The sequence below is a fragment of the Mastigoproctus giganteus genome, chromosome 7 (genome assembly GCF_048544385.1).
Source record: "Mastigoproctus giganteus isolate SK-2022 chromosome 7, ASM4854438v1, whole genome shotgun sequence".
NCBI lineage: Eukaryota > Metazoa > Arthropoda > Arachnida > Uropygi > Thelyphonidae > Mastigoproctus > Mastigoproctus giganteus.
In genome coordinates, this window is record NC_143581.1 from 182,059,893 (window position 1) to 182,490,121 (window position 430,229).

Genomic DNA, 430,229 nt, shown 5'->3' on the forward strand with positions numbered 1-430,229 from the left:
AAGAATGGTTGAAGATTAGATGTGTGGAAATTTGCTTTAACTCAAAAGATAGTCAACTGTTAGAATAATCTTCCACCTAGTGTTGTAAAGGTGGACAGTTTAAGGAAGGATAATTTTAAAGAAGGCTTGAACAAATTAGTGGTAAAATCAGAAAATAAGTTATTTTTTTTTTGTTGGTGCTGTATAAACTTTGCCTCCTTGCATCACATTATTATTATTAGCCAAATGGTGCAAGGAAGCTTATGCTTATGCTGCACCATCCAAAAAAAATTCCTTTACCCTGAGTGAGTGAGTGAGTGAGTGAGTGAGTGAGAGAGAGAGAGAGAGAGAGAGAGAGAGAGAGAGAGAGAATCGCCAAGAAAAGGAAGAATGATGATATCCAGCTCAGGACCCTGGGTGTTCCAAGCCCATACTCACCAGATGTGAGCCCCTGGGGCAAATACTAATTAGAGAACATAATGTATGACTGATTTTTTTAAACAAATTAAGGGAACTTACAAAAATGTAAACCAAATTAATTACATTATGTACAATTTAATGACCAAGATTTGAATAATTGACGGTTTACAAAAATTGTTGACTATTCAGATGCATACTGTAATGTGCCAACTCGTGACCCAACACGTACAGTGTTATACGTGAACATCACAGCCAGCTCTGTATAGATTTTGGTGTTTATGACTAAAATTTATATTAGGAAATGTCAGTTAATAAACACAAAAATCAACCTGGATTTATTTTGGACACATCTTAGTAACACTCTTAACGATTACCAAGTTTGTTAAACAGAAATAAGAATTAATATAAACATAATTAATGCATAAACAATAATATAAAAAGAAATAATTAACATCTAACTTTTCTTATGATATGACGATGAAAAGTGTATAGAGTAGACAACAATAATCAAGTAACACTACTTCAACAAGACGTATAAAATTCAGATAGAAAGACTGGAAAACAAGGCATAAAATTGACAAATGCATGTTACTGAATGAGAAGTAGCGATCTTACAATAATATACCACATGGATAAAAAATAAACTCGAAGTAATGATGATGAAAAGATTTAGGAATAATTATTACAGTTTGATAAGAAGTGTTCATGCAGTTCTGTCAATGATATACAAGAAAGTCTTGTCTGACAAATTTTATTGGCTACTATGATGTGGTTACAAAGGATCTGGATGCAAAAAATAATTCTGATATCATATACAGTAAAAGTCTGAAAATCTGGACTGCTCAGGGACTGGGTAGATCCTGATTTTTGATTTTCTGGATTCTCAGGCAGTACTTTTAAAATTCAAATTTAAGATGGAATAAAAAAGAGATGACTAGGTAAATTTTAACAGTTTATTCATTAGCAAATAAAGCATGCTTCATTTATCGAAACAAGCAGCTTTAAAGAAAAATAAGATCAGCACCTGACAAAGATGTAAACATAAAAATTTTCACCACAAAAAAAAAAAAGTGTGTAATGCTTGAAATTGTGTTTATAAATGAACAATATAAAAGAAAAATACAGTATATAAATGAAAGCAAAAGAAACATGTTTTATATAAATTAATTATTTGTTTTAGTTTGTTAACAAAACATTTTCATATAAAATAATAAGTTCAAAAAACAAACAAATATTTATTCGTTCTTTTCCACAATTTCTATTGCATCTGTTGCACCACTTATGGATAGAACACTTGCAGCTTCTACTCTATCTACTACACTGCTTGACGCTTCTATTGCTTTCTTTAAATACTTTCGTATATCATCTTGTTTACGACTTTGTAATTTCTTTGTGATAAAATTATTATGCATCATGTATGCATGCCATCCTGAAGACTGAAGCTATGGTTCTGTTCCATAAATTTAATAACTGTTTCGATGGACTTTTTCCAGTAGCCCAAGATATCTTTTCTTCAACTTCGTTGTTCTCTTCACCAGATTCTTCTGAATAATTCTCTTCTATCTTATCAGGAGTTATAATGCTTTGAATAATTTCTTGATCAGTGAAAGTCACTGCAACTTCAACATAATCTTCAATGTGTATCCACTCTTCTATGTCATCAGCATTAAGTTTGCATAGAGGGGTTGTCTTAATTTAACATAATTTACATAATCGTACATAATTTAACAGTTTCCATCAGTTCTTTCACTTCAGATGCCTTCAGCTTTATGTGAAATCCTTCAAAATCTTCGTTTCAATCAGATTGTAGATCTGCAAACATCACATTCAGCCATAACTTTCACCACGCTCTTGAAACAGTTACAGGCTTGACTGCATTCCATGCAGTCGCAAGTGAAAATGTTGCATCTTTGATTGTAAAACTGCATTGAAATTCTGAAGGGTTGACATTCTTATGCATCATTTTCGTCATAAAATCATTTTTATAGTGACATTTAAAGTTCCTAATGACTCCTTGATCCATGGGTTGAATTAATGGTGTTACGTTTGGCGGTAAGTAATATGCAAAAATATTTCCACAATCAGACACTAATTTTGATTCATGAGGATGGGCCCTACAGTTGTGGAGAAGTAGCAGGCACTTTGTATTTGCAGGCTTCCCCAATTTTCTCAGTTCTGAAGAACTTATGGAACAAAATCATGAATAAACCAATCGCAAAATATATCTTTCATTCTAGCATTCTCTTGGGCTTTATAGGACACAGGTAAGTGCACAATTCCTTTAAAGGCCCATGGCACTGAAATTTACCAATCACCAAAAGCTTAATTTTATGCTGACCTGAAGCATTAGCACACATAAGAACGGTTACTCTTTCCTTATTAAGCTTAAACCCTGTTGCATTTCGTTTTTGGTTTCCAGCCAAAGTTTTTGTGGGCAAACACTTCCAGTAAACTGCAGTTTCATCAGCATTATAAATTTGATCAGCTGTAAGGTCATAGTCAAATACAATTTTTTCATATGTTGCACTATATTCTGTTGCTGCTCGTGTATCAGCAGACTGTCTTTCTCCAGCAATATCTAATTGTCTAATACCATGACAAGTCTTGAAATTCCTAAGAAATCCATCACTAAATGTGCACTCTGATTCAATGTTTATATGCTCCTTAAAAGACCTTGCTTTGGCAATAAGCATCAGCCCAGAAATTGCCGTGCCTTCCATTCATTTTAGCAAAAACCATTCGTACAACACTTTATCGAGATTCTCTAATTTTGGCCGATGTAAACTTTTTCTCTCAGCAATTTTATTGTAAGGCTCAGACAAGGCTGTGAATTCTAGAATTTTATTCTTTGCCTTTTTTATATCATAAATTGCAGACTTTCCGATGTTGTATGTTTCCATTAAAACAGTATTGCTCGCACCACTTTCTGGTTTCTTAATTATTTCAAGTTTATCACTAAATTTCAGCGTGTTCTTTTTTCTCTTCACACCATGAAGTTTATCTAATTTAGGAGCCATTATAAATACATATGCTATATACGGTAAATGGAAAGAGTAGGACAAAAATTATAGCGTTGCCACGGTTTTTTTGATTGCTCATTTCAAAATGACGACTGCAAGCTCGCTTGTTCTCGCTGGGCATCTGTTGCACTCACACATGCTTGAGCGCGCACACACACACAAAAGTCCGCTAAATTTAAAAAGTTTGTAAGTTTTCAAAAAGTCTGGATTCTCGGATGGTCCAGATTTTTGGACTTTTACTGTACTTGGATTTCAGGAAAGCTTTTGACACTGTTGTGCATGGAAGACTACTGCACAAATTGGAGCAGTATAGTATTAAGGACAAGTTGCTACAGTGGATAAAAGGGTGGTTGAGTGGGAGAAGACAGAGTGATAATCAATGGATGCTGCTCTCTGTGGACCGTTACTAGTGGAGTCTCCCAAGGTTCAGTGTTAGACCCACTGTTGTTTTGTACATTTATCAATTGTATTGATTAAGGTATATCAGGTTTAATGTCCAAGTTTGCAGATTATATATGAAGGTTGGCAGGGTTCTTAATGACAGTAATGGTGGTTGTCCCATTGCAACAGGATCTAGAAAAGTTGGGCAGATGGGATGAGAAGTGGCAACTGAAGTTTAATATTGACAAATGCAAAGTACTGCATATGGGTAGAAGAAACCCCAGAGAAACATACCAACTGTGTGGTCCGACACTTAGGGTGGTAGAGAATGAAAAAGACCTGGGAGTAATTGTGCAGTCAGATATGATGTTTTCTGAGCAGTGCACACAGGCGGCCAGAGCAGGTCATGGGGATTTGCCAATGATATACAGCAATTTTGCTAGTAAGGAAAAGGAGGTTGTTGTTGTTATTTGGTTTTTAGGAGCATTAGCAACTAAGGCCATATTGCTCCAGGATATGCGGTGGTCATTCCTTGACCTTTCCGCATACTCCGTATTTGGTGGTGATGGGCTCGAACCCCGGTCTACAAAAGGAGGTAATTATCCCTTTATATAAGGCAATGGTCAGGCCATGCCTACAGGTCTGGAAGCCTCATTTTAAGAAGGATGTAGAGTTGCTTGAGCAAGTACAGAGAAGGGCAACAAGACTGGTGAGGGAAACAAAGGGGTCCTCTTACCAAGAAAGTTTAAGTTCTGCAAACAAATTGCAGCATCTCATCTGGAGACTAGGCACCTGCAAGGTGATCTGATTGAGGTGCATAAAGCCTTGAATGGGCTGAGCAGGCTTAATCCTGATGGGATTCATCCTCAGATTACAAACCTGAGGGGGCATAAATTCAAATTAAGGAAAGACAGAGGTGTAGAATAAATGTGCAGAAATTTGCCTTTAGGCAAATTTCCGCACATTTATTCTACAACTATAGGTCGCTGATTACTGGAACAAACTTCCATCTGTTATCGTGGAGGTTGATAGCTTAAATAAATTCAAGGAGGAACTGGACAAACTTTTACATGAAGTGGATGTGTGAAATGGTTTTGTTTGTTGTTTTTTTTTGTCTAATGCTACATAAGCTTGCTTCCTTGCATCATATGCCTCTACTACTACTACTTTTCCAGTGGAGCCAAAAATATAATTATTCCATTATATGAAGCAGTGGTTAGACCACATTTGAAATACTGCATCTGCAACCAGAAACCTATTGAAAAGACAAAAAATATACATATATATTAATTATACACAAAATGCCATTCCTACCATGATTTTATTCTGTAAGTAACGTTTGGATACCATGCACTTGTGCAGCATGACCTGAATAAAGTATTCTATTAGAATGAGCAGAAGCCTGAAAAACAAGATGCATGGTATTTCAGAGACTGCTGGGAGCCATTGTGGTACAAGTAAACACATGGGTTGTGTTAGGGTAGCTAAGAATAGAAACAGGTGCAGGTATACTTGCGTGTACACCAATGCTAGGAGTTTAGTAAATAAATTTGATGAATTTGAGGTATTGCTCAAAACATCGAAGACAGATATTGTTGGGATATCAGAGACGTGGTGTCACACAGATATAAGGGATGCGGAACTGCAATTTGGGGAGTACAACGTCTACAGAAAGGATAGACAGGATAGGAAGGGGGGAGGTGTTATGCTATTAGTTAAGAAACACATAAAAACCAAGGAAGTGAAGCCAGTCGACATCGCTGGACAGTGCAGTGTGGAGTCGGTTTGGTGTGACATAAACATTGGGAGATCAAAATTGAGAGTAGGAGTGTGCTATAGGCCTAATGACTCTGATGAGTATAATAAGGAACTGTACAGGGAAATAGAGTGGGCCAGTAAATCAGAGTGTCTTATAATGGGAGATTTTAATTTCCCAGATATTGACTGGATTTTGGGGGCTGGTTACTCACACACTAGCAGGGCTTTTGTGGATTTATTGGATGATTGTTTTCTACATCAGCATGTTCGGGAGGCAACTAGAGGGAGTAATACTCTTGATTTGATTATCAGCAGTGATTCTTCATGCATTAAGAATCTGCAGATAAATGAACCACTAGGTGGCAGTGATCACAGTGTGCTGAAGTGGGATTTACTCAAAGAGGTAACTACCATTAGGGGTAAAGAGAAGGGTTATTGCTTCCGTAAAGGCGACTACGATGGACTGAGACAGTATTTAAATTCTATACAGTGGGACCAACTGATGATGTTACCAACAGCAAATTCAAAATGGGAAGCATTCAAAGAACTTATCTTGGAAGCTACTACGCTTTACATACCAACTATGAAATATTGTTCAAGGTTTAGGCCAAAATGGATGTCAGATGAACTAATGAGGCATATGGCAGAGAAGAAAAATGCATGGGATACATACAAATTAACACATGACACAGAAGCCTATGATAGATACAAGTTGATATGCAACCAAGTTACGAAGGAGGTTAGGCAGGCGAAGGCAGATTAAGAGAAATCCTTGGCAAGGGATGCAAAGAAAAACAGCAAAGAGTTCTTTACTTATGTAAACTCTAGAAGGAAGGGGATGAATCAGATTGGTCCACTTGATATTGATGGGTCAAGTGTTGATGATCCTGCTCAGGTAGCTAACAAACTAAATGAATATTTTGCATCGACATTCACACATGAGGAGTTATTCAGTGAGGGGAATGCCAGAGGTGTATTCAACTCTAGCAGTAAGCTTCAGAATCTTGAAATAACTGGGAGTAAAGTGGAGGAGAAACTGTTGAAGATAAACACAAGAAAGGCACCCGGGGTGGATGGGATCTATCCAGTTATATTAAAGGAGGCAGCAAAGGAAGTAAGCAAACCCTTAGCCATAATTATGAGAGCTTCCTTGGACTCAGGGGAGGTACCCATAGACTGGAAATGTGCAAATGTGACCCCAATTCACAAAGGAGGATCAAAGGCTGACACAAGTAATTATAGACCTGTGAGCTTAACTTCTGTTCCAGGAAAATTAATGGAGGCACTGGTTAAAGAAGCACTGCAGGATCATTTAGACAAGACTTCAGTTATAGCTCAGACACAGCATGGTTTTGTTAAGGGGAAGTCTTGCCTGACCAACTTGATTGGATACTATGATGCAGTCACAAAAGAACTGGATGCAGGGAATAACTTTGATATTATATACTTGGATCTTAGAAAGGCTTTTGATACTGTTGCACATGGAAGACTGCTACACAAATTGGAGCAGTGTGACATTGGAGGCAAATTGCTGCTATGGATGAAGGGGTGGTTGAGGGGGAGAAGACAGAGAGTGGTAATCAATGGACACTGCTCATCGTAGACTGATGTTATTAGTGGAGTCCCTCAGGGCTCAGTGTTGGGTCCATTATTGTTTTCTGTATTTATAAATGATATTGATGATGGTATATCGGGCTTAATGTCCAAGTTTGCAGACGATACAAAGGTTGGCAGGGTTGTCAAGGACACTACTGACACTATGCTGCTGCAACAGGATCTGGAAAGGTTGAGCAGATGGGCTGAGAGGTGGCAAATGAAGTTTAACATTGACAAATGTAAAGTACTACACATGGGAAACAGCAACCCCAGAGCAACGTAACAACTCTGTGGTACAACACTGACAGTGGTAGAGAATGAAAGGGACTTGGGGGTGGTTGTGCAGGCAGATATGAAGTTCTCTGAGCGGTGCAGACGGGCTGCAAGAGTAGCTCATGGAGTATTGTCAATGATATACAGGAATTTTTCCAGCAGGGATAAGGAGGTGATTATTCCATTGTATAAGGCGATGGTCAGGCCACACCTAGAGTACTGTATACAGGTCTGGAGGCCTCATTTCAAGAAAGATGTAGAGCTGCTGGAACGAGTACAGAGAAGGGCAACAAGATTAGTGAATGGAACAAAGGGGTGCTCTTACGAAGAAAGGCTTAAGTTTTGCAAATTACAGTGTCTGGAGACTAGGCACCAGCGAGGTGATCTGATAGAGGTGTATAAAGCCTTGAATGGTTTAAGCATGCTCAATGCTGATGGGATTCTTCCTCTAGCTCAGAAAAATCACCTGAGAGGGCATAAATTCAAATTGAGGAAAGACGGATGTAGGATAGACGTGCGGAAATTTGCCTTTAGCCAGCGGGTGGTTGGTTGGTGGAACAGACTTCCATCCCTTGTGGTGGAGGTTGATAGCCTAAATAAGTTTAAGGCTCAGCTGGACAGGTATTTTGAACGAACAGAGGGGTGAAGTGGAAGTGGTTTTTTTTTTTTTTTTTTGGCTGATGCTGCATAAGCTTGCTTTCTTGCATCAAATGCCTCTACTAATGCTAACACAAGATTGTTTTTTTTTTTTTTTTTTTAATAAAAGTGAATCCTCTCATATACAGTGGAAAAAATAAGAGTTACAGGTAGGTATGCACTAACATGGTGTTGAGCTACACTTTGCTTTTAAAACAGCTTGTATATGGATTTTTAAAATAGCTTGTTTTTGAATCTATCCTATGTTTTTTTTTTTTTTTTTTTTTTTTTTATGAGAACCCCAAACACGAAAGGTATCAAAACCTATAGTACTTAGTACCGTGCATGGGTTGAAGGAGAAGTATGGGGGGGAGGACGATGCCGGAAACTTTGCTCTAGAGACTAAACATGGGTTTCACCACTTCAAGCGTGGAATAGATTCAAATAAATTTGAACAGTCTTAAGAAGAATATGTGGCCTTTATTCATCGAAAAATATTTCAAGCTTCCTAGGTGAAGAAGGTGGAGAAAATCTGCATCTAACTCATCAGTTTCATTCTCCTCAAAACAAGATTGGACCCAACTGGCTGTGTGCACTGGAACATTATCACCTTGAAACATTAGCATTAGTAGAGGCATTTGACGAAAGAAAGCAAGCTTATGCAGCATCAGCCAAAAAACAAAAATAAATAAATAAATAAAAAATAACCACTCCACTTCACCCCTCTGTTCGATCAAAATACCTGTCCAGCTGAGCCTTAAACTTATTTAGGCTATCAACTTCCACGACAAGGGATGGAAGTCTGTTCCACCAACCAACTACCCGCTGGCTAAAGTCAAATTTCCTCACGTCTATCCTACATCCGTCTTCCCTCAATTTGAATTTATGCCATCTCAGGTGATTATTCTGGGCAAGAGGAAGAATCCCATCAGCATTGAGCTTGCTCAAACCATTCAAGGCTTTATACACCTCTATCAGATCACCTCACTGGTGCCTAGTCTCCAGACACTAATTTGCAAAACTTAAGCCTTTCTTCGTAAGAGTACCCCTTTGTTCCATTCACTAATCTTGTTCCCTTTCTCTGTACTCGTTCCAGCATCTCTACATCCCTCTTGAAATGAGGCCTCCAGACCTGTATACAGTACTCTAGGTGTGGCCTGACCATTGCCTTATACAAGGGAATAATCACCTCCTTATCCCTGCTAGAAAAATTCCTATATATCATCGACAATACACCAAGAGCTACTCTTGCAGCCTGTCTGCACTGCTCAGAAAACTTCATATCTGCCTGCACAACCACCCCCAGGTCCCTTTCATTCTCTACCACTGTCAGTGTAGTACCAGAGTTGATACGTTGCTCTGGGGTTGCTGTTTCCCATATGTAGTACTTTACATTTGTCAATGTTAAACTTCATTTGTCACCTCTCGGCCCATCTGCTCAACCTTTCCAGATCCTGTTGCAGTAGCATAGTGTCAGTAGTGCCCTTGACAACCCTGTCAACCTTCCTATCGTCTGCAAACTTGGACATTAAGCTTGATATACCATCATCAATATCATTTATAAATACAGAAAACAATAATGGATCCAATACTGAACCCTGAGGGACTCCACTAATAACATTAGTCCACAATGAGCAGTGTCCATTGATTACCACTCTCTGTCTTCTCCCCCTCAACCACCCCTTTATCCATAGCAGCAATTTGCCTCCAATGCCACACTGCTCCAATTTGTGCAGCAGTCTTCCATGTGCAACAGTATCAAAAGCCTTTCTAAGATCCAAGTATATAATATCAAAGTTATTCCCTGCATCCAGTTCTTTTGTGACTGCATCATAGTATCCAATCAAATTGGTCAGACAAGACTTCCCCTTAACAAACCCATGCTGTGTCTGAGCTATAACTGAAGTCTTGTCTAGATGATCCTGCAGTGCTTCTTTAACCAGTGGCTCCATTAATTTTCCGGGAACAGAAGTTAAACTAACAGGTCTATAATTACTTGTGTCGCCCTTTGATCCTCCTTTGTGAATTGGGGTCACATTTGCACATCTCCAGTCCATGGGTACTTCCCCTGAGTCTAAGGAAGCTCTCATAATTATGGCTAAGGGTTTGCTTACTTCCTTTGCTGCCTCCTTTAATATAACTGGATAGTTATATTAACATGGTGTTTATAGGAAACAATGTTTGTACCACAGGATGAACCTGGTTACTCAAAATATCAAGGTAATCTGCAGCAATAATTTGCCCATTTAGGGTGACAACAGGGCCTAAAGAATACTGAGACACTGCTGTCTAAACCATTGTTGATCGTCCTGCATGTTTGACAGTTGGCATAAGACAGTCAGGATAATCTGCTTCTTTGCATTTGACAAATGTAAACTCCCCTGATGTTGGAAAAAGTGTGAATGATTCAGCTGAAAATATGAAATTTCTAATCATCAAGTGTTCAGTTTTTGTGTTCTTTACACCACTCTGTCCTCTTTCTAGCATCACCATCAGTAACGAGTAGCTTGGCAATAGTGGCTCTGTCACAAATTTCAGCTTTATGAAGTTCTTGTCAAACTGTTTTGGTAGAAACTGGTTTGCTGAGACTCATATTAAGTTCTGCAGTTATTTTTAAAGCAGCAATTTTATGTTTTTAAGCTATAATCCTTTTCAGTGTCTGATCTCTTTCAGTTACCTTCAATTTTCTGCAACATACACACATTACTTTCCATACAGTTGATCTGGATACATTAAAAAAAATCTTCATCCTGTAAGATTTTGTTTTTCCATACTTGGTGAATGCAGGCATTACTTTTGATAGTTTCTCTGGATACATTAAAAATAAAAAAGAAACAGTAGTCTTCACCCATGCCCCTGCCAATTATTACTTGGCAAATGCAGACATCACTTTTGATACAGTTGCTTTGGATACATTAAACAAATTAGTAGCTTTAGTTACTAATAACCCTGCTAAACATGCAATAAAAATATGACCTCTTTGGAATTCAGACAGGTTGGCCATTTTCTTCATGTACCTTTTTATATCACCTCTAAACCCCATCTTTTCTTCTCGGTATTTTCTGCAAGAAACAAAAAAAAATTATCACTTCATATTCAGAAATAAGTCATATAGCCATCACAAAAACAACCACTTTCATATCAGGCATTTCCATTATTTTATTCACTCCCTGTATCTTTCATCACCAGTATTCTCTAAATAATGATATAATATTTTCTGTTTTCATTCCTATTCATTGGTTTAAACAACTATCTGTTTGTCTTTGTCATCTGAATGCCTCATGAGCAAATATTCTTCTTTTTTTTTCTATATTATTATTATCAGCTGAAGTGTGAAGGCAAGTGAAGATGATATATAACTTGCATTTTCTCTACCCCCACCCCTATAGCAAACTAATAAACCCTCGAGTGTGCCTTTAAGTACTTGTTTCCTCCGTGAACAAATAAAACGTACAAATATTTCACGTTTCAATATAGACAAAAACATGGATATTAAAAAAAAAAATCGCTGACTGCAGATTAAAATACTCGTTATGGCTTATAAAATGCTTTAAGGTTTTCACGTTTGCTTGTTACAAGGTTTACATAGTACCGTTATTACAGAATTTTTGTATATTTACAGATATCTCATTTTAAAAACTGGCAGGTCATTAATTAAATAACGTTCATTATACTCTGAACTATTAACAAATAATATGAACTTTCACTCTGTGTGGGTGCGTGTAAGCATAGAGGCAAAAACAACTGTTGTCAAGTGTAACATACCGAAAGAGAGTGATAGTCTACCGCTTCTTTTGCGGTTACGGGTGCTGCTATCTTCCTTTCGATTTTGCACTTCTATTCTACTCGTCACTCTCATATCGACCCTTACGAAGTCATCTAAAAATGATGAAATAATAATTAAACAATAAATCAAGTAGCTATAATCGTCATCACATAACACACACACTTCTCATACATTTCCAAGCATCACTGCGAGAGCTAAAACAAATCTCAACAGCTGTAACAGAGCGCTACCGAAATGCCACCAGCGTCAAAATTACTTTACTTGTGAATACAACGTCGTTAAAAACAAAATCGAAGACTTGAAGATTACAGTGATGGGAAACTGGGAAAGATATATACGTGATTACATACACTGTGCTGACACTTTATTAGGTACACCCCTGCTGTGCACACAAATGGTTTGTCCCACAGGAGTTCACATCTGGTGAGTATGGACTTGGCATACCCAGGGTTCTGAGCTGGATATCATCATTCTTCTCTTTCTCGGTGATTCCCTTCTACATTTAACTCTCTCTCTCTCTCAGGGTGACTAGGGAATTTTTTTTTTTTTAGGCTGGTGCAGCATAAGCCTCCAGCTTCCTTGCACCATATAGCTAATAATAATAATAATAGGTTGCAAGTCACATGACCACAGTTCTGAATACAAATACCTTCCTCGTATCAGTTAAGAGTACAAACTGAAGCAAGAATGGGGAAAATGAGTGATCTAACAGACTTCGAACGTGGCATGGTTGCAGGTGCAAGACGCGTGGACAAAGCATCTCTGAAACGACAGTTCTCCTGAACTTTTCACGCACCACAGTTTCAAGGGTGTATCGAGAATAGTGCAACAAACAGAAAACATCCTCTCAACGGCATTCCTGCGGAAGAAATTCGCTTGTTGATGAGAGAGGTCAGAGGAGGTTGGCTAGAATTGTGCAAGCGAACACGCGGATTACAATGTCGCACATCACGTCAGAATACAACCTTGGTGCGCAGAACAGAATATCGCATCGGACCACTAGTCGCACTTTGTCGTGATTGGGCTACAACAGCCGACGGTCACATCGCGCACCTTTATCAATGAAGAACAAGAGAGCACGCCTCCTGTGAGCACAGCAACACCAGCACTGGACCATCGAGGTTGGAAAACAGTTGCTTAGTCTGACGAGTCGAAGTTCCTGGTGCACCATGTTGATGGAAGGCTGAGAATTTGGTGAAAACAACATGAATCCATGGACCCGTCATGTCTGACAACTACTGTGCAAGGTGGTGGGGGCAGTGTTATGGTGTGGGAAAACGTTTTCTTGACACACATTGGGTCCATTGATACCCATACTTCGACGTCTCAATGCTACATCGTACCAAAACATAGTTGCTGAAGAAGTGCATCCGTTCATATTGACAGTTTATCCTCAGTCAGATGGTTACTTCCAGCAGGATAATGCGCCGGTGCCCAAAGCCCGAATCACTATGGAATGGTTCCAGGAACATGAAATGACTTTTCTTTGCGGCAGTGGCCCGCTCAGTCCGCGAATCTCAATCCTATTGAACACCTTTGAGATGAGCTGGAAAAAGGCAGTTCGCTGCAGGCCTACACTTCCATCGAATCTCAAGGAACTGCGTGACACACTCATGTCTGCATGGTACTCCATTCTGCACAACGTTTTCAGCATTAATCCATGGCTAGACGAATTCAGGCTGTTTTGAAGGCTAAAGGAGGCCCAACACGCTACTAGGTAGGTGTATCTAATTAAATGGCAGCACAGTGTATGTATGTGTGTATATAACACACACACACACACACATGCGGAAGGAAAATACAGCTGGTTAGGAAGAGGAGGGGTAGTGTATGTACGTGTGTATATAACACACACACAAGCGGAAGAAAAATACAGCTGGTTAGGAAGGGGAAGGGAAACATAGGGTGACGGAACCATTAATTTACATTTTCTTTCATTTTTAATGAAACGGCTTCCTTTTTTATTTTATTTTATTTTATTTATTTATTTTTTTATTTTTATTTATTTTTTTTTTTTTTTTGGAAATAAACTATGAGGATCGGAGAAAAGAGAATTACCCCCTCCAAAAAACTGTGTTTATTTAAATATCTAGAAAGATGAATGAACCATTTATAGAGTACACAGTAAAGGCTCAATAATTAAAACCGCGTTCTTTTTTTAGGTATGTATTTTATTTACACAGAATGGAGATTTGTCCTAAACGAGAATCTAACGATAAGATTTCGAACTTTAAAAAGTAGATACGGTATAAAGTACAAATTTGTATAATCTTTAACATGTGGACATGAATATGCATTGTATCTAATGTGTGGCAGTTCCTGAACGTTACATAAAATCTGCCGTGGCACACTGTGATGATCCATAACTTTCTAAAATGGCCAGAAATACACCGATGAGCAAATCATTATGACCAGTGAGTCGTTATGCAAATCAAACAACTGCAGGTGAAGTACGGCTCATTCGCGGGTCGGGACACAGTATAAAAAACACCTGATACTGAGCGCCGTTAATCAGTGTTACTCTTGTTCTTCAGGTGGGAAAGGCCGCGGACTTAAGCGAGTTTAACAAAGGCCAAATTGCAATGGCCAGACGACTGGGTCAGAGCATATCCGATATGGCATGGCTAGTGGGGTGTTCATGGTCAGCCGTAGTTAGTATCTACCGAAAGTGGTCCGAGGAGGGAAAACCCAAGAACCTCAGGCAGGGTGTTGGACGACCACGGCTCATCGATGCTCGAGGTGAGCCAAGGCTCTCCCGGATGGTATGTGGCATCAGGAGGGCGACTGTGGCACAAATAGTCGGTAATTGGAATGCTGGTGACGGGAGTAATGTGTCACAACACATAGTACATCGAACCCTGATGAAAATGGGGTTGCGTAGCCGCAAGCCGATCCGAGTGCCCATGCTAACCACGGTTCACCGGCAATAGCGCCTACAATTGGCACGTGAGCATCGAAACTGAACCTTCAGTGATTGGAAGATGGTCGTCTGTTCCGATGAATCACGTTTCCTGTTGCATCATGTGGACGGCTGGGTACGTGTGCGTCGTTTACCTGGGGAAGTGATGGCGCCTGGATGCACCATAGGACGAATACAAGACGGTGGCGGTGGTGTCATGCTTTCGGCCAGTGGTTCTCAACCTTTTTTAGCTCGTGGCCCACTTCTGAATTTATTCACCTCTGTGGCCCCACTCCTCACTACATATTTATTAATTATAATAAATATGTACTTTATCAACTGCCCTTTTTTTTTTTTTAATTTATAACCTGTTATTTGTTTAAAATATAAGGATTAATAATAAAAAGGGGGTTTATTAACTACAAACTATGTTAATAATAGAATATTTACTCATATAATATTTTGTTTATTCACAATATACAATTATGCTCGTAACAAAAAACATTACAATAATATTATTGTCACTTAGTTTAGTGAGATTCTTGCAGATCTCACTAATTACTCTTTTTATATTAGTAATAATTTTATTTTAGAAGTGAACTTTTCGTGGCTCACTTAACAGTTTCCACCGCACCCAATTTTATAAATTTTACCTGTGACCTTTCATAAATACGACATGTGCCCCGTTGAGAACCACTGCCTTAGGCGATGTTCTGCTGGAATACCCTGGGTTCAGTCATCCATGTGCCGGGCACTCTGACGTCTACTAACTACCTAAATATCATCTGTCATATTTAAAATTTATAAACAGCAGTTCCCCACGGGGATCAGTGCTAGGACCACTCCTTTGGAACTCTGTACTTGACCAGTGGCTTACCAGAAGCTTTGGCAACTGCATAAATTTCGCCAATGCAGACGACTTGGCTATTTGCATTGCAGGAAAATCCAGGAGAACCCTTGAGGACCGAGCAAAGGTTGTCTTGGGTGACCTGGTAAGCTGGACCCTCACAAATAAATTAAAAATATCAAACTCAAAAACAAAGCTAATAATCTTCAAAAACAGGTTGGATTCCGAAGATCCCCTAAAGTGCTTATTCACGGGAAGCAAATTCCATATGTGGCACAAACTAAACACCTTGGCATAATATTGGACAACAGGCTCAGTTTCCAACCACACATCAACAGTTTAGCAAAACCAAAGCCTTCACGACAGTGGTCATCAAGATCTCCCGTTTGGACTGGGGATTTACCAAAAGAACCCTATCCATCTATAAAGCTGCATTCTTGCCAATTGCCTTCTATGCTGCTGGGGTCTGGTTCAGTAGAGTCATTAACAGTAAAATCCGGGCCAAACTCCTTTCCATGGAAAGAGCCATGCTGCTTGTGACACATCGAATACCAAGAACAACCCCAAGTAATGCACTGCAGGCTCTATCAGGGGGCCCTTCCCCTGGACCTATATATAGCTTATAGAGGCTGCATCTACAAACACAAAAAAGGCCTACCAACCTCACTCCTTGGAATAGACTGAAATCCTGCTACAAATATCAAACAGGAAAAAATAAACCTATGGAATAAACTCCTCTCCCTTTGGCAGGTTAGTTGGGACGAAAGACCCACTGGAAAGGTCACCAGACTTTTTATCCCGGATGTCACCTTTGCCGTGAATAAGCCGCATTGTAATTGGTTCTACTCATCCATGAGCACTTCATACACCCCAACAGGACATGGTGCTCTTAAAGCGAAACTGTTCCAATTCGGACTGGCGACAAATCCTCATTGCTCCTGTGGGGAAGAGGAATCCTGGAACTACATCCTATTGTCCTGCCCCAATTACAAAGAACAATGGACAACACTTAAAAATAAGGTTCAGAACATCTCAGAAGTCAATCTTCTGAGATGCCTTAATTGAAAATGAGACTAACTATCAATCCCTTTAAATCTTCACCAAAGACATATTCAGCAGAAGAATGCAGATGCTTCACCACACTGGATGATTCAACATGCTCTAGCTGAGCTGTTCCCTATATCACCTACCAGTCATCCTGTACTTAAATTATTTTTATCTCTGAGGTTGTTCAGAGATGTCAACCACTGGTGGTTTTATTTTTATTTATTATTATTATTTTTTATTTATTATTATTAATTATATATCTTATTTATTTATTACTTTATTTTTATTATTATTTTATTTATTTTTTCTGCTGGTACTCAGGACTGGGCATCCTGAGTACAGGATTGCTGGAATCCACTGGTATTGCACTACCTCCAGTGGATCCGGAATTTTAGCACACTACTGAGACGCAGATAGTAGATTACGCCTGTCTCCACGTGCCTTGGGACGGGCATCAGGCAGCAGTTGCTCAGATGTTGGCTGCTCACATTTCAGGACAACAACCCTTAGAATGACTTGCCGGAACACAAAAGTATCCGGGAGAAGAATGCCGAATATATAACACAGAACCCTTCACCAGCCTGGAATTGAATCAGGTTCTCAAAAAGGTAATTACCAAAAAATGCTCAGGACTGGATTTAATTGAATATGCCTTCATCATTATATTTCACAAATTAACGCCATAACATCTATTATTGTACAATAAATGCCTCCAAGAATCGAAGTTCCCCCAGCCCTGGAAGATTGCGCTGCTCTTCCTAATACCAAAACCAAATAAACCAATAACGAACCCTCGTTCGTACAGACCAAATGCCCTGCTGGCAAACCTAGGCAAGACCTTGGAAAGACTAATAGCCATTCGAATCATGAATCACTTTCTCTCCAAAGGTATGTTTCACCAGCCCAATATGGATTCACCCAGGGCAGATCATGTGAAGACGTCCTCTCTGGTTTGATTCTGCATCTGGAAACTTCGCAATCCAAAAATGAACTCGCTCTGTTTATTGACTTCGAGGCGGCCTTCGATAATGCATGGTGGGAAAGTGCACTGGAACGTCTTTGCACAGCAGAATGCCCAAACAATCTTTACTGGCTGGTCAGAAACTACTTCTCACAACGCACAATAATAGTTAAGTCAAAATACCACCAAGTCCTTAAGCCCATCCACCGGGGGTGTCCCCAGGGCTCTTTCCAGGGCCCTTAGTGTAGAATATGGTACTCCAGAGCTGGCTCATTAACAGTTTTGCAAAAAACGAAAATCATAGCATTCGCCGACGACCTCACCATCGTGGTCGCTGGTCGTTCCAAAGCAGCCCTTGAATCCACAGCACAGTGAGTACTCAACCATCTCTCTACCTGGATAACAATCAACGAATTGCAAATTAACCATGCCAAAACTAAGATGATGGTGTTTAAAAACAAACTCGACTATGTAGTCCCCCCCCAAAAAAAGTCAAAATCAATGAACCCAGCTAACCTTCACAGAACACACAGAAGTCCTGGGAGTAGTAATATTTATTATTATTAATTTTATTTATTATTATTTTTATTTCTTTAATTATTATTTTTAATTTATTTAGCTTTTTTATTGTTATATATATATATATATATATATATATTTTTTTTTTACTGGCGCTCTACCCTGGCACCTCAGATTTGAGCTGTCACTGGTGCCAGACAGCTCTCTCTCTTTTCTCCCTTTTTTTTTTTTTTTTCATCACAGGGAATTTTTTATTTATTTATTATTTATTTATTTGTTTTTATTTATTTAATATATATATATTTTTTTTTAACTGTGGTGACACGGGGAATTTTTTTTTTGCACCACAGGAATTTTTTTTTCTTTTTCTTTTTTTTCCCTCTCTGGAGTGGGCCCCCAGAGAAATCTGGCCCACCTTTTGGCAACATCAGGTTGATCAGAGTCTCGTATCGAGACAGTACGTGCTCCATTGGGACTAGCCCACCTTCCCGTGGTGTGGACGTTTACCCAGAATCATCTATCCAGGTGATTGATGCTTCTGGGTAGCCAAATGGTCAGAATATGACAACAGAACACACACACACACACACACAATACACGCAACCCTATACTACTCACATTTCTGGCCCTCTTACAGTGATACTGTCCTGCACAGAGATAAGAGGCGAAGATGAACTCACGTTCTAGGAGCCACCCCTTACAAAAACACATCACCACATGCTTATGTTTCAGGCCCAGTTTACACAGATTCTGTAGTCAAGACAGAGACAATTTACGGAGATGGACCCAGGTACTGGAACCGCTACAAACGGGCCACATACATAAATGTCATTCAGTGTGTGAATTACATGCATTTCTTTTACTTTTGAGTCCTCGAGAGTTTTGTTGCGTTTTACAGTTTTGTAAGAGAAGCTCCGTTTTCTGCTGGAGTTTCTTACACAGGTTCGAATGATTGTAAATAGAGAGTGTTTCTGTTTATGTATTTTTGTATTTACGTAAATAAAAAAAAATAAATAAATAACTACCTAAACATCATGGATATGGAGTCAAATGTCAATACTGGTATGAACTCAATCCTAACCATAACTACATTATAACCGGCGATTTAGATATAATCCCATGTCGCAAGCTTAGAGATATTTTATCACTCGGGTTAAGTTTCGACCTAATCTACCTATTAATAAATCAACTTTTAAAAAACGTTTATACTGTATCTAGATTTATTAAAATACTGCATAAGATCTGCATACAAATATAACATGCCGGTTCAGGCACACCTAACGTGACTATGCGTCCCGTTTTTAGGTAGCCTATCCCGTTGTCCCAAGCACAGCTTCGGGACGCCGAAATGTCTCGTTTTCAGAAAGAGAGCAACCCACGGTAACAATTTCAAAAAAAGGCGCGAAAAATCAAAAAAATCATCCGACGGTAGCGACTAGTAGCGCGGCGATGACGCATGGCAACACGTCTCCCACATATGTAAGCAGTGTTGCCAATTTAGCGGTTTTCCCGCTAGTTTTAGCGGAATTGCTTCAGATTTGGCGGATTAAAATATGTAGCGGATAGCGGATTTTTCAGCGGAAAGAGTATAAATCTAAAACTTTTAAATATGTTTAGCATTTTATATATTTCGGCAGTGTAGCATTTAAATTAAGACATATTTATTTAACAATATAAATATTTCATAACTTAAAGTTTTATTGATATACATATAAAGCGACATGACCGTTCAGGGATTACCGTGAGGGGAACCCAACAATTTCAATAGGTAGTTACACTCGTGGACAAACGACATAACCGTTGGGTCATAGCTTTAAATTGTTGAATCAAATCGAAAAATGTGAGCTCAAAAGAGTTGAAAAGTGTTGTAAAAATTATGTTTTACCTAAAGAACTGCTTCGCAAAATAGGCACACAAGAAGCATATGATGAGGAAGTATTGAATTTCGACTCTAATTTAGATTTTTAGATATTTATTTTATATTAAAAACAGAAAATAAATAACTTTTTATATATAATATATATTTTTTAAATCCCTACAAAAAATGAAGGCTAAATCCTATTAATGGGTGCCATAAAAAATATATGCTTAAAAAAGTTAGAAAAAATTTAACAAATAAAACATTAGGGAAAATCAAAAATTCAATTGAAACTTTCAAAATACAAAAAAAAATTTACCTTTCTAATTTATTTATTTCTAAAATAAGGTAATTAAAGCATTTTTCTTTTCTGTGTTCCAAATTTCTGTGTTCCAAATTGGTATTTTAATTTTCTTTTGGCATGTAACCAAGTGTTTTTCAATATCTTGAGTAAGAGCACTTGAATCACCTGGAGAAACAAAATTATAGCGATAAATAACCTCATCATGGGTGTAATTAATGTCTCAGTAGAGATCTTTATATGCAGGCCATCCATCACTGATGATTCTTATACCTGGCAATATTCACTCTCTTATAATTGATAATACAGTTGTTTTATCTCTATTTTCTACCGGAATTAAAAAAACGTCCTTTGGTAATTCTTTCGAATGCACCAAAAACCCATTGTGTTCCTATTAATCGTTCTCTATTATATTCTTTTTTGAAAAATGCTGATTCATTAATTTCAACTTCGATAGGTATTCCATTTTCTGATATTCCCCCTAGTTAACTAACTGAATCAATTATTGATATCATTCAGATCTTTGCATTTTTCAATAACAGTGTTTTTATTGATATTTAAATCAAGAGCAGTGCGATCTTGAGACCAATCTTGTGACCAGAAGTATAGAAATAATAAATTTTGAGATAATGACCATCTACTATCATCAAAAAATGATTTATGTCTAATACTCTTCGTTTTACGGCAAGTATCCTACAATCTCATCTAAACATATCAGTTTTACATTTACTTTTTGTAAGCCGCATTTCAAGATTGCAAACTTCACAAAAATCTGTATTTTGCAAAATGTGATTTTTTGCCAACCAAGAAGTAAAGTGATCAATATTGCCACTGCATAAATTCATCAACTCCGTTAAACGGTGGTTGTTATTTTTGACTCCTTCCTCAGAATAAACTGCATTTGATGTGCAATTTAGAAGTTTTTGTTTGGACATAATGTAGGGGGTTTAAAAATTTTTGAGGCATCCAACAAATGCAAATTTTAAAAGTTGGCGGGTTAAAAATAGCGGATTTTGAGCATGCGGCTAGCGGGAAATATTATTAAGAGTTGGCAACACTATAATGTAAGTCGGTCAGAAGCCTGGTAGCTCGCTCGCTCCTCGGTTGCGAGTACGCGTAGACGGCTCACGCATCTTTCTTGACGATTGATTATTGTTTTTTTATCGACGTGTGTTATTGTTGTCAATTTAAATTTCTTGTACGTGAATCCTTCATTTTACCAATGCCTAAACGCAAGTGCACTTTTAATGTTAACTTAGAAACTAAGTACCCGTTTATAAAGCAAAGAAGTACTGTACTCCATCGAACGTCAGACGTGAAAAGTGTCGTACAGAATTTAGCATAGCCCATGGAGGTGCCAGCGATATTAGTAGATGTCCCGTTTTGAGGAAAAAATTAAATGGTCACGTTAGGTAAAAAAATAAATAAATGGTCGCCACATGTGGCTGTTCACAATGCTAAATCTCATATTTAACAAATATAATCAATTGAATTCACACTGGATAAATAAAGCAGCTCAAAGAAATACACAAACATTTTGTAATTACTCTGGTTGACAAAACTGCTTGCAATTATGCAATTATATGTAAGTCATATTACATAAAAATTATTAAAAATGAACTGCAGTCCAGTAGTACATACAAATACATAGTATTTGTATGTATCTTCCCCTAATGTAATAATCAAAAAACTAATAGCATTGCATAAAAAATTAAAGTTAAAGTACAATAACCTAAATATCCGTTTATATATGGTATACCCAAATTTCATAAATCACTTATTGCATTTAGATTCATAACATCATGTAGAGATAGTTATGCTAAATTTCCAGTAAAATGTTAGAAAAGTTACTTAAAACTATATTAAATAATGTAAATAAAACTATTATAATAAATAACAACTTACCGATTATAAATGCAATAAAAAATAACAATATTCAGCAAATACAAACATTTGACTTTAACCGTTTATTCACTAGTATCAATCTCGAAAATTTAAAAGTTGTTCTCCAGAAACTATATTTGGAACATAAAAATGATATAAAGTTTGATTTAACCTACTGGGATACTCTAATAAATTTATGTATTTTTAAGAATTACGTATATGACGGAACTTTGTTATACTTGTGTACTTATAAGTGAATGGCATCCCTATGGGAAGTCCAGCATCCTGCATAATTCCAAACCTCTATCTATATTCTACAGAAAGAACATTCCAAGATAACGTACTTATGTTCAGATACGTAGATGATCTATGTGTGTTTCATTGTCCGCATTTCGTTCAGGATTACAGCAAATTATATCCAGAACTTGTATTGGAAAAAAACTAACAGTTCTGATACTATAGCAAATTACCTGGATCTTCGCATAGAAATATTCCATAATAAATAAATTTTCTGTTTATACTCGGGGACGACCAAATGATCAGAGGAGTTTACAAGATACACAGAATACAAGAAACAGCACCGTATTCAGCAGTCACGGGCTTGAACCCCGGTCACTCAAGGCACGTGTACTTATGCACCCGCGCGCCTGACCACTAGGCTACGGCGGCCGTATATAATAAAAGAGACGCATTTAATTTCAGTGTAGTCGGCCTTACAAACTGGAGATGTAATATAACGAAATCAGTGCATGCTAATATCATTTTATCCCAATGCCTGAGGATTGCTTCTATTTGCAATAAAAACACAACCTGTTCAGCAAACATAATAGCATTGTACAATAAGTTGATAAATAATTTCCCTATCGCTTACCTGAAATACCACTTCAGAAAGGCGATAAATATAATTAATTTCAAAAATTTATTTTCTGAACCCATTGCTTCAATATAATTACCATAATTACCGATTTAGAGCCATGTATATTATGTACATAGGATACACTTTGCTTTCTTGGTGTCTTACGGCGTAGAAAACTTGTACCCACCGGCCTGCAAATTATAGTGTATCATTTATTTTATTTTATCTTATCTTATTTTATGATTACACTGTATATACTTAAGTTCACGCTAAGGTGACATGCAAATTCAACTCAGGGTCCTACTATAGGAACGGGTTTGCGATACCGGTCATATCCGAGCTACATGTACAACTTATATCTTGAAATGTCTTTAAGCTGTCCTACACTCTTTGTTCTTATTTCTCCGAAATTATTAGGGTAATCCGAGGATGTAGGAGAAACTATTTCTTATTTGTACTACTATATTTTCGCCTTTATGGAGTTCAGGTTCAATTATTCCTACTCTATTAGTTTTTATTCTTCTTACTATCTGCATGTTTCTCTTTGCGTTAATTTAACTTTAATTAATTAATTATTTATTTATTTATTTGTACCATATCCATCACATAGGGGTAACCACATATATTTTAACTCACTAGAGGGATTGTTATTTCATGACGACTATTGTTGTTACTACATTATGTCCTGGATACGGTAGATATGTCTTATACTTTATACAGTATTTATTCTTATTTTAATTATTAAATTACGTTCTCTGTCGGGTCAACGATGTTCAATATATGCTTACATTTATAATATCTTCCTTTTGATTCTAAAAATTTTTAACTACCTTTAATTGGTTTAGATTCAAATTACTGGAGACTAGGCACCTGCGCGGTGATCTGATTGAGGTGTATAAGGCCTTGAATGGGTAGAGCACGCTGAATTCTGATGGGATCCTTCCGTTTGTTCAGATTACGAACCTAAGGGGGCATAAATTCAAATTCAGAAAAGACAGTTGTAGAATAGATGTGCGGAAATTTGCCTTTAGCCAGCGAGTGGTTAATTGCTGGAACAAACTTCCATCTGTCGTTGTGGAAGTTGATAGGTTGAATAAATTTAAGGAGGAACTGGACAGGCATTTGGAGAGAATGGTGTGATTTTTTTTTTTTTTTTTTTTGGCTGATGCTGCATAAGCTCATACACTTGCTTTCTTGCATCACATGCCACTACTACTACTACTACTACTTAAATCTCTTGATTTTTTTATATTTTATATATCTTAGCAGATATTGATCATTACAGAAATAGAGAATTTCTTGTCGTGTTTTGCCTTCAATCTGGGTGGTCGACCCCAGTTGAAGTCATCTAGATTGTGGGTAGACAACGATAAGTTTTATGTATATGTATTTTTTATATCCCTTGCGTTTCTTTAAATCCTGCTTGGTATTGTCTGCTTGAATTACCTTCTATATTATTATCTTCAATATTATACAAAATACAGTATTATATACACATTATGGTTGGAATGCATAATTGCTCTAGCAACTGCATTGACCCATAAGTATTACAGCTTGTTACAATTTATTAACTTTCTTTCCATATTACTCATATAAATATATGAGTAATATGGAAAGACAGGGTGTGTCAAAAATACACGGCAAAACTTCAGGAATGAGTTAATAAAATGAATGAGACAATAAAAATATTTTATATCAACATAGTTCCGGAAATGCTTGGTTTCCGAGTTTTGAAGGTCTGTCTATGACACTTAACTGTTCACATCACCTTATAGTAATTGTTCAAAATGTCCACCTTCTGCCTGAATACAGGCCTGACATCGACATCTCGTGGACTCGAAAAGACGATGGCAAATTCCTGGCATCATCTTGGTCGTCCAATGTCGCCAGCACGAGGTGTAAAGGTCCCATGTTCACAAAGGCGGCGATTGATACCTTCAAACGTTTTCCTGTCCAATCCAGAAAGAAGATTGGACATCTTCTTTCTGGGAACCTTTCGTGGTACAAACGACGAGCCTCCAGAGCATTGCCGTCCGCCAAACCGTACATAAAGTGCATATCCGCTTGCTCGTGATTTGAGTTCATGGTCGGAATGGAAAACCACCAGATTCTGTCAGTACCTTGTGATGAAGGAAATCACCTGCTGGAGATAAGACATTCAGGTTAATAACTCGGGAACCAAGCATTTCCGGAACTATGTTGATATAAAATATTTTTATTGTCTACATATGAGGAACTCATTCCGGAAGTTATGCCGTGTATTTTTGAGACACCCTCTATATATATATATATATATATATACACTGTGCTGCCACTTTATTAGGTATACCTACCTAGTAGCATGTTGAGCCTCCTTCGGCCTTCAAAACAGCCTGAATTCGTCTAGGCATGGGATGAACAAGATCCTGAAAACGTTGTGCAGGAATGGAGTACCATGAAGACATGAGTGTGTCACACAGTTCCTTGAGATTCGATGGAGGTGTAGGCCTGCAGCGAACAGCCCTTTCCAGCTCATCCCAAAGATGTTCAATAGGATTGAGATCCACGGACTGAGCGGGCCACTGCCGCATGGAAAAGTCATTGTCATGTTCCTGGAACCATTCCATGGTGATTCGGGCTTTGTGCTCCGGCGCATTATCCTGCTGGAAGTAACCGTCTGACTGAGGATAAACTGTCAACATGAACGGATGCACTTCGTCAGCAACGATGTTTAGGTATTTACGTGAATTTATGGGTATCAATGGATCCAACGTGTGCCAAGAACACATTCCCACACCATAACACTGCTCCCACCACCTTACACAGTAGTTGTCAGACATGACGGGTCCATGGATTCATGTTGTTTTCACCAAATTCTGAGCCTTCCATCAACATGATGCACCAGAAACTTCGACTCGTCAGACTAAGCAACTGTTTTCCAATCCTCGATAGTCCAGTGCCGGTGTTGTTGTGGTCACAGGAGGCGTGCTCTCATGTTCTTCTTTGATAACAAGGGTACGCGATGTGGCCGTCGGCTGTTGTAGCCCATTCACGACAAAGTGCTACTAGTGGTCCGTTGCGATATTTTGTTCTGCGCACCAAGGTTGTATTCTGACGTGATGTGCGACATTGTGACCCGCGTGTTTGCTTGCACAATTCTAGCCAACCTCCTCTGACCTCTCTCATCAACAAGCGAATTTCTTCCGCAGGAGTGCCATTGAGAGGATGTTTTCTGTTCGTTGCACCATTCTCGATACACCCTTCAGCCTTCAAAACAGCATGAATTCGTCTAGGCATGGAATGAACAAGATCCTGAAAACATTGTGCAGGAATGGAGTACAATGTAGTACTCCATTCCTGCATAACGTTTTCAGGAATTTCAAACTACAGTACTATTAGTTTGAAACTGTGATGCATGAAAAGTTCAGGAGAACTGCCGTTTCAGAGATGCTTTGTCCACACGTCTTGCACCTGCAACCATGCAACGTTCGAAGTCGTTAGATTACTCCTTTTCTCCATTCTTGCTACGGGTTGTACGCTTAACTGATACTAGAAAGGTTGTTCTGCTGCATTTATATCCACAACTGCGGTCATGTGACTTTCAACGTTGTGGTACAAACCATTTGTGTGCACAGCAGGGGAGTACCTAATAAAGTGGCAGCACAGTGTATATCAGTTTTCAGATAATACAAACTCCTGGTTGCTGTTGTTTTACGCTAATTAGCATGAACCCATGGATCCACCCTGCCAATCATCAACATTGCGGGCTGGTTGTGATGACGGCAGTATAATGGGTGGAGAGTGTTTCTGTGTTGTGCATTTCGTCACTGTACTACTGAGGTAGTATTTGGAACAATAAGGTGCCATAAATACAATGCCAGAATTATATAGAACTCATACCAGGAATACGAATTCAGCGAGAGTGAATTCAGCCTGCCTAGTGCGGTGACCTTCCCAATTACGAGATCTCAATCCAATTGAGCGCTTGTTGAATGAAGTCTCTGAAATATAGAACCACAGTCAGCTAATTTGCAACAAGTGTGGGAAGCAGTTGAACCAACATGGACCGGCATCTCAGCAACACGCTTTTGATATTCATTCAGACTTCAGTTCTTCCCACATAGAATCTAAACTGTTCTTGGGGATAATGGAGAACCTATTTGCTATTAGGCAGGTTTACTTAATAAAGTGGCCACTCAATGCATAGTAGAAAAGTTTGCTAGTAACTGTGTTAGAAAATGCAATTGCATATTGGATGTACGGAAATTTGCCTTAAAACAGAGGGTGGTTGCTTGTTGGGACAAGCTCCATCTGGTGTTTTAGAGCTGAGTAGTTTGAATGGATTCAAGGAGGAGCTAGATGTACTGTAGGAGAGGATGGATAAGTGAAGTGGAAATTAGGGTTTTTTTTTTTTTTTTTTTTTTTTTGCTGATGCTAAATAAGTATGCTTTCTTGCATTATTTGCGACTACTATTATTAATAATAATATTTCTACTTCTCATCTTCATCCATGTTATGGAAGTCATCATCAGCCATTTTCAATCCAATGCAGGACGAAGGCCTCTCCAACAACTTTCCCGTTTCTTCTGTTTTCTGCAATGGCCATCCATTTACTACCTACAAACTATTGAATATCATCTGACCATTTCCATTATTGTCTTCCTCATTTTCTTTTAGCTCCTCTTGGGTACCATTCTGTTACTTTCTTAGTCTATCTGTCGTCATGTCTTAGAGCTATGTACCCTGCCCAAGTCCATTTCAGTTCTTTAGGTTTGATAAGAATGTCATTTACTTGAGTTTGCTACCTAATTCATGTGTTTCTCTTCTTATCTAACAGTCTGATTCCTAATATAATTCGTTCCAGTCTTCGCTGTGTAGTTTTCAGCTCCTCTTCCATTCTTTTGGTGAGTGCCCAAGTTTCACTTCCATAAGTCATGGAAGGGAATGGTTTATTATTTTACATATATTGGTTTATTATTTTAAGTTTCAGACAAATTGGGATATTTCTCCTCAGTATGTGACTATATTTCCGGAATGTTATCCATCCGAAATTTATTCTTCTCTTGACTTCCAGCCATTTATCATTATTACAGCTAATGACTTGCCAGAGATAAGTATATTAATCCACATTTTTAATTTCTGTTACTTCAATAATCATATCCCTTCTTGTGGCATGCTTGTTCATCATGATTTTTTTAATTTTTTTTAAATTAAATTTTAATGCTGAATTAATTTTTTTCTCATTAATTTTTTTAACCATATTCATCTTTAGTCCGAAATCTTTAATAACTCTGCATTAGATAACTCATTAAGAATTTCCTCTAATTCATCGGATCATGCCTTATAATCACAATGTCAGCTGCAAATCGTAAATGGTTCAGGTACTCTCTTTTCACACTGACTCCTTTCTGCGACCACTCCAATTTTCTGAAAGCCTCTTTGGAGATACAGTGTCTCCTTGTCGAACTTATTTCTCAGTTTTAAATTTGCTACTGTCTTTGTCTAGTCTAATAAAGGAGGTAGCGTTCTCATATGCCTCATGCTGTATGGAGTTAAATGCCTTTTCATAATCCACAAATGCCAGGCATAATGGTATTTTATATTCATTTGCTTTCTCCATTATCTGTGATATAACGTGAAGCGGACGCATTTTTAAAGCTCATGGAAAGCACAGTGATTAGAGAGGATCAGAGGAATAGATTAGGATTGAGTGGTCAGATTAATTGCATTTAAATAATGTATTTAATATATTGTTAAATTTAGTTTGATATAAGTTTTTTTTCTGTAATAGTTCATAAATTTAATTTTTATAATCTTATAAATATAATTTTTACTTTCTGTGATATTTAGTAACAATGGTTGTGACAAGATCTGCCTTGAACACTTCGTCAGAGCATATCATGACTCATACAGAAATACAGTAGTCGATAGCGATTTCCGGGCGAATTATGATTTTATCGTTTGCAGAACCTGTGGCATTCATTCCAAGGCCGACCTAGTGGATAATCACAGCTCACCTAGCAATTCTTTTCTTTGTCACCATGAGAGGGTATCATGACTCATCAGGGCAGGCTTAAGGCCCGATTGGGTGAAAGCCCCAAACAAGGTGCCAAAATTTCGGGGACGCAAAATACCCGAAAATTCACTGATTCTCTGTAAATTTCAAGTCAGAGAAGGCGCGCCAAAAATCTGGCAATGGCGCTGATAGAGGCCCGTTCTGTGACTCATAGAGAAATAGCCGGTGGTGATTTCCGGGTGGATCATAATTTTATTGTTTGCACAACCTGTTTGTGCGTGTAGCACAGTAGTATCGTCACCGCCCTCCCCCCACACCGGGTGGAAAAGACCACCCGGTTCGAATCCCGTCGATAACGCGCAGAACTTTAATGGGCTTTTTTCATTCAGTGGCGAAGTTAGTCGGTCTCAGACGTAGAGAGCAAGGTTTTCTCCCCAGAAACTGGAGGATTTTTCGTCCAGCAAAACAGGAAAATCGACCAGAGAACGCATGCAATTTACAAACATAATATATATATAAGAAATTATGGGTGGCCCTAATATTTTGAGTTTTGAGTTTTTTTTTTTTTTTTTTTGTTTTTTTTTTGTTTGCACAACATGTCTGCTCAGTAGCACAGTGGTATCGTCACCGTCCTCCGAACACCGGGTGTTAAAGTTTGAATCCCGTCGATGACGCAAGGAACTTTAGTGGGCTTTTTCACTCCATAGCTGAGTTATTCGGTCTCAGGCGTAAATAGAAAGATTTTTTTTCTCCAGAAACTGGGTTTTTTTCGTCCAGAAAAACAAGCAAATCGACCAGAGAACACACAATTTACAGACACAAATACGTTTTTTTGTAATGAATGATAGGTGACGCTATGTAATGAATTATGAGTGATCCTAATACAATAATATAACTTTTGATTTTTTTTTTTTTTTTTTTGCACAACCTGTAGAATGCATTCTAAGGTCGACTTAGTGGATAATCATAGCTCACCTTGTGATTCTTTTCATTGTCACTGTTGTACGAAGTGTACCGAACTAAAGTTAAAATTTAGTGCATTGCTAGTAGTTAAATCACAGAAAAAAAAAAAAAAAAAAAACGGGTGCTTGCCTTTGAGACTAATGTAACTGGGAGCTCATCGGTGACTCAAGACTCTAGTAACTTACCAAGTGATGCACTCCCGATTCTGGTCAAAGAGCAGAATAACCAAGTGCAAATTGCTCTGGTTCAAAAGGAATTAGTTCTATTAGAAAATCAGGAAAACGGGAACTGTCTGCCAGGAGCAACAATTAACGGTGTCACCAACAGATTGTCAGATTCTAAGGGGGATAAAGAGAATATTATTATTCATGTGGGGATTAATGATATTAAGCACACAAGACCTGACAATCTGTTAGACAAATATAGGACCATGCTGAAGAAATTCCGCGAGATAGGTTAGAATGTCTACGTCACTGCAATTCTACCCAAGTACACGACAGTACGGATTATACGCTGAAAGCCTTGTGGGTTAACTCAAGACTTGAACGACCCTCAAAGCTTTTGGGGGGAAATGACTATCAGCGCCGCTTGTAGGTAGAAGGAATCTGTTTTGTAGAGAAGGGATACATTTAAAGAAAGGAGGTGCAAGGATTTTTGCCATTATTAGTGAGGATACCTTAAAGGTTCAGGAAAAACTGCTAGTTGGGTTTGGGGGGGGAGGGGACAGAGGTAATATAAATACGCGTTTATCTGATAATATTGTTCAAAGTAACGCTTGCACATCCTCGAGTGTTCTTGTTTGTTACCGCAACAGATCATATAATTATTATTATTGCTCTTATATTATTTCTCCCTGATTCGGGGTTCCACCTCGTGACTGGTATTGCTACCAAGTACACAGGGTGGTTATTGTTATGTCTGGTGTTACTATTGGTCGAGGAACTCTCTGACTATCCTACAGGTGTTCAGGATTGCGACTTTCTGGAGTTCCTTGCAGGTGTTCCTGGGAGACCTATTGCTGCTAGGCTCTTATGTACGGTCTTTGGCACCATACCTGTGGTTGACACGATGATCGGGATGGTCGTTACTTGTTGCATATGCCACATCTTTTTATTGTGATTTTAAATGTTCCTCATCAACCACGTATTAAAATAAGACACGGAAACTGGAATTTAAAAAAAAACTGTTTACTTCTATATATTTACAATTAAAATAACTTTACAACCAAAATGATATTAAGGCTTCCGTAGCCGAGTGGGCAGGAGCGGGAGTGCAGTAGCACACGCTCTTTGCGTAGACCGGGGTTCAAGCCCCTGACTGCTGAATACGGTCGATCTGCCAACCCGCACTGGACCAGCGTGGCAGATTATGGTCCATTTCCCTCAGCATGAATTGTTGAGGAGGCTTCCATCCTGCAGTGGGTTGATAATGGCTGCACTTTACTTTTTTTTTTACAACCAAAAAGGATAATATATATATATATATATATAGAATAAATAAAATACATTAAAATACCGGGTTAAGAGCGATAAAACCGACCCTAGCTTTCGAAGGCTCCTTCCTGCCTTCTTCTTTCGCGGTAGCTTCCTTGTACTGCGGTGCATCTTAAATACCAGCAGGTTCACGGTCTAAATCATGTATTTCATCGCCATGTGTTCTATTCTCCTGTGTACTGGGACCGGAAGCGGCTCGGGAGCGCGTCATATGAAATCGTTGATCCCTTCTAAGGATCGTAGCCTCAAAGAGGGGGATGAATCCGCAAACCTTTTGTCTTTATTGATGTTCTCTGTCGAACTGATCCGCAAACTCTCGAGCCACTTGCGGTCCCAGAACCTATGCGCCCGATCAGTGATGATAGCTTCATTCGGGGAGATCTGGTGTTGCTTCTCCCAAAAACGCTCGGCCACGGCGGACTTACCATAATCTGCATTCCTTATTGCCTTAGTGTGCTCCCCCAGCCGTTCTTTGAGACGGCGCTTTGTTTCCCCTACATAACATTCCCCACAATCCGGGCATTTAATACTATAAACGACCCTAGTAGCATTCTCGTTTTATTTATTTATTTTATTTATTTATTTTTTTTTTTAATGGGATTTTTTACTTGTGACACGATTGTGTGCCGCTTCCGGCCTGGAATCTGCACACAACGCGTCTGATAATTTCTTAGTACTCTAGTTATATGCTCAGTTAAGCCCGGATAGTAGAGAATGTATGCAGTGCTATTGGAGTGAAGGGTTCGCCTCTCCTCTGATTTTCTCCAATATACTTTTGTATAATCCTCTGGGGGTAGCCACACTTTGTAAGATCCGCCGTGACACTTTCATATTCTTCTTTCCTATCCTCGGAGGTACTACAGTGCGATTTTGCCCTGTCTATTAACGCTCTGACCACACTGTTCCTATGATGATTGGTCTGGGCAGAATTATAGTGAGAGTACTGGCCTTTACACATCGGTTTCCTATAGACTTTAGTTTTTAGTTGTTGGCCTTCTCTACAGACCAATACATCTAGGAACGGCAAAATTCCTTCTTCTCTACCTCCGAGATAAATTGTATGAATGGGGAGAAGCCATTTAAAAAATTCACCACTTCATTTTCACTCCCCTTTTGAATAATTGAGAATGTATCATCCACATATCCCTTTCATGGGCGCATAGGGAGATCTCGACCATTAAATATTCTAGCCTCAAGCTCCTCCATAGCTAGATTAGCTATAACCGCACTAATGGGGGAGCCCATGGCTGTACTGTTAACCTGCTTATACATGATATTACCAAAAATCTTTTTGATCTCCTGTCTTAGGTTCGTGTACTTCCTAATTTTTTCCCCATGGGTTTTCTGCAGGTTGCCAGTGTTGGGTACCGCTATTTCAATCAGGTAGGTAGCCTTTTCAATCTTGTCCACAAGGGTTATGTCCCGTCTGTTGTGCGGGATTATTTATCCGTTATTATGCCGCGGTCCCAGTACAGCTTGAGGGTTGGGGTCTCTAGTACTGCCTGGGGTTCGTACTTGTAGTATGGTACGCTTTCTTTGATCATCTGGTATTTCCTTGCTAGCTTCTGATGTATTATCCTGGCTACCTGGTCGTGTCTATGAGTGTACTCAGTCTGGATGGTCACCTTTAATCCCGCGGTGATGTGTTGGATCGTTTCCGATGCCAGGTGGCATCGTCGACATGCGTCATCGGACACTCCGGCTCCTTGGCTATGTATTTTCTATAGTTCCTGGTGTTTATTACCTAGTCTTAGATGACGATATCAACCTGGGTGGGAAGTGGGCGGAGTCACAACTTGTCAATCACTGTTTTGCTGGAGTTTAATTCATCTGGAGTTTTACCAATTTTTTTTTATTGGAAAGGAGATAATGGAGAGATAGGAAAAGGGTGGGATAAAAGGGGTAGAGACCAGAGGAGACAGTAGTTGAGTCACCCGCCTGATTTGAAAGGTGAGACAGTAAGGGTACCCCTGGTACAGGATGCCCATCCTGGTCCAGAGGGTGGGAGTTGAAAGTGGGTGGTAGGGTGAGCAACCAGGCAAAAGGGGGGCACCCAAGGTGGGGAAGGATATTTAGCAAAAAAGAGACTCATCCACCGCAGTTGGTAGGAATAAAAGTCTAAAGTATCTGCTGTTTACACCATCACTATTCTTATGGTTAACGACAGTGATTAGGGTGAACTACTTGTAAAAATATCTAGAAAAATTGGTTCTATGGACAGAACTGGGAAATAAAGTTTTACATTGACAAATGCAAAGTACTGCACGTGGGCAGCAGTAATCCCAGAGTAACTTGTCGAACTGTGTGGTACTACACTCAGAATAGTGGAGAATGAAAAAGATTTGGAAGTAATTGTGCAGTCAGACAAGAAATTCTCTGACAGTGCAAACATGCTGCTAGGACAGCTCATAGCGATTTTTTCAATGATACACAGAATCTTTGGTAGCTGGATTAAGGAGTTGATTATCCCTTTGTATAAGGCCACATCTTGAGTACTGTATACAGGTGTGGAGGCCTCAATTTAGGAAGGATGTAGATCTGCCGGAACGGGAGCAGAGAAGGGCAACTAAATTGGTGAAGGGAAAAAAAAGGGTGCTTGTTACCTAGAAAGGCTTCACTTCTGCAAATTGCAGAAGTGAAATTCGAGACCAGGCACCTGCGGTGAGATATGATTAATGTGTTTAAAGCCTTGATTGGATTGAGTAAGCTAAATGATATAATTTCAATTGCTGAGACTACACACATGAGGGGTAATAAATTCAAGATGAGGAAGGATGGTTGCAGGACAGATATACGGAAGTTTGCCTTCGGCCAGCGGGTGGTTAATTGTTGGAACAGGCTTTATGGCTAATAATAATCTGTTGTTGTGGAAGTGGGTGGGTTGAATAAATTCAAGGGAGAACTATACAAATTCTCGGAGGATACGGATGGGTGAACTGTGTTTTTTTTTTTTTTTTTTAGCTGATTCTATATAAGCTTGCCTTCTTGCATTAGTTGCCATTACTACTATTAGTGCTAATTACCACATTTCAATTTTCCGATTTTACTGAAATTTGGATGGCTTGACAAATATTTTTAAAAGGTCAAAATATAAAATTCCATGAAAATCAGTCCACTGCGTTACATGCGGACGGACATTATTATTATTATTATTAATATCAATTTATTTCCGAAGAACTGTCCTTTTACAGCTATGCAGCTAGAGGACATGAGTTATATACAGAGAAAAAAAACATAAAATACAGACATATGCATTGCATACAGAGCCAGATACAATATACGGCCTTAAACAGCCACTGGTGAAGATACAAAAACATAAAGTTATAAGAAATACAAAAACATAAAGTTACAACAAGTACAAAAACATAAAGTTACAACAAATAAAAGTGCATCCGGATACATCGAAGCGTGGATATTGCGGTATCACAGAGAGTCCACCTAGAGCTTGACTAAGGCATACATGTCTGCAAGAATGGAAGATCTGTAGGTTCTGTCCTTGCAAAGTTTCTCAGCGTCTATGGCTAATCTGTTAAATATTTGGAAGGAGTTGTGTGGAAACATGTTGTCCAAGGAGGACATGCTACGCAGCTTCGACCTGTATGGGGAGGTGTTGGACTGGCATCTTCTACTGTCGGACGGTCTGGCGATGATATCCCAAATATCGGGTGACTTCAGTTTTCCGGATAGAAGCTGAGAGAGGGTAAGAAGGTTCCTAGAGATGATGTGATACCTCCAAGGAAGCGTATTAAGATTGGTGACCAGAACAGATTTTGAGATTGTAGGTGTTAGCCCAGCAACCCTATTTAGCCATTTCAAGATCCAGAATTCCAGGGAGAGGAACCTGGCTTGGTATGATGAGGGTGCTGAGGACCATATAGTCGAGGCATATAATGGAATTGGGAAAATACAACGAAGAATGTATTTGATGATAAGGTCCGGGTTATGGAAGTTGGAGATCTCTTGTTTTACTGCCCATAAAGCCGAATATGTTTTCGTTCGAGTGGCATTAAAGTGAGGCAAGAAGGTGAGGTCTTTGTCCCAGATGATACCCAAATCTTTATGTTGGGTGACTTTTTTAACTGGAGAATTCGCAATAATGATGTCCACCTCGTTGGTATTTTTCTTCTTAGTGATAGAGAGTTGTGCAGTTTTCTCTTTATTAATGGAGAGCCCAATCGCATGAAGGTAGTTTTCCAGTTCATGTAGCTGTCGGTTGGAGCTCACAGTAATAGACTGGAGAGACTGGGGGCATTTTGTGATGACGAAGAACTTAATATCATCTGCGTAGGTGGTAAAATTAGTACGGTTTGATAGGAAGGGTTCTAAAGATGCGGCGAAGAGGGCGGCAGAGAGAACGCCCCCTTGGGGGAGCCCTCTGGAGCAGAGAATGTGGTGATTATGGTTTTGATTTCTGATCCATAGGATCCTGGACTGAAGGAGTTTCCTAAGGAGAACTAAGATGTTGCCAGAGATTTTGAAATAGTTGCACAGTATGGTACATAATGCATGGGTGGACAGATTGTCAAAGGCCGCCTTAATGTCGAGAAACACAATATCCAGTTGCTCTTTGTTGCTTAAGGTACTTTCAATTCTGAACAGTGTGTCCAAGAGGTTGGTGATCGTGGAACGTCCAGGTAGTACACTATGGAGGTATGGAGGTTTGTGGCCGAACATGTGATGGATGAGAGCAGGAAGTATGGCTCTTTCCAAGATTTTGAGAAAAGTGCATCCTACAGAAATTGGTCTGTAGTCATTAGGCAATTTTGGGTTAGACTTTTTTGGAACTGGAGAAACATAATATGTGTTCCAGATAGCAGGGTAAACTCCTGTTACGAGGACGGAATTGAATGCATCAAGCAAGAGATCAATGATATATACACTGCACAGTTTAACCATGAAAATAGGGAATCCATCCGGGCCAGTGGTAGACTTGTTGGGAAGACTGTTGATGACCTCAGTAAGGCGTTCCTTTGTGATGGCTATTTTATCCAGTGATGTCTGGTTAGCTGGTGGATTAACCCGAATAAAGGGGTTTGGGGCAGATAGGGGCTTAGTTGCGAGCGAGTTAGCCCATGCAAGGAAGGTGTCAGTGGACATGGGGGACTGTTGATTCTTGTTGGTGAAGATTCTTTTCCCAAGTTTCATTCTGTGTGCAATCCAGTCATTCTGCGCCTTCCTCCGAATGCGTAGGAAGCGTGCCCGATGTTTTTTATAGAGTTGGTAGTCGGCTAGATCCCGTGTTTTTTGCCATTTCCTGTATAGTTTCTGTTTCATGATGAAGGCGAGTTTTGCGTCGCTGGTAAACCAGTTGTGAAGATAATAGGCGCATATGCATATATACAGTATATATATTTACGAACGCCCCTATATGACATGGACTGTCATATAAAATGAATTTTAAAGAGGTAATCTAAAACTTAAGGACGGGTCCGGTTAAAGAAGTTAGTTCAGCTAGAGATGAAGGAGGAGTTGAAAAGTGTTAGAATAGAAACATTGGGACGATGAATGGAAAGAAAAAAATGCCGACCCCATATAAACGTGGGAAGAAGGCAAGGACAAAGAAGAAGAATCTAAAACTTATTACAAAAATGTTTAGGTGAAACTGATGATTTTTTATACTCCTTTAGAAACGATGAGAGCAGCCAGATGATTTGGTAATACTGTCCAAGGGTTGATTCTTTTAAACTTCAGCGAAAATTGGGTGCTCATTCATTCGTCAGATTGTTTTTAGTTTAATTCCAAAAGCAAGTACATACCCGATGATAATAGATATCTCAGGTTGGTAGATTTTTATATCAACTGGTGTAGACTTTTATTATATCAACTGGTATTCAGTATCCCATTGAGTTCCAGCCCAGTTAATTTGGTCTGTGCTCAGATCCGTCCATAGAGCTTGTACCTTCCCCCACCCCTTTGTACAAGTATTCTATACATGTCAATGCTATTGTGCGTGAGGAGGACGACCGCATCCTCCTAAAGACAGCCTAGTCTGTACCCAACTTGTCCGCCCATCTGGTCTTAACTGCGATAATTTAGATTATTATTATTTTTTTAAATATCAGTTTATAATCCTTAAGTAATTTTTATATAAGTAAAATTTTAAAATATTAAAATTAAGCTGAAAATTCTGGCTTTAAATATTTTGTTTTTAGAAGGAAGGAGAAAGCAAAAATAATAAAAAACTTTCTTTCCTGTCTTCAGACAGAACTAATAAATTCAGAGAGATTTATTATTTTTGTATCCATCGGACAGCATATTACAGCTGATATGCTGTCCGATGTCGGCTGTAATATGCTTTTAACATGAATAACCATCTGTCTTAATATTTCTCAAGTTAATATTTCACATAAACTTGGAAGGCATACTGAAAAATTATCCTATAAGAGTCCAATCTATATGTGTTCTTTCAAACAATTGAATCACAGCATAGTAGGTACTCTCTCTCTCTCTCTCTCTCCTTGATCATGAACTTGAGCCTTTTAGAGAAATAGTTCCAGTAATAGTTTAGAATGGCTATTTAATTATAGAACTGGATACTAGACAATGAAAGCTTCTCTATCTCTCTTCTTCGCACTTGTTAATCACACTGAGCTGTTCTGGAAAGCTTTGAAAAACATCTCGATACAATGCGAAGTGATCATTAAAGTTCGGGCTCATAACTTCAGATCACGACTTGCTCGTTTTGTATTTCGGTGACCTCATGCTAGCTGGGCTTTGCGTATGAGTATCACCTTCGAATTATTTAATAAGTAATTGTTATTCACGATGACCTTGCCCGAGTACAAAAAAAAAAAAAAAAAAATTCCGACTACTTAATGTTCAGTGGACTGGATAACAAAAACATCGCAAGATCCCAACGCTGTTACTATCTTGGAGGTTGAACCCATCATAGCATTATTGATTTTATCGTCATTTACATCTCACATCAAGTTTTTTCTTGCTTTAACCTAGTAACCCTCTTTCCCAGGTTGAACTAGCGCAAAATTTAACCTCTCTTACTTAAACCTATACCTAAAGTGACCAGATCCTTAACATTCCAATGTGGAACATCTAGGGGAGGTTCAACCCACCTAGAAACAATATACTGTACACATTTTTAAAATTTTTTACATATAAAAATATTCACATACCAAATACATTGACTTCTTTTAACTAAACTTATAAAATAAAATATCAAACTTCTTTAAAAAACCAAACAAATATAATATATATATATATATATATATATATATATATATATTTTTTTTTTTTTTTTTTTTTTTTCCACAGAAAAGACTGGAATTCAGTATATGGTACCCCCGCGTTACGCTACGAAACGAACAGAAGGTTGCGTGAAGGATGTGAACTGAGAAAAATAATTGTAATTAGAAGGGAAAAAACCACTTATTAGAGAGGTCATGTTTTTAATAATCGATTTTCATTTTTGTTTAGTAAAAAAACGTTAGGTTTTTTTCTGTGAAATAATAATAATATTAATACATACTGCTTTTAACAATAAAAACAAGAGAAATTAAATATATTTTTCCGCTGAATGAATTTTTCTTAATAATTCTTCATTATTTGCTTTTTCTTCGTAAAATTCTTCACAAGAATTATCAAAATTGCACTTTTAACTTGTAGTATTGCTTTAAGCGTTTCCTACGGTCAGTTGTTTTTTTGTTGACGTCCGCAACTTATTTACTATCGAAAAAACTCTTTCCGTTGTACCATTGGTTCCAGGAAAACAATACAAATGATTTGCATTATGTCCCGGTTGGCTACATGTCCAATTCGGGATTTTTTTCCGGGACAGTTTGCGATGCGGGGCAAACGACTAAAATCCAGGACGTCTGGTCACCTTACCTATACCCCAATTCGGCTGTAAATTCACTGCAACACTCCCCTCCCTCTTTTTTTTTCCCCTATAGGTCTTTGCCACTGAAATCCTGCCAGAGTACTTAAAAATCTACTGGGTGTCTGACTTGCTTCCTCGTGGCAAAGTGTGGACAACGGTGGGTCCCACTAGGGGCCCAACGACTAAATGGTCAGAAGAACAACAGAACATAACACTACACGATATTCCACTCCCCATACACTTTTAAATCTCTGGCCTCCACAGAGTACTGTGATGCATAAACAGATGCACAATGCGGAGATGGAGGAACCCCTGGTGCCATCAGAGGCTAACACACTTTACACTTTTCCCAGGTTGTTTTATGCTTTGCAAACCACCTACCTCACCTGAGAGAGAGAGAGAGAGAGAGAGAGAGAGAGAGAGAGAGAGAGAGAGAAAAAATAAATAAAACCTCATTCTTCTGTAGCGTTGCGTATGAGTAACTTTGCATCCTCAATTAGACTGCGGACCACATCTCTTTATTATTTTTGAAAAAAAAAAAAAGGGGGTGTTTATACTCAGGGACAACCATAAGCAAGAGAAACGTTGCTGAACATGTAATATTACACGCATGAATGCAATTAGACTGTTAGTTTCGCGTGGAGAGGCATCCGAATAGCGTTACTTAAGTTGTGAACATCCTGTATTAGTTTTTTTTTTTTTTTTTCGTAAATCTTAATATGTACCTGAATATTTTATTAATACTACAACAGAACGATAAATGAAAATATAAACACACAAAGTCTATTCAGATGATTTTATTCCGAAATAACCTAATTACTATTGTACCTAATTGGAATCAAATAATCTATACGCTATTTTAATTATACACTTCACTGAGAAAATAATAAATAAAAATATTTTCTCACGTTTTTAATTTTTTACTAAACTAAGCAGCTAAAATTACCACACTTTGCTTTGCTTATAACCGCCTATTTATGTTTTTCTGAATAATTCTTTTAAGACAGAGATAAAGAAATTTTTGTTGTTCTTTTTGTAAGAGAATATTCAACAGAATGAGTTAACTATTAAGGTTCAGCTGGCAAAAACAAAGGCTCTTCAGATTTACTAGTTGGTAGACTACTGTACTTTGCTGATTTAGTGCAACATGCCCATATTGTTGGATACCATAAAGATAGAATGTATATGCTAAGTGCAGCGACCACAAGGCATAGCAAAATGAATGCAACAGCAATCTCCACATACCAGTCAGAATAAGCTTTTAATTCTGACACAAGAACTTCGGGACGGCAATAATTGTCAATCAGTACGGCGTCTTCGTAGCAAGAAAAACACTGGTAATCGTTCGTCCCATTGCACGAATGACAACTGTAGTGGCACTTGAAGCAACTGGAGATAATTAATGACAGCTCTTCTGAAAACTGAGAATTTGAGAAATACCCCTCTGCACAAGAACTGACACAGTGATTATTCAGAAGATACCATCCTCTTTGACAACCTGAAAAGATGAAACAACTGTTAACATTAGAATAAATAGCAATAACACCAAAATAACATTTAAATTAACTGTTTTAGTTTCACAATTATTAAAATCATATATTAAGCCATAAAACTAGCAAGTGATAATAGTGAACAGGAAAGTTCGCGTGTGCAAATAAAGTTTGCAAAAACTGTATGAAAAATGATTGATACCGTAGATTTCAGTAATATTTTTATCAACTTAATTTTTTTCTTTGTAATATAAGAGACTTTCTTATGTGTTTAACAGAATAATTATTTAATTTATTTTAAAATGTATTAAAGCTTTGAATGCATAATTTAGTGCCAAGCATCATTTTAGTTCATAGTAAATCATCGAAGTAGGTGAAATGGCATCGTTTTTGTTACATCTCATTCACAACGAGTTGCCAACGCTTCGCCAGTAGAGAATACTACTATTACTTATTCTTGGCGGATACCACTACCCAGACAGCACCGTTTATAAATGGGTATGGGATAAAAACTCTGTTATCCACATCTCTGTCCCTATTAGACCTTGGAAAGCAAAACGGTAGAGGATAATAGGAGAAGAATAAAAAATGCCGTGGACAAAGGAAAAGGAGAGTTACTCCTCAAACTCACACTCATTCAACTAGTTCACTCGTAAATCCTTCGAATAGGCAATGCCTCCACAGTAGGGAAGACTGTTGTTACCTATCCTCGACAACATCAAGCTACTACCCCGGCGATACAATGAGTGACAATCCAGTTATGAAGTACAGTATAACTTCACAATATGGGAGATGCCAGACAGTGTGCGAGAGTAAAGACTAAAAGAGGGGTTTAGGGCTAAAAGCCTCAGACTACGGGAAATTTACTAGACGAACAAGCTAGTGCCAAGCATCATTTTGATGCCGTTTCATCTACTTCGGTGATTTACTACGAACTAAAATTATGGTTGGCACTAACTTGTTCTTCTAGTAAATTTCCCGTAATCTGAGGCTCTCAGCCCTAAATCCCTTTTTCAGTCTTTACTATCACACTGTGGGGGCAAGTACCCTGGTGTTGCAATAGTGACAACCCAGTTATGAAGAATAACTTCACAATATGAGAGATGCCTGATGGTGCGTAGTGATATAAACTTTATAGTATGTAGATGATTTATTAACAAAATAATCATTGTTTATACAGATATATATTGGCGTTTTTCTACATTTCTAATAAAATATCAGTATTTTCTGAAATATCATTATCAATACCCTCATCATCAAAATGTCATTTTAACTTAAGTTATTTAAATGTGTTTGCGCAGAAAACAATTTTAAAAATTTTGTTTTTATGAATACTAATTTTGTGCAAGACGCCAGCAAGCTGCGACGTTACGTAACCACGGGAGGCTTTCCGGAGTGAACAGTTCGCCCACAATAAGCACGCCACCGGTTATAACTAAATGTTGGCTACTGACTTGGAAAAGTGGAAACAGAAAGGCAAGTAAAGTTAAGTTACAAAAGCTTTTTTCATGCCTACCTATGCTCAAGTTACAAAAACATGTATCCAATAACTTTGAAGAACGAAAAAACATGATAGCTCGTGCCAAAATAGCAACAACGTTTAAACGAAAACAAGAAAAGAGTACACGTATTCATAAAATAGAAGTACAGTATTCAAAAATTATATTATTGCACCAAAATTTTTAAACATATTTCACTCTTTAGAATCTCCCCACACCGTACCTGACAGTAAATTACATATGCTCCTTATAATAATAATATCTTTATAGGCCGACTTTCATTGCAATTTTATATTTGAATTTTATGAATACGTTCTACGTTGATATCAATATTTGTAGACGAAGAAGAGAAATCTGACTCTATATATGTAAAGTGACCAGACGTCCCGGATTTCTAGTTGAATGAGTCTGTATCGCAAACTGTCCCGGATTGGACATGTAACCGATCTGGGCACATAATGCCGGAAAACATAATGGCAATGATTTGCATTATGTTTTCCGGGAACCAACGGTACAACGGAAAGAGTTTTTTTTTATAGTAAATAAGCTGTGGACGTCAAAAAAAAAAAAAAAAAAAAAAACACAGCTGACCGTAAAAACGCTGAAAGCAATACTACAAGTTAAATGCAATTTTGCTAATTCTTGTGAAGAATTTTACGAAGAAAAAGCAAATAATGAAGGATTATTAAGAAAAATTCACTCAGCGGAAAAATATATTTAAGTATATTATTTAATTTCTCTTTTTTATTGTTAAAAGCAGTATATATTATTATTATTTTACAGAAAAAAACCTACCCTTTTTTCATTAAACAAAAATGAAAATCGATTAAAAATATGGTCCATTTTTTCCCCCTTCTAATTACAATTATTTTTCTCAGTTTACATCCTTCACGCAACTGCTATGTAACATTCGTAGCGTAACACGAGGGGTACGATATACTGAATTTCAGCCTTTCTGTGAAAAAAAAAAAAAAATATATATATATATATATACGTATATATATATATATATATATGCATATATACATATATATATATATATATACATATACATATACTATCATTGATTTATATTAAATATTAACATAAATTAAATTATAATAAAGTGAATAAATAATTAGGCGTTCATTAGAGGCAGCGACATGCAATTCCTCCATATGAAGCTGAAATACATCCAATATTTAAAATTAAATAAAATAAAACATAAGCCAGTAGTACCACTCTGCTCTAGAGTGCAGTCTGTTCTATAGTTTATTTTTCGCTGCATAAGGACCACCGCCGTGCAAATCCTCTGCACTGGTGGATCGATCGGAGGAGGGAGGGTGAATTGGTACTTCGATCTTTTCACCATGGCGACGATTTGTATAGCGATTGAAATGTAGCGATTCCATGACCATTATTGGCCTCGTGGTCCTCTGTCGATATGGGGCATAATGGTCAGTCTATATTTACCTAACTGCTTACAATGATCGATGAAGAGCAGGGGTAGCCTCAAATTGTTAATTTAACTAGTGGTTCTCATCCCAGTGTTCAAACAGCCTGGAATGAGAGGAAGGAAGGAATCACATTGTACAAATACCTATATAACAAGCAAGCTATCTGGGAGTAAAGGTATTACAAGGTTACCTGAATCATGATACAGGCCAAAACATGATAATGGTTAAATAATACCTGCACGCATAGGGCTAATGTATACTATATGTGTTAACCACCATAAAACTAAAAGGATCTTACCTGAACAATAATAATGGGTAAATAATACCTGTATTTATAGGGTCAATGTGTATACACATATGTATAGATTATCATAAGACTAAAATGTAATGTAACTAAAAAAGAGGGAAGTAGGGAACCCCACTGTGTAAGCCAATACTAAATTCCTGATACAAGCAGGCTACTTAGGAAAATGTATAACATGGCTACTTGTACAAAGCCAACAGATAAATAGTCCTGCACCCCAGGACTAAGGAGTGTAAAATTGTATTGATAATTATAAGACCAAAATGTTTAAACGTACCTCAGATTGAACAACTCCCAGAGACATGGGCAGTTACATGTAAGCTCATAACCGAGCAGCCAGACTGGAAACTGCTGCCCCACATGTGCGGGCAAAGTGTGTATAAAGTCTATACTTAGAAAATATAGAGAGTATACCGCATGATTGAGACTGTAGCATGCTAATAATAGCATGAAGAATTAATTCTGTAACATTGAAATAGTATTTAATAATTAATAGTATTGAATTTAATATTGAAATAGCAGCATTAAGGAGATTGTAAAATATATAGTATGATTGATACGGAATACACAATTCCCCTGTTAGAACAGTATGGCGGGGACTGGTTGGATGTCTGTGCATTCACCTGGCCCCTTGCTGTGCGACCAGACGCACGATCCTTGATAGTGCCTGGTTACATGTTAATTGTACATTGCTCCCCGCACGCCCGCCCTGGTGGGTTGGGCCCCGCTGGGGTGGGATTGCGTGGACTGCACCCACGCCCCCTGTTCTCGGACAGGATGAGCCCTGCGAGACGGGGGGGAGGGGGACTCTGGGCTGGGGAGAGGAAAAGGAATAGTAGGATCTAAGGTATTACAAGGTTACCTGAAACATGAAAGAGGCCAAATCATGATAACGGTTAAATGTACCTGCACGCATAGGGCTAATGTATACTATATGTGTTAACCACCATAAAACTAAAAGGATCTTACCTGAACAATAATAATGGGTAAATAATACCTGTATTTATAGGGTCAATGTGTATACATATATGTATAGATTATCATAAGACTAAAATGAAATGTAACTAAAAGAAAAAAAGAAAAAAAAAAAGAAGGGAAGGAGGGGAAAAAAAAGAGGGAAGTAAGGAACCCGACTGTGTAAGCCAATACTAAATTCCTGATACAAGCAGGCTACTTAGGAAAATGTATAACATGGCTACTTGTACAAAGCCAACAGATAAATAGTCCTGCACCCCAGGACTAAGGAGTGTAAAATTGTATTGATAATTATAAGACCAAAATGTTTAAACGTACCACAGATTGAACAACTCCCAGAGACATGGGCAGTTACATGTAAGCTCATAGCCGAGCAGCCAGACTGGAAACTGCTGCTCCACATGTGCGGGCAAAGTGTGTATAAAGTCTATACTTAGAAAATATAGAGAGTATACCGCATGATTGAGACTGTAGCATGCTAATAATAGCATGAAGAATTAATTTTGTAACATTGAAATAGTATTTAATAATTAATAGTATTGAATTTAATATTGAAATAGCAGCATTAAGGAGATTGTAAAATATATAGTATGATTGATACGGAATACACAATTCCCCTGATAGAACAGTATGGCGGGGACTGGTTGGATGTCTGTGCATTCACCTGGCCCCTTGCTGTGCGACCAGACGCACGATCCTTGATAGTGCCTGGTTACATGTTAATTGTACATTGCTCCCCGCACGCCCGCCCTGGTGGGTTGGGCCCCGCTGGGGTGGGATTGCGTGGACTGCACCCACGCCCCCTGTTCTTGGACAGGATTGAGCCCTGCGAGACGGGGGGAGGGGGACTCTGGGCTGGGGAGAGGAAAAGGAATAGTAGGATCTGGCTGCCTCCACGTGGCTAGGGATGGGAGCGGGGGGGTTGGGACACATTTGCCCTCGGCCCCCCGCTGCTAAACGCCAGACGCCAGCCACAACAACATAAACAACATATAACTCACACTAAACTACACAATTAAGTAGCACTAAATTAAATTAATTTAAAACTAGCCTACACTTAAATTTAAATTACCCTTTTTTTTCAAAATTCAAAAGAATTTTAGAATTAAAAAATTTTTTTTTTTTTTTTTTTCCAAAATTCAAAATTTTAAGATTTAAAAATTTTTTTTTTTTTTTTTTTTACTTTAGAGGAATTTCAAAATACTGCTGGCAACGATAACGCTTAACACACGGCGGACATAGGGGAAACCCTGGATACCGCCAGTAACATACAAAATTACTTTGCAGACTTTGCAGTCTATATTTACTATTATTTATTATTATTATTAACACCACGGGGAAATTCTTTTTTTTTTTTTTTTTTTTCTCTCTGGAGTGGGCCCCCAGAGGAATCTGGCCCATCTTTTGCCAACGTCAGGTGGGTCAGAGTCTCGAATTGAGACAGTGCGAGCTCCATTGAGACTGGCCCACCTTCCCGTGGTGTGGACGAGTACCCAGAATCATCTGTCCAGGTGACTGATGATTCTGGGTAGCCAAGCGGTCAGACACAACAACAGAACACACACATAATACACACAAACATACACTACTTATTTCTGGCCCTTCTACAGTGGTACTGTTCTTCACAGAGATACGAGGCGGAGATAAACTGACGTTCTAGGTGCCGCCCATTACAAAAACACATGTCCACAAGTCTATATTTACTGTATTTTAATTTATTTTGATTTTGTTATCGTTTGGTAGTTCCTTTAACCCTCTTTTGGTGATATTTCACGTCTTTCCGAACTGGTACCTCTCGGGGGGGTACCGCTAAATTATTATATAATTGGCATTATCCTAAAATTTGTATAGTTTTTATTAATCGGATTTAAAATTCGAAATTATACAAGGGTTATCGGGCTACTATTATGTCTATTCTTTTTTTCGTTCGTTTGTTTATTTGGGTTAGTTTTATGTTAATTTTTGCTCTACAGTTTTTGCCATACTACTGGCTTATGTTTTATTTTATTTAATTTAAAATATTGGATATATACATACACACGCTATATTTGTTTGTTTTTAAGAGTTGCGATATTAGGAAAAATTTCGTTTGGGTAAAGGACAATCACTTTTTAGGGATGCCATGATATATATATAGTAGTAGTGTATGGTGTTTTACTCCTTACAAATCCCTGGGAAAATCCGGTTTAAGGTGGCGGGTTCTTACAATTCAAAAAAATAATTATTTTTCAGAATTACAAAATTCAAATATTTGTAGAAAGATAAGAGAAATTTACCTCAATATGATACGTAAGAACACTTCGTAGGAAATGTTCTACGTATCATATCGATAAAGTAACCAGATCATTAGCATTCCAATGCGGGACATCTGGGAGGGGGATTTTTCAACCCCCTAGAAACAATATACACATTTAAAAAAATTTTTTTATAAATAAAAATATTCGCATACAAAATACAAATTAAATACATTGACTTCTTTGAACTAAACTTATAAAATAAAATATCAAACTTCTTAATGTGCTGAAGCACTCCTGTATCGGTGGTTTAGCATTCACGATTACCTGGCTAAGTAAGTTATTGAGCGATACGGTCTGTATTTGACGATCTATGCCTGCTGGCTGAGCGAACGGGCGTTGTCTTCCGCTAAAATGAAATAACGTTCTGAAATCTTGTAAACACGGCGTTGAGAAAAAGAAAATTCACTGGTACCTGTATTTCCAAACTTGGATAGGGTAGGGCTCAGAGAAAATAATTTAAGTAGGCCTGAAGCAATTAAATGTTATTGGATGAATTATATTATTGTGAATTGAAGCATTTCTTTGGTATTTCTGATGGACACCCAAACCGATAAAATCGGACGAACGTCATCAGCAGCACTCATGCTGTGAATTCTGACACGAGAAGATTGTAAATTTTTGTTTATACTCCGGGACGACCACACGGTCAGAGTTCCCAAGGTAGAGAGAATACAAAGAACAGCACCGTATTTAGCAGTCACGGGCTTAAACTCCGGTTACTCTAGGCACGTGTATTTCTGCCTCCGGTGTTAAATGGTTCAACATGATGCTTCAAAAGGACATAAATAAATAATTTTTCTGTTTATACTCCGGGACGACCAAACGGTCAGAAGAGTTCACAAGATAGATAGATTACACGAAACAGCACCGTATTCAGCAGTCACGGGTTTGAATCCCGGTCACTCAAAGCACGTGTACTTATACACCCGCGCGCCTGACCACCAGGCTACGGCGGCCTGGGAATAAATCAATCAATACCAATTGTTAATCGCATTTAGCAGCCACGGGCTCGAACCCCGGTCCACTCAAAGAGTGTGTGCTACCGCACTCGCGTCCCTGACCACTCGGCTACGTCAGGCCTATGCTTTGATTAGTTACATGACTCAGTAATTGTTACTTTTATTTCTTTCTGATCCAACCCAGCTTTCTCAATGAAGTGCGATTTGTAGAAAGTTTGCCCGAAGAAGAAGAATGTGTTATCGTTTCTTGGATTTTAGTGTCAAAGGTTGTGCTGAGTAGGCTTAACAAATGACACATTTTAAAACCTCGGTATGTCAAGAACTTAAACAGCATAATAAATAAATTTTCGATATATGTTAAATATGGGCATATGATAATCAAAAACACATATATGGTTTTCGATTATCATATGATCGATATATCAGTTTTGTTTTTATTTTATTTTATTATTTTTTTCCATCCCTGCGTCCAACCAGCGCCAGTTACACCTTCAGTATGGCAGTATTAGATCCCTGTGGATTTAATCCTGCCTCTGTGGTTTTTAAAGGAATAACCAAGGTGCAGGTTTTTGAGGACTGCTGATAAACCTCACAGCAAGTGTGAAAAATGGAAGCACGAAAATATCAGGCCCTGTCTGATATTATCATGCTTCCCAAGTACGAAAGTGTTAATAGCAAGTTTGAACGTTTAGCTTGAGCTTGTAGGGCTCAAGCTACTTTATGTCAAACTTTATATACCAAAAGAATATTTGATAACAGTGTAGATTACCGGGGGTATGAAAAGAGGTTAAAAAAAAACAAAAACAAAAAAAAAAAAAACCCAACTTGTTTTTTAAAAGAAACTATAAAAAAATAATAAAAAAAAAGCAGTAGAAGAAAACATTTCGACTTTATTTATTATAATAGAGGGGGAAGGAGGACAAGTAGCACACGAATATAATCGCTAACCATTCGATAAAATTTGAATTATTTAAAAGGTTCCTACTACAAACTAAAATAAGGATGATGGATATATACTGTAAATTTATTTATTTACTTTGAAATACATTACAGAGTTACTACCTGATTTACAATGAAAAAAAAAAAAAAAAAAAAAAATACAGCAAAAATAATATAATATTACAAAGTACTAAAATAAGAACAAGTTATCACTATCTTAATTTAATAAACAGTTGAATTTTTTTTTTTTTAAATAGTAAAATCCAAAGAAATATCAATTTTGTATATATGAGCAATATTTAATAACATTTATTCGACTTAAACGTTTATATTCAGTATTAAAAGAAATTATCTCTTTTTTTAAAATCTGAAGTTTTTTTTTTTGTTTCTATAAATCTTAAAGGGATCATGCAAGGAAATATATTTAAATAATGTATAATTTAAAATTTTGTAATTTAAAATCTAAATCTAGATTAAGATAAAAAATTGATTTTAATTAAGATTTTAAAAATTTGATTTTATTTAAGATTTAAAAATTTTGATTTTGATTAAGATTTAAAAAATTTATACGATCTTTAATCAAAACTAAATTAAAATTCTAAATCTAAACAGATACACCCAACTCGTAGTCTGCGTTTAAACAGAGGGTTTATATTTAAAGTGACCAGACGTCCCGGATTATGCGGGACAGTCCCGGATTTCAGTCGTTTGTCTCGCATTGCAAACTGTCCCGGATTGGACATGTAGCCTCCATACTTAATGGCAAACATAATGCAAACATTTGCATTATGTTTGCCGGGAACCAATGGTACAAGGGAAAGAGTTTTTTCGATAGAAAATAAACTGCGGACGTCACAAAAACACAGCTGACCCTAGAAACGCTGAAAGCAATGCTACAAGTTGAAAAGTGCAATTTTGATAATTCTTGTGAAGAATTTTACGAAGAAAAAGCAAATAATGAAGAATTATTAAGAAAAATTCATTCAGCGGAAAAAAGATATTTAATTATACTATTTAATTTCTCTTGTTTTTATTGTTAAAAGAAGTATGTATTATTATTATTTCACAGAAAAACAACCTTTTTTTACTAAACAAAAATAAAAACCGATTAAAAACATGACCCCTCTAATAAGCGTTTTTTCCCCTTATAATTACAATTATTTTTCTCAGTTCACATCCTTCACACAACCTTCTGTTCGTTACGTAGCGTAACACGAGGGGTACCGTATACTGAATTTCAGCCTTTCTGTGAAAAAAAATATTAATTAATTAATTAAAATATATATATATATATATATATACACGCTATATTTTTTAAAGAAATTTGATTTTATAAGTTTAGTTCAAAAAGATGTCAACGTATTTAATTTGTATTTTGTATGTGAATATTTTTTATATATAAAAAATTAAAAAAAAAATTTCTGGGGGATTAAAACCCCCCACTGTCCCGCATTGGAATGCTAAGGATCTGGTCACTTTATTTATATTGCATTAAAAATGCCTGGTAAAACGAGTTATGAGAAAATGTCACTCCCGAGCACATATATTTTATATACATTGAAGCTTCATACGTTTTATGAAATATTGATTTCATAAAACGTACCTATTTATTATTATTATGTATTTATTATTATTTTTTTTACGGGGATCAGGCTGAGTAATCGTGTGACATATTTTAATACAAATAAAAAATCCGTTTTGAGTTGCCTACTTTTCGAAATTCAGATATATAATGTTTTTTGAATCATTATAATCATAGGAATGAGCATGCGTGGTGACTTTTAAGGAATTTAAGTCGTCAATAGTAGTAGTAGTAGTGGCATGTGATGCAAGAAAGCAAATGTATGAGCTTATGCAGCATCAGCCAAAAAAAAAAAAAAAAAAATCACACCATTCCCTCCAAATGCCTCTCCAGTTCCTCCTTAAATTTATTAAAACTATCAACTTCCACAACGACACAAATGGAAGTTTGTTCCAGCAATTAACCACCCGCTGGCTAAAGGCAAATTTCCGCACATCTATTCTACATCTGTCTTTTCTTAATTTGAATTTATGCCCCCTTAGGTTCGTAATCTGAACAAACGGAAGGATCCCATCAGAATTCAGCGTGCTCAACCAATTCAAGGCTTTATATACCCCAATCAGATCACCGCGCAGGTGCCTAGTCTCCAGCCACTGCAATTTGCAGAACTTAAGCCTCTCTTGGTAAGAGGATCCCTTCATTCCCCTCACCAATCTTGTTGCCCTTCTCTGTACACGCTCAAGTAAATCTACATCCTTCCTAAAATGAGGCCTCCAGACCTGTACGCAGTACTCAAGGCGTGTCCTGACCATTGCCTTATACAGAGGGATAATCACCTCCTTTTCCCTGCTAGCAAAATTCCTATATATCATTGACAAAACCCCATGACCTGCCCTGGCAGCCTGTCTACATTGCTCAGAGAACTTCATATCTGAGAACTTCATATCTAGATAATTTGGGCAGATGGGCTAAGAAGTGGCAACTGAAGTTTAACCTTGACAAATGCAAAGTACTGCATATGGGTAGAAGTAACCCCAGAGAAACGTACCAACTGTGTGGTACTACACTTACTTCTACCCATATGCAGTACTTTGCATTTGTCAAGGTTAAACTTCAGTTGCCACTTCTTAGCCCATCTGCCCAAATTATCTAGATCCTGTTGCAGTAGCAGACTGCCATTACTGTCATTAACAACCCTGCCAACCTTTGTATCATCTGCAAACTTCGACATTAAGCCTGATATACCTTCATCAATATCATTGATAAATATACAAAACAACAGTGGACCTAACACCGAACCCTGTGGGACTCCACTAATAACATTAGTCCAAGAAGAGCAGCACCCATTGATTACCACCCTCTGTCTTCTCCCACTTAATCTTCCTTTTATCCATTGTAGCAACTTACCCTTAATACCATTCTGCTCCAATTTGTACAATAGTCTTCCATGCGCAACAGTGTTAAAAGCTTTCCTGAAATCCAAATATATGATATCAAAATTATTTTTTGCATCCAGTTCCTTTGTAACCACATCATAATATCCTATCAAATTTGTCAGACAAGACTTTCCCTTAACAAACCCATGCTGTGTCTGAATTATTGCTGCAGTCTTGTCTAGATGATCCTGCAATGTATCTTTAACCAGCGACTCCATTATTTTACCCGGAACAGAAGTTAAACTAACTGGTCTGTAATTACTCGTGTCACCGTTCGATCCCCCTTTGTGAATTGGGGATACATTTGCACATCTCCTGTCCGTGGAAACCTCCCCTGAGTCCAAGGATGCTCTCATAATTATGGCTAAGGGTTTGCTTAGTTGCTTTGCCGCCTCTTTTAATATAACTGGATATTTCCCATCCACCCCAGGTGCTTTTCTTACATTTAACTTCAACAATTTCTCTTCCACTTTGCTCTCAGTTATCAAGATCATTAAGCACCCTGCTACAATTTGATAACCTTCTGCCATTTTTAAACCTTAATAACTCCTCATGTGTGAATGTAGATGCAAAATACTCATTCAGTTTGTTTGCTATCTGAGCAGGATCATCAACGGTCGAACCATCGATGTCAATTGGACCAATCAGATTCATCCCCTTCCTTTTAGTGTTTATATAAGTAAAGAAATCCTTGCTGTTTTTCTTAGCATCTTTTGCCAAGGATTTCTCGTAATCTGCCTTCGCCTGCCGAACCTCCTTTGTGACCTGATTACAGATTAACTTATATCTGCCATAGGCTTCTGAGTCGCTTGATAATTTATATGCATCCCATGCATGTTTTTTTCTCTGTTACGAGTCTCATTAGTTCATTTGACAACCATTTAGGCCTAAACCTTGAACAATATTTCTTAATAGGTATGAAACTTTTAGTAGCTTCCACGATTAATTCCTTGAATGCTTCCCACTTAGAATTTACTGTTGGTAACATCGTCAGTTGATCCCACTGTACAGAATTTAAAAACTGTCGGAGACCACTGTACTCGCCTTTTACCGAAGCAAAAACCCTTTCCTTTACCCCTGATGGTAATTAAATCTTTAAGTAAATCCCCCGTCAGTACACTGTGATCACTGCCACCTAGTGGTTCTTTTATCTGCAAATTCCTAATACATGAATGATCACTGCTGATAACCAGATCAAGAGTATTACTTTCTCTGGTTGCCTGTCGAACATGCTGCTGCAGAAAACAATCATCCAATAAATCCACAAAAGTCTGACTAGTGTGTGAGTGCCCAACCCACAAGTTCCAGTCAATATCTGGGAAGTTAAAATTCCCTATTATAAGACATTCCGATTTACTAGCCCACTCTATTTTTCTGTACAATTGTTCATTGTACTCATTCGAGTCATTAGGCCAATAACACACTCCTACTCTAATTTTTGCTTTCGCAGTGCTTATGTCACACCAAACTGACTCAACAGTGCACTGTTCATCTATATCAACTGGATGCACTTCTTTTGATTTTATGTTTTTCTTTATTAACAGCATAACACCTCCTCCCTTCCTATCCTGTCTATCCTTTCTGTACACATTGTACTCCCCAAATTCCAGTTCGGCATTTCTTATATCTGTGTGACACCACGTCTCTGATATCCCAACAATATCCGCCTTTGATGTCTTGACCAACACTTCAAATTCATCAAATTTATTTACTATACTTCTAGCATTCTATGTAGACACCAAATAGTGTGTATTAGTGTGAAAAAGCCTATATGAAAGATTATTAGAATAAAGAAGAGGAAACAAAGGTGCAGTGAGCCTTGATCCCTGGGGAACTCAGGAATCTAGTCTCAATGCACTTTTGTTTCTTATTTTATAAGGCAAATAGAATACTTTAGTCGTTACCAGTGGCGGTCCCAGAATTTTCTGAAGGAGGGGCGGGCTGAGGAAGTTTTCGTGGGAATCGGGATATTATAAACGGAGGGACTACGACAGAGTTCCGGAGAATAATTAAGCTTTAATCATAATGTAGCAGTAAAAAAATCCACATTTTTTTGGTCATAAGGAGGCTATATCAACGCCACCCAGATAGTGGCGTTTCCTATACCACCTTTAACTTATAATTTTAACTCTGGGACCACCACTGGTTGTTACTTATAAGAGATATTGCCTATTTTCGACATATGAATCGCCTTTCACCTTGGAAGAATTATCAGCAGTTCTCCAAAATATTAACATCCAAAAATGTCCAGGATTAGATTTCATTGAATACAGTTTCATCCTCCTTCTCCACAAGCTTCGGCCTGAGTATATACTCTTACTGTACAACAAATGTCTTCAGGAGGGATGTTTTCCTGTGGACTGGAAGATCTCACTACTGAGACTCATTCGACTCGCGCTCTCACCGTCCACATGCGCTACTTGCAAACTTTGGCAAAATACTGGAATGGCTAATGACTCTCAGGACCACAGCTCTATTTCAAGCACGGAATCTGCTCTCCCCCTGCCAGTATGGATTCACTCCTGGACGATTCTGTGAAGAGGCTCTCTTCGATCTAGTTCTGCACATAGAAAACTCTGAAGCAAAATTTGATCTTGCCATCTTCATTGACTTTGAGGGCGCGTTTGACACTGTACGGTGGGGCAGTGCTCTGGCACGCTTCCGGACAGCCTCCTGTTCCAGCTATCTCTATAAACCTTTCCAAAGCTACTTCTCAGAGTCTCTAAAGTCAAAATACCATCATGTCTCCAGGCCAATCATTCGGGGGTGCCCTCAGGGCTCAGTCCTGGGACCTCTCCTGTGGAATATGATCCGACAAGACTGGCTTTCCTGCTCCTTTGCCAGTACCAAGATTGTTGCTTTTGCGGACGATCTCACGATCGTGGTGTCTAGCCGCTATCACAAAGCCATAACGGCTGGACTTCCAGCCGCTATGGCTTTGTGAAAGCTGAAAACCAACGCTAATCGGGTCCTTGACTACCTTTCCTCCTGAGCAGCACTAAATAAACTACGAATAAATCCAAGCAAGACCAAAATGATGCTCTTTAAAAATAAGCTGGACCTCAGGCGGCCTCCGCAAGTTAAAGTCTCTGGGGTACAACTCCCCATTGTCACACAGACCATTGTGCTAGGGGTAGTTCTTGATCATAAATTAAGCTTTCACCCCAACCTCATCCATCTTAGCTCCAAGGTGAAAAAATTTTCAGGCTCAATCATCAGAATCACTAGGAATGAATGGGACCTGCCAAGCGATTGCTTCAGCTGTACTATAAAGCCGTCTTCCTTCCGCGTGTCTATGCTGCAAGTGCTTGGTTCCACCGAGCTAGATTGGTAAAAATGATAGGCAAATTAGGCTCTATACAACGGACAATGCTTCTGGCTACCCATAAGGTATGCAGGACAGTATCTACTGCTGCTATCCAGGTCTTAGCTGGGACCCTTCCACTGGACCTGTATGTAACCTTCCATGGCCTGACCTTTAGAATCAACAAGAAAATTCCGACCAAGATCTTGGACATTGAGCTAAACCTGGACACGGACCCGAAGGCAGAGAGAACACGCTGCAATAATGATAATATAAACATCTGGCAGACAAGACGAGACACTTCCACCAAGGGAGCAGTTACAATGAGATTCCTGCCGGATGTGACTTTCCCCTCTAAGTCAGCGCAGAAGTGGCTCTCTTTCTAACTCTTGAGACATCATTCTTAGTCACTGGGCATGGCTGATTGAACGAGAAGCTCTTCCAACTCTGCCAAATGCTCATAGACGTTTGCTACTGCGGAGCCAAGGAGAATTGGTTCCACCTTCTCTTCGAGTGCGCTCTCTACGAGGACCTGAGGCAAGACCTAGCAAATACCATCCTTGGCACTGAAAACCTGCTACAGACACCACGGACATTCTGCTACAGACACCAGAGAACCTGGCTGCCTTCCAGAACTTCTCGACGCGAGTATTCACGCGCAGGAAAGACTCCTACAGAATAAGACAGGCTACGAATGGGGATCCACCAGACAGCACCTTAAACATTTTTATTTTTAAAAATTTTTCTCATTTTCTCTTGGCGCTCTGCACTAGCGTACTTTTTCCCCCGCTCTCCACTAGGGGGCCCTAGGTAGCTTCTCTCTCTCTCTCTCTCTCTCTCTCTCTCTCCTTTTTTTTTTTTTTTTATTATTATTACACCACGGGATTCCCCCCCCCCCTCTCTCTTTTCTTTTTTTTTTTTTTTTTAATCTTTTTTTCTCTTCCTCTAGAATGGGGCCCCAGAGGAACCTGGCCCACCTTTTGGCAACATCAAGTGAGTCAGAGTCTCTTTTGAGACGGTACGTGTTTTACAGGGACTGGCCCACCTTCCCGTGGTGTGGATGAGTACCCAGAATCATCTCTCCAGATGACTGATGCTACTAGGTAGCCAAGCGGCCAGACACAACAGAACACACACATAATACATACAAACCTATGTCACATTCATATCTGGCCCATTTATAGTGATACTGTTCTTCACAGAGATACGAGGCGGAGTTGAACAGACGTTCTAGGAGCCGCCCTTTATAAAAATACATGTCCGCACATATGCATCAAGCCAAGATAAAAGGTAACAAATACCATAATAACAGTTTATTGAAATTATGCATAACAGAGTCAAACGACTAAGACAGATCTATATAGATCGGCTACCTTTGCATTATATAAAGTGCTGAGTCATAAAATTAGCAAAAGATATACTCTATGAATGTTACGAAAAGCAGAGAGTATACAGCTTTTCGTAACAACTTCTATTAGAATAAGTAGCGACCTGGAGCGAGGGGTGTTGGGGGTTTCAGGGACGGATGTCAGTCATCGTGAAACAGGTGGGTATATGGGATGTGTTAGAGTGGCTGGGAATAGGAATAGGTGCATGTATACTTGCATGTATACCAATGCTAGAAGTATAGTAAATAAATTTGATGAGTTTGAAGTGTTGGTCAAGACATCAAAGGCGGATATTGTTGGGATATCAGAGACGTGGTGTCACCCAGATATAAGGAATGCCGAACTGGAATTTGGGGAGTACAATGTGTACAGAAAGGATAGACAGGATAGGAAAGGAGGAGGTGTTATGCTGTTAATTACAAAAAACATACAATCAAAAGAAGTGCATCCAGTTGATTTAGATGAACAGTGCACTGTTGAGTCAGTTTGGTGTGACATAAGCACTGCGGAAGCAAAAATTAGAGTAGGAGTGTGTTATAGGCCTAATGACTCGAATGAGTACAATGAACAATTGTACAGAGAAATAGAGTGGGCTAGTAAATCGGAATGTCTTATAATAGGGAATTTTAACTTCCCAGATATTGACTGGAACTTGTGGGTTGGGCACTCACACACTAGTCAGACTTTTGTGGATTTATTGGATGATTGTTTTCTGCAGCAGCATGTTCGAGAGGCAACCAGAGAAAGTAATACTCTTGATCTGGTTATCAGCAGTGATCATTCATGTATTAGGAATTTGCAGATAAAAGAACCACTAGTTGGCAGTGATCACAGTGTACTGACGTGGGATTTACTTAAAGATTTAATTACCATCAGGGGTAAAGGAAAGGGTTTTTGCTTCCGTAAAGGCGAGTACAGTGGTCTCCGACAGTTTTTAAATTCTGTACAGTGGGATCAACTGACGATGTTACCAACAGTAAATTCTAAGTGGGAAGCATTCAAGGAATTAATCGTGGAAGCTACTAAAAGTTTCATACCTATTAAGAAATATTGTTCAAGGTTTAGGCCTAAATGGTTGTCAAATGAACTAATGAGACTCGTAACAGAGAAAAAAAATGCATGGGATGCATATAAATTATCAAGCGACTCAGAAGCCTATGGCAGATATAAGTTAATCTGTAATCAGGTCACAAAGGAGGTTCGGCAGGCGAAGGCAGATTACGAGAAATCCTTGGCAAAAGATGCTAAAAAAAACAGCAAGGATTTCTTTACTTATATAAACTCTAAAAGGAAGGGGATGAATCTGATTGGTCCACTTGACATCGATGGTTCGACTGTTGATGATCCTGCTCAGATAGCAAACAAACTGAATGAGTATTTTGCATCTACATTCACACGTGAGGAATTATTAAGGTTTCAAAATGGCAGAAGGTTATCAAATTGTAGCAGGGTGCTTAATGATCTTGTAATAACTGAGAGCAAAGTGGAAGAGAAATTGTTGAAGTTAAACGTAAGAAAAGCACCTGGGGTGGATGGGATCTATCCAGTTATATTAAAGGAGGCGGCAAGGCAACTAAGCAAACCCTTAGCCATAATTATGAGAGCATCCTTGGACTCAGGGGAGGTCCCCATAGACTGGAGATGTGCAAATGTATCCCCAATTCACAAAGGGGGATCGAAGGGTGACACGAGTAATTACAGACCAGTTAGTTTAACTTCTGTTCCGGGTAAAATAATGGAGTCGCTGGTTAAAGATGCATTGCAGGATCATCTAGACAAGACTGCAGCAATAACTCAGACACAGCATGGGTTTGTTAAGGGAAAGTCTTGTCTGACAAATTTGATAGGATATTATGATGTGGTTACAAAGGAACTGGATGCAAAAAACAATTTTGATATCATATATTTGGATTTCAGGAAAGCTTTTGTCACTGTTGCGCATGGAAGACTATTGTACAAATTGGAGCAGAATGGTATTAAGGGTAAGTTGCTACAATGGATAAAAGGATGGTTAAGTGGGAGAAGACAGAGGGTGGTAATCAATGGGTGCTGCTCTTCTTGGACTAATGTTATTAGTGGAGTCCCACAGGGTTCGGTGTTAGGTCCACTGTTGTTTTGTATATTTATCAATGATATTGATGATGATATATCAGGCTTAATGTCGAAGTTTGCAGATGATACAAAGGTTGGCAGGGTTGGTAATGACAGTAATGGCAGTCTGCTACTGCAACAGGATCTAGATAATTTGGGCAGATGGGGCTAAGAAGTGGCAACTGAAGTTTAACCTTGACAAATGCAAAGTACTGCATATGGGTAGAAATAACCCCAGAGAAACGTACCAACTGTGTGGTACTACACTTAAGGTGGTAGAAAATGAAAAAGACCTGGGAGTAATTAATTGTGCAGTCAGATATGAAGTTCTCTGAGCAATGCAGACAGGCTGCCAGGGCAGGTCATGGGGTTTTGTCAATGATATATAGGAATTTTACTAGCAGGGAAAAGGAGGTGATTATCCCTCTGTATAAGGCAATGGTCAGGCCACGCCTTGAGTACTGCGTACAGGTCTGGAGACCTCATTTTAGGAAGGATGTAGATTTACTTGAGCGGGTACAGAGAAGGGCAACAAGATTGGTGAGGGGAATGAAGGGATCCTCTTACCAAAAGAGGCTTAAGTTCTGCAAATTGCAATGGCTGGAGACTAGGCACCTGCGCGGTGATCTGATTGAGGTATATAAGGCCTTGAATGGATTGAGCACGCTGAATTCTGATGGGATCCTTCCACTTGTTCAGATTACGAACCTAAGGGGGCATAAATTCAAATTAAGAAAAGACAGATGTAGAATAGATGTGCGGAAATTTGCCTTTAGCCAGCGGGTGGTTAATTGCTGGAACAAACTTCCATCTGTCGTGGAAGTTGATAGCTTGAATAAATTTAAGGAGGAACTGGACAGGCATTTGGAGGGAATGGTGTGATTTTTTTTTTTGCTGATGCTGCATAAGCTCATACATTTGCTTTCTTGCATCACATGCCACTACTACTACTACTACTACTACCACTACTACTACTGTGCATATCAGGCGAATTCCAGAGGGTATGCAGTAAGGCTTGCATAAAATCGAGAAATTTCAAAACCGAGTTTAACCGAAGTTTATTCTTAAAACCGGTTTTAAAACCGATTTTCTCAGACTTAGGGAAAATGATTAAAAGCTTTTATAACACAAGTATTTATTTTATCTTGGGTAGATTGTACAAATCGTAATCAAATCTTTTAAACAAATCTATCACCTCTTATAGTAAAAAAAATAAAAAAATTAAAATGCTCCAAAAAGGTAACCAGTTTGAGATTATACAAAAAAATAATAAGCCCTATAATAATAATAAATAAATAAAAATAAACAGCTTGGGAAAATTACTTTACTATTTATTGCTCAGCTTTTTTCTGAAAATGGCCCTTTAAAAAACACAGTATATTAAGCATTTTTCCTGATAGACTTGACCTTATTTTTGTGTTAAAGAGACCAGTGATCGAAAACACTCTCTCAGATTGGACACTTGTTGGTTTAATGGTCAGCAGTGCTCTATAAACTTTCTCCAGCTTTTCACTTCTGCTGCTAGTTGCCTCCGAAATTTTAAATTCTTTGCTGATTTCCAATTCACTCTGATATTTTGAATGCTCTTCAGTTAATCTCTTTCATATCATACTCTCTAATAATGACTATATCAGTAATAATCACTATCATACTCTCGCATGAGTGTATCTCCGACATCGGAACTAGATGAGTCTTTGTTTTCTTCTATGTTGTTGTTGTTATTTGGTTTTTAGGAGCATTAGCAACTAAGGCCATATTGCTCCGGGATATGCGGTGGTCATTCCCTGACCTTTCCGCATCCTCCGTATTTGGTGGTGACGGGCTTGAACCCTGGTCTAATCAAGAAGCGTGTACTACGCACTGCTGCTCCTTCCCACCTGGCTACGGAGGCGCCTGTTTTCTTCTAAAAGAACAGTTCGTTTATTTTCAGTTTCTTCATTCAACGCTAATACTCCTTCGGAATGTTTTGTAAATAATCTCTGATAAATCTCTTCAGCATGCTTTTTCAAAACTTGCTTACTTGGAACATCAAAAGTTCTTGAACCTGAATCTTCTTTCCTAAACTTTTTGGGGTTGTGTAGATAGCTCAGCAAAGCCACAGTTTGGCAATTTCGTCTTGCATTGTAACGCTGCAAAAGGCTTTGGTGAAACTTTAAAGCAAATGGGGTTTCTGCTGTATCAAGCTTAGCAAGCAGAAATTCTATTGAAGACTCTGCTTTAAGTAAGTCTGTATCTTCTGAGGTTATAGCCTTCAGAATCATTTCAACTGGTCGCAAAGTTTCACATAGCAATTCAAGTGTTTTCCAGTCATCGTCATACACAGCTTCAGTTGACAGTACTGCACATAGAGCATTTGGAATGCAATTTTTCAATTTCAAAAATCTCTCAATCATATAGAATGTGCTATCCCATCTAGTCTTGCAATGTAATATCAGTTTATATTCTTTCCCATTAAATTTTGCTTTAACAAAATTTTGTAATATGTCATTTTTGTTAGGCGATTTTCGAAAAAGCTTGCAAATTTTTCTGACTTTGTTAATAGTTTGTGCAATATTGGCCATCGGATTGAAGAAATAAATGAGCTCATCGGTAAAGTCGGTTTGATAAAGCATGCCTTGCTGTCTTTCTTCAACTTCTTCATCATCACTACTTCCTTCATTAATTTCATTTTTTTTCTTCATTGTCTTTGGGAGACTCAGAGACTGTCGCACCATAATTGATTGCTTTTCCATAAAGTGCATCTATAACTGACAGATGTATACAATGGGCTATACATTGTTGATGATTAGGCGTAATTTTCCTGCCAAACTTAATCATCATTGCTGCTCCATCGGTGGTGCAGGCAACAATATCCTCATCCAAGTTTTAACCAAATTCCTTCAAGTGTCCATTCACAATTTGCTCAGTTCTTCTGCTATCAAGTGAACCATTAATCTCAATAAGACCTAACGACCAATGATTGTCTTCTGAATGCACATTTATATTCATATACCTTTTATTTTGTATAGACGTATATTCGTCTAGAGTCAATGAATACCGTGCACCCGAAACCAATGAATTTTTGAAATGCTGAATGAGTTCTTTCTTAGTTTTATAATAATTCAGAACCATATTTTTAATTCCATTCACTGAGGCTGGTGGTCATTTATCGTATTTATTTCTCTGAAGGTGAAGGCTTGATTGTATAAACTCACTCTTGGCAATTGAATTAAAAGAAAATCCATCTAAAGCAGCTAATTTTGAAATCTCTTCTTCCATAGATTTTTTAACGATAAAGTTTTCTAATGTTCTTACCATTTTTACGGAAGGTACACTGTTATCTTGTTTAATGTCAATCTGATGCATTTTCTTTAAATGCAACATCAAAGATGATGTAGATCCTCCAGATGACTTCATTATCTTCCGACATTTCGAACATTGTGCTTCATCTTTGCTTTTTCGAGCAAAATAATTCCATACATTTGATTTCATCTTAGACATATTAAGAGTAATAAATATTAATTAGTAGGAATTTATATCACCGGCAATTTTAAATAAAAATATTGAAGATAACAAAGGCACAATACTATGCGTCACTCCCGCAAGCACTGAATGAAGAGTCTAAACAAGGCAAGTTTCTTAAGATACAGGTAGGAAGATAAAAGGTACCCCTCCTAGATTTGGGCCACTTGCCCATGAGATTCGTACCTAAACATAAAATAAAATAAAATAAAATAAAACATGTTTAAAACATAAAGCAGTTGAATGATCCAGATAAACGAACAAACAAAAGCAAATGTGCATAACAAAAAACTATATTCGCGGGCTAACTAAAAAAATATTCGAATCCGGTTTTAGAAGCTCGGTTTCGGTTTTAACAACTCAATATGAAAACCGGATTTAACCGGTTTATAAAACCAGTTTGCAAGCCCTAGTATGCAGCGTATACCCGTGTGTGTGTGTGTGTGTGTGTGTGTGTATATATATATATATATATATATACACTGGTGTTCAAAGAAAATGCATCACCTAGGAATTTCACATTTTTAACCCTTTTTCGCGATGGTATGTTACATTAATGACTAGCATCACAAATAGAAATATAAACAAAAAATATTAATAGTTAAGGCAAAGCTAAAGCTAAGTAATATTTGACAGGTGCTCTCAAAATATTCCAAAATGAGCATTTTCAACTTTTATATAACAGTTCTGGTAAACACGACAATTATGGCTGAAATGTTATCAGAAACCCCCAGTTTATTTCATTTTATCATTTTAAATGGGAAAACAAAATAAAAAGTTCACCAGGCACAAACTAATATTTAGTTGAACCGCCTCTGTCCAGGATGACAGCAGCACACCGTCGAGGCATTGACATGATCAATTTCTGAAGATAATCAACTGATAGTTCGTGGTTCCAAACACGAATTATGGCTTCCTGAAGTTCACGAAGGGTCTTTGGTTTCTTTCTGGCAACTGCAGATTCCACACGATGCGAACAGTTCTCTATAGGATTCAGCACTAGGCTGTTTCCTGGCCAGCTAACAGTTGTAATGGACCGTTCTTCCAACCATTTTTTCACCTGTAACAAATGTAAACACATTACTCTCAAACCTCTAATGCAGAAATTAAGCTAAAGTAAGTACAGAAGTGCCTACTTACACTTTTCGCCCGATGACAAGGAGTAGAGTCCTGAAAGATGCATTTACTTGGCAGGTCGAAATGGTCTCTAATGGTTGGCAGCAATTTGCCTTCCAGTATAGCCAGGTATCCATTGGCATTTTCGGAACCTATTTTAAACTGCAGGTGACCTACTCCGCGATATGAAATGAACCCCCATATCATTTGGCTGGTAGGGAATTTCACTGTAGACGCCATACAGTCTGGATGGTATTCTTCACCACGTCTACGGCGAATTGTTTGTCTCCCATCAGAGCCAAATTTCTTCTCATCTGAGAAAATAACTGACTTCCATTGCTCGGGGGTCCATTTGACATGCTCCTTACACCAAATTAATCGGACCTTTTTCATTTTTTTGTGTGAGGAGGAGCAAAGCTAAGTAATATACGACGGGCTACAAATCCATTTTTGATTGTTGTTTGTTTGTTTGGTTTTTAGGAGCATTAGCAACTAAGGCCATATGCTCCGGGGATATGCGGTGGTCATTCCCTGATTTTTCCCTGCTGGCGCCAGCCATTTTTGAAGAGGCCTCTTCTGACTGTTACTGCATTTGCTACCGCTCCGGTATGTTCTTCCCATTCTCTTTTCAGCTCAGACGAAGAAGCTTTACGGCATAAGCTCATCAAAACGCGGTCCTGTTTTGGCGTAGAGACTCATTTGCGAGTGGTTCCTTTTTTTCCTACCAGCAGAACCAGTATTCTTGAGTTTGGAAAGAAATCTGCTGACTATCGACCAGTGGTGTATTCGGGCCGGAACGCACTTTTTTCTAAATGTTTGTTGTTTATTAAACTACACGGTCCACCATTAGAATTATGGAATCCAAATTTTTATGTCCGAACTTGATTGCGGTCTCATCGTTCTGCTGTTGACCAACAAACAAAAAGGGCAGTCACACAAGGATACGTAATCGATCCTGCGTGAGAATTTTTATGATTCTTCTGAACAGTATTTTTTATATTATTTTGGAGTTTTTGTTTTCGTTTTTTTTTCTTTTCTATTTTTTTAAAAAGTTTTGTCTTTGTTTTTTTACTTTTGAAATTTTTATTTAATAGTTATAAATAAATACTGAACAAATATTTTAATCTTTGACTTATTTATTTTTGCAAATGGAAAAAGCGTAGGTAACTATTTGTAGTTAATCGATGAGCGTTCCGGTTCTATTTTTTTTTTTTTTTAATTTAATTTTTTTTTTTTTTAGCAATACACTTCTGCTGTCGACTGATTACAAGACACTCTATAAGCAATATGACGGGAAGAACATCCTTCCTCACTTAAAGCAACAATAGCACTCTTTCTTCGTGGCGTCAACTGCACGTAACTCGCCATCCTGACACAAGCAAGGAATGACTGCAACTCTTGCAGAGCGTGCTTCTATAGCTGAAAGTAACAGCTGATGCAATATCTTATTTTATTATTATATTTATTTTTTGCTGGCACTCGGGATTGGCAGCCTAGGTGCGGGGTGTTGGCACCCACCTGTATAGCACTACCTCAGGTGGATGCGAGTTTGGTGCCAATTCGCACAGTGAGAGTTTTAGTAGACCCAGGTTGGAAAACGTGCCTGGCACGGGCGCCAGGAAGCAGCTGCCTAGGGGTGACTGCTTCCTGGTGGTGAGGTGGCCTGAATATAATGTTTAGGCCACCTGTAATATTCAGAGAGTACATGTTTGATTATAATTCTAGGTGGATTTGTTTGAGAGTCTTAGGGTCACCATAGAACAGAAACAAAGATGAAGATGATGAAGCTGATGCAGTATTACCAACGCCTGTCAATTTTATCTGATGCAATCTGTAAGAAATATTGCCATATACTTACGTTAATCGGACGACAATTACAATTTTAAGGGGTGATGCACTTTCATTGAACACTAGTGTATAATAGGGGTGGCCAAACGTAAGAGCCACATACGCTAAACTTCAGATTTTTGAGAGCCGCAAGACGAACAAATATTACACACACGTTTTTATTGTTACATGCACATTTTATTACAAAAATTTTATATAAATACATGTACGAAATAATATTTATTCATGGATGTAGTTTTTAAACTGTTAATTTGTATTATTTTCAATAATCACAGATACACGTATATATACGAAATGTTTACAAAATCCTGATTGATTATTGTTTTAACTATATTGAGCGTATTTTATACGTTAATGAACTACAAAAACGTCCTAGAAAAATATGCAAATTTGCATTTAATTAACATTAAATGAGATGATAAAAATACAAGGCGTAAAAACAGATATTTTAATGATATTTATTTGTTTTAGTAAATATCCGGTCGTAAATAAAATTAGAGATATTTTAATCAGATACCACCTTACAAAATTATAGTTCTGTCATAATACTTTTATGACACAAACAGACATTACTACAATTATCAGGCTATTTACTGCTAGTGGAGGTCTTGTGAGTCTTCATCTTGGCTGTGTATCGTTTAAATTCCGACTGATATGTTGTAAAGGCTGTACAAATTAGCTTTTTCAAGTGTTGCTTTTGTAAGGATTGTACGATGCTTCGACTTCACAAACTTCATTACAGAGTACAGTGATTCACAGCTGAAAATTGAGATGAGTCGCACACTGGTTTTCTTCAGTTCAGGATATTTTTATTTCTGGAACTTGCTTCCAGAACTCAGTTGTAGACTGGGATTTACGGATCATCTTTAGACCCAGGTCCTCCTGTAACCAGAGGTTCGAGAATTGGACAACCATCATTAATCACATCAACCATGAATGGGTTTACAAGGAAGGCGAAGCAGGGCTTCAGCTTCTGCAAGTCCTTAAACCTGTCTAGGAAATTATCAAGTAGTCTTTGTAATCCTCCAGTTTGTGGTCTTTTATTTCAATATCAGGAAATGCATTTACTCTCCTTTTGAGATTGGGAAAGTAACTGAAGTTTCTTGATAATATATCTCTTTTAAAAAAATCTTATTTTATTCTGAAAGCTGAAAATTGTCTGAGTAAGATCAGAAACAACCTTCCCCTTCCCCTGGAGTGCCAAGTTGAGAGTTTGTAGATGATTCATTAAATCCGTAAGGAACATTAGATCTTACGTCCATTCATCATTTTCCAGTTGAGGATAGAATCTTCTCTTTTCTTCAAGAAAAGTAATAATAGGCTAGGAAAGTAATAAAGAAGCCAGACATAAGAACAGAACAAAACACAATACTTTATAAACCAGACGTTACACTTTTTATGGCTTTGCAGTAGTTCTGCATTCCATCACAGAGTACATACGGCGCAGATGTGGGAAACCGCTGGTGGCGCCTTCCACAAAACACTATGCCACTACCTAAACATCATTGCTGACCAGGTACACCCTTTCATGGTAACGGTTTTTCCCTCTGGCGGCGCCGTCTTTCAGTAGGATAATGCGCCATGCCACACCGCCCAGATTGTTCGAGACTGGTTCGCGGAACCAAAGGAAAACTTCCAGGTATTGACCTGGCTTCCAGATTCCACAGACAGCAATCCCATCGAGCATCTGTGGTTTGTGTTGGAACAGCAAATCCGATCTGCGGCGTCTCAACCACGGATCTTACAGGAGTTAAAGGATCTGCTGGTTACGTATTGGTACCAGATACCACAAGACACATTTAGAAATCTTGTAGCGTCTATGCTTCGCCGGGTACGAGCTGTTTTGGCTGCACGTGGTGGACTAACATCATATTAGGTAGGTGGTCATAATGTTTTGGTTCATCGGTGTATATACGGCGTATACAGTAGACTTTTAGAATAACGGCACTACGGGGATTCAAGGTGTCGTCATTTCGATTTTTCTGTTATCTAGAAAGTTTTATTTTTAATATATTTAATGCAGAAATAATGAGGCTAAATAGAAAGCAATTTTATTAACTGCACATAAAAAAAAAAAATAAACATGTTGACGATCCACTGTTATATTCTTCCATTAACACACTCCTGCTTACGCCCAGTCTATTTTCTTTATTATAGAACGTTCAGTCTGCACGTGTAGCATAGTGGTATCGTCCCCGTCTGCCCTTTACCGGGTGGAAGCGGCTCGGGTTCGAATCCTGTCGATGACGAGATGAATTTTTATGGGCTTTTATTTCACTCCATGGCTGAGTTAGTCGATCTCAGGCGAAAACCCCCAGAAACTAGGTTTGTCGCTGGATGGGTTTTTTGCTGGACGAAAAACCTCAGAAACTGGTATTTTTCGTCCAGCAAAAAACCCCATGTGTGAGGTTTATTAACTTTAGGAGCATCGTGAGGGATTTTTAATTAAAAAAAAATTCAGTACTGATATCACGGTATAATCCGTGATATCAGTACTGAATTCACTTTCAAAATGGCGAACGTAAAGAAATACAGCAATCACGTGACTTGCCATTTTCTTTTTTCGACACTGCAAGACATCTGCGCAGTATGTAAACATCCGATCTCAATGTTCCGTTCCGTTATTTCGACTAGTCTACTGTATATAAAAAATAATAAAACTATAAGCATTGCCTAAGAATCAAATTCTAATAAATTTATTTTTTTAATTTTCAGTAAATATTTTAATATTTGATTATTCAAGTCTTTCAAAAACCAGAAGGTACACAGTTATTCACCTAAAAAAAATTCAGAGAGGATTAATAGTAGAGGCACGTGATGCAAGAAAGCAAGCTTATGTAGCATCACCCAAAAAAAAAAAAAAAAAAAACATTTCACACATCCATTCTTTCTAAACGTTTGTCCAGTTGCTCCTTGAATTTATTTAAGCAATCAACTTCTACAACGACAGACGGAAGTCTGTTCCAGCCACGGCGGACGTTAGGCTGGACGTCGCCCGCCAGCAAAGCTGAAATGGGCGCCTCTGCATTGCTAGGCGGGTGCCCCCAAACATACTAAACTTCATACTAACACTTCGAAACGGCGCCCACTTTGTAGTGGCTCTCGCCCTCAATGCAGGCTCTGCAGTTCCGCTTCCGCCGGCCCTGGTTCCAGTAAGCGAGTATACGGCGCATATCCTCCAGTACAGCCCGGATTATATATAAATATCAGTGCAGTTTACTTAGTTGTGTGGTCTAAACAAAAATGAACTGGTTAGATGTTGTTTTTTTGTTTGTTTTTAGGAGCATTAGCAACAAAGGCCGTATTGCTCAGGAGATATGCGGTGGTCATTCCCTGACCTTTCCGCATCCTCCGTATTTGATGGTCACGGGCTGGAACCCCGGTCTAATCATGGTTAGATGTGTGGTCTAAATAAAAATGAACTCATTAGATGTGTAGTCTAGACAAAAATTTCTAACATTCAAAGTTGAATGTTAGAAATGTATTTATGGTGTCAATATACACGGATAGATAGCGAGAAAGAGAGAGAGAGAGAGAGAGAGAGAGCGTGCAAGGTCGAATGCCTAGTCATGTACGAGCTTTTAATCACCATAATGACTTTTCAGAATAAGCTTAAGAGCGATCTACAAGCGTTACAAAGATTTTTTTTTTTTTTTTTTTTTTTTTGCACTGGTGGGAGCCGACGCTTGTGGCACGGTCTCTACGAGAACTGCTACGTAACCTTGACGACTAGCAACAACGAGCACTAATTGAAGGTTGCTGACGTGAGATCTTAGTGTTTTCGTTTCAACTCTGAGGCATTTTTTCCCAGAGGGACTAAACACGATTTCGACTTTTCTCAAGGACAAGTCTCCTGGGAATCTAATTAGTCTGTTCCATTATTTATCATTGAATGTTCCTATTAGTCTAACCTCTTGGCATCCAAGACACTATCTACAGGCTCGTTCACGACTTGTCTGGCCAGTCGCCGAGATATTGGGTTGCTGTGTCGACGCGATTGCGACAAAAAAGATTCTGCTGCCTGGTAGCAGCAGAGTTTTCATAACATAAAAGGAGGGAGAAGTATCCATGTTTATGTTCGAGTGGCGGAAAGTGAATTGAGACGAAGGTGCGTTTGTCTAATTACCAAAACCATACATAAAAAAAAAAAAAAAAAAAAATCAAATTTGAAATTCGTGTCCTTTTTACTATGTGTTGTATATAGTAGAGAGGGACATTGAGTCCTAACTGGCGGTTGATTTATTTTAACTTAATATATTTTTTGCCATTCTACTGGCATTAGTTTTGTTTTAATATTAGTTATATATATACAAATTTGTATATAAAACTAATGCACTTTCTTTGAACACACTGGTGTTCAAAGAAAGTGCATCACCTAGGAATTTCACATTTCTAACCCTTTTTCGCGATGGTATGTTACATTAATGACTAGCATCACAAATAGAAACATAAACAAAAGATATTAATAGTTAAGGCAAAGCTAAGTAAATATTCAAAATATTCCAAAATGAACATTTTCAACCTTTATATAACAGTTCTGGTAAACACGACAATTATGGCTGAAATGTTATCAGAAACCCCCAGTTTATTTCAGTTTATCATTTTAAATGGGAAAACAAAATGAAAAGTTCACCAGTTACAAACTAATGTTTAGTTGAACCGCCTCTGACCCAGATGACAGCAGCACACCGTTGAGGCATTGACAAGATCAATTTCTGAAGATAATCAACTGATAGTTCGTGGTTCCAAACACGAATTATGGCTTCCTTAAGTTCACGAAGAGTCTTTGGTTTCTTTCTGGCAACTGCAGATTCTACACGATGCCAACGGTTCTCTATAGGATTCAGGTCCAGGCTGTTTCCTGGCCAGCTAACAGTTGTAATGGACTGTTCTTCCAACCATTTTTTTTTTTCACCTGTAACAAATGTAGACATTACTGTCGAACCTCTAATGCAGAAATGAAGCTTAAGTAACTACAGAAGTGCCTACTTACACTTTTCGCCCGGTGACAAGGAGTAGAGTCATCCTGAAAGATGCAGTTACTTGACAGGTTGAAATGGTTGGCAGTAATTTGACTTCCAGTATAGCCAGGTATCCTTTGACATTTACGGAACCTTTTATAAACTGCGGATGACCTACTCCACGGAACGAAATGCATCCCCATATCATTTAGCTGGTAGGGAATTTCACTATTGACACCATACAGTCTGGATGGTATTCTTCACCACGTCTATGGCGAATCATTTGTCTCCCATCAGAGCCATGCAGGTTGAATTTCTTCTCATCTGAGAAAATAACTGACTTCCATTGTTCGGGGGTTCATTTGACATGCTCCTTACACCAAATGAATCGGTCCTTTTTCATTTTTTGTGTGACGAGGGTTTCTTCTTAGGACGATGGGCTACAAGTTCATTTTGAAGAGGTGTATTCTGACTGTTGCTACACTTGCTACCACTCCTGTATGTTCTTCTCATTCTCTTTTCAGCGAAGACGAAGAAGCTTTACGGTTTTTAAGGAATAACCGTTTCAAAACGCGGTCCTGTTTTGACGTAGAGACTCGTTTGAGTCCTGTTCCTTTTTTCCTATCAGTAGAACCAGCATTCTTGAGTTTGGAAAAAATCTACTCACTGTCGACTGATTACAAGACACTCTAAGCAATATGACGGGAAGAACATCCTTCCTCACTTAAAGCAACAATAGCATTCTTTCTTCGTGGCGTCAACTGCACGTAACTCGCCATCCTGACACAAGCAAGGAGTAATTGCAATTGTTGCAGAGCATGCTTATATAGCTGAAAGTAATAGCTGGTGCAATATACGTCATCACCTACGCGTGTCAATGTTATCTGATGCAATCTAAGAAATATTGCCATATACTTACGTTATTCGGACGACAATTACAATTTTAAGGGGTGATGCACTTTCTTTGAACACCAGTGTATATATTGCATTATTTAAAAAAACTGTTTATTACTGCAGTCGTGTCTAAATGATCCTGAATGCATCTTTAACCGGGCGCCTCCGTAGCCAGGTGGGCAGGAACAGCAGTGCGTAGCACACGCTTCTTGATTAGACCGGGGTTCGAGCCCGTGACCACCAAATACGGAGGATGTGGAAAGGTCAGGAAATGACTACCGCATATTCCCGGAGCAATATGGCCTTAGTTGCTAATGCTCCTAAAAACCAAATAACAACAAGCATCTTTAACCAGTGACTCCATTATTTTCCCCGGAACAGAACTTAAACTAAAGGGTCTGTAATTACTCTTGTCACCTTTAGATCCTCCCCCCCCCACTTTGTGAACTGGGGATACATTTGCACATCCCCAGTCCGTAGGGACGTGGTAGTGCTGTAGTTGGAAAATTAGCAGAAGGTTTACTCTGTTAATGTAACATTCACAGAGAATATAATATATGCAGAGAGCATACTGTTTTTTGTTTATTGATCGAATTCCAGAGAGTATACGGCGTATACCCGTGTGTGTACATGTATATTCCCGGAGCAATATGGCCACACATACATATATATATTTATTTATATTATTAGCCATATGGTGCAAGGAAGCATGAGGCTTATGCTGCACCAGCCAAAAAAAAAAAAAAAAAAAAAAAAATTTCCCTATTACCCTGAGAGAGAGAGAGAGAGAGAGAGAGAAAGAAGTAGAAAGGAATCACCAAGGACTAGAAGAGTAAGAATAGTATAAAAAAGTATTGTAGGTTTGTAAAAGGCGAAAGGTTATATATATATATATATATATATATTATTATTATTATTATTTTTAATTATATATATATGTTTGTATTAATATATTGAATAAAGTATGCATAAATGGATGTGAAAGTTACACAAAATATCAGTAACTAGAAGGGTGTGGAAAGTAGAAAAAGAAGCGTAGTAGATTTGTGAAAGGTGAAAGAAAGTTAATATCCTAAAGAGGATACAGGCAACTCTCGCTTTACGAACATTCGCTATAACGAACGTCAAAAGCATTCAAAATTTCTTAAAGTCACCAATAGATAAGAGTTCCTTATAAAACGATATGCCAAACGTATAGTGAACATAATTGAAAGATTTAAATAAATAAACTTTTAAAAAATGTATTTATTACAATAATTATCAGGAAATTGTTGAACTGGGCAATAAAATGGACCTCGTCCTTGATGTGACTGACGTGAGAGCTTTTGGACTCACATTTTGAGGAATTAACAACCGATGAAATAATTGAAATAAAGACATCTAAATTCTGAAGTAACAGAAGAACCTGATATTTCACAGCCTCCCAGAACATTTACGAGGCAGAAAATTTTCTGGCTGCAGCTTTTAAATCAATTTCTGAGAGGTTGGCAATCATTGAAGAAGACGCAAATATGGAAAGAATTGCAAAAGTGAAAAGAGGCGTTTATGAGGCGTTCATGCTACAGTGAGATTTTTGACGAAAAAAAAAAAAAAAGAATCTGCGTAATCTTCAATAAAAACATATTTTTAAAAAAAATGGAATGCCCTGCTGTTTCTTCATTATCAGACGCCCTTCCATCTACCTCATCTGCACCTAGTGTCACTTATGTGGAAAATATTGAACTCTGATGAAGATATTGACGAATAAAAGTTGAATACATATGTACAGTACATATATTATGGTAGTACTCATTTTCTTTATTTCTATTTTGTAACTCTATGTTTTTAATTAAAATTAACAAGTACGATATCTTGTTTTTTAATTATTTTCTATTTTATTTTACGTTACGTATCGTATACGTTAAACCATAACGCATACATACATTATAATAAAACGTATTGATAGACCATTCGATGTTTTTAGTACGAGGTTTTAATGCGATACGTATCGTAAAAGCTCAGGAATGCAAGATACACATACCGAACAACTTCTTGGAACGGAACTCGTTCGTAAACCGAGAGTTGCCTATATATTAACATTTTTTAGGAACGTTAACAAATTTTACCCCAGGGGCTCATATCTGGTGAGTATGGGTTTGGCACACCCAGGGTCCTGAGCTGGATATCATCATTCTTCTCTTTCTTGGTGATTCCTTTCTACTTCTCTCTCTCTCTCTCTCTCTCTCTCCGAGGGTGACTTGGGAATTTTTTTGACTGGTGCAGCATAAGCCTCAGGCTTCCTTGCACCATATGGCTGCTAATAATAATAACTTTAGGATATTAACATTCTTTCACCTTTCACAAATCTACTACACTTATTTTTCTACTTTCCACACCCTTCTAGTTACTGGCACTTTGCGTAACTTTAACATCCATTTATGCATACTTTATTCAATATATTAATACAAACTTATATATACTCTTGCTACTACTACTCTTGCATCCTTTAATTTACGTTGTTGCTGTGCATTACAAACTGTTGTCTATTCAGAACAGATGGTGAATCGGTAATTTTTGAATATTCATATTCTTATTTTTGAATGTTTTTTTCTAATATACTTTTAATCTAAAATGTTATCCATATGATATTAGTATGTCTTGCTTATAAAATGCGCGTATAACATAAAATGGCACAACAGGACTGTTCGGCGTCCCGTTTCATCTTTGTTGTTGGTACCATGGGAAGCTCCTCAAAACGAAACGTTTAAAAATTGAGTGCAGGACATATAACTTCCACATTTTTTTTATTATTTGGGCAGAATTTAAAGTCTACTTTAGTGAATTCATGAATATTTCACTTCTCTTATACTCCGTACATAACCCTTGCTATATAATTCTATTGCTATGCATTTCTGTTTTCTCGTGATTCGTCAGCGTCTCATGCACAAAATAATTCGACAAGCCTATTTTTTTTCTCCAACTCCTAAAATCTGTCTGAAGTGCAATTACAACCAGAAATTTAGATAAAAAAAAAAAAAAAAAAAATTGCTTGGAAGTTAATGTGCGAAACTTCCCGTAATATTTTAGTGAATGGATTAGTAAATGCGTATAAGTAGTCATACTAAGAATGTATAATGTTAGCTACGTAAAAGTTTACTTTCGTTTTGAGCTTTTATGCCTTACAACAATTTTCTATATTAATCCAAATCTTTTGTCTTAACCTTGACAATTTTAATAAGTACATTTCTTTTGAGAGAACGAGATTACGGCAAAAAATGCGCAGATCTACAGACTTCAATTCCACAGACGGAAATGTTGTTACTCGGCGATACACGGGTATCGAACAGTAAAGCATTCATTTCGAGTTTTTATAAAATAGGAAGAACTGTGTAGCTTTCGGAGATGAAATTCTTCCTTTGTCAATATGAAGTTATTTTTCCGCAGTCGAGCAACAGTATCGTTTCTTTTGATATTAATGAGTTTTTCTTTTGCTTATATTTACTAATAGGCCTCACTTATAGTTTTTTTATCACAATTTTTTAGATACAGAGATTATATCCATCCTATTTTTAATATTGGCTAAAATTTGCTTACTGGTACATCCTCCAGACCATCCCAGTCTTAGGGTGTTTATCCCCCACTTCCACTGTTTTAAAGTAAGAAAACAAGTTCCGGATTTTAAAATAGCCGCAAGGGGGGGGAATAAACAACCTAACTAACACTAACTGCCTCCTTCCTCTTCTTCTTGCCGCCATTTTGGTAGGGTGCACCCGTAAGTAAATTTTAACAAGAAAAAGAAAGCCTGGGTGAAGACGTACATCGTGGCTTGATAACATTAAGAATTAGACAGGACTGAGCTGCTGTTCAGAGGTACGAGAGACATTTGGCGCGGTGGTCGCCAACCTAGTAGTAGTAGAGGTATGTGGTGCAAGAAAGCAAGCGTGTGAGCTTATGTAGCATCAACCAAAAAAAAAAAAAATTTTTTTTCACACATCCATTCCCTCTAAAAGTTTGTCCAGTTCCTCCTTGAATTTATTTTAGCTATTAACTTCCACAACAACAGATGGAAGTTTGTTCCAGCAATCAACTACCCGCTGGCTAAAGGATAATTTCTGCACATCTATTCTCCAACTGTCTTTCCTCAGTTTGAATTTATGCCCCCTCAGAATTCAGCATGCTCAACCCATTCAAGGCTTTATACATCAAAATAAGATCACCTCGCAGGTACCTAGTCTCCAGATGCTACAATTTGCAGAACTTAAGCCTCTCTTGGTAAGAGGACACCTTCATTCTCCTTGCCAATCTTGTTGCCCTTCTCTGTACATGCTCAAGCAATTCTACATCCTTCCTAAATAGCCTGACCATTGACTTACACAAAGGAATAATCATCTCCTTTTCCCTGCTAGCAAAATTCCTGTGTATCATTGACAATACCCCATGACCTGCTCTGACAGCCTTGTTCAGAAAACTTCATATCTGACTGCAAAATTACTCCCAGGTCTTTTTCATTTTCTACCACCCTAAGTGTAGTACCACACAGTTGGTACGTTTCTCTGGAGGTTACTTCTACCCATATGCAGTACTTTGCATTTGTCAATGTTAAACTTCAGTTGCCACTTCTCAGCCATCTTCCAAACTTAACGTTTTCTAGATCGTGTTGCAGTAGCACACTGTCATTAACAACCCTGCCAACCTTTGTATCATCTGCATACCTGGACATTATGCCCAGTGTTTTCCCAGAAAATTTTGCTATCTGGGTGGCATTACGAAGTAGTCGGATAGGGAAGTGTAATACTTCGCAATATTATAAAATTTTCTGTTATTTATAAATGTGACTTAAGCAATCCAGAGCAAAAATTAATTGAATAGTTTAACATTATATGCCCCTATCGCATTGGCCACGATTGCATAGTATGTTTGAATTAATATTGATAGAGATCAGTGAGCAGCATTATATGGTACTGTGAGAATCGCTTAAATTTTAGCCGGGCGGTTAGTTAAATTCACCAGACGGTGCGCCCATTCAATAGGTCCTGGGGAGAATGCTGAAACCCGATATACCTTCATCAATATCATTGCTCTCCTTATTACAAAATCATTTAAGTTCCCTGTTAGATTTAGAATCATTTAAGTTCCCTGTTAGATTTAGAGTGACCCATGCATCGGGCACCCACTATCATCCCTCTTTCAGAGTTAACTCACAATGTTTATCCATACTGACATTGAATTACTGTCTACTTGAATGCAGTGTACCTATATACCTGCAAGCGGTGGGTTCGTCCACCAACAAGAGGGGTTACAGCATCGCATTGCCCAGGAACCAGGTAGCCCACGAATTCTGTTCTTTTAGTGTATATAGTGTATGTAATACTGTGAATGGATTGAGTAAGATAAATGCCAGTGTCGTCCTTCCTGTTGCCCAGGATGGATGACATCAGCATACAACATATGAGGGGATATAAATTTCAATTGAGGATGGTAGCAGGATAAATGTGCAGAAATGTTTTCTGGCAGTGGGTAGTTGAGTATTGAAACAAACTTCCATTTGGTGTTCTGGCAGTGGGTAGTTTGAGTAAATTTAAGGAACTAGACAAATTATTAAAGAGTTTGACAGGTGATGTAGATAGAATACCTTTCTATAGCCTATTAAGCTTATGTGAATAGATTAATTTTAAAACAAACATATAAAGTAGTGCGAATCAGCTCACTACAGTGTCTTAGAACCAAATTAATTTTTTTAAAAATATAACTTTGAGTTTAGACTCTCTCGAAAGCTTCAAAACATCTCCCCATCAGTCTTTTTTTATGTATGCTAACTGTGGTAATTATATATGCATAGTATTATAGCAGCTATGTATTAGGCCTTCAATTTTGTATAAATTTTCTCTGCTTAGAATGAGGGGGGGGGTGATTTAATACATGTAAACCCTAATATTAAAAATTCCATTGTATTGCCAAGTATTTTACATATTCTTTAATGATTTCTGTAACGGACATTAATACGTATTTGTATTCCACTGCAGTTACTTAGCAGTTATTAATATATCAATGTATTTTATCCAAGCAATTAAGGCAAAAGCCACTTGTAATGCAGCTCTTGTTTTAACAGTGCTAGTTCTACTTGGCATAGTGCCACATTTGTTTTTGCTGCTTCAGTTTCTTACATAATGTTTATGATATTTGATCAAAATTTATATACTTTACATGTTTGCAATAGTGCCTAATTAATGTGCTGGCCATTTCTATCACTCTTCTGACATTTTTCATAGAGAGGTTTTCATGATGGGGAAGTGGGAGGGGCCACACTTTAACAAGATTCAAGAAGCTGGGTGAAAGGCTCATTTACAAAGAAATTATAGGAGCAGTATTAGTGTTAGAGTACAAGAAGTGACCCTCTTTTGCCCTAATGTTGGAATCATTGTAAATAAATTTGATTTTTGAATGATTGATTAGATTAATGGACCAGAGGCATAACCATAAATTCAGGGCCACTGGCCACAAGATTAATGAACATTTCCCCATTTATTAACAAGCAGACTATAACCCCCTCCCCTCCCCACCAACCAGTAGTAGACCAGGCAGTATGGTAGTTTTTGTTGCTGCAACAAGGGCTAATGTATATTCATATTACATAGAATTGTATTATTTTTATTCTGTCCCAGGTGTTGGATATAATGAATATCAGACTTTAATTATGGTTGTTAAAGAAAAGGAGGGGCAAGGAGAAACAGGGACAAACAAGTTTTCAATCAAGAAGTACATAAATTTTAAGAGCATATCTGACTGAATATTACACTGATAGTACAAATACACAATCAGTCTGGTGTCAGACTGGGAAAGCAAAAATGATAGTTTGATTTTATAGACCTGAGATAGTGAAACTGTGACTCGCAAGCCACATGAAGTCTTTGGATTCTGGAAAATTAAAGAGTTGGAAAAAAATTCATACTTTAAATTAATAGAAAACAAACAAAAAAATGTGTCACAAATAAGTGTATGTCTAATAATTTTAATACTCATTGAACAAAAAATTTGTAGTTTCTCTCTCTCACTCATATATATATATATATATATAGTGGTCAGGTGTGGGAGTGCACAAGCACACTGCTCTTTGAGTAGACCAGTGTTCAAGGCTGACTAGATATGATCGATATGCCAACCTGCACTGCACTGCACTGGACCAGTGTGGCAAATTATGGTAAATTCTCTCGACATGACTTCTTGGGTGGGTCAAACTAAAAAAAATGGCTTTTTTTTATTTTATTTATATATATATATATATGCAGGTAATTGTCTCAAAAAAAATACCAGCAACTACTAGAACAATTCCTTTAGTTTCAAAAACTTATGGTCATTTAAGATCATGTGAATCATTCAGAATTTGTGTGTGGGGGGACACAATTTATAGGTTTTGCCTCTGAATGCAAAAGATGCATTTCTCTATAAAAAAAAAAAAAATGATAAAAGCTGCACCTATAATCTACCTTCCACCATTGAGAACTTTTTTTTTTCCTGTTAATTGTAATTTTGAAATTATTACAAGTACAGAACTATAACTATAATTATGGGTATTCCAGCACCTGGAGCACAATAAAATTTTGCACCCCCTAGTTCCCATCCTCCATAAATAAATAAATCATGGAATACTGCAAAATGCATGTTGCCCTTTATTCATTTTGCATATTTCAAAGTTAAAGTAACAATAAATAAATGCATAGGATATATATTATTTTCAAGTTCTATATTTTTGCACCCCTGGTTTTAATGTGCAAGAGGCAATTTCCCTCTTGTTAGAGCTCTCAACAAGTTGAGTAAATTCCCAGTGAGGTTGACTGAGGAATATGGGTAACATAAATTCAGCCTATCATTTATAATATAAATTGTTTGCATAAATATGTGTTGAAAAAAATTTAATATCACTATTCAGCAGCTAATTTATTTAATTCCATTGATAAGATTTCTTATTTATATTATTCTATTATGATAATATATATAACATTATAATTTAAATTAAATTATATAATATTCTTTTTTTTTTTTTTTTTGAAAAAATACATAGTACAATTTAATTCCATCTATTAATGATACGAATCAACTAAAATCATTCGGGTTCACGTTACTAAGCTACTCAGTACAGAGTATAACACATACAGTACTCTGGTGCCAATTCACAGTTATGAGTTAGCAATCCTGTGAGCCACAAACAATGTGGGGGGGAAGGCTCTAGATTTTTTTAAATTACAAAAAATAAATAAATGCAGGGCCAACAAGAGGGGAAGATTGTGAGGACCATAGTCCACACAGTCTTCAGTCCACAGTTCATCAAATAATGTTACATTTTTTAACCAAATTTGTTTTTAATAATTGCCAAAAAAGTTTATAAACTTAAAATAATCATGTTTTTATTAATTTTTTTCTTATTGATTTATTAAATGTTAGAATTGACTTTTTTTTAAACCCTCAGATCTATGTGGAAATTTACAAATGCAAGAGGGGGGGTGCATTCATGACTTTGCACCAGGGTTTGTGTTGGCTCTTTTTACACCCCCCTCCCAACACATACCACTTTCTCCCAAATCTATGGTGTAGTGATGTGATTAATTTCATATGTAATTTAATGTATCCTTTTTTTTTTAAAAGAACTTTTTTAAATTGATACTTCCATTTTACCATGTATAATGATCTCAACACACACAAAATCTGCACAAACAATTTCTTTGTGTATTATATAGAAACACAAATGCACAACTGAGTTTAGCTCTGTGCACTTTTTTTTTTTAATTCAGTTTTACACAGTTGACTGATTATACTAAAACAAAAAAGTTTACATTTAACTATATATGTATTGTGTTTTGAATCTGTTTTTGTTTTTTTTTACTTTAGTGTTAATATTTTGGTGACACTTTAGGGTTTTATGTTTTTGCAATGTTTGTAAGAATTATATATTAAAGTATTTTTGTATGTAGTTATATAGGAGCTTGTAGTATTTGTACATTTGTTTATTACCAAACTAAAAAAATGTATTATTATTTTTTTAAAAAATAATTACATTGAAAAATGCAAAGTACTGCATATGGGTAGCAGTAACCCCAGAGAAATGTACCAACTGGGTGGTGTTACACTCAGGGTAGTGGAAACCTGGGGGTAATTGTACAGTCAGATATGAAGTTTTCTGAGCAGTGCAGACAGGCTGCCAGAGCAGGTCATGGGGTCTTGTCAATGATATACAGGAACTCCCCGACTTAAGTAATATTCAACTTACACAAATTCGACTTTACGTAAGTTTTTGCCGGCCGGTGCAATATGGAAACGTATTTTGCATCTGTAGGGATAAATGGAGGATATTGTGAAAATATCGTAATGTGAACCCAATAATACATTGTTTTATTTGGAAATTCATTCCAAGACCTCAGAAGTTAATTTTCGCTATATAACTAAGCTGTTTATCTCTCTAAAAGGTCATAATTATAATGGAAATTGCGCTACACTTTCATCATTATCATATGTTCCCGTTATAAGAATCAGTTTTTGAACGCCTTTGTGATATTTTTCTAAAACATATTTCTGAAGGTCACGACAAAAAACAAAAACAATTTGCACTATCCGGTGGCTTTTCTGTTAGCACAATCTGTTATAAATGGATAGTAAACTTGATCTTATTGCATTTGCGATAATTCCGATACTGGAATTATGTGGGTTTTTACGTTATGGTATTATGGTGAAATGTGTTCCCCTTCACTGAAATCTTCAATAAAATAAAAAACAAATTTTCAGAAACTTCTCTTCATTCCTATTTACATATTACAATGATGAAGGGAAAGGGGCCAATGGAAAGTGCAAGTGCTGGTAGTGCCAGGAAACGAAACAAAATTAATTTAGAAATGAAGATGAAAATGATTAAGAAGTACGAAGCAGGACAAAGTTTGTCCTTTAAAATAGTATTCACTGTTGAAGCAGCGAGACCTAATTCCCTTGCAATAGATGACAGTGTGTGTATAAAAGAACATGCCAAAGGATCAATGCACTTAAGATCAACAGTGATCACAAAACAGTGTTCAGGTGCTATATCGAAGATGGAACAGCTATTAATAATATGGATGGAAATTCAGATTCAGAAGCAAGTGCCCCTGAGTCCAATGGCCATTCAAGCAAAAGCAAGAAGTATTTATGAAGACATTAAGGATAAGTACGGTGAACTCCAAGCCAAGTTCATTGCAAACAACAGGTGGTTTAATAGGGTTAAGCATTGCACTGGTTTCCAGAACATTAAAGTATACTGTGAAGTTGCCACTGCCAATTCTGCAGCTGCAGAGAAATTTTGTGATGTGTTGGAAAAAATTATTGATGAAGGTGGCTATTAAATGCAGCAAATTTTTTACGTTGACGAGACTGCTCTGTATGGGAAAAAAATGCCGGATCGAACATACATTGTCAAAAAGAAAAGACAATGCCAGTTTCAATGCTTCAAAAGATAGGGCCATGTTCTTGCTTGGGGCTAATGCAGCAGAAGATTACAGATTAATACCACTGCTCTGCTTGTGTACCATTCTGGAAATCCTCGTGCATTTAAGGGCATCAATAAAGCCACCCTACCCATGCATTTCCAATCGAACCAGAGAGCATGGATAAAAATATCTCTGTGAGGATTGGTTTAAACGCTGCTTCATTCCCGAGTTGAAATATATTATAAAGACGACGACATTCCTTTCAAGATTTTGCTTCTATTAGATAATGTTCCTGGACATCCTACACTTCTAGATGATTTCAATTTGAACATGAGAGTCATATTTCTGCTGCCAAACACTACTTCACTCATCCAATCTATGGATTAAGGTGTTATTTTGAATTTAAAAGCATACTATTTATGCACAACGTTTGCTGCAGGTGAGAAAAATTTTATGTTAAGAGACTTTTGGAAATCTTACAATATTCACCACGCCATCTTAAACATTAATAAAGCCTGGGCGGAAATTACTAAAAGTTGTTTAAGTGGCACATGGAAGAAAATATGCCCACGGCAGGTAAAAGGCTTCTAAGGGTTTGAAAAAGATGAATCATATGAAAAGGTTAGAGATAAGATTGTAAAGGTTGCAGAGCTACTTTAGTTGGAAGTTGTTGCCAAAGGCATGGAGGAGTTAGGAAGAGAGAAGGAATTATCTAACGAAGAACTTATTGACTTGCAGGCAGCGATAGTGAAAGAAGAAAATGCTGACGAAGCTCAAGATGAATCAAATGAGGAGCTGAGACGCTTCATCACCAGAGAGATGGCAATAGCGAGGTGCAGAAAGGTCAGGGAATGACCACCGCATATCCCCGGAGCAATATGGCATTAGTTGCTAATGCTTCTAAAAAAAAACCAAAAAAAAAAAAAGGCGAGGTTTGAGAAGATGGATCCTGACAGCGAACAATTCTTAAAAGTTAACTGAGGGGTGAATGATATGCTTGCTTGCTACAAAGAAATCTATGATGAAATGAAAAAAGCCACCGTCCAGTTATCCATTAATACGTTCTTTTGTAAGGTTGAGCGGCCGACTCCTAAATCTCCACAGCCCTCAACCTCTGCAGCTGCACACTTATCAGCTGAAGACATCGATTCTGGCCACGATGCTGAAGATGTAAAATTTACTGAAGTTATGTCTGTCTCCTCCCTTTTTTTTGTAATTTTATAATTTTTAAATTGCACGCTTTTGTAATTTTTCCTGCGCATGAGATAAAAGTATGAATAAATAGGAAAGTAATCTATTCACATCTTCGTTGAACATTTCTTTTTTGATTAAATCAATTCAGCGTGCACAAGCATAGGGGAAATTCTGACTTGCATAAAATTGGACTTGTGTAGAGTTCCACGGAATGCAACCCGTACGTTAATCGGGGAGTGGCTGTACAGGAATTTTGCGAGCAGGGATAAGGAGGTGTTATCCCCTTGTATAAGGAAATGGTCAGGTCAGGCCACACCTTGAGTACAATGTACAGGTCTGGAAGCTTCATTTTTAGGAAGGATGTAGAGTTGATAGAACGAGTACAGAGAAGGGCAACAAGACTGGTGAAGGGAACAAAGGGGTGCTCTTATGAAGAAAGGCTTAAGTTCTGCAAATTGCAGCTTCTGGAGACTAGGCACCTGTGAGTCGATCTGATTGAGGTGTATAAAGCCTTGAACGGATTGAGCAGGCTCAGTGCCGATGGTATTCTTCTTGCTCAGATTACAAACCTGAGGGGGCATAGATTCAGACTGAGGAAAGACAGTTGTAGTCGATTGCTGGAACAAACTTCCATCTGTTGTTGTGGAAGTTGATAGCTTAAATAAATTCAAGGCAGAACTAGACAAACATTTTGAACGAATGGATCAATGAAATGGTAAGGATTTTTTTTTTTTGGGCTGTGCTGTATAAGCTTTCTTTCTTGCATCATGTGCCTCTACTAATGCTAATACTAAAAGTGCAAGTTACCTTCACAGTTATTCTGCTATGTTTGTGGATATTATATAGGTCCTAATTGGGTGAAGCAACATTGTTCATGGCACCAAATTTTCCAGTTCTTATCAAGCCTATTTTTGAATGCATATGAGTGATCAAGACAAGTGTGGGCACCTAATTTCTGCTATATCAGTTGCAGGTCAGTATTAGAGAGAAGGTTTCATGGTAATTATATGCCTTTTGCTATATCTTTTGCTAGAGCCAATAAACCATCATGACTGCTACTCTTGTATGGTGGATATATCAAAGTTTAAAAAGTCTGAATCAAAAAAATGTAGTGTATCCTGAAAGACGTGCCAATTCCCAATCCATCTTCCAGAGAAGTCTTCAGAAATGGGTGACAAATATGGCAAACAGGGTAATTTGGACTGCACCTCAGAAGCATGTTCAAATAAAGCATTGCATTTTTCTAATTATCAAGAACTGAATGACTTATTGAGGGACTTTGATCTGATCTAATCAAATCCAGTGCAGCGCTAACCTACCAGATTACAGCTGCAAAACTTCCACATACAGAAAAGGACGTCACTTATGCACATTTTTACATTGTAGCGGAATCCCTGTGCTATTATGTCAGTTTGATTGGTCTTTTTGAAGAAATTGGTGTTAGTTACAATCTTAAAGAGAGGTACCCTTTCACAGACATTTCAAATAAAATGTTTGAAAATTGTGTTGCTTCACAATGGGAATATGCACTCATTTATTCCTGTTGTGCACGCTTCATAATAAAGGAAATTATAGAAATGCAAAGCATGTGTTATAGAAGATCAGATATGGGCAATATAAATGGAATGCCTGTAGACGTGTACACCTCAAGATGTTGGGGTTATCTCTGGGTTTGCAAGCTGATTTCACTAGATTCCCTTGCTTTCTATACCTCAGACACAGCAGAAAAATAGATTAACAGTACAGGGAAAGATAATGGTCTGCCAGAATTGAGTTGCAGCCTGGCACACAATGTAATAAACAATTCCTTGGTTCCAAGGAACAAAATTTTGCCTCTACCACTCAGCGCCTCCGTAGCCAGGTGGGAAGGAGCAGCAGTGCATAGCACACGCTTCTTGATTAGACCGGGGTTCGAGCCCATCACCACCAAATACAGAGGATGCAGAAAGGTCAGGGAATGACCACCGCATATCCCTGAGCAATATGGCCTTAGTTGCTAATGCTCCTAAAAACCAAATAACAAACAAACATAACAAACAAGCCTCCACCACTCCGTATCAAGATAGGATACGGTCAAACAATTTTTTAAACCATTGGATCCTCAAGGTTACTTAGAGCATATACAGCGTACATTTCCAAAAGTGAAAGGTAAGATAATCATTAATCCACATGCTAAGCAAGATGGTGGCTTCACAAGAACTGGAAGGCAAAATGTCCGGTAGTTATTGCTTTGTGGTGAATGGCTTTATTTGTAACATTACAAAATTACAATGAACAAGTTGATTAAAAATTACGGAAAAATGGGATTCAGCACGTCACCTAAGTTCAGTTACTTGCACTCTCACCTTTTTAGACTAAATCTGGTCATTATTAGCAAAAATTTGGTATGAAGCTACAGTGCCCAACTGTGTCTAGTTTTTGGTTCGGGATGATCACACTAACCGCAAAAGAAAAAGACATTCAGTGTATATTTTTAAGGAACTTTTTTGATTAACTCACGGAGGGTTTCCTTTTTAATTTTTTAGCTTGTTTACTTGTAGCAAATATTACTGCTCTGTTTACAGATATTAAACATCACAAATACATCTGATATAGCATTATTGTATATTTATTTTTCCTTCATTTCTGGGTAAACCATTGATGCATTGCAGAAGAGGTATCTATTCAGAATTAGCATTCCCAAATTCATAATGAAATGTAGATAAATAGAACTTTTTGAAAATGTATTATTAGCTGGACAAAATCCCTGAGGCAAAGGCTTTTAAGTACATAATTCATTTTTGCACTTTCTTCTTATTCTTTTGAATAAGAAGAAAGGTGCTGGCGAGATGTTGGTTGACTGTAGGATTGCAGTGATTCAACTTTCTGCACAGCTTCTTTTGGCAATTCATAGGAATAACAGCATTTTTATTTTCTTTGTTGTCCAAATTTTGCACACAAAATAAGAGTGCAGGGTGAGTTGCCATTCTTTTCCTAAGTTTGGTGTTTGTGATATTGACTTGATAAAATACCATTTCCACAATCAGCATTTGAGTGGGGGATAGAGTCAATACATAGAATGCTACATTTTCAAGCTTGTGAAAAGGATTTTCCCCAGTTGAATTTCTTTATAAAGAAATTCAACTGGGGTAAAAAAGAGTGAGAAGCTTTGGACAACTTTTGCCCAAAGCTTCTCACTCTTTTAATTTAAGCTTCTGTTTATATAGGTTCCACTACTGATTTTCTATAGCTGTGAGAATGTTAGGCTCTGCAAAAAAAAAAAATTGACAGTTCTACATTGAGTGGCCAATTTATTATGTGCACCTACCTAATTGTGAATAAGCAATCTTTAGCCCTCACACTAACTAGCCTGGATTTGTTATGGCATGAACTAACCTGGTGTCAAAAACGTGCCACAGGGATCCATGGCCATGTTGACTCTATTGCTCCCCAGTCAATGCAAATTAGACGGTTGCAGAGTTCTATTCTGAAGAGCTCTACAACATGCATGCAGTGGTTCGTGTTCAATTAGATTGATGTTTGATGACTGGGGAGGTCATCATAATAGGCTGAATTTACTTTCATGTTCATGGAACCAGTATTGTACAACTCTGGCTTTGAAGCAAGGCACATTATGCTGTTGGAAGAACCCATTCACAGATGGACACACACACTGTCTGATCAAAAACAATTTTCAGAAAACCTGTAGTGCAAAAATGTTGCACCACTGGTATCAAAATGCACATCCCACACCATTGGCAGGACAGATCCATGGACTTGTGCTATTTTTGCCATATTCTAGAATACCCATCAGTGTGAAATACTAGAATTTGCGTGACCAGGGAATGTTTTTCCAATCCATTACTGTCCAGTGTGGGTGATGTTGAGCTCACTATAACTGTACCTTCATGTTTTTTTCAACAGTAATGTAATCTGGTTTGGTATTTGGCTGTGAGACCTATTTATGACAAGGTATGAGAGTTGTGCATTCTGAAATACTTCTTTGGTTACTACTGTTGTACTGCTGCTCTTTGACTGTAACCTTTCTGTTACCCCTGCACAAGTCTTGTCAGTCTCCATTTGCCTCTCGCATGAATGAGCTTTCTGATCACAGGATCACCGTTGGCTGAATTATTAAGCTTGATGTGATGCAGTGGGAAAGATGAGATAAAAATAGTGATAGTCAATCAAAATGTAACATTACAGTGGCGGAGACTGCAACCTTTTGTGTGTTATGGATCAGGGCAGAAGTGAATTGAAACTGCTCAGGCATCAGTGATTAGCTATATTTGGTAATGAAGCACTGAAAAGTAAACAGTCTGCTATTATATGAGATGGTCCAGAAGTAGGCCAAACAGATGGAGCAGTTGATTTCAATATACCTAAGATAATTCCACTCAAAACTGGTTAGCGAATTGTTTCTGCAATTAGACTAGACTCCAGGAACATTTAGGTAGAAAAGCTTTCCTGCAGTACATGGAAGACAGACAGGATGTAAGTGATCTGTGAGAAAAAATGTAAGCAGTAATCCCAGGATAACATGTTAACTGTGTGGCACCACACTGAGAGTAATGGAGAACAAAAAGAGATGAGGGTAACTGTGCAGCAGTCAGATATGAAGTTCTATGAGCAATGCAGACAGGTGCTAGGACAGCTCACGGGGGTTCTTTCTGTCAATGATATACAGGAATTTTGCCAGCAGGGAGAAGGGGGTGATTACCCAATTGTATAAAGCAGTGGTTAGGCTGCATTGTGAGTATTGCATACAGGTTTGGAAGCCTCATTTTAGGAAGGATGTAGATCTGTTGGAACAGGTGCAGAGAAGAGCAACACGATTTTGTCAAGGACATAAAAGGGTACTGTTACCATAAAATCTTCAGTTCTGTAAATTGCAGCGCTTGGAAACTAGGCACCTGCAAGGAGACCTGATTGAATTGTTCAAATGGATTGAGTAAACTAAATGCTGATCGCATTCTTATCCTTCTGCATCTGTATATAAGGGGACATAAATTGAAAAAGCGTTGATGTAGGCCAGATGTGCATAAATTAACTTTCACCCAGAAAGTGAGTGATTGGTGGATCAAAGTTTCATCTGGTGTTGTGGAATTGGGTAGTGTGAATAAATTTAAGGAAGAATTATACACATTATTAGAGAGGATTGAAAGATCAGATGTGATAGGATTTTTTGCTTGTGTGTTAGCATCTATACAAGAAAGAAAGACATAAGGTGAGCAAAGAGAATTAAGATTTAACATTTCAGAGGGGGAAACATTAAAATTAGCCATAGTCAGACTCTCTGAGAAGTCTGAAGGACAAAGCTGTTCTACCAGTAAATTATTTTAACTACACTAGCCAACAAAAAAATATTTTTGTCATGCCTTTTTGTAATGATCAGCATACCTGTAATTGTCCTCTGCAAAGAAAATATGTGATTCTGGAGGAAATAAATGCACTGATTCCAAAAATCATCATAAAAAGTTTGTCACGTCTACATCAAAAGATGTACCAACATTTAATGTTAAAATAAAGGGACATAACGTATAAATAAAGTGTAATACAAGTGTAAAAAAATATTATACGTTTTCTATAACTCACTTAACTTTGGAAAAAATATCATAAATTGTAGCGAAATAATTATATTTCAATAATATATAATCAGCATACCTGTAATTGTCCTTAAAAATATTTGCTACTAAGGGATTTTCTCTTGTATTCATGCTTACTCTCCCTCACAAGGAATCGACAGTAATCCCCCATCATTACAGTATCCCAGTGACCTATGGAGGCGCTTTTCCAGGCGCCTCCGTAGCTAGTGGAAAGGAGCAGCAGTGCGTAGCACATGCTTCTTGATTAGACCAGGGTTCAAGCCCGTCACCACCAAATACGGAGGATGCGGAAAGGTCAGGGAATGACCACCACATATCCCGGAGCAATATGGCCATAATTGCTAATGCTCCTAAAAACCAAATAACAAACAAACAAACTGCTTTTCCATCATGGAAATATCTTGATGAAACTGCTCCCCTAGTTCATAACTCACATCTCCCAGATTTTTGGGGAACATTTAAGATGGGAATGAAGAAAATGAATTTTCAAAGACATTTGACAGCCCCATGTTTTTGTAGCACTTGAGTAAATTAGACAGCAACATTTCATAGTTTTCTTCTTTCCTGTTACTCAAAAAACCATGTATTACTGCCTTAAATGATCAGCCAATTCAACCTCCTTTAACTGGGTTTCAAACACATCGCCTTTCAGGAGTTTCCTAATTTGGGGTCCTACAAAAATTCCTTCCTTCAAGTTTGGCATATGCTAAATTAGAAAATGCTTCTCAAGTATGCAAATCCATTACCTTCTTTATCTAGTCCCTTCATGAAATTTTTCATCAATCCAAGTTTGATGTGCAGGGGTGGAAGAAGAACGTCTGATATTTCCATCCTCTCTAATAATTTCTATAATTCTTTCTTAATTGCCCTAAAGAAATATATTCTACATTACATTGTCTTGGTATGAACTCATCCCAATGTTGCACAACATAATGTTCTTCTGTCGCACAGCCATTCCACAAACACAAAAAATAGCAATATTTTGTGACATCCCCCCCGCAAATCAACAAGCAAACTAATAACCTTAAGATCACTGCATATGTTCCAACCGTAATCCTGGTATTTTATAGCATGCAGAACCTTAGACATGCTTTCATGATTTTTTTAAGTCCAACTGAATAAAACACAGGAACTGATGGAAATTCGTTGACACTATGAAGCAAAACTGCTTCAAACTGCAACGGAACACCCGCTGACTAAAGGCAGATTTCTGCACATTTATTCTACAACTGTCTTTCCTCAATTTGAATTTATGCCCCCTCAGGTGCAGAATCTGAACAAGAGGAAGAATCTCATTAGCATTGAGCTTGATGTATACACCTCAATCAGATTGCCTTGCAGGTGCTTTTTTTTTTTTTTTTATGAAAACTTGAAACACAAGTGGTATTAGAACCCATAGTATTTAGTACTGTGCTTGGATTGCAGATTGAGAAGACAACAGAAGATATTTGTTGACATTAGACTTGAACTTCTGTAGACTAATTTTCAGGAAAGACATGAAGGAAGGTTGTTCCAGAAAACAGCAGTTGAATGAATAAATGCAGAAGATGAAAAGTTGGTTCTGTGAGTTTAAAGTTGGACAGTAAATGGATGTTGGCTGGTGGAGGCATGTGTTTGGACTGTTTTGAAAGAGAGAGTGGGAATTATATAAGCCAATTCAGAAGAACAGTGCCCAGAACAGTGAACAGCACATCTATGGCTTCATTACAGGTTTGGAAGCCCCATTTCAAGAAGGATGTAGAGCTGCTGCAACGGGTACAGAGAAGGGCAACAAGATTAGTGAATGGAACAACGGGTTGCTCTTACGAAGAAAGGCTTAAGTTTTGCAAATTACAGAGTCTGGAGACTAGGCACCGGCGAGGTGATCTGATAGAGGTGTATAAGGCTTTGAATGGTTTGAGCATGCTCAATGCCAATGGGATTCTTCCTTTTGCTCAGAATAATCACCTCAGAGGGCATAAATTCAAATTGAGGAAGGACGGATGTCGGATAGATGTGCGGAAATTTGCCTTTGGCCAGCGGGTGGTTGGTTGGTGGAACCGACTTCCATCATTTGTTGTTGAAGTTGATGGCCTAAACAAATTTAAGGCTCAACTGGACAGGTATTTCGAACGAACGGAGGGGTGAAATGGGAGTGGTGTGTTTTTTTTTTTTTTTTTTTTTTGGCTGATGCTGAATAAGCTTGCTTTCTTGCATCATATGCCTCTACTAATGCTAATGCTATGAGACAGCGAGTGGACAGACTCTGTTAAAGATGAGTCATTAATTAGCCTAACTGCCCTCTTCTGAATGGAATCTAGAAGCCTGAGAGAGGTTTTGGGGGCACCGCCCCAATGTGGGAACAATATTCCATGGTAGGGCGGATTTGCGATTTGTATAGAGTGAACAGCTGTTTGGAAGAAAAGTAAAGACGAGAGCGAAAGAGAAAACCAAGTTTTTTAGATGTAGAGGAAGCAATATTTGTAATGTGCTTGTGCCAAGAGAGATTAGAAGTCAGGTAATCCCCAAAAGAGATATATAAACTTGCCTAGAAATCAGAGTGTCACCAAAGATAAGCATAGGAGCAGAAGAATCCTTTTTTGTGAGATATAAGATAAGACTGAGTTTTAGAAGGATTGAAATCAACTAGTTGTCTTTTCCCCACTGGAGAATTACCTGGAGATCTGCATTTAAGGAATTGGTAGCGGATATTTGAGAAGTTGAAGCTGATTGAGCAGGGCAAAGTTTCTCAAAATGGAAAGTGGAATGCAACATGCTATCATCGGCAAAACTGTGGATAGGATTGCCAGCCAATGGAAGAAGGTCATTAATATACAAGAGGGAAAGAGTGGGGGAAAGAGCTGAACCTTGGGGGGGGGGACACCAGCATTAGTGGAGAAGTTAGAAGACAGAGAGCCATCTACCATCACCCTCAGTGAGCGATCAGAGAGAAAACTCGACAACCAATTACAAAAAAAAGTTGGCAAACCATAAGATGGAAGCTTGTTTAGACGACCTTTATGTCAAACATGATCGAAAGCCTTTGAGATGTCTAGAGCAACTGCTTGTGTTTCACCGAACGTTTCCATTGAATTTGTCCATAAATGACAAATTTATGGACAAAAAAAAGCCAGAATATCACCAGTGGATCAACACTGACAGAATCCATACTGGTGATGGTTGATCAGACGGAAGGTTTCTAGGTAGTTTAAGAGATGGCAGTTATTTGATTTCTTCATTACTTTAGAAAGAGTAGAAGTAATTGCAATGGGACGATAATTATATGGGAGAAGTTTGTCATCCTTTTTAGGAAATGGCTGGATATGAACAAATTTTCAAGCAGAAGGAAAAACACCTTTGGAATAAAAAAGTGAAAAAAAAGGTGGCAAAGAGTTTCTTAGCATCAACATTCGTCAAAATCCTTCTAACATCCTTTGGCGGAAGAACACAGGAGGCATTGAATTGAGCATGTTGGGAATGGCGGGAGGTGTTCCACAAAGATCATTAATACATGAGTTGGAATAAAAATGGGATGCTAGCAGGTCAACTTTATCCTTGACCGAAGTGACAACAGAACCATCTGGTTTTGACAGAGGTAGGAGCAGAGATGGGCAAAAGTTGCAGCCAATATAGCTTTGGCTAGAGACCAGAATGCTCGGCTATCATTAGGGCAAGAAGCAAGTTTTCACTCTTAGCTTGTTCAAATCTAGTTTGGACTGAATAATAACTGCTTTACAATTGTTGCGAGCTTTGGTGTAGGCAGAAAATGAAACTGAAGAATTGGAAACAAGTCAATTACAATATTCAACATTCTTCTCCTGAATGGCCTTAGCACATTTATTGGAAAACCAAGGTTTGGATAACGGACGAGATCTTAAAGTGGAGTGTGGGATAAAGGATTCCATTCCTACAAGGATAATTTCACTGATGTGATCTGAGCAAACATTGACATCAGAAGTTTTGAAACAGTAGTCCAACCAAGGAAAAGAAGAAAAGACATCTCGCAGGTAATCCCATTTTGCGTTCCTGTATACCAAACAACATGAGGTTGAGAATGGCCATGAGAGAAAGGCTCCATTGGAGAAGGGACCATCACCAAGTTGTGATCTGAGATGCCTAACGGACCACTCACTTCGACTGTATACTTAGAAGGGTTGTAGGTTGGCTGTATGGTTAGGATTGTCAAGCATGTTGGCTGTATGGTTAGGAATGTCCGGTATTCGGTAAATGAACAATCTGTGCCTAGTCTCCAGAAGCTGCAAATTGCAGAACTTAAGCCTTTCTTTATAAGAGCACCTGTTTGTTCTCTTCAACAATTTTGTTGCCCTTCTCTGTACTCGTTCTAGCAACTCTACATCCTTCCTAAAATGAGCCCTTCCAGACTTGTACACAGTACTCAAGTACTCCCCTTGTATAAGGCAATGGACTGACCATTGCCTTATACATGGGGAGAATCACCTTATCTCTGCCCGGAAAATTCCTGTATATCATTGACAAGACCCTATGACCTACTCTGGCAGGTTGTCTGCACTGCTCAGAAAACTGCATATCTGAGTGCACAATTACCCCAAGGTCTCTTTCATTCTTCACTATCCTGAGTGTAACACCACATAGTTGGTACATTTCTCTGGGGTTACTGCTACCCATATGCCGTACTTTGCATCTGTAAATGTTAAACTTCATTTGCCACTTCTCAGCCCATCTACCCAACTTTTCCAGATCCTGTTGCAGCAGTATACTGTCATTAGCAACCCTGCCAACCTTTGTATCATCTGTAATCTTTGACATCAAGCTTGATATACCTTCATCAATATCATTGATAAATATACAAAACAACAATAGACCCAACACCAAACCCTGAGGGATACCACTAATAACATTAGTCCATGTAGAGCGGTATCTATTGACCACCACTCTGTCTTTTCCCGCTCAACCATCCTTTTATCCATTGTAGCAACTTGCCCTGAATGCCATACTGCTCCAATTTGTACAGTAGTCTTCCATGTGCAGCAGTATCAAAAGATTTCCTGAAATCCAAGTACATTAGACTCTCGATTTTCCATGATAGATGGTAAAAAAAATTCCCGGATAATTGATTTTCCGGTTAATCTAAAAATACAGCAAGTCCCTGACATACGTAAGAGATACTTTCTAGGAGTTCTTACGTAACTCGGGAATGACTAATAAAATATTGCTACTATATTCCTGCTATGCCAAAATTATAAAAACCACATAATATCATCCGAACAATATTATGTTCTGATGATATTATGTGGAAAGATAGATAAATGAAGAAAAATAGTTATATATTTTTAATTAGTTCAATTAAAAACTTTATCTGGGGACGGCGGTGAAGTAGCCAGAGTGGCACATAAGAAAAAACATAAAAGAAAGAAAAAATGTATGATTTTGTACTGTAAAAACTGATATGTGTTTCGTAGCTTTAGTTGTTATAGTTGACTTCATTGGTACCGATCCCTTCAGCGCTTCTCGTATTCTGTCTTTCTGCTTTATTATTGTGTTCATCATTGCCATTGACAAATCTGAATTCCCCACGATACTTGTTAATGTTTGGTCATTTTCATACATCTTTATTATTTTAATTTTCTGATTCAACTTGATCACTTTCCTTTTCTTAATAGATTTACTAGTACTGCTGTCACTTATTCTTTTAGTTGGCACAATGATAATGGTCAAAATTGAATTTTCTGAAAAGAACTTCACTATTATCACCCCACGTGAGCTCACATTTTATTAAAGCACATTTCTGGAGGTCACCACCATTCAAAGGCTATCCTGGAAGAAGAAGAGGAAGACCTAGGAGGATATGGAGTACGGGAGTGCGTGACAGCCCGAGGCTTAACTGACCAAGACACCTTGAACCGCACTTTATGGCGGGAAAAAATTCCTACTAAAAAATAACTTGTAGGCTGAGGAAATCCATTGTAAATGGAAACGCTCCCCTTGAAGAAGAAGAAGGCTACCATAAAACAATTTGCACTTTCCGGGTTACTTGGTTTTCTGTTACTTCAGTTCATTATAAATGGGTAGTAAACTCGATTTTATTGCATTTGTGATAATACAGATAGCTGAAATTCTGTGGGTTTTTAAGTTAAAGTATTATAGTGAAATATGTGTCCCCTACACTGAAATCTTCAGTCATATAAAAAATATATAAATAACGTAACCTAACGCAAGTCTGAAGCTACGTAAGTCGGGGACTTACTGCATTGAAAAATGTTCAGCAACCTATGTAAAAAGTATGGTGATAGATAAAAAAAAAACGAAAAAACTTACAACATACTACTCGCTTGTCCAATATGATGCTTCCCTTTATTTTTTACGATGTCAATTTTAAATCTAATAGCTTTCCTTTATTTTTTAGTGTCATGTATGATTTGGCCACAAACATAATGGTTCATTAGAGATTTAACGGATGCATCGTTTTCAAACTTTTGAATAATTTCAAGTTTTTGTTTAACTGAAAGCACAACTCTTGTGTTTGCCCATCATTTTCGCGATTTCTGAACAAAAAAAAAAAATAAATAAATAATAATAATAAATAAATAAAATAAATAAAAAAGGAAATAATAATAAAAATTCCGATATCCCTGACATAAATAACGAAACAAAATTTGCCTTTTGTTATGCTGATTGAACACAACAATCAGCGGGAGTTGCAAGATGATAGGTACACTAATCACCCAATAGCGACTTATAATGCCGCTTCTTGTTGTTTATTTATGACTTGCAAAACATCTGTTTATACCTATTCTAGTTTTTATTTGAATTTTATGATTTTTGGTTGTGTTTTTTTTTTTTTTTAAATTTGGAGTCTTGAAGTGTCCCGGTTAATCCGATCCCAGTAAATCGAGAGTCTGCTGTATATGATATCAAAATTATTTTTTGCATCCAGTTCCTTTGTGACCACATCATAGTATCCAATTAAATTGGTCAGACAAGACTTCCCTTTGACAAACCCATGCTGTGTCTGAATTATTGCTGCATACTTGTCTAAATGATCCTGCAATGCTTCTTTAACCAGTGACTCCATTATTTTCCCTGGAACAGAAGTTAAACTAACAGGTCTGTAATTACTCGTTGCATCCTTTGTGAATTGGAGATACATTTGCATATCTCGAGTCCATGGGGACCTCCCCTGAGTCCAAGGATGCTCTCATAATTATGGCTTAGGGTTTGCTTACTTCCTTTGCTGCCTCCTTTAATATAACTGGATAGATCCCATTCACCCCAGGTTCCTTTCTTATGTTTACCTTCAACAATTTCTCCTCAACTTTGCTTTTAGTTATTACAAAATCATTTAACTCCCTGTTACAGCTTGATAAACATTTAGCCATCTCCTCCTTGAATAACTCCTCATGTGTGAATATCAAACAATTGATATCAAGTGGACCAACCTGATTGATCCCCCTTCCTTTTAGAGTTTATATAAGTAAAGAAGCCTTTGCATCCTTTGCCAAAGATTTTTCATAATGTGCTTAACCTCCTTTGTGACTTGATTACAGGCTAGCTTGTATCTACCATAGGCTTCTGTGTTGCCCAACAGTTTATGTGCATCCCATGCATTTTTCTTCTCTGCCACGTGTCTCATTAGTTCATCTTACATCCATTTGGGCCTGAACCTAGAGCAGTATTTCTTAGTTTTCTTAGTTGGAACAAAAAGCCTAGTATCTTCCAAGATTACTTCCTTGAATGCTTCTCATTTAGAATTTGCTGTTGGTAACATCATCAGTTGGTCCCACTGTATAGAACCTAAAAAATCTGAGACCACTGCAGTTGCCTTTACGAAAGCAAAAACCCTTTCCTTAACCTGATGGTAGTTACATCTTTAAGTAAATTCCACATTAGTACACTGTGATCACTGCTACCTAGTGGTTCTTTTATCTGTAAATTCTTAATGCATAAATCATCACTGCTGATAATCAGATCAAGAGTGTTACTCCCTCTTGTTGCATTTCTAAATTGGCGCCTCCGTAGCCAGGTGGGCAGGAGCAGCAGTGCGTAGCACACGCTTCTTGATTAGACCGGGGTTCGTGCCCTATGACCACCAAATACGGAGGGTGCGGAAAGGTCAGAGAATGACCACCGCATATCCCCGGAGCAATATGGCCTTAGTTGCTAATGCTCCTAAAAACCAAATAACAACAACAACATCTCTAACATGCTGCTGTAGAAAACAATCATCCAATAAATCCGCAAAAGCCTTGCTAGTGTGTGAATGACCAACCCACAAGTTCTAGTCTATATCTGGGAGGTTAGAATCCCCCCATTATAAGATACTCTGATTTACTGGCCCACTCTATTTCTCTGTATAATTGTTCATTGTACTCATCAAAGTCCCCCTTGACGTGGGCACCTGTACATGGTGAGGGGACCTCTTAGTTATGCTGCTGGTCTTCCAGATTAGCATCACTGTGATGCAAACCTGGAACCATACCTTGGTTCCAGGTTTGCATCGTTGGAATCCAGCATGTGCAGCCGCGACCGTGGAAACTCGGAATGGGGGATCCTGGTGGTTGAAGGGCCCAGCCTTAATACACCACTTCGGCCCCTGCTTTGACAAGACGGGTCAGACTTTCCCGACTGGGATCAGTTGGTTTTTACTGCTAGGGTCACCTGCGTTCTAATAAATCTCCTTCCCTTTGATCCTGGGACAGGATCAAGGCTTATTAGAAACGTGGGTATGGTGCTCCTAAGCGTACTTGGTGTCCCATTCGTGTACGCAGTACCTGCTAGTTCATGAGTGGGCATCTCCTTGTAGGGCTCCGTGGTGGGTGAGGCACTTAGGGCACTGGAAATTTTTATTTTACTCCTATGAGTAATTTAAATCCTACTTCTTCTGGGGCCCAAACAAGGCCCCTTCCTAATCAATCATCAGATGATAATGACACCAATTCTGTTAAAAGAGCCAGAACTGAGGAGAAAACATCATCGGTGACACCTCTTTTCTTCATTCCACCGGAGAGCAGTCAATTGGGAAAATGTCACCTTTCTTTATCCAGAAAGCATTAGAAGGAATGGCAGGTTCACCTAAATCTGTAAAACGGCTGCATTCTGGAGATATTTTAGTTGAAGCATCAAATACAAAGCATGCTGAAAAAATTTTGAAAGCCGTATCTATAGGGGGAAATACCTATCATCGTAACCCCCTCACAAAACTCCCAACTCGTCACGAGGTGTCATATCAGAGTGGGATCTTCTTCATGTTTTTGAAGAAGAGATCTGCTCTGAATTAAAAGAACAAGGAGTGACAGCTGTCAAGCTAATATCCATGTGAAAGGATGGGAATCTCATCCCTACCCGAGTTCTCATCCTAACATTTAACACCCCACGGCCTCGAAGTTCCATCAAGGCAGGGTACTTAAATTGCCCAGTGAGGATTTACATTCCAAACCCACTGAGGTGTTTTAAATGTCAAAAGTACGCCACTCACAAATAGCTTGTCATGGTAACCCTGCCTGTGCTCGATGTGGTGCTAAAGATGATGAGAGCAAGGAATGTCTAGCTCCTAAGCCTAATTGTACTAACTGCCAAGGAGGCACCCTGCATACTCTCGAGCATGCCAGCAGTGGAAAGACGAAAAGGAGATTCAAAAATTAAAAACGGAGCTGAACATCTACCCAGAGGCCAGAAAACGCATCCAACCAATAATTAGTGGGAAGCCTTCATACACCCAGAAAGTTTCTGGTAAGAGTACCATTGGGACCCAAACTGATATGACTGTTCCCTCAAGGGATTTCTTTCACTCCCATTGCTTGCTATTTATTGAGTTCAATAAAGCCCACCCAAAAATCGCAGTCAGCTGCCACTACAATATCGGTACCTCCCAGTGCTCCAGCATTACCAACAGTGAGCACTAAATTAACATCACAGAAAACTGAACTGCCTACTTTAGGGTAAGAAATAATGGATGTCGAAACCAAGGAGGTACATGATGAGTCAGTCTTGGAACTCTTTGCGGAGGAAGAAATGGACACAGGACAGCGTCCATACTTCCCCAGGAAAGATAAATTCAAGACTGACAAAATTAAGCCCTCAGCACCTCGGAAGCTGCCTGATGGACCCAACACGCCCAAATAATTACTAAATTCCTATAGTGGAATTGCCGTGGATTCCAGCAAAATATTGATGACATCAAGGCACCCCTGCAAAAGCACAAACCAGCTTGCTTTTGCATACAGGAGACTTATTTAAAGGCAAATGATGCCCCCACCATGTATAACATTACCATCATTTGTAAGGATAGAATTGTGGATGGTCCTGTTCATGGAGGAGTCGCAATCCTCGTTGGCAACCAGATCCCATTTCAGCCTTTGCAGCTTACAACTAGAATTGAGGCTGTAGCAATTTGCCTTACAGTGGAGTTCTTATTAACTGACTGCTCTGTTTATTTGCCACCTGGGATTGACATCCCCCAGAAAGACCTTGATGATCTTATCGTGCAGTTGCCTTCCTCTTGTTTAATTCTTGGGGATTACAATTGACATAACACTCTGTGGGGTAGTGCTAACATCAATAGAAGGGACAAGACATAGAGCATATGCTCACTGACAATGACCTCTCTCTCTCCTAAATGTGGGAACAAACACCTTCTTCCACATGCCTACCTGCACATTCTCTGCCATTGAGATTTCTATTTGCTCCCCTCCTCTCCTTCCTTCACTTATTTGGGAGGTGGAAAACTCATATGGAAGTGATCACTTCCCTGTGATAACCACCCTACTAGTGGTAGACCGTGTCTGCCATTTAGTTTACTATAGTGGAAGATTGATCAGGCTGACTGGAATGCCTTTCAACATCTGGCAAATCTTGACATCACTACAGTCAGTCAGGAGCCAATCAATGATGCAGTCATGTACGTCACAGAAACGATTGTCCAAGTAGCTGCAATTGCAATCCCAAAATCCAGCCGGTTCCCACTATTTCCCAAACCTTGGTGGAATTCACAATGCACAGCAGCAAAAAAAGCACAAAACAAAGCCTGGGGGATATTCAGCCCATATCCCATGACTGAAAATTTAATATAATTTAAATGTGCACGTGCCGAAGCGCGTTATGTACGACATTAGAGCCAAAGGAAATCTTGGATTCATTTTACGTCGTCCATAACTCGTGCTCCTAGCTCAAAAGTAGTCTGGGATAAGATACGGAAAATGAAGGGAAAATATCTGCCATGCCCTTCAGTGATCCTCGAGCACAATGGATTGCAGATCGAACTGCAGTTACAAATGCTCTAGGGGAAACATTTGCAAAAATCTCTGCAATGATATCTTTTCCCACAGAGTTTTTGGCCCTGAAAAAGAAAAGTGAGAAAAACCCACTAAACTTCTATTCAACCTGAGAGGGCATAAATTCAAATTGAGGAAAGATAGATGTAGGATAGATGAGTGGAAGTTTGCCTTTAGCCAGCGGGTAGTTAGTTGGTGGAACAGACTTCCATCCTTTGTTGTGGAAGTTGATAGCTTAAATAAATTTAAGGCTGAGCTGGACAGGTATTTGGAACGAATGGAGGGGTGAAATGGGAGCGGGTTTTTTTTTTTTTTTTTTGCTGATGCTGCATAAGCTTGCTTTCTTGCATCATATGCCTCTACTAATGCTAAAAGGGGCTTGAACCATATAACAAGTCCTTTTCACAGGAAGAGTTAAATGCAGCACTCTTTCTCACGCATGCAAGTGCTGTGGGCCTGATGACATCCACTACGAAATGTTAAAAAACCTCTCACGATCTAAGGATCACCTTTTAATTTTGTTTAACAGAATTTTTCTTAACAAACAATTTCTGGAGTCCTAGCGAAAGGCTTTCGTTCTTGCTTTCCCAAAACCAGGAAAGGATTCTAGGAATCCAAGTAACTATCATCCTATCGCTCTAACAAGCTATTTGTGCAAAGTCCTGGAAAGAATGGTTAATGCATGCCTTGTATGGTATTTGGAAATAAATGGTCAGCTTTCAGAAGCCAGCACTCAGTGTGGCTTCTGAAGAAATAGATCTACTCTGGATCATTTAATCCAATTGGAAACATGCATTCGTGATTCTTTTATTAAATCCGAGCATCTGGTAGCAGTTTTCTTTGATATTGAAAAAGCGTATGACAGCTTGGCGATTTGGAATATTACAAGACCTCTATAACTTTGGTCTTAGAGGTAACTTCCTCTTTTTGTTAAAAACTTTCTTTTGAATCGGCAATTTCAAGTCCGTTTAGGATCCACCCTCTCACGAGTCTTCTCTCAGGAAGGAGTCGTCTCACAAGGATCCGTTCTAAGTGTCACGCTTTTCACAATCAAAATAAACTCTATCACAGAACGACTTCCACCCACGGTGAAAAATGCCCTCTATGTTGACTATTTTACTATATTTTGTCATTCATGCAATATGAGGGTCATCGAAAGGCAACTGCAGAAAACCATTGATCAGCTTGGTCTTTGGCTAATGGGTTCAGATTTTCATCACAGAAGACTGTTTGTGTACACTTCTGTTGCAAACACAATCTCTATCCTGACACAGAATTAAGGCTTGGCCAAAACAACATCACAGTTGTAGCAGAATTCAAATTTCTTGGATTTATTTTTGACAAGAAGCTGACATTTTTACAACATATTCATTAGCTTAGCACAAGATTGTTAAAGGGCTTAAACGTCCTCTGTGCCCTTTCGTCAACTTTGTGGGGTGCAGATTGTACTACCCTTCTTCATCTTTACTGAGCACTTGTCCGGTCTAAACTCGATTATGGGTCTCAGGTTTATAGTTTTGCTAGAGATAGTATACTTTGGTGGTTAGATCCAATCCACTATCAGGACAGCCACTGGAGCATTTCGCACATCCCCTGTCCAAAGCCTTTACGTTGAAGCAAATGAACCATCTCTGGCTCTTCGACATAAGCAGTTGTCCTTACAGTACATCTTCAAATTGAAATCTCTGCCTGATCATCCCATGTGGGCATCTGTTTTTGAGTCACGTTGGGAAAACCTCTACAACACCCGTTGGACTGCCAACAAACCTTTTGGTGTTCGGATTCAAGGGCTGTTGAATGAACTAGACATGAGGGTAGACAACGTTGCCCAGTCACCAAGGCGATTCCTTCCACCCTGGCATGCCTATTTTCCAACTTGTGACTTCTCCCTTAAGACCTGGGAGAAGGTTACTACACCGCCATCTGTCTACCAGCAACTCTTTGCATCACATAGACAGCAGTATTCTGACTTTCTGCCAGTCTATACAGATGGCTCAAAGTTAGAATGTTATGTGGGATCTGCTGTTGTCTTTCCTCACAAAATGTTATCCCATAAGATCCCACAAGAAACTAACATTTATACGCCAGAGTTTATACTGTACAATAGAAACAGCCCTAGATCACATTAAAAACAGCGACTACCAGAAGGTATATGATTTATTGTGATTCATTGAGCGTGTTACAGACTCTAGTATCAGTGAGGTATCTACCCTCATCTGATCCTGTTACCGATCGGGCAGATTCTTTTTTCTCTCGTGGAATTAGAATTTGATATTTGCTTTTGTTGGATCCCAAGCCATGTTGGGATCCAGGGAAATGAATTAGCTGATACTGCTGCCAAATTAGCCATTTCCCTGGATAATCATTGCCTGTCTATACAGACTACAGGCAAATAATACACTCTAGATTACATTTCCCAATGGCAAGATTCGTGGTATAGACAGGCTATAAATAAACTACATCATATTAAGCCTGTAATCATGCAATGGCAGTCCAGTCTACGCAGGGTTCGAAGAGAGGAAGTTGTTCTTGCTCAGCTCCGCATAGGTCATAGTCATCTAACACATTCCTATTTGCTGAGGGCGGATGACCCACCTATGAGATCTCACTGGAACAGTGTGATGTGAAATGTTTAGTATCCCGTTAAATTTGACTTGGCACATTATGGCCTTAGCTGCCAATGCGCCATTAAAAATCAACTCATCAGAGTCATTAGGCCTATAACAAACTCCTACCCTCATTTTTGCTTTCCCAGTGCTTATGTCACACCAAACTGACTGTACATTGCACTGTCCATCTATGTTAACTGGATGCACTTCCTTAGATTTTGTGTTTCTTAACTAAAAGCATAACCCCTCCTCCCTTCCTATCCTTTCAGTATACATTGAACTACCCAAATTCCAATACTGCATCCCTTATATCTGAGTGGCACCAAGTCCCTGATATCCCAACAATATCCACCTTGGACATCATAACTAGCACTTCAAATTCATGAAATTTGTTTACTATACTCCTAGCATTGGTTCTGTTCATGCATCTGTTCTTACTCTTAGTTACTCTAACACAGCCCATGTATTTACTTTTTTCATGACCCCTAGCAGTTCCTGAAACTGGAAACTGGCTTTCTGGGCTGCTGCTCATTCCAGTAGAAGCAGTGCAAGAATTATTTCCACTTCTGCCTGTGGTTACTGTTAACCTATTAGTCTGTGAATCCCCAAGAAAGCCTCACATGTGCAAAAACATTACTTCATTTAAAAAAAAAAAAAAAAAATCAGGATGACAATACTGTATACTGACATTTTACATGGGTATAAAAGAAAAATTATTTGTTATTGTACCATAATAATCATTGAGTGTAATGGTACTATGCAAGTTCTGAATGATTAGGTATGATTAGGTGCATTGCATTATAATCGTACAGATCACTAAGTGCCAAATAGCTCTGTACTAATGTTTTGTATGTTGTGTTTACTCAAGAGTGATTTTACAGTGATTTACAAGGTAATTTTTTCCACAAGTTATTCTACTAACCCTGTGGTGGTGGCACCTGACAGGTGAAAACCTAATTTTTGGAATTTTTTTTTTTTTCTTTTGAATTCTGCTATTCCAATATTTCTTCTTTTCTTAATAGATTGCATTATTTCAGTGTAATTTGTTTTGAAAATATAAATGGTGTTAAAAAGCACAGCATTTTTAAATATTTAATTTTTCATTCAAAACTAATATTATAGGCATAAACTATAATGATGAATTTATTAGCATCTTCTGTTTTCCAGATTAAAAAAAAAATGTTAAATGCAAAAAATTTAAAACATGCACATATTTCTACTTGTATGTATAAATAGTTTCAAAAAATTTAATGTATATTAGATAACCATTATTCCCATCCATTTTCAAAATTAATTTCAAATTTGACATGCTGTGAAATGTGCAAAATTTGAATAATTACACGTTTTTAGCTCTCTAACCTCAATTGAATTTCACTTTCTGCTTAACATGTGTTTGTATTTATTATTCTAAAATATATTAGCTTCATAGAGTCAGTTAAATAGTTTCTCACGACAAGTTAAACATAAGTCCGAAGGCACTGTATCTGTTCGGTGTACTTATGCTAAAACTCTGAGAAAACAAAGGAGGAAAAAAAATTATCAATATTTAGGAAGGCACATAAAAATCACAGATTTTTATCTTCAACCAACAATTAATGTGGACTTATTATTTTTGAAATACATCCTCACAGGTGTAGCAGTGACACCACAGGGTTAAAAACCTGAGAACTCTCTACTGGCTAGGTTCAAAATGACTGAAACGTCAGAGGGCATATATAATTTTGCACACTCCAGGAGGTTAAAAATTCATTTTTAGCAAGATAAGGTCCTCCATGGCAGCATAGTCTGCACATTACTACCTGCAGCTTTTTTGAAGAGGTGTGGGTTCAGTTCTCATCTTCAGAGGAATTCTTTAGACATTCTTAATAAGGACAGTAGTTAGCCAGTCTCAGATGGAGGAAGCAGGATATTTTCTAAGTTTTCTATCTGTGCAGTTGGCCATGAATACACATGTACAGCTAAAAAACACATGGCACGATTAGGATTACTCACCCAATATGAGAGAAGTGGGCAACGACTATGAAAGGAAGTGGAACTTCTCTACCTACAGCTGTGGTTGTTGGCGCCTCTGTAGCCAGGTGGGAAGGAGCAGCAGTGCGTAGCACATGCTTCTTGATTAGACCAGGGTTCGAGCCCGTGACCACCAAATATGGAGGATGCGGAAAGGTCAGGAATGACCACCACATATTCCCGGAGCAATATGGCCTTAGTTGCTAATGCTCCAAAAAAAAAAAAAAAAAAAAAAACCAAACCAAATAACAAGCTGTGGTTGTATGGTTATCATGTTGTGTCAGCAAGATACAAGCAAAGTAACTGTTATAGATCAGGAATGGAAATGTAGAAGCAGACATTTGCTAAAACTGATAGTGACATTAGTTTTACAGTAATTAACTACATTTGAAGGTGTATACACATTAAGATATCTGAATTCTCTATTGATATACAGCATGTCTGAGTTACTGAAGCATGACTAGAAAAATTAAAAAGAAAAAAAAAAAAAAACAATTCTGTAAATTAAAACACAAGTGGTTGACTATATCATTTCTAACCGCATTTCCCAAACTTTGGAGCATGCCACTTCCAGAAGGCATTCTAGGAGTGTACAAACTGTTATAATAAAACAAAAGGAAATGGAAAAAAAATTGATTATTGGAAAAAAAATTTTGATTATATTTTAAAATGTAAGTAATCGTAATAGTATTTGCTGTATAGTGCAAGGAAGCCACAGGCTTTTAGGCAAATTATAAAAAATCTACTACCAAGTAGATAAGAAAATACAAATCATATACTTTCCTCCTAATATAGGTAACTATACAGTTGACCTTTGAATTTATTCAAAATGTCAGCCTCAAATTACCTATGAGGACAATTTGTTCCAGCAATCGATTCACTGGATAAAAGAAAACCTACAATCTAATCTAAACCTCAATCCCTGTAATTTGAATTTATGGCCTCTAGTTCCGGAATTCTTTAGAACAGCAAAAATTCCACCTTCATTTTACTAATCCCCTCAAATCTTATAAACCTTAACATGCCCACCTCCGAAGTGCCTTGTTGCCAAGCTCTGTGGCCCACATAATTGGAGTCTTTCCTCGTATGGTCATCCTTTTGCCGATTTCACCATCTGAGTTTACCCATCTTTGGACCATTTCAAGAAGCTCAATGTCTTTTTTTCAGATGAGGTCTCCATACTTGAACACACTATTCCAAATGTGGTCTTACAATTACCTTATACAGTGGGATTATGACCTCCCTATATCTATAGGATAATGTTCAAGAATCATCAATAGGACACCATGGGCTTTTCTGGCTGCCTGTTTACGTTGTTCATAAAACTTCACATCTGCCAATATTGTAACTCCCAGATGCCTTTCTTCTTCCACAGTTTTTAATTCAACCCCACCAAGTGTATAATTTATTTTGGGTTTGCTGTTCCCCAAGTGTATTATTACCTTGCATTTAGGTTGCCACTTTTCTGACCATCTTTGAAGTCTGTTCGAGTCATCCAGAAGGAATACTGCTTGGCAACTGATCATTAATGACTCTGCCAATCTTTACACTGTGTAATGTCAAAATCTCTGTAGATTTTGACATTACGCCTTCTGTCTGTTCGTCGATGTCATTTATGAAAATGAGAAACAGTGGTCCAAGAACTGATCCTTGGAAGATCCCACTCAAGACATTATACCAATCTGAATATCCATTAATTACAACCCTCTTCCTTCTGCCACCCTGCAGTATATCTTAGAATCTTACCAGTAATCCCAACCTGTTCAGGCTTATACAGTAACCTGTAATGAGGGACTGAGTCAAATGCTTTGCTAAAATCCAAATAAACTATGTCAAAATTGTTCCCTACATCCAGCTCATGAGTAAATTGGGTCAAAATAGCTTATTAAGTTGGTTAATGATTATCCTTTAACAAAGCCATGTTGTGTGTCCTTCAGAATGCCATGTCTGTGTAAATGTCTCCGGATTGCACTCTTAATCATTGTCTCCGAAGATTTTTCCTATGACTGAAGTCAGACTAACTGGTCTGTACTTAACAATTTCACTCTTATGTATTGGTGATACATTGGCACTTCTCCAATCCAAAGGATTCTACCTTGAGTCTAAAGATTCCCTCATAATTAACCTCAAAGGTTTAATACACTCCCTTGGGCTCTCGAAAACTACAGGAGTTTTACTTGCCCCTTTGCTCAAAAGTTAAGTTTTTCTAATAAACAGTCATATAATTACAAAATCATTAATTTCATATGGCTCAGCCTCTTCTGAGCATGCAGGGTTTTTCATCAGTAAAGACTGATGCAAAGTACCTATTCAATTCATGCACCACATCATTTGGGTTATCTAAGACTTTCCCACACCCAGTGCACAAGAGTCCAATGTGATTAACTTTATTCTTTGTTGTATTCACATACACAAATTCCTTGTCCCCATCCTTTGCTCTCTTAGCCAATGCTTTCTCACATGCAGCTTTGCCTTCCCTAACCTTATTTGTGGTACTATTACAGATAAACTTGTATCTGTTGTAAGCTTCAGTATTTTTCATTATTCTGTAACTATCCCATGCTGTCTTTTTATGTTCTATTCGACTGATTAGCTCTGCAGTCATTCATTTCGGTATCCTCCTCCTGGAATATATGCATTCATGGCTTCTGTGATTTTTGTTTTTAAAGTATTCCATAATTCAAATGTATTTGCCTCAGTAATCCACCCAATTCATAGACACCATATAGCAGTTAAACTGTCAAAGTCCCCTCTTCTGAAGTTAAACCTGTGCAACATCTTCCAACTAATGATTACATGATCACTTCCTGACAATGGTTCCTATACTTTAAGCCCTGTGATGTCATCTGATTCATTAGTAATGACTAGGTCAAGAATATTCTCACCCCTAGTACTTTCTCTAAAATGCTAGTACAAATAATAATCATCTAGTTTATTTAAAAAATTTTTCCCCCTATGATGAGTTTCCCTTCTACTTATTTCAATCAATCGGGGCAGATTAAAGTTACCCATAATAAGACTTTTGCACTTGCGTGCACATTCCATCTGCATGTAGACTCTTGTCCTCTTCACAACCTTCCAATCTGTAGCTTACTCTTACTCTCATTATACCTTTGCTTCCAACTAACTCATACCACACAGATTCTATGCTGGCAGATGTAACTTCAGACTCAGCAAAAGGTCTTTTCTTGCTCAGGCTGCATTTGGTAAGAAGCGTTACCCCTCCACCCATTCTTCTATCTTCCCTAAATACTTTAAACTATTGGTGTAGATACACCATAGTTTACCCATAAATTTAATTACATATGTAGTGTAAAGGCATCGTTTAATTTTATCCCATATTGTGGCTGCCTAAATACTTTATACATACCGTAGTGGAACTCATCACCAATTTCCGGGGTCGCACCACATTTCTGTTAGCCCTATTATATCAACATTATTGTCCTAACCAGTTCAAATTCAGCCATTTTATTGACAACACTTCTGACATTACTGTAGACACAGTTAAGACTAAGTAATCTTCTATAGTTTACTACTCTGGTACACTCCTTGAAGTTATTTAGGTTTGTATCCCAAGCTTTGTCTTCCCCCCCTCCTTAGCATTGCTACCCTCAGAACATCTTATCAGCAAGCATTACTTTGGTCCATATCATCAGATAAATGCAGATCTAAACTACCTTTCTCTCCCCCTAACTAGCAGTTTTCCCGAACTCTTAAGTTCTTCAATGATACTGGCAAAAATCCTTAGGCCACATTTTGTTCAAATGAATACCATCTTTACAAAACAGATTGCCTCTACCTACAAATGTGGGCCATGATGATAAAACTCCCCCTCCAGAGCCTTGCACCATGTAATGCTTCCTATCATGTCTGGACAGATTTTCAGACACATACACGTTCTGACCTAACTTAACCTAACATTGGCATTTTTAGTCCTATATTTATCCCACAGATGGCCAGGTTGTGTACATTTAATATTGTTTAGTCTCCACATGAATAATAATCTCTTTATTTCCCTTAAAATCTGACAATCTGTTGGTAACATCTTCAGTTGTTGCTCCAGGCAAACACATTCTGGTTCTGGTCATCTACCTTTATTACAAAAAATGTTACTTGGTTCCCTGACAATAGTTCCCCAATAAAACTAGATCCCCTTTGACTACAGCAGTCTGCACTTAAATATTCTTTTCTGGGACCTGAATTGGGGGAGCATCACTTGGCAGGTGAGATACTTGAGTCCCTGATGAGCACCCAATTACGTTTCTTTCAATAGTAGTACCTAAACAGCATTAAACTTTATACAGTAAAATGATGAACTAATAAGCAGAAAATAAAAATAAATAGGATGATTATACATTGTAGAGATAAATTAAATGTTGATAGCATGTTTTACTCTTTCTCAGTGACATGCACGGGGGTGGTGGCATATATAATTAAATTAGAAAAGTTAGTTGCATATCAGATGTGTGGAAATATAAATTCAGCACTAAAGAGTAATCAACTGCTGAAATAAATATCCACCTACTGAAGTTTGAATAAATTTAGGGAAGGTTTGAACAAATTATTGGAAAGAATGGAAAATGATTTTTTCTTTATTTTTTTAATTAGCACTGTATAAGCTTTGCTTCTTAGCATCACATTGCCAATATTAATATTAAATCTCTCAGAGGTGTATGAATCATTGTGTTGTACTGAAATTTCATTTTAATTAATATTGCTTAAAATTTTTTTTTAAAAGAACCATCATTTGTTCAAATAAATTCTGTTGCTTTTTCTGATATAGAATTAGCAGTTTCTGCTTTATTTTACTTAAATACAAACTTTGATAATAAATAAAATTACTTAAAAATATTAAAAATTAATAATATTTATAAAAATACTTCTTACAAAAGTAAAAATTTGATGAGTCATCCTTCTGAAAGCATATTGTATTTATAAGAAATACTGCTTTGTATTCACTTGCACTTCCAGATATTTCTGAAAGTGTAGTATAGTAAATATAACTTACCATTACTTTGCATGTATTAATATATAAATTTTTGCTTTTAATATTTCTTTTTTATGCATTAATACAAAAATTCAACTGTAGTGCAATCAAAAAATGTTCTTGTTTATACTCTGGTACAACCACCAGTCAGCAGAGTTTACAATAAATCATCAATACAAACGTTAATCATATTTAGCAGTCATTGGCTTGAATCCCTGTCCACTCAATGAGCACATGCTACTGCACTCTTTTACTTGACCACTCGGCTGTGTGGATTAAGGGTTACACTAAGTTAAATGAGATCACCAATTCTTAGACTCTGTCCCCCTATAAATGGGTGAACCACTTTCTTTGATTTGAGCATAAGTAGGTGCCTGAATTCATTATCTCACCGACCACATCACCTCACATCATTGTGTGTGTGTTGTACTGATTGGATTTGGGCATAAAAAAATGCTGATATGTAATAAGGTATGAAGTTGGATCTTTTGTCATGTCTTTTAAAACTTGTTTTCTTTAATCAGATCCTTCCATATCCACAAAGTTTACAGTATGAAAGCCATTTATAATTTTCACATATGTAAACCACATTTAAACATAGATGAAATTAAAATAATTTATTGTACCGAATTCTTTCTCAGAACTATTTTGCTGAAATGAGATTTACAAGGCATTGTTAATAAGGGAATTCAGCTGGGCCTTGAAAATATTTTGTTACCGTGAAATTTTCATTAAAATGGTATTCATTGTAAAAAAAAATTATCGTACTTTACATCTCTAACAATAAAAAAAAAAAATGCATGTACTCACTCAGTTATTATTATAACTTAAATGGTATTTCAGCCATTCTTTTAGCTGTATTGAGCACAGGTAAAAGAAGAAATGGAAATCAGTGAGTGAATAAGCGTTGTAAACCTGCATATAGTATAATCCGTCTTTAATTTCTTAAGATTACAAATTATTCTCAGACAATTTGTAGTAGTTCCAGTACCACTTTAGTAAATGCCTGAAATGCTTTCATTATTCACATTGTCATCCTCACACCGTGAGGCACTCTTTACAGGTTGAAATGCTTATTTTCTCACTAATTTCCACTGAATGGGATTGCTAAGCATTGCATAAGTCTTGCAGATTGGGTTTTAAATTCAGTATGGCATCTCACAATTCTCAAAATATGTCATTTGCTTTTGTATGTGCAAGTGCACTGACATTCAGTGGAGTTTTCAATAAATGCTTGTCTGTTATTAAAGGTGAGTATTGAAGTGTGGTCAGGTATCAAACCACAATCCTTTTCATTTGAAATATGGTCTTATGAATTAATTTTATGACAGTATTTTCATATGTTTGAAATATTACACAGATCATATATATAAACAAAGTGGGGAACACATATCAATTTAATTTAAGAAAATGAAAAAGACAAAAAGCTTGGGAAACTGATGAGGGACTAAGCTGCCAGATTATTTAAAGTGAGTGTCAGAGAAATTAAAGCAAGGTATCAGCAATCGGCATAATTGTCTGTATATCAGTATGCCAAATAAAAACTAATTTCTAAAGAAAATAAATCCTTATGCTTTTATCCGGAAAATTCCTCTTTAAATTTCAGATCTTTCTCAAATAAGTGATGTGGCAAAGTTACTATAACAGAAGTTCATAACCTTGAGTACTGATGACAATAGCACCAACAAGACTATTTCATTTAATCATTTCAACAAAGTATTGCCATGCAATAAGCCACAAAGGCAGACAGACATTTCTTGTTCCAATTAATTTTAAAGTGTAGTCCCCCAAAATGCATTTCAGTTTCTGACTGCACTCATTTTTTCAAAAAATAACAGCAGGCAGTTTCATTACATATAGTTCCCCCTGCCAGTTCCCACATAAGTAGGTGCCAGTTCCCACATAAGTAGGTTCCCACATAAGTAGTGTAGGATTTCTAGAAATCCTACACTAAAGTGAATCTAGTAATCACTCCTGAAAGGCTACCAATTTCATACTGTCTTGGAGGACACATTAAGTAAGTCTAAGCCATTAACTTATCATATTCAGTTTTTTCCTTCATTTTTTGTTACTTTCTTACATTACTTTGATTTACTTATGCACTTCAGCATCTTAACAATATAATACAATAAACATATGATGCAATAAATTCATTTGATTACAGCTGCAACATATTTTGTAAACTGTCAAATTATTCAAAAATGAGTGCTAAAAATTACATCTGGAATTCATTTTTCATTGCAGGAATTCATATGAAATCATAATAGGCTAAGTTCTAAATAATTAATAAATCAAGTTTTAGAACTTTAAAAGCATAAAACACAAAAAAAGTAGAAAATATTTAATATTTTTATTCTTTATACATATCATGCATGTCTATATTGCATGAGTAATGTCAACAAATTCTACACCATATTTATATACACCGGTAATAAAAAACTACACTTCTGAGGAGGGAGGAGAAAGAGAAAAAAAAAAAAAAAAAAAGCTCAATTCAACTCATTTCTCAAAGCAACTATTTTGAGGAAAAAAAATCTTAGAACAGCATTGATTATTTTATAACCAAGCAAATTATATACAACTAATCAATCTTGAATTTATATTCAAAATATCAAATGAATATAAACTGATGATAAATTATCCTGTAATTTTATTTATTTACAAATGATTAAACAGCAGAATTTGGCAGTGAAATTAAAGCGGAAATTGACATTGTCAAAATGGGCAGTAACAAAAATATATATCATGATCAAATGTTTGTTCTTATAAACTAAAATACTACAATAAAAATAAACAATGTCACTGAAAGAACATAAACTTATCATTTAGAAGGAGAATATCTCCTTGGCAAATGTAAGCATAACAAGAAAGGTATCAATTAAACTGAACATAACAGCTTAAATTATCACAATGAAAATATTTTAGCACAATGAATTTTCCCTCATTGTTGATATGCAATAATTAATTATACAGAATCAAACATCTACTATGCATTTTGTGATTTCCCATAATTTTCTCAATCTAAAAGAATATCTGACTAATCCTATAAATGTTATGCATCCAAACTTTACAGTGTCACACTAGCATATATATCATGAAGACAACTGGAAAATCACAGCATAAAAAAATAAAGGCTATACCATAAATGAATCAATATCATTTCTTTAGAAAATATATATGTATTTGTTAAAAGAATGAGTGATGGACTTCTACAAAAAAAAAAAAAAAAAAAAAAGTTAAGATTCAAAGAATAGTACAGCAATCAGTGTTAGACTTTGATTTGAACAGTTTCTTCTCAATATGGAAAAAATAAACATTTCACTGTTTAGGTTTTTATACCCTATGTATCATCACACTTCAAATACACTAATTACCCCAGTGCAAGACATCTAACAAGTAAATGCATCCTATATGCAGTAAATAAAATTTAATAGTGAAAAAAAAAAAAAAAAAAAAACCTTTATATTCACTTATTCTTACAGAAGGATAAGTGCATGTTAGTATAATCCTAAGGTGAAGAGCTATTCAGCATTTCCAGTTTTGGTAACCATTATTTTTTTCATTGTAAGCTTTAATGTACTCTTAGAGGGTAGTAGGTCATTCCCTGAAAGGTAGTTCATAGTGTTTTGTGGAATTTTATCCATAGTTTGTTGTCCACAAAAATATTTCATTCTAGACCAGTATTTCTCAACCACTGGTATGCATACCACTGGTGGTAAGTGGAAAAAGATTTGGTGGTATGTGAATAACGGACGGTTGAATTTTTTAAATTTATGAAAAATAAAACAAAAAATTTCCCCCCTCTAAATGTAAATAATTACATGTTTTTCCTATCTTTGTTCAATCTAACAGGAGTTCACAAATCACGTGTTGATTTCCAAATATTTTGTTTGTTCAACCTCCAAAATATATTTCTCAGAAATTTTTAAAATTGCAACCGAGTCTTATCTTGCATTGTTTTTTTATTCCTACCTGGAAAACTCACTTACATGGCAGAGTTGCTGTCAGTACACATTGTTGCTTTAGTAAGTTACTGTGCAGTGTTGAGGATTTAGTAAAACAACTGCAAATGAAATATTTAAAAAATTGGACAACTTTATGATGGAACACAATATTCTTTGGAAGAATTGCATTGCCGTGTATACTGATGGAGCTTGGGCTTTAACAGGAAAGCATAGCAGTGTTGTAGCTACAATAAAGAAAGTTGCTCCTGAAGCTAAGTTCATTCACTGCAGTATTCGCCGTGAAGCTTGGTTGCAAAAGCAATACTCTAAGAACTGAAAACTGTTTTAAATCAAATTGGATAAGATTGTTAATTTTATTAAATCCTGTGCACTAAATTTTCAAATGTTCAAAAGTTTATGCCAAGAGATAGGGAGTGACCATGTCTTTTGAACTTCGATCGGAAGTGCGAGTTTTCCTTTGCAATTCAAAATGTGAATTAAGACTATTTCTTTGATGAATTATGGTTGGCTAGATTAGCATATTTAGCTGATATTTTTGGAAGACTTAATGATCTGAATTTAACTTTAGAAGGACCAAATGTGACTCTTTTCACTGTTAGTGGCAAAGTGGTCACCCCTTCAATAGCCTCAAGAATCCTGGGTAATGTCCAACCATTGAGCCATCACCTTCTCTCTTGGTCAGATTGTTGACAGAGCTCTTCCCATGCAGCAGGACATTGTTTGCTTTTGCATGAAGAAAGCTAACTTGACTCTCTTTCAAGAAGCCCTCAACAGAAAACACTCTGAACTCCTCTTATCACTTAGCATCCACCTGGACAATGCATTGCAACACTAACCAAAACCATTCAAGAAAAATGCATTGAATAAAAGGAAACCCTTTAGGAATGCAGCTCCTTGGTGGAATGAGGAGCTGGGTAATTTCAGAAAGGCTGTCCACCGTTCTAGAAAGGAATTCCAAAGAGCTCGAGACACACTACCCTAGACAGAAGTGAACATAGCCAGGGAAGTTTATAGTCTGCAGAAATACGTATACTGAGACAATACGTAAAAGCAAAAGAGCCTCCTGGCAACAATTAGTCTCTACAACAGGAAATATGGAGCATGTTTTTTTTTTTTTTTTTTAGGAGCATTAGCAACTAAGGCCATATTGCTCCGGGGATATGCGGTGGTCATTTCTGACCTTTCCGCATCCTCCGTATTTGGTGGTCACGGGCTCGAATCCCGGTCTGATCAAGAAGTGTGTGCTACGCACTACTTCTCCTGGCTACGGAGGCGCCATGGAGCATGTGGAGAATTGTTTGTAGAGACAAACAACTCTCCACATACTAGCTAAATACACAAGCATGCTAGCTAAAAATATAGCTGTGAACCTAGCTTAAGTGACCCAATTTGGATTCAAGCAAGGAACCAGTACAGTAGATGCAATTCATCACCTGATCTCTACAGCTACAACCACAGATTCCAAGTACTATATGGCAATAACATTAGCATTAGCAGAGGCATATGATGCAAGAAAGCAAGCTTATTCAGCATCAGCCAAAAAAAAAAAAAAAAAAAAACCCACTCCCATTTCACCCCTCCGTTCGTTCGAAATACCTGTCCAGTTGAGCTTTAAATTTGTTTAGGCTATCAACTTCAACAACAAGTGATGGAAGTCGGTTCCACCAACCAACCACCCGATAACTCTTGACTTCAAGGGAGCATTCGATAGGATATGGTAGCCCAGCATATCATACCTACATACAAAATCATACCTAACCTAGAGAAAGATTACTGTTGCTGCAAAGTTTCAGCGCTTCACCAGGCAAGTTTCACAGGGCTGCCCTCACGGCTCTAGTTGATTGTCCTGGATGAGTTCCTGGGGATGGACCTTGAGCAAACCTTCTTTATGGCATTGCTGATGACCTCATCCTGATGTCCATGCTGAGACTAGAGCACAGCTGGAATCCAGATCCAACCACACAATCAGAAAACTACAGGACTGGGCTGCCCTATATCGATTCCCCATTTCCAGAGAAAAGACCAAGTCAATCCTGTTGAAGGGAACCTTGCAGATTTCAAGACCTCCAACAATTAAGATTGCAAACAGACCAATCAGGTTCTACTTTGAGATTAAATACCTCGGAATCTTGATAGATGCAAAGCTAACATTTTTTTCCCCACTTCCGGTACCTAGCCTCTAAGATAAGGAAATACACAGCCATGATTACACATATCAGCTGGGTGGACTGTGGGCTTAAATAGAGGGCACTCTCTCTCATCTACAGAGTTATCCTTGACAGAAATTGCAAAAAACGATTCTATCTAATGTTCTTTGCTCTTAACCATCACAAGAGCTTGTTGTACCATAAGCACCCCTGCTCTCCAGGTCCTGGCTGGCTGGCTGCCCCTCCGCCTTGAAGTCATCAAGAGTGAACTACAACATGAACTCAGAAAAGGGATCCCTTCACAGTCACTGGCATTCAGCTTGACATGGCAAATAACCCAAAACAAGAAAAGAGAAAGCAAACTGAATGAAATATGGCAAGATCACTGGGATTCAACAACAAAAGGTGCTGTAACCAAAAAATTTATTCTAACTGTATCACTGACTGTATCACTTCCATGCCCTGTAAGCAGGAAGGTGACTTCCTCTCTGGTTTGCTCCAAGTCACCTTCCTGCTTACAGGGCATGGCCCATTTAGACATAAATTAACCATGCTTGGAATTGAAGAAAACCCATTCTGTCTCTGTGATCACAAAGAAAACTGGGAACATGTCATATACCTCTGTCCCCAGTATGATGACTACAAGAGTAGATTATTCACGAAGATACAAGAAAATCCCCACAATTCTGAGCACCTTTTTCTCACGGAAGAAAACTTCTATATAGCTCTCACTAAGTTCACTCAAGATATATTCCAGAGAAAGCATTCTACCCACTTGAGGCACACATTACCAATTTCAGGGAAATCCAACTGACGGCACTAACTCCTTGCACTGCACTTTGCACCTGTATATCTTTGAGTTGTTCGGCTGCACCCGAACAGGAATTTAGAAATTTCTGTTCTAGAAATTTAATAGATGATTTCAAAAACACTTTAATCAACTTTTGGATTAAGCATAAGAAAGTTTAGAAAGAGCAATAAAATTTAATGCAATTTTGTTCAACATACTTATGTGAAACAGGGTTTTCTTTTATTGCTGTATTTAAAAAACAAATGTAGAACAAGACTCACTTTGGAGCCAAATTTACATTTGAAATGAATTAAAATAGAACCAGATATAAACTAATTACTGTAAAACAAGCTCAAGTGTCACATTAAGTCAATTATTTTTGTTAAATATTTGTTCAAGTTTTCCTGATTTATCGCATAATTGTTATTGATTGCAATCAAATATTAATCGTTTTTTTTTTTTTTTTTTTTTTTGTTCCTGTCAGGAAGATCAGTCCACCAAATAAAATTGATTGGACTACCAATTGAAAGCCCTATCTCTTTTGCAAGACACCTCAGTTTACAAACTCATGCATGACCCTCCCTTTAAGACCTTGGAGTGATGGGAGGTCAAAGTCATCAGTCTGGTCTACAGTTGGTTCAAGTCTGTTAAGGTTTCTGAGTCCACGTGCTGGCGTTTACACACCTCCGGATGCAAACTCCCACAGTTTTACGGTCTACCGAAGGTCTACAAGCCAGGTGTCCCCTTATGACCTATCATCTCCTGCTGTGGCTCCCCAACATATGAGATTTCGAAGTTTGTTGCCAATCTATTTTCACCTCTAGTAGGCCACACTGTCCACATGATTTTGAACAGCAGAGAGTTCCTGCACCTGGTTTCCAGTCTTACCATTTCAGAGTATGGCCTAATTTGATATGGTATCACTATTCACTTTGGTTCCTGTCCAACTATCCATCACGTGTGCCAAAACAACTTCTTGACAACGACCCCACTCTAAGCAAACAGAACCTCACTGTCTGCCAACGACGTTTGTGCTGCCCTCAAGTTGTGCCTGACCGGTGGTGTTGTTATGTTCAGTGAAACCCTCTACTATCAATTTCATGGTATGGCTATGGGTGCACCTGTCAGCTCGGTCACAGCAAACATTGCTATGGAGGCACCTCCGTAGCCAGGTGGCAGGAGCAGCAGTGCTTAGCACACACTTCTTGATTAGACCGGGGTTTGAGCCCGTGACCACCAAATACGGAGAATGCGGAAAGGTCAGGGAATGACCACCGCATATCCCCGGAGCGATATGGCCTTAGTTGCTAATGCTCCTAAAAAAAAAACCAAATAATTGCTATGGAAGAGCTGGAGGGTCACACATTTGTGGAATTGCCGATCCTATAGCCTTTTGGTGTCACTATTTCGATGATGTGTTTGTTGCCATTCCCTGCGGGTTAGGGGACCAAATTTTGCGACACCTCAACTCTCTGTCGCCCTTTATTGAATTCACCATTGAACTGGAGTCAGGCAATACTCTCCCCTTTTTAGATAGTCTTGTTCGGCGCAAGGGCACGCTTAAAAACTTCAGTCCACCGCAGACGTTCAGCCAGCTTCTTGGTACTGCACGAGCCCCACTAACTTGCACCTGGACTCATTCTAGTTCAATGGGTGAAAGGTGTGGATGAAATTGTTAAAATAAAAGCAGATCTGGCTACCCTGCCAGTGCCCTATATAAGTGTGACCTGCAGGTCTCGTGACCGTGCAGCACACCCTAGGGCCCCCGTAGTGATGAGACCACCTTTATCTCATACTGCCTGAGCATGTCACAAGAGCTCCCTAAAATCTTACAAGCCCATGGGATAAAGTATTTGCAGCTACCAGGCAGGAAGTTGCGGCCCCTCCTCTCGAGTGTAAAAACGGCGACCCCCCCCTTTGCGAAGCGGTTTGGTGTACTGCATTTCTTGCTGTGACTGCTATGTTGGGGAGTCTGGCAGGAGGCTCCAAGCTCAAATCTCCGAACACAAGAGAGCAATCCGTTTCACAGATTCAGAACACTCTGCGATTGCGGGGCACTTACATAGTAGTAAGGCTTTTGTGGATTTACTGGATAACTGTTTTCTATACCATAATGATAGAGATTAAATAAGAGAATAGTAATTGCGATATAGTGCAAGGAAGCTACAGGCTTTACACCAATCTGAAGGTTATCCATTAATCACAACCCTGCCTGCAGCCACCCAGAAATCCTTAGAATCTTTCAAGTAATCCCAACATGTTCCAGATTATACAGCAAAATACTCTCATGAGGGACTGAGTCAAATGCTTTGCAAAAATCCAACTGAACTATGTTGAAATTGTTCCCTACATCCAGCTCACGAGTAACTGTAAAAATAGCCTACTAAGTTAGTTTAAACACGATTTTCCCCTTAACAAAACCATGTTTTGGATCCTACAGAATGTCACACGTATCTAAATATCCCTGGAGTGCACTCTTAATCATTACCTCTAAGATTTTCCCTATCACTGAAGTTAGACTAACTGGCCGTAACTGACTTCTCTCTGCGATCCATATAAAGGTGGATCCCAGAGAGAAGTCAGTTACTACAGGCACTTCTTCAATCCAAAGGAATTGCTCCCAAGTCCAAATATGCCCTCATAATTAACTTCAATGGTTCAATACACTCTCTGGCTGACTCCCTCAAAATTACTGGGTATATAAATTTGGGAGCCTTGCCTTTATGCTCAAAAGTTTTTGTAATAAACAGTCAGCTGCAATTTCAAAATCATTAATTTTATATATCTCAGCCCTATTCGTCAGCTCTATTCGACATGCTCAAAGAGTCTGATCTGATTCGCTTTCTTCTTTGTTTTATACACCCACAAAAAATTCCTCATCCCTATTCTTTACTCTCTTAGCCAGTGCTTTCTCTTATGCAGCCTTGGCATCCTTAACCTCATTTGTGGTACTATTACAGATCAACTTGTGCCTGGTCTAGGCTTCAGTACTTTTTGTCACTCTGGAACTAGAATACAGTAGAAAATACAATATTTAATTTAATTTTTAAGAATCTACAGATAAAAGACCCACTAGGTGGCAGTGATCATAGTATATTGATGTGGTATTTATTTAATTTAGAGTAACATAAAAGAAACGCGACTTCCTAAATTGAATACACAGGACAGTTCAGCTTTACGAGAACTTCGGGGAAATAAGGACATTATTATACAGAGGGCAGATAAAGGAGATACAGTGGTAATACTAGATAAACCTGATAATATTAATAAGTTAGATTCAGTTGTTTCAGATACCTCCACTTATCTTGAAGGAGACCTGGCACTGTTTACCAATTTGGTCAATCAATACAATAAAACGTTAACCACGTATCGAAAAAACGACTACATTACTATGGCCCAGTTAAAGGAATTGAAGGCCAGAACATACAATATTCCTGCACTTTTCGGTCAGGTAAAATTACACAAGACTGGATTTCCTGTTCGACCTATTGTTTCCTACAGGAACTTGGCATTTTCATCCTTAGCCACACATGTATATAACATTATAAAACCCTTTAGACAGGTAATACAATTTGGGATTAAGAACTATGATACATTTAATAATCTTAAAGACTGTGGACTTGGCGACAATGACAATTTATTCTCACTAGATGTTACCACGTTATATACGAATGTAAACATTGAATACACATTAGATGTTATTTGGGATATGTTAAATAAAAACTCGACACATTAATTATACAAAGCTACCTATTAAGGAAATTTTTCACTTAATTAAACTGTTACTTGAGGCCAACTACATCACCTTTCGAGACAAGGTGTACAAACAAATTTTTGGATTACCAATGGGTTTGAGCCTGAGTGGCTTAATATCAGAGATCTATCTCTCAACGATTGAGCTTATACATTTGACACCTTTTCGACCCCGTATCACATACTATGGGAGGTATTTAGACGATGCTCTAGTTATTACTGATAGTAGTACTATCCAAGACATTTTACATTCGTTTAATAATATTCATTCTAGACTCAAATTTACATTGGAAAGGGAGGATACGGATACAAAGTCATTAAACTTTCTCAATTTCACGCTTACCCGGGACTCGAATAAAATCCAATTTAGCATCTATCAAAAGCCTACAAACACCGGTATGCTTCTACATTATAATAGCTATCACCCGTTCACCTTCAAAAGATCGATTATCTTTAATCAATTTCTAAATGCCTATAAATATTCAACGACGGAACCTGCTTTGGACTCAGAAATACAAATATTAACTAGCAGTTTCTTAAACAGGGGTTATTCCGTTGCCACAATAAACCGAATTAGGGTACAGGCTAAGGATAGGATACAAAATACTACACCAACCAACAATAGTAATATCAAAAAATACTTTATTTCTGTCCCATATGTTGGCACAAACAGCTTAATAGATTCTTTAAAGATACCGAGTTTAAAATTGTGGCTAGGCCAATACGGAAGTTACACACTGTACCGAACAATCGCTCTGTTCTTTCCGCGTTTGCAACACAAATTAATGATCTGGTATACATTTCTTGCGGTGATTGCGACTCATCTTACCAAGGTTCAACGCGATTTTCTCTTAATATTCGTGTAAATCAACATGAAGCCTCAGTTCGTGCTTCTTGTTCGGCAGCGTCAGAATTAGCCTTTCATGCCATTAACGAAAAACATACTTTTTTATTTAACGAGGCCAAAATACTTAATGTTCAATGCAATTATACGCGACTATTAATTGCAGAAACCGTAGAAATTAAATTACACGAGAATTCTGTTAATGTGCGGCGGCCATATTTGATCTCCAATGCATGGACCTTTACGCGCATGCACGAAGACAAATAATCACTATTTAAGTTTCAGGTCCAACCCTATTCAGTAATTTTCATTCCTGTGATCACGAAATACGGTCGAAAAGCGTTGTCAGCTTCGGGAAGGAAAATTGTTTTGAATATTTTCGTTCAATTCTTTTTAATTGCGTTAAATTGATTTTTAATTGATTTGAATTGTGTTAAATTGGTTTTTAATTATTTATATTTTACTCTAATGTAAGTTGCTGATTTTTTCGTTTTCATTTCTGGAGAGTATCATACGGAAGTGTTCTACGTACTATATTAATTTAGAGATGTAACTTCTGTCAAGGGAAAGGGTTTTGCTTTTGTAAAGGTGACTAGAATTGTCTGACAGTTTTTAAATTCTGTGTTGTGGGATCAACCGTTGATGATACCAACAGCAGATTCCAAATTGGAAGCATTCAGGGAAGTAATTGTAGAAGCTACTAGACTTAGGTTTTTTATATCAACTAAGAAGAGATATTGTTCAAGCCCTGGGCCTAAATGGATGTCAGATGAACTGAGGAGACATAGCAGAGACAAAAAAAAAAAAAAAAAAAAAATACCCATTGGATGCATATAAACTAGTCTGTATTCAAGTTACAAAGGATGGTCAGGCAAGCTAAGGCAGATTATGAAAGTCTCTGGTGAAGAAAAGCAGTAAAGATTTCTTTATTAACACTGCCAGCTGTTATATGCAGGTAACCCTTGATTTATGCTGGGGTTAGATTCATGGGGGAACAGACACAAGTGGAACCCGTTATATAATGGAGTTCATGGGAAATCACTGGGCACCAAAAATTTTACCTACCCTTTTCAATACTGAAGTATTTAAATTTCAGAAATAAACTTTTTTTAATTAAAAAAAGTATTTTATTTTTAACCTACTTGTAAAATAATAAGAGGAGTTTACCTCAATATAGTATGTAGAACACTTCTGTATGATACTCTCCAGAAATTAAAATGAAAAATTCGAAAAACTTACATTAGAGTAAAAAATAATTACAAACCAATGTAGAATTAATATCAATGTAGAATGTATTGAGCATTACAGCTCTGATTCATACTATCTAATTTTTAACCTACATAAATACAGTTACATATAAAAAATAAATTACAAAACATTTTGACAGTTAAAAACAAATTCGGCGTAATGCCAAATTTTTTGTTGGTTTTTGAAGGCCCTGGTTGAGGATCTTCTGTTGAAGGTGCTGGGTGAGGAGGTTGCCTTTTTTGAAGAAAAGTGTTGATTGCCTTGATTTCTTCCTCCTTTTTTTAAGAATTTCAAAATAACCAGTCAGGGTTGATATAATACCCCTTTTAACTGTGGCACTCCTCTTCCAGTCATGACCAATGTCACAGAGCTCATTAATGAGGGACTCTACACTTGCAAGAATTGATTGTAGATCACTGGTCTTCATAATTTTTAGAGGAGGATCTTTTTTCTCTACCTCCTGCTGTTGGCTAAGTTCTGCAGCTTCAAGGTGTTCATTTGAAAGAATTTGTGCATGACTTTTCAAGAGCTCAGTTACATCTCCAACTGTAACTTCTTCTAACTCTGCCTCTTGTGCCAGCCTGCTGATGTTTTCTACAACATTCTGTTGTGGCTTGAATCCTCAGAAGTCATGCATGAAATTTGGGAGAAGTTCACGTCGTACTCCATTTAGACGATTGACAGTCACTTCTTGCCAGACTGTGTTAATGTGATTGATGCCATTTAAGACATCAAACTACCGTCAGTATTCTCTGATGGTAAAGTTGGACTATTGCAAATTGATGCAAATCGGACCAGCACAAAATGAGGGTTACCTGTTTATGTATAAGTACAGCCAGTGTCCACCCCAATTAAAAAAACAAAAAAAAAAATCTATGTGACACTTTTAAATGACCATATCTCTTGAATGGAAATCACATTGGTCCACTGATTAGCTGTTAATGATCCTGTTGCTGACGAAAGGAATAGGTATTTTGAATCTACATTCACACATGTTGCCATCAGCAGCCCTTATGGTTGCTGATGGCAACATGGTAATCAGTGATTTATGAACAGGTGGTTATTCTCAAGTCAGAGTAAAATATGAGGGGGGGGTAAGTTATATTGCCATTGTTGGTTTTTAAGTCACATCAGGCAACTTAGGTCATATTGTGTCATACCTGTAGAAGTTCTGTTCGTGGGCCAATCTGAAAGTTGTGCAGACTAAGAAACTTAGAATAACTCGGGGGGGGGGGGGGGGGGGGGACCTGTTCAAGCGAGTGACCAGTGAAATGACTATGTTGTCACAGCAAATATGTGCTGGTTGTGATTCATATTATTTACATACCACATTACTCCTAATTACAAGTAATACTTCAAGATACTCTAAAATGAGTAGGGCCATATAAGACTATACATCTTTTAAGGATAAGACTGTGACATTATATAATGTGTAATACCCTAGCTGCAATGTGAAAATATGCGGTTAAGAATGTAAGACATACCACCAATTTGAGCAATACTGGAAGCAAAATCATAAATGAGCAGTGATTTAGCAGTATTAATATCATCGAAAACAACAACATATATTTACCATGTTAAAAAATCTCCGAATCAGCTGAAATATTGCACATATTTCAGTCAATAAAAAGAACATGATGATTCCTGAAAGCTCTTGAGTTGTGACAGTTACGTTGTATATTTTTAACACACTATTTATTATTATGCAAATAGTTTTATTGATATACAGGAATCCCTCCCCATTTTCCAACTGTGGATTTGAGATCATGTGGTTCTATATTTGTGTACCAAAATTTTAGTCTTCACGTTTTATATATATATATATAACTTTTTTTTGTTTTTATTTTGGTTAAGTTACACAACCAATGATGAGGTTCCATCATCTTGTTGTTATCGTTTTTCTTATTATGTTGTCACCTTACCATCATTTTTGTTGTATAAATGGAAAATGAAATTTACTTTTTTCATAAATTTTATTGGCATAATTATCGTTTTTACCCTCCTAACCCCCTATTTTTCTATAGGACCATAATCTTGCCAACTGTAGTATTTTTCTTGAACATATCCCCAATGGTTGTTGAAGGATTCCTGTATATTTTAATTACTATAATTCCCGAAAGGTTCTGAGAGTTGTGGACATTTATTAAATTATATATTAATATATTATTTAAAATGTTATATATGATGATAATTAATATATTATCATGTGATCAAAAAAAGTAAGGTTCCTATACTGTAACCTTTTTTTTTGTGTGTTATGCATATTTTAATTTCCTTTTGTGACAACATTGTTTTTAGTGAATGCCTGATAATGCAAGATTTTTTGGTGCTGATTTAATTGTCTGTTTTTTTCAAAGTATGTACAAGGACAGAAAAATAATGGTTTGAGTGTTTTGGGACAGCGAAGGAGAGATTCTCCTAGAGTTCCTGCCAAACAAGAATTAACACGAATGCGTAAATTATGAAGACCGAAAGATGTCATCAGTTGAATACGAATCAGACTCTATAAGGCAAAAGTAACTATACAGTATATATTGTATAATTCCAAAATGCAAATATACATGCTTGTGAAAAACTATATACAGTAAGACCCCTGTATCTGCGGGTGATATGTTCCAAGACCTACTGTGGGTGACTGAAACCGCGAAGGTGCCTCCGTAGCCAGGTGGGAAGGAGCAGCAGTGCATAACACACGCTTCTTGATTAGACCAGGGTTCGAGCCCGTCCCCACCAAATATGGAGGATGCGGAAAGGTCAGGTAATGACCACTGCATATCCTGGAGCATTATGGCCTTAGTTGCTAATGCTCCTTAAAAAAAAAAAAAAAAAAAAAAAACTGAAACTGCAGATATAAGCGAACACAATTGATAAATTAAACATACAGTAAGACATTACGAACATTAAATACAGTAATAATAAAGTACAGCAGATTCTAGATTTACCGGGATTGGTTTATTAACCGGGACACTTCAAGACTCCAAATTAAAAAAAAAAAAAATCAACCAGAAATCATAAAATTCAAGTAATAACTAGAATAGGTATAAAAAGATATTTTGCAAGTTGTAAATAAGCGACAAGAGCCAGCGTTATAAATCATCATTTGGAGATTAGTGTACCTATTATCTTGCAACCCCCGCTGTCTTCACACCTACCACTCAAAACAAAAAAAAGAAACCAAATGTTTAGTTTGATTTAGGGATGTCGGAATTTTTTTTTATAGTAACTATATATATTTTTTTTTTTTTTTTGTTTAGAAATTGTGAAAATGATAGGCAAACGCAAGAGTTGTGCTTTCAAATTAAACAAAAACTTGAAATTATTCAAAAGTTTGAAAACTATACATCCATTAAATCTCTAAAGAACCATTATAATGTTGGTGACAAAACCATACACGACATTGTAAAAAATAAAGGGAAGCATCGTATTGGACATGCAAGTAGTATGTATTAAGTTTTTTGTTTTTTTTTCCCGTGGTTAACCGAATCAGTGGATACAGGGACACAACTGTATAGTCTAGAAACTATTTTATGATCACCCCCCATGTAAATGTATTAATGGTATTTATTTTTTTGTGCAATTTTAAGGTTTGACTATTTTAGTTTTCTAGTATAGTTATGGCTGTGAGCCAAAGTTTGCATTTAATTTAACCAGTGAACAAGACTTCTTCACAGTATATGTATGATCTGTATAGAAGTTGCCACTGTTGTTATTGAAGGTGTACAACTAAATAGAACTTTTTAGAACTCTGACAACACTGAATTAATAATGGTTACAAATTATGCATGCTTTACTTATAAAGGTAATTCTTTTATGGGGAGTACCTCCCTCCACAACCCTTCGTGATTAGTTTTTTAGACACACATGCACAAAGAAAATAGTTGAGTAAACTGGCTAGACTGCAAGTTTATATAGATATAAACTTGCATTAATTAATATATATATTAATTAATTAAAGAACTAGCAATTAATAAATAAATTAGCCAAGAACCTATACCATTACATAAATTTACTTCATTATTTTTTCTAGATGTAAGCACACATAACACATAAATCTAGAACTAACTAACAATAGTTATATGGCAATTTCATCATATGAGAGAGTCATAGTTAAGCCAATTTAAGTATGATAAGATTGGAATAGCTACAATAAATGGGCAGTATCACATAATGAATAAGATATAGGAAAAATTATGAGAAACACTGCCAGCTGTAATATATATGTATATTACAGCTAGTGTCCACCCCCAATCAAAAAAATAAACCTATGGGACACTTTTAAATGACCATATCTTTTGAATGGAAAGAACAACAGCATACTAAATTGGTAGTACAATAATATCCTAATAATGGAAGTTTTGATCATGAAAATGTGTTCCTGAAAGTACATAAAAACAATGACCAAAGAACACAAATCCTTAATACCACAGATGCAAGTTAGCAGGTAAAACAGACTTAGTACAAGGGCAAGAAGTTTATGGCAAGATATCTTGCTTCTTTTTCACAATATGTGGCATATCTTGCCATATACTGAAAGTATATGGCAAGAAACTGCAGTGGGATGGCAGGCATGTCATCTGGCAGTGGAAGAGGTACTGAGTAGTAACACAAAAGTAGACATGAAACCTAGTTATTTGAGTTGCATAGAAAATTGGCTGTTTAATATTTGCACCAAGGCAAATAAGACCACAAGGCATCTGTGTACTGTGTGTCAATTGAGCACATTCTATGGCTGCTTTGTTCATTTGCTGGATGAAAAATTCCCAGTTTCTGGGAGAAAAAATATTCCTCTTCATAACATAAAATCCTCTGGTCTCAATAGAATTCAAACCAGGCCTTTTCCATGAGGTGGAAGGATAGTTATCCTACTCACTTTGCTAGCTACAAGAACTATGTAGAAAGTACATTTCACTATGGTGGATGCAAATGATATGTGACTGCATTTTGTGGGAATCTGGGAAAAAATAACCCAGGCGATACTGCAACCTATCCAGTAAGTCTTTATCAGCACAGACACAGGTTATTGGGTAAAACAGACTCCAAAAGTAAAAGGGGCATTTGGAATGTTTTGAGTGGTAGAGGTAGCCATTAAACTAAATTGTTTACATTTGCAGTTGCATATAAAGTAATTTATTTGTTTAGTATTTATAACAAGTTAGCTAATGAGACATTAGTGTATTGTGTTTAATTGAATCTATTCTATGGTTAGTTTGCCTGTTTTTCAACTTGCTCTGTCTTTTTTATTTATTTATTTTTTTACTATGAGTCATACTGATTCTCTTTTCTGGGATTAAAAAAAAAAAAAAACCCACGCAATCCTCGTCCAAGAATAACTTCTTCACAATATAAAAAAACAACTGGATTTCTGCATTATTACTGTGACATTTCACTATACCATAGTACTATAAACATTGGCAATGTTCACACTACAGGATTGTGGTGTACTGAATCAAACTGTGACCCTACTTATGCAAACTATTCTGCAGCCTACAAACCTATTATAAAGTTTGAATACTATATTAGATATCATCAGGGCTTTTTCACAGCCTAGCCAACACATTTCCAGGATGTTAACTTTATTTTTGGAATAGGCATTACTTGAAGTTTTGGGTTTACCCCAAATATCCATTAATCCTGTAGCAACTTTACACTAGAACCATGCACAAAGAGTGTTCAAATTCAGAATTACAAATGTTTGGAATGTTAGGGAATAGTTTCCTTTTTGAAATGGTGGTTGACCTTCACATGTAATGCACTTCTTTCATTATTCTATCCCCAGTTCAGAACAGTGTCTTTAGTATCAAAAAAGAGAAAGAACCTGCATAACCTTTCCTGTGGAAAGGGTATTAAGTTTTTGTGAAGGGGAATCTTTGTGTTTCTAAACACTTGGTTGCTGTTTTAATAATGGATGATGATGATGATAAAAAAAAAAAAAAAACCATCCTTTTGCCACATCTTATTGACAAGTCTCCACACAATTCATCTTTGCCTGTAAGACATACACATGAGTGACGAGCTTTCTTTAAAGATACATTCAGATGCTTAGGCTGTTCACATTTGAACCTTCTGTCTTCAAAAATCTGTCACTTCAAAGTTTGTTCTGAACACTAATATCCCACTTATCCAATGATATCCAATTCATATCATAACCTTTCTGGCTAGGTGCTCTTCATAATTCTTAATTTATCTTAGTTGCTGTCTGCTGTATTTCACCACACCATACACTTACAAGAATGGTGATGGATGATCAATATGGATAACACCAACAAAGCTTCTCATCTAATCAAATTTCTGAAAAAGAAAATCAAAAACTTGTCTGTAAACTGGACCTTGGTAGCAGTCATGGCTTTAAAAGGGTATGGATAGCTTCATCACAGTTGAACTTGATGTTTCATTGCCACCATAGTTATTTATATTGAACTTCATGGTGCTACTCTGCTTTCAGAAATTTGCAGTATTTTTTCATATTCCATTATCTGGACATTGTACCACCAATCTGATAGTGTCAGTCTCTCTCTTTGTTCAAGAGATATGTACAAAGCATTAAACTATCATGTAACACACACACACCCCTCATTAATTTGATTGCAATTCATAACCAATGTAGACTTTTCTGTGGTTTGATAACAATTATAACTAAATGCCCCCTCTAGCTTCAGCCACAGAAAAGTCAAGGAAATGACTTTAACCCTCCCCTCTATATGTAATTTTCTAGGCAATGGTTAGTTTTTCTGATTTTGAAAGGGAATCTTTACATCTTGAGACAGACCAACTAACCTAATAAAGTGAGCAGATATTCCTGGAAAATTTTACACCAACTAAACCAATTCTGGCCTAAATCTTAATAATATTCAGTTATAAAAATAATACATACTGAGAATAACTGGTTCTCTATCTTTCTTCATAAACAATGAAATTTCAATTTTGGTATAACAGAGGAAGCTAAATGTTACACTGCATAGAAATACAAAGTGCATAGGTCTGTTACCATATAACATATGCAAGGTATTTTCAGTCACCATTTTAAAATATTATATCTTTTAAAAGTACGAAATCATGACCCCAATGAATAATTGTCATTTTTTAGCATCATTGCAAACAGCCCATTAATACTTGAATAAACAATGAAAGTTATGAAGCAGCATTTAGAGTTCGATCTGCCAATGAAATTTTCAGCCAGGAAAAAAATCACATGAAATCCATGAATCAAAACCAAGTTCTGGTGTGATGAATATTGTCAAGGGGGGGATAACGGGCTAGCCATATATCTTTAAATGTTATGTATGCCTGAATTACCTGTAGACACATATCTTTTTCTCTCTGAGCTGAGATGTATGCATCTCACCAGAATGGCACTTATTCACATAATGCATAGATGCTCCATGTTTTCCTTCCTGATAGATTTACCCAAATACATCATATCCAACATGACTTGTCATTATCTTTCGCATTGTCCTGACATTAATCTATGTGACTTTTTTTACCAATTTGGAATACACATGAAGGGGCGGGAGAGCCACTGCAGGTCAACTCCTGAACTTAGGTAATAATACACTGCATTCACAAAACTGGTGGTGAGCTATTAATGAAGTAGCAGTAATGAACAACATACTTGTATGCTTCTGTACTATCAAAATTCACACAAGGCAAACAAATCCTTCTGTTTAGTGTTTAAAAGTCTCTCTTTTACACTGGCACATATAGCCACCCAGTGGTTTAAAAATTCACTTAATTTCCCTTTTTGGCAGCCAATACAAGGTGTGGCTATTAAATAATAAGGCTGTGCATGCAGCCACTACACACCTGTGAAACAAAGGCACACCAGTGAGACATGTTTTCATTACTTTGTGTTTTTGAAATTTGCCAGAAAAATGACAGATAAAAGAACTGAATGAATCAACCTCAAATTTTTTATCAAAACTAAAGAAAATGCCAACTGAAAGTTATGAATTGTTGTATCAAGTTTATGGTGAAGACACTATGTCAAGAGTTTGCATCTTTGAATGACATAAGAGATTTTTAGAAGGAAGAGAGAATGTGAAAGATGATGAATGACCAAGCCATCTCGTAACCATGAAAACTGATGAAAATGTGGATCGGGTGAGGACATTGATTAGAAGTGATTGTCATTTGAGCATTAGAATGTATCAGAACTCAATACAGACAAAGAGACAGTTAGACAAATTTTAACTGAAAATTTAGGCACAAGAAAAGTGTATGCCAATATGGTGCCAGAAATTGAAGAAGATCCAGACTTTGAGTACTGTAATAACTTGCAACGAAAGTTGACTATTTCATACAACCCAGAAACTAAAAGACAGTCAATGCAATGGAAGACAAAACAATCCCCCAGACAAAAAAAAACAAGATTGTCAAAATCAAAAATGAAAACCATGCTTCTTATTTTCTTCAATATTAATATCGAAGGAATTATTATGGATGAATATGTCCTGCCAAATCACACTGTCAAGAAACATATTACACTAAAGTTCTGGCAAGGCTGCATGAAAAAATTCAAAGGAAGAGACCCAAATTATGAAAGGATGGTTGGATGCTGCATAAAGCCAATACCCCAGCATACAACACACTCTGTTTGCCAGTTTCTGGCCAAAACATTTTGAAGGGTATAACTTGTAAGGTACAAAATATTTCATTATTTTACTGAAACAGTCTCATTATTTAATAGCAACACCGTATATTAGTGTGTGAACATGCACTCTACTCGCCAGACTTAGCTAATTATGACTTTTCCCCCTTCCCTAAACTGATGGGTAGGGAAAAGTTATGATGCATTCCCTTAAAGAGCACTTTAAGGGAACCCATTTTCAGTCCATTAATGACATTCAGAAAAAAATAAAGTTTTAAAAGGGCTTAACAGAAGATGGACTTCCAGAAATGTTTCTGTGCTTAGAAGAAACATATGGAACAGTGCATGTGCAAGCCCAAGGCAGTTATTTACAAGGGGATAACTTGTATGGTATAAAATATTTCATTATTTTACTGCAACAGTCTCATTATTTAATAGCAACACCGCATATTAGTGACTGATTACCACCAACAAGCTGTGCATTCTTTTGTGGTGCCATTTGATCATGCAAAATGTGTTCTAGTGGTCACATGTTAAGTTATAGGTTCGAATCCTGTCAATGACGGGAAGAACTCACTGAGGCATTTTCAAGCTAGACTGACTTAGCCAGTCTCAGATGGAGGTGCAGGATTCCCCAAGAGTTTTCCTTGCTGCTTTCATTTTGCAAGCAGACAAAACTGTTTTATAATACATGCAATTTGCAGAAATAATACACCAGTGCCTTACAGTTTGAGTTTTACTGTGGCTTTATATCCCATCTATATGAGATCAGCCTACTGTGAATGTCATTTCAATTCCTTCCTGTTGCTAATTGGGCAATGGGCATGCATATATCATATCGACAAACAGAATGCATTTACAGATGTCTGTATGTTTGCAAGGTGAAAAACCTGACACAAATCAAGAATAGCTGACTACAGCTTCAACTAATTAAAAAATAACTTTTATACAGCAGATTTAAAAAATCTGGATTCAAGAATTAAATGCAAATCTTTCTAAACAGGTCATAAGCAATGAAATTTTATGCCACACTTTTTTCTTAGTTTGAGTTACTTGAGATGAGTTTAAACAATCCCATCCTTGATACCTTCTATATGTTAAGAGTTATAGTACATTGATATGGTGACTAAAAGAGCCCTGTAGTTTTAGTGTTATAGTTTTATTTTAAAAAAATATAAATTAAAATAATTTGTACCGTACACTCAATAATGCGTATGTACATATATATATATATAGAATATATATAATATATATAAAAACATATGTTTTTTACAAATTAGGTTATGAAATACTTAAAAAATAAAAAAAATTAATTAATAACATTATATAAAAAATTAAATTAATGTAACAGTCACTATTTAAAATAAATGCAATTTCCTATAATAAGAAAGATGAAATTTCTTAGCAAAATATTGTCGTATATATAACTGCACTTCCAGTTTTCTTTTGTGGTTATCTCAGCAAAAGGACATTTACATTAACAAAAATCATGTTATAGAACATGCTCTTCTTGTCGACAAAAATAAACAAAAAATTTGCACTTTGATGATGGTATGAAGAATGACTGATGTAAACAAAATATACATTTTTATGAGATGAGGTAATAAAAAAAAATCCAAGCGCATATCACTAATAGTATTAAGGTCTTTTTTGTTAGTAGACCCTCCACCAGATGAAAATCAAGAAGCACCAACCTAGACAACGGCTGTTGTTCATTATGGCAATACATGCACTATTATTTGGTTTCTCCACTTTTAAGTCATTCTTTTTATTTTGAGGTTTGAGAGAAAAATGTGGTGATTCTGTTAAAGAAAGAAAAGAAGGTTACATAACCATGACTGAAGAAACAAATTAAATTCAATGCAAATTAAAAGTAATTTAGACGTAAATAAGTTTTTTTCTAAACAATCCATATCAGATTACACAAGAAAATTTTTATTTTTTAAAACTGTAGGTCATATCATAAACTTTTATAGCATTATTGTATATAAATAATCAAATAGGTCTTTAAATATAAGAAATATTAACTCTGAAGGAATTAACAGAGCAATGGAAGCATTAAGAGATGATTTCGGCTCTCTGGAATTTCTGTTAATGTCATATAACACTGATATGTTTGTGCTCATGTGAAGCCAGTTAATTATCTCTATCTTCCAGTGGCTCTTTCAAACAGTAATATTCTTTCTGAAGCATTCTAAAACAATGGATACAATACAACTTCCCGACATGTACAATATGTGTGTATGCATGTATAAATAAAACACTTCTCTGCATAGAAAGTAACAATTAAAAAGTTTAAGGTACAAATAGCTAATTCTCAACTGAACTTACAACTTTTGATAAAAATACAGAAACATTTACAATAACTATGCACCAAAATTAACAAAACAGTGACTCTGAATGAAAGGCTTGATCAGTGTGATTAGTATAACAAATTTACAGGGAAATAGTGGGCCAGTAATTCTGAATGTCTTATATGGCAGGATTTTAACTTTTCAGATATTCGCTAGAACTTGAGTTGGTCATTCACACAAGTAAGATTTTTGTAGATTTATTGGATAGCTATTTTCTACAGCAACATGTTAGAGAGGCAACAAGAGGAAACAATACCCTTGATCTGATTATTACGAGCAGTGATTTGTCGTGCATTAAGAATCTGCAGGTAAAAGCCCACTGGGTGACAGCAATCAGTGTACTGATGTAGGATTTACTTAAAGACTTAAATAAATGGATGCCAACTGAATTGATGAACTTGTTGCAGAGAAAAAAAGCATGGGATGCATACAAATTATCAGGCAATACAAAAGCCAGTGGTACACGAAACTATTATTATTATTAGCCATATGGTACAAGGAAGCCTGAAGCTTATGCTGCACCAGCCAAAAAAAAAAAAAAAAAATCCCGAGTTACCCCCCTGAGAGAGAGAGAGAGAGAGAGAGAGAGAGAGAGAGGAGAAGTACAAAGGAATCACCAAGAAAGAGAAGAATGATGATATCCAGCTCAGGGCCCTGGGTTTGCCAAGCCCATACTGACCAGATGTGAGCCCCCCCCCCGGAACTAGTCTGCAAACAGGTCACAAATGAGGCTAGGCAAGCTAAGGCAGATTACGAGAAGTCTCAGGTAAAGAATGCAAAGAAAAGCAACAAATTTCTTTACTTACATTAACAGTAAAAGGAAGTGGTTGAATCACATTGGTCCACTTGATATCAAGTGGACCAATAACTGTTGATGATCCTTCCTGTTTAACTGTTGATAATCCTTCATAGGTATTTTGCATCTACATTTGCACATGAGGAATTCTTTAGGGAAGGGATGCCAGAAGTTAATTAAACTCAAACAGGGAGCCAAATGATTTTGTGATAACTGAGAGGAAAGTGGAAGAGAAAGTGTTGAAGCTAAACACAAGAAAGGCACCTGGTGTGGATGGGATCTATACAATTATATTAAGGGAGGCAGCAAAGAAAGTAAGCGAGCGCCTCCGTAGCCAGGTGGGAAGGAGCAGCAGTGCGTAGCACACGCTTCTTGATTAGACCGGGGTTCAAGCCTGTTACCACCAAATACGGAGGATGCGGAAAGGTCAGGAAATGACCACCGCATATTTCCGAAGCAATATGGCCTTAGTTGCTAATGCTCCTAAAAACCAAATAACAAACAAACAAACAAAGGAAGTAAGCACACCATTAGCCATAATTATAAGAGCAACTTTGGATTTAGGGGGCATCCAAGGTCCCTACAGACTGGAGGTGTGCAAAAGTGTCCTCAGTTCACAAAGGGGGGAACAAGTAATTACAGACCTGTTAGTCTAACTTCTGTTCCAGGGAAAATAATGGAGTCACTGGTTAAAGAAGCAATGCAGGATCATCTAGACAAGACTGCAGTTATAGTTCAGGCACAGCATGGGTTTGTTAATGGGAAATCTTGTGTGATCAATTTGATTCGAAACTACCATGTGGTCACAATGGAATTGGATGTAAGAAATAATTATTTTGATATTATATACTTGGATTTCAGGAAGGCTTTCAATACTGTTGCACATAATAGACAGCTGTATAACTTGGAGTAGTGCGGCATCAAGGGCAAGCCACTGCCATGGATAAAGGGATGGTTCAGTGGGAGAAGACAGGAGTGGTAATCAATGGCCTCTTTTCTTCATGGACCAATGCTATTAGTGGAGACCTCCAGGGTTCAGTGTTAGACTAATTGTTATTTTCTTTATTTATAAGTGATACTGATGAAGGCATATCAGGCTTAATGTTCAAGTTTGCAGATGATAAAAAGTTTGGCAGGATGGTTAATGACAGTATGCTACTGCAACAGGATCTAGAAAAGTTGGGCAGATGGGCTGAGAAATGGCAACTGAAGTTTAACATTAACAAATACAAAGTACTGCATATGGGTAGCAGTAACCCCATACCAACTGTGTAGTACTACACTCAGGGTAATGGAAAATGAAAAAGGCCTAGGGGTAATTGTGCAGTTAGATTTGAAGTTATTTGAGCAGTGCAGACAGACTGCCAGGACAGCTCATGAGGTTTTGTCAATGATATACAGGAATTTTGCTAGCAGGGATAAAGAGATGATTATCGCATTGTACAAGGCAATGGTTAGGTTTCATCTTGAGTATTGCATACAGTTCTGGAGGCATCATTTTAGGAAGGATGTAGATCTGCTAAATTATATTTCTTACTGAAGACATAAACTAAATTGAAATAAACATTCAATTTACCGAATGGGACTGAATTTTATCTGCTATTAGAGCCTGTTGCACCATTGCATCTGCCATGGCTGTGTTTCCTTCAATGACTCTGCTAGCATAGCGTGTAAATTTCTGGCACTGGAGCTGATTCTCCTACCACTTGTTATGACTGTATTTCACAACATTTTTCTGCAACATCAAAGTTATGTGTCAAATTTTTACCATTTGCATAAGAGGATGCTTAGATTTTAAACCTTTGTTTCTCTATGCAGGGTGGTTGTTAAAAAAATTTCCAAGCAGTATGTGACTTTATTTTTGAGTGGAGCAGTTTTACATATGAAAGTCAGTTGTGCTTCATCCACTGTGCTTGTCAAACGGCAAACTTATATCTCAAATGTTAACCAACAGCATAAGAGAATACCTGGCTTTAACTTTTGTTCCGCTATACAAATTATCCCATTTGGGCCATTGTTAAAAATTTCTAAGCAGGAAGTATCTTTTTAATTTCATTCGAGCTGTTTTATGTGAGAAAGTTGAGCATGCTTCACTACTAATGTTGGAACTGGTTACCTTTTCACACATATTAATGATGGAGAATGGCAAATTTTTGCCATTCTCCATCCATTTTTTTCAAATAGCTTTAGGCTACCGGGGAAAATATTTTAAGCAGAAGTGCTTTTCATAAAAAATAGTCCATGGCACTTTCCTTTGGCTGATATAATTGCATTGTCACAGAGACAAATTTTGACTGATGGCTGAAGAGGACAACCCAGCATTATAAAAATAAGAAGAATAAAGGGAAAGTGAAAAGCAAACCAACAAACAAAAAAATGATAGAATTTGTGTAGTGTTTTTCCCTTTCTCTTCAACACACTCATAGCATTTTAAATAAATTCATATTTTTTTTTATTCAAGGACTTTTTCTTCTTGAAAATTGCTTACTCACTCAATTCACTGAAAATTAAAATTTTCTTTTCCACTAGTATCAGAAACAGTAAAAACAACTGGGCTACAAAACTGATGGAAAGATGAGCATAACAATGAAAGTCAATGGGTCTAATGAGCAGTTAGTGGGAACTGAACTTGCCACAGTGTTTAGTGGCGTCACATTTTGATTTTCCCAAAAAAATTTATCTTATACTTCCATGTTCAAAATGAACAGTTCTGATGTGTTGAGAATCTTTTTTTTTTTTTTTTTTTTTTTGCATAATATTTTCTTTTCAAGCAGCTTCCATGATAAATCACTTCACAAATAACACTTTATTTACAAAATAAAAAAAATAAAAAATAATTCCACACAGCCAAGGCAAAATTTCTCCACTGTAATCACATTTTTTCAGCTGTACTCAGACATTAAGCATTATCTGTCTACCATTCTCAGCTGTTCTAAAGTGACATCAAGCTGATTGCCTGCTCACATAGTGTAATTAGCAAGAGCAGATCATGCTTAGTTACAAAATTTACTCAAAGCAATGGGAATGCAAAAATACAAAAGAGACATAACTTTACCTTTTTGCATGAATTATGAATATTAAACAGAAAATAATATCCCAAACTATGAATACTTTCTTTCTTTAGCAAGTATGCACAATTATACATAATAACAATGTATCACTTATTTTAATGTATTAACATACAGCTTGTATACACTGAACTGAATGATTAGTATGGGATAAAAAATGAAACAGCAATTTTGTTAGCATGTGCAAGAAATTTATTGAATTTTTTCTCATATTGATTAAATCAGTGGTTCCAAAAGTGGGCGGAACTGCTCCCTGGGAGCGGTGTGTTTACCTAGTGGGGTGAAAAGAAGCAAGGGGGACATTTGAAACTAGACCGTCCCGAGTGTACTGATTGCTTATTTACCATTGTTCAGGTTAGCGCATAGCATGCATATTTGTTAAGTAATTATGCAGGGTGTCAGACGAATGGTGTACAGAACCGAAAAGATTCCGTTCTCAAATTATAAGTGAAAAACACACACCCTATCTGAATACAGCGTTAGTTAAATTTAAGGTTAATTAAGTTTAAGTTCATTACTACATATTTTCAAGTAAGGAACTTAAATTTAACCTTTGCATATTTTCACTTGAATTATTCAGAATTCAGTTCACAAAATTTACAAACTCCATCAGACAGACTTATGATGTGGCACCAACAACAACCACATAACCTTTCCTGCAGAAGCCACAATTTTTTTTTCAGCGTTAGCGATGACGTAAACTTCCAAACAGGGCTTTGTTGCTTACTCTTTGGGGCAAAATGACAAAGCCATGTCTCACCCACCGTTATCACCTTGTGCAGAACCTCAGAATTACTGCTGTGTTAGAAAAGATATTGTAGGGTTCTGGACAGTCCTTGAGTGGACTGTAAAGTGTGTTAGTTGTCTGACGGCACCCCCATGACCACCAAATACGGAGGATGTGGAAAGGTCAGGGAATGACCACTGTATATCCCCGGAGCAATATGGCCTTAGTTGCTAATGCTCCTAAAAACCAAATAACAACAACAACTGATGGCACCAGGGGTTCCCCCATCACTGCCAACAAAAACCACAATGGAAGTAATTCTTCAAGAGAGAGATTCTCTCTACCTTGTTCGTTATACATCTAAGACCCCATTTACACTGGCCAAGTGATGCACACTTTGTTGCAAGTAGACATGCGTAGTGACGTGTGCAACATATTAATGTTCTTTGTTTGATCTTCAAATCTGAAGTTTAACAAAAGTGTTTCCTACAGATGAAGGGAATAATGATTGATTTTTTTCCCCTTGGCTACACTCAAGAAATAACTGCTTTCGAAGTACCATATTGATCATGATTGGTAAGTGAATACCTATTTTACAGTGCAAAAATTCTTTTAATTTTTGTTATTAAAGTTAAACTAAATCAGGAGACTGTCATCATTAACAGAAGTTGGGCTTGAAAAGTTAGGATCATGTTTAATTTATAATAATATTTGTCCTTATCTTTAATAATAATCAGTCCAGCTGCAATAGTTTTTATACTTTAATTACAAGAATGAGAACTTACTAGCTGCCATAATCCCCTATTTTATGGCTGAAACATATAAACGCATTCTGTTTTAATATTTCTCATTTTCTTTAATAAATTCACCTGCTTAAGATTTGAACCCATGTCTCTTCCTTTAACACACTCACTCTCACACACACACACAGTTTTATTTATATGGATAGATTTAATAATTAATATTTGTTTCAGAAAAAGAATGGCAGAAGCAGAAAAATCAAAGAGAAAATGTAGACAATACAGTGTGGAATATCTGAAGTATAGATTTATTACTACAAACAAGCACCTGCCAATGTGCTTAATATGCACAAAGGTATTTTCTAATAAGGCAATGAAACCTTCCAGACTTACTGAACATTTGAGGAAAGCACATCTTGACATGGCAGACAGGAATTTAACATTTTTTCAATCACTTCGTGTTAAACTACAAAAGCGGCCAACACACTGCCAAGTATATTTTGTAATGCCTCTCAACAAAAAATTTATGGTTTGCATGCATCATACAATATTTCATTGTTGATTGACAAGTTTGGAAAGCAACATACAATTGGTGAAGAACTCATCTTACCAGCAGTAAGTGAGGTTCTGAATACCATTTTACATAAGTCACTACATGAATTAAGAGTATTCCTCTAAGCAACAATTCGGTTCAAAGATGCATAGATGAAATGGCTGAGAATATGGAAGATATGTTGTGTAGCATACTAAGGACTACAGAATTTGCATTACAACTAAATGAATCAACTTTGCCAGACAATGAATCTTTGCTTCTAGCATATGCGGACTTTATAAAATATGCAAGTTTAGCTCAAGAGTTGTTTGCAAGGCAGTTAGAAACAGATACTACAGGTGAATCAATATTTCATGTTGTTGAGCAATTCTTTAAAGACAAGAAAATTCCACTTGCTAACATACTTGCTCTTGCGACGGAATGACATCAATGACTGGTTGCTACCCTGGTTCCTGTTGCGTACTTAAAGAAAGTTGTACCAAATGTCTTTACCTTTTATATGTGAGAGTGGTTGACATTCACTGTGTCATTCGTCGCCAACATCTGGTTGCAAAAAACCTCTTCACAAGTCATTACACACTGTCATTACTGGTGTTAATAAAATCAAAAAAGTCCATGCTCTCAATGATAAACTATTCTGAACTTTGTGTTTGAGAACGCTGAAAATTTTCAACATTTTGCATATTTGTCCGAATTATTTGCAAAGTTCAATGAAATGAAATTACAGTTGCAAGGAAATGATATCAACCTTATTAAGGCCAAATCTGTAGTATCCACTTTTATTTCAAAGTTAACTTCATTCAAGCCCAATATAGGCTGTTGTGAGCTATATCAATTTCCCTCTCTGTCTGAGCTATAAAAGATTTGTGGGATACAGGATGATGATCTGCGAGTCTTTTTTGGATACGCTGCATAAAGACATGTCTGAATGATTTAAGGACCTTCTTTTGATAGAAATTCCAGATTGGGTGATGAATCCATTTTTAGATAATGAAGGAATTGGGGTATTAGAGGAAGAACTAATTGAGTTACAAGATGATATTGAGCTGAAACTGAAGTTTAAGAAATCTTATCAAGAGTTTTGGTTACAGAAGAAAATTTCTGATCACTATCCTGCACTATGGACATTGGTTAAGAAGCTACTTATTGCATTCCCAACTTCATATTCAGTAGAATGTGGTCATCCAACTTATCTCCAAGCAAAGAAATCGACTCCAGATTACTGAACGTGGTGATTTAAGACTCCTAAGCAACTTTAAACCGGACATTGAGAAACTGGTATTATGTCACTAAGCCCTGGTATTATGCCTCTCATTAAAAATTTACAGAAAAATGAACTTGTTACTAAATGTAATTCTAAGACTTTTGTTAAATAATTGTCAGATTTTGAAAAGCTAGAATCTAGTCCAGTAATTTCAATATGTTGAATTAAATAAAATAAAACCTTTATTGGATTTGAAATAAATGTGTAATTAATCATTACTGTTTTGAATTATATTTTTTTATTATATTCCTCATTGGATCATGCAGTCTGCCACCCTGAAAAATATTTTTAAAAGTTAGGACTTGGGGGGGGGGGAGCATTGGGGATGCATTTATGGAATCAAGGGGCGGTGACTCAAAGTTTGGGAACCCCTGGACTAAATTAACACATTAACTGTCTACTCACAAATATCTACCACAGTGAAACTAAAAATTACTAATATTTTAAATGAGAATTATGAAAATTCTGCACAGTGTTAAAAAGGGTATCTGGCTAAAAGTTTCTCTTGATTAATTAATACTATATTTTGATCTTGTACAGATACTTTGAACCTGTTTAAATTGAAATGGACATATTTTGGTCTTTTGAACTTCAAATTAACCAGGTTTTACTGTAATGGCACTAATGAATTCTTCAAGCAATTTTTTTCCTTTTTAATTTAAAAAAATATTGAAATTATTTCAGTTTTAAGGTGCTAAAACATTAAAAGCAACAGAAATGATAATAATTACCTTGATTGTATTCTACACTGCTGTCTGCCTGAAGAATTTCTTCAGAGTCAAGAAAGTTGGAATTGTGAAATATAATGGAAGATTCTTTTGTTTGATTTGGATATGCCTCTTGAGATGGGTATTGTGGCTGTGAAAAAGGAAGAGTTACTCTAGACTGATCAGTAACAGTTGGGTTATCGGGATCTTCTGTAGTTCCATATAGTATCAAGAACCAATCTGTTAGTGATGCATGACCTAAGATTAAAATATCCATGTCTTACTGCATATAAATTTAATAGAAAGTTTTATGAAAGAAAATGATTTATATGCAAAAAAAAAAAAAAAAAAACCCAGGAATATATACAACTACAGAATAAGTTATTTAAAACAATTTATGTCTCATAACTTGTTTCAGCATAACAAGATTATTTGGCATAATGCACAGGGTGCACCAAAAATCAGAACAATTTTATTTTAAATTCGGAAAGTATAGAAACTAAACTTTTATTATTTAATGTTTCAAAAAGCTGAAGACCAGGCAACTGTAACCAAGAGTTTGTTGGGAGAGGAACTGAGGTGGGAAACAGGAGATTTTTTGGAAGAAATAGGAGGTTTTTGTTAAGTCTGTACTGCACTAGAAATTAAATTTCACTGACAGAATATACATTTTATATTAACATACAGTTACAGAACTGTTTAATAGTACAATTAAAACATTAACCTACCTAAAATATTTGTTTGGATTTTCTGTTAGACATTAACTGATTATGGCTGCTTCAAGAAAGATACTATTGCATCTGTTTAGACTTGGTTATTAAGATCATTTCCTTCGTCAAAAATAAACGATCTGAATCTTCCCCCCATTAAATGATCTTTCCCCCTCCCCATTAAACATTTTGACACTTGGGAGTCCTTGTGCAGTTATCAGTTCCCCAACCAAGGACCACTGAGCATCAATCAATACTTTCTTCTTTTATAATAGTGTCTAGTGATGGAACTGATGATGCAGAACATCTATTGCTTCATCTCTTTACCTTTAATTGCACTAAGAAGTACTGAAAACTTGTCCCCAAAACATTTTAAATTTAAATATGATGCACTGCCAATTGATGAAATTTGCACTACCTTATCATTTACAAGAACATAATTTTCCAGTGGGAACTTAGGCATGGCACAGCCACAGAAATAAAGTACTTGTTCACTGAACAAAAGAACAATCTGCTCCTCTTGTTTTAGACTCTCTATGACCTTGGCAATAAAAATGCCTATGGCCAAATCAGAATCATCCTTCTGGTTTAGTCTGATATGGTGATTAACTTCCAAAATAGAAGTGGATGATTTAAAAACTGTTGGTATAATAAATTTAAACATAACTTTCTACTTCAACATACCTAGGAGTAACAACTTCAGAACACAGATGTGAGGTACAATGCATTGAAGAGTCTTATGTTCGGATTTGCAAACACTGGAAATAATGTTTAAAAGAAAGAAACAATTAAACAAGCAGCTTTCTTTATTCATACCAGAAGAGAGGAATGTGAACAGACTTTGTGCAAGAGTGAGGATAATATGCTTAGAATTATCTTTCTTGGCCTGTTTAAGATTGCTTTCAACAAACATTTGTGATTCAGAAGTTCATTAATTTGTGTTTCAAAACTTTTTTTGAATCATGATTTGGATATGAGTCAGTGGCACTCACTAGTGATCACTTATTGTACTTTTTCAATTTGATAACTTTTATAGTTTTCTGAACACTTCAACCTCTTTTTTAAATTGACTTTTCAAAGGCTGACATTGTTCTACCAGCCTAGTTACATGTTTAACTGAAGACAGTTAACACAAATGCTTCAAAATACTTTTTAATACCTTTGCAACTCCAGCTTTTAGGCCTACCACAGCAGTTAGATTATCAATACTATATATCAAAACAGTTTTTTCGAAGGAGTCTCACATCCTTCCAGGTTGTTCCGAAGATGCTCAATGTTGTACATGGAGACACCTTCCAATACTGGCATTGAGAGCAAGCTGCTTTTGATTTGACAGTGTGTGTGTGTGTGTGTTTAATGAAAGGTCAGCATAATGGGATATAACTTGTAATCACTTTGATTCCTGCCATTTGTAGGCCAAAAAAGGCCCATTTTTTAATGATCACTACTTCTTATTTCGCTATCTGTGCAATTTTACTAACAGTGCTTGTATTGGATCTACCACAACCATATTTTTTGCTATTTCACTATCACAAAAACATTTCTGAACAATGCATCTTCACAATTGGTACAACTTATAGGAAAATCATGCTTCACAACAAAACATTCAGTGGAATTTTACATCATTATGAAATGCCACATCCATTTTTGCATTTCTTTCTATGCACTCTATGCTGTTTCTTGTACTTATTTGTTTGCAAATGTTTGACATTACATTTCTAACCACATCTACATATAGTACACAAGGCAAAAATGTTACCATTTTCAGATTTTACAAAACATGGAAAATGTTACGTATATGTCTTTTGAAATTTTAAGTTATATTTCTTTGGCATCTTAGTGTAAGGCATTGTTACTTAGCTTTACACAACACATGCAATGAAATGATTGCAGCAGAATTCTGTTAATCTACATTTCTATTTTAACTTCAGATACTAGCACACCTGATGGCCAATTTGTTAATGAAAATAAGAATAATGTGCTATACATTAAATTCCAATATTGTAGCAGTAATACTAGAATGATGGTGAAGGGATCAAATTGAGTTAAAAATATGGGTTCTCTACAATCATAAATCTGGAGAGTTGGCAGCTATATGAATGGCAATAGGTCCAGAGGCATGTTGATATTAGTATTAATCAGGCCAAATGATGTAAGGAAGCAAAGCAAACTTATTCTGTATCAGAAAAAAAACAATCAGTTGATCACAATTTTCACATTGCTAAAAACTATACAATTCAGCCATGAACATTAACTACACTGGGAGGCAACTTATTCAAGCAATCAACAACATAATGCCTGAAGGTGAACTGTATGAGATTTGATCTCTTGCTTCCCAATGTTTCATATTTGTGTTTTCTTGTTCTAAATTTCACCTGTAAATGGGAAAATACCACCCTCATTTATTCTGCTTATTTCTTTATGGACCTTAAGTCTCCAAGCTTTACAATCCACACCCTTCAAAGATGTTCCTCATAAGAACAACCTTTAGCACTCCTAAACAATATAATTGCCCTTCTTTAGAAACTCTTGTCTTTCTTTAGGTGAGGCCTGCAGACCCGAATAAGGTATTTCAAATGTGTACTCACCATTGTTTTATAAAGAGTACTAGTATAGTCATATAACACCAGTACCAGTAATATAACACTTTTGCTGTACCAGCCAAAAATAAATAAAATAAAACACAGCACCCCTAATTGGCTGTCATCCTCAACCAGCTGTGGAGACAACTTATTCCAGTAATCAACAATTGAGAGATTGTGAACTACAGGAGTTAAACAACTCATTCTACAGTCCAGACCTGGTCACTCAGTGATTATTTTCTCTTCAGAAATTTGAATTAAACATCTGCATTACCATTGAAGCTGTAAATGGCTTTTTCAAAGACCCAGAACAAAAACTTCATATATATATTTCCCCCTTCCCTCAAAATGGAGGACATGTGTTGAACTAAAGGGGGTATATATTGAGTAAAAATAAAACAAGAAAAAAAATTAGGATATGCTGTTTCTTTATTATTAAGGTAGATAACTATTTGAATGAAGTATATCAAGTGATTTAACAAAAATCATACACTGCTTTCCAACTATTTGTCAGATGATGATTTGAATAAGGACCTTAATGTTAGTCCTTAAAAGCTATGAAGGGAGCTCTCTATTGACTTACAGGGACAATTGGTGGGTGTAATCAAGTCACAAAGGAGGTTAGATCTTTGCCAAAGATTTCTCATAATCTGCAAGGGTGCAAAAAAATAAGGAAAATAATTTCTCATAAGGACGAAAAGAAAATAAGCAAAGAGTTCTTTACTTATGTAAACTCTAGAAGGAAGGGGATGAATCAGATTAGTCCACTTAACATAGATGGTTTGACTATTGATGATCCTGCTCAAGTAGCTAATAAACTGAATGAGTATTTTGCATCTATGTTCACACATGAGGAGTTAATCGAGGAGGGGAATGCCAGAAGTTTATCAAACTCTAACAGGGAGCTAAGTGATTTCGTAATAACTGAGAGCAAAGTGGAGGAGAAATTGTTGAAGTTAAACATAAAAAAGGCACCCGGGACAGATGGAATCTATCCATCCATAATTGATTTTGCCAACTCTGATCAATTATAACTTTATAAAAATAAAATAAAATTACAAATAAAATAAATAAATAAAATACATAAAATCAACTGTAAAATATAATATGATTTAAAATACAATAAATCATATGAATATATTAAAAATATAAATAATAAAAATATTATACATTAAAAGCATTAAACCCTCATACCGTAAAACTGAAGCTTTCAGCAAGTGGCTACGGCTCCAAGCCACTTCCGGTACTGACATACAGGAAACGGAACATGCGCAGGTACTGTAGTACACCCTGGGTCTGCTGGGAAGGCTTAGTACTTTATAATGAATTGTTGATGCAGCACTACTTATGTTGAGGAAGGCAGCAGATGATGCCGAAAGTTTCAGTTTTACAGTAGTACAGGTTTAACGCTTTTAATGTATAATATTTTTATTTATATTTTTAATATATTCATATAAGTTATTGTATTTTAAATTATATTATATTTTACAGTTGATTTTATGTATTTTATTTGTAATTTTATTTTATTTTTATAAAGTTATAATTGGTCAGAGTTGGTGGTATCAATTATGGATAGATTTCCTGACCACAAAGGCCTTTTTAGGAATCTATCCAGTTATAATGGAGGCAGCAAGGGAAGTAAGCAAACCCTTAGCCATAATTATGAGAGCATCCTTAGAATCAGGGAAGTCCCCATGGACTGGAGATGTGCAAATGTATCCCCAATTCACAAATGGGGTTCAAAGGGTGACACAAATAATTATAAACCTGTTAGTTTAACTTCTGTTCCAGGGAAAATAATGGTCACTGGTTAAAGAGGTGATACAGGATCACCTAGACAAGACAGCATTAATAGCTCTGACACAGCATGGGTTTGTTAAGGGAAAGTTTTGTCTGACCAATTTGTTTGGATAACAATATGGTCACAAAGGAACTGAATACAAAAAATAATTTTGATATCAAATACAGTACTTGGATTTCAGGAAAGCTTTTGATACTGTTGCACATGGAAGACTGCTGTGCAAATTGGAGTGGTATGGCATTAAGGGAAAGTTACTGCAATGGATAAAGGGATGGTTGAGTGGGAGATGGCAGAGAGTGGTAATAAATGGACACTGCTCTGCATGGATTAATGTTATTAGCAGAATCTTCCAGGGTTTGGTGCTGGGCCCATTGCTGTTTTGTGTATTTATCAATGATATTGATGAAGATATATCAGGATTAATGTCCAAGTTTGCAGATGATACAAAGGTTGCAGGGTTGTTAATGACAGTAAAGACAGTATGCTACTGCAACAGCATCTAGAAAAGTTAGACAGATGGGCTGAGAAGTGGCAACTGAAGTTTTGCATTTGTCAATGTACAGTACTCCATATGGGTAGCAATAACCCAAGAGAAGTGTACCAACTGTGTGGTACTACACTCTGGGAAGTGGAAAGTAAAAAAGACCTGGGGGTAATTGTACAGTCAGATATGAAGTTCTCTGAACAGTTCAGACGGGCTGCCAGAGCAGGTCATGGAGTTTTGTCAATGATATATAGAAATTTTGCTAGCAGAGACAAGGGGGTGATTATCCTTTTGTATAAGGCAGTGGCGTGCAAACTTATTTTGCTCGCGACCCCCTTTATTAAATATAAAATTGACGCGACCCCCCCATGTAAATACAGAGGTGGGATGACCAGATTTTTAGAGAAAAAATAGCATTTTATAAATTATAGAGTAGACAATTTCATTCGAGTACCGAGAAAGGAATAAAACATTTTTTTCTTTTTAATTTACACATTAAAATAATTGTTTAATTGAATACAGTAAAAACAACAAATCAAATTTTTATTCTTCAATTACAATTACAAACCAACAAAAAATGAACAATTAAAAACAAAACAATAAAAAAATGAATAATAGCAAAACGATAAAAAATTAACAATAACAAAACAAAATTAATGGGAAGGATGAGCCTGAATAACCGATAATATTTGGTTCATATTTGGCTCAATATTTGAAATTGCTAATCTCATGTCATCTTGTGGATCAAGTCTGGAATGCTGTTTTGTTTTTATAGCTGTTAATTTTGAGAAACCAACCTCACATAAATATGTAGACCTGAAAGGTAGCAATGTTTGTATCACCATTTTTGATAATTCTGGATTCTCGAAGAGAAAGCCAAAATTTTCACAAGTTGTAATATTGAAACGAGCACAATAATGCTTCGCCACACAGCAGGTCGATCTTCCTTTTGCTCAAGGTAATTTCGGGGCATGAAGAAATATCAAAAGCAAAGGGATCACAAATCCAATACAACTTTTTTTCTGGAGAAATATGAAATCGTTTGGAAAAATTCTTAATTAGCCTTGTCAGGTTGGTGGCAATGATATCTCTAAATTGTAAAATGTCAATATTACTGCTATTAACAAAATCAGAAAAACATGGGAACATTTCATTTTAATATTATTAAGCTCAAATACTCAGTGATAAAAATAGAAGCTTTCCAAAAGATTAAGCTTCTATTTTATCACTGAGTATTAATTAATATATAGTGGATTCCGGTTATTTGGGGCAAATCTTAAAAAACAGAAATCAATCAAGAAAATAGTCAGGATTTACTTCACTTAATTGGGACAGCATGCCGTTTAATCAGGGCAGAAGACCGCAGTACTGGAGATTACCCTACGATTGTCTCCAACGGTACCACTTAGTTCAGTCGAAATTCTGGAGCTCACAACCATAAAACAATTAGCAGTCACCTGTTTATTGGGCTTTTCTGTTAGTGAAATCTATCATAAACAGACAGTAAACTCGATCTTATTGAATTTGCAATAATACCGACAGCTGGAATTCTGTGGATTATTATGGTGAAATGTGTTTACACTTCCATGAAATCTTCAATCATATAAAAAAAATTGGATGAAATGCATATAAAAAAAAGTGGATGAATCAGATTGGTCCACTTGATATTGATGGGTTAACTGTTGATGATCCTGCTCAGGTAGCTAACAAACTAAATGAATATTTTGCATCGACATTCACACATGAGGAGTTATTCAGCAAGGGGAATGCCAGAGGTGTATTCAACTCTAGCAGTAAGCTACAGAATCTTGAAATAACTGGGAGTAAAGTGGAGGAGAAACTGTTGAAGATAAACACAAGAAAGGCACCCGGGGTGGATGGGATCTATCCAGTTATATTAAAGGAGGCAGCAAAGGAAGTAAGCAAACCCTTAGCCATAATTATGAGAGCTTCCTTGGACTCAGGGGAGGTACCCATAGACTGGAAATGTGACCCCAATTCACAAAGGAGGATCAAAGGCTGACACAAGTAATTATAGACCTGTGAGCTTAACTTCTGTTCCAGGAAAATTAATGGAGGCACTGGTTAAAGAAGCACTGCAGGATCATCTAGACAAGACTTCAGTTATAGCTAAGACACAGCATGGTTTTGTTAAGGGGAAGTCTTGCCTGACCAACTTGATTGGATACTATGATGCAGTCACAAAAGAACTGGATGCAGGGAATAACTTTGATATTATATATTTGGATCTTAGAAAGGCTTTTGATACTGTTGCACATGGAAGACTGCTGCACAAATTGGAGCAGTGTGGCATTGGAGGCAAATTGCTGCTATGGATAAGGGGATGGTTGAGTGGCAGAAGACAGAGAGTGGTAATCAATGGACACTGCTCAACGTGGACTAATGTTATTAGGGGAGTTCCTCAGGGTTCAGCGTTGGGTCCGTTGTTGTTTTTGGTGTTTATGAATGATATTGATGATGGTATATCAAGTTTAATGTCCAAGTTTGCAGATGATACAGAGGTTGGCAGGGTTGTCAAGGACACTACTGACACTATGCTGCTGCAACAGGATCTGGAAAGGTTGAGCAGATGGGCTGAGAGGTGGCAAATGAAGTTTAACATTGACAAACGTAAAGTACTACACATGGGAAACAGCAACCCCAGAGCAACGTATCAACTCTGTGGTACTACACTGACAGTGGTAGAGAATGAAAGGGACTTGGGGGTGGTTGTGCAGGCAGATATGAAGTTCTCTGAGCAGTGCAGATGGGCTGCAAGACTAGCTCATGGAGTATTGTCATTGATATACAGGAACTTTTCCAGCAGGGATAAGGAGGTGATTATTCCATTGTATAAGGCAATGGTCAGGCCACACCTAGAGTACTGTATACAGGTCTGGAGGCCTCATTTCAAGAAGGATGTAGAGCTGCTGGAACGAGTACAGAGAAGGGCAACAAGATTAGTGAATGGAACAAAGGGGTGCTCTTAGGAAGAAAGGCTTAATTTGCAAATTACAGTGTCTGGAGACTAGGCACCAACGAGGTGATCTGATAGAGGTGTATAAAGCCTTGAATGGTTTAAGCATTCTCAATGCTGATGGGATTCTTCCTCTAGCTCAGAATAATCACCTGAGAGGGCATAAATTCAAATTGAGGAAAGACAGATGTAGGATAGACGTGCGGAAATTTGCCTTTAGCCAGCGGGTGGTTGGTTGGTGCAACAGACTTCCATCCCTTGTGGTGGAGGTTGATTGCCTAAATAAGTTTAAGGCTCAGCTGGACAGGTATTTTGAACGAACAGAGGGGCGAAGTGGAAGTGGTTTTTTTTTTTTTTTGGCTGATGCTGCATAAGCTTGCTTTCTTGCATCAAATGCCTCTACTAATGCTAATGCTAATTAATTTTCAGCTCTTCTCTTCATTCCTATTTTTAAAGCTTTGTAACTCGTTACTCCGTTCTCACTTGCGCATATCGTGATACTTGCAATTTGTGTGTGCCGTGTTCTTTGTTATTGATTGCTTACCTTTTTACTGTTTTAAATTTTAACCCCCACCCACAAATGTCAGTGAATAGAAATGTCAACTAGTTCGTATGTACATATTGCAGTACATATTAATTATTCAGATTATGACATATATTCTTCTGATTTTCACGTATCATTTAATTTTTTTTAATTGGTAAGGTAATAAAGAGTAAATTTGTGCTTAATATATCTTTGCTTTTATAGTCTGTGGAGAATATTCCTCCTATTTTCGCTAATTAGAATTGCTGTTTAATAGAATTAAAATTCAATTCACAAACGTGATCACAATGACCAGCAATTACTACACATTGTATAGTGAACAGTACTTTATTATGTTGAGTTTGTCGTAATGTGATTTGATTGTACAATGAACCAATTGTAAAGGGGGGGGGGATACATTGTATTTTTAACTATTTATGTGAAACTTCGGATAATTGGGGCAGCCGCTTAATCGGGCCAAAATGCACTAGTCCCGATGTGGCCCAAATAACTGGAATGGACTGTATTTGTTCCCTGTCCTTGAAGACTTAAATTTAAATCATTAAGTTTTTCAAATATATCAACAATGTAACTAAGTTTTCCAAGCCATTTCTGATTTGTAAACAATTGGGCAAGGTTCTGATTTGTATTTGATAAAAACAATAAAACTTCATGTTTGAGGTCAAAAAGACGTCGCAACACTTTTACCACTGGACAGCCACTTCACTTTCGTATATAAAAGAAGTGTTTCATAAGTGAATCCCATTTCATTACAAAGTATAGTGAAAAGTCTGCTATTTAAGCTTCTACTTTTAATAAAGTTGAAAGTTGATCAACTGCATCTTTCAAAACTTCTTACAAATCAGTTTGCATTTCCTTCGCTACTAATGCTTTCCTATGTATAATGCAATGATTAAAAACTGTATTTGGAGCAACTGCCTTTATTTTGCCCTTTAAACCTTTATTTTCTTCTGTTAATGCAGCCGCACCATCAGTACAAATCACAACACAGTTGTTCCACGTCAGATTATTTGTTTGAAAGAAAATATTTATAACATCAAAAATATTCTTGCCCATCATTCTTCCTTCCAAAGCTTTGCAAATTAGAAAATCCTCCAAAATATCTCCCTCGTAGCAGTATCTGACATATACAATTAGTTGAGCAAGGTTTGAAATATCTGTGGATTCATCTAACTGCATTGCAAAAATTGGACTTTCTCTCAATCGATTTATTAAATCGATTAAGAGAAAAAAAAGAGAGATAAATTTTCTTTTGATTTGGAATATAATGGCTCTCTACCAGAAATTGGTGGTTGCACTTCACTTGAAATAACGTTAGTGTCCAAATTTTCATATGATATAATATTTCTTACCTTATTAACTTCTGAAGTACCTGTAGCAATATTATTGTCTTCACTCCTCGGCCTTTTTGTTCTGATTAACCAGTTGTCCATGGTAAAATATGTATTTTTTTCTTCTTGAAAACAACAATAATAATGAAACGTGTATGAAAGCACCGAATTGCGAAGCAGAATAAAGCACGTGCACAACACACTTGCTATATATATTTACTGCTACCGCGTATTCACACCTCTGGCCTTTAGGCAATTTGAGAATTTGTGCTGTAGCATAGCAAGCACAAATTAAGAGCTAAAGGGATTACAGCAAAGGGATTAATTGAATAGTACTTCTCGGTACTACTTGTTGCTGAGTTGTACTGAGAAGTATTAATATATACTGAGAAGCTGCATCAGTCGGCCACTTTTTGTGTCCATGGTCGGTGAGCAAATTGAGGCGAATTGCAGAAGCAGTAGGGTTCATTTGTATCTCAGACTTAGTTCCAGTAGTAAGATTTCTACACATACAGTATTGAAAAAGTAATTTTAACAACAGGTTTAGTAACAACAATAGTTTCTATATGCACAAAAAAAAAAAAAAAAATTATTTAAAAATTTCTGCGACCCCTTTCATTTATCCTGCGACTCCTCTGGGGGTCGTGCCCCACAGTTTGCGCAACACTGGTACAAGGCAATGGTCAGGCGACACCTTGAGTATACAGGTCTGGAGGCCTCATTTTAGGAAGGATGTAGGGTTGCTAGAATGAGTACAGAGAAGGGCAACAAGATTGGTGAGAGGAACAAAGGGGTGCACTTACAAAAAAGACTTCAGTTCTGCAAGTTGCAGCATCTGGAGACTAGGCACCTGCGAGGTGATCTGATTGAGGTGTATAACGCCTTGAATGGTTTGAGCAGGCTCAATGCTGACTGGATACTTTCACTTGCTCAGATTAAGAACCTGAAGGGGCATAGATTCAAAGTGAGGAAAGACAACTGTAGAATAGATGTGTGGAAGTTTGCCTTTAGTCAGCGGGTAGTTGATTGGTAGAACAGACTTCCATCTTTTGTTGTGGAAGTTTATAGCCTAAATAAATTTAAGAGCTGGACAGGCATTTGGAACTAGTGGAGGGGTGAAATGGGAGGGTTTTTTTTTTTTTTTTTTTGGATGATGCTGCATAAGCTTGCTTTCTTGCATCATATGCCTCTACTAATGCTAATGCTACTCTGTTATTGTGGAAGTTGGTAGCTTAAATAAATTTAAGGCTGAACTACACAAACATCATTTTGTGCAAATGACCGGGTGGGTGAAATGGGAAGGGTTTTTTTTTTTTTTTTTTTAGGCTGATGGAGTATAAGCTTGCATTCTTGCATCATATGCCTCAACTAATGCTAATGCTAATTAGGCTACTGATTTCCCATGAGACAGTTTTGCAATGTTATGGTAGTCATGGATGGATTATGTAAAAAGAAAATTATGACAAAAGAAAGGAATTAGAAAAAAAGAGAGATTCAATAGTTAAAAGACACTAGCAGAATGAGAACCAAATAACATACCCCATAAATATAAGGGAAAAAAATTAGAAACATGATGCGCCTCAATACTGAATTCATTCTGAAGATGCTATTCCACTCCTCTGAAGAATGCCCATTAATTATCACCATCTGTCTCCTTTCACTCAGCCTTCTACTGATCAACTCATACCATACTGATTGCTTTCATCTCTTTTGATAAGAAGAATACCACTGTGTCAGACCTCTCTCTATCTGTCTTGAACACATTATAATCACCACAGTGAAAATTCCTGTCAGCAATCTAATGATGGACCAATGTCTCTGTTAGATCCACAATATCAGCTTTTGAAGATTTCACCAGCAGCTGAAATTGGTTAATTTTCTTAATGGCACTCCTGGTATTACTATGAAAACAGACTAAAATTTTGTACTATCCTTATACATCAATTATAACTGCCTAACCCTTTCAGGAGCAAGTTTTCTTCATTAAATTTTTAAAATTCATAAAAATTCAAATGCTGTACATAAATGCATTTAAATATTAATTATTTTTATTTTGATTTGATTATCCAATATGAGTCAAATTATTTCAAAAATCAAAACACAATTTAAAAAATTCATACTTCATTTTTTGAAGTAATGCTATCATCTACATCTATTTATGTATCACTTTATTCAATTTCATCAACTTCTAAGATCTAATTTCAAGAGAATTTCGGCTTTTGTTAGCTAAACTTCTGCTCCAATTTTAGAATTTTTTTTTATGCTGAAATCTATTATAAACAGCCTATAATCAGTTAGAAACACATAAGAGATGGTAGCACTTACTGGTGGAGGAATTTAATATACATTTTAAAAATGCATTTATATACAGGGTTTCTCAAAAATACACGGCATAACTTCAGGAATGAGTTCCTCATATGTAGACAATAAAAATATTTTATATCAACATAGTTCTGGAAATGCTTGGTTCCCGAGTTTTGAAGGTCTGTCTATGACACTTAACTGTTCACATCACCTTATAGTAACTGTTCAAAATGTCCACCTTCTGCCTGAATACAGGCCTGACATTGACATCTCATGGACTCACGAAGACGAGTCCATGAGACTTTGATGAAACTTTCTGTATGCCTGCCCTGTGAGTTTGTTTGGAAGTACATGGGGTCCAAATAACTTATCACCAAGATGTAATGGAAGAATTGCATGTGGATTTTCCTCAGCCCATACATGCTGATTGTGAAAGTTTTGGATTCCGTCTCGTGTGAACTGTGCTTCATCTGTGAATATCACTAAGGCAGGAAAGTGAGGAGTTGTACCACACTGCTGCAAGAACCACTGGCAGAACATTACTCCCATAGGGTAATCTGCTAGTGACAAGGCCTGTACCCATTGCAAGATGGTAAGGATACAGTTGGTGTTCTCGCAACACTCTCCAAAAACATTGAACAGCCAGTTGCATTGCTATGTGCTGATTCCAGGAGTGGCATGCACAACATCCAAAATCTCCTCCACTACTTCAGCAGTCATAGATCTTGGTCGTCCTCTGTCGGCAGCACGAGGTGTAAAGGTCCCATGTTCACAAAGGTGGTGACGAATACCTTCAAACGTTTTCCTGTCTGGACATCTTCGTTCTGGGAACCTTTCGTGGTACAACAACGAGCCTCCAGAGCATTGCCAAACCGTACATAAAGTGCATATCTGCTTGCTCCTGATTTCAGTACATGGTCAGAATAGAAAACCACCAGATTCTGTCAGTACCTTGTGATGAAGGAAATCACCTGCGGGAGATAAGACATTCTGGTTAATAACTCAGGAACCAAGCATTTCCGGAACTATGTTGATATAAAATATTTTAATTGTCTACATATGAGGAACTCATTCCTAAAGTTATGCCGTGTATTTTTGAGACACCCTGTATATGTATGTATTCAAAACAGGAATAAGGACCCATCTTAAAACTTACTCGTGGTATAACAGGCTTTCTCTTCCTCTGTTTATGAAGGATAGCCTTATTGAAGGCTATCCTTATTAGAGCAGGCTAAGTTTAAAAAAATTTCCTCACATAATCTTTGCAATTCTCAACAATGATGATTTAAAAAAAAAAAAAATCACCTGATTTTGGGCTCAGTTAGGGGGATTTTAATTTTGATTAGTCCTTAAGTTTCAGAGCATATGGATTTCCAATCGTCTTGTAAAATGATATTTGAAAGGAAGTCTGATTCATGTAGTATTTTTCCCCATGCATTATTTTTGTTTTTGTTAAAGATCCTCAAAATTCATCAATTGTATTCAATTTTTAACTAACATGTTTTAATAAAGTAGCACTTTGTCAATCAATCAAAATACTAAGGGCAAGAATATTCAAGACCTGTTCATCACCGATGGACTAGATGACATCACAAGGCTTGACAGAATAATTGATTTGACAACCTGTTAATAGGGAGTTATCATGGGATTCTAAGTTGGATGATGAGGTGAGAGGCAGCAGTCATGAAAGGCAAAGGAACAGGTTTTAATTTCAGGAAAAGAGACTATAATGGTGTAAGGTACTAGACAGCTTTTATAACTGGGAAAATAGTGCATGGTGGTGCATATATGGAACACTCAAAGTAATAGTTACAAAAGCCACAAATGCATATATAGTTTAAATAAAATATAATATGAGGAGGATACTGAGATGGATGAATAATGAGATAGCTCTTTTAACAGAGCAGAAAAGAATGGCACAGGAAAGTAACAGATGAGGAAAAGTAATGAAGCATATAACAGCTACACGTTTATCTGTATTAGTACCACAGAACATGTAGGCCGATAAAGGCCAATTATGAGAGACTGCTAGCTATGGGAGCAAAAACAACGGGCAAGGAGTTTTTCATGCATGTGAATACAATGGAGAAAATAATGAATCATATCAGATTCTTGTGTAATGGGTGAAGGAAAGTCTTAGATAACCCAGCTGATGTTGCAAATAAATTGTCCTTTGCATTGATAATTACATATCAAAGATCTGGTGAGCAAAACGGAAGGACCAGTCAGGTTTTTCACCTGTAGCTTCTCGTAGGAGTGGCCTGGATATGGGAAAAGCATACCAAAGGAATCTCGTGAGGTACAGAAATGATGAAGGAAACAACACCAACACAACAATGGAAACAAAATGGTACAGAGGGACTTTATTCAAAAATGGCAACATAGCACTGGCTGCCATGATAAAGATTCATCACTGCCAAAGATGGAACAAAAGGAAGAGGTGGTCCTCAGTAGGAGATATGGCTACCCCTAATGTCGATGCAGGCTTTGCACTGCCTGCATCGACATTAGGGGTATCCATATCTCCTGTGCATACTTAGAACAATGTTGTTGATAAGTTCTTGTGGTAACATCGTTCATTCCTCTGTCAGTGCCATCTTCAGCTGGCGAACATTTTCTTGTGGGTGTGGACGTGCCGCTAGGTGTCTCCCCAGAGCATCTCATATGTGTTCGATGGGATTTAGATTGGGAAGAACGGGCAGGCCAATCCATACGAACAATGTTCTCACTTTCCAAAAGCATATCAACAGCTGCAGTGTGATGGGGTGTGCCGTTATCATCCATAAATACGAACTCGGGGCCAATGGCACCTTGGAACAGACGCAGATATAGGGAAGGATTACCTCAGTACAGTAGCATGCACTGGTTACAGTACTGTCTTCCAGTATCTGGAGTTGTGTATCCATCCAAGATGATGCATTCCCAGACGAGAATACCTCGACTGCCATATCGATCCATTTCAGTGATGTTTGCGGGGTGATACCATGTGCCAACCTCTTGCCAGATTAGCTGATGTCCAGAATTGCTGCTGAGACTGCATCTAAGCTCATAAGTAAAGAGTATTTTACCCCATTGCACTGCTGTCAGTCCTTGTGTTCGATGCACCACTGTAAATGGTGTCTCTGATGGGCAGGTGTTAAAGAGACACAGCGTACTGGCTGTCAGGCAAACAGTCCACCTTTGTGGAGTCGCCTGGCCACAGTAAACTGCAATATCCTGTGTCCTGTACAGCTGGTTTGCAATGGATCCTGCTCTCTGGTGTCAGTCCCTCTTGGCCTGTAGGAGTATATAGCGGTCATCACTGGGCATTGTTTTTCGTGGACGACCGCCACTGGTCCTTTGAACAGCTGTACCTGTCGTTCTGAAGGCCAACCACGCACGTGAGATGATGCTATGGGCGATACTGAACTCTGCAGCCACACTTCTCGCACTTCAACCTTCCTTGAGCTTCCCATTATTCAAACAAGGGTAAAGTCATGCAGATGTTGTCTACTGGCCATTTCATTGTCTGTAGCACTGTATGAAACCAATCAAACGTCTGTAACAATCGTGCTCACCATTTGGTAATTGGCACATAACTGCTGAACTACTGCTTTTATCTGTTTATGTGAGCCCTTTCATCACGATTCAAATTTTTGCATGTGTACCAGCTTTCGACTGAACAGACACAGTTATGCAAATTGCCACAGGCTGTTTTGTTTGATTTTGTGGTTGTATAATCTTTAGAAATAGTGTTGGTCCTTAAGTTTTGTACACCAGCGTACAAAAAGGCAGTTCTAAGAGTGAAGTGGGTAACTACTGATTTCAGTGGTAGAAGAAAAGGTAGAGACAAAGATCAAAGGTGCAATATAGGATCATTTAAATTATTTTTTTATTTTATGTAAACCCCAAACACGAGAGGTATTAGAACTTATAGTACTTAGTACCGTACTTGGGTTGGAGGTTGAGAAGACGAAGAAGATATTTGTTGATATTGGACTTGAACTTCTGTAGACTGTAATTTTCAGGAAATACGTATGAAGGAAGGTTGTTCCAGAAAACGGCAGTTGAATGAATAAACGAGGAAGATGAAAAGTTGGTTCTCTGAGTTTGAAATTGGACAGTAAATGGATGTTGGCTGGTGGTGGCACATGTTCGGACTGTTTTGAAAGAAGAGCGGGAATTATAGAAGCCAATTCAGAAGAGGCATGCAGCAGAAACAGTACGTCTATGAGACAGCGAGTGGAGAGACTCTGTTAGAGATGAATCATAAATTAACCTAACTGCCCTCTTCTGAATGGAATCAAGAAGCCTGAGAGAGGTTTTGGGGGAACCACCCCAGATGTGGGAACAATATTCCATGGCAGGGTGGATTTGCGATTTATACAGATTGAGCAGCTGTTTGGAAGAAAAGGAACGCTGAGAGCGAAAGAGAAAACCAAGTCTTTTAGATGCGGAGGAAGCAATATTTGTAATGTGCTTGTTTGTTTGTTTGTTTGTTTATTTGGTTTTTAGGAGCATTAGCAACTAAGGCCATATTGCTCCGGGATATGCGGTGGTCATTCCCTGACCTTACCGCATCCCTCCGTATATGGTGGTGACGGGCTCGAACCCCGGTCTAATCAAGAAGCGTGTGCTACGCACTGCTGCTCCTTCCCACCTGGCTACGGAGGCGCCTGTAATGTGCTTGTGCCAAGAGAGATTATAAGTCAGGGTAATCCCCAAAAGAGACATATCATTTTGCCTAGAAATCGGAGTGTCACCAAAGATAGGCATAGGAGCAGAAGAATCCTTTTTGCGAGATATAAAAAAAGACTGAGTTTTAGAAGGGTTGAAATCAACTAAGTTGTCTTTGCCCCACTGGAGAATTACCTGAAGACTGGCATTTAAGGAATTGGTAGCAGATTGTCAAGAAGTTGAAGTATATTGAGCAGGACAAGGTTTCTCAAAATGGAAAGTGGAATGCAATGTGCTATCATCGGCAAAACTACGGATAGGATTTCCAGTCAATGGAAGAAGGTCATTAATATACAAGAGGAAAAGAGTGAGGGAAAGAACTGAACCTTGGGGGACACCAGCATTAGTGGAGAAGTTATAAGACAGAGAGTTGAATGAATAAACGAGAAAGATGAAAAGTTGGTTCTGTGAGTTTGAAGTTGGACAGTAAATGGATGTTGGCTGGTGGCGGCACGTGTTCGGACTGTTTTGAAAGAGAGAGCGGGAATTATAGAAGCCAATTCAGAAGAACAGTGCCCGTGGAAGTATCTTTAGAAGAGGCATGCAGCAGAATGGAAGCTTCTAAACAAGCTTCCATAAGATGGAATCTTGTTTAGAAGACCTTTATGCCAAACACGATTGAAGGCCTTTGAGACGTCAAGAGCAACTACTTGTGTTTCACCGACCTTTCCATTGAATTAGTCCATAAATGGGTAACATAAGCCAGAATATCACCAGTGGATCGACACTGATGGAATCCATACTGGCGATCGTTGATCAGACGGAAGGTTTCTAGGTAGTTTAAGAGTTGGCAGTTAATTGATTTCTCCATTATTTCAGAAAGAGTAGAAGTAATTGCAATGGGACGATAATTGGTTGGGAGGGATTTGTCACCCCTTTTAGGAACTGGCTGGATAAGAGCAAATTTCCAGGCAGAAGGAAAAACACCTTTGGAATAAGAAAGTGAAAAAAAAGGTGGCAAAGAATAGGCGTAAGTTCAGGAGCACAAGTTTTGAGAACAAGTGGAGAAATACCATCAGGACCTGGAGCTTTCTTAGCATCAAGATTTGTCAAAATCCTTCTGACATCTTTTTAACGGAAAACCACAGGAGGCATTGAATGGAGCGTGTTGGGAATGGTGGGAGGTGTTTTTCCCAGATCATTAATACATGAGTTGGAAGAAAAATGGGATGCTAGCAGGTCAGCTTTATCCTTGGCTAAAGTGACAACAGAACCATCTGGTTTGGACAGAGGTGGGAGCAGAGATGGGCAAAAGTTGCGGCCAATAGCTTTGGCAAGAGACCAGAATGCTCGGCTACCATTAGGGCAAGAAGCAAGTTTTCTACTCTTAGCCTGTTCAAATTCTAGTTTGGACTGATTAATAACTGCTTTTCAATTGTTGCGAGCTTTGGTGTAGGCAGAAAATGAAACTGCAGAATTAGAAACAAGCCAATTACGATATGCAACATTCTTCTCTTGAACAGCCTTAGCACATTTATTGGAAAACCAAGGTTTAGATAAAGGACGAGATTTTAAAGTGGAGTGTGGGATAAAGGATTCCATTCCTGCAAGAATAATTTCACTGACATGATCTGAGCAAACATTGATATCAGAAGTTTTGAAACAGTAATCCGACCAAGGAAAAGAAGTCTCGCAGGTCATCCCATTTTGCATTCTTGTAATGCCAAACAACATGAGGTTGGGAATAGTCGTGAGATAACGGTACCATTGGAGAAGAGACAATCACCAAGTTGTGATCTGAAGTGGCTAAAGGACCTCTCTCACTTCGACCGTGTACTTAGAAGGGTTGTTTGTGAGAAAAAGATCAAGTGTATTGGCTGTATGATTAGGATTGTCCGGTATTCTTGTAGGTAAATGAACAATCTGTGTAAGGTCATTAGTAATTGCAAAAGCCTCAGCATCTTGGCCAGCTGGGTTGGTGTGACTAGAAAACGGAAGCCAGCTGGAGTTGGGAACATTAAAATCACCAAGGAAAATTACCTCACTGTTAGGAAAGTTGGACTGGAGAAAGTCAAGCTGCAAAGTGAGGAAGTCAAAGAGCTCCAAGTGATTAGTGGAGTTGGGAGAACGGTAGAGACAACAGATGAATTTGACACAATGAGGTAGAGAGATTTTAAGCCAGAGAAGATCAAAGAGAGGAGATTCCAAATTGCCAAGTCTCTGACAGGGAATATCAGAATGGACATATGCACAAGTACCATCTTTGAGGTGAAAGGAATCATACAGCGAATAATTTGGGAATGGTGAGCAGTAGTTGAATCAACCGATAACTCGGATTCTGTCAGAAAAAGTACATGGGGTTTGGCAGACTGCAAGTGGAAATGGACATCGTTAAGATTAGAATTGAGACCACATATATTTGTGAAATGAATTAGGAAGTGCTTGGGAGGTTTAGATCTTTTCGCAGATAAGCTTGCTCTATTAGTTTGACAATTCATGGTGTATTCAATAGTAAGAAAAAGTGGGTGGGACATGCTGTATGAAGTAATGAAATTTTTGGATATGGCCTACACCTGGTAAGAATATAGCCAGATCCTTGACATAACATGGCCTCGACAATGCTCCCCGCATGCACACTACTCGGACACCCTCCAGTCACTATCTGTCAGAGTAGAGGTAGCAAGATTATACACTAGCTAATCCGGAAGCGTCCTAGAGAGTTACCAATAGGTTTGGTCCGGTGTACTAACTAGCGGCTGGCATGCAAACACCATTTTAGAGCTGTACCCTCGAAATGTAAGGAATATTGAATCTCGCCACGATGTTCATCATAACCTCAAAAGTCATCAATCATACTGCATGATGGAAGAGATAGGGAAGGGTTGACCGAAACTTAGCTCTAGAGACTAAACATGGGTTCCACCACTTCAAGCCTCCAATAAGTAAAAGTGGTGGTATTGCACCGGTTGATGAGAGTTATCTACCACCTAGTACTGCCTAGTAACACAGAGGGGCAGCATTCCTCCATGTGGTGTGGGTGCCACACCTCGACCCCTGCTTACGTTGGTTCACACCTGGGTGGTCATCCACCATGTACTTGTGCATGGGCGCCGCCGTAGCCAGGTGGGAAGGAGCAGCAGTGCATAGCACACGCTTCTTGATTAGACCGGGGTTCGAGCCCGTCACCACCAAATACGGAGGACGCGGAAAGGTCAGGGAATGACCACCGCATATCCCGGAGCAATATGGCTTTAGTTGCTAATGCTCCTAAAAACCAAAAACAACAACAATTTGTGCATGGAGGTTATACCCAGGATTACTAACAGTCCCACCATCATGAAGGTGCAAGCAGAGGATTTGGCTGTCACAGACCATCTGGACTTCGCTGAAATTGGGTCCACTTCACTTGAATGTCACTCGAATATCAGTTTCATCAGCGTTTTAGACTCCCAGGTAGCAAGTACAGCTTGTCTGGCATATCTGAGAGAATGTCAGTGACAACCTCAAGGACCGAATAGCAATGGAATTCAAAAGGAAACACAGCATTTTGACAGAGTCACTCATGAGTTGGATGTAAGAAATAATTTCGAATTTTGTTTATTTAGATTTTAGCAAAGCATTTTAGTCAGTTTCGTGAAAGTAGTTACTATATAAGTTGGAACATGCTGTGATCACAGGGAGGATCCTTAGATGGATTGCAGGGTCGCTGCAGGATAGGAGATAAGAGGGGTTTCCACAAGGACTGGCAATGGGACCACTGATGTTTGTGATTTTTTAAAATGATATCGACAAAAGGGATAGAGAACGTGATGTAAAAATTTACAGATGCCCAGTTCAAGAGAATAGTTAATGACTAGTGCCAAGCAGTGCTTCTTCAGACAACTTATATAGGCTTTAGGGATGGCAGAGGAGTGGCAGCTATGTTATAATGCAGCAACATGTAGGGTCTTAGAGAACAGCAACCCCAAATTAACTTATACACTGGTGGGATTGAATTAAAAAAAAAAAAGACAAATAAATGGATTTGGGAGTTATAATATGGATGGAGATGAAGTCCTCTGTGCACTGCAGACAGGCAGCAAGGAGGAACCTTGTCCTTAGTAAAAGGACATCTGTATGAGGAAAGTGAAAATTTTACTTTCATCCAATTTATTTTGAATATGTGGGCTACAGAGCATGGTAACTTGGCACATTAGAGGAGACCTAACTGAGGTCTATAAGACTCTTAGGAGATAAAGTAAATTGGATGAGGGTGAAATTTTTGCTGTTATAAATGATTCCAGAATTATGAGTCACAAGTTCAAATTATGGGAGAAGAAGCTTAAATTAGACTGTACGAAGTTGCCTTTTTTGTAGGAAGTTGCCTTCCAACCAGCAAGTTGCTAATTACAAGTATATCTCTCTTAGTGACAAGGCTACATTCCTTGAAAATGAGTCTTCAAGTGAATGAAGATTTCCCACGTTATAATGAAAAATGCATTCCTTAAAAAAAATAATAAATTTTGCTCTAAATAAAAGTAGTAATTATGAAGAATTTTAGTACAGTTATTAGTACAGTATTTAGTACAGTTAAATAAAAGTAGTAATTATGAAGAACTTTAGTACAGTTATCTATCTACCTAGGTATAAAAGATATGGAGTAAAAAGATCCCCCCCCCCCAAAATTAATCCTGTTCCACATAAATCTCAAATGATCCAATTTCTAAAGATGCTAACTTTCTCAAAAAAAAGTAAAGATTCTTCTTGGATCCCAATCCACCGAGAAACAGCAACTTTAAGTTCATCATCAGCATCTCTAAAAAGGCTCTTTGCAGATGTCAGTTTTCCAATGATGATTGGAAAAACTGATATCCACAAAGAGCCCTTTTTGAGAGTAGTTGAAGTTTCTAAACAGATAATAAATGCTGGGAGACAGATCTAAACTAGAGGATGAGTGAGATAAGCTTTAAAATGTGCACACCTTCAAAGAAGCAAGTTAATATATGAGAAGAATACAGCAAACACACTTACACTGCCATAAACAGAACCCCATTCGAAGCTTTCTAGGTCGGTCCCTCTACAAAATAATGCATATGTGTAATGTGGATGCATAAACTTCACTACATACTGTAGCCTTCTGGGAGAATCTTAATCTTAAAGTGACTCCCCTTTGAATCCTAGAAAAGAGTCAATATGATCTGCCTGGCAGAATGCTGTCTTGAACTTCTTAGGGCAGGTCATCATTTGTGTTTCCACTGAAGGGATTCTTGCTTGGTTTCTGGATCAAAATGGTGAATCCAAGTTTCATCCCCACTTATTAACCCTATGCGGTCCAATGTCACGCTAGGAGTGACATTGTAAAATTTCATTTCCAGTCTAGTGTGTCCAGCATGCCCGCCAGAGTTACCAATTATGGAATTTGTTTTTCAGCTGTACTGGTGCAATTACTGCACTATCACCTATACAGTTCATATAAACAATCTGAATAGCTAAATCCATGTGTATTGATATTTATATTCAATTATTAAGCACAGGTGGCATTTTTTTAGTCCTCTTTCAGTGGGATGATGTTGGTGCCGAGAACATTGGTGTTTCTGATAATGAAATTCGTTTTCCCGCTGTAGTAACTCAATTATTGTGTACCATGATATATTTATATTTCACATAAAGAATATGAAAAACTGAATCTATGTTTATACTCAATCACAGCAGGGAGTGTTTTTTCTTTTTTTTGTCTTGAAGTCTGAATGTCTCAACCAATACAACTATTGCTGTTTCCGATTATGAAATTTGTTTTCCCAGTGTATTATCATTTATTTATACTTCATATAAACAAGCTGAAAAACTAAACTAAATTGATATTTATATTCAATAGTTAATGGCAGGTGGTGTTTTCTTCTTTCTTTCTTTTTTACCCGTCCTTCTCAAGTCCAATGTGGAAACCAATGTGACTGTCGGTGTTTCAGATTATAAAATCTGTTTTTCTGCTGTACTGCCATCCATTTATACTTTACATAAATGATCTGAAAATCTAAGTGGATTATTGATGTTTTTATATTCAATTGTTAATGGCAGGTGGCATTAACAACTGAATATAAATTTAAGTGTAGAAGTCACAAAATAACTTATACTCTGTGTTAGAGTGAAGTATTTTAGACAATGCTATCAGATTTTAGTAACAGGATTTTCTGGTGGTGAAATTGAGAAATTGCTAGAAATTTCTGAAGAAACTGAGGTGGGGAGAAAGGAAACTCTTACAAATAAGCTAGTTTCCAACTGTTCTGTGGTGCGACTGGATTTAGATTTCACTAAATGAAAAAAAAACTGATATAAAGAAATGTTGGTCTGAAGAATGGACAGACAGAATTAAAATTTTCAAAAATGTATTTAGCAGGAAGATTTTTCTACCGATATTTTGGATATTGCACATCTGCCCACCCACCAAAGGACAAACAAGTAATTCAAAGTAGGGGCTCTAAAGGAAAAAAAAAAAATAATAATAAAAAAAATTTGTCAATTATCTGTATGGAAGACTGTAAATATTTTCTTCCAGGAAGAAATACTACATTAGAGCTTTTAAAGAGCTGTTTTGATGCAAACCTGAAAATAAATAAATTTTCAACATCACATTTCAACTAGTCACTCATTTGATTAATGGAGCTGGACCGCATGGGGAAGTTAGTGAAAATAATGCTGAACTGCAACTGGAACCAGCTAGAATTCTAGCTGGTCTTTGGGCCTAGCATTAGCATTAGTAGAGGCATTTGATGCAAGAAAGCAAGCTTATGCAGCATTAGCAAAAAAAAAAAAAAAAAAAACACTTCCACTTCACCCCTCTGTTCGTTCGAAATACCTGTCCAGCTGAGCCTTAAACTTATTTAAGCTATCAACTTTCACGACAAGGGATGGAAGTCTGTTCCACCAACCAGCCACCCGCTGGCTAAAAGCAAATTTCCGCACGTCTATCCTACATCTGTTTTTCCTCAATTTGAATTTATGCCCTCTCAGGTGATTATTCTGAGCAAAAGGAAGTATCCCATCAGCATTGACCATGCTCAAACCATTCAAGGCTTTATACACCTCTATCAGGTCACCTCGCTGGTGCCTAGTCTCCAGACACTGTAATTTGCAAAACTTAAGCCTTCCTTCGTATGAGCACCCCTTTGTTTCATTCACTAATCTTGTTGCCCTTCTCTGTACTCGTTCCAGCAGCTCTACATCCTTCCTGAAATAAGGCCTCCAGACGTGTATACAGTACTCTAGGTGTGGCCTGACCATTGCCTTATACAAGGGAATAATCACCTCCTTATCCCTGCTAGAAAAATTCCTATATATCATTGACAAGACACCATGAGCTACCCTTGCAGCCCGTCTGCATTGCTCAGAGAACTTCATATCTGCCTGCACAAGCACCCCCAGGTTGTTGTTGTTTTGGTTTTTAGGAGCATTAGCAACTAAGGCCATATTGCTCAAGGATATGTGGTGGTCATTCCTTGACCTTTCCGCATCCTCCGTATTTGGTGGTGACGGGCTCGAACCCCGGTCTAATCAAGAAGCGTGTGCTACGCACTGCTGCTCCTTCCCACCTGGCTACGGAGACGCCTCCAGCACCCCCAGGTCCCTTTCATTCTCTACCACTGTCAGTGTAGTACCACAGAGTTCATACATTGCTCTGGGGTTGCTGTTTCCCATATGTAGTACTTTACATTTGTCAATGTTAAACTTCATTTGTCACCTCTCGGCCCATCTGCTCAACTTTTCTAGATCCTGTTGCAGCAGCGTACTGTCATTAGTGTCTTTAACAACCCTGCCAACCTTCATTTCGTCTGCAAACTAGGACATTCAGCTTGATATACCATCATCAATATCATTTATGAATACAGAAACCAATAATGGACCTAACACTGAACCCTGAGGGACTCCACTAATAACATTAGTCCACGATGAGCAGTGTCCATTGATTACCACTCTCTGTCTTCTCCCCCTCAACCACCCCTTTATCCATAGCAGCAATTTGCCTCCAATGCCACACTGCTCCAATTTGTGCAGCAGTCTTCCAGGTGCAACAGTATCAAAAGCCTTTCTAAGATCCAAGTATATAATATCAAAGTTATTCCCTGCATCCAGTTCTTTTGTGACCACATCATAGTATCCAATCAAATTGGTCAGGCAAGACTTCCCCTTAACAAAACCATGCTGTGTCCGAGCTATAACTGAAGTCTTGTCTAGATGATCCTGCAGTGCTTCTTTAACCAGTGCCTCCATTAATTTTCCTGGAACAGAAGTTAAACTCACAAGTCTATAATTACTTGTGTCAGCCTTTGATCCTCCTTTGTGAATTGGGGTCACATTTGCACATCTCCAGTCTGCGGGTACCTCCCCTGAGTCAAAGGAAGCGCTCATAATTATGGCTAAGGGTTTGCTTACTTCCTTTGCTGCCTCCTTTAATATAACTGGATAGATCCCATCCACCCCAGGTGCCTTTCTTGTGTTTATATTCAACAATTTCTCCTCCATTTTACTCTCAGTTATTACAAGATTCTCTAGCTTACTGCCAGAGTTGAATACACCTCTGGCATTCCCCTTCCTGAATAACTCCTCATGTGTGAATGTAGATGCAAAATATTCATTTAGTTTGTTAGCTACCTGAGCAGGATCATCAACAGTTGAACCATCGATATCAAGTGGACCAATCTGATTCATCCCCTTCCTTCTAGAGTTTACATAAGTAAAGAACTCTTTGCTGTTTTTCTTTGCATTCCTTGCCAAAGATTTCTCGTAATCTGCCTTCGCCTGCCTAACCTCCTTTGTAACTTGGTTACAGATCAACTTGTATCTATCATAGGCTTCTGTGTCCCGTGTTAATTTGTATGTATCCCATGCATTTTTCTTCTCTGTCATATGTCTCATTAGTTCATCTGACATCCATTTAGGCTTAAACCTTGAACAATATTTCTTAGTTGGTATGTAAAGCCTAGTAGCTTCCAAGATAAGTTCTTTGAATGCTTCCCATTTTGAATTTGCTGTTGGTAACATCATCAGTTGGTCCCACTGTATAGAATTTAAATACTGTCTCAGTCCATCGTAGTCGCCTTCACAAAAGCAATAACCCTTCCCTTTACCCCTAATGGTAGTTACCTCTTTGAGTAAATCTCACTTCAGCACACTGTTATCACTGCCACCTAGTGGTTCATTTATCTGCAGATTCTTAATGCATGAAGAATCACTACTGATAATCAGATCGAGTTACTCCCTCTAATTGCCTCCTGAACATGCTGCTGTAGAAAACAATCATCCAATAAATCCACAAAAGCCTTGCTAGTGTGTGAGTGAACAACCCACAAATTCCAGTCAATATCTGGGAAAGTAAAATCCCCCATTATAAGACTCTGATTTACTAGCCCGCTCTGTTTCCCTGTACAGTTTCTTATTATACTCATCAGAGTCATTAGGCCTATAGCACACTCCTACTCTCAGTTTTAATCTCCCAATGCTTATGTCACACCAAACTGACTCGACACTGCACTGTCCCGCTATGTCGACTGGCTTCACTTCCTTGGATTTTGTGTTTCTTAACTAATAGCATAACCCTTCCTATCCTTCCTGTACACACCTTTCTCCCCAAATTCCAGTTCTGCATTCCTCACATCTGTGTGGCACCACACCTCTGATATCTCAACAATATCTGCCTTTGATGTTTTGAGCAATACCTCAAATCCATCAAATTTATTTACCAAACTCCTAGCATTGCTGTACACGCAAGTATACATGCACCTGTTCCTATTCTTAGCTACCTTAACACAGCCCATGTGTTTATTTGTACCGGAATGACTCCCAGCAATCTCTGAAATACCCTGCATCTTGTTTTCCAGGCTGCTCCTCATTCCAATAGAAGCAGTGCAAGAATCACTTTCATCCCTGCCAGTGGCTACTGTTAATCTATTAGTCCTTGTATTCCCCCCCCGAGCTAGCAGTTTTCCAACCCACCTCGATAGCATCAGCAAATATTTTTGCACCCTTTCTATAAGTGTATCCCATCCCTGTAGAAGCAGTCTCTCCTGTTAAGAAGTACAGACCAAACTGAAAAAAATTCTACCCCTTGAGCCTTGCACAATCTTTCCAGGGCCGAATTGATCGACAAGGCTCTCATCATATACTCCCTCCTATCGTGTCTAGGCAGAATTGCAGACACTTTCAAATTCAACTCTAATTCACGGCTTTTTTTCAACTAGCTAGAATGACTTTTCGTATTCCTACTTTATTATGAAACATTAGAATAACCAAATGATGCAGAGAAAGTGGACTTTTTCTGCACACACACACACACACACACACACACACACACACACACACACACACACACACACACACACACACACACACACACACACACACACACACACACACCTTGTACTTTTTTTTTTTTAGCAGTAGGAATTTTTCCCTAATGCCAAGAAAGGGCCCATTAAAGTGCATCTTTAACTGAATGGCACAGTAAAGGATGAACTTTAATGACCAGGCAAGTTGTTCATGGTTATATACTGTCCAATGATTTTGTTACTGTGCCTTCTGTAGGCAGCTATAATAGCTCAAACGAACGTGCTAGCACCAATGCGTGGTCCACACTGAAATTGCTCATGCCACTCCCATGCTGTACTGAGCATTCAACTTCTCCAGCATAGCACATCTGTTCCACTGGACACCCCATTGGACTCCTAACTGTCGTTATTGGCCCACAGCTGTACAGGAACACCAAAGCAGCTATGTCTGAGATACTAGCCCTAATAACTTGGTCCCAATAGACATCTCTCATTGCAATTCTGTTGGGTCATATCTGTGGTCTAATCTTTACACAGAACAATATTCTACTGAATGCTGTAGTATTAGGCATTACCCTTATGTAGTGTCAGCATGCTACATGGTGGCATGATTGGCAGTGTTCCTAATGAAAAGCTAGCTCACTAATCAGCCTCTGGATTGGATAGATTTCTTTGGAAGGTTTCCCTTCTTTAGAGGGAAATTTAATGATTGCTCTATACTCTAATGTCTTCAGATCCCTATTATTTGAAGCAGAATATGCATGTTAGGTTCTCTTCAAAAATTTCTAAATGGTTTTATGGCATATTATTTTGCCCACAAACTATAAAGTATGCCTTAATAAACATTTTATTAATATTTTATAGCATTTTTCATGGAAACGTTTTTAATATTTTATTAATAGAATAACAAACTGTGAAAATTCTATGATGTATCAAGTGAATAACTTCTAGTTCCAAGCAAAACTAAGCCATAAGCTTTTATTATAAAATGTCATGAATGCACCTTCCTTACAAGCATGGCAGCTTCAAATCACAGTGAAAATTACCAATATCTCAGATTTACTAAGATTGCTAGTTATTTGGTGGGAGGGTGGGAGGGAATAATTCCTGAAGCAGGCTCTTAACAGGCTTAGTAGTAGATAATTGTTTTGTCAATCTAAAAAAAAAAATGGTATATACAACTGTAGAATGACAACCTGTGGAATTAAAGTTTTACTGTTCTATTACAAGGACCAAGACCATCATGTATTCACAGTTTACAACCTATTGACCAGAAGAACATAAATAAATAAAATAGTACAAGTGTTTGTTTTTATATATTTTGAAGATGCTGAACATACTATGAATGCACACTACATACAAATTTGAAATTTTGGTACCATATGATACATCAAATTATTTGAATCTGTTTAATTTGAAGCTATGATTTCTGGCATTTTGGTTTTGAATAAAAAGGTTTTTCTATGTATTTTGCAATTCTCCTTGGAGGAAAAGAATACTCAAAATTAAACTACATGAAGGAGAATCTGTCTACTCTTGAGAAAGAAAGCAAAATATTTCATAAAGAAACACAAGGAGCAAATCATTAATAAAATAATTCTAGCTTACCATGATATCGGCCCTCATTGTGGACTTCCAAGTTCCAAATTCCATTTGGATTTTCACCCCAATTATGAACAGTCATAAAAGGCCATTTCTGAAAGCCAGCTCGAGAGTTATCCAATGGACGTGGAGCCAAAAGTGTTGATCTAAAATATCATTAGCCAGTAAAGCATTAATTTGCCAATAAAACTGAATAAAAAATAATAAGAGAACAATAATCAAAGCAATATGAAAATGACACCTTAGATCATTTGCTTAATATGCCATAAACTTTAACTATAGTAATGCTAAAGATAAATTACTGATGTATAAACTACAATTGTATTTGGCTATAGTAAGCATTATTACAAGGGATGTTCTGAAAGTAAGATACATAACATATGCTTTGGCAATTCATGTATGTATACAGGGTGATAGTAATATTATTATTAAAACTGATTAAACCAATAAAATTTACAACTGACAATAAGATAATAAAATAATATGCACAGTGTAGAGGCAGCACAGTTCTGGCACTTGTCTCACACCAGTGGAACTGTATGGATATCAGATGCAAAAAAAGTTGTAGCCAAACAACTCATTGATTGCTTTTCCTTTTGCAATAATATTATTATTTTATTATTTGACAACCACTTAGACCTAAACCTTGAGCAATATTTCTTAATTGGTATGAAAAGCCTAGTAGCTTCCACAATTAATTCCTTGAATGCTCCCCACTTAGAATTTGCTGTTGGTAACATCATCAGTTGGTCCCACTGTACAGAATGTAAAAACTGCCTCAGACCACTGTAGTTACCTTTACGGAAGCAAAAACCCCTTCCTTTACCCCTGATGGCAATTATATCTTTAAGTAAATCCCACATCAGTACACTGTGATCACTGCCACCTAGCGGTTCCTTTATCTGCAAATTCTTAATACACGAATAATCACTGCTGATAACCAGATTGAGAGTATTACCCTCTCTGGTTGCCTCTCGAACATGCTGCTGCAGAAAACAATCATCCAACAAATCCACAAAAATCTTGCTAGAGTGCAAGATTTTTGTGGATTTGGGACATTAAAACCCCCCCATAAGACATTCTGATTTACTAGCCCACTATTTCTCTGTACAATTGTTCGTTGTACTCATTATAGTCATTAGGCCTATAACTCACTCTTACTCTTATTTTTGCTTTCCCAGTGCTTATGTCACACCAAACTGACTCAACATTGGGCTGTTCATGTCCACCGGATGCACTTCCTTAGATTTTGTTTTAATTAACAGCATAATCCTCCTCCCTTCCTATCCTGTCTATCCTTTCTGTACACATTGTACTCCCCAAATTCCAATTCTGCATTCCTAATATCTGTGTGACACCACGTCTCTGATATCCCAACAATATCTGCCTTTGATGTTTTGACCAGCACTTCAAATTCATCAAATTTATTTACTATACTTCTAGCATTGGCGTACATGCAAGTATACATGCACCTATTCTTATACTTAGTTACCCTAACACATCCCATCTATTTATTTGTTTCATGATGACTTCCATCAGTCCCTGAAATCCCCAGCACCCCTCGCTCCAGGCCGCTGCTCATTCTAATAGAAGTAGTGCAAGAATCACCTTCACCTCTGCCTGTGGCTACTTTTAACCTTTTAGCCTGTGAATCCCCCCAAGCTAGCAGTTTTCCAACCCACCTAACGCTACCTCGATAGCATCAGCAAACACTCTTGCACCCTTTCTATTTAAGTGCATCCCATACCTGTAAAAGTCTCTCCTGTTAAGAAGCACAGACCACACTGAAAAAATTATAACCCACGAGCCTTGCGCAATCCCTCCAGGGCCAAATTGATTGACAAGGCTCTCATCATATACTCCCTCCTACTGTTATTTATTGCTCAGCAAGAGTAGCTAGCAGCTCCATCTATTTTGCATCAGCAACTTTAATAACACAAGTTTGTAATTGTCTATTGTCTTAAATATTTTATCTGTTATAACATATTCTTGTGTTGAGTGCAAAAATGGTATTGATTTTTGGCATCATATACAGATGTTTCAGTGTGTTTTAAATGCTGAAAACCACTAATTATACATTTCTCTTGATCATCCTTGGTTTTCTTACTATCAACCAGAAGCAGTGGCGGAGAGAGAGGGTGACATAATTGAGGAATGGAATTGGCTGAGAGGATCTCAGTAACAGTAGAATTTTACATTAGAAAGTTCAATGCTTGATTCATTATAGAACTCATGAGAAATGCACTGCTATGTATGTAAGTGGTTAACAGGTTATGTGGATGTTTAATTTCCTAACTATCTTAAGAGAAAATTGCTGGTGAGCAATTTAAAACTGGCAGAATGGCAACATCATTACCAGGATGTAATACATTTACAGCGGCGGACAAAAAAACTGCATTACTTGTGAATTTTGAAAATAATGTGCTTTGCACTGCATTGTGGGTTGCAGAAATGTTCGAAATGCATTTCTTAGATGGGATATATATCTCTGTGAATGAAATCCAATAAAAAGACTCCACCTGATATACCTAATTTCCATAAATATCTTCCCAAAGGGTAAAATGCATAATTAATGGAAATATGAGAAATCATGCAAATGGCAATCATGACAACCAAACACATTTTATTACATTTACGTGTACAAACTGAAACGACAAGTTAACGTAATAGTATTATGTACTATAAATCGGCAAAATTAGTCCTCAATATTTTGTTGCTCCTCCTTGAGCTGCAGTTACAGCCTTGCAACGATCTGGCATAGACTTAATCAACTTCTGGATATACGATTGCCCAATTTCACAATGCTCTCCTTCAGCTGAATCTTACTTGTTGGCTTCTTCTGAGCAATTTTAGACAACATTATGTACCAGCAATTTTCATTAGGGGTTCAAATCTGTGGACTGTTGCTGGGTCAGTCCAACTCTGTGACGCCAGCATTTCTGAGGTGTGACTGCACCTTAAGGCAGAAAAACAAGGGTAAATATTGGTGTAAGTATGTTTTAAGCCTTGTGAGACAAGAAGACAAACTCATCATTAAATCTAAATAGCATAAAACTTACCAGTTTTGCTATGTGGCAAGGTGCTGAGTCCTGTTGAAAAATGCAGTTTTGGATGTCTGTGTGATGATCCCTAATAACGGGTTTCAGGTACTCCTCCAAGATAGCAGTGTAGGTTTCTGCATTCACCATTCCGTTAATAAACTTAATTTGCCCCACTCCTTTGCTTGTTATGCATCCCCAGACCATCTGACCAGCGGGGAACTTTACAGTCGGCGTTATGCAGTCAGGATGGTATGCCTCCGATTTTTGTCTTCTGACATATCGCTTTCCATCCAAGCCATGCAGGTTGAATTTCGATTCGTCAGAAAAGATGACAGTGTCCCATTGCTCTTTTGTCCACGAAAAATGTGTTTTAGCCCAAGCAAGTCGTTTCTTTCACATTTGTTGGGTCAACAAAGGCTTCTTCTTCTTCTTGGGCCGATAGGCATGCAGACCACATTCCGAAAGCTGTCTTTGGATAGTTCGTGCACTTGTTTCAACTCCGGAGGCCATCTCAAAGTCTAGTTTTAAATCAGGAGTACTAGCATGGGGATTATGAAGGCATAGCCATTTCAAATACTGATCTTGGGAAGGCATAGTCACTCTCTTATAGCCTGATCCAGGTCCTCTCTTCATATCACCAGTTTCATGCTTTAATTTCAGCACCCGGGATACTGTTGACTGGTGGCAGGCTATTTTATCAGCGATAGCATGCATAGAAAACCCTTCCTAGGACAGAGCAACAGCTACACTTTTTTTTCTTGGTGTCAACTGAGCATATGGAGCCATGCTTACACCTCCGCAAAACAGGATACTAACGAGCGTGAGTACTCTTCCAATGCTGTATTTATAGAAACGGCTGATGCAACACCATGCAATTACTGTTTGATGCGATAGAAGCATTATCTGATGCAATACCTTTGCTTTGCGACAAACAAAACAAAACACTACAAATGTTACTTTTTTTTTAAGGTGATGCAGTTTTTTTGTCTGCCACTGTACTTTCACTAAAGTGTATTTAATTAATCTTGAATAGAGTAAAAATTCTGAAGCAACAGCTACTTGGTGCTTTATGAAAAGGAAACTAGTTTTGAGAGAGAATAGCAAAGTCACTCAGAAACTACCAAAAGTTCTTGATAATAAAGTCATCAATTTTTGGAATTTATGATAAAAAGTCTAATACGTACCTTAAAAAGTCTAAAACATATGGATAACCATTAGCTTTGATTGCCAACATAGACAAAATGTCCATTAAATCTGATATGTCTGGAAATTCCATTAAATTGAAAAGTAAAAGTCCTTATAAAAATTAAAAAGAAGATAACATGAAAACAGATTTCTGTAGTATTCACATGCACAGCTTCTGGAACAAAATTAAATGGACAATTATTTTCAGAAGGAAAAAAGGATACTTAAAATAAAGTTTCCAGCAGATGTTTTTTTTTGGTTCTCATATCTACAAGAAAGACTGGATTAGATGGATGAAATGGTGTTAAATTGAACACTGAGTATGTGTGGAATAAACATCCAGGGAGCTTACAAAAAGAGTAGTTTTTCCATATGGAATTTTTTGAAATCCCACTGAACATGCAATGTAAAGAAATGGTTTAGAATCAATAACACAGATTCTGCAATTATACCATGTTTGATATCATTACTTCAATCATTAGATATCTGAACTAATTAACTATTTAAGGAGCACATTTATAATGAATTGAATAAGAGGTTTACTGAAGGATAGAAACCAACAAAAGGGGGGGGGGAGTATGACCTTGCTTCATTAGAAGATTTGTGTAAGTAGATTATTAAAATATATTTGTACAAACTGACATTTCCCAAGATGAATTTATTAAGAATAAATATAGAATAAACTTAGGATAAACTCCATGAACCAAAATTTGGACAACTACATAAGATTAGCAGTTACAAACTGTACAAGATATCTGCACAAACTTTCTGTAGATAAAAAAAATTTTAAATTAAATCAGGCATATAATTAATGAGGAATTTGTCATTTGTTTAAGTACCTATCTAATATATTTTTATAGAAAAAAATTTTATAATAATTCTAAAACTGGAGTATTTTGTGTGTGTGTGAGAGAGAGAAAGAAATAATGTCTTTGTAAAAAAACTGTGATTGGTTGATCTCGAGACATTGTTCATTTTTACTAGGAGCAGTAAATAGGAGTTTCACCCTAGCCTAGAAATATCAGAGTTAGAATTTGAAACAGGGTTGGCAATATTATTCTTCTCTATGTAGCTATTTTCTAGAGCTATACCTGGAAGTTGAATGAATAAGAAAGGAGAAGTAAAGTTAATTCTGTGAGTTTGAAGTTGGTCAGTAAAAGGATGTTGACTGGTTGTAGCACGTGTTCGGACTACTTTGAAAGAAAGAGAAGGAATTATAGAAGCCAATTCAGAAGAACAGCGCCCATGGAAATATCTATAGAAAAAGCATGCAGCAGAAACAGAAGGTCCATAGTGGAGAGAATATTAGAGATGACTCTTTTTTTTTTTTTTTTTTTTTTTGGAAGTTGTTGGCGCATCGGCTTCTGTGGCCATATTGCACCTCCCAAGGTTTTTGCAGTACTTTGATCCAAGCTCGAGGCGGGAATCGAACCCGCGACAGAGATGACTCATTAATTAACCTAACTGGCCTCTTTTGAATGTAATCTAGAAGCCTGAGAGAGGTTTTGGGGGACACCATCAGTCAAAGGAAGAAGGTCATTAATTCCCCCCCCTACCATGGGAACAATATACCATGGTAGGGGGGGAATTTGCGATTTCTACAGAGTAAACAGCTGTTTGGAAGTAAAATAACACCGAGAGCGAGAGAGAAAACCCAGTTTTTTAGATGCAGAGGAAGCAATTTGTAATGTGCTTATGCCAATAGAGATTAGAAGTCAGGGTAATTCCCAATAGAGATATATGATCTTGCCTAGAAATTGGAGTGTCATTGAAGATAAGCACAAGAGCAGAAGAATCCTTTTTTGAGAGATATAAGACAGGACTGAGTTTTAGAAGGATTGAAATCAACTAAGTTATCTTCACCCCACTGGAGAATTACCTGGAGATCGGAATTGAAGGAGTCGGTAGGGCATATTTGAGAAGTTGAAGCTGTTTGAACAGCTTCAATGGTGGAATGCAATGTGCTATCATCAGGAAAACTATGGATAAGATCAGTCAAAGGAAGAAGGTCATTAATATACAAGAGGAAAAGAGTGGGAGAAAGAACTGAACCTTGGGGAACACTAGCATTAGTGGAGAAGTCAGAAGACAGAGAGCCATCTACCATCACCCACAGTGAGCAGTCAGAGAGAAAACTGAATACTCAATTACAAAAAACAGTTGACAAACAATAAGATGGAAGCTTATTTAGAAGACCTTTATATCAAACACAATCAAAAGCCTTTGAAATGTCAAGAGCAACTGCTCGAGTTTCACCAAACCTTTCCATTGAATTTGTCCATAGATGGGTAATATAAGACAGAATATCACCAGTGGATTGACACTGTCAGAATACATACTGGCGATAGTTGATCAGACGGAAGATTTCTAGATAGTTTAAGAGTTGGCAGTTAATTGATTTCTCCATTATTTTAGAAAGAGTAGAAGTAATTGCAATGGAACGATAACTGGATGGGAGGGATTTGTCATCCTTTTTAGGAACTAGCTGGATATGAGCAAATTTCCAAGCAGAAGGAAAAACACTTTTGGAATAAGAAAGTGAAAAAAGGCAACACAGAACAGGAGTAAGTTCAGGAGCACAGGTTTTGAGAACATGTGGAGAAATACCATCAGCGCCTGGAGCTTTCTTAGCATCAAGATTAGTCAAAATCCTTCTACCATCCTTTTGATGGACGTCCACAGGAATCATTGAATGGAGCGTACTGGGAATGGTGCGAGGTAGTCTACCAAGATCATTAATATATCAGTTGGAAAAAAAATAAGATGCTAGCAGGTCAGCTTTATCTTTGGCTGAAGTAGCAATAGAATCACCTGGTTTTGACAGAGATAGAAACAGAAATGGGCAAAAGTTGCAGGTAATAAAGTTGCTTTGGCAAGAGACCAGAATGCTCGGCTCCCATTTGGACAATAGGCAAGTTTTCTACTCTTAGCCTGTTCAAAATCTAGTTTGGACTGATTAATAACTGATTTACAATTGTTCCGAGCTTTGGTGTTGGCAGAAAATGAAACTGAAGATTTGGAAACAAGCCAATTACAATATGCAATATTCTTTTCTTGAACAGCCTTAGCACATTTATTGAAAAACCAAGGTTTAGATAAAGGATGAGATTTTAAGGTGGAATGTGGAATAAAGGATTCCATCCTTACAAGAATAATTTCACTGATACAATTTGAGCAAACGTTGACATCAGAAGTTTTGAAACAGTAATCCGACCAAGGAAAAGAAGAAAAGAATTCTAATAGATCATTCTATTTTGTATTCTTGTAATGGCAAACAACATGAGATTGGGAATGGCCACGGGAGAAAGTATTAGTATTAGTAATGGCTGCATGGTGCAAGAAAGCCTATGGCTTATGCTGCACCAGCCAAAAAAAAAAAAAAAAAAACACACCCCTGAATAAAACAATGATAAAAAAAGAAAAAATAAATAAATAATAATAATAATTAATAAAAGAAAACGAAATTAAACCTATCATCCTATGCGCTTCCCTCACCCGAAGGTACTACTATCCAGATGACCTTTGAATTTCCCAAGGCTCCAATGAGAAGAGACAATCACCAAGTTATGATCTGAGGTGCCTAAGAGAGCACTCACTTCGACCGTGTACTTAGAAGGGCTGTTTGTGAGGAAAAGATCAAGTGTGTTGGCTGTGTGGTTATGACTGTCTGGGGATGAAGGTATATCAGGCTTAGTGTCGAAGTTTGCAGATGATACAAAGGTTGGCAGGGTTGTTAGCATTAGCATTAGTAGAGGCATATGATGCAAGAAAGCAAGCTTATTCAGCATCAGCCAAAAAAAAAAAAAAAAAAAACACACCACTCCCATTTCACCATTGTTACTGTTAATGACAGTAATGGCAGTGTGCTACTGCAACAGGACCTAGATAATTTGGGCAGATGGGCTAAGAAGTGGCAACTGAAGTTTAACCTTGACAAATGCAAAGTACTGCATATGGGTAGAAGTAACCCGAGAGAAAAGTACCAACTGTGTGATACTACACTTAAGGTGGTAGAAAATGAAAAAGACCTGGGAGTAATTGTGCAGTCAAATATGAAGTTTTCTGAGCAATGCAGACAGGCTGCCAGGGCAGGTCATGGGGTTTTGTCAATGATATATAGGAATTTTGCTAGCAGGGAAAAGGAGATGATTGTCCCTCTGTATAAGGAAATGGTCAGGCTATGCCTTGAGTACTGCGTACAGGTCTGGAGGCCTCATTTTAGGAAGGATGTCAATTTGCTTGAGCGTGTACAGAGAAGGGCAACAAGATTGGTGAGGGGAATGAAGGGATCCTCTTACCAAGAGAGGCTTAAGTTCTGCAAATTGCAGTGGCTGGAGACTAGGCACCTGCACAGTGATCTGATTGAGGTGTATGAGGCCTTGAATGGGTTGAGCACGCTGAATTCTGATGGGATCCTTCCACTTGTTCAGATTACGAACCTAAGGGGGCATAAATTCAAATTAAGAAAAGACAGATGTAGAATAGATGTGCGGAAATTTGCCTTTAGCTAGCAGGTGGTTAATTGCTGGAACAAACTTCCATCTGTCGTTGTGGAAGTTGATAGGTTGAATAAATTTAAGGAGGAACTGGACAGGCATTTGGAGGGAATGGTGTGTTTTTTTTTGGCTGATGCTGCATAAGCTCATACACTTGCTTTCTTGCATCACATGCCACTACTACTACTATTCTGGTGGGTAAATAAACAATCTGTGTGAGGTCATTAGTAATTGCAAAAGCCTCAGCATCTCAACCAGCTGGGTCAGTGTGACTAGAAAACAGAAGCCAGCTGGAGTTGTGAACATTAAAATCACCAAGAAAAATTACCTCACTGTTAGGGAAGTTGGACTGGAGAAAGTCAGGTTTCAAAGAGTTCCAAGTGATTAGTGGAGTTGGGAGAATGATAGAGGCAACAGATGAATTTCACAGGATGTGGCAGAGACATTTTAAGCCAGAGAAGATCGAAAAGAGGAGATTCCGAATTACTAAGTCTACGACAGGGAATATCAGAACTGACATATGCACAAATACTACCTTTAAGCAAAAAGAATTATATAACGAATAATTTGGACAACTGAGATGAACAGTGATTGAAACAACTGATAATTGGGATTCTGTCAGAAAAAGTACATGGGGTTTGGCAGACTGTAAGTGGAAATGGATATTGCTGAGATTAGAACTGAGACCTTGTATATTTGTTAAATGTACTAAGAAGTGTTTGGGAGGTTTAGATCTTTTTGCAGATAAGTTATTATTAGTTTGATGATTAAGCTCTATTAGTTTGATGATGCATGGTGTATGCAGTAGTAAGAAAAGGTGGGGGGGGGCATGCTGTATGAAGTAATTTTTGAATATGAAGAAATTTTTGGATATGGTGTACACATGGTAAGAACATACCCAGCTCCTTTACATAATGTGGCCTTGACAATGTCCCCTTACACACACTACTCGGACTCCCTCCAGTCATTATCTGGCAGAGTAGAGGCAGCGAGATTATACATCTGCTGATCTGGAAGCCTCCTGGAGAGTTACTAATAGGTTTGGTCTGGTGTACTAATGGCCAGCCAGCAAACACAGTTTTAGAGATGTAGCGTAAAGAAGACTGGATCTCGCCATTATGTCCATCATAACCTCAAAAGACATCAATCATACTGCATGATGGAAGAGAGGGGGGGGGGTTTACCAGAGCTTTGCCCTGGAGACTAAACATGGGTTCCATCTCGTCATCAGTCTGAAATCTGCAGACTTTTAATGGGAATTGCAAAGTCTGCTGTTAGAGCAGCCTTGTGAGCAGGAGCATTGTCAGTTAGAGGCTAGATACCTTTCCACGTCTCTTCAAGTTGATAGCCTCTCTTAACTTTCTTGGGAGCTTTCTTTAGTACTCCCCACTGATGCTGTTGCCTTTTGGGAAGTAATCAGTAAGAGTAATACCTTTAGAGACCCAAAAGACTGACAAGGTGAGATCTTATTGACATACGACTGAACTCTTAACTTTTTTGGAAATTGGTGAAGATGAATGTTCTGGGTCATAGTGATGTACCCAGCATTCATCCATTGTTACAGTTTGGTCCAAAAAATCAACATTCTCTCTACAAAGCTCCAAGATTGCCTATCCTGTAGGGCTTTTGAGGAGGTGGCAACAATCTAGGAACCCATCCATCTGCCACTTTAACCATGTGTAGGAACTCATTCATTATGGTGCAAACAGAGCCATGACTAATGTTTACTTCATTTTCTATAAAATTTATAGTTTTCTGTTCCACTCTCACAATGGCAGGGTCTTTGGCTGAGATGGGTCATTGTGCACACTGTTTTTCTCACATTTCAACTGCCTTTTTCCAATTTTTCAGTCTAATATGATTGGCAATCCCCCCCTATATATATACATAGGGGGGCAACCCCCCTCTCTCTCTCTAACCATCTCATGGATTTGTTTTGCTTCTTTGCCTTAAAATTGAAGAAACTTAATAACAGATTGGACCTCAACCTTCTCCAGCATACCATTTCTTGCTGTATTAGTGGATCTAGTTCAGTAGCCAATGGATCTAGAAAAACAAACAAATATACATTAACTTATGATACTTAGTAGTGTGTGTGTATATGTTAGAACCAAAGATGTTTTTGCTAGAATTGCAGCCTATTTCTGCAAGAGAATGAATAAGAGGCAGATGCGATCCTTTTTCCCCCCTTTTCATGTTGATGTCTATGATGCCTCAGTAATGCTTCCTTTACGTTATCCCTTAATTCTATCTGTAGTTCCTGGAGCGCCTCCACGTGGCTAGGGACGGGAGTCGGGACGCAAGTAGCTTGCTCCCTGCCTCCCGGCTGCTAAGACTCCAGGGCCGGCAAACAACACCCATCACAACACACCTATATACTTACACACACTTGCTGGCTATAAATAACCTACAGATGCTACAGCAGTAACCCTGGAGGTCGCAATCAATACAAGAATACCTTGTCCCTTGTAGCTGATTTGAATTAATCATATTTTCTAGTATTAAATCAGCTATTTGCTCCATCACACACACACACACACACACACACACACACACACACACACACACACACACACACACACACACACACACACACACACAATCAATCAAATCCCACTCAAATATTTCTAGATTCGGGTAAATACTTATTGAACATTCCCCTTGTAAAGTAGATCACATGGTGGAAAATGTCGCTGGCCCCTGCTTTAAACTCCACATTATGAACTGTTTGCAACAGTAGTAAAAGGCAATAGCCTTCCTCTACTATTGCAAACAGTTCATAATGTGTTTACTCCTAGATGTATTTTTGCTGCACAGCCCACAGATGGAACCCATTATTTTCTTGCTTCCACTTGCATGCTGCTACATTGTCTTCTTGCAGTCAGTGTGCATTAAATTTGATGATCTGTTGAAAAAAATGGCATGCAGACTTGTTTTGGTATCATAATGTACCAAGTGGAGTTGAGCTGGTGAAAAGCAGCTCATTTTGATCACTCTCAAAACGAGCTGATTGGGTGCAAACTGATGAAACATTGCTAATTAGTAAAAATTAAGAACTGTCAAGTCATCAGGATGTTTATTTATTTGCTCAATCCATGACATTTAATATTTGCTTCAAAAAAAATAAATTTGCATTTAACATTTTCTGAGGTTAATGATGGATTCTGTGCAACTCATTTCAATCAATGAGCAGCATTTTGTGTGGCTTTTTGACAGACTGCATGGGTAATCACTCTTTCTCCATGAGCTAATATCAGTGGAGATTATTCTGACCAATGTTTATCAATTTTGTTAACCATAATTTTAAAATCCTCAATATTTTGCACCAAACAATTGACATCTTTGAATGATATGTAATTTGGCATCTATTCTGACTGCATTCAATTTAGCTAGCTGACTACAAGTAAATCGAGAGATATCTTTGTGGCACGTCCGAAGTTAGAACTGTCATGATATTGGGGGGGGGGGGGGATGTTACAAATATAACATCTCATATTAGGTGCATATACACTGAAAGGACAGAATTCGTGGGCAACGTGACACCATCACCCCTCTCGCTAGTGGACGAACCCAGAGCTTGGCATGTATATAGGTACATTGCATTCACGTAGACGGTAATTCGATGTCAATATGGATAAACATCGCAAGATAACTGACTTTGAAAGAGGGATGATAGTGGGTGCCCAATGCATGGGTCACTCTATCGCGGAGGTGGTACAGAAATTGCACTATTCCCACATGACAGTATTAAGAGTGTATCGGGAATACACCATTTGTGGGATAACATCTCATCGTGGACAGCATTGTGGATGGATAAAGGTGGTAGATGAATGGCCGTTGAAGTGTCTCGCATTGTTTCAGCCAACTGGAGAGCGAAAGTGGCACAAATCACCACCGACTTCAATGAGGGAGGTGCCAGAAATGTCTCCACCAAGACCATCAGGCGATAATTAGCTGTAAGAGGTTATGGGAGCTGCCGACCCACCAGAGTCCCATTGCGAATACCAGGACTCTAAGCCTTGACTGGGTGAAAGAACATCACTGGACCATGGATGATTGGAGACAGGAGGGTGCATATCTGGTAAAACCACACGAAGCTATGCACTTGTTGTGTCAATAAGGAACTGTTCAGGCAGGTGGACGGTCGGTAATGGTCTGGGGCGTGTTCAACTGGCACATGTTGGGACCTCTAGTATGTCTAGATGCATCTCTGAATGGTTCAGGTTACATGTCAATGCTTGCAGACCATCTGCATCCCTTCATGGTCATCATACACCCACAGGGCAATGGACTCTTCCAGCAAGACAATGCACCTCCCCACAGAGCTGTAGTGACTAGAACATGGTTCGATGAGCATTCCATAGATTTTACCACCATGGAATGGCCTCCCCGTTCACTGGACATGAGCCCCGTGGAGCATCTTTGGTATGCTGTGGAAAGGCCTGTTCAAGTTTTGGATCCTCGACCCAGGAATTCGACAAAATTATGGACAACGATGCAGCAAGCATGGATGGAAATACCTGTGGAATGCTTTCGTGAACTAGTGGACTCAATGCCTCACCACGTGACTGCCCTTATCTGGGTGAAAGATGGCCCTGCCCGTTACCAAGCGAGTATCCCATGATTTCTGTCCACTCATTGTATATGCACCTAATATGGAACGTTATATATACACATATACATGCATAAGTGCCTATTGTCTTCATCACATGATCTCTATTTGCATGTAACAAATCAAATAGTCTCCCAGCAGATGAATTTTCATAAATTTTACATTCAGTTCTTTAGAAAGATCTATCAAGGCATCCCAAATTTAATTAAAATTGGACACATAAATCTGGTAATTATTATTTTTTTTTACATATAGTTTTATAGATAAAAGAAATTAATAGCTTAAATATGGTTTCAATGCTATTAGTTTTAGACAGTCCATGCTCACTTCTCATGTATTATTAAAAAAGACCCGTGAATGTGATAACTTGTAAAGAGAGAGTGAGAGAGAAGAGGAGACTTAATTTAAGAAAAAAATTGAATGTGCCTGAAATGTAACACACTGTGTACATTACCTTATTTATCATCAATATTAAAAAATGCCCATATAAAATGCTTTACTCTACTTGACCAAGTGTTCATTTTATTTTGACTATGCACCATATATGCAACTTGAAAAAATATTATCTTCTTTGTTCCAATAGTTACCATTAAATTAAATGTAACCAAAGAAGAATAGCTTGTCTTAGAAGACTTACCGTGTACCTGATGGAGAAACCAGATAAATGTGAATTTCTCCCCTTCTGTTTGCAGACAATGTTACTTTTGCTTGAACATGCTCCAGATAGCGGACATTATCACAATGAACTTCCAGAGATAAGTTAATATAACTTGTTGGAAGAATCTGTCTATACATAAATGATACTGATTAAGATAAAACTCAAGAAACCATTATTATAAACCAAACAAATGTGCTTGATTACATCAATTCTTTTCAAAGTTTAACCATCAGAACATATCTAAAAATATCGTCCAGATTTTAGCAATATAATGAAATTACTTTACATTGATAGAGAATAGAACATTTGAAAAGTCTGATAATTTTTGCAGCAAGACAACAATCACAAAATAAGAACAGTAACAGATGAGCTGTAGCAAAACAAAATATTTCATGTTCCTGCTTTTAAAATTTTTTACAAATAGGAACATGAAAATTATGATTTTGTTGCAGCTCAGTATTTTTGTTTCATGTATAAAAAGAGCTTCACTGTGATTAAAGAAATGAGAAAATGTGAAAATATGCTGAAAAGGTAGACTTATTAGACAATGCATATGCAATGATTGAGACCTCTCAATCGAAACACCAAATCGTTTTTTAGCACCGGTTATAGTGATCACTGGTATAGAATCAAATTTCAAAGAACCCATTGAAATCAATAAAATGTACTAAACTTTCATCATCAATATATTATAAGAATCACATTTTCGGTTATAAGAATCAATTTTGCCTCTGTAATATTTTTGCAAAGCACATCTCTGGAGGTCACAACCATAAAAAAATTTGCAGTTGTCAGTTTATTGGGCTTTTTTGTTTTTACAATCTATTATAAATGGGTAGTAAAATGCGATCTTATTGCATTTGTGATAATACTGATAGCTGGAATTCTGTGTGTTTTTATATTATTATGGTAAAATGTGTTTCCCCTTCACTGAAATCTGCTCTTTATTCCTATACCTAAACTACATAAACTGTTTACTCCATATCTCACTTGCATGTGTCATGTTAGTTCCAATTTGTGCATGCTGTGTGCTTTGTTATTGATTGACACTTATTGTTTTTACTGTTTTAAATTTTACTACCCAAAAAAATGTCAGTGAACAGAAAGAGAGAGAATTTGAGTGTAAAAGATAAGTTACAAATTATAGAAACATATGACAAATTAAACTTAAGCAATATGTCTCAAAGGGAATTAGCAATAAAATTAGGGGTGCCTCGGTCATCTTTATCAAAATTATTAAAATCACATCACACATTAAACACTAATGTGATTAGTGAAACCAGAAAAAAGAAGAATGAAGGGAAATGCCAAACATTAGATGAAGTTTGTTTGGTTTGAACAGGCAGCTCATTTAATGCACCAATCAATCGTAGAATTCTTCTTCAAAAAGCTAATGATTTTGCTGAAAAACTACACAAAGAGTTTACGGCGACGGACAGATGGCTGAAAGATGGAAGGAAAGGCATGATATTGTTTACAAAAAACTTCACGGAGAAAAACAGGTTTCTGATGGTCCTGTAGCTGGCAACTGGTTGAAAACCTCTTGGCAAACTGTGTTAAGCACTTATAATCCTGAAGACATTTTTAATACATGAAACAGTTGCACTACAGGGCTACCCCAGACCATTGATTGATTTTTAAAAATTCCTCTATGTCTGCAGGAAAGAAGATCAAAGACAGGATTCGAGTTCTTTTAATATGCAACAGACGGGAACAATCAAGATGAAGCCATTAGTTATAGGTGGGAGTAAAATGCCTAGATGTTTTAAAGGGGCAAAACAGCTGCCTGTTGAATATGCCAATAATGCCAATGCTTGGTTGACAGCTTCTTTATTTGAAGATTATCTCGTAAATGGGATTTTCAATTGGATAAGAAAAACAAAAAAATTGCATTGGTTTTGAACAATATCATTGATTCAACCTCTTGATCAGGGAATAACAAACTTTTAAGACCTTTTATACATCGGATACAAGGCAAAGAATCATCCAGTCTATAAATGATGGTTTCGGAACATCATTCGATATTGCAAAGCAGATTACTGTTATAAATGCACTTCATATGACAATGAGTGCCTGGAATTAAGTTTCAGAAACCTCCATCATTAGCAACTGACTGTTTCAAAAAATGTGGATTAATTATTCATGATGGCCAACTAAGTCACGACAACAGGAGTTTAATGATTGAACATAGATGGTGATCGACAAGTTACTACAGCTTTAACAGATGAAGAAATTGTCCAGTCTGTAATTGATAATTTCGCCAAGGAGAAGGAAAATGAAGATGAACCCAAACAAATTCCAATTACAAAACGGCAAACTCATTAAGCTATAGCAGTCCTGAGGAGAGCACTGGAAGAAACTGGTGAAAGTGATCGTGAATATAGACTGTTATACAATATTGAAAAATCTATAAATAGACTTTGCAGTGATAATTTAAAACAATCTAAAATAAGTGACTTTTTTTAAATTATAATCATATTACAAAGTGTTATGTTTAATTAATATATATATATATAATATATTAATATGTATATATTAATTAAGCTATGTACGTAAGTATAAAGTTATTTTTATTTTGCTAACCTGTGGATAACATTCTTTCGATTTTCACCTATCATTTAATTGGTAATAAAATTCTGGTGAGGTGTAAATTTGTGCTTTATATATTTATTTTTATAGCCTGTAGATAATATTCGTCGATTTTCACTTATTAGAATCAAAATTAAATTTGCAAATGTGACCACTATAATTAGTGGCGCTGGTGGCACCAGCTGTATGCTAGCTAAATCTGTGCTCCTATAAAGTTGATTAATAAAGAAGGTTTTATGTAGAGTTGCTCAAAAAGACGTTATGTTTTAGATAAAATAAGCATTGGTGAATGATAGGCTAAGATTGGTGAGTGATAGGCTAACCACCTAAGGGTGGTTTAATTTTTTGACTGTGAACATTTTTCAAAATGGCTATCATATACCATTATTATCCTTGAATATAGAAAAACATAGGAAATTTCAAGGTTGATAAATTTTTAGGTTGTTTGGTTTTTAGGAGCATTAGCAACTAAGGCCATATTGCTCCGGGATATGCGGTGGTCATTCCCTGACCTTTTCGCATCCTCCATATTTGGTGGTGACGGGCTTGAACCCCGGTCTAATCAATACATTTTTTTTTTTTTTTTAAGGAACTATGATCAATCACTGGGACTTCTTAACAGAATATTGGTGCTACTTGATAGCTTTTGCTGTAGAGGTTTTCAAGATACCAATTTGTATTTAAAAATATTAATTTTTGTAAGTTTCAAGGTCATGGCAATTCTACCAAGTTAGCCACTTGAATTTATTCTTCATGAGATGAAAGAACTACAGCAGTACCACCTGCTTGTTCAGTGGTGACTAGCAAATCAGCATAAATTGCATAAAATTGTTTATTAATTTCCATCTTTACAATAGATAACAGTTGAAGGGTTATTTGAATCTGGAAGGAGGGAGATATGGAATATCAAGACATACAAGCCAAAGTTCTTGATTAAGTATATACATGACTAGAACTGCGACATCACGAGGAAGCTTCACCACTGAATAAGAGCTACCATATCTATATGGCTGCGACAGGTTTGGCAGAGCGGCAGCTTAAATGTATCACCTTCAACAGAAAAAGAAGCCTTGAAAGTAATAAGCCCGGACGTGACACACTGATCTTATTTGTGGTATCTGTGATGGCCACAAGCACGATGACAACATATATTAAATTAGCCGCACTGAATATTATGACATTGTCAGTAAAAATTGAAGTGTGTGGACATATTAAAGGGCAGAAAAATAAACATACTTGGATTGAGTGAATCAAAGTGGAAAGGAAATGGGTGTAGAGAGCTATGAGGAGGCTATTACCTATATTGGTCTGGGGGTGATGTAGCGAGGAAGGGTGTAGCGATAATTATAGATCACAGGATTAAGGAAAGCCTACTGGAGGTGAATAATAATAATAATAATAATAATAATATCAACGACAGACTCATGTCAATTAAACTGCAAATGAATGACAGTGAAAATCGGTTGTGAAGAAATGGGGAAGCTGAAGTTTGAGGACAAGCTCAAAGAGAACATCACAGGTGGAGATATAGTCATCATGGGTGACCTGAATGCAAAAGTCAGAATGGAGAGACAAAGACTAGAATACGTTATGGGTCATCGTGGTTGGGTGACTAGGAATGATGATGGTGACAAGGCTATTGGATTTCTGTTTACAGAACAGCTTGGTCATAGAAAACACCTGGTTCAAGAAGAGAAAGTCACAAAGTGACAAGATATGGTTGGGACGGTCTCCCTGGGTAGCAATCACAGGTTAGTTGTTGGGGTTTTAAGATTCCCTAAATTGAAGAGGATCAAAATAAAAAGAGAGAAAAGTACAGGTGTGGAAGTAGAAAGAAGAGGAAAAAGGGACGATGTTCAGAGAAGAGTTCAGGAAGGTTGTACCTAAGACAGTGGTGAACAGCGTGGAATAAGAATGGAAAGCATCCAAAGACTGCATAGTAGGACTGACAGAGCAGGTATGTGGAAGGACAAGCAATAAAAGGAGGTGGAAAGAAACCCCATGGTGGAATGAGAGGATGAGAAAGGCTGTGAAACAAGAATAATGCATTTAGGACCTACTTCCAGAACATAAACTGTGAAGAGAGAGGCCAAGAGGATAGTCTTCTCTCAAGTCTTCCAACCACAGTCTTCTCTCAAGGAGAGAAGACTGTGGTTGGAAGAGAGGAGGGAAACTCTACAACAAGATATTGATGGTAATAAAAAGATGCGGTATGGTATAGTGAGGAATAGGAGAAGAGATTTGATCATCCCGTCATTCAAGAAGGGGAACAGGAAGAAGTGTTCATATTATAGAGGCATCACACTGACATCACATGTGAGTAAGCTGTATGAGAGAGTGTTAGAGCAGAAGATAAGAAGAACGATTGAAAATAGGATGGCCAAGGAATAGTATGGCTTTAGGCCTGGCAGATCGATGGTGGATCTAATTTTCTGCATCAAGCAACTGATGAAAAAATGTTATGAACACAATAAAGAATTATGGATGGCATTTTTGGACATAAAGAAAGTGTTTGATGTTGTGAAGAGAGAGAAAGTGTGGGAGGTTTTGAGAAACTTGGGGACAGAGGAACATCTTGTGGAGAGAATTGAGAATATGTACACCAACACAGTGAGCAAAGTAAGAACAGTGATGGGGTTGACAGAGGGCTTTGAAATAACATCAGGTTTGAGGCAAGGAGGCATCCTGTCACTACTACTGTTCATAGCTGTCATGAATGATGTGCAATGTAGAGTGGCAAAACAATTTGGACAAGACCAGATGAAAGTCATGCTCTTTGCAGATGACCTATGCATATGGGGAGAGAGCAGGGAATAAGTGTAATGGCAAGTTGATATGTCGGCTAGTATAGTATGGCCAATGAATTTGAACTGGTTTTCAGTCAGTAGAAGTGTGAAGTAATGGTTCTAAAGATGAGTGGCAAGCCTGATGGATACATTACAATGGTAAGGAAAGAGCTAAAAATGGATAACAACTTGAAGTATCTAGGTAGCACCATTACAAAGACTGGAATGATAGATGAAGAAATAAATAGAGGGATACAAGTGGGTGAGAATTTCTATAGGCAGACGAGATCTGATCTGGATCAGACCTATTACATACCAATTGTGACATATGCATCTGAAACTTGGACTGTGAGGAAAAGGTGAAAGTAGAATGTAGGTGTCAGAAATGAGATTTGTGAGGAGCATAGCTGGAAAGACAAGACGTGACAAAATCAGGAATGATGTGATTAGGGAGAGAATTCAGGTTGAAAAACTCCAGAACAGGATTGAAAGGTCCTGTTTGAAATGATTTGGATATATCAAGAGGATGAATGAGAGGTGTTTGCCAAGAAGAATGTTTGATTTATAATTAAGGGACGGAAAAGACCAAGGGGGAAACCAAGAATGAGGTGGCAGGACATGATAAAGACCAATGTCATTAAGAGGGGAGGAAACTGAAGTGAAATCAACAATGAAGAGAAATACACGGACAGGGCATGGTGGTGAGGCTTCATATATCAACCCGTGGAATAGCAGAACGATGACAGATGATCAGTATAGCTGGCGCTTACTATATATATATATATATTTATCTGGCTCCAAAGAACTTCAGGGTGGCCAATAATTACATATTTTGGATATACATCCATGACTCACCACTATAACTTACAGTAACTCAAAAACTACAATGAAAAATCATAAAAAATAATGGCTACTGTTCTTTCAAATTTATATTAAGTTTTAAGTTCATTTGGTATATTTCAGCATTCAAAGCATTCATAAAAAGTGTCTAGGTCGTCTTCTGCTAAATGACATTCACCAATCTCAGTGATCTTACCAGGAGCTTTCAGAATTATAAGAAAAATAACAGATGTATCATATGCACAATGGTAATGATTACTTAGTGTGCTTGGAAAAAAGTGATCTATCTCATCAGTGGTGTCAGGCTTGAAATATATACCCACAAAAAAATAAGACAAGTATGCTGAGTTTTCTGTGGCCTATTCAATTATCTTGACAGGAGTGTATATAGAGGATTCACCGGAATACATTTTCAGATATTAAAAAGACTGCACACCATAATACCATTGCTGTAGGCTCATGTTGTCTCCACTGCAGGAAAAGTTCACTGAGTCATGCTGTTTCTAACATTCATCCACCTGTTCTTGATGGGGTGCAAATATTCTATTTGGTGATAATATTCTATCACCAAAGTAGTCACAGTTTTCTGCAATAGTAGAACAGGTCGAGTATCAATGCAGGGATATCTGGCTCATATCTAACTAGTGGAGGATTCAACTCATTATATTGTTGGAATGAACCAGCCAGAGGGCTAGGTTGTTTAGAATTAGTGCTGAGGTAGTTAAGGTCCTGAAGCATCAGTACAATAATAAACAGTTAAATTACAATTTATACTCCACCTGGCCACTGTGGCTAGAGGAGTTCACGACTTTATTATAACTGTTTTATTGCAATATGCAGCAGTTAACAGTGGACCATGCATTTTTTTTTGAAGGCTCAATCTCACAACACTGGCAATGTATAATGGGATAACTGGGTACACTGTCCATATACATTAGCCCAGTATCATTGCTAGCTCTATACACACTGTCAAGTTTGTTTGTTATTTGGTTTTTAGGAGCATTAGCAACCAAGGCCATATTGCTCTGGAGATATGCGGTGGTCATTCCCCGACCTTTCTGCATCCTCCGTATTTGGTGGGCACGGGCTCGAACCCCGGTCTAATCAAGAAGTGTGTGTGTTACGCACTGCTGCTCCTGCCCACCTGGCTACAGAGGTGCCCACACTGTCAAGAAAATCTACAGTTTTTGGCTGGGAGAACCGTACAATCCTCATCTGAGACTGACTAATTTGGTTATAAAGTGAGAAAAGCTCATAAAAGTTTGCAATCTGACTAGAAATGAAATCGGACCTCTTTTCATTTACTACTCATTTATCTCATTTATTTATCTATTTATAATAATAAATTAATAAATTTCCAATGAGGAGTTTTCAATTCATTGTAACTTTTATTGCAGCAGATAATTCTGAGTAGCAGTTAACAAGGGGCTGTGCATTTTTTGGAAGTGTATAGGCTCAATCCAGCCAGTTATAGGATGAAAAAGTCAGTTTATGGAAGGAATGGGGAACAGTCCTCATCTGAGACTTACTAAATTGGTCATAAGTGAAAAAAAGTTTCTCCCAACTTGACTGGAATTGAAATCTGACCTCATCCACATGACTTAGAAGGACATGGCATAGCCAATCATGCTGGACACAAGAGAAGTGGCAGTAGTGATTTATATCATATTGTTGTGAATTGTTTCACTGTCAGCATGTTACCAATTTATCCAAATCTTATGGTCTAATGCTTCCTCTACCCCATGAAATTACTTTCAATTTTCGGCACACCACTTATAACTGCTGCATGTTTTAGCAGTGATTTATGCAATTAAATATTATGATTTATAAAACTTGATACATGTCAAAATAGTTATAGTAATAGCCATATAGTGCAAGAAAGCCAAGGGGATTTTGCTACACTATCAAAAAAAAAAAAAAAAAAGAAAGAAAGATAAGAAAACACAAATTATTTGCTTCCCTCCTCACATAGGTAACTATCCAGTTGACCTTTGAATTTTTTCGAAATGTCAGCTTCAACTACCTGTGAAAGCAATCAATGACTTGCTGGCTATAAGAAAACTTACTACAATCTAGTCTGAGCCTCTTCCCTTGTAATTTAAATTTACGTCCCGAAATAATTATTGTTATTTATATAGAGCATTTTCAAAACTGATTACAACACAGAAGAAATCTAGGAGTATATTCTACAGATAAAAATAAGAAAAAAAAAATCCTGTAAACATGTATCAAAAGTCTACTAGTGTGTACTCTGCACACTGGTTACTCACAACTGTTCAAAGTAATCCCTATTTTGTTCAATGCATCAAATACACAATTCCCTGCCACGTCTTATCATTTCAGGACTATTCTCAATGGGTTCAGTAGCTTCAAAAACATTATTTCTCATTTCTCTTGCTCCGTGTAGAATAAACCATGGATTTCATGTAATTTTAATGACCACTGTATATGGCCATTCTGATCAATCCATTAGTTATTGTACTCCATATTTAAAATAAGTCAGAAACAACACAGGAAACCCCAGGGGCTCACATCTGGTGAGTATGGGCTTGGCACACCCAGGGTCCTGAGCTGGATATCATCATTCTTCTCTTTCTTAGTGATGCCCTTCTACGTTTGACTCCCTCTCTCTCTCTCTCTCAGGGTAACTTGGGACTTTTTTTTTTTTTTTTTTGGGTGGTGCAGCATAAGCCTCAGGCTTCATTGCACCATATAGCTACTACTAATAATAATAATAACAAAAAAAATGGACTAAGCAGTACTGTATATAAACAAGATCCTCTATCAATTTTCAAGGGTACATCTTCCATGGTTCCCACAAATTGTTCTACAGAAAATGTAGGTATGCCGTTTTTGAGATTTTTGTCGGTAAAAAATAAGGACCAAGGAGATTGCTTCCAAGAATACCACACCAAACATTAAATGAAAAGGTATATTGATAATGAGTACTGATAATTATATATAGGTTCCCCCCCCCCCAGGTGTGACAACGATTCAAGAGCTGAGAAATTGAGGATCACGTGTACATTGAGGATCACGTGAAATTGAGGATGTATGCTACAAAACTAGTTCAACAGCAGCCACAGACAAGAGTTTGTATTTATTCACATCTTGTGACAATTTTTGTACAGGCACACTGTGAAATGGATACAATTGCTATCATGCAATGTCCTCCATATGTGTGCAGATAAAACATTTATGCTTTAGTATTTTTCGGCACACCACTTATAACTGCTGTATGTTTTAGCAGTGATTTATGCAATTAAATATTATGATTTATAAAACTTGATACATGTCAAAATTGTTATAGTAATAGCCATATAGTGCAAGGAAGCCAAGGGGATTTTGCTACACTATCAAAAAAAAAAAAAGAAAGAAAGATAAGAAAACACAAATTATTTGCTTCCCTCCTCACTATGTGAGGAGGGAAGCAAATAATTAGCAGAACATAGAAACTTCCCTTTACTAACCAGCTTGTACTCATAATGGTTTTCACATAATTCTTTCTCTAATTTGTCTTTCCACAGCAGAAAATGTTTTAGTGTGGTACTTGAGTTGGAAAATTTTCAGCATATCTGCTAACAGCAGCTATAGCATTCTTATGAACTTTGCCGTAAATTAAAATCATATCAGTTAACTCAGCAAAAGTAAATAGATTTGTAGTGGCTCCCATATTGTGTTTAATAAATTCCATTCTGTAAACAATGAGGTAGTTGTCATGGAACCTGTAGCATCTGAGGATACAAGTTATGCTTACGTAACAGACTTATTCTTCAAGTACCTGACGTGTTGGTACTACTAGTATGTACTCTGCACACTGGTTACTTACAATTGAGTAAATGGAATGACTGATGTAGAAAAACAACACTATTCATATTGGGGTCAGCATTATGTATTGTACTGTTTAAAGCTTGTTTCACACAGTTCCAATTTGTCATTTTTATAACATAAATTTGAACATCAAATGTTTTGCTATTTTACATGGTTTTGTAATTTATGATTAATGTTTAAATATCTCAGAAATAAAGTCATTTGAGATATGCTTATAGGAACTTTTTTTTGCAATATTTTTAGCTGTAGAACACTCCTACATTTATTCCATGCATTTGAAACATTTTGTACAATGCAATAGCAGTACCAGACTAAATTTATATTGCAACATACATATTTTATTAGTAAATTAATAAGAGGAATTTACCTCAATATAGTACGTAGAACACTTCCGTTTTAATTTCTGGAGGGTATCATATGGAAGTGTTCTACGTACTACATTGAGGTAAACTCCTCTTATTAATTTACTAATATTATTATCAACGTAGAACATATTGAGCATTACAGCTCTGATTCATACTATCTAATACATATTTTATGTAAATGTGTTTACAGGCAGATCTCCATGTGAGCTGTAAAACATGGAACAACTCACAGGAGAAATTCTATTCTTTTCATCTGAGATTGACTAACTACAGTCCAGACTGAAGTTTCTATGAATTCCTCTGTCACTTAAAGGACTTGAGCCTAGACCCCAAACGAATGACAAGTGGTAACACCACTATACCATCATGGAGGTCTTTAGTCCATATACACCAGAACTTTGTAACAGGCTGTAGGCACATTCATCCATATTGTCAATGATAGTGGCAACTACAATCATAACCCCTTTGAAAATCTGTTAAATCACGATGCTTACCAAATTGTAAGAAAAAAGCAAATGCTTAGCTTCAAATGTTATTTCAGCAATATACTGCTAATTCAAAATGACCTTCCTTAAAAAATTTATTGTGATTAAATCAATAAAGATACACTGAAAAGAAAGTTATATTTTTTCATTTACTGTAATCAGTTTAACAGTAAACTGATTTCTTATGAAAGAATTTCAAGAAATTCAAGAATTTCTTATGAAAAAAAAAAAGTTATAGAGTGGCTTTTTACTAGAGCAGCAGTTTCTTGGATTGTGATTGGTATCTGTGATTTCCTTTCCTTTCCTTTCCTTTTGTCTTATCCTTATAAACTGAAATTACTATAAAACAGTGAATTGTTATCAATTTTCTGCAGGATAATGGACTTACTTGTTGATTATGATACCCAAGTGTCTAAAATTTGTTTTACTGATTAAAAAACACTCCATCTTTCAGGAAATTATAACAGACAATGTCTGAATATGGTGATGTAAAACTCTGCATACTCACACTGAACATTAGGGATAAGCTTAAAATGAATATGTTTGGTACAGTGTTGATAAAATGTGTGAGCCATTCTTTGCTGAATGAACAGTCACCAGCATTAATTACCTCAAGATGTAAGAGTTCTAGCTGGTGCTCCAACAGTAGAAGACAAATTTGGTGTCTGTTCTAACAGGATGGCATGGCACTGTGTCCCATCTTTTTCCTTGTGTAGTATGAGTAATGTCTTTCACGGTTATGATGGGCATCATGATGTGATACAGTACTCCTCACATTTTGAGGGTATGGCCCAAAAATGGTTTTCATTGGCCAGCCACTAGATAATCCACTAGACCAAACCTATTGGTAACTTTTTAGGAAGCATCCAGATGAGGCTGCCTCTGCTGTGCCAGCTAGTGACTGCAGGGAGTCTGAGTAGTGTGAATGTGAGAGGCACTGTTGAGGCCATTTATGGCACGTAACTGGGAATATTCTTACTTTGTGGATATGCCATATCCACATTCTTATAACATGCACCTCGTGAACTCTCTACTTTTGCTCTACTGAATGTATCAAATGATGCAACACACTTATCTGCAAAAAAATCTAAACTTCCCAAAAACTTCCTCATTCGCTTCACAAATATACATGGTCTTAGTTTTCATTGCTTGTGTTACTCATCTTCGGAAAAATTAGCTGAAACTCAAGCAGTTGCTCTTGTCATTTCTATGGCTTTGATCATGTTTGGCATAATGATTTTCTAAACAAGATCCCATCTGATAGATTTGCCTTTTTTTTTTGAAAGTGCATATCCAGTTTTCTCTCTGACATCACTATGTGATAGTGGATGGCAGATCTCCAAGGTTCAGTTCTTTCTCCCACTCTTTTCCTCTTGTATATTAATGACCTTCTCCCAGTCACTGGAAATCCTATCCATAATTCTGCCGATGATAGCATACTACATTCAACCTTCTTGTTTGAGAAATTTCGTTCTACACTACCAGCTTCAACTTCTCAAATATCCACTACCAATTCTTAAATGCTGATCTCCAGATAATTCTCCAGTGCAGAGAAGAAAACAGTTAATGAGTTAGCTGCTCCTGTGCTCTCATCTTCAATGACACTCACATTTATAGTCAAGTTTATCTATCTCCATTGGGGATTACCCTAATTTCTAATCGCTCTTAGCATACGCACATCACAAATATTGATTCCTCTGCATAAATAAATAAAGGGTTTTCTTTTTGACTCTCAGCATTACTTTTTTTTTTTTACACAACTACTCACTCTGTACAAATCTCAAATCCATTCTACCATGCAACATTATTTCCACATCTGGGGTAGTGTTTTCACACCTCTCTGAAGTTTCTAGACTCCATTCAAAAGAGGACAGCAGGATTTAATAACCTATCTCTTACAAAATCTCACCACTCTGTCTCATGATGTTCCCGCTGCAAGCCTTTTCTACAGATACTTTCATGGACACTGGTCTTCTGAATTGGCATCTGTAATTCCACTATTCTCTTCCAAACCAGTCTGAACATGCATTGCAACTAATCAGCAGCCATTTACTGTTGAACTACAAACCTAGAGAATCAACTTTTTTCAGTCTAATGTCAATAAGTATCTTGTCTTTCCAGCCTTCAACCCAAGAGCAGTACTAAGCACTATAGGTTCTAATACCAATACCATTTGAATTTGGGATTTCAGTGTATGTATATATATATATATATATATATATAAAACCCACAGTACATGGCTGGTCATACATGAGTTATGAGTACATGCTGAGCCTCCAAGGCTGCTGACACCAGAAAAAACCTGATATGTCGGAGTCTATTTGAAGAAGAAAATGTTCATTGAAGGTGATTATCACTTTTTTCCAAAGATTATAGACCTGTAATCCACATACAGACCTGTACCCACCATCATAATCAATAGAGCAAAAAGCAGAGCCCCGTGTCAAATAATTTTAGAACTCTCCAGTTCCAGAGAAAGCAAAAATGGTGCTATATGTTTGAAAATTACAGGGGTTAAAATACTCTTTGGCATTACTGATATGATGTGTTCTGTTATTTTACTTGGTACTGTTTTTGCATTTAAGACTCTAAGATGACATCCTGTGGGAATACCTTAATTTTGATATCTGTGGTTGGGTGCTTCATCATGTCAATGAATGCACACTCTCATGCTGCTTTAAGCCATCACAGAGTTCTTGGCTTTCATCGATGCATAGCATATTCAACATCCTCCATATAGTCCAGAACTAGCAATCCTGTGATGTTTACCTTTCTTCTAAATTAAAAACAAGAGAAAGGAAAATGGACAATAAGCAACAGAGGTGATTTTGAAGGATGGTCAGAGAAAGGATTTTCAAAACTTTCTGTATTTGATATAAATTATAACATATAAAAAATAATTATAAAAAAAATAAATAAAATAAAAAACTTTCTTCATTACATTATGCATTTTCTGGCACAAATAAAATATTTGTATCATTATTCAATCTGGTAAATGAATTTAAGATATTTTAGATTTTATAATTTATTTCATTAAAATTATTAAGTTTAAGGCTTTATCCTTTAAACATCATTTTCTAAATTTATTGGCAGAATATTCAGCCTATAGTCATAAGAAGTATTACCTATCACAAGTTAATAAACTAATTTTACAATAATGATAGAATTGATAACAGAACACACACACAAGGTTTTTCCCAGTTGAACAAAAATCAAACAGCTCTGATTAACAACAGTATCATGTCTTGGGAATAAGTTACTTCACTGCACTTCTCAATTAAGATTTAAAATTGATATGAATATTACAATGAGAAATAAGAATCACAGGCAAGGCACAAAGTAATGGTGGCAAGATGTAACCAAATCAGATTAAGGGATGTCCTGTAAAATATACATAATCATCTAACCACGTTTTACATGAAAATTTTTACTTTCTAAGTTAAAACTAGGTTTACCTATAGACAGAGCACAAAAGACTAGGAATCAATTCCATAAAGAGAATTTATAGTCAAGTTTGCTACAAACTAAAACATCTAGGATGGTTATAACTTGTGTAAAAGTTTATATATGTATAACACTCAGTGATCACTGAATTATGACCATCCCATTCATAATGGACTATGCAGCATAGCTTGAAGTATAAAAAGCCAAACAGTTTTGTAGTCTACAGTAGTGACTTGCATCTGATCTTGCAAGTCAGAATGATAAAATAGCAGTTATGGGAGTAGAAAAGATATCAGAAACGGCATGGCATGTCTTGTCAGTTGTTCACAGCCCACTGTGGTGCCAAATGGGTCAAACCATCTCCCGCTGACAGAATTGTAAAGAATTATGCAAGGTGGATGTTCATGGTGAGCGAAGGGTGCAGTGCATTGTACAGACTCAATGGTAGGTCACTGTGCAAAAGCTGACACTGCAATACAATATGGGGAATGCAAGAACAATATACCAAATGACAATGCACCACATACATTCTCAGACATATAGAGTTCCACAGCAGATGACTGAAGAGACACTCACTCCTCACTGCTGATTATTGTTGGCAGCAAATGTTGTGGTGTCAACAACACGCTGGTTGGACACTGAAGGACTGGAAATGAGTGTGCTACTCGGATGAGTCCAAATACCTGGTGCAACAAACTTGATGGAAACCTTCATGTGCGGTGCAAGCAACACTTGTCCATGGACCCAATGTGCATGTTCCACACTATCCAGGCAGGTGGCAGTGGTTGCTTAATATGGGGCATGTTTTGCTGGCAAGGATCCCTGGTGCATAAGGCCAATGTTTCACTAATGAGGTCTATCAGCAGCTCTTAGGAGACCATGTGCACCCTACCATGTTGCATTTTTTCCAGGACATTAAAGGGATCTTCCAAGACAATAATGCACCATGTCATTGGGCCCACATTGTGCTGTTGTTGTTGTTGTTGATGGGGTTTTAAGTGCAATGGCTACTTAGGCCATATTGCACTTAGAAAAGTGGTTCATACTGCCTGTGTTGGTTCATGTAGAATCAGTTAGAAGTAGCTATACAGTCCTATTTGTTTTAAGAAGGAGAAGAATTCTGCGAGATTTGATTTTTCGCCTATGATATGGCTAAGTGACAAAGGTTCCTTTAAGCTTTCCAGAGAAATGAATGACACTAGTCGAGCATTATTATACAGATTACATTCCAGAAGTATGTGTTTGACTGTGAGTGGTGTATGGCAATGGTTACACTGAGGAGGGTCATTCCCTGACAGGAGGAACAAGTGAGTTAAATGAGTATGGCTGATTCTGGCTCTGGCCAGAATTACTTCTTGTCTGTTTGCAATGGGGCTGGAAGCCCATAATTTTGGTACAGGTTTAATTTGAAAAAGTTTATTATGAATTTGTGCTTGCCATTGAAGAGTCCATTGACCTTTACATATACTTCGGATCTTAATTTTATAATCTATGAACGGTACTAAGGAATTCGTTGGGGCTGCTCTCAATTGATGTTTAGCAGCCCACATTGTGCACGAGTGGTTCAAAGAATAGAGTGAAGATATCATCCATCTTGACTGGCTTCCAAATTCACCTGAAATCAACCCAGTTGAACACCTGTGGGATGTTTTGGAAAGGGAAGTGAGGCATATGGACATCATACAACTGCAACTGTAGATCCCCACAGATGTCTTTGGAGCCAATGCCAAGGCGAATAGCTGCTGTTATCCATGCACAGTGGCTCAACATGGTATTAGGTAGATAGACATAATGCAGTGATCACTGAGTCCATAAATAAATATAAAAATATGAAAGTAAATGTATATTTCTTACTTCTCCATATGGTGTGCTCTGACTTCGCACATTTTCTGAGGAGGAACTGTAACCCATTTACGAGCAAGCTTCACCATTGCAGAAGCATCCATCATCCCATAACCAAAAGAGTGACTAACTATTGGAAAAAATAAAACACTACAGAAATAAAAATCATAAAAAAATAAAAATAATTAATTCTTTCATATTTTGGTATTGCTATGTACCTTCCCCTTTGCATATCTATTCTTTCTTGTTCAATTATATTGGCTTGTTAAGTGCATAATTATCTTTCCATTACATAGTTTCTGTTAAGTGATCAAGCATCTTTCAAATGACTTAATGTTATAGCGTTACATATATGCTCTTTTTTGTTTGTTTTCAGTCCATCAGTGATCAACAGAAGACATGAATAATTAAAAAGGAAAGTACACGATGACAATGAAATATTTAATATATAAAAAAAATTGTCCTGCATACAAAGAAATGTAGCACAAGCAAAGAAAAATGCAGTCTTACAAAAAAAGGCATTAAACCTTCAAATTGTAAGGCTACTGTGATGAGTTGTTTTAATAAGTAATGCTTCTTTAATGTTACTTATCAATGCAGTGCCACTCTCCCCTCCCACAAACACACATACATGGCTGTTGTTTTAATAAGTAATGCTTCTTTAATGTTACTTATCAAAGCAGTGCCACTCTCCCCTCCCACACACACACACATACATGGCTGTTGTTTAATGGCCTAAGAGCAACAAAAGTTCTAATGCATTAAATATTTGGTTGATGTTATTTTAGGGGAGCGTTACTTAATAACAGTGCAACACAAGGCAACTCTTCATGATAACCTCACAATCTGAAAGATAAGCTTTTTTTTTTTTTTTTTTTTTTAAATACTTTGTGTCTTTCTTTACCTGTGCTGTACAACAAGGATTCTGCAAATCCTACCTCAGCTTATACAGTCACTCCCTAACTTACGTAAATTCGACTTTACATAAGTTTTTGCTGGCTGATGCAAACCGAAAAAAAATATGGAAATGTATTTTGCATCCCATAGGAATAAATGGAGGCATTGTGAAAATATTGTAATGTGAACCCAATAACACATTGTTTTTTTTTTTTTTTGTTTTTTTTTTCGGTAATTCATTCCAAGACATCAGAAGTTGAAATTTTTGCTATGTAACTAAGCTATTTATAAAATTAAATAGACCTCTTGCTCCAGGATTCATAGTATAGGAAGTATGAATATTGTTCTCCACTGGAGGAATGGAATAATAATGAAATTGCAGGTACAAACAAGGTAGTAAACTTTAATAGAAACTACAGGTACAAACAAGGTAATAAACTTTAATAGAAACTACAGGTACAAAAATGAAGGTAAACTAAATGAATAGAATAAATTAAATAAAATAAAATAAAGCAAAGTAGCTTTCGAATCTGAGGGCCTCTTCATTGGCTTCAACAGAAACGTTAGTACATACTAATGTTTATGTTCAAATAAGTACTACACAAAAATCTCTTTTAACTAAAGGATGCAAAAACAAAACACAGGGCCAACATGTTTACAAATGCTACTATTGGCTGAGAGGAAGGGCTATGCAGTCCAGCCAGAGAATGCACTACATTTCATCGTCATCATATGTTCGGGTATAAGAATCAATTTTGAATGCCTTTGTGATATTTTTCTGAAGCACATTTCTGGAGATCACGACCATAAAACAATAAAAACAATTTGAACTTTCCGATTTATTGAGCTTTTCTGTTAGTGAAATCTATTATAAACGGGTAGTAACCTCGATCTTATTGCATTGCACTGCATTTGTGATAATACCGACAAATAGAATTGTGTAGGTTTTTATGTTATTATGGTGAAATTTGTTTCCACTTCACTGAAATTTTCAATCGTATAAAAAACATAAATTTTCAGAATCTACTTTTTACAATGGTGAAGGGAAAGTGACCAACGGAAAGTGCAAGTAGCGGCAATGCTAAGAAACCACACAAAATTGATTTGATTTAGAAATGAAGATGAAAATGATTACGAAGTACGAAGCAGGACAAAGTTTGTCATCCACCCCAGGGGCTCACATCTGGTGAGTATGGGCTTGGCACACCCAGGATCTTGAGCTGGATATTATCATTCTTCTCTCTTTCTTGGTGATTCCTTTCTACTACTTCTCTCTCTCTCTCTCTCTCTCAGGGTAACTCGGGAATTTTTTTTGGCTGGTGCAGCATAAGCTTCAGGCTTCCTTGCACCACAGGGCTAATAATAATTATAATAATCTACTGCACGGGAAGATGTTAAAGGATCAATGCATCAACATTTAAGATGAAACAAAAAGTAACGTTATGAGTTTGTCACCTCAGAGATCTAAAGAACCATTTCCAAGGAATCCTGAACAACAAAATAGAAGTTTTAGTGACACGTACTACTTACTAATTTCAGATGCTGCATATTGCCAACCATGCTGGCTGTTTTCAAATATTAAAAATCAGTGGCATTCCAGACTACAAGATTGGAAAAATCTATCTCTTCAGATAAAAACTCACAGTGTTTCTCAACATCGTATGGAGGCATGTGCTATACATGAAATGTAGCAAAAGAATGCAATGATTGATAAAGGTCTTGAGGAACAAGTAAGATACAGATCCTCATTTTGGAAAATAGTACTAGAACAGTTATTTTTCGGATAATGCTTATGCTGGCTAAAAATTCTTTTGCATTTCGCGGTCATCAGGAGGAATGTTCGGAAGATTACAATGGCAATTTTTTATCGCATGTCCATTTACTTTCCTATTATGATGACGTAATGAAACAAATTATTGATAATACATCTGGTTCAATAACTTATTTAAGCCCCACTATCCAAAATGAGTTAATAGAATGTTTAGGTACCAAATTAACAAAAGAATTAACACTCAAAATTAATTCAGCACCATTTTATTAATCAATTTTAGATACTATTCAAGATCTCACAAAAAAAGGATAAATTAAGTGTTATTGTACGACATGTTCACATAATTCATGACGAAAATGAAAAATCCAAAATTTGAAATTTGCGAAACATTTTTAGGATTCTATGACATGAATGATTGTTTGGCAGAAACGATGACGAATAATATAATGAAAATATTACACAAACTAAATATTCAGTTATTCATTAAAGAAAAATGTTATGGTCAGGGATATGATGGAGATGATGCCATGAGTGGGTCCATAATGGTGTGCAGTCACGCATTAAAAGGATTCGATCAAATGCAGAGTACATTCATTGTGCAAGTCACAATTTAAATATAATTATTAATGATAGCGTAAATTGTTGTAATAATGTTTCATCATTTTTCAACATTCTTCAAAATTTGTATTATTTTTTTGGATAAAGTACAAAAACATGGGATATTCTTTCTAAATTTACTAGGGAATCTGAAGTTACATTAAAAAAACTCAACCCTACTCGCTGGTGTAGTAGATTACAGTCTATAACAGCTGTGAAAGTTCGTTTTGCGGATATTATAAATGCTTTGACAGAAATTAATCTTAAATCAACTAAAAAAGCAGACAGAGACAAAGCGCGTAGAATAATGAAGCAAATGATGACATTTGATTTAGTTTTGATTTGTATATTTTTGAATAAATTGATGTGCGAAATTAATTATGCTTCAAAAACTCTACAGAAGCATGATATAGACCTCGATGAATGTACTTCTGAATTGGACCGAGTCAGTAAAAATTTACAAAACATTTGAAATTCATACGAACAAATTAAACATGAATCTGAGCAAATTGCCAAGGGGTTTGGGGATCCCAAATTTGAAGACAAACAACAACGTAGAACTAAAAGACAGTATGATGAATTAGTTTCAGATTTTTTTGTTTGATAATAGAGATCAGTTTTTTAAAATCAGTGTTTTTTACTATGTTTTAGACAAAATTATAATACAAATTAAAAATAATTTCAAAAGTACGAAGTTAGTAAAAATTTATTTTGCAATACTAGAACCAAAAAAAATAATATGTCAAATGCTGATATAGTAAGTGAGTGCGAAAATCTCAAAGTATTCATCTGTTCTCTCTCCCCAACTGCTGATTCAATATTGTAATTTAATTACACTTATTAAACAAGATATATCAGTAGACATGTCTATCAGACAATTTTTTTATTTGTTAATTTTTTTGAAAATATAGTGCCCTAGAAAGTGACTTTTCAGAAATTTTTACTTTATTTATGTTATTTTTTACCCTGCTGTGTCAGCTGCCTCTGCCGAAAGATCATTTAGTAAATTATGAATAATAAAAGATTATAAAAGAAATGCTATTGGTCAAAGTAGTGTGCAATCGTGCAATGATGGCTATTGAGCATAAATATGCCAGTAAAATGGATTTAAAAGATATTATTAATGATTTCGCAAATGTAAAAGCATGAAAAGTAACATTTTAACTTTTTTCGTAAATTTATTAGTTATAGTATAATTTTTTATGTTTGTCAAATTGTGTTTAATAAGTAGTATCATTCGTAATATTGATTTTCATGTTTTTGATGTTTGCAAAATTATAAAGAAATCGTAAATAAAATACATATTTATGTTATTAAAATGATTCAACTTTTTTATATTATACCTAATTAAAATTTATTTTAATAAAAATAAGCAGCCCAAAATGATTTCTCGCCTAAGGGCCCAAAAAACTCAGCTACGCTACTGTTTGCAAGGGAACAGGTCTGGAGGGAATTAAAGAGTTTACTAACAGCGCTACTCCTCCGTGTGCTGCATTAGAGCAGTTTCTATCTTTTCTATACATGGTGAAGTGTTTGATTGTTATAGATACTGCATTCGTCAGGTTTGTTTCTTGTATGCATGCTGTAACAGGCTTATATTCACTTAGGAATACAGGTCATCTAAATTAGCATGAAGTCCACAATGATTCCATTGAATCACTGTGTGCATTGTTTGGTTTTAACTGGTGGGTTTGGTTAATAACGGAGAATATTTTTGTTTGCACCTGTCTATTAGGTTTCTTATCTGGAGGTATTGTTACAGGAGTATTTGCTTCTCGAGTAGCGTATTTGGGAGTAGATTGTTCCTTTGATGAGGAGAGGAGCAATTTAGCCCAACCAGCCTAGATATTGAGACATTTGGAGGGAGTGAGCAGTCAGTCTGAGTTGCAACTGAGTATAGCCATTGGGTAATTGAAGCATATATAGGCGACCCCGAGTGCCAAGCGAGTGACTATAGCGATTTCTGAGTGATTTCTAAGCAGTTTTCTCAAAGAGCGGCTGATAATTATAGTATTATTCTTCATTTTTCAGAGTTATTTAATTTTGCTGTTCTAAAAAAAAGAATTTAGCATACCTAACAGAAAGGAAAGGCACTTTTCTTCTTGTACATAGGACTACTTACTAATCATTAACTACTAACCTTCCTTTATTGCTTGGTCACTGGAGGCACTGCTCCTGACTCCACGTGGCAGTGCTGGAAACCCGGGAGAAGAAAGCCACCCTCCCAAGGCAAAAAGGAGCAAAGATGGACAAAATTAAACAGTCCACTTAATGATCTTTTGATCCAGACCTAGATAAACATATCCAGATCATGATGACAACATCCCATGCTAAGAGACAAAAAAAAAAAGAAGGAACGGATAATACCATACCCTTTTTAACGCTATACTCCTCCACATACCAGTCATTGAGTAAGCTTTAATTTAAATACTGTCTTTAATTTAAATACTGTACGGTGGGACCGTACAGTATTTAAATTAAATACTGTACGGTGGGACCGTACAGTATTTAAATTAAATTAGTGCCAACGTGTACAACAATATCACCTTTTATGCCCTTAAAAGATGATATCTGCTCTGCAACGTCATCAACCTTTGCCCCCTGGTAGACATACCCTGGTCCGGTTCCAACTATCCTTTTTGCACAATATGTTCCCTGTTTCCCTGACAATAGAGTTACCGACAACAACTAGTTATTTTTTTGGGACCAGTGCATTATGCCTTGGTGGTTGCCACAGTGTTGTGTGATGTTCAAGTGCAAGCTCTGGTGTTGATGTGGGCAGCTGAGAGCTTGATAGGCCCCTAAATTTAAATCCTTCGAGGGCATCCACCTTGTCCTTCAAGCTCTCATATAGGCCCATAACAACGCTGAGTTCGCGCCTGATTTCCTCACACTCCTTACATCGCATGCATACAAAGATATTCCCCTTGGCAATATCATGTTCCATTCTTGATTGCTCCACAAAAATCAAACAAGCAGCACATTTCAAAAGGCTGCGATTCAGAGGACAACTGTCCCCCACAGTTTTCCTCTGAGCCACAGCACTCCCATTAGCTTGAGCCTTTTGCTTTGCTGCTCTGAATAAGAAACATAAGAAACAAGATAGAATACATAGAAATATGTAAGGTCATAAGAAAGTGCAAGTTCAACATTAATCTTGTCAGAAGAACAAAACAAAAAATGGTTATATACAAGTGGCAAATGTTTGCCTTGAAGCTTGCAGATGGCATAACAACAAATACTAAAATGAGTGGAAGAATTTTATTCAAATCTTTATAAGAATAATGGACAACAACTGGATCCAACACCAGATGAAAAAGCTTTACCAAAAATTTTGGTAGAAGAAGTAAAGTTGATATAAAATCACTGAAAAATGGAAAAGCAGCAGGACCTATTAAATTCACTGTTGAGAGCTGGAGGCCAGCTGGTACGTAAAGCTGTAGTCAAACTATTTCCAATATCCTTCTACTTAACAAAGTACTTATGGCATGGAAAAATTCCGAAACCATCCTACTGCATAAAACAAGCAATAATCAATGCCCAAATCAACCAAGGTGTAGGCAGAGCTTACATCCCTACTTTCCTTCAATGTATGAAAAAGTGATTCCATCAACACAGGTCAAAAATGATAAAGTTTAGATTAACATAAAAATAGGCATCCAAAAAGGAAACACAATCTTTCCAAAACTATTTAGAAGAAATTTTTTGCAGGCTAAATTGGGATAATAAAAGGACTCAAGATAAATGTAAATTACCTGAATCACTTACGATTTAGCATTAGTAGAGGCATACGATGCAAGAAAGCAAGCTTATGCAGCATCGGACAAAAAAACCTCCCTCCCATTTCACCCCTCCGTTCATTCAAAATACCTGTCCAGCTCAGATTTAAATTTATTTAGGCTACCAACTCTCACAACAAAAGGTGGAAGTCTGTTCCACCATCAACTACCCGCTGGCTAAAGGCAAACTTCTGCACATTGGAACATGATATTGCCATGGGGGATGTCTTTGAGTGTGCGCGATGTAAGGAGTGTAAGGAAATCAGGCGAAAACTCAGCGTTGTTATGGGCCTATATGAGAGCTTGAAGGATAGGGTGGATGCCCTCGAAGGATATAAATTGAGGGCCCATCAAGCTCTCAGCTGCCCACATTAATGCCAGAGCTTGCACTTGGTCATCACACAACACAGCGGCAACCCCCAAGGCAGAATGCGCTGGTCCCACAGGAACTAGTAGTTGTTGGTGACTCTATTGTCAGGGAAACAGGGAACATGCTTTGTTAAAAGGATAGGTGGAACAGGACCAGGGTATGTCTGCCAGGGGAAAAGATTGATAACGTTGTAGAGCGGATATCATCTTTTAAGGGCACAAAAGGTGATATAGTTGTACACGTTGGCACTAATGATAATAAGAGTAGGAGACCGGCAGAATTACTTAACAATGTACTTGTTAAGTAATTCTGGTAGAGGTCACTGTTGAAAAAAAGCCGGGAATTAGGGTTGAATTTGAAAGTGTCTGCAATTCTGCCCAGACACGATAGAAGAGAGAACGGATGTGTTAGGGTAACTAGGAATAGGAATAGGAGCATGTATACCAATGCTAGAAGTATAGTAAATAAATTTGATGAATTTGAAGTATTGGTCAAGACATCAAAGGTGGATATTGTTGAGATAGCAGAGGCGTGGTGTCACACAGATATAAGGAATGCAGAACTGGAATTTGTGGAGTACAATGTGTACAGAAAGGATAGACAGGATAGAAAGGGAGAAGGTGTTATGCTGTTAATTAAGAAAAACATAAAATCAAAAGAAGTGCACCCAGTTGATATAGATGAACAGTGCACTGTCGAGTCAGTTTGGTGTGACATAATCACTGCGAAAGCAAAAATAAGAGTAGGAGTGTGTTTTAGGCCTAATGACTCGAATGAGTACAATGAACAATTGTACAGAGAAATAGAATGGGCTAGTAAATCAAAATGTCTTATAATGGGAGATTTTAACTTCCCAGATATTGACTGGAACTTGTGGGTTGGTCACTCACACACTTGTCAGACTTTTGTGGATTTATTGGATGACTGTTTCCTGCAGCAGCATGTTCGAGAGGCAACCAGAGAGAGTAATACTCTTGATCTGGTTATCAGCAGTGATCATTCATGTATTAAGAATTTGCATAAAGGAACCACTAGGTGGCAGTGATCGCAGTGTACTGATGTGGGATTTACTTAAAGATTTAATTACCATCAGGGGTAAAGGAAAGGGTTTTTGCTTCTGTAAAGGTGAGTACAGTGGTCTCGGAAAGTTTTTAAATTCTGTACAGTGGGATCAACTTACTATGTTACCAAAAGTAAATTCTAAGTGGGAAGCATTCAAGGAATTGATCGTCGATGCTACTAAAAGTTTCATACCTATTAAGAAATATTTTTCAAGGTTTAGGAGGCGCCTCCGTAGCCAAGTGGGAAGGAGCAGCAGTGCGTAGCACACGCTTCTTGATTAGACTGGGGTTCGAGCCCGTCACCACCAAATATGGAGAATGCGGAAAGGTCAGGGAATGATCACCGCATATCCCGGAGCAATATGGCCTTAGATGCTAATTTTCCTAAAAACCAAATAACAAACAAACAATCAAAGTTTAGGCCTAAATGGTTATCTAATGAACTAATCAGACTCGTAACAGAGAAGATAAATGCATGGGATGCATATAAATTATCAAGCGACTCAGAAGCCTATGGCAGAGATAAGCTAGTCTGTAATAAGGTCACAAAGGAGGTTAGGCAGACAAAGGCAGATTACGAGAAATCCTTAGCAAAAGATGCTAAGAAAAACAGCAAGGATTTCTTTACCTATATAAACTCTAAAAGGAAGGGGATGAATCTGATTGGTCCACTTGATATCGATGGATCGACTGTTGATGATCCTGCCCAGATAGCAAACAAACTGAATGAGTATTTTGCATCTACATTCACACATGAGGAATTATTAAGGTTTGAAAATGGCAGAAGGTTATCAAATTATAGCAGGATACTTAATGATTTTGTAATAACTGAGAGCAAAGTGGAGGAAAAATTGTTGAAGTTAAACATAAGAAAAGCACCTAGGGTGGATGGAATCTATCCAGTTATATTAAAGGAGGCAGCAAAGCAACTCAGCAAATCATTAGCCATAATTATGAGAGCATCCTTGGACTCAGGGGAGGTTCCCACGGACTTGAGATGTGCAAATGTATCCCCAATTCACAAAGGGGGATCGAAGGGTGACACAAGTAATTACTGACCAGTTTAACTTCTGTTCCGGGTAAAATAATGGAGTCACTGGTTAAAGATGCATTGCAGGATCATCTAGACAAGACTGCAGCAATAATTCAGACACAGCATGGGTTTGTTAAGGGAAAGTCTTTTCTGACAAATTTGATAGGATATTATGATGTGGTTACAAAAGAACCGGGTGCAAAAAATAATTTTGATATCATATATTTAGATTTCAGGAAAGCTTTTGACACTGTTGCGCATGAAAGACTATTGTACAAATTTGAGCAGAATGGTGTTAAGGGTAAGTAGCTACAATGGATAAAAGGATGGTTAAGTGCGAGAAGACAGAGGGTGGTAATCAATGGGTGCTGCTCTTCGTGGACTAATGTTAATAGTGGAGCCCCACATGGTTCGGTGTTGGGTCCACTGTTGTTTTGTATATTTATCAATGATATTGATGAAGGTATATCAGGCTTAATGTCGAAGTTTGTAGGTGATACAAAGGTTGGCAGGGTTGTTAATGACAGTAATGGCAGTGTGCTACTGCAACAGCATCTAGATAATTTCGGCAGATGGGCTAAGAAGTGGCAACTGAAGTTTAACCTTGACAAACGCAAAGTACTGCATATGGGTAGAAGTAACTTGAGAGAAAAGTACCAACTGCGTGGTACTACACTTAAGGTAGTAGAAAATGAAAAAGATCTGGGAGTAATTGTGCAGTCAGATATGAAGCTGACAGGCTGCCAGGGCAGGACATGGGGTTTTGTCAATGATATATAAGAATTTTACTAGCGGGGAAAAGGAGGTGATTGTCCCTTTGTATAAGGCAATGGTCAGGCCACGCCTTGAGTACTACGTACAGGTCTGGAGGCCTCATTTTAGGAAGTATGTAGATTTACTTGAGCGTGTACAGGGGAATGAAGGGTTCCTCTTACAAGAGAGGCTTAAGTTCTGCAAATTGCAGTGGCTGGAGACTAGGCACCTGCACGGTGATCTGAATGAGGTGTATGAGGCCTTGAATGGGTTGAGCACGCTGAATTCTGATGGGATCCTTCCATTTGTTCAGATTAGGAACCTAAGGGGGCACAAATTCAAATTAAGAAAGGACAGATGTCGAATAGGTGTGCGGAAATATGCCTTTAGCCAGAGGGTGGTTAATTGCTGGGACAAACTTCCATCTGTCGTTGTAGTTGACAGGTCGAAAAAATTTGAGGAACTGGACAGGCATTTGGAGGGAATGGTGTGATTTTTTTTTTTTTTTTTTTATTGATTTTTTTTTTTTAATTATTATTATTTTTGGCTGATGCTGCATAAGCTCATACACTTGCTTTCTTGCATCACATGCCACTACTACTACTAATTTAAATTAGTAAAAGAAAACTTCAAAGAAAAAAGAAGACGTGGCAGAGAAGAAAAATCTTGGATGCTACTAGGCTTTACATACTAACTAAAAAATATTGTACAAGGTTTAGGCCTAAATGGATGTCAGATGAACTAATTAGACATGTGGCAGAGAAGAAAAATGCATGGGATACGTATAAATTAATGGGCGACACAGAAGCCGAAGGAACTGGATGCAAAGAATAATTTTGATATCATATATTTGGATCTTAGAAAGGCTTTTGATACTGTTGCACATTGAAGACTGCTGTACAAATTGGAGCAGTGTGGCATTGGAGGCAAATTGCTGCTATGGATAAATGGATGGTTGAGTGGGAGAGGACAGAGAGTGGTAATCAATGGACACTGCTCTTTGTGGACTAATGTTATTAGTGGAGTCCCTTAGGGTTCAGTGTTGGGTCCATTGTTGTTTTTTATATTTATAAATGATAATGATGATGGTATATCAGGCTTAATGTCCAATTTATTTTAGAATAAATTGCAAAAGTTCAAGGGGACCGTCCTTCCACGTCTCTGTTTCATCTTGCGTAGCAGCAACAGAAATAAAACTCTGAAGTCTTTTTCTCTCAATGAGGAACTCTTCCTTATTTATGTCATCGTGATCATGATTTAGTTGACATTCATATTCATCATTCAAAAGATTCGATGGAGTAAGGAAGGCATATTTTTCAGCAAGAACATGAAGCTGTTGAAATCTCATGGTGATTTCTTGGATCACTCTGTCCAGTGAAAAAAACATTTCTCACCTCAACTCAGTTTCATATGACAATTCAGCATCTCGTGATTCTTCACCTGCCATCAGTTTCTTCTTTCTACACCGAAGATCCATGACTATCCCCAGATCATCACAAATGTCTTTGGTATAAGCTACTGAATTGTTAACTAATTCATCCGTACTTTCAGTTAAAAATGCTTTTAAAGCCTTGAGTTTTATGTCACACTGTTATATATTCAATCCTTTGGCTTGGAGGTAGACTTGTGCGTCGTTAATTTCTAGAAGGATGAATTCCCACAGGCCAAGAAAGCACAGGAAGGAAAACGATTGTAATGCAACAAGCAACATGCCAGTGTCTGACCTGGCATGTTGAAATGTTCTACAGCACTTAAGATTTTCGAGTAATTTTTTTTTTTACAACACTCGCAGCATCTCCCCGTGCACTCCACTGAGTTTCTACTACATGCTTGACACTTTGACCAGTGACTGAAGTCAGAATATCCCAGCAATGGGTTGAGGAAGAAAAAAACATGGACAAACATTCCACAGTTCAAAAAAAGGTAACAGAAATCACAGCAACAGAAGCTGCATGTACACCCGCCAAATTTAGCGAGTGATTTGTACATGTGACAAATTCTGCTTTTCCATTAATTTCCTTGATGCATCTCTGAACGCCAGTATGTTGACCAGCCATCACAGCAGCATTATCATATGCTTGTCCTCTATAATTCTGAATATCAATTCAATTTAAGTTAACATAAATAAAAGAATCGTCGAAAAATAAAATTGTGTCTCACGTGAAAAGTGCTGCCCCCAAAAAAGTGCCGCCCCAGGTGGACCACCCCCCGCCCTAGCTATGCCACTCAATAATACAATAGCTCTGATCCCTACAATCTCCACAGCATGATAACCCATACTGCCAGATTGGTCCAGTGGGTAACGTAGAGGAAATGAAATAAAGGTTGCAGGTTTGAACAATGCCTCCGGTGTGGGTTTTGCGATTGTCCAATATGTGTACATATTTTTTTAATGTGAGGTATAAATAGTAGTATACGATTTCAGCAAGTGGATCCCTTAAAAATTAAATATATACTACTGTACTACTAAGTACCATACTATGTTTTTTTTTTTTCGGCTGATGCTGTATAAGCTTGCTTTCTTGCATCACATGCCTCTAACAATGCTAATGTATATGCTCTATATGCATGCATACAGGTAGTTCCCAACTTTACGAGTTAATTTGTTCCTAGCACACGTGCATGCTTGTAAAGCAGGAATTTATTTCCCATAGACAAAATGTTAAAAAAAGGGTTACGTTATCAACAATGAAATTAGTTAGCTAATTAGTTTATGTTTAAACAATGATTGATTTATCCAAAGAAATGAAAATGTAGCCTGTAAAATCATGCAAATTATAATAATAGAGAAATTATTAAGACTTACAAATGTTAAAGAATGTTTATTCTTCACCATAATCATCAACTAAATGTACACTCGTTGATCACTCATTATTGGCTCGGCACTCGTTGGTTTGTTGCACAAGGAGTAATCTTCTTCAGAAATGCTTCAAGAGGCATTTATTTCCAAGATAATCTTCTCTTTTCTTTTTAAATTTCATAGCATGCATAAGCATTTTTTTAACAGAACACACAAATTGCAACTAACATGATTTGCATGGAGTAACAAGTTTATGAAGCTTAAAAAAAAAAAAAAAAGGAATGAAGAGAAGATTCTGAAAATTTATTTATGTTTTTTATATGATTGAAGATTTCAGTAAAGGGGAAACACATTTCACCGTAATAACGTAAAAAACCACACAATTCCAGCTATCGGTATTTTTGCAAATGCAATAACATCGAGTTTAGTACCCATTTATAATTGATTGCACTAACGGAAAAGCCCCTAAACTGGAAAGTGCAAATTGTTTTTATTGTTTTATGGTAGTCAATACCAATTTCTGGAGGTCACCTCCAGAAATGTGTTTTAGAAAAATATCGCAAAGGCGTTCAAAATTGATTCTTATAACAGTAACATATGATAATGATGAAAGTGTAGTGCATTTTAATGATATGAATTGGTAACTAATACAATTTACACTATAAAAACGACCTTTTAGAGAGTTATCTAGTGAAAATTTCAAGTTATAAGGTTGTGGAACGAATTACCAAAAAACAATTTGTTATTGGGTTCACGTCATAATATTTTCACAATACAATGGTGTCTCTGGAAGGGATTAATATTGTAGAGTGGGGTTCTCATGTTATGATTTGAAATACAATATTTATGAATGTTTAACATTCATTTTTTGCAATTAATGTTTGTGTTTTCAATTTTGTTGATACTTAAAAAAAAACAAAAAAAAAATTTTTTTTTTTTTTTTTTGGCTGATGCTGCATAAGCTCATACAAACAAAAAAAAAAAAAAAAATAGCAAACAAACTGAATGAGTATTTTGCATCTACATTCACACATGAGGAATTATTAAGGTTTGAAAATGGCAGAAGGTTATCAAATTATAGCAGGATACTTAATGATTTTGTAATAACTGAGAGCAAAGTGGAGGAAAAATTGTTGAAGTTAAACATAAGAAAAGCACCTAGGGTGGATGGAATCTATCCAGTTATATTAAAGGAGGCAGCAAAGCAACTCAGCAAATCATTAGCCATAATTATGAGAGCATCCTTGGACTCAGGGGAGGTTCCCACGGACTTGAGATGTGCAAATGTATCCCCAATTCACAAAGGGGGATCGAAGGGTGACACAAGTAATTACTGACCAGTTTAACTTCTGTTCCGGGTAAAATAATGGAGTCACTGGTTAAAGATGCATTGCAGGATCATCTAGACAAGACTGCAGCAATAATTCAGACACAGCATGGGTTTGTTAAGGGAAAGTCTTTTCTGACAAATTTGATAGGATATTATGATGTGGTTACAAAAGAACCGGGTGCAAAAAATAATTTTGATATCATATATTTAGATTTCAGGAAAGCTTTTGACACTGTTGCGCATGAAAGACTATTGTACAAATTTGAGCAGAATGGTGTTAAGGGTAAGTAGCTACAATGGATAAAAGGATGGTTAAGTGCGAGAAGACAGAGGGTGGTAATCAATGGGTGCTGCTCTTCGTGGACTAATGTTAATAGTGGAGCCCCACATGGTTCGGTGTTGGGTCCACTGTTGTTTTGTATATTTATCAATGATATTGATGAAGGTATATCAGGCTTAATGTCGAAGTTTGTAGGTGATACAAAGGTTGGCAGGGTTGTTAATGACAGTAATGGCAGTGTGCTACTGCAACAGCATCTAGATAATTTCGGCAGATGGGCTAAGAAGTGGCAACTGAAGTTTAACCTTGACAAACGCAAAGTACTGCATATGGGTAGAAGTAACTTGAGAGAAAAGTACCAACTGCGTGGTACTACACTTAAGGTAGTAGAAAATGAAAAAGATCTGGGAGTAATTGTGCAGTCAGATATGAAGCTGACAGGCTGCCAGGGCAGGACATGGGGTTTTGTCAATGATATATAAGAATTTTACTAGCGGGGAAAAGGAGGTGATTGTCCCTTTGTATAAGGCAATGGTCAGGCCACGCCTTGAGTACTACGTACAGGTCTGGAGGCCTCATTTTAGGAAGTATGTAGATTTACTTGAGCGTGTACAGGGGAATGAAGGGTTCCTCTTACAAGAGAGGCTTAAGTTCTGCAAATTGCAGTGGCTGGAGACTAGGCACCTGCACGGTGATCTGAATGAGGTGTATGAGGCCTTGAATGGGTTGAGCACGCTGAATTCTGATGGGATCCTTCCATTTGTTCAGATTAGGAACCTAAGGGGGCACAAATTCAAATTAAGAAAGGACAGATGTCGAATAGGTGTGCGGAAATATGCCTTTAGCCAGAGGGTGGTTAATTGCTGGGACAAACTTCCATCTGTCGTTGTAGTTGACAGGTCGAAAAAATTTGAGGAACTGGACAGGCATTTGGAGGGAATGGTGTGATTTTTTTTTTTTTTTTTTTATTGATTTTTTTTTTTTAATTATTATTATTTTTGGCTGATGCTGCATAAGCTCATACACTTGCTTTCTTGCATCACATGCCACTACTACTACTAATTTAAATTAGTAAAAGAAAACTTCAAAGAAAAAAGAAGACGTGGCAGAGAAGAAAAATCTTGGATGCTACTAGGCTTTACATACTAACTAAAAAATATTGTACAAGGTTTAGGCCTAAATGGATGTCAGATGAACTAATTAGACATGTGGCAGAGAAGAAAAATGCATGGGATACGTATAAATTAATGGGCGACACAGAAGCCGAAGGAACTGGATGCAAAGAATAATTTTGATATCATATATTTGGATCTTAGAAAGGCTTTTGATACTGTTGCACATTGAAGACTGCTGTACAAATTGGAGCAGTGTGGCATTGGAGGCAAATTGCTGCTATGGATAAATGGATGGTTGAGTGGGAGAGGACAGAGAGTGGTAATCAATGGACACTGCTCTTTGTGGACTAATGTTATTAGTGGAGTCCCTTAGGGTTCAGTGTTGGGTCCATTGTTGTTTTTTATATTTATAAATGATAATGATGATGGTATATCAGGCTTAATGTCCAATTTTGCAGATGATACAAAGGTTGGCAGGGTTGTTAAGGACACTAATGATAGCACGCTGCTGCAACAGGATCTAGAAAAGTTGAGCAGATGGGCCGAGAAGTGACAAATGAAGTTTAACATTGACAAATGTAAAGTACTACATATGGGAAGCAGTAACCCCAGACGTATCAACTCTGTGGTACTACACTGAGAGTGGTAGAGAATGAAAAGGACCTGGGGGTAATTGTGCAGGCAGATATGAAGTTTTCTGAGCAGTGCAGAGGTCTGCAAGAGTAGCTCGCGGTGTGTTGTCAATGATATACAAGAATTTTTCTAGCAGGGATAAGGAGGTGATTATCCTCTTGTATAAGGCAATGGTCAGGCGACACCTTGAGTACTATATACAGGTCTGGAGGCCTCATTTCAAGAAGGATGTAGAGCTGCTGGAACGAGTACAGAGAAGGGCAACAAGATTAGTGAATGGAACAAAGGGGTGCTCTTACGAAGAAAGGCTTAAGTTTTGCAAATTACAGTGTCTGGAGACTATGCACCAGCGAGGTGATCTGATAGAGGTGTATAAAGCCTTGAATGGTTTGAGCATGCTCAATGCTGATGGGATTCTTCCTCTAGCTCAGAATAATCACCTGAGAGGGCATAAATTCAAATTGAGGAAAGACAGATGTAGGATAGACATGCAGAAATTTGCCTTTAGCCAGCGGGTGGTTGGTTGGTGGAACAGACTTCCATCCCTTGTGGTGGAGGTTGATAGCCTAAATAAGTTTAAGGCTCAGCTGGACAGGTATTTTGAACGAACAGAGGGGTGAAGTCGCAGTGGGTTTTTTTTTTTGGCTGATGCTGTAATAAGCTTGCTTTCTTGTATCAAATGCCTCTACTAATGCTAATGAAGTCAATTTCACTAGTATTTCCAAGAGGGTTCCTTCCAAGTACAATTTCTCTGGGCCTTTTTTTTTTTTGACAAACAAGTTCATGATGAACAGATTTTGTTCCTTTGCTTCAAATTCAATTAGTAAGCAGCCTCTATCATCTGTTTTCCCAGTTCCCTATGGACCGACCAATCTTTTCCCATATTGTATCTTACCAATTCTCATATTGAAATGTCCCATTACAGTTTTATAGTGGTAGTCATCCTGCTTGTAAATGCACAATACATCTTTATAAATTTCTTCAACTTCATCATCATTATGGCTACTTGTAGAAACAAAAGCTTGAATAATTTGAAGATAATAATGAATATTTTGCTTAACAGCACAGCAAGCAAGCAATTCTTTCAGTAATTCTTTTAGAGTTAAATTTAAAAGTGTCTGCAATTGTGCCCAGATACAAAAGGAGGGAGTATATGATGAGAGCCTTGTCAATCAATTCGGCCCTGGAGAGATTGTGCAAGGCTCATGGAGTAGAATTTTTCCCAGCGTGGTCTGTGCTTGTTAACAGGAGAGATCATTTCTAGAGGGATGGGATACACTTAAATAGAAAAGATGCAAGAATATTTGCTGACAGGTAGGTCGGAAAACTGCTAGCTTGTGGGGGGAGGGATTCACAGACTAATAGATTAACAGCAGCCACATGCAGAGATGAAAGTGATTCTTGCACAGCCTCTATTGGAATGAGCAGCAGCCTGGAAAGTGAGGTACTGGTGATTTAAAGGGCTGCTGGGAGTCATCATGGAACAAGTAAATACATGAGTTGGTTAGGGCAACTAAGAATAAGAATAGGTGTATGTATACTTGCATTTACACCAATGCTAGGAGTATAGTAAATAAATTTGATGAATTTGAAGTGCTGGTTGTTTGTTTGTTTTTTGGTTTTTAGGAGCATTAGCAACTAAGGCCATATTGCTCCGGGATATGTGGTGGTCATTCCCTGAATGACCTTTCCGCATCCTCCATATTTGGTGGTGATGGGCTCGAACCCCGGTCTAATCAAGAAGCGTGTGCTACGCACTGCTGCTCCTTCCCACCTGGCTACGGAGGCACCTTTGAAGTACTGGTCAAGACATCAAAAGTGGATATTGTTGGTGAGATATCAGAGACATGGTGCCACACAGATATAAGCAGTGCAGAATTAGAATTTGAGGATTACAATGTGTACAGGAAGGATAGAGAGGACAGGAGGGGTGATGCTGTTAGTTAAGAAATACATAAAATCTAAGGAAGTGCATCCAGTTGACATGGGTGGACAGTGCAGTGCTGAGTCGGTTTGGTGTGACATAAGCACTGGGAAAATCAAGTTGTTGTTGTTGTTATTTGGTTTTTAGGAGCATTAACAACTAAGGCCATATTGCTCTGAGAATATGCAGTGGTCATTCCTTGACCTTTCCGCATCTTCCGTATTTGGTGGTGACGGGCTCGAACCCCGGTCTAATCAAGAAGCGGGGAAAATCAAGTTGAGAGTAGGAGTGTGTTATAGGCCTAATCACTCTGATGAGTACAATGAACAGCTGTACAGGGACACAGAGTGAGCAAGTAAATCAGAATGTCTTATAATGGGGGATTTTAACTTCCCAGATATAGACTGGAACTTGTGGGTTGGTCACTGACACACCAGCAAGACTTTTGTGGATTTATTGTGGATTTTTTATTGGACGACTGTTTTCTAAAGCAGCATGTTCAAGAGACAACCAGAGGGAGTAATATGTTGATATGATTATCAGCAGTGATTATTCATGCATTAAGAATTTACAGATAAAGGAACCACTAGGTGGCAGTGATCACAGTGTACTGATCTGGGATTTACTTAAAGATGCAACTACCATCAGGGGTAAGGGGAAGGATTTTTGCTTTTGTAAAGGTAAGTACAGTGGTCTCAGAGAGTTTTTAAAATTTATACAGTGGGAACAATTGATGTTGTTACCAACAGCATATTCTAAATGGAAAGCATTCAAGGAATTAATCTTGGAAGCTACTAGGCTTTTCATACCAACTAAGAAATACTGTTCAAGGTTTAGGCCTAAATGGATATCAGATGACCTAATGAGACTCGTGGCAGGGAAGAAATATGCATGGGATGCACATAAATTTTCAGGAGACACAGATGCCTACGGTAGATATAAGATAGTATGTAAACAAGTCACAAAGGATATTAGGCAAGCAAAGGCAGATTATGAGAAATCTTTGGCAATCAATGCAAAGAAAAACAGTAAAGACTTCTTTACTTATATAAACTTTAGAAGGAACGGGATGAATCAGATTGGTCCACTTGACATTGACGGTTCGATTGTTGATGATTCTGCTGAGGTAACTGACAAACTGAATGAGTAATTTGCATCTACATTCACACATGAGGAGGTCTGTAGGAAAGTGGAGGCTCAAAGCTTATCAAACTCTGGCAGGAAGCTAAATGATTTTGTAATGACTGAGAGCAAAGTGGGGGAGAAATTGTTGAATTGTTGAACATAAGAAAAGCACCTTGGGTGGATGGGATCTATCCAGTTATATTAAAGGAAGCAGCAAAGGAAGTAAGCAAACCCTTTGCCATAATTAAGAAATCTTCCTTGGATTCAGGGGAGGTCCGCATGGAATGGAGATGTGCAAATGTGTCCCCAATTCACAAAGGGGGATTAAAGGGTGATAGGGGCAATTACAGATATGTTAGTTTAACTTGTGCTCCAGGAAAATAATGGAGTCACTGGTTAAAGAAGCAATGCAGGATCATCTAGACAAGGCTGAAGTTATAGTTCAGACACAGCATGGGTATGTTAAAGGGAAGTCTTGTCTGATAAATTTCATTGGATACTATGATGTGAACAGAAATCAACTGTATGCAAAGAATAATTTTGATATCATATACTTGAATTTTAGGAAAGCTTTTGATACTATGACACATGGAAGACTACTATACAAATTGGAGCAGTGCAGTATTAAGGGCAAGTTGCAACAATGGATAAACGGATGGTTGAGTGGGAGAAGACAGAGAGTGGTTATCAATGGACACTGCTCTTCTTGGACTAATGTTATTAGTTGAGTCCCCCAGGGTTCGGTGTTGGATCCATTGTTGTTTTCGGTATTATCAATGATACTGATGAAGGTATATCAGGGTTAATGTTTAAGTTTACAGATGATATGAAGGTTGGCAAGGTTGTTAATGACAGTAATGATAGTACAACACTGCAACAGGATCTGGAAAAGTTGAGCAGATGGGCTGAGAGGGGACAACTGAAATTTAATATTGACAAATGTAAAGTACTGCATATGGGTAGCATATAGTAACTGCATATGGTAACCCCAGAGTAACGTATCAACTGGGTGGTACTATTAGCATTAGCATTAGCATTAGTAGAGGCATATGATGCAAGAAAGCAAGCTTATTCAGCATCAGCCAAAAAAAAAAAAAAAAAAACAACCACTACTCCCATTTCACCCCTCAATTCGTTCGAAATACCTGTCCAGCTGAGCCTTAAATTTGTTTAGGCTATCAACTTCAACAACAAGCGATGGAAGTCTATTCCACAAACCAACTGCCCGCTGGCTAAAGGCGAATTTCCGCACATCTATCCGACATCCGTCCTTCCTCAATTTGAATTTATGCCCTCTCAGGTGATTATTCTGAGCAAGAGGAAGAATCCCATCGGCATTGAGCATGCTCAAGCCATTCAAAGCCTTGTACACCTCTATCAGATTACCTCGGCGATGCCTAGTCTCCAGGCTCTGTAATTTGCAAAACTTAAGCCTTTCTTCGTAAGAGCAACCCTTTGTTCCATTCACTAATCTTGTTGCCCTTCTCTGTACTCGTTCCAGCAGCTCTACATCCTTCTTGAAATGAGGCCTCCAGACCTGTATACAGTACTCAAGGTGTGGCCTGACCAATGCCTTATACAAGGGAATAATCACATCCCTGTCCCTGCTAGAAAAATTCCTGTATATCATTGACAAGACACCATGAGCTACTCTTGCAGCTCGTCTGCACTGCTCAGAGAACTTCATATCTGCCTGCACAATTACCCCCAGGTCCTTTTCATTCTCTACCACTGTCAGCGTAGTACCACAGAGTTGATACGTTGATCTGGGGTTACTGTTTCTCATATGTAGTACTTTACATTTGTCAATGTTAAACTTCATTTGCCACCTCTCAGCCCATCTGCTCAACCTTTCCAGATCCTGTTGCAGCAGCATAGTATCAGTAGTGTCCTTAACAACCCTGCCAACCTTTGTATTGTCTGCAAACTTGGACATTAAGCCTGATACACCATCATCAATATCATTTATAAATACAGAAAACAACAATGGACCCAACACTGAACCCTGAGGAACTCCACTAATAACATTAGTCCACGTTGAGCAGTGTCCATTGATTACCACTCTCTGTCTTCTGCCACTCAACCATCCCTTTATCCATAGCAGCAATTTGCCTCGAATGCCACACTTCTCCAATTTGTGCAGCAGTCTTCCATGCGCAACAGTATCAAAAGCCTTTCTAAGATCCAAATATATAATATCAAAGTTATTCCCTGCATCCAGTTCTTTTGTGACTACATCATAGTATCCAATCAAATTGGTCAGACAAGACCTGCCCTTAACAAACCCATGCTGTGTCTGAGCTATAACTGAATTCTTGTCCAGATGATCCTGCAGTGCTTCTTTAACCAGTGCCTCCATTAATTTTCCCGGAACCGAAGTTAAACTAACAGGTCTATAATTACTTGTGTCAGCCTTTGATCCTCCTTTGTGAATTGGGGTTACATTTGCACATCTCCAGTCCATGGGTACCTCCCCTGAGTCCAAAGAAGCTCTCATAATTATGGCTAGGGGTTTGCTTACTTCCTTTGCTGCCTCCTTTAATATAACTGGATAGATCCCATCCACCCCGGGTGCCTTTTTTATGTTTATCCTCAACAATTTCTCCTCCACTTTCCTCTCAGTTATTACAAAATCATCTAGCTCACTGCCAATGTTTACTTCACCTACGACATACCCCTTCCTGAATAACTCCTCATGTGTGAATGTAGATGCAAAATACTCGTTTAGATTGTTAGCCACCTGAGCTGGATCCTCAACTGTTGAACCATCAACATCCAGTGGACCAATCTGATTCATCCCTTTCCTTCTTGAGTTTAAATAGGTAAAGAACTCTTTTCTGTTTTTCTTTGCATCCTTTGCCAAGGATTTCTCATAATCTGCCTTTGCCTGCCTAATCTCCTTTGTGACTTGGTTACAGACCAACTTATATCTATCATAGGCTTCCACGTCACCCATTAATTTGTATGTATCCCATGCATTTTTCTTCTCTGCCATATGTCTCATTAGTTCATCTGACAACCATTTAGGCCTGAACCTTGAACAATATTTCTTGGTTGGTATGTAAAGCCTGGTAGCTTCCAAGATTAGTTCCTTGAATGCTTCCCATTTTGAATTTGCTGTTGGTAACATCATCAGTTGGTCCCACTGTATAGAATTTAAATACTGTCTCAGACCATCATAGTCGCCTTTACGAAAGCAAAAACCCTTCCCTTTACCTCTGATGGTAGTTACCTCCTTGAGTAAATCCCACTTCAGCACACTGTGATCACTGCCACCCAGTGGTTCATTTATCTGCAGATTCCTAATGCATGAAGAATCACTACTGATAATCAGATCAAGAGTATTACTCCCTCTAGTATCCTCCCGAACATGCTGGTGTAGAAAACAATCATCCAATAAATCCACAAAAGCCTTGCTAGTGTGTGAGTGACCAACCCACAAATTCCAGTCAATATCTGGGAAATTAAAATCCCCCATTATAAGACTCTCTGATTTACTGGCCCATTCTATTTCCCTGTACAGTATCTTATTATACTCATCAGAGTCATTAGGCCTATAGCACACTCCTACTCTCAATTTTGATTTACCTATGCTTATGTCACACCAAACTGACTCAACACTGCACTGTCCAGCGATGTCAACTGGCTTCACTTCCTTGGATTTTATGTGTTTTTTAACTAATAGCATAACCCCTCCTCCCTTCCTATCCTGTCTATCCTTTCTGTAGACGTTGTACTCCCCAAATTCCAGTTCTGCATTCCTTATATCTGTGTGACACCACGTCTCTGATATCCCAACAATATCTGCCTTTGATGTTTTGAGTAATACCTATACTCAGGGTAGTGGAGAATGAAAAGGACCTTGGGGGTAATTGTGCAATCAGATATTAAGTTTTCTGAGTAGTGCAAAAAGGCTGCAAGAGTAGCTAATGGTGTCTTGTCAACGATATACAGGAATTTTGCTAGCAGGGATAAGGTCTAATCAAGAAGCGTGTGCTATGCACTGCTGCTCCTGCCCACCTGACCACGGAGGCGCCTTAAGGATGAACTGTTTGCACTCTGGATGAATGCTGAAGATTTAAAGGCTTCAGCATTCATTAAATTTCTGGAACCATTCATTGGATGGTTACAGAAATTTAAGTCTCATTGTGGATTGTCTTCAAAAAAGTGTGCAGCAAAAGTGAAGCCATCGACACTTAAGTCATGAAGCAATGGAAGGAGAATCATTTAAAAAATGTTGACAAATGACCAGAAATTTCCAATGCTGATGAAACTACTTTTCTTTTTTTCTTTTTAATTTACTACCGGATAAAATGCTAACATTTGAATGTGACAAATGTCAGTGGTGGTAGTGGGGAGAGGGAAACAATGGATTACTGTGTGCCAGATATTTGCAGAAAACATATCCGGTACAGAGAAGCTTTCTCACATTACACATTGAGAAAGCCCAGAAGCCGCAATACTAGGTTTGAAGATGCTGCCAACTATGTATCAAGCAAACTAAAAGGCTCTTGGATGTCATCAAAAATCTGAGAAGAATGGCTCAGAAACAGATTGCAAGATGACTGTGGAGAATAAAAAAATTTTGCTGTTTGTAGATAACTGCACCCTTTATTGCCAAGTGAATGGCCTACATGCAATCACTGTTGAGTACCTGTGGCTTAATATGATATTAGTTCTTGAACAACTTGATCAAAGTGTAATCCAGTGCTTTGAAGAAAAATTGTTGAAGAATGCTGACTTCTTCAACAATTTTTGCTAAACAAATTTGTGCTGTCTCAAAAGCAAAACATAACACGAAATCAATTTTCCGCAGAAAATGTAGTTGTCTGCGGCAATGTATTCGAGAGACTGCTTCTACAAGGATGGGATACACTTAAATAGAAAGGGTGCAAGAATATTTGCTGATGCTATTGAGGCAATGTTAGGTGGTTCGGAACACTGCTAGCTTGGGGGGATTCACAGACTAAAAGGTAGGTGATTCTTGCACTACTTCTATTAGAATAAGCAGCAGCCTGAAGGGAGGAGTATTGAGGGTTTCAGGGACTGATGGCAGTCATCATGAAACAGGTGGGTATATGGGATGTGTTAGGGTAACTAATAATAAGAATAGGTACATGTATACTTGCATGTATACCAATGCTAGAAGTATAGAAAATAAATTTGATGAATTTGAAGTGTTCGTCAAGACATAAAAGGCTAATATTATTGGGATAGCAGAGATGTGGTGTCACACAGATATAAGGAATGCAGAACTGGAATTTGGGGAGTACAATATGTACAGAAAGGACAGGAAGGGAGGAGGTGTTATGCTGTTAATTACAAAAAACATACAATCAAAAGAAGTTCATCCAGTTGATATAGATGAACAGTGCACTGTTGAGTCAGTTTGGTGTGACATATCTGCGAAAGTAAAAATAAGAGTAGGAGTGTGTTATAGGCCTAATGACTCGAATGAGTACAATGAACAATTGTACACAGAAATAGAGTGGGCTAGTAACTCAGAATGTCTTATAATGAGGGATTTTAACCTCCCAGATACAGACTGGAACTTGTGGGTTGGTCACTCACACACTAGTAAGACTTTTTGGATTTATTGGATGATTGTTTTCTGCAGCAGCATGTTCAAGAAGCAACCAGAGAGGGTAATACTCTTGATCTGGTTATCAGCAGTGATCATTCGTGTATTAAGAATTTGCAGATAAAGGAACCGCTAGGTGGCAGTGATCACAATGTACTGATGTGGGATTTACTTAAAGATATAATTGCCATCAGGGGTAAAGGAAGGGGTTTTTGCTTCCGTAAAGGTAACTACAGTGGTCTCAGACAGTTTTTAAATTCTGTACAGTGGGACCAACTGATGATGATGTGACCAACAGCAAATTATAAGTGGGAAGCATTCAAGGAATTAATAGTGGAAGCTACTAAACATTTCATACCTATTAAGAAATACTGTCCAAGTTTTAGGCGTAAATGGTTGTCAAATGAACTAATGTGACTCGTGGCAGAGGAGAAAAATGCATGGGATGCACATAAATTATCAGGTGAAACAGACGCCTGTGATATATATAAGCTACTCTCTAATCAAGTCACAAAGGAGGTTAGGAAGGCAAAGGCAGATTACAAGAAATCTTTGGCAAAGGATGCTAAGAAAAACAGCAAGGATTTCTTTACTTATATAAACTCTAAAAGGAAGGGGATGAGTCTGATTGGTCCACTTGATATCGATGGTTTGAATGTTGATTGTCCTGCTCATATAACAAACTGAATGAGAATTTTGCATTTACATTCACACATGAGGAGTTAAGGTTTGAAAATGCCACAAGGTTATCAAATTGTAACATGGTGCTTAATGATTTTGTAATAACTGAGAACAAAGTGGGGGAGAAATTGTTCAAGTTAAACATAAGATAGGCACTTGGGGTTAATGGGATCTATCCAGTTATATTAAAGGAGGTGGCAAAGGAAGTAAGCAAATCCTTAGCCATAATTATGAGAGCATCCTTGGACTCAGGGGAGGTCCCCATAGACTGGAGATGTGCAAATGTGTCCCCAATTCACAAAGGGGGACCGAAGGGTGACACGAATAATTACAGACCAGTTAGTTTAACTTCTGTTCCAGGTAAAATAATGGAGTCACTGGATAAAAATGCATTGCAGGATCATCTAGACAAGATTGCAGCAATAATTCAGACACAGCATGGGTTTGTTAAGGGAAAGTCTTGTCTGACAAATTTCATAGGATATTATGATGTGGTTACAAAGGAACTGTATGCAAAAAATAATTTTGATATTATATATTTGGATTTCAGAAAAGCTTTTGACACTGTTGAGCATGGAAGACTATTGTACAAATTGGAGCAGAATGGTATTAAGGGTAAGTTGCTACAATGGATAAAAGGATGGTTAAGTGGGAGAAGACAGAGGGTGGTAATCAATGGGTGCTGCTCTTTGTGGACCAATGTTATTAGTGGAGTCCCATAGGGTTCGGTGTTGGGTCCATTGTTGTTTTGTATATTTATCAATGATATTGATGAAAGTATATCAGGCTTAGTATCGAAGGTTGCAGATGATACAAAGGTTGGCAGGGTTGTTAATGACAGTAATGGCAGTGTGTTACTGCAACAGGATCTAGAAAATTTGGGCAGATGGGCTGAGAAGTGGCAACTAAGTTTAACATTGAAAAATGCAAAGTACTGGATATAGGTAGAAGTAACCCCACAGAAATGTACCAACTGTGTGGTACTACACTTAAGGTGGTAGAAAATGAAAAAGACCTGGGAGTAATTGTGCAGTCAGATATGAAGTTGTCTGAGCAATGCAGACAGGCTGCCAGGGCAGGTCATAGGGTGTTGTCAATGATATACAGGAATTTTGCTAGCAGGGAAAAGGAGGTGATTGTCCCTCTGTATAAGGCAATGGTCAGGCCACGCCTTGAGTACTGCGTGTAGGTCTGGAGGCCTCATTTTAGGAAGGATGTAGATTTGCTTGAGTGTGTACAGAGAAGGGCAACAAGATTGGTGAGGGAAATGAAGGGATCCTCTTACCAGGAGAGGCTTAAGTTCTGCAAATTGCAGCTGGAGACTAGGCACCTGTGAGGTGTATAAGGCCTTGAATGGGTTGAGCACGCTGAATTATGATGGGATTCTTCCACTTGTTCAGATTACGAACTTAAGGGGGCATAAATTCAAATTGAGGAAGAAAAGATGTAGAATAGATGTGCCGAAATTTGCCTTTAGCCAGTGGGTGGTTAATTGCTGGAACAAATTTCCATCTGTCGTTGTGGAAGTTGATAGGTTAAATAAATTTAAGGAGGAACTGGACAAACATTTAGAAGGGATTGTTTGGCTGATGCTGCATAAGCTCATACACTTGCTTTCTTGCATCACATGCCACTACTACTACTACTGCTGCTTCAAACATGCTGGATTTGTCATCATGAGTGATGCAACAAATGAAACTTTGCATGCTTTTTCAACTATTAATTGTGAAGAAAAGCCCAATAATAGTGAAAAATTTGAGGATGTGTCATTGCTTAGAGGGAAATATGTTTTGAAGACTATGCTGAAGTGGAAGTAGATCGGCATTTCAAGATATGCACGAATGAAGAGGAACAAGTGGTTGAACAAGAAGTTTCGTCGAAGGATTCTCATCAAGGATTAGAACTTGTTTGCTATTTGGTTTTTAGGAGCATTAGCAACTAAGGCCATATTGCTCCGGGGATATGCGGTGGTCATTCCCTGACCTTTCCGCATCCTCCGTATTTGGTGGTCACGGGCTCGAACCCCGGTCTAATCAAGAAGCGTGTGCTATGCACTGCTGCTCCTGCCCACCTGGCTGCGGAGGCGCCATTAGAACTTGTACGGTGTTTCTTTCAAGTGCAGTCTAACTGTGAAAGTGAATTAACTGCTATACTGTGCTTTTCAAACATACTCTGCCATTGAAATAGTGCAGTTTGACTTGATATATATGAGTATGTATAGACCAGAGATACTGTACATATGTGCTACTGTATGCAGTAATTATTGTCCATACAGCAATTTAAATCAATCTTACTACACTCATCAATCAATGCAAAATGTACAATCTTTATTTTCTTATTTGATACTCTAGTACATATTCTTAATTAGATTATGCTATATTGTATTAATAGTATATGTTAAACATTCAAAATTTTCTTTGTTCTTTTGCTGATTTCATTCAATTATTTCAGGTGCAAATGGGAAACAATTACTCAATTACCAATACTATTCATTGGTGAATAATTTCTTAAGGATAATGGAATCAAGCAAACAGACTAGTTTCATCTTTTCTACCTATCGCTTTCATTCTCTATAGACACAATCTGATGGGCTTTCACGTATGACTAGTTTGTGTCTCATGTCAACACCATTCTAAACTTATATGCATAACAAATATTTTTGTTACCATTTACAAAATTTAGCATTCCTAACTTCAATTTCATAAGGCAGATCACAGATATTTATTACTATTTTCTCATTCACAGGTATTTATCACCATTACGTTTTGTATTTATAAATATTTATCTAAAATTCTGACTTTAACCTTATGTGCTAATGTGCATATTTTATTTCTATTTCAAACATGTAGATTTATCACTGCTATTTATGGCAGTTAACTCTAAATACTGCACTACTATATGCTATTCCACAATGTCCTTCATGTGATGTCTGATAATGATTGATGTTTAATATCTGATACACAGTTTTATAAGAATATATATTACAGTCTGGTAAAGAAATTCAAAAGTAGGGAGAAAGGGTGTAAATATAATAATAATAACAAAGCTGCAAAATTAAAAAAAAAATGGCTCAGCTATAATATTATCATTGATTTACTGATCAATTGATTTTTAACCACAAACATCACAGATGAATGACTAAATTATTTCAATATATATCGAGAAATACACAAAACCACAATGAATTATTTGAATATTACCATTCCTTCCAACTCCAGTAGTCTTCCAATCTCTGGAAAACAGGTTAGCTGGTTTGGCAGTCCTGACAACAATGTGCTGCATATCTCTCCAAGTCAATTTTTTGCTGAATAATATGAACAAAAAAGAAAAAAAGTATTCTATGAGCTGAAATTAGGTTTAAAAAGTGCTTAAGCACTATATGATGGCAGAGTGCCTTAACACCATATAAAAAAAATATTTTGATGCACAAAAATAATTATAAAAGGGGCTTTTAATTTAAAAACCTAATGGTAGTAGAGCCACCTTTTCCCATATGACAGCTTTAACTTTCATGGAAATACTTTATACCAACTTCCAGCAGGTGTCAGCTTGAATTCATTTCCAATTCTCCTGCTAAGCCCTTGACAGAACCAGTTTAGAAGAAGGCTGTTTTGGCTGCAGCCTAATATGGCACCCCAATTCACACTACAGGTGTTTAATGAAGTTGAGGCCTGGGCAATGAGCTGCTATTTTGTGGATAATGTCATTGAAAAGTTGGTTAGTCCAGCTTCTCAATAACACACAGTCCTGTAATCAATAACACCATCCACAACAGGCTTGTATAGGACTGTTGACATGGTGTTGCTATGCTGACATCAATAGGGCCCATTTCTGTAGAACTTCCACAGTGTAAGCATAAGTAGTTCATAAGTTTCCAAAACATTCATGTAGGACATGGGCTTTACCACCAATGGACCAAGTTCAATGGTGTTATCACTATTGAACTTGGATTGATCCCACTAGAATTGATATCACATCTGTAACCTTTCAAGGCACTCAACTATCATCTTATGTTGAAAGTCTGTAAGTTCCAATCCATGATCCATACTGCTGCTGCAGAGGCAGATTTATGAGTTTTTTTACTGGTAATCCTGAGCTGATATGAATGTATGGGAGATTTCCGGAATAGTGCACAATATTCATGGAGGGTGTCCAAATATTTTTTTGTTTATATGGTGTATACATTTGCCCCTCCTACTATTTGGATGATTGCTTACAGTAACATTCTGTTGATAGATGGGAAATTTAGAAGCAGGGAAGTGTGAAGTAAGGTGGCTCAATGTAAATTCCAGGATGGTATCTTGGCTGTGGATCGATTCAAAACTGTTGTCACAAAACCAGAGGAAAATGTTCTTGATCCCCAGGTGCAACAACAGCTCATGTTACAGCTCCTAATATTTGTCATTATGTATAACATATAATAACACAAACTGCAGAGCAAGAGTTACAGGAAAGCATTTCTCCTACTAGGGTGTATTGCTATTCATTTAAAGAACACAAACAAGCATGGTGCACTTTGTGTGAACATGCACAGTGGCTCTTGGCAAAATGGGATACTGCAGAGTGGTAGCCAATACAGTAAAACCCCATTAATTCAAAGTTCAGGGATCAGGATACATCACTATTAAGAAACATTTTTAGTTAGAAATGCTTATCAACGTTGTACCAAATTTTCAAAATTTATTTAAAATGTATGTTGTGGTAGATATTTGTGAACAGACAATTAACACATTAATTTAGTCAATGTGAGAACAATGACAACAATTTCACTATGGAGAAATTCAATCAATTTTCATTTCTGCTAATCATACAGCTTGATGTGTACATGCTGTATGTTAAATTGTGTTATACTGTTTATTACTGTACATATCTGCCAAAGAGAGAGTATCCATATTTTATGATATCTTTATTGCATAATCTGATCACAATCTATGCAAAAAGGTGACATTCCAATTTTTTTTAGTATTTCACTTATTCAGTGAACTTAGTGTGTGGGCTGCTCTTGAAAATTAAAGACGCATAAGATGGTCATACAGCATTTGCATGAGCCAGTGATCAGTCTGACATCACTTTAGAACAGCTGGAATAAAAGTGTTTAATTACAGTTGGGGAATTTTACCATGGCTGTATACAACCATATCTTTTTTTGTGTGTAGTGTGTGGGTGCATGGTAGATGTGTGTACAAATAATTAGCTATTTAAGGAAAAGGCTAACCACGGAATTTGCTTCAAAGGAAAAGAATGGCTGCAACTATACACTAAAATAAAGCATAACAACAAAAAAGGAAAAAAAAAAGTGATTTGCAGAATGTTCGAATTTTTCAATTTGAATATGAAGATATACAATAAAATTTTCATATCTTTAATTTCTTAACAAATACAGCAGAACCTCATATCCTTGGGACCTCATATCCTAGCACATGCCAGATTTTTGAAAATCCTATTTTTTTTTTTTTGAAGGCCATAGCCTAAATACTTAGGATAATTTGTTAGGAATAATTTGTTATTTTTATCAGATAATATCAGTACTGTAGCTAGAGCTTTTGCCGCCCGGGGCGGTCCCTGAGTTTGCTGCCCCTCTCAATACACCAAAAATACTACAGAAAGTTAAAACGACATATAGGGAAATAAATTAAAACACTATGTTTATTTTTTTAGTAATTCCAACATTCTAAAATGTTATTTTTCTTGCTTTTCTGTTAGCAAAATCGTCGATGACATTATGAAAGTCTATTTCATCACTCAGTTGCTGTTCCATAGACAATATGGCAAGATTTCTTAAATGCAAGGTACTCATTGTAGATCTTAGGTAATTCTTAATCGATTTTAATTTAGAAAAACTTTCACACAACTAGCAACACTTACAGCAATTGTGAGGAAAATTCGCAGTAGTATTACAATATTTGGAACCGAGTTCTCGAGACTGTATTTTAGAATAAATTGCAAAAGTTCAAGGGGACCGTCCTTCCACGTCTCTGTTTCATCTTGCGTAGCAGCAACAGAAATAAAACTCTGAAGTCTTTTTCTCTCAATGAGGAACTCTTCCTTATTTATGTCATCGTGATCATGATTTAGTTGACATTCATATTCATCATTCAAAAGATTCGATGGAGTAAGGAAGGCATATTTTTCAGCAAGAACATGAAGCTGTTGAAATCTCATGGTGATTTCTTGGATCACTCTGTCCAGTGAAAAAAACATTTCTCACCTCAACTCAGTTTCATATGACAATTCAGCATCTCGTGATTCTTCACCTGCCATCAGTTTCTTCTTTCTACACCGAAGATCCATGACTATCCCCAGATCATCACAAATGTCTTTGGTATAAGCTACTGAATTGTTAACTAATTCATCCGTACTTTCAGTTAAAAATGCTTTTAAAGCCTTGAGTTTTATGTCACACTGTTATATATTCAATCCTTTGGCTTGGAGGTAGACTTGTGCGTCGTTAATTTCTAGAAGGATGAATTCCCACAGGCCAAGAAAGCACAGGAAGGAAAACGATTGTAATGCAACAAGCAACATGCCAGTGTCTGACCTGGCATGTTGAAATGTTCTACAGCACTTAAGATTTTCGAGTAATTTTTTTTTTTACAACACTCGCAGCATCTCCCCGTGCACTCCACTGAGTTTCTACTACATGCTTGACACTTTGACCAGTGACTGAAGTCAGAATATCCCAGCAATGGGTTGAGGAAGAAAAAAACATGGACAAACATTCCACAGTTCAAAAAAAGGTAACAGAAATCACAGCAACAGAAGCTGCATGTACACCCGCCAAATTTAGCGAGTGATTTGTACATGTGACAAATTCTGCTTTTCCATTAATTTCCTTGATGCATCTCTGAACGCCAGTATGTTGACCAGCCATCACAGCAGCATTATCATATGCTTGTCCTCTATAATTCTGAATATCAATTCAATTTAAGTTAACATAAATAAAAGAATCGTCGAAAAATAAAATTGTGTCTCACGTGAAATGTGCTGCCCCCAAAAAAGTGCCGCCCCAGGTGGACCACCCCCCGCCCTAGCTATGCCACTCAATAATACAATAGCTCTGATCCCTACAATCTCCACAGCATGATAACCCATACTGCCAGATTGGTCCAGTGGGTAACGTAGAGGAAATGAAATAAAGGTTGCAGGTTTGAACAATGCCTCCGGTGTGGGTTTTGCGATTGTCCAATATGTGTACATATTTTTTTAATGTGAGGTATAAATAGTAGTATACGATTTCAGCAAGTGGATCCCTTAAAAATTAAATATATACTACTGTACTACTAAGTACCATACTATGTTTTTTTTTTTTCGGCTGATGCTGTATAAGCTTGCTTTCTTGCATCACATGCCTCTAACAATGCTAATGTATATGCTCTATATGCATGCATACAGGTAGTTCCCAACTTTACGAGTTAATTTGTTCCTAGCACACGTGCATGCTTGTAAAGCAGGAATTTATTTCCCATAGACAAAATGTTAAAAAAAGGGTTACGTTATCAACAATGAAATTAGTTAGCTAATTAGTTTATGTTTAAACAATGATTGATTTATCCAAAGAAATGAAAATGTAGCCTGTAAAATCATGCAAATTATAATAATAGAGAAATTATTAAGACTTACAAATGTTAAAGAATGTTTATTCTTCACCATAATCATCAACTAAATGTACACTCGTTGATCACTCATTATTGGCTCGGCACTCGTTGGTTTGTTGCACAAGGAGTAATCTTCTTCAGAAATGCTTCAAGAGGCATTTATTTCCAAGATAATCTTCTCTTTTCTTTTTAAATTTCATAGCATGCATAAGCATTTTTTTAACAGAACACACAAATTGCAACTAACATGATTTGCATGGAGTAACAAGTTTATGAAGCTTAAAAAAAAAAAAAAAAGGAATGAAGAGAAGATTCTGAAAATTTATTTATGTTTTTTATATGATTGAAGATTTCAGTAAAGGGGAAACACATTTCACCGTAATAACGTAAAAAACCACACAATTCCAGCTATCGGTATTTTTGCAAATGCAATAACATCGAGTTTAGTACCCATTTATAATTGATTGCACTAACGGAAAAGCCCCTAAACTGGAAAGTGCAAATTGTTTTTATTGTTTTATGGTAGTCAATACCAATTTCTGGAGGTCACCTCCAGAAATGTGTTTTAGAAAAATATCGCAAAGGCGTTCAAAATTGATTCTTATAACAGTAACATATGATAATGATGAAAGTGTAGTGCATTTTAATGATATGAATTGGTAACTAATACAATTTACACTATAAAAACGACCTTTTAGAGAGTTATCTAGTGAAAATTTCAAGTTATAAGGTTGTGGAACGAATTACCAAAAAACAATTTGTTATTGGGTTCACGTCATAATATTTTCACAATACAATGGTGTCTCTGGAAGGGATTAATATTGTAGAGTGGGGTTCTCATGTTATGATTTGAAATACAATATTTATGAATGTTTAACATTCATTTTTTGCAATTAATGTTTGTGTTTTCAATTTTGTTGATACTTAAAAAAAAACAAAAAAAAAATTTTTTTTTTTTTTTTTTGGCTGATGCTGCATAAGCTCATACAAACAAAAAAAAAAAAAAACTCATAAACCTGGGAACTCGTAAAGCAGGAACTACCTGTATACAGCATTTACATTTGGAAATCACCTCTCTCTTTTTTTTTTTTTGTATTGTTAATGATCAGCATATTTTGCTCTCAGTAGTGTGCACAAAATGGATTAAATGCATGCATGTAGCATGGATCTGCAACAATATGAAAGATTTTGCACATGATATGTAATATACAGTCTAGGATATATGTAAAACTGAAAAAAATATGTACATTTCAATGGATATATGTACATTTTTTTTCTGGGAAAGATGGCAGAAATGTAAACTTTAAAGATGACATATATATATGTTGTATCCTAGAAAATTTTCATTATAGTTCCATTCAATTTTGTTATAATGACATTTCACTGTAGCTGATTTCGGCAGTCTTTTCAAATTAGAAAAGTTATTTCCAATTTGCAAACCCAATTCAGACTTCAAAGTTTACTGTACACATATTTTGAATTATCTGTACTAAAATGCATATAACTCTTTATCACTGGTCAAGGAATGGTAGCAACTTTGAAATACATCACATTTTGAATAATTTGATATTGAATTAACGAGGGCATACTGTATACACTGATCTAAGTATATATTGTAAGGAGCACCTGCCTAGTTAAACTGTCAAATGGGATTAGTTTAGAAGCAGGAACTCATGGTATGTGCAAGAAACACTCTCTACAGATGCACTGACTTGCAGATTTCTCAGGAGGGTCTGTCAATTTCAATGGCAGGCAGGAGATACAGGGATGAAATCCTTGATTTCTTTTTTCAATATTTCAGATGAAATTGGAGACATTTCCTCAAAATGTCCAACAACACTATTTCTTGGTAAATGATTTGCAGAGATTAGTGGGCTCAAGCAAACAGACTGGTTTTCATTTTCCCTGTATTTAAGCCCAATTGAGATAGTACACATTCCACATATTCTCTATGGGATTAGGTGTTACTTTACATGTTCCACGTCCCACTACAATCCAGCTCATGTATTGGTTGGTTAAGAGTTTATTGGCATATTAACCATCTTGATCACAATGTGGAATTGGCACGAAGCCTACATATGTGCCAAAGGACACTACATTCCCTACTGAGTATGTGTGAATTGTTTGAGAATGCATAGCAGAATTGTTCCAGATGTCAAAAGAAATCAGTCAGATATGAAATTTTCTGAGAAATGCAGACAGGCTTCCAGGGCAGGTCATGGGGTTTTGTCAATGATATACAGTGGTACCTTGGTTTGCGAGCATAATTTGTTCCGGAAACGTGCTCGTAATCCAAAGCACTCGTATATCAAAGCGAATTTCCCCATAAGAAATAATGGAAACCCAGATGATTTGTTCCAAAACTCAAAAATATTCATATACTGTAAAAATGATTAATACAAAATACATACCTTTTTATATTTTTAATATTTAAATTTAATATACATAAAGCAATCGAATTTATTAATTATTGGGTAGGACGACTTTCACTGTCTCTAACGGAATCACTGCTATCTGTTGATTTTTTCTTTTTGTGCGACTTTAACAAGGAATCTTTTCAATGACACTTGCTTTTGCCTCCTTTTGAGGATTTCACGGAAATCAGATTCATCAAAAATATTCATATACTGTAAAAATGATTAATACAAAATACATACCTTTTTATATTTTTAATATTTAAATTTAATATACATAAAGCAATCGAATTTATTAATTATTGGGTAGGACGACTTTCACTGTCTCTAACGAAATCACTGCTATCTGTTGATTTTTTCTTTTTGTGGGACTTTAACAAGGAATCTTTCCAATGACACTTGCTTTTGCCTCCTTTTGAGGATTTCACGGAAATCAGATTCATTGCTCGCACTATTACAAAACGAGGAGGCATGCTTGATACACATAAACAAAGCTGCGCGCGTTTAGCAACTGAATAAACAACACCGTAAAGGCAGAGATACACTATTAACACATCACATTTTACTAAAGCACATTTCTAGGGGTTACTACCATAAAACAATAAAAACAATTTCCAGTTGCGTTTCTGCTAATGGAATCTGTTATAAACTGGTAGTAAACTCGATCTAATTGCATTTGCGATTATACTAGCTAGAATTGTTGGTTTTTACGTTATTAAGGTGAAATGTGTTTCCCCTTCACTGATATAAAAAACCATAAATACATTTTCAAAATCTTCTCTTCATTCCTATCGGGTTGCGTTCGGTCGGGGTGATTCTGCGTTCGACTGCCATTTCTTGTAAACACAAAGGCTAACTGTGCATAAGCGAATTCGGTTCGTGTTATATAAGATATTGTTCCCCTATTTATAAATCGTGTATGATCGAATTCGTGTAGTGTAAACACGTGTTATACGAGGACTGACTGTACTCGTATTGCAAGACCTCGCTCGTTTATCAAGTTAAAATTTATTAAAAATTTTTGCTCCTCTTGCAAAACACTCGCATACCAAGTTACTCGTAATCCAAGGTACCACTGTATAGGAATTTTGCTAGCAGGGAGAAGGAGGTGATTGTCCCTCTGTATAAGGCAATGGTCAGGCCACGCCTTAAGTACTGCGTACAGGTCTGGAGGCCTCATTTTAGGAAGGATGTAGATTTACTTGAGCGTGTACAGAGAAGGGCAACAAGATTGGTGAGGGGAATGAAGGGATCCTCTTACCAAGAGAGGCTTAAGTTCTGCAAATTGCAGTGGCTGGAGACTAGGCACCTGCACGGTGATCTGATTGAGGTGTATAAGGCCTTGAATGGGTTGAGCATGCTGAATTCTGATGGAATCCTTCCACTTGTTCAGATTATGAACCTAAGGGGGCATAAATTCAAATTAAGAAAAGACAGATGTAGAATAGATGTGCGGAAATTTGTCTTTAGCCAGCGGGTGGTTAATTGCTGGAACAAACTTCCATCTGTCGTTGTGGAAGTTGATAGGTTAAATAAATTTAAAGAGGAACTGGACAGGCATTTGGAGAGAATGGTGTGATTTTTTTTTTTTTTTTTTTTGGCTGATGCTGCATAAGCTCATACACTTGCTTTCTTGCATCACATGCCACTACTAATACTACTACTAATTGTATATGAATGTATGCCTGTTCATAGGAAGTTATGTAGCTCAGTTTTGTGAGAGAGTTGAAGTTCACAATCCCAACATAGACCAACATTGCAATCCCAGATAATATTTGAAATTTTCAAAATGTCATCTGGGATAGTGCACTGCCCACTGTTTGGTCTGGTGATTCAGTTTGGGTTTGGATAATGCCTGGTTTACACACTGTCATACTGATTCTTGAAAATCTGAGCAACTCTGTTATCTACACTCTCCCAATTCTGTGGAACTAGGAATTTCATTTTTAAAATAATAATGCTCTATCCAAAGCCAGACTTTCACACACAGGTTTGAGGAAAGTTTCACAACAGGCTATCCTAGAATCCTGATATGAACCTGTTAATTACCTTTCTTGTGATGAGATGAAATATTGAATCAGGAAAAAAATAGTATTCTAGATACACTGTCAATGTAAACTGCTCAAAAGTCTATGAAGGAGCTATGCAGTTTTGTAAGCCAAAAGTGGGCCCACATATTGTTAACTCAGCAGTTTAATTGTAACAAACACAGTTGCACAGCACTAAAAATGTGCTCAACTTTTGTTTTTTATTTCTAAAAAAAGTTTTTTGAATTTTGATTGAAGTATACCAATGCATAATCTTTTACTAATGGTTGCAACACTTCTAAAATGTGATTTTTTTAAATGAAACAAAACTTTTATTAATTCTACTGGGGAAAATAAAAAAAAAATAAAAAAATCATTAGTCATAAAATATAAACATGAAACTAACAGTTACTTCCATTTTCCAGTTCAGAAAATCACTGAGCATGAAAAAATTCAAACTTATGCATGTATTCATGTTTTATCAAATAAAAGAATAAACAGATAAATAATAATTGAGTCAAAAAGCACATTGTACAATAGTTAAACAAACAAAAAAAGTATCCAATTTCTACAGAAGATGTCAGCCAATCTGCTAGTTTCCGTTTCAGAAATGTATTGTTAACACTTCACTGAAATTGAAACAAGCATGTGGAAAAACAAAAAAGAAAATTGTAAATAGTTATGTGGTACCTGACAAGTTCTTTGCATATATGATTCTAAATAAACAATAACTGCTCACTTCTGAAACTGCTCAAATAAACTTTGACTATATTTAGGAAGGTACTGAAAGTGTCAGCCATTAGCACTGGACCAACAATTAATATGCAAGTTGTTTTCAAGGACTGATTAGGTCCTTCACAACTGCTATTTGGTTACCTTCCTTATTAAAAATCCACATGCTCCATCATAACTGAAATCCAAATACTTTTGGGAGGATAGTGTATCTCATTTTTATGAGATTCTAAGAATTTATATCCTCCTCAAGTAAATTATGAAATGTGTATTTGTATATTTCTGATAATTTTATTTTTAATTATGTGGATTTATTATTTAAGAGAAAAAAATGCTAACTTACTTAGCTTCCAAAGCTAAAGCACAAATTCCAGCAGCTAGTGGGGCAGAAGCTGAAGTTCCAGTATGAGAAGAGGTACAACCATGGTGAAGATCTGTTGTAACCTAACATTCCAATTTAATTTACTTAGAAATTTACCTCAGAAATAATTTTATTAAACAAGAGAAAGTTAATTATTATTAGAGTGCTTAAAAATTCTCTTAATATGCCGCTGCAGAATTATATTCAATTCAATTAATCTTTAATTGGTTGCATCCCTAAAAGGATAACATGGTGTCTGACAAACACTGTTTTTTTTTAAAATTAAATTGTGTTTTTTGTTTAAGTGAAATGGTGTTTTATTAATTAGGATTTACATAATTTATTCCACTTTTCTTTTTCTTAATTCCTTGGTGTTGCACAGATTTTTTTTTTAATCATCTATTATATACCCCATCCCAATTTCTGGCCTTTCATGAGAAAAATACCTCTTGAAAAAAAAAAAAAAAAAAAAAATTATTTTTTTCAGAAAAATGTACACACCAGATAAAAAGAGTAAAATTATAATATGCTGTTGGTGCAGTTATATCACCCATAATTAATTATATGGGTAGTTAATTAGTACCCACCACTAATAATAGTGGTTGGACGAGAGTACAGTACTTGTGCACTCCTGATAATTACAAAAACAAAAATACAATCTGCTGTGTGGTGCATGGAAGACCCCAAGCAAAGGTTGGGGTCTTGTAATCTCTCGTAACTTGGATAAATCAAAATGAAAACAGAAAATAACATATCATCATTTACAGAATACCAGCGGGAAAATGTACAGGGTAGGATATGCTTTTACTGTAAAATAAAAAAAATAATAATAAATAAATAACAGAAATATTCAAAAAAAAAAGTCTGTGAGACACCATGTGACAGCTGGAAGATTAAATGTTTTCACAATATGTAACTTATTTATAAAATACAAAAAAACAGGACTTTAGTTCATTCACAAAAGCTGAAAGTAAATACAGCATAATGATGCAACATTACTGGAGGATTCTATTATCAAGGAAAGATAAAATTTAGCAAAAAATAATCTAATCTTATCTAATTTTAGATAACAATGTTATCCAAAATTAGATAGACAGAATGTTAGATTATTAGATGGTTAAAAAGTTAAATAATAAGACCACCATGGCCATATTTATATAAATTAGTAGTAGTAGCAGAGGTATGTGAAGCAAGCTTAATTAGCATCACCCAAAAAAAAAAAAAAAAAAAAAACATTTGACCCATCCTTTCCCTCTAAAAGTTTGTCCAGTTCCTCCTTGAATTTATTTAAGCTATCAACTTCCACAATGACAGAGGAAAGTTTGTTCCATCTGTCATTGTGGACAGATTAACCATCCACTGGCTAAAGAACAAATTTCCGCACATCTATTCTACAACTGCCTTTCCTCAATTTGAGTTTATGCTCTCTCAGGTTAGAAATCTGGGCAAGCGGAAGAATTCCATCAGAATTGAGCCTACCCAACCCATTCAAGGTCTTATATGCCTCAATCAGATCACCTCACAGGTGCCTAGTCTCCAGACACTGCAATTTGCAAAACTTAAGCCTTTCTTGGTAAGAGGAACCCTTCATTCCCCTCACCAATCTTGTAGTCTTCTCTGTATTCACTCAAGAAACTACATCCTTAAAATAAGGCCTCCAGACCTGTACACAGTACTGAAGGCGTGACCTGACCACTGCCTTATGCAAAGGGATAATCACCTCCTTTTCCCTGCTACCAAAATTCTTGTATATCATTGACAACACCCCATGAACTGCTCTGGCAGCCTGTCTGCAGTGCTCAGAAAACTTCATATCTAACTGCACAATTACTCCCAGGCCTTTTTCATTTTCTACCACCCTAAGTGTAGTACCACACAGTTAGTACATATCTCTGGGGTTACTGCTAACATATGCAGTACTTTGCATTTGTCAATGTTAAACTTCAGTTGCCACTTCTCAGACCATCTGCCCAACTTTTATAGATCCTGTTGCAGTAACACAAAAAGAAAAGTGCTGTCTTTTCTTTACTGCTATATCCTGCATTAAAATATTCTTTTCCTAACAGGTAACAAACTAATATTTGTATTATTTGGAGTTTAACTTTCATTTGATAATATATTATTCAACAATGCCTTTGTTTCAAATATAAAAGCTCTTCTTGTAATAAACTTATGTAAATTTAATTTTGAATAAAATTAACAGTACTAATAAAGAGGTAATTATCGTGACACAAAATTCACACAACAACAATACTAACAACAATAACAGAAATCTTCAGGGCAGAATGCAATGGTCCCACAGGTGCTAGTTCTTGCTGGTGACTCTATTGTCAGGGAGAAGGAAAACATATTGTGCAAAATGGATAGGAGGAACAGGACCAGGGTATGTCTTCCAGGGACATAAGTAGATGACATTGTAGAGCAGATATCATCTTTTAAGTGTACAAAGGGTGATATTGTTGTAGATGTTGGCACTAATGATATGAAGAGTAGGAGATCTGCGGATTAACAACTTAGCAAGTACAAGCCAATGTTGAAAAAAGGCCATGAGTTAGGGTTAAATTTGAAAGTGTCTGCAATTCTGCCCAGATACAATAGGAGGGAGTATATGATGAGAGCCGTGTCAATCAATTTGGCCCTGGAGCTTTTTGTGCAAGGCTCATGGGGTAAATTTTTCTCATTATGGCGTGTGCTTTTTAACAGGAGAGATTGTTTCTACAGGGATGGGATACACTTAAATAGAAAGGGTGCAAGAACATTTCTGATGCTACTGAGGCAGTGTTAGGTGAGTCAGAAAACTGCTAGCTTGGGGGGATTCACAGAATAATAGATTAATGGTAGCCACGTGCAGAGGTGAAAGTGATTCTTGCACTGCTTCCATTGGAATGAGCAGCAGCCTGTAAAGCAAGGTGCTGAGGATTTCAAAAACTTCTGGGAGTCATCATGGAATAAGTAAATACATGGGCTGCATTAGAATAATTAAGAGTAAGAATAGGTGCATGTATATTTGCATGTACACCAATATTAGGGGTTTAATAAATAAATTTGATGAATTTGAGGTGTTGGTTAAGATATTGAAGGCAGACATTGTTGAGATATCGGAGACATGGTGTCACACAACAATAAGGAATGAAGAATTCGAATTTGGGTAGTACAATGCATACAGAAAGGATAGACAGGATAGTAAGGGAGGAGATGTTATGCTGTCAGTTAAGAAACACAAAGTCCAAGGAAGCACAGCCAGTCAACATGGGTGGACAGTGCAATGTTGAGTCAGTTTATAGTGTGCCGTAAGCACTGGGAAAGCAAAATTGAGAGCAGGGGTGTGTTATAGGCCTAATGTCTCTGATGAGTACAATGAACAATTATACAGAGAAATAACATTAGCATTGCATTAGCATTAATAGAGGCATTTGATGCAAGAAAGCAAGCTTATGCAGCATCAGCCAAAAAAAAAAAAAAAACCGCTTCCACTTCACCCCTCTGTTCGTTCAAAATACCTGTCCAGCTGAGCCTTAAACTTATTTAGGCTATCAACTTCCACGACAAGAGATGGAAGTCTGTTCCACCAACCAACCACCCGCTGGCTAAAGGCAAATTTCTGCATGTCTATCCTACATCTGCCTTTTCTCAATTTGAATTTATGCCCATGCTCAAACCATTCAAGGCTTTATACACCTCTATCAGATCACCTCGCTGGTGCCTAGTCTCCAGACACCGTAATTTGAAAAACTTAAGCCTTTCTTCGTAAGAGCACCCCTTTGTTCCATTCACTAATCTTGTTGCCCTTCTATGTACTCGTTCCAGCAGCTCTACATCCTTCTTGAAATGAGACCTCCAGAACTGTATACAGTACTCTAGGTGTGGCCTGACCATTGCCTTATACAAGGGAATAATCACCTCCTTATCCCTGCTAGAAAAATTCCTATATATCATTGACAATACACCATGAGCTACTCTTGCAGCCCGTCTGCACTGCTCAGAGAACTTCATATCTGCCTGCACAACCACCCCCAGGTCCCTTTCATTCTCTACCACTGTCAGTGTAGTACCACAGAGTTGATACGTTGCTCTGGGGTTGCTGTTTCCCATGTGTAGTACTTTACATTTGTCAATGTTAAATTTCATTTGCCACCTCTCAGCCCATCTGCTCAACCTTTCCAGATCCTGTTGCAGCAGCATAGTGTCCTTGACAACTCTGCCTACCTTTGTATCGTCTGCAAACTTCGACATTAAGCTTGATATACCATCATCAATATCATTTATGAATACAGAAAACAATAATGGACCCAACACTGAGCCCTGAGGGACTCCACTAATAACATTAGTCCACGACGAGCAGTTTCCATTGATTACCACTCTCTGTCTTCTCCCCCTCAGCCACCCCTTTATCCACGGCAGCAATTTGCCTCCAATGTCACACTGCTCCAATTTGTGCAGCAGTCTTCCATGTGCAACAGTATCAAAAGCCTTTCTAAGATCCAAGTATATAATATCAAAGTTATTCCCTGCATCCAGTTCCTTTGTGACTGCATCATAGTATCCAATCAAATTGGTCAGGCAAGACTTCCCCTTAACAAAACCATGCTGTGTCCGAGCTATAACTGAAGTCTTGTCTAAATGATCCTGCAGTTCTTCTTTAACAAGTGCCTCCATTAATTTTCCTGGAACAGAAGTTAAACTTACAGGTCTATAATTACTTGTGTCAGCCTTTGATCCTCCTTTGTGAATTGGGGTCACATTTGCACATCTCCAGTCTGTGGGTACCTCCCCTGAGTCTAAGGAAGCTCTCATAATTATGACTAAGGGTTTGCTTACTTCCTCTGCTGCCTCCTTTAATATAACTGGATAGATCCCATCCACCCCGCGTGCCTTTCTTGTGTTTATCTTCAACAATTTCTCCTCCACTTTACACTAGAGTTGAATACACCTCTGGCTTTCCCCTCGCTAAATAACTCCTCATGTGTGAATGTCGATGCAAAATATTCAGTTTGTTAGCTACCTGAGCAGGACCATCACCAGTTGACCCATCGATATCAAGTGGACCAATCTGATTCGTCCCCTTCCTTCTAGAGTTTACATAAGTAAAGAACTCTTCGCTGCTTTTCTTTACATCCCTTGCCAAAGATTTCTCGTAATCTGCCTTCGCCTGCCTAACCTCCTTTGTAACTTGGTTACAGATCATCTTGTATCTATCATAGGCTTCTGTGTCATGCATTAATTTGTATGTATCCCATGCATGTTTCTTCTCTTCCATATGCCTCATCAGTTCATCTGACATCCATTTAGGCCTAAACCTTGAACAATATTTCTTAGTTGGTATGTAAAGCCTAGTAGCTTCCAAGATAAGTTCTTTGAATGCTTCCCATTTTGCATTTGCTGTTGGTAACATCATCAGTTGGTCCCACTGTATAGAATTTAAATACTGTCTCAGTCCATCGTAGTCGCCTTTACGAAAGCAATAACCCTTCCCTTTACCCCTAATGGTAGTTACCTCTTTGAGTAAATCCCACTTCAGCACACTGTGATCACTGCCACCTAGTGGTTCATTTATCTGCAGATTCTTAATGCATGAAGAATCACTGCTGATAATCAAATCAAGAGTATTCCTCCCTCTAGTTGCCTCCCGAAAATCCTGATGTAGAAAACAATCATCCAATAAATCCACAAAAGCCTTGCTAGTGTGTGAGTGACCAGCCCCCAAATTCCAGTCAATATCTGGGAAATTAAAATCTCCCATTATAAGACTCTCTGATTTACTGGCCCACTCTATTTCCCTGTACAGTTTCTTATTATACTCATCAGAGTCATTAGGCCTATAGCACACTCCTACTCTCAATTTTGATCTCCCAATGCTTATGTCACACCAAACTTACTCGTCACTGCACTGTCCAGCGATGTCCACTGGCTTCACTTCCTTGGATTTTATGTATTTCTTAACTAATACATAACCCCTCCTCCCTTTCTATCCAGTCTATCCTTTCTGTAGACGTTGTACTCCCCAAATTCCAGTTCTGCATTCCTTATATCTGTGTGACGCCACGTCTCTGATATCCCAACAATATCTGCCTTTGATGTTTTGAGCAATACCTCAAATTCATCAAATTTATTTATTAAACTCCTAGCATTGGTGTACACGCAAGTATACATGCACCTATTTCTATTCTTAGCTACCCTAACACAACCCATGTGTTTACTTGTACCGCAATGGCTCCCAGCAGTCTCTGAAATATCCTGCATCTTGTTTTTCAGGCTTCTGCTCATTCCAATAGAAGCAGTGCAAGAATCTCTTTCACCTCTGCCAGTGGCTACTGTTAATCTATTCGTCTTTGTCTCCCCCCCAAGCTAGCAGTTTTCCGACCCACCTAACACTGCCTCGATAGCATCAGAAAATATTCTTGCACCCTTTCTATTTAAATGTATCCCATCCCTGTAGAAGCAATCTCTCCTGTTAACAAGTACAGTCCAGGCTGAAAAAAATTCTACCCTTTGAGCCTTGCACAATCTTTCCAGGGCCGAATTGATCGACAAGGCTCTCATCATATACTCCCTCCTATCGTGTCTGGGCAGAATTGCAGACACTTTCAAATTCAACCCTATTTCACGGCTTTTTTTTCAACAGTGACCTGTACTTGTTAAGCAATTCTGCCGGTCTCCTACTCTTGATATCATTAGTGCCAATGTGTACAACTATATCACCTTTTGTGCCCTTAAAAGATGATATCTGCTGTACAACGTCATCAACCTTTGCCCCTGGCAGACATACCCTGGTCCTGTTCCACCTATCCTTTTTACAAAGCATGTTCCCTGTTTCCCTGACAACAGAGTCACCAACAACTACTAGTTCCTTTGGGACCAGCGCATTCTGCCTTGGGGGTTGCCGCTGTGTTGCGCGATGACCAAGTGCAAGCTCTGGCGTTGATGTGGGCAGCTGAGAGCTTGATGGGCCCCTCAATTTAGTTCCTTCGAGGGCATCCACCGTGTCCTTCAAGCTCTCATATAGGCCCATAAGAATGCTGAGTTTTTGCCTGATTTTGATACACTCCTTGCATCGCGCGCACACAAAGACATCCCCCATGGCAATGTCATGTCCCGTACCTGAATGCTCCACAAACATCATGTAAGCTGTGCATTTTAGAAGGCTGTGATTCAGAAGGCAACTGCCCCCCTCAGTTCTCCTCTGAGCCACAGCACTTCCATTAGCTTGAGCCTTTTGTTTTGCTGCTCTGGTCTGAGTCATGATTTCTTTTAATTTAAATAAAATTTCAATTTCAGTTTATAACCCTAACTTATCTCCCAACACAGTTGTAACGGGATATATATTTTTTAGTGTCAAGTATTAATTATCTCCGAGTTCCCTTTATATAACTTCCGTATCAGTTATGTATTAATTAATTATGTTACGTTTGTAATCTAAGTCGGTATATGTATTTAGTTAAAAGTACAATTTAAATGCCAACGAAGTGCAACAAGTTTAATAGATTTTACCGATCACTGAAATATTATAACCTATACTATACCAACGCTATCTAGGTTCGATATATAACGATCGTATGACAAAGACAAAGGCGGGATGTTACGAACAGTGAATCCTCGTTCAGCGGAGTTGCGACTTGTAACACGTGGATACCCTTACCAATACTTTTATGCAATTGCAAGGCCGAGTAAAGAATAAATACACCAAATTAATCAGAAAATCACAAAATAATGCTATACTACTAAATTTAAATCAAAAGTTTTAGAAAAACAATAATTTCAAATCAATAAATAAGAAAAATCCACAGCGGCTTTGAACACGTCTGGCCCCTACTAGCCTCGTCAGCAGACTCCTCATAAAGTGGGCACTAAATCAGAGTGCCTTATAATGGGGGATTTTAACTTCCCAGATATTAACTGGAACTTGTGGGTTGGTCACTCACACACTAACAAGGCTTTTGTAAGTTTATTGGATAATTGCATGTTCATGTTCATGAGGCAACTAGAAGGAGTAATACTCACGATCTGATTATCAGCAGTGGTTCTTCATGCATTAAGAATCTGCAGATAAAGGAACCACTAAGTGGCAGTGATCACAGTGTACTGGTGTGGGATTTACTTAAAAATGTAACTACCATCGGGGGTAAAGGGAAGGGGTTTTTGCTTTTGTAAAGGTGACTACAGTGGTCATAGGCAATTTTTAAATTCTATACAGTGGGATCAACTGATTATGTTACTAACAGCAAATTTTAAATGGTAAGCATTCAAGGAAGTAATCGAAGTAATCTTGGAAACTACTAGGCTTTTTGTCCCAACTAAGAAATACTGTTGAAGGTTTAGGCCTAAATAGATGGCAGATTAACTAATGAGGCTCGTGACACAGAAGAAAAATGCATGGAATGCATATAAATTATCAGGAGACACAGAAGGCTATGGTAGATATAAGCTAGTCTGTAATCAAGTCACAAAGGAAGTTAGGTAAGCAAAGGCAGATTATGAGAAATTTTTGGCAAGCGATGCAAAGAAAAACAGCAAAGACTTCTTTACTTATGTAAACTCTAGAAGGAAGGGGATGAATCAGATTAGTTGTCTTGATATTGATGGTTAAATTGTTGAATGAACCTACTGAGGTAGTTGACAGACAATGAGTATTTTCATCTACATTCACACATGAGTAAGTGTATAGGGAACAGGGCTTCCGCAAGTGGATAGGCTAGGTAAGCATTGCTTACAGGTAGCAGTTCAAGAGGGTGCCAAAATATTTTTGACACATACAAATCGGACCTCTGTTTAACAAACTTCTTTATAGAGAAATTTGATATTTAGCGATTTTGTAATTCCTCTGGGTAATTACATTTATAATAGTTTCAGTAGAACAAAGAACATTTCCATATAACGAATGGATTATGAGAGACATTACTGGGAATGCATTGTTTGCATCTATTGAGTCAATTAGTGCTGCTGCTAAGCACGCATTAAGAGCCAAAGGGATTACCATTCTGCAACTTAGTGTTACTCTTAAAACCTATCCAGCCGCTTGTCCCACATGCCCAGAAGATGCGCTGGTCATCTAATTGGTTTTATACTATCAGCGCAACTTCCATCATTTATCAGTATTCGACCCGACAGGCAAATAATTCATTTGAAATAAATACAGTACATGAAGTTGCAGGCACATTAATTTGCTTATCCGGATCTGTGTTTCATATTTATATTTTGCAGTTATAAAATCTTATTTTTCTTCAAGTTCTCTGCCCTCAGGTAGGTTCAGGGCTTCACTGATGCCATGCTTCTCTATCTTGTGCTATACTTTTAATTCCTGAATAATTTCCTCCTACCGTCCAATCCATCATTCGAATTCTCTTTCTCCTAACAGTTCTCTTCTCACACATTTACCCCTCAATCCCTTTCCCCAGCATGCTTTCTCTTCTCAATACATGTCCTATAAAGTTATTTTGTCCACTTCTTAATTATTTATAAACATTCTCTCTTCTACTTTCCACAAAATATCATTCTCACTCTGTCCACCCATTTCACCCTTTCCATTCTGTTCTACCATTTTCCTTCCTTTTGCAAAAAAGGAAGGAAAATCATTTTGCAATTTTTTCGTTAAAATTCTTTTAATTAATTTTCCTATTTTTAATTGTGTTAAATTGATTTTTAATCTAATGAAAGTTTTTCAATTTTTTCGTTTTAATTTCTGGGGAGTATCATACGGAAGGGTTCTATGTACTATATTGAGGTAAGCTTCTCTGATTATTTACAAAAAATGGGAGACTACTGTACAAGTTGGAGCAGTACAGCATTAAGGACAAGCTGGTACAATGGATAAAAGGATGGTTAAGTGGGAGAAGACAGAGAGTGGTAATGAATGGACACTGCTCTTCATGGACTAATGTTATTGGTGGAGTTCCCCAGGATTCAGTGTTGGGTCCACCGTTGTTTTCTGTATTTATAAATGATACTGAAGAACACATATCACGTTTAATATCCAAGTTTGGAGACGATACAAAGGTTGGTGGGGTTGTTAATGACAGTAAGGATGGTAAGCTAATGCAACAGGATCTAGAAAAGTTGAGCAGATGGGCTGAGAGGTGGCAACTGAAGTTTAACTTTGACAAATGCAAGGTACTGCATATGAGAAGCAATAACCCTAGAGTAAGGAATTACTGTGTTGGACTACACTGACAGTGGTAGAGAATGAAAAGGACCTGAGGAGCTCATGGTGTCTTGTCAATGATATACAGAAATTTTGCTAGCAGGGATAAGGAGGTGATTGTTCCCTTGTATAAGGCAGTGGTCAGGCCACACCTTGAGTACTGTGTACAGGTCTGGAGTCCTCATTTTAGGAAGGATGTAGAACTGCTGGAAAGAGTACAGAGAAGGGCAACGAGATTGGCGAGTGGAACAATGGGCTGCTATTACTAAGAAAGACTTAAGTTCTGCAATTTGCAGCATCTGGAGACTAGGCCCATGAGAGGTGATCTAATTGAAATGTATAAGGCCTTGAATGGTTTGAGCAAGCTCAATGCTGATGGGATTCTTCCTCTTGCTTAGATTACTCACCTGAGGGGACATAAATTCAAATTGAGGAAAGACAATTGTAAAATAGATGTGCAGAAATTTGCCTTTAGCCAGCGGGTGGGTGATATTTGGAATAAACTTCAATAAGTTCAAAGCAGCCCTAGACAAACATTTAGAGTGAATGGATGGGTGAAATGGGAAGGTTGTTGTTTTTTTTTTCTTGGCTGATGCTATATAAGCTTGCTTTCTTGCATCATATGCCTCTGCTAATGCTAATGCTAATATGAAAAGAAATGATTTTGAATAAGGAGTGGATTCGTTAATTGACTGGTTCTTGAATGAGACAGCCAGTATCAATGAAAAATACTATAGCAATACAAGATTTTAGAATCTAATATCCATTAAACTAAAAGTAAAAAATTTTCTCTAAATCTATTTTGTTCTTTTTAATTTTATTACTTTCTTCATTCTTATTAAAAAAAAATATATTAGGTCAGTAAAAATGAACTCATTTTAATATTTTAGAGTAAAGGATATTTTCATTCTGCTTGCTCACTACCTTGCAGTGGAGAGTTATGAATTACAGAAAACTATTTAGGCACATAACATTTAATTAGTATACAGGTTGTCCCAAAAGTGTGATTTTCAAACATTGTGATTTCATTACGACAAGTATATTTATTCTTTTTTTACATAAACATAAGTATTTGTAACATGATAGAGATGTTACTTTTTAATTAATATTAAATTTTTAATGTTTTCTTTTCAGACCCATAATTCATGATGAATGTTCAAGAGTGAATTTTGTTGTAACATCCCGCATACGAACCTACGGGGACATAAGTTCAAATTAAGAAAGGATAGATGTAGAATAGATGTACGGAAATTTGCCTTTAGCCAGCGGGTGGTTAATTGCTGGAACAAACTTCCATCTGTCGTTGTGGAAGTTGATAGGTTAAATAAATTTAAGGAGGAACTGGACAGGCAATTGGAGGGTATGGCGTGATTTTTTTTTTTTTTTTTTTGGCTGATGCTGCATAAGCTCCTACACTTGCTTTCTTGCATCAAGTGCCACTACTACTACTACTACTACTACTACTGCATCAAAGGAATGAAGTTTTGTGAAATTAGGGAAAGATTTTCAAGGATATTTCATAGTCCCGGTCCTACAGACAATGTGATTCGTGCAGTGGTGAATAAGTTTAAGAGAACTGGGTCTGTGCGTGATGAGGAGAGATGTCAACACTCAAGGACAGCACGTGAAAGCATTGAATCAATTCGAGAAATGTTCGAAGAGAACCCAAAATTAGAGATGGATCTAATTGAAAATTTGCTGGTTGTTAACACATTCCAGTAGTTTTTTTTTTTTATAATTATTGAATTTTAATATCTTATCGAAAGGATATTTAAGAAAAGGCACTGGAAATTTGTTATTTATGAATTCAGTACTATTAGGGAGGAAATTCTCATACACTGGGCAAGAATGATATTGAGATGAACTGTTTTTGGGATGTCAGTTTAGCCAGTGAGAAAAGCCAACGACCTAGAAGAAAAATATTATACTTATGTATAAATATTAAATTTATGCATCTTCTACAACTTTGTCTCTGAAGGAACAGCACTGTACCAACAATTCAATGAACACCCATGGGAAGCAGGCTTCTTGCATTGTTGTAACAATGCAAAAAGTACCTACACTGCTCAGAAATATTTTTTTCACAAAATTTGTTAATTTTTAGTTGGATGTTCAAATTGAAAATGAACATACAAAAATTGGCATTTATAACAAAAGACAAGCATTTAACTATCAGGTTAATCTTTTCCATTGGCTAATTAACATATCAAAAATGCTTAACTCTAACGAAATTCTTTCCAAACGTATGAGAAGTTCCTCCATATGTAACTACTGAATTCTGAATATCCATCAAAGGGCTATACAAAAACATGAATTTTTTGTATACCCTTCGATGGATATTCAAAGATGCTAATGAAGTTATTTCTTATGGGACATATTAATCAATTTTAATACAAAATATAATAAAGATTGCATGTCTGGATCTTCATTAATGTGCTGCTGCTGACATACTGGTGACAAATTGTGGGCACATGGCTATGACCAGAAACAAAGGCCCAGTCCTCTTAGTGGAAGATCTGTTTTCTCCAAGGCATTGATTAAATGTGAAGATCATGCTTATCGTAATACAATTTATGGCCTTTAAGGCTTCCTATTGAAAGAATTTAATTTACCAGTGCATATTGAGTTGTGTACAAAGGCATCTTTTTACCATATAGTAAACTGAAAGAAACAAGTTCACAAAGCAGCATCAATACCAACTTCTCATGAAAGATTTCATAATATGAGAAATTTAGCATTGTCTTATTCATATACCTTTTGTACCTCTCATACTGTAAAAATATTTTGTTTCTGGGTTTGTCCATTCTTTACTCAAGGTGCCTACCCATGTACTGGAGCAAGAACAACTGAAATGGTCCCATCTGGATGAGCCCTCTACTGAGAATAAGAAACTTGTGAGGATTTCCCAATGAGATGTTATAATAATGATGCCATTTTGCAAACTTATTTTCTGATGAGTTTACTGCATGTTAAATAATGACTTAGTGCACTAACCAATAAGCATTAGATCATGCTCATCATATTTTTTTAATTGATAGGACATTATGCATCATGAATTTTATCTTCATGGCCAAACAGTGAACCTGGAATATTACAACACAGTTCTACAGAAATTGCACAATTCAGCTTAAAAAAAAAAAAATGGCCAGGAAAGTAGACTTCAGGGAATCGGTGCTTGCATCATGACAATGCCTCCTTGGACACTCAGTGCTTTCCATCTGCTACATTCACCAGATTTAGTTCTCTGTGATTTTTCCCCCAGTCTTACTGCCCCCTTGAGTCACAGATTTGCAATAACTGAAGAAATTTTTCAGAACGTGACACAGGAATTATCCCCAATTCTAAAAGAAGCTTATCAAGAATTCTTCACTCTCTAGAAGTTGTAGAAGCATTGGAATCTGCGTATATAGTGTTAAGGAGCTACTCTGAAGCAGATCCAGCCAAATAGCAGGTAAGCTTCATCATTTCTCAAATATTAAGTCAGTCTCCAAACTTATCGATCACACCCTGTACACACATACAAAACAAGACAATCTTGTTTTTAATATTTGTACCAATCATAAGATTGTACTTTTGCATCTACCAAATTTCATACTGTATTGTTCTAATTCAATTGCTCTTTTTAGAGTTAATTATTGATAAAATTTCTTATTTCTCAATGAGTTCACTGTGAGGTGAAAATATAACTTTGTGTGTGACTGAAAAAAAACAAACAAACAAAAACCACAGATGCTGTGTACTAATGTACAATGTTATTATAAGAAGCAAATTATTATCACTGATATTAGTGATATTATATCTGTGTGATCCTCATCATATGACAAATTATTTTAGAATACATAACTGACATTATTTTAGAAATGTAATTTACTGATGAGGAGAAACTAATGCAAGAAGGGGATAATGAAAAATTTTGATGTTTCTGATGATTATGAAACAAGTGATTCCTCTTTCTCACAAGTCAAGTGAATATGAAACATATCTACTACAGTAGAAAAAATTCCAAATTGTACCAATGAACTTAAAATCAAGGTCATGAGTTTAGCATAGCACAATTGAAAGTGGATATTTACAAATCATGCAAAGGAGAAGATTGCATCATTTACAGAGACCAGACCAAATAAAAATCTGGGGGGGGGGGAGCAAAACACTATTATGTGAATATACAAATATATAAATATATGCACATAATAGTGTTTTACTGAGGCACAGGAAAACTTGGAGTACATTACTACTAGAACATATCGCAATGGTAGTGACTTTTCAGCCTTTAGTGCTGGAATTACAACACACAACATCATTTAGTAGTAGTAGTAGTAGTGGCACTTGATGCAAGAAAGCAAGTGTAGGAGCTTATGCAGCATCAGCCAAAAAAAAAAAAAAAAATATCATACCATACCCTCCAATTGCCTGTCCAGTTCCTCCTTAAATTTATTTAACCTATCAACTTCCACAACGACAGATGGAAGTTTGTTCCAGCAATTAACCACCCGCTGGCTAAAGGCAAATATCCGCACATCTATTCTACATCTATCCTTTCTTAATTTGAACTTATGTCCCCGTAGGTTCGTATTCTGAACAAGTGGGAGGATCCCATCAGAATTCAGCGTGCTCAACCCATTCAAGGCCTTATAGACCTCAATCAGATCACCGCGCAGGTGCCTAGTCTCCAGCCACTGCAATTTGCAGAACTTAAGCCTCTCTTGGTAAGAGGATCCCTTCATTCCCCTCACCAATCGTGTTGCTCTTCTCTGTACACGCTCAAGCAAATCTACATCCTTCCTAAAATGAGGCCTCCAGACCTGTACGCAGTACTCAAGGCGTGGCCTGACCATTGCCTTATACAGAGGGACAATCACCTCCTTTTCCCTGCTAGCAAAATTCCTATATATCATTGACAAAACCCCATGACCTGCCCTAGCAGCCTGTCTACATTGCTCAGAAAACTTCATATCTGACTGCACAATTACTCCCAGGTCTTTTTCATTTTCTACCACCTTAAGTGTAGTACCACACAGTTGGTACGTTTCTCTGGGGTTACTTCTACCCATATGCAGTACTTTGCATTTATCAAGGTTAAACTTCAGTTGCCACTTCTTAGCCCATCTGCCCAAATTATCTAGATCCTGTTGCAGTAGCACACTGCCATTACTGTCATTAACAACCCTGCCAACCTTCGTGTCATCTGCAAACTTCGACATTAAGTCTGATATACCTTCATCAATATCATTGATAAATATACAAAACAACAGTGGACCCAACACCGAACCCTGTGGGACTCCACTAATAACATTAGTCCACGAAGAGCAGCACCCATTGATTACCACCCTCTGTCTTCTCCCACTTAACCATCCTTTTATCCATTGTAGCAACTTACCCTTAATACCATTCTGCTCCAATTTGTACAGTAGTCTTCCATGCGCAACAGTGTCAAAAGCTTTCCTGAAATCCAAGTATATGATATCAAAATTATTTTTTGCATCCAGTTCCTTTGTGACCACATCATAATAACCAATCAAATTTGTCAGACAAGACTTTCCCTTAACAAACCCATGCTGTGTCTGAATTATTGCTGCAGTCTTGTCTAGATGATCCTGCACTGCATCTTTAACCAGTGACTCCATTATTTTACCCGGAACAGAAGTTAAACTAACTGGTCTGTAATTATTCGTGTCACCCTTCGAACCTCCTTTGTGAATTGGGGATACATTTGCACATCTCCAGTCCGTGGGAACCTCCCCTGAATCCAAGGATGCTCTCATAATTATGGCTAAGGGTTTGCTTAGTTGCTTTGCCGCCTCCTTTAATATAACTGGATAGATCCCATCCGCCCCAGGTGCCTTTCTTATGTTTAACTTCAACAATTTCTCCTCCACTTTGCTCTCAGTTATTACAAAATCATTAAGCACACTGCTACAATTTGATAACCTTCTTCCATTTTCAAACTGTAATGATTCCTCACGTGTGAATGTAGATGCAAAATACTCATTCAGTTTGTTTGCTATCTGAGCAGGATCATCAACAGTCGAACCATCGATGTCAAGTGGACCAATCATATTTAGGCAGAAAATGTTCAAGTGAAAGTACAGAATACAACAAAACAATATCACATCACAAAATATCCAAGTGTAAAAGACAGAACTACTACGGAAGAAACTTTATAGATTTCAAATATCTTCAAGTGCCAGACAACAGAATATTGCATTGTACAAGTCTGAATATACCATTAATACAGATATTAACAAGATGTGAGTACTGGAAATGTAAGATGTGCACTTGCTTGCTCTCTCGCTCTCTCTCTCTCTCTTGAACACACACACACACACACACACACACACACACACACACACACACACACACACACACACACACACACACACACTCGCAAAGTGAGAAATCGGTAGACTAGATAATTGGTCAAATGAATAAAATGAGTTATGTGACTGAACATGTGCCGTGTATGAGTGATATTAAACTGCTCACTCACACATGGCACAATATTCAATAACAATTTCCAGTAAGTTTTTACCACACATTTTTATTTGCCTGCAAGAAGTTAACGGCTCTTTTAGACTGCAAGTAGCCCTTCAGATTAATCAATTAACAACAGAATTTAAAAAAATACTTGAGACTATTTATACAATCTCATAAACTTATGTTCAAGATAAACACTTTCTATTAATTCTAAATAGCTGACCAAGCCACATAAACCCAGCAACATATGATGCAAAATATAATATAGAACATAAAAATTTGACTTGTACTTTGAAATGTAATTCTAACAAAATGCATGGTCTCTATGCCAGCCAGCCATGTGATGTTTATTTATACTGCCAGGTAAAAAACTTCATAGTTACAATACAGAATTGTCTCTCTTTCTGTAAATGATAACTGTGATATATTAACTAGACAGAATGCTACATATAACTCAATAACACACCATCACTGTTAGCACTGATTTATAATAATATGGTGCAATACATCAGTTTTTATCAAAATTAACAATTATTAGACGTGTACTTTTAAATGTAAACCACACCTCATTTTCAGTGAAATCAGGACTATAATATATGACTACAAAATGGTTTCCTTTATTCAATGTTCCTGGTATCATGATTTTTTTTAAAATGTTTTTGCTGTTTTTATGATAAATATTATGGAAAAATCAATTATTCAACTACAGTAATACCCCGACTTACGCTACCCCGACTTACGCGAACTCGGAGTTACGCGGTTCTTGATTTTTTTGTTTGGCAACGCTGCCGCCCACTATCTTCAAGGTCGTTTTTCATATGTTATCGATATACGGTGCGACGGCGGAGAATGAGAGCGAAAGATGAACAAAATTCAACTTTGCTGCTTTTATGTTTTTTATATCAGTGAAGGGGAAACACATTTCACCATAATAACGTAAAAACCAACACAATTCCAGCTATCGGTATAATCACAAATGCAATTAGATCGATTTCACTACCAGTTTATAACAGATTTCACTAGCAGAAACGCAACTGGATTTTTATTGTTTTATGGTAGTAACCCCTAGAAATGTGAGGTGTTAATAGCGTATCTCTGCCTTTATGGTGTTGTTTATTCAGTTGCTACATGCGCGCAGCTTTGTTTATGCGTATCAAGCGTGCCTCCTCGTTTTGTAATTGTGCTTTATTCCCTAAAAATGAGTAAAATACTTAATTAAAAGGTGTGAAAAGGAAGCGTCCTGGTGAAGACACTGCAGATTCAGAGAGAAAAAGAAAAGCAATTATCGATAAACAGAGGCGGACTGGGTCAAAAATTCTTACCCAGGAAAATTTATAGTGGCCTCATACTATGGTTTATGGCCAAAATCACACTGGCCCACCGGGGTTTCCCCGGTAAGGCTTATGGCCAGTCCGCCTCTGTCGATAGAGAAAAAATATGAAATTGTGAAACGCTTTGAGCGAAATGAAAGCATGTGATATTGCACGTGCTACAGGCCTAAATGAAGCAACGGCGAAAAGCACATGGAACGAAGAACGCGTTATAGCTACAAAGCAAGGAATAAAAAAAAATTATTAGCTTGCTACGAAGAAATTCTGCGTGAAAAAAAGAACGCGCTGTGTTGTCAGACGAATTTGTTAGATTTTATGAAGCCATCGACATCGAAATAACTTTTTAATGTAAGTCATTTGTTTTTTTAATACATATTTTGTATTAATATGTATAAAGAACTGCAATTTTATTAATATTTTTCTTCTAAACTAGTGTTTTTGTTAGTCCTTGGTCCCAATTAAGCAAAATTTATATGTATTTATATGCAAAGTTGTACCCCGACTTACGCGAATTCGACTTACGCGATTTTCGTCGGACCCACCTATCGCGTAACTTCGGGGTATTACTGTACAACAGAATCTATTGCAAGATCTGAGAAAATAATAATATCATTTTATTTGAGTCTTACCTTCTGTAATGATAACAATAACTGATGTTAATCTCAATTGACATTACCATGCATAAGTTTGTTATGTTATTTTGGTTTTTAGGAACATTAGCAACTAAGGCCATATTGCTCCGGGGATATGCGGTGGTCATTCCCTGACCTTTCCGCATCTTCCGTATTTGGTGGTCATGGGCTCGAACTCCGGTCTAATCAAGAAGCGTGTGCTACGCACTGCTGCTCATGGCCTCCATGCATAAGTGATTTATATCAGTTTTACACAAATTAAAAACAACTTACTATTTGTCTTTCTCCAACTGATCCACTGCTATAAGTAGTTGCAAGAGTAGAAGAACAAGCTTCACTATACCACGGTACTAAACCATTCTCTGTAGCACTACTGATAGATAAAGTCCAAATAGCATTTGTATAGCCATCACAGTTGCAGTTATCCTTCACACGACCACCATTACCTGAAGCCCACACAAATATAGAGCCTAACTTGTTACGCCCCTACAGAAAAGTAATATATATTTTTCATAATGTGTATTACTTTTTATATATATATATATATATTTTATGATTAATAATAATAATAAGTTGTAGTGAAAAATCGCAATGGCTAAAAATGAAAGAAAAAATAATAATATACTGTGCTGGATTATGGATCCAGAACACTGCTAGTGATAGTAGAAATACTACCCCCGGGGCTCACATCTGGTGAGAATGGGCATTACGCATACTATTACTAATAATTAATAAATAATTAATAAATAATTAATTATTATTATTGGGTATTATAAATATTATTATTAATAATAATAATACCTAGCAACCATAATAAAATATAGATAAACAGATTTGATAAATGTATAAGTGTATTTTTTAATTTTTTCCATTGTAACTACACCTGACAGGTGTAGTTACAAAGGAAAAAATGTGCCTGAAAAATAAAAGCAGATTACATAAAATAAAAAAAAATATATATATATATAAATGGTACTTAATACTATAGATTCTAAGACTAAGCAAGCTTATGCAGCATCAGCCAAAAAAAAAAAAAAAAAAAAACACACTCCCATTTCACCCCTCCGTTCGTTCTAAATTCCTGTCCAGCTCAGCCTTAAACTTATTTAGGCTATCAACTTCCACAACAAAGGATGGAAGTCTGTTCCGCCAACCAACTACCCGCTGGCTAAAGGCAAACTTCCGCACATCTATCCTACATCTGTCTTTCCTCAATTTGAAATTATGCCCTCTCTGCAATTCTGCCGAGATAAGCTTGTGTTCATGCATCATATGCCAACTAATGCTAAAGATATTCTGATCCTTCATCAGGAAGTAGGTGGTCTCTTTAACTAAATGAAAAAAACAGAAAAATACTTTTGATGATGCCATTTATTTGAAAGTTTTTAATTAATTTATTTATTAATTTAAATAAACTACTTAATAAATAAATAAAAAGACGAATCATATGGAGAGGTTACAGATAAGATTGCAAGGTTGCAGAGCTACTTCAGTTCAAGGTTGATGCCAAAGACATGGAGGAGTTAACAGAGGAAGAAGAGAAGGAGTTACCTAACAAAGAACTTATTGAGTTGCAGGCAGCAATAGTGAAAGAAGAAAATGCTGACGAAGCTCAAGATGAACCAAATGAGGAGCTGAGATGCTTCATTACCAAGAGATGGCAATGGCATTTTGTGAAATTGCATCAGCAATGGTGAGGTTTGAGAACATGGATCCTGACAGCAAACGACTGTTAAAAGTTAACTGAGGGGTGAATGATATGCTTGCTTGCTACAAAGAAATCTACGATTAAATAAAAAAGGCACCATCTAGTCATCCATTAATATGTTCTTTCATAAGGTTGAGTGGCCGACCCCTTTTAAATCTCCACAGCCCTCAAACCTCCGCAGCAGCGTACTTATCAGTTGAAGACGTCGATTCTGTCAACGATGCTCAAGAGGTAAAACATACTGACGTTATGCCAGCCTCCTCTCTTTTTTTGTAATTTTATAATTTTGAAATTTTTTTTAAATTGCACGTTTTTGTAATTTTTCCTGCGCATGAGATAAAAAATTGAATAAATAATTCTATTTACATGTTCGTCGAACATTTCTTTTTTGATTCAATCAATTCAGTGAGCACAGTTGCTAGTGCTGCACAAGCATGGGGAAAATTCCAACTTACCTAGCGTTCTGCAGAACACAACCCTTATGTAAGTTAGGAAGTTGTTGTATGCAGAGATTTTTCACTAAATATTTTGATTGTATGATAATGGATTCCATCAGGATCCACAAGACTCTTTCTTGACAGAATTGATGATGTTGCTTGTACTTCTGCAAAAGCTTTTCCCAAGATGTCTGCAAGTTAATCACATTCAGTTACCTCCTGTCCATTGAAATTTATTACTGGAGTTGGTATTGGAAGAAATATGCTACTGAACTGTCTTTCATATTATAGGACTATAATATGAAAGACCAGTTCTGGACAAGAAACAAGTTTTCTATTCTTATCCTTTTCCAAATAAAGTGGGTTTATTAATCCTTCCACAACAGAGCCACAGGCTCTGTGAATTGATTATTTGTATAATTTTGAAATTTTGTAAAAATTAAACTTTTCACATAAATTCTTTAAAATATTAATTTGTTCTTATCTTAACTATATTGCCTAATACTAGCATAAAAATTTAAATAAAACCTCTTGTTGCATTAGCATTAATTAAGGCATATAGAAAGCATTATAAAACATTAAGGCATATAGAAGCTTATACAGCATCAGCCAAAAAAAAAACCCCTTCCCCTTTCACCCATCCGGTCACTCTAAATGTTTGTCTAGTTTAGCTTTAAATTTATTTAAGCTATCAACTTCCACAACACCAGATGGAAGTCTGTTCCAGCAATCAACTACCCATTGGCTAAAGGCAAACTTCCGCACATCTATTCTACAACTGTCTTTCCTCAATTTGAATCTATGTCCCCTCGGGTTCTTAGTCCGAGCAAGCGGAAGTATCCTGTCAGCATTGAGCCTGCTCAAACTATTCGAAGCCTTATACACCTCAATGAGATCACCTCGCAGGTGCCTAGTCTCCAAATGCTGAAACTTTCAGCATCTGGAGACTAGGGGAATATCTGGAAACTTTTTTTGGCACAATAGTATTCTCTACATCTATTTATGTTATCATTTCATTTTACTTTATCAAGTGAATCTGAATTATAGAGAAATTCTTCAATTTGGCCAGAAACATAAATAAGAAATGGTAGCATATACTGGAAAACTTCATGACAATTTATACATTAACAGAGATATTGTTTAAAGTGACTTTCAAAATGCATATCTACATATTCCCTAGAGCCCTCACATAAAAAACTTAGACCTTAGAACTACAAACTCCTGAAAGGGTTAATAATTTCTTTACAATAGTAAAAAAGTTGGGCAGATGGGCTGAAAGGTGGCAACTGAAGTTGAATACTGACAAATGCAAAGTACTGCATATGGGTAGAAGTAACCCCAGAGAAATGCACCAACTGTGTGGTATTACACTCAGAATAGTGGAGAATGAAAAAAGACCTGGGGGTAATTGTGCAATTAGATATGAAATTTTCTGAGCAGTCCAGACAGGTTTCCAGAGCAGCTCATGGGGTCTTGTCAATGATATACAGGAATTTTGCTAGCAGGGATAAGGAGGTGATTATTCCTTTGTATAAGGCAATGGTCAGGCCACATCTTGAGCACTGCATACAGGTCTAGATGCCTCATTTTAGGAAGGATGTAGAGTTGCTAGAACAAGTACAAAGAAGGGCAACAAGATTTGTGAGGAGCACAAAGGGGTGCTCTTACCAAGAAAGGCTTAAGTTCTGCAAATTGCAGTGTCTGGAGACTAGGCACCTGTGAGGTGATCTCATTGAAATGTATAAGGCCTTGAATGGTGTGAGCAGGCTCAATACTGATGGGATTCTTCCTCTTGCTCAGATTTCTAACCTGAGAGAGCATAAACTCAAATTGAGGAAAGAGAGTTGTAGAATAGATGTGCCGAAATTTGCCTTTAGCCAGTGGGTAGTTGATTGCTGGAACAAACTACCATCTGTTGTTGTTGTTGTGGAAGTTGCTAGCTTAAATAAATTCAAGGAAGAACTAGACAAACTTTTGGAGTGAATGGATGGGTGAAATGGGAAGTGGTGTGTGTGTGTGTGTGTGTGTGTGTGTGTGTGTGTGTGTGTGTGTGTGTGTGTGTGTGTGTGTGTGTGTGTGTGTGTGTGTGTTTGTTATTTGGTTTTTAGGAGCATTAGCAACTAAGGCCATATTGCTCCATGAACATGCGGTGGCCATTCCTGACCTTTCCGCATCCTCCGTATTTGGTGGTGATGGGCTCGAACCCCGGTCTAATCAAGAAGCGTGTGCTACTCACTGCTGCTCCTTCCCACCTGGCTACGGAGGCGCCGTGTGTGTGTGTGTGTGTGTGTGTGTGTGTGTGTGTGTGTGTGTGTGTGTGTGTGTGTGTGTGTGTGTGTGTGTGTGTTTTTGGCTGATGCTGTATAAGCTTGCTTTCTTGCATCATATGCCTCTTCTAATGCTGACACTAATGCTAAAATCTGTAAACCCTTTACAGAAAGTGAAGCTGGAGATCTAGAAGCCAAATGCAATATGCCATATTCTTATCCTGAAAACAGTCTTAGCGCATTATTCAGAACACAATGATTTCCACAAAGGATGCAAGTTTAGAGTGGAATGAAGAATGAAGAGTGTCACTGTTTCTCATAGGATCCCTACGAGAAACAGTGACACAATCAAGCAAATATCATGATTATGAGATTTAAAACAGAAAGCTAACCAAAGGAAAAAAGAATCAGAAACCATGCAGTTCATCTCACCTGTAAAATTAAACTGAGGCAATTCTACAGGAATACCTTGTAAGTATACCAAGTCTGAAGCCAAATGATTCAGAAATAAGCAAAGAGTGTTTCAGCAAATGTTTTTGTCAAGGCACCAATAGAAACTGAACACTATCAACCTAACCAACTGTGCTTCTCCCAACCACAAAATAATGTCATAGAGAACAAAAAATAAAGTAAACAATAATCATGTCATGGAATTTAAAAGGTATCAGACCTTTTATTCACAATATTATACTGGTTGTAAAACATTTTTAGTATTGTATGCAGAAATAAAAAACTCGCCACACTCTTTTTTGGTTAAATCACTGTTTGCCTTAAATGAGAAACTTACTTTTTCAATTCCTTCTTTAAAGGCTTTGGTAGCCAATACTCCTGGACCATCCACAGTTTTACCATCATCATCAGGTCCCCAGGAAGCACTATAAATGTGGATATGTTGAGGATTAAGACTAAGTGATGTTGCTTCTACTGCATCTGTAACGTCTCCATCTAACATCCTCACTCCTGAAACATCCAAAAAATTTATTAAACAATTGTACTATCGAGGTTTACCAGTAGAAACATTTTAAAGTCCATTTAGAATGCTGTTAATTTTATATAAGAATTAAATAGGAAAACAACAGATATCCAATGGAAATCATATAGTGTGTCTAATACTCCTGGGTTTGTCAGTGAAACTTTGAAGTAATTGATTTTCCTATTCCAGCTTCTGAAGTTATAAGGTATAACTAATAGCAGCTTGACATAGATATAAAGCATAGATAAAAGATTACTCAATAGAAAACTGAAGGCATACTGACATTCAGAAAGGGCTGAATAATAAGTACAGCAAAACTTGCTAATGATAATGCCATCTGGATCACCACTATTCCCATCACTACATAAAAGAATCATTATTATATCTGACACTGAAATGAAGTGGATATTTAAATGTGCCAAAAAATTTATTAGATGCAAATTGTACACAGTAAAATCAAATTACATTTTTATTATATACCTAGAAGTGTGATTATAAAACAGGTACAAAGAAAAAATTAATTTAAAAAAACATTTAAAGAATCTAAAGTCAATTGGTATTTTTCAAGTCTTCATTAAGATGTTGGCAGAAAATGATCACTTCCTTGGAAGTGTTACCTAATGGTTACTTATTGCCTGAATGTACTCCTCAAAGTTTTTGGCATTTGTATATTACATATTACATATTTATTATAGAATATGTAATGTATATATATTATATATTTTGCATTTTGTGTATTTGACATGACTCATCATGCTTCTTCTGCATCAGTGTTATCATTGCTTTGTTCTCTTCTATTGACTTCAACTCATCCATGTTATCTTCAGATATAAGGATTCCTTACAAGGTAATCTAATTGCCATTGTTAGTGTAACTGTCCACATTTGAAATATCCACGACAATCCTTTTTTTTTTTTAAAAAAAAGCCATTCTAATAATAGCACGTCACCTCTATTATACTTAGAGTTATCAATCTGGTTCAGCTTTTCCAATGCACTTTCATAGGTATTCCATGTAATGATTGTCTGGGTGTTCTGCATGAGTTTATTCAATTAAGAACAGAAACCTCTGCAACATGCATCTTCCTAAACTCTTCTAAATATTTGTAGATATCAGCTGTTAACGAACCAGAGCCATTAATACATCCTATGCAGCTTCAGCCACAAGGTCTGCCAATGCAGATGCATAGCTCACTGATGGAGCTGGATTCCCATAAATATTATATGGCTTTCTTTTCTTTACATACTTTTGCACCTCACAAGTTAATTTTTAAATATATGATTTCACCAATATTTTATCTGTTTATCTTTGGATTTAAGGAAACTGTCACTTCTCTTAATACAAACAAAGGGCTGGTGGCTGTTCACATCAGATAGTTGTAAGGATTCTTTCCTTCTTATTTTAATTAATTTACAATTTTTTTTGTATTTTTTTATTTTTATTTGTCATTTTATTTCAAAATAATCACACAACCCTATCTATTAAGTAGGGAGGTTTTTAGAAGGGTCCCAATCAATTATCATTACCATCCTCCACTCTTCCTTCTGATAATCTGATTTGATTACTATTTCATACTGATTTAATCAGTGCACTATGATTCAATAAGTACATCTCTTAATAGACAGAACTTGAGAGAAAGGCTGTCACTTCTCTTAATAGAAACAAAAGGCTGGTGGTCATTCACCTGCGAATAGTTGCCGGAATTCTTCCCTTCTTATTTTAATTAATTAAAATTTTTTTTGTAAATTTATTTGGTTTTTATATTGCATTGGGTTGTGTAACACCAAGATCATTAGAATGATCTTGAGTGGGGGAGTTTAGCTTATGGAATAAACAAAATAAAATAAATTGATATATACTCACTTTAATTATGACTTTAAAGTGGAAGCAGTGCATTCCACTGGTTAATTTACAAAAACTTAGTCCACAATAAAACAATTTTCTTAAAAGCATATTTCGGAACCATACCGGTTTCTTGACTGTAGCATGTAATCAAGAAACTGGCAAGAGCCTTGGAATATGTTTTAATAATATTGTTTCATCAATCGCGGAATTAAAGTTTTGCAAATTAACTAGTACATACTGCATATTTAGTATATTCTGAAGTGACTGAACCATTAGAGAGATTAATTCATTCACCACATACATTTTAGAGACAAACAGAATATGATGTCCTGGAAATTTATAATTCCTGCACTCTCACAACAGCCGTCTCCACCACTAACATTGCTAACTCAGAAACAAAAACCAGATAGCTGATATTAAAAATTTATTTTTTCTTATAAGATGTTTTTTTCATTTAATTACAATATATGTTGGAGAAAGAGCATGTTTATACAGCATATACTGGTTAGGTGAGGGAAGAAGATCCCCCCCTCACCAAAAAAAAACAAAACATACACATGGACTTTGTTGCTGACTACTGCATTTTACAGTCTATAGTCTCTTTTCATTCCCTGGCTTTCCTCATTAGTAGACACAAATTTAAATTTTTTTCTGAGCAAAGCATCAAATGCAAACAATATGATTTGTTTTCTCTTCAGTAATCAGTCTTTCCCTCCTTCACTTATAAAAAAAAACAACCCTTTCTGATGGATCAGCTTGCCAGTGGGAGTGGAGTCTCATTCAACCAAGCCGAGTATCACTGTTGATACAAGAATATTACTGACTATTTCAAAAGTTTATGTAAAGGAAATAACACCCCCACGAACTTCTTTGACATGCCTTCCACATATGAAAATGTATATCAATATATTTCAATATTCTTGTTTATACTTCAGCATGACCACTAGGTAAGAGGAGTTTACAATTAATTATTTTGATAAATGAATACAATCATTAGTTGTTTAATATCTATATAATATCGGTGTAGATACACCATAGATAACTCTTAAGAAACTACGATGGTAGTGTGGGAGGCATCATTTAATCTGTATCTCATATTGTGCTCTTCCTTCACAACGAGTTTCCATGACATTGCACTACCTCGAATAAGTAACATTCACTAATAGAGAAGGCTATTGTTACTTATTCTCAGTGAGTACCACCACCCAGACGGCACGTTTCAAAGCTATTGGCCTAGCATCAGTGGGTGGGCAGGTACCCTGGTCCAGGCACCATACAATATTTATGGGAATCCAGCTCCATCAGTGAGCTATGCATTGGCAGACCTTGTGGCTGAGGCTGCATAGGAAGTATTAATGGCTCTGGTTGGTTAACAGCTGATATCTACAAATATTTAGAAGAGTTTAGGAAGATGCATGTTGCAGAAGTTTCTGTTCTTAGTTCAGGGTACCTGCCCAACCACCGATGATAGGCCAATAGCTTTGAAATGGTGCCGTCTGGGTGGTGGTACTCACTGAGAATAAGTAACAATACTCTTCTCTATTAGTGAAGCGTTACTTATTCGAGGTAGTGCAATACCATGGCAACTCGTTGTGAAAGAAGAGCACAATATGAGATACAGAGCAAATGATGCCTCCCACACTACCAACGTAGTTTCTTAAGAGTTATCTATGGTGTACGTACACCAATATTATATAGTTATTTATATTAAACTCTTACTCTTAATGTATTATGCCTTGTGCATTTAGTTATTTTTAAATCATTAATTGTATTTAGCAGTCCTGGAGGCTTGAACTGTATAGTCCACTGAAAAGTGTGCATTACTGTACTCTCGCACTTGGCTACACAGGACCTAATTAATAATTCAATGTCAAATTTTTTTGCACACAAATATAAAACTAACTGAAAAGCACATTTTATATATCATTTATAATGCTGAATACTATTAGAGCATATTAGGAAAAGAATTTCCAGTAAGCGTAATCAAGAGTAAATATATTAAATGTATTGCAAAAACTACATACCACCAACACGTGCTTCAAATGCTACCCCAACAGAACACAAGCTATTATTTGCACTGGCTGCTACCTCTCCAGCACATCTAGTTCCATGCCTAAGATCATTGAGGAACAAAAAAAGAAAATTCATATTCAGTTTCTAGGAAATATAATAAACCAGTGTGCATATACGTAAGTGTTATGCTATATCTCACAATGAATAAATATATGGAATATCACCAAAGGATGAGAAATATGTCAGACACAGCATGCAGTGATCAGTCACTGCATGAAAAACAGGATGTAATACTATGTGATGTAATACTACGTGATGTAACTATGCTTATCTCATCTACCAAGAAGTGTGCAATTACTTCAGACACTGCTAGATAGATGGAAAACTCCACAGATGCATGACATTTCAAGCTGACTAGTTAGAAAGTAGAGCTCTCTGAAGCTTTGAGATTTGGTTCAATTTCAAATCAGGATTGATTTGATTTGATCTCTGAAAAGCTAATTCAAACTGATTAAATCTAGTCCAGTCATAGAAGGCTCTTTTCTTTTGTTTTTGGTATTACTTTTCTCTTAAACAGCTATTGGTTTGATTAAGTTTTTAATGATACACATTGTAGTTACATCAGTTTATGGGAACTACAGATCATGCATCCATCCTACTATGGAATAGTGTTCCCACAATGGGGTTGGTCCTGGAATAATGTATGTGGATGCAAACAGACACAAGATTTTTGTTAGAAAACCCTTTATGTAAGAATGAACTCATACACCCTTACAAAATGTACATAGTCCATTCATGCCTGTAGCAATAATATGTTGGTTGCCAAAAGCAGTTAAAATGAAGCTGTAAACTCCTAGGGCTGAATCAGAGTATAAAAAATATATATATATTTTTTTTAAAGAAAAGGCACTCAGGTTAAACATATCTATCAAAAACTCTCTACTCTCTATCTACTGTATGCTTCCCCCCTATATTTTCATGGGCACATTCTTCTAACTTAGCACCTGCAATTCCATCTTTCTTCCAAAATAGTCCAAATATGTACCTCAACCTAGCAAATGTCTATTCAATTAGTCAATCTCCATAAATCATGGTCTTCCAATATGGTATCTACACACTTAATTTCAACTGTGTATTTTCTCTTGTAAATTAGAACTGATTGAACACATTTTACTAAAAGGTCATCAACATTGCCTAATAATGTTGGCGATATTGTAACTAATGCCATATGAAAAGACAAGTCTTTTCATGTGTTTTCAAAGAGTTATTTATTTATTTATTTTTTTATAAATTTTGATTTGATTTTTTAGAATTTCACTCAGGTTTTGGACAAAAAAGTCGAACTGAGAACAAATTAATATTTTAGAGCATTTATCGTACATTGACATTTTTATCAAATTTCAAAATCCATATAAAAACTCACAGGGCCTTCCACTATTGAAAATTCAATACGGAAGGCCAATCCATGCATAGTAAATTCACTGCTGAAAGGGTTAACTTCGGAAATCAAAAGGAAATACTTCTTCTTCTGTTCTTTCAAACATACTGAAAAATAAGCTTGGCCAGATTATTTACAATAAATAACTAGTTCTAAGTAAGTATGTAATGAACTAAAATTTAGCTTCTATATAGGGAAAAATATTTACCTGTTAGAATCTATGAAATCATATCTTGGTTGTGGATCAGCATCATGGTTATTTACATCATAACTGGCATCTGGATCCTGTAAGTTTTGAAAATATTATCTCATTCTTTTAACAATGCTGTACACTGAGATATATGAAAATGAAGATGAAGTTTTTGCTAGTATAATTAATGCATTTATAGAACGCAAAGTAGATAATAGAATCGCCCTATCCTATATGAAGAATAAATAAAACATGAAACATTTTCACGTATAACAAATGAAATTTTCACGTATAACGATGAAATCCCAAAGTGACATGTTGTCTTACAGTCCCAGTTATGAAAAATAATAAAATGATAAATAATAAAAAAACTGATGACAAAGCTTTAGTATTAGTAGTGGCATAAAACCCCAGGGGCTTATATCTGGTGAGTATGGGCTTGGAAAATCCAGTGTCCTGAGCTGGATATCACCATTCTTCTCTTTCTTGGTGATTCCTTTCTGCTTCTAACTCTCTCTCTCTCTCTCTCTCTGGGTAACTCAAAAATAATTTTTTTTTGGGTGCAGCATAAGCCTCAGGCTTCCTTTCACCATATGACTAATATAATAATAATGATGATGATGATGATGCAAGAAAGCAAGCTTATCCAGCATTGAACAAAAAAAAAAAAAAAAAAAAGCACCACATCCCATTCAACTTTCCACACTTCAAAAGTTTGTCTGGTTCTTCCTTGAATTTATTTAAGCTATCCACTTCTACAACAACAGATGTAAGTTTGTTCCAGAAATCCACTGCTTGCTGGATAAAGGCAAATTTTGGCACATCTATTCTGCACTGCCTTTCCTCAGTTTGAATTTATGCCCATCCAATGTATAATCTGAGCAAGAGGAAGAATTCCATCAGCATTGAGCTTGTTTAAACACCATTTAAAGCCTTAAACACTTCAAATCAGATCACCTCACAGGTGCCTAGTCTCCAGATGCTGCAATTTGCAGAACTTAAGCCCTTTTTGGTAAGAGCACCCTTTTTGTTCCCCTCACCAATCTCGCTGCTCTTCTCTGTACCCATTCCAGCATTTCTGCATCCTTCTTAAAATGAGGCCTCCAGACTTGTATGCAGTATTCAAGATGTGGCCTGACCACTGCCTTATACAAAGGGATAAACACCTTCTTATCCCTGCTAGCAAAGTTCCTGTGTATCATTGACAAGACCCCATTAGCTGCTATGACAGCCTGTCTGCACTACTCTGACAACTTCATATATGACTGCACAATTACCTCTGGGTCTTTCATTCCACTACCCTGAGTGTAGTACCATACAGTTGGTGCATTACTCTAGGGTTACTGTTACCCATATGCAGTACTTTCAATTTGTCAAGGTTAACTTCCGTTGCCATTCTCAGCCCATCTGCCCAATTTTTCTAGATCCTGTTGCAGTAGAATACCATCATTACTGTCATTAACCACCCTGTCAACTTTTGTATCATTTGCAAACTTGAACATTAAGTCTCATGTACCTTTATCAATATCATTAATAAATATAAAAAACAACAATGGGCTCAGCACCAAACAGGGAGACTCGACTAATAACATTAGTCCACGAAAAGCAGTGTCCACTGATAACCACTCAACCATCCCTTAATCCATAGCAACAACTTGCCCTCAATGGCCATACTGCTCCAATTTGTACAGTGTTCTTCCATGTACAACAGTATCAAAAGCTTTCCTGAAATTCAAGTATATGATACAAAATTACTTTTTGCATCCAGTTCCTTTGTGACAACATCATAGTATCCAATTAAATTGGTCACACAAGATTTTTCTTTAACAAACCAATGCAGTGTCTTAACTGCAGTCTTGCCTAGATGGTCCTGCATTACTTCTTTAACCAGAGATGCCATTAATTTTCCCAGAACAGAAGCTAGACTAACAGGTCTGTAATTACTTGTGTCACCCTTTGATCTCCCCCTTTGTGAATTGGGGACACATTTACATATCTCCAGTTGTTGTTGTTTTTGGTTTTTAGGAGCATTAGCAACTAAGCCCATATTGCTCCAGGGATATGCGGTGGTCATTCCCTGACCTTTCCGCATCCTCCATATTTGGGGGTCACGGGCTCGAACCCCAGTCAAATCAAGAAGTGCGTGTGCTATTCACAGCTGCTCCTGCCCACCTGGCTACGGAGGTGCCATATCTCCAGTCCATAGGGACCTACCCTGTGTCTAAAGAAGCTCTCATAATTATGCGTAAGCATTTGCTTACTTTCTCTGCTGCCTCCCTTAATATAACTGGATAGATCCCATCTGCTCCGGGTACCTTTCTTATGTTTCTCAACATTTCCTCTTGAAAAGAGTGTAAAACAACCAGTAGCAGGTCATCAATTATGCAGGTCTACACTGCACCAATTGCACTGTAGGTCTGCATAATCGATGACCATGGGTTCAGTCAATGGTGGGAATAAAATGAGAGGCCGTCAATATCATGGACAGAAGAAAATGTAGTGCTAAAAACATGTTCACCTAACTTCCAGAAAAATTCACACAATCATGGGGAATGACATATTACACCATTTGGTGTACTGAAAAAGGGGCTGCATACAAGATCACCTCATTATTTTAATTATAAACTATCTGTAACAAAACTACTGTTGGGGTAAGAGAGGCAAAAGCTGAATACAAGGAATTACTAGCTAAGAGAGTAAAGACTGGGGATAAGGAGTTTTCTGCTCATACATGAATATTAGAAAGAGAATAAATCAGACAGGTCTAACAACTGGAAAGAGGTGAATTCACAAAGTGGCAGATGAGTTGAATAGGTACTTTGCAAAGATTTTTATGAAAGAAAGCTTGTGTGAACTCGGAGGAAACAGTGAAGAAGAGTCAGACTATTGTAAAGTAAGGGATATAATGATTTGTGAGAAGACTAAGGGTTAATGAAATAATCATTAGACTCCAGGATAATTTCTTTGGTCTGTTAATGGTTCTCCGATTAAGAACCCAGAGAGGTTACAATAAACATGTGCTTCTGCAACATGCACTTCTGCATGTTGCAGAAGTTCATAAAATTCTATAGTTAAACACGCAAAACAGCACTGGCTCAATAAGAATGGTAGCCTCCTAGGGTTTTGTTTTGTTTGGTTTGGTTTGGTTTTGTTTTGGGTTTACTTCAGCAACAGAGGCTATGATGTGCCAAAACCATATTTCAGTGACTTACAGTACTAGGTCACTATTGTCAAAAAAAGGTATGAAAACTATATAAATGTTAAATGAGTATTTTAAATATTCTCATTAATATTTCATTCTTGTAAAGAAGTTAACGATTTTAAATAGCTAAAAACAGCTGACACATGGTCACTGTGAGATAAAATCTGACCGTGTATATGGGACTGGGTCAGATGGCTGAAAGCAGTAAAAGATAGTGTTCATTGGTAAAACAAGAGAACACTCAAATAAATTATGATGAATTGTTAAAATAGTGTTATAGTTCTCACACTTGGGGAGAGGTCATCAGTCCACAGCAGAAGGAAGCAAGAACAACTCCCTGTCTACACTTTCTGCACAGACTAGGAAATGTTTGATTATAGACTTCATCTGATAAAGAAACCCTCATGACAGCCTAGTTGGCATGATACACTGTTGACTACCATTTGTTTGGAGAGGCCTGGGTTCAATTGCTGTCAATGACTGGAAGAATTTCCAAAGTCCTCTTCATCTGAAGCTGTAGTTAGCAAATCTCAGGAAGAGGAGGTATGATTTTCACTGAGAGGTATTCAGATTTTTACCCCACACAACATTTAAATTGGTCCATTCACTCACAATTCTACAGACTTAATACACTTATGGTTATGAGTGCATGCTTGGGGACATGAATACCAATATCCAATACAGCTTGTTTGTGACCTGTTTATGCCATGATAGTTGCCAATAGGAGTCTAACCCATTTCATATCATATGTCTGTAGTTCATATAGGGGAATAACAAACCGTGCTGACCTGTGACCAGGCTGTGCAGTTCATTACCCAATCCCACTATGGCTTGGGATCCAGCAGAAACAGATGTCAAATGAACATTCATAATGAGAATGTAGCATCTGCTGACCCAGGACAAAATGGGATGGGGATTGTACCTCATCACTGATAAGGCCTGTAATGCATTTAAAAGAGTCTGTGTACACCATACATCTTTGGCAAGAGTGGGTTTTTTAACATGGTCCAAGGCTAACACTATAGCATACAACTCTTGTATATATATGTGTGTGTGTGTGTGTGTGTGTGTGTGTGTGTGTGTGTGTGTGTGTGTGTGTGTGTGTGTGTGTGTGTGTGTACTGCACATATCAGGTATCTTCTCAGATACTGCTACCTAAAGAAAATGGCAGCATATCCAAAAGATGATTCTGACTTAAAGCCACCAGTAAAGACAGGAAAGAAGTCAGAGTATTCAGCTTGATGGAGAAAACACAGTTATATATGACAGAGGGTGGAGCATACATCTTTCCCCAGTTATTAAATGAGAAACTTCATGATAGTAGTTAAGAATGCCAAGATGGAAGAAGTTGCTTTGATGACTGGGAAACATTATCTGTTGTGATGAGTACATTTTATATTATTATATTAAGATCAGCATATTATGATCTAAGGCACCTCTGTAGCCAGGTGGGCAGGAGCAGCAGTGCATCGCACACTCTTCTTGATTAGACCGGAGTTCGAGCCCGTGCCCGTGCCCACCAAATACGGAGGATGCGGAAAGGTCAGGGAATGACCACCGCATATCCCCGGAGCAATATGGCCTTAGTTGCTGATGCTCCTAAAAAACCAAATAACAAACAAATAACAAATAATATTATGATCTATGAATAACTCTTGGACACAAATACAAGAGGGACAGTTATCAGTCTGATGGGTGTTACATAATTTTCTCATTGTGGCTCAAAGACAGATGTTCACATTGAGTAGTCTGACAGAAATTTTAGTTTAAAGGAATATTGTAGAGATAACTGCTTATGCCAAAGCAACAAAAGTAGTTTATTTGCTTTAACATATCTCTTGACAGGCGTTCTAAATGCTCCATTAACAATGCAGATTCCCCGATGGTGGATTGGATCTAGCCATTGCAATACTATCTTTATAGAAAAGGTATATACCTGTGATCTATAATCTAGTAGACGAGACAAGTGCATGGTAGAAGTGAAGTATTGCACTACTCCTAACATACTGCATCCATTAAAATCTCCTAACAGTAGAAAAGGGAGAGGCAAGCGCTTAATGAGATCATTAAGGTGTTTGTGGGGGATGTTGTTTCTAGATGGAATATAAATAGAACAACCAGTTAGAAAGAACCCTACTGTTACCACCTCTATATTGGTGGTAGCTGGCATAAGTTGAAAAAGGGTACAAATTACCCACAAGGATGGCGATACCATACCTTTGGGCACGTCCATTCCCGATTTTGTCCTGAATAATTACACAAGGAAGGGTCATATTTGCATTCATATATATATATATATATATATCCCAAAAAGGAAAAGAAAGTTGACTCATGTTGACATAGGAGGTTCTTGTTTTTTCAGTCTTGGATTTATCCTTCTTTGTAAAAAAAGGACACTGGTCTATGTCCATTTCCCTTTCCACAAAGAGTTCTAAGACTGAGCCATCCAGTAGCTTCTTAACTTTAACATCCATTTTTTTTTTTTTAATGTTGTGAGCAACTCTTCAGGTTTTTTTCTTTTATTTACCACTTTATTTTGATAGTGGTTGAACACTATAAGAGGTACTGATATGAAAGTGGCAGCTGATAATTTTTTTTTTGGTAGGTTTTTGAGAGCTCAATAAATAGGAGTGACGGACTCCCTTTGTGGAATAGTCATATCAGTTGCATCCTGATGGAACACTTCCATAGATCTTTCTCAGCACATGAAGGCTTATTGCTATTTATTGGCTTAACTGCTTTCCTTGCTTCCTTACAAGATATGTTCAGCTCTACCCTAAGTCTCTGTAATTCTTCTTCTTCCTTCCATTCCTGGCATGCTCTTGAGTATATAGGGTATTCTTCTTGGCAGTGGATGCATACTGGTTCTGGAGCTGGACTCCCCATGATTTTGGGGTCTTTTGCATCACATTGAGCATGTGCAAGTGTACTGTGATAGGCCATTTGTGAGTACCATATTTTTGGCACATAAAACACTTTAGGGGGTTTCAGTATGTATAGCCTTATATGAAATGCAAATACCTAACTATAATGGAATTAGAAGATGGTAAATTGAAGTTAAGGCTGAGATTTCTAGTGGGAATTAGATTTCTATCCTTATGCATGAATATTTGTTTTACCGCAGTTACTCCTTATGACTTTAGTTCAGAACAGATTTTGTCTTCAGATACTTAAATTAAATCCCATTCTGAATCACAACACAAGTTAATTTAGTGTCTTATGTGGAACTATAGGAACTGGAATTCCTCCAATGGAGGGGAGAAGCTGTGACATTTTCAATAGGGGAGAAGCTCAAAAAGGGTGACATTTTCAATAGGCTTTTCACAAGTGAAATGAATTATCAAGGAGTGTCGTGCAAGTTCTGATATTCCTTTTGTTTTGAGACTTTTTTTGTTAGAGCAGTTGTATTATTGCAATAGCATTATCAATGTTATTGTTTTCTGGTAGTGAACAAACCAGTATCTCAAAAGAAGAGTTTAGATTATCAGAATTCATGGCGATTTTTTTTTTTTTTTTTTTTCCAGTGCCTGGCTCCACACCCACCACAGAGCTCAAAGGGATATTTCCTGTCCAGCAAGCAGTAAATGTGTCCAGGAATGAGATGCCAGGGCTACCTAATCACCACACCTGCACCTAGCCTGAATTCAGTTTCTCAGACCATGAGGATAGATATGTAGCATTGATATGACTAACCCCCTGCAGGCAACCCACTAGCTGAGTTGATCTGGGGCCAGCAATCTCAGGACCTTCTGTATTGTTGAAGCAGGGACCAAAATGGCATGTCAAAGTTAGGACTTCAACCACCAGGCTCCATCCATTCTGAATTTACACAGCTAATATGTCAGATTTCTATTATGTGAGTGTTGAGTGTTGGATCCCAGTGATACAAATTCGGAGGATCAAAAGCATCAGTGGGACTCCTAAAAGGGCCACACAGCAATGAGTTTGTACAGGGAGAATCTTGCCTCACCAATCTGGTTTATTACTGACAAGATCACAAAACATAAAGTGTAAAAAGTGCATAAAGTGTAATGAGCTGGGATTGCAGGGAAGCTTCTAAGTTCGACCAGGGTCTGGTTGATGGACAAGATACAGATGGTAATCATAAATGTGCATTCTTCAGAGCAGATTAGTACAGCATTTTGCCAAACAAATCCCTTCAGGGACCATTTTATTTAGGTCTGGGGCCTGCACATAAAAAAGACACTGAATTTCTGGGGAGAGGAGCTTACTGAAATAAGTTATCTCCTGTGGGGGACTGAAGTAGAAATTTTGGTTGAGTCGAAGGCAGCAAAGTTGGATAGCCACTTTCAATAGTGGAAAGTAACAGATGGGAATGATTGATAGGAATCAAAACCAGACCTCTCAAGTGGCAGATGGCAATGTTTGAGCCCACAGGATGCAATGCAGGATTTTAAAAAGCATAAAAATGAAAACTTTGTAAATAAATGCTTTTAAATATTAATTAGATTTTATTTTAGCTTGGTTGCTCAATATTAGAGTTAATTCCAAAAATTAACTTTATCGTAAAAGTTCAGATCATAATTTTAAAAAAATCACAAAAAAATTAAAAAAAAAAAAAAAAAGCCGTAAGAAGCTGCACGACTACTTTTTGATTGTAACACTATCTTCTATATTTACTTAAATATCATTTGATCCAATTTCATCAACTTCTGGCTCTGAATTCCCACTGTTGTCTAATTTTGCCTTACAAAAGCTAAAATCAGACAACAATGGTTGACAGGCAATATTAACTCCTATGATTTTAAAATATAGTTTTGTGCTGCATTCCATTATAAACTGTTATTGTTTGTTATTTGGTTTTTTGGGAGCATTAGCAACTAAGGCCATATTGCTCCGAGATATGCAGAGGTCATTCCCTGACCTTTCCGCATCTTCCGTATTTGGTGGTGACAGGCTCGAACTCCGGTCTAATCAAGAAGCGTGTGCTACGCACTGCTGCTCCTTCCCACCTGGCTACGGAAGCGCCTATAAACTGCACCAATGATTACTTAGGAACACTGATTAGAGAGGCGGCACTTAATGCACATATATGTACATGCTCCCCTGCCCCCCCATACACCTAAAATATACATATACACATATGTACTCGCAAATTGGGTAAAGAATCAATAATACATTTAAATTAAAGTTAGCACTGAGTCAAATCAGAAATTTTGGAGAATGTAGCTTGATATATATGTAGTTTTTGTCAAAAATGCATATATTAAGAAAGTTGCACTTTAGAAAACTCTATAAGATATATCTACTTTGTATTTCAATATTATTTATTGCTTTGGATCATGAAATGCTTACATAATTATGAATAATATCAGGGTGATCTTTTTCTAACCCATCATCCAATATTGTGATTACAGTTCCTTTTCCAGTTGCTCCTTCAATCCATGCCTTCTCCACATTCATATCTAAGCCACTTCCACGATTCTATAAAGGGGGAAAAAACATTTTCATTTTCTGGAATATTTAAAATGGTACATTCAGCAAATAATGCTACAATGAAACTGCACACCACTAATGCAGCTCATCATAACTTCTCAGATATTGGTAAAATGAATGTGAGGTGTATATTCTTACTGAAAGGGGAAGCAAGGGCCAGGGAACACAAACAACTTAGGGAGAAAGAGAAGGTTCAGTGGAATAAGTTGTCTCCCTGAAAACATACTTTAGACACTCAGCTTAAAAAAATAAATAAATAAAATAAAATACTCACTACCTTCAACCATTAAAATTAAAGACATTTAGGATAGATAATAAAGATAACCATTTTATGTATTATCACAATTCACAATGAGCAACTTCTTTCTATTTTTAAATCATATATTCCAGAACAAAGCATTTACTCTCCGTAACTCCAACATTTTGCTAGTACTAAGTAGAAACAAAGGCCTTCTCTGTATAATTATATATCAATTCAGATTCACCTGCTGTGCAAACTTTTTGTCATCTCCCCATCTCAATTGTCACACAATTTCTATGTTTTCACATAGTGATGCAATAAGATATCTGGTCCACTATTTGATTTTATAACCAATAATCTTTTTATATTAAGTGACAGATGCAACATTTTCTTTATGGGCCATTGTTTTAAACTTTAAAATTGTGTTTCATCATTTTCCTAACCAACTGATTTTAACAAAAAATGAAAGAATAAGACAAAATAATAGTATTACAAAAATTGTTAAAAAGGACAGTTATGTTCCTTAAAAAAAATTAAGAAACATAATACATTTGGAAATGTTAATTCAAAATGAAATGGTAAAATCCCAATTTTTGTTTTTTTTTTGTTTGTTATTTGGTTTTTAGGAGCATTAGCAACTAAGGCCATATTGCTCCGGGATATGTGGTGGTCATTCCCTGAATGACCTTTCCGCATCCTCCATATTTGGTGGTGATGGGCTCGAACCCCGGTCTAATCAAGAAGCGTGTGCTACGCACTGCTGCTCCTTCCCACCTGGCTACGGAGGCGCCCGTAAAATCCCAAGAAAGTATACATTAGGTGATAACTTGTAAACTATAAAGGGTCATCTGCCTAACCCTTTATAGGCAAAAGTGCAAATATAATACACTGCTCAACAAAATTAACAGAACAAGTACAAAATGTGGTGTAACTTGTGCAATTTGCGATGAAGTTGGAGAAAATTTTGTATGTGGTGTACCTTAGAATAATGATGAAATGAGGAGACAGTGAGAAACTTTGGACATATATAAGGAACATTCATAGGTTTTGTACAAGAATTACCAAAAAGGTCAACTTTACAGAAGTTGATACAAGATGCTTGAAAGTATCGTCACATGATATCAGTGCAGCATACAATTCTCTCCAACAGCTAAACAGGCATGACAGCAGGAAACCATGCTTGATATAAAGGTGTCTATAAGATTCTATGGCAACAATCCCATTCTTCCACCAGTGCAGCCCTTAGCTCAAAAAGTGACCAAGGAGTTGGTTGTCAGCATGCAATGCGACACCCAAGGGCATTCACATGTTTGATCAGATTTAAATCTAGTGATCATGCTGGCCATGGCAGTCATTTTTGTTGGATATCTTCAGTTTCCAGATATTCCCCCACTACTTGAGCTCTTTGTGCAGTGGTGTTGCCGTGCATGAAAAGAAAATCTGGGCCAACTGCACCCCTAAAAAGTCATAACATTGGGTTCGAGGCTCTGCTCTCAGTACCTCTGCACTGTTATAGTACCCCTATCAAAAACATGAAGAGGGGTGTTATTGTTGATCATTATTCCACCCCACACAAGAACATTGCCTCCACCGTAAGTGTCCCTTTCTCTGATGTTGGAGAGATGGTACTGCATTCCTTATTGTCTCCAGATGAAATAATGCCTAGAATCTGTTTGTAGGCTAAAATGGGACTCATCAGAGAACAGAACTCTACCTCATTTGTCAGGGCTCCAAATAATATGTTCATGGCGCCAGTTTTGATGAGCTCTGCAGTGGTTTGCAGTTAATGAGATACAAACCACTGGTTTCCTTGCATAGAGTCCACTTGAACTGAGCCTTCTTAATGCAGTCTGGTTGAAATGTTTTTGCCTGGGGCCATGGCAACCTCAAGAGAGAGAGTTGATGACTGGAATCATAGTGTTTCACATGCTGTAAGAGCCAGATAATGGTCTGTTCTGATATAGCCCTCAGGTGACCCTGGCAAGCTCTTCTTGTAATGGTTCCTGTCTCTTGAAACTGCATCCATAGTGCCGAGACGATACTCCATTAAGCCAATGCAGTGACCAGCGACTGCCTGGCTTCAAGTTTCCCAATGGCATGCCATCTCAAAGAATCATCTAAACAATGATGACTTGCCATCCTGAGTACTGGAAATGTGGCTATCCGAATGAACAAGCAAAAAAACAGGAATGAAATGATGTGGGTGCAACCCCTGTTTTATAGGCATTTCTATTGGATACTCTGAATTTGCATGCCTATTATATCAAATATTTGCCTTTGGCGATACTGTTCACAATAAAATATTCATGAAAAACACTTTGTTCTGTTAATTTTGTTGAGCGGCATATGTACACATATTATATGTGCATACATATGATATTATGTCAACTCAACAAGACAGCACTGGCTACTGATATGTTGATGCACAACTAGTGTCATCGCTATTTCGTTTGCTTCTACTTTGGGTGCAAGTTGTGTCTTGTTAGTGAATCTACGTAGCTTATTATAAACAAAATATAAACCCTAAACATGTCCGAGAAACATAAAAGTGGTGAGAATGTTCACAGTGTAAGAAGAGGCACATTATAACTATGAAGACTAAAGTAGAAATTACTAAACAACATGAAAAGGTAATAAGTTTGCAGACATTGCACGTGTTTACAAATTGAATGAATTGACTGTTAGAACTATTATAAAAGATAGACTGAATTATACAGCACGTGAAAAGTTCTATACTAATGCAATCCATGATTACTTCCAAGAAAAGAGGCATATTAAAAGAAGAAATAGAAAAATTATTGGCGAAAACCAATAATTATTTAATTTTTCAAAAAAAATTTGGATTGAAAACATGCAACAACAACAATGAATGCCAATAAGCGTTATGCTCATACAAGAGAAGGCCTTGAATCTTTTTGAAGAATTAAAGCATAAAATATGGTGAGAGAATTGCTGATGATATATCCACTGCAAGCCATGGATGGTTTCAAAGATTTAAGGCACATGCTAAACTACATAACAACAAAGTGACTGGTGAGTTGCTAGCACAGATTCTAGCAGCTACGGAGTTCCCTAAGACTTCGGCAGAAATCAAAAATGAGGATTAACTGCCACAACAGGTTTTTAATACAGATGAGACTGGGTTATTTAGGAAAAAAAATGCCAGATTATTCTTACAAAGCACAAGATGGAAAAACTATGCCAGGATTTAGGGCATCAAAGGACAGGCTGACGTTTCTACTTGGTGGAAATGCTGCTGGGGACTGCTAAATAAAACCACACATAGCAAAAACTCAAGGGCCTTCAAAAATATTGTAAAGACATTGCTACTGGTATGGAAATCCATTTCAAGGGCACTGCTGACTCAAGAAATTTGTAAGACTGGTTTTTCCGTCGTTTTGTGCATGAGAATGAACAATATTGCAAGGAAAACAATCTACCATTTAAGATATTGCCGTTGGTCATATGCACCAGGTCATCCAACAACTGCATGTGTGACTATTTTGACTATTTTTTTCTAATAAGTTTTTTTTCCTAGTGTTCCAATTCATGTTGGAAGACAGTGTATATATATATATATATATACATACTGAAGAAGAAGATCAAACCTCAGCAGCTCCCTGAAGGTTTCCTTCAGGGCAGGGAGATACTAAGGGTTGATCTTTCTTTTCAATATTAATTTCTCCAGACAATAAAGATTTACATATAACAACTTTATACTATACATTTCACCACAATTTTCACCTCAACTGCATCAATGACACAAGAATAGTCAAACTAAGAATCAACTTCTATGCATAAATAAATAACATCCAAAAACTTCTTTCATTTTAAAATGAACTGTTGTGAGATGTTCTTAAAGTGTTTTTCTTGGTGATATGTATAGTATAAAGCTGTTATACTATACATATCTAATAATCTTTTTCTCTTATATATTAATGTTCTTTGATTGTAAACTGACTACAAATCCTAACCCATATTTTGCTAATGATAACAGACTACATTCAGTTTAGCAAACCCTTCTCCCACAAACAGTCACAACTTGAATATCTTCCATCAGTTTCTTAAATACTGATCTCCATGTAATTCTTTAGTGATGGGAAAATTTACCTCAGTTAACTTTAATATTAAAACCCAGTCCTGGTTGCCAAACAGAATTTGCCACTCCCAGTTCATATTTGGTGGGGAGAGAACTTAAATACCTGCAAGACCTAATCCTGCCTTTTAACCTTTCAGAGTATAGGCTTATCACAAAGATAAATTTCTCTATATAAAAAGAAAAAAAGGGGGGAAAAAAAACTAAGCTCTCGCTCTCTCTCCTGCTCTTATCACTATTGTTTCAAGAAGCTTTCTAATTCTGTAGAAATCTCAAACCTGTCCAGGCATAGAGTATTGTTCTTGGACCCAGGGTGCATCCTGAAAACTTAAAAATTCTTTGAAAGGAAGTAGTCAGATTAACTATCATTCTCTCATAAATGCCCATTATCACAGATATTCAGTAGCCCTGTGCTAGAGGTATTTCTATGGGCACTGTTCTTCTGAACTGACACTAGAAATACCACACTCTTCTTTTAAATCTGTCAAACACATCCATTCATCTATGAGAAAATTCTTCTTCTTCTTCACTTAGTCCCTCTACTTTATTCTTTGGAATAATATTTAGCATGCTTCCTTATGTATTTCCTTAAAATTATAATCAACTACAGAAATTCAAGTCTAGTATCAATAAGTTGCTTCCAGATTCTCAACCCAATCATAGTACTAATGTACAGGCTGGCCTCGAATAACGCGATTAATTCGTCCCGCGAGCACATCGTGCAAAACGAAAACGCGTTAATCGAATATAATAATCAATAGTAAAAATTATAATTGGTCCTTGACCTTCTGGAATGTCCATAAAGAATTTTAAAAATACCTTGTTTTGTTATTGTTTGTTATTTGGTTTTTAGGAGCATTAGCAACTAAGGCCATATTGCTCCGGGAATATGCGGTGGTCATTCCCTGACCTTTCCACATCCTCCGTATTTGGTGGTGACGGGCTCGAACCCCGGTCTAATCAAGAAGCGTGTGTTACGCACTGCTGCTTCTTCCCACCTGGCTACGGAGGCGCCTTAAAAATACCTTTTAAACAACTTTTTAACTGTATACCATGTAAAAGATGATGAAAATAATTATGGAATTAAATGTTTATTGCATAAAACAGCAGTTCCCAAACTGCACCGCGAAATATTTTAAATTTTCGAGGGAAACACAGCGATACTCGACATCTGTCGGACACTGTGCGAACTATTAGCTCTAGGTAGTTCACAGTTTCAACATTTCTTATTAAGTTGTTTGGACCTAAATATTTAATAAACGGAACTGTTAGGTATTTCTTTTGGTCTAGGTGTGCCGTGAAAAAAATACTGAGACATTAAAGGGCACTGTGAACTGAGAAAGTTTGGGAACCTCTGACATAAAATACACAATGAAGAAATGACTGTTGCGGAAATATTTGAAGTGATGACTTTCTCTTTTCATCAATCAATTTCCGATAGCCGACAATCTTCTCTGGGCCCTGGCGAAATAAATATCGCAGAGAACCTCAAACCTTTTGTTCGAGGTTCTCTGCAATATGAAAGATTTCATCTAATTCATTTACCGTTATCTCCTTTGCGGTAACATTTTCATCTGGCTCATTTAAAAATTCTAATGTCTAATTTAAATGCAAGTCTGCATTGACTTTATTATCGGGAGACAAACAAGTAACACGTCTTCGTTGACTGGGTTAGCCAGGTGGGTAAAAGTGCCTGCCTGGCAACCCAAAGGTCGCGGGTTCGAGCCCCGCCTCTGGCTTGGATCAGTGTAAAATGCAAAACTTTGGGAGGTGCATTATGGCCACAGAAGCCGATGCGCCAACAACTAACAAAAAAAAAAAAAAAAACACGTCTTCTTCCGATGGTTGAGGGAACACACTGAGGTGGGCAGCAAGGCAAACGTTTGTTTATTGCCGCATCCGACGTGCGGTAAGCTTAATGTGCAATTCAAATCTTTTTCAACTATCGCATTAAAAAAAACGATCGCATTAACTGGAAATTTGCATCGTGTAAAGTGAAAAGTGGTATAATTTTTTTTCAAATAGCGGTAACTGAAAAACGCGTTAATCGAACACGCGTTATGCGAGGCCTGGCTGTAATACACTTTAAATTCTAATTTTAAGTTCTTAAGTGCTTAAGAATTTAAGTTCTTCTTCTTCTTCTTCTTCTTCTTCTTCACTTAATCCCTCTACTTCTATTCTTTGGATTAATATGCTTCCTTATGTATTTCCTTAAAATTATAATAGACTACAGAAATTCAAGTCTAGTATCAATAAGTTGCTTCCAGATTCTCAACCCAATCACAGTACTAATGTAATACACTATAAATTCTAATTTTAAGTTCTTCAGAATTTAAGTTCTAATAAACTTTCATTTTATTTTTGGGGCTGAAAAAAAGAAAAGAATAAAAAAAAAAACTGGCTAATCATCCTTTATTTTATTTATAATATATTCTTCTTGTTTGAAGAAAAATTAATGACTGAATAATTTTACACAACTGTTTCAGCTCTTAACAACTACATATAAATACAGAGGATCCTCAATGTTCCAGATTGTACATTAGGGTTCTGTAAAAATAAAATTCCTTTATGAATTAAACTTAATCATGCAATATATAATATATAAGGAATACATGATAGCACAGTGAAAATTCGGAAGCTTTGCCAAAGCTAATCAGGAAGCCCTCTTTAAATAATAAAGATTGGATGCTCTCTCTTTCTCTCTCTAAATACAGGATCTTTTTTATGATTGGGGGTAGGGGAAGTATTTTAGAAAGGAAATTGGAGACCCACTTCAATGTGGGATTTGCAGGCCTTACACTATGCTACTAGGTAGCACAGTAGAAGGCTCCGCCATTATAAAATAAAATAAAATAAAAACTGTATGACACAGCAAATGAATTTCTTATTTCCAACAGAGCATTTTAAGACCTAATTCACACGATTTAGAAAAGACTGTATTCTCAAATTTTATTTTTTCTTGAAAGTAGGCCTAATTGTTGTGTGTTTCATATATACAGTGTGATTACCAACAGTTTTATTCACTAAATTTGGATTAAAAAAACATACAAGAGTGTTTACTCTTCTTTTTTTTTTATTTAAAATTTTGCCAACTAGTCTTTTTTGTCATTTAAAAAGTTGTTCCTCAAATGACATTTTTATTTTTAATAGCGGGTGTCAACAGCATTCAAATATCTTTCTGGACAGCAACCTTGTCATGTGTATATTCTACATTGCTTGGGCAGACCGCAGGTAAGTATGAAAGAAGACATGGACACTGCTCATTGTGGACTAATGTTATTAGTGGAGTCCCTCAGGGTTCAGTGTTGGGTCCATTATTGTTTTCTGTATTTATAAATGATATTGATGATGGTATATCAAGCTTAATGTCCAAGTTTGCAGATGATACGAAGGTTGGCAGGGTTGTCAAGGACACTACTGACACTATGCTGCTGCAACAGGATCTGGAAAGGTTGAGCAGATGGGCTGAGAGGTGGCAAATGAAGTTTAACATTACATTTGTCAAAGTACTACATATGGGAAACAGCAACCCCAGAGCAACGTATCAACTCTGTGGTACTACACTGACAGTGGTAGAGAATGAAAGGGACCTGGGGGTGGTTGTGCAGGCAGATATGAAGTTTTCTGAGCAGTGCAGACGGGCTGCAAGAGTAGCTCATGGTATATTGTCAATGATATATAGGAATTTTTCTAGCAGGGATAAGGAGGTGATTATTCCCTTGTATAAGGCAATGATCAGGCCACACCTAGGGTACTGTATACAGGTTTGGAGGCCTCATTTCAAGAAGGATGTAGAGATGCTGGAACGAATACAGAGAAGGGCAACAAGATTGGTGAATGGAACAAAGGGGTGCTCTTACGAAGAAAGGCTTAAGTTTTGCAAATTACAGTGTCTGGAGACTAGGCACCAGCGAGGTGATCTGATAGAGGTGTATAAAGCCTTGAATGGTTTGAGCATGCTCAATGCTGACGGGATTCTTCCTCTTGCTCAGAATAATCACCTGAGAGGGCATAAATTCAAATTGAGGAAAGACAGATGCAGGATAGACGTGCGGAAATTTGCCTTTAGCCAGTGGGTGGTTGGTTGGTGGAACAGACTTCCATCCCTTGTCGTGGAAGTTGATAGCCTAAATAAGTTTAAGACTCAGCTGGACAGGTATTTCGAACGAACAGAGGGATGAAGTGGAAGTGGTTTTTTTTTTTGGCTGATGCTGCATAAGTTTGCTTTCTTGCATCAAGTGCCTCTACTAATGCTAATGTTTTTATTTATTATTATTATTTTATTATTATTTTTTTTTTTAGATGTACAGAAGTATTCTTCTGTACTGACCACTGGTCAACTAGTAGCACATAAAACAAATACCTCTTTTTTTCAAAATTATACTCGCACAGAATGTGTGTTTACCAGTCTAAGACCAGTCTGGACTGACCACAGTATGGAGATGGAAAATCACATGAGTTCCTCCAGTAATTCTGGCAGTCCTGCCAGAATGTGACATATGAACAACCCTGATACTGAGAATATGTTGGAGGGGTTTGCTTAGTGGTATTATTATTTTACAACATTTCTTCTATGGATACATAATCCAATGCATATTTGGGCAAGTCTTGGACATAACAGCAGCTTGATTTGCTATTGAATACATAACACCACAACCGTGGTTCAAACTAGATGGTGCCATTCTCCATTTTTCTCACACAGTCTGTTACTCATCTGATTAGACAGGCCAGTATGATGATGTCCTTGATCACCTGACTTCACTCCCTGAGATCTCTCTCTCTCTAAGGCAATATTAAATACATACTGTTTATAATGGAACCAGCAATGCTCAATGAACCTAAGTATCACATCACTCATATCTTTCACCAAATCACGATATAAGATAGGCACATTATAGCCTTAGCAGCTTATGTGCCATTAAGCCTCCATAACAACAACAACGATATAAGCATACCCAGTAGCGCAGAAGAATAGTGGTGTTGAAATTTTAATAAAAAAGTATTTTGAAGGTTTTAATCACTTTTTGGGCATATATCTTTTATACTTTATCATACTTTAGATTAGTCAATGTTGTTGTTGTTGTTGTTATGGGAGTTTAATGGCGCATAAGCTACTATAGCTATAATGTGCCTGTTAGTCAATGTATTAATTTGTGTTTTTCAAATAGAATAAATAGGTATAGTAGCATTCATTTGGATATTTTTTTAAATTTAGCTATTTACTGTAAGTTACAACCCGCTACTCGTACCGGTGTTTTGGCTGCAATATCGTGGCATAACCAGTAGTGCAGAAGAATAGTAGGATTTTAATTGTAATAAATAAGTATTTTGAAGGGTTTTAATCACTTTTTTGGCATATATCTTTTGTATTTAGCTAATGAAATAGCAAATTTAATATTGTGATCGTTACTGTATAGCGTAGCATAATAGCATATACCTCGAACTTGAGAGCCAAGGTATAAGGTAAAACTATATAGTGGAATACATATTACTGCATTAGCTTTGTATAGTATTGTATAGGCGGGTATAGTATAGAAGATTAATCAATAAATTTATTAACCTTATTAATTTTCATTGTTAATTTATTTTTTCATCATATTTGAACAGAAATCGTGACCCAGACTAGAGCAGCAAAGCAACAAACACAAAGTAGCAAGAGTGCTGTGGCTCGGGGGAGAACCAAAGGGGGCAATTCTCCAATACATCACAGCCTAAAAAATATGCAACTTGTGAAATGTTTGTGGATCTATCTGGAACAGGACATGATCTAGTCGAGGAGGATATCTTTGTGTGTGCTAGGTGCACAGAGTATCAAGAAATTAGGCACTAACTCAGTATTCTCAGTTAACTCAGTATTCTGATGGGCATCTATGAGAGAGATGAAGAGTAGGGCAAATGCCCTTAAAGGAATTCAAATGGGAACCCATCAAGCTCTCAGCTGCCCAACTCACCACCAGAGCTCCAGAGTTCACTCTTGTGCATTAGGCAACACAGTAGCAACCTTCAGGGCAGAATGCACTGCTCTCACAGAAGCTAGTTATTGTCGGTGACTCTATTGTCAGGGAGATGGGAAATATATTGTGCAAAAAGGATAGGTGGAATTGGAACAGGGCATGTCTGCCAGGAGCAAAAGTTTATGACGTTGTAAAGCAGATATCATCTTTTAAGGGCACAAAAGGTGATGTGGTTGTACATGTTGGCACTAATGACATTAAGAGTAGGAGATCTGCAGACTTATTTAACAAGTACAGGTGAATGTTGAAAAAGAGTCATGAGTTAGGGTTAAATTTGAAAGTGTCTGTTATTCTGCCCAGACACAATAAGATGGGGTATATGATGAGAGCCTTGTCAATCAATTCAGCCATGGAGAGATTGTGCAAGGGTCATGAAGTAGAATTTTTTTAGTATGATCTGTGCTTGTTAACAAGAGAGATTGTTTCTACAGGGATGGGATACACTTAAATGGAAAGGGTGCAAGAATATTTGCTGATACTACGAAGCAGTGTTAGGTGGGTCAAAAAACTGGTAGCTTGGGGATATTCACAGACTAATAACTTAACGGTAGCCACAGGCAAAGGTGAAAATGATTCTTGCACTGTATCTGCATCCATTGGAATGAGCAGCAGCCTGGAAAGCGAGGTACTAGGGATTTCAAGGGCTGCTGGGAGTCATCATGGAACAAGTAAATACATGGGCTGTGTTAGGGTAACTAAGAGTAAAAACAGGTGCATGTATACTTGCATGTACACCAATGCTAGGAGTACAGTAAATAAATTTGATGAATTTGAGGTGCTGTTGAAGACATCAAAGGCTGATGTTGTTGGAATATCAGAGAAATGATGTCACACAGAGATAAGGAATGCAGAATTGGAATTTGGGGAGTACAATGTGTACAGAAAGGATAGACAGGATAGAAGGGTGATGCTGTTAGTTAAGAAACACATAAAATCTAAGGAAGTGCATCCTGTTGACATGGGAGAACAGTGCAGTGTTGAGTCAGTTTGGTGTCATATAAGCACTGGGAAAACAAAGTTGAGAGCAGGAGTGTGTTATAGGCCTAATGATTCTGATGAGTACAATGAACAATTATACAGAGAAATAAAGTGGGCCACTAAATCAGAGTTTCTTATAATGGGGGAATTTAACTTCCCAGATATTGACTGGAACTTGTGGGTCACTCACACACTAGCAAGACTTTTGTGGATTTATTGGATGATTGTTTTCTACAGCAGTATGTTCACGAGGCAACTAGAGGGAGTAATACTCATGATCTGATTATCAGCAGTGATTCTTCATGCATTAAGAATCTGCAGATAAAGGAACTACTAGGTGGCAGTGATCACAATGTGCTGATGTGGGATTTACTTAAAAATGTAACTACCATCAGGTAAAGGGAATGGTTTTTGCTTTTGTAAAGGTCACTACAGTGGTTTCAGGCAGATTTTAATTTTTAAAAATTAAATTCAACTGATGTTACCAACAGCAAATTAGATTCAATCACCTCAATTAGATCACCTGCGAAGTGATCTACCTGAGTGTACAAGGCCTTAAATGGTTGAGCAAGCTAAGTGCTAATGGGATTGTTCAGATTACTCACCTAAGAGGACATAATTTCAAATCGAGGAAAGACAATTGTAGAATAGATGTGCGGAAATTTGTCTTTAGTCAGCGGTTGGTTGATAGTTGGAACAAATTTCCATCTGTTGTAGTGGAGGCCAACAACTTAAATAAGTTCAAGGCAAACATTTGGAGTGAATGAATGAATGGGTGAAATGGGAAGTTTTTTAGCTGATGCTATATAAGCTTGCTTTCTTGCATCATATGCCTCTAATAATGCTAATGCTAAATCATATTAGTTACCATCAGAAGTGACATATTTCTTAGAGCATTGCATTAGGGGTCGTAAATGCTAATTTTTGCAATGGACAATATAAAAGTTAGCACTAATTATGATTTTATGATTAAATTTTATTAATTTATAAAACCATAAAAATCCAAAGCAATAAATATATTATAATAACTTACTAAATACCACATTTGAGACCATCTTGGATCATTTAATCGAGTAGAACTTCGATGTGACCTTAGACTTCGTTTAACCCGTTTTTTTATTTCTTGCTGAGAAAACCACTTGACCTACAAGGTTTTTAACATTTTAGTAATTATCCAAATAGTATTTTGATCATTTAAAACTTCCATTATATAATTTATATTATTTTTAGAAAATACTTTAACATTATGCTATTAAATTCACTAAACTTTTTAGTGCTTAGTAGCAAAATATTATAAAAAGTTAGGTCGAGGATAACTGTTGATACGACAGAGAAATCCAAGAAGAAGAACAACAAAGAACAAAAGTTCTTTGTTCTATTTTAACAAAAATGTTTAATCATATGATAAAAAGTACTATCACTCTTTGTAACAGCTCACTATTAAAAGACCTCTTTAATCCATAATTCTATCATTAAAAAAAATCCCAATGCAACTACATAACCTTATGATAGGCAACCTTTATAGCAATGGTTACATCCCACTGATATAAAATTGTTCAGCATGTAAAAATGAAGAGTAGACAGTAAGAGATAGTCAGATTTTCAGTACCTTTCTGAGAGTCTGATTATTGATTTGGTTACTCAACATTCCACTGAACATTTTGGTTATTGAATATTCCACAGGTGAAGACTACTAAACAAACAAATGCTGAAATTTTATTCTTTTCAAAAAGAAGTTTATTTTCTTTTTTTAATGACTGAATTGATTTATGATTTGAGAAAATATTATTATTGTTTTTAAAGTAATTTCATGTTCCTTGTGGGCAATTAGCAACTCATTTATAATTTTACTGCAGCTATATAGTATACAAGGAATGTTTAGCTCCACAGACATTAAATTTTTTGGTTGATACTAAGCATGAAATACTACATATACTAAGATATGGGTTATAGGTTGAGAAGACAAAAGATACTTGTTGATACTGGACTTTAATTTCTCGTAATTGTCAGGAAAACATATTGTTGCTATTATTTCTAGTTTCCTAGTAAGCTAGAAAGAGTTCAGAAAGTTTGAGACCTAGAAGGTGAGTAACAGGGACAGTCAATTAGTATATGTTTAATAGGGAGCTGTTTTGATATGGAGTGCACTGAGAAATTTCGACCCAAAAACAAATGAAGGCAGGTAAATCATATGGCCAATATGCAATTTTGCTAATATCACTTCCTCTCTTCTGTTTAACTAGAAATTAGACATCCACATCGGTCATTTATTTTTGATCTAATGGAGAGTTTAGTACCGACTTTTTTTTTATGGTCATTTAGCTACATAGTCTACTCTTTCATTTCCCAGAATAATAACATCCTGATATCCAGCAGAAAGTTATTTCTATATTGTGCTCTTGGCAGTAATGAAAGAAAGAACAGATATCTTTCATTTCAGATGAAAATATACAAATTATTTTTAATAACTGAAACTGCTGGGGGATCTAAATAAATTATATCAAGATATAATGATAGATTTCACAATTTAAATAAAGTTAATAGGGTTGCATTTAATTCTGCTGTAAATATGCTACATTTAAGAGGTAACAAAATACTGTTTATGAAGGAAGGAAATACAACTGATACATCCACATGATTGACAGATATGGTACTTCTGTGTATACTCTATATTTATCTGGATTCTCAAAAGTATGAGCAGTGCTCATACTTTTGAGAATCCAGAGTGCTCATCTGTGTATAGAGTATAACAACTGTGTGTATAGAGTCTAATAACTGCATCTGCATATGAGCATATACAGATGCAGTTATTAGAAGCTATGAAAATACTCATGTACACTAATAGTGACAATATATTCCTATCCTATTTTGTAAATATATCATCACAGTGAAGAGTAACAATCTTCCATGGCAGATCAAATGTATCAGCTTATTGATGAATATTGCCCAGATTGAGAGCCCAGATGTGAAACAGTTCTGTATTTCATGCAGTTTTTTAATAAAGTATATATTTTTTTTATTACAGGTCCTGAAGTCACTATGGTTGTGTGAATGAGGAAAGATGGACACAATCAATCACTGTGTATTTTTTTCTCAAATATTTCCAATATTTGAGAAAAAAAAAAAGGAACTAATGAGGATATGGTTATAACATTGGGGGAGGATGCCCCCTTCCTATTCCACAGTGAAGAATTGGACAGCAGAACTTAAATGAGGGAGAGAGAACCTGGAAGATGACCAAGCTATGGAAGACTTGCGACATCCATCACTCTGGGTGTTATTGACAGTATGCACAATCTGGTGATGAGTGACCAAAAAGTGACAGTTCATTACACTGCCAACATCTTGGGCATCTCATCTAATAGGTGTAGCACATAATAAGAGAGGTTCTTGCCATGTTGTTGTTATGTGGTTTTTAGGAGCATTAGCAACTAAGGCCATATTGTTCCGGGGATATGCGGTGGTCATTCCCTGACCTTTCCGCATCCTCCGTATTTGGTGGTCATGGGCTCGAACCCTGATCTAATCAAGAAGCGTGTGCTATGCACTGCTGCTCCTGCCCACCTGGCTACAGAGGCACCAGGTGGCTACAGAGGCACCAGGTTCTTGCCATGAAAAAGGTGTCAGCATGAGAGATCTCAAAGTTGTGGACAGCAGATAAAAACATGCACAAGAGCTGTCAATTCAAATGAACGTTTGTATAATTTTCAAACAGATCCAGCAAATTTCCTTGCAAGGTTTGTGACCACGAATGAAACATGAGTCCATCACTTTCAGCCAGAGACAAAGGAGCAGTTCAAACAATGGAAACACAGCTCTTCTCCCTGCCTCCAAAGAAAGCCAGTCGATTCCTTCTGCTGGCTGAATGATGGCATTGGTTTTTTGGGGCATATTAGGCAGGCCTTGTAAGGTGTTTGCATGACAATGTCAAAGACACAGAGGGAAACTCAGCAAAGGATCCTTGTTCAACCAGAACGATGTGCCCACTCATAAGTCTATTATTGCCATGGCTGCACTCTATGAGTGTAGCTTGAACTGTCCCTGGAACCAATGGACTTTCACCTATTTTCTAATTTGAAAAAAAAAAAAAAAAAACACACACACACACACACCAGGCTGGTAACCATTTTCCCACCAACAGTGATATCATTGCTGCACTGGTTGCATTCCTGGAAGCTCAAGAGGAAACTTTCTTTGCAGATGAAATTAAGCACTGCAACATTGGTGGTAAGAGAGTAATGACTCCGAAGGGCATTATATTGAAAAGTAACAAGTTACTAGACTCCTCACAAATCCTTCGTACTCAGGTCATGAAATTTTTAAATACCCCACACATAGGGTGTACTTACTGAGAAATAGTGAGGGTGGTTCACTTGTATCTACATTAAAGATTTGCACTGGGGAAGTTCTAAAGGCTATGAGGGATTGTTCTTGTTATTGTTTATTATGTTAATGGCTTCCAAGCATAAATTATATCCATATAAGTGTATTATGTTTATGTAAGTATGTGTTCACAGACTGATTTGCCTGTTGTGTTGGCTAAAAAAACCTAAAATAATTCACAGGGGGTAAAAAATGTTCCTGAAAGTTAACTTTTTCATCTAATATTAAACACAAACAGTTGATTATATTTGTAACTGGCACCAGATTGTTTTTATCTGCAGGTCAGGGTGTAGTATACATCATTTAAAGAAATGGAGGGCAGTGGTTTTTTGCTTAGAAATTTAGTATCTGTTTCAAGAACTCTTAACATTCTAGCTATGTTATCACAAGTTAGAATTGTATTTCTGTGATATTCCTATACCGTGGGTGAAAAGAGATAGTAACTTCCTCTGCATACACGTATGCCACTGCTATGTGAGAGCCAATTTCATTATTTATCCTGATTGCAAACAATGTAGCACTGGAAATGGACCCTTGCAGTACATATTCCACTTGAATGTGCAGGGAGGATAACAAAGTCTGATAATGAACCTGAAACTTCTGAAATGGACATTCAGGATCAGCTATACAAGTATCCTCTTAACAATATATTATATAATATCTTAAAGAATGCCCATATTCATGTGGAATGGCTTTCTCAACATCCAGAAATGATATCACCAAGTGTTGTCTCTTTATAAATGGATTTTAAATATTAGCCTCAGCTTTAATATGGATCTCTCTCTTTCATGGAAGTACCATGAAATTCCTGAGAATTATCTACAATTCTTTAGTAATTAAAGACTGATTTTATACTATGCAGGATGAAGAGCTTAAATTTTCACTTTTCTCCATTTAATTTTACCGCAGACTATGCCATTTAAACAATTGAGTTAGTTTCCCAGTATCTGCATTCTACATAGAAATATGATTTTTATGTAGAATGAACAATAAACTAAAGTAAGATCAGTGAGTATTAACAGAGGTAAAATTTAATTGAAGTAGGCATTAATTATGTTAATAAATATTTACAATAAAATATTTAAATTAACCATGGCAAACTTCGGAACGATGTTGTTCTGAAGGCAATATTTTAGAAAAGAAATATGGTAACTTTGGGCAGAGTATCTTAGTGTTGATTTAATGTAATTTTGCACCAAGCCATTCAAAAAAATCCCCCATAATTGTGTGTATCAATAGTTTACACCTGAAGAGACAGGAAGTGAATGAAATAGTCAATAAGAGTTTAAAAAATGAATTAGATAGTATGAATTATAGGAAGGTGCAAAATTACATTAAATCAACACTAAGATACTCGGCCCAAAGTATATTTCTTTTCTAAAATATTGCCTTCAAAACAACATTGTTCCAAAGTTTGCCAGGGTTAATTTAAATCAAAAAATTTCACTGCGATAAATTAAAAAATTACAATAAAATAATAATAAATAATGAAGGAATAAGCATTATTTTTGCTTAATTTATCTCAATATAGTCGCAATATTGTTGGAGCAGAAATAGTCACAATATTGTTGCAGCTGATAAGGTGAAAATGCTATTAGTGATGATTATGGAACCTGCTTGACACTAGAATGTAATAATCTCTTTGCACATTGCTCAAAAAATCTCCCTATAGAATGGGCAATGCTTCCAATATACTGCATTTGTTTATTTTTTTTTTTGGTAGTTGTTGGCGCATCGGCTTCTGTGGCCATAACGCACCTCCCAAGGTTTTTGCAGTACTTTGATCCAAGCCCGAGGCGGGATTCGAACCTGTGACCTTTGGGTTGCTAGGCAGGTACTTTACCCACCTGGCTAGCCCGGTCGGCACTGCATTTGTCTCCTCATGGATTGTTTTAGGTTTTTTTTCCCTCTAAGAAACAGGAAGTAGATAATGAATATGTACTCACTTTTTCCATAGCACATATGTTCTCACATGTGTAGAGCACCTATTATCTTCATAATATCTGTCAGTCCATTTGTCTGACTGTCTGCAAGTAACAACATAATACTCAGTGGACAGAATTTCATGAAATTTTATATTTAGCTCTTTTAAAAAGTGCAGTAGCATCGCCCCAAATTTCATTAAAATCAGGCAATTATTATAATCAGGCAAATTTCATTAAAATCAGGCAATTATTATTCCTTCACTTAATCCCTCTACTTCTATTCTTTGGATTAATATGCTTCCTTATGTATTTCCTTAAAATTATAATCGACTACAGAAATTCAAGTCTAGTATCAATAAGTTGCTTCCAGATTCTCAACCCAATCACAGTACTAATGTAATACACTATAAATTCTAATTTTAAGTTCTTCAGAATTTAAGTTCTAATAAACTTTCATTTTATTTTTGGGGCTGAAAAAAAGAAAAGAATAAAAAAAAAAAAAAACTGGCTAATCATCCTTTATTTTATTTATAATATATTCTTCTTGTTTGAAGAAAAATTAATGACTGAATAATTTTACACAACTGTTTCAGCTCTTAACAACTACATATAAATACAGAGGATTCTCAATGTTCCAGATTGTACATTAGGGTTCTGTAAAAATAAAATTCCTTTATGAATTAAACTTTTTTTTTTCACACATATCTCTTAGGCTATCCACATATTATATATTGTAGCTGAAACAGTAGATGTTTATTGCTACATATTTATTTGGGGAACAACTATGTAGTGAATTCACAAAAAAGAAATGTTCTTGGTTCATGCATAATGAAACTTACTTCTGGATGAGCATCTTTTTTATAACATTTACTAAATATATAAATACAGGCATAAATGCATGTTATACTTCAATTGTTATTAAGATACAGGAGGTAGTAAAGTACATTACAAAAATATTGACTGCATAGTACAAGCTGAGTTATATGTTGTTATTTGTTTATTTTATTTAATCATGGAAGATGAGTGAAATACATGTTGTATTTAAATTTTTATTAAAAATCCAGGAGGAAATAACTCAAGTATTACAAAAGATTGGGATGCTGTGTAGCGAAGTGAAAACAACAATTAATAATTAATTGGTAACAATAAAATTAACTATTTACTTTTCACTTCTGTTAATCACTGAAAATTGAATGGACCTGAAATGTAATGCACTATGTTCATTGCCCAACTTGTTGGATTTTATTGTGTATAAATTTTTCTATGTTATTATTATTATTACTAGCCATGTAGTGCAAGGAAGCCAAAGGCTTATGCTGCACCAGCCAAAAAAAAAAATATCCAAATTACCCTGAGAGAGAGAGAGAGAGAGAGAGAGAGAGAAGTAGAAGGGAATCTCCAAGAAAGAGAAGAATGATGATATCCAGCTCAGGTTCCTGGGTGTGCCAAGTCCATACTCATCAGATGTGAGCCCCTGGGGTATTATCCTTATTAATCACTTTGTGTGCATGACATGCTACATGGGATAAAAAAGCATAAAAGGAGTGTCTTGTGATTGATCACAAGAGATGTTTTTTTTTTTTTTTTTTATTTATTTATTTTATTTTATTTATTTATTTTTTTTTTGGCTGATTTGATGCAAGAAAGCAGCATAAGCTTGCTTTCTTGCATCAAATGCCTCTACTAATGCTAATGCTAATAGCAGAGAAAAAGGGAAAGAAAGCAATTGCTGTTCACTATAAAAGTGAAATTTATTGTTCCAATGGTGTATTCAAAGAATAACACAAGGAAATGCAATTTTCTTTGCAATCTAAAGAGTGAAAATTGCTTAGTCTGAAGTTAATATATTATATTTTGAAGAAGACACAAGCTTTAAAGCGAGACAAGCAAAACAAGCTTTAAAGCATTAGCTTTTCTGGTTTTAGACATCAACATATTTTAAAGGAGCTTTCAAATGGTTTGTTGCCGACAGGGCTAGCCGGCTGGGTAAAGTGCCTGGTCGCGGGTTCGAATCCCGCCTCAGGCTTGGATATCACAATGGTGCCGCACTATCCGGTTGGATCTCATGGCCACAATACATGAAGGAAGCAGGAAAAAACTGGTTCCTTCATGTATTGCTCATATCATACGATAAAAAAAAAAAAAAAAATGGTTTGTTTTACAAAGAGGATTTTAACATTAGGATTAATAATGCTTGTTTCTTCCTATCATGATGGAACAAAGGAAAGTTACCTATCATGTTAGATTTTGAGGTAGGACAAATTTTCATTTTCATATCACAGTACTGGAAAAGGTATAAGACAAAAAGAAAACTGATTTATGGCAGTTTTAAACACTTACATTTCTGACAGATGTCACTTTTTTTTTTAAATAAGTGAAATCAAATCCTTCTGCATACCCTTCCCCACTAATATCCTTTAAATGATTAGGCAGTATTTTCAGTTTTCATTTTGATATATTAATCCAATACACGAATTATGAGAAATTAAACTTTCTTGGCAAGCAAAAGCAACTGTTTCTTCTACTCAATTCCCATTCTCACATGGCATCTGTTGAGACATCAGTGAAAGCTGTGTAATCTTGCAATAGAGCTTTGGTTTTGATGGATAAATAAAAACAGCTGAAAAAAAAAAGACGAAAGTAAATTGGTTATGAAAGCCTACCCAGAAACTATCGGAACCTTCTCAGCACACTGATTTCTGTTAAGTGTTGATTGACCTAAATTATTATGTCAATCAATCACTTAAACCTATGAATCACTTAATCAATCAATCAATCACTTAAACATGCCAATCAGTTTATCATCGCACACCTCACTCAATCAATCATTCACATACTCTTATTCACTATAATGATATGAAATGTAAATTTTATGCAGTCCACCCGTGAACTGTGTATATTACTGAAACAAATCATGGTTTGTCTTTATTTCTTTGACTGCCCATTCGAACATTCCTGCTCAATAGTTACACAGACTTTAACTTTGCATTCAGCAGAATCTTGGATATTTATCAGGGACTCGCTTGATGTTATATTTGGTATGTCACCTACAACTGGTTATATAAGTGAATCACAGTTCTGAACTTTTATGCAAGGACAAGGGAAGGATTGTAGGCTCCCATATCTCACTGTTGAAATGAATATATCTGTTATAAGTACTAAACATAATATATCAAGCAAGTCCCCACCACCCGACATTCCTAATGCTGTCGACTAAAGTCCCCCCCACATCAAAGCAGTTTTACATGTGAGACATGCTTCAATGCCTCATTCTTGCTATTAGAGCTGGCTTTCCCTTCAACGGCAGTGTTTCATAGTAAATTTTTACAGCTCATGCTCTATGGTAACAAACAGCAAACTGATGTATCAAATTTTTACCAACAGCATAAAAGTTAGCTTTCCTCTTATGTGGCTGAAAAAAAATTGTCACTCTCAACTGTAATCCCTTTATACTTGATAAAAATTTGCAGCAAAACAGCCATAACATGTGCACAGGCAAAGTCAGCTTCACATAAACTGCAAGTGAAAAAAAAATTAAAATCATACCGTTTAAAAATATTTGAACAATGATCCTGCATACAGAAACAAACGTGAGAATGATCAGAATCACCTTATGCTGTTGGTAAAAAACAGACATATCACTTTGTCATTGCAAACACGGGCCATTCACAAGTTTATTAAGATGTGTAATTTGTAAGCGGCCAGTTTTAGATTCATTCCATATGAATTAGCTGATATTATGCTGCTGAGCAAGCACTCACATTATTCGCTTACCACTAGTTGCATCTTGCTGGCACAGGTATCAGAATGCTGCTAACTGAGTGCATAATGGGAAGCACTCTGAACAGACAACTGACTGATTGCACAGAGGGAAGCTGATGGTAGTGGGAAAGGAGTTTGCTGTGTTTTGCATAGTACCTTTCTTTACCTTCACCAATAAAAATAAAGATTCATGTCAGACATTCAGTAAAAATACTAAGCAACAAGGAACTAACTTATTCAAAACAAAGAAAATGAAACCACAAAATTTTAGCCTTGACACACAAAAAAAAAAAAATCAACACCAGAATAACAAAAATGTGTGATGGCAAAAATTAATTTAAGCATATCAACTTACCTTCCTATCCTGCTTTAAATTAAGGTGATGTTCGTGGCTTATATGCATGGAACGTTTTCTTACATTTCTATGCCTTAAATGATAATAGCCTTCAAAAATCTGAAATGTTATATACATATATGATTTTAGCACAAATAAAGTAAGTTGACATTGACTCAATGCAATTATCAAGTTAAAAAAAAAAAAAAAACATTACAACCATCCATTAACACTAACATAAAAAATTCAGAAAATATTCTAAATTCAACTGAGCAAATTGAAAATTTCTAATGTTCTAGAGAGACAGTGGTACAAATGTTTACATACTTCAATGCTTATCAAATAACACAGGAAACAAAAAATATATCATATTGATTGCAATCAAAAGAATGTTTGTGTTTGCCCCTGTCTAAGTCCTGTTTTAGCTGTACTTTTTCAAATCCAATTTTATAATTCAAAGCAAAAATAATATTAGATGTCTTCATTTTTATATATTGCAATGGACTGAATAGATTGAAATGGATAGAATACAAAATAAACAGATGAATACTTAAGTAAATACAAGGTATTTTTAATTAAACACTAATGTTACAACAAGAATATAAAACTTTTGTTCAGCTTCAACAAAATACATCCCCCCCACCGATTTATTTTAACAAATGAACATACTGATAACAAATTCGAATAATATACTGTCTAGCCTTCAGTTATAGAACTGAAATTTTCTGATATTTCAGAAAAGAACTAAACTTTCATTAATAAAAGTGATTGCTGATGAAAAATAATAAAAATAATTTGGTTACTGAGGCATTTGAAGAATGTCATAGACATTCTTCAAAACCAGGAAGAAATGTAGCCAAGGTATTTCCACCTGGTTATTGACCCTAATATAATTCGCAAATCAAGTAAACAAAATTCTGGGTAACTCCATTTGTTCTGCTACAGCCAAATTCTTTACCTGCACCCTCATGATGGTAGGACTATTAGTACACCAGCACTTGGTACACCGGAGATGACTAGCCATATGTGACCCAACTTAAGCAGGGATCAAGATATAGCATCCACCACATCACACAGATGAATGCCACCTGTTTCACCATCATCATCGGCCATTTTCAATCCACTGCAGGATGAAGGCCTCTCCAGCAACTTTCCAGTTCCTTCTGTGTAATGGCCATCCATTTACTACCCACGAACTCATGAATTTCGTCTATCCATCTCTGCCGCTGTTCACCAGGTTTTCTTCTAGCTCCTCTTGGGTACCATTCTGTTATTTTCTTAGTCCATCTATCATCATGTCTTTGAGCTATCATCCTGCCCAAGACCATTTTAGTTCTTTAGTTTTGATAAGAATGTCCTTTACTTGAGTTTGCTGCCTAATCCACGTGTTTCTCTTATCTAACAGTCTGATTCCCAATATAATTCGTTCCATTCTTCGCTGTGTAGTTCTCAGCTTCTCTTCCATTATTTTCGTGAGTGCCCAAGTTTCACTTCCATAAGTCATGGTGGGGAGTATACATTGGTTCATTATTTTACATTTCAGACAAACTGGGATATTGCTCTTTAGTATGTGACTATATTTCCTGAATGCTATCCATCCAAAATTTATTCTTCTCTTGACTTCCAGACATTTATCATTATTACAGCTAATAACTTGTCTCAGATAAGTATATGACTCCACCTTTTCAATTACTGCTCCTTCAATCATTATGATCCTTTCTGTGGCATACTTGTTCATCATTACTTTTGTTTTAGCCATATTCATCTTTAGTCCAAAATCCTTACTAACCATGCATAACTGATTAAGATTTTCTTCTAATTCTTTGGGATCATGGCTTATGACCACAATGTCATCTGCAAATCGTAAATGGTTTAGGTACTCTCCATTCACATTGACTCCTTTCTGCGACCAGTCTAATCTTCTAAAAGCTTCCTCAAGGGCAGCAGTAAACAGCTTCGGAGATATTGTGTCTCCTTGTCGAACTCCTTTCTCGATTTTAAATTTCCTACTGTCTTTGTCTAGTCTAATAAAGGAGGTAGCGTTCTCATATATTTTCTTCAAAATCATAACATATGGGGTATCTATGCCTTGTCTTTCCAGTGCCCGAAACATTGCCTTATGCTGTATGGAGTCAAATGCCTTTTCATAATCCACAAATGCCAGGCATAATGGTGTTTTATATTAATTTTCTTTCTCCATTAGTTGTGATATTTCATGAAGGTGACCCATAGTTGAGGATTCTTTCCTAAAACCAACTTGCTCTTTTGGTTGATTCTCATCAAGTATTCTTTCTAATCTGTTAGTAATGACCCTTGTGAACGACTTGTAGATGTGGGATAACAAGCTAGTTTGTCGATAATTTCCATGGTCTATGTTTTATCTCCTTTCTTATGCAGCAAAACTATGATTGCATTATTTCACTGCTTAGGCGTCACACCTTTTCTAATGCACTTTGTGAAGAACCTTGCCAGTTTTTGTGTTATGTCCCTTCCTCCAAATTTTAACAACTCTACAGTAACTTCATCTTCTCCCGGGGCTTTCTGATTCTTCATTTTCTTCAACGCATGTTCTACCTCATTAGGAAGAATATCGGGTATGTCGTATGTGCTGCTACTTGGCAATCCATCTTCCCCACTGCTGGCATTATTCCCTCATTCCTTGTATAATTCTCTATAGTAGCCTTATGCTATTTGAATTATGCCTTCTCTGCTATTTAGTACACCATTGCTATTCTTCAGTTTCAGTATCATTTGTATTTCTGTATTGCTGCTGATTTAAGTCCTTTGTTTTCCCTTAATGCTTGTTCTACTTTTCTTGTGTTAAATCTTTTTATGTCCTCTCTGAGTCTCTTTCTAATGGCTTTGCATTACTCAGTATACTCGATTTCCTCCTTGTCAGTGTTTATCTTGTTCTTCATTTGTCACCTTCGATTCATCATAACAAGTGTTTCTTGACTAATTTTTTCTTCTTTGGATTTCTTTTTCCCTATAGGTTTCTTGGGCTTTATCACTTTCAGAAAGTTGTAATATTCCTCATCGATATCTTGGTCCTGAGCAGTCTGCAGAAGTTCCAGTACATACTGCTTTTCTCCTCTTCTGTTATCTCAAAGACCTTTGTATTATTTACTCAAGTCAGTTTTTTCCTTTTCTGTCCTACATCTATATCAAGCGTACATCTTACCATTCTGTGATCACTTCCACTATTTACCTTATTTAGGATGGTAACATCATTCACGATATATCTTGATGATACACAGGTTGGCAGGGTAGTTAATGAGAGTAATCAGGGTGAGCTGCTGCAACAAGAGCTAGGAAAATTGGATCAATGGGCTGAGAAAGAGCAGTCAAGGTTTAACATCAACAAATGCAAGGTACTGCATGTGGGTAGCAGTAATTCCAGAGTAACTTATCAACTGTGTGGTACTACACTCAGGGTAGTGGAAAATCAAAGAGACCTGGAGGTAATTGTGCAGATATAAAAGTGTCAGATCTAAAATTCTCTGAGCAGTGCAGGCATGCTACCAGGACAGCTCATGGGGTTTTGTCAATGATATACAGAAACTTTGCTAGTAGTGACAAGAAGGCAATTATCCCTTTGTATAAGGCCAAGGTTAGGCCACACCTTGAGTACTACATACAGGTCTGGAGGCCTCACTTTAGGAAGAATGTAGATCTACTGAAATGGGTGCAGAGAACGACAACCAGATTTGTGAAGGGAACAAAAGGGGTGCTCTTACCTAGAAAGGCTTCAATTCTGCAAATTGCAGCATCTGGAGACTAGGCACCTGCAGGGTGATCTGATTGCAGAGTTTAAGGATTGAGTAGACTGATTATGCTGAATGTGAATTTATTCTCCCTCTTGCTGAAACTATACACATGAGGGAGCAAACATTTAGTTGAGAAAGGATGGTTGCAAGATAGATGTGCAAGAGTTTGTCTTCAGCCATGGGTGGTTGACTGTTGGAACAGGCTTCCATTTATTATTGTGGAAGTGAATGGTTTGAATAAATTCAAGGAAGGACTAGACAAATTCTTGGAGGGTATGGTTGGGTAAAGAGTGTGGGATTTTTTTTTGGCTGATGAAAGCTTGCTTTCTTGCATCATTTGCCAACACTACTACTATTACAACAGCAATCCCAGGCATTTATCTGAGCTTTATCATATATCTTAGTTCCCATTTTTAACTATGCTATTCTCTTCATTTTTATTTCTCTGAAATCATGTGTATTAGTATTGACATTAGGATGGAGGAGAAACTATTTCAAAACATACTGCTATATATATATATATATATCTGCCTTTATGGGGTTCAGGTTCTTTCTTTTCTACTCCATTAGTCATTTGCACTACTTTGTCATTGCTTAGTTTCATTATGCCTACAGTTACTATTTAACATGTTGGACTACATTCACACACAATAACACACATTTTACCATGGCCAACACAGAAGTCTGCACTTTCCAAGCTTTCAGTCTTTCCTAGAGCTTGCTTACACTAGATCCAGTTTCCCATTTCTCTTTTTTCTTCTATAGAGAGATCTACACATGGTTTTCTCGGCTTAGGCATGGCAAGTCATCATTTTCTTTTGATAGTTTTTGATAGTTTAACTTTGGATTTTATCTTGTTTGTTCTGTCAAGTCAGCAATAATCAATGTGCACATTTGATAAAAAATGTATATAATATGATTATCTTAGAGAACCCCTTATCCTTGTTTTTCCTTTCAATCTGGTGGTTGACCCTTGTAAAACTCACTCAGATTGTAGGTATACAATGATACGTATTTTGTATATTATCTTGTGTATATATAGTCTAGAAAAGAATAGCGAAAGCTTAAAAAGCAGTACTCACCTTGAAATTAATCTGCGATGGTTTACTTAGGTAGCGTGGTTAATGTTTAAGTTGAATTGTTGAATTGAAAAATTAAAAGGGAGGGAAGTAGGTAAAAGTTGACTGAGTTAAATAGGCGCAAGGAAATAGAAGTGTACACATCCAATCCTTGGTTGTCATCGAAATAAAGAGAAGAATAATTAAAAACTATGTAAGTGAATCCGATGAAGCCAATAGTCTTTACGAGGACTTTCGTTAGTTAGAGAACGTCTTCAGTTGGCAATGTGTGGGGAGAGAACGCGCGTGATATTTTAAGAATAAAAAATTATACTCTCGTGATGCCTTTTTTGACATGTGGGAACTTTAATCTCGAGAGGTTCCAAATTGGGGAAAGATTGAAGGGGAGTTTAGAATTTAGAATTTTGAGGTTAGAGTGGTGCTTGTACCATTCAATAACTAGGGCTTCATATTGGAGTATTCTGTAACTGGATTTTAGTTTAATGATGGAAATGGCAGAGTCGATGAGCGGGTTGTGGTTGTGAGTCTGGGCATGAGTTGTAAGTTCTGCGACAGATTGGTTAGACATGAGACTATGAAAATGGTAGTATGCACGGGTATTGGATGTCTTTGATGAGCCAAATTTAGTAGTGGTGCTTCCGATATAACATGTGTTGCAGTTTGGTTGACAATTGATGAGGTATATAATATTATTAAGGTCGTTTATAGGATATTTGTATGTGTCTTTATAGGTGCTGAAGAAGGATCCTAATTTGTTGTAGGTGGAAAAAACAAGGGAGATATCAGTGTTGTTAAATAGGCATCGGAACTGTCCTGCTAGTTCATTGTGGTAAGGGAGGACTATGCGGATGTTTGTTTTATTTTTGTCTTTGGTTGGGGTGTTAGATTTAATTTTATTTTTAGCGTTAAGGATTGTATTTAAAATAAGTTGGTGGGGGTAACCTCTGGATATAAATTTGTCGGTGATATACTGTATTTCATTGTGAAGGTCAGTGGGTAAGGAACTGTACTTTAGTGCATTGTGAATCTGGTTATATAAAACTGCCTTTTTAGTGTTTAGAGGGTGATGAGAAGCAAAATGTAAGTATTTACCAGTGTTTGTATTTTTCCTGAAAATTTTCGTATTTAATTTTGTGCCTGTTATATAGATAGTAAGATTAAGGAAATTTATCTGATTATTTTGTCCAATTTCAAGGGTGAATTTAAGTCTATCGTGTACAGAGTTAAGTTTTACGAAGAGGTTATCAATAATGGATCTGTTGCCAATTACAAGAATGTCGTCGGCATAGCGCATGTATAGTTTTAGTTCAGGGGGAAAGGGGTGTAGAATTTGGCTTTCAATGGCGGCTAGGTAGATTTCAGATAATGGGGCTGAAATCCCTAGTCCCATTGGTAAGCCAAATATTTGTTGGAAGATTTTTTCGTTGAATCTAAAAAATCTTGCTTCTAATAGAAGGGTGGTGAGTTCAAGGATATGGTCTATAGAAAGGGAGGTACGTTTTGTTAAGGTATCGTCTGTTTCTAAGAATTTGCGTAGGGCTTGTAAAGTAAATGGAATATGGACATTTGACAACAAATGTGGACAACAAATATTTGGCTTACCAATGGGACTAGGGATTTCAGCCCCATTATCTGAAATCTACCTAGCCGCCATTGAAAGCCAAATTCTACAACCTTTCCCCCTGAACTAAAACTATACATGCGCTATGCCGACGACATTCTTGTAATTGGCAACAGATCCATTATTGATAACCTCTTCGTAAAACTTAACTCTGTACACGATAGACTTAAATTCACCCTTGAAATTGGACAAAATAATCAGATAAATTTCCTTAATCTTACTATCTATATAACAGGCACAAAATTAAATACGAAAATTTTCAGGAAAAATACAAACACCGGTAAATACTGTACTTACATTTTGCTTCTCATCACCCTCTAAACACTAAAAAGGCAGTTTTATATAACCAGATTCACAATGCACTAAAGTACAGTTCCTTACCCACTGACCTTCACAATGAAATACAGTATATCACCGACAAATTTATATCCAGAGGTTACCCCCACCAACTTATTTTAAATACAATCCTTAACGCTAAAAATAAAATTAAATCTAACACCCCAACCAAAGACAAAAATAAAACAAACATCTGCATAGTCCTCCCTTACCACAATGAACTAGCAGGACAGTTCCGACGCCTATTTAACAACACTGATATCTCCCTTGTTTTTTCCACCTACAACAAATTAGGATCCTTCTTCAGCACCTATAAAGACACATACAAATATCCTATAAACGACCTTAATAATATTATATACCTCATCAATTGTCAACCAAACTGCAACACATGTTATATCGGAAGCACCACTACTAAATTTGGCTCATCCAAGACATCCAATACCCGTGCATACTACCATTTTCATAGTCTCATGTCTAACCAATCTGTCGCAGAACTTACAACTCATGCCCAGACTCACAACCACAACCCGCTCATCGACTCTGCCATTTCCATCATTAAACTAAAATCCAGTTACAGAATACTCCAATATGAAGCCCTAGTTATTGAATGGTACAAGCACCACTCTAACCTCAAAATTCTAAATTCTAAACTCCCCTTCAATCTTTCCCCAATTTGGAACCTCTCGAGATTAAAGTTCCCACATGTCAAAAAAGGCATCACGAGAGTATAATTTTTTATTCTTAAAATATCACGCGCGTTCTCTCCCCACACATTGCCAACTGAAGACGTTCTCTAACTAACGAAAGTCCTCGTAAAGACTATTGGCTTCATCGGATTCACTTACATAGTTTTTAATTATTCTTCTCTTTATTTCGATGACAACCAAGGATTGGATGTGTACACTTCTATTTCCTTGCGCCTATTTAACTCAGTCAACTTTTACCTACTTCCCTCCCTTTTAATTTTTCAATTCAACAATTCAACTTAAACATTAACCACGCTACCTAAGTAAACCATCGCAGATTAATTTCAAGGTGAGTACCGCTTTTTAAGCTTTCGCTATTCCTTTCTAGTCTATTAACACGGTACTTGAAGATTTCTAAAAATTTCGTATTGTATATATAGTCTTTAACAATCTAACTCAATTTACCGCATACCAATTATCACTATTCTTAGTCAATACTAATATACATATAATCTAACATAATTATATATATAATCTAACACAACTATATATATAGTTGTGTTAGATTATATACCTCAGCATGGTTAGATGGTGCTAGTATTGGCTTATAACTTTGGCTGTATTTGTGTCATACTTTATATTTTACAAAATTTTTAGATACATAATCCTTCCATTTTCTCTTTTTTTTTTGTCTTCATTATTTATTTGTTTCTTCACTCATTTTCTGCTTTTTTTTTTTTTTTTTTTTCCATATTGCCTCTGTGTTATGCAATGTGTTGTTGGATATTGCATATGCAGCCACTTAATATATATATACATACACGTATATTATATTATATAAGATATATTATGATAATAATAGTGAGTAAAAACCAGGAAAGGTGAGGAAATAAAAATAAATAAATCGGATATGGCAAATACATCAACGCGCACAAAGCAGCAGCAATGGATGTAAATGTACACATATATAATATTTTAATATATATAATGATGGAAGTGCAATTTACACAGAATGCCCAAAGCTGAAAGGAAAAGAATAGAAGTAAGTAAACGGTAGCTAGCATCAGATATCTGATGCTAGCTAACGTTTACTTTCTTCTATTCTTTTCCTTTCAGCTTTGGGCATTCTGTGTAACTTGCACTTCAATCATTATATTTATATTTATTAAAATATTATATATATATTAATACAGTAAGAAACATTAATGCAGGGTCAGCAAAGATGGATATGAGAAGTACACATGGTGCCTGAACTAAAAGGGTGAATTATAGGAAAGAAAAGAAATGAAGTAGTAATGAAAAAGGTGAAAGAATGTTAAAATCCTAGTACAATTATGAATTAAGATAAACTATGTATATATTTTTGAATTAAGATAATTAATGGCATAATTAACAAGCCAATGGGAACTGTGTTTCCAAACTTTGGAAACAGTTCTTGATACATGGTCAGGAGCAGTCTCCTGATGAAATGCCTGGACATGTATCAATTTTTCTTTTTAACTGTCTTCAGATTTTACATATTTGCCATCCCTATATTTGATCTTCTTTCTAAAATTGCCCACCCTTATCTGAATACAGTTATAGCCCTTGTAATTTATTTTGTAAGCCCCTTTGTAATTTTTGTATATCCCTTTGTAATTTATTTTATTTTCCTTTTCCACAGTCCCATTTCTTCCTATTGGCTTGTTAATTATTCCATTAATTATCTTAATTCATAATCGTACTAGGATTTTAACATTCTTTCACCTTTTTCATTACTACTTCATTTCTTTTTTTCTGCTATCCTTTACACCCTTTAAGTTCAGGCACTATGTGTACTTCTCATATCCAAAAATACCTAAGACAGCAATACAAGAAAACTTCCGGCCACACACACAGTAAGTGTGTGGACCGGAAGTTTTCTTGTATTGCCCTCTTAGATTTCTTTCATATTCTAGAATTCTTTCATTTTTCACAGGATTATATCGGCACGATCTTAGCTTTTGGCTTAACATTATTACTTTTATTTTCTTTATTATTTTTTATTCTTCCTTTTGGTCTCTGTCAGGTTGGCTATGATGTATGCGTATATTGTGTATTGTGTACATCATAACAGAAACAGAGACCTAGTTTATTGCAGTGGCTCCCACGATTATCACTGCCGATCCTCATGTTAATTATGCTTATGTTAATTGCATTTTATTTCATGTAATTTATTTTTTGGCTACAGGTGCTCTCAATTCTTCCATGGTAATTACACCTGACAGTTCAGCTCCCCTACCTAATAATAACATTTAAATACACTGATAATAGCATTTTTGTCTATATTTCATTATGGCTGCCAGTTTTTTCTGCAGTATTCTGGATCCATAATCCAGTTTAATATTTTTAATTTTTAATTTTTTATTTTTTATTTTTAATACCTTTCTTGTTTACTAAGATTTTCAGTAATTTCATTACATCTCATCTTTATCATTATTATATATATATAATATAATATATTATATATATTAAGTGGCTGCATATGCAATATCCAACAACATGTCCCATAACACAGAGGCAATATGAAAAAAAAAAAAAAAAAAAAAAAGCAGAAAATGAGTGAAGAAACAAATAAATAACGAAGACAGCAAAAAGAAAAATGGAAAGATTATGTATCTAAAAATTTTGTAAAATATTAAGTATGACACAAATACAGCCAATACTAGCACCATCTAACCATGCTGAGGCCAAAAAAGTGTGAATTATCACTAATATGATAAAATAAACCAAACACAAAATAAAAATAGATATAGGACAAACAAAGCAAGGAACAAAAAATAGATCACTGAACATTCGTCTGTTTTTTGATGTCAAACAAATTTTGTTCCTTGACGACCAAATGGTTGTCTATTTTTTGTTCCTCTACTTCCTCTTTTTTCCCACTTTCTTGTTATTCTATCCTGATATATATATATATATATATATATATATAGGCTTATAAACTTTGCCTTATATTATACCCCAGGGGCTCACATCTGGTGAGTATGGGCTAGGCACACCCAGAGTCCTTAGCTGGATAACACCATTCTCTTTCTTGATGATTCCTTTCTATTTTTGACTCTTGCTCTCTCACAGAGTAACTCGGGAAATTTTTTTTTTTTTTTTTTTTTTTGGCTGGTGCATAAGCCTCAGGCTTCCTTGCACCATATGGCTAATAATAATATTTTCAAATTTTTAGATACATATTCCTTCCTTTCTACTTCTGTCCTCGTTTTTTTGCTCTTTTCCGCGCTTACCGCTACTTTTTTTTGCTCTTATGTATAGGGTAATAAAAGGTTACGATTTTGGGTGTAATATACCGAGTTATCTACAGCAGTGGTCTCCAAACTTTTTTAGTCGCGCACCCTAATTTTAACATAACAGGCCTACCGCGCACGCCGAAATAAAAAATTAAATATATAAGTTTAATATATATATTTTTAAAATTTATAAATCATTTACATTGAAGGCATTATATCCAAAATCACATATAAAAAAATACAAAAACAAAATTAAACTGAAGTTCAAGTACAAAATGCATGTATTTGAATGTGCGCGTTTGATGGCATGATCAAACAAAGCCGCATATTGAAGTATTAAAAAACATTTATTTATAATTTTTATTTTCAATTACGTTTCTAAAAACTAAAGTTTTCATAATTAATAAATATTGATTTATTGCGGATTATCTCGCACACTCCATGGTGCACGCATCCAACTTTGGAGGCCACAGATCTACAGTATCTCTACGATAGGTTTGGCAGCAATGCAGCTTAATTAAATTTATTCCTTTCAGCAGAAAAAGAAGCCTCAATGACGATTCCTTTTACGTCGACCTGAGGAACAATGACTGATGATGATAGCAGTAGCAGTAGTGGCATGTGATACAAGAAAGCAAATGTATGAGCTTATGCAGCATCTGCCAAAAAAAAAAAAAAAAAAATCACACCATTCCCTCAAAATGCCTGTCCAGTTCCTCCTTAAATTTATTTAATCTATCAACTTCCACAACGACAGATGGAAGTTTGTTCCAGCAATTAACCACCCGGGCTAAAGGCAAATTTCCGCACATCTATTCTACATCTGTCTTTTCTTAATTTGAATTTATGCCCCCTTAGGTTCGTAATCTGAACAAGTGGAAGGATCCCATCAGAATTCAGCGTGCTCAACCCATTCAAGGCCTTATACACCTCAATCAGATCACCGCGCAGGTGTCTAGTCTTCAGCCACTGTAATTTGCAGAACTTAAGCCTCTCTTGGTAAGAGGATCCCTTCATTCCCCTCACCAATCTTGTTGCCCTTCTCTGTACATGCTCAAGTAAATCTACATCCTTCCTAAAATGAGGCCTCCAGACCTGTACGCAGTACTCAAGGCGTGGCCTGACCATTGCCTTATACAGAGGGACAATCACCTTCTTTTCTCTGCTAGCAAAATTCCTATATATCATTGACAAAACCCCATGACCTGCCCTGGCAGCCTGTCTGCATTGCTCAGAAAACTTCATATCTGACTGCACAATTACTCCCAGGTCTTTTTCATTTTCTACCACCTTAAGTGTAGTACCACACAGTTGGTACATTTATCTGGGATTACTTCTACCCATATCCAGTACTTTGCATTTGTCAAGGTTAAACTTCAGTTGCCACTTCTTAGCCCATCTGCCCAAATTATCTAGATCCTGTTGCAGTAGCACACTGCGATTACTGTCATTAACAACCCTGCCAACCTTTGTATCATCTGCAAACTTCGACATTAAGCCTGATATACCTTCATCAATATCATTGATAAATATACAAAACAACAGTGGACCCAACACCGAACCCTGTGGGACTCCACTAATAACATTAGTCCACGAAGAGCAGCACCCATTAATTACCACCCTCTGTCTTCTCCCACTCAACCATCCTTTTATCTATTGTGGCAACTTACCCTTAATACCATTCTGCTCCAATTTGTACAATAGTCTTCCATGCGCAACAGTGTCAAAAGCTTTCCTGAAATCCAAATATATGATATCAAAATTATTTTTTGCATCCAGTTCCTTTGTAACCACATCATAATATCCTATCAAATTTGTCTGACAAGACTTTCCCTTAAGAAACCCATGCTGTGTCTGAATTAATGATAATATCTACAAAAAAGTTTTGACCATTTTTCATTTTAAGATATATTTCTGAACTAAATATATTAAAATAAAATTAATGATATAATTATGTCAACTTAAAATGGAAATTAATATTATCGTTACACTCGTACACTTTATATATAACACTGCCCAAGCGCGAAGACAGTAAAAGCATCTTACGAAAATGTAGTTAATTGATATGTGCACATTCGCTTGTCACGTGCTAACTACTTCGGCGCCAAAAATAATTCCATCACGTAGAAGCATTTTATAATTATTGATAAAAGCGAACATCGAAAATTTTATTTTCTCTCCATTCCGTAAAATGCCTATGCGTAAATGGATTTATAATGAAGAATACTTGAAGGAACAGACATTATCAAACATATTTTTTAGTGTTGGGCAGTAGTCGTGCAGAAATAAAAGCTCATTTAAAATAAAAGGCAACATAAGAAAAATATAACTATATTTATGGGTATTTGCTCTTCTACTTTTATTGTATATACTGTACTACTATTACTTTTCTTTATTGCAAAGTTTTGTTCCAGAATACTATACCAATCATATGCTACATAAAAAGTTATGTGACCAGGGCTAACTTTGATTTCAATAAAATTGAATACTACTTTCCCCCACCAATTTATTATTATTATTATTATTATTATTATTATTATTATTATTAGCTATAAGGTGCAAGAAAGCCTGAGGCTTATGCTGCACCAGCCAAAAAAAAAATAAATAAATAAAATAATAATAAATTAAAAAAATTCCCGAGTTACCCTGAGAGAGAGAGAGAGAGAGAGAGAGGAATCAGCAAGAGAAGAATGATGATATCCATATCAGGACCCTGGGTGTGCCAAGCCCATACTCACCAGATGTGAGCCCTTGAAATTCTCCAAGGAACCTGGAGATATGTTGTTTTGCCACTGAAGGTAGAACCATGTCAAGCCACCACGGTGACTGGAAACAACAGGCAAATCCGCTACTCACTATATGGGATGAATATAGCGGTACAGTGAAGTCTTTGATTTACTTCTAGGAACTCTTCAGATGGAACAACAACGTAAACTGGACGTTTCTTCAACCCCCCCCCCACCTTTTTAAATATGTACATTTATATGTTATAAGAGTGAGATGCGTTCCCATGGTCAAATCTTTGGACTCGCCAACTTAATTTAAGTTCCATTTAACTACTCATTAAAAACAAAAATTAAACAAATCAATATTAACACAGGAAAGCAATAAAAATACACATATACTTTACTGTATACGTAAACTTCTCTGATTTCTCCTTCGACCACATGTTATTCATTATGGAAAATATTCTCTCCACGGAAGCTATACTTCCAAGTAGGTAAAGAACAAATTTCACAACACTACTAAAATCCTGGAAAGCTAGACATTTTTCAAGCAATTCGGAAAATAATTGAACCCATCTATCAGATACAGAAATGTTTTCTTCATTCCATGTGTCCAACTGCTTGACTACTGTTGCATTTTTAAATTCCCACTGATCAAATATGCAAGTTTCATCTGCTCTCGTTCGTGTAATAAGCTCCTCATTGAAACTGTCCTGTATTTCTTTCTATTCGGGTAACTTTCTCAATATACCCATTTAAATTTTTCAGTATTTTCCAAGCTGCATTTCCACTTGTTTACATATTCTAAGCTAGTTTCACAAAAGTTTTTAACTACTTCAAAAAACTTAACCTCACTAATTTCACCTCCATCTATTAACATTTTTAGTTTTTTTTTTAACATCTGTTATAAAAAGTTGGTTTTTTCTGGCTTCTAATATGTTTGTAAGGTTTTCAATATTCACAGCTACTTCTGTAGCTGAACTATTATCTTTTTCAATAAAACTAATATACACTGAGTCAAAACATTATGACCTGCGAGTCGTTATGCAAATCAGAGCAACTGCAGGTGAACTACGGCGCGTGCGCGGGTCGGTATAAAAAACACCTGATATTGAGCTCCGTTAATCAGTGTCACTCTTGTTCTTCAGATGGGAAAGGCAGCGGACTTAAGGGAGTTTGACAAAGGCCAAATTGTAATGGCCAGACGACTGGGTCAGAGCATATGCGAAACGGCATGGCTGGCGGAATGCTAATGGTCTGCCGTGGTTAGTACATACCAAAAGTTGTCGGAGGAGAGAAAACCCACGAACTGCCGGCGAGGTGTTGGACGACCAAGGCTCTCCCAGATGGCACGTGGCAACAGAAGGGAGACTGTGGTGCAATTCGCCGCTAATTGGAATGCTGGTGAACCCTGCTGAAAATGGGGCTGTGCAGCCGCAGGCCGCTCCGAGTACCCATGCTAACCATAGTTTACCAGCGACAGCGCCTAAAATGGCACGCGAGCATCAAAACTGGACCTTGAGTGATTTGGAGGGTCGTCTGGTCAGATGAATCACGTTTCCTGTTGCACCATTTGAATGACCGGGTACGTGTGTATCGTTTACTTGGGGAAGTGATGGCTCCTGGATGCATGGTGGGATGAAAACAAGTCAGTGGCAGCAGTGTCATGGTTTGGGCGATGTTCTGCTGGGATACCCTGGGTCCTTTCATCCATGTCCCGGGCACGCTGACATCACTGACCTAAATATCACTGCTGACCAGGTACACCCTTTCATGGCAATGGTCTTCCCCTCTAGCGGTGCCATCTTTCAGCAAGATAATGCACCAGGCCACACCGTCGGGATTGTTCGCGACTGGTTTGCGGAACATGAGGAAGACTTCCAGGTATTGTCCTGGCCTCCAAATTCCCCAGACATTAATGCCATCGAGCATCTGTGGTTTGTGTTGGAACAGCAACACTGATCTGTGGCATCTCAACCATGGACCTTACAGGAGTTAAAGGATCTGCTGGTTACGTGTTGGTACTAGATACCACAAGGCACATTTAAAAATCTTGTAGCGTCCATGCCTCACCAGGTATGAGCTGTTTTGGCTGCACGTGGAGGACCAACATCATATTAAGTAGGTGGTCATAATGTTTTGGCTCATCGGTATATGTTTGGAATGTTGGAACTTGATTTCATGCAAATAACAACCATAATTTCAAACAGGGACCTTCAAATAATTTTTTCAACATAACAGGGCATTTCCCTTGAGAAAGGAAATATGAACGAAGTCAGTCAAACATGCCAAAATTCTGTCAATTGGGCCTATGGGCAGATGGCAAATCTTGTATTTCCATGTTTCAATAATTTTGCATAATTGTCTCCTGCAAATTCACAAAGGTTAGGTTCTTCGATTCTGACCGTGCATATAAAAAGCATTTGTATATTTTAACTGCAAAACAATCAATATCGATTGGTAGACAGCACACTGGAGACAGTTTTGAATAATACGTGCACCACAAACCAGGATCGGATTTAAACTTGTTGTGGCCCTATGCTATAAGATGTAGTAGTGGCATGTGATGCAAGAAAGCAAGTGTATGAGCTTATGCAGCATCAGCCAAAAAAAAAAAAAAAAAAAAAAAAAAAATTACAAAACAAATCCCTCTAAATGTCTGTCCAGTTCCTCCTTAAAGTTATTTGACCTATCAACTTCCACAATGACAGATGAAAGTTTGTTCCAGCAATTATCCACCCGCTGGCTAAAGGCAAATTTCCGCACATCTATTCTACATCTGTCTTTCCTCAATTTGAATTTATGCCCCTTAGATTCGTAATCTGAACAAGTGGAAGAATCCCATCAGAATTCAGCATACTCAACCCATTCAAGGCCTTATACACCTCAATCAGATCACCTGGCAGGTGCCTAGTATCCAGCCGCTGCAATTTGAAGAACTTAAGCCTCTCTTGGTAAGATTTCATTCCGCTCAGCAATCTTGTTGCCCTTCTCTGTACACGCTCAAGCAAATCTACATCCTTCCTAAAATGAGGCCTCCAGACCTGTACGCAGTACTCAAGGCATGGCCTGAACATTGCCTTATACAGAGGGACAACCACCTCCTTTTCCCTGCTAGCAAAATTCCTGTATATCATTGACTAAACCCCATTACCTGCCCTGGCAGCCTGTCTGCATTGCTCAGAAAACTTCATATCTGACTGCACAATTACTCCCAGGTCTTTTTCATTTTCTACCACCTTAAGTGTAGTACCACACAGTTTCTCTGGGGTTACTTCTACCCATATGCAGTACTTTGCATTTGTCAAGGTTAAACTTCAGTTGCCACTTCTCAGCCCATCTGCCCAAATATTCTAGATCCTGTTGCAGCAGCAGACTGTCATTACTATCATTAACAACCCTGCCAACCTTTGTATCATTTGCAAACTTCGACACTAAGCCTGATATACCTTTATCAATATCTTTAATAAATATACAAAACAACAGTGGACCCAACACTGAACCTTGTGGGAATCCACTAATAACATTAATCCACGAAGAGCAGCCATTGATTACCACCCTCTGTTTTCTCCCACTCAACCATCCTTTTATCCATTGTAGCAACTTACCCTTAATACCATTCTGCTCGAATTTGTACAGTAGTTTTCCATGTGCAACAGCGTCAAAAGCTTTCCTGAAATCTAAGTATATGATATCAAAATTGTTTTTGAGTCCAGTTCCTTTGTAACCACATCATAATAACCAATCAAATTTGTCACACAAGACTTTCCCTCGTCTCTCTTACAGTTCGCCTCTGACAATGTTAAAAAAGGATTTTTTTTTTTTAAGATGGAGCGAGGCCTCTTGTAATGTGAGGCCCTAAGCTGTAGCTTGTTTATGCATAAACAAGATTTATGTTGCTTATCACCGTGCTCCGTAGGCGAGTGGTCAGGAGCGGAAGTACAGTAGCACACGCTCTTTGAGTAGACCGGGGTTCAAGCCCCTGACTGCTGAATACGGTCGATCTGCCAACCCACAATGGACCAGCGTGGCAGATTATGGTCCATTTCCCTCAGCATGAATTGTTGAGGAGGCTTCCATCCTGCAGTGGGTTGATAATGGCTCCACTTTACCTTTTATCACCGTGCATCACAATCAGTGATGCACGGTGATAAGCAACAAGAGCTTCGCTCGCATGCTGTGATTTTATCACTTTCTCCATCATCACGTCTTACATGAACGAGCTGATGTTTTGAAACTAATTCAATTTTCTCAGCATCCTTATGTTTCTGGCTACCTAGATGTTGGTTAATGTCACTCCCAACTCCATTAACAACAGAAAAATGAACATTACAATGTTGACAAACCACTTTTGTTTTATCGCTATACCAATTGTGCAGTTTAATAAATTTGAATTCTTTTTGAAGGGTTTCGTTAAATGCGCAATTTCTGTCTTTTGACATTTAAAATTTTAATTTTATAATTATAACTGTGTATATCTTAGGGCACTTGCATACACAGCCAATTATAGATTAGCAAATTTGTAACAGCGGCATCGTTACATCTCATATTGTGAATACCTTCACGACAAGTTGCCATGACATTGCACTACTTCGAATAAGTAACGTTTCATCCGAAGGAGAAGACTGTTGTTACTTATTCTCAGTGGATACCACCAGCCAGACGGATAACTGATTATAACTAATGTTAAAGGCCTATGACAAAAATTGTCGGTCTATTTTAGTCGTAGTGGTAGCCACCGGCAGATGGAATTCTCGGCATTCGATCGACGCGCCTCTACCTGTGATTACACGAATCACTACTACCCACAATGGCAGCCATCCTACGAAATAATCCCGATTATAGATTATGTTGCGCCAATATTTAAGCGTTTTTTTTTTACGGAACAAAAATGATATTTTTACTAAAACGACGGGACGGCCGGCGCATAACAAACAAAAAAAAAAAAAAAAAAAAAAAAGACTGTCCCGTTGAAAACGGGACGTATGGTCAGCCTAATTATAGTAGTACAAAAGTTCATACAATCGAACTTGCCGCACTGTTCCACGTTTGAATTCACTTTTAACAAGAATGATCATTCCTTTCCTGAACAAACCGAAGGCTTCAGACATCTTTTTTGTAGCGAGTTTTACTTGCGGTGATGGCTACATTTCCTCATCCTCCTGCGCTCCTACCCTTTGTTACAACTTAAACAGTTCCTCGCTAGTCAAATCAGCATCATGCGATTCCAGCATCTCTTCCATATTACCTATGTATAATTCGTCAAATCCAATCTCATTCACCAATTCTGTAATCCAACTGAATTTCGGGGAGATTAGTAAGTTTCTGGACACCGTGAATACACTACAGCCATATACTCTTCTACACGCTATCCGTCGTAGCTCGAGTGTCTTCCTCCAATGATGCCACGTTTTCTGTGGATGACTTAATATTGTATTCCCTACAATTCTGAACGGTATGCAGCACTAAATAATCCAGCGATCATTTCATGATTCCCGAAATGATAACTAGATGTAAATCAAATACTTTCTCTATTGCTATTATTCTGCCTCCAAGAACCGAAGTCAGTAGCTTCCATGCTAACACAATCCTGCCTGATTGTAGGTTTCTTTTTTTTTTTATAAACCTATTTATTCCAGTGAAGAATTAAAATAAATCGCTAATAAAATAAAATAAATCGTTCTTCTCCCACTTTCTCTGAATGGTCGCGTTTCTTATTCTATCACTCCTGGTCTTTCTACACACTTCTCAGAAACTTCATCCCCATCGCTTGCATTCTGCCGCATTACCCATGATTCCGATCTATAGGTTATTACTGGTATATAATAAGCTCTAGAGTACCATACTGCACTTCTCAGGTACCTCCTTTCTCCAAATTCGATCTTTCACAGTAATAAAACATTCTTCCTTGGTCTGCTCTTCTATATACTGCTTTACCAATTCTCCCTTATGTATTGTATTCTCTAAATGTCTGAAACTATTCATTTCTTCTATATTCTTTCCCTCAATAAAGATGCTAATCTCCTCCTCTCCCTCCTTCCATGCCATTCTCAACGGGTTACTCTTAGCATCAACTAAACTTTAAATTTCTTTGCCTCCTCTACCCAACTTTCCAACTGCTACTGTATCTCCTCCTCCTCATCGATCAACAAATCGTGAGCAGACATCATCGCTTTCATTTTTTCTATCCCAATCCCTTTCTCCACGGCATTTGCTATCCATTACTAGTGTGAACAGTAGAGGTGAGAGTACACTACCGTTACTCAGTCCGTTATTAATTTCAAACCAGCCTGTGTTTCCAACCAGTTTTCGCTGCTTTCTGTCCCTCTGTACAGACTTCTAATGCTCTCTATCAACAACTTTCCTACTCCCTGTTTCCTTAACAATTCCCAAACCCTTCTTCTCTCTAGGCTATCATACACCTTTTCAATATCCAAAAAAGCCATGCACAGATCTCTTCTATATCGTAATGTTTTGTCATTTATCAAACAGCAAAAATTACATTTGTGATCGATCTTCCTAGATTTCTGAAGAAACTCTGCTCTTCCATCATCCTACTTTCGACCTTTTCTCATACATTCCGCTTTTCTTTCGTACAATTTCCATATGTGACTAGTCAGGGTGATCCCTCTAAATTCTCACACTTTTTCCTGTCCCCTTTTTATAGGCACAATCAATCCTCTTTTTCAGTCTCTCGGTATCCTTTTCTCTTCCCATACTACTTTCATTACTCTGTGTATCCACTGCAGCCCTGCTTGGCCAGCACATTTTACCTCTACAGTCGCTTCATCACACCCAAGCGATTTACCCCATTTCATCTTTTCCATTGCTGCCACCACTTCACTGCTTGACATCCCTCTCTCTCTCTCTCCTCTCTTTTGCCCTACCTCTTCTTCTATTGTATGTCCTTTTTCTCTGCTGTTCAAAAGCCTCCTAAAAGTCTTTCCATCTCTTTCTTATTTCTTCTTCGTTTGTAATTATTCTTCCCATCTCACTATACAAGTAATATTGTTTCTTCCTATCTCTCCTCTTTTCTTTCATTAATCAATATATCTTTTTCCAGTAATTAACATCCCGCAGATCTTGTAACCAACTACTCTCCAACCACTTTTTTTTCTTCAACCATTCTCTTTGCGTCACTTTTTGCTTCTTTATATTCTCTCTCTGACTCATCTGTTGGGTCTTTACATCTCTTTCTAAAGGCCTGATTCTTCTTTAGAGTTGCCTCTTTACTTTCTCGTTCAACCACTATCTCTTTCCATCTTCCACACCACTTGTCCTCCCATACACTTCTCCCTCAGTCGGTCTAAACTAAAGCCTTTTTGAAATCCTTCCCATTCCCCTTCTGTTCCTTGTACTTCATTATCAGACCTAAGCTTTCTTTTTTCTATTTATTTTTCCTATATCCTACCTAAACAAAACAAAATCTAGTAAAAACACGACTGATAGTTATGAATGGATTTTTTTAAATGCAAAATGTATTTTATATAAGAATTATTTACTTTTTTAGATGTGAAATATTTTAATTAGTTTATTGGTATGCAAAGGACAACTGGTAATTTTCAGCCTCCATCGTAATCCTTCTCGATTGTCTTATTTTATCTTTCACTTATGCTAGCACCTCTATAAGTATGCCTATGATCACTATGCATGGCTACCCTGGTAGTACCTTAATATCCTTCACTCTCCGCCACCACCAAATACGGAGGATGCGGAAAGGTCAGGGAATGACCACCGCACTGGAGCAATATGGCCTTAGTTGCTAATGCTCCTAAAAACCAAATAACAACAACAACAACTCTCCGCCATAAGTCGCTACTAATCAATTTGTTATTGACTTTGTTATTGTTCCAATGTGTTATTGACCAAGCTATACTTTGTATAACTGTGACTATCCTGCTTCTGAAATCATCCATTCCCAATTCTTAGCCATTCTTCAAGCATGGGTTCAACATTCTTTCGCCCTTTTCCAAACTTGCCCAAAATATTTTCATATCCTCTTCTAACTATGCCAACATGCGCATCAAAATACCCCATAACAATTTGTTCTGCTTCCTTTAAATACTCCTCCATCTCTTTCTCAAACATAACCTTTTCTTTACTCTCTCCGTTTTCCCCCCTCTCTTCATTTCCTGACCATCAATGCTTCTAACCCTTTTCTCAGGTTCTTTACCCCTTCACTTCAGTCAATCCCAACACATCTAGTCTTCTCTCCGCCATTAAATCTACGAACTCTTTCTCTTACCCGTTTAAAGTTACAATGTTCAGTATTCCAGGTCTTACGTCCGCAATTGTCGTTAACCGAAGATGGTCTGTTACAGTTGTTAAATTAGAGCACCAGAGAGGGGAGAATTTTTGAATCTCGAGGGGATGAGGGAATTTCGTCTATGCGCCCTGCTAGTCTCGCTTATTGGGAAGAGGTCAGTCAGAGGCAATGGACGTGAAGAATCCGGGAATTACAAAGGGGCTTATAATTCAAAGAATAAGTATCCCAAAATCATCAGTGGACTGAGGCCAAAGGCAGCTTTGCAGGAATCCTGCAGGGCTGCTTGGGAGAAAAAAAAAAAAAAAAAACTGATTCGTGGTATCAAAAATATAGATTGTACAGTTTGACAATCTACAGGCATTACTGTTCTACTGAATCCTGCATTTATTTGTATGCAGTGCCAGAATTAGGCATAAGCCAAATGACCCACGGCTCGAGTCCTTGTCACTTCCTTTTATGGGCTGAAAATCTATAGTTACAAATTTTGTGATTTCTTCGCCTTGTCTAAGGACTTCATCATGAACCTGCTATGTTAAGCTTTTATTAACCATGCCGAATTGAAATCAAAACTCCTGTTACCCAAATCGCGATAAGAAAAGGCAGGATTGAACAGGAACGGATTTAGTTTTTTTTTTTACATCCGCGCAAGCTACGGTAATTAGTTTTTCTTTTTTCGGTTGTTGAAATTCCCAGGAATTAAATCTGGCCAAGTTCGGAAATTAAAATTTTAATACCACATTAAAGGTAAAATTCAGAAATGTATGCGATGCATTTTATATTATAATAAAATGCACACAAGTTGAACTTCACAACTGCCTACATTTTCCAATTATGTCTGGCTCCTTTGGTTTAATGGCAAGTAACAAGATATGCAATAATAATTGCCAGCGTCGTTTTTTTTTTTTACTTTTCAAATTCTAAGAAACCACAAACACATGTCACAAACAGGCTTCTGACCTGTGTTAACTGTTTGTTTTACAAGCCCTTTTACAGAATTTTCGACGGTTTGATGAGGCAAACTGTCGACTAACAGCTGGTATACAGCTGTGATGACATCCTACACTACTGCTAAGGACATGATGTTAAATGCTCTCACGTTTCGCTAACGATTTACACTAAATGGATTACGGTATGCAGAAATAAGAAAATATCTTGCTGAATGAGTTTCAACTCTTGTTGAACTACTGCACTGGTTCTATCGCAGTCCCCTCATCTCCGGAACAGACTCCAATGAAAAAAGAAACTGGTAATGATCGGTAAAGAGATCGCGAAAATAATATATATATATATATATATATATATATATATATATATATATATATATACACACACACACACATATATATGTGTAACATATATATATATATCGATGTAACGGACTAATTGGGGTAAGGGGTGTCCGTTATTGCAGAAAAGTCCGTTAAATCGAATGAATTTTAAAAACATATATTAATAACGAACTTACAATGTACAGGATATATTAAAATGTTATTATAATGTACATTGAGTAATTTACACACGCCACTAAAACATCTGTTAAAAATAAATTTACGACAGGAACCAAACTTTATTTTAATTAAATACGTCAAAAAATAAACAATTAACTAATGGAGTGTTTCCACCAATTTTTATTTTTTTCCCTTAGAGCTCACACACAAAGTTGTTTTCAATGTGAACATTAGTTTTTTCATTTAGATCCATTTTAGAGGGAAAAAATACTTAAAAATTCTTAAACTCCATTGAATAAAAAACATACAAAAAAAAAGAAAAAAACGTTAAAAAAGATACATAATATTCAATATTAATATCAACTTAATTGAAAGAACCACAATTTTCAGCGTCAGAAACAACTGTCATATGGAGAGAGAGAGAGAGTGGGAGAGTGTTAATTCCTTGCTGGTAGAGGGTTCTGGTGAAACAGGTCCAGTTGATGAAGTGGTCTTGAAGAAATCATCAAGCTTCAGTTGCTTTACACCTTGGTGCTGCTGCCTTATTACTGTAGATCGAAATTCTCTAAAATGTTCATAATAAGGAAGCACATAAGGGTCTGATGATGATTCAATATAATGCATGATGTCATCCATATGCTGTCTTATAACAGAAAATTTAGGATGAGATGCAACTGATTCTTCGTCATCATCGTCCTCTTGTTCTCCATGAAGAACATTTTCCGCAATCTCTCCCTCAGAAAAAAATTTGGTAGCCCGGATCACCTTCATCATTTTCGAGCCACTGTTCCACATCATTCTCAGTTGCATTTTTGTTGCCGGCCCACAGAAGAGTGTCCCGAAAATTAGACGCTTGAACTCCCTCAAAGTCCATTTCAGGTTCTACGTCGTACGACAACTTCTTCCAAGCATTGGCCAAGGTAGTAATCTTCATATCTTTATACGCAGATGTTAAGTTGAAGATAGCAGATCTGATGTTGTATGCATGTAAATTTTGCAGTGTCCTGGTGCCTCTTGTATCTTCTTCTACGTCTTCTGTTTCTTCCAAAACAACCATCACCTCTTCCAAAAACTTTTTATACAACCTCTTACATGCAACGATTACACCCTGATCCATCGGCTGTATCAGTGAAGTAGTGTTAGAAGGCAGAAAAGCACATTTAATTCTCCCACCCCTACTAACTAATCTCTCAGCAGATGAGCAGATGAGGTGAGCAGATGAGCATCTAGCAGTGAAACAGCCTTTATTTCATTAGAAGGAATTTTCAGCACATCTGTCTGATAGCATCTCACATCAGACAGATGTGCTGTCTGATGAGCGACGCTATCAGATATAAATATGTTCTAAATTTTTTTCTTTAGGACAGAAATTTTTTGTCTGTTAAATCGAGGGCCTACTGTATATATATTTATTATTATTATTTTATTTATTTATTTTTGTAAACAAGTTATCTACTATTTCAATGCAAATAATGAAATATGTTGAGAATAGAATGTCTGAGTCATGATCGGCAGTTTCTTGATGCTGGGGTGTGTCCAGACTGATAAGAATTTTGAGCTAATATGAACAAGAAGAAGGGAAAAAAGAAAGAAAAGAATTTGATATTTGTTTAATTAATACACGAACTGCATTATGATTACCGATTTCCACACTTTTAATGCTTTGATTCTTAGTAAATTTGCGTGCATAACGCAAAACTGTCCTCTGAGGTGATATTAAAACAATGAAACTGATTTTTCCGTGTGTGCATTTCATGTTTGTAAAGGCTTACAACAGAACTTGAAAATTATAAATATTTGCAGTGAAAGTAAAAACAAGTTTTACCTATTTAATTTAATTTTTAATACTAATCTTATAACTGTAGCAACATTTACCAGTACACGTTTTCAAAAACAACTTATTACCAAATTAAAGATACGAGTAATATAGAGGTCAAAAATAGAGTTCCAGTTTAACGTTCAGTTTAATCAGCAAATTCCCTTATCGGTGACGATTTTTTTTTTTTTTTTAAATTTTTCATTTATATCCCTTCATTTCATTTTTATGTCAAAAGAATCAAGTAACAGTTGGGGAAGGGAGGTCCACGTCTGGATTTCATCACGCCCATCGAAGTGATAAAAGCAATATGAAACGCTTTTATTCATTACACACTACTGGTTCAACTGTTATCGTTAAGCTTATATCCTAATTTACAATGTTAACTGGCTCTCACGTAGCATTATGCACCGTCTTCCCCACCAGATTTGAATCCCCTCATCAGTTATTGAGGAATTTATGGGCTTTTCACAACGTGGTTGAGTTAGTCAGTCCCGACGGGTAACGGCTGCATTTTTTTTCACCCGTAAACTCGGATTTTTCGTTCAGCAAAAGGGCAAATCGACTACAGACTATACGCAATTTACAGACATACTCGTAATAAATACAGCGCAATATGGTCTCAGTCGCTGATGCGCCTATAAACAAAATAGTAAGTTAGTCATTTGTTCTGATTCATCAATTATTTAATTTCGTATTTAAAAATTAACTCATTGGTTAATATCATAAACTCAATTCCTGGTTGGCTTTTCAAATGACATATGGTTTATCTTTTTATTTTTTATTTATTTTTTTTTTTATGTGAACCCCAAACACGAGAGGTATTAGGACCTATAGTACTTAGTACGGTGCTTGGGTTTGAGGTTAAGAAGACGAAATAAGATATTTGTTGACATTGGACTTGAACTTCTGTAGATTGTAATTTTCAGGAAATACGTATGAAGGAAGGTTGTTCCAGAAAACGGCAGTTGAATGAATAAATGAGGAAGATGAAAAGTTGGTTCTGTGGGTTTGAAGTTGGATAGTAAATGGATGTTGGCTGGTGGCGGCACGTGTTCGGACTGTTTTGAAAGAGAGAGCAGGAATTATAGAAGCCAATTCAGAAGAACAGTGCCCATGGAAGTATCTGTAGAAGAGGCATGTAGCAGAAACAGTGCGTCTATGAGAAAGCGAGTGGAGAGACTCTGTTAGAGATGAATCATTAATTAACCTAACTGCCCTCTTCTGAATGGAATCAAGAAGCCGGAGAGAGGTTTTGGGGGCACCACCCCAGATATGGGAACAATATTCCATGGCAGGGCGAATTTGCGATTTATACAGAGTGGATGCTGTTTGGAAGAAAAGTAACGCCGAGAGCGAAAGAGAAAACCAAGTTTTTTAGATGCAGAGGAAGCAATATTTGTAATGTGCTTGTGCCAAGAGAGATTAGAAGTCAGGGTAATCCCCAAAAGAGATATATCATTTCGCCTAGAAATCGGAGTGTCACTAAAGATAAGCATAGGAGTAGAAGAATCCTTTTTGCGAGATATAAGACAAGACTGAGTTTTAGAAGGGTTGAAATCAACTAAGTTGTCTTTGCCCCACTGGAGAATTACCTGAAGATCGGCATTTAAGGAATTGGTAGCAGATTTTCGAGAAGTTGAAGCTGATTGAGGAGGACAAGGTTTCTCAAAATGGAAAGTTGAATGCAATGTGCTATCATCGGCAAAACTATGGATAGGATTTCCAGTCAATGGAAGAAGGTCATTGATATACAAGAGGAAAATACAAGAGGAAAAGAGTGGGGGAAAGAACTGAACCGTGGGGGACACCGGCATTAGTGGAGAAGTTAGAAGACAGAGAGCCATCTACCATCACCCTCAGTGAGCCATCAGAGAGAAAACTGGATAACCAATTACTAAAAACAGTTGGCAAACCATAAGATGGAAGCTTGTTTAGAAGACCTTTATGCCAAACACGATCAAAAATTCAATGGAAAGGTTCACCGAACCTTTCCATTGAATTAGTCCATAAATGGGTAACATAAGCCAGAATATCTCCAATGGATCGACACTGACGGAATCCATACTGGTGATCGTTGATCAGACGGAAGGTTTCTAGGTAGTTTAAGAGTTGGCGGTTAATTGATTTCTCCATTACTTTAGAAAGAGTAGAAGTAATTGCAATGGGACGATAATTGGATGGGAGGGATTTGTCGCTCTTTTTAGGAACTGGCTGGATATGAGCAAATTTCCAAGCAGAAGGAAAAACACCTTTGGAATAAGAAAGTGAAAAAAGGTGGCAAAGAATAGGAGTAAGTTCAGGAGCACAGGTTTTGAGAACAAGTGGAGAAATACCATCAGGACCTGGAGCTTTCTTAGCATCAAGATTCATCAAAATCCTTCTGATATCCTTTTGACGGAAGACCACAGGAGGCATTGAATGGAGCGTGTTGGGAATGGTGGGAGGTGTTTTACCAAGATCATTAATACATGAGTTGGAAGAAAAATGGGATGCTAGCAGGTCAGCTTTATCCTTGGCTGAAGTGGCAACAGAACCATCTGGTTTGGACAGAGGTGGGAGCAAAGATGGGCAAAAGTTGCGGCCAATAGCTTTGGCAAGAGACCAGAATGCTCGGCTACCATTAGGGCAAGCAGCAAGTTTTCTACTCTTAGCCTGTTCAAACTCTAGTTTGGACTGGTTAATAACTGCTTTACAACTGTTGCGAGCTTTGGTGTAGGCAGAAAATGAAACTGAAGAATTAGAAACAAGCCAATTACGATATGCAACATTCTTCTCTTGGACAGCCTTAGCACATTTATTGGAAAACCAAGGTTCAGATAAAGGACGAGATTTTAAAGTGGAGTGTGGGATAAAGGATTCCATTCCTGCAAGAATAATTTCACTGACACGATCTGAGCAAACATTGACATCAGAAGTTTTGAAACAGTAATCCGACCAAGGAAAAGAAGAAAAGAAGTCTCGCAGGTCATCCCATTTTGCATTCTTGTAATGCCAAACAACACGTGGTTGGGAATAGCCATCAGATAAAGGTTCCATTGGAGAAGAGACAATCACCAAGTTGTGATCTGAAGTGCCTAAAGGACCTCTCACTTCGACCGTGTACTTAGAAGGGTTGTTTGTGAGAAAAAGATCAAGCGTATTGGCTGTATGATTAGGATTGTCCGGTATTCTTGTAGGTAAATGAACAATCTGTGCTAGGTCATTAGTAATTGCAAAAGCCTCAGCATCTCGACCTGCTGGGTCGGTGTGACTAGAAAACGGAAGCCAGCTGGAGTTGTGAACATTAAAATCACCAAGGAAAATTACTTCACTGTTAGGAAAGTTGGACTGGAGAAAGTCAAGTTGCAAAGAGAGGAAGTCAAAGAGCTCCAAGTGATTAGTGGAGTTGGGAGAACGGTAGAGACAACAGATGAATTTGACACAATGAGGTAGAGAGATTTTAAGCCAGAGAAGATCAAAGAGAGGAGATTCCAAATTGCCAAGTCTCTGACAGGGAATATCAGAACGGACATATGCACAAGTATCACCTTTGAGGCGAAAGGAATCATACAGCGAATAATTTGGGCATCTGAAATGAGCAGTAGATGAATCAACCGATAACTGAGATTCTGTTAGAAAAAGTACATGGGGTTTGGCGGACTGCAAGTGGAAATGGACATCGTTGAGATTAGAATTGAGACCACGTATATTTGTGAAATGAATTAGGAAGTCCTTGGGAGGTTTAGATCTTTTCGCAGATAAGCTTGCTCTATTAGTTTGACAATTCGTGGTGTATTCAATAGTAAGGAAAAGTAGGTGGGACATGCTGTTTGAAGTAATGAAATTTTTGGATATGGCGTACATGTGGTAAGAATATACCCAGATCCTTGACATAACGTGGCCTCGACAATGCTCCCCGCATACACACTACTCGGACTCCCTCCAGTCACTATCTGGCAGAGTAGAGGCAGCAAGATTATACACTAGCTGATCCGGAAGCTTCCTAGAGAGTTACCAATAGGTTCAGTCCGGTGTACTAACTAGCGGCCGGCCTGCGAACACCGTTTTAGAGCTGTACCCTCGAAATATAAGGAATATTGGATCTCGCCACGACGTTCATCATAACCTCAAAAGTCATCAATCATACTGCATGATGGAAGAGACAGGGAAAGGTTGACCGGAACTTAGCTCTAGAGACTAAACATGGGTTCCACCATTTCAAGCCTCCAATAAGCAAAGTGGTGGTATTTCACCGGTTGATGAGAGTCATCTACCACCTAGTACTGCCTGGTAACATAGAGGGGCGGCGTTCCTCCATGTGGTGTGGGCGCCACACCTCGTCCCCTGCTTACGTTGGTTCACACCTGGGTGGTCACCCACCATGTACTTGTGCATGGAGGTTATACCCAGGATTACTAACAGTCCCACCATCGTGAAGGTGCAAGCAGAGGATTTGGCTGTCACAGACCGTGACAGCCAAATTCGAGGCCAATATCGTGAAAAAACATATTCAAGACAGTTTTGATAATGAGAAATCATTAAATGTCTAATTTTCTTTAATTTTACTTGTATTTTTTTGTAATAGGCTGCTGATTTTATTTTAAGGATATGTAATTCTTAAGTTATGTAATACACTAGGGCTTATAGACTGTAGCAGGCAAACAATAAAGAAATTTATTCTTATTTATTCTTACCTGTTCTTGTTGAAAATTTATCTACTTATTACAGAATTATATTTCATTATATTTAAATTCCTGATTATTTACTATTCAAGATTTCAACATATTCAATTATTTTCTTGTTACTGAATACCAAATAAAACATTTAAATTCATGTGTTTTATTAGACCCAGCTAGCTGTATTATGAACTGGTTTCTCTTTGACCCTGATGATGCGTCAAGCAGAAATACATGGTAAACTGGTTATAGAATGTTCTGCCAGAAAGGGACAACAGTTACTGAACAGGAAATATGCCTGTTCGACCCTCTGACATCTTTTAGCAAGTTGTCATGTTCCACTTTCTGCTTTGAAGTCGAAAGAAAGAATACAGGCAGTTTTCGCTTTACGCGTTCCCAGGTTTAAGAGTTTTTGTTTTTTTTTTTCCAAATATCAAGTATCAACAAAATCGAAAATATGAACATTAATTGCAAAAAATGAATGTTAAACATTCATAAATACCGCATTTCAAACCACGCCGGTAGCTATACAATACACTCTACCCCGTTTCATGATATTAATCCGTTACCACCGTATCGCGAAAATATTGTAATGTCACCCCAATAACACGTTGTTTTTTGGTAATTCTTTCCACAACCTCGGAAGTTCAAATTTTTGCTATATAAAACTCCCTAAAATGTTGTTTTTATAGTGTGAATTGTATTAGTTACCAATTCAAATCATTAAACACACTACACTTTCATCGTTATCATATGTTCTGTTATAAGAACCAATTTCGAACGGCTTTGTGATATTTTTCTAAAGCACATTTCTGGAAGTCACAACCATAAAACAATTTTTACTTTCCGGTTTACTGGGCTTTTCTGTTACTACAAGCAATTATAAACGGGTAGTAAACTCGATGTTATTGCATTTGTGAAAATACCGATAGCTGGAATTATGGGGTTTTTACATTATTATGGTGAAATGTGTTTGCCCTTTACTGAAATCTTCAATCGTATAAAAAACATAAATAAATTTTCAGAATCTTCTCTTCATTCCTTTTTTTTTTTTTTAAAGCTTCGTAAACTTGTTACTCCGCGCAAATCGTGTTAGTTGAAATTTGTGCGTTCCGTTAAAAATGCTTATGCATGCTAGTGAAATTTATAAAGAAAATAGATTATCTTGGAAATAAACGCCTCTTGAAGCATTTCTGAAGAAGACGACTCCTTGTGCAACAAACCAACGAGTGCCGAGCAAATAATGAGTGATCAAAGTGTGTGCAATTAGTCGATGATGATGAAGAATAAACATTCTTTAACATTTGTAAGTCATAAATAATTTCTCTATTATTATAATTTGCTTGATTTTACATTTCTTTGGATAAATCAATCATTGTTTAAACAAAGTAATTAGCTAACTAATTTCATTGTTGATAACGTAACCCGTATTTTTAACATTATTATTTTTATGGGAAATAAATTCCCGCTTTACGAGCGCGCGCTAGGAACGAATTAACTGGCAAAGTCGAGAACTACCTGTATACGCCTTTCTACTCTTCCACAAAAACATTGAAAATAAAGATGAGAGAGAGCCGCTTAAAAAAAAAAAAAAAAATGCTGGCTAATAATTATCTCGTTTTCAGAACTAAAACGTAGATAGTAATAGTGGCATGTGATGCAAGAAAGCAAGCGTATTAGCTTATGTGACATCAGCCAAAAAAAAAATCACACAACCATTCCCGCTAAATGTTTGTCCAGTTCCTCCTTAAATTTATTTAACCTATTCCACAACGACAGTTGGAAAAATCTTATTCATTTGTTCTTAGCTACCTGTCCTACGGTCATATCTAAAGTTCTGATCCTTTCATTGATGAAGAAAATATCTCACGAATACTTTTCCTGAATGAAAAAAGTTGATAAAGTTATTCAAAATTAATTTTTAGCAGGGCAAAAGACCTCAATTTTAAACTTAGCGAACCATCAAAAGTTTTTATGAATTAAAACCGTCAAAATCATACGGATAACGCAATTTGAGAAAAAAATATAACTTAATACAGTATAAATACGGCTATATATATAAATATAACTTCCTCTACCTACAGTTGTGATAACGCTAACCTGAAAAGGCTACGGCATTCACCCAGAGCTTTAAAAATGGCTTACTATAAACACAGCCTCTCATAGGCGATAACGTTAATTCCGGTTACACGTTAAAACGCATAAGAAAGTGGAGCCACCAGTTTGAGAACCTAGAAACAGGCCGGTACATTGCGAAAAGTTCGTGGAGAATTTTCTACATGATGGACAATATGAAATATTGCCCATCATGTCCATAATATTAGTATGAAATATATACAATTAATTATTGTTCCAATACAAAAAAGATGCTATAAAAGACGTAAGAATAATGAAATATAAACATAAGTAAAGATATCGGCAAACTTAAATCAATCGTTATGATAGCCATGAGGGACTCACATCATGGGTCGCCGTAGCCTAGTGGTCAGGCGCGCGGGTGCATAAGTACACGTGCCTTGAGTGACCGGGGTTTCAAGCCCGTGACTACTGAATACGGTGCTGTTTCTTGTATTCTGTCTATCTTGTGAACTCCTCTGACCGTTTGGTCGTCCCGGAGTATAAACAGAAAATTTATTTATTTTAATTTATCTTGTGAGTATGGACTTGGCACACCCAGGGTGCTGAGCTGGATATCATCGTTCTTCTCTTCCTTGGTGATTCCCTTCTACTTCTCTCTCTCTCTCAGGGTAATGAGAAATTTTTTTTTGGCTGGTGCAGCATAAGCCTCAGGCTTCCCTGCACCATATGACTAATAATTTTAACAATTTGGTAACGTTAAACGAAGCAGTGTTCTCCTTCCTCAATTCAAACCCCTGTTTTCCCTACCTTCCCCCTTCTCAGTATAATATGGTAATTTACTTATGCTTTCACATATATATAATAATTTAATAAGATATTTTAAAATATTTTGAATGGATTTTATAATGGCTCCATTAGATTATAAAATTGGCTAAAATGCACCCTAGTAGAAGGTTAAGATGACAGTCATGTATGCCAGTTGCTATAAACATTAATTTGATAGTATAAACCAGAGCTATGGTGCTCAATACCTTCTACGTTGATTTCAATATTTGTCAAAGAATAAAAGAAGTTTATCTCAATATGATACGTGGCACACTTCCGTATGATACTCCTATGAAATTAAAACGAATATAACATTAACCCAAAATGATTACAGTAAAAAATAAATTGAAAACAATTAAAAATCAAACGAACACAATTATTTAAAATTAAAAATTATTTAAAAAGTTTAACGTAAATTTCGAAACACGATTTTAAGAGGAAGGAAAATCGTTTTTCATAATTTACGTTAAACTTTTTAAATTATGTTCATTTGATTTTTTAATTGTTTTCAATTTATTTTTTACTGTAATCATTTTGCGTTAATGTTATATTCGTTTTAATTTCTGGAGAGTATCATACGGAAGTGTTCAACATATTATAAATAAATAAAATAAATTTTTCTGTTTATACTCCGGGACGACCAAACGGTCAGAGGAGTTCACAAGATAGACAGAATACAAGAAACAGCACCGTATTCAGCAGTCACGGGCTTGAACCCCAGTCACTCAAGGCACCGGTACTTATCCTGAGGTAAATTTATCTTATTCTTCTACAACTAAACATTAATAAATAAAGAAATTTATATGCACACTACTGGATTCAGGTTGGTAATTATAGCAAGTTTCAGTACAGAGAGACCAGTGCATCTGTCTCACTGTACTGAAACCTTTTATCACCCACCTGAACCCAGTAGTATGTACATGAAATTCTGTATTTAACGTGTATTGCAACTGGCGCACATGACTGTCATCTTAATCTCCTAGTCTGCATTTTAGCCAATTTCTGGCTATATTTTAAAATATTACTTATTTGACCCTTAACTCCACAAATCTGCATCTGGTCACTTTGACTAATCTCAACTCTTGTTTTACGTTTCGATTTAATGAATTTAACTTCTTTTAACTTCGGTTTTAATTTTTATTTAATTATTTTCCTTTATTTATTTATTATTTTAGGCTTGGCATCCTATGAAATGAACACTGCATCATTTAGCTGCTAACCAGAGCTAATAAAAAAACTACTATGTTTTTTTTTTCTTTTTCTTTTTTTTTTTTGGATACTTCACAAAAATACAAAGAATCTGGAATCAATGAAAAATTTGGGAGACAATGCTCTGACTAAATTTTGACTGTTTCATTGCTGAGTTAATTTTTTTTAACAAAATTAATACTGTACAGCATTGTTTCATTTAGATCATTATTTACTTGACATTAACAACTACAAAAAAAAAAAAAGACAACCACCACACTGTAATTCAAATTCTTTTAATTTATGAAGTTTCTCGTGACATATGAAAGATATGTGAATTGTATGTAGTCTTCTATAAATCGAAATAGTAATATCATCACATGAACTCTCCTGTAATATATAAAAAAAGCATGTTGATTTAAGTCATAAAATTAAAAGCAAGACTAAAGACATATGCCCAGTACAAGCAACAAAAATAAATAAATTAATAATAATAATAAAGCACTGTGTCACAGTCTTTAATACAATCCTTGATTTCATAAACTGTAAAGATGCTATGACATATATTCCCATGCTGTTACAGAGAGACAAACTTTGCTTTCTTTGCTAATACAAATATCAGTACCTTTCTTACAACTCTGGCATCTTACAATTCAGATAGTCTCTGAAACATGCTTAAGACTTTCTTGTGGACAGTTCACTAGCCTAAAACAAGTGAGTGTTATCATCTTCAAGAAATATCAGAACCTTTTTTTTTTAAAAACTATGCTGTCAATTCTGAAACTTTTTTTTTTTTTTTATCTATTCAATATTGGTGTAGACACACCAAGATAGCTCAAACGAAAACTACATTCGTAGTGTAAAGGCATCGTTTTAGCTGTATCTCATATTGTGATCATCCTTCATAATGAGTTACCATGTATTGCACTACCTCAAATAAGTAACACTTCACTAATAGAAAGGACTATTGTTACTTATTCTACACCAATATTTAATAGATAATTTTAAGCTCTTATAGTATTATGCCTTGTTGCATTCATATTTATTATAATTATATATATATATAAAGGAAACAGGTATTTTTCATATTCACAATAATCTTCAGAATGTATCTGACTTTCAGACACATTCTGAAGATTACTCTGGAATGTCTCTGAAAGCCAGAAGAGTTGGGGTGATTCGTGAAAGCACTTCAGTGATTTGTAGTTCACCAGACAATAGAGTTCCATCCGAATTATGGATTTGTATCTTATTTGTGGATTTGTCATGTTTTATGTAGTTCAGAATGATCAGTTAATATTGCTTTGATACAACTGATCCAGTGGCGGCTCGTGACTCTGATGTTTGGGGGTACTGCGTCTTAAAGTTACATTACATTGCCTTGGTTACAAGACATGTAGACATACACAGTAATAATAATAAGCAAGTTAAAAATACTACAAAACATTAACTAGACATTTACCATTAACAGACTTGAACCTTTATTTAAAAACAAAATCCATTCTTCGGTTTTTATTTGTTGAAAATAGATTAATAACTTTTTCATTCGTTTGGTGCACTGTTGACCAGGCTTTTCTCTATTGAAAGCACTGCTTGAGCATTTAGCCTTTCCTGATTCATAGTGCTCCTTAAAAATGTTTTTATTCATTTTAATGTCGATTGGCAGCGTTCGGCCTCTGAAGTAGTTATCGGAACGGTCAAAATAACTTTTATGAGTTTTGTAAGTTCACCAAGAACTTCAGCTAAATTATTTTCTGATATAAACTTCAGCGTCAGTTAATTTGCAATAATTGTGTAGATCATGTCTGCTATAGAAAACTTGTAATTCCGTAAGAAGTTTTTCTCTTTCGATCATGGGATATGCCTCAGTAGTCTCCCGTACCTCTTCCATGGGCATTTTCGTACGAAAAATAACAAAGTTCTCCTTGTTAAACAATTTAACAGCAATTAACTGCTTTGTAAAAGAATATCTCTCACCTATGTCAACACTTATATAGTCGCATACTTCCTTCGCTTCAATCATGAGTGTTTTTGAAGGATTTTCACAGTACACTGAATTCCTGATTTTTAGAATGGCATTCTTAAAGTTTCCTATATATTCAAGTGTTTTAACTGCCTCAATTTCTCGAGATTGCATTTGATTATAAATAACTTCCACGTGAGGCATTATCTGGTAGAAAAGTTCTAACCAGAACTCGAATTTTTTGTTATTCAAGATGTGCAAAATTCCAGTTGCTTCTGAAATCGTCTTATCTGCGTTTGCTATCGCTTGTTGTTCCTCCATGCACTTTTTTAAGGATTCAAAATTTTCATAAACGCTGTTCACAGTGCGTATATTGAAGTTCCATCTTGTAGGGGAAGGTCGGGCAACACAGCTGTCCGTATGCTTTCTGAGAACAGAGAGACGCTGTCGTGATCTCGAGAAAAATGTTGGTATCGACATGAGGTTCGAAAAGAATATTCTTGAATCTCGGGTACTATTTGCTGCATTTCTCATAATCAGATTCAGTTGGTGTGCATAACAGTGAATAAAATGTGCATTTTTGTACACTTCTTTTTTTTAAAGCCTGAACTCCTCCTTTCTTGCCGTTTATCACACTTACGCCATCAAATGTCTGAGCAACCAGTTTTTGAGTACTGTATTTCCTTCGAGAATTATGTCTAACTGATCTAGAATGCACTTCGATATTCCGTCTGCCGTTTGGTTTTCCGGATTGGAAAAAACCCCAAAAATGTCTCCATTCAGTTCATATCTCAGAACAATTACCATTTGTATATGTTCTGAAACATCTGTTGTGTCATGAAAGAAGCTTCTTTAATTTCTTTTTTTATTTCATCCCGGCATATTTGCAGAAAGCAGTCAAGAATATCATTCTGAATAATTTTTGAAATGCCTTTAAATGCTTCATTACTTTCTAAATGGTTCTTTGAATTGGAATCTCATGTACAGGCGAAATTTATTAATCCTCTGAATACTCCTGGATTTTTAGAATCGTCTTTTTCGTCATGTCCACGTAAAGGAATTTCAAACTATCTACAAAATTTAATGCAGTCTATTATTTTAGATAATACCTCACGATTCTTGGTACCTTTTCTGTTATGTTTGCAGATCGAAAGTCTGTAGGCTGTTCTTTAATATTTACGCTTCCTAAGAGCGATAGTGAAATCACATAATGCTGCATAAGCTCATACATTTGCTTTCTTGCATCACATGCCACTACTACTACTACTACTACATTATCAATATGTTTCTTCGAACTCTCATGTTTTACAGTTTTTTCTTTCATTCTGTTTATGTTTGTAAAGCCACTTTTTGTCCACATTAAGTCGCCTCCGAACAGTAAACATGGAAAACAAAACAATGCATTTTTAACTTCACAATCACAAAGCCAACTTTTCCTTTGGTACCATTCAGTTTTAAAACTGCGAATATATTTCTTATTATTACTTATTCCCCACTGAGAAATTTGAATCTTTGGTGTGGGGCGGCCTTTTTTAATCGCGTTTTTCCCTCGGAGAGATAATTGTGAAAAACTAAGTTGCTGAAGTTTATTCACTGTCACGCGATTTACTTCATGAGGAAGCATGGAGGCCATGATCGAATAAAATTTCACAAAATCGTGTGTCGTAGAAATAATGTTTTACTTACCCATAATATAACTTCAACTTACCAAGTTCAAGATCAATTCGCAATTAAGCTGTAATCATATAATTATACTGTTGAATGTTGAGTATTGACTTAAAACTGATATTATTTAGTTACTTAATGGGAATTCGGGAGAATAACAAAAAGACACCGACACTGTGGCTACACACCCATCATGGTCAACGATGAAATGTGCACTACGCGCTATACAGTGACTTTGATAAAATGAAAAATGTAAATAAATATCTGGTAGTTGGTTGCCAATGGCAACCAACTACCAGATATTCATTGTAATTCAAAATGTGTCACTGCCTGGCACACAGTGAGGCCTACGGTTAATTAAACTTCAAAGTTGGAAACGATTTCATGTTTTTATTCGTTTATTATTGAAATGATTTGATACTAGAGAGCTATTAAGTGCTCGATATTTCCTATATTCTATTATATTATGAATCAACAGGGCTTACCTTTATTTTTGATATAGGAAGCTTCTTTTCCAACTCTCCTTGTCCAACTCGCTAATAATTCATGGGGAAGGCGATATCAATTTTGCAAGACATTGTCATAAAGTTAGATTTTGGAGGTCTACACTGGCTAATAATTAAGGATCGATTTTTTCTTTTTGGTGCTGTGGCAGGAATTTTGAGTTAAATTTAAGAGTCTAATAATTGGATATGGGGCGGGGGGTGGGGGGTTATTCTCTACATTCCTTTATGGAATGTAGAGAATAACCTACATTCTCTACATTCCTTTATGGAATGTAGAGAATAACCCCCATTCATTAATTGATATCGCCTACCCCATGAATTATTAGCGAGCTGGACAAGGAGAGAGTTGGAAAAGAAGCTTCCTATATCAAAACTAAAGGTAAGCCCTGTTGATTCATAATTATTGAAATGATTATTGAATCATGATTACATAAATAGAGGATGCGCATACTATATGCGGGTCCTGTTAATAAAATAAAAATATTCATTGCGTTGCACTGTTCTTCACAGAATTTCATATAACGCTGTTCACTGTATATCTAGATTTAAATAGCTGGGGGTGCTGCAGTGCCTATGGACGAGCCGCCCTTGAACTGATCTATAATAAAAAAATCATGACACTATTTTCCTCTCTAGCTTTTACAGTACATGTTAAACATTTCTCAGTTACATGTGTTTAACATGTTTAAATTTTTTAAAAGAGATTTTGATGCTTGATTAGACAGATAAGCCAAATTCGTGTTTTTCACTTTTTGTTTGAACATAATTTTCAAGAAAGACTGAATAAGCACTTTTTGCATATCAACTTTGTGCTTGTGGTTCCCAATTCACCCAAAGTCAATAAAACATGTTTTATCAGAGTTTTTTTTACAAAATTTTCCACATAAAATACCAAATCAACTTCAGAAAAGAAGATATTTGATCCACATCATTGTATTCAACAATTCCTTTGATGGCCATTTCAATCCATACCACTCACATTAATACCAAGATCTTCTGGACCTAATAGTAAATCTTTACATTTTCACAATTGTTGTTCTTTAAAATATTTCTGGCTAGATAACCTGAGACATATGCCAATACATTTTCATCATAAATATCCATATCCTCACTGTACCTGGTAGATTGACTCTTTCATTCTGTCAGTGAGACTTACTGGATCACTAGCATCCTCATGAACCAATTCAAGCAAAGTATCAAGAGTATGGTTTGAGAGGTCAAGAAGAACAGCATCATAATCACCTTCACAATTAGATAATGCACTTTGTTTATTCATTGTATGCATAGTTTGCCCTTTTCCTGCATAGCTGTTATTTGCTTCCTTAAACAATTCAGCAAAACATGGAAAAATCCTGGCTTATTAGCAATGTTCAACATTGAACACTTCAGGGTTTTTCTGCTTGGTATATTGAGCTTCCTTCTCAATTTACCAAAAAAAAAAAACAAACAAACAAACTTACAAGTACTTGGGCTCTGAAAGCAAATATTAAGAGCTTTAAAGGCCTTGTCTATGGCTGTCCACCTTCTGCCTTTCAACCTGAATGCAAATGACCAAATTTTGGATAAAAGGAATGCACATGTGCTGCAGTAAAGCTATCTTTAACCCTGTTGAACAATAAATTTTTATTCTGCTGAAATTTCAGAACTTTCTTTTAAACATGGATGTAACTGATTTCAACATTAAAATTTTTTGTGTGGTGTTTTTTTTTTTTTTTTTTGTGTCGGCTCATTCTCTGCGCTTAACACAGTAAGCCTAAAAAAAAAAAGAAAAAAAAAAAAGTCAAAACCAGGGATGATAAAAAAAATAAAATTAGATCAATATGTGCAGGAATACCATAGTTATAGAGCTGCACATTTTAGAAGGGAAGAGTTAACTTCCAAACTCAACCATGTCATTAGAATTTAAATTATTTAATTATTTGATAAACTATTACTTCGATTATTATCACTACACTATTCATATTAATTAATGCAATAAGTTATGAAGTAATCATTAATTAGCTATTTAATAGTTTATTTTTAAACATTTCATTAAATATTTTTTGGTTCTATCAATTATGATAAATTACCTTAAACGTTCTTTCGGAAATAAATCGGTACAATCACACTAAAGATTTTTTTACATAAGAAACACTTTTTTCTGTGCATGATGTCAGCAAACAACTAAACAAATAATTATAATAATAATAACAAAAATACAATGTAAAAGAAACTTGCTATGCTCAAGGAACACTACTACTCCAAATAAAGCAACAACTTTATTAGCATTTGGCATGCGCATTAGTACTCGTGGATTTTGATGGCCGCATTAGTTTCAGGTTCTTGAACTGGTGGCTCTGGAAGTAACTGAGCAAGTGTCCACTGTATCTTAATACTCTGTGACTATAATGATAATAGCAGGAATTCATTGACACTCAGTCAAAAGCACTCGATGGGAGTGATACCATTCCGTTCACCGGGGAAATACTGCAAATTGCACTGATAAAACGGGTAAGGTTCAAACGTTGATGGAACCACGGCCTTAGCAAGGAGATTTTGGACCCCCCCCCCTCCTTTGTACCATGTACTATGATACAAACGGCCTCCGTAGCCGAGTGGGCGGGAGCGGAAGCGCAGTAGCACACGCTCTTTGAGTAGACCGGGGTTCAAGCCCCTGACTGCTGAATACGGTCGATCTGCCAACCCGCACTGGACTAGCGTGGCAGATTATGGTCCATTTCCCTCAGCATGAATTGTTGAGGAGGCTTCCATCCTGCAGTGGGTTGATAATGGCTGCACTTTACTTTTTTTTACTATGCTACTTACAGATAACCTCGTCTGATGAAAATCACAGGAAAGTGTACAAAGCTAATTTACAAAGGTGATGGACAACTATCTCACGATAGGATAATACTGTAACAGTCTACTGTAAGAACAACTGAGAAAATACCGATGAGACTTTGCGGATTGTTGTAATATTTAAATTAATAATTAGAGGGCATAGGATGAGAAAAATGAACACAAAATTGAGAAGACGTGTTTGTATATTCACTTCTTACCTCTATCCATTATAAGAGTATTACTCTTTCACTATAGAAAGTTTATTTGAAAATAAAATAAGCACAACACAGTAGAAGTCCTCTTAACAAACCTCAGCTTAACCAACATTCTTCCCCTACCGTCTTTAAAACATACTATCTGATTCCCACAGCATATTGCAGGGAGCCGTGGGTATCAGGCAGGTCGATTTAGGCATGGGTGACATAATTAGAAAAGATCGGGCGCAAAAAATCACAATAAATCTAAAAGGATTTTTGAACTAAAAAGTTTGTTTCACAAGTATCATTAAATTCTTGCACCACTTTAAAGAAACAAAATTATGTATTATAATTTTGGCTGTAGTTATACAAGGGAGGCAAAATGGAACTCCAATCAGCGGAACCATAAGAGCAACATCAAAGAAAAGGCCTTGGTCCAATATCAACAGATTGATGGCACAGAAAGTTTTATAGCACGGTATACAAAAAAAAAAAAAAAAAAAGTGGAGAACGCTGCAAAATGTCACATTTCATCATCTAAAAAGATAAAAATTACTGATTTTATGTAAATGATCGTTCATGTATGTTTTATGCGAAAATAAAACTCATAAGGTACGTATGTACTTTTTTTTATGATTTCTCCACTTCTTCATACCATGTTGTACTGTGTACTGAATTGCGTCCTGCTTTTTTTTTTTCAGTTAACCGAGAACAACTGCCGACCCCGATCAGGTCGGATAACAAGGCTTCTACTGTAATATTAACTTACAAACAACTCATATTTTTTAGGTTAAAAGTTCATGCCTACCGAAACCAATACTTTCACTAAACACAGCCATTCAGTAATGAAATTCCTTTATTTGTCTTCAGAAGTAAATCCACAAGGATATGACAGACACATAACCACAAAGTACCATTAAGAAATGGGTTGCTGAATTTAAAAGGTAGCAGTCACCGAAAACGAATTCAGGTTTAAAAAACACACAAAAAATACTGATGCTATTCATAACCTATTCACAATGCTTGAGTAAACAAGGAGACATTCAACGATTTACGTTATAAAATATTTTCACACCCACCCTATTCTTCAGATATGGCCCCCTTTACAGAAATTACCATTGCCCATACAAAAAAAGTTTATTAGAGAAACTACCCTGCATTACAATTTTTATTTTAAGTAATTAGTAAGCAATTGAGTGTTAGTGATACACAGAGCTGCCTGATACAGTAGAGAAGATACATCTCCAGGGTTGGCGGAGTTCCCGGAGCCCGACAGCTGGTTGTATAGTTGTTAAAGATAACATGGATGCAAATTGGTAATCTGGCAGGGGGGGGGAAGAATTTATAGTTTCATCACTGGCTTGATAAGATGTATCGGTGTTAATAGGAGCTGTTCAGAAATGGTGGCAAACTTAGAGACCTAACGGCAAATTTTAACGTCATCAAAAAGACTGAGTCTTAGGGCGTATTTATGTTAGCATTTTCCTATGGGTGCAGGAACAACGCACGTTTCTAAATCCATAAGATTGAATTATACACCAACGCGTGTGTGGGGGTGGGGGTTTTATTGTTTTTATTATATGTAGAATCCTTTTCTGAAAGGGGCCTTACAACTATATTATATTATGTTATATTTTTTTTTATCCCCTTATTTTAACCCCTCCCCACTTTAACACCTGACTTGATTGATCTCAGAAAATCCCAGACTCACGGGGACCCCAACTATAATAAGGTATTCTTCCACTGGACTGGCTGAGTTTAGAATTGACAGACACACCCACACATGAATGTAGAATATAAATTTTTTTTTTTTATTGTCATATCATATATAAGAAAATTACAATAACCTTGAACAGAATACAGTATTTAGTTTGACACTTGTTATTATTCTAATTTTTAAATGTGTATATATCTTGTAATTTACAGTCAACCTTGTTATCAAAAGAACTACTCAATCCTAATACTTATATATATCTACATATATATATACATATATCATTGTGTCTCTTCATGTTGCTCTACAAAGATTTCAGGTCCTGGCATTTATTACCCTCACAACGTACAATCTGTCTCTTTGCTCCTTAACAGTCCATGTAAGTCAATAAACCACCATCAGCCAATGAACAGACAAAATTATAATTTCATAAGTGCTCGTTTCCCAACTTATTAGGAAATACATATATATTCATTCAAGAATCCTTCCTTGCAAACATGTCAATAGTTAACAATATCCAACCAATTTACTTAGTTACCTTTCCGTTCAATTAATCCACTATTTCATAATTAGGGCTAGATGCTCATTTAATTGTTTACTTGTTTAATCATTTTCTACCCCAAATAAGTCATACTCACAGCAATTTAACATTCACAATAATTCAAGGACAAAATTTTTACTTCCTACTACAGATTAACTTACTCTTAAATTGCATTACTCTGATCTCTATACTAATTTAAATTATCACTCCTTAAGTATTACACTCGTACAAATATATATATATATAGTTAGTACTTTGACATTCTCTCTTAAAACTTATAGCGTCCTCCTAGAGTCCTTTTCATTATTAAATTAGTTCCCCTTTTTTCTTATATTCTCAGTACTTATTCTAGAACTTACGCAATGGTCTGGTATTCCTCCCTGCTCGGTCTCTCTTCCTATCTGCTCGGGGTGAGGACTGGAAAACGAAAGGTTGCTCATCCGGGGAACACAGTAATCTATCCTGGGTTTCTCTACCGGGTACGGCACGGCTGAAGATAATACCGGATCTTATCTCCTTTCTTCTTCCATCTGCGTTGCGTCCGAGGACTGGGATACCTTTCGGGTCGACTAGTCACTCAACTGCTCAATCGAGAAATTTGCTTCTAGGGCGTTTCACCATTCTTCCTCCATAGACTGCATTAACTTCTTCAAGGGAACGATACTTCCGACTCTAGACTTTCACAAAATAAATTCTTATAATCAATTCTCCCACTACAGCTTCCATCTCCCCAGGACTGCTTCCACCACAAAACTCCTCTCCGAATGATCAGTATCAATTTTTTCTTCCCTTCTCTCCTTTCTCTCAAATTTCCCACCGCTTTCTTCCTGGCCAATCGTTGACTTCCCTATCCTTTCCTTCGTGATCCTATTCGTCTCCCTTCATTTCCGTGGGCGTGCTTTCTTTTTCCTAGTGTGACCGAAATTCCGATAATCTGGAAAATACTGGTAATTTCTCGAAATTAAACGTAAGTTCCGGTCAGCTAAGAGAGTTTCAGGCTTTCTTTGTGACCTCACCCCCATTACTACGTCGCCCACACCTGCTAGAGGTCGAACCGTGAAATTTATTAATAGGGCCACTTCCGCACTCAGCGCCCTTTCTATAGTGTATATGCTCCTGTCTTAAGTGGGATTTGTTTCGGTCCATTATGATTGCTTTTACTGACTCGCTTAAGGAATTTTTCCATACAACCGAGATTTAACTAACTGGGTGTGTTTGGACTAACCTTCGAATTTCAGTGTTTCTTAACAAATGATACTTGTCTGAAACTAACTATATACGCCACAATTAATTCTTCCAATATTTAACAAACTTTATAATTTATTGTAAGGCTGGGACCTTACATTGCATTCCTCTCCCCCTAAAATTTATATCCCATATATATAAATTTTATACATGTCCTCAGGCGGATGTGCCTTCTTCCAGGGCCTACTTATTAATTACAATCTATCCCTCCTTCTTGAACTGCCTCTAAACACCCTCCGACTTCCTCACTCGCCCCTTACGCAATACTTACCTCTATGCAGCCCATGGTAATCCACTCTTTTTCTCTTTCTCAGCACCTCTCCCAAGCTCGTGCGAGTCTCGCCTCTGCCCTCATCTCTGACTTGACGGGATGTTGCCAGTGTCTCCCTCATCCTCAGATCCTTGGGTGATTGGTCATTCAAGTATTCTCCCCCCCTAAGGTGGTATTGTCTCAGATGATTCTCATGCTCCACTTTAACTGTGTATGGAGGCCGAGTTAGCTTTATCCTATAATTAACAGGGGACAGTTTCTCCATTATACGGTAGGGTCCTATGGACAGTTTATTCCATTTCCCCTTCCCTTTCCTGTGGTTCTTCCGTAATACCCAGTCTCCTACTTCCAGCGTCTTGTGTTTCCTACCCATATTTAGCCGTGCTCTGTTCCCTTTGCATGCCTCCAAACTCGCTTTCCTCGCATTTGAGCGTGCTTCTTCAAAATTCCTAATTACCTCCTCCTTATACTCCGTGATATCAGGGAACTCTTCCCTATTACCCTTGAGGCATAGGTCGGTAGGAAATTTTGGGTCAAACCCCATCAACAGATAGGCCGGGGTCTCTTTTACACTTTTGTGTACACAAGTCCGCACGGCGAACAATGCATAGGGCAATTGTTCATCCCAGTCATTAGCAGAGGTATCAGAAATGTGAGAGAGCACGCTCTTCAATGTCCTATTGAACCTCTCACATAACCCGTTAGCCTCAGGTCTATAGGGCACAGTGCTGAGTTTCTTTACTTGCAGCATCTCACACAGCTGTAATACTAGCTCAGACTGAAAATTAGCCCCATTGTCAGTTAACATTTGTTTACTGCACCCATATCTGCACACTACTCCCTTCAGATATGCCTCAGCAATTGCCTGAGCTGTTTGATCTTTTAAGGGAAAGGCCTCAGGATATCTGGTGAACATGTCTATTATGGTTAGGATGTACTTGTTCCCCTTTTGTGTGACCGGTAAGGGCCCTATGATATCTAACGCAATCGCTTCAAACGGGCTTCCTGGGTCTAAGTGTTGTTGCATAGGAGCTTTGCCAATGTGCGTGGCCCTCATCTGGCATTCGTGGCAGGTTTTACAAAACTGTTCTATATCCTTATCCATCCCACGCCACTTGTACCGTTCCCTAATTCTTTGCAGCGTCTTCCTGTAACCCATGTGCCCAGCTATCTTGTTAGAATGAAATGCGTTTAGGATCTCAAGGCGCATTATTTTTGGTAAGACAATTTTTTTTCTGGTCTTGCTCCCCTTCTTAGCCCCGCTTTCCCACATTAATATCCCCCTGTCATCTAGAGAGTAACCCCTACCTTGGGTCTGGTTAGCCCTGGTCACTTGCATTAGACTCCTCCTGATGTCGCAGCACTCGGGGTCAGTCTCCTGGGCCCCTTTTAATTCTTCCACTTCCCCTACTAGCCCTGTATTTCTTTCAGTTGCTACGCATGCCTCAAGCACTGTATTGTCTTTCTGCTTATCTTCCCCTTCTTTAATATTTTCATACTTGGCTCTACTAAAAAAATCAGCCACAGTGTTTTTCTTCCCAGGAATGTATCGCACTTCTATATCAAACTCCTGCACCTGCAGGCTCCACCTAATTAATCTGCTATTCCTATCTTTAATGCTCCTTAGTATCTGTAAAGGCTGGTGATCCGACAGCACCACTGTCTTCCTGCCGTAAACTAGATACCTGAATTGTTCTAAGGCGAAGACTATAGCCAATGCCTCGCGCTCTATGGTAGAGTAGTTTTTTTTGTGAGGGTTCAGGGGTCTGCTGCAATAGCCTATGGTTCCTCTTTCAGTGTCCTCCCCTTGTTCTAAAACTGCTGCTATAGTTTCCCCTGAAGCATCGCAAGTTAACAGGAAAGGCTGCTCCCCATCCGGGTGTCTCAGCAGGGGTTTGCTCATCATCACTTGTTTTAGGGATAAGAAGGATTTATCTGCCTCCTCGGTCCACCTAAATTTCCTACCTTTCTTGGTTAAATCAATTAGGGGCTTCATCAGCTGGGCCCTATCCCTGATGAATCTCTTATAGTAATTAACCATCCCTAGTAGACGGCGCACTTCCCTTACGTTCGCAGGGGGCTTGAGTTTGTTAATAGCTGCCGTATTTTTTGCGTTTGGCGTTATCCCCCCTTCGGATATTACATGGCCTAAATACTCTACCTCTGGCACGAGGAAACTGCATTTTGATCCTTTCAACTTTAGGTTTACTTCGTTTAACCTTTGGAATATATCCTCTAATAGCTCCAAGTGTTCCTCTAACGTCCGCGAGTATACCAAAATATCATCCAGGAAGCACAGCACCCCTTTTTCCAGCAAGTCTGCCAGGATGGTGTTCATCAGACACTGGAAAGAAGCGGCAGAGTTTCTCGCTCCTTGTGGCATCCTTGTCATATTGTACTTGCCGAAGGGTGTTGAAAAGGCAAAATACTTCCTGTCTTCCTTCCTAAGAGGTATTTGGAAGTACCCTGAATGCAAATCCAGCTTAGACAGGTACTTGGCTCCCTTCAGACTGCAGAGCAGTTCCGTTATATTGGGCAAAGGAAAGTCTATTGGATGAGTGACAGCATTTACCTTTCGTAGGTCTAGTACTATTCTAACGCTTCCATCCCCCTTCTTAACCATTAGTAAAGGGCTGTTCCATTTAGACACCGACTTCTCAATAATGCCAGCTCTTTCCATTTCCCTGATCTCTTCCTTTAATGCGGGCAGTTGTGATTGCGGTATCCTGTATTGCGGGGTATAGATGGGGATTTCTTGTCTGATGTGCACTTCATGTTCTACCAATTTAGTACATAGCAGATCAGTCATTTTCTTAGCGAACACTTGCTGGTACTGTTCTATTAACGCTCTTAACCGTGGTTCTTCCACCATCTCCGTCATGTTTACGGCGCACTCCTCCTCCCAATCTCTCACGCTGTCTCTATCCAACTCCTCTGAATTCTCTTCTGTTTCAGTATCAACTATAACATCTTTGCCAAAACTAATGCTGCCTCTCCTCACATCTATCCTAACGCCTAACTTCTTGAGTAGGTCTATCCCTAAGATTGCATCGTGTTTATGACTGTCTATTCCTTCAGATACCAAGTAGGTGTGTGCTACCCCTCTTTCACACCCTTCTAGTTTGATTTCGCTGTCGACCACATAATCCGTGCGGATCTCCCCCTCACCTACACCTTTCAAGGAAAACTCTCGACACCGCCTTATTCCCCCTTTCCCGGATGTTTTATAATATCGCGAGAAGTAATGCCACATTAATATGGACCTAGAGGCCCCTGTGTCTACAAGGAATTTCCCTTTTATTCCCCTTAGCTTCCCCTTTATATAAATTAGGCCGCTTATCCTGTCGTTGTCGCTTAACACTTTGCACAAATACTCACCCGTCTTAACTGAACTTGCTTCAGGTTCAGGTCTCCCATGGCGGGCGCTCTTGAGAGACCTTTTTAGTTTAAATCCCTCTGTTCTATGTTTCTATTATCGATCGCCCTTTCCCTGTCGTTAAGTCTCCATCTTCCTTCCCTTTCTCTATTTACTACTCTGTCACCTTCCACCAGTCCGTCACCGCGAGTTCCCCTCCAGGCCTGATCATGTCTCCCAGGGTTTTGTTCCTGGCGGTAGTTACTACTTCCCCTGTATCCCCTTTGGCTATTCCTGTGTGGGCAATATCTAGCGAGATGTTCTTTGCCCCCACATATGTAACACCTCCTCTGTCCATTTCGCCTATCTTCTCTGACTTCCCCTTTCCACCCCTCTGTGTCGCTGTACTTGCCACTTGTGCTCTGCCCTATTTGCGGTCTTTCGCCCCCCTGCCTATTATTTTCATCTAGTGCATTGTTTTTTGTGTTTAATTGCTCTAATAATTTATTTAACTTTATTTCCATTCCCGCTATCTGTTTTTCTAGCCCTTCTAACTTAATTTCGCCTTCCCTTTCTTTATTACCTTTCGGTTTTGTCCCTTCTCCTGTGGCTAATACATTTATGTCCCCTCTTATTTCCCCCCGACCTTGGAGATCTAGCTTTTCCTCATCAGTGGCTAGTTTCATGGCCTCGGCTAATGAATTGGGTTTTCTCCTTAGAATCTCTCGCTTATATTTATCCCTGACCCCCATCAAAAATTGTCCCATCAGGATTTTGTCAAAGGCGCTATTTTCTTTTTCTGATACTTCTGTATTTAATTTTACTGTTAAAAACCTTTTGTAATAGTCCTCTATGCTTTCGCGATTATTTTGACTATAATTATTTAATATCCCGATTCCTTCTAGGAACGTGATCTTTGGGGAAAATAACTTCCTTAATATCTTTTCAAATTTGTCTAATGTTGCTATTTCCATCCTTTGGGTCTCCTCTAAATACCTAGTCTGGGCCCTGCCCTCTAGCTTGAATTCCGCCATCATGACTATTTCTAGTTCCGTTAATTCTTCCTTTTCCTTAATCATTTTCAGTTTTCTCAGAAAATGTTCCACATTTTCTGATGGTTCCCCTTTAAATACTTTTAAAAATTTGCTTAACTTAATTGGGCCCCTATTATCATTCCCTATACTAACAATTGTTTCTCCTGATGTCTCCTGCCCGTTGATATTTTCCTCCCTTTCTCTATCCCTACTGCTGTTCGCTCTCCTTGTAGCCATGACTTATCTTTCGAGGTTGGGGTTTAATCTAATTAACTCGTTATTTGTTGTCAATACCTTTCTTATTCTATAACTTAATTCACCTAATTCTAAACACAAGGAAATTCTATTTCAGTACCCACTTTAACTACTTACTTTTTCACTTTTCACTTTCTGGCTCGCCAGCTGAATTTTTTCTATCAGTTTCAGCAACTGGATTACATATATATATACATGTATATATATTTTCCTGTCGTTCTGAACTCAGCCTTCCGTTGTGCAGAATTATCCTGGCTTACGCTCGCCAATTGTGGGGGGGGGGATTTTATTGTTTTTATTATATGTAGAATCCTTTTCTGAAAGGGGCCTTACAACTATATTATATTATGTTATATTTTTTTTTTATCCCCTTATTTTAACCCCTCCCCACTTTAACACCTGACTTGATTGATCTCAGAAAATCCCAGACTCACGGGGACCCCAACTATAATAAGGTATTCTTCCACTGGACTGGCTGAGTTTAGAATTGACAGACACACCCACACATGAATGTAGAATATAAATTTTTTTTTTTTATTGTCATATCATATATAAGAAAATTACAATAACCTTGAACAGAATACAGTATTTAGTTTGACACTTGTTATTATTCTAATTTTTAAATGTGTATATATCTTGTAATTTACAGTCAACCTTGTTATCAAAAGAACTACTCAATCCTAATACTTATATATATCTACATATATATATACATATATCATTGTGTCTCTTCATGTTGCTCTACAAAGATTTCAGGTCCTGGCATTTATTACCCTCACAACGTACAATCTGTCTCTTTGCTCCTTAACAGTCCATGTAAGTCAATAAACCACCATCAGCCAATGAACAGACAAAATTATAATTTCATAAGTGCTCGTTTCCCAACTTATTAGGAAATACATATATATTCATTCAAGAATCCTTCCTTGCAAACATGTCAATAGTTAACAATATCCAACCAATTTACTTAGTTACCTTTCCGTTCAATTAATCCACTATTTCATAATTAGGGCTAGATGCTCATTTAATTGTTTACTTGTTTAATCATTTTCTACCCCAAATAAGTCATACTCACAGCAATTTAACATTCACAATAATTCAAGGACAAAATTTTTACTTCCTACTACAGATTAACTTACTCTTAAATTGCATTACTCTGATCTCTATACTAATTTAAATTATCACTCCTTAAGTATTACACTCGTACAAATATATATATATATAGTTAGTACTTTGACATTCTCTCTTAAAACTTATAGCGTCCTCCTAGAGTCCTTTTCATTATTAAATTAGTTCCCCTTTTTTCTTATATTCTCAGTACTTATTCTAGAACTTACGCAATGGTCTGGTATTCCTCCCTGCTCGGTCTCTCTTCCTATCTGCTCGGGGTGAGGACTGGAAAACGAAAGGTTGCTCATCCGGGGAACACAGTAATCTATCCTGGGTTTCTCTACCGGGTACGGCACGGCTGAAGATAATACCGGATCTTATCTCCTTTCTTCTTCCATCTGCGTTGCGTCCGAGGACTGGGATACCTTTCGGGTCGACTAGTCACTCAACTGCTCAATCGAGAAATTTGCTTCTAGGGCGTTTCACCATTCTTCCTCCATAGACTGCATTAACTTCTTCAAGGGAACGATACTTCCGACTCTAGACTTTCACAAAATAAATTCTTATAATCAATTCTCCCACTACAGCTTCCATCTCCCCAGGACTGCTTCCACCACAAAACTCCTCTCCGAATGATCAGTATCAATTTTTTCTTCCCTTCTCTCCTTTCTCTCAAATTTCCCACCGCTTTCTTCCTGGCCAATCGTTGACTTCCCTATCCTTTCCTTCGTGATCCTATTCGTCTCCCTTCATTTCCGTGGGCGTGCTTTCTTTTTCCTAGTGTGACCGAACTTCCGATAATCTGGAAAATACTGGTAATTTCTCGAAATTAAACGTAAGTTCCGGTCAGCTAAGAGAGTTTCAGGCTTTCTTTGTGACCTCACCCCCATTACTACGTCGCCCACACCTGCTAGAGGTCGAACCGTGAAATTTATTAATAGGGCCACTTCCGCACTCAGCGCCCTTTCTATAGTGTATATGCTCCTGTCTTAAGTGGGATTTGTTTCGGTCCATTATGATTGCTTTTACTGACTCGCTTAAGGAATTTTTCCATACAACCGAGATTTAACTAACTGGGTGTGTTTGGACTAACCTTCGAATTTCAGTGTTTCTTAACAAATGATACTTGTCTGAAACTAACTATATACGCCACAATTAATTCTTCCAATATTTAACAAACTTTATAATTTATTGTAAGGCTGGGACCTTACACGTGTTCCCAACCACAGAAAAATGGTACGCGCATCTCATACAACCAACTCTATAAACAACAACGATAAATAGCAGCAGTAGTACTCTTTAACGAAAAAGAGAGAACATCGATGATAAATTGTCTGTATACATAGATAGCTTCCAACAGCAGCAATTACTAGCACAGAAAAATCAATTTATGGAGAGTGAATCTATCCTTCTTCAACTTGATAATGCTATCCCTTAAAAAACTTAAGCCCGAAGAAAAGTTATTTCAAATTGACATTTTTAACTGTATGATATCGTCACAATGCAAATTATCAAATATCCTACCATGCACAGTTCCATCCACCACCTCTGAACGTAAATCGATATTCTCAATCAACCCTGTAGACATTCTCATCAAGTTCTGCTTCTCCCCATGCAACACTTCAAACCCTTCGCCTGATGGAACGTACCACCACTAACCTTTTACTGAGCCTGACATTCCTCCCCCTATGGAGGGTTGGCTCCCTCCATAGGGGTGCGCCTCTATACCTTTAAATTCCTGATTCCAGGTGGAAAGCCTTCGTATTGGCCACCCTCTTATATTCACCCATTTTCACCAATACTTAACTATCACCCCTGCTGCACTCCTTTTTCAAAAAAAAAAAAAAAAAGTCTCTCCTCCCAAGGGAACCCTCCTGGCAAGTTCAAGCAAAGCCCAGGGTTTGCCCAAAAGGCTATATATACACCATACTCCAGGCCTACCTCCTCGAGGTGTGGACAGGCAACAGGGGGTCCCATGCGACTAAACGGCCGGAGGAGCAACAGACAAACATAACCCAACACTACACTATGCAGACTACATATAAACTTACAATATCTATGGCCTTTACAGTTTGTACTGCGACAGAGTACATTGCGCAGTGTTTGTGGGGGAACCCCCTGGTGCCGCTATTCAGTAAACCCTCACTAATCTGTATTAATTGGGGGTGGGGGGGGGAGGTAATCCAGATCAAATGATAATCCGGATTAGTGAAGCAACATAGAGCCTTAAAAGACCAAAAAAAAAAAAAATCCCTTAGAACTCAAATAACTAGATACTTTAACAATATAGGTAGAGCTGATGAAAATAAATAAAAAATATCACTGTACAGCCTTTATTTAAAAACTATAAAAAGACAATACATTTATCCATCGATAGAAGACTCGGAATTTTTTTTTTTTTTTTTGTTAGTTGTTGGCGCATTGGCTAACGTGGCCATAATGCACCTCCCACGGTTTTTGCAGTACTTTGATCGCCGACCGGGCTAGCCGAGTGGGTAAAGTACCTGCCCGGTAACCCAAAGGTCGCGGGTTCGATTCCCGCCTCGGGCTTGGATCAAAGTACTGCAAAAACCTTGGGAGGTGCAATATGGCCACAGAAGCCGATGCGCCAACAACTACCAAATCAAAAAAAAAAAAAAAAAAAAAAGTACTTTGATCCAAGCCCTAGGCGGGATTCGAAACCGCGACCTTTGGTTGCCAGGCAGGCACTTTACCCACCCGGCCAGCTGGGAAGTTGTACTTGTTTTTGAACATAATAATGCGGGTTTGAAGAAACTGTCAAGTTTTGTCTTGACTGTATTATTATTTCATTTAATTTTTTTTTCTAAATGGCTCAACACCTTTAACATCAGCACTTGGGCTTCACCACAAATTTTTCTATCAGTGATATTGTGCTTTTATATAAATTGCCACAGCCATCCTGAACTGCAAGTACAATTGCATAACTTCAAAACGCTTTGCAAACTTTTCTGCTGCTGCCTTTAGCTCAACACCACGCATGCCAACCCCACTTGATCGTTGCTGTGAATACCACTAAAAATATTTTAGGTCTAAAAGTCTCAGACTAGAGAAAAGTCACTAATTGAACAAGTTAGTGCATAGCATCATGTTAGTTTGTAGTGAATAACCGAAGTGAGTGAAATGGTATCGGTTTTTTGTTATATCTCATATTGTGAATGTCTTCACGAGTTGCACTACCTCGGCGGATACCACCCATGGGTGGTAGTGGTATTCGCCGAGAATAAAGTAACATTAGTCTTCTCCACTGGGAAAGCATTGCTTATTTGAGGTAGTGCAATATCTGGAAAACTCGTTGCGAAGGCATTCACAATATGAGACACATCAAAAAATGCCATTTCGCCCACTTCGGTGATTTACTATAAACTAATATGATGTCAGGCCTCCGTAGCCGAGTGGTCAGGAGCGGGAGTGCAGTAGCACACGCTCTTTGAGTAGACCGGAATTCAAGCACCTGACTGCTAAATACGGTCGATCTGCCAACCCGCACTGGACCAGCGTGGCAGATTATGGTCCATTTCCCTCACCATGAATTGTTGAGGAGGCTTCCATCCTGCTTTTGATTTGATTTTTTTTTTTTTTTTTTTTGATTTGGTAGTTGTTGGCGCATCGGCTTCTGTGGCCATATTGCACCTCCCAAGGTTTTTGCAGTACTTTGATCCAAGCCCGAGGCGAGAATCGAACCCGCGACCTTTGGGTTGCCGGGCAGGTACTTTACCCACTCGGCTAGCCCGGTCGGCATTTCCATCCTGCAGTGGGTTGATAATGGCTGCAGTTTACCTTTTTTAATATGATGCCATGCACTAACCTTTTCGATTTGTGAATACCACTTAAATACAACTTCGTTCAGCAAAACTTCTTTTGGCCTTTTAAATGATACACTGCTTTTAAGATTCCACACATCGAATTTTAAAGCAAATGTCTTTATAGATTCTTTTTGTTTTTTTTTAAATTTCTGACACAATCTGTTGGCCAATACCAAATTCTTCAGCTATTTTTTTTCCAGGAACATCATTTTCAAGTTGTTCTATCACTTTGAGCTTGTTAATGATAGTTAAAGTAATGCATTTTCTTTTTATTCCACTTTTCAATTCTTTAGAACCGTAATATATAAAATACGTGAACTTAGGTACATACGTATAACGAAGTACGCAAATGAAGCGATATAAGCAATAACATCCGTCCGACTCAGTCAGTAACGATACTGAACAATACGCAAGCGACGTAGCCGAGTGACAGGAGCGTGAGTGCAGTAGCACGCGCTCTTTGAGTGGACCGGTTTTTTTTTTTATGAAATCCCCAAACACGAAAGGTATCAAAACCTATAGTACTTGGTACCGTGCATGGGTTGAAGGGAAGTAGGGGGAGGAGAGGGGTGTCGGAAACTTTGCTCTAGAGACTAAACATGGGTTTCACCACTTCAAGCCTCCAATAAGCAATGTGGTGGTATTGCACCGGTTTATGAGAGTCATCTACCAAGCCCGTGAATGCTAAATACGATTAACGTGTGTATTAACGATTTATTGTAAACTCCACTGACCTGATGGTCTTACCGATGTATAAACAAGAACATATCTAATGTATGTTCCGTCTCTCTCTGCACAGTCAGACTCATCTGCCTTTCTAAATCCCATGTGTCTTTTAAAGTATTCATCTGTGAACATATAATTTTTCATATTTCGATCCGAATTAGCGAGGGTTTAATTTACAACAATTCCATCGGAAACACGCACTTCTCAAATATTTAGGTGGAAAATCGCAAAGAAGCATCACCTGATAGCTACAACAGCGATGATAATAGTATCTGCATTATGTCACTCATTTAGCTTAGCGAATATATGACCAATTAAGTTAGCGACTATGCCAAGTTTCTCTGCTTAAATAACAAAGAATGTTATGTACTGATTTTAGCAAGTACAATATCGTTAAGAACAAGTTTTTGAGAAAACCTTACAGCACAAAACGTTTTTTATTTGTTTATTAAAGTATTAAAATTATTTTATTACTTTCATTGATTTCTTGTCATTTCATTGTATACACATTTCTTTTCTAAATAAAAACTTTCATTTTATGAGATTTTTGCTTTTTCTAATATAACAAAAATGTTTCCAGTTTGGCTTAAAATGTCACTGCCAGCATTTCTTCAGGAGAAAATGCTCAACCCCTGCACTAATTCCTTACTCGCAATAAATTGTAGATCTTTGTTTAGAGAATAACTCATCAAAATATGAGGTGACATTCTAAAATACCGGAAAAACTTTTCATGTCCTCTCATCTCTCTGAATACTGTATAAAATGCGTTGTTCCAACCTGACCGCATTAATTGGATGGGCAAACCAACTTCTCTATCGTCTGCGCCTCATAATAAAATAGTAAAACACTCAAGGATCCACGCTATTTCTACTACATCAGCTGTCACTACACTTAAATAAATAAATTTATAAAATAAATTTTCTGGTTATACTCCGGGATGACCAAACGGTCAGAGCAGTTCACAAGACAGACAATACAAGAAACAGCACCGTATTTACCAGTCACGGACTTGAACCCCGGTCACTCAAAACACGTGTACTTTTGCCCCCGTGCCCTGACGACTCGGCTATGGCGGCCTGTGATTGATTTCCGGTCTCAACCATGTCCTCCCTCCCAGAGGCGGATTTAACGGCGCCCTGGGCCCCGAAGGGCCCACGCAAAAGTCCCAACAAATTAGTTGAACTAATATGTTCAACTATTAGTTCAAAACTTTGTGATTATTATTATGCTATTATTAATTATATTATACATATATTATATTCAAATTTTATTGGAAATAAAACATTAATAGTACATAATATTTTTTATTTATTTAAAAAAATGGTTAACATGTATTTTTATTTTCCCTGTTTCTCTTTTTTTTTTTAAGAGGCCCAATATTTTCTTCTGTGCCCGGGGCCTCAACCGATCTTAATCAGCTGCTGCTCCTTCCCCTCTTTTTCAGGGGAACAGAAGGCATGTATGCATACGAGTGTAGACACAATGCACATTTCTAAATCCATGTATGCACTAATGCGCGTTGCTAACCACACAAAAATGGTACGAAGTGCGCGTGTCAAGAGCAATGGAAAGGCACTGAAGGTTTCGAGCAGAGACATTAAGGGATGCAAAGAAAAACAGCAAAGAGTTCTTTACTTATGTAAACTCTAGAAGGAAGGGGATGAATCAGATTGGTCCACTTGATATCGATGGGTCAACTGTTGATGATCCTGCTCAGGTAGCTAACAAACTGAATGAATATTTTTCATCGACATTCACACATGAGGAGTTATTCAGCGAGGGGAATGCCAGAGGTGTATTCAACTCTGGCAGTAAGCTAGAGAATCTTGTAATAACTGAGAGTAAAGTGGAGGAGAAATTGTTAAAGATAAATACAAGAAAGGCGCCTGGAGTGGATGGGATCTATCGAGTTATATTAAAGGAGGCAGCAAAGTACGTAAGCAAACCCTTAGCCATAATTATGGGAGCTTCCATGGACTCAGGGGAAGTACCCATGGACGGGAGATGTGCAAATGTGACCCCAATTCACAAAGGAGGATCAAAGGCTGACACAAGTAATTATAGACCTGTGAGCTTAACTTCTGTTCCAGGAAAATTAATGGAGGTACTGATTAAAGAAGCACTGCAGGATCATCTAGACAAGACTTCAGTTATAGCTCAGACACAGCATGGTTTTGTTAAGGGGAAGTCTTGCCTGACCAATTTGATTGGATACTATGATGCAGTCACAAAAGAACTGGATGCAGGGAATAACTTTGATATTATATACTTGGATCTTAGAAAGGCTTTTGATACTGTTGCACATGGACGGCTGCTGCACAAATTGGAGCAGTGTGGCATTGGAGGCAAATTGCTGCTATGGATAAAGGGGTGGTTGAGGGGGAGAAGACAGAGAGTGGTAATCAATGGACACTGCTCATCGTGGACTAATGTTATTAGTGGAGTCCCTCAGGATTCAGTATTGGGTCCATTATTGTTTTCTGTATTTATAAATGATATTGATGATGGTATATCAAGCTTAATGTCCAAATTTGCAGACGATACGAAGGTTCGCAGGGTTGTCAAGGACACTACTGACACTATGCTACTGCAACAGGATCTGGAAAGGTTGAGCAGATGGGCTGAGGTGACAAATGAAGTTTAACATTGACAAATGTAAAGTACTACATATGGGAAACAGCAACCCCAGAGCAACGTATCAACTCTGTGGTACTACACTGACAGTAGTAGAGAATGAAAGGGACCTGGGGGTGGTTGTGCAGGCGGATATGAAGTTTTCTGAGCAGTGCAGACGGGTTGCAAGAGTAGCTCATGGTGTGTTGTCGATGATATATAGGAATTTTTCTAGCAGGGATAAGGAAGTGATTATTCCCTTGTATGAGGCAATGGTCAGACCACACCTAGAGTACTGTATACAGGTCTGGAGGCCTCATTTCAAGAAGAATGTAGAGATGCTCGAACGAGTACAGAGAAGGGCAACAAGATTAGTGAATGGAACAAAGGGGTGCTCTTACGAAGAAAGGCTTAAGTTTTGCAAATTACAGTGTCTGGAGACTAGGCACCGGCGAGGTGTATAAAGCGTTGAGTGTTTTGAACATGCTCAATGCTGATGGGATTCTTCAGATCAGAATAATCTGAAGAATCCCTCTTGATCAGAATAATCACCTGAGAGGGCATAAAGTCAAATTGAGAAAAGACAGATGTAGGATAGACGTGAGGAAATTTGCCTTTAGCCAGCGGGTGGTTGGTTGGTGGTATAGACTTCCATTCCTTGTCGTGGAAGTTGATAGCCTAAATAAGTTTAAAGCTCAGCTGGACAGGTATTTCGAACGAACAGAGGGGTGAAGTGGAAGTGGTTATTTTTTATTTATTTTGTTTTATTTTTATTTTTTTTTTGGCTGATGCTGCATAAGCTTGCTTTCTTGCATCAAATGCCTCTACTAATGCTAATGTAGAATTTGTAGAGTCTCCCCACTTCCCAGAAGACGACCACCTTCCCCTCCCGGCTGAGCTCACTTCTCTGTTTTTATTCTTATAGATTTGTCACTGGAAGTATGCATTCTGCAGTGCAAGTAAGAGTAATGCAATGCAAGAAAGAAAGTGTATGGTTTATGTATCATCAGCCAGAAAAAAAAAAAAAAAAAAAAAAATTCACAATTCCCTCTAAATGTTTATCTAGTTCCTCCTTGAATTTATTTAAGCTATCAACTTCCACAACGACAGATGGAAGTTTGTTCCAGCAATTTAACCACCCGCTGGCTAAAGGCAAATTTCACACATCTGTTCTACATATGTCTTTCCTCAATTTGAATTTATGCCCCCTTAGGTTCGCAACCTGAGCAAGTGGAAAAATCTCATCAGAATTCAAAGTTCTCAACCCATTCAAGGTCTTAGACACCTCAATCAGATCACCTCGCAGGTGCCTAGTCTCCAGCCGCTGCAATTTGCAGAACTTTAGATTCTCTTGGTAAGAGGATCCCTTCATTCCCCTCACTAATCTTGTTGCCTTTCTCTGTACACGCTCAAGCAAATCTACATCCTTCCTAAAATGAGGCCTCCAGACCTGTACGCAGTACTCAAGGCATGGTCTGACCATTGCCTTATACAGAGGGATAATTACCTCCTTTTCCCTGATAGCAAAATTCCTGCATATCACTGACAAAACCCCATGACCCTCTCTTGAAGCCTGTCTGCATTGCTCAAAATACTTCACATATGACTGCACAATTACTCCCAGGTCTTTTTCATTTTCTACCACCTTAAGTGTAGTACCACACAGTTGGTACGTTTCTCTGGTGTTACTTCTACCCATATGCAGTACTTTGCATTTGTTAATGTTAAACTTCAGTTGCCACTTCTCAGCCCATCTGCCCAAATTTTCTAGATCCTGATGCAGTAGCACACTGCCATTAACAACCCTACCAATCTTTGTATCATCTGCAAATTTTGACACTAATCCTGATATACCTTCATCAATATCATTGATAAATATAAAAAAACAACAGTGGGCCAAACACCGAACCCTGTGGGACTCCACTAATAACATCAGTCCACGAAGAGCAGCGCCCACTGATTACCACTCTCGATGTTCTCCCACTCAACCACCCTTTTATCCATTGTAGCAATTTTACCCTTAATACCATTTTGCTCCAATTTGTGCAGTAGTCTTCAATGCGCAACAGTATCAAAAGATTTCCTGAAATACAAGTACTGTATACGATATCAAAATTACTTTTTTGCATCCAGTTCCTTTGTAACCACATCATAGTATCCAATCAAATCTGTCAGACAAGACTTCCCCCCCTTAACAAACCCATGCTGTGTCTGAATTATTGCTGCAGTCTTGTCTAGATGATCCTGCAATGCATCTTTAACCAGTGACTCCATTATTTTACCCGGAATAGAAGTTAAACTAACTGGTCTGTAATTACTCGCGTCACCCTTCGATCCCCTTTGTGAATTGGGGATGCATTTGCACATCTCCAGTCCGTGGGGACCTCCCCTGAGTCCAAGGATGCTCTCATGATTATGGCTAAGGGTTTGCTTAGTTCCTTTGCCGCCTCTTTTAATATACCTGGATAGATCCCATCCACCCCCAGGTGCCTTTCTTAGGTTTAACTTCAACAATTTCTCCTCCACTTTGTTCTCAGTTATTACAAAATCATTAAGCACTCTGCTACAATCTGATAACCTTCTAGCATTTTCCCTCTGTAATAACTCGTATGAATGTAGATGCAAAAATGCTCATTCAGTTTGCTCTCTGAGCAGGATCATCAACAGTCGAACCATCAATATCAAGTGAACCAATATGATTCATACCATTTCTTTTTTATAGTTTATACAAGTAAAGAAATCCTTGCTATTTTTCTTAGCATCCTTTGCCAAAGATTTCTCGTAATCTGCCTTCGCTTGCCTAATCTCCTTTTTGACTTGATTACAGACTAGTTTATATCTGCCATAGGCTTTTGTGTCGCCTGATAATTTATATGCATCCCATGCATTTTTCTTCTCTGCCACGAGTCTCAGTTCATTTGACAACCATTTAGGCCTAAACCTTGAACAATATTTCTTAATAGGTATGAAACGTCTAGAAGCTTCCACGATTAATTCCGTGAATGCTTCCCACTTAGAATTTGCTGTTGGTGACATCGTCAGTGTATAGAATTTAAAAACTGTCTGAGACCACTGTACTCACCTTTACGGAAGCAAAAAACCTTTCCTTTACCCCTCATGGTAATTATATCTTTGAGTAAATCCCACATCAGTACACTGTGATCACTGCCACCTAGTGGTTCTTTATCTGCAAATTCTTAATACATGAATGATCACTGCTGATAACCAGATCAAGAGTATTAGCCTCTCTGGTTGCCTCTCGAACATGCTGCTGCAGAAAACAATCATTCAATAAATCCACAAAAGTCTTACTAGTGTGCCAGTGACCAACCCACAAGTTCCAGTCAATACCTGGGAAGTTAAAATCTCCCATTATAAGACATTCTAATTTACTAGCCCAGTACTTCTCTGTAAAATTGTTCGTTGTACTCATTCGAGTCATTATGCCTATAACACACTGCTACTCATTTTTGCTTTCCCAGTGCTTATGTCACACCACACTGACTCAACATTGAACTGTCCATCTATGTCAACTGGATGCACTTCCTTTGACTATATGATTTTCTCAATTAACAGCATACATAACACCTCTTCCCTTCCTATCCTTCCTGTACACATTGTACTCCTCAAATTCCAATTCTGCATTCCTAACATCTGTGTGACACCACGTCTCTGATATCCCAAAAATATCCACCTTTGATGTCTTTGACCAACACTTCAAATTTATTTACTATACTTCTAGCATTGGTATACATGCATCCTATTCTTATTCTTAGTTACCTTAACGCATCGCATATATTTATTTGTTTCATGATGACTGCCATCAGTCTCTGAAATCACCAGCACCCCTCGCTCCACGCTGCTGCCTATTCTAATAGAAGTAGTGCAAGAATCACCTTCGCCTCTGCCTGCGGCTCCTTTTAACCGTTTAGTCTGTGAATTCCCCCCTAGCTAGCAGTTTTCCGACCCACCTAACGCTGCCTCGATAGCATCAGCAAATATTCTTGCACCCTTTCTATTTAAGTGTATCCCATCCTTGCAGAAGCAGTCTCTCCTGTTAACAAGCACAGACCATGAGCCTTGCACAATCCCTCCAGGGAAGAATTGATTGACAAGGCTCTCTTCATGTACTCGCTCCTATCGTGTCTGGGCAGAATTCCAGACACTTTCAAATTTAACCTTAACTCACGACTATTTTTTAACATTGACCTGTACTTGTTAAGTAAATCTGCAGATCTCCTATTCTTAATGCCATTGGTCCCATTGTGTACAAAATATCGCCATTTGTGCCCTTAAAAGATGACATCTGCTTCACAACATCATCATCAACTTTTGTCCCTGGCAGACATACCCTGGTCCTGTTCCATCTATCCTTTTTGCACAATATATTACCCGTCTCCCTGACAATAGAGTCATCAACAATAACTAACTCTTGTGGAACCAGCGCATTCTGTTTTGGAGAATGACGCACAACAGTTAGATCTGGCGTTGAGTCGGGCAGCTGAGATCTTGATGGTCCCCTCAAAGTATCACAACAATGGATGAGTTGGGCATGGAACGATTGTTCGAAGAAGTTAGAAATCGGCCCTACTTGTGGAGTTCATCGTCAGAATCGCCAAATGAAAGATGGCTGGGTTGAGATATACGAAATCCTCCTCCCTGACTGGAATGAGAGGGGCGATAACGATAATCGAAAAATTGGTAATTAGCACTGTATAATGGAAATAGTTTATTTTCATCTTATATTTTAGAACAAGTCACAGTAATCATAATTAATTTAAAAGCAGTTTAGTAATATTACATTTAACAGGAAGATGTGAAAATTATATACGGGTTCGTATGCCAAGTGTGTAAAACAAGTGCATAAACACGTGAGCAAACAAACGCGCGGAGGAAAACGATAAACGAAAGCATAAATACACTCTTAGTAGATCGACACATCACTGTACTGTATCAGTGCAGAGACACGTACTTCCTGTCGCCTGCAGTAAAAGAAAAAAGCCTAGTGAATACGTCATTGGCGGGATGATACGTCCCAAGAGGGGTAAAAGTCGAGATCCCAGTACGGCTTATGCCTTTGTTAAGTACTAGTACTTTGTTCGTGTTTTTAGTGCCATTGCCCGTATAACTGTTACTGACATTTAATCTCATAAGAGTTTTGAAATTTTAATAATGCATGGAAAGTGGTGTTGTGTTCCTGGTGCCGTGGAAATAACAAGATGGTCAGAAAGTACACGTCATGGCTTTCCAATGAAGTATTAACTACCAAATGGCTCAAGGCTATATATATTAAATTAATCTAATGGCACAATTATATATCATAATGAAATGAAATAGTTATATTTTTGTCACTGCTGTAACAAAAATATATCTTATATATATATACTGTATATTAATTTCTCGGAATTTCAGCTTTTGTGTTTCAGTGATATATAAAATATTCATTTCATATATTGTTATACACGAAGGAAAAGTGTCCACTTATTATGAAAGAAAAAAAAATCGTAAGTTTTGTACAATACTTAAAAATATTAATTTTCTTTACTGAAACTTTTAGTGTAGAAAAATACACAAAGTACAATAAAAATATTATTTTCGTTTGTCCGGGCAACCAGTTATAAACTAAAAGCCTATATATGCGGACTAAACTAATTTATTATTGAGCCATATGGTGCAAGGAAGCCTGGGGCTTTTGCTGCACCATAAAGAAAAAAAAAAAAAATCGAGTTGCAGAGAGAGAGAGAGAGAGAGAGAGAGAGAGAGAGAGAGAGAGAGAGAGAGAGAGAGTGTCAGAAGTAGCTCAGGACCCTGGGTGTGCCAAGCCCATACTCACCAGATGCGAGCCCTTGGGTTTAATTTTTTTTGGTTGTGAAAGCTAATAAAAACTGTCATTGCCATGCTAATCATATGTAAAATTCTGTACGTTTAACAAGATAGCATATACTTTTATGTCATTTCGAGCCATCTCAAATAATAAATATCTGCATTTGATGGGATAAAACATGACATGATAAAACAAGCACTGCCGCATATTAAAAACAACCAAAATTAACGGAGCCGTTCTAATTACTACTAATACTAACTAGTATCACTACTAATACGAATATAAAATAACACTAACTAACACAAGGTGGTATATATGACTCTCAACAACGGGTGCAATACCACCACTTTGCTTACTGGAAGGCTTGAGGTGATGAAACCCATGTTTAGTCACCAGAGAAAAGTTTCCGGCATCCCCTCCGTCCCCATCTCCTTCAACTCATTCACAGCACTAAGTACTATAGACATTATTATCTTTCGTGTTTGGAGTTTTCATATAAAAAAAAAAAAAAAATTCCGAACTGTGTGATGATAAGTAGATTGGAGAAGCTACTTATCATCACAGACACTTCCAAAAGATAGTCCAGAAAAGAAGAAACGAAGGTTATAAGAAAAACACTTTCAGAAGGTCTTGGAAAGCAGCATTAAAAGTAAACATAAATTATGAAAAAGCTCGTGGATTTCATACGTTCGTATAGCTAGCAGGAGTGCCTAAATGTTGGCAAATTATTTCAAAGATAATTTGCATTATGTTTTTGTGTTTAATATATCAGCCAGCACTTTTCATTGCCTATTCAGTTGTATTAAGTGAAGATTTGGTAATCATTCAATAATGGGTACAGGCAGTGGCGGCTCGTGACTCTGATGCACAGAGGTGCTGCTTCTTAAAGTTATATTAAATTGCCTTGGTAAGACAATTAGACATAGATAGCAATATTAATAAGCAAGTTAAAAATACTACAAAACGTTAACTGGGCACTTACCATTAACAGACTTGGGTAATATCGAAATTTTATTTAATAATAAAATCCATTCTTCGGTTTTGATTTGCTGAAAATAGATTAACTTTTTCATTCAAGTTTAGTTCACTGGTCAAATCGGCACTGCTCGCTCTGCAGTTAATTTGCCTCATTTTGTCACCTCTAAAAATGCGTATTGGCAACCTGCCAACTAGGCATTGACTGAACCACTGCGACCAAAATGTGGAACTGTGTAGCGGGCAGTTCCGCCTAAAGTTACATATGGACTCAGTTCTAATCCCAATGATGTTCATTTCCACTAACAGTCTGCCAAACCCCATGTACTTTTTCTGACAGAATAACAATTATCAGTTGATTCAATCACTGCACATCTCAGTTGTCCGAACTATTCGGGTTAAAGGGGTACTTGTGCTTATGTCAATTCTGCTTTTACCTGTCAAAGACAGTAATTTTGGAATCTCCTGTTTCCGATTTTTTCTGGCTTAAAATTCTCTCTGCCACATTCTGTGAAATTCATCTGTTGCCTCTATAGTTTTCCCAACTCCACTAATCACGTCGAATTCTGATTTCCACTCTTCGAAACTTGACTTTCTTCAGTCCAACTTTCATAACAGTGAGGTGATTTAAACGTTGGATTTCCAATAAATGTGCTAAGGCTGTTCAAGAAAAGAATATTGCACATCGTAATTCGCTTGGTTCCAAATCTTCAGTTTCATTTTCTGCCTACACGAAATCAGTCCAAACTAGATTTTGAACAGGCTAAGCGAGGAAAACTTGCTTCTTGTCCAAATGGTAGCCAAGCATTCTGGTGTCTTGCCAAAGTTACTGACAGCAACTTTTGCCCATCTCTGTCAAAACCAGACGGTTCTATTGCCACTTCAGCCAAGGATAAAACTAACCTGCTAGCATCCTATTTTTCTTTCAACTTGTGTATTAATGATCTTGCTAAACCTCCTCCTACCATCCAATTCCTCCGATGGTCTTCCGTCAAAAGGATGTCAGATGGATTTTAACGAATCGATGCTAAGAAAGCTCCAGATCCTAGTGGTATTTCTCCACTTGTTCTCAAAACCTGTGCTCCTGGAACTTACTCCTGTTCTGTGTTGCCTTTTTTCACTTTCTTATTCCAAAGGGCTTTTTCCTTCTGCTTGGAAATTTGCTCATATCCAGCCAGTACCAAAAAGAGTGACAAATCCCTCCCATCCAATTATCGTACAATTGCTTTTGCTCTTTCGAAGTAATGGAGAGATCAATTAACCTCCAACTCTTCAACTATCTAGAAACCTTCCATCTCATCAACGATCGCCAGTATGGATTCCGTCAGTGTCGATCCACTGGTCATATTCTGGTTTATGTTATCCATCTATGGACAAATTCAATGGAAAAGTGTGGTGAAACTCAAGCAGTTGTTATTTATATATCAAAGGCTTTTAGTCGTGTTTGGCACAAAGGTCTTCTAAATAGGTTTCCATCTTATGGTTTGCCAACTGTTTTTTGTAATTGGGTATCCAGTTTGCTCTGTGACTGCTCACTGTGGGTGATGGTAGATGGCCCTCTGTCTTCTAACTTATCCACTAATGCTGATGTTCCTCAAGGTTCAGTTCTTTCTCCCATCCTTTTCCATTTGTAAATTAATGTCCTTCTTCCATTGACCGGAAATCCTAAGCATAGTTTTGCAGTTGATAGCACATTCCATTCCACTTTACAGTTTGAGAAACCTTGCCCTGCTCAAACAGCTTCAACTTCTGGAATCTCGAATATCTACTACCAACTCCTTCAATTCCGATCGCCAGGTAATTCTCCAATGGGGCAAAGATAACAATTGATTTCAATCCTTCTAAAACTCAGTCCTGTCTTATATCTCACAAAATGTAATCTTCTGCTCCTATCTTCTATGACACTCTGATTTCTAGGCAAGATCATATATCTCTTTTGGGGATTACTCTCACTTCTATTTTTTCTTGGTATAAGCACATTATAAATATTGCTTCCTATGCACCTAAAAAAAATAGTTTTTCTCTTTTGCTCTCGGCATTACTTTTATTCCAAACTGTTCACTATGTACAAATCGCAAATCCACCCTGCCATGGAATATTGTTCTCACATACCCACATCCAGGGCAATGCTCCCAAAATATCTCTCAGGTTTCTAGATTCCATTCAGAAGAGGACAGTTAGGTTAATTAATGATTCATCTCTAACAGAGTCTCTCCACTCTCTGTATCATAGACGTTCTGTTTCTCCTGCATGTCTTTTCTATAGATACTTCCATGGGCACTGTTCTTCTGAATTGGGTTCTATAACTCTTGCTCTCTCTTTCAAAGCAGTTTGAACATATGCCAAAACCAGTCAACATCCTTTTATTGTCCAACTTCAAAACCACAGAACCCTTTCTTCTTCCTCATTTATGCATTCAACTTCCGTTTTCTGGAACAACCTTCCGTCATAAGTATTTCCAGAAAATTATCTTCTACAGAAGTTTAAGTCTAATGTCAACAAATATCTTTTTTCATCTTCTGAACCTCCAACCCATGCATGGTACCAAGTACTATATGTTCTAATATCTTTCATGTTTGGGGTTTTCATAAAAAAAAAAACAGCGGCAGCACAATAATATTATTTCGAAAACAGTTTTTAAACAAATTAGGTAATAATCGCAGTTCAATGATGCCCATATAATTAGTAGTTGTACTGATCGTGTTGCATGCCCTTGTTGTCAGTAGGATGACATGCTGGATTGTTTTTAACTTAGATCTGTTGTTTGCCAAAGGCATTCTGGGGAACCACATTAAAACCCCGTATGTTATTACTGGGAGGAAAATGGCCTTGTAGATGAGTGCAAGGGTTTCCTTTTTAGGCCCCAGCCTCTCCTGCTAATTCTGGCTAGCATAGTTTCTCACTTTGTTACCCGCATATTCAAGATGAGGGTAGAAAGTCAGCTTTGAGTCAAAAATGACTCTGGTATTTCAGCTCTTTTGTCATGGCTGTGGTTTCGACTACAACTGCACTGCACTGCAGGATCATTTAGACAAGACTTCAGTTATAGCTCAGACACAGCATGGTTTTGTTAAGGGGAAGTCTTGCCTGACCAACTTGATTGGATACTATGATGCAGTCACAAAAGAACTGGATGCAGGGAATAACTTTGATATTATATACTTGGATCTTAGAAAGGCTTTTGATACTGTTGCACATGGAAGACTGCTACACAAATTGGAGCAGTGTGACATTGGAGGCAAATTGCTGCTATGGATAAAGGGGTGGTTGAGGGTGAGAAGACAGAGAGTGGTAATCAATGGACACTGCTCATCGTGGACTAATGTTATTAGTGGAGTCCCTCAGGGCTCAGTGTTGGGTCCATTATTGTTTTCTGTATTTATAAATGATATTGATGATGGTATATCAAGCTTAATGTCCAAGTTTGCAGATGATACAAAGGTTGGCAGGGTTGTCAAGGACACTACTGACACTATGCTGCTGCAACAGGATCTGCAAAAGGTTGAGCAGATGGGCTGAGAGGTGGCAAATGAAGTTTAACATTGACAAATGTAAAGTACTACACATGGGAAAAAGCAACCCCAGAGCAACGTATCAACTCTGTGGTACTACACTGACAGTGGTAGAGAATGAAAGGGACTTGGGGGTGGTTGTGCAGGCAGATATGAAGTTCTCTGAGCAGTGCAGACGGGCTGCAAGAGTAGCTCATGGAGTATTGTCAATGATATACAGGAATTTTTCCAGCAGGGATAAGGAGGTGATTATTCCATTGTATAAGGCAATGGTCAGGCCACACCTAGAGTACTGTATACAGGTCTGGAGGCCTCATTTCAAGAAGGATGTAGAGCTGCTGGAACGAGTACAGAGAAGGGCAACAAGATTAGTGAATGGAACAAAGGGGTGCTCTTACGAAGAAAGGCTTAAGTTTTGCAAATTACAGTGTCTGGAGACTAGGCACCAGCGAGGTGATCTGATAGAGGTGTATAAAGCCTTGAATGGTTTAAGCATGCTCAATGCTGATGGGATTCTTCCTCTAGCTCAGAAAAATCACCTGAGAGGGCATAAATTCAAATTGAGGAAAGACAGATGTAGGATAGACGTGCGGAAATTTGCCTTTAGCCAGCGGGTGGTTGGTTGGTGGAACAGACTGCCATCCCTTGTGGTGGAGGTTGATAGCCTAAATAAGTTTAAGGCTCAGCTGGACAGGTATTTTGAACGAACAGAGGGGTGAAGTGGAAGGTGAGTTTTTTTTTTTTTGGCTGATGCTGCATAAGCTTGCTTTCTTGCATCAAATGCCTCTACTAATGCTAATGCTAACTGAGGCGGTCTTCTTACATCAAATATACCTTTTAACAAGATAATTGCATATATTAACTCTTACTGGTTAGAGTTATGTATACAAGTAACTAGTAAGAGTAAGGGCACCTGCAGAAATTTTTCCGGGAGGGGGGGAAGTGAATATACTGGCACTAAAAAAACTTATTAAAAAAAGTACAGAAATGGCTAAGAGCAGGGCCACAAAGCCGCTATGCTAAGTACAAAATTTTTAAGTCGCTATTTTGTGAAATTTCAAATTAAAAAATTCGCTACAATTCTGAAATGAACCACTTTTTTTTTTTTTTTATTTGCTAGTCCTCTTTTGAGAAAAAAATTACATGAATTATATTAAAATTGAAAATACTGGAGGGTTCCTATTATGATCCTCCTTGTGAAGATGTCAACACGCAATGAATAAGCCTTGTTATCTAGGTGACAATGGCCTAGCACGGGTTATGTACCTGATTATAAGAAATAGAATGTATGATAAAAGGTCAATAACATTTCAACAAAACGCTGGGCGTTGTTGAAGAACACAACAGATGCGACCAACCGAAAAGTCAAGATATGAGGGTCAAAATAAACAAGCGGAGTATTTAGTGGTCCTCACCGGAAAACAATTAATGTACAAGCCGTGACTGTTTTGCACGGGGATGTTTGTTTGTTTGGGGATTTATTAGGCGCATCGGCACCTGTGGCCATAGGGGTTCCCCCATCTCCGCGTTGCTTACATTGTACGTGAAATTAGTTCACTGAGAAAAGCCAGAGATTTAAAAGCGTGTGGGAATTGTTCATATGTAGTGTCATGTACCGTTCATCTGGTCATTTAGCCGCTGTACCTAAAGGCTAAAGAGATTGGCCAACTTACGCCCTGTGGAGGAAGACCAGGTACCTAGTACAGTAGTTTGAAATTTTACTCTGGCAGGCCCAGCCACCTAGTTTCCTGAGATTTCAGTGGCTAGGGCTATGTTAAAAAAAAGGGGGGGGGGGGAGATTACGCTAGAGTTGGAGAGGCCAAATATGGTAAGTCCGTAGAATTTTGTCATCATTAAATTTGGACGTGTAAGGCGTACGCTAGTGTACAGAGAGAGTGGGGGGGGGACCAGAAGACGACCCCAGGTGGTCAGTGGGGCATACCCATGCCCCACCAGAAGGAAAAGAGGGGTAGCGAGGAGGGCCGCACCTCCCCCCCACGCCAGGAAACTTGGTGTAAAAGGGGACCAAGGGCATCGGCCCAGAAGGCCAATGAAGCATATGTGTAGCATGGAGCTGCTTTGTCAGGCCAGTAGTCATTCCTGGGACTGCATCCTGTCCTTGACATCTACATGTCTAATCCTAGTGATATCATTCCTGGGACAGCTAGGTCCTATCCAGGAGGTGTAGTTGTACCAGCCGTGTGTCAGGAGTGTAGTCCACATTCCAGACAGTGGAACTGATAAACCCTGGCAGTTGAGGTTTGGTAGGGGAATTGAGTTTGAAGCTTGTCCATGGGAGGAATCCCGTCTGGTGAAATAGTATCAAGTCAGGTTGTTGGTGAAGTTCAGTTGCCTATCCAGTTGAAGTTTGGGTAAGGAAATTCAGATGGGATTTTGTCCATAGGGGAAATCTTGTCCAGTGAATTTGTTTTCAAGCCCGGTTGAGTCATTTGTCAATGATGTTTGGTCCTGCATCTAGTGGGAGTTCTATCGTATGGAGTGAGTCCAATCGGAGGAGTTCAGCAGAGTCCACTTATGTCACTTGGTGTAAAGCCATTGGACCTGTGCTTCTGTCCTACCCATGAGCACAGTAATGTGCCTTCAGGTCGGTCAGTCAGTCAGTTCGTCCTAGATAACAGTACAGGGTTGTTTTAGATTTGATCAGGCGGAGGCAGGAGGGTCTTTCGCCTGCTGAATAGTTCCTGTGCAAACTTGGAGAATACATGATAGGTCTGGTCATCTTTTAAGAGGTGTTCCTGGTTTTTTGGAATGAACTAAAGCTGAGTAATGAGGTTGCTTCTGAGGTCATCGTATAGGTCAGGAGTGTAGTCATGTAGCAGGTGGGCCAGGTCTCTTGGGCACCACAGGTGCACAGTGGATTGTTTGCTATTCCCAGGAGGGTAAGCTTACTTCTGATGGCACCACATCCAGTGAGAAGATAAATGGTGAATAATCCCGGGAAGAACCAGGTAGGTGATTTTGGGTAAACTTTAGGCATCTGGGATGAATTTCGGGGTTACCTCGCCTTTGGTTTGGCAAACAAGCCCACCTTGTTTGCCAGATTTGCTTTAGATGGATTGTCAGCCGTATTTGTTTTGCTGATAGTTGTTCAAGGGCTCTCTGATACGTTGCAGGTTTCCCTCTGCTAAGCTGGAAGAGTATTCCGGTGTGCGCCACCTCCAGTTCAAGGGGAAGGGTACCTGTCAGAACCTAAAGTGCAGGTGTGCTGACAGTATTGCAGGCATGTGTTATGGTGAGAAGTATTGAGCATTTGATAGGGTCCAGCTTGTATCAGTTGACTACTGTGGATGACTTGTGTACCATACACCTGAAGCATAGGTGATGACAGGGATAAAAACCACCTTGTAAAATAATGCCCGAGTACGTTTTTCAGTGACCAGTCCCAACGGGTCACAATGGCGACATAGTTCGTGATTATCGCAGCATAGTTCCTGATTTTCTGTTCTAGGTATTTTAAGTGAGGAAGGCATGTCAGGTTTTTGTCAAGGATCACACCAAGGTATTTAAGTTAGGCCTTGAGGTTGATGGTCCTACCCTGTATTTTAATTTGCAGTGGTCTCCTGGGATCAAGATGTCCCTTGAGTAGGATGGACTACATTTTGGCCGGTGATATAGTGAGGTGGTGCTTAGTGGTTAAAACATGGTTAGTATCACCTGTTTCAAATATTTCTAGAATGATTAACTGATTACCTCATATAACTGCAGTAAACTGTCGCTTATTCGCAGTATGTATGGCCAACGGTCAAAGTTGGATCACAATACTGGAATAATTTATAATCGTTGTTTACATATTGTAATGTTTCTTTACTACTGTAGAATTAATTTTAACGTTCTTCTCCAAGTTTTTTTTTTTAATTTTCGCCTATGTGAGGCTGTCTTGTTAAAAGGGAAAACGATTGTTCTTTCTACTAATCAAAAAATTCAGCACATTAATAAACATGAAAAATGTGCCAAAGTGTCATCTTTAATCAGTCTACTTGACTACATGAACAATAAGGAATTACCACTTTATCTGACAAGATGATGCTTTGATAAGTACAACTGGCAGGAACTTTAACCGACACAAACAGCGATATTCATTGTTTTCATTTTTTTTTCAAAAAAGTATATGTTTTACTAAATTTTACTGTTTGTATGTATGTAAATAAATTTACATTTTTGTGACATTTACAACTTTTTCTTTCAACCTGATTATTGTATTAATAATCAGACCAGATAATGTAAGGAACTGAACAGATATAGCGACAAAAAAAAAAAAAACATGATAAATAATAAAAAATAAATAAATATAATTAACAGATCGCAATTTGACAGATCTAATTCCGCCACGAATTTTATTACCATGGGAAGCGATTTGTATCTTATCCACAATATGCTGACCGAAGGAAAGCTTCATGAGATCTAATCTCCAGCTTCCTAACACATTTAATATTAGCATTAGTTGAGGCATATGATGCAAGAAAGCAAGTTATACAGTAACAACAACAACAAAAAAAAAAAAAAAAAAACACCTTTCTCATTTCACCAATCCAGTAACTCCAAATGTTTGCCTAATTCAGCCTTAAATTTATTTAAGCTATCAACTTCCACAACAACAGAAGGAAGTCTGTTCCAGCAATCAACCACACGCTGGCTAAAGGCAAACTTTCACACATCTATTCTATAACCATCTTTCCTCAATTCGAATCTATGCCCCCCTCAGGTTCTTAATCTGAGCAAGCGGAAGTATCACATCAGCACTGAGCCTGCTCAAACCATTCAAAGCGTTATACACCTCAATCAGATCACATCGCAGGTGCCTAGTCTCCAGATGTTGCAACTTGCAGAACTTAAGCCCCCTCTCAGTAAGAGAAGCCCTTTGTTCCTCTCACCACTCTTGTTACCCTTCTCTGTACTCGTTCTAGCTACTCTACATTCTTCCTAAAATGAGGCCTCCACACCTGAACAGAGTACTCAAGGTGTGGCCTGACCATTGCCTTATACAAAGGGATAATCACCTCCTTTTCCCTACTAGCAAAATTCGTGCACATCACTGACAATACCCCATCACCTACTCACACAGCCTGTCTGCACTGCTCACAGGTAAGTTTCTCTGCGGTTACTGCTACCCACATGCAGTACTTTGCATCTGTTAATGTTAAACTTAGGTTGCCACTTCTAAGCCCATCTGCCTAACTTTTCTAGATCCTCTTGCAGTAGCATATAGTCATTAACAACCCTGCCAAGCTTTGTATCACCTGCAAACTTGGACACTAAACCTGATATACCTTCATCGATATCTTTGATAAATAGATATCGATGAAGAGATGGGCTGAGAGGTGGCAAATGAAGTTTAACATTGACAAATGTAAAGTACTACATATGGGAAACAGCAACCCCAGAGCAACATATCAACTCTGTGGTTCTACACTGGCAGTGGTAGAGAATGAAAAGGACCCGGGGGTAATTGTGCAGGCAGATATGAAGTTCTCTGAGCAGTGTAGACGTGCTGCAAGAGTAGCTCACGGTGTCTTGTCAATAATATACAGGATTTTTCTAGTAGGGATAAGGAGGTGATTATTCCCTTGTATAAGGCAATGGTCAGGCCACACCTTGAGTACTGTATACAGGTCTTGGAGGCCTCATTTCAAGAAGGATGTAGAGCTGCTGGAACGAGTACGGAGAAGGGCAACAAGATTAGTGAATGGAACAAAGGGTTGCTCTTACGAGAAAGGCTTAAGTTTTGCAAATTACAGTGTCTGGAGACTAGGCACCAGCGAGGTGATCTGATTGAGGTGTATAAAGCCTTGAATGGTTTGAGCATGCTCAATACCGATGGGATTCTCCCTCTTGCTCAGAATAAACACCTGAGAGGGCATAAATCCAGATTGAAGAAAGACAGATGTAGGATAGATGTTCAGAAATTTGCCTTTAGCCAGCGGGTAGTTGGTTGGTGGAACAGACTTCCATCCCTTGTTTTGGAAGTTGATAGCCTAAATAAATTTAAGGCTCAGCTGGACAGGAATTTCGAAAGAACGGAGGGGTGAAGTGTAAGTTTTTTTTTTTTTTTTTTTTTGGCTGATGCTGCATAAGCTTGCTTTCTTGCATCATATGCCTCTACTAATGCTAATGTGCAGCAGTATCAAAAGCTTTCCTGAAATCCAAGTATATGTTATCAAATTTATTTTTTGCATTCAGTTACTTTCTGACCACATCATAGTATCCAGTCAATTTAGTCAGACAAGACTTCCCCTTAACAAACCCATGCTGTGTCTGAACTATTACCGTAGTCTTGTCTAGGTGATCCTGCATCACTTCTTTAACCTGTGACTCCATTAATTTCCCCTGAACAGAAGTTAAACTAACAGAACTATAATTAATTGTCACCTTTTGAACCTCTTTTGTGAATTGGGGATGCATTTGCACATCTCCGCTCCATGGGGAACTCCCCTGAATCTAAGGATGTTCTCATAATTATGGCTAAATGTTTGCTTATTACACTCACTGCCTCCTTGAATATAACTGAATAGATTCCATCTGGCCCTGGTACCCTTCTTATGTTTAACTTCAACACTTTGCTCTCCATTATTGTTATTGTTATTTGGATTTTAGGAGCATTAGCAACTAAGGCCATATTGCTCCATGATATGCGGTGGTCATTCCCTGACCTTTCCGCATCCTCCGTATTTGGTGGTGACGGGCTCGAACCCCGGTCTAATCAAGAAGCGTGTGCTACGCACTGCTGCTCCTTCCTACCTGGCTACGGAGGCGCCGCTCTCCATTATTACAAAATCATTTAGCTCCCTGTTAGAGTTTAGTAAAGTCCTGTCCTTCCCTTCCTTAATTTCTCCTGAGCAGAAGTTAAACTAACAGGTCTATAATTATTTGTCACCTTTTCAAACTCCCCTTCCTTACAAAATTCCTCATGTGTGAATGTAGATGCAAAATACAGTACTTAAGTTTGTCAGCTATTTGAGCAGGATGATCAACAGTCGAATCACCAACACGAAGTGGACCAATCTGATTCATCCACTTCCTTCTAGAGTTTACATTAGTAAAGTCTTTGTTGTTTTTCTTTCATCCTTTGCCAAGAATTTCTTGTAATCAGCCTTGCTTATATGTGCCATAGGCTTTTGTGTCACCTTCTGTGTTGATCCCACTGTATAGAATTTAAAAACTGTCAGATCACTGTAGTCACCTTTATGGAAAAAAAAATCCTTCCCTTTACCCTTGATGGTAGTTACATCTTTAAGTAAATCCCACAAGTACACTGTGATCACTATCACCTAGTGGTTTCTTTATTTGGAAATTCTTAATGCACGAATAATCACTGCTGATAATTACATCAAGAGCATTATTCCCTCTGGTTGCCCCTCGAACATGTTTCTGTTCAAAAATTGTTTATTAGAAAACAATCCTCCAAGAAATCCATAAAAGTCTTGCTAGTTTGCAAGTGACCAATCCACAAGTTCCAGTCAATTTGTGGAAAGTTAAAATCCCCCATTACAAAACATTCTGATTTACTGGACCACTATTTCTCTGCACAGCTGCTCATTGTACTCATCAGATTCATTAGGTCTAAAACACTTCTGTTCTCATTTTCTCTTTCCCAGTGTTTATGTCACACCAAATTGGCTCAACAATGCACTGTCCACCCACGTAAACTGGATATGCATGCTTAGATTTTGTTTCTTAACTAACAGCATAACCTCTCCTCCCTTCCTACCCTGTCTATCTTTTCTGTACACATTGTACTCCCAAAATTCCAATTCTGCACTGCTTATATCTGTATGACACCATGTCTCTGATATCTCAACAAAATCTGCCTTTGATGTCTTGACTAGCACTTCAAGCTTATCAAATTTATTAACTATACTCCTAGCACTGGCGTACATGCAAGTATACATGCACCTGTTTCTACTCTTAGTTACCCCAACATAGCCCATATATTTATTTGTTCCATTATGACTCCCAGCAGCTTGCTCTCGGCTGCTACTCATTACAATAGAAACAGTGCAAGAATCACCTTCACCTCTGCCTGTGGCTCCTTTTAGTCTGTGAATTCTCCCTCCCCCCAAAGCTAGCAGTTTTTCTACCCATCAAACACTGCCTGAATAGCATCAGCAAATATTCTTGCACCCTTTCTAGTAGAAGTAGTCTCTCCTGTTAGCAAGCACAGACCAAACTGAAAAAAAATTCTACCTCATGAGCTTTGCACAATCTCTCCAGGGCCGAATTGATTGACAAGGCTCTCATCATATACTCTCTCCTATCGTGTCTGGGCAGAATTGCAGACACTTTCAAATTTAACCCTAACTCACGTTTTTTTTTTCAACATCTTTTTATCTTCTTTCCTTTTTTTTTTTTTTAAGTTGAAGAACAGTTCATATAAGATAGTTCCTTCTCTGATATCAAACAACAGTAACAAAGGTAAATAACCCATTATGATACATTGAAAGGTTATTAGGTAAAACACACACCCACAGATTAAATCTTACTACATATTCACATTATATAATTCAATGATTTGCCACAACTGATGAATTGATTACAACCCTGTTTTTCACATCGATAGATAATATAAGTGTCTCTGACTTACGTAAACCCGAGTTAAGTAAATTCGGACTTATGTAAATTTTTTTTCACTCAAATTTTTTTTTTAAGCATTGTAAAATTTAAAACAGTAAAAAAAAAATAAGCAATCAGTAACGACGAACATGGCACACACAAATTGCACAACTGAGATATGGAGTTTATGAAGTTTAAAAAATAGGAATGAAGAGAAGATTCTGAAAATATGTTTTTTTATATGATGATGATTTCAGTGAAGGGAAAACATTTCACCATAATAACTTAAAAACCACAGAATTCCAGCTTTCAGTATTATAGCAAATGCAGTAAGATTGAGTTTACTACCCGCTTATAATAGATTGCACCAACAGAAAAGCCCAATAAACTGGAAACTGCACGTTGATTTTATTGTTTTATGGTAGTGACCTCCAGAAAAATGCTTTAGTAAAATGTGAGCTCACACGAGAGAATAAACCTTAACCCTATTAAATTCTTTACAAAAAAAATTCATTTTTAGCGTTATCATGGTGCCGACTAAGAGAATAAGTGATAGCAGTACTAGTAAATCTATCAAGAAAAGGAAAGTGATTGGATCAGAAAATTAAAATAATAAGGATGTATGAAAATGGTCAAACATTAACAAGTATCGTGCAGAATTCAGATTTCAGTGTTAACAGTGAACACAATAATAAAGGACAAAGACAGAATACATGAAGCAGTGAAGGGATCAGCACCAATGAAGTCAACTATAATAAACAAGGCTACGAAATACATATTAGTTTTTTAGGCGCCTCCGTAGCCAGGTAGGAAGGAGCAGCAGTGCGTAGCACACGCTTCTTGATTAGACCGGGGTTCGAGACCGTCACCACCAAATACGGAGAATGCGGAAAGGTCAAAGGAATGACTACCACATATCCCGGAGCAATATGACCTTAGTTGCTAATGCTCCTAAAAACCAAATAACAAACAATATTAGTTTTTAAGTACAATAATATGCGTTCTTTCTTCCTTTTATGTTTTCTTATGTGCCACTCTGGCTACTTCACCACTATCCCAGAAAGTTTTAATTGAAATAATTAAAAATATATAGCTAATATATAAAATATATAAAACTAATTAATTGAAAAATATAGTAAATAACTATTTTTCTTCATTCTTCTGAGGATATGTGGTTTTTGTAATTTTGGCATATCAGGGATATAGTAGAAATACTGTATTTTATTAGTCATTCCCGAATTACGCAAAACTCTATGTACGCATGAAGTCCTGGAATGTATCACTTACGTATGTCAGGGACTTACTGTATAATACTTCATTCATTCATTCATTCTGCTAATTCCTTTAAGTGGCTTAAACTTCTATCAGATCACCCAGTGACGACGACGACCAGGCTTTTGAGTTTTTTGTAGAATGCCTCCTGTGTTCTTTTTCTTTAATTTAAAATTTTTGGTTAAGGGGGCATATCCCCCTCTGACCACCCCTGAGGTCACCCCTAGGTGTCAAGTCTCCATGCTCTACAGCAGATCTTTTAAAATTTTTTCTCATAGTCCATCAGCACTTTAACCGATTAGCTGCCCTTCACTGGATGCTCTTTGGAAGTTACATATCATCTTGAGACAAGGCTTACATACATGAATACAGTATTTTGTTTATGGTCTCACCACTGTTTTATAAAGAGGAATAACATCTACCTCCCTGCTGAGAAAGGTCCAATCAATAACTGACAGTACATCCTGACTTTCCTGGTCACCTGTTTCCACTACAAGAAAAACTTTGTATCTGCATGTATTACAACAAAATCTCTCACCCCGAACCACTTTTAATTCTTTATCCCCTAGTCTGTGTGTCACCACCAGATTTCTTTCCCTTAAATGAAACACATTTTAAAAAATTAAACTTCACTTGCCATCTTTTAGACCATATGTGTAATCTAAGTCGTTCTGAAGTGGCATAGCTTTATGTCATCAGCAAACTCTGACAACTTTCTCTGTATTCTCTCATCTACATCATTGAGGAAAATCACTAACATGAGAGATCCCAACATTGAACCCCGAAGGATCATGCCCACTACATTATAGCCCACGCTGAAGAATGCCCATTAATTACTACCTCTGTGTCCTTTCACTTAGCCATTCCCTAATCCAATTCAGAATCTTCCCGGTAATCCCAGCACACTCCAGTTTGCACCGGCAGCCTCTCATGGGGAACTGAATGAAAATCTTAATTATTTAAAAACAAACAAACTCTCTTTATACTCCAGCATGATCATTGGGTCAAAGGAGTTTACAGTTAATTATTTGCACAAAGAATGCAATCATTAACTATATTTAGCAGTCATGGACTTAAACCCCATCTTACTCAAATCTACATATACAATACCAAAATGTTTCCAGCATTTAACTGTTTTATGACTTCAGAGTAATTAAACAGATTCACCAGGTAAGACCTTCCTTTCGCAATGCCATGACCCTTTTGGCATTTTAATCTTATCAAGATGTTTCTGTATTGTATCTTTAATCACTAATTCCATTATTATACCCACTTTGAAATCAAACTTACCAGTATTGTTTATTCACTTTCAACTTAATCCTTCCCTTATGAATGGGTGAGATATTTAAACTTCTTCAATTCAAAGGAATAATCTCAGAGTCTTGTGATGATATCAGTAGCAATTCTAATGGTATGATTCACTCCTCTGCCACATAATTTAATACAACTGGATCTACCTCATTCACCTAGGAAGCCTTATTCTCTTTCATCCCCAGTAGTTTTTCTGAATGGGTGCTTCTCACAGGTATATTACTAATCTTGCTGTAATGTGACTCTCTTTCTGTTTCCTCCTTGGTTCAAATGGGCTTTCAAGTGTAAAAATGGATGCAAAATACCTGTCCAACTCATTCAATTCTGGCTATGATTTCACCATTTTAGATTTGGAGGGAACCTATATAATTTTTTTTGTATTAAACTATATAAAAAAACAATATAGTTAGGGAAGGTGGCTACGTGGTTGTTTTCCACTAGGGTTATTATTATATTAAAACCACTCTTATACCATGTGAAAATTAATACTAAAATTTATTAGGCTGTTCACCTACATTACTATACATTAATATGATGTTTCTGGTATCTTACTTGGTGATACCCATCATCAGACAAAGCTGTTGGGGGAATAGAAAAATAGAAAGAGTCACAAATTTGAATATTTTGCATCCTCTTGCCGATGCTCCCAGAAACCAGGTGTGCATACAGGCAAGAGATCAGGTAAGATCCTGAACCAGCCTGTGCGCCAACCCTGATGTCAAGAGTATGGGAGCAAAGGTTGCCGCAGGCTTTAAGAACCTCAGATCCATAATAAAAACTTGGCACTATCCTATAGGCTAATGGAGTTAATCCCTCTCCTATAAATTAACTGCTGGCAGGCCTCTTGCCTGTATGCACACCCAGTTTCTGGGAGCATCAGCAAGCGGAGTCTTGTCAGCAGGTAAGAATTTAATCTCTTTGTAATCATCTTAGATTTCCTGTTTTCTATTGTAACGGTAACTTAAAATTTAATACTTTACAACCATAATTTGTAAATTGTAATTATAATAGTGGTAATTGTAATTTGGTAACTGTAACTGTATTACTGGTAATTGTAATATTCTAAAACATTCAAATTTTTCTGTTTCCTCAACTCTTTCCATTTTTCTGTTCCCCCAACAGCTGTCTGATGATGGGTATCAACTCAGTAAGAGACCTGAAACGTCATATTAATGTATAGTGTAGGCCAGCGGTTCCCAACCTTTTTTGACTCGTGAACCCCTTTCAACATAATATTTTTAAAGCAAACCACTAAGCCTATATTCTCTAAAATTTTATAATATTTCTGAATTTTTATTATAAAATATTTCCACTACTACGTTTTTATAAGCGACACAGTGTAATAATAAAAAATATTATTATTAAGCATCATTTATACTTTGTAAAGCAGTTATTAATCAGTCCAAACTAGATTTCGAACAGGCTAAGAGCAGAAAACTTGCTTCTTGCCGTAATGTAGCTGAGCATTCTGGTCTCTTGCCAAAGCTATTGGCCGCAACTTTTGCCCATCTCTGCTCCCACCTCTGTCCAAACCAGATGGTTCTGTTGCTACATCAGCCAAGGATAAAGCTGACCTTTTGGCATCCCACTTTTTCTTCCAACTCACGTATTAATGATCTTGGTAAAACACCTCCCACCATTCCCAACACGCTCCATTCAATGCCTCCTGTGGTCTTCCGTCAAAAGGATGTTAGAAGGATTTTGAAGAATCTTGATGCTAAGAAAGCTCCAGGTCCCGATGGTATTTCTCCACTTGGTCTCAAAACTTGAGCTCCTGAACTTGCTTCTGTTCTTTGCCGCTTTTTTCACTTCCTTATTCTAAAGTTGTTTTTCCTTCTGCTTGGAAATTTGCTCATATCCACAGTTCCTAAAAAAGGGTGACAAATCCCTCCCACCCAATTATCGTCCCATTGCAATTACTTCTAATCTTTCCAAAGTAATGGAGAAATCAATTAACCTCCAACTCTTAAGCTATCTGGAAATCTTTCATCTGATCAACGATCGCCAGTATGTATTCCACATCACTGTCGATCCACTCATCTCAAAGGCTTTCGTTTGTGATTGGTATAAAGGTTTTCTAAATAAGCTTCCATCCCATTGGTTTGCCAGCTGTTTTCTAACTTCTCCATTAATGCTGACGTTCCCCAAGATTCAATTCTTTCTCCTACTATTTTCCTCTTATATATTAATGACCTTCCTCCTTTGACTGGAAATCCTATCTATAGTTTTGCTCACGACAGAGCACTGCATTCCACCTTCCAGTTTGGGAAACCTTTCCCTGCTCAAACAGCTTCAACTTCTGAATATCCACTACCATTTCCTTAAATGCTGATATCTCCAGGTAATTCTTCAGTGGGCAAAAATAACTTAATTTCAATCTTTCTAAAACTCAGTCCTCTCTTATATCTCGCATAAAGGATTCTTCTGCTCCTATGTTTAACTTCGATGACGCTCTGAGTTCTAGGCAAGATCTTGGGATTACCCCGACTTCTAATCTCTCTTGGAATAAAGCACATTACAAATATTGCTTCCTCTGCATCAAAAAAACTTGGTTTTCTCTTGGCATTACTTTTTTTTGGCCTACCACGGAATATTGAACAATATTCAGACAGGCATCTAGATTCCATTCAAAAGAGGACAGTTAAGTTAATTTAAAAAAAAAAAAAAAAAAAAAAAAAAAATTGATATTAGGGTCACCCGTAAATGATTACATCTACCATTTTATTTATTGTGTCTGAGACCAACTTAACTGAGCCACGGAGTGAAAAAAGGCCATTAAAATCCCTTGCGTCATCGAAGGGATTCGAACCCAGGCCTTTTCCACCTGGTGTAGGGAGGATGGTGACAGTACTACTGTGCTACCCAAGCAACAGTCTCATCTCTAACAGAGTCTCCCCACTCTCTATCTCATAGACCTTTCCATAGATACTTCCACAGGCACTGTTCTTCTGAATTGGCTTCTATAACTCCAGCTTTCTCAATCAAAACAATCTGAACATGTGCCGCAACCGGTCAACATCCTTTTACTGTTCAAGTTCAAACTAACAGAACCAACTTTTCTTTTTCCTCATTTATTCATTCAATTTCCGTTTTCTGGAACAACCCCCCCCCCTTATGTATTTCCTGAAAATTACAATCAACAGAAATTCAAGTCTAATGTCAACAAGTGTCTTCTTTCAACTTTTTATCCTTCAACCCATGCACGATACTACACTGGCGTGCAAAATTTAAGAACCAGTCAGGTTTCACCTGTAACGTCTTATAGGAGTGGCCTGGATATGGGAAAAGCATACCAAAGGAACCTTGTGAAGTACAGAAATGATGGAGGAAACGACACTGACACAACAATGGAAACAAAACGGTACAGAGGGACTTTATTCAAAAATGGCAACATAGCACTGGTTGCTATGATATAGATGCATCATTGCAAAGATGGAACAAAGGGAAGAGGTGGTCCTCAGTAGGAGATATGGCCACCCCTAATGTCGATGTAGGCTTTGCACCGCCTGTCCATACTTACAACAATGTTGTTGATAGGTTCTTTCTTTTTCGGTGATCGCAACGTACGCCGCATTTTTCATACATTCAAGCGACTGGCTAGGTCGCTGGGACGGTCTTTGCTGTACCCAATTATTCAATATAGAATCGTGCTCTGGTTCTTTCTTTTGGTATTACATCGTCCATTGCTCTGTCAGCACCATCTTCAGGTGGTAAACATTTTCTGGTGGGTGTGGATGCCGCTAGGCGTCTTCCCAGAGCGTCCCATATGTATTCGATGGGAATCAGATGGGAAGGGGGACGAGGAAGGACAATCCATACGAACAATGTCCACACTTTCCAAAAGCACATCAACAGCTGTAGTGCGATGGGGTGTGGCGTTAAAATCCATAAACACGAACTCGGGGTCAATGGCACCTCGGAACAGATGCACTTGGGGAAGGATTACCTCAGTACAGTAGGGTGCACTGGTTACAGTGCTACCTTCCAGTATCTGAAGTAGTGTACGTCCATCAAAGATAACGCCTCCACAGACGAGAACACCTTGACCGCAATATCGATCCCTTTCAGTGATGTTTGCAGGGTGATACCGTGGGCCAACCTCTTGCCAGAGTAGGTAATGTCCAGAATCGCTGCTGAGACTGAATCTCCTCTCATCAGTAAAGAGTACCTTAAGTAAAGATTTTGTGGTTGTAACCTCTAGAAACAGTGTTGGTCCTTTTAAGTTTTGCACACCAGTATAAGTATTATAGGCTCTTAAAAAAAAAAAAAAAAAAAGAAAAGTTCTGCACATAACAATGGCCCTTGAGAATAAAAAAAAAATAAGTGTGGAAAACATATTTATTTAACATGATATATTGTAAGATAGTAAACTAATTATAAGAAATTGTAGGAGATTTGATTTCTTTCTTTGACAGTTCTTTACTTTTTATTTAATTTTATTTTGTTTATTATTAGTTATATTCTGTAGTTTACAATAATATACCTATGTAAATTTAAACAGATGCCATTATAGAATTTTTAGTGCGAACCCCCTGGAGCACTTTTCCGAACCCCGAGGGGTTTGGGAACTGCTGGTGTAGGTGAACAGCCTAATAAACTACAGTATTAATTTTCATGTGGTATAAGAGTGGTTTTAATATAATAATAACCTTATATAAAAAAACGTTATTCTATATTCAACCTTTTCTTTTCTTATCCAATCTGTATTATTGTTCTGTTTATAGTCTTCATATGTGATGGTGTTATATATAATCTGTAACTATCCCATGGTTCCTCCTTTAGCCGCATAAGATTTGTAAATTCTCTCTGTACATCCACTTTGGCACTCTCCTATTGTGATACTTCACCATTATGTTTATGGCTTCCTGAATAATTTGTATAAATATTTCCCAGAGAGAATTCATATCTAGTGAGCTGAAATTACTGCCCCAGTTGATATAGCCAAAGGAGAGGCCGAATTTACTATTAGCTCACCCCCTCTTAAAATTGAAACCCTCTCCTTTTCCTTCAATTATCAAAATTTCTTTGGACACTAACTATTTTATAACATTATGGTCACTACTTGCTAGTAGTTCATTGCACCATCCAATCTTTGATAATACTTGGATCATTAGTGAGGACGACGTCAAGGATATTTGGGCCCACCATACTTTCTCTGACATGCTAAAATAGTAACAGTAATCCAAGGTGGTTAAGATAAACTGATCCCACTAGGTGTAATGCCTGATTACAAATACCAATGGTAAGGGTAAGTTGAAGTCACTCATAACGAGGCAGTCACCTTTGCTGGCTCATCTGAGTTGCCTAAACAGATTGTTATCACGTTCCTCATAATCATGAGAACTGTAGCATACTCCCAACTGACAACTTTACATCACCACAATACAACTCAAGCTATACTGATTTCACATCCACCTAGTATTGATAAGACTGCTAACAGTTTGCTTTCAATTAATTTTTTATAAGACGAACTTTCCTCTATGCTCCTCTCTCTTGCTCCTAAACACATAAATGTCACAATGTAATTCTCCTCACAAATTCCAGAATAATAACATGTCTCAGTTAGTCTTACAATATCAGCCACTGCAAACTCGACCAGCAGTTTGAGCTGCCAGGTGAGTAGGAGCAGCAGTGTGTAGCACAAGCTTCTTGATTAGACCGGGGTTCGAGCCTGTGACCACCAAATACAGAGGATGTGGAAAGGTCAGGGAATGACCACCGCATATCCCCGGAGCAATATGGCCTTAGTTGCTAATGCTCCTAAAAACCAAATAACAAACAAACACCTACAGGACTGGTCCTAGGGTAAAGTGATTCTACTGCATTTCCTATTACACTTTATAAAATTTTAATTGCATTTGTCCAAATAAATGGGCAAAATTACCTTTGAAGTTCCATTCGTTCATTTGAGAACTCTTCAATAGTTCTCAATGTGATTGGAATGGGTCCCTGTAATCAGGTCATTAATGTTCTTCCTATGATTAACAGTCAGATGAGTAATTTTTATTGGGTAAGTATTGAATATTCTTATATGCCTTCCATTCATCCGAAATTATTGTTCAACCCACCACTGCTAATAATGGCAACAAAGTGGCATTGCCCCTTTTCCACAAAAGTTATGTAGCCTAGTTCAGCCTCTACCCCATAAATCCAAAAACCATTGTCTGTTTCACTAAATTTTGTGTAATAGCACCTGGCCTTCATTAACAGCAATCACCTATCTGCACTAGTCCTAATATATTTGGAACACAGCTTCCAAGAACATATATCTCTGAAATACTGCTAATAATCCACAGCCATCCAACACAATAATTACATGTGAAGAATGTAGATTTTATAAGAATTTGGGAGTCCAATAAAAAATTAAATATATTTTTTGTTAAGGGCATTTTAGCACCAGCAAAATAACTGTCCTTTAAAACTAACTTGCATTTAGAACAATGCTAAATGAATCCTGACAGCTTTTTTAATTTTCACCAGCAGCAAGCTATGCAGCCAATCGCAATATAAACGGCATACTTCTTGATGAATTAATCTATGATCTTGAAAGTAACAAATAACACTTCTGTTATACTTACAAATGCCTTGAAACAAAAAAAATATTAATTTTTATATAGCATTAAAATAAATTAATAAAGGATACTAACCTTCCAGAACAACTGAAAAGTTGCAAGCAAACGTAGGCAACCAACCTTCCAGAACACAAAATTAAGAGTGATTCAAATACAAGCATAAGTGAGAGTCACCGTAAGAGTGGAATACAAACAATGTCATTGAATCAAGCATCAATTAGAAAGATTGAAAAGCTCCGCTCTATATCCAATTATGAAATATTACCCTCTTTTGTTCAAACGAACACCTCTATTAAATAAATTTCTTCACAAGTTACAGCAACTTTTACCAAAAATGAGAGCCTTGTCGATCAATTCGACCCTGGAACGATTGTGCAAGGCTCAAGGGGTAGAATTTTTTTCAGCCTAGTCTGTACTTGTTAACAGGAGAGACTGCTTCTACAGGGATGGGATACACTTATAGAAAGGGTGCAAAAATATTTGCTGATGCTATCGAGGCAGTGTTAGGTGGGTCGGAAAACTGCTAGCTTGGGGGGGGGAATACAAGGACTAATAGATTAACAGTAGCCACTGGCAGGGGTGAAAGTGATTCTTGCACTGCTTCTATTGGAATGAGCAGCAGCCTGGAAAACAAGATGCAGGGTATTTCAGAGACTGCTGGGAGTCACTGCGGTACAAATAAACACATGAGTTGTGTTAAGGTAGCTAAGAATAGGAACAGGTGCATGTATACTTGCGTGTACAGCAATGCTAGGAGTTTGGTAAATAAATTTGATGGATTTGAGGTATTGCTCAAAACATCAAAGGCAGATATTGTTGGGATATCAGAGATGTGGTGCCACACAGATGTGAGGAATGAAGAACTGGAATTTGGGGAGTACAATGTGTACAGGAAGGATAGACAGGAGGGGTTATGCTATTAGTTAAGAAACACAAAATCCAAGGAAGTGAAGCCAGTCGACATCGCTGGACAGTGCAGTGTCGAGTCAGTTTGGTGTGACATAAGCATTGGGAGATCAAAATTGAGAGTAGAAGTGTGCTATAAGCCTAATGACTCTGATGAGTGTAATAAGAAACTGTACAGGGAAACAGAGCAGGCTAGTAAATCAGAGTCTTTTAATGGGGGATTTTAATTTCCCAGATATTGACTGGAATTTGTGGGTTGGTCACTCACACACTAGCAAGGCTTTTGTGGATTTATTGGATGATTGTTTTCTACAGCAGCATGTTCAGGAGGCAATTAGAGGGAGTAACTCGATCTGATTATCAGTAGTGATTCTTCATGCATTAATAATCTGCAGATAAAGGAACTACTAGGTGGCAGTGATCACAGTGTGCTGAAGTGGGATTTACTCAAAGAGGTAACAACTACCATCGGGGGTAAAGGGAAGGATTTTTGCTTTTGCAAAGGTGACTACGGTGGTCTGAGACAGTATTTAAATTCTATACAGTGGGACCAACTGATGATGTTACCAACAGTAAATTCAAAATGGGAAGCATTCGAAGAATTTATCTTGGAAGCTACTAGGCAGGGGTGGCCAACCTATGGCGCATGCGCCAAACATGGCGCTTTGGAAGATTACAAGTGGCGCATTTCATCATAAAATTTCTCAAGTACCCAAAGCCCATATTGCCGATTCTTTGATTCTATTTCCTTTCATTTCAGGTCCTTCCGCATATGGCTTAAGACACTCACCACCTTCTTTCCGCTTACACGCACATAAACGTGTCAATTCCCTCAATTTAGCAAAAGAAATAAATTAAACAGTCTCCAAAAAAAATGCATTTCTGAATTTTGACCATAAGTGATCTATGGCTATGAAAATATATCGAGCACCTATTCGTCCATTCTTCTGTACGGCCATTGCCTCGGGCACCCAACTCGATGCACAACTGGGAAAATAAATGCAATATGTGACTTTTCCAGGGGACTGAGAATATACAAATAGATCCTTTGTCGGAAGTCTTTCAAGTTAAAAGGAAACAATGAAATGATAAATTTGAGGTATTTTCATCTACGAGAAATTTCCATCAATCGCATTTTGCCAACTCAAGAAATAGTAGGGAGAGCTTCTCTCTTCCCCCAGTCACGCCTGCTCATCAGTTCGTAGAAATTTTGACAGTTTACAATTGATATTCTGTGTGATACGATGTACATACTTGTGATCTGTTTTTTCTTTTTCAACATTTAGATTTCTAGAGTTTTGTACTTTTCGTTTTTTTTTTTTTTTTATTCCTTCTATCCACCACAGTGCAAAAGAAAATGAGCAAATGAAAAGCAGAAAGTGATATTAAACGTGAATTTAATGAACAGTGGGAAAATTGGGGCTTAGAGGGGAACAGGTATCCTGTGTGTTATCAGACACTCAGCCTAAAACACTGATGGATCCAATATCTCTCTATTACAGAAGATTTAGGAGAAGTCCGGTTGGCCTGCCTCCCTAAAATCCACTCATGCACACCTTCTCGATGGTAAGCCCTGTTACGTCACTTAGGTGGCAACGAACGTGTAGAGTGGTTCTCTTCAAGACGCCTGGGTCAGCGTGAAGAGGAAAAGACCAAACCATCCAGCAATGAGAGCACAACAATACAAATGGCCCTCAGTCCCCAGCAGCTTTCACTCTCCCTCTTACGGCAGAGAGAGGATCAGAGTGGAAGCAGAGGGTGCTAAGAATCTCTGGGTACGACCAGGCTGCCATGCACGGAAATTGAACTTGGCCTGTTATAACGTACGATCACTCATCGGTGAAGACAGGATATTAGAGCTGGAAAAGGAATTAGAAAATGTGAATTGGAATATCATCGGTTTGGCTGAAACAAGAAGAAGAAATGAATCACTTATAAGTTTATCAAGTGGAAATCTGCTGTACACCAATGGAAACAGTGAAAGGAGTGAAGGTGGAGTTGGGTTTCTGGTCCATAAAGATTTTAAAAACAACATTTTGGAATTCAAAAGTACATCACCAAGGGTGTCAAGACTAATATTCAAGATTTCTAAGAGGTACAAGCTAAAGATTATAATGATTTATGCACCAACATCGAGCCATGATGATGAAGAGGTTGAAGAAATGTACACGGAAATTGAGTCTTCTAGATGAGCAGAAAACCCACTACACTATTATTATGGGGGACTTCAATGCTAAGGTTGGAAAAAGGCAAAACAGTGCAGAAAGATGAACTATAGGAAATTTTGGAATTGGTGAAAGAAATAAGAGGTGAAAGACTTGTGGAATTTGCAGAATCTCAAGGACTGTCAGTAATGAACACTTTTTTCAAGAAAAGGGTGAACAGAAAGTGGACATGGAAGAGTCCAAATGGATTAACAACTAATGAAATCGACTTCATCCTCACTAACAGAAGATATATTGTGAATGATGTTACCGTCCTGTTTTTTTTTTTTTTGTTTGTTATTTGGTTTTTAGGAGCATTAGCAACTAAGGCCATATTGCTCCGGGATATGCGGTGGTCATTCCCTGATCTTTCCGCATCTTCCGTATTTGGTGGTGACGGGCTCGAACCCCGGTCTAATCAAGAAGCGTGTGCTACGCACTGCTGCTCCTTCCCACCTGGCTACGGAGGCGCCTGTTACCGTCCTGAATAAGGTAAATGTTGGAAGTGATCACAGAATGGTAAGATGTACATTTGATATACATGTAGGAAAGGAAAGGAAAAAACTGACTCAAGTCAATAATACAAAGGTCTTTGAAATAACAGAGGAGGAGAAAAAGCAGTATGTACTGGAACTTAAGAACAAGTTTGAACTTCTGCAGACTGCTCAGGACCAAGATATCGACGAGGAATATTACAACTTTCTGAAAGTGATAAAGCCCAAGAAACCTATAGGGAAACAGAAATCCAAAGAAGAAAAAATTAGTCAAGAAACACTTGTCATGATGAACCAAAGACGACAAATGAAGAGCAAGAAAAACACTGACAGGGAGAAAATTGAGTATACTGAGTTATGCAAAGCCATTAGAAAAAGACTCAGAGAGGACATAAGAAGATTTAACACAAGAAAAGTAGAACAAGCATTAAGGGAAAACAGAGGATTTAAATCAGCAGCCATGAGCAGTAATACAGAAAGACAAATGATACTGAAACTGAAGAATAGCGATGGTGTACTTATAAACAGCAGAGAAGGCATAATTCAAATAGCAGAAGACTACTATAGAGAATTATACAAGGAGCAAGGGAATGATACCAGCAGTGAGGAACATGGATTGCAAAGTAGCAACACATACGACATACCCGATATTCTTCCTGATGAGGTAGAACATGCATTGAAGAAAATGAAGAATCGGAAAGCCCTGGGGGAAGATGAAGTTACTGTAGAGTTGTTAAAATTGGGAGGAAGAGACATAACACAAAAACTGGCAAAGCTCTTCACAAGGTGCATTAGAAAAGGTGTGATGCCTAGGCAGTGGAATAATGCAATCATAGTTTTGCTGCATAAGAAAGGAGATAAATCAGAAATTGGAAATTATAGACCAATTAGCTTGTTATCCCATATCTACAAGTTGTTCACAAGGGTCATTACTAACAGATTAGAAAGAATACTTGATGAGAATCAATCGAAAGAGCAAGCTGGCTTTAGGACAGGATTCTCAACTATGGATCACCTTCACGTAATATCACAGCTAATGGAGAAAGCAAATGAATATAAAACACCATTATGCTTGGCATTTGTGGATTACGAAAAGGCATTTGACTCCATACAGCATAAGGCAATGTTTCGGGCACTGGAAAGACAAGGCATAGATACTCCATATATTATGATTTTGAAGAAAATATATGAGAGTGCTACATCCTTTATTAGACTAGACAAAGACAGTAGCAAATTTAAAATTTAGAAAGGAGTTCGACAAGGAGACACAATATCTCCGAAGCTGTTTACTGCTGCCCTTGAGGAAGCTTTCAGAAGATTAGACTGGTTGCAGAAAGGAGTCAATGTGAACGGAGAGTACCTAAACCATTTACGATTTGCAGATGACATTGTGGTCATAAGCCACGATCCCAAAGAATTAGAGGAAAATCTTAATCAGTTATGCACAGTTAGTAAGGATTTTGGACTAAAGATGAATATGGCTGAAACAAAAGTAATGATGAACAAGTATGCCACGGAAAGGGAAATAATGATTGAAGGAGCAGTAATTGAAAAGGTGGAGTCATATACTTATCTGGGACAAGTTATTAGCTGTAATAATGATAAATGGCTGGAAGTCAAGAGAAGAATAAATTTTGGATGGATAGCATTCAGGAAATATAGTCACATACTGAAGAGCAATATCCCAGTTTGTCTGAAACGTAAAATAATGAACCAATGTATACTCCCCACCATGACTTATGGAAGTGAAACTTGGGCACTCACCAAAAGAATGGAAGAGAAGCTAAGAACTACACAGCGAAGAATGGAACGAATTATATTCGGAATCACACTGTTAGATAAGAAGAGAAACACATGGATTAGGCAGCAAACTCAAGTAAAGGACATTCTTATCAAAACTAAAGAACTAAAATGGTCTTGGGCAGGACACATAGCTCGAAGACATGATGACAGATGGACTAAGAAAATAACAGAATGGTACCCAAGAGGAGCTAGAAGAAAACCTGGAAGACAAAGGCGGAGATGGATAGATGAAATTCATGAGTTTTTGAGTAGTAAATGGATGGCCAGTGCTCAAAACAGAAGGAACTGGAAAGTTGCTGGAGAGGCCTTCATCCTACAGTGGATTGAAAATGGCTGATGATGATGGGAAAATTAGTTGCTATTTATAGCAAGTTCATCAGGAAAACCGTTTTGCATTGTTTGTGAAAGTACTCTTTCACATAATAAAAGACATGATCTTAATAGACAATATAAATCACAGCATCAGAATAACATAGAAGGAAACATGAAGCTTGTTCTTGGGTCTGAGCTATGAAAAGAATATGTGACTAATATGTGAAAAAGGAAGAAATCAGAAGACGACAAAATATATTTGCTAAAGTAAGTGGTGAAGACTTGGCGATGATAGAAGCGTCCTATGAAATTGCTGTAGTATTGGTGAAAAAAAAGAAACCTTTTTCTGATGGAGAAGAAATTGTTAAGCCTTGTCTCCAAATATTTGCACGCCACCTTGGTAATAAAGGTATTGAAAGGAAAGCAGACGAAATTGCTATATCAAGGCGGACAGTTACGAGACGGCATCGAGGAACTCTCTCAGGATATATCTCAGCAACTGGAAGATCTTGTTTATTCTTGTACTTTATTTTCTCTAGCTTTGGATGAATCAACAGACATATGTGGTGTAGCCCAGTTAAGCATTTTTATAAGAGGAATTGATGATAATTTTAATGTCTTTGAAGAACTTGCCAGTCTGGAATCATTGCATGGTAAAACAAGACGATCAGACATATTTGAAAAAGTAAAATCATGCCTAGAAAATCTAAAATTAGATTATAGTAAACTCATCAGTGTGTGTACTGACGGAGTGCCATCAATGATAGGTAAAGCCAATGGCACTACAACTTTGCTTGAAAGTTTTTTAAATCGTCCTGTACTAAAATATCACTGCATTATACACCAAGAAGCACTGTGAACAAAGAAGCAAAAACTTTAAATATGCAGCATGTTATGTTACTGGTTGTGAAATTTGTGAATAAAATTAGAGCAAGAGCATTAAACAGACGAGAATTCAGAGAATATTGTGAGTTGTTAGATTTGGAATATGGTGAACTTGTTCTTCATTGTGAGGTGCGCTGGCTTTCTGGAGGACAGGTTCTGAGTAGATTTTAGAAATTGAAAAATGCTGTTTATAATTTTTTAGAACAGGAAAATGAACTACCTGATGAAAGAACCTTATTATTAGATAACAACTAGCTCGCCGTAGCCTAGTGGTCAGGCGCGCGGGTGCAATAAGTACACGTGCCTTGAGTGACCGGGGTTCAAGCCCGTGACTGCTGAATACGGTGCTGTTTCTTGTATTCTGTGTATCATGTAAACTCCTCTGACCGTTTGGTCGTCCCGGAGTATAAACAGAAATTTATTTATTTATTTATTATTTGATTTGGCATTTTTAGTTGATGTTACTAGTCATCTCAATGATCTAAATTCGAAACTACAAGGCATGAATAAATTATTTCCTAGCTTAGTAAATAGCATCAATTCATTTAAAATGAAATTAAAACTGTTCATCGATCAGTTAGAAAATCAGGATTTAAGTCAATTTCAACACTTAAAAGAGCAGAATGAATGTGCTGTGAATGATAGCAATTGGACCAAATATCTTGAAAAAATCAAGTTATTGCAAGTGTCATTTGAAAGTCGTTTTCATGATTTGGCTAAAGAAGAAAACTACATGCCCGCATTTATAAACCCATTTTTACTTAGTGAACAAAACATAATTGAGATGCCTAGTAATATACAAATGGAACTTATTGATTTAAAAGCAAATTCATTATTAAAAATGAAATTTGAGGAGCTTTTTTCAGATCAAAATGCTTCTGACATGATTAATTTCTGGCATTCATTACCCTGTGAACATTTTGCAGAACTAAGAAAATTTGCAAAAAATTATATATGTCGTTTTGGAATGACATACAGATGTGAACAAGCATTTTCATCCATGAAATTGATCAAAAGCAAAACGAGGTCGCGAATGACTGATTCAAATTTGAAGAATTCTCTGCAGCTCTAAGTAACAAATTTAACACCAAACATTGAAAGACTGGCAAAATCGAAACAGGCTCAAAAGTCTCAATAATGGTAAATAATGTTTATGTGCTGTAATAGAAATTGCTTTACATACAATAATTAAATCATTTTAAAATGTTAATTATGTTCATAAACATACTTTTATTAAAAAGGTTAATAAGGATATGCCTGGAATCCTTCTAGCGAGCAGAGAGAACAGATGACTCCAAGTTCCAACCTGATCTCGCTCTTGGTGCTCTATCTCGCTCAGAGCTCTCTCATCACATCCAACAACTGTGGTATAGAGCCATCTTCACCAAATGAGACTCTCCGGCAGCTGTAGCACTATCAGCGGGTTCCACGACAGCAGTCGCCCTCTCGTCCAAGAGATCATCTCTCACTATTGTAGATTGGTGCTCCAATAAACATGTGTCTTTTGAACTGGTGTACATTATTTAATTTAGTTGCGTGTTTGAGTTATTCTTTTTCCTCCCCTAAGGGAAGCAGATCCTACCCCTATCCCTATTTTCCAACCCCAACCATGAACATAAGAAGGTAGATCGAGTTGTATGTCGCATCTGAACTCTTATGTGAAAAAATTGGCGCACGGTATGTAAAAGGTTGGCGACCACTGTACTAGGCTTTACATACCAACTAAGAAATATTGTTCAAGTTTAGGCCTAAATGGATGTCAGATGAACTAATGGGAGTGGTTTTTTTTTTTTGGCTGATGTTGCACACAGAGTAATAGATACAGAGTGGACACTCCCATTGGCAATAATGTTAACTTTTTTTACATGGTAAAGCACATAGAAAGTGGAGCCATCATTGTATGAACATGGAAACAGGCCGGAACATTGTGAAGAGTTCCTGGAGAATTTTCTACAGTTTTGTAGTTGTGATGGATACTATATCGATTCACTGATTATTAGTATGAGATACTCATAATTAATTAAATATAAAAATAGCAAAATGCTTAAAGTGCGGTACTCACCTTGAATATAATCTGCAATAGTTTTATGAAAAGACTGATGGCTAAATATAAGGTGGAATGTTTAAGTTAATGCATTAAGGTGGGATGAGATTTAATTTAACGGAATTTTAAAATAAGCGCAAGGAAGCAGAAGTGCGTTACTCCGTCCCTGGTTGTTATAAAGTAGAAAATAGTTAATCTGGAACATAAAAGAATTGATATTGCCAATAGTCGTGACGACAGACTTTCGTTAAGTTATAACATCTTCAGTCGGCAGTGTTAAATGAAAAGTAACGCATGCTGTATTTTAAGGAATTTTCTATACTCTCATGATGCTCTTTGGGACACGTGGGAATCTCAGATGTGAGAGATTCCAAGCCAAGGAAAGGTGAAAGGGAAGTTTTGCGTTTAAGATGTTGAGATTAGTATTGTGTCGAAACCATTCGATAATGAGGGCTTCATATTGAAGAATTTTGTGGCTGGTTTTAAGTCTTATAATGGTGATAGTGGAGTCAATTAAAGGAGTGTGATTGTGGGTTTGGGCATGAATTGTGAGTTCTGTACTAGCTTGTCCCAATCTAAGACTATTATAGTGGTAGTACGTGCGAGTGTTGGAGGTTTTGGTAGAACCAAACTTGATAGTAGTACTTTGTTTGTTTGTTGTTTGTTTGTTTCGGGATTTATTAGGCGCATCAGCAACTATGGCCATAGTGTGCCAATAGTAGTAGTAGTAGTACTACCAATATAAATGCAAAACTTCCCTTTCACCTTTCCTCGGCTTGGAATCTCTTGGAATATAAACTTAAGTAAATATTTCGATAATAAAGAAACAACGGTTGTTATAGCCATGTGGGAACGCTGCAGGCGGTGGTTTTCTCTTTCCTCAGTTCAAATTCATTTATTATATATATATATATATATATATATATATATTTTTTTTTTTTTTTTTTTGTATGCTACACAAAAATACAAAGAATCTGGAATCAATGGAAAATTTGGGACACAATTATCTGTGACTAAATTTTGACTGCCTTATTACTGAGTTATCTTTAACAAAAGTAATTTAGCATTTTTCATATATATTATTATTATTAGCCATATGGTGCAAGGAAGCCTGAGGCTTATGCTGCACCAGCCAAAAAAAAATTTTCCTTTTTACCCTGAGAGAGAAAAAAAGAGAGAGAGAAGTAGAAAGGAATCACCAAGGAAGAGAAGAATGATGATATCCAGCTCAGGACCCTGGGTGTGCCAAGCCTATACTCACCAGATGTGAGCCACTGGGGGTTAAATATATATATAAATGAATATTAAATGTAACTCATTAAAGGTAATGTTTAAAAAGTTACATAGGATATATTCAGTTGATGAAATGGTTTCAGTAAATGAAAGATTAATAAGTCAGGTATGACAGATGCACCTAAAAGTGCTAAAAGAAGCATTACAGGATGCAAGAGTATATATAAGTTGTATTGATGTATTGAATTAAGTTTGCATAAATGGACGTGAAAGTTACACAAAGTACCAGTAACTAGAAGGGTGACAATAGTTGAAAAATAATTGTAGTAAATATGTGAAACAATGTTAATATCCTAAAAGTTATGATGAATTAGGAAAATTATGGGTTGAATTACTAAGCCAATAGAAGGTTTGAGAACTGTAAAGTAAAATTAGTACAGCAAACTACCAATAAACCAAAAATAAAAGTAAAAAGTGGTACAGCTGTCATCAGATATGGGGGGGAACATATTTAGATAATGGTTGAATATAGGTAACGCAAATGTGCTTGATCTGATGTCAGCTAAAACAAATATTGATACATGATGACAGCTGTACCACTTTCTACTTTTATTTTATTGGTATTTTGCTGTACTAATTTTACTTTACAATTGGCTTGGTAATTCAGCCCATAATTTCCTTAATTCATCATAACTTTTAGGATATTAACATTCTTTCGCTTCTTTTTCAACTATTCTCACCCTTCTAGTTACTGGCACTTTGTGTAACTTGCACATCCATTTATGCATACTTTATTCAATATATTAATACAAAATTATACATATATATAAAGACATATTGATTTAAGTCATAAAATTAAAAGCAAGACTAAAGACATATGCTCAGTACAAGCAATAAAACTAAATAAATTAATAATAGTAATAATAAAGCAGTGTCACAGTCTTTAATATAATCCTTGATTTCATAAACTGTAAATATGCTATGACATATATTCCATGCTGTTACTGAGAGATAAGCTTTGCTTCCTTTGCTAATACAAATATTAGTATCTTTCTTACAACTCTAGCATCAAAATTCATATAATTTTGATATTGGAGTTTTAAGAAAGATACTGATAAAGACTGAAACATGCTTTATTTTATCCAGTTCACTAGACTAAAACAAGTGGGAGCTATCATCTAGAAATATCTAGATTTAAGTTATTTAACTATTCGATAAACCATTACTTCGATTAATATCAATACATTATTAATATTAATTAATGTAATAAGTTATTAATTAGCCATTAACAGTATGTTTTTTTTTTGGTAACCGGTAAAATTGGATTAATTGTACAGTCGAATTTTGTGATTCAGTGCGTTTTCTTTCTGATTGATTTGTGTCGTCGAAGGGTGTCTTAGTTGAGGTAAGGTGTTTTCCCCCATCCAGCTATTTTAAAATCGGTAAATGAGTTCGTGATTTAAAAGCGTTTTCTTTCTGATTGATTTGTGTTGTCGAGGAGGAGTCTTAGCTGATGTAGGGTGTTTTCCCCCTATCCAGCTGTTTTAAAATCAGTAAACGAGTTTGTGATTGAAAAACATCGTCAAAATGGATTGATTGTACAGTCGAATTTTGTAATTCGGTGAAAGCGAGAGCATTTTGATTGATCTGTGTCGTCGAGGGGGGGGGGGATCTTAGCTGAGGCAGGCGAGAGCGTTTTCTTTCTGATTGATTTGTGTCATCAAGGGGAGGTCTTAGCTGAGGTAGGGTGTTTCCCCCTCTCCAGCTGTTTTAAAATCGGTAAATGAGTTCGTGATTTAAAAACATCGTCAAAATGGATTGACTGTACAGTCGAATTTGTGATTCGGTGAAGGCGAGAGTGTTTTGATTGATTTGTGTCATCGAGGGAGGGTCTTAGCTGAGGTAGGGTGTTTTACTCCTATCCAGATGTTTTAAAATCGGTAAATGAGTTCGTGATTTAAAAACATCGTCAAAATGGATTGACTGTCAGTCGAATTTGTGATTCGGTGAAGGCGAGAGTGTTTTGATTGATTTGTGTCATCGAGGGAGGGTCTTAGCTGAGGTAGGGTGTTTTACTCCTATCCAGATGTTTTAAAATCGGTAAACGAGTTTGTGATTTAAAAACATCGTCAAGTGGGGAGAAACACCCTTTTCGAATTTATATCACATAATAATCATCATTTTCACTGTAATAAAACAATATGAGAAAACAAAATAGGAAACAAAGGGATATATTTATTTTTTAATGCTAAAATAATGACAGTATACAATTATTTCATAAATACCACATTCTGACAATAATCAGAGTTGAATTATATCAAAATTACAAATTAAAATTTGCAAAAAATCATAAATTATAATCAAATGTTTATGTATCTTAACAAGAAATTGGGATATTTTTACCCGGATTCGTTTTTTTTTTTTTTTAACATTTCATTAATTAAATATTTCTTAGTTGTATCAATTATTATGATAAATTACCTTAAATGTTCTTTCGGAAATTGGTGGAATCACACTCCAGCTTTGTTACAAAAGAAATACTTCTTTCTGTCCACAATGTCAGAGACAACTACACAAATAATTATAATAACGATAAAAGCAACATAAATCGAACTTGCTACGCTCCATTAACACTAATCAAATTCAAAAACAATAACGGCTTTATTAAAATTGGGCATGCACATTAGTACTCTGTGTATTTTGATGGCCGCGTTAGTTCCATGTTCATACAATGAGGGCGCAGGGTGTAAATCAGGGGTGTCCACTCTGTATCTACTACTCTGTGATGCTGCATAAGCTTGCTTTCTTGCATCACACGCCTCTACTAATGCTAATAGAATCTTATTTTATCTTGCTGTACATTTGCCTAAAATTCTATTAATATAACAGAAGGTGATATAGACATGTAAAATTAAAACGAAAAATATTTCTCAGGTAAACTGATATCAATAACAGAAATAAGAATAAAAATAAATAGATGACCCCAACATTTTATATTATGAAGAAATATAAAAAATACTTAAATCTAAAAAGGAAAAAACAAATACTTGATGCTAAAGGAAAAATCTACAATGAAGTTTTTCCTTTATCCCTTTGCAAAAATTGTGGAGAAGATAAGATAATGTGTGCTAGAATTATGATATGATGAAGTCCATCAAACTACTCATCTTGACACTAAAATTTCATCTGATTCATGTTTTGGAGAGGTAATAAAAAATTTTAAGTGTGACATGAAGCTATAGAATAATGAGTTAACAGAACAATGACACATATAAATACAGCCACTCCCTGATTAACATAAGGGTTGTGTTCCGCAGAACTCTACATAAGTTGGATTTTTCCTCATGCTTGTGTAGCACTCACAACCGTGCTCGCTGAATTGATTGAATCAAAAAAGAAATGTTCGATGAACATATAAATAGAATTATTTATTCAATTTTTTATCTCATATGCAGAAAAAATTACAAATGCGTGCAATTTAAAAAATTTCAAAATTATAAAATTACAAAAAAGAGAGGAGACAGGCATAACATCAGTAAGTTTTACCCCTTGAGCATCATTGCAGAAGCGACGTCCTTCAGCTGATAAGTGTGTCACTGTGGAGATTTAGAAGGGGTCAGCCACTCAACCTTATGAAAGAACATATTAATGGATGACTGGACGGTGGCTTTTTTTCTTTTCATCGTAGATTTCTTTGTAGCAAGCAAGCACCCCTCTGTTAACTTTTAAGAATCGTTCACTGTCATGATCCATCTTCTCAAACCTCACAATTGCTGATGCAATTTCATGAAATGCCATTGCCATCTCTCTGACGATGAAGCATCTCAGCTCCTCATTTGGTTCATCTTGAGCTTCACCAGCATTTTCTTCTTTCACTATTGCTACCTGCAAGTCAATAAGCTGTTCGCTAGATAATTCCTTCTCTTCTTCCTCTATCAACTCCTCCACATCTTTGGCATCAACCTCCAACTGAAGTAGCTCTGCAATCTTATCTGTAACCACTTCATATGATTCATCTTTTTTTAAATCCTTCTAAGCCTTTTACGTGCCGTGGGCATATTTTCTTCCTGTGCAATTTAAACAACTTTTAGTAATTTCTGCCCAGACCTTATTAATGTGTAAGGTGGCATGGTAAATATTGTAAGATTTACAAAAGTCTCTTAACGTAAAATTTTTCTCACAGTCTACTGCAGACAATGCCTGAGAAAATGTGTGTAAATAGTATGCTTTTAAATTTGAAATAACACCCTAATCCATAGGTTTTGATGAGTGAAGTCGTGTTTGGTGGTAGAAATATGACTCTCACATTCGAATTGAAATCATCTAGATGAGTAGGATGTCCAGGAGCATTATCTAATAGAATGCAAAATCTTGAAAGGAACGTCATTGTCTTTGCAATATTTTTCAACCTCGGGAATGAAGCAGCATTTAAACAAATTCTCGGAGAGAGAGGTACTGTTATTCATGCTCTCTGGTTCGATCAGAAATGCACGGGTAGGGTTGCTTTATTGATGCCCTTAAATACATGAGGATTTTCACAAATGGTACACAAGCAGAGGTTTTAATCTGTAATCTCGCGCCGAATTAGCACGAAGCAAGAGCGTGGCCCTATTTTTTGAAGCCTTGAAACCTGGCATTGTCTTTTCCTCTTTGGCTTTCGATCCAGCATTTTTTTCCAATATAGAGCAGTCTCGTCAACGTTAAAAATTTGCTGCGTTGAATAGCTGCCTTCATCAATAATTTTTTCCAGCACATCACAAAATTTCTCTGTAGCTGCAGAATCAGCACCGTCAACGTCACCCCATAATTTAACGTTGTGGAAACCAGCACGATGCTTGAAACTATTAAACCACCCCTTGCTTGCCACGAACTTGGCTTGGGGGTTGCCGTACTTATCCTTAATATCTTTGTAAATACTTCTTTCTTTTGCTTGAATGGCCATTGGACTCGGGGGCACTTGCTTCTGAATCTGATTTTCCATGCATATTATTAATACCTGTTCCATCTTCGATATAGCACCTGAACGCTGTTTTGTGATCACTGCTGATGTTGAGTGCGTTGACCCTTTGACATGTTCTTTTATACATGCACTGTCCTTTAAAATAGTATTCACTGTTGAAGCAGTGAGATCTAATTCCCTTGCAATAGATCACACTTTGTCCTGCTTTATACTTCTTTATCATTTTCATCATCATCATTTCTAAATCAATTTTGTTTCGTTTCCTGGCACTACTACCACTTGCACTTTCCTCTGGTCACTTTCCCTTCATCATTGTAATATGTAAATAGGAACGAAGAGAAGTTTCTGAAAATTTGTTTTTTTATATGACTGAAGATTTCAGTGAAGGGGGAACACATTTCACCATAATAACGTAAAAATCTAAACAGTTCCAACTGTCGGTATTATCGCAAATACAATAAGGTCGAGTTTACTACCTGTTTATAATTAGATGCACTAACAGAAAAGCCCAATAAACTGGAAAGTGCAAATTGTTTTATGGTCGTGACCTCCAGAAATGTTCTTTAGAAAAATATCAATAAAAGCATTCAAAATTGATTCTTACAAATGGAACATATGATAGCGATGAAAGTGTAATGCAATTTCCATTTTAAAAATGACCTTTTAAGATACGTTTTCATATTTTTTTCTGTTTACAATGGCCGGCAAAAACTTACGGAAAGTCGAATTTGTGTAAGTCGTGGAGTTCCTGCACTGTATTAAAAAAAAATTAACCGAAAAATTTAACCAATATAGTTTTTTATGCTCTTTTTCTATTTTTTTATTTTTTATTAAAATAATTAGAATGATTACCATGAAAATAGTGGAATTTATAGCCACCGAAAGCCAAAATTTAACATTCTTGTCAGTACTAGGATGTATTAAGTTCAGCAGAAAGGGCAAAAATCTTATTTACTTGTTTAAATTTAAGTTTATTTTCATGCTTGATTATAAAAAAATAATCAAAAAATAAAAAAAATAAAAGAATGTAACCAATATTATCAGAAGCCTACTACTACTATGATTTTAAGACATTTCTCCCTTTAAAAAAAAATAAATGAAAATGCATAAACACATGCATATTACATACACAATGCAATAAAATATTAACAACCTGCACTCTCCACACGATATCTTGAAGTAAGTTCATGGACAAGAATATATTAAGAATCTGCAGTCTCACTATTGTCTTATGTATATGATATACCATAACTGAACATATCACACATTTTTTGCTGGGAAACAAATTTTTGTAGCAGAGTAGGTGTAAGTAATGCAAATTCAGCATTCCTTATGTAGTTAAAGGCACGCTGAAATTTCCACATGAAAGAAAAATTCTAATGAAAAATCACAACCCAAAGAGCAGCATCACTCTTAACCGTTAAATAAATAGCACTTCCCCATAAACAGAAGCGTATTTCTATTTATTCAAAGTGAAGAGTACCAGATATGATTTCAGGGATAATTGTCCTTTCATTGGTGGGTAACTAGGCACCCTCACATAATAACTGCTAACCTATAAATGGCTAACCATTTTGTCTTATTTGACTTTTCATATCCAGGTACCTTAAATTTTAATTATATTTATAGCAGTTACCAAAACACTTAAAAACTTTAAAAGCAAACATATTATTTTTAACCAAGTTTTGACAAATTTGTTCAGGATCTAGTTGAGTTTGAAAGGGAGAAATGGGAAACTAAAAAAAAAAAAAAGAAGTCTTCACATCCATTAGGCAATAAATTCAAGTCATGAAATGTGCAATAAGGTAAAAGCAACAGTGTTTACCTTGCTTATCAGTATTAAATTCATATAATATAACTGAAAAACATAAGTATAAAAGAAAAAAACTTAACCAATGTTATTAGCAGCCTATTATACATAATAAAATTATATCTATTTTTTAAGACACATATTTCAATATATCACTCAACCTCACACTAAACAACAGATTAACACCTGCACAGTCACTACCAGCCATTCAAATACAGGAATCAAATAAAGTGGATATGAATAAATTTTAAATACAATCTGCTTTATACTGAATCCATACACAACTTGAAGCATTTGATGACAACACTCAGTCTCTCCATGGTCTGAGAGCACCATGCATGCTGTTAAAACTGTTGACTGACAAAACTGAGTGCTGCATAACTGTTCAGTTCAAATGATGAACTGCCCAAACAGTATTTGTAATCAAAAGCAGTACGAGCTGTAATGTGGAAAACTCATAGTAACTGATACGGATTGCACCATTAGTCTACGTTGTACATGGAAAATCTTAGTTATGTTGTGGTATATGCAAATGTTTGGTTCTGCTGGACATTACAATTTGTATACTATATAAGTTGTGCTGATTGGTATTAATTTTTTTGTATTTTGTAATTATATATAATTTTAACGTAAATATCTAACAATGTCAATCTGATGCTTATCACAGAGTCCCTGAGTTTGTCGCAGACATTCTTCCAGGTCTGATAGTATAACTATCAGAGATGTACAACTCGCAGGCCATGTGTAGCTCACTCCATAACAATGTGCTTATAGCCATGTAGGCAACCTTCGAGTGTTATGTGTCCCATAAGCTTAAAACTGGCATTTCACAATATATAGCTGAGCAGAAGTACCAACTTGTTAGAGACTTACTAATTTGGAAACTCGTGTTTTTCATCTCCTCTGGTTTAAAATCTCTCTGCCCCATTCTGTCAAATTTATTGGTTACCTCTATCATTCTCCCAAATCCACCATTCTATCATTCTCCCCTTGAGACTTGGACTTATTTTCTTTAAAACTACTTTCTCCAATTTAACTTTTCTATGAACACGAGTAATTTTCCTTGGTGAGTTTAATGTTCACAACTCCAATTGGCTTCAGTTTTCTATTTACATGAAGCCAGCTGGTGGAGATGCCATAGATTTTGCAAAACTAATGCCCTCACAGCTTGTTCAATTACCTTCCAGAATACCACACACACACACAACACAACTGATCTTTTTCTCATCAATAACCCTTCAACGTATATGGTCAATACTAGTGGAGCCTGCCTGCCTCTCTTTCTCCTGGCCATTTCTCATACTTCTGTTCTTCGTCATTACAAGAATGCAAAATGGGATTAGCTGTGTGATTACTATCCTTCTTTTCCTTGGTTGGATTGCTGCTTAAAAATCTTCTAATCTTGATGTTTGCTCAGATTGTGTCAGTGAATTATTCTTGTAGTGTTCATATTCTTTATTCCACATTCAGCCTAAATTCTCATCTCTTATCTAAACCATGGTTTTCCAATAAATGTGCTAAGCCTGTTCAAGAGAAGAATGTGGCATATTACAAATGGATTAATATTAATAAATTATTGTGCCACAGAGCAAAAACGGAAAGAAAATGACAGGTTGCAGTTAAAAATACATTGATGGTCACAGTGCCGGCACGAACAAAAGCGGGGCCTGGTGCAAAGTTGACTTGCGGGGCCTTGATACAAATTTCGTACAACAAAATAATTTATTGAATTTTGATATTTATTACATTGCACAAATTGGTTTAGTAAGGATTACATGAAAATGATAAATAATTAAATTATTTTAATAAAATTAACATTTCAATTACAAAAAAATCTTTAATAAATCAAATAAGAAAAATAATTGCTTCATATACTTATAAAATACAATTTGGTATGCAACTTAATGGAATAAGGTCACAATATGTGATTTTTGTTTCATTTTCTTACATGTTTTACAGCAAATTCGTTGATAATATCATCATAATTTAGTTTTTTGGCTATTTGGGATTCGATAGATAAAATGGCTAAGGAGGTAAATCGTTCTTGACTAATGCTAGATCTCAAGTAATTTTTTATTATTTTCAATCTTGAGAAAGATCTTTCTGCAGATGCGACGGTAATTGGTAAGGTTAATATAATTTTCAGAACAGTAACAAAATTTGGATACAATTCAAATAAATTATTTTTCAGTAAATATTGTAATATTTGTAACATTGTGATCCTGGAAGGCAAAACTCGACGACAAATGTTAATTTCATTAAATAAATCAATGCAATCAATATCGTCTTGCAAGGTGGCATTTAAGTCTTTGCAACATTTAAGAAGATTGTTTTCAGTCAGTTTTTGAATATTATCTGAATTATATAAAAAACCATATGATGTCTCATGTTCGTGATAAATTTCGAATCTTTTCTTAAAAGAAATAATCGCACCATCGATTATGACAAGAAAATATTGAATTCTGAAATATTCTTCGCCTGATGAAATAGGCTGATCGATTCCTTCATAACAAAATTGTTTTGTTTTTCGTCCAGTTCTTTGATTCTTAAATTCAGATGTCACCTGTAATCCTTCAGCTATTTCCTTTGCAGTTATTAAAGAAGATTCGAATCCCGATTCACGATACTGTTCAAAAAAATTTAAAAGGCCTTTTAAATGTGCATTTGCAGTACCGATATCTATATTTGAATTTTGAAATATCTTGCTCACAATATTTACTTCATTCAGTATGTCATACCAAATGACCAAACTTAATAAAAATTCAAATGAAGTAAGTTTATTTTTGATTGATTGGATTTCGTTTTCATGTCGCTGGTATGTTCATAAAGGTATTTCAAAGCTAGAGAAAATTGTGGTACTTGGTATCTCACAGATTTCACACCTTTGAGGTGACATTCCCACCTCGTTTCTGACAGTGGTTTTGGAGTAAGATGTTTGACATGCTCTTTTAATATATCCCAATGTATCACAGAACTTGCAAAAATATTATATATGCTTTGTAAAGTCCCAAAAAATGAATTTGCAAAAGAAGATGATTTTGAAATGTCTCCAAGAACTGAATTCAAATTATGACTTCCGCTGGGCATATACTGTGCTTTGGAATTCTTTTGCAGGATAAGTGCTTGCACGCCTTTATATAAACCTCTCATATTAGCTCTGTTATCGTACCCTGTCCTCGACAGTTACCAAAATCTAATTCTTCCTTTTCTAATATGCTTTCAATTTTGGCTGATAACCCTTTTCCTGTCGAGTCTTTTACTGTTTCAAAACAAATAAATCGTTCTTGTATACTCACATCACTTTCAGAGTTATCTACATTAACATATCTTAAAATAACAGATAATTGTTCTTGATGGCTTACGTCTGGAATGCAGTCTAATAAAATTGTGAAATACTTAGCTGTCTTAACTGTATTTATTATTTCCTGTCTAACTTTTTTAGCCAAAGCAGAAATCAGTTCATCTTGTATTCTATGAGATAAATAGGAATGCGATGTTGATTCTACGCACCGATCCAAATGTTGTTTCATGATTGGGTCAAATCTTGCAAGTAATTCTATGAGACCTAAGAAATTACAGTTTATATAAAGCATCGCTACTTCCCCTGAATGCCAAATTATGCTCTGATAAATATAAAATTACAGCCACTATTCGTTCACAAACACAATTTAAACGCTGTGTTTCGTTTTTAATTATTTTTTCATGTTCTTTGTCAATAGTGTTTCCAAGATTCAAATTCTTTTCAAGTTGTAACAATTTGTACATAGATTGTAAATGATATTCTGATCTTTCGTGATTTTGTAATCGCGAACTTGAATGTACCCAATCGTTAAGTCCAGTTAAACACAGAGAAGTGATATTTGAAGAGAATAACTTACACGCATAACACAAGTGGCATCTTTGTACTTTGAGTAAAGTAACCACCTTCGTTCTTGACGTTCCCCATTCGTTAGTTTTCTTAAGTAATAATTTTCAGAAAAACTTCTGTTATTTTTATCTTTCGGAAAATCGTAGTTTTTTACTTGTGTCACGCCATTTTGTATGATAGCCATTCTAAATTTATCAGTTATAATTTCAGGCCACGTACCAGGATCACTGATATCGACATTTTCATCTTCGTCGCTTTGTTGATTCTCTTGAAGCTGTGGTCCTCGGAATAATTCATCTTGTTCTTTGTTCGACGCTGACAAAAAATCCTCCATCTGTGCTTCCCTCTGCTTCATGATTATCTTCCTGTTCTACAGTTTTCTTATCATCGCTTTCCTCTTCATTAGGACGAGAGCTGGCTTTATGACGATCGGGATCGTTTTCGTGGATGTCGCACGGCGTAATTTCATTTCTGTGAGTTTGAACTTCCATTAACTGTGAATTATGCTTTTCTTCAGTTTGTTGCACATTTTCAGTTTTAAAAAATTTTGCAAGGGAGTTCCTCTGTTTTTCCGTAATTTCTTCTCTCTTTCTTTTTTTCTTCAACTTATCAGAACCACACATATACTTTCTTCCTGCATCTCTGTCTCTACTAGTCATTTTGCGAAATAGATATGAATACAGTCAGTCCTCGTATAGCATGATAATTGTGTTCCTAGAAACCCTCGTGCAATATAAACAACAGGCCCTATGGGGAAAATAGGGTTGGGCGCCAACCACCGAAGATTGAACATACATTTGTAACCAAAACATTACCAAACACAATAAATAATCGTAATAAAATACGTAAGTATTTTATTAAGACTATTACGTAATAAAATATTGCTAATGCTTTTGCTTCTATCGTAAGCAAACTTGTTTTTTGTTTGATTTTCTATCCAAACAGATGACACCCGTTCCATCTCTTCCAATTCTTTGTGTCTTAATCTAATGGATTTTAATTACGCTTTGAGTTGTTCTGCTATGAAAGTTGTTTTTATTTTCTCCGCATTCTTTGTAATTCTCGGCATTGCCTCATTTAGGTCTGTAGCACGTACAATATCACATGGTCTTTCATTTCGCTCAAAGCGTTTCACAATTTCATATTTTTCTCTATCGACAGAGGTGGCCTGGCCATTAGCCTCTGACCGGGGAAACCCCGGTGGGCCGTAGGCCAGTGTGATTTTGGCCATAAACCATAGTATGAGGCCACTATAAATTTTCCAGAGACTCAATAATATTGCGGTAGCCTAGATTAGGATCAAATGAGTAAATGGCCTACTAAAAAAGCGTAGTTAATGAGTAGTCTACTAAAGAGGCTTAAAATGAATAGCCTACTAAAAGGCTTCTATTTGAATAGCCTACTAAAGAGGCTTAAAGGTAGGCTAATGATTCGGTGACCTACTAAGAGGATCAAAAGAATTATAAAGGCCTGAAAATAGGCTCAATATTTTTTATAAAATTACGTTTAGATTGACCAAAATAAATACAATGGTCTCGATCACTTTTCACAACCTTTAGACATATATAATAAAATAAGACAAGAAATTCTTTACTCGTTTACTATAGAAATCCAAATTGAGAAAAGGTATCGAAAATTGTATTTATTTAACTCTTTTTTAGTCAAACCAGTATTATAAACTTAAAATATTCTCAGAAGAAAGTTTAAGTCAACTTTTTGAATAATTTCGAATTCACTTGATCTCTCAAAGACAGAAAGCGAAAAAGGGCCGAGAAAACCTAGTCGGTGGTATATATAGCCTTTAGAGTACGATAACTATGCAAACGCTGGCAACATATAATCGTACGTCTGAGCGACTTGTAAGGAGAGATATTTTAAACATATTTAAAAGAAAATATATTTTTCCGGGTTCTTTTGAGAATTCTTGGCGGGTTTTCAGATAATGTTAATAACATGATTATTGACATTTTATTTCTTATGTATATTAAAAATATGGCCATTTTATGGCGATGTCGCTAGATTTTGCGACATTATTAAAACAAAAAAAAAATGAAACCATTTTTATTTTGCAAAATCAGTCAGCGGCGCGGGGCCTTGTGCGCTCGCACTCCCCTCGGGCCGGCTCTGGATGGTCACACGAACAAAAACAATTTAAAAAATACAAGAAAGTAATACATAGCTTTCAGACTGGAAGCCATCCTTCATCAGTTGACCATTAATCTAAAATATAGAACTATGTGTGTGCCATAGCAGTCATGTATGGTGAACTGCATATATGTAACAATTAGTTGTTAGAAGGGAAAGCTTGCAGTTGTAGCTGTAATGCCTGGAAACATTGTAAATGCCAATGTTTGTCAGCCAACAGGATGGTCATCTCAGTAATGGGATGGACACGACATCCTCTGTTTCAGTTAAAGGAATTTCCACAGCATGAGATGTGCAGTGATTTCAACCGGGTGTGGCAACGGCAATTGCAGGACTGATCAATAATCATGATGTGGGTCAATGTCGTGCTACATCGACCAGAAGTGCTCAGCAATGACTGAGTGCTCCACGTCTGCTAAATGGATAGCTTTCTCGTGTTCAGAAACATGACTACTGAGCCTCCTGCCAGTTTTCCAACCTTGCAGCCGGTGCAGTCACGGAAGGAAATACGGTAGACTAATCCACTCTGCAGCAAGGGGGGGACCGATGTTTTAACTCTTGACATGAGGGATCGCAACTTCATGCCTGGAAGTTGTAAGCATTTTATCCCATGAGCCTTTAAGACTCTAGAAATCTGTTGTGATAGGTCTAGGGCGCTGGTGGGGTAACTGCACCTCGCAAGATCTGTCTCAACCCTAGTAATTTCAGTATGTCCACAGAACTAGAGTAGGTCCAGGCGCAGGTTAACAGGGCTTGCACTGTGCCGAGAAGATGGCTGCATGCGTGTGCTGACTGGTAGTTGGAGAACTGGCCAGCACACATCGGCTTGCGATAGACTGTTGTCTTCAAACGCATGCCCTCGTGCCGGACAACGGTATCCAAGTATGGAAGGGTATTGTCTGACTCCAGTTCGATGGTAAATCGAATGAAACACAACAGAGGGTTGAGGTGGTGCAAAAGTTGGTTGCCCGACTCCCGGGTAATAACCACAAACACATCATTCACATAACAACAACTCCTCCATTGCAAAGTTTTCCGTAACTGCACTAACTGGGGAACCAGTGGCTGTACTGTGTATCTGCTGGTAAACGGAGTTGCCGAACATGATGGCCCCACCAGTCAAACACATTCTAAGGGTGGTGCAAATGTCCTGTGAAGTTAGAGAAGTTCTGTTGCTTGGGATTTGGTCGTTCTCCGGAAGCTCCTTGGCACACGTGACGGCCAGTTTGACTGGGATTGAAGTGAAAAGAGACACCACATCAAATGAGACTTGATCATCCGAGATGAATAGGATACAAATCCAATCTAGGAACTCCCCACTGTTAGAAATGGTGTTGGCAGTCTTTCCCACTACGGGAGAGAGTAAGCTCAAGACAAATTTAGATAACTCTTAAGTCGGCAAGCCACAACAGGAGATGATAAGTCATAAGGGTACTCCTTCCTTGTGGACTTTTGGTAGTCTGTAAAACTACAGAATCTGGCAGCCAGAGGCATGTAGATGCCAGCTTATGGATTCGGTGACTTTCCCTGACTGAAACCAACCATTGATGAGGTTGTTTACCTTGGACTCCCATCATTCCAGGGTCTTGGCAGGAGAGACGATTACTGGTTTGTAGATGGAGGTGTCTCGTAGGAGTAATACGGCTTTCACTTCGTAGTCGGAATGGTTCAAAATGACTGTTCAATGCCGTCTGCTGGAAGGATGACAATGGAAGTATCCTGTTTCAATGTGTTGAGAATGGAGATTTGTCAGCGACTGAGATTAGAGATGACAGGGCGAGAATGAGGCACGATCGCTGTGGTTTTTAGGTGAATCACATTCGCCACGTCTTCAGGAATGCATGTTAATGACGCTTCAACACCCAAGGCAATCTCAATGATGGATGGGTGGCCTGCGGGGAAGAACAGCAAACTTCATTTCCAGGGTGAGTAAATCCAATTGCTCTGCAGATAAGTGCTTATCTCTCAAATTATATTACAATGGATTGTATCCAAATCTATAACTTCATTTTCTGCCTAAACATTAAAGCTCACAACAATTGTAAAGCAGCTATTAATCAGTCCAAAATCGATTTTGAACAGGCTAAGAGTAGAAAATTTGCTTCTTGTCCAAATGGTAGTTAAGCATTCTGATCACTTGCTAAAGCTACTGGCCGTTGTTGCTGTCATTTTTTGGTTTTTAGAAGCATTAGCAAATAAGGCCATATTGCTCCGGGGATATGCGGTGGTCATTCCCTGACTTTTCCGCATCCTCCGTATTTGGAGGTCACGGGCTAAAGCTACTGGATGCAACTTCTCTCCATCAATATCCCCACCTCTGTTACAACTGGATGATGGTGGTTGTTGTTATTTGGTTTTTAGGAGCACTAGCAACATATTGCTCCGGGGATATGCGGTGGTCATTCCCTGACCTTTCTACATCCTCCGTATTTGGTGGTCACAGGCTCGAACCCCGGTTTAATCGAGAAGCGTGTGCTACGAACTGCTGCTCCTGCCCACCTGGCTACGGAGGATGGTTGTATTCAATCCTTAAATAAAAAACAAAACTGACTTAGTGGCATCCTATTTTAATTCTAATAAATGTATCAATGATCTTGGTTGGTAAACCACCTCCTCTCGTACCCAACGATGCTAAAAGAATTCTCAACGTTCTTGATGACAAGAAAAGCTCCAGGTGCAATGACATTTCTTGACTTGTTCTCAAAAGCTGTGCTAGTATTCTATGTTGCTTTTTTACAATTTCTTATTCCACGGGAGTAAGAAATTCCTTCTTTATGGAAGTTTGCTTATATTTAGCTGGTTTCTAAAAAGGGTAACAAATCTCTCCTATCAAATTATCACCACATTGCACTTACTTTGTAAAGGAGAAATTTATCTTCAAAGATAAATTTCTCTTCAACAACTTATCTTCAAAGCTTCCATCTGATTAATGATTGCCAATATGGATTCTGTCAATGTCAATCCACAGGTGACATACTGGCTTATATTATCATATTACTCATCTTTGGTCAAATTTAATGGAAAAATTTTTTGACACTTAAAGCCATTGCTCTTGATATTTCTTAAGGCTTTTGATCATGTTTGGCATAAAGGACTTTTAAAATAAGATCTCATCTTATGGCCTGCTGGCCATTGTTTGTAAATGGGTATCCAGTTTTCTCTCTGACCACTCACAATGGGTGATGGTGGGCACCCTGCTATTATTCTAACTTCTCCATTAATGTTGTTGTGTCCCAAGGTTCAGTTATTTCTCACTCTTTTCCTCTTGTATATTAATGACCTTCTTCCATTGACTAGAAATCCTATCACATTCCAGTTTGAAAAACCTTGTCCTACATAAACTGCCTCAACTTTTTGCATTTCACCACCAATTCCCTAAATTCTGATCCAAAGGTAATTCTCCAATGGGGCAGGGGTGGGCAGAGAGGGCATACCCCTCTTAACCCAAATTTTTAAATTAAAGAAACAGAACGCAAGAGTAATTCTAAAAAAAAAACTCAAAAGCCTGGTCGCAATGCCCCCCTTACAATGATACCTGGATATGCCACTGCAATGGGGTAACGAAAATGTTGGGTTAATTTCAATCCTAAAACTTAATCCTCTCTTATTTCTTGTAAAGAAGAGTCTGCTGTTTCCGTGTTCATTTTCAACAATACTCAGATTTCTAAAGAAGTTCACATATTTCCACTAGGCATTACCTTGACTTCTAATCTCTCTTGGCATAAACATGTCACAAATATGGCTTCCATTGTATTAAAATCCTGGGTCTTAATTTTTGCTCTTGGCATTATCTTTCTTTCATGCAACAACTCATCACTGTAATACAAATCTCCAGCCTATCATACTGCTCTCACATCTGGGGTGGTGACCATAAACCTCTGAAGCTTCTTGACGCCATTCAAAAGAGGGCAGTCAGGTTATTATCATCATTATTATTATCATTATTAGCTATATGGTGCAAGGAAGCCAAAGCTTTTGCTGCACAAGCAAAAAAAAAAAAAAAAAAAATCCAATTTACCCAGAGAGAGAGAGAGAGAGAAGTAGAAGGGAATCACCAAGAAAGAGAAGGATGATGATATCCAGCTTAGGACCCTGGGTGTGCCAAGCCCATACTCACCAGATGTGAGCCCCTGGGGTTAAATTAATTAATCACTCATTTATTATAAAGTCTATTCACTCTCTGTTTCATGGGTATTCTATTTCTGTTACATGCCTTTTCTATAGATACTTCAAGGGCAGCGTGTTCTTCTGAATGGGAATTTGTACCCTACTCCCTTCCAAATCAGTCCAAAACAAATGCCACAAAACGGTCAGCATCCATTCACTATCCAACAGCAAACTCACAGGAACCAAACTTTTCCTCTTCCTTGTTTATCACTTCCAGTTATGCTCTCTCAAACAACCTTCTTTCACATGTGTTTCTCAAAAATTATAATATATAGAAATTCAAGTCTAATCATCACATCAATATCATTAACAGTTACCTTCTAACTTCTCTGCTTTTAACCCATGTATGGTACTAAGTACTATGGGTTCTAATACATAGTGTCTGGGGATTCATTAAAAAAAAAAAAAACACTTTGTCCATCGTTAATCCATTGTTAATCCAATTCATTATGTCATATTTTCTCTAAATGTAAGTGCAAACTTAGACATTAAACTTGAAACACCCACATCAATATCATTAATAGATATTAAAAATAGTAGGTGCCTAATAGTGATCCTCTACATAACCTTACACACCTCATATAGTCAACAAAAAGCAGTGGCCATATATAAGGACTGTTTTGTCTGTGACCACTTAACCATCCCTGTATCCATAGCAATAGCTTTCCCCCCCCACCCACTCCACATACTATTTATTTGTATATTTCGAATTACTGCTATTGCTCTATGCTCCTGCGATGGGGGGCAGACGCAACCGACCCAGAAGGATGCAATGACTTTGAAAAATGCTTATTCGCTTTCCTCTCTTGTGAGTAATGCACTACAATACAACTGACTAAAATTATATTTAGGGAAAACCAAAAAGTTAGACTGTATTAACTGCAATGCTAAAACCTACCTCTCCCAGATACTGAAATCCATATTCCTTTGCCAATTCTTTAGCGACATCAGTTCCTCCTTCTATATGAATAACAAACTGGTCTGTATAAATAGACGATACTACATGAAGCACCAGAAACACAATTAAGAGACATGGGATAATTTCAGTTGCTATTCTTATACCCTTCACAGTATACATATCGCAGACTGGTTGATAATTAATATCACAGTTTGTATTGCTCTGCGAATTAAAGCAATCATGGATAACTTTATTCTAAAAATGTCCTTTTTTAACATTAATCCAATTCATCACGTCATTTGATCTAAATGACTCGGAATCTACGTAATTTAATGCTATTACCGTTTTACAAACGTCCGGACACATTTTTGGGATTTTCTTAAATGTCACTAATTATTCTGAGGAGAATTTTGAGTGACTTACAAAACTTGCTCACATCATTTTAATGGCAGAAAAAAATTCATAGTCTGTTACTAATAAAGTATTTCTAACATATATGCAATCCAACAAACAGAAGACAACACAATCCGAAGCCAGCAACCACATCATACTTTGCCATCGTGCTTCAACTTCAGCGACTATTCATTCATGCCCTAAGGGCAAAAAGCGATGAAGGCGTCCCACCTTAGCAATAAGTGGAAGCAGAACTTTAACAAAAGAGAAAAGAAAAAAAGAGGGGGGGGGGGTTGGTATAACTAAAGCTCATAATTATAATGTAAAGTTAAATTTAAGGTAAAAACTTACTTAAAGTTAAATTTAAAAATTTGATAAAAGATTGATTAAAAAGATTTATTTCCCGTACAAAATAAGTAGAAAAGGGAACATACGATACAAGCAATGTTGTCACTGTGTGTCGAAAAGCCATCAGGGAATTGACGCGTGGCAAGTCACCTGGAACTGATGAAATCCCAGCGGAATTGATTAAAGCTACAGGTGTGAAGGAAGCCGAGTTTTTTCATAAAATGATTATAAAAATTTGGGAAACGGGACGGTACCCATCAGATGGGAAGAAATCAATTTTCATTCCTTTACCAAAAAAGTCTGCGCGGTAGCACAGTGGTATCGTCAACGTCCTCCGTACACCGGGTGGAAAAGGCCGGATTCGAATCCCGTCGATGACGCGAGGAACTTAAATGCAGACCATCTGCACCTCAGAAAATCTGAGGGATTTAACGAATATATATGACTCTGTATGAAGATTTACCTGACTTTTTTTTCCCTTACAGGTGTGTACACTATAACAAAACACTATCTGCTAGATGGTGGGAAAATTGCTCTGAGTCCCTAGCACATAACCAGTACGAGATGCATAACTGAACCGTCATCAAATCTGCTAAAAGTAAAACTTTCCCAATTTCTCTGCAAGTGCAAAATATGGGAAAAGCCCCTATAACGTGCAAGTGCACATGACTGGAACAAATCCAATTTTATTACATTAGGGCCACCCATAATTTCTTACGTATACCTATTTATATATTATGTCTGTAAATTGCGTGTGTTCTCTGGTCGATTTGTCTGTTTTGCTGGAGGAAAAAACCTTGTTATCTACGCCTGAGACCGACTAACTCAGCCACGGAGTGAAAAAAAGTCGATTAAATGACTGGTACAACAAGTTTTCTTTAGGAGGTGAAGAAGTTGCTAACCAACTGAATGCTTATGAGCAGCCAAAAGTTGTCAGAAATTTCGCCGCATCGAGGAGCTGATTATGGAAATCAGGTGATTCCAGGGCGTAATAACACACCGAAAATGTTACAAGTGCAGAGGTAATTCATGGACCCAAATGGTTCAAGGAAGTGTGTGGACAATGGATTCCAAAGATGCTGACATTCGTTTAGAAGTTGCTCTTTTTGCCAGACATACAAGCTAGTTTGTACTGGAGGAAAATGCATTTCTGCAATAAACAGAATTTGTGATAAGGCAAAAGTACACTACTTCATTCCAGAATCAAAGAGTCTACACTGAAAGGACAGAATACATGGGATATCTCGTTCCTGAGCATCGCGAACTGACACGCCTCTCGCTAGTAGACGAACCCACCGCTTGGCAGGTATATAGGTACGCTGCATTCACGTACACGGTATTCAATGTCAGTATGGATAAACGTCGTGAGTTAACCGACTTTGAAAGAGTGATGATGGGTGCCTGATGCATGGGTCACTCTATCGCGGAGGTATTACAGAAATTGCACTAAACCCGTTCGACAGTATCAAGAGTGTATCGGGAATACGCCATTTTCGGAATAACATCTCGTGGACGGCGCCGTGAGCAGAGAAAGGTGGTGGATGAACATGGCCGTCGACGTTTGTCTCGCGTTGTTTCAGCCAACCTGAGAGCAGAAGTGGCACAAATTACCGCCGACTTCAACAATGGAGGTGCCAGAAACGTCTCCACCGAGACCATCAGGCGATCATTAATCGCCATAGGTTATGGGAGCCGCCGAACCTCCCAGTCGCATTGCTAGCACAACGACACAGAACTATATGCCTCAACTGGAGGAAAGACCATTAGCACTAGCCCTTGGATGATTGGAGGCGAGTTCATGGTCTGAGGAACCCAATTTCTAGTTTAGAGTGGACGGGATGGTGCGTATCTATTGAAAACCGCTCAAAGCTCTGCACCCGTCACGTCAACATGCCCAGACGGACGGTAATGGTCTGGGGCGTGTTCAACTTGGGATCTCTGGTATGTATAGACGCATCTCTGAACGGCCCAGGTTGCCTATCCTTGCAAACCATCTGCATCCCTTCATGGTCATTGTGCACCTACAGAGCAATGGACTCTTCCAGCAGGACAATGCGCCTCCTCACAGAGGCGCGGTGACTAGAACATGGTTCGAAGAGCATTCCAGAGATTTTACCACCATGGAATGCCTCCTGCCCTCGTTCACTGAACATAAACCCTGTGGAGCATCTTTGGATTGCTGTGGAAAGGACCGTTTGAGCTTTGGATCCTCCACTCAGGAACATGACAGAATTATGGACAGCGATGCAGCAAGCATGAATGGAAATACCCGTGGAACGCTTTCGTGAACTAGTGCACTCAATGCCTCGCCGGGTGACTGCCCTTATTCGGGCAAAAGGTGTACTTATCAATTACTAGGCAGGTATTCCATGATTTCTATCCACTCAGTGTACAATGGAACAGCAACAAAAGTTCTCCGCCAGCCAACAAATTCCAGTCACAAACCTGGAAAGATCATGGGAAGTATATTTTCGTATGTACGACTCATTCTTGTCGATTGTCTGCCACTCCGTCCAACGATAAATGTTCAGTATTACATGCTTCTCCATGAAATGCATACCGTAATTCAAAACAGGCCTGGAAACTGTTGACGTCAGATTTAATCCCCAGTGATTGTCGGTTGTATGGACCAGTGAAGGAGCACCAGGAAGTTCAAAAATTCTAAGGTGATAAAAAACTGAAAAGTGGTGTCCTGAATTGGCCTACACAGTCAGCTTACTTCGTTGTACATTGCCAGCATCAGTGCTCTGCCTCAGCAATAGCAAAAATATGAGTATAGAGAAAAAATATTTTTTAAACGATAAAGTTTGCTAATTGTGATATTGGTTTTTCTCATATCAAAATAAAAACCCAGATCAACTTTAAAATCGCCCATACACAAAAACTGCATTTTCATTTGGAGTTATTTCTAAAAAAAAAAAAATATATCAGAGTTCTTAAAATGGATGCAAATAATATATATACTGTATATATATATATGCAGCTCAAAGCTGTCCATACACTGATGAGCCAAAACACTACGACCAGCGAGTTATGCAAATCGAACAACTGCACGTGAACTCCAGCATGTGTGCAGGTTGGGACTTGGTATAAAAAAACACCTGATACTGAGCTCCGTTAATGTTACCCTTGTTCTTCAGATGGGAAAGACAGCGGACCTAAGCGAGCTTGACAGAGGCCAAACTGGGTCAGAGCATATCTGAAATGGCATGGCTGGTGGGGTGATCACGGTCAGCAATGGTTAGTACGTACCAAAAGTGGTCCGAGGAAGGGAAACCCATGAACCACCGCTGGGCTATTGGACGACCACGGGCTCATTGATGCTCGAAGTGAGCGAAGGCTCTCCCTGATGGTATGTGGCAACAGAAAGATGACTGCGGCACAACTTACCAGTAATTGGAATGCTGGTAATGGGAGTAATGTCACAACACAGTACATTGAACCCTGCTGAAAATGGGTCTGCATATCTGCAGGCCACTTTGAGTGCCCATGCTAATCATGGTTCACTGGTGACAGCGCCTGCAACGAGCATCGAAAAAGCTGGACCTGGAGTGATTGGAGGGTTGTCCGGTCCGATGAATCACGTTTCCTGTGAACGGCTGGGTACGTGCATCGTGTACCTGGGGAAGTGATTGCACCTGGATGCACTGTGGGACGAAAACAAGCCAGTGGTGTCATACTTCGGACGTGGTTCTGCTGGGATACCCTGGGTCCAGTCATCCATGTGCAGGCACTCTGACATCTACCACCTACCTAAACGTCATTGCTGACTAGGTACACCCTTTTGTGGCAATAGATAATGCAACATGCCACACCACCTGGATTGTTCGACTGGTTTGAGGAACATTAGAAATTTCCAGGTATAGCCCTGGCCTCCAATTTCCCAGACATCAATCCCATCAAGCATCTTTGGTTTGTGCTGAAACAGCAACTCCGATTTGTGACATCTCAACCACGGACTTCCCAGGATCTGCAGATTACATGTTGGTACCAGATACAAGACACAGAAATTTTGTAGCATCCATGCCTCACTGAGTACGAGCTGTGCACCTGGAGGACCAACACATTAGGTAGGTGGTCATGTTTTGGCTGATTGGTGTATACTGCCACACGTGGCTGGCAGTGTATGGGTCAACCTCGCAATGTAAAGGCCAATGTCTGCAAACTCTAGAACCACAGCCAGTGCATAACTGGCAAAATATAAGTACATAATGTAAAAAAAAAAAAATTGTTACCTATGATAGTTTCATATGCAGTATAACACATGCACCATTGTTACTGCTGGCAAACTGTCCATTTGGCACATTTTTCATCTCATCCAATCCTTTGTGCGTGGGAATAAGAAACCAGTTTAGCGGAATCGAAATGCTGGAAAGAAAGCTTCATTATTGCCAATGCATGAAGGCAAATTAAACCAAAATCAGTTTGTCAATTTCTGATGAGTCAATGGAGTTGTTTTGATCATCACTTTTTAGTAAGAAACAGTTGGCCTCTTGCTAATAGCTCAGCATTTGTTCCTCCAGTAGGAAGATTGGATTTATTCTTAAACTTCACTTGAAGTCATTTTATATATAGATGTGACAAAACTCATGAAGGCTCAATATACACTTTGTGACAATGAAATTGTAGCACCCATAATGCTTACAACTGACAGATCAATATGATATAAATACATCATGGTTGTGGATACATTGAACTAAGCATCTCGGTACTGAGCCGTACAGGTGTTGAATAGCCTTGTGTGGCATTTTCCACCAAGCCTCTTGTACCCAATACCAGACCATCTGTGGTCCATGCTGATGTCTAATCTTGGCCACATGAGCTCGATGGGAGAGAAATCCGTGGACCTGGTTGGTCAAGACTACATTCACACCATGAAAAACCTCAAAAGGAACAGTATGTGTTCAGGCATTGTCATACTGAAATAGCGTCTCACAGTAAAAAAGGGAAGAGCAATGGGTTCCAGAATCTCGGCAACATAACGACGAGCAGTCAGATTGCTGTTGATTAACCAAATAACCAGTTATCAAAAAGAATTGGTCCCTACACCATAACACCAACAGGTCATGCAGTATAGTGATCCAGAATGGTTCCAGGATGATTGCGTTATACAGCTATCAGTCCCAAGCGGAGGTAGGATTCATCACTGAAGACTACTTGACACCATTCTGCATCCCAGGTGGCTTTGGCACCAGTGCACTGTTTGATGATGGAGTGAATGTAGAAATCAACACAACAGTTGATATGCATGGTGAGGCCCTTTCTGCCGGTGAACATGCAATGGTTTGAGGAGTGGAGTGAGAGCCAGCTATCATGGCTCATTGGATAGTAGTCAGCATGGTTGTGGGTGCAGTGCAAACCTGTTGACTGAAGTTGGCAGGTTTAAACTGGTTTTATCTTCTGCGAGATAGAAATCTGTTAATCACATCACATACTCGTGCTTTCAACTCCATGACTGCTATGTTCATTTTTATATCACTGGAAGCTTAAGCTTGATTGTATCGCATTTTAATCAGTTGTATATATCTTGGCACACCTCATCTGCTTACTTTGCATGCACCTCGATCATTCCTTCGGCATGTTGCAATTTCAGAGTGTATTTTGAATCCTGGAAAAAACACGACAGGTTTGTCTCAAAGTCTGCCTTGTTTGACTACTCTAGTCCACTTTTTTACATCATTTAAGTTGTCAAAATTTCCAGAAATGTCTGTTTTTGTTTACAAGATGGTTCAGAGGTCCTGGGTCTGTATTTGGTATTACTTCTGGAGAATCTGTGTTTAATAAAGTCATGATGCCAGAAAATATCAAAATTGGTTGGGTAAATTCCTTTTTTTTTTTTTTTAATTTTATTTTTGAAAAGCATCAACTGCTGCTCGGGCATGAGCTTCTCTGCAATAAGCACTTCCTATTGATTACTCCATAACTTATTAATTTTTATAGTACTTATGAACTATAAAAATTACTGACATATTACAATTTGTAAAAAGTTTAAGACATTCCTGAATATAGAGTATTTCATGTATGCAGTTGATCAGTTCTATGGAGTGATGCCATTATAACCTATCCTAATCAAATAGTGGATGTGGAGGACCTGCTTCTGGAGCACAATGTGCCAACAATGAAGTTCAGAAGAGGTGGAATGGCATTTAATCCCAGTGTGGCCCATGGCATTGTGCAAGGAACCATAAAAGCTGACACCTACCTTAACATTTTAAATAATTTCACAATCCCTATGTAATTCTTTGGTACAGATCCCCAAGTATTTCAACAAGATTGTGATCCATCACATACCCAGTTGTTAGGTTTTAGGCACATCAGCATCTTATGCAATATTGTCATAATGGCTGTAAATTGCAGGCATTCCATTTATTTGCTATTTACTAGATGAAAAATCGAATTTTCTAGGAGAAAAACTCCCAGAGTTTGAATTCTGGTCTTTTCCACCCAGTGTGGGGAGAGTGATTATACCAACTATGCTATCCACAAGAATGTACTGCCGTATGTCCTTGTGGAACAGCCACAGCAGGACCCCAATTTGAATTCTACAGAATGAATTGGTCACTGTTCTGCAGAATGAAATGGACTATACCTGCTGCAGTTCATATCATTTGTTAGTAGAAAGCCTGTCCAGAACGGCAGAATGTCATAGCATCTAAAGGGCAATGAGATGCTACTGAAGTGACATCAACGTGGAACTGCTTGTCGGGATACTTCTGGAGGGTAGATAGTTGTCTACGTACTAGCCCTCGAAGAAATTAAGGGGCCCAAAGCAGGTTAGGGTATTTAAAACCTACAAATTAGCCCATAAAATGAAAATTTTTGTGGCTTCAAAGTATGCTTGCTTAAGTACAGGGTTATAAGCTGCTGTCCAAGAAATAAAACTTCTTACCTTTCAGCTATTTAATTCCTTAACTGAGCTGATTTCAAGCTTGACATTCTGTTTTTTTTTTAAATATTTCTTTATATTTGAAGAAGTGGATTATTTAGTTCAGCCAAATTAGAATTTCATATACTTTCTTCTATTGTGTTTATGTTCACTTTACTTAGAATCTTCCTTCCACTTTTATGTCTTGGTAGAATCACCAAACCTGTTTCTTGATGGGAATCAAGATTTTCTTGAGAGAAAAAAAAAAAAAGACTGTGGGAATGCAAAAAAAAGCAAACCTTTAATCTCAACCTTACCCTAATTTTTGCAATCTGAGCATATTTTCAATGATACTTTTATAACTGTCATCTTTCTTGTTCCCTTTTAGTTCCACAAACTGTGGTAAGCCATCAAACAAACAAAAACTATCATATACAAAAACTACAAAAAGTATCATATTTGTGATTTCAAACAAACCACCTATCACTGACCACAGTTCCACACAGGTAAAAATAGTTCACTATGACACTTAATAAAAGAAGAAACAAATGAAATAAGACCTAAAAATTAGGGAAAAAAAAGTTATTAGTCCAATCTAAAATATATAACTGTAATGAAGAGCGAGGATAAAATAGATCCTCATGAGGAATTTATATTTTATACAAGGATATTTATTTATTGCTCTAAACAAATTTTACAATACAAAATATTGCAATATTTGTTTGCAGTAAACTATCCAAAGCCTGAATTAGCAGTTGATATGGTACAATGGATAATCGAGAAACAAAATTACTTGTGTTATTCCAGTACTCTGGTTCAATATTAAAAATCAACTCCTCTGAGTGTCTCAATTCTAATAAATTCAAAGGTTGGATTTTATAGCCATTCAAGAGCCCCCATAGCAAGTCTCAGGGATTTAAATGAAATTATTGTCATGGGTACTTCATTCAGATAAAGCAATGCCTGACATAATTCTTCCTGTTACTGTAACAATTCTGTGCATCCCATTAAGTTCTAACTCAAAGAAATATGGACCAATAAAAAATAACCACACAAAACTACACCACATAGCTTTTTCATCACAGAGATAAGTTTCAATGTAAATATCGGGATTCTTCATTGCTCAAATGACAACTGTGGAAGCTAACCATTAAAAAGATACGAGTCTCATCTCTCCACGAGATATTAGGCAACCAGAGTGGGTTTTCATCTAATCTTGAATAATAATAATAAAAAAAAAGGCAAAATTCAACCTACTCACATAAAAGCAGAAAGATTTGACATGCTACAAAAAAAAAGTTGCATAAATGACAACTAGAACATTATTTTTTTTATATGATTTACCAGTAGGTACTAATATCCATTTTGAAAATAATCAAAAATTGATAAAAATTGGGCAAATTATTTAGAGCAGTTTGAAAAATTTATTACAGTTTAATTTGCAATAAGATTAAGTTCTAATTTATTCAATTAGTTTATCTCCATCATGGGAAAATAAAATGGAAGCTGCATCACACTGGATACCTCCCTGCTTATGACACAGAGAAATGCATCAGCTTCTTTGCTTGTGCAATGAAAAGCAGTGAGGATCATAGTTTCTCAAATTTTAGCAACTGATACGGTTCCTTGAGTCCAAAGTGAATTACTAACAGAAAGTGGCATATTTTAACCTCACACATAAAGGTATGTACAGTGTAGCAAATTAAAATAAATAGCCATTTGTGCATACAGATGATTTTTTGCAGACAGCTAGAGAGAGGGGAAAAAAAAAAAAAAAAAACTAGATCAAAGTTCCTTGTTTTTGCCAATAGAGCATCTTGCCACAGAAGCACTGTTTATTGTTAGCAGGACATCACAAATGCTTCATAAAATTTGTAACAGACATGCAACGATTTTTTTTTTTTTTTTTTTTTTTACGTACTGGAAAAGCAAAGAAATCTCTTAGAGCACAGTTTCCCAAAGTATGAGGAGCACAACCCCAGTGCATATGTTTTTCTGAAGCACTTTTTTAAACAAAATATGGACAAACTATCCCACTAATTCAGGTATGAAATGTATTTTATTTAAATACTGTATTTTAGATTAAATGTAGTACTGGAGTATATATATATTTTTTTATGAAAACCCCAAACATGAGAGGTATTAGAACCTATATTACTTAGTACCGTTCTTGAGTTGGAGGTTGAGAAGACTTTTGAGAAGATATTTGTTGACATTAGACTTGACCTTCTGTAGACTGTAATTTCCAGGAAATATGTATGAAGGAAGGTTGTTCCAGAAAACGGCAGTTGAATTAATAAACGAGGAAGATGAAAAGTTGGTTCTATGAGTTTGAAGTTGGACAGTAAATGGATGTTGGCTGGTGGTGGCATGTGTTTGGACTGTTTTGAAAGAGAGAGAGGGAATTATAGAAGCCAATTCAGAAGAACAGTGCCAATGAAAGTATCTGTAGACCAGGCAAGCAACAGAAACAATAAGTCTATGAGACAGCAAGTGCAGAGGCTCTGTTAGAGAGGAGTCATTAATTAACCTAACTGCCCTCTTCTGAATGGAATCTAGAAGCTTGTGAGAGATTTGGGGGGGGGCACCGCCCCAGATGTGGGAACAATATTCCATGGTAGGGCAGATTTGCAATTTGTACAGAGTGAACAGCTGTTTGGAAGAAAAGAAACGGCAAAAGTGAAAGAGAAAACCAAGTTTTTTAGATGCAGAGGAAGCAATATTTGTAATGTGTTTGTGCCAAAAGAGATTAGAAGTCAGGGTAATCCCCAAAAGAGATATATCACTTTGCCTAGAAATCGGAGTGTCACCAAAGATAAGCATAGGAGCAGAAGAATCCTTTTTGCAAGATGAGTCTCTGAAGGATTGAAATCAACTAAGTTGTCTTTGCCCCACTGGACATCGGCATTAAAGGAATTGGTAGCAGATATTCAAAAAGTTGAAGCTGATTGAACAGGGCAAGGTTTTTCAAAATGGAAAGTGAAATGCAATGTGCTCTCATCGGCAAAACTATGGATAGGATTTCCAGTCAATGGAAGGTCATTAATATACAAGAGGAAAAGAGTGGGGAAAAGAACTGAACCTTGGGCGGACACCAGCATTAGTGGAGAAGACAGAAGACAGAGAGCCATCTACTATCACCCTCAGTGAGTGATCAGAGAGAAAACTGGATAACCAATTACAAAAAACAGTTGGCAAACCATAAGATGGAAGCTTGTATAGAAGACCTTTATGCCAAACACGATCGAAAGCCTTTGAGATGTTAAGAGCAACTGCTTGTGTTTCACCAAACTTTTCCATTGAATTTGTCCATGAATGGGTAACATAAGCCAGAATATCACCAGTGGATCGACACTGACAGAATCCATACTGGCGATCGTTGATCAGACGGAATGTGTCTAGGTAGTTTAAGAGTTGCCAGTTAACTGATTTCTCCATTACTTTAGAAACAGTAGAAGTACAGTCAGTCCTCGTATAACACGTGTTTACATTACACAAATTCGATCAAACACGATTTATAAATAGGGGAACGATATCTGTGTTATATATAACACGAATCGAATTCGCTTATGCACGATTCGCTTTTGTGTTTACAAGAAATGGCAGTCGAACGCAGAATCACCCCAACTGAAAGCAACACGATAGGAATGAAGAGCTGAAGTATTTATGTTTTTTATATCAGTGAAGGGGAAACACATTTCACCATAATAACGTAAAAACCAACAATTCCAGCTATCGATATAATCGCAAATGCAATTAGATCGAGTTTACTACCAGTTTATAACAGATTCCACTAGCAGAAACGCAACTGGAAATTGTTTTTATTATTTTATGGTAGTAACACCTAGAAATGTGCTTTAGTAAAATGTGAGGTGTTAATAGTGTATCTCTGCCTTTACGGTGTTGTTTATTCAGTTGCTACATGTGCGCAGCTTTGTTTATGTGTATCAAGCGTGCCTGCTCGTTTTGTAATTGTGCTTTATTCCCTAAAAATGAGTAAAATACTTAAAAGGTGTGAAAAGAAAGCGTCCTGGTGAAGGCACTGCAGATTCAGAGAGAAAAAGAAAAGCAATATCGATAAACAGAGGCGGACTGGATCAAAAATTCTTACCCGGGAAAATGTATAGTGGCCTCATACTACAGTTTATGGCCAAAATCACACCAGCCTCCGGCTCACCGGGGTTTCCCCGGTAAGGCTTATGGCCAGTCCACCACTGTCGATAGCGAAAAAATATGAAACTGTGAAACGCTGAGCGAAATGAAAGACCATGTGATATTACACGTGCTACAGACCCAAATGAGGCAACACCGAGAATTACAAAGAATGCAGAGAAAATAAAAACAACTTTTATAGCAGGAACAACTCAAAGTAATTAAAATTCATTAGATTAAGACACAAAGAATTGGAAGAGATGCAACGGCTGTCAACTGTTTGGATAGAAAATCGAACAAAAAAAAAAAAAAAGTTTGCTTACTATAGAAGCAAAAGCATTAGCAATATTTTATTACGTAATAGTCGTAATAAAATACTTACGTATTTTATTACGATTATTTATTGTGTTTGGTAATGTTCTGGTTACAAATGTGTGTTCAATCTTGGGTGGTCGGCACCTAACCCTATTTTTCCCATAGGGCCTGTTGTTTATATTGCACGAGGGTTTCTAGGAACACAACTATCGTGCTATACGAGGACTGACTGTAATTGCAATGGGATGATAATTGGATGGGAGGGACTTGTCACCCCTTTTAGGAACTGGCTGGATATGAGCAAATTTCCAAGCAGAAGGAAAAACACCTTTGGAATAAGAAAGTGAAAAAAAAAAAAAAAAAAAAAGGTGGCAAAGATCAGGAGTAAGTTCAAGAGCACAGGTTTTGAGAACAAGTGGAGAAATAACATCAGGACCTGGAGCTTTTTTTTTACGAGATTCCTCAAAATCCTTCTGACATCCTTTTGATGGAAGACCACAGAAGGCATTGAATGGAGCATGTTGGGAAGTGTTTTACCAAGATCATTAATACACGAGTTTGATGAAAAATGGGATGCTAGCAGTTGATTTCAATCCTTCTAAAACTCAGTCTTGTCTCATATCTTGCAAAAAGGATTCTACTGCTCCTATGCTTATCTTTGGTGACACTCCGCTTTTAGACAAAATGATATATCTGTTTTGGGGATTACCCTGACTTTTAATCTCTTTTGGCACAAGCACATTACTAATATTGCTTCCTCTAAATCTAAAAATCTTGGTTTCCTCTTTCGCACTCGGCATTACTTTTCTTCCAAACAGCTGTTCACTCTGTACAAATTGCAAATCCGCCTTACCATGGAATATTGTTCCCATCTCTGGGGCGGTGCTCCCAAAACCTCTCTCAGGCTTCTAGATTCTATTCAGAAGAGGGCAGTTAGGTTTATTGATGACTCCTCTCTAATAGTCTCTGCACTCACTGTCTCATAGACGTATTGTTTCTGTTGCATGCCTAGTCTACAGATATTTCCAAGAGCACTGTTCTTTTGAATTGGCTTCTGTAATTCCCGCTCTCTCTCTTTCAAAACGGTCCAAACACGTGCCGCCACCAGCCAACATCCATTTACTGTCCAACTTCAAATTCACAGAACCAACTTTTCATCTTCGTTTATTCATTTAACTGCTGTTTTCTGGAAGAACTTTCCTTCGCATGTATTTCCTGAAAAATTACAGTCTACAGAAGTTCAAGTCTAATGTCAACAAATATCTTCTTTCGTCTTCTCAACCTCCAACCCAAGCAGTACTAAGTACTATAGGTTCTAATACTTCTCGTGTTTTTGGTTTTCATTATAAAAAAAAAAAAAAATGTCAGCTTTATCCTTAGTTGAAGTAACAACAGAACCATCCAGTTTTGACAGAGGTGGGAGCACAGATTGGCAAAAGTTGCGGCCAATAGCTTTGGCAAGAGACCAGAATGCTCAGCTACCATTAGGGCAAGAAGCAAGTTTTCTACTCTTAGTCTGTTCAAAATCTAGTTTGGACTGATTAATGACTGTTTAACAATTGTTGCAAGCTTTGGTGTAGGCAGAAAATTAAACTGAAGAATTGGAAACAAGCCAATTACGATATGCAACGTTCTTCTATTTAAAAGCCTCAGCACATTTATTGGAAAACCAAGGTTTAGATAAAGGATGAGATTTTAAGGTGGATTGTGGAATAAAGGATTCCATTCCTGCAAGAATAATTTCCCTGACACGATCTGAGCAAATGTTGATATCAGGAGTTTTGAAACAATAATCCGACCAAGGAAAAGAAAAGCAATCTCACAGGTCATCCCATTTTGCATTCTTGTAAAGCCAAATAACATAAGGTTGGGAATAGCCATGAGATAAAGGCTCCATTGGAGACGAGACAATCACCAAGTTGTGATCTGAGGTGCCTAAAGGACCACTCACTTCAACCGTGTACTTAGAAGGGTTGTTTGTGAGAAAAAGATCAAGCGTGTTGGCTGTATGGTTAGGATTGTCCAGTGTTCTTGTAGGTAAATGAACAATCTGTGCGAAGTCATTAGTAATTGCAAAAACTTGAGCATCTTGACAAGCTGCATCTGTGTGACTAGAAAATGGAAGCCAACAGGAGTTGTAAACATTAAAATCAACAAGGAAAATTACCTCACTGTTAGGAAAGTTGGACTGGAGAAAGTCAAGTTGCAAAGAGAGGCAGTCAAAGAGCTCCAAGTGATTAGTTGAGTTGGGAGAATGGTAGAGACAACAGAAGAATTTGACACAATGAGGTAGAGAGATTTTAAGCCAGAGAAGATCGAAAAGAGGGGATTCCAAATTACCAAGTCTCTGACAAGGAATATCAGAACAGACATATGCACAAGTTCCACCTTTGAGGCAAAAGGAATGATACAGCAAATAATTTGGGCAACTAAGATAAGCAGTAGTTGAATCAACCAATAACTGAGATTCTGTCAGAAAAAGTAGTTTGACAATTCATGGTGTATTCAATAGTACGGAAAAGTGTGTGTGTGTGGGGGGGGAGATGCTGTATGAAGTAATGAAATTTTTGGATATGGCATACACATGGTAAGAATATACCCAGATCCTTGACATAACATGGCCTCGACAATGCCTCCCCCCACATATACACTAGCTGATCCGGAAGGCTCCTAAAGAGTTACCAATAGGTTCGGTAAGGTGTACTAACTAGCTGCCTGCGAACACTGTTTTAGAGCTGTACCCTCGAAATGTAAGGAAGATTGGATCTCGCCATGATGTCCATCATTACCTCAAAGTCATCTGTCATACTGCATGATGGAAAAGATGGGGAAGGGTTGACTGGAACTTAGCTCTGGAGACTAAACATGGGTTCCACCACTTCAAGCCTGATACTCCAATAAGCAAAGTGGTGGTATTGCACCGGTTGATGAGAATATTAATTTATAAAAATATGTAAATTCATAAGTAAATTTTGTCAGATCTTTTTATTTGCTCTTGTTCTGGAAGGGAGGACATGAAATTTATGAAATATTTTAAGTGGAGGGTACAAGGTATAAAAGTTTGGGAACCTCTATGCTAGAGAAAAATTTCCTAATTCTGCATGATAGTACATCTTGCCACAAAGTTGGCAACATTCAACTATCAGTGGATGCAAATGTTTCTTCAGTCAACATCACATAAATGCAAGTCTAGTGAATTTTGTGTTCCCAAAATTTTTTGCTTTTTTTTTTTTTTTCCTTAAGATGCCTGTAGATCTAAGATGTGAATGCTGCATTTCAGAAAGTACTAGAACTGTTAAACTGATGGGAAGCTGTGATTAGCTAAAAAGAGAACTACTCTGAACAAAATATAGAAAGTGATTTGTGTAAGTGGAATAAATTTATTTACTATAATACGTTCACTGACAGAATGCAAATGTGTCAAAATGAACCGCAATTTTTGTGCCTTAACACAACTTTGCATTCATTCAATTGTAGTCAATAAATGAGTAGTGTAAAAGGAAAGGCACATGAAATGAACAATTGTTTGATAATGGCACCCTGTTTGAACCATACACTATTTGCATTATGGCTGAGATTTGTCTTAGTCAATCGCACTTTTCAGAGAACACTATAAAAGCTGTATAGTTGGTCGCAGTTTCGTATGTTCTTTGCTTATGTTAAAGTTATTTTATCTAGTTTAGCATTTTCCACAAGAAAAGATAAAATTTTTTGAAGATTAATGCTTGCTGAATTTTAATTCTTTAGTTTGTGGAAAGCAAAATCATCCTTAGTGTGTGTCTACTGATAAAATTTTGTGCAAAAAGTGTTTTATTGTAAAATTTTACCCTACAGGGTTGTTATAATGGATTCGCAGCCTGGGACATCAGGACTGAAAAGTAACAGTATGTTGAAACTGATAACATTGAATCAGCTATTTATAATATATCATCTGATACTGAAATAGAATCCTATTCAAGTGATGTGGATTCTGAATATCCTTCAAATGCATCTGTCGATGTTAGAACGCTACAAACAACGGATGCCGGTGTTACTTAGAGTGATGATTCTTCAGAGACGAAATCCCTTCCATTTACAAAAAAGGCAATGCCTACTGAGCAGGATTTATATAATTGAGATCTTTTATAGATAAAAAGTAAGTAAATAAAACTACCTTATGTTTCAGAACCTTGCAGCTTCTCTTTCTGAGGTAAACACATCAGTCAATAATAACAAAAATCAATATACTATTTACATGTACTACATTTTTAAGTCAGGAACACAAACTGTATCCCAACAAAGACATTCAAGGAGAACTGTATATGAACTTGCCAAAAGTCTCTAGTTCTGCAGGTTACTTGGTTGAATTTGTACTAGGGATGTCCAGTAAAAGAAGCATTTCCACCACTAACCAAGGGTGGGAGTATCTTGGGCATTCCATCTCGCTGTTATCAGGTGTTGTACCTTACTTTCAGTGATGATGGCACAAATATGGTTCTGATTCTAGTCCTTGTAGATCTTGGAATAAGGTTATTCATAGTGGTAGTGGTGGGGATGGTCACCCTACCTAGATTTCTGTTAATCTTATTGCTACAATTTTTTTTAACATGGAAGGCATTAATGAATTCCTTTTTTTCTGATGGTGAGTTATGCCAAGAACTTGGGAACTGATGTTAAAACTGATTATCTCATATAGGAATTGTGTGCTATATAGCTTTGCACCATGTTGTCTCTAGTTCTATAAGTAACCATGTAGAACTAGGGACCTCTGGCAAGTTATCCCTAAATGTCTCCTTTGTCTCTACTGAGCTATAGCTGTGTTCTAAAATGTATTAAATGGAAATAGTAAATTCATTTCTATTAGTATTTATTGGATGTGTTTACTTTGGAAAAGAAGCCATAGAGTTCTGAAATGTAAGATTGTTTTATCTATTTAGTAATTATCAATTAAATATCTAAAAGCAGTCGACCTTTTTTTTTTAATAGCACTAAGTTAATTTATTTTATTTTGTGGCACCCCTACTCAATTTGCTGCCTGTTAGATCTGATTCTCTCTCTCTCTCTATATATATATATTTATAATTATTGATAAAAAAGTAAAGAAAGAAAGTTAAAACGACAATAACTGTAACTAATATGTAAATAATATTTATGAGTCAATGCAGTTGCAAGCAATCATGCAATACACCCATAATGTCTATAATATTAAGGATAATATAAAGAACCATTAGAATAAGCAAATCAATCCAATAATAATACCATCAGGGACCTAAGAAAACGCAAAAAAAAAAAAAAAAAAAAAATTATTATTATCGCTTTTTACCGACAATCTAGATGACTTCAACTGGGGCCAACCACCCAGAATGAAGGCAAAAAACGACAAGAGGTTCTCTGTTTCTGTGATGATCAATATATGCTAAGTAATTTAAATCTAAACCAAATATAAACCAGTATAGGAAGAATATAAATTGAATATAAATAAATCGAAAGATGATAATAAAAGTTAAGAAAATTTAGAAATATTAGAATCAAAGGTAAGAAATATAAGTAAAATATAAATGTAAGCAAATATTAATCATCGTTGACCCGACAGAGAACGTAATTTAATGATTAAAATAAGATTAAATATATAATACATACTACATATTGACTGTATCTAGGACATAATGTAATAGTTGTCAAAATAATATGTGGTGCCCCCTATGTGATGGATACGGTAAAAATAAATAATTAAATTAACGCATAGAGAAACATTCGATTTACATTTGTCCTATACTGGTTTATATTTGGTTTAGATTTAAATTACTTAGCATAT

The 430,229-nt window shown here is 37.2% G+C and overlaps 2 protein-coding genes across 5 annotated transcripts in view; both read right to left on the reverse strand.

The window, feature by feature from the left end:
- The window catches only part of LOC150083375 (anoctamin-8-like), a 423,636-nt gene extending 411,612 nt beyond the window's left edge, over window positions 1-12,024 (reverse strand). For 2 of the 4 annotated variants that reach the window (XM_090377999.1, XM_090377998.1), the window contains exon 1: window positions 11,829-12,024. In XM_090377999.1, coding sequence (XP_090234125.1) covers window positions 11,829-11,922 — 94 coding nt within the window. In that variant the 5' untranslated portion in view covers window positions 11,923-12,024. Of the gene's footprint in view, window positions 1-11,039; window positions 11,126-11,828 lie in introns of all 4 variants that reach the window. The other 2 variants (XM_090378000.1, XM_090378001.1) reach the window with 2 other exon arrangements.
- Window positions 12,025-40,273: 28,249 nt separating this feature from the next.
- Window positions 40,274-412,668, reverse strand: LOC150083376 (proprotein convertase subtilisin/kexin type 4-like). The gene is made up of 16 exons (XM_090378003.1): window positions 412,363-412,668; window positions 299,023-299,121; window positions 289,631-289,741; window positions 277,128-277,256; window positions 268,628-268,704; window positions 266,993-267,081; window positions 262,938-263,110; window positions 258,012-258,224; window positions 239,149-239,249; window positions 229,238-229,341; window positions 200,320-200,437; window positions 184,105-184,254; window positions 170,140-170,279; window positions 140,869-141,102; window positions 132,330-132,437; window positions 40,274-40,805 (listed from the first exon to the last, which is right to left on the reverse strand). Exons 1-16 carry the CDS (start codon window positions 412,540-412,542, stop codon window positions 40,375-40,377), a joined length of 2,457 nt encoding a protein of 818 aa, XP_090234129.1. The 5' UTR covers window positions 412,543-412,668; the 3' UTR covers window positions 40,274-40,374.
- Window positions 412,669-430,229: the final 17,561 nt, after the last annotated feature.

What these genes read in the sequence shown, in the direction of transcription:
- LOC150083376 (XM_090378003.1), bottom strand. Translation starts at nt 412,542, where the DNA reads ATGTATACTGTGAAGGGTATAAGAATAGCAACTGAAATTATCCCATGT. An exon ending in AGAGCACACCATATGGAGAA is followed by an intron (nt 184,255 to 200,319) that starts GTAAGAAATATA and finishes ATTTATGTATAG; the next exon opens with ACAGATTCTTCCAACAAGTT. An exon ending in GAACAACAGCCGTTGTCTAG is followed by an intron (nt 40,806 to 132,329) that starts GTTGGTGCTTCT and finishes TCATCTTTTCAG; the next exon opens with GTTGTCAAAGAGGATGGTAT.